This window comes from Anomalospiza imberbis, chromosome 4 (assembly GCF_031753505.1).
Source record: "Anomalospiza imberbis isolate Cuckoo-Finch-1a 21T00152 chromosome 4, ASM3175350v1, whole genome shotgun sequence".
Taxonomy (NCBI): Eukaryota; Metazoa; Chordata; class Aves; order Passeriformes; family Viduidae; genus Anomalospiza; species Anomalospiza imberbis.
In genome coordinates, this window is record NC_089684.1 from 57,872,832 (window position 1) to 58,362,130 (window position 489,299).

A 489,299-nucleotide genomic window follows, 5' to 3' on the forward strand; every position below is an offset into this window, starting at 1 on the left:
AATGTGTGAACATCTCCAATTAGTATAAAATACATCAAAAATGAAAGATTTTCAGATTTTTCCACAGCATAAGTCCTCTTCTTTCTACTTTCATCCCTAAACATAACCACAGATTTTGGCCATTACTCCCACTACTCTTATGGGAGAGGAGAGGCTGAAAGACACCAGCAGGGAGTTCCCACCAGAGCAGACAACCCTAAACTGTACAGCAGAATTCTCTCATTATCAAGTCTGCTCAGACATGTAACTCTGTCCAACTGCCTCCATCTGCTATACTACTGTAGTCCTGCAAGTTTCAGGGATTAGCAGATATGTTAAACTTTCACATGTTCATACAGCAAAGAAACTTTGGCTTTCCCATTCTGACAAATAATGAAATTAGCAAAGAGCAAATTGTCTTCCTTTGTTCAGTACTGAAGTACTTTTATGATACCTTCCCTTGGAAAGTAAAATTGGTGTTTACTTGAATGTCTGAAAAGCATTTTGGAAGCTAATGCTGTGTTTTAACTATATATGAAGAATTTATCATTAACTAAGGGGTCTCTTCTGATAAAACTCTTCAGCCTATGTTTTGAGCTCAAATTTAATCCACTCATGGTCTGAGGATTCCAAAACTTCTTTTGTCACCCCTTCCACCTCTGCATCTCACACCAGAAATTAAGATGCATTGTAATGCTTAAATGCTCTTTGTAGATCTAGTCCATCTACTTAAGTTTGACTACAACCAATCAATTACATGAATGGATAATTATGGCTTGATTGTCCGTGTGAGCTTTTATAGGCATGTTCTCAGGCAAGTTCATACACAGATGTCATTCTTCTAAGAGTTATATGCAAAATGCAGTGCAGTGTTCTTTCCTGCTGTGTTAATGCCATACCTACAGTTCCAACACAACACTTGCTTGCTGCAATTAACACTGCCGTTCCTTAACAATAGAAGTGCCCCTTTAATATTTTTTCCTACAGCAACAAAAAATCCTCAGCTTTTAAAAAAAATTTCTAAATAATTTGCCTTGCAGGACACACAACACATGAAATGCATATGCTTCATATTTGCCCAGTTAAGCAGAACCATCATTACTGTGATCTTTCCTTGATGTTTAGTATTCAGATAAAATACTAAGCAGTAAGTCTTTCACTTAAAGGCAAAATTTTATTCTGATTACAAGATTTTCAAGATACATCTTGAAAATATTTTTGTTGACAAGAATAACTATCTTGACTTACTGTTTTATGTACCAATGCTTTATGTGTTTGTTGATATAAGCACAAGTTTTGAATTCTGCTTGCAGATGTTTAATAAAATACGGTAACTGGATAGGCAAGCTTCGGGTCAAGTCACCAAACATTTCCAGGAATATCCTTACACTGGAGGAACCTTCATGAAAAATAGTGTTCTGGAAGCATGGTTTCATAATGCAGAACAGGGTTATGCTTTTTTCCAGTCTGTTTTCCCAAAAAGTGAAACTGCAGCTCTGCCACCAGGCTAGAGACTCACGATCCACCACATTTTCCAAGAGGCAAGTTAAAGATCACTTACTTCACCTGACCAGATACCAAGCCAAGTTACTTGTAGAAAGAAATTAATATTTTTTTTGCCATTAATAATTTAAGTTTTAAAATAAATATTTATGTGCCTTTTGGCAACTGTCCATTCTGGTAGCATCTGCTGTCCCAACAGCTCAGTATCCTTAGCACATTGATTTAAAAAAAAATAAATTCTTAGTCAATTCTGTTTCCACAAATAGTAAACCTGTCTATCTCCAACAAGTCTTTCTTTGCAGACCTGTGTTTTAATTCTGAACTGTCTTGGCTTATATCTTTTTCTTCTCCATCAGGAGTTGTCAGAAATTGATCAGAATTACTTGTTACAAGTAAAGATGGCATATTCTCTTTCTGATGCACTGGTTGATTGGTAACTGATGTAGAACCGTTTTCATCTGTGGAAATTCCTGTTGGAACAGAATTACAAAGATAATAATGAATTTAACACAGACATATTGATACAATGTGCAACATCCAGATTCGTCCAAAGCTATCCTGAAAAAGTGTGCTGCCGCAAGTCAGCAGAAGCAACAGAAAAATGCTTTCTGGAAGCCACTACCTTTGGATTTACTGTAAAAGATTTCCTTTTCTGATTTAGAAAACATATAGAAAATAAATAGACAGAAAAAACAAATTCTACAGAAGTTTAAATAATCAGCAAGAGCATAAGCAGCAGAAGTTAGGACATACATGCTTATTTTTGTTGGCTTAAGCAAAAAGATTTCTGACTGTCATTGTGTGAATCATACAAACGTTTGCTACTGAAATGAACAAAAGGAATCTCTGTGGCAGGAACTAGATGTGCCTAATCCCCTACATAAGTACAATAAACCTGACTTCTCCAAGGATAGCTAATAAATGACTCATGCACTGCTATGCACTTTAATAGCACTGGCTTCTATAGCAGTGCTATTAAAGATGTCTATTTTTATTCCTCTCTCTTACTTCAGTGGAACTGAACACTGGCTTCATTTACCTAGGATATTGGTAAGTAATATTCATGTATTTTTTCCATATTTTGTTGAAACATTTAAAGAATTAAAATGCACAAGCAAATTACAATAGGATAAGAAAAAAGATAAGAAAGAAAATTATCTCCTCCTCAGTAAAGATTGAGTTATTGTTTCTAAAGGAATCTGAAAAAATCTGACTGATGTGGAGAGTACTGCAGACCAGCCCAAGGAAATGTTATTTGTCAGAACGGCAGCACTATCCAAATTACTACAAAAACTAATTTCTGCAGAGCATCTGTCCACAGGATGCCATCTAATACTTGGAAGTACATGGGTTATCCTCTGCAATCTTATGCAAGTTAAAGGTACTAAACTTGCATTGAAAACGGAGACAAGTAATTTCAATTCTAGAACTTGGTTACAAATGTAAATATTTGCTAACCCAGCAACTTCCAGATGTAGCTGGTAAGCCTATAAATGATTACCAGTAATTAGAGCTTTCATCCTTCAAGAGCAAGTTTAGAGTTTTATTCTTCAAAATTTTAACTGCTTTTGTGGACAAGGTGGAAACTCTTTAGGAAATTAACTGACTTAAACTATAAACTGGCAGAAAGGAGACCAGACTAATGAACTCCCATACCCTCATTCTAAGAAGAGATGGGTTAAGAGACTGTATTGCAAAAACCTGGTAAGTGGGGCTCAGAGATTAACTAATACTGCAGTGTCCAGCAGTAATAATGCAAAAGCTGGGGAAGGTAAAATCATTCTTTCAGGTAATCAAGATTTCTAGTAAATAAAGAGGTGTTAAAAAAATATGAAATCCCCAAAAAACTGTAAAATTGAGCTTTTCCTATCACCAGTGGAAGCAAGGAATACTCTGGATAAAATCCACAAAAGCTTTTTGGTTGCTACTTTTTGTTCAAAATCTTTCTGTTGGAGAAAATAAGTATCCCTGCTACTTCAGCTCAAAAGAGTCTTCAGGATTTATATACTCTAAGTTAAAGGCTCAATATAAGTAAGTACAACTTACTAAGTCTCATATACAAATGTAGTAATAGAATGTTTAATTAAAATATTATCATCATTATAGTCCTCTAATGAAATGCAAAATTGAATGCAAATATGAATTCAGAGCAATTCAGCTTTCACCATGAAAGTAAAGCAGTTGTACAAACTTAAAGTAAACATTTGCACCAAGTTTCTGCCTGATGTGATTTGACACATATGAGATACAGAGGTTTATGCCAAACACTGACAGATTCTTAACTCTCCCCTTGCTGGCTAGACACTCTGACGACTAACGAGCACCTTGCATTTCAAGCTGTTCAAGTTGTTGGCAAGCCATGGAGTGAACACAATAAAAGCCCCACTGTTAAGTTCTCTAAGGCTCTCATTGAGCTTTTCCCACAGGAAGATGCAATCCAATTCAGTTGACAGGAACAATGAAGGTTTCTGTTTCCTTCTATAATGTGTCACACAAACACAATACTGCCATATTCCCATTATAAATTAACTGCTGATGCTGAGGACCTGTAAGAGGAAATTGTGCTGCATAGACTGGAAATGGGGTAGAGACCCACTGAAATTCCTATCTGGATTTCATAAAGCTTTTCACTACGTGTTCATGACAACTACAATTAATTATACCTATGCATAAACCTACCATGTTTTACTTTGATTTCCATGAGAAATACAGACTGCTTCCCTACTAAACTTAAGCACTGTCACAGATGATGTGTAAATATTCACTTATTTGCACAGTGACATGGCAGAGAGGGTTGGACTAGATGGTATTTAAAGGTTCCTTCCAACCCAAACCGAACCATTCTATGGTTATGATTTTAAAACAAAAGCATTCTTCTATTCCATTCTTTCTATCACCTCCACATATCACGGTGATATCAGAGATATGAGAATTGATTACCTAAAGAAGATGCATGAACTAAAAGCAATAAATTGTATTATATTTACAGACTTGTATTCACAGCTGTGCTACGGCACAATTAAGGTCCAGCAAAAAGGTTTGTACAGAAAACATTGTCATGCATCTGGTCTAATATCAAATTTAGTCTGAAAAACTTTCACTAAAAACAAACTAAAGCAGCTGGCCTTACCTTGGGTAGATTTAAATGTGCCTTGCTGTTTGCCAGCTGGCTTCCCTGGGGTGGCAGTCACAACAGGATTGAATAATTTCTCCTCCATTTTTGCTTCCTTTACATATTGACATGATTTCCCCAGCAATACAATGCTGTTAAGGACTTTGAGAGATATTAACCTGGAAAAAAATTGTTTACATATTTGCTTTAGCACATTAAAATAATTGCATATTATTCATACTGCAATTATTCATATGAACCTAATTGCATATGGTAAGTGCTGTCTTAGAAGGATTAGCTAAGAAATTAAATCCTTTCAATATCAAGATCAAAAGGTAAAAATTTTCCTAAAAATTTGTTTCCGATGCAACGCTTAATTTTCTTTTTCCTCCAGAAACCATCTAGAGAAAAACATCAAGTTTTATTATTTAACTAAAAGACTACAAGGACAGTTAAGCAGCCATTTAAGACATTTAAATATTTAAACACAGAATTAAAAAGTGCCCTCAACACTGCAAGTCCAAAATAAATGTACCCAAATTAAGTGTGCCCAGCCAAGGATCTCTAGTAGACTTGGAATCACAGCACAGCAAATACAGACTCATGGAATCATTAAGGTTGGAAAAGACTTCCAAGATTATTGAGTCCAGCCATTAACCCAGCACTGCCAAGTCTAATATCTAGCTTTTACAAACTACAGGCTAATCATAGTAAGTCCTTTTTCACATCACAGAAGACAGTCCACAAAACTCAACAAATGCAAAGAGGCAGCACTGCATTACCATCACAGCACAGTCCAGATGATGGCTGATTCTTTTTCTGTTAGGATTAAATTGCAGCACAAACATCACTGAATCCCTTTCCCACCTGTCTCCTTGTCTGAAGAAAAGGAAGGCCTCATCTACCATCAAGTGCTTTTTTACCATTCAGCTGAGTTTTGCAAAATCTAATTTTCATTACTAGCAACACATGACTCATAGAGCAATGTCCACTCCAGGGAGAAAAGGCTCACTGCAGAACCACAAGGAGAGAACCACCTGTTCTCTGCAGGATGAATGAAATATTCTCTATGCAAATCAAGCTATGTAACAAGAGTGAACCAAATGCAGACCCTGAACTCATTCTCCACTCTCTGAAGTCTGTTTATCATGTACATCATTAACAGACTAAAAAGACAACTTGAAATGAACATTGGCATATCCAGGGAGCAGGTCTAACTGCTTAATCATAAAGTGACCCAAGCACACTCCAGCAGCAGCTCCCCTATCTATCTGTGTAAATGTAATCAGAACTTGTCAAACAGAAAAACAAACTACACTACACTTTTAAGGGAAAAAGTAAGTTTTGTTTATTCTATTTCAATAGAGAAATGGAAGAATGAGCAGAGCACACCACTTTCAGTACTCAGAAGAAAGTGACATTTTAGTACCCAAGCAACCACAAAGAAGGTATCATTTTATACCGGTTGAAAGCTGTGCTTCTCTTCAATTTTATTATATTATTGGGACAGATTTTATTCAGAGAGTTGAGAAGGTCTCCTTCATTTTAATGTTTTAGAGGTGTTTTTCTTATGCTTCTTATGTAACATGTTTCTGTTAAGAGAGAACAGGTTTCCACAGCATAGTTTGACTCTGATTTAATGAAATCAGAAGTTGAAAAGCCCATAAATCACCACCTCCCTGTATCAGTTCCAGCTTCTCATGGAAAATTATGCAAGCATTTCTAGCAATTCTCCTTTATTCTTTTCTGCCAGTCTATCCCAGGCTCAAATTTCTAACAAGGTAAGTTTGCAGTTCAAAATTCTAGAAAAAGAAAACTCATGGTTTTTTTGGCAAGACTCTTTAACTACAATTAAAGTTTAACTAGAGTTGTCAATAAACAATACAAAATTAAGTAATCCATAGTATAGGCTCAATTCTTTGCCCGGTTAACTCCTTCAGATTTTATCACATCACTTTTCCCATATCTATGCTATTATGTTTGTATTCTATATATATTTTCTCATATCTGATGAAAAGCTGAAATTTATGTTCAGAACAAAAATTATTTGAAAGATGCAAGAGGTAAGCTAGCTCCAAGTCTGAGATCACAGCAAGAGCAAAAATTTGTTCTCACTTTTCAAAAAGGACAAAATAGACCAAAATGTATTTACTTTTGTGACGTATGTCTTTAAAGAGCAGCACTTAACACTTAATGTCAATCACATTACTTCTTTCTGCCCTCCATTCTCCAATCCACAGAGAGTGAAAAATCCTGGGTTGTAGCAGTGGAATGGTAGAGGTAGGAAAATATGACATATATTGGGAAAAAGGAAAAACCTCTGAGCAGGATGAAAGTGCTGACCTTGGTATACCACAGCTTGAATGTGATGATCAGGGCATAGTGCTTTGAATTATACAAAGCTGCCTTTAGGGAGAACATGGGCACAGCATGTAGTATGCTGGGGGAAAAGTCAAAGTATGGTACAGAGGAATGTGGCTAAAATTTTACTGTTTGGCCTATATGCAGCATCTCAAAGACTTAGTTATCTGACACTAAACAGATGTGTCCCTACACTGATGTAGACAAAACACATCTGATCGAGCTCTATTTTCTGCAGATTAGTGTCAGATTAGAGTCTACCTATTAATAAGGAATCTGTAGTAATCCTGTTCTTTTCACAAGCTATTGTAGAACAGTAGTCTCTCCTCTCTTCCAGCATGGTCTTCTCTCTAGCTGCTGAACCACTGACTCAGTCTTAGAAGTCTTACGCTTCTCAAGTCTTGATGCCTTCACTTAAAATACAACTTGGCAGGACACTGGAAGAAGTACTCCCACAATACTGCAGGCAGGTTCTTCTTCCATCAACAACTTGAAACACTTAATTGCATATGATCAATTTTGGGAGACAACAAACAATGACAGTGCAGATACAGTTTCCTAGAAAGTACAGATAGTACACAGATAGTACACAGCAAGTGTCTCAAGACAGACAAACTAAACTGGATGTAAAGTACACTTATGCAGTCTCAGAAGTACCTATCAACTGGTGAGAAGTTAAAGGCAAGACAAGTAAAAACTGACTTGGCACTGAAAGGATGCTGAAGGGATACTTGCACATCATTGGCTACGGAAAACAAATTGCCACTGGACACTGTATTTCTTAACTAAGATTACTTACTGACCCCACCCTTCCCAAACAATGTGAGCCTTGCATTTATTTATTTTTTTTAACAGCAGTTTCCTAAACCAAAGTATACCTTGCATTTAACTACCTGAGAGAAAAATTCATGATCTGCTCAGAGCACTTGAACTGCTCATTTTTGTTTGCTTATTGAATCTTTTTGTCTTTGGTCTTCATTCCTTGGAATTCAATTTCCCTTTTTATACAGAAGTATGGTGCTTGTCTCTCAGATTCTCTCAGTCTTTTTGCAATGAGTTATTTCCATTACTGAAGTTACTTATTGAGGGCTATAATCCCCCAATGTAGTCACAGTACTTAGGGACAAATCTGCACTGTCAATTTCAGATTATGAGCATAAGGGTTTTACATTTATGTTCTGCTGAATATAAATTGTGTTTATCCTTACATCCAGAAGTATCAACAGAAACTTCTTTCACATATGTAGTCAAATAATGGTGAATACTTTTCAGTTGTGTAGATTTACTTACCCACAGTAGAACAGCACAACACAAACATAAGCTAAGACTCCTTGCACTTTTATTGAGCTTGTTACGACTCTGATGAGCTGTTTTAAGAATAAAAGTTAAAACTTAGCACACAGTTATTACTAGAACATTGTAACAGACATTTCTTATTTGGTAAATTCAAGAAAAAGTAGAAACATTTACATTAACAGAAATTTAGTCTAATGTTCCCCTTGGCAGTACTAACTACTCCAGATTTTTATTTGAATAAGTATTATACTAGCACTTACTTGCAACTTTGCCAAAAGCAGAGTCTGACAATGTTTCTTTAACACTGACTTTCAAGTAAAATAAGAAGTGGAAAAAAGCTCTGAAACTCAAGGGCTAGAAGGAGAGTTAAAAATTTTTGAGGAAAATGTCAAGAGATGCAATGCAAAACAGAATCAGTGTTACACACTATGCTAACCTTATGATTACAACATTGCTTTGTGGACAAGGCATATGACTCCCAAGTTTGACTAACAAATGGATCCTGAAATTTCAGTTTTATTTCAGTAGTTTAAGCAAATCCAGTGAATAGTATTTTTCCCCACCTCTATGGGAAAACATTACATTTAAGTTAATTCATCTTGATATTCTTCCAGGAACATTGTGAATTAGCATATTTGCTGACAAAGCACGTACAGATCCCCAGCATTATGGTAACTACTGCTTGTCTACATGTGTGTATGGGGAAAGGCAGAACAGCTGTTTAGAGAAAACATTCTGCAATAGTTAATTCAGGACAGCATGTGGACAGAGTTCCATTAATTAAGTCATTCATTTTATAGCAACATGTACGTGTAACAAAGTCAACTTTTTCAGAGTGATGTACTCAACAACATCACTCTGTGCCCAGGAGCTCAGTGCCCCACATAAAAGAATATTGAGTCATGAAGTGTGCCATTACAGGGACAGCCACAAGGACTCCTATGAAAAATCTCAATAAACTCCTACACTACTGCTAACCTTCTGGCAACCAGCTGCTTTGACTATTCCAAATGAATGAATAGGATAACTGCCAAAAGGAATATATGTTTAGTAAACACAGATGTAGTTTAATTCCACTGGTAAAATTCAAGTCCTTACAAATTCTACAAAATTAATATATATTCCATTTTCTATGAAAGGCTGAGAAACAATAATGCATTTGAGAAGCCACAAGTAGTATGTGATACAGGTTATACTGAGTGTTAACTCAACTTTTCAGCATAATTTCAGTTATTTCAGATGATAATTTCATCCTCAAAACATCCAGCCAGCTATCTCAGAGGGACACATTCTCAAAGTGAGATCTTATTGACAGAAAACTGATAGGAATTATACAACTTACTAAAACAGCCAGTGGAAGAGGAATGAAACCCATTCTTCTAGAAACTGAATCACTATAATCTGTATATGCCTAGAAAAAGAAGAGGAAGAATAATGAACTACTAATGCCAAGGAATGAGCTTATTTTAGCTTGGCACACCCTCCAGAATAAAGCTCTGTTAACAAACACTATACTGGTATAAAGTGTACCTATTCAGATTTTGCAATTCAAATGGAGATGGCTGCACTCTCAGACAAAAATGTAATACTACCATGACCAGTAAGATTAACTTCAGTGCTCTAAATCAAGAGCAACTGGAGTATAATACAAATGTCTAAACCGAGAGCAACTAGGACACTGAATCCAAAGGCACTATGATATCTCATCTGTACATTATTACCAGCTTAGAGACCTTTTTGTATTAATTTGACTGATCCTCAAATACTCCACAGAAAAAGCTGTTACAGGGATAAAAGAACAATTATTCCCCACACTAGCAATTTTAAATCATTCTACAAACATCTATAATTAGCCTTAAGATAACTGTGTTAAAATTATTTTGAAAATGTTTTTACATTTGAACTCAAAACACAAGTACTTTGCATGACAGCTTGCCTGCAGTATTGAACATCACACTCAAGTCAGTGCCTAAATGATGCTATTTTATTTCCCACTGAGGATCCTTAGGAAAAGTAACAGAGTTTTCAAAACTAATTAACCAGTGTTTTTATTATTAAGAAATTAGTATTAACTATTTGTAGATGATGGTGTCTAGCTTCTTTATGAGGTTTAACTACTGCATTCCTCACAACAGCCCAAGAAAACTACAGAAGTCATAGTAATGAAGTTCATTTAATAGTTACAGCACACATCTAAAGCACTGATGAGTGGAATGATAACAAGTGAAACACAACGAGTCCTCATCCATGAAAGGTGTGCTGTAAACAGCTTTCCAAAAAATGGTACTACTTAAAAACAAGTGGTCTGTGTGTTCTATAAATACCCATGCCATGACAGTAACATGCATAGTGCAAACATCTCTAAACATCTGTGCATTTTATCTGTAAAGAAATATAAATTCCTATGAATACTGTGCTTTAACCCCACACAGTGAAAATACCATGAAAAGAACAGTAATCTAAAATTACCCTGTTAAGTTTACTTACTTCCCACGTATGTCAAAAATGTGAAGTTGTTACAACTGTCCCCTTACTGTAAGTGTATTTGGAAGAGACTACTCAGCAGTATATTAAATGAAGCTCAAGCTGACCTGAACAACTGGATATAAATAATAAAGAAATATTCCTGTTATCTCTTATTAAAGAAAGCAGAGCAGAGTTGCAGTGCTGCAGGAGTGTACTGTATGTATTTCTTTAAATGTTTGTTCCAATATCCCCCCCGTAACAATCGTGTGAGTTAATACAGGAAAGAGCATTTTATTTTCAGGCTTACATTTTTCTGTCGACTGCTAACAAGGTCAAATGCAAGACTGGCTCTGTATTCACTGTAGACCTGGAAAAAATCCAGCACATCAGATGTGTGATTAATTTGTTATCACATGTCATAAAAGCAAGAGAGATATTAATAAAGTATTTCCATAAGGTATTAGGAACATGCATTTGCTGAAAGAGTCAAAGCCAGTTTTTCTGAGGTCTAAGGGCACTCTTCAAGAGATGAGCCTCTATTTTTGCAATAAAGTAATTTGCACATATATATACACACACATACAACAAACAAACAACACTACTCTATGCTTTAGGAATTGAATGAAACTTCATAAAGTTACTGAATTTCAGGATCATGAGAAACACGAAATAACAGAAATCACATTAATCACATTTAGTTTTTTCCCCCACAGTTCACAACTGCTTTTAAGCTACAGGAAAGCTAGGCCTGGGATCAAATTAAACAAATGAGAAAGCTTTCTTATACACTAAGCAAATGATACTATGAAAAAATCAAATTGCACCTGAAGATCAATTAAGTTTTTCCTTCTCTTTAAAACATTCAGCACATCAAGAAAGAAAAGCATCTATCTTAAAGATAAGTGGCAGGACAACTTGCACTGCAGGTGTTAATAGTTCTGGAAAAAGTCTGATGTAGCAACCATAAATCTTTAGAACTTCATAAACAAACCCCACAAAGTTTATTAAATAAACCTTACAAAATTGCCAGTGAGTACTCCCGGAATCCTCCAGCTGTTTCAGCACTCTGAAGCATGCTACATTTTTGGCTACCATGACTTCATTACTGCTCTTTTCCACACTCTCTATACGAAAGTAGGGCATGCATAAATGCCTCTGGCATAAGGGAGCTTATTAAGTGCATCTATTACACTTGTTTCTACACCCCACAATGTAGTTACTTTGGAGATGCTGAAAAAGAAAGCACCTCACAAGTTCTGATCTCATTTCCTGAGAAGTGGTTGTAATAGTGAAAAGACACTAACTCATATCTTCACAAATTTATCGAGTGTGTTTGAATTCACACCATGTGGAACACAAATGACCCCTTTATCATGCTGCAACACACAAGAAGCAACCTCATCTACTGCTTTAAAAGAAGGACTGGATAATATATGTGGCCTAAGCAATTTCAGGAGTGGGAATCTAACATAACCTATTTCATATTAGTGCTCCAGGGACAGTGGGCAAAAAGATCTCTGATTTCAGATTCCACTTTTAACACACATGCAAGAATAGAGTTAAAGCAGCCTAACGAGATCTATTTTTCCAAAAGCCTGAATTTTAACCTGCAATCCATTTTCTTAGTAAAGGGTACAAGCTCTGTCTAAACTGCAGAACAAGTAACCTTCTTTCAGTTTAACTAATAATCACAAAATGATCTGCCAGTAATGTGAATTTTAGCTACTATGTGAGCTGTTATACAAAACTTACAATAATTTATGGATCTGGAACTACTAATTTAGAAGCAGAGGTGTTTAGTTGCTCATTAAAAATATCCTCAAAAGTATATCGTATCAAGAAATTAGCAAGCTTTCCCAAGTGATATCAAACATGAAAATATTTTTTACATTTTCTGCACTGGAAAAAAATTTAATATTTAAAAGAATATTAGCAAAATTCAATACAATTTAAAATAGCACCCAGCATTCCAAATAGATACCTACATCTGCCGTGATGTCATTGAATTTTGTTATAAAGGCATGTTTCACAATATCCACTGCAATTTCTGAAGCAACCACCATGCAAACATCCGGGAATAACACCCAAAAGTGATCTGAAGGTCGTGAAGAAACAAGTTAGGCCATTTAATTTAATGTCAGCATACAAAAAGAATTATAATAATTCTATTCAACAATGAAAAATCCTCACGAGTCTGAAGAATATGTAAGTTTACATATCACTGAGCATGCAGTGTGCAAATTCTTGTTTATTCCACTGCTGTCCCAAAAACTTATCAGTACTGTACTATCACACCACAGCTAGGATCAGGTTCAAAACTCTTCACTTTGCAAACCTCTACCTCTAGTAGGAAGACAACCTTTGTAAGTACTAGATACTATGTGTTCAGTATGTGTAAGACATAGACAAATATCTACATTTTAGATGCTTAAGGTAAAATTTAGTTAGATTGGTAAGATTCAGGCAAAATACATCACAGAGATCGGGGTCAAAATTATTAAAACAATGTTTTAATAAAATCACTATTTTACACAATAGTTATTAAACTTGTCATAAAAATCTGAAGTATAATCAATATTAGATTAAGAATTTTATTTTTAACATAATCTTTATCACATTTCAATCTGACTAGCCACTTTCTAGGGAATGCTTCATTCACAGTGTACTCAAAGGAAAGGAAAGGGCTGGGAAGAAATTGCTCCAGACACTGCTTGAAAGATAACTACATGTGTTTATAGCATAACAATATATATTTCTAGTAGAAAGAACACAGTCATTCTTAAAAGAATACCAGAAATAGAAAAATGAGAATCTAAGATATTTGTCAAAATTAGGATTTGTTAATTAAATGTGTTGATTACCCTTATCTTCCAGACTGAGGGAAGAAGCAAGAGTTACAGCTCTTGATAGCACGGAATTTTTTCTTCTAGTTTACTCACCTGGATTCCATGAGAACTGTTCCATATTTCTCAGACATACAATTAGTAGCAGCACGTAATTGGTGAACCTCTCCTTTATATCTGGATTTAAAAAAAAAACCAAAATCTGTCAGCTCCAAAGAAACATTTACTTGCATACAAAGATATCTACTCATTCTGAGGTTCTATCATTTATTAATTCTTGAATTAGATAATATTTCCCACAAATTATTTAACTGGATTTAAGGGGTGGGGGAAATGCTGGGAACCACACCATGGACAGGATTTCCACAGTAGGCTGTGATCTGGTCTGTCCAATGCTGCCTCACCTCAGGGTTCCCAGCAGCAGAAGGGAATTGTGACTTACTATCACCTCTTCTAAACATTAATAATCATTCTTCTTGATAAAGTCCATCCATTCCTTCTGTGATTCAAAAAGAACCAGCACTTCCTGTTACTAAAATGAAGAGAATATACCTATCTGTCCTTTCAAGCTATTAGCAAGGTACATTTCATTTTCTACAGATCATAGATATCCAAACTGCTGTATACTGGGTTCAGTAAAAGGAAGAAAAAAATGTTTGAAGACAACTGTTACACTTAAGTTAGAAGGTTCCTACCAGTCTTTCACACTGTCCTCTTAAAAGGGAACAGCAGGATGTATCAGCACAGTTATCAAAATCGTAAGCACTGTACCACAAGAGCAATCTAATTCAGGACAAAGTCCTATGCCTTGCCTCCCAGACAAGGCAGTCTTTTTTTCTACTTTGGTATCCTGTTTCCAGAGATGACACACACAGACCTTGCTTCAGGATGCATCACATTTTTTAGCTTATTAAAAAACACCTTCCTGAAACTGTATCACTGAAAAGCAGGGTAAAACCTAAAACATAATGTCATCACAATTCAGGAAGTCCAAAGAAGTCTTTTTAGAAGATAGAGCTACTAAGAGAATCTGTGAAGACACTCTTATTGCTTGTTACACCTGTCAATAACCACAAAAATGTCTTTGTGGGCCCTCCAGATCCAAAGGGTTCGTTTTCTTAAGCACTTCCAATATTGTGTGGGGTTCTACCTACTGATTTTGGGAAACAAGAAATAGAAATTTTTAGAAGAACACACAAGGATTAAGCTGGACAAAAAAAAAAAATTTGACTTTGTGTCAACAGTTTCCATCAACTCTGACTGACTAAAAGGCCAACAGCAATGCCTGTGGCTGCAGTTACTACAGTATAATAATATCCCTCATTTTAGAATAGAAGTTTGGAAATACAGACAGGTCTGAAAAATGGAGCAAAAGTAAAAGAAGAAATCCTCCAGGAGAAGGAAAGAAAAAGCACACAGAAATCAAGAAGAATGAGATTTCATGCACGATATAAAAAGGCACATCTTGGGGTGTATAAGTTCATTTCTCAGTATGGGCTGGGGTAGGGACAGAGGAAGCACAAGCTTTCAAAATAGAATGAATGGCATATACAAGAAAAGGGGCGGGGGAAGAAAAAGGAAATCTTTTAGTACAATAAATTTAAAGCAGAAAAAAGGACATAAGTAAAACCTAACCATAATTTCTTCATTTTCTGCCAATAACATTCCAACAAAGGAAGTACATTCTTCTATGCTTCTGAATTCACAAAATACTGCCCAAATGACCAGAACACAGTATTGTCTGAATACCCTAGTTACAAGATACCACTTGACACTGTCACAAATGGATGAAAATGCAGTCAAGCACTCATTCATCTACATGCTTTATCATGCCCATTAGTGACTTGGAAATAATCACTGAGTTTTCAGACTTTTGCACTGAATTTCAAAATAATTTTATCTTCTATTTCCCACATCACATACTTCCACATTGCAATGGCATTTCATTGGTCAGCAATGTATAACAAACACAGATCTCATCTTCAGTTTTTCAGCTCCCATGGAGGCCTGTACAGAGAGATATTCTCAAGTGGGAAGCAAGGACCTTAATTCAGGCCTAACATTAAAGCATGTCTCAGGCTAATCCTCCAGACATTTATTACCTGCTTGGTATATGTTAACTCACCAGTCAACAGGATTAAATTGAGAAGGGACATTCTGGACTTTAAATTTTCTCTTATAATGTTGTAATAATACAATTTTTCTTCCACTAATTTCTGAGACTGGGTGACAGGCTGATACCTCTTTCCTCCCCTCTGCTTATTTTCCCTGTTCTCAGTGGCCTCCCTTCTAATTTGTTATCTCTACTGCCACAGCTGTTCAAGGATGTTAGGAGGGAGAGGAATGACTATGGCTGCTACTCTTCATCCTCATCCCTCTCATCAACTGTCAGAGTTGCAAGCAGGGCACTTTACAGCAGCTTCAACAGTAAACTCAAACAAATCAAAAATTCATTTCATTTCTCACCCTCATAGACAAGGACAAAAAAGGCTTCAGGATATCCAAAATAATCACAGGTAATCAGTCCTAAATATCAATTAAAATTCCAGAATACAAAATATGTACAGTAATGTTTCATAATTTATTATGAACTTATTTGATGTTGTGTATGTACATTTGTTTTTTTTTAATTGGTGAGAATATTTTCCTGTACCATGTATTGCCACTTCTTGGATGATGTGGTGAACTACAGAACAGGTGAAGCTACATCCCTGGGTCCACACTTGCTCATGCTCTTAAGAACAACAAAGGCAAAGTATATCACTGTAATTGTGAATTTGACAAAACAGTGACAAACCACCAGTGATAGTGATCAGTTACAGACAGCATAGATACTAGCAGGAGGCAATCATTCTATTCTGTTTCAGCATAATGAAGAGTAAAGAAAAAAATGATCTCTTTTCATTCTCCATTGTGACAATGCTTAGTAACATTTATACAAGCCATTTCAACTCAGTTTTGCATGTATTCCACTAAGTATATATGATAAGCATACCACATAACTGTTTTTCTGTTAGGATACAGTATAGCTTCAATAACCCTTGCCTTTATAAGACAGGGTTAAATGAGAGCCAAAATGACAGACCAATGACATTTTAAACGGTCTTCAGCTACCTCCACAAGGACATGCTTAAGAAGCTTACTTTCTCAGTGTTTATGATCCTAAGTGTTAAAAAGCTGACATGCAGCACTAATTCAGATATATTTATCCCCTTGACCAGTATCTTGTCAGCACCTACAATGCACAGTGCTGATGACATATTGTGCATGAAATCTGGATGGATATCAGTGACAGGTGCTGTCCCTCAGGGGTCCATATTGGGACCAGTGTTATTTAATATTTTCATTAAAGACACAGATGAAGGAATTGAGTGCACCCTCAGCAAATTTGCAGATGACTGAGTGCTGAGGTTGCCACACCAGAAGGGTAGGATGTCATCCAGAAGGATCTGGACAAACTCAATAAGTGGACCTATGGGAGTATCCAGAGGTGTAAGAAGACCAAGTGCAAGGTGCTGTATCTGGATTGGGACAACCCCAGCTATCAGCACAGGCTGGGGATGAACACATCAAAACCAGCCCTGTTGAGAAGGACTTGGGGATTCTGGTGGATGAGAGGCTGGGCACGGGCTGGCAATGTGTGCTCACAGCCCAGAGAGCCAAATGTGTCCTGGGCTGCATCACAGTGAGAGCCCAGGAACAGAGATCCTGAAGTGGGGTAAATAGTCCTTAGAACACATAGCTATTTCCTTCCAGATTCCCTGACACATTATGCAGGAATCCCAAACCAGAAAGAAAAAAATCATGTTAATCCCACTGTTTATATGTTTAGATCAAAAGCTAGTTATAAACTGTAGCATGTAAGAAGTGAAACAAGATCTTTTGGTTTATATCTCAGGAACTCCTAAATAGCTGTAGTGCCAACTACCTCTTAACAAGGTAGTTGTTAGACCAGAGCACAAGAAAGGATCAAACACTGAACAAGGAATCATCAAGGACACACCAATCTCAAAAGTAGTCCTGCTCCCAAATCCCTCATCCTTAAAATGAACAACTTGATTAGAATAATGGTATTAAAAAAAACGAAAGCCACATGAGAAAGCGGTTCGAATTTCAAAGACCAAAGGTAAAAATAAAGGCTATTCAGTATTGTGATCAAAGTCAGAGACTGATAAATTGGGAACAAAGAAGAACAGAGAAGAAAAATTACAGAATTATAAAGAAGAAAACTGAAGTTCCTAAAACTTTAGAATAAAGATGTTAAATTTTTGAAACAAGAGATTTAAAAAACAATGAACAGTCAGGCCTAATAACAAGCTGAAGGAAATAACCGAATGCACTACGTCTAATGCACTTCTTTGTATGAGGTACAATTGACTTTTGTGAAAAAAAATTAATTTAGAGCACAGCCTGAAATTAAAATAAGACATTTAAAAGCATAAAGGAAGCAGCATGCTGGGCTTTCAACAATGATGAAAGAACTTCTCTTTATAATTTGGTCTCCTTGTTCTCTAATACTGACCCTACAAAATTAGTTTACAGATAACTATTTCAAAAAGAGAATATACTATATAAATTTAGGGAAATACTTCTTCCTGATACGACAAATAAAAGGTTTTCTGTATGGAAGTGCTTTCAAATGGCCACAGTGTTTAGACTGCCTGGGTGTACATAAATTCCCTTGTAAAAGTCAGGGTGACAATGCTAAAGTAGTTTAGCTGCAGCTGACAAATCAAAGCTGTGGGAACAGCATGGCTGAAATCCCAGATTCTCTAGCTGCAGTCTCAAGCAGCAACGAAGCCCCAAGGTCTTTGTTGATCTGCCCCTAAAAGATAACAGGTTTAGTTTTATTTGATAACAATTAACTTATGTATATTTCATGTTCTGTTCTATTAATTTTTATGCAGACAATTAACAGTTATTTTAATCTTGAAGTTTTAGTGGATTAAGCAGTCACAGTAGAATTTTAAATGGCCATACAAATGTGAGAAGGATCACTGACTCCACTAAGTTAAGAAATGTAAATACTGGGAAAAATAATACAGCCACACATCAGCTTGCTATCCACCAACTGGTGCTGAGCATGATGCCAAGTGAAAATGATTCCGCAGTTTCAAGATCTAAACCAGTAGCTCGGTGGCACTTCCTATCCTGATGTTTTACTACATAGAAGTTTGAGCCAGGCAGGGCTCGGCAAGGTATTCCAACATGTGATACAGGGCGTTTCACAGAAAGTACAGCTTGCTCAGTTCTTTTCTGTTTTCATGCTTTTACTCACAAGACAACTTGCTTTTGAATTTTAGTTTTAGTAACTTCTCTTCAACACAATAGCTACTCTTGTGGACATTGCTTATCTTTTCTGCTATGTCATAATTTTCTTTTGATTAACAGGTTAAATAAGAAGACAGCTTCACCTTCTCATGAGAAATTCTGCAGATGCCCCTGTGAGACTCCTATTATTCCCCTCAAATTACTTACCTACTGTGTACTAGTCAGTACCTTTACATTGAACTGAAAACATGTTTGACAACAGTAATATTTTGAGCTGAGCCCCAGAAAAGGTGAATCCATTCAATTCACCAATCAGCTACGGCTGCCATCATTACCCTACAGACGACTGCAGACCTCAGAAAACTACTGAAAGAAGCAGAAGAAAGGCGGGAAATATACGGGACTGCCTAGATGTAGTGTTTCCTTTCAGAAGTTTAGTTCAGCCCACGCAGGCAGTTAAAGCACAATGTGTTCTAGGACACACAAGACACTCCAAAGGCTAACTGGAAGCTCAGCTGACCGGACCAGACTAGCCTCAGTTCCAGGTAGGATGAAATATTGGCATAACATGCAAACACCATCATAAAGATACACCATCAAAAGATACACCATCATTTCAGCTGCATGAAATAAAATGTTTAAAGGATACTAAAGCGATCAGAATAAATGAATTGAAACAATACTGTTCCATCCCTTACTGAAGCTGTGATGCAGTAAATCTGTTCAAGTTCAAAAGAGGTGAAAAGCTCTAGTAAAATCTGTCATTTATCTCTGAGAAGAAAAACACTGCTATTTATAACCATACTGAAAGGTGCTCCAGGAAAAGTTATCTGTTTGAAAGGAATAAATTAGCTTGTTTTGTGCACTCTTCTATGTACGTACTCACTGCTTCCATCCCCACACTGTCTAATGAATGGCAATACATCTTCCATCAACTGATAAAGGACCTGGTTTTGCTATTATGTGTCTTCAATAATAATGTCCAGCAATAAAATATTGATATCCTTTTCTTTTTATAGAGGAAACTGCCAGCACTTTCCAATATCAGTCCATTGCTTATTTCAACATGAAAGAGGCCTCACCTTTAGGCAGGAGAGCTAGATGCATAGTTATAACTATTTCCTGCATTAATAATAAACCTTATCTAGGTTTTCTGTTACTAGTTAAGTAAATTTCATTTTTAGCATTCTCACTGTACAGTTAAATACCTCTGATTTTAAAAATACAAGTAATTAAATCTTGAAACTAAAAGTAATACTATTATCACAGAATAAACATTATCTACATAGGTGGGAACAACTTTTTGGGGAGGTTTAAGAGCATCTATGTGGTAGCTTAAAATTTAGTGTTAATTTTGTTATATAATTCTCTGTGATATATTTAAGGTTTTACATAAATATTCTTTCATCCAAAGAATTAAAAAACATTTGCATGTAATATTGAAGTTTGCAGATTAATTAGACAGAGGTCATATCAACAGTCAGAACACAAAACCTGATGTAAGCCTATTAAAAAAATGTGATACAAAAATATGAATAATCTGTTTTTAAATAAATAACTATTTTATTTTTTAATCTATTGCACATTTGAGTTGTCTGGTTTAAAAACTTTGAGCTGGAATGAAAAGAATATAATTATTTTCTTTGCTCATCTGTATAAATGAGAGTGGGGAAATTCAAATCAGATATACTGAAGAAATTCTCACTGTGAGTGATGCTGAGGCACTGGCACAGGTTGCCCAAAGAAGCTGTGGATGTCCCCTCCCTGGAGTGCTCAAGACCAAGGTGGATGGGGCTTTGAGCAACCTGGTCTAGTGGAAGGTGACCCTGCCCATGGCAGGGGGTTAGAATGAGACAATCTTTGAAGCCCCTTCCAGTCCAGGGCATTCTGAAATTCTACAAAACTAGTACAAGCAAAGAAGCTCTAGCACAGCCTTAAAGTGCAATCATTCCTACTGGCTTTGAAATCAAGAATTCAATAAATATTTCAAATGGCTGATATCAGTATTAGGAAGAATCTCCATCAAAAGATACCTGAACAGCTTTTCCTCATGAGACACACTGAGTATGAGTTCCCAAAATTCATCCTAAGCAGCAACAGAGTTAGGAAGTGCCAGAAGTATGTTTCCTAAGTACCCTCTACCTATTATCTTGAGAGCATATCACAAATTAGAGTAATCTCTGTTATTTCCCTCATAGATCAACTACTTTGTTGCATTGTTTGTTTGTTTGGGATTTTTTTTGGTTTGTTTTAGGGTTAGGGAGGAGGTATTTCAAGATCCACCCTCACAGCCACCCAACAACATGCATTCTGAGATCACTGTGTCAATACAGCACACTATAAAGTCATTTTTTTGAAAACAGTAAGCTTTATCACTTGGAAGCATGGGCATTTCAGCACAAAGCCAGCAGGCTGTTTTAGCACCTCAAATAAAATCTTGCCATAAAAGGACTAAGTGTTCCTTGAAGTGGATCTCAGTTTCATCCTACTGAACCAAACAATAAAAGGGGTGATGAGGAATGCAAGTCAGAACACTCAAATTCACCAAGGTAAAATGTTTATAGTAAGAATAATATTAAATACATTGATTATATTAAGTACATTAATGAATTAAATAAACAGCCCTCCACATTTTCTCCTGATCAGCACTGTTATACATACCACTATTAGACATTTGAAAAAGATTGTTCTTCTCAAACTTCTTGAAAACACTTCCTTTTATTTCAACGAACTGCAATTTTTAGAAACAGTTAGTTAGTTTTTACTCATAAAAAACTGATATAAACAAGTATTATTATTAAAAAATATATTATTTTAAAATATTAATATTTAAGACATATGATACACAAAGACATAGGATTCTGAAACAAATTAGGATAGTTATATGATAAAGCTACATACATTATTGGACATCATGATGGTGAGCAGTGATTTATTGTGGGAGTTGAAGGCCACATTAAGGGTTGTTGCTTGAACCATTATAAGAATGGCATGCAGGACTGCATAGCAGGGTTAAGGAAGAATATTTGAAATAGGTTCTCTGCACAACACTGCTGAAGAGCAGTGAACCACGTATTTCCTATTTTACTTTCAAAGTTTAACAGGAAAGTTTCCATATTCCTGTAAACCAGACTTACAGCAAGACAATACTTACATGTATGTAATATATGTACAGTGCTCTGTAGCATGTAATAATGATGCTAATTTTTCTTGTTCTAAAAGAACCCAATAACATTAGTCATGAGAAACGTCAATACAATCTGAAGAAAAAAATCTCAGGTAAAGATTCAGAATTATCCTAAAGATTTCAGAGAAAACAGGGAAAAATGGTAAGAATTCTAAATTCATTACCAAAACTATTGGACTATGGTATCTCTTTAGATTCATAAATTCATTGTAAGATTATTTTACACTAAGTACATTTGCATTCTGAATATGCATGAGTCTATCCCTTCACTGCAAGAAAATATATTCAAGCTAGATGCATTTAACATTCCACTAAACAACTAAGCCCCACTGTCTTTAAGGCCCTGTGAGCCAAAATACTCAAAACCAAATCAGAAATAAAATTTTTAATGAACTATCCAATTATGGTTTTTCATTTTATATAGGTACACCATCATGAAGAGATTCTTTTTTTTTAAGCAGGTGGTACCAGCAATCTTACTTTTCAAGTAAAGGAAGTCTGATTTAGTAATACAACCAATTTTTCAAATGTATTAAAATAAAATAAATCAGAGCAACTACTCTGTAATATAACTTAGAAAATTTTTCAAAGAAATTTATCAAGAATTGATATCAAAGAAAATTATCAAAGGATACAGACATACAGCACTGCCATGAAGAAGTGAGGAATCACACCTATGTGAGCTCTTTTTCTTTCCTTAGGTTCTGTAGCTGTCCAATAAAGAGCATCCAAAATATCTTGTCCAAATGAAGAAATCAGACGATCAGCCACCTAAACAAGAACAACTTTACTGCCTTTTACTGCCTACCTTTCTCTCCAACACTTGAGTATGCCCAGTTCAAGAACAGTTCAAACTAAAAGTACAGCTCAATCCAGAAAAAGTTTCACATATATATCACTTTTGATCTCTTACTTATTTCATTTTCTCTCTGGATTTCACAGCAATACCTTTCCTTCTGTATATTAAGCAGTTTACTTTCCCTTTCAATCTTACTATCCACTTTGCCACAGTATTTGGAATAAATAATATATTGTTATCTTAGATGCTTTCTTGAAAGATACTCAAGTACAGTTCAAAACTCAGCCTTTGATAAAGCAGTATGTATGTTGTATCATACCATTTAAAATGTTTTTCCCCATCTCTCTGGGTTTAATGGAAAAAAAAAAAACCCCAACAATAAAAAGTGAATTTCAGATGACAGGGAACATTAGCTTACAGATACAAAAAGCCTGAAATTGGACTTGGCTCTACTGCTTTCTATATACTGAAGTATATACTTAATGCAAATGTCTACATAAAGCAGAATTCAAAATTAAAAGTACTATAACACAAAAATAAGTGATCAAGAAGACTTGAAAGTCTGCAAAAAAGGGAAAATATGTTGAAAAAACAACAAACACCTGGAGTATAATCCAAAGAATATACACACAAATAGGAAACAAACCCTCTAGCAGTAATTCTAAAGATAGAAAACATATGGACAGTATTTTGAACTTGTAATTTAATACCACAGCATGAAAGGTCACGGGGAGTTCCACCAGTTCCCAACATTTCATCACCAGCAAACGTATAAAACTGAAAATCATTACATGGAAGAACATTTCTTTCTGCCTATACACTGCAGTTCAATAATTTTAAAACCAAGCTGCACAGGACAACAAAACCAGAACTTCAAAAATTAAACTTGACACATGTCTGGCTAAAAAAAAAAGCTATCTCTCATGGCTTTCTAATTCAACCAAATGGAAGCAGTTAAAGATTAAAAACTGATTACCTCTACTTAAGACAGACACGGAATATTTTCTCTGAGTCTTTTTCTTTAAAGTAACAATTTTGGACATGTTAAATCAACATGTAGCAGTACAGAACCAGGTGTACAATGTCTCTGCAAATATTGATCCTACTAGATAGGAAATAAGTTCTTGGGAAAACACAAACCTAGACTTCAGATAATTTCCTGACTTTTAAAATTAAATAGTTCTCAAGATAAAGATACTGAAGTGAGGAAAGTTGTAGTTCTTTCTGACACTATTACTGAATGAAGTTTCCTAAAATATGAAAATTGAATTAAAACAAAGTTTTACAGAATGCCTCAAGTAAATGTACAATGTGCTGCGCTCTAAGAATCACCTATGAAATAAAATGAACAAAGCCATGAGCTGATGAATTACCATAAATCTGGAGCTCCCAACACCATCAGTTTGAGAGATATTTACAGTGGCATTGTTTTCGGCTTTTAGATTTTGTAAATTGAGATTGTCTGCATGATTTGGTTCCTGCTCATTGTGATGACCCATTGAGTAAATTACACCTGGTGTAGTAACACCAGCTACAGAAACTTAAGAGTTTGGTAAGTTTTTGTTCACAATATTGTGAGGGTTTTAATAGATAAAATGGTGGCTTTGCTTTCCTTTCTATTTAAGCAGTCCTTGGTTCTTTGCTGAAAGGATAGAAAATATTAAAACCCACCACACAATATTGTTGCTTGCTTTTCCAAATATGACTTACCTAAACCCTACATGCCGGCTCCAGGCTCCAGCAGAATTCCATGGTGAGTGCTGTCACCAGCGTAACGCACACTGGGGCTTCACAAGGAGCAGGAGCCGGTGGGTCTGAATCTAAAAAAGAAAAGTGTCATTTAAGCCAAATGTGCTGCATGCTCCCCTTAGCCTGTCAGTTGGGAGCATTCAGCACATAATTTGAAGATTTTGCATTCCTCATGTCAGTCCAGGACAATACTCCCTGGACTTGCCAACAGCCGAAAACATTAGGACATTGTAAACATCTCTGTTGGTCGGTGATTTACTACACTAAAAAGATCTTCCTTATTTTGAAAACTTGGGAAAATATGTAAAGCATATTGCTTAAAAAAGAGCATATTAAGAATTCTTAAAAAATAATTGCTTGTATCAGTAGCAAAGACTTTTAATAAAAATCACCAAAGTAGTCTAAGCAAGCCAATATTCAAACTGTTGAAAGCTGACTAGCAACCAAGTCTTTCAGTGAGATACCACAAACATTTTCTGCCAATATTGCTGCAACCTGTCATGGTAAAAAAGCCCCTTAAATACACACACTCTGCTTGGCATGCTGAGTTTCATGAGACACCATGAAAATTAAATACTGTTTCCAAATTCAAAGTCTAATGTAATTTTTCTAATAACCATGAGTAGTAACAAACTTCCCCCTTTCCTAAGAGAAAAAAACTCATGCAGCACTTTTCTTAGTTAAAACACACAATTTTGGTTCTGTCAAACACAGCAAAGTAATTAAATTCCTCATTCCAAACAGAATGGCACATGGCTTTCAATTCACAGCAAATATTGCAGTATTGCTTCAAATTATGTGGTAAGCACATAAAGCTGAGAAAGTACAGCACTAAGTGATTTGAAGTAGTCTTGAAATAAAGAGAAAATAGTATTTTAAGCACATGGATTTATTTAGTAAGTGATAATCTCTCATTAATTATGGAACTATATATGGACAAGTACTTCCCCACACAACTCAAATCTAGATAGTAACTCAGTGCCAATTTAATATTTGTACAGATTTTCCAGCAAATGTAAAAACAAAAGCAACAAAAACCCTATGAATAAATAACTGGGGTGGCTTGTATGATATTTATTCCGCTTACTATAACAAAGTGTGTTCCTTATGCAATATCTTCATATTTTATTAGGAAAGAACAAATGCCTTCAGACAAAATATTCAGATTTTGGAGAATGTAACCCTGTTTCAGCAGTCCTCAAACAAAGGTACAACAGATGTTCAAACAAGGATTAATATATCATTCAGGAATCCCAGAAGCCTAGCAGAATAACTTTTGTGTACAAAGCTCTGATTGAGTCTGTTTAAGAGGCTGTATTCCTACTATGTCTATATTTGCAGGATGGAGATAAGATTGTGCCCATGAAAACATTTACTTTGTGAACCATTGATCATAGAAGTACAATTAAAAACCATATACTTTACATTAATAGCAAAAGAGAAATTGTTTTTCTTGACAGAATTTCTCTTTATCTTACCTCCCAAACCAGAATTTCTTTTTCTACATTCATTCATTCACCTTAAAGGCATGTGTCTGCTAGCCAGGACTGAGGTAAAGCTGCAACATGTGTCCTTGCATACAATGAAAGCTATATTTCCATAATGATGAATTAAAACCCAAATTCCATGTTTTCTATCATCCTCCTTCTCTGCTCTCTCTCAGGATCTTATCATTACTTCAAATCAACAGTTTCTACTTTTCTTGGCAAGTTCAAAATCTCATTCATTACCTGGCATTTCATAAGACACGTCTTCTTTTATTTCCATTTCTCAAATTTCTTGCTATGAAATTGATTAAAATAAGCTCCACAAATTAGGCGTTATGAAACAGTATCTAAAACCTTATTATTCACAAACCTGTCTCACTGCATCTGCGCTTCTTATCTTAGGTATGAGCAGATTTGTGAGAATACCAGATGTATCACATTCTAAGTAAATACTGGAACACAAAATATTTTAGATAGTCTGACAAAAGCATGCTTCATATTCTGATGTCAACAGTCTTACCTCAAGCATGTTATAGATGATGTAGAGCTTTATGACAGACTGTCCCCTTATCAGATGATACATCATAGAGTAGTCAACATAGTGCATCATGAAGTAGCAGATGACCAATATAACTCCTTTGAGCATGTCACATACCTGAGCAGGTTGTAGCAAACGTCTGTCACTGAAACACAAAGGGCAAAAAGTTCCACTAAATGTCATATACCCACAAAACACAGATGTGACTAAATGAATATGAATTTACAGAAGCTGTTAATCATGGATATATTTTAATGTAGTTTATTATGCCTCCTCCCCTGCCCCTCACTCCAAAACCACGACTATGACACACATTTATAGATTGCACTCACGAACAGCATCACAGTCTCTTACTAGCCACATCCCTGTCATTAAAACACTAGATTTGTTGAGAGTTCCCACTTTTTAATAACCTTCTGTATGCATGCTCTTGGTTTCTAATTTACCCTCCCACTTCCACACAATTCTATGATTTTGACTTCCTCAGGTACTAAAATTGTAGCCATTATGATAAAAAAGATATGAAGCAGTCATCTTCAATTTCAGTATAATGAACCAGATGCTGAGGAACAGGTTGTAAATTCTGTATCTTCATTTAGCTCTAAGCTCTGCAGCAGTAAATGCAAACAATTTGACATCAGAGCTGGAGGTTGATTGTGAACCAAATGCAGAAGTTTTCCCTGAGTAACCCAGGAGACTAAAGGAATCATTACACAATTTCTTCCTAGTAAAACTACAGGAAGAAAATAGTTTTATCTCAATTGTCACAACAGTATACATAAGCATAGTGAAATTGTAGGGCTGTATTCACTTGTCTATTTATTTATTTTAGTATTAATAGGATGCAAAGCAGTTAACCTTTGAATTACATCAAAAAGTTGAGAATTAAATATAAAAAAGGAGGAAATAATTTCTATTAAATATATTTATTTTTTTAAATACACTGAAATGCTTTTACAGAAATTAATGTTTCAAAGAGTCGCAAGCAATTAGCAGAATTCAAGTAATGAATTTTCAGCTTCTGCATTCTTAAATCAGTAGGTCATCCAGTGATTAGGCAATGTTCCCATGAACTGATAACACATTTAGAAAAAAAATTAAGAGTTATCTTGTAAAAATGTATGCCATTTGTAAAAAAAACCATCCAAACAGTTACTTATGACCTCTGGAATAGTTCTACAGACCCTGCAGAGAAGTCTAAAATCCCTGCTACCTCACACATTCTATTTAAATCACACCTGGAGTGTTATCATTTGGGTTTCTTTGTTGTCTTCCATTCAAAAGAAAATCGCCCTGAAAACAACATTTATGCATTATATCACTCCTGGAACCACACAATGACATTCCACAAAGGGCAAATAGGTCGTGCTCTCGCTGGGAGTATGAGCAAGAAATTTTCCAGAACTCTCAGATTACAGTATTGCACTTTGAACAGAGAGCAACTGCTCCTTTTATGATATAGTTTTTACTGCATAAACTGTATTAAAAACAATTACATTCTAAATAAAAGAATTCAACCTGGTCCAGCATACCAGAACTGCTTACACGGGCTTTCTCTCCCTAAGAGACATTTTCTTGCTTTCAGAAGTATTCCAGTAACAATCAATCTTCACACCATATCTTATTTCAGCCTAAGTCCTTGACAAAATGCCTCAGTGAATTTTCTTTCTTTCCTCAGCCCCCAAAATGACTTTTAACTGCAAACACCAGTTGAAAAAATGAAAGAAAACTGAAAGTGTACCTTTTGCCCACTGCTTAAAAAGCCTATGACTGTCTTTGCATGACACACAAAAAAAATGCACCCTTCCCAACCTGTAAAATCACACTTTGTAAATTTACTGCCTTATTTAATTACATCTGACTTAAATGATTATAGTTTTTAAAACTGTATATATTGAAATATTTACAAGACTTAAACAAGCCCATGATTATGATTACTGTTCATATGCTGAGTAACAGCATATTCCTTTTTCCCCAGTCTACTTCCATTTTGGAAGTGCATTCAGCCATTTCTGTACAAGTTTCCCAGCCAACACGTAAACTCTGAAATACAGATTGGGATACAGTCATAAAGGTACTATTATGCCACAACAGTAATTCCAGGCCTTAACACATGAAAAAGAGCATCAGAATTTATTACTCAGAATATCAGCATCTTCATTCTTCCAGCCAACAACTATCTTATCATTAGAGAAGTAATGAGTACCTGGTAGAGAAAACCTGATGAACAAAAGAGACACCCACTTGAAAATCTTATTCACAGTCTCTTAAAAGTTTGTTAAGGTACCAGTTTTAACAATAGGATGATCTCTTACTGAAATGCACTAGTGAGTAGAATCTGTTTATGAAGCTTCTGAAGCAGTCCAGAAAGATTGCCAAAGGAAAATGCTTTGATGGCCACAAGTCAATACAGACTTAGACTATCATGTCAAAGGTTTTCTGGCTTACAAGTAGCATCAAAGATGCTCAACCACCAGTCACAAGCTGCAGATGTTCTGTCATGATAACTCCATCACTCTCCTGTTTGTGTTGATGTTCATCTGACTACACTCAAGTAAAATCAACTCAGGAGAAGCCAATGTAAATGCACACAGCAACCTTGACAGGAGACTACAAATTCTGAGAAGAGACTACATAAAACCAGGAGCACAGCTGCTCTTCTAAAGGTGGTCTCAACTCTGAAAACTGTCTCAGGAGACTAACTCTGTATGAAGTTGCATACAAACTTACATCATATAAAAGATTTTGACAATGTGCTGTGTACAGAACAAACTTGATTATCACTGAAATTCAATTCAAAAGCTGCCCTAAAGAGTCAGATAAACTACTCCTGATTGGTGTGCTTTACAGGAATTAAACTTTTGTAGAACAGATCCTATTCAAATAATGTTTTTAGAGAACTTCAGAATCATTTAAGTTGGAAAAGGCCTTTCAGATAATCAAGTCCACCTGTTTACTTATCATTGCCAAGTCCATCGTTAAACCATAGTCTATGCATCTTTTAAGTACCTCCAGGGATGGTGATTCCACCACTCCCCTGAGCAGCAGCCTGTTCCATTGCTTTAAAATAATTTTGGTGAAGAAATTTTTCCTAATATTCAATCCAAACCTCCCCTGGCACAACTTGAAGCTCTCTTGTCCTACATCTCAAGTGACTTGGATTAGTTTCTCAGTAGTCTGTATGTATGTCTAGGGAAAAAAATGCAATAAACAGTCTTTTTCTGTCGTTTTGATTAAAAATACAATCTATCAATGGTCTTCTATTCAAAGTTCTACATAACTTCTTGTGCTTCTCATTCACACAAGAAGCACAAACAACAGTAATGCTCTGACAACTTCAGAACAAGTGTCCTGGTTTGGGCTGGGACAGAATGCCTTTTATTTTTAGTAGCTGGTTTTCTGGATTTAGTGTAAGAATGCTGATAACACACTGAATGTTTTGGTTGTTGCTAAGAAGTGTTTACCCTGAGAGAAGGATTTTTCAGTGTCACTTGCTCTACTACTGAGGAGCTGCACAGAAGGCTGGCACAGAGCATAGCCAGGACAGCATGTCCCAAACTGGCCAAAGGGATATTCCACACCACAGAGCATCACACCCGGTATATAAACTGGGAGAGTTACTCAGAATGGGGTCTATCACTGTTCAGGGACTGGCTGGGTACCAGGCAGTGGCTGGTGGACAACTCTGTCACTTGTTTCTCTTAGGGTTCTGTTAAATTCTCTCCTTCTCCTTTTCATTACTATTATTATTATTATTATCATCATATTTAGTATTATTATTAGTATATTTTGTTTCAATTATTAAATTGTTCTTATCTCAACCCATGTGCTTTACCATAACTTTCCAATTCCCTTCCCCACGGGTGGAAGATGGAAGGAATGAGTAAGTGGCTGTGTGGTACTTAGTTGCCATCTGGGACTAAACCACATCTTAGTCACAAAAATATCCTCACAGTTTCAATTTCCTCAGTTTGATGATAGAAGAGCTGCCAGCATCTCAACCCTCTACTCAGTACAAGGGATTACTGCAAAGATTAACTACAGAAAACTGCTTTCTAGAAAGTAAGAAGATCCTAGCATTTAAAATATATTCCAGTGTTCTTTCATTTTACACTAGAAAAGACCCTTTCATATTGACTAAACAAGTAATCTACAGTGTACCACTAATGTTCCCATGTTTCCAACTGAGAGAGAATTGAATCATCTTCCGCTCTGGTTAATAACACTTAAAAAAGGATTTTGAGGTGTGGTTCTGCATATAATATAGAAAAGGGACAATTATTTCCAACAAAGACAAGGAAATCAAGTAAATGGATTAAGTCTCATGATTTGTCACCTTTTGGTGAATACACAGAACTGCAAAGCCTGCAGTAATGAAATGATGTAGTCAGTGTTCAGTGAGATCTGACCACTGCAGTTTTAGTACACAATCAGGCACACGGTTCAATCTGTATTTGTCACAAATCATCCCCATCCTTTGCATTAAGCTGTTTAATACATATAAACACACACAGGCTGATGAGATTTCATGCCTGTCATAGCATCCCAGCATTCTGCATTCATTTTTCTCAATATGTGTTTTTACTTATTGTCTCCAGTAACCACTCAATGCCAACACTGAAAAGTACTTTCAGGACATCTTAAGCACTAACTAATCAGACCTTGTGATTAATATCATATCCAAACTCATACTGCTGTAGTCATGCACATCATAAGTACCACAGAATCTCAAAGAAACAAAATTAAAAGCTCACATTGGTCAAACTATGACAACTACAAAAAAGCCAAAAAACAAACACGAAAAACATAGAATAGTGCTGGTAACTTCAATACCTCACTTGAAAGTAGGGACCCAAGTTTTAAGAATTAGACATTACTGAGCTGATGTGATAATGTACAACTTTAGAAACCATTGAATGGAGATATGAGAAGCTGAAACAGCTTAGCTCACTTCCAAACACTGCACATTTTTACAGCTGTGCATGAAATATGACAGAACACAGACAGGAAGATTTCACAGGAAAATTACGTGTGGGTCTTTTTTCCCATGAGTGACAAAATGAGAACAATAATTAAAGAGCACTACAATGATACAATTTCAGTCATTCTGGCAGCAATATAACAAAGCAGTGGGCAGTAGAATTTTTCTGTAGAAAGCAGTTAGTCTTTTCCTTCAAAGCTATCCCAGGCATACAGTGATGCTGCACAACTCAGTTAAATATTAACACTTGCCTGGCTTTAGTGAACTCTGCTCTTGATAGACGGTATCATGAGAGCCTTTGTCCAAGACGTAGTTCCTCTAATATCCTACCAGATTCCAGAAATAATGTTACATGTTTTCAAAATTTAGCTGAATATAATTTACCTTGCAATTTTCACACCTTAAACTAGTGAATAAAAGGATCCAGAGCATCTGGACTGTCCTTCAAATGCACCTTATTATGATACAGGATTTATATATTTTCACCGAATTATTTTCTGCCATTATTTGAACAACCTGGTTTAGTGGAAGGTGTCCCTGCCCATGGCAGGGGGCTGGAACTGGTGATCTTTAAGGTCCCTTCAACCGAAACCACCTTCAACCGAAACCATTCAATGATTCTATGATCATTCCATTACTACTTCAAATATTTTTTGCTTTAAGTCATGCTCTCTAAGATGCTCTTTACAGAACTGTACAAGTGGTTTCATTATGCTAAGTCTCAAGTTCCCACATTAGCTGTATAGCCTAGACTGTCAAGGAATCAAATTTTAAAACTTCTTCAAACAGCCAAGTACCTTAATACTAAAGAGTAAGACTTATCCATTCTTTCTAATATCCACTATGTAAAATCTTGCTTTACTATCAAAATATTGCTTTACTATTACTAGTGCTGAATACACCAAAATGTTTAAACATGAGATGATCCTTCGATCTCCATGAATTCAGTGAAAATCCAAGCATTCCTTTACAGATAAACTCTCTCACACTGTAATGGTAACCAGCAAATTATGACAATACAGAAAAAAAAACCACATAGAAACTTCACCATTCTACAGCATGTACTTAACAAGATGTTCAAACTCCTCAGCCTTTGGGATATTTATCATTACATCTACTAGTTGACAGAAAATCTCCACTGAAACAAAGCCTTACTTCTCATAATACCATAAACACAGAAATCCATACTTAAGGGGATATGCAAGCTTATTATTCATAACATAAAGTGATGTGGAAGACATATTACTATACCTCCCTATTCCACCTCAGCATGCTTCTGTTTCAGCCCAGTCAGCTGTTAAAAAAGCAGAAGCATGCCATGCTCAATGCTTATCCCGCAGTATTTAAAGCAGCTGAAAGTCAAACTATGGGAAAATTTCCACAATGCACTGACTGACATCAATCAGGAACTGAGCAAACCAGTGTTATAGAAAAAACCTACTTTTTACAACACTATAAAAATCAAGGGTTAATACTCATGCTTCAAAATTTCCAATTTATGGTTACTCAACCACGAGACAAATTTAGAAAGTGTAAATCCAAGCCTTTCCTCTGTTTAGAAAACCATTGGATCTGTGTATGTCCCCTCCCTTCAGAAAGCTAAAAGCAAGCATATTGCCTCATAAATGGAAGAATTACTTTGATATTCTATAAAATTAAATTTAAATACTATCAAACTAGAATTTTACCAAATATACTGGCTACCCACAAACTTGGATATGTTTTAGGAAAAACAACAATTTTTTTTGTCAAGATGACTTGTGACACTTGTAAAAAATCCCCTCTGTTACAAAATCAAGTCAAACTTATATCACAATCTACATAAAACACCTACCCAGTGAAGAAAAATCTAGTCTGAAAACCAGTGCTCATCATAAGCAAACTCAAGTGAAAGTTTAAGGAACTAGTTGAGCTAGTTATCTGACTGTAATTTTCAAGGTGTTTCTATTTAGCACCACAGTCAAAACGCCATGAGCCACATTTTATACAGTAGTAAGACATCTGTCTCCATCTACTGGCTGAAAAGCATTAGGTTCCATCATCCATAGGGGCTATGACTACACAGGTGGTCACGCTACTAAGCCTTAATGTTTGCTACTGAACAGCATGATGTATTTCACAGTACCTCCTCTTCAATAAATTAAAGAAGTATTGGTATCTACCCCACCAAACTCATTTTTGTTCCAACAGCAGTACAACTGAAGTTACTCAGCATCAAGCAGAGCGTTATTAAAAATAAATCCCACTTTACCTATATTTGTCTTTAATATGTTCAAAGTCACAAGTAGCTAATGCACAAGATTGCTTAAGCAAGTGATTTCCAAGAAAACCAAAACTGGTGTGTCAGGTATTTTAATAAGAATTGCTTATTGAATTTAAAGTAGTTAAACCATTTGGAACAGGAAATGCAACCTGAAGAAAGAGAAATTTGTTCTTGCTGTATAAAAAAAGTCTCACTACGGTTGTTTCTGGTATGCTTTTCAGCAACTGACACTACAAAATGAACAATGCTTTCACTACATTGTGTAATCTTCAGACAAATACACTTGCTGAGCACTTAATTCCTTTGGCATCCAACCCATATGCACTCTGAATATATTAAACTTAACTGCATAGACTGTCATATGATATCATATGATTTCTTTATTTTTGTCTTACAGGCCTCCTGGTGCTCCTCAATTCTTCAGTAATCTGATTACATATGGTTTTCCAATCATCTTTTAGAGTTGTTTGGGTTTTGATTGTTTTGTTAGGTTTTTTTTTAATCAACAGGCATTCAAGATTTTTTCTTGTTTATTAATTGGTTCCTTTAGTTTAGACTAGTCTCATCCAAATAATTCAGACTACTCTAAACAACTACTCCTATGAAATCAACACATACAAAATTTCCAATACTGATGTCATATATGCAGTAATTTAAAGATATGAATACACTGTCACTGTAAAAATGTTTTAGATGGATATTTCATCTTAACAACATACACATATATATATTAAAGCTTTTGTAAGAGTAATATTTCTATAAATGCTGACACTTTAAAAATCCTATTGATATGGGTTTATTGTTCAGCTAATAACGCACTGAAGAAGTCTTTTAGCATGTTACCAGTTTAACCATGTATTTTACAGCAACCTCTTCTAACTGTATTATGCTATTATGTACTATCAATGATAACATTTTCAAAAAGGCAACCATTGAGGTTTATAATAATGTATTTCAGTTGTTGATATGGTGGTCTAGTTAATGTTTTGCTTAGGTATCTTTTCTTTCTCCATTTTACATCAAAGATACTTGCACAGAAACTGAACAGTGGTGTTTTGTTTTATGTGTAGTTTTTACCTCTCAACTCTTCAATATATCCTTCATAAAAGAACTGTGGTGTCATAAATTTCTAATTTTACATTAAGCACTAACAAAAAATATTACATTAACACATAAGGGTATATTTTCCTGTTAGCATAAGTAAAGATGTAAGGGAAAATAAAATCCAGGTGAGGTTGTCTGAAGGGTATACTTGCCCACATAAGTACACACTAAAATTTTTTTATTGGACTATGTGATCTATTTGAAATATTTTCCTACAATAATGCTCAAGCTTCAGTAAAAGAAGCTATTTTGAGGAAATCTAATTTCCAATTTGAGATTTTAAGAAGTGGTACACCATACAGTATGCAGGACTTCACTGATGTAAAATTGTGATTATACAGACTGATAAAAAAATATGTCCCATATGTGGAATTCTAAGAAACTGAGAGCCGAGCTTGCCATGATAAGGTGGCATTGCATTTCTCAAACAAAAGCCTCTACATGCACACAATACAGCACGAGACCATGCTAAGAATGAAACAAAACCAACCTTGCTGTTAGGCCCCGATGAGAGCTGTCTCAAAAAAATGAAAAAAAAAAAAAAAACAAAACAAAACGAGATTTCAAATAAGTGACAACTAGAATAAGCTTTCATTAAGCTTTTATTTTTTAAATAACAGAATGAAATATAACTGAGGATAGTTAACGTATGCTAGAGTGCTGTATTTTATTATGCATAGAATTATCTATAATACTAAGACACCTGGCAATGAACTTTCTGAACTCCCTAAGACTGAGGTTAAGCATTACAGAAACCTGCTTTAAGTACACACAAAAATATAGCTATGAACCTGAGTGAAGCAGCACATAGAAGACACCTCAAAAAGCTTAAGGCACTATAAAATAAAGTACAGCAGGGGCTATAGTTTTTCCAATATACCTTTTTTAAACTGGGCCAAATTGGTCTACAGGCACTCTATGTGAAAAATGCTTTACATCTAAGATAACTTATTTTCACAATGATGTAAAGTTACATAAGAAAATACACCTACCACATATAGCACCGAATCAATTTTGTGTGTTTGTTATTAAAACTAAGTGTTGGTTTCTCCTTTGAGGTATGTTGGTTAATTTAGCTATACCACTCATTTGTAACCAGCTTTTTTACTGATTACCTGTAGGTGTATGAATTTGGCTGAGAGCACAGAAGGAAAAAGAAAATCAGGATTTACTCACCAAGGAGGAATCCCTGTGACACCACATTCCATCCTATAAAGGAAGTGAAAGTGCTCTTCCCTTCGGTCTGATTTACAAGAAAGAAAGAAAGAGAAGGTTGTAATGTTGCTACACTATGCACTGTTATGGAAAGGAGAAAGGAGTACTTGATCTGAGAGTATAGTAAAAAAAAAAAAAAACGAATGCATCTTCCTTTTTTTGTTGGTAGAAAGCTACACATTTTGGTGGGCAGATGCACAACTGCCTAAATGAACTTCAGGTGGCAAAATGAAGTTTATGGATTTCATAGCTACATTCCTCAGAAAAAAATAAAAGCCTTGGGAGTAAGTGTATAACAGAGGTTCAAATTTATTTAATAGCCTGATAATATGAACAAATAAATAACGTCCATAAGAAGAATGCCACTGCATTTGTTTGTTTTATTCTTCCAGATATGCTTTATTTCTACAGTTTCTTTCTTGGAATAACACTGTTCTATTTATTTCCTACTGAAAAACATGAATCTGTGAATTCACAGGAGGCCAATGGGAATTTTAAGATGTACATACAATATAGTTGAAATTATGTTATCGCTGACAAGACCTAAATTCACTTATTTCAGAGAGCAGAGTAAAAGAAAAATACAGAACAGGTATTTATCATCTATCTATAGCTACTTCGACATGGAAGAATTCACAGAATATTTTGAGTTGGAAGGGACCCACAATGATCATTAAGTCCAACTCTTAAGTAAATGGCCTGTGCAGGGATTGGACCCACACCACCATGCTCACTGGCACCACGCTCTAGTTCCTGGTGGGATTCAGCTCCGGTCTGAGGCACTGCAGGAGCTGGGGCATGTGAAGGGTGGGTGGGTGCTGCTCACACAAAGCAGGAAGGATCTTGTTGGGCTTCCATCATCCAGGTGATGCCCTCATCCCTGGACCCACTCCTGGCAGTAGGGGGTGGGGAACCCCTGCAGATGAGGTGTGTGTGGGAGGTCTCTTGTAAAGGTTTTGTCAATCTACCTTTACATGTAAGAAAATACATAATCTGCTACTGTATTTTCTTGAGAAAACTAGAATTTGGAGAAAAAACCCTCACTTTCCCTCACAAATCCTTTCTTGCTTTGTGGAGATGATGGAAAATGCCTTCAAACATAATTAAATTGGGATTCTTATCAGACTTTCACTAATGTGCAATTTTAGCTTACATATCAGGGAGCTTTACAAATAATACAGAAGAGCTTTTCCACATTCCCACATCTCTTTTTATTGGCATGCAACATATTTTCAAGAAAAATAATAAATTAGCTCTATGAAAGAGCTTCAAAACAGGAAGCAATATTAATCTACCAAGAATCTCTGGGTCTGAGGTATTGATAAAAAAAATGTCTGAATTGTAAAATGAAACTGTACCTTTCAACTTTGGATAGAGTTAGTGTTAGGAGCCTGTCACCAAGGATTCTAATTCAAACACAACTCCACCAGGTCCGCTTCTCTGTCTACCTTGGCATATACTTTGCTGGAACAATGAACCTTTTATGCTGTCAAAGAATGTTTTAATAAAGTGAGAATAATCTGCAAGATTCAAAGATAATAATTTAGGAAAGCTCTTTTCTTGTCTCAAAAGAAAATACAATAGAGCTGATTTTTTCTAATTTCAAAAGATGTAATCTAATTTTGTAAAGTGCTTGTTAATTTTTTAAAAGCACCCTGCCACTTATAGAGCATAACTAATGAAGTTGGACCTGCCAAAACTACCACCATGCGATGATTCAGCCTTTGCCAGTTTGATCTCAGTAATTAAACAAAGCAGTTCACTCAGTGATAGAATCTTGGATTCTTCTGACTGAAGTTCTTGAAGTTTTTAAAAAGATTGCTTTGTCAGGACCAATAGAGCTCTGACAAAAACACAGAACCAAATTTGCTCAAAGTAAAGATCAAGTGATGAGGAAAGATGACAGAAGTCAAACTGAAGTGCTTACACTGTCTAGGCAGAAAAAGGAAATTATTTTCTTTAAGAAACATTACTCTTTGTTTCCTTCAGAACTCCACAAAATGAAGTATTACAACATGTGAAAGAGGCTATAAACCACTTCCCCTATATTTAAGCACTTTGCATAATATACCATAGACAGGAATTAGCCCATTTATATGGAATGTGGTTTTATTGTTTAAAAAAAATGAGTAATATAATCTTTCTCTACACTGAAAAGAGAAGATAGAATTATGAGGAAATAAATAAACTGAAGAGTAAACTGGAAGGGAAACAGAACACTCATTGCTAATTACTCCACTGAGATGTTGAGAGAAAAGTCAAGATGAAGGGAGGAGCACTTTTATTTACTACACAGAATGGAATATGATGTGGCAGGTTCAAGTAACAACTAGTCAACATTTATTTGATATTTGCAAGGAAGAGCAAGCCAGAAGATAAACAGCCACCTGCTTTGTAAGTACCTTTTGTAATTGCAAATGTGCTTTACCTATTCAACTCTATTTTGTTACAAATACATGAAAATGTATTTCCTGAGCTGGAAGAAAATCACAAATATTTTTTGCTGTAACAAATAAAATCAGCATAATTACAAAAACCAAGAAAACCCCCAAAAATTCAAAGTGCAGGCTCTGAATACTTGGAAATAAGATTTATTACATCTGAAGAAGTTCCATTACATACTATAGACATGAGTCGTAAAACTTTCAGTAAAAAGCCACAAACTTTAGAACATGAATGAATTAGCAAAGCCTCTGAACAAGTAGCAAACTAAATTCCAAATACATTGGAAGAAATTGTGAAGAAATTGCTTCAGGAGTTGTTACAAAAACAAAGACTTCTTCACTCAAGGTAATCTCAGTTTCACAGCATCTTACTTGATAACACTTTAAGACAGTCAAGTTCAACAGATTAAACTGGCTTCTATTGTGCCTTACACACAAAATACTGTCAAGCAAGCAGACTACATTGTGAGTGCATGTATGCATATATACACATATCACATACATGTGAGTGCATGTATGCATATATACACATATCACATACATGTGAGTGCATGTATGCATATATACACATATCACATACATGTGAGTGCATTTGGTGCTTCAAATGTCACTTCTGTCAGCATATTGAACAACAACCTAAACCAGCAACTGGTCTTTGAAATCTTTAATTGTAATTTCAGAAGAGCAGAAAATTTCTTTGCCAAAAGCAAAGCTGAGTTTATAAACGAGGAAGAACATTTTTAAACAGAAAAAGTAAGATTCAAATGATATGTTGAACTCCATTACATTTACCTGAATTTAGTAATAGCATCTATATAGATATCTACAAGTAGGCACATAATTTGCCTTGTCATTAGGCTAAAACCAAATAACTGTCATTTATACACTGCTAAGAAAACTTTCTTGACCTAGGAAGTCTGGGGTTCAGTTCAAAATTAACAGCAATAAAACATTAGAGACTGCCATCTAGTGCCTGTGTTTAACATCACCAAATACAAACATTTCAACTGCAGACTATATAGTACAATATTTTTTTGCATTTGCTGTAATCAGAACATACATTCTAAACTATGCATATAAAAGACCTTTATATATAAAAGACAATATTGATAATGCAAATACAAACAATTTTATTAAAAAAATTAAAATAAAATCAGTAACCATAAATCAACTTCAAGTTTTGGAAAATTCAGAATAAAGATCCTGAAGTCTTTATTTATTCAAGAAAAAAAACTACATCAATAAAAGTGCTCCTTTTATTTACACTTAAGGCTTACACAACCAACTTTATCATGAAGCAGCAGGTTTTATGAAGAGATTAATTCTATCCAATTTTTGACGCCTATGCCAGAAAAACTAAAAATTTTATGTATTAGTAACTTCTTAGTATTGATATGAACAAAAAATCAAGGCATTAAGATCTAAAATTTCTTAATATTCTGATTGGTTTTCCTCTCCATTGGTTTTCACTCCCTAGGATACTTCAAAGGAAATAGAAGAATACATTTTATTCAGGGATCTTTTCAGCAAAGTTTTCTATGAAAATAAGGAAAGCTTTCAATGTTAAAAAACAACTTCTATTTTGATATCAAAACCTATCAAAAGACATGAGCCAAGCCTAAGAAATTTTAAAAAAATGTTCACATACATGTTAGATAAAAGAACAAAACTATAAGGTAAGGTTACATCTCTCTCCTTTACTAACCTGAATATGCCTAAGTGGTGCTGTTATCAAACTGTTGTGTCTGAAGGAAGCAATGATGACAGTTAGTGACTGCTGGTAAAGCTTAAAGGTCACACACACCTCTTTCCTTTGGCTACTTTAGACTGAGACTTCTATTTTACAATGGAAGAAGTCATTAACAGTTCAAACAGCATTGAAAGGCCATAAAATGAAGCACACACATAAACGGTGAAATATTATTTAAGGGTAGCAGCACCTTTCTCTTGAATCAACTTACCGTAAGCCATAGCAAGGCAAAGTGATGAACCGGAACATGGCCAGAAAAACTCTCAAAGGAAGCAGGGTGAACACATACAGAAAAGCATCCAGGCACAAAAAGATTCCAAAAAACATCAACTAAATTACAAAAATAAACAGAAGTATGTTAGTAGTTCATAAAATTCACAAAAGTTTTATAAAGAATTATGTTATGAAATACACATTTACATAAGACTAATTAACCAAATAAGCCCAATATTCTCACTTGTTCAATCAGCTGAACTGTAAAAAAATTAACATGCTATGCATTTGAAGACTATTCAGCAAAAATTCCGCACCACAAGGTCCAAGCAGTGAAGGCTTTTGTAGACTTTCACAGCTCACTGAACTTAGTCTTTATTTAATACATAAACTGCAGCTGAATATAACTGTAGCTCATTTTCCAATGGGGACTCTCTCGTAAGGTTACCAGAGTTATATTTGAACCTTAGGGGAAAAGCCCACAGATCTGTGCATAAATGTGCACAACCGTTTTCTTCCTACCTCCTTTTTCAACATTATTTCCTCCCCCCAAAAAGTTTTCTGTTACCTTGTAAATTTTCTATTGCACAGCTAATTACAGCTGTGGTAGATCTCCTTCAAAGAATAACCACCTTTTTCACACAAAGAATGTAACATACGAAGAGGTAAACTTCCAGTTGCTCTCAGTTTAAATGTCTTATCCTTAATTTGCACAATCATTAAAGCCGTTCATTGTGGCTACAAGCCAAGCAACTCTATGATAATTAAACTTGACATAAATTCTACAATTCCAAAGCTCCTATATACCAGACTCTCCCCACATGACATTACTCATTTATCTGCTCTTTAAATGATTCTGTGTTCTAAATGTAAGACTAGAAACATGCTTTTATGCTTCTGTCAGACCACAAGCTAGTATTTTTTCCTGCAAGGATAATCCCATAGAAGCCAGCTTAACTGGCTACACAATTAAGACTAGCAACAGCTAAGCAGACCTAGATATCCATGTCAGATATGCATTTACACGTGAAAGTTCTATGTACTGCTGATGGGAAAGGAAGATACTGGGGTGAGGGTGTAAAGCAAAGTACAAGCAAATTACTTTTATCTCTCACAGTCCCTTTGCCTTTCCAAGTACCTTCTTCATTAGCTTGTGCAATGGCCAGTCCCAGGTCCAGTGAGCACTCATACACCTCATACATTCTTGTAACTCCAAAAGCAATCCTACAGACTGCACTCCAGAACAACTCTCTACAAGCCACGTATGTCAACTGACTTAGGCACAATAGCACTGTGATCATCCCTGAGTTTTATTTTCCTTTATAATATTATTTCAACCAATTCTACAGTGGCAGAATACTTCAATACATCTCTTTCCTGATAGTTACTCAGTCACCTCTATTGCCATTTTCTAAAATGTCAGCATTTTGAGTTATTTTTCAAAGTTATCAGGAGCAGTGATTACATGAACTGTGGATAAATTTATGCACTGCTTTAATATGACATTAGGCTATTTAGTTCTTTTAAAATAACTTTTAAACTACATGTTGAATATTCAAGCACTGAAGATGACCAGAACTGAACACTTAGTATTTTTAAACTCCTTAACCCAAACAAAACAGAAAGATAGCCTGTAATTTTGCTTGTGTTCTTTGAGGACATCTTTATAATCTCAAAAACAACACTACTTTTCCTTTTAGATTTAGACAGACTTCTTTTTCATCAGAGTGCAATGACGTATTTTCACCTTCTATAAGATTGCATTAATATTTGCAATTATTGTTTAATGTCCTCATTTTCCCAATGTTTTTACTACATGCACTCAATGAAATATAATCGGTGTTGAACCTTCTACTCCTTTCTGTAAACATTATTTTTGCTGCTCCATTCCAGATATTAAGGAACTAACAGAAAAGCCTACAGAGCTTTTCCATCATCATAACTAGAATTTAATACAGGAGCACAAAGTTTAATTTTGAGATCAACTGAAAACTGTTCCCTTAAGATGGCAGGAATAGAGACTACCAGACAACCTTATTTAATGTAAATAACCTACTACAATGAAAAGCTCCCACTGAAACTACACAAAATGCCTGAGTGGAAGTAGCACTTACATGTAAATTATCTAGCTTCTCTAAATAAAAAAGGGGTACTCAGAACAACAACAAAAATATTAGCCTTTGAACATTACACTCCTGTTTAAAACAATGGATGTTAAACAAGTGCCTATTAAGTAATATCGCCCAAGATTAGGCTTTGATAAATTTATTCCAATTTATTCTCACTCTATCTGATTATAGTTTTCATTCTTATTGTGTAATTATACTACTAGGTAGTAAACAAAACAAGCCATCAAGAAAATTTTTCTCTTCCTCTACTAGTGTCTCACATGCTTTATTTCAAGTAAGCGGATTTTTGTATCACATCAGCAAGCAGTTTCTGCAACAGGTGATGATCTGTAGACTAGTTGATTTCTAGGTGCTCAATTTTATATAGTTAGTATGTATACTAATATGGACTAAGCCAATGCAAAGAACTAAACAGCTATTTCATAAACTCACTGTAAAAAGATAACTATCATTTTAAAAATCTTTTTACTATTCAGTTTCATAATATTTCATATTCAAAGCACTGACTGAAGTTTGATTTACCATGCAAAACCCATCAGTTGCACCACTTACAGCATTAATCTTATTTCTTAAAAGACTGCTGGATATTACATGTTCTTACAGACTGAAAGTTTTATTGAAAAACTATAGTGGCAATTCTTCAGAATAATTTCTGTGCCTTGGAGATGGCATGTAATAATCAACATAATTAAAAATGGAGATGATGTAGAAATGCTGTATCATTGAACTGAGTCTCTACCATAAGTGGAATAGTCTATCATAAACTGGATTGGGTATATACTGACAATGTGAAGACACCGTTCCTGGAGATGTTCAAAGCCTTTAACTCTGAAAAACCTGCTGTAGGTTACACAGCTTTAGGCAAGGGCATGGACTACTCCATGGGTCCGTCCCAATCTCATTCATTCTGAGATTTTCTGCAGTAACTGACTGAGAATTTAATTTGGTAAAGCCAGGCATCATCATGGCTGAAGGATAAATTTAATGATACTGAAGGGGGAACACAAGCACTACTGACCAAGGGAATCCTGCCCACCCTTCCTCCCTCCTCCACTGCTCTTTCATCTATAGTTATAAAGCTCTCCTTCTGTCCTTGTGTAGACTCTGGATTCTCAAGAATATTGGCTGAGCAAATCAGCTCACTATTCTAGCACAGAGCAAACAGAGCAAGGAAAGTATAACATTCACTGCCGAACTATGAGCAGATTTAACTCCTGGAACAGTCCAACAAGCACCACAGCTCATGCAAAACAGGCAGTATGCATAAAGCAGGAGACTGAAGTGGGAGAAGAGCAAAACAAGCTTCTTCCTTCAATCTAAATTAAAATGATTTAGCCCTATGTAACTTCATCCCTAGAGATTTTGGGAATTTCAGCAGTATTAATTTTAATGTTATCATTACACAGCAGCCTAGCCAAACCTTATTACCGATGTTGCCTTACGCATCAATCCTGAGCATACTGCTGCTGCTGCTGCTCCCAAATCAACATTGTTAAGCCAGAACAAAACCTTGGCTCACTGCAGGGCCAGAAGAATATCTAAGCTGACGTAAAGGAGGTGGCAAGAATCCCTCAGGAAGGGCCATAACACTGGTACAGAGAGGGGAGATGTGGAAAACAGTGGCAAGAAGCAAAATAACAGACTATGAAAATTAAGTTAAAAACCTTAGAAAAACTCATCTGTCACCATATTTTTATGAGACTGAAACCTTCCTATCCTCAGAGAACTTTACATTGGACAAAATCTTTGAAAAAAAAATTTAATGTAAAATTACGTTTTGCCGTAAAAAGTTTTATTTTGCTTGATTATTCCTTTAAGGATCAGTGACATCTTTATATTTGAATTAATTTGTCATCATCTGCACTTGTTTGTCTCTGCTAATAACATGAGTTGCCAGCAGCAACAAGCAAACAGGCAAAAAAAAACTGAACAAAAATGTTTAAGTTAGTAACATTGAAAAATAATCTTTATAGAGGTTTACATCTTGTTTTTGTAGCAAAAGTGTTTTTAAAATAAATAGTTCTTTAAATAATTTAATTCAACAGATTTCATCTCCAAATTGAATCAAAAGTTAAAGCATACTTCACCTTTTCCAGTTCTTTTGGTATCCGCATGCATGTGTACACTCTCTCTCGCCGCTCTGTGTATTTTGCTTCATTGTGTTCAAGGAAATAACCTCTTGTTAGCTCAGCACTGATGAATCTCAGCAAGGAAAGATCTATTCAGAAACACACATAAGCAGAAGTCACTTCAGGCATGGCCTCCAGAGGGTGAGAAGCGACTATACTTTTGTTACTTAATACTTGCTACATGTTTCATTTGCATGGCCTTTATCCCAGAAGGTTTCTGCTGAGGGTTAAATAACTTTGCTTGGAAGGAGTTTCAGGAGATGCAAGTCAGGTGCTCTCCCATTCATTCCCCTGCTGCCTCCCAACCAACAAGCTGCTTTTCCCAGGCAATCAGATGTCCCACTTCTACAAAACATTACTCAAAGCTGCTACACAAAATGCAACATGCTGAGTGAATCTAATCCTCAACGTATTATCAGACCTCCTAAATTTACTAAACTCTATTTTTGACTTGTTAAAAGCTATTTTCCCTCTCAGGGAGCAATTTTCTCTCTCAGCAGCATTAGCAACTTGTTCTTTATTTTAAAGAACAGATTTCTGCAACAGCAAAACGTTTGCAGATGCACAACCCCAAGCGATTCAGTGCACAAGCAGTACAAACACACTGAACCTTTGGTGACCAGGTCTTTCACAACCAAAAAGCCATCAAGCACGTACAGATCTCCTATGCTTTAATGGCTGTATGTAAATAACCTGAAGGCTGACTGGCCTGTGTTTAAGCAGCTCATATGGCTTCTAAATAAGACTTTGCACAGAAGAGTCTTACAAAATTTATAACATATGAAATTACAATTATGAAATTCAGGCTGTCAGCACAAGAAGGTTGAATGTAAGCTTCAACACTCACAGACGCGGTCTGACATTACCATATCCTTGTAACACTTCAGAAGTGACAGAACTCTACAATGAAGATCAATGTCTCTGACATTTAAAAACATAACTTATCAATGCTCACACAACTCCCAGAAGATGAAAATCACTTATTTAGACAAACAGATTAAAAACTATAGACACTTACTATGATACAAGCACACATTCACAAATAGTAAATTCAAATTTCAGCTAAAGTCTTTGGGAGTAGAGGAGTGAGAAGTAACCTTGCATGGTAGAATGCTGTACATTTTTCAGGGCAGGAAGAGTCTGTATATACATTCTCAGTAAAACAACTTAGCTGTTAAGAGTGAAATGCAAGTAGTGACACTTTGCATGAAGAATTCACCCAAAACTGTCTGAGGCAATGCCTTCTCAATATTCATTACATTGAAAATGAAGACTTTCACAGTAGCCAGAAGATTCCAAAGAGTTTTAAAGCAAAGAAAGAATCAGCTGAAGCAGAAATATAAAAGAAGCAAAAGAGGGTGTGCTTACAGCCCGCATTACCTCAGGGGGGTATTACAGGCACCTTGTAGTTTGTGGTGGTACATTTATGTGCTCTGTATGTCTGGTATTGTGATTTATCATTACTGATACTGATTACAACTATAAAACTCATCAACTACCCGTTAATTAAGTATTGTTAATAAATAATGATTTTCTTTAAACGATGAGAACTGACCCATTTTCCTGCATATGAGCTTGTCACTGGACAGTGATTTTGATGATCTATGTATTGCTGATCCACTTCTAGTAAGCAGGCCAAAACCACCCGATGCCTTAAAGGCAATTATTTTAAAACAAAAAACATGTTGTTTAATGGGTAGTAATAAACTAATATTTACGTATAAAGTTTCAATCAAAGTTCATTCAGTGAAATCACTGCTCAGACCTCTTGTAAACTTGTTTTCTGGAGTCTTCCTTTCTAACACTACCACTTGTAACTTTTTTGGTTACGCCAATTCTTCAATGTTTAAAACCTTGAAAGCAAAACGAGATATGTATAAGCACACCATGTAATTACTCTCTTAACTGCCCAGGTGTATTTTCTTCCACCTCAAATAACCAACCTTCTCTAACTTAAAGATACAGCAATCTCTAACAACTCAAGTTTCCTGCTGGGTAAATACATGCACATGGGCAAGTACCATGGGGTAACTCATGGTACTTCAACTTCACTGACAACTTCAGATATTCTAAGATTTTAGCTAATGAGCTATTTATTCCCATCCCTCCTTACTTCACACAAAGTATTATAGAGGCCTACTGCTGAAAACCAAATTATTTTAAGTTTTCAACACCTTAGACTTTCATTCCCTAGATATTGAGGGATAATCAATCCTCATGACTGAGGCTGATCAATACACAAGCTCCAGAGTTGACTGCAAAATCACCTCTCCAGTGACAGGGGATGCACTGGAGCGCGCAGTCACTCAGCCACCTCCCTTCTGAGCACTTACTGCCACCCAGCACCAGGCTCAGCTCTGTGCCAGCTGTGAAAGAGATTAGTGGCTGACCCTGCAGGAAAAACACAGTAACCAAAAGAACAGCACGAGACACCAAGGCAGAACAAAGTAATAAATCATTTGAAAAACAGCTTAATTCTGCTATCAAAGCATCAAGCAACATTTTCTTTTAAAAGTAAACTCTACCTCCCACTTCAAATTCCTTCCCTACTTCAAATTCCCCTCTTTTGCAGTCACAAAGTTTTACACTGTGGCCCAAATTTAATCTGTTCAGACAGAGTCATACTCTTAATGCTTACAGTATGCTCATTTACCTCCACACCTCAGGACAGGAAAGCATAAGCATCTTCAAAAAACACAAAAGACACAAATTCCTTCAAGGTAAGAAGATAATGATTTAGCTAAGTTATGCTTCAATGCATAGCTGCACAAAGGATAACCATTAACCAGAACGGAGAGGAAAAGTTGTGGAAATGTGAAATGCACTGCACTTCAGTAAGCTTCTATTCTACAATAATAAATTTAATCCTAAATACAGCAGTTCCAGTCACTCACTTCACTCCTGTCAATCCTAAATACACAATTCTTTCATAAGCATGCCAATTAATCAATCAAGAAAATATATCTTTTAAAAAGTATTTTCTTCTCCTCTAATCAACTTCTCTTTACAGTACTAGTCCTGCTACATCAAGGTGAAGAAACCCCTACTTCTATTATTTAATATACTGCTACCCTTAGATGAGTTAGAATTTTTAGTTGCTCAATCAAGAAGCCCATTTTTATGTTTTCTTGCCATGAAGCCTCAAAGAGCACTGAAGATTTCTAGCTATTTTAAAATTTCAAATCAATTGCATGAACGTAGTTAAGTATTCTCCACTGCCTCCAGTAACAATCTCCTTTTCATAAAGTTATTTGTTCAGTTGTTTTTCAGGCACATCAGTTTGTACCTCGATCATTCTTTTTTTTTCAGCTCAAAGCAGTTCATACTGCTACAATCAAGCTAATTCCTTTATAACTATGAAAATTACATCACCTTTACATTCCGTAGTGTTCATCAACACTACAGAACTGCAGTCAATGATGCTGCATGTCTGATGATATAACACATCAGAGACACTGCACCCATCAAACTCGAAGGGAAGCATTCAATTATTGATGACACATTACTAAAGTTAAATCCTAATTCCCATTATTTTCTTTTCTTTTTTTTAATAAGACCTGTGTTATTACATTCAAGCCAAGACTGAGAAAGCCTTGAAAGTTTAACACCTCAAGCACTTTCCAGATTTTCAGTAAGCCAATCAATTAAGAATACAGTGATAATATAGTTATTTATAACCTTACCAACATTAAATTAATCCTGACATGGTGACTGACAGTTTTTACAAAAACGGCAAGGGTATTTAAAAAAATTACTTGGTAGATACCTGAAATAACCAGTTGAAGTTTAAATGTAAATATAGCTGCATACTAATAGCAAAGGCCATGACACTTCCCCTTATTTTTCCTTACAAATCCCCAGCTGGTCTATTTAATTTACTTTAAAAACTTTCAATAGTCTGCGTACAACTTCAAAGTTGTGACGGCATCGTCACTGTCAGCAGCAGAGGCAAAGATCACTGTAGTCGCAGCTGTGAGCGTGTAACAAGAACCGGTAAGACGATGAAACATTCTAGCAATTCAGCAAGAAAGTTGAGCGAACCCGCGGCCCGCGGGGCTCGGGGAACGCGGGGCCGCGGTCTGAGCAGTCCCTCTCCGCTCCAGCCCCACACCGCGCCCGCTGGAAGCGGGCGGGAGTCGAGCCTGACAGCAGAGTCCCACCTTCAGGGCACAGCACTCCTCCACGGACGATGCCCGTGCTGCTTGCAAACCTCCAGAGCAGCAGCATTTGACAAACTGCGTGACAGGGCACGGGACCCGACCGCCCGCGCTCCCCTTCCCCAGCAGCCCCGTGCGGAGAGCCGGGACACAGCCGGCCACGCGACGGGCTCCGCCGCACCGACGGGGCCACTTCACGGACCGAACCCACGGGCAGGGGCTGAGGGCGAGCTCCCTGCGGGCCGCCCGGCGTTCCCGGGGCCCGGCCGGTCCCGGCGCGCTTTCTCAAGTCGCTCGCCCAAGTTCGCACGGGCGGCGGCGCAGCCAAGAGCCACCCGACCCGGGCAACACCGCCACGGCCACCTCGGTCCCCCGTGGGGACCACCCTGTCCCGGGGCCCCCGCTGCCGCGAGGAGGAGCCCGCTCGCTCCGCCGCTGCCGCCGCCGCCCCTCACCCGAGAGGCTCCGCTTCTTCCTCCTGCCCCGGTCGCTCTCGTAGAAGCCCAACGTCTCCGTTCGCTGCTGCGGGGACGGCTGCCCCGGGCCGGCGGCGGGCGGCCGCGGCTCGCCGCTCCCCCAGAGAGTTTTCGGCTCCCCGCGGCCGCCGTCCTGCCGCCCTTCCCCGCCGCTGCCCGGCGCGGCGGCGGCGGCGGCGTCGGCAACGCCGGCCATGTTCGCCGCCCGCTGCGCGCCCGCCGCCCCCGCGCCGCGCGCCTGCCGGTGACTCATCACCGCGCGACAGCCGCGGGCCCGGCCGCGCGCCGCTGCCCCGCGCGCGGGGGGCGGAGAGGGGCGGGCCGGCGCGCCGCCATCTTGCCGCCGTTAACCCCTCAGGGGCCGGGCCCCCGCTCGGCGCGTCCCGCTGCCCCGCCCCGAGGCTGCCCCGGCTCTGGGGGTCCTGGAGCGGAAGAAAGCGGGTTTGCGTAGGGGGAGAGAGCCAGCGGGGCCTCCGCCGCTTTTCGTAAAACGCGTGTGACGGTCACGGTTTCACGACCCTCTTCCCTCCCCTCCCCACGGGCCGTGGGACAGCGCCTCAAAGCGGTTGCTAACAAGGTGATTAAACCTTGACCCACGCAAATAAAGACCTTGTTCAAAAATGGAAAGCGAGTGGTGAATTATTAACTTTAAAGCCAACAGGGTTTCAGTGAACTGGAGAGCACGAGCTGGCCTGGGCCGGCGCTTGAGGTCACGGCCCTGGCGGGAGCCGCGGCGGCCGAGCCTGCCCCGCCCGGCTCGCTCGGAGCTCGCCGCGCCCCGCGGGGCTTGAAGGGCCCGCAAAGCTCAGCGAGCCCCACCAGCCCCAAATACAGGGCCTGAAATCGCCGTCTCGTGAAGTGCTGGAAATGCCATCCGTCCTGGCGGCAGCGTGGTACTGGTGGTGATGAGGCTTGCTAGAGACCATGCTAATGAAAAATAATTGTTCCTGCCACAGGAACAATTGTTCCTGCTTGTAATTTTTACACAAACGTGAGTATAAGAAGCAGGCTGCTCGAGGTAACAGTGAAGCACTTGTTTGCAGGAGAATTCACATGGGCACTAGGACAAAATACCTGGCCTGAATTTCAAGTACGAGATCTCATTCAGTTCTCTTGTTCTTATCATGCATTTGCAGGCGAGATTCAGACAGCTTAATATTTAGCCACTCACCCTGGGAAAACAAAGAATGCTGTATTCTTTCTTTGGAAGGCCATAGTAATCTTCATCTGTAACTCTTAAGTTAATTGTACAGTTGTCTCAAAGAGCATTTTGGGCTTTGGATAGACTGGATGTGCCCATTTCCATTGCCATTAGTAGTTCTAAATGCCCCAAATCTGGCATTTCAAGCCAAATCTTGTATTTTCAATCCAAATTTTGTATCCAATCCAATTTTGTATTCAATCCAATTTTTGTATCCAAATCGTGTGTTTTCAGACAGTGGAGTGCTTTTTGCAGACAGTGATACTGTGTAATAGGAGTATCATAGAGGAAGCTAACAGTCATAGTTACTATACTACACATTATCAGTCTGGAGTTTCATCTTTTCTCTTTAGATGAAAAAAGCAGCTGGAAAAATAGGATGCAAAACAAAAGCTTCAAAAAGAACTGAAAAATTCTCTCAGCTGAAAGGCTGGTGCAGTCTATGCAAAGTTACATGACGCCCTGAGAGATGTTCTGCTTCTCGCCTTCCAACTGTATCAAAGTTTTACCCAACTATAAGAAGCATTGATATTTAAAGACAACAACTTGTCACAACCTCGTTGTCAGTCTTACCGAAAAGAAGGTGCTTGCAGCATCAGGCATCATCTAACATCTTATTCAAGCCCACTGAGAAGCTATCTAATGAGTTGCTGGCACCAGTTGTGACAGCACATACATTTTTGTCTCCAGGGGTAGACCCAAGACAACCTTGCTTAATTTACAAGATCTTCAGTTTTCTGCTTGAAGTAATTCAGCTGAAGGCGTGATAATATTATGACTGCAATATGGTTCAGCTAAGAATTCACTCTACTTTTGACTCTTCAAAAGCACATTGAGCAGATATCCTGAGTTTCTACCCATGGGGTCCTTCTGCATTTTAAATTTTTTTTCTATATTTACATACAGTTTATAAACATAATTTGCTGGATTATTAGTATGTTCTTTTTCACATGAAAATACATATATTCCAAATATTACATGTGATATTTTGGCACAGTGGAAGGTCAACCCAGCTGCAGCAAAATCCAGTGTTTAGGTATCTGAGGCCTTGAACAGACAGAGGAGAAAATTTGCCTGGTGAGAAACATTAGCAGTGTTCACATGGGAAGTAGTGGTTCATTATGATATCAGCGTTGGGAGTTATCTGGAACCAACTGCTATTTGGGCAGGAAAAGCTGATTTTTTGCCTTCCATAGCTTATCTGCTTTGAGACATGCTATGGAGTGACTCTGCAGCACTGTTCACAAATCTTTTTCCTGAAATGATTTTCTTAGAACAAGACACAGCCCTGTCAATGTTCCTACAGCTGCAGTTCCACCTTTTTCCCCAAGAGATAATTAGCAGGTGGGAAGGAGAAGGAGGATTGTTTCAAAACAATGACTGTCTCCCAGAAGGAAAACCCAGTTTCATTCTTAGAACAGCAAAAACCACTAGGATGGTGAATACAGACTGAGAAGTAAGAGCTATTTAAGTTTTATTAGGAATGTCAGTTCTTTTGATCTTTGGGGCTTTCTTTGCACAAGCTACTTTATTTTTTGCCTTAAATTTTCTATACATATAGTAGACCAATGTTTAAACTACCACAAATGTATCTTGTACATAATCATCATAGAGAGATTTTTACTAATTTGATATCATAAATGTTTTTCTGGCACTGTTAAGTATTAAAACTTTTATAGTGTATCCAGTTTAGCTGTGCTTTAGTCCCTGAGTACTCATTGCTGCAACTGCTCTCTCTTCTAATGAGGAGAGTTCTTTTACTCTGACGAACATTTCACATGTTTAAAACTCTTCCTTTTTTGTAGTGATTTTTTTTACCCCACAAGCCACAACAGAAGGTCACAAAGAAGAAGACTCGGAAAATGCATAATAATTTTTTTGTTAGTGCTTTTTGCTGGCAGAACTTTGTTGTCTTTTCAGACCTTGTCATCTACATCATTCATCCCCACCAACTCAGATAGCCCTCTCGTAAGAGAGATGATATATAAATGATGTGTGTTAAAAAGAAGTAAACTAAGATCTTTTTAGGTAGTAATAGAAATATGGAAGAAAGATCTATCACCAAAATTATATTTCATATGAGAAGTAAATTGCAGACATAGGTTAGGAAATGTGAAAGAAGTCTAGAGAAACTCAGTGTACTGCCCCAAGCAAGAGTTAAGTGAAAAAATAATACATTATGTAACAATAAAGAAGAGGCAGGTGTTAAAATGATGATAATAACAATGCAATATGAAACAGTTACAAGTAACTGCAATACTCATAACTATGTGAAAACATCTGGTTTCTTTCCATCGTTAGCTTTTTGCTAGTGGGGCTCAAACTTCTTTAGACTTTGCAATATCATGCAAAGCAGAGTAGATACTAAAATGTATGGTTTAATTATTTAGTTTCTTAAGTTTCCTGCAAGAATTATCTTGTATTGTGATCTTGAATGTGATTATCAATAATTTTTCATTTTTAAAAGTGTCATTGGTGTGTACAATTTCTGTGAGGAGGCAAGTTAACAAAATTAACGGTGAATTCTAAGCCAAATAATGCTGATTTATTTCCACAATAAAATATTTTTAGCCCCTTTTGTAAAATAAACAACTCATTTTGTGTTCAGTTTGTGACTTTTAGTTCATCGATCCATTTATTATGTGAGTGCATATTCATTCTTCTACTAATGGCAATGCATCTCTTAGCAACAACTGATATTAACAAACTTAGTTCTAAATCTTTCAGAGTTGCAGCTGTCATATATTTGCAAGGTATTTGTTGGAAATATAATCTAATTCTGTCTCAGTCGGTTGTGTTTGGTAGCCAAAGTTAAAAATATCTTTTTACACCCACAGGGGAAAAATCCCGTAAAGACTTTTTCCTCCATTTTATCTTCAACATCTAAGCAGCACATTAATTTTGCATGGGATAATCCTCACATATGAAAAATAATCAGTATCAGCAATTGTCATATGTTGTTTCACTTTTTAAAAAAGTCTCAATAGAAAATTACAATGCTAAGGTTTACCATATTTTTTGCTATGTTGTAAGCTAAAGATTAGGCTGACTCCTAGGTGAGCTAAAGGCATTACTCAACATCAGCATGTCCTTGAATAATGAATGTACAAATCATGTTATGCAATACTACAGTACCTGAAAGTCGAGTTTGACTTCTCACTGGTACATTTCCATTGTTTGTTTGCTTTGGATACCTCATTATATAGCACAGGAGCTACTGCACAGTTAAAAATCAATTGTGCTTTCCAGTGGCACCATGATTGTCCACACCTGCCATCTTTGAAATTTTTGGAGAAATAGTTCTTTTGAGATGCTTTTACATGGCATTTTATCCTGCGTCCATTGTCCAAGCAGGACTGAAAGGAAGAGTTGCAGAAAGTTAGTTCAGTATTACAGGTTTTTAAATGCATGCTCACATTATCTTAAAAATAAAATTGATAATATTATTTGATTTTTAAGACTTCTAAGATTTTCCCAGTGGAATATTTTTATATTTCTTTCTCTTTCAAACTTCATGATTTTTTATCAAGGCAATACTTTTTTTGTGACCATCAGTGACAGTGTTTTCCTGCCCATGACCTGATCTCCATTTCTCAGTGCCAAGATTTCTTCAGGTTTTATATCTTGTTTAAAATGCCACAACTAATACTTATACTGCAGCCTGTGTTGGAGTGCAAACATCTGAAGCTCTGACAGCTTTTATGCAAGAAAAGCAACAAAGTGTCTTTTCAACATCAGCATCACTGAACTCTGTGATGGGGCATTTCCCCATGAAGTTCAAAGTAAAGCAAAGTTTGGGAGTAGAGTAGTACCACGATTCCTAAGTCTCTTCAATTCCAAGTTGCTTTTATCACAACCTTTACCCTGAGATGCTGGAAAAAAGGGTTTGAAATCTCTTCTTTTCTCTTTTTCTTACATTATGTGCCTGTAGCTGCATAACATTCAAAGATGGCTCTATACAAGACAAGATAGTTTTAAGTGTTAGAAAACATAAGTGCAGCTGCCTTTGACTCCATCCCCAGCTGCTGCCTCAGGAAAGCTAAGCCAGACATGTAGTGTGAGAGAACTAGGTGGGAGGAAATCGATGGAGAAAATGCAGATGGAAAAATGGTTATAAAGAGCTCCAAAAGTCAAGAATTGAGAAGAGGAGAGCACCTGGCAAATAGGGTTTCAGCACCTAAACATGAGTTTCCTGTACCTAAGAATGAAACTTCCAGTATCCTACAGAAATTGGCTGGTGTTTCATTTAGGTGTCAGAAAATAAGTTATCTCTAAAAATGCTAATGTATATGTTTCAGTCTACTGTTTCTTCATATTTTTCAGGTCCAGGGAGCAGAGGTGAAATCCCAAATTTAGAGTGTCTGAAGCTTTATGGCTGAATTTACAATATGAGTTTTCAGTCATGCCAAACCCAAGTGGAGATGGAAATCTCTGTTATAAGAATCATTAGCAATCAGGTTTGCTGTAAATGGTCCTATTGATTTTAATAAGTTGAAGATCTCAATTCAGCAAGAGCATTTCTATTATGATAATGTAAGAAGATGATAATGTAAGAAGATATATAGGTATAGAAATGTAGATATGTATAGATATACATATATACAAGCTTTGTGCCTAAAATTAGGTTGTGAGATCTCAGATCTTAAGTCTCTTGCTTCTGAGAAACATCTCTACTCAGAAGAGAATTCAAATGTGTTAGATTTGAGCATAAGGGTGTTTTCTGACTTTAGGCAGTAAAAATCACAGAATCACAGAAGGGGTAAGACTGGGAGGGACCACAGTAGATCATATGGTCCAGCCTCCCTGCTCAAGCAGCGCCATCCCAGAGAACACGACACAGAGCTGCATGCAGACACTTCTTAAATATTTCCAGTGTGGGAGACTCCACAACCTCTCTGGGCAACCTGTTCCATGAAGTCACCTGCACAGTAAAAAAGTTTTTCCTCATGTTCAACTGTAACTATCTGGGCATCAGTTTCTGCCCATTATCTCTTGTCCTATCGCTTGGCAGCACTGAGCAGAGCCTGGCTCCATCCTCCTGCCACCCTCCCTTCAGATACTGACAGACATTGATGAGGTCCCCTCTCAGTTTTGTCTTCTCAAGGCTGAACAGGCCCAGCTCCCTCAGCCTTTCCTCATAAGACAGATGCTCATGTCCCTTCATCATCTTCATTGCCCACTGCTGGGCATGCTCCAGGAGCTCCATGTCTCTCCTGTACTGAGGAGCCCAGAACTGGACACAGCACTGCAGATGTGGCCTCAGTAGGGCTGAGTAGAGGGGCAGGATCCCATCCCTCAACCTGCTGGCAATGTTCTCCATAATGCACCCCAGGACACCATTGGCTCTCTTGGCCACAAGGACACTGGTGGTTCAGGGACAGCTTGATGTCCAGCAGGACCCCCAGGTATTTTTCCACAGAGCTGGGCTTTCCAGCAGGTCAGCTCCCAGCCTGTGCAGGTGCCCAAGTTTATTCTTTCCCAGATTAAGGACCCTGAACTTGCCTTTGTTGAATTCCAGGTGGTTCCTTTCTGCCCATCTCTCCAACCTGCCCAGGTCCTTCTGAAGGGCTGCACAGCACTCAGGGGGACCAGCCCAAAGCTCCTCCCAGCTTTGTGTTGTCACTGAACTTGCTGAGGACATGTCTGGACCTTCACCCAAGCCACCAATGAAGAAATTAGCCCAGTACTGAACCCTGGGGCACACGCCTAGAGACAGGCCTCCAACTAGACCCTGTGCCCCTGACTGCAGACCTCTGGGATCTGCTGCTCAGCCAGTTCTCAATTCACCTCACTGTCCACCCACCCAGTCCACCATTCCTGACCCTATCAGGAGGTTGTGGGAGGTTGAAAGTCTTGCTGAAGTCAGAATAGACAATATCCACTGCTCTCCCCTTATTCCTCCAGGTAGTTGTTTCATCGTAGAGAGAAAGTGGGTTGGTCAAACAGTGAATCCATGCTGACTATTCCTGATCGCCTTCCTGTCATCCATGTGAAGAGAGATGGCCTCCAGAATGAAACACTCCAGAATGAAACACCTTTTCAGGGACAGAGGTCATGCTGACCTTTGGTTCCTTTGGTCCTCCTTCTTGTCCTTTTTGAAGACCAGGGTGACATTTGCTTTCTTGCAGTCCTCAGCCACCTCTCCTGATCTCCATGACCTTTCAAAGATGATCATGAATGACCTCACTATAGTGTCTGCCAGCTCTCTCAGCACTCATTGATGCATCCCACCAAGGCCTGTGTGTTCTTCAAAAACATTGTGCCTCCTGTAGGACTAACTGAATCTATTAAGAGGTTCTGGGACACTAAGCTTAGATTTCTATTTGTGAAAATCTTGGTTCATTTTGTAATTATACTTGCATGTGAAAACCATGAACTATAGCATGCACAGTAAATGAAATGTATTGCTTATAGGACTATAGGACTATATAGGACTAATGACTTGGAGACTAAATCTTCAGTCATTGTAAGTCAAAATAAAGTCATGACCTTCACCTTACTTGTGCAGTGTTCATGAGGTTGGGACTGGTTTTGAAATATTTGAAGTTTGAAAGAACAAATGTTTTATTGTTTGAGTGTTATTTGTTATTTAAACAATGCGAGACTAGGTACACTTATTCCACTTAATCCACTTAATCCATATAAAGAGGGTGAGAAACTTTCTATAGAACGGCTCTTTATGAACACACATATTGTTTTCCACATATATAGACACACAAATGTTTATTTACATATATATGACAACAAAATACTGAAATCAAGGTCAACTTTAGGAGCTGAAATCAAGGTCAATTTAAATTATTTTTTAACATGAAAGATGTTCAAAAATCAGCCATTCTCTTTCAGGAAGGGGTTCAGTGCTGTGGTTTTTTTAAACAATAATCATCCCTTTAGATAGACTTTTGCTGTATTTATTGGTTTTGGTATTAACTCTTACAGTTCAGTTGTCAAATGTGAGAACCGAATTTGGATCAAATTCAACTCTAAATTAATTTCAGTAACACCAATATAGTCTGTATGATATTTTATATGCTAGTGTGCAGGTGTAGAGGTTTGATAAATTAACAAAGTATATCCATCAATATATCAAATTGTGTCTATCAACAGCATAGTGAGAGCATCAAGGGAGTGATTTCTTATGTGCCAAAGACCCTCTGTAGTAGCCTGATAAGAACACATCATCAACTGAACTCAAAATCTTCTGTCCCTTTTTTGCTCAAGTTTTATATTTTAAGCAGGCAATTTTAATTTGGCAAGCTCCTTACAAGTCCAATTATCATTTGGAACTGCAGGGGTTGGAACTGCTCTACCTTGATGAGTAACAAAATCCAGTGGAATGTATTGAGATTGTTCTTTCAGTACTGACAGATCATAAAGAAAGGCACTTGACACTGAAAATATTCATGCAGAGTAACCCTACCTGCCCTACATTTGAATCAAGTAGTATAACAATAACTAAACATATTTTTCCTTTCCATTTTCAAATTATTCTTGTGAGATTCTGTAATTCTCAACAATTTATATGCCCCAGCGTCACATTTTGGGTTGGCAGAACTCATGGAGAGACATCAAGTGTAAAACTTGAGATTCTGTTTGTCAGTTGCTGAGTTCTCATTGGAATAGCAGAACATATGTCTTGGGGAAACCATTTGTCCTGGTTTAGGGCAAATCTGGGAGGAAATTTCCAAAGGGGTCCCTCTAGAAAGCAGATTCAAGTGGCCCCTCCCCCTACTGGTTCATGAAAAGGTTAAAAAATCTAGCAATTTAATTGAAACAAAATTAAATATATTCACTTTTTTGAAAATGAGATCACATTTTCACACACAGGCAGATGCCTAAGAAATAGTCATGTAAATTATGTATGGAAACACTATTACATTTAAAGTACTGACAACATTTGAATTAGCAGGATTTACTGAGAAGTTCTAGATTAACTTCTATCTCAGCTTTATGAATATATGCTTCTTTACATTTTAATGGCTTGTTCTGGCCTAAAAAACTTGCACCAATATGCATTGATATTCATGTTTATTTAGGGCACCTGCACACAGAGATGCATGTTCACCTGACCAAGTACCCAATATCCCATGGAGGTGTTGATGAAAACAAGCCTAGACATGCAATTATCCAACCAGCTTGCACAAAGATGACTCCCATGTATATGAATATTTTTGTGCGCATTAGTCAGTTGCTTGGTTATGATAACTTGATCCAAAGTCTGACTCTGGAGTTATTTTAGTGACCAGGGTGCACTATTTTAATTCTGTATTATAAATCCCTATAATTTAATTGCTGACAGAACCTTTATCGCAGCATTGCTAACAGGTCATTTATGATCATTATGGTCTGCTATAAGATCATTTATTCATTCAACCCAGGAATAAAATGCTTGATACATAAATTTTAATAATGGCAGCCCTGCCCAGTCAGGATGACCCTTTCCGAATGACTGGAAATTACGTGACTCATTCCCTCGTTTTTATATTCCCAACTGGTACATTCAGTTCCCTCCCAGTACTTCTATATTTCACAATCCATAACCATCATTCTCCCATTTCCTTAAGTGAGATTGTTTGAAATGAAATCAGGAGATCTATAAATTGAAATAAAAACAGTTGAATGCCTGAGTGTTGCCCCTTGGATGAATGAAAAGCTATCATCTTAATTGAAAGCAGCCTACTTTATGGTAATATACAAAGTATACCTTCTGATTATCCACAGAGCACAAGGGTACATTTAAATTGGAGTCCCTGATATGGGCTAAGAAAGAGATTCCTGAGAATTAGCAGAAAAAAAGGTAATGATGTTCTCAGAACTACTGTGCCTTCTTATTTACTCTTTCCTACTCACAGCATGGTCTTGATTTCTGAGGCTGTGACTTCAGATTACTTATGATGTCAAATCAACCGTTTTTTTTCCTACAGTGCCTCCAGGACACATCTTGGTTTTTTTTAAACACGTTTTGCTCAGGTCTTCAGCAGCCAAACTTTACAACTTTGCCTGAACAGTGTTGTGGACTTTTCAGATCTCTAGCCCAACTTGAGTGAGCACATTTAATGCCTGGCTGAATCAGGCACATGATGAGCACCACAGTGTCCAGCAGGCACAGCCAGGAGCTGCATGTTTTGCTCTGGAAAATAACTGGTGTCCTGGGAGAGAGAAACACCCTCCCATATGTTTGCAATAGCTGCCCAAACACTGTTGTGCTAGAAGCTGTCTGTTCTAGGAAGTTAAGGAATACACTGATCCTGGGCCAGCTCTTTCTGTGCAGCAAAGCCCAGTTTCTATGGGCTTTCAGGGATCATTGAGCAGATAACTCAGTGCTGAGAACGTGAGAGCACTGTGTCCTACTGGGTTGGAGGCAGTTGGAGGTGGCAAGCAGTTTTGCAAGGGAGCCATTTGTATTAAAATTTTAGATCTGCATTGTAGAGTGTCATTTTAGAAACCCAAGTTTAAAAGTTGGAACTTAAATTTAGGTGTGGGTTAACAACTGAACTTCGTCTCTTGTGGGAAATGAATTTCCAGGTTGGGAACTACTCTAACAAGGCAGTCTTGCCATTTGTTAAAATAGCTATTCATTTTAATTTGCATAAAGAATATGGATGTATGAGTCCCCAATTACTTTAAAAGCAATGATATGATGAAGTAATTAGTTCAATGAGGAAGTGATATTACGTAGTGGAAAGCTGTTTGCCAAGGATCAATTCGCTGACATTTGAATCCAACTAGAAATGAAATGTATGGAACAAAAAGGAGAATATTTTAGTTAAAAAGCCATCTCATCAATTTGGATTAAAAGCAAATTAAAAGCATCTACTGCTTCCCAGCCAGAGGGGTTAAGTAAGGGATTTCTCTGCAGTAGAAGACTCACAATGGCCATTTAAAATAGAAGAAAAATAGAACAGTGTATCATTAACGCATAAAGAATAAGCATGTTTCTTTCTTTATTCCACATGTAGAATCATTATAGTACTTTTTCCTTATGTATAAAATGAGGATCCTACTACATTTGCCACCTTTTACCAGAACTGTGGTGCTTGATCCTGGAACACAGAATCATAGAATAATTTGGGTTGGGAAGGCATCTTAAAGATCGTCTAGTTCCAATCCTGCTGCCATGGGGTGGGGTGTGTGTGTTTGTGTGTGATGTGCATAATGAGTTTTGTATCTGTGAAATCTCTGAAATTCTCAAATAGGAAATAAAAAAGGAAGGGAAATACCATAACTTTGGTTTACATCTGGATTTCCTTTGCATGATGGCTACAGTTGTGTATGTTGTGATATCAAGTCACTGCATCATCCCTGCAAATAAAGCACAACAAAAATTTTTTCAAGAATTTTCCTGTCTGAACAGGAGATTATAATAAATACAAATCAAGTGATAACAATGAAAAATGAGTGAACTATGAGGAAATGAAGAATACAGCTGTGAGAGGTAAAAAAGCAGTTACTATGATATACACATTTTGTTAGTTTGTTCTAGAAACAAAAGGGAAGGACAAGGTGCTTTTTACAAGCCAGGAGGTTTTCTTTCTGAGTACAAGATAGATATGAAGCTTGCAGATATAACAGGCAAATGAGGAGTTACATGAATTATCCAAAGCAAATGACTTTTAGTTATTCCTGAAAATAATAGCAGTTTTAAAATAATTTAATTAACTTAAGCTTGGATTTAAAATATATAGATCCCACAAAATTTTACTTTTGTGTTATTCATATAGTCATATAACTACATTAAATAAAGAAAAAGTAATATCTAAGATAATTCATGTCAGTGTTGGATAAACACTCAGGAAAAGGATAGCAAGGGTTCAGTTTGTCATCTAGAGATTGTGTTATCATGCCTGTCAGAAATAAATACATATACATATATATACACACATATCTAAACCCCCACCCTGCTAAAAGCATTCAGACTATCTCCCCAGCTGAAATTGAATCAAAATAGGGATAAAGAAAAGCTCTTTTAATAGCATATAGGTATGCTGCACAAGAGCTTCAAATAGGAAATGAAGCTGTAATATCCAGAATTGAATTGGCAAAGATTCAGGTCTGTTGTAAGAATTAATTTTCATTTTTTTGGACATGAATCAAATTTTAACTGATGAGAGTTAGAAAAATCTGCCTATACGACCACTTTTTATTCCAGCCTGGTATGCTTTAGGATTTCTTGTTCTTTCCTCAGAAGAAAACAATTGGGATGGAAGACAGGCTACTATGAGACAGGATACTGCCTCATAGTAAGCAGAAATCCCCCCAGCTATGGCTGTGCTTGTCTGTTTATCCAAAACATGCACCGATTTTGTGCATTCTAGTATGATAGGTCTTTTTAGGACTACACAATGAGCAAATACCAGTAGCAGAAAAGAATTCACCATTTAAAACCAAAAGAGGCCCCCAGTGACAGAGTGCTGCCTTTCTGTGGTTGCACTCCTGTGGATCAGCTAGGTGAAGCAGTGGACTAGCTCTGGCACACCCCATGCCTCTGCTATATTCTGCTTTCACCCCCTTTTGCAGCTTTGACAACATTGGCTCAGCAGTATTTCAGGCTGACTGAGATCATTCCTGTCTTGCTGGTTGGCGGATGCTGACTGGTGTCTACCTCACACTGCTGCTGGACCACCACTGGTCTCTACCTCACACTGGAGGCAGGACCAGGGCATCGGGCTCTGCCTGGGCTTCTGCTTCCATGTGATCCTGGTGGCTTTCTTTGCAGCAGCAGTCAGAAAGGGAAGATTGCTTCTGGGTCACTCATGTGTTCCTAATTTGTCAGTTGTGAGCTTATGCCATTTTGAAGGTGAAAAATGTGCAGGGACTGAGCATGTGTGTGATGAAGAAATTCCATTGATTCTGAGTATGTGTGGATTACAGGGGTATTTTGGAAACATTAGTGACATAGCCTATGGAATCTGCATACTTGTAATAATGGTAACAAGCCCACAGTCTCTGTTGACATGAAGTGATTAACACTTTTAGTAATAATACAAAGCATTGTGAACTGTGGAAACAATCAGCTATAAATTACATTTTGTGTTCTAGAGACTTGCCACAGCTAGGTTAACAAATAATGACTGCATGGCCAGACCAGGAGGTTCCACAACACAGCTGTGTGCAGCTGGTGGTTCTGACACACCGGCGGCAGAGCCACTGTGAGATTAGTAATAATACAAGAGATGAGTCTGTCAAAGATGTCTCTGTCAAAGCCACCTCGGGGGAAAAATTGAAGTAGGAGAAAAATATGCCCTGAGTAGTCTACCATTCCACCTGTGGCTTGGCTCTTGTAAGTTCTGGGGAGGGGGGAAATAAGCAGACAGCCCAAATTATGGGAGACATGTGGATTAGACAAGTGTACTCCAGGGGCTGCACACACCTGTGGTAGCATATATACTTTTTAATTATGGCTTTTCTTGGCTCTCTGTTGGTCTTAGAGACCTTCAGCTCAGAACTTTGTTCACTACTCTGTCCTACTGATGTGTCCACTTATTTATGAGTAACTTCTTGAGTTTTAAAAATGCATCTTTCACTGCACTGTATTTTTTATTTTCAATGTGGACTTAGATCTATATAGTTGCTGGTGAAGAGTTATTGCCAGGAGTTGAATTATCACTAATTCCATAATTGTAACATGGATATACATTTTGTGTGCTTGTCTGCTTATAAGAACAATTTCTCTTTGAAAGACTCACTATGGAGAAAATCAAAAAGTAACCAGATTTTTAAAGAAAGGCCTGAAATTCTTTAGGAAAATGTAAACTAAATATTTAACTAGGCTTCTATAAACTATTTGTTAAATGTGGTGCTAAACAGAAAATATTTAGGCCATTGCTAAAATAATGTCACTGTTTATAGTGCAAATCAACGTCAGTGAAAGCACCGAACGCAAGGTACCAGACATCTTTAATTCTCTGCTGCCATCTTGTGACTGCTCCTGTGACCTGCTGCTCTGTGACAAAATCGAGCTATTTTTTCTCAGGGAAGTGCCGCTGTAGTGAGGTCGAGGAACATCTGTTGGGAGAATTTGTAGCTCCAGTTTGGAAGATTGCATAGGGAAGAGTGAGAAGTTCAGTTAAGACAACATAGTGATATTGAATTGCTTTAAGTATTTTCTACTTTCTTTGTTTTCCTTCAGTTTTGATCAAAAATTACACGATCATGGTGAATTAAGAAATAATATTTTCGTAGAAAGTATGTGGAGCTGGTTTTTTAGCACCTGCAGCAGGTCTGGTATGCTGCACTCTGTGCAACAAGAGTAAATAAACGATTACCACAGCAATCTTTTGAATATTCCATGGGGTGTAGCAAAGTAAAAGTAAATACACTGTCATGTAATATATGCCATGAAGTAAAAGTAAATACACTGTCATGTAATATATGCCATGAAGTTCCTTTCCACGCTTTCTCACAGCGTGCTTTGACAAATGCTAACAGCATAACCTGCCCTTTTTGAACTGCAGTGAGCTAGGGGTGAGACACATGGCTCATATCCCATCTATAGCTACATTCTTTTCTGAACCTGCTTTGTGATTAGAAGGCAAAGCCATGTGGTAAGAAAACTGGGTTGGGTGCTATTTATTAAGTCCTCATGGCCACAAACACTTTCCTTCTCCCTGTACCATTCCCCAGGGAGCTTTGCACACTTCCTGCATTCTGTACCTTAGAGATACCTCAGTTACCCAGCTGAAAGGTGACATGCAAGTTGCAGCCATCTCCAGAATCCAAACTTCTCTGCATGTGCCCCTGCAGTTCCCTGCATCTTTGTCTGAACAAGGCTGTGCTGTGTCTGGATTGCTGCACCTTGGAAGAACTGGGGAGCTTCTACCTTTGCTGCTTCCCTAACAGCTTGAACTTGCAGTAGGAAAGCTGGCCTATGTTTGACTTATTCAGTGGAACTGCTGGTTTTAGAAAAATAAATAAAACCATATATGGATGATTTTTGGCTGTGGGCCTTCCTGACTAATTCAGTCACCGAAACAGGGCAATCTTGGTTAAAAAAATTAATTGTTAAAATAATATATCTTTTATCAACCATAAGGTTTCAAATAAATTGAGGATTTTATAATGTATTTTGATGTGTTGTTTTGCATGGAATGGTTAAATTTATTTCAGTTTTTAAGGATCACAGACATTAGTGATACTACCTAAGAGCTGGCTAGATACTCATAGTTAAGTTTGACAACACTCAGGAAAAAGACCTGATTTGTCTGAGGTCATGCAGTTATTTCAGTATCGCTGTTTCCACTCTTTTGACTTTGCAAAATAAATGCACTTTTTTAAAAATTACCTTTTCTTTCAAGTTTTCTAAAAGTTTTCAATACTTGCAATACTGATCTGTCACTCATTTAACAGAGGAGGTTGCTCTGCTTTTACTGCTCTCTCAAGTTAAAAACTTGTCAAGATTTGTCTCCCATTTCTGCGTTTGCCTTTCCATAATACTTCCATAACCTGAAATTTTCCTAAAGTCTTCTATTGCTGCTTACTCCAGCTGTCTCCTTCATAGTGCAGAGTATAGGCAGTCGATGTACTTTTCCCCTTTCTAAAGTAAATTTCTAAAGTCAGTTACCACTTTCCTTTCTCTTTTGCTGCCTTACTCCTGCTTAATTTATGTTCTCTTTGCTGTATCAGTTTGTAAGAGGCAAACATTGTTATTTTTTCCTACTCCATACAATCCATCAAACACTATCTCCTCTGCCCAGATTCAGAGGGGTCAGCAAATGAATACTTTTTGGTGAGATTTCCATCTTTTGCTCAGTGCTATTTAAAATGAGAGAGGTGGTGGCCTCAGCATTAGGGTTAGGAAGAAGAATATGTGAATATACATGAAATCAAATAACTTTTCTCTGATGAGAAAATTACCAAATACAAATGCTCATATAGAAAACATGTAGATAGAGCAATGCTCTATGAATGTGTTCTTCCCTGATTTAGGTTATGTAGCCTGAATACAGTGTAGGTGGATCATAGGTAATGCAACAATGTTTCCTAATAATTTCTAAGCAGTATCATTTCTAAACAGTATTCTGCATGTGTGTAAGAAAAAATACAAGATGAGCTTTCAGGCACACAACGATTCTTGGGGTGTCCTGCACAGGGCCAGGAGCTGGACTTGATGGTCCTGATAACTCCCTTCCAATTCAGCATATTCTATGATTCTGTAAGAGCAGAAACCAGGCAGCATGTATGAAAATTCAGCTTTTTTTGTAGGTCCTTGAACATGCCAAACTTCAAGACTATGCCCCACATTTTTCATCCCTATGAGGGAGCTAGTTTTTTTAACCTGCTTTCAATATGCTCAGTTACTGTACAGCTGTTCATCACAGCCAGCCAAGATCAGGGTGAACATTCACTCAGCTATGCCCATTGGAAATACTCTCTCTCTCCCAGATGTATGGCTGCATGCTTATGTTAGAGGGTATTGACCTCAGGAGGAATCTTGGCAGCATTTGCTGCACAACTGGGTTAATCTAAACAGCTGATGAAACTGGTTTGCCCTAGCTGGGCCAAGGTTGCCAGAAGCACTTTAACAAATCTACCCAAGATCCCTTCCAGGAGAAGAGCCTCCAGCACAGTGCCGGCTCTGCAAACAAAGCTAGTCACAAGAGCAAAGCCAAATAAGGATGGAGGCCAAATCAAGGCTTTGTCTCTCATTTGATTACCATGGATGGAGTTTTCAACTAGAATTCACTGTTGATGTTCAAATATCCTCCAACATCACAAGGGAGACTTGTCCATTGTAAAAAATTCTTTAATGCCCCTAAGATTACCTAGAGTACCTGAGTGTCCGGCGTTGTAACCCAAGTAACCTCTTCTGCTTCATTGTTTCAGAAGACAAAACAAAGTGAGAAAAAGCAAATAATATCAATATAGATTTAGTAGAAAATCTTCTCTATTGAAGCTCACAAGTGCAGCTGTTAGGTTTCAGGCATTATTTCAAGTAGCAATGTCTATCTCTTACCCTTCCCTCTCAGTAGGGAAATGAAAAACTAAACCCCAACCATTCCTTTTACCTCTCTCCACCCTCATCTCCTTAATCAAGTATGTAACTCAATTCTTGCATCCATATTTTCAGAATTGTGGTATTACAGCCTTCTCTGGGCTCCTTTTGCCTTTTCCCCCCCAAATATATTACCCCCTGTATATTGTGCTGTCTTCTTTCCCACCATATTCCTGGAATGTTGTATGCCTCATGTGCTGGATGAGGACGTTATATGATTCCATTATTATAAATAACTGTTTACAGATTTCGATTAATGCCAGATTTAATATAATGCTACCTCTACAGCTATGTTTCAAGCATGTGAACACAGAATGGCCTCATCTGGGCTGGTTTTGACTGCCATGGTGCTTTATCCTCCACAGTGTAAGGATCTTGTGGCCTGCCTCTGAAGACAGGATCAAAGAAAAAGCATCAAAGATGGGAAAATATAATCTATGAAGCAATAAAAATCAGTAAGCTTCACCGTGAATCCCTCCACCCCCTTGTTTACACACCTCCTGATAGCCAGGAATATCCTGCTAGATAAGATGTTTTTATGTTGTCTCAAATTTGTATTGCATTAGACAGCAAAGTAACATGGTCTGATGTGTTTTTACATGGTCTGATGTGTTTTGCTAAGGATATATTCATTGCTTATTAACTGGATAAAACCTGATATTAGCTTGGCTTTGTTTAATTTCTAATGTTATTTACTCTGTGATAACTGACTAACCTCAGTTAACATTGTGAATTGTTTGCCCTGTAATGACCAGATATTCCATTACATTATGTAAATTATTTGCATAGTGATCAGGATTTAATGTTATTGGTAATTAGAATTATTTGCTGCTGGTAATGCTGTATAAATGATCTGCCGTTAATCACAGGGCACACCTTACCAAGAGCTCTAAAGAGGAAAGCTGCAGTTTAATGCCACTAAACTATTGGTCTCTTCTGGGCCATTGTTTTACATCACAGGGAAGTGTTTTTTTGTATTTATTGATGAGTTATTGACCATTACCATAAAGACCTGGGGCCTTGTAAATGTCTCTATTCCTTGATGTAAGATATCACCAGACTTTGAATCATAATAATTAAAGCATGTAGCTGATAAAACTTGACAGGTTTTCACACTTGCAGTTTTAAACCACATTAGAAGTTCCTCCTCTTGAGAAGAAAGAAGTTCCATAATCCACACCTCTCCCACTGGTACTGATAGAGCCAAGGACCCATCTTCACCAAAGGAAAATTAAAAAGACAAAGGCTGATGAGGCAGAGCATCATCTTATTCAGGAAAATACACTGCCAAGGGGAGGCTCTTTCTTCACCTGCAAAAAGCCAAATGAGAAATGTTATTGCTCACTTTTATTAGGAACCACTTTGATTTACTGCATATTCTTCTTGCAACAAACTACTGGTTAGTGCAAAGAACAATAACAGTAGACTCAAGCTCCTTCCTACCCCTATTTAGACTTTGCCAGGCCTAGCAGAGAATCCCGTACTCTTGGAAAGCCAAGTGTCCATTTAAAGCTGGGTGTCAGAAGGACAGAGCTCTGAGCCCTGCAGTGATGAGCCAGTGTGTAGAGCAGTGTCCACACTGCAGGTGTGTAGTGACCATTTCTGTGCATAGAAAACAGAACAGAACCATTAATTGCCAGGATCTTCAAGGTAGGAATTAGAGCTTAGGGCCTCAAAATCAGGATTTAAGGTACATTTCTATATCCTGGAGCTCCATGCACCTCAGCAGACCATGAACAGGTATGTTGAAGTCATATGAGAAGTCTGAGGAAGACTTTTGTGTACCCACAGTAAATGTAAGGCCTGAATGTTTTGTCTTCTCAGGCTCTGAAGTTACTTAAAATCACACCTATCTGATTAACTAATGTTAGAAGATAGAGTTATTCCCAAATAAGACATTCTAAAATGAGACTCATGCCTAAGAAAGAGCCTTTCCTATGACTTAACTGCAAAGCATTTAGTGTAAATACTTTTCCTGATTATCTGAAAGAGCTAGAACTGTATATGAAAATGCAAATACTTGTCACAACACTTCCTGTAATTTTTGTGGAATAAAGAACTATTTACCTATATAGTGATGAATAATAGAGGAATAATGAATAATAGAGGAATATGAATAAGAAATTAATATATATAAAATGCTAATTGGGGATTCATTGATGCAAATAAATATAGACTAGGAATGACTTTGCTGAGCTTTTCTCATGAAATCTGTGTGCTTCATAAAAGCTGAACTATTAAAGTCGGTAAAAGATTTGGAAGACAAATGTTCTTGCCTTTTTAATAAATAAAGGCAAAAAGAAAGAGGTGAATAAATTTCAAAGTATTTGGAATCATTTGCAGCAGTCTGTACCCTTTGTAAGGTACCTACTGACAGGATTAAGCAGGCAAACAGTGAGATGTGCACACAGCAATATATTGGAAACATGGTAGGTATTCAAAATACAGCAGCTACCTTTTTTTGTGAAGCCAAAAAAAATTAAGTGAATGGTTTGTCCACTAACATTGTGCTTTTATCACATAAGAACATTATGCTTCTCCAAGTTTTTTGATAGACATGGACCAATTGCCCTATAATAACAAGAAACTGAGGAAATATGTTCTATGAGTTCTGTGAGCATTTTGCTAAAATAGCTGCAAATGACTTTTTCTATGAATATAGGGATGGATGTGGTTTAAATAGCTGCAAATGACTTTTTCTATGAATATAGGGATGGATGTGGTTTGCATTTTAGTTCATTTCATTTCACTTATTTTTTCATCAACAAACAAAACCATAGAAGAGTACGTTATTAAATTTAGAGGTTTTTTTTCCTTACAGTGATTCACACAAATGTATTTCAATTTAGGTTAGAATAGTGCCATCTATCTGACACTGCCTTCAGCTAGAAACTCGAGCATCCCATAGTCATAGGCACTAGGCAGGTGCAATGAGTAGCAACAGATCTGCTGCAGATCAGCTGTACAAGAAGACCAAAGGCACAGGTACATTTTAAAATGTGGAAATCCAGACTCAGATATTAGCTTTATCAGTGTTCGTGACTTTTTTCCCCCCCAACTTGGTCAGTTAATGAGATTGGGAAATGCCTTTGTGAAATCCTCTGAGTCTTTGCACATAGATGAAGAAAAATAGCAGGAGGCATAAAAAGGGCATTGGAGAGGAGGAGTTCTTACAGATCTTATAGTTTCTTGAGGTTTTTCAGAATGTATTTAATGTGGGAAACCAGTCCCTTCCAAGAGCTAGGCTAGTCAGAGTTTACTAGCAGGAGTTTGCATACAAAAAGCATATGAGAGGAAAGAGCCTTATGGTCTGGATGCAGGACAGCCATGTGTTCTGTGTCCACCACATCCCAGACCCCTCCTGATCCTCCTGGCAGTGGAAGATCAGTCTCTGTGCAAACTGGGGCATGATGATTCTTCCTTCTGAAAGCCTTCAGACTCGCTTTTGCTCATCCTCCCTAAAGAATCTAGAGGATTTCTAGCCATTCCTTTCTTCTCCAGGCTGAACAGACCAGATGATTTGTACCTACTAGACTGATGCCAAATTGCAGAGACTGAAAAACTGCCTCAGCAAAGGGAATGGAATTATATATACATATATACTAAAATACAGCCTGTACAGAAACTTATATAACACAAATAGGGAAGTAAGTGAAAGAAAATACTGACAAATTTCCTGCATAATCATTCTTGAATTTGCTAAAATAAGAAAAAATTACGAAACTATTTGCAAGTACAGGCATGTATGTATGTTATAAAGCATATAGCACTCCCCTAAAAGTTTGATTCTGAGCAATATTGACCAAACTTTGCTTGGCCTTCAACTGAGAAGTAAAAATAAAAAGGTAACATCTTAGTGTTATTTGTAATACTACCTCAGTGCCACCCTAATCCACAACAGAAGCATTAATCACTTTGTCTTTGTCATGGCAGCAGGGCAGTTTGCAGTCTTTCTGGGTACTTGATTTATGAACAGCTGATGGCCATTGAACTGCAGCAATCAGTACTTCCTCCTGCTTTGAGTATAAATGTTACAGAGCACCAACACTTTATTCTGTCTAATATATACAAGGTTAAATTTTTGCCTCTCTTTCCTCTGGTTTTTTCCTCCTCCATCACAAAAAAGCATTGTTGATCTCAGACCTGCAGCTCACCACCTCGCTTCAAAGTCTGCGCTTTGCTGTGCTCAAGAGCAGGATCAGCACTCAGACCTTCCACTACTGTCAAGGTGATCTCCTGCTTCAGCTGAGAAAGAAATGGCATGGTCCTCCAGCCTATTGTCCTTCATCTCTCTGTAGGTTTCCACTTGTCCCATGAGTTTCATATGAAATTTGGAGTTTTGAGGTCTAGTGCAGATCCTTTTGGGCATAAGTGCCCAGTTTGGCTGAACTACATGGCTGCTTTGGAAGGAAAAAGGAAGGAGACTAGATTTGCATTTTGTTCTTTTGCAGATCCCTAAGAGCTGGGACACTCAGCTAGAGCTACAATTTAAAAACACCTGGGAATTCAGAGAGAGCCCTCTGCTCAGCCCCGGGAGGCAAAGCATGTGTCCTCAGTCCAAAAACATCTGGCTCCAGTCTCAGCAGAGGGTGGAGGGAAGTGTCTCCTTACCTGTGCATACCTCTGGTGGTACAACAGCTGTGGAAACCACACACTTCATTAACGTGCTTACTCTGGGTGTCATTTCTGTTGTGGTCTGCCCTCCAGGGAGACTTTGGCCCGTTTTGATGAAATATCTGCGTCCTTGCTTTTGTGATATTGTCTCGTTTGTTAGGCCTCCTCTGAGCTCTGGTCTGCAATTTTTAAAAGCCAAGGGTGTGTCCAAATTTCTATTAATGACAAGACTGACAGAGCAGAGGTTGCTGCATTTGGTAGAGCTTAGGAGGGTATTGCTTTGTAAACTCTGCGTTTCTGTTCACCATTGCCTGTAACAAGGCACTTTTTGTTGGTTAATAATGCCTAGAAAATAATGGTTAAATTTAAAGCCTCTCCAGTTTTGTAGAGTGCATTAACAAAAAGAAAAGAAAAAGGCAATCACTAGAAAAGCTTAGGTTTTTAATGCTTTATCTCACGTCTCTTGGTAAGAGAATGAGGGATGTATTCACAAATATTTGAAGAGTGGCTTGAAGAGATAGTGCTGCCCTACAGGAACTCCTGGCATCAAAGGGTATCTCTCAAGGCATAATGGGATGAAATTAGGCAATAAAGCTAACCAGATAAGTAGTCTTTCATCCTGGAAGTACATTCCAAATGTTAGATAAATGAAATAGCAATTGCAAACATTTTTGGGGGAGGATTCCTTCCAGCACAGATCCGCCAGGTGTGGGCAGGGGCAGAAGAAGGCAGGGGAGGCTGAGCAGTGCTTTGTCCTGGCCGGCCCAGCGTGGGCTCCCACTCTGCCCTCTGCCACCCCAGAGCAGGTGGAGCTGTGCTCCATGGGGCTCAGTCGTCATGGAGCCCTTCTGGAACCCGTAAAGCTGAGCAGAACCAAAGCGCTATTACAGGGTTCACGCTGGTGGAAAAATCCCCAGGGTAGGACCAGAACCAGGGCTTGGCCCGGGTGCGTCCATGAAGCCCTTGGCCCGAAGCCCGTGTGCCTCCATGGAAGCCCATCCCTGCCCCCCTGGGCATCCTGCCAGCGGCTGGGCGAGCCGGGCAGCGGGGCACGGTCCCCGCGCTCTGCCCCCGCAGGCGCCGTGGGCAGCGCTCGCCTCGGCCGTGGGGACACGGTGCGTGACAGCGTGCATTCACTTGGGCTGGAGCCACAGGGGTGAGAGCAAATTGCCGGCCCATTTCTGACAAGTGAGCTCGGGAGGAAAGGTGGGTGCAGCAGAGGCATGTCAGGTCGTGAGGCTGCAAAACGGGGGATTGTACTGGTTTGCTTTACCTCCTTTGATTTGCTGATATTTTAAATAGGGCTTGTATTATCATAATGATTTATTTAAAATGCCTGAAAATGTAAAGAACAATAGTATTGCGGTAAGCAGAAAGCCACTGCACCTCCACCACCCCCACAAGATGGAGCTCGCAGCTCAGGAGCGGGGATGATGTTCTTTGTGTCACCGAAAAATCAACCGGTTTTGCTCTCACCCTTTTCTAATTTTTATCTTTTGCTAATATAATGCAGATTGGTTATATACATTATTTATGGAGCCCAGAACTAGTACAGGGAATACTGTCACTCATTTTAATGATTTAGATATGTTTTTTATTATTATTATACTGTATAGGCTTTGGAAAAACCTTCATTTGGATCCCATTTAGAACACAGGAAGTTGCCCAAAGCTTGGATGTGAACCTTAATTTACTGAAATCCTTGTAAGGCTGAGAATATTTACTGCTGGCATTTATTGCTCCTGTGAGAGTTAGAGCGAGAGAGAGTTCAGGGGAGAGAAAGAGGAAAGACAACAGTAACTTCAGCCAAAAAAGCAAAGAACATATGTTGGAGTTGTGCTCAGCTGCGCGCATGCAGAGCAGGGTTATCTGCCTCTGAGCTGCTCTGCTGGGACAGGAGGTGCCTTACTGCCTCACAGATTCAGGAGAAGCCCACCAGGGCTTGTCCTTTGAGGAGCTGAATCTGCTTTTTCTAAAGCTTCTCTTTATGAAGTCAGGTCCACAAGCAGTTTGGACACTCAGTTTGATGTACCCCATAAAGGACTGGGTCCTTTTTCTGCTGCAGAAGTCCCTTTGGACTTTCCACTGTGCTCTGCAGATAAAAACGGTAGGGATTTTAGCTGTGCAGAGTTGCTGAGGTTCCAGGGGTGCCCAAGGCACCCAAGGCATGACCCCAGGCAACCTTGGCTGGAGATGAGGGAGAGTTGCAAACCCACCACTGTCTTGCAGGGGGTGGATGGAAAATGTGACCCAGCAACCAGCAGTAATGGAGGCAGGAAAAGATCACTAAATTTTCTTCCCCTTTCCAGTTACTTTGTGCCTGCACGATAATAAATAAGCCTATTCAAGCTTGGTTGTTTTAACTTATAGAGAAAAACTATTCCTAGGATGGGTCAGTCTTTGTTCAGGTTATGAGTGCAGGTGATTTCAGCAGTCTCCAGCTTTTCAGAAAATCAGAGTTCTGCACTTCAGGAGAAAGAACAGGTGCCTCAGTAAATCCCACAGCATTTTTTACTTTAAAGAAAAGCAGAACAAAATATTTAATTTTTTTAAAGGTATTTGCTTTATGCTCCCCTGCTCCCCCAGCCCTCTTTCATTCAGCTGCTTAACCTGCCTTTCAACTGATCTCTCTGGTGGCTAGTTTGTCCTGCGCCGCGACAGCTAAAACAGCTAATAAAGTAGCTGGCAGGACAGTGAATGAAGGGACTATGCCAGTTACTGCTCCTATTGTGGGAAAAAAACCCTCAACAGTAAAAATTTTATATGTCTACCTTGAAATTTCCTCAAAAAACAGTATGTTATGGAGAGTTCTTTAATGAAAACATTCTTTTGTGAATCTCTAAAGAAACGCAATATATTTTCTGAAGAGCAGCTTAATTTAAAAGATTGCCCGTTTACATGAAATGCCCACAACTGTTTGTTACTATTATTACTGAAACAGCTTTTGATGATACACTGTCATTATTTTGAATTTAGTTATGCTTTGTTAGTATTTATTACTGGCGCTGTGAAAGGATCAAGGTGTTGCTCAACAAGGCATACCAGTGTGTGGTGAGGAGACAGCTTTTCTCCAGGAGCTCACAGCCAGAGTTTAGTCCTGCAAGGAGGCAGGATGGGGTGAGCAGCTGGGAGATGGTGAAAGCAGACAAAGTCAGTCTATGGAGAGCTGACCCCCTCTGAGAGGCTCTATACTGCCTGCAATAGCTGGGTGGGGCCCAGAGACATGAGATTATTGCCAAGGTCTCAAATAATAGTCCAGCTAGAGAACATGATTCAAAGAGCAAGTACATAAAATTGGAAGATCTGTGTTCATGATACATATCTGAATGCTTACTGTATAATTCTAATCTTAGCACCAGGTTGCTCCTGCATAAACATGTAACATTTCCTCAGTAAAGGCCTCCTGAAGAACCTCGAGAGACATGCAGGTAGTTCAGATATGCAATGCCTGCTCACAGAATTAGGAAAAGTGAAATGAAGGGAAGGAATTTGCAATTGCTCATAGAGCTGGAAGGTTAGGGATCATTCTTTATCTCTTGTGTGAGGGAGAGGGCACCCATCATGAGCAAACTGCTAGGCACAGTTGTTCATTTTTACATTAAGATGTAATTTCACATTAATTTAAAGGACTCCAGTGGAAGTTGTGGTGGCATGGTTTAATTCTCCATAATCTCATAAGAATTGCATTTTTGAGAAGATATTTAAGTGTTGGAATAGATAAGAAAATTGTTAAAATTAAATCATTAGAACTGTTTAGAACAAGTTGGACGAATATCTGCCAGGAATAACATAGGTATGGTTTATTCTTCCTTGAGGCAGAGAAATAGACAGGATGACCTATTTACTCTGTTTTCAAGGACTTGTGTGCAGCTAGCTGCAGGTGCTTAAGAGCAGAAACAGAAAATATCCTGTGTCAAGGAAAAAGACCGATTGCATTGAAATAAAGTTCAATTTAAGCTCAAGCTAAACAAGAAGTTCGTAGAAATCATGAAATTATGCAAAATCCAACATACATAGTATGTAAAATTTCAAAGGAAATTGACCTTTTAAGGAAGTATATAGAAGATAGCATGAGAAATGCTCAGAAACAGCATCCAAGAAAGCTCTGCTGTCTAACATTATCAAATAAAATAAATCATTCCAGCAAGGGGCATTTTGTGTTTCTAGTTCCAGATTCAAATGTTTGCCTAAAAATAGAAATTATCTTTTTTTTTTCTTCTTTGTGTCATCATTGTGTTGCCATTAAGAATATAGCCAGCAGCTACTTTCATTAAGAGAAGCCTGTGATCTCAGCTGCAGGAAGAACAATGGAAACATGCTGTTCTTCTCAGAATGGCTCTGATATAAGCTTCTTCTGCTCTGCTTTTTCATCATAAGCTCTCTGCTCACCAGCCCTGCAAGCCTCAAAGCGGCCAGGGAAGAGCAGGATCAGACTGGAATCCCGGCTACCCCTGTCCCTTGCCGTGGGCTGGGGCTGTGCTGGTGGTGTCTGCAGGCTGAGCTGCAGGATGACCTGGCTGCTGCTCTGCATTGCTGGTGCCATGCTGGTGCCATGGCCGGCTGACAGCCTGCAGACTGGATTTCTTGGCATCTTTCCTAGGAAGGCACTCAGCATACGCTGCTGAGGCACCTCATACCATACGCTACAAAGGTAGCTGGGACTGACGGGTAGTCTGAGTGTTTCATTTTTGGACACTGGGAGCTCAGCTATAACCAAACCCATACCCATAAATATGCCCTCAGAGAGCCAGGGCAGGGAGTCTGGCGGGCTGTATTCTGACTCTGGTTATTTAAACAGAGTATAGATGCAACTTCATTCCAGGAAGTCACTTCCATTTAGGAAAAAGCAACCATTTTGAATGAGAAGTTTTTCACAGTGTCCATGAAATTTTCTGCAGAAAAAATTCTAAAAATAATGTTTAAGGGGGGGAAACAGTTGGTAATCCTGCAACACTATGATAGAGGATAGGGCACAATCTTTCACAGCTTTAAGTACTTCAAGAGTATAAAGAATCTTCTATTTTACTGAGATCAGAGAACAGGGCGTTACTATTATTCAAGATAACCTTTTAAATGAAAATTAACTCCCAAACTGACTGCCCTGGTTTATTTATAAAACCTTTAAAATGTATATCTATTTTGTGCTTTCCTTGCTAACAAGGTGGGTTTATTTGGCAAGGCTGTGACCTTCTGCTATTTTTTGAGGTCTTCATTGACTGCTTGATGGACCTTTGAGTTGACACTGTTTTACTTCAGGATATCAACTGCTAGAATGACATTGTCTTGTTGGCATCATTTGATGAACTCTTGCAGGTGGGATTCAATTGAATGTGTAGCAAGCAGTGTACAGTGACCTGATTATTTATCTTGTCAAATGGAGTCCCTGGACATAACTATCAAGCTGCCATTGACACTGGAATATGACCAGCTCTGTATTAAACTGTCCAGATGTGATGTGAAGAGCGTACCAATTATTTGCTTAAGAAGCATAACACAGAGTGCTGAGGATGTTTGAGAGGCTTCAGAGCCTATATAGCAATAACTGCTGCCTCAGTAGTCTTTTTGAGGATGGCCCAATATCAGATTTTCACAACACTGCTCTAGAAGGTCGTGATTATATCATATTTAGCACAAATTCATGGAACATGCCCACAATTGGTGGGTTTTTATTTTTAATGATTTCATCAGTTATTCATACAATGTAGCAGGGTTAACTAATGAAATTTCTAGATCTTGCCCAGCATTTATTAGGCTTCTTTAACACAGTCATGGTACCACTGCAACTTGAAGGGATCTGCTATTGGTGCAGCATGTTGCAGATTGACCTGTCAGGCAGCTAAACACCACCCAGCTGCTTTCTCACCCTCCTCCAGTGTGATCTGGAGAGACCTGGAAAAAGGGTAAAACTCACGGACTGAGATAACGACAGTTTAATAGGACAGAAAGGCAAGGGGAAATAGCAATAATGATAAAGAGATATACAAAACAAGCTCTGCACAATGCAATTGCTCACCACCCACTGACCACTGCCCACCCAGTCCCCTAGCAGCTGCCCCACAGCCAACTTCCTCCCAGTTCCTATGATGCCATATGATATGGTATATCCCTTGGGTTCTTTAGGTCAACTGTCCTGTCTGTGTCCCCTCCAGCTCCAGGCACCTGCACCCTCCTCACTGACAGGTGGTATGAATGGTTGAGAAGTCACTGACTTGGTGTAGGCACTGGTCATTAACAACTAAAACATCAGTGTGATGTCAATATTATTGTCATCCTAAATCTGAAACACAGCACAATACCAGCTAAGTGACCTTTCAGTCATTAATTAATTAACACAGCAGAATACCAGCTAAGAGACCTTTCAGTCACTGAGCCAGTGAGACTGGTGCAAAAAATATGCTAGTACTGGAGACTTGATGTGACCTCCCAGAGCTGAATCCCTGTCATATCTAGCAGACTGGTTTGGTGAAGACCAGCTGTAGAGGAGGATGATGACCAGCTACATCGCTGAAGTAGCTCCACTTAAGAGTTAACTGTTGACCTGGCCCTCTTTGCATCCTGTGTATTTACAACAATTAGATAAAACAATAATTAGCAATTTATCTTAACTGCAATCTATTTTTATAAAGTACAGCTTGCGCACAAGTTTTTGACTAATTTTAACTGCATGGAGAGTTGAGAGAGTCTGTAGTTTTAAGATTATTCAGGTCAAAGAACAGATGTTAAATTTCTTTAAATAACCAGATTAATTTTAGCCCAAATTAACAGATTTGTTTATTAATGCTCCGAACACTCAACCTGTTTTTAAAGGATGGGAATCATAAGATTGGAGAGGTGTGCTCGTTTTTTGTCTGTAATAAAATTGTAAATCTATGCTCTAGATGCAAGAGAGAAGTCTCCCTAAACCATAGGGTTGTGACCAAGGTCTGAAGAGCAGAGCTGAGGACCTGTTAACTTTGTGAGCAGTTGGGGCAAGTGAGCCTTTTTCAAGGAGATTCTTGAAGCTGAGACATTTTACAAAGGATTTGCTGTGAATTGGGCTCAATGCAGGGAGTCCCTGCAGTTGTGCATTGTCTTTTCTCCATCCTCCTTCCTCTGACAGGCAGCCCAAGAGCAGGGGGGCTGCACATCCCTCCAGTGCACACTTCATCCCTGTGGTACCTCCACAGATTGTTTTCTGCTTATCCTTTAAGTACTCTGGTCATCATAAACTGGTGTGTGACCCCAAGCTATGAAACCACACTTCATTTTAGACACAAGAATCAGCTTTTAGAGGTCCCCTATGTTTGCAGAAAATCTAAGCATCAAAAAATGCTTATCAAAGTCTGTGATTCCTGGTATTCATGGGAATTAATTGGCTGTGTGAAATTTGAGAATTATGCAGGTTCACTGCTAGAAGTAAGTCACAATTAGCACCAAGTGCTTTTACCACTAAAAAAGCCCCATGGATTAGGCTTTTCAGAAGAAAGGAAACCTGCTTCTGAACTTTTTGCTGCAGTTGGATACTCAGTCATAGAATAGTCTCCATACTGCCAGTACATTTACAATGTAAACGCTTTCTTTTCAAGGTCAGGGTTTTAAAGCACTAGACTGCTATTGAAACTGCAGGGGCAGAGCCTGAACAATTCTACTGGTTTTCTAAAAATAAGGAGCTTTATAGCTAAACTGCAGGATGTATTTTAAAAGAGTCTCAACATTTTTCTTTTTACTGCTACTTGTATCCCATCTCTACCAATTTTTACTGCTTTACACAAAGGCACATTTATCGCAAGGCATGGCATAAAATCAACACTCTTCCATTCTCATTCTAGCAGTTAAGCCCCATATTATAATGTTTGTGATGTGCCACAATATTCAAATGCATTAAAACAAAACCTGACCCACCAGAGAGGCTATGGATTTATAAATAAAATGACAGAAAGGGAGAATGCCTACTTTGCTAGTTCAGACTTCTTAGCTGCAACTGCTGTTTTGAATTTTGCATTAAAAATGTCATATTTTCATTTAAAACCTGCACCCCTCAAATACCTCATGAAATACTACAGGACCGTGTGAATGAGGCAATAAGTTCTTTCATTATAAATGCATAATTCTAATCAATCGGGGCTTAGAATTCCCAAACCTTTGGAGCTCTCTTGTTTAGCTTTTGCAGTGCTCGAAAATATTTTATCCTTAAAGGATAAAAAATATCCTTAAAGGATAAAAATGTTTCCTTAAAGGAAAAGATTTGCTGTTAAAATACTTAGGACTAATCCCCTTAAAATACTGAGGACTAATTTCTGGTCAGTTTGCAGCTAGGTGTGCTGACAGAAAAGCAGTGAGGTCTTGGCACCCATATAAGGTTACCAAAAGATTGTCCAGGGTTGTAAGTAAGAGATCATATACCTGCTCATATCCATACTTTCCTGGAGGCTGTGACAAATGGTCATGTGCTTTCAAGTGTAGAGGACAGCTCAGTGTGCACTTGGCTGTCCTTGCTTCAGATTTCAGGGTGAGCTATTGTGCCTGCAGCCCAGCTGACTGATTTGCCTGGCCCAACTGCTAAGCACTGTCCCAGTGTAAAGGCCAACTAGTGAATTTAAGTGCCACCAGTCTTTCTTTCCTGGTTGTCACTGGACCAGAAAAAGCAGATGCCGGTGAAAACCCACCCACACTGATAACAAAGATTCATCTCTCATTTTCTTTTCAAGACTTTCTCTTTGGCTTTTAGTACTACATTTAAAGATGAAATACCTAACCTCTCTTTTATAGACATCTGAAGATCTTGTTCTTCAATTCCAAGCAAATCCAATACTGATGCTGTGTTATTTGTCTTTAGCAACTGTGGTAAAAGGATAGGCTTTACACACAAGATCTTTTCTTACCCCTGTTCTTGTCATTTAATGAAAAAAAAATAGGAATACATTTGGAGATATTGTACAATTTTTTTTGAAGTAAGACAAAGTGTGGCTAACTTATTGTCCCAGTCCAAGTATGTGTTAGCTGAATTTGGGTACTGGAGTGTAAAACTTCATTTTCATTTTCTAAACATTTTCAGTTGCATCTGTATCTTTCAACCTTTTTTTTTTTCTCTTTAATTGCTTCTGTTAAAGTATGCAAAAAACATAATGGGAAAACTCTATAAATTCTTTTAAAAATAGCAGACTTATAGTTGAAAAATTGGTACAAGAATTAGGACAAGACTCAACTAAGAAATATTTCCATTCTTTAGCATGTAGAAACTTACATATGGTTTGCTATCACTGCTGCCCAGTGCCACAGCCAACATCTCAGTCTGTGCAAAGAAACAGGAGGACAGTCAGTGGGTGGGCTCGAAGCATGAAACAGAAGGAGGGAGAGGGAGTGAGCGGGGGAGAGACTGTGTGCATATGTCCCGAGGAGTTTTGTAGTTAGAGCATCCGTTAGGGAGATGAAGAACCAAGATTCATACTCTTCTTCTCTATGTTCCACAGAATGTGCCTAAATTCAGCTCTACCAGATCCCCCATGGGCAAGTTATTTGATTATTCTATACTTTCCAAATGCGGCTTCTTAGAGATATTTTATTATGAATAAATAAAAGATATCCCTTGGAGCAGGAGTATTCTGTTTATGTTAATTAACAGTATTCTGTATGTTCTGCCTTTCTTCATTCCTGTGCTAGCTACATCAAGTGAACAGCAGCAGTGGGACAGCTGGAAAGTTTCGTCCTAAACTGATCCAGGGGATGGAAAATGTTGATTGAAGTTTGGGCTGTGAGCAGGAGCAGAGCATGGTTGGAGGATGTGTCTCACTCCTTGGGATCTTACTGAAGGAGCACTCCTGATCTGAGCCAGGTGCCCAAATCCAGGCGCCTCAGCCTCTGCATCTCCCAGGGCTGGTTCTCTCCTCTGAACTGCAATTGTATGTGGCAAAGCAGCTCTCTCTTCTCCCACAAGTGCTTTCTGCTCATACAGGTTCCTAAATCAGAAAAGGAGATGGTATTAGATGGCAATCATCTATGAGTAAGATATTTCAGTAAGTTACTTTGAGGATTTATTCATAGCGTTTACTGAAATCAGGGGGAAATGCTCATCTAGAGTCCTCTGCAAGTCAGTCCTTAGGATTTTCAATTGGAAAGGAATGTCTGGGCATCATCTGTGTTATAAAATTTTATTTTTGATACTTCCATAGATTTTATAGTTTTGCAAAAACACATTGCTAACATGGAATTTATTGCTTATAGTTCATCCAGGAAATGTGTCATAGTACAAGATGGACTGAACATAAAAGATGGTTAACAAGTATACAGCAATGGTCTGTAAAACTGTTTAATAGATCAATAAATAATTCTAGTGATAGCATATTGAATTTCAATAGTCAGTGAAAACCCACAGTTTCAAAATGCTGAATTTTGCTTTTCTAATGACTAAGTCTGTGTTACTTTACCATAAATACTCAACATTAGCAATTATCATCAAGGCCCTATTTAACAAGTTTCTAATTTTAAGAAATGTGATTTACTGCAGTGAGTTGTTGATACGATACCTATTCTTTATTCCTTGATGAGTTTAACCCATAAGTTGATTATATAAGTAAAAATATCTGCAGGGACTTTTTTCAGTAAGTCTAAGGAATAGGTTGGAGGAGTAAAGCAGTGTTTTTTATGCTCTGCAGATACAGAACTGAAGGTTCCCCAATGTTTGAGTTAACTGGCATCCAGAAAGCTGGCAGCATCCAGTCTTTAGGGAAAAGCTCAGCTCTCCTAACTTGCTTGGGTAGAAGGATTTGTTCTAGGACCTTTGCTGTGGGTAGTCAGTGTTTACATGGGGACACCTTCAATACTGTAATGGTGAAAGTTGTAGCCACCCTTGGCCACCCTTCCCATGCTCCCATTTCAGAGTTCTGAGACACCAGATGATGAATAGGAGGAGTCAGACTTCCATACCTGACTGGAAATCACAGGCAGATTTCCAGGAAACAGAGTCTGAAAAAGTAAAGCATTTCAAAGCACTCGTTTTAGAAGAAGATAATTGAAAATATTAAAACCAGATCACTGCAAATCAATTTATATAACAAAAATATGGAATAAAATAAGTAAAAAGCAGCATGATTTTATAAATGTAATAGAAAGAAGCCTAACACCAAAATTCTTTGTAAAGAACATAAAATCCAATAATAGTCAGCTAGTCAATTTAGCCTAAGTCTTGTCCAAGACTGTTAAGATATGAGGAAGTGAGGACCTCTTTTCCCTGAAGGTGAGGACCTTCAACTGCAGAGGACTGCTGCTGTAAGGTATGTAGATCTTTATTATCTAGTCATTAGCAGTTTATTATACAAACATTAATACAGGCTGCATTGTTACAAATAAGGCAAATGGATGTATTTCCAGGCAGACTAGATCTATGTGCATTGGTGTGTATTCTGGGATTAGCTACACCAGCCTGATTTCAAACTGTGGTCAGCGCTACCTGCACTATTCCTTTTTTTCACCTTGATTTTTTTCTTTTTTTTTTTTTTTTTTTTTTTGTCAACTCTTCTGACCTAACTTTGGCAAATAGACTTACTTTTTAAAACACTCTATAAGAAAGTCTTGTAAAATGTGCAAGCATCTATTAGCATTGCTACATCTCCTCAGACATACTCTTTCTGCTGAATTCCTTGTGCCAGGATCAATCTCTTTTTTTCTTTTTTTTTAAGCTGATGTTTGTATTGCACCCAGTCTAATAGGGTTTTGGTTTCTTAGGTGCAGCTGCATGGAGCAGTAACTGACCAGGATATATGAAGTAGACAGGCACCATTTAAGGCCCTGGCCAATGAAAAATGGAAAGAGAAGCTAAGCAAAAGCAGAAAAAGCACTATTACCCTCTGGGGTAGTCAGAATTAGCTATCAGACCAGGCACCAGACAGGTGGCCAACAGGGACTGTACCTATCAGATATGTTCATATTAGGCGTGAAATATATCCTGACAGTGCCAAGAAGCTTAGAGCTCTGGGTGGTACCTAAACATCAGATTCAGCTTCTGTTAGAAGGGGAGTGTTCACTGTGAGCTGAATGGATTTCCCACAGTGGGAAAATATTTCTAGGTACAGGTCTTTAGTGAAAAAAAATTTCATTATACCTTGTTAATTTGATCCCAATGCTCAGCAAAGCTTCTCTGTTCCATGAGTCTGTTCTTAGGCTGGAAATTAAGGGGTACACTTATAGCCACCCAAAAACAGATATGTCAAGCCTTCTTGTCTTCAACCCACTCAATAGCTTCCACAGGTAACCAGGCTGGCACATAGCCTAAAATCTACACTCTCCTATCAGGATTAATTGTCCAATGACCACCTTTTAGAGCTTCCTTTTCTTTCACAAAAAATGGATTAATTTGCCATGCAATTCCTCTTCATACCATGCTGTGTTTTTCCTCACTTCTGCATAACATTTTCTTCTCTGGATAAATGACATACACTAAGTCTGTATGGTCTATGGAATTTGAGCATTATTCTAAGTTGACCTGTTTGTTCTCACTCTGGTTCATCCCATTCCCCACCACCCTTCCCAACCCCCCAGACCTTCTTGATTTTTACAATAACACTTTAATTATTTTGTGACCTACTCAGCATGAACACTGTGGAATGTGTATGGAAGCTGTATTTCACTACCTATATTTTAATCCAAATGGAGTAATTTAATACAAATATCAGGTTCAACTTCTAGATACATAAAGTATTTTGATGTTGTCAATGAGTTACTAAAATCACTTCCATCCATAGGGAATTAATTATGTGTGTGAAAAGTAGAAAATTCTAGAGGAACCATTTATATGTTGAGAAAAAATATACCAGCCCAGTGGCTATTGCAACAACTTTTTCATTATGACAGCAATAAATTTTCTGCATGCATGAGATATGCTGATAAGGCAGAAAGTTTAGTAACTTATACTGCTGAAAGTTGCATGATCACCTGTAATCCCATTGCTTCCAGTAAATGTATTAAATATCAACTACTTCTGAATAAAAGGTCTATGTGGAAAATTACGTTGTTATTTTTGTTTGCCTTGCACATTATTTAAACAAGAGTTTTCACATTCATGGCAGCAATTTCTGTCTCTGAAAGCAGTATCTGATTAGGTCTCTAACAATAATAGGAGAAAATATAATTTTTTTTTGTATTTTTAGATAAATGTTTCCACATTATGAAGTATTAATGCCTAATTATGTGTTTCAGCAAATAATAAAGTTTTGTTTTACAGTATAAATATTTATACTATTTGATTTGTCTACTTAGTTCGTCCTCATTTTGTGTAGATGTATGTATCTATATCCTATGGTAGTTAGCACCAAGCAACCCAAATTGGCCTGAAAATATTACCTCATATCTATATTAAAATGATTTATTAAATGGAATCTGTAAAATAACCCCAAGTGGACTATTTATCACTGAATAAGATCATAGTTTCTGACAGTTTATTTAGTTCATTTATATCTTCTGAGCTGAAGCTTTAACTGAAGTTAACTTTACTTGCCTTCAGCAGAGCTGATCTAGCAGGGACAAATCACAAACCAAATCTTTGGTCTTGATTTTAATTTTGGTATTAACTGAAACCATGAGCTGCTTTTTCAGTTGTTCAGCTCCATGTTGAAGCTAGGGCAGACCTCTAGGAAAGTGGACATTTCACTGAAGAGTAGAGGTTTCAGCTCTGCTCTGAGCCACTTGTAGAAACCTCAACAAAGGTCTCACAGTTTACTAATGTCACAATTCATGTACATATACTTTATTACTGTAGATCTTAAAGAGGTCAAGGGATTCTGTTGTTGGGTTTTTTGTTTTGTTTTGTTTGGAAATTTGTTTGTTTGGGGTTTTTTTACTTTGTTTTTCCCTGTAGGTGATTCTGTTACTGAAAGATCTCAGATTTTTAGGGAATCTGGATTAGAAGATACTAATTCAGAACACACTGAACTTGTCTGCTCTACTCAAAAGTACCCATAGCTGTATAAGACCATGCCATGTTCTGCCACCCAACACCATACAGAAATTTCTGAACTTATAGGGAGACATTATTGTGTTTGTGGCATGTTATTCTCACTTCTGATCCTGGAGAAGGCTTGGACTGACACTGGTTTGTACATTGTTTGCACTGGAATTCGCTGACCTGCTCAGAAATACTTGTAGCTAGGGGTGATCCAAGCCTGGATATAAGCCTAGTCTGATCCCTCCAAGAGGGAAAGTATTTCCCAGGGACCAAATCCTTAGTTTGGGATTGCCGTATTCATGTTGCAGCCTGGGTGCTGACCATCCATACAAGAGGACTCTGTACCCCAAAGGTCATTTTCACCCAAATCAAATCGTCTCAGCTACACTTCCTGGCCTAAGTCCTATGCTAAAATATCCTTAGAGGATCTTCTGCCTTTTCTGTGCTGCCCTTTCAGGCATCAGGCTTGTCAAGTGGAGTCTTTTGGGTTTGTCTTTGTGGGGAAGATTGATGAAGAGGAACACAAAGTCATGAACTGAGATTTGAGGGGTTTTGCCACCTGAACTTCCTGTGTTCCCACTCTGAGAACCTGGCTCTGGCAAATTACTCAAGGGGCAAGTCGCAAAGGGAAGGCTGTGAATCTGTCACACTTGTCCAGTTTGATGTGAGAGAAAAGCAGTTGCAGTGTTGCCTGCCCAGGCATTGCCAGATGCAGTGTGGATCTCAGTGAAGTTGGTTCCAATACCTGAATTCAACCTGCACCCCATCTGTGGTGGAGTTTCACGTCACCTGAGTGTGTGTTTTGTTTAAGACTTCTTTTGCTCTTTTGTTTGCCTGTCTTCATATGAATCTGTGAGGAGGGCTTAGGTAAGGAAAGGAACAAGTGCCTAGTCCAATCCTGCATGCAGTTTGGATGTGTGTCAGGAAGTGACACTGCCCGTTCCCATAGGATGCCCCAGATACGACAGCAGTGCTCTGCTGTCAGTGGCATTAAAAAGCTACACTGCTGCAGCAGGGGCTCTTGCCCTCCCTCACAGATGAGACAGGCAGTGCGAAAGGCTCAATTCACCATTAACAGGTTGCCAACTTTGCCTTCTTTTTGTGTTCTTTTAGAGTTTGTAAGGCATTGCTCACATACACGGACACTCTCTTCTGCCTTGGGAGTTTCAAACAGCTTTAAGTTCCATCAGTAGGTGAATTTTAACAGCATCCCTTCTGCTCCACCAAAACTCTACTGCCCCACTTTGGCCAACCTGCTGGTTTTATTTGCTTTTAGGCACATTTGCACAGTTTGTTAATACACTATAAAAAGCCTACATATCAAATTACACAATCTTCACATTTCACTTATGCATTTTTTAACTTCTTACAAATAAAATGCTCTGCATCTTATAGTACAAACTACCTTTGTGTGTGGCCTCTGTATTTGTTGTTTATTTAGGAACAAGCTTGGGGAATATCAGACCATTTCAAATGCTGGTTTTGAAATACACTTTTGGTATAATTTTTGGATTACTCCTTTTTATCACATCTTAACTTTGAATATCAGAAATTCTTCTCCTGTGGATAAGGGTAGTTATTGCCAACCTAATTTCAAATGGACTTTAAAAATTCAATCTTTTTAGCTCTTTAGGTTTGATTGTGCTTATAGGATTATAGCTTCTTAGTTCTAATGTCTATTTTTGAATGCTGGTTTGGGTCAATAGTTAGAAACACTCAGTATCATTTTTAGTTCTGAAATATCCTTTTAATTTACATGTCTGAAGCAACAAAACCTCTTATTGTTATCATTTTTGAAAAATTGCCAAGATACAGCCAAATCTTTCACTGCTTGCTGCACAGAACTGGTTCTTGCCTTCGTGTACTGTAGAATTCATTATTGTAATGCCTTGTTTACTTACATTTCTTTCTGGTGATAATAGGCTTTTCAGCCTTCAGCATTCAAGGCCTTTGTCCGCAGAGGAAAAGAAAAATCAGGCAAAACATCAGGCTCTTTCATCAAGCTTTTCAAATCTCATTTCAAAAGTTTGCTGTTAACCATTTCAGCATCACAATAGAGGAACAAAAACCTTCACAATAAAAGATCCAGAATCAGAAATATCTCTGCAGGGAAACAGCTTTTGTTCCTGAGGCTGTTTTGATGCAAAGCATATATTCCAGGATGCATATTCCCCTTTCAGAAGTAAGGGCTGCCTACCTTCACACGCCTTCTCCAGTGTATTGCTTTCGATAAAGTCAGAAAATAATGTAGCAGCATCCTTCCTATTTGCATTCTGTTCATGGTAATAAATCCAGCAAAGTACCAGCTGTAACTACTGATCTGTACTTCCCTAAATGCATGAGTTTTCTTGTTCCTTTAGGAATGGCAGCCAAGACTAATGGGTTTCAAGGACCTGTTGAATAATTTTCAGCCAATTGTATTTCTTTTTAAACTGAAAATATTATTGAAAAAATTACTGACATTATCAATCAGGTTTTATGAAAAATTTTTTTTTTTCACTTTTTAAAATAGTAAGTGTTCACAAAGTGTTATTTTTTACCTGTAAATATATTTTGTGTAACTGTTAAAGAAGTAAACCGGGCTTTCCTTACCATCAACAAACGTGTGAATCTGACAGTGCATGTAAACTTAATAAGTAGGCTTTTGTTTTTCAGGTAATTTTAAGAAGTTTCGTTTGATTGGTTGGTTGGCTGGTTTTCTTTAATACTAACTTCACTGCTGCTGTAGTTCCACAGGCTTTCCTGTTTTACTTTTACCTATTTTTTGCCTTCTTCATGACGCCTTTAAGTTTGTGTTACCTTGCTGGTTTGATATCATTGATGGCTGGCTCAGAAGAATGTTTTAGAAACTTCTTTTTCATTTCAGTGAACACAAATAAATGATTCCAAAGGAGTATGCAAAGGGCAAACTTGTCTTTGTCACGCTGGACTCCCATTCTCCAGAAAAGACCTGCTCATCAATGGAACCTTGCTCATTCTGGGCACTGGACATGGTGGTGGTTCAATGGGAGGGAACAAGAGAAATGTGTCATCATGTGTTTTAAGGTTACATTGGACAAATTCAAGTTCAAACTGCTCGGTGCTTGTCTTGGCACCTGGGAGCTCTTCAGGCCTGTCTCCGTCGTCATCAGTGTTTTGTTTGGCCACTCCTATTGTGAGTTCTTATGATTTTGTCAAGTGTAAAGCAGCTGGTCTGAAATGTTCTGTGCTTCATTTCTGCCCCATGTGATACTTCTTGGAGACCTTGGGAATCAGTATTCAGATGGCTTTTCCAGAATTAGGACAGATTTCCAACTTTTCCAGAAGTAGAACTCCCTTTCTAGGGTTGAAACACTACTTTTTAAGAAAGTCTCTTACGTGCTCATCATTGTTGCAGAATTTGAAATCTGACCAAGGGTGTTGGTTTGATGTTAGTGACACTCCTTTTTTTCAAGCTCATGAAAATTTATGTGTTTTCTTCTTGCCCTGTTCTGACACTTCAGTTTTGTGACCAGTTGTCAGTAGATTTCACCTACACTGTTAAAGCTCCTGTCTGCCAGTTAGACTGTTCTGTGCCTGAGCCATCCCCCAGCCTAACCAAAATATGTTGGCTATGGGCTGCTCAGACTTCCCAGCAAGGCTGCAGCTCTGTTGAAAGCATTTGCCAAATGATAATTCTGGCACTATCCATACCAGCAAGGGGCTGCTTCTCAAAGTCTCTTTTCTACAACAATTGTGCATCTTCCTGTGGATTGATGAGGACTGTCAACTCTGAATCTCTTGAATTTATGGTTAGCTTGGGGTTTGTTTACCTTCTGCTTCAGCTCTGGCTAGACACTTTTAAAATACCCAAGCTCTTCATATCAATACCTACCCTTCCCCATACAACACAGTCCATCTGGAAACATGTCACAGGCCCCATAAACATAGTGGGAGACTATTTTTCCTTTTACCGTCACTAATGTAGTATTTAGTGATGGCTAAACACCATTAGTTGAATGTCAACCTTGTAAAAGCAGAAGCATATTTAAATATGGAATTTGAGAATTTTAATAAATTGCACACATCTGAAAATAGGACATGTTTCTATTTTACTGTAAAAATAAACAAACCTTTGTGAGTTAAGGTAAGAATTCATGAAAACAAACTGTGCTTTATAAGCATTTTATCAATGAATAATAAACTCTTTTATTTCAGGAGTCTTGTAATAATATAAATAGTTAAATCTGTTTGGAAATATATTTTTAATGAGTGCATGCTGCAAGCACATCCATCTGTAAAGCTGAACTTTAGCATTCAGGTAATAACTGTGCTGTCAGTTTGGAATCTATCTTATGGTCAGTGCCATGGCAGTAAAATAATTAAGAAATATTAAGTGTCTTAAGATCCTCCATTTGAAATACTATATTAGAAACAGTTTTCCTAAATTATTTTTCTTTTCAGTGTTGGCAGATAAGTTTCTTTCCCTTTAAGGCTCCTGGAGCTTGGTGAAGTCCCTAAATTCTGTGCATTCCTGTGGGTTTTGAATTGCATTTAATGGGTGAACATATGAATACGTAAAAATGCTTTACCCCCTGCCATAAATAATTCATACCAATAGGCCACTCCTGCTGCTTCTGCACAGCCTGTGGAAGTTGGACACATGGACAGACAGATATTTCTAAGAGCTTTAGCATTAATCATGTTGGAGAGGTGTTAAGACAGCCAGCAATTCCCTAAAGATGGAGTGTATGTTCTTTCTTCTTGGAGCATGTGCTCATAAGAAACTGTTGACTTATGTAGAGTAGAATGTATTAAAATAAATTCCTTTTGTGTACATTAAGTAAAACACTTCAGCCTTCATTAGCAGTTCTAAAAGATAGCAAGGACATTAAAGATAATACTCACAAATGAGTTAGATATGATCCTGAGCCTGCAACAAGCAGCTTTCAGAAGGCATTAAAGCAGGATGCAGACTACAGCCTTTAAAACACCAAATTCATCCGACAAAGAGAAAGGGGGAGAGGGTAAATGAAAATGTGAAGCAAAGGCAGGAAAGTTTATTGGTGGGAGGAAACTGCATCCCCATAGTCCAGAGAGCTTAAGCAGGCTGGCTGGGACAGTGTCCTGGAAAATGCAAGAAGAGGTCTACATGTACAGCTGGTAGTTTTCTGGTTATATATGAAGCCTTGACTATAGGGTTTTTTTGCCCCCATTTAATTTGGTGATGTCAGCAGATCCCCGTTAACAGAGAGCAACCCTCTATGGATGGGATTAGTACACATACACAAGTGCTTTGCTGAATTAGGGCCTATGGCACTGATGATATCAGTATGTGAAACCAGAGAGTAGGGGCGTAATTGAGTCATGAACCGAAACTCAGAGATCTGGCATTAAAAACTGCAAAATTAGTCAACATTTTGTCTTGGCACCCTCAAGCAGTGGATGGCAGATATATGAGATTTTAAGCAAGTACGCTAATTTTGTTTTTAATTGCTTTATTATTTTTAACTTTTATATTTTGTGTCCTTGATTCTTTTCTACTCATGTTTTTGAACTAATAACAATGTTATTTAAAATAATTTTCTCTTACACCAGAAGACATGAAACGCTATGTCATAAAACCAAAATAATTATTTCTCCCATTAGGAATTACTTCTTGATGAAAAAACACAATATGTTAAAACAAAAAAGATAGAGTTCTTCAAATCTTCAGTCAGAATCAGAGGAAAAAGCCTCAGAAGTGAATATCCATTGCACAGGCAGATTAAGTTAAAATATAACTCATTGTACTTGTGCAAAATTTAAGGATTACTGTAGGATTCTGGATGTTTCATTTTCTTAGTTTCATGATTGCTCATCTTAAAATAAAACAGATTATAATTGATTGAATTTCTTTACATTTATGTAATTAATATATCCTCATTAGAAATCACTTAGCTCTCATAATTCCCGTTGGTGCCATGGCTGATAAACTAAATGCCAATCAGTGTAATAAAAACAGTGAAATATAATTTCTTGTTGTTCCAAGTGATGATCAACTAATCAGCAGTAAATTTAATCAGAACACATTAACATCAATCAGTCATATTAGTGCTTGCAAACTGTTATAACCAGCTATGTCTGACAAGTTACGGAAGTTTTTCTATGAACAATTGTAGGCCATATGCACATTTAAGCATATGGATTTTTATATATAGCTGTGCAAGCAGTTTAAGCATATAAGAATATAAAACTTCCATGAATTAAATACTTGGCCCTGTAGTAAATGCCTGTTACTTTAACACTCTACAATTTTAAAATCTATGCTAAGCTTTACTGTTAATGGATCCAAGACACTCTTATAATCAATGCCAGCTTTTCTGCATGTCCTGTAAATGTGTCCATGCTGCTTGTTCAGACAGAAAAAGTTTTAGTCTTTCCTCCCTTGCTGGTGGGCAGTAAGTAGGGAGAAAAATGGACCTAACTGATGCATTTCCCTGGATTTCCTTTCCTTAATTAAACAGTAAGGAGGAGATAAAATGTGGATCCCCAGCTTTATAGGACCTGCCCATCACTGGGGACTCAGGCCACAAATGAAATAGCTTTTAGGCCATTCCTAAATTTTTATTGGGTTGTTTTCATCCCAGCCACCAAAATTCAATATATTTAATGAAGGACTTGATGTGAGGCATTTAGGATACATGGGAATTTATTAATTTGTCCGGTGTAAATACAGACATCACCACTCAGATCCTGACCATTAAGATGCACATATTTGCAGTGATTGATTCTGCACCACACATGTTCATGGTAATGACTGAAGATCTGAAGAAGCATTTTGAAGGATATTTATTTGATATTAAGAGAAGCATCTTAATTTTTCTTCAAATAGACCACAAGTGTACATCACAGCAGTGTACATCTGTTTGGGGTTAGTTTCTATGGTTGAATGGGTATTTTGTAGTAAATAACCTACTTAATTGTTTTAACCTTTCTCTGTTTTCATGTTTGATGCTTTATAATTTTCTTGAATTAGTGGAAATTACTCTTTTAGGTTCTCTGAATATCACCTGTAGATTGTTTATGTTTCAAAGACTTACTGTTCAAAATTAAAAATGCAAGATAATTTTGAACTTCATTTGCTACACATCATTATTTCTATTCACAAATTAGGAGAGATTTCTGATGAAACTGCTCTGAACTACCAGTTTAAATTCACTTGGTGAATAGTGTCATTATTCTCAAATATTCTTCAACACTCCTGCCTGTGAACTCATCTGCAGGAATAGTCACAGAAAGTAAATGGAAAGAAGACAAACAGCCGAGACACATTCACTGTTTTACTTGAGTGAACATTCTTTGAAAATATTTAGAAATATTGGCTCTGTTATTAGTTATATAAATATTCATACAAATCTGTCTATCAGATTGCCTCCCTGAAATTACTCAGGCCTTTTTAGGAACTTGGAGAGAAAAGTCTCTTAAAAATATATTTCTGCACATTTTCCAGACATATAATGGACTGGATATGGCCTTATAAATTACAGGCTTTCCCATACTCATCCAGTCATGGGGCCAAATCTCAAAGTTAACTTTAATGGGATTTTGGCTTAGCAAGGTTGGAGGAAGGGCAGGAAAATTTAGCCTATGATTTATACTGCTTTCAAAAATTGCTCAGTGAAAAAAAAATACAGCAGTGGTACTTAGGTAGTACAGTTGCATGTAATTTATTTTCTACATAACCCACATGAAATTTAATAAGATATAAAAAAGTCACATTTTTGACTGAAGTCTTAAAAATTCTAGCTTTAGTGAAAGTAACTGGCTTCTCAAATGAGTTGATCAAGTAAAGCAAAAAGCAAAAACCATCTATTCATTCAAAAGTGTTTTATTTGATTATTTTTATTAAAAAAAAAGGAACTGCATTTCACAAGATACAGTAACATATGATAGAAATTAGGAAATGTGCTGTAGCTGTGTTCTCAGCAGGGATGAAAAATGAGAATGCTCTGGCAGTGTAGGGAGATAGGGTTCAAACTCCAGGGCCAGGAGCTATATTGGCCTCTGGGATATAAAGGCTGATTTTCATTAAAGACAATGAATGGTACCCACAGCCTTAAAAAATAAAATAATAATTTAAAAAGTTTTCTATATGTAGGAGCTTACTTTGTAGAATATCATTGATTGGAACAATTGCCACTGAGAAAACTTTAGTGAGCCATCATCCTTGGTAACTTTTCCATGGATTTCTACATTCACCTGGGTGGGTTTGATGACCAGATACCTAGATAAGATGGCAGTGATCCTTGATGTAGTCAATTCAAACAGATTCGTGGCAAATAAATAGAATTCAGTGAATAATATTGTTTATTGATTTCCAAAGGTAGATCTTAAAACAAAGCAAACCAAAAAGCAAAGCAGAGATCTGCCTGCAACCACTGGGGATTACAGACCCAGCCTGCCATCCAAAGAGTAGCTGCAGCCACAGAGGCTTTGTTGTGCACCTAAGCAATTAAGCATCCTCTGCAGAAGAAAATTATACAAAATGTGCAATTATTTATATACTTAGGCACAGTATTAATTCTTTTTATAGAACACATATACTGATTACAGACCCAGGGACTATAAAAAAAAAACCTAAATCACACCAAACACAAAAATGCCCCAAATTTTAATTGCTAGCAGTAAAACTTGTGCACTGTAGTCACAGGGCTAATATGTGCCTGTTGTCCTCTACACTGAGAGACACTGGACTCACCTTTGGAGCAGGGATGACTCAGATTAGACATTGAAACAGGTTGTCTGGGGCATCTTCAGTGCTGGAGATCTCAAAGAAGTAATTAGATAAATACTTGTCAGAAAGGCAATAGATATGGTTAATCCTGCCTTGGTGCAGGGGGCTGGCCCCCAACTGGCTTCCCAGACTTAGGGTTTAAAAGACAATGATATGTATATAAAGCTGCACTTTAGGTCAAAGCTATATATTCAATAAACAATAATTAGAATATGCTCACCATTGTATTCTTTTGACACCTAAAATTAGTTTTAAATTTGACCTAAAAATTTATTTCTCTAGAGGTAAATACAAGAATAATCGCAGATCCTTTTTTTGTTGTTATTGTTCTTGTAACGGGAATGCTGTTGCTTTATGCTCAGAGGTCTACACTAAACATTTAGAATTCCACTAAGGGCAAAATCTCTCCCTCTCATGCAGTGTTCTCAGAAATGAGGTCAGGCATCAGGCATTTCTCAATCCCTGGCAAGAAAACTTTCTGACTCATTACTCCACCACAATGCATCCATAATTTCCCCTTGGGTCCCAGTCAAATTGTTCAAATGTTTTGGAAAAATTTATCTTTGACATCCCAAGAAAGGGAATAGAGAAAAGATGTCCTCCTAGCATGAAAGGATTAGAGTCCTCTTAGATTTGAAGCAGAATTTCTTGCAGTTTGCAAGATATTATTATTTATTAATTCATGCAATGGGCTTCACAAGCACTGAGGTACTTTATAGAATTACAAATTCTATTGCAAACACACAGATATGAAAGTCCTGTTGTTACAGACACTGCTGAACCGTGACCAGCTTTCTTGTAGGACCCAGATATCCTCAGAAATCCCCACTAATTTGGCACTGAAAAGACTGAGCTTCTCAGTCTGATTGCTGAGGACTTCCAAATTGCCCAGAGCTTCTTGCCCTGGGTTCAAGACATGAGGTGCTCACTTCAAGCACTTTGAAGGCCTCCTGTATTTTCCTTGGTGATTGAGCCTCTCTGCTTATGTCCTGAAACTAATGCAGCTTATCCAAGCCTGCCAAGCAGTACACAGATTTCTGGGAGGTCTGGGATGCATTTCTGAATCATGAAGCCTCACATTCCTTTTCTTATGACTGTCCAAGATCTGAACTGGGCACATCCATTGCAAAAACATGTTGATGCATTTCCACCCCATCCCTCCATCCACACTCAGTCTCCAGGAGCTTTCATGGGACCTCTGAAGGTCTTCTGGTCCAGGTCCTGCTCAGAGTAGATCCAACCATAACTCCTGTCTTCTATTTTTCCAGGGAGCCTGACTTAACTACTAGCTTGGTTCCTTTTGTCTACTTCCATTTTTTTGTTGCCAATACACTGTTTACATAAAATTCCTGAAAGAATTCTTGTGGACAGAGATGGAATTGTGTCTGCCATGGTCATAACCATGCAAGTAACTCAGGTAACTAGCACTGCTACCCACCTTTGTCTTTAGAGAGCCTATCTACCCCGAGAATGGTTACACAGGAGGTGTCACTGTGAGGGCTCAGGGTTAGGGGGGAGGAAAGACAAAGGACAACACTGAGCTGAAGAGGAATTCATATTTCTACATGCATCCCTTTTAAGGAAAGGGGAAAAATGGGGTAAGCAAGGGCCCCTCTCACTGTGTTGAACTTGAGAAAAATTAAAAACTACCCCTCAATAAAATGGCAATACTAAAAAAGCTGATAAACATGCAACATTATAGTTTATGAGAAAGCAGATGAATTGTCCTGCCCTGTTAGGGGCTACAAAGCAGCCTCAAGTCAAGTAGCAAGAAGCAGCTTTCCTGAGAAGGGAAGCCCTTTATGTGTGCACAGCTGACCACCACTTCTCTTCTTCTGTCTCTTCTGAATTGCTCCTATAAACTGTAACACTGACTTTGATACTGGAAGAGCAAGTATAAAATTTTTGTAGGATCCCCAGGTGGTCCCAGATACCACACAAGCCTCTTCAAACATATTTGTACACCTACATGGTGGAGGTTTCTGTTTGAGCTTGAAGTAAACATATATAAAAATTGATTAGAATCAGATCAATTTATGATCTCAAAAATGCAGAATTATCCTTTCACAATTAGCTGTTTCTGTGCCAAATTTAACAAGGCATAAAGCAGAAGAAAACAGCACTGCTTCGGCTCTTGCATAGGACTTGTCCTGGAGCTGGAACCCAAGGGCTTGAGGCCTTCAGGGTGACTTAACACCATCTTATACCTCTGTCCTCACACACTACAAAGGCCAAGTGTCTCACATGTACCCCACTGCTGCCACTTCCAGTAATCACATCATGTAGTCATGTCTGGAAATTCCTCTCTGACCAAATGATAGCTTTTCCACCCCACTGATTTCATACTGGAAAGCAGTAACAGAAAATCATTCATTTAGCACATGCTTTTACATCAAAGGCAAGTGGCAACACGCGGGTTTAGAGAAGGTGAAATGTCATGCTAACATATTATACTCTAATATTAATAATTTCATTTAATATTTAATATAGCTTTTTGGTGTTTAGCTAGGAATTCAGCAAGCTTTCTCAGCCATCTCCCACACTTTAATTTCTGGAATATTGTATGCCCTGTCCCTTAAGCACTTATTCACACGTTAGGAAAATATTGCCATGGTGTTGATATCCTATTTGAGCAAAGGTCTCGTCTGCTGCTGATCCGTCGTTCCTTCAATCAGCCGTAAGAGCGCCCATGTGTCACACAATCGGTGTCAGACATTTACAAGCTCAACCCAGTTGCTCTTCAGCATGCACAGATCCCATTGACTGAAGTGGGAGTTTTATACGTTTAAGGGCAGTAGGACTGGAGCAGTTCCAGCAAATGATCCCTGCCTACATTTACGAGGACAAAAATGAAAACTCTTGACTTTCAAACAGCATCACTGGGACTCCCTACACCACATTTTTAATCTATTTTTGGTTTTCATAACCAATGATTATCCTCATCAAGAAGGGCTCAACATTTTTTCACTCAAGGTGTCACAATATTTTTTTTTCCCTTCAGTCTACTACACAGCGGTTCCTGGGAATTCAGGTCTCCCAAGGTTTCCAGGATCAAGCCCCAGTTGATATAATTTCAGGAACCCTCAAGAGAAGAAAAACTGGCTTTCTGCCAGAAAAAAATGTATGCATAGATTTTTTTTGCTTAGACAAAAAGATTAGGCCTGCTGTCCAGAGCTTCTTGATTAGTTAAAGATGTGACTCTTCAAAGCACTTTTATCCCAAAGTAGCATTAATATTTCCCCCCTTTTTTACTGCTCTGTTTTTGTCATTAAAAAACCTGGCACATATTTGCTTTCTCTTTCTGAAAGAGCTTTTTTTTTTTTATTTAAACAGTTTAAAAGTTTGTCCATTATCCCTTGCTCACACAGAGCTGCAGCCCAGGCAGCCAAGCAGTTGTAATCCAGCCAGTAACTCCCTGAGCTCATCAGCAGACAGGTCGGACAAAGCTCTCCCTGTGAGCTGCACTGCTGATGGTTCCTGAAGCAAGGTTTGCGGGGGAAAGCCACAAAACCAGGAGTATTGAGCTGTTACACATCTCAGCTGCTTCCCTGCTCTTGCAAAAGAGATTGTTGTCATACTGGACACTGCAGAGGACAGTAGTGATAGTTCGCTGGGCTCACAGTGGTTTTTTTATAGCTATTGAGATTTTTCAGAAATTTGTATGAAAATGGAATCTCACCAATTTAATAATATTCTGGTTTTGCTACCTCATGATACATTCATGAGCCATACCACAAGACACACACATGATATGTTGTGTTAAAATGGCAGGGCTATTCCTCCCACCTTAGGAAACAAACTGAGGTGCTAAAGTTAAAAGCCTCATTTTGCATTTCTCACCTGAGCAATGGATTCAGGTAGATGACTCTAGGGCACCGTTTGGATTTTTGGGTGGGCTGAATCAGCTAATAGAAAAACCTCTTTTCCCCAACAAAGACATTATCACCTAACTTATTTTTGAAGAGAGACAGAATACTTAACACTCTTCCCTCATATCCAGACTAAGTTCAGAAGTTTTGAAAGACTGAAGAAAACTAAGGGAAAAATCAGGGCAGATAACAATGAAGGAGTGGCAAATAACAGCTTTGTGTATACCATTCCGAACAAGGATTTTCTGGAGGCTGTATTTTGTTTTTGTGGGGGGTGTGTGTGTAATTTAGACTTCGTTTAGCTTTTAAACTGCCAGTGAAAGAACAAAACAGGGAGCAACTTAAAAGACAGATTAACTTGGGCTCATCTTTCCTTCAGTACTCTTTTGGTGCTGTGTTGCTACGTTTTAAGAAGAAAAACTACCATAAGGGCATAAAGCTTTGATGTGGAACTGAAATTTCTCAAAGCGTCAGAGTATGTGAGGTGAAAAGTGTTTTTCTGTGCAGGTCAAATGTAGACATCAGTTCTCTTCACATCCTGGAATAGTCAGGGATCTGGGTTTTCATTTAATCCTGTACACATCTCTTCAGCTTCTCTCTTCTCTCCTGGGCATGCAAGGAATGGAAGGGTCAAGGGGGAGAGGAGCTTATTTCATTAAAAATCAGAGAGATTTTATTATATTTTTCAGAATCATCACAAAATTAGAAAATGAATGGAAGGAACAGTCATTATGACATGTTGTCATTCCAACTCTGCCGTTTCTCCAGCTCCCGTAGGCTACACTGAAGGTGCTGCTATCTGCAGATCTACAGGGTATGGATCATCTCGCACATCGCGAGGTGAAACCTGGCAACTGTTTAACAGCACCGCTGCAACACTGTGGAACATTTTAAGGCAGGAAATTAAGAATACCTGAGCCAACTAAAACCACAGGGGGAAGTTTAGATGGACAGAATTTAATTACCCTGTTTGGAATTTGGCCAGGACACCAAAACTTCCACCGCAACCCTCCTGCAAATTGCCATCGGATCTTTAATACTAACAACTGTTCAAAACATCAGCTTTAGATCTGCTCCAAATGAGAACAGCACTAGAAGTTATCCAAGACCTGTTAAGGTATTCATTTACTACTGACTGACAGGAAGGCTACAACATTCTGATTCACACAAACAAGCTAAAGTAAAGCACAGCAAGCAAAATATCTCTCGTGCCAGCACCGGAGGCTTAATGTTTTTAGGAGAATTCCGTGTATTTTCAGAAATGCATCAAGCAAAAAAAACCCCAACATATTTTATTATCTCAGCAGTCAAAACATCCTTGTGCACCCCTTGCGCATGCCCCAAATAGACATCGGCGCTCAGCCTCTTGTATGTTGCCATTTGTAGCATGGAAAAGGAGCACACTATAGTGAAAAACAACAGTGCGTCGACTTTACAGGGAAGATTAAAGCCTGAAAGTCCATACATTCTCACTTCTTACATTATTTTTCTAAAGCAAGCTGTATACTATTTAATGTTGATTTCTGGTGAAGATGAAAAATTATCTCTGTGGGTTATCTTTTCAAGAAGAGTAGGATTTCTACAAATCATGGTTCTTGAAATTCCTTAGGCTAAGGAATTATGTCGGCCCGGAAAAGCATGGATTCATTATTCACATTGTGTTACTCTGTTGACATAATTCCCTAACAGACTGGGACATGAGGTGTCCCATTTTGATACTTCAACCTACAGCTGCTGCTTTTGCCTCCTCAAAGTAATAAACACTCCTGTCGCTGAATTCCTGTTTTAAAAAATCCTTTGAGCAGTGTATCTATATAAAAAAGAAAATCTGGGGTAGCTGTGGCCCACCAGCAATTTATCAAACAGTATTAGTTATGTCTGTGGGATATTTTTCATTATCTGAGGATTATTAATAGCGACACTATATACATAGTGATTATTCCTGGACTAATAATTGAGATAATATCAATATGAAGCCTAGTTTCATTAACACCTAAGTAAAGAGACTATGACGTGAGGCTGTTTTTTTTTTTTTTTTTTTGCTTTTTTTGTTGTTGGTTTTTTTTTTTTTTTTTTTTTTTTTTTTTGTAATCAAAAGTTATTTAATAGTAGAATCAGTCTTTCCTTATAACTGAAGTTGTGGACTTTGGGAGTTGGCAGAGCCAGCTACTGGGCTGCTGGGAGCCAGACTCTTTTTGATCTTCATATTGAATGGTTTCCTTTGATCACCTAGACAATAGATCATAAAAGAACAGAGCTTTTACCCATATCTCCCTAAATTTGCAGGTAAATAATGAGATGGTCTGAACTCAGGCTGGAGTGTAAGATTTTTAACAAACAATTCTCCCCTTTGAAGTAGACTTAGCAAAATTAGCATATAAATGAGCAATGCTGCTACATAAGGACATGTGGCTGGAGAAGAGGGATAATTGGACTGAGGGGGCTTGTTTCTAAATGAGGTCTTTTGCTGAATGACCGGCAGTTAGACTACAGACGCGTTCGTTTTGTGAGTCGGGGACAAGAACTGAATATGGGGTTTGCTCAAGGTGGGGACCTCGGCTGGTGTGGGAGAGGACTGGAGCTTTGCAACTGGGCTGGAAAGTGCCAAGTTAGGTGGGAGGCAGGGCAGAGATAGGGCTGCCTCTTCAGGAAGAGGCATTCTATTCGGTGCTGTGGAGTCTGGCTGTGGTCCATCACACTGACATTCGCCTCTGTCGTCTTCAACTGTGCAGTGCTCTGTGATGTGATCCTCCATAAATCTCCTCAGAGCTCACTTTGCTGTGCCCATGAAGAAAGACCATTATGCTGAAATAGCTGCACCAGTGGTTGCTGACAAGAGCTGCATAAGCTGAATTCACCGACCTCAAAAAGCCAGAACAAGGATTTAGTGTGGTGGTAGCAGGTTAACATTAGGATTTTAAACTTCAGAGCTTTTTATTTCACCAGAATCAGTGGAATTGCCTGCCCCAGTGGGAAACTGCCCCCCTGCTACATGGTACCTTGGACTCCCTCCTCTCTGCATGAACAAGGCAGCTCCCCTGGGACCAAAACACCCGTGTCCTTCCATGGCAGGGACACATGGCTGCAGATCTCTCAGTAGCAGTGCTTCGGAATGTACTAAATGAAAAAGAAGTTAAATTAAGTAAGGATGTTTTGAGTCAGCTTTCAACAAAAAAATCTCGGTGTGCTTGAAAGAATCATTCTCAGTTCACTTGGTCCTTTATGTAATTTAAGAAAAATTAAACTTGAGATTTACAGAGGACAGTAGATCATGATCCTGGTGGCACATGAATAGCAAACAGGATAGTTTATTCTGTGTGGTACAAAAACCAAGCTCAAATTCCCTGTGACTTGCTTTGGGGATAGATATAGATATGGATATAGACTAAGTTTCTGCAGAAATCATCAGCACATTCTGGAAACACTCATTATCCTTTGGCCCAGATACTGCTGAGACCACCTTTACCCTTCCACAGGAGATGAGATCGGCCCCTTTCCAGTGTAATCCTCATGTAACATGGGAGGCTGAAGGCTGAATCCACCTCTTCTACATCTTAAGTGAGTGTTAAGGGCCATATTTTTTAAAGATATAAATGACATTTCAGTCTCTTGTGAATGTATCCTGAAAGAAGAGTTTCTGTACATCAGATATTCCCTCATCATAATACTCCTTTCCTTCCCTTGGAGACCTGTCAGGACAGGACTTCATACTGCTAGTGAGCACAGCACCCCTCTGGAATCTTTGCTGCTGGAGCACTGTCTGAGGCTTTTTCAGGAGGCAAGGTGGGCACAGTGGGCTGCAGCAGCCAGTGGTGCTGGGGAGAGCCAAGTACCTGCTTTGACACAGATGAGTGAACCAAGAAGGGGCTTTGGGGAGGATTTTTGGCACTGCTTGAATGTGGGGAACTCTTGGTGGGTTTGGACAAGGGGAGTTTAATGCAGAGCTTTGGAAAGATATGGGGATGGCAGAGGCTGGGGGCTCTCCAGGTGGCACCTGGACATGTTCATGAAAAAGACCAAGGGATGGGGAAGGTTGAAACGGATAGATTCAGAAATAGGAATTTTGTCACAGGAGAGGGGGAGAGCTGGGGCAAGGGCTGGGGTGGGAGGGCAATGGGCACCAAAGGAAATGGATTTATTAAACACCTCTGACTTAGATGTTGTGTTTGGGGCAATCTCCTGTCCTGTTTTCCTTCTTCCTCCCTGGGTTGTTTTTTGGGTTTTTTGTTTTGTTTTTGCTTGCTTGCTTGTTTTTTTCCTGCTGGTAACAGGAGGAGCCTAGCCCAACTAAACAGAGCTGATTGGTTCCAGAAAAAATTGATATGAGCTTTTCTTGCACTTCTGAAATCCTTCCATCCTCACCTCTTATATTTATTAGCTCAAAGTTATTCACCAAAAGTTGACCTGAATTTTCAAACTAGTTTTCTTCTGGCAAATAAACTCTTCACTAAAAACATATGTGCCCGTCACTACACTAAATGCAGGCAGTCAGTCTATTTACTTGCTGTTTGGCTGATAGCTGGCCCCTTCCCAGCAGCACAGAGGAGATGGAAGGCATTAAGAAAAGCTCTGAATATTGCTGGCTGAATAGCCTGCAAAAAAAGGATAAGGATGACAGGAATGAAATCCTAGCACTGTTAAGAGCCACTTGGAAGATTTTGCTACAGTTTCTATTAAAAAAAAATTAAAAATTCAATGGAAGTTGCACAAATAAAAACCATGCACAGCACTTTGAAACCATATCAGTGTGGCACCATAAATATATGAGAATGAAACAAAAATAATAAAAGGGCACCTTAGTTGTAGGCAATGCACTTTAATGGCTCAGCTCAGTATGAAATAACCTCAAAAATACATTCCAGAACTGGTTTCTCCATCACATGGAAGAAAGGGGCAAATGGAACTGCAAATACAGGGCACAGCATCTGCTAAGACTTCACTGCCTGGCCACTGCTCTGGCACACTTGCCATCCCTGCTGAGCGTGTTTCATGGTGGGGCAGAATCTGGCCTTGCATGATGGGTTGCTCTGGAAGCTGCAGGCAGAAAAGCTGGGCAATTGGATCACCTTTGTGAAAACAGGCAGAGAAGCTGAAAGTGGAGCTGGTGTTCAGCAGTCCTGTTGGTACAAGATGTAGGGGCCTCAATGATGTTACTGTGTCAGTCAAAATATTTTCAATTGTAAACAAGGGGTGAAGAGAAAGAGAGCGGCAACAGCCTCCAAAAGGATCTGAACCACTGTTCTGGTTTTGGCTGAGACAGAGTTAATTTTCTTCATCTGGTACAGTGCTGTGTTTTGAAATCAGTATGAGAATCATATCAGTGTGTTGATAACACACTGATGTTCTGGCTTTTGCTCAATGGGGCTTACTCTAAATCAAGGACTTTTCAGTGTCCTGTGCTTTGCCAGTCAGCAGGTGCACAAGAAGCCAAGAGGGAACATGGCCAGGAGAGCTGACCCAAACTGGCCAAAGGACTGTTCTATTCCACAGGACATGTTGATTATATAAACTGGGGGGGAGCTGGCTGGGAGGCACCAGTTGCTGCTCAGGGATGGACAGGGTATGGGGTCAGTGAGTGGTAAGGAATTGTGGTGTGCATCACTTGTTTATCTTGGATTTTATTCCTCTCCCTCTCTCATTTTCATTACAATTGTTATCATTGATATTATCATCATTAAGATTATTAAATTTTACTTTTAATTATTAAACTATTCTTATCTCAGCCCAGGAGTTTTATATTTCTTTTCCTTGATTCCCCCCCCATGTCACCAGAGAGGAAGTGTGTGTGGAAGGGTGGGTGGGGTGCAAGCAAGGAGATTTGTGGTACTCAGTTTCCAGCTGGGGTAAGACTATGACAACTGTGCTGTGCCACTAGCTTGATTTGGAGACACCAGCAAGAATTGTGTAAAGGTCTCCTTGTCTTTAGGGTAATGGAGTAGCATTTTAAAAAAGGTGTGTATCCTCTAAATACATTTCCCAGGAGAGAGACCACACTGTTGGCTCAGGCAGGTGACACAGAAGGGGGAGTTTCCATTCAGGGGGATACGAAGTAGGTGACACCTGCTCTTGGGACCTCCACAGAACTGAAAACATATCTTGAGTGTTGATGAAGTGTGGAACAGAAAGAGAGCTTTTATTTCCATACAAGGGGTGGCATTGAGATGGAAATATTTCACTAGGAAATAGGAATAGTCATCAAGGAAAGATATAGGAAACAGAAAAATCACAGGATTAAGTAGGCTTAGTAGCAAAACAACTGGGGGGTTGACAAATTACCAGAAAAGTGATATTCTCAAAAGTACAAGCAATAGCACAGGCTTCGCTGAAAATGAGGTTAGTTTTGGAAATTAACATCACATCTGTCTAGTTCCAATAATCCTTGCCCATTTTAAAATAGAGCTCATGACATAAGATATCTGCTATAAATAATCAAATCCATTATAACCTGGACATATCCTCTACATCAAATAATCCTGCTATAAAAACTGAGAATAAAGGAATTTGCTGGATGACTAGCACTCAAGAAATTGTTCCCTGGTGGGTTATTTGCAGCCTTTTCTCAACTTCAGTAGTTTATGTTGAATAACTCACAGCTGTGGAAATACCTGCACAATGGAATTTAATACTGCTAATAAAGGGATCCAAATTGGCCCAGCTCCACTCAAGACTCACAAATGTTAAGACATACAAATATCTTGGGTTATATAAAAGGCTGGATGGCCTCAGTGCAGGACTGTGGATGCTCAGGCAGAGGGACTGTGCCTGCTGCCAGAGGGTGGGATGGGCACGCGAATGAGCCGGGCAGAGCAGTGCACTGTGCTCTTCATCAGGGCACTGCTGGCTTCCCATCAGGGACCAAGGATGTGCCACGAGGCCAGGTAAGCTCTGAAGCCTTTTGTTTTTGTACAGGAAGTGCAGTCCTTTTTGTGGGAATTATAGCAAACTATGCTTTTTAGGAACTGTACGCACAGAAAGTGCCATAAAGCCACACGTGTACCCAGTGGCCACAGTCCAGTCAGGGTTATCCAGTTCTGGTCACATGTAAAGCACCAGCTGACATAACAGCAACCTGAGATGAGCCCTTGTAACTGGAAAGACAGAGCTGACAAGACTTTACCACCTTTTTTTTTTTTTTTTTTTTTTTTTTTTTTTTTTTTTTTTTTAATTGCAAGTCTCCTGGATTAGTCTATTTCCAAATGTTGAAGTGGATTGGGGAAGGAAGGAGAGGAGAAAGATGGAATAACTGGTACTTTGGGTGATCTATATCATTCTATATCATTCATATGTCCTTCAAACTATCTCTCTGCAACAGTTACAAGCATATTTCTGCAGAGAGCTGGGCAGGACACAATCTGTGTAATTCATTGTTAAGTGTTGTGGCTTAGTCAGGAGCCTTGAGAAGGGAACCTCATCAGCCCACCTCTGGCTAGTTCAGAGGTGCTTGTATTTGATATTTTACTTCCAGCTCCAGAAAATTTTAACTGTTTGTTTTACACTGAAAACAAATCTGTGGTGCTCATAGTTTCATGACAATTACATCTGGAAAGAAAATTATCAAAGTACAACTTAAAATTTCAATACCCAGAAGGAATCAAAAAGAAAAATTAATTCCAAACAAATAAAAATGTTTTGGTTGAACAAAAAAACCAACCAACCAACCAACCAAAAAACCAAAACAACAAAATCAAATATTAAAGAATCACGATTTTGAGAAATCATTATTTCTGTACATCTACTGTGAATATTTCACAACAGCCTGTAGTCATTTAAGCAGACATTTTGAAGTGAAAGTCAAATCACCACAAATCTTCTCCTAAGTAAGGCCCTGGTCTGGAGGAGATTGTAGGGTACTTGGATGGAGGATGAGGTGTAGGTAGATGAGTGTAACAGTTCCAGAAAAGCTGTGGCCGCAGCCAGGCTTTTAGTGTGACAAAATGATTCTACTGCTTTTAAGGTAGGGCAGTCCCTCTGTTTTCTTTCTTCTACCTCAAAAGATATTTCAAATTAATCCACCTGTTAATAAGCGAAAGGAGGTTGTTGCAGTTAAGAAATCAGAAGTTTTGGCACTGAACAGCATGGTCACAGATGATTAAAAAATAAAACAAATGAATAAAATTAAAAACATATTAAATAAGATCAATTTTCCATTTTCCCCTTTGAGTCTTGACCTTGCAGCTATGTGTCCATCCTGATATTTGGAAGTGCCTGCATGAGGGCCATCACTAGAAGGTTTTCTTCATTACTGATTGCAGTTTTCTCCCCTTGTATATGGCCTTTTCTTGGAAACTGCTGTCTTGTAGATTGCCACTTTCAGAAGCCTCAGACTGTTTGAAGGCAATTATTATACAGACCACTCCTTCCTTCCCCAGCAGTTCCCTTCCCTACTTGAGAACTGGCCATGCTGTGGGTCTCACAGAAAAATCATAGGACTCGACAACTCTCTTTCCATTTTAAAAGCTCATATCCTACTATTACATGGTCTTGAGCTCAAAAATGTTGCCTCCCTGTGGAGTGCCACTGTTCAGCCTCTCATTATAACCTGGCCATTAGTATTTTTTCCTCCCTCTCAGGAATGTAACCAGCATCTACAGTAAAGCCAAATCCTGCTGAGTGAAATTTGAGTTAGGCCCTTCACAAGGAAGTCCTGACTTCTTTGAAAAAGGGGTTATATTTTAAAATAATACATTTTCTGGAAGAAAGAAGGCTGATACAGGCTATATTTTTTTAGCTTTTAGGCTGAAATAGCAGCAAAACAAAGCCAACTTGAAGCTCCTTATCCCTTTTGACACAAAGAGCAGCAGAGGAGATAGCTGTGATATGCAAAAATGAAATTGCATTACTGCTGCAGAGCTCAGGAACCACAATAAAGATTCCTGATTGCTGTGCAGGGACACCTTAGCAATAAGCCCAGCTCCTGCAGCACTTCCCACCAGATTCACATTGGAGGAGCTGGTGGTCTAAGCACAGACATGGAGCTGCTGACAAACTCAAATGAAAAGATAGCTGTCTCAGTAGTTCACCCTTTGTTATCACCCTTTGGAACATGAGTTTAACCTGGAGGGGAGATTTCAAAGAAAACAGCTGAAAATTCCCTTGCAGAATGGAGTTTGCAGTCAAAGACAGACACAAGCCCCAGTATCGATCACAGTTCCTAAATTTCACACCTTCTGTCTGCTGAATTTGATCTCTCTTGGCAAGCCAGGAGCAACTTACCTTGGTTTTGATGGGTTTGTCTTGTGTGGAGCACATGCGAGCCCTGTGTTCTGTTTTGCACATGGCCAGAAGAAGACGGAAAGTTAAAAACTTTGTGCAAAATGGCAAACAAATTTTCATAAGCTATCAGAGATGGAAAAAAATAGAATGGAAAAAAAATCCCCAGCATCTGAAAGCACCAAATACCAGCTCTTAAAAGCTTTTTCAGTACTTAGACCGCCCAAGAGATTACTCAGGGAGGATGAAACTTCACGTGATGAAATGAGAGTTGCAGTTGAATGTGATAAGGAAGTGTTAAATGCCTGCTTTATATCAAGCATTTGCTAAAATGTCTCCTAATGCATTATTAAAGGAGATGCTAGCCTTATACATTACAGCTGTTCAATACAAAATTATACATAGCAACTTAGATGAATTCAGAATTGTTGAGACAGAGCTATTAATTAAACTGGGGTGATACACAACTTGAGGATCTCCAGAGATCACGCAGAGTTTCTTTCAACATAATATAAAATACTACTACACACACACACACTCTAACATGTGCTCTGCACGTCACCTTCCAACTGATATGGTCTTGGACATCTGACTAGTAGAGAATTACTTACAGGGCACTGTACAGATTGAACAAGAAAAAAAAAAAAAAAAAAAAGGCCCCAGATATTCCCAAATTAAAAATCCCCACCCTCAAAAAATCCCCACAACCACACACAGAAAAAAAAAAAAAAAAACCAAACCAAAATGAACCTGAAGAAATTTGGACTTCAGCCATGAGCACTGACCTGAAAGATCCTGAATTTGGTTGTCCAGCCAAATTGGACTTTTGTAGAGGCACACTGGGCATTTATCTGGTTCAGCTGAAGCACATTCCCTTGCTAATGTGCGGTAACTTGCAACCTGAATTATCAGGGATGGATTCAGTATCTTATTCAAACTAAAGCTGATCAATCTCATCCTGGTCCCTGTAAAATTGATGGAAACAGAATTGGGAATTTCTTGGGCAGCTGGAGTGTTTGTGCTCTGTTGTAGATAGATGATTTTTATAAAGTTTTTGATTCTGTACGCATAAGTAAATTATTTCCTGATGTCATCTTTAGTGCATAATGGTGTTTTAAAGTGTGCTTATGAATTAAGACTGCCCATAGACCGATTAAAAATTATTTCTTGATGTGAGGGATAAAATTCTTTTATTTCAGAAGTGATTCACAGGGTCATGGAAGAAATGCTTTTACAGTTAGATTGCTCCGTAACTGTTCCTAATAAAACTTCTCCCCTTTAAAGAATTGATACTAGTTGCTGTCAAAATAACATGGTAAATTAGAATAGATTTTAATACAGTGAGCATTCAGTGGAAATTCATATTTTCTCAAGGCATGTATGAGTATGGCCCATAAATTTAGAGACTTGCATAAGTGACTCTCTTTCTAAAGGTACCATCTGCCATTCTGCAATGATGGGGTATCACCAGGCTTCCTAATAGAACATAATGACATGCTGGAGTTACATCAGGTCTATGGGATGTTAAATATTCAGTAGCTCCTCTTACATAGTAGAAGATTCAGGCCTTAGCCTTGTATAAAAATATGCTGTCAAAAAGCTAGAAAAAGCATACAAATCATCCAGTCCTGCACAGTAAAACCAGCTGCTGGGGTTACATGTGCCCCAGGGCAGCTTTAATTTGGACATGCAATATATCACCATAGGGCTACTTGATCAGAGTTGCAGTCTCAGGAAATATTTTCAGGACTATTCAATTTCCATTAGCAGTTTCTCCAGGATATATTAGACACAAACTGGGTTTCCTTCAATATCAATCATTCATGTTTTCTCTTTCATCCTGTCTTTGCTAAAATGGGATTTTCATGGAGGCTATGAAATTGCAAAATTTAGTCTGTTCTATCATTTAGACTCCTTTAATGGTGCTTTGCAGCCATGGCTGGGTAGAGAGCCTCTCTCCACCCTGGTGTTAGAGAACACCCAGTGGTGTTCTGTATTTTGCCTTTCCCTTTGGAGTTTCCTCTCCCTCTAACCCCTGTGTGTTCCTGCACACCCAGACTCACCATCCTTGGCAGCCTTGGCTCTCTGGTGTGGGGTGCTATTGCTCTGTTCCCCAAGGACACAAGCTGGTTACTTCCCAAATGTTTGAGAGCAGTAACTTCTCCAGGACCAAGGCTAAAAATTAGTCATGATTTTCGCAGAGGCCTGTGATGCTAAAAGAATGCAAAATCTAGTTATACCTCCCAATGTCCCTTCCAAATTTAATTATCCTACCACATTATTAGACCCATACATATCAATGCAAAGATGATGAAACCTGAGAAAACCTGCTTTCTGAAGAGATTGCAAACTTATAAATACTGCTTATTTTTGCTTGTTGTGGAAAGAGAGAAAGAAGGAGCTTTAGGAACTGAAAGATTCTTACAAGGGGCCTTTGGTGAGACCAGCTGATGATTCATGGGAATTGAAAGTTCTCTAAAAAATAGACTTTGCTGAACAAAGACACCCCCACCCCCCCCCAGAAATAATCCCCAAATAAAGCAATTCAAAGTACAATCAAAACCCACCAGTGCTTATGACTATTCCATGATTTAAGTTCTTTGTAACAGCAACCAGCTTGGTTATTAGTGTTCGTATTTGGTCGCTTTACTAATTATGTGATTCAGCTTTTCCAAGTAAACTGGAATTTCCTCCCTCTGATTTGTGCAGCCACTTCTCAGGGCCAGTATTTCCCTCCATTTAGCTAAAACAAACAAGAGCTTTCTTTTTGAAAGTATTTAAGCATCATGAGATAAGTTTCCTTCCTCCTTTTAATAGCTTCAGGGCTCCCCAGGGGGAAGTGCCAAAAACATTATTTCCTTGCAAATTCTAAGAGAGATGCAATGTTCTGGTAGGTGGTGAGATTAGATTACAGTAAATTAACTATTGGTTTCCAGCTTTCATTCTTCAGGCTGCAACCTCAGCTCTTACAAACCTGTTGCTTCAACTCACCTGTGGTGTTTATTCACCTTTCCCACTGCTCTGTGCCAGGCAGGCATGGGGCGCATGGAAGCCCAGTGCCATTTAGCGGCAACCCGCAACCGAAAGCCATAGAATCCATTAGTTCATGTGATCACTGTTCTTTAATCCTCAGCCTGTGGGGAGCAATCCTGAGGACAGGGCATAAGCTCTTAGGATCAGAAATGGGATCGCAGGCTCTGTCTTGAGTCTACCATGTCATTTCAATCACGAAATGGAAAGTCCATGCAGCAGCCCAGGGCACAGGAGTGAAGGATGTAGCAGTGAGGAGACTGCGTGTCCAGCTGCTTGTCCATCTCAACCACTTCCTCGAGCTGGCCCACTTTGGACATTTCTTTTATGAATAAATAAGTGAATAAATAAAATCAGCTAGCTGTATCTGTTGTTCACCCTAACCACAATAGGGTGGATTGATAGCTTGTAGACGAGGGTTTTGAGGAGATATGGTGAAAGTGCCCTTGGAGATTAATTCAAGGACAGCACTCTAAGGAGTCTGTTGCCCATTTTTCAAGTGTTCCTGTGTTTATTTACTGAAACAACAGGAGTAATATGACATCATAAATCTTCTAAAAATTGAAATAGTAGTGCCAGTCTTGAAAGATTAATAATAAGGAACGCCTTTTAGAGTGTGCTCATGGAGATGTAATATGAATGATTAGTGTTCTTGAACATTAGAATTACAGTGTATAATTGTAATGTTAGAGTGGTTATATAGAAGCCAGAGATCACTTAACGGAATACATTGTGAATTTAATTATTTACACAGAAAAATCATGGCTGATATAGTCACTGAATGATAAAACGACAGCTTCCGGTAATCTGAAAGTGTTACAAAGGAGCAGTATGGCTATCCATGTTTGTTGTTTAGCTAGTTTTAAATTCTATAGTTGATATCCTTTATGCTCTACAGCTTGGAGTGTCTTTTAGGCTATCTTCCTGCAAGGAGTACCACGGGTACCAAAATTCACTGAACAAGGATTTTGCTTGCAGGAGCATGAGCCCACATCAGGGGCCAAGGCTGGTTCCTGGGGCAGGGCGGGAGCTGTCTCTCACCAAGAACCAAGTGGCCACACATGGTGCTTTGCCTTGTATTCCTTCTGCAGTGGAGGTTTCAAGCCTGTTTAGTAGAATCACATCCAGCAAAAGCATGATTAAAGAAATATGTATATATGCTAAGGTGACACATTTCCCTAGGCTGGCTTCTGGCTTCTATATGTACAGCCACTCAGAAAAAAACTAGGAGTTCTTCATTGCCCTTACAATGTCAGCAATATAGAAAGTAGAGTTTCAGGAAAGAACAAAACACCTCACCCCTGCACAAAAGGAAGGATTGTGTAGATTCAGCATCTCTCTGCTGACAATTCTTCCTGTGTTTCCCACTCTCAGGGTGCACCTTGCAGGGCTTCCCAGGTGCCTGGGTATGTGGGTGGGTGCCTCAGTCCTCCAGCTCAGCCCAGGGCTTTGCAGGCTGGGCTGTGCTCAGGGTGCCTGCACAACTCCAGGGCTTTCACTGGTGCCTGTGAACAATTGATACGATAGCAAAGCAAAGAAAGGAGGATTTTTAAAATCCTCTCATCACCAGTTGAGAGACTCATCATAAAACTATCAGACAGCATTCAGCAGAGTGGAAATCCCTGCTCCAATAAGCCCTGGCCCTGGAAGGCAAGGGATGCAAAGTTGAGGATGGAGCTTCTCTGGCTGGATGCCCTGCACTTCCTCACACTTGGTTTTCACTGCTGTAACTCACCTGTGCTGCTGCACATCCTTGTTAGAAAAAAAGCATCAAAGCAAATTGAGCTGCAAGCGATTCACACCTACCCACAGGCTTTCCCTTTAGCTGGAAAAAGACTGCAATTCAGAGAAACACTAATTCCAGAAATCCCTGGTGCATGATCCTGAACATGGGTGTGGTGTTGTGCATACAAGAAACTGTAAATGCTGTATAAGAGCACATTTGTTAACACAGTTTATTGGCACACTTATTGGCAAAGCATACATAAAATACAGTTGTATTATATAACACACTGACTCACTGTGTCTTTACATGATGAGTTGAACATATTAATATGCAAATGAAAAAAAATTAGTTTCTTTTATAAAGTTTCACATAAATACACCAGAATAAAAAACCAAAACAAAACAAAAAAGTAAAACAAAAAATGAGGGCTTTACAAAAATATTATACAAGAAATATACTATGAAAAGAAATAACAACAAAGCCAACTCAGATACAATAATAAAAACACAAAAGTTTTAGATTTATTAAGCTGCCCACAAAGTTAATGGATTACATGGCTTTAAAATATCTGGATCGACAGCAATTTTACAAAGCATAAACTCTCATAGGACTGGGTGTCTTTTTCCACATAAAAATATTTCTCATGTCTTTGATGAAAAAAAGACATTTCTTGTTTCAGTATTTTTTATTAAATGATGGATAGAGTATCTACTGGCATCAGCTAAGTGTAAATTAAAAATGCTGGATCCTTTAAATGATTAACTGTTGAAAAAAAAGTTCAAGAATGAACAAAAGTTACTTTAATTTACTTTTCCTTAAAAGCTGATCTTTTTCTGAAACAAGAAATTTCAGGTGCAAGTTGAAAAGCAGAAAATATATTACAATTGTAAAAAGTTTTACATAGTTATGTTAATGAGATCCTGAGCACTGATGACTTGTTAAAATATGGCCATTTTTTGATGAGGAAATAAACAACCCCTTCCAATAAAATGCACTGTCAGAAATTTGCCATGAGATGCAGTTTAATTTTCAATTATTTTAAATTGAGGTCAGTGCCAGTATCTAGTTGTATGACAATACTTCCAAGGGATGTATATGGAAGCTTATACAAGAGTTTTCCCTAACGAAAAAAGCTGGAAAGCTTTAGTTTAGAAATAGATACTGTATCATTTGAAAGGTGTTTCTTTAAATTTTATTTTGAAGAATGCTGTGAAACAGTAATTAATGACCCACTGAGGTACATTGCAGTGGGAACTGCTGCAGAATAACCTATTGGGAAGCTTGTGGTGTGGGGTTTTCAGATTTAGTCTCCTGGTTAGCAGCAGGTTTGCTGTTCCATGGGCTGTTATTTCCAAGTGCAGGTGAATTGTTGAAATCTTCTTCATCATCCATGCCATTTGCTGCATCATACTGTGTATTCTCTAATCTAGTGATAAGCCTTTCGTCTTCATCCCCAAACTCGCCTCCCATCAGAGTTGGTTCTCCTACCACCATCACATCCTGTGAACAGCACCCAATATTTGTTATATGGAAACCTTGAGAGAGAAAAAATCAACTTAAAAAAATTATGTTAGAGAATTCACATATCTTTTATTTTGTGACATTTGAACAACAGAGTTAAAAGTTCCCATGTAGTAGGAACAAGGAGAGAGGCTTACACTTTATTTCTAATTCAATTAAAAATTGTAACACATCTCTATAGCCGCATGCTCATGGCTCTGGATCTCAGAAACCCCAGAACTGAAAAGCAGGAAGGCTGAACAATATGCCTGATTTTAAGCAAATAAACAGGCTATGAAACTTCCTTCAAACTTCTCCTTAAAATATTTAGCCTTTATCCAGTAAATCCTTCCTGAGCCATTTTCTTTGGAAAGGCACCAGGGTGTATCTCAGTTGGAACTTGGTGATATGCGTATTTTAAAAGAAACCACAATTCTTATCCTCAGACTTCTCAAACGTGGAGCACAGCACTCTAATAAAGATGGTAACTCTCTTATCCATAGCCAGCCAAGCCCTTTTACGCATCCAATATACTTGACATTCTGCTACTTAATTATGGTAATTAATTTAGGTAAAGTTTTCGATAAAAACAATGTTCACACTGATTTGACAATTTGCATAGCTAATTAAGTCATTAGCAAAAACCTGCTGATTGCCAACAAGCCCTGAATTTACCATCTGTTATTTCATGGTGCCTGTCACCTAACTCCATGTAGGCAACCCTGCCGCCAATCTGTGCAGTAAGAGGACCAATCTGTCCAGCTGGTACCGTAAAAGCAAGATGAAGAGTGCTAATTATAATTACACTGATGAAGCTAGTACTCATCAGAAACTAAAGCATGCAAGAAAGAAAGAATTCATCTAATCACTGCTTTAAGTACAAATTGTCCTTCCATGAAAACAAGTAAACCGCCTACTGTACTCCAGTGCATCACAGATTTGCTGCAAAAAAACCTAAGCAGCATGGGATAGAAAGGTGCAAACTTGAGATTGGAAAGCAAAGGTGCAAAGCCAGAGAGCTCTCTTGTTCTCTCTGTTCAAGGGAGGATCAGGCTGCTGTGCTAACAGCTAAAGAAATATGTGGGATGCATCTTTTCATGCAGCTCAGGTGTCAGGGCATCAGGTAGTGCTTGCTAGAAGTGCAGTAATTCCAGATGTGTAGCTTTGCTCCTGCTGATCTAACAAGCCCTTCCAAGAATCCTGGTGAACAATGGATTCATGTTTTTAAAGGATCTGTTCCTCCTTATGGATGTTAATAGCAAACAGAAGACAAATGTTTGCATTTAATAAGGTTTCTTTTTAATCAGATATCTTCTTCCTTCACCACAAAACAATACAAATTATTGCCTGTAAGTGTTTACACTGTTTATTGCTATCCCTCAGCAAAGGCTGGCATGTTACAAAAGAATGTTTGTGTCACATTTTCAGCCTGTGCTATGTAAAAAATTTGTGAGTGTATGAAAATTGTTATATTATTTCTTCTTCACTTTGTCTGCTTTGTTACTCCATATATCCATAAAATATTTGGTTAAAAAATCTCACACACAGCTTTGTGACATAGAAGTTTAAAAGACAAAGGTGTCCATAAGCAAAAGTTTATTCTAATTTATCCCATCCCTCTAAACATCAGGCAATGTATAGTGTGCACTGCTGGACCAGACCTGATCCCATTGCATTGCGAGAGCATTAATGACGAAAGAGACCTGGCAGAGGACAGCGAGTTGGGTGTGAGTGTGCAGTGTTATATGGCAGGCAAAAAGGACCACAGTGGCTGAAACACAGAATCACAGACCGAGGTGGCAACAGCTCCTTTTACTTTGACATTCTCAAGGACAGGCCTCAAGCTCTCTCAGTTGCCATATACCAGCAAGAGGTCAGTGGCTCGGATGAGACTTAGACAAGTGCATCAAAAATCACTGTGGGGCTGCAGCAGCTGCCTGGGGGGGCCACGTGAAAGAATTAAATATGTATTACATCCACCAAATCATTGGGAGGGGAAATGTGCTTAACAGCTGCAAGTGCTGAAAGGAAGACAATCACTTTAGGCCAATCTGAGGAGATGTAGACTAGGGTACTAAGATGGCATTAAGTAAACAGAAATGTAATCCCCACTCCTAAGACAATATTCCTGTTCCTGATAATGGCAGGCTGAGGATTAACGATCCGATGGGAACAGTGCTAATTTTACTACTCAGGTCACCTAACACTAGGCTGGGAAAAAATCTCAATCTGTGGTAGGAAACATTCGTGCATCAGTGGGGAGATATTCAATGACCTTATAAGTATTTCCACCTCTGATTTCTCAGGTTCATTTCAAATATTATTCCTTTCATATAATGACTCCCACTGAGAGAAGAGTTTGCACTTGTATTTCCCTCTATGTTAGTGAGTCTCTCTCTCTCTCTCTCTCTCTGGGAATTGAACTACAATTATATTGAGGTTAGTGGAGTTTTCCCTCACTCTATTTAAAAGATAGATATCATAGCATTCGTTACAGGACATCTGAAAAAAAATTCTTGACAATCTTGCCACTTACAGTTATATCAGGCAAAAATAGTGTCTCAGGAAGCGCACATGCTCTTTCCTCCCCAGAGGATTCTGCTCCTCAGACTGAAAGCTGAAGACCCCACCAAGTGCACCCCATTGAACCTCCACTCACTAGATCCCGTGCAATGACCACCAACCTCTGAGGAGGACTGGAAGTGACTCCTTTTAGAGCCCCTCAATGCTTCTCCTTAAATTGGCCAGTGGGGGTCACTGCTGTTGAATGACACAAGGCTCCATCCCTCCCAGGGTTGAGGCTGCAGCTCTGGAGTGCTCCTAGCTCCTGCTCATGGAGTGAGAAGCAGAATCCAAGAATTAAACCCTAGTCTCTTGCATGGCAGCACACACTGCTATGGCCTAGTTATGGTAGCACATATTTGACTAAATTAGTTTAAAAAAGATTTAGACTGTAGTCACTCAATCTTATTAATTTACTCTGTGATTAGAAACAACATTTTTGGTCAAGGAATGTGTCATGATAGTAAAATATGGCTGTAGTGAAGCACTGTAAATAAAGCAGTGGTTGTTTTACATTATGTGATAGAAATGTAGTATTTTATAATATAACCAAAAAAGCAGCTTTCATGTATATCATACCTTTCATCCTGTAATAACCCTAGTTGCCATCCAAACTTAAATTGATGCATATAAACTATATAAACAGAGATCACTTCACACAACACTCAAATGCAAGCACTTCTATTTAACAGACTGGTCATTTCTAGGTTTCATTTTTTTTTTTAAATACCAAGCCTCAAAATTTAGCTCTGCCCTGCCTAAGTCACTAAACTTTTTAACTTGGGATCATCCCACGTCTAAACAATGTCTTAGTGAAGTTTGGAATATATATATATTTATATATATATATAAATATATATGTTGGGCCAGGTAAAATTCCCCATCCCTGAGCCTGCCATCTTTGCTGCTGTTAATTCGTACCCTTGCTCAGTGTGTTACAGTGATCAGTTTGTAGCTCTGTTGTCACAGCCCCCAGAATTAGACAAACAGTGCTTCACAAGCCTAAGGTAATTAAAAATGCCTGGCACTCTTAAGTATATCATTCAAGCACATCTCATCCTCCAAGGACTGAAGGTTACACTAATTTCAGCAGCTAGCATACCTCTAAGTGCTAAGTCAAAAGAAGAAAGGTTCCTCTTCCTGCTTTGTGTCAGTGGTAAATATTTTAATAATTGAGTTTTTAGCTCCTTGGCACAAAAATTATTAATGACTGAGAGCCCCACTGCTGTCCACACCCATAATGGTCACTGTTTCCATGAGAAAAACATCAGACTGACATTGGTATTGAAATGATCTTTAGAAACAGAACTGACTTTTTAATTAGGTTTCAGAGTAAACACTTTCTAGAGAAAAATCTTTCACATCTCATCATAATTCTCACTGTTAACATTCTGTTCTTGTTTGGAATGTTTTTCCTAAAGCACAAAAACTGGAAACAAAGTTATTCTCTCTCATCTCTTTACTACTAAATCTTAGAATCTGATTTGCATGGTCTTGAGACATGGGATAATTTCTGACACTAATCTCTGGCCCTGGAACTGTAGCTCTGGTTCTACAACATCCACGACAAACCACGTAAACCTACCCTGTTTCTGAAACACATATAAGACTGTATTGCTTCCTTCCACATTAGCAGGTTTATTTATGGATTTGGTTTCTGAGCTTACAGAGAGCTACAAAGAGAGATTATTGAGGTATGTAACTTGCTTAAAGAGTGCAAGGAGGTTCTACTTTAGACTCTGGATGTACCAAATAATGTTTCATTTACTCAGTGGCATGTAGTGATGCTTTATTCTTTCCAACACATGATATCACTGGGTTTATTGTTACAACATTACACTCAATGGGATCGTCATTATTAAATGAAAGCAAAATCCACCTATTAATTTCTGTGGTGATGACTGGGAGAAGCATAGAGCAATGGTTCTTAGAGTTTGTGAGAGTTGTGGATTACTATCAAGTTTCAAATATATGAAAATGGATCAATGTGCCCTGTTTTAATTAAACTTAACAGAGAGTGATATTTTTGTGAAAACAGCTGTATGGACCCCTTCTGATGACCTTGCTTATACCTATAATCCACAGATCACAGTACACAAATCACTGCTTTACAGTACAAGAGTTTGGGCTTTCAGGAAACTTTTATTTGAAACAGAAGAATATAAAAAATGCTAAGAAATATGATTTTAGTCAGTGAGAAGGCTTGAAAACTCAGCAAAGACTTCGGAAAATATTGCAGCTAGCTTCAAATACTAGAGGAAATTATTAGTACTGTGTAAGACAATGACACACCCAAATTAGGTAACTAATTTCTTTAAAATGGTAGGAAGGCTAACACGAGACAGGCAGGCTTTCTATGAACCTTGCAGAAGGACTCTTGCCCATCTTTGCTCTTGTCTAGAGGAAATTGGTAACTCCAGTTTCTGCCAAATGACCCTTCCAAAGATAAGATGTGATTGAGAATATGAACAGATCCAAGTTTAAATTACTGACATCTGCTGAGAATAAGGTAGCTGAGCAGTCTACAGTTCATGGGTCCCTGTCCTGTCTGTTTTCTTTATGCTCTAAAACCAGTCAATGCATCTATGGGGGGCACTGGCAGTACTGAGCCTGCACCCATGACAGCCTGAGAAAAGAAAACTTCTGGTGAGAAAAACGTTTTTGTATTTGTGCTGACTTTAGCAGCACTTAGTTCTACTTCCACCACACTACAGTGTGTTACCGCGGCACCTATGGGATTTGGGTCAAAAGCATCACTGGACAAACAATGGGCCAACCTAAGAAGGAGTTGTGTGGTGCAATCATGTGGCACGCTGGCTAACTGCATTTGTATTAAGAATGTAGGAAATATGTAGGAAACATGTAGTACATAGAAAAGGTATTAAATAAGGGACTTGGGCCAGAAGAGTCATGTTGACGAGGGATCCTGAGGGTCTGCAATCAGTAGCCTGAGAATCAACAGAATCACAAAAACCACTGTTCATCCCATCATCATAAGAGAAAATGGGTCAATAGAGTGCAAGTGACTGTCAAAAGGACAAAACTTTGTATTTTATTTACCACAGTTGAGAAAGTATAAACAATAGCTAGAGATAAGAGGATAGACTGGGACTGAACATTTTCAAATTCCTGATGAGAGGGAATATACCCATCCACTAGCAGAGACCCTTCAGATGCTTTTATGGATTGTCATTAGAGATGTATTGGAATGTGTCAGCACTGTGGAAGTGCTCTTAAATTTAAGGTAACACAAGGAGCACAAATGAAACTGATTGATTAGGCTTCAACAACTGAGCTTCAGATGCAGTGCCAATCTGACCCATGCATGGAAACACAATCACATCATTTCACTTTCTGAGCTTGGCTCTGTATTGTCTGCACTGTCCCTTCCTGGACAACTGATCAGAAAATAATGCAAGTGGAGGAAATGGCACAACCTCCTCCTTCTACTAGTGGAAGAACATCTATCTGACAAGTAACATTCCCTCATCAATCAAGGTTTGCCCAATGTATTTATCTGAAGAGCTGGAAGGGGCTGTGGGGAAAATGACAAAACTCTGAAGCTTCAAGATTTGCCATAGCTGATGGTGCTTCTATTATCTGGACACTATCCTGAACATGGGACTTTTTCCTCTCCAGGCACAAAGACCTCATTAAAGAAACAGAAGTTAATGGTGTGAGTGAGAAGTGTGGATGAGGTGTATGGTAAGTTCACATATTTGCCAGATTGCATGCAGCATTAATGTAGGAGCAAAATGGAATAATTACTAATGTCCTAAACCAAGAAACATCACATAGAATAGAGGCTAAAAAAACACCGTTAATCAGGATTAATTTAATATCAAAGTTAAAACAACACAGAAGCATAAAAGAGAGAGGAAATTAGATGTGATTATGATGGAGAGACTGACTTTACTGGCAGGGAAGAAGTCATTGGAGAAAAAGAGAAAGTTGGAATACAGGACTTCATATTAATCCAGGGTTGATATAGATATGAGCTCATAGTGGGGTTCTCCAGAGAGGAGATAGAGAAAAATTGAACTGAAACTAGCTCTGGTTATTTGAGTAATCTGGATAGAAGATGCAGTGATTTCATTCCTCTTTTCTAATAAAGAGAGGGGAAATGCTTTTAACAATGAAAGTGAATTATTTCAGTAGGGTGGGCTTTTTTTTACTGAGCAGGAAAGTCCCATTCACAGAAAGCTGTATGGCCAAATGAATATTTTAGTGAATTGAAAACTGCCAAATGGTGTTCAAGGATCTCTTGTCTTGTATTGCATGTAAGGGAAACCAAACATTAACTACTAAATGATACACTTTAAGTTACAGTTTTGGGAAAGAAACAGAAAGCAAGTTACTGCTACCTGTAGCTATCTTCAGAAAGCAATGGCAACAAGGTCCACTTCAAAGAATGCATAATTTTGAAGAAGCGTGGGATAACATCTCTTTATTAAACTGAAAAGCGTTGAATAGTTTTACACTGAAATATCCTCCTGCTAAAATTATTTTGAGTTGTCTACTCTACAGGGTGGCCAAACCATCAATTCCATCTGGTTTGCTATCTTTGGTGTGGGGAAGATGGGAAGAGCTGTTAGTATGTCAAATTGAACAGCTAAGCATTTTCCCCTTTGCAGATGGAAAGGAAAAGTGTCCTAAAAATGGAACCTGATCCTCCATACAAAAGGGTTTGGACCATTTTGCTACTCTGGTACAGAAAGCAAAGAATATTGAAAAATATTGAGTATGCAGCATCCTGAAAATAAATGAAGGCTAAAAATCCATCCCGCATACCATAATAAACTTCACCAATATGTCTCAGATGCTCAACTATCATCTCCATCAGAAGAGCAGCCTTGACTGCTTCATCTGTCAGGAGTAGCCTTCAGCACCTGAAGTCACTTTCAATATCAGTGGGAGTGACAGGTATCTATCAGAGGGCTCAGTCACATTCAAACATTCAAGTACACACAGCTACCACTGAGTGCAACAAAATTCCTCTCTCCAGGGAGGAGCAGGCTGAAGTGAGGCAGGGGGTCAGATTCTGGTCCTGCTGAACTCTGAGCATGGTGAAGCTGACAGAAAATGTATACTGTCTTTTGAAGTTGGAGACAGGAGAGAACTAGCTGGTTGCTTGGTTTTGCACTTTAGTGCAGTTTTTTTCTTAAATATGATTGAATATTGATTCAAAGGTTTTTCTGGCAGATACCATCAGTGGGGCAGAGTGGTGCCTGCCACCAGGAGATCAGGTAGTCAGCCTTCTGACTGCTTTGTGCTGCCAGAAAAACAGAGAGATGCCTATATTAGGGAAAGAATCTGACTCTGGGGATGCGAGCTAATTTTAATATGACAAGGAGGAAATATGAGTTTAATGTACTGAAGCCCAAAGCTGTAAACTAATGGATTGCTAAATCAGTTGCTAAACAAAAATCTTCATTTCATTTTACTGGTGTTAGTCTACTTTTTTAAATCTGGATATTCAAGCTTCCTCGTAAGTGTCTGCTTTGTGCTAGCAAAACGCCTATATTCTTTGTCAGGTTTCAGAGAAGACCTACCCCTTCCTATCTGCTGATCAGAAATCCAATAAAAATCCCTGCATGCTATTCCCAGGATATGACTTTATGGTTCCTATTATATCAAATTAATTTCCCAACCTTTAAAATGCATAAGCTATCTCCTTATTGACTAAAGCACACTTTGTCACAATTTGGGGTCTGAATACCCCTATATTGTGACTAAGGCAGTAAGTGTGACATTATGGAAGTGGTGTTGCAGTTGTTACTCTGGAAATGACTTGGTGTCTCCCTATACAGTTAGGATGTCAAGAGTTACAGCTAGTTGGGTGGATAAGCTGAGAACCATATTCCAGGGGATCTACCCTCTGCAAGTGGAGTGATTGGACAAAGAGATAAGCTCTGCAGGTAAGTTAAATCATAAACTGCTCCTGTTCAGCATCTGAACCTGGCACCAATTAGAGATAAGGTACTAACACAGAGAGACCAGCAGCTTCCTCGGGAACAGCTCTCCTGTACCACTGGGACACATCCTTGCTTGGCACCTGGCAGATGAAGTCTGCAAGGCTCATGTTATGTCTAAAAACACAAGGCCTAATTGAGTCCCACCACCAGTGAAGGGACTCCCCCTGACAAAAGGGGGAACTGGCCCAGGCCTTTAAAAATCATATCTGATCCTCAGGACACTTCTGTTTGAGGGTCCTGCATTAAAGCTGCACTGCAGAACAGCTCCTTCACACCTCTCCACTAATTCCCCAGCTTCCACAGCACACTGTGCAATATTGCCTTTTGCTTGTGATAGTTTTGGCTCAAGAATGCACCTTCTTTACAATGTATGGAAAGAATTAAAGTCCATAAGTGATTCAGGCCTAAAAGGAAAGTGAGACTTACAGGTACCTGACTTGATAGACTCAGGTTTGCAGCAGCTGACTTTTTCTTGCTGTTGGTACTATTTGCGTTGTTCCCAGCACTACTGTTGGAAGTGCTGCTGGTAGAGTTTTTCCTTTTTCTCCGTTTGGTTGTGGGTTGTCTTGTGGGTTCTGCTGCAATAAAATGATAAGAAGGAAAGCAAATGGCAGATACTGTGAAGCGAGAACTAGAATGACCCATAAGAAGAAGTGCTGAAATACTTTTAAAATTAGTTTTAAATTGCTGAGTTTATTAGTAGCAGTTGTGTTAGATTTAACATACATTGTGTTAGATTTAACATAGAATGATATTTGGACCCAAACCAATGGAATCTGCTTTCAATTTTTTCCGATGGATTGGCAAAGCCTATTGTCCCAGCATTGTCTATAAAGGTATTCAAAAGCTTTTTACTGATGGGAGTATCACGATAATGATCATTATGGTCAAAGTGACTGTGGAACTTGCTGAATGTCACACAGCAAGAAACGGTGCTAAACAAAAATGCAGGTCTTACTGTGATGTAGGGTACAGCCTCCAGTGACGCAGCCAGAGACAAAGGCTAAAGGAGCTTTCTATCCTACTGCTGCCATCGATGCAGCAAGAAACAAGCAACCACCCTTCGAGCTCCTTCTACTTCCTGTGTGGGCTTCACCTTTAAAACTGCTGCCCCCAAGAGAACCATAAAGTGTGCCAAATGCCATTGCCCTGCAAGCCTGCAAAACTGTCCTGTCCTGACTGAATCAGGACAATTACACAGCTTTGCTTAAACTGGCAAAACCCACAGTGGCAATTGTTCTTCTCAAAATTTTGCCTGGGCACCCATGTGAACACTCTAAGATATAAAAATCTTTATAATTTGAAAAAAGAGAGAATTATTATTTTGAAGTGTAAGAGGAAGGAGATTAGGTCCAGGCCTGTAAATAACTTAATATTAGTCTCAAAGACAATTAATTATGAATTGTAGCTGTAATTTCAGAGCCACAGCAGGAAGCAGGATTACACAAACAATGAATTCTAATGGAGCCAGTAGGCATTTTGCATTCCATCTACACATATTTTTGTATTAAATTATATCCTAGTCATAGTGAAGCCATCTCAGTGTGCACATCTATAAATCAGTTGTGTCAGACTGAAATAATAAAATATCAGAATTATTTTCAGGCTTGCTTTGGGAGCATTGTTAATTTTTATTACTTTCCTTTATAAGTAAGATTTCTTTTTGCTTCTCTATTAATTTTACTATAAAATAAGTGGAATTTTAGAAGTGAAACATACCTGGTGGGGCCACCATTCTCTGCCATTTTTGAAATAAGCAAGTCTTCAAGCAGTCTCGAGGACTTAGATTGTAGGTTTTATGTCTCGACATCAGTTCCTGCATTGGCTCCAGTATAACACACAACTAGAAGAAAAAAACAGAATAGAACAATTTTATCCAAGCAAAGCCTCCATTGATTAGTATTTACATAGCTGAAAATTATATTTTTTGATTTTTTTTTAAAGGCATGCTTCTTGCTAATGAAGCATGCCTTATACAGTTCAGGTTTAATCTGCACTTGAATTGCAAAATCAAAACTCTGAATTGGGAAAACTTTTTCTTGCCTATTATTCTAGGTAATAGGCAAGAAAAACTTTTTCTTGCCTATTATTCTAGGTAATTTATGGACATATCAGATAAACTTCAACTCTAGTCTTCCAGGCTACAGAGATTTCAGAAGACTAGAAAATGTTCATGCTTCATTGCCAAAGCTGCAAGGATTAATAAATTATAAAATGCCCATAGTGGATTAGTATTCCCATACAGCAAAATGTGTTCTTCTGACCTGCTGCACACCACAATGAGAAAGAACTTATAAATGATCTTTTATTTTGACATTGCATGCAAAATAATCCAGGTAATTTTGGGCTTTTTTTGTTATATGAGGACGATACACTCTCTTCCTATGATATGAATGAGCCATATGAGGAAAAAAAAGAGAAGCATTTTATTTTGCTTGTCTGCTTGAATGCTGAATATATAGGATAGAGATTTCTGAAAACATGGAATTTCAAACATCTTTTTTAAATAGAGTCTTATATATTTTCTACCTGTTCATATAATAATTAAATATTGTTCACTGCTTTCTACTCCTGTTAGCACAGCAGATCCAGCAGAAAGAGCACTACACTGCTTTCTAGTCTCTCCTGTTTATAACCACAGAATCATTTCCAGTCATTTAAACCTCACTCAAAGCCACTGAAGGCTACAAAATTGCACATGTGTAACTGATGGCTTTCTCATTTGCCAGAGCCTTGGTTTTCAGGCATCCTAAACAAGGAGAAAAACTCCAGGTTGACCTAGAGGTTCTACCTGAAATTTGCAGTGCTGGTTCCTTACTTGCAAACTGAGAACATATGATAAGGAAGTAGCTGGCACAGAATAGGCATGGAGCCTGCATGCCATTTTTAGTCACTTTTCAAAGCAGAACTGCATTTAGAAGCAGGTTTGGCTTTTTTTTACCCACAGAAGTAGGGCAACAAGTTGATCAAATGATTGGAAGTTAGAATGGCAACTGAAGAAAGGCGTAACTTAAGTGAAGTCTAGTTTTGAATTATTTACTTAACTTTACGATGTTTTGCTGAAGGAATGTCCAGGATTTGCTTCAGCAGGAGATGTTTTCCCTTCGTTCTTTTATAAATATATAAGACAGACAAATTCTTCTCTCTGGGCTGCAGAGCTGAGCAACACTTGCTCCATTCTCCCTAAGTGCACCCTTCTCTCATTCATATAAATGGAGATGCAAAGTATGCAGGGAAAATAGTTGAAAGGGACCTGCCATGAGGACTGAGACTAATTCAGCATTTAAATATTACTGTGAATTGACACTGCTGTTTGATGAGCCTTCCATTAACAGCAGTTAAAACAGAGATAACATAAAGCAGCAGGGAGAATGAAGAGCTTGAGTATGAGAAATTATTTTTTTCCAACTGCAGAAATTGAATCTGCTGTTGCCTCATTGATGTTTTTCTTACATAGTTTTTACATATTTTTTGTAAATAAAAATTTGCAAGATAATCTAATAGATGGAAAGCTACTATCACATTATGCACTCTGGGTTTGGATTTTCATCTGTTTCAATATTCAACAAAAATTAAGATCATCAGGTCCTAAAATATATGCAGGATGCAGTTTATGCTGTGAAAAAGGTGGTGTATTTTGAGTCAATATTCAATTTATTCTGAAACCTGCAGGTGCTTGCAGGTTTTGTGTGTGTGTGTGTGTGTATGTGAGTGAGAAAGAGATTTGTGATCGTAATGGACACCATTGTTTGGACTCTCAAATGTCTGGGTTTCTGGCATGGCTGGCTAAATTTTCTCATTATGAGCTGACAGCAGCAAGCATGAAAAAGATACTTGTGATAATTCTGAACAACTAGTTACCCTGGGCAGAGCATTAGACTCACACAGCTCTACTGCTGCTGGGACTAAAAATACGTAAATATATATGTAGGTTCTTCCAACATTTCCTTAAGGACACTTCATTCATGACATACTTACTCTTCCCTAGATATTTATTATTGGCAACAAAGAGAATGTTTCTTCTTTATCATCTTGGCAAAGATGTTTGCTATTGTGCTCTAACCATAATGTGCACTGAGAACTATGCTGTCCCCGCTGCCTGTGGATATCTTGACTGCTAATCCTGTATATAATCTCTTTCACTTCACACACAAGATTAAAATGGAATACAGACCCATTATGTAGAAATGCTTGACTGATCTCACGTGCATAGAGAAAAAAAATATGGGCACTGAGGGCCCCACTCTAGGACATGGAAAAGTCTCATGTTCTGGATACTTGGGAGCTGTACCCACTCACATGAATTCTTCTGGTTTTGGGGGGAATTAATAACCATTTTCTTCCTCTAAAGTCTGAACATTGTAAGGTTGGCTTTGGATACCTGAGTAATAGCAGGGCATTGGACTCTATAGTTTTAAATGTATCTAGCTCATGTGAATTTGGCATAAGTGTAAAATGAACAGGATTGAAAAATATTGATATCAAATCTCACAGTCTTTTTTGGTGACCTTTGAGACCTCCTTTAAATCTAAAGTGACTCAAACCCAAATCCTTGAAAGAGGAAATGATTGTTCTCCAATTATCTTAAGTCCAAAGAACTTGCCAGTGACAATCAGTACCTTGTTTTTTTCAAAAAAGCCAGATTAAAAATGTGGGGACAAGATGCATTTAAAAGCTTGATTGGCCAAAACCACCTGCTGTCTTTAACCATCGGTGAGCAGGTAACTGGCAGGTTGGGTTGACAGAGTGAGTTCTTAAAACAAAGCTAATGAAATGTTTTATACTCCTGCATTCATTGGTGTGTAGAAGCCTGAGGCTTAACTGTCTATTCCCCACAGATCATCTAGTCTCCCTCTGTGAGATTTCTTCAAAACATCCATTTTAACATTTTTTCAAGCACTGGATAATACCAAAATGTACAAGTTTTTACTATAGTACTATATTAATAATATTTGGAACACCAACAAAACCAACCAATCTCTTATACAAACAGTTTCTTCGCAGCTTGAAATCAGTCACCCAAGAAAATAGCCTAAAGACTTCAAGAATTTAGTGCAGGGATGATGTATGATCACAGAAATAATTTCTACATTCCGAGGAATACAGAACCTTTAATGGCAATACTTGACAAGAGAGATATTTCTGAGTTCCACACTTAGGCAACATTAGAGTTGGGATCCATATGCCTGTGCACAGGTGTCTAGTGCCAGTTGAAATGCCCTAGATGATGCTGGATCTGATCCACCAGATCGCTCTTGCTGCCCCAGAAGGATACAAAGCTCCTTGTGCATGTTTCAGGCACTAGAATGTGTCTTAATTGTGTGTGCAGTTGAACAAAGCCTGAAGTTCAAAGAAAAATGTTGCTTATTCTAGCTTTTAAAACTTATTTGGAAAGATGTGTATCATAATAGATTATGTACTTTCCCTCTGCAGTACTAAAACCCACTGAAAGAACTCCACATTATGCTTAGTAACCCAATATTATTAGAATTAGTTACTAGCTGTATAATCTGAGCTTGTTGTGATGATGTCTGACCATTACTCAGAACTATTGCTGTTCCACTATCAGAGCTGTGAGGTTTAGTCAGCTCTAGGGATGAACCCAGTGCTTCACACTGAGAGATCACTGGCATGAGCAGCCTGTATTTGTGGGGTCCAGTACACACTGTGACCCATGCCCCATGCACATGGTTTGGTGCTACATATGCTGGCAGTGACTTTCCTGGAGTTCCATAAGGATCCTATGGACAATTCATCAATTAGGGGGCTTGGATCCATCTTGACAAAATGGTAATTCTATACCCTTGAGGCTCAGGGAAGTGAAAATTTGGAACATAATAAGGCACATTAGAGGATTGTTTTGATTGTTTTTCTTTTTCTTTTTTTTTTTTTTTGGTAGTAAAACACATCAGGAAGAATTTTGTATTTTTTTTTTTGGAGGAGAAAACTAGCGTTTGCAGGTTTCAAAAACCAGTGTTTTTCATAGTGGTGGCACTGCAGATGGAGTTAAAGGGTTCTGAGAATATGGATCCACACATAATTTCCTGTAATACGTCAGTTATCAGCAGAGTCCAAACTGGCCTTCATCAGTAAGGGGTGATATTCAGCTCTGAGATCAGTCCAGCCACACCAAGAATAGTTTTAGCCTTATGAGTTTTGTTCTAATGCTGGGTTTTTATTCCATTCTGACAACAGATGCCCTTTCTGGAAGCAGTGAATATTAGCAAGGAACACCGATGGGAAAGCTCTCTTTTACCTTCTGCATACCATAAGCCCCTGCGTTCTATTTCTAATGGAATTAGCGATTTCCCTGCCCAGGACGCCTCTTGCCTCCCCGCGGGTTTTTGCGCGCTCGGCGCAGGCGATGCGCTGCTGCCGCCGCTGAGCTGCAGGTGGCAGAGCTGCCCCAGCCAACGGGCTCCCCTGCCTCCGTGCCAGCCGCACAAAGGAACGGCAGCCCTTCAGCTTTTTAATGCTTTTTGCATTTTAAAGAGAAATCGCTGAGCCTCGAGTCTTGCCGTGCTTAGCTGGTGACACTACATAATCACCCAGCCAGTCTCTTTAAATCAGGAAACGTATCTGGTCAGTAAGCCAGGTGGCCAACAAGTCCCGTGGTCTACCAAAACAAGCAAGTTTTAAGTATCTTCCTATGGCTGCCCATTTTGTCTGAATACGTAAAAGTTTCACTAACTACAATTTTAAAAATGGAAATAGCTAAAATTTTTCATGTAGATGACACTTAAAACTGTAAATGTATAATGTAACATCAGTTTTTCTGAATGAGCCACAAGAAACTAGGCAGCAATGAGAATGCTCCCTGAAGTTCTACTGAAATGTAGTTTTAACTCTTTGATGCTTGAAATTTCTCCTGGTCAAATGTCTATATTAATCGCTTGAAAATTATAGGAAAAGTTGCATATTCAGAGCACATGTTGATTTGCAACCTTTTCTAAAAGTGACAAAACCCCCATTTGAATGGGAGTATTAATCATTGGCTAATATTCAGGTAGGATGTTGACAGTGAAGGTATAACCTGGAATACAATGTGCAACCTTGAAGAGGTTCAGTGCTTTCTTTTAGAGCTCATTTTTTATCCTCCATAAAGACTCTGAGTTATTAACCAACAAATCTAAACACAACAACATTTTATTTCTATGCTGAAATGCAGTCTTCCCTTTGCACACTCTCTATGTGCTCTAGAGAAAACAACTCCAGCTATTGCTGCTAGAGAAATTCTGGCCCCAGTGCATTTCCCTGGGAAAGGTCCCATTTCTTCAGCGGGGCAGGATTTCTGAAAAGAGCTGAAATGTCTCTGCACATCCACTTCCACTCTTTTATGTCCTTCCACCGGTACACATTTCCAGATGTCCACAGTATGTTACTGATACACCTGCAGTGAGGAAGGGGACACACCATGGATGTTTTTTCAGGCTCTGTAAAAGAGTTATACCTGGAAGTTTGACTTCTTGGAGTGATTTCAAAACCCTGTATGAGTGCCCTGGACCCCTAGCAGCAGGGCACTGAAACAGGAAAACATTGGTGCAGTCCTCAATACAGTTCATTTTTGAAGTTAGAAACAGAGAAAGCTTATAGCTGATTTTAAATTTCTCTGCTCATGCTTGTTTTTCAGAATTAATGTAGGTTTCATTCCCCTGCAGAACAGAGGGAGGAATGAAAATTTCCTAGGAACATATTGCTGCTTCTTTCACTGGCCGGCTTGCAATTCACTGCTCAAAATAGCATGTGTTTTTTAAGGATCACATGTGAATACAGAACATTTTCATCTTAAAAGACATCTTTGTTTTCCACTAAAAACATGAAGATATAAATGAGAAATGTTTTGGGGTTTTATGAACTGAAAGAAATTAGGTGGTTTTTCACATACTTGTTTTCTAGGGAGGAATGCTTTGGCTTTGTTTTAAGCTCTTGCCCAGTATGTCAAGTCACATACAAGTCTCTTCCATCAGTACATTTCAGTGGATCAGCTATATCCATGGTCCTTCCCTGCAAGGTAAACTTTCAGCCAAAAGAAGGGGCTTTGAGGTCCATCACTCAACTTACTATTCTTGTTACCTTCCCTTTTTGAAGAGCCACTGTGCACTCTTGCTGAGATGTGGAACTAATAAATGTTCATTGTACATCCCATGTAATGATATACGTGGAATAAATAAATGTTGAATCTTGACTGTTAATTTTGCTGTTAGTGAAGCAAGCAGCAAATATAGTAACTTCTTCAACTTAAATGATAAACCCAGTTATTTTAACCTGAATATTCAAAATCCAGTGTGCACAGGGTCATTTATTTTAGTGAAACCTTAGATGATCTTTGGGACAGAATGAAAAGCCAGCTCTTAACCCCAATAGCTTAAGTAGTCCAATACCACAGAGTAATCCCTAGCTTGTTCACTGTGACTACTGTTCTCTCCATATTTCCAATTCCTTCTGTGCCAAAGATTTTTTAAATTGGCTGTGTATAAACAGACTGAAGTCCTTGGGTTTGCTACATGGGTAGGAAACAATAGGAGTTTTGAAATCTACAAGGAGGTGGGAAACTGCTTGGAAATATGGTATAGGCAAACTTACTGTATTTGCTCCTAAATTAAAGACATTCGATTTAAACAGATAGTAATTAAAAGGTTTTAAAACTGTTACTAGAAATGCTTTCTTTAGGCTTTGACTTAAAATCTCATTGAGATGAATGGGATCATACCTCTGAAAGAAATTGTTTTAGACTAGCTCGGGGCTCAGCAAGACAGCACTGCATCAGGTTGAACTTGGCTCATGTTTTAAGAGCATCTCCAAAACCATATGGAGTGGATACTTAGTGTTAGCTTTAAAAAATACAGGATGAGTTTCTGCAGCACAATACCATAGCAAAAGCAGATTCTCGGAAAAATTCCCTAACATGAAATTTACAGGGTCTAGGATATACTTAACAGCCACCACACAGCACAGGAGAAGGTTCCATTTTTTATGATACCATCTTGTGAGTCAAGAAATATTTGTACTTGCAATCACCTAAGAAGCTAGGAATTAGAATTTCCAGCTTAACACTTGCAATATTAGTGATCATTTGCATCTGCAGCTTATTATTTGTAGAATGACATACATACATATATATATATATTACAAAATATTGAGCCCCTTGTCCTAAAGAGATTCCTATCTTAACTAGATAAGAGGTAAAATACTAAGCCAGGAATAATTTGGCAATAGACAGGTATGCACATAAAAACTACAATTTAATGCACCTATTTACAAGTCCCTTAAGAACTACTGACATATATTTAAATGGTTCTCACACACTGACAATTGAAAATATGGCTGTTTTGCCTGCTGCATGTCACACAAAATGTTATTAATTTCATTGATAACTTGGTTATTTAGGAAACATTCCTGCCACAAGACTCCTGGCGTTCACTATTCTTTGTGTGTGTTGCCAAGCCTGGAGGATGCAGTGGGATGACACACAACTGCTGAAGTTCCATGCTGGATTCACTGGCAAATACTCAGCACTCAGCAATGTTTATTCATCCTATGCTATGCCCTGAATGCCAGTCTAGGACTCTCCAGTTTCTCACTAACACCCAGAGGTAGCGAATGATTTCTCAATAATGCAGTATTCAGCTGCTCAATTGCTCCCAAGCTACACAGCTCATCATGTTTTTACACTGTTCTGTATCTGCAGCCATTTCAATTCCCAGCAACAGTGATAATGGAAAGAAGCAGCATTCATTTCAGGTAAGACTAAGCTTGAAAAACATGTTTTTTCAGGCAAATAACTATGAGTGGATATGACACATATCTTAACACAGCACAGCCATCACCAGCATTGCAGCTAATTCCAGTTAGAGTGTTGCACCTCAATTTAATTTTTCTTCTTTTCTTTTCTTTTCTTTTCTTTTCTTTTCTTTTCTTTTCTTTTCTTTTCTTTTCTTTTCTTTTCTTTTCTTTTCTTTTCTTTTCTTTTCTCTTTTCTTTTCTTTTCTATTCTTTTCTTTTTTCTTTTCTTTTCTTTTTTTCTTTTTTTCCTTTCCCTTTCCCTTTCCCTTTCCCTTTCCCTTTCCCTTTCCCTTCCCTTCCCTTTCCCTTTCCCTTTCCCTTTCCCTTTCCCTTCCCTTCCCTTCCCTTCCCTTCCCTTCCCTTCCCTTCCCTTCCCTTCCCTTCCCTTCCCTTCCCTTCCCTTCCCTTCCCTTCCCTTCCCTTCCCTTCCCTTCCCTTCCCTTCCCTTCCCTTCCCTTCCCTTCCCTTCCCTTCCCTTCCCTTCCCTTCCCTTCCCTTCCCTTCCCTTCCCTTCCCTTCCCTTCCCTTCCCTTCCCTTCCCTTCCCTTCCCTTCCCTTCCCTTCCCTTCCCTTCCCTTCCCTTCCCTTCCCTTCCCTTCCCTTCCCTTCCCTTCCCTTCCCTTCCCTTCCCTTCCCTCCCCCTTTCCCTTTCCCTTTCCCTTTCCCTTTCCCTTTCCCTTTCCCTTTCCCTTTCCCTTTCCCTTTCCCTTTCCCTTTCCCTTTCCCTTTCCCTTTCCCTTTCCCTTTCCCTTTCCCTTTCCCTTTCCCTTTCCCCTTCCCTTTCCCTTTCCCTTTCCCTTTCCCTCCCCCTTTCCCTTTCCCTTTCCCTTTCCCTTTCCCTTTCCCTTTCCCTTTCCCTTTCCCTTTCCCTTTCCCTTTCCCTTTCCCTTTCCCTTTCCCTTTCCCTTTCCCTTTCCCTTTTCCTTCCTTTTCTTTTTTTCTCTCTTTTCTCCCCCTCCTTTACATATCAGCTAAATAACAACTTCCACCATTGTCCTGTCCTCCATGCACTCTGGAGCAATTCAGGTGACTGTGGAAGCTTTGTTAGATCTTGTGGACCATTAATTCTGCCTTTCCTTGCACCATGACAGCATCAAAATTGTGCACCTGGTCAGCAGGGAACCCAGCCTCCTTTACAGTTCAGAAAGTTTCTTCCTCCCTCCTTGCATCCCAGCAAGGACTGCAGGTTCCTCACTCCCTGCAGTGTGCCCAGGCTAGCAGAAAGGCTCTGGCTCCAGAACCAATCCTGTCAATGTCCCTGTTCCTGCAGAGCTGCTGCTGAAGTGCTGTGCAGATAGCTGAGCACATTCTTCCCTGGAAAACTAATTTGAGGGCCTACTTAGCATCATATTGTATTAAACTAAGCATTTCCTGGAGTGGAGATGATCAGTCTTAGTGACATCTTCAGTTTGTAAGTAATGAGTGGTGTGAAGCACCTTTGAGATGCCACATAATGAATGTTGAACTGGACAGATGTGCTCTCCTTTCCTTGTCCAAGGGGAAGCTGGAGTGCATTTGTGGAGATGACTTTGACATATACCTTACCTTATTTAGTTACCACTTTAGTCAGTATGCTCATCATTGCAGCATGTGCTGGAAGGAATTCTGTTTCAGAATATTATTAAGCATTAAAAATATTTTAGGGCTCTCAGTCATTTCTGTAACAATTTGATAACCCTCTTCCCTCAAACTCTGAAAAGTTTTTCCTTGTGATTTTGATTAATCTTTTTATTTAAGATCCATTGTTTAGAAAGGGCTTAGAAAGGAGGTCCACTGTTTGTAGTTTTGCTTCTCTCTTTGAAGTTTTAATACTGTTTTTAAAAATTTCTATTTTTTTTTGATTCTTTGCAAGAACTTTGCAACTTTAAACTCTTCCTGTCATTACCCAGACATTAAAAGAATGTCCTTTCAGCAAATGCTCTTTTTCCTATTCACCTCCTGTACAATGGGGAGATGTTTTGAAAATCCCTTCCTTCAACAGCATCACACACAAGTCTTATGGCTTTTAATTTTGTTTCCACCAGCTGGGCTCACAGTTCTTCCTACACCAATGTAGTAGTGAAGGTTATCTGCTTCCTTTCCCTTCCCTTGAAGACAAACCAGACAAAGTAAGGGCACTTAGTTTCAATAACATAGTAGATATTCCTGGAATCCCAGTGGCAGAGGCAAACTGCGTCCAGTTGCTGTATGTATTTTCAGCTAATGAAAATAAAAAGATAAGCCTCATCTTCATCCTGATGGGCTTAGTTCTGAAGGCCACAAAAATCTACAATCTGAATCACCCAAATCTTGTTTAACATTGTCTAAATCTTCTTTATGGATGTCCTGGTGCAATTTGACCTCATCCAAACTGTACAGTTAGAGTTTTCTTCAGTGAGGACAACCTACTTGAGCCTTTTCCTTCAGCAGAGATCCTAGTTGCAATAAAGGACTAACACATCAAATAACAAGTCTGTATCATAAAGAAAAGACTTGGACAGCCCATCATATTTTGTGATCATTCTCTCACAATTATCTATATAGTCAGTGATCAATAGGAAAGATTTGTGTCTTACACATCTCAGATAAGAATTAAGCTTTTAAATGATTTTAAGAGAGACCATAAAATTTATCTTTGTAATTTAATTTAACATTAGTGTTAAATTACATTGCAAAGTGCATCATGTTGACTGCATGATATGATCTTTTATACTGCATTCAGTATTGCAGAGAGTATCAATTTCAGAGAGCTTGTCAGGACAAAATTAAATTTTAATGTAAATTGGAGCATATTCATTAATTTCAGTCTATACTAGATTTGGATGGAGTTCCACTGTTAAGTAAGGTTTAAGGCTGATCTGTAGTAATTAAGACAAGGAACTAAGCACTTTGCACCAAATTTTTTTACTCTAGCCTTGTCCTGTGAACTAATACCTTCTTTTTTAAGTCCAATTGTAGGTTATGAATTGACAGAGAAACACAGTAGCTATTGTTTTATCTCACTGTGTTTCAATGGCCTGGTGAAAACCACATGGCATTTGAAAGCTTTCTTAATTTCATTTTCTCTAGATAGTTCAAAAATCATACAGCTTACAATTTGTTCTCATTTCAATATTATTGCCTCTGCTTCTAACACGATCACCAATTTTATTTCTTACACAGTACCATGATAAGAACAAAACAAGGGTGACTTTGGAGACTGTCATGCACTTAAAAGAGTTTTGTTGCTCTCTTATTCTTTGCTAAGCACAGATATTTAATATTCAGAATTCCTTAATAATCCACCATCACAGCCAGTCCAAACAGTATCTCTCGGAAACAGCATCGGAAAGGTCTATTTCCTTGTTTGCCATCTCCCATCATTACCACGTGTGATGTTGTTGCGTGACATTTCCTTCCTTTCTATTTCTCCAAAGGCAAACAAGCTCCTATTCAGCAGTTCTGAGTCAAATCCTAACACCTGATATTTCTGATATGCAAACTGTTAGCTTTTTCTGTTTGTGCAACAATGAGACCTTATCAGTTTTGCCACTTTTCATTTTGACTATGAAATGCATCCACTATCACTCTTCACCTGTGTCCCTGGCAGCTCCCTTAGGTTCAGATGGAATCCGGTATGTTGTTTGTCTTGTTCAAACTACTGTTGATTCAAAACAAATCACAGCATTGTAAAAAAAGATCAAGAGTGTAAGGACTGCATTTGAATGCTGACAATTTTTAGTGTGCAGCTGTATTACAGCTTGGAAATAAGTTTGGAAATGTTTTTGTGGTGAAGTGGTCTGCAGACAGCAAATGCTGACTAAAAGTTACTGAAAGCAGAACAATAGGAGATGTTATTGTATGCTATGGCCAAAATGCAAGTCCAAAAATTTAGTGGTGAGGTTGAAGTTTTTGGTTTGCATATAATTTTTGTGACTACTTCAAAATATATGACACAGATGAAGACAGTCTCTATATTGAAAAATAAAACACCACATTCACCTTTGATTTTACAAATTCTCTTCCATACATTTTTCTACTTTCAGGTTTCCTTGTACAAGAAATCATCTCTCCTTCATACAAAAGATACACATAAAGATTCATACAGACTGAGGCAATACAACAACTGTGATTCATCCTTCAGACTAACATGTACATAGCAACTCTAATTTTATTTACAACCATGAAAAAAGAAAGCTTTTTCCAGAAAATAACCAGCTAGCTCTTCTGTGTCATGAATCTCTTCCCCCCCCATCCATATAAAATCCTCTTGTTTCTATACTGCAGCTCAAGCACAAATGCAGTGTTTTTCACATAACCAGTTCTATTTTTAGCCTGAATTGTAGGAAGTCTGCAGCATTAATAAATGGAAGAGAAGTACAGAAGTACACCGCATGGTAATGTGCCAGTGCAAAAGCAACCTTGGCCTTTAGCCAGTGAACTGTGGTTAGATGTTAGAGCAATGAAAGTAAAATCACCACTTGTAATGGAATGATTAATAAGCTGACAAACTTCCATGCATTTATTTCATACTTTTTGAATGCCAACCTTATTAATACCAACATATTTTCATTTTATTAGTGATATCTCTCAGCCTGAAGCACAGAGGAGATAGATATATCTCTATACATATATATATATGTGTGTATTTTTAGACATGCAATTGAAGTTTGCTTAATTCTGTGTTTAAATAGAAAGAAGGATACTTTGCAGAGCAAACCTTGGCATAGAAAAGAAAAAGGAATAAGGAAGGAGCTTTTTATAAACTAATATTGCAACTCCAGTAGGCATAAAACCCATTGTTTCATGATTTTCTCTCCTATTGACTCTGAAGTTCCTTGTTTGGCACCAAAATTCTGAAAGCAAAAATGCTCCAAAGCTGTCACACAAAGGACAAAAGTTCACAGTTCTTACAGACACACAGAGTCTTCTGTAATCTCTTCACTTCTCACCCAATCCACAAAACTTGTCCCAACACTGTTATGCTGTGGACAGATGGATGTTTATATAAAAGACCTTGTGCCTGAATAAAATTCCATTTCGGGGTTATATAAAAACAGCAATTACCGGGAAATGGAACTTTTTAATTAAACGTATTCGAAGAAAGTAGGGATTAATGACTTTAAAGCAGGGAGTATTTAATGCTTGCAGTCATACATCATCCACTAGTGAAGCTGTATTATCACCATCAGGCAACGATGCTTTTAAGTATCAATGGTGTGTGCATTAATAAGGCTTCAAATATTTTCATGACAATATAATTAGCAACACAACTAATGTATACTACACCTACTATTAAAATAATGCCTTAATAACCTTAATTCACAGCAACATCTTCAGAATAAATAAGGACACACTTCAGATCAGACTAGCTGTCCCTTGGCCCAGTGAAGTGCAAATAAACTACAAATTGAAACTTTTAGGCAATGTTGAAGTGGTAGGGTATGGTTCCTCACAATTACACTAGAAAAATGCCTATCTGATTCGCTGATTTGTCGGTAGGAAGGGAATTATTGCTTTGCACTTCAGTTAAATACAGGCAATAAAACATAGGCAAAATTATTTACTGGCTCTAAAATTTTCCTGCACAGATCAGAGCCTGGGTCATGCACATCTTAAAAATCAAGCTCTGACTGTGTACCTCCCATGGATCAAATATGGTGAGAACAGAAACCCACGCACAGAAGTCAAAAGAGAGAAAAACCAAACACCAACATTAGCTTTGTTTTTCTGTTAAGACTTTTATTCAGGTACAGCAAAATCAATACTTGTCCTCTGACTGTACACAGTGTACTTGAGCTGTTCTGTCAGGATCTATATAGAAAACAGAGATGGAATTTTAGGTAGGTGGACATGATGATCAGGTGGAGGTAAAACACAATGGCATGTGTGGCCTCTGCTTCCCAGAATGACTGCTTCTTGTAGTGCTGTGGGGACATTGTGTGGGGACACCGGCACTGCCTTACACCACCCGCTCACCGGTGCTTGTGGTCCGAGTGTCTGTGCTGTGAAAGTCATTCCCAGGGAAACACAGAGGAAAGTGCCATGACATGGCAGCTGCATCTGAATGGGGACAGTCCAGCCTCTTCCCTCCCACCCACCCCACCCTGCAGCACAGCATAAAGAGAAAGAAGTACTAACAGTACCAACAAACTGAGAGTTCCTACACATAGGGAAAAATCAGGATGTCCAATCTGCTAGTCGCTTAATAAATTAGATACCAGATAATTCTGCTGCTTTATAATACATGATGCTGTATCTCAATTTGACCTCCCTCCACTAATCTTCCAAGACATGAAATGACTAAAATCTGTGCTCCCTCTTTGTCTGTGTCCAGAGAGATTTATGCCAAGAACTGAGCTAATAAGCAAATAGGAAAAAACAACATTCTTAACCCTTTCTCTGTTTCTGATTTTCCCTCCCTGTGGAAAGGGCCCTGTGGTGGCTACCAGAATCATCACATACTACTTAGGGTGGCTGCTGGCTGGTCCTGGTGTGTGCCTTGAAATATCTGTGTTGGATTTCTGGGTTAGCTGTACAGGTGAGATCGAAAAAGGAGAGAGAAATAACACACAATTGTTTCACAAAAGAAATGTGTCAAATTACTTAATCCACAGACTACTTAGATGAATAATTGAGCTGCCAGCTGAAGAGGAAATGTATTTTCTGGGAAGTCTTTCAAATGCATCCATTCATTTGAAGTTCTCTGTAACAGCAATATTGAGAAAGGTCTTCTGTGTGTGTATCAGTGTTACCAATTGCACTGCAGTACTGCTCTCAAAGCTGTTAGAGTGTGTGACTAAGGTTGTGCTTCAGAAGCACAGCAGCCCTGGTGTTAAAGCTTCTGGGTATCGGTGATGCAGACAGCTGTGCTTGTAGAAATTAATTTGACCAGTTCAATATTTTTCGAGAAAATTTGACAGATTACTTTTGTATCAGCATGCTTCATGGCATACAAGGGATCATCTGCCAGTTCCATTCCAGCATCACATCAGGTATTGCCCCACACAGACAACAAAGTGAGCCTCAGTTCCACAATGGATGCTCTGTTAATGTAACAGAAATATAATTTTTCTCTCATCTGAGCTATTCTAAATTTATATGGATTGATGATCCAATGCACAAGGATACATTGCTATTGGGTATGGAACCACTTATGGATACATTATAAAGTCCAATGTTCCCAAATGAAGCAGGTGAGGCCCATCCTTCAGCCCTCAGGGAGGGTGCCAGTGCAGCACTTATGTGCACACAGCTCAACCCTGCCTGCACCCAGCAGAGGGTGGCCCCAGTCACACTTACTAAAAACCACCCTCACCCAGGCTGCCCTGAAAAAGGCCCCAAGACAGTTTGGGAGACAGTGAGGTGGCATGGGATGAATTGGGAAAATGTGCCAACAGGCCACCTGGGCAGACATTTAAATGCCAACTCTCAATGCCATAGGTCCGTCTCATTTACTAATGGAAATGCAGGCAGGAAACATCAGCTACGCAGTGACAGCCACAGGTCTGGTGACTGGAATGCCTTGCTTGTTTTCCATAATGAAGAGGAACTGGAGTAATTGGACAGACTGGATGAGGAAGCCAAAATCTGTGGTCCCTTGCAAATAGCACTGTCCATATATTACTGATGCATGTAGAGTGTGCAGTGGTCCCAGTGCTGCTGGGGACAGTGCAACTCTTATTTCCAGAGTGGTCACAATGTCTTCGGAAGATCACAAGACATGGCTCCTGTCGCTGGAAACTCTGACTGCAAAAACAACTACAATTTGTCTATTTAAACTTTATTTATATGAAATAAAAATTTATATCTTCTTACGTGAGCAAGGCAATTTGAGTTTCAATTCTGGCACAAGGTTTGGGTAATTTTGCCTATGCTAACACGTCTATTTTCTTCAGGCAGTTCAGTGCTTTTAGAGACCAAGGAAAGATTTTGAACTTATTTTGCTAGTGTGATCACAGTAATGTATCCTCTATCTTCAAAACAGCTTTTTAATGTGTTCCAGCCAGGAACGAAAATATCACACAAGTCACAGAACAATCGTCAAATTCTCATTATCACCCTTAGCGTCAGGAGAAGTCGGTTTTATGGAGAAGGAGTTAGTGAGACCTCAAGATTCCTGTGGTGTTTTCAGGTTTTTTTTCCATGAGAAAATAGCCTCTTGGTAGAGCATATAGCAACCAGAAAGACCTTTCAATGGTTCCCTAAACTACTCTGTGTCCCATCTATATAATAAGGAAACTAATAATTCCATAATTTGAAATGGGTACTCTGAGGATACTTTCTGCTCTTGCCAAACACCAGTTATGTCTCAATGAAATTGAAGCCACTAGGCTCAGTTTGGCAGTAATTCAGTGAAGTATAACGGCCTGTGATATACATAAAGTCAGACTGAATTCTATTCTTGTGCCTTATGTCCTTTAACACCATCTCTCTGTGAATAAATGATGCTTTCATGAGTATTTTTGAAGTGTTCTGACACTATAAGAACTGAAATTTAAAATAAACAATTATTTTTTACTGCATTTTAAAGGAACATTTCTAATTTTTACAATCACGTTCCAGAATACTGTCCTATTCAACACCAAAAGAAGAGACATAGAAAATTCTTTTCCTTTTTTTTTTTTTTTTTTTTTTTTGGCTAAACCAGAATTTTTCAAGTCTTTAAAGATGGGACAGTATTTGCAGCTCTTATGTGTCATCTCACACAAGGAAGCCATTTATCACCAAGTTAAACTGTGCAAATGCCTTTTGACTTTCACAGCCATTACCTTTTGCAGCACAGATTGTTAAGTGTAATTATTATAAATTAAATAAGTAACAATTAATTTACATTTCTTGTAGCAATTTATATTACAAGGCAAAAACTGTAACTTCCAATATTTAAGTAGTCTTGATGAAGAGAAACAAACAGATATTTTCAGGGTTTGAAATGGGTTGGTTTTTGCTAATACACCATATGACACTTCAGAGAGATCCACCAGCACTTCCCAGACATATGGAATAATGGGATCTTTTTCTGTATTTTAGTGTTCCTGTGTTGGGCAATGAAGAAATCCAACATCATCTTTTGACTAATACACATATTGTACAACAGTATCTGAACAATTTGGATAATATTTTCTAGAAAAGCATTCTCAGTAATATTATTGATCTGAGGATCAGCTGAAAGGTTCCAAATGTCTCTCACATGCTCTGGTCAACAGAAGATTCTTAGCAAGTGGCTGCAATGTCTAAACCATCTCAACACAGTCAGTCTGTGGCTGTATCCTGGTGACTGTGTCCAAGCCCCTATTTTGCATGCACTCACTCACAGCATCCATGTACATTTGAAAAATTTGTGCTTCATGTTCTCTGCATAATAGGAACCATGCTTGTGATTCCTATAGTTAAATAACAATTCCTGTCTGAACTGGGCTCCAGAGTAGATTACATTAAGCTCCACAACTTTCCCCACTTCTAAAAATTGTAAATGATAAAAACAAACTTCTGGGGTCTACAAAGCGACATCATTCTTTCTTCCCTCTCCTGGATGCAGATTTTTAAGCACCCAGATTTTTGTTTTCATAGCTTTCTGAAACAATTTTCTTTTTCCAAATTTATTTCAACACACAGCCCCATGCGTCTATTATCCTTTCCCCTTCTGATATGTGGTTCTGCAGATGGTGCAAACGAACTGGCATATACAGTATTCGGTTAATCCTATGCTCCTCTGAATTGCTGTTTTGAGACTAATGCAGATACTTTATTATTGTGATTTGTCTGCATTATGTCCTTGCCTATATTGTTTGATTCATCTTGCTCTTCATGAGTGGGTTCATTCTGGGAGGTGCTGCTGAAAAATCATACAATTTGAAGTGCCCCTTAGTTAGCTCCAATGAAAGGTGGAAACTCTTGCTCAGAAATTTCCTGAAATCTATAAAATGGCACAGGGTATAAAGTACAGCCAGAGACAGAGACAGAGATTTCCAATCATTAAAAACATTCTGAGATTGAATGGGAAAAGGATGAGATCACTATGGTATGAGTCAATTGATCAAGAAGTGAGGACAAATTAGTCTGCAGACACCACTGACCAGTAAAGGTTTAGCAGGAATATACACTTTCAGACCACTTGTTTTTAAGCTTTTAATTGGTTTTGCACACTGCCAAACACCCCTAGTTTGGGTATTCTGGAAAGCAATATGGAATGTGCACCGTGAAGTGAACATTTATGGTGTGGAGAGCATAAAAAATTATGGCAATATTTTTACATTCTCTAAGTATGCCCCATTGTCCCCAACCCTTCATTAATCTGGGGCTTAGTGGAGAAATGAGTTAAAATTTTCTTCTGAAAAGACTGCAAGTACTTGTATCCAACCTGTGGTTGAATGGTCCATCATATGTTGAATAAACTGCTTCTTGGGAAAAACCTTAATTCAGAGATGTTACTACTCATAGACTGCTTTCTCCTCCTTCTCCCCCTCTCCTGGAAAGCAAGGCCAGAAAAAATCACGTAGAAGGTTTAGGAATGACAGGATCCAAAGGACACTGCAGTAAGGCTGGTGTTTCTTAGGTGGCAATGCCAGCTAAAGCAGCACCATGCTGCTCCACTGCTGTGCAAGCACTGCTATTTATATGGCTGTACAGCAAAACAGCTGGGGCAAGAGGTCTGTCCAAGAAATAACAAGGAAGGAGGCAGCATGTGGGCAGAAATGTGTAGCTGAAACTGGTGATGTGGGACCAATGCTGCTTAAGAAACTGTACAGACGGACAATTCGTATGTGGGTTTCTGAAAGCAACTGGAGACAGTTTTCTGTTTGGTGATTGACAAAAGGCATCTTCAGGATTGTGTTCTGAGCCAGATTCTTGCTGGCTTCTTTAAGGAAAACTATTTTGTTTTAGCTCTAATTACTACTGATTGTCACAGCTCCCCAGAAAGGGTCATTCTGGCACAGAGAAGGATATTATTGTGGAGGGTTGTGGCCCTCAGGTCCAGACTTGGATGAGCTCATGGGGATCACCCTTACACATCCATAAGTAAAATAACATAACAGCTGGGTACCAATTCTCTTTGGCCAGAGGTCAAATAGAAAAAAACTACATTTAGTTCTATATTACATTTAAATTTCTTTTTATCTGAGTATAACTCTTCTGGTTTCCCCAGTAGCCAAGTATGGTGAAAGTGGTATTTAGAAGAACCTTTTTCCTGATGGAAATACAAAGAATGGTCATTTAACTGTCAGGCTGAGCAAAAGCAGTTTTTCTGCCTATGGTTATAGAAGCTGTCCTCTGATACTGGCAGAGTAGCAACACTGGGTATTCACCTTAATCTTGGGTTTGGTACTACAGTACCATGTAAAGTACTAGGGACATGCAAAAATACCATGGTTGTTCAGCCATTTAAGATTCAAGAGAGTGTATCAGACTATTCCCTGAGCTTTGATACTCTACAAGCTCCTATCTCATATTCAGAATTTAACACACCACTGGGTTCATGCCAGGATAGAAAGAGGCTGCACCTGGGCACAGATAAGTTTAACCTTTACTTTTCATGGCTTTACTTTTCATGCTGAGAGTTTTTAACTTCAGGTGTCCCCCCTACTTGTTTAGTACCAAGAAGGCAAATTAAAACAGGCTGGCCATGGGTGCAGCATGGGCATATCTGAGGACACATAAGCTTCTCTCCCAGTAACTGGGTTTCACTGCATGCACAACGCTGCATCGAGTCCAGAGAGGATCAATCCCTATGCCAATACCACTGACCAGTGGAGCAACAGGTTTGCATAGCCCCTTATGTCTGGTAAAGGAAAGTCCATCTTCGGGGAATGACCATGCCCAAAGACTCCTGGGGGAATTCCTGGAACCCTTCCTAATGAAAAAAGGTCAGGTTGTGTGCCAGGGCAGCAGCATCCAGCTGACTTCCAGCCCTATTGAGCACTGCGGGCAGCAGGCAGAGCCACAGTGTTGCCTCACTCCACCTGCACAGCAGAGCCCTCTGCCAGGAAGGCCACAGTGTGTTTGTTACAAGATGTGTAAGGGGTCTAATTCAAACATTCAGAGAAGAACCTAAATTACAAATACGCCCTACCATTTTATGTGGGAAGATCAAGAAAACTCACTGCTGCTCACAAAAGAAAAAAATATTAGAAACATTGCACAGTCTCTAGGCAAGAGTTTGAGCCATCTAACAGCCTAGATGTAAAAAGAAGAACTGTCTTTTCCCCCTCTTACTGACTACAAAATAGCCCAAGGTCACCAATAAGCAAAATGAAGGCTCAAAATACCAACTTCATGTGCAGGCTTGCAACAAAAGTTAAAATTATATCAAATAAACAATTACTCATTCCCATGGTGTTCCACCTGCCCTCATTAGGTTATAAAGAACAAATGTCAGAGATAACATTCAGGAAAAAGGTGTTCTTCTGATAAGGAAAATAGCTTTGTAGCAGTTCCTTTGGGGGGAAATAAATAGTCTTCCTTCCCTCCTTTTAAAAACACACCAGTTGATCTATTACCAGATTTCTACAGAGTTTCACACAACAGTGTCCTTAAACTGCTGTGTCTTGGTAAAAGAAACGTCGTAAGGTCCCAAGATTATTAACTCAGTGATTTCCAGATAAGACTTGCAGTTTCCATGTACAAATATCTTCTTCCTATTTGCTAGTATTGCAAACTCTTGCTTGGACTTTGAAAGTCAAGCTGTGTTCCTTCTGTTTCATGTGTCAACCCTGAACTCGGCCCCTACCCATGCTGCTGCAAAATGTGACTCAGAAAGGAAGAGCCCCTCTAATCTGTGCGAGCTGCCTGACTTTGCAGCACAAACAGAAGACATCAAAAGGTAAATTCTTACTTCACTCAGACACACATTTAAAGACCAGAGGTATTCAAGAAGGAGCTGTTAATTTTTTTCCCAGATTTTAGCCCAATTTTGTGTATCCAGATACACATTTCCAAGTGTTATAGGTTCTCCATGGCATTCAGTTGTCCTGGCATCCTGGGCTGTGTTCTGTTGAACACATTCTTACCTGTTGGCCACTCTGCTTGGCCGCTACATGCTTGCCTTCAGTCCAGGCAGCAGGCCTCTTCTAGAGAGAAAAGCTTCTTTCACTTCTAGAAGTGTATATGGGAATGGAGTAAAAAGAGACTGCCATTTCTCCTGCTAGCTGACAGGGAAAATTGTTATTACCTACTGTGATCCCAGTGCATAGGAGAAAAATAGTAGCATTATCCAGTGACAGAAATAAAAGGTACACACAAGCATGTGTTTCTGTTAATACAGAAGAAATAGCTGAATGAAATGGTGATAATGATATCTGGAAAAAAATTAGGAGAGCTGTTCTTAAAGTTCATTCTTGGTCTGTGACCTCAGTTGTAGCACTAAATCAAATATCAGGAAAAAAGGGATCCCAAAGTATCATTTAAGCATTTGACTCCAAGAGTATGAGCCACAAAAGTCCTGTGTTTCCCCTACCTTGGTTGAGGTGAGCCTGGTACATACTCAAACAATTCAGAATTCAAAAAACATGTTTAAGACTGTTAAGACATAGCAACTCTAGTAAATAAAATATGCCAATACTATTCTCTGGCAGTGTGGCCAATTGGCAGAGACTGTCCTACCTTCATAAAGTTAAGCCTTCTTATGTACCAAGACAGGAGACTACATACAAATTCCCTTCCAGCAGTGGACTGACTATCATGCCAACTACTGAACTGTGCTCAGGAGTTCTTTGGGAGTGAGCAAAGTAGACAGGAATACTTCTAAAAGAGTACAGACAGTGCATTCAGATACCCAAGAACACCACTAGATAATATACAAAGGTGAACATAACCTGAGGGTCTTGAGAAGGCAAATGAGCTCTAAGTCTGACAGACGTGGACAGCCTAAGCACACAGAAGTACAAGTCGTGTACAAGTACAAAAGAGCAACCACGTTCACTCCAACCCGCTGTTCAGTCACTCTTCAATTAAAAAAAAAAAAAAGAATCCTCAGAGCAGACTGAAGAAGATAAGTCCTTGTTTTTATTTAGCCATACTCTCCAGCAGCTGAATCTGTCTGGCTCCTATTTTGACCCACAGAGCCATGCCCTCCTGGTTACATCATGGCCCCGCTTCAATAAGTTGCTCACAGCACCCACTACTTTTTTTAGGCTGTTTATGGTGTATGTGCACAGGAGGCTTTTGACCCCCTCAGGTTAAGTAAGATGTTGACCCATACATGAAGATTTTGGGGCAAGAGTTCTGGAATATCAGAAAAAGCCAGGCATCTCCTCCCACGTCTCATGCTTTGCTGTAAAAATAAACAACACAGTGGCTAGCTGAAACCAGGATGGCACAGATGCCTGTGGTGTCTTAAGTAATGAAATCCAAAAAGATAAGCCTCTAGCTGAAGGCTGCAGTGAAGCCACTATGTCCAACTGTAGCTTTACGTCCTTCTAAGCATCCTCAGCTCCTCAGCTGTGCAATGGATATAATGCTTTAATAACAATATTGATAGAATAAAATAAATAAAAATGCAAAACCATCAGATACTATGATGATGGGAGTCCAGGTAGATCTAGATTTTCAGAGTCCAGAGAAAATGAGAAGGCATAACAAAATTCATTATATGAAATGGCTTTACTATGCTGGAACTTTCAGGCACATTTTAAATGATGACACAGACATATGCGTTAGTAAATGTACACGGATGAACTTTTTCCTCCCCTCCATAATTATTTCTATTCTATAATAGTTGCAAGAGGCTGCAGGCAATGCATTTTCTTGTATTTTTGGATGGCTGAAGTCATCTGGTTTTCCTGATGCTATGCTATTTATTCAAGGTGTTTAAGACTGATAACTAAGCAGTGATGCACTCTCTAGACTTTCCCATTGCTGCAGTAACACGCTGCCTAAGATGGCCAACAAATATGGGGTGGTTTTTTTTCAGCTAAACTGAGGAAAACACAAAATTTTAAATCCATATAGAAATATCTATATGATAAGCAAAAAGCAAAAAAAGCCATCACAGATTGACCCCTTTGGGGTTTTGTTTAAGTTTTTTGAGTGCTCCTGAATGGGAAGTTGAATTTTTCATCACCAAATGTGTTTTCTGTATAATCACAACTCCTATGATATTCTAGATTCATACAACCTTATTTATTAAAGTGCAGAAAGTTGAATGTCATTAAATGGATGATTCTAACAGCCCTTGCAGATAGGAATAAAGTGGCTAATGAGATCTGTCCATATTGCCTTATTCCTAAGGTTCCTAGACTGGAGTGCCAAATGGTTGTTTCCACCTTTGTATACCTCACCTTCCATGATCACACATATAGATGAATAGCTTTTTGGACTGCATCTATAACTAATCTCAGACACTGTTTCAAGAACTTGATTCCAGCCTTACTAGTGTGAAGCTGAGCAAAGATGAACTGTATTAATTGTTGCATAAAAAGCATCCATTTATGTACCTAAAAGAAATGAGCGTGAGCAAAATGTAAGCAGATCACCTTTCAAAAGCTTTGTCAAAGCAAGCTTGAAGAATATTAAATGCATATGCTTCTATAAGTTTTTTCCCTGTTTTGACCTGATTTTTTTTTATAACTTGGTATAATTCCACTGAAATCAACAAGCCTCTTGTAGCTGATATCCTTTGAAGTTCTTTCTAATCTAATTTTTGTTCAGAAAGAAACTAAGAAAAAAAAGAATAAAACTTTGAACAATGAAATCAAACACTGAAAGTTAAAAATGTAAGCTCCCTTTAGGTTTGCTTGAGAATATAAATTAGGAGTAAAAGCTGGTATGATACATCCATTTTGAGAAGTACTAAGCAATCACAGCTTCTACTTACACAAAGGCATTATCAATGACCAGTAATAGCCTTCGTAGCAGGTATCAAAAAAGCTGTTTTCCTCTTTAATTTCACTTAAAGTAAAAGGCAAGAAAAAAGCCTAAGATATCATTCCAAACCAATCAGCATTAAAAAAGTATGTTTTATATTATGACCCTTACAATTATTTCTCTGGTGTTCTTTGCTCTTTAAAGAAGTGGTCTTCAGCAGAACTTGATGCAATAAAGGTGGGAGGACAGTGTAAGCAGAAAAGTGAGAGCACCTTCATAGATAACATCCTTCTCAAGTCCCCTGGGGGGCTGCAGAGCTTTGGTTTATGTGGGTGTTATGGTTTGACACTGGCGCAATGCCAGCGCCCCCATGAAAATGCACTTTCTTAAATAACTGCTGTGAGATGTGATTAGGATCAGAGCAGAGCAGGCCCAAGCTTAATAACAAAGAAAAAACCTTTATTAAACTACTACTACTATAAAAAACACAGACACTAAATCTAGGATGAAGACCCTCTAAACACTCTTCTTCCTCCCACCCAATTTCTAAACAAACTCACAGTGAGACACCACCCAGAATTCTTAATCAAGTTGCCACCTTTCAGATAATTAATACTTAGTCCCTCAAAGGAGAGAGAAGTCTCTCTTGCACCAAAGACTCCCCCAGGAAACACAATTGCTACCCTTGTGTTTCCATGTCACACATGGCAACTGCCTGGAGAAAATCTGCCATGGTGACCCTCTCCTTTCCATACCACAGTGCTCTTACTACCGTGCACGGACAGACTGCTCACAGGGCTCTTTTAAGGATGCTTTGCCATGGACTAAAAGAAACAACAGTTCAGCATCTCATCTTGGGACTACAGTCCCCCCCATTTTCTTCTTCCCCTGGGGCCAAGGGTCTCAAGAACAGAGATTTTCTTCTTCCTGAAGACAGAGGGCATCAGAGCATCACCACACCCTCTTCAGCTTTCCTCTGTTCTCTCCATTCCTCTGTTGGTAGCCACTGAAACAGGTTTCTTGGCCCACTACTGCATCCCCTTAAAATGTAGTCTCTGTCGCAGGAGAATTTGGTTCAGTCTATGGCTAACAAGAAAAGTCCAGCCACAAGCTACTCTATCATCTCCTTCTACCCAAAAATTTTCTCTTCCAACATCTCAGATCCCAGACTGTCTCTCTTCTACCTCAAACCAAGGAGGAGTAATATTTTACAAAGCCTTCATTTCCCAGGAAAGGGTTAAAAGTTCAGACTCCCCGGACAGCTGAAATCTCTGCCCAGAAGCCAATTCCCAAGGCCAAAGCTGGGCACCTCCCCCTTTCTCCTTCTCCTCCGCCGGCAAAGTTACAGGTGCCGTCCGGACTCTCTGTCTCTTCCCTCTGAGGGGGACGACAAAGGCATCTCTGCTTCTCTCCACCCTTCCGTCCACAGGAGCTGGCTCGGTTCCAGTCCTTCTACCCCTCGGCTCACCTCGACCAGGCCTCATGGCTTCCCCTCCCCCACACAGCCCCATGGCTGGGCAGGGGAGATCTGCACAGCACCCTGACCGGAACCAAAGAGAGCGAGCTCTTGGGAGTTCCTGCTTTTAACCCCCTGTGTTCTCAGAGGCGTATCCATACCTTCAGTGGTCACTCCAGGTACCAATATCCAAACCTGACCACTGATTGGTTTGACCCAACTTCCTGAAAAAATTCACTTCCATGTCAAACCATGACAGTGGGTAGATTTTATTTTTGCTGTTTCCTATTGCTTCATATATTTCTAATCTCTGCTCTAGTAGTCAATGAAAAAGACAGTTCTCGAAGCCTCTGTGGTGGGTTTTTTGATCTATAAGGAAGGCAGCCTTTTCCCTTTAAACAGGGTTTGTTCTCAGAAGAGCCTTGAGAAATGTTTAACTGGACCCTGTGTTCTCAGCAGAAGTGGGCTGACAGCAGAGACTTTGGAGAAAGCCTTGGAGGTCAGACCATGACAGTGTCCACATGTCCTTCGCTGCTGTGATTAATCTGATGGTCTTCATGCCTTGTATTTCTACAGGTAATTAAACATGTAACTACCACAGGAGAAGCTTTGCACTTATGTCACTCTGGAGAAAGGTCACTGCTTTCCAAGATGTTGTTCCAGTTTGTATATGTGTGTGATTGAAAGCAGAAGTTTTCCTTATCATTTATTGTAGTAACAAAGAATCTAAATATTAGAATAAGAAAATAGGAATCAACCGATCTCTATACTACACTAGAAAGATCTCAAAGAAACTGAGAAATAAAGAGACCAGATGGTTTTTATAACACAATTAGACACCAAGAAGGTGCCCAAAAGAAACAAAAAGTATCATGAATATGATATTTGGTGATAACATTGAAAGACTTCAAGAATATACATTTTGTTCTGAGTCATTTGTCGTTCTCCTTACACTGTTAACTATCATAAAGAGCAAGCTGTATTTCATGTTCTTTTTTTTACTGCAATTATTTTAGTAAAATTAATTCATTTTAAAAATTACATTGTTCAAGAGTACTTAGCAATAGAATATATGATATACTGTCCTTTGTAAGGATGAAAATCTCATCTTACACACTGCTAAAGAAAATCAGTAAGGCATCCAAGGATACACTAGAATACCACCATGATGGGATAATTATAAAATTCAGACTTGCTATTAAATAGGCTAAAATATTTCAAATGGTACCATAGCTCTAATATACCTCATCAAAAGTTAATCCGTGAAAAGGTCTGGTGTAGTGTTTAGAAGATGGAAATTTACTTCCTTCCTTTGCATATCACTATTAAAAGATTATTCTCTTTTATATTTCATTACTGGATTGGAAAGTGTCTAGAAAGAAACCTCTGCCATGTTGTAGACATGGGACCTATATTCCATTGTGGTATGCAGCAGTATTACTGAAAAGCTGGACTAGTAAAGTGCCAGAATGAGACAAGGTCTGCTCCAGACTACTGTGATCTCTGCCTAATCACCAACACCATTTTGTTTAGACAAAGTGGTGCTGCTTGTGCTTTCTTTAGAGGTTTTGATCCAGCATGACTGAGTCTAATTCTGCTTTATAAAGGAAATGCTGTGAAATCCTAGCTAGGGAATACAGCTGTGGAGTTTTTTTCATGTGACTCATACTTACTTTATGTAAAACCATCTTATCGTGGATAGAAATGGTGCACTTTAATTAAATCGGCTCTAAGTTTTGCCTGAATGATTAATAAAATGAGAAGATTCTCTGTCTTGCTATGAAAGCTCTATTTTTCTGTATTCCTCTATTCTTTTCTATGCTTGAAGTCTTTTTTCAAATCAGATCCCCAAGTTGATATTTGTTCCTTTGGGCTCACCTCAGAGCTATAATCTGAGGTTAATCAAGCTAATTTTCTTTTGTCACAAAATTTGAAAAGAAAAGAAAAACAAAAAAGCAATAAAAATAACCATTTGTTTGCTGTTCACGAAGTGTGACATTTTCATGGCTAAAACTGCCTAAAGGAATAGAGAAATTAATTTAGATAAATTGGATTTTATGTGCATAAAATACCTCCAAACAAATGAAAAACCCTGAGATGACATTTGGATTAAAGGAGATATACCCATTGACTCTAATGGATGTTGAACTGGATCCTTGATTAACAAACTTCCTTATTATGAGTAATCGTGAGGCAGCAACAGCAAGTAGAAAAGGTAACAAGGCACAAGATTGAGGAAGCAATTCAGAGTAGGGAGGAATATTTAACCCAGCATAGTTTTCTGGCCACGCAGAACACAGCACTAGAAATGACACAGTTCTTGAGTCAAGTCTCAATGTCCTCTGGCTCCCCGTGCTCACAAGCCTTATGTGGGCATAAGTACAGGTTTGGTTCAGCACCTTTTCTCATTAGTGCTGCCTATAAATTCCTTATATTACATCCCATGGGTCTACCTGAAGCAGGGTAAACACAAAATCATGGGTTTCCATTTGTGAAATTGATACACCTGTTGATATTCCCTTTAATATCAACAGAAGGCATGCTTAGAAATCAAAAGGAATGCGCAGATCTACATATTCATGATGGACACTAATATTCATACATTTGTGCATACAGCAAGCAAAAATTTTACTGAAGGTTACCAGTAGGAGAATAGTGACAATTTATTGCAAAGGTAGTGAACAATATGGTTCACAGCATGCCTACAGAAATGGGTGTTCCATTTATATAGATACATATGTGTATACAGATAGAATTTTCTTTTTCATTCCGAAGTAGTGCAAAAAATCAACTTTTTCTCTTTATGCTTATTTTGTTTTCAATTCAAGTTTTGTAAATTACAGTAATCTGTTCTGATCAAGTGTCTGCTCTAAAATCTAAGGTTGAAAGTCAGTGGTCACTCTAATGAAATTAACACATTTAAAACTGTGAAACAATAATATGTCAGACACAATCAGTATAACGTTCCAGATTCAGAAGAATAAAAGGGAAATTTACAGCTTTATGGAATCCTACTTAATCTGTAGGATTCACCAGCTCTTTCTTGTCATCTTCTATCAGTGTTGGCAAATTTGGAGATGAGGTCCAGCTTTGCAGTAGCCAGCTGATACTGATCCATACTACTTCTCTATTCTCTGCCCAGCCCAAGTAGCACTTGGGGAACTATTAAGGATGGTCATAATTTAAGTGAAAAGGATTAGATTAGTTCTTTCATCAGATCAGTCACCTGACCTGACTCAAACAGTGCTTGCACCAGTACAAGGGAGGTGATCACAAAACAAATTTAGCTTTCTGTGTGCCAGTCTCTAACCCAGACTAATAGTCTCTAAAGTATTTTACTGCTTAGAGTCAGATTTTGGTATTTAGGGGTTCTGTTGTGAATATAAAATGGAGAGATTACAAAGAGAGATTAAAATAGACATATTGTAAAATGGAAGTATATAGACAGAATAAAGTGACAAAGTGGGTAGGTATTCTCCATAAATGCAAGGATCAGGGCATCACACAAGAAAGGCAAAAACTTTTCAGAAACTTCCTAGTAGGATCAAACTCAATAGCCCAAGGAAAACCTTCTATGGAACATCAAATTTTAGCTTGATATGCATGAAAGATCTCTCCAGCAGAGAAGGGTAAACAGTAATGCTGTTTTACTCATACAAAGAGTGGCAGGGGAAGGAAGGGGATAAGCAGGCTACCCAGTAACTTTACAAGGTTACATGAGCTAGTTGCTTGTCATATCACAATAGACAGATTCATGAAATTGTCTGTATGAAGATTAAAAACATGAGTGGGTAGGCTACAGGACTCCCTTTCCAGATGAATATCAGACCTTAGAGTTGCCATAAGCTTTCCACAATAAATATTTTAATTTCTAAAACAACTCCTTCTAAGAACAAAGGTTTGAACCACCAGCTTTGCATTAAAGCCTATTTCTTGACTGCTTTGGAGCACTCAGTTCTCCCTGCATACCAATTCATAGCAAATACCAATGGATATTCAATATTAAACAACTAATTAAAATTTTTGCTGCTTTCATTGCTTTGAACAAGAAGCTAGTTTGGGCATTTTCAGGTCTTCATACAAATTGTACCTCTGCAGGTCTCATTCCTAAACTTAATTAATAGTTATTATTATTTATGACTGTACTGCATACTAGTCCAAATTGGTCTTCTAAAAAGAGAGCCTGTGGCTGTGTTCTTGGAATTTTTTTTTCATCTTTTTTCTTTTCTGAAATAACATTATTAGTTCAAATCTTGTTGCTTGTTTTTATATGATGAGTTTTTTGTCTTTGTCTTTCTTTTTCTCCTTTTTATCCTTCTGACATTTTTAATTTTAAACTGCTCCAACCTAACTTCATTCTGATTTCTTACTCATGGATGCTTCAAGGACTCACATTGCTGATTATCATCCTTCCATTAGCCCAGACTTTAATTTTATTTCAAAGGTCATATGGTCTGTACGTCCAGTTAGCACAGTAACTGGCTTGTGCTCATACACGCACATCTTTCTCCTTAACTGATACTCATGAGCCTGTTAGTGCTCTTTGTGTGAAAACTTGCCATTACCATCTCCAGAACACTGGTAAAATCTGCCATTTCTGGTGAAATCCCAATTTGTATTCTGATGTCTGCTGTCTCTTGTTCTTTGCTCCCATTGCCCACTTTTCACTGACTTCTGAAATTTCTGATACTTGCAGACACTAAAATCTGAGTCATTAGGAGCAGAAGAGGGCACCGTACTCTCCAGTCTGGTTTAAAAATTGTCATCTGATTTTTTTAATGCTATTGGGTTTCCTCCATCTTTTTTTGTTTTTCATGTGCTGCAATTTTCCCATTTGTTTTAGCAAAATACTTAGAAATCAAGGGATGAAAAGCACACCAGTATTATTTCTAACAATATGAATATTATCTTTCCAATCCAGATGGAATTCTTCAGATTCCATTTTTGCTTTAGAAAATTTCTAAGTTGGTGCTTAATTCTCTTCTGCAACTCTCCCATCCCTGTTCTCTCTGATATTTCATGCTTATGATGAATTAACTCCTGATAAATGGATTCTGTGATGTTCTGTCTTTATTAAAAAAGTGAAAAGCTAACATTTGACTGTATGAGCAAATACATTTCTTCTCAATTATTATTCTGAAAGTAACATATAACACTATCCCTAAAGCACTAGATGCATAAAAGAGAGGAACAGAAACCACTGTGATCATTGCTAAAATAAATGCTAAGAAATTACATTACCAGAAAACCTTGGCAGAATCAGCTAATTATAGTTGGCACAGATAGATTATGGATAGCCAGCTACAGTAATCTGAATCCTTCTGTGAGAATCTTCTGGGTTTGGCTGTATTTTCCTGTGGAGAGCTACCCCAAGACTGATTGGTTTAGATTCAAAATTTCAATTTTTTACAGGAATTAAGACTACAAAATATTGTGTCTAATTTCACCATCTACAGCACAGAGGAGTCTTTAAAATTTTGGCAGTTTTCATATGAAAGTCACCAAAATGACTAAATGATCTAAACCCTTAACAGAACTTTTCATTCACATGCAGTAGGGTACATCACCTGAACACATCCTCTGTTTCCCTTGCATCCCCCATTCAGTGCACAGCACAAACTAATGAAGTTCCTTTGTGTAGGGCTTCACTTGTAGCTACTGAGGACATGGAAACATGGCAGAAGCAGGGGACTGCAGAACAAGAAAGGATAGGCTTTAGAGTAGCCCAGGGCTGCTTTAACAAACTACCCTTGCTCCCAAGCTTCACCGTGATACTCGGCCATGGAAAAAGAATTTTCACTAGTCTGTTTCCAGAAACACCATCTACTTTTTCACATACATAGCCAGCCTTAGACAACAGACTGCATCCAATAGCAATAGTTTTGTTGTTAGTATATGAGGCAAGATGAAATCCCCAGTGTTATGCAAAATCAGGCCCTTGCTTTCTCAGAAAGGGCACTTCCCTTTAATTGTCCCCTCAGACTGCCCCATTGCTCATCCATATGCCCTAATGCCACACGTGCACACTGGAATGACAACACCTGCTTAGCTGGTAGAAGCCATGCAGCCATTAAGGTTTGCAGCTGAGATGAAATCAGAGAGTCATTCAGATTGGGAAACACTTCTAAGATCATTGAGTCCAGCCACTAACCCAGCACTGCAAGGCCACCACTAAACCATGTCCCTAAGTGTCACCTCCACAGGTCTTTTAAATACCTCCAGGAATTGTGACTCCACCACTTCCCTGGGCAGCAGAATGATACTGGGGAAGACCCTAAAAGAAAATGAGTAGCACTGGAGCATTTGCTATTGAGGAGGGGCGAGTTAGCCCATGCACTGCCTGCACTGCCTGATGATGACATTTAATGATGGTGACACAACATAACTCACAAAGGGAAATGAGTTCATATTGCACGTGTGACTATAAGTATAGCATTTATTCTCCCCCAAGCACCTGACTTTGCATCCTTAACAAGTATGCATGTAAACTTTCTCCTTCTTTACCAAAGATACACCAACAGCCATAAAATATTGGCCAGATAGCTGCCACAAACTGTTATGGATTAGGAGCAAAATATCTCCAAAATTATTTCAGCTCATATCTTTCCTGTGCTTGAAACCATGTTTAGAAAATCAAATTTCCCTGCACATTAAAGGAAAGTGTTGCATGTGTGCCTATTTTGCATGTGGAAAATAAAATTTTGTGTACACAATGGCTATACATACAAACGGCTTTTGATTACAGTGTAAATAGAGCCTTTAGAAAATTGTGTCCCATTAAATAATTTATAATATCCTCCCAGCAGCAGAAATCCAAAAATGTCTAGCGAGGAACTAAATTAGTGAAAGAGAGGACTTAGAAAATATTGTCCTCTGTGTAGCAATAGTAACACCTCGTTATTGTCTTATATAGAGAACAAACAAATTGGATAATTTGTAACTCAGATAAGCAAGCCCTGGTTAATAGAGTGATACAGGATGTAAGGGGCAGTGGGAGTGTGCATTCCCCTGCCTAGACACCTCTCCTGACGCAGAGCGGGAGCGCTCTGCCACGCTCTGACTTTGCAAGGGGCAGGTGCCGATTTAGCTCCATTAACATCAATAAACTGGCTACCAGAGCAGACCACAGTGTGGGGAGGATGCAACACACACATCTAGGGAAGAGGTCTAAGAAATCACTCCAGCCCAGCCAGTGCAAGAAAGCAGAGGCAAATTTTGAAAACCAGCTGGGCAAGATACTACTATCTTTCGAGGCTCAGGCCAGGTAATCCTGCTTAATTGACAGTAGGGGCTGACCTTTTAACAATGTCAGAAATGTTAAGAGAATGAATCATTTTATAGATGCAACAAGAAATAGCTGAGCTCCAAATTTTCAATAATGCTGCTAATATAGAGCTATTGTTTTTAGAGTACATTCAAATCCATTATGCATTGAAGATATAGATAAAATAGCTCAGCAACTAAAAAAATTAGAAAAAATATAAGGTAATTATTGGGGGGACTATTGGGGACTAAATTATTGTAGCTTGGTGGAAACTCTTCTTCTTGATGTTATCTTCACCTTTAAATTCTGTACAGAATTCCTGTTTATTCCTGGACTCATACTGACTGAGACTAGGTCTTGGCCTTATTGTCTGATAGTTTGTAATATCTACTTCTTGATGACTTGATAAGAAATTACATTTTAAAAAGCTTGATATTAATTTAAAACCTACAAGGTTTTGCTTATTATTTCTGAGACAGCCTATTCAACTTCTAGTCAGCAGCTACAGCAAAGTACGCTGACCCCATTGATGAGGTAATCAATTATGCTGGAACAAAACAAACTCGTAACTAGAAAGAAAGTAAGGCTATGATTTTATACAGAGCCAGAGAAACAGAGAGAAAGCCCATTTGGCAATTGACAAAGGATAAAGCCTTTCATTTCCAGGTTCCAAGAAGATATATTTTAAATTTGTATTATATACTATTTTAAAAAATCAATGTTCTTCTATGCTGGACAGCTTTACTTGCAGTGAATGAAGACAAACCAGGGCACACATCCAAAGCTGTGGCTCTACAAGCATGTGGCACTCAGGGATGGAAGTTTACATGCCAGCAACTGCAATTATCCCAACTAGTAATGATTTAGCATTCTGTGATATTTAGAGCCCAAAAAACACAGGCCATGCCTTTATATCACAACCATCTGAAATCCAGGTTTAAATTCTGCTTTTAAAGAAACTGCAGCACAGCTTGCTGCTGTGTGCACGCTGGAGAATAAAAATGATTAATTCCGCCCATCACTGAAGTTTTTGCTTATGAGTATCGCAAGCCTTTGCTGTGTGCAGCAGAAAAAAAAAGAAAATAATTTTTATGCTTAGTTTTTGATCCTTATTCAAAATCATGCAACAGTGCTAATTACTAAACACTGGGAAGACTGAATAAAATATCATAAAATGCTGACTTAAAAACCCACAAACCAGAACACCTTAAATCTAAGTACATTTTACCATATTATTTTAGTACATGATTTTTAGTGCATGAGCTCAGAAAATATTTTCATGTTAAATTAATAGGGGAACATAACTGGAAAAGAAGCAAATCAAAATGGAAATACACCATGTAATACATGCTGCCATGATGAGCTGAACATCTGGAAAAAAGAGCAGAATGATCAATCCCTCACCACAAGAAAAAGAGACATGTAAAGATAGGCTTGAGAAAAAAAAGATTTCCTCTTGGAATCACCACAGCAGGAGCCAGAGGAAGCTTTGCACCCAGAGACCTAATGTCGTCTGTTAAGCTAACAAAACTAGTCTGGAAGAAGAAAAAACGTAAGACTTTATCTTTTCATCCCCTCCCACTTCACTGCTCATCTCCCTAGTGCTTATCTTGATCCCAGTTTTCTTTTCTGAGTTTTTTTTCTTCCCTCTCCCTCTTCCTTTCTTGCTTTTTTTTGATGCTAACAGAGGGAGCAGCATGGGTGCCTGATGCCAGCTGCCTCCAAACCTGAGCCCTGCCTTTGTCATTTGCATTGTCACATCGAGCAATCACAGACCACACCACAGAGGACCAGAAGGGGTCAGTGACAGAGGCGATGTTGTGGATTCCCCCCAGCCCTGGGAGCCACGCAGAGGCTGCAGAGCCCTGCAGCTGCTGGGGGCCAGTGTGCCACCACGTCCCATCACACTCAGGGGAGCAAACACCCCAGATGTGGTCAATGCCTGGTGCCACTGGACAGTTTGCAAAGAAACCATGGAAATCCCCTACCTATGTCGGCCACTTTCTGCCCAGTTTGCCCTAAGCATGTAATGCATGACATGTAATGCAAAACTTGCCATGACTGAGGGGGAATCCCCAGTGGGATTTTCTCGAGGACATGCTCTAGGATGCCCCACCACAAAACACTGACAGCGTGGCTGTAGGGTTGCCAGAGCACGAGAGCTTCTCTGTGTACCAAATCACAAACTAAACTAACCATGAGACTACAATGCGCATTACATGGACATGTTAATCTTACGTTTACACATGGAAAAATCCTAATGCAATGCATTATTCCTCCGAGGTTTTATGCCATATTCTTCTTTCATTTACAATAGACCAGACCTACCCTGCACAACTCAGGCTGTAATTTGAACTGTAATTTTTACATTAATACCACAAAGCAACAATCAGCAATGGCTTATGCTGTTGGGAGAGTAAGTACAACTACAGGCTATCAATAAACTGTAGGAATACAGTGAGAGAGATCTAGCCAGCATCTCAGTTCTGCACACTGCCTCTCTTGAGTTCAAAACACTCTGGGGACAGGACTCCATCCATCCATCCATAGGGAAGGCATTACAAGGTTCATAGAACTGAATGAAGTACAGCTAAATTGCACACTTAGGTACAGCTTTACATTAGGATGAAAATAGCTGCATTTTCTAATGTTTGTGTTATCTTAAAAAGTACCTTGAATAATTACTCATAAAATTAAAAAGAATAAAACCAGATAGTCCTGACTAAGTTAGCTTGGTGTATCATTGTGCAATTTGCCTCATTTTATCCACTGATGGCACATCTAGAAATAGGAAAAAATCTGAATTTTAAGCTTGAAATATGAACTCTACAAATCTGTGTTTCTGTGTATTTATTGTAAGCCCACACCAGGGAAAACTTTCAAAAATAAAAATAAACATCTAAACTTTGAATGCACTTTAAGGGTCAAAAAGCAATGGGAACAAATGCATTATTTAATCGTAAAAACCACACTTGATTCAGTGCAAGGCTAAGGAGGAAGCTCAGGCTCCCAGAGGCATGTGAAGTGAGGACTGCTTTGAGGGACTGCTGCAAACAGGGCTGGAGCTGAACCTTCCCTCAGCCCTGCCTCTGCCTGGAGAGGTGGCAAGGTTGAAAAGCTGGAGAAGACAGGCAGCTTTTAATAAGAATTAGCTGCCATTTTCTCAGGCACAGTGAAACAGAAAGGAAAAATACTGGGAATTTCTTGCTTACAATAAAATAAAGGCATTACTCAAAACTGAGAAGAAAGACTGTTAAAAAGAGGGGCTACTCATTCAAGGCTTGGAGTGAATTATAAAATTCTTTGCCTTTTTAGTAGCCCATTGTTATCAGCTACATCATTACTGCAGTGTCTTCGTTTTTTCTCCACCCTCATTAAGGGTCAATTTCTTACCTGATCAACACAGGCTCTGCTCTCATTACCTTGACTCAAAGCTAACAGTATCTTTAAAAAATGCTCATAAAAATACAGCTATGGTATGCTTACCCTGAGGTAGTTGAGGGTGAAGTTTGTCAGACCCATTCGAGTGATGTTTTTGGACAGCTGCTCCAGCACCTGAGGGTCTTGTGCCTAAACAACAAATGAAAAAAAGAATTTTCACTTTGCTTTTCATTGGGGTATTTTTTTTATGTGCTTAGTGGAATGTAGGGAGGGTTCCCTGAAAAGCAGTGCCACTGCTATGGAAAAATTAAACACTGATGCTAAATTTATGTAATAAGCTAGAGTTCCATATGCATAGGAAAATGTAAAGCATTATGATATTGGAGCAGACTAAAGACCATTTTCCAGAATGTTCCTTTGATCCCTGACCATCCATTCAAAAGATAGACCTAAGAGGTCTGGTCATGCAAGTGACCAAAGAGCTTCCTGAGGGACTGCAGTACACTTTGAGCCTTCTATTTGTTGGCTGTGAGTCCCAGAAGACTAGACAGAAAAAGGCAGCAATAAAAAACGTATAATTTTCTGTTTGTGGGTAAGAAACTGCAGCAGAAGGACCTCATCAAATATGTGACATTGCTCACAGTCTGGAGAACCCTTCTGATCTAAGTTATTTTCCCAGAATTAAATGGGAAAAAATGCAAGTATAGTCCTTCCCTGACCCTAGCCAGAGCTTTACCTGTGAGACCAGCCTTCTCTTTAAAATGAGATCAATTTCATTACTAAAATTAAAACCTGCTAGTTGCTGTCTAACCTGTTTCCACTCTGAATTTAGCAGCCCCCTAAATACATAATGTCTATCATGGCCATCCTCATTGTCCCTTTATGGGATACTGTTGTAGAGTTCAGTTGATCAGTTCCCTAAAACAGCAGATAATCCTGGGACAGAAATGGTGGAGCAGGTTTTCAAAGGTGTTTTCCTCAGGCTTGCAATAGGGCTTTGAAAAAAGGTCCAGTTGAAGCTATATAAAATTCTTCACTATTAATATTTTTTTTATCCATGGATATCTAAGTAACTTGATGTCAAAATATAGGAACATCTTTATGTCTGTGTTCTTACCCTTTATAAAACCATAGTCCTGCGATTGATTTTGTATATCAAGGTGCTGCTAGTAGGAATGGGTCTATGGTGAAGAAATGAAAGTGTCAGTAAAAGTATGTTCTTTGTTTCTCTATTTGCCTTATTATATTTTGACTTTAACTTGTAGAATATTTAATACTTTAATGTTTCATTGTGTGTGTTTTCATTCAATAACAAAAGAAAGTTGTGAAATGTGAAACAAAAAGGTCTGCATTAAAATTCTAAAGATTTCTAAGTAAATATATGGCAATTTCTTATCTTCCGTCTATGCAAGGGTAACATCAGTTTGCTTCATTTTAGACTTATCATTGGTACCTACAACAATGCCAATTCACAGACTTTGGTGTACTTCAGGTTGATAAGAAGAGATTTTGGACCCAAATCATACAGACCACCAAGTGGGATTAAAAAGAAAATTATGTGCTAAAATAGAATGAAAACATAGCAACAGTGGCAATAATAGAGCACTGAAAAACAAGGGAGTGATGAAAGAACTTGTGAATAGATGTAGTTGCAGGCAAACCAAAATATTTATAGTTAAGTGCCTTGGGTGTGAAATTTGCTGGAGTTCTCCATAAACCTAATCTCATCTCTTTGCATTAGGTCAAATGAATAAAGGATTACTTACATGCATGGCTAAAATGCTGCGTGGGACTAATTCTCTGTATTGTCTAATAGTAAAGTGCCATGTTTTTATTCTCATAAGGTCATCAAAAGTAAACTCCAAGATAAGACGTCCCTCAGTGCATACCTAGAATAAATAAAATGCATGAAATAAATTCCCAGGAGTTTTGTTTTCATTGGTATTGTATCATCGATTAAACAGCATTCAAAAATATCAAAGCAGTATTCTATTGTTCATCTCTCATAGATTAATTGTTTTTCAACCTCTTGGGGAGAAAAAATGAATGTGGGAAAATTACTTCATAGGCCTTACCTCAGAGACAGTAACTTATAATGTTATAGATTTTATAGCATTTTACAAACATAGAATATTGTGCGCTAAATCTTATTTATTGCATCAATTCTCTTTTCCTCATGGTTTGCTACTGCTAATTAATGACTGAACCTCGCAGTGGAGGTGACTGTGGTGCTGCTCTTGATGGCAAGTTGCAGAACAAGTCATTCCCAACCTGTTTTAGTCTTACTATAGCTTGGTGTATAAACTTTCTCTCATGTCCAGTTGGAGTAGGCAGTGCCCTGAATACCTGTGGCCAAACCTTTTTTTTTTTTTTTTCATCCTTTTTCATAACACTTTTTTTTTTTTCTTTTCTGAGCATTTTCTTCTGTTGGGTTTGTTTTTTGTGGTGAGATTTTTTTTTCTTTGTGGGTGGGGGGAAGGTGGTGTTTGGGATGTTTTTTCCTTCTTATCTAATTTTATTAATGCCCCCTTCCAAGGAAAGCCAGGTGGGTGCCTGCCATGGGGCCCTACGAGCTATATTTCTCACAGGTTTGAGAGTGAGGGGAGCAGAGGAGCGCCAGACAATGGAGCTACTTCCACAAAAAGTGGCTCACACAGCTTTGTGCGGAATCTTGTCTAAGAAAGGACAGAAAATATAGGAGGAATAAATGCAGCAAGTGGGTAATACCTATAAATGAAAAATAAAATAAATTACTGGGCACTTTTAAACAACTATCCACAATTTTTGTGAAAAAGATACATGGTTGTGGTGTTCTTTAAGGTGAAAAATACAAGCTCAGCATGGTACCTTGACATAGGATACTGTAGAGTATTGAAAATTATGTCTCATTTGAAAAATAACTACCACTGTTGATTTTTTTTTAATTGTAGATTTAGACTTACAATCCATGCTCATAGTAAACTTGCAAGTGCAGGGTATTGTGGAAGATATTGTGGAAACAAGGTGTAATGGCTTTCAAAAGAGAGGGTTTCTGGAACCTTAATTTTAATACAGCTGGTATTTGATTCATCCCAGATTCAGCTGAGTCTGTTGAGCCTTTTTAAAAACTCCAACTCAGACTTGGCCAGCTCTCACTTGGTCAATGTGTGGCTTTCCTGGTTAACAGTTCACATAATGTCCTTACTATTTTTCCTCCTTATTGTTTCTGCTAAAACATATAGGTAATTTTAACAGGCATACTATATAGACAAATTCCTGTAGACCTGTGAAGGAGAATCTTGCAACAGGTTCTCATCTGCCCTTTTCAACACACCTTAGTGATGCCTTCAGATATTTAATGTGCCTTATGTTTCACCTTTGATTTGCACATCACCTGCACTATGATGAAAAATCACACAGTACACATGCACACATATAAGGATTCCTAGAAGGAAAATATTTTTTATTAGTGGTGCTGTGTCGAGGCCAAAGATCCTGGTTACTGATCAGTTAACGTTAAAATATTTCAGGTTTAAAACAATTTTTTTTGATAATAATACCTGTGGCTTCTCAAATGTTTCTTTTGTTAAGCTCACACTGCCAAAGCTCTTAGCAGATTTTAGGCACTGGCATTAACAAATTTTAATAGAAAAACTTAAACACATTCTTCATATTACAGTGGTAAAAATTTATACATCTTATAAAGAAATTTAATTTTCTTCTGTAAAGTAGAATTTTACACATTGCTTTTAATCAATAAAATTGGCACAGTTCTTATTTTAAAAGAGCCATTTTTTTCCTGAAAGCTGCCTTTTACATAGAATCCAAAAAATCAAAAGGGTCTCCAATTAAGAAAACATTTTCTGTTGTGCTGAATTCATGTTACCGTACTGTGAGCTCTGACATTTTGTTTCTGTGGTAACCAAAATCAGCTGATTAGTTGGCATGGCAACAGAAAAGATGTAATCCCAGCAGACACACTCTAATCAATGCCCCCAGCACAGATGGTCTCCGGAGGATCAACAAGAAAGAGGCTGGCAGGCATTCAGTGCATCACGTGGTTGCTGTAGACTAGGCCAGGAAAAAACTAAAAAAGAACATTTCTCAAACTAACCAATAGCTTTTTAACCCCTTCACTGCATTTATTAATTGTAGGAATTTCAACTGCTTGTGCCTATGAAAACCAACTCCGGTCCTGTGCCTTCTTGCTCACAATCTCATTCTCTTAACACTTGGCATCTTTAGAAGTCTTCCCCCTTTATTAACTACCACTTCTCAAACAAGAGTTGTTGCTTTAAAAGAAACCTGAAGCTTATACAAATCTGGGCAATGTCTGATATTATTAGTAGGGATTGGAATTGCTGATTTTCAAGGGCTTCACCAATAAAATCCAGCTGATGGCTGCACTCCTGGGAGAAGGAAGTGAGTAGTGAGCACATGGGGCACTCACTGTTTTGGTGGTGAGGGCAATGCCCACCCCTGCCATTCCACTGGGAAACATAATCATTGATCACTACAGAAAAACAATTTGCCTACACATAAAGTGGGAGTGCCAGAGTTGGAGTAAACACAGTGAAAACTGACTTAGGAGGACTCCTAAAACTTTCATCTACCTGAAGAAAAAAGTGGAGCACCTCCCAGGTAAAAAACCATAGTGGTCTTGCCTTCGGTATTTTACATTTTATTTATGCCATTGAACTATTATAAACTCTTTATACAATTTATTTATATCTTGATAAAACAATTTTTAAGTGTGTGACGTTTTAGAAGGACCTTTTAGCCTCTAGAGACAAGCTGGATTATACATATTCTTACTGCTAGGCATGTTCTGGCCATATTTGTTTAAAAAGAATTGGAAATGCCATTTTATATATTCATCCAATATTGCTGTATGCAGTGAGTTGTTCTAACAAGCAAAATGTTGAAATGAATAAAACACATTTGATTCTTGATTCAATACATAATGAAAAGTCTTTTAGTTTGTTGTACTAGAAGTTAGTGAATTTGCAGCACAGAATTTGCTTGTGAAACTGAAACAGTTTATATTTTTGCATTAACACCCCCCCCCATATGATAGTTTCACTGGGTCAAATTCAGATATGATCCAAGGATCTACACAGCCCATTGCAGTGGTGCTTATTATGGGAGGTCTGCTTTGTTCCATCACCAGTGCTGTGAGAGTAGGAGTTTACCTTTGGGTACAAGATCTGTGCCCTTGGTATCTCTGCTAGAAGTTAAATAAGCACAGCAGAGACAACATTCAGCTGTAACTTATTTCTGAGAGAGTATTATTTCTTCTCCCCTATTCCACAAACTACTGTGTTTTATTTCAGATTTGCTCTTACTAAAAAGTTGTATTTTAAACACGTAGACATTAAACCCTCCTATTTTTTCTCCTAGAATCCAAATCAAATCCCCAGCTGAACTTTTCTACCAGGACACATGTTTATATTGGAATCTGCCAGAGCACTGGGAAGGCTGAGGCTAGCTGTGCACTGCCCGGGCTGCAGCAGACAGAGACCCACGGCACACAACAGGACAGTGCCACGGGAGGCACGCCTCACGTGGCCCAGTCCATGCTGTTCGTCCATCTTTGACTTGCTGGGTGCTAACCTCCTTTCCAAATAACAACACTGTCATGTGCTGCCATGATAAGTAAATAATCTCATTGAATTGAGAAGAGCTTTCTGTATTTAACGGTTAAAAAAGCCCCACACCAACCCCCTTTTATTTGTTATTGCATTAAAGCTAACGCAAAGGGAAATGACACCGAAATCACTTTAGGAGCTCAGCAATGAAGCAGCTACTGTGTAACTTTGGCACATCTCCTGCACGTGGCCAGGACTCACAGCTCCTCATGAGCAGTGAGGTAGCAAAGAGGTGCCAACAGGAATATCTGGTCTCTTCTCTGTCTCTCTGTGTCTGTGTAAGCCACAGGGGCTGGATGGGCTCACCAGTGCATCACACACCAGGAACTTCTCTTCCCTCTGAGCCCCACCCAGGGGAGATGGCAGAGCACGACCTGCACAGGGATGGGACTTGCATACATGCTAAAACAGCATAAGCCATGTAACCCTGGTCAAGATGCTGTCAATAGCCAGGGACGTAAAATTAAAACCTCCACGGTCCTGCAATTCAAGGGCAACACAGATTACCTATCTTCTCCTGCTGCTCCTTCTCCCTTTGTTCTTTTCTTTTTGAAAAAGTTAAAGATGAACAGGTACAAGATGGAAAATTAGTATTTCCTGTATAATTATTTACTGTTAATGTATTAAAATGTATTCACTTCAAAACAAGTTTACTGATTTTTTTAATATAAGAAAAATTTTGTTTCAGTTTTTGTTTTTCACCCTTTTGGTACTGCATTTTTATATACATATATGGCACCCATTTTAATTACAGGACTGGATGTGCCCTATGCATGAAGATAATTCACTATCAATTACAAATATTGAATATTCACTAGCTGTTTGATCCAGGGCATGTTTCAATCAATTGACTCCTTCAATTTACTTCATTGCCTTTTGGACTGGCATCCTACTGTATTAAATCAGTATTTTCCTAGAGATTTATAGTCCTTGACTAGGTAAGTATCAAATGTAATGCATACCATCCCAAATGGTAGGTACCTACAATGTGAAATCTCATTGTTGCTTTAAAATCAAACCCAGAGAAAAGGAGATAGGCAGGCTGAATTTAATTCACAGAAAACTGATAGTTCTGGCAACCTGGCATTATGTGCTTCTCTTGCAATCTTTCTGGGAGAATTACAGGAGATACACACAGAATCTTCCAGTCACATAATGAATATAGAAAACAGTAATTAAATGGCTCCAAGGGTTTTCAGTATTAGAAATAATCTCAGTCTACCAGAAAAATTCAACAGCCAATATTCTTCACCCTTATGCACACTGAAAAAGAAAACCAAAAACCAACAACATGCTTTATTGAGTCTTTCCTGTTACCTTGGTAAACATGGGTTTTCCATGCTGAGTGACCATGGTGCATTGATCACAGTCCACTGTGATGGATGAGTTGTGGTATGACTCTTTTGAGTGCTTGAGAATGTAATACAGGTCTGTTACACCTCCTTCAAAGACAGTGCTAAAATAACGAGGAATGAGGGTTCTTCCAATTGCTGTGAGGAAAATACAAAGCAGAATTCAGCAAATGCTGTAGATTATAAAATTTCAAACCATTTGCTAACAGCACATGAATAATTTTAAGTGCAATGAAATCAAACTTTCATTTAATGAATATAATACATGTTCTCTCTCTTTTGTAGAGACCAAGTTATGCCTGCTCCCACTAAAATCAATGAAAATGGCTGACTCCATTCAGAGGGATTGGGCTCATCATGTTTAATCTTTTTACATTGATGGCAAGTTGAAGTCACTCTTGAAACCATCTGCAAGGTTTTTTTGTCCCAAAGTAATTATTACACAAAAACCCACATGATGTCAATTACTACTGAAAGCTGAATATTACCCATAAGTGTATAAATACAAGTGACGAGTATTGACAGAAATATACTTCCACATCCAAAAAAAGCAAAGCACTTTTATATAAGGGGGTTGTGTACACATATAGATTTTTTCTGTGTGTGGGGACGTGTATATTTATATATACCCACCCATACATGTGCACACACACACATATGCACATGCACTCTTGATTCAACAAGAGGACTGCTACTGAGAAATTAGAGTACAGGGGATTGAAGGAGGACCTGAGAAGGGAAAACTAGAATGTTATACAATATATGACCACCCACAGATCTGTCTGAGATCTCTCAGACCAGCATTTACGTCATAGGCTTGAAAGTGAACAGACACCTGAACTCCCTTACATGCACCACTTAAACCCTAAACTATGGATTGAAGGTACCCAATTCAGAATTATTTAGTCAGGCAAAACTCACTGAAGTCACATCTCTCACTTCAGCAGTACTGTCAGGTAAGTTTTACAAGGTCTAATTCTGAAAACATACTGAAAGTGAGGGTGCTTCAGATGCACAAAGTAGCGGCAGCACTGACATCAAAGGCAATTATCTCACATGCAATTGATGCTTTCCATATCCTTCTTTACAGATAAATTTGAATGTAACCACAAGACTGGTATAAGAGAACATTTCAGTTCATAATAGATGGATACTTCCATACCAGATGACTCATTGCTTTGCAAGCATTAATCAATCCACAGTAATTTTGAGTGGTGGATACATAAAAATTGCCTTCATTTTACAGGGAAAAACTAAGCAATCTAAATGGTCTCTTGGAAGAATGAGGTAGAAAAGTCACCATCCACAGGCAAGATTAGAGTTTATTAGTTCCTAATTCTAATTTTTCTATTAGGACTATGTGGTGACTCATGCCTCTCTCATTTGCTGTATACTTTTGAGAGTGATTTCTAAAAAAACTATTTTCATAGAAATTTTGCCAGCATATGAACAAAGGCTCCTGAACCTAAAAATGCATTTGCAAATGGATGTTGCAAATTAAAAAATAGGGAATTTTCACAGTAGTTCTGTGAATACTGTTTTTGTTCTGTGCATTGAAATATGAAATATTGTATAGGCAGTTATAATGCACATTGTGTAATGAAAATATGCAAATAGAGAAAATTAGGACTTGTAAAGCTTTTGCTGTAGTATCACATATCAATATAGTTTAATGTACAAAAATATACCACACTCTCTGGAAGTGACTGACAATTCAGTGGATACATTGAAAGACTGTTGTACAACTGTAGATCCTAATAAACCCCACCCACTAACCATGCATACAATAATTTTTACAGTCTTTTAATTTAATTTAGAAAAACTGAAGTCCAGTGTATTATCATAGGATTTAATTCATGGTTTAACTCAAATTTCTTCATGTTGGTGTGGTATATAGTAAAAAGTGAAATTTACCCATCAAGTTAATTTCTTGCTCCCCTAAGGCTAATTAGTGCAAATTAAATTTCCTGCTAATCATCTTAAGCAGCAAATGGGTGATATGAAAATCCAGCATTCCTACTGATTGTGATAAACCTCTATTCATGTGACTTATACACTGCATAAATATCTTGAAACTATTTAACTGCAGTTTATAGACTGTTCCCAAAGTAGCATGGTCACGTGGTGTTGCTTTTTGCCCTGTATTTACAGCTACAACACATTAAACAAGGCTAGAAATACATTAAATAATTTTTTCTTATTAATAGTAAGCATTTTTAATAAAAGTTATTTCCTGGTAAGTGTTATCTATGCTTGCCACAGGGATATGCTACTGTTAAGAACAAAGTGGGAGACCAAAAGGATGAAGAGGAATAGAGGTGCACACAAGGATGTGCTCCATGGAGCCTCATTTCCCATGACAGATGCACCTGCAGACCCTGTCAGTCTGCAGGACTGAAAATAACTGATGCAAATATCCAGCATAAATGTTTAGCTAAATATTCAGCTCCAGAAGAAACAGTAAAGGAAACCTGTGTTAATGAGCAGACCTCTCCTCAGCTTGTCCATGAAAGACTGAAGCATGTTCAAGGTTTTGGTTCTCTTCCCGAAGCACTCAATGGCTTAAAACAACCTTTTCATTTCTAGATTAACATGAAGCTCTACAGCAGTAACAAGGGGTTTTGTGCAGGAGATGGAATTTCCCAGAACAACAAAAGGCTGTGGAATAACTCTCATGAGGCCTAGAGATCATCCCAAATTTTGTGCACTTTTTAGCACACAGGACTATTCCTTGAATTTTTCTCTTCCAAGACATAATTGTGTAGATGAGTATACAAGCACATATATGTGTGTGCTCCCTGCTCTGCTGCATGCATACATACAGTCCTTTCCTGAGAAAAAGAATGGGAACGTGGCAATGGTGCTTTTCTTTCCCTACCTGCAGTAGATGGATGCACTCACACATAGACGTACACACTCCACCTGTGCCTGCCACTCTGCAGGTCAACAAGATTTCAGCACCACATATCTTCTGCTAGAGATAGCAGGATGTCACCCTGTTCTTTTTAAAGTTTTAAGGTTCTTTTAAAAGTTTTCTATACCTCCTGATGTTTATATATTTCTACTAGAGTTTCTCACACACTGTTCATGTAAATAATGATTGTTTTACATTCTTCTTTATAGGAAGAGAAAATTGATAGACTGTTTAACCAGTGTGGTTGGAGAGGTAGTAACTTCACCCTCAAATCCACTATACTTTTAAAATTCTAATGATTACAAAGTCAAAAATAAAACTTTCTCTTTTCTTTCTTTTACATCTTGAGTAAATGCCTGAGTTATTTCGTGTCATAGTACAACAGCAGGATACTTTCTAGGAGGATCCCAAACAAAGAAGGCAGAATTACTTGTGGCCACTTTAGGATGTGGTCCAGCCATCCTTATGCCAGTGAAATGAACTCACCCCTTGCAGAGCACAGAGCAAGCTGTATGCCAGCCTGGCCTTGGGTTTGCAATTACCCAGTGCCAGTCACAGCAATAATGGAAAGTATAGCCTATAGTACATCCAATTGCTGAACGAAGCTTTATGTGCTTTATTGGAATTCCTTCATATTTTAGATCTTGACTTTTAGTCCACAGAATACATGTTCAAGAATATGTTTCTGTGCATGTTTTAGTAGGGCTCCTCCCTACCACACCACTCTTCCCTAAAAGAGCATCACATGGAGCCTTTAGAGCTAGAATACAGATCTTAGCCACAGGAGCTCTGAGCTGAACATTTGCAGAAGCAGTTTGAATATGGAGAAGTTCTTGTAATTTCCTTTCTTAATGTCAGGGCTTTATTCTTTCTCCAGTCTTTTTCCTTACCCACCCCCACAGTCCAGTTGTCTGTTTTCTCAGCTTATGGTTGGTTGCTTACCTTCCAAGCTCACTGTTCAACTCCCAGTATCTCATTGTCTTCTCCCCCTCCTCAAATGATGCCTCTTTTTCTTTGGCTCAAGATAACTCAATGACCTACCCTAAATCTTCATGATTTTTTTCATTGTTCTTAATTAAGAAGGCCCGGTTATTTAGTCTCAGTTTCCTCATTTTCCACAACACTGCCCAAAATGCCAAATTCACATACACTTTTTTAGTGCCTTTCCCACCCAGCCAGGCTTCCACAGCTGTTTTTCCCAGCCTCCCTGCCTTAGCAGCCTGACCACTCCTTCTGAATCTTGATTTCGTGGGTTATCCCCAACAAATTATCTCTCTGTACTTTTCCCACTCTTTCTCCTTGTAACAGCAGATTCTTTCTTCCAATTAATCCCATCTTTCCTTGCTTCCTTCAGCTTCTCATCAGCCAGAGACCAGTCAAGAGGACCTCTTTCCTCTGTGTACTCTCAGCCAGACAAACATATCCCCATTCCCTGTATTTTTTTCATTAACTTCCAACTCTCCCTTACTCAATAATCCTCCATCTTCTCCTTTCATCTCCTAGTTACTATTTCTTTGTCCTCTATCATATCAATGGCATCTGGTCCTGATTTTTACCCTCTTTTTCTTCCCGTCCTCTTCCCTTTTCTTCCTCTACATTCAGGATAAGTTCCTACCTCCTTAAGGCCACCTGGATCCCAAGTGCATCTGCTGGCAGTATAGAAGAAAGGGTTTCCTGCTCTTGCATGCACCACTGGCTGAGCCTGCCCTGTGGGTTTTGTAATGGAAATGACCATGATTCTACATAGCCCTGACCTGCAAAATATCTAGTTACTCTATGTAGTTGGCATGTGGATGTCCCACTGAGCTGTGTTCCTGGGAAGGGAGATCCTGGAAATTGCAGCTGTCAAACTCTAGTGAAGCCTGCACTGAATACCTGAGAATAGGTACCTTTCTTTTCCCCAAAATATTTAGAAATCTGCAAAATTCAGTCGTATTTCCACAAAGAGGACAAAGGGATACCCCTACCACAAAGGTGAGCAACCCTACTCCAAAGCATAGAGATTTTTAAACATTTAAAAAACAAACTTGCAATACTTTCATGGCATGGAAAAAATACCTTCATCTATACAAATAACAACAGGCTTTTATGTCTCATTACCCAGAAAAGACCATTTAATAGTGTGAAATGTGACAACCCAAATTGCAAGATACTGTGTATACTAGAAGGAAAAATCACCTGCTCCTCACCATTCAGGCATTAATTCCACATCACTGGAATGCTGCTTTAAATTATCATTTTGTCCTGGGCAGCATTCCTCCCTAGCTGAAGGAGGATTTCTTATGAGAAGTGGGCACTGCCTCTCAATCTTTACTTGATTTTGCCAGCAATTGACCAGATATCAAAGCAAAGTGACAAAGATCAGCTGGATTTAGCAACAAAAAATAGTTTTTTATATGAAAATATCAATAAGAAAGGCATATCAGAAATGAATATTTTGCACAAAAAAATAATTCTGTCATCCACTGGCATGATGTAAGATTAGGTTCTGTTGTAGTGTGACAGCTTGGCTAAAGGTGATTCCATATAACTTTTCCATGCATCAGAGACAAAGAAGCAATTTTAGAATTGAAGTAAGATAGATTTGTGACACCCCCCCCACAAATAAGAGTGGTCCAGAAATCAATTAATTCAATCTATTAACATAGGTGAGAAGCTTTATAGGTCAGTAACAGTTATATTTTATATAATTCCTCAAGTATCACACATGGGGAATTCTAAAGAATAGAATGAAACCATCTGACATATTAAATGGCCCAAGGCCTGCCTCTCAAGGAGGCATGCACTGAGGTCACACTCCTGTTTTTTGGTCTGGGCATGGAACAATGATGATTAGGATGTTCCTCTCTCACCCTGTTCCTTTAGTTTATTTTCCCTTTTAGATATGTTTGCCTGAGCATAAAACACTTAGTTTTGTTAGGAATATGTTTAACGCTAGAATTATTATTCCATTTCAAATTGAGCCAAAAAATCCAATGATCTCCAGATGGGATTGTCCATAACTTGTGAAGTTCAGGGTTTTTCCAAGCCTCAGATGAGCTATGGGTAGAAAGTCAGCTGAAAAAATAGTTTTCAATATAATTTTGGTACCACCACACAGTGTGGTGGTGATGGTACTGTTGAATGGTTGGGGGGTTTTTCCCAAGGAAGATTTGAGTAAATTAGAAAGTAAACATGTTTTTCTAGTTCACAGGAAACTGGTATTATTTGTGGGATAGGAAGAGTAAATGAACATTTCCTCCCTTTGTGTGCCAAAGATAGGCTGTCAAAATCTCAGCGCCCCCTCTACAGAATGAAGGGTCACGGCCTCTTTGCAGAAGCAGGGCTTGATAGCAAACCCCTCCCTGCTCACTGTACTGCTCATGTGTTGCATTTACAGTAGAAGCTCTCAGGATCAGACATTTGGACTTAGCATATATACCATGTAAAATAACTGCCAAGTTGGTGTAGCAAAGAACAATGGAAGTGTTAATCACTGAAACAAAAATATTGTTTTTTTTGCTTTCAGGCTGTTTTTTTGCAGCTTGAATCCTGTCAAGCCCTCTGTCTTTAATTATAGCTAGGTTATAAAATAAGTAATAAAACAGAAACAAAAAACCAAAAAAATATAAAAGATAAAAAGCCCTTAAAAATTCCACAGAATCAGCAACAGAATGAAAAAAACACCGTCTGCCTATAGCTCAAATGAGCTCTGGAAGCTCTGGTGCAGCCTGCAGCTGATTATCTCATCAACATGCTATAGATGGGTTCGAGGAACTCTGCTGGTTGGGGCTGTGGGGTTTTTTTTGGCTCCCAACACAAAATGTTGAGCTGCCCCATAAAGCTCTAGCAGACTATGAGAGTCTCTTGCTTGAGAGATTATCACAGCTGGATCTCAGTAATTAAATGGAGATGTAACTAACTCTCCTCAGCCAGATGTAGGGACTAGGGAAGCCAGGAGACAACAGCCCATTGATTGCAAATGAACTTTTCTGGGCACTGCAAAAGAGAGCATAAGCTTTCTGTTAATTGTTAATTGACATCTGTGGGCGCAGCTAACTAACATCTGCGTGGGCCAGGGCTTGGCATATTCATTTACATATATTTCTGTAACTGAAGTAAACAAACCTCTACACACACAGCAAAACTTGATGGAGTTACATAGTGATATCACTGCTGTTGCTCTGCCTACACTTCTATTTGCCCAAAATTGTCCCAGTGAAAGAGCACATCAGCTGTGTGCTCTTCCAGACACAGTCCATCTGGCTGGGATGGGCAGGGAGGGATCCCTCTCTGAAGCTGGACAACAACAAATCTCCAGCTCTGGAAGAACTGCAATGCAGGATGTTCATGGGACTGCTCCTCCACCTCTGGAACACCTTATCTGCCGAGTGGATTCAGACCCAAACAACACAAATCTGTCAATTCCTAGGAAAAGCTGCTGTCAGATTTGATAGTGTGGCATGGAAGGCAGTGAAAAGGCAGTCTAATAAGTCCAAATTCTGTCTCAGAGACATGTGGACCATGTTGATTAAACCACCCACATGTATCCAAGGCAGAATCTGGCACACACAGACCTGTCCTTTTTTAATCCCTATCTAGTGTGTAAGATTAGTCTTCTATCATGTAGTTTACTTTTAGAATAAAAATTAGAATATATGGTTAATTTCCACTAATAGAAATTTCTGGTTATTTATACTAATTAAATATTAAGTAAAAGTATGATATAAAATCTATACAATAGCAATAATGATAGTATTATATTAAAGTACAATAGTGTATTTTTAATACTATTATACTAGTAATATGCTACATTGTACTTGCACATTCCAAAAACATCTGCATAATCTACACACATTATAAATTTTAAACACCATGAAATTTGGAAGAAAGTGGAAATAGTACCTCCATATTGCAAAAGCACTTCATTTGAGGAGAAAAATTAGCATATTACATATATATTCTTCCCATGTACTTAAAGTTATGTTTTTTTTATTTTTAATTATCTACACAGTACTTTCTGGATATTGTGGAAATCTCATGTTTCTAACCAATTTGCCTTTGTTCTCAATTTTGTGTCAAAATTACAAAGTGGGATGTATAACATTGATTCAGTACTGTTCCTGAGTGAATTGAATCCTTCCCACAACCAGAACCCAGTGGTTTTGTTTAGATCCATTTCACTTTCATGGTATCTATCTGCAGTACCTTATTTATTTTTTATCAACAACATTGCCTACAGTTAAAGGCTATAACCTAAAATATTAATGCTTATAAAGTTGCAAATGTATAGATTTTTTTTCCAATTCCTTCTAGCCTGTGTAATTCAATCATTGTGTTAGACCTGACTGTGCCTTTTCTCCAGTGTTTTCTAACAACATTTTACCCTGGTGAGGATTTGAGTGTAAAATTTGATTCGCTTGACAGTGTATTTCCTTTTCTTGAAAGAGTGTAACCAGTACTTCAATTCTCTAAAACACACTTGAGTCAAGAGCAAGTAACAGAAACTATGACTATGAGACCTCAGCTTTACTCCCTGCACCTTATGACCCTTATTCTCAACAGACACATAATCTGCAACTCAGTCTTAAATCCTTCATTCCTCTGGAGACAATATTTCACTATCATTCATTTTGGTAAAAGCATGGAGAAAAAAACTATAAAATCCCCTATATGTCTCAGGATAAAGCTAAACTGCATGAAAGTAATTTTTAATTAAGGTTCAGCCAGCCTACAACAAAATCACCTCCCAACCTTTTTTTTTATTACACTGGTAGCTGACCACCAGTCTTTAAACAACTGCTCAGTGCAAAATTCATTCATCAGATCTCGAGTATTTCATCCTCAGGCTAAGAGAATCTAGACCAGGGAATGTAGAGAGCAAGCAGCAGAGTTCAAGATCCCTTTCACAGGACAGCACCTGGACTTGGAGAGGACCTCTGGAATCATTCCACCCTCCACTCAGAGAAGGGGCATCTGCAGTGGCTTGGCTAGGGCTGTGTCCAATTGGGTTTTGAGTGCTTCCAAAGATGAAGCCTTCACAACCTCTCTGGGTAACTTGTGCAAGTGTTTGTTGCCTTTTAAAGAAAACAGTTTTTGTTGTGTTTAAATGGAATTTTCTGTGTTGCACTTTGTGCTCACTGCCTCTTGCATACACTCCACAATACGGAAAAGCCTGATTCTATATTCTTTACTCTGTCCCCATCATATATTTACACACATTACAGGCTTCTCCAGGCTGCAGAGTCTCAACTTTCGCAGCCACTTCTCACATTGCAAATCCTCCAAGCCCTTAATCATATTCACATCTCGTTTCTGGACTCACTCCAGTATATCCATATCTAAATGGTGAGTCCAGACTGACTATCCTACACCAGATCAGTCTCTCCAGTACTGAGGGAAAGACCACCTCCACCACCTCCCTCAACTCTGCCTCATGCAGCCCAGGAGGCTGTTGATTTCTTTGCTGCAGTGGCACATTGCTGGCTCACAGTCAACTTCAACTCTCAGCTCCCTTCCTGCAGGTCTCATAACCAGTGTCTCAAGCTGAAGCACAAATAGCAGAGCACAAGCCCTTCACAATTCTGTACCAGCTTCAAGCTTTTTTTTTTTTTTCCTCTGTATCCATTGACAACACTAAGTACTTAGGGAGCCTGCTACTTGATCCTAAAATGTAAACTCAGAGCCCATATAATTTATTGTTTAAACAACTGAATAAGATTTCTAATAGTACAGAGCAGGCCAGACCCTTATGTGACATTAAAAAATTCAGAATTTGTAATGGCAGGCAGATTTATCAGGAAGAATACAGTCTAAGCTGATTTTCTTAGGCTGGAGGTGAGAAATGGGTGGGTTACCCATATTCTTCCACAGACAAAAATATATACCTTAGATGAGGAAGCTTCAGTTTTCACTCTAAGACTTCCATGTCTTATAAATCAAAACCATCACTCCCATGATGACAATTTAGAAAAGAGAGTATTTGTGTTTGCATAGAAATTCTACACTTTGAATGTAAATAAAGCCAGAACAAATGGTTTGCCTGCTTGCAGTATACAGCCACTCACGCTTCTGTTTGTGCTAATCATTCACTTTTAAGAAAGAGTAGTTCAGTTAACTTTGCTCAACAACTGCAAAGAAGAAAGTTTTAAAAGCAAACCAAAGAGGTTTTTCACAGCTGTATGACAAACCATTGTCAAAACATAACAAACCACAACCAAACTCAAGCAGAAAATGACAAAATGCAAGACTGTAAAAATGATGGAAATTGTGCAGGACAGGCATTTTAGATGAACAAATGCAATCTGTACCAGCATAAAGGACCAACACAACACAGAAAATGATACCCAGAAAAGTTGTCTCAAGAAATAAAGGCAAAACCATAAAATTCAAATGACAGGACACCAAAAGGAAGGGACAAAAACCAGGGAAACCATCCGGTTGTATTAAATCAAACACACCCCTGACCCCTGACTTCATCTGACTTAGCAGAATGCTAAACATGGCATGAGAAAAAAAGAATATGTAAAAACATAAGCAAAATTATGTTAAGATAAAGTGATATTGGCCATACCCTCATATACTGCCACAATCCTTTTGGGCAGGTACCCAAGCTGGTCTGAACCAGAAACTAGACAGAAACCTCAAAACCAAAGCTTGGTTGCTGCAGAAAAAAGGTGTCTGCCTTTCTGTGGTGTGTTCATGCTGGTGGAGGTTTAAGTGACCAACCCACATATTTCACAGCTGTTGACTTGATTCATCTTTTATTGGTCTAAATCAAACAGTTCCATGAAAAGTAGGCAATTCACTAGAACCACACCAATTACCACTTGCTAAGAACTTGGCTGTTATGCTGGGGATCTCCCTTCCCTTCCCCTTTCCTACCCCCAAATTATATAAACACTCCAATTATTGCTATGAAAGCACATAGGAAGATCTGTTGTGCTATATTTTCTGGAGTGAAGTTGTCCTGGAGACAGATGTCTACAAATATAATTCTACCAGTTTCTCATCTCCAGACTCTCCTCTGAGCCACATTGAGATGGGAAGCTGAGGCAGGAAAAAAAAGTCTTCCATGTATTCTAGAAATACTGTTAAACATGTTATATAAGGGAAGACTAAACAACTGAGAAAGTACTGATCTGAAAAATGCACTTTCACCCTTAGAAATGTTGGAAGAGAAGCTGTGAGTGACTGAAACACGGTACCATGTGTATCATGTGTAGTGGTGGACTTTTCCACTTCTAAAGTTCTTGATTTTCATCCAGGCAAAATCAGCAACATCAGGCACCTTCAATTAGCTGCAACTTTGATAAATTCTATTTTTGGTTTCAGTCCAGTTTGTATCTGCCAGAATAGCACCTCATCACCACCATGCCCGATGAAAAGCCTGAGGATACCATTCACGATGTGAAGTCTGAGGACAAGCACAGGCTGCTGGGACCTCAGAGGGTTTAGCTCAAGCAGAATTTACTTCTTGGATGCTTTCTGCAGCTCTCCACAAGCTCCCTTCTACTGAGAGATAGCAATACCAGTACTTATGGCAGCTAGGTTTAGCAGTGGAGGCTATTCCTTCACTGTGGTTGGTACAGTGCAAACACAGCCATGGATGTTTCTGTAAAGCATATTGTAGGCAGACACCAACTTACTCCGAGTAACCCCAAAGCTACATGCTTGTATAGCTTAGCATCATGTCTGAGGAAGCCATTCCTGTGAAGAAGGACCATATATTGGTTTGGGCTCTGAGACATGAAAATGGCCACACAGCATCTGGCCTGCTTGGTGTGTGGGGGGAAACAGGCTTATACAGGCACTTGCCCCACAGGTGCAGCTGACCTCCTCAACACTGTAAGGATTCTTTTCCCGGCAAGACTGAAGCCCACAGCCTGGCCATGTGAAGGAAAAAGACAGTCCTTTCCCCCAACACAGGACTTCGTGCTCATCCACTGTCAGTCAAGCATCACAGCATGGTCCACATTCAGGTGAAAAATATCAGAGGTGAAATGGGTTGATATGTGCATCAAAGGGGAGATAACGTAGTGGGGAGTGTGTCTGGAGAACTGGTGGGAGGTGAGGGGTTATAGTAACATGATAAAAGATATACATGGCATTCTCAAAATCCTCAAACTGTATTGAACACATGTGGATTGATAACCAGCATGATTTTTCTGGTAATGTTATGCTGTAGATGTATGAACAATATCTCACCAGTGGATAATATCAGCTGTCGGTTATATACATGTTTTATAACAACCAGAACACTCTTTTTCAAAAAGCTGTTGGAGGTTGGCTTTGATTTTTTTTTTCAGCAGCAAAGCTTGCTTTCCCACTCTCTTTCTCTTTCAAGATCATGGAAGCTAACTGCAGAGAAAGTAAAAATGGTATTGAACACAGTGGACCAGATAATTAGAAAAATAGTCTACTATTTAAAAATGTTTTGTTGGTTTTAAAAGTGTGTCTTGTTTATTACCCTTAAAATGAAGGTAAGTGCCCTCTGTTCACTTATACAAATCAGATGTCTGGCAAAAGTACATGAAATAATAAAGAAGCAGTTTCAGAAAAGGGCAAGGAATGTAGCAGGTTTATAAGCTTCAGTCAGAACACACATTATACGTAGTTTTAAATAAAATTTTATGCAAGTAATGCAAAATCGTCTAAATTTGAAACAGGTAATGTCAATAATAAGTACTACAACAAATCTGTGCTGAAGTTGAAACAACCACCTTTTAGCTGTATGATACATTTTTTCACATTTCTTAGAGAGTCATTATATTATCTTCTTGGAACAGTCTTTCTACAGTGACTCACTGTGATTTCTGGAACTACCATAGGTAAGATACATTTCCCATGACAGTCTTGAACAATTTGCACAATTTCAGGGACTGCCTGACCAAAAAACACAACAACCACCACACAGGATGAGCCCAAATGCCCATCCAGACCATCATCATTGCTTAACAACAGACAAACTAGAAAACTAAGGAAAAAAAAAAAAAGCGGCACAATCCTTGCCCTGGTCCATCACACCTACTTCCAAAAATAAACAGGTGGGAAGCCACAGAAGTGATAGTTGCATACAGTTAGACATGGAAGTCAGAGCTACTAACAGCTATTGACATCCAAATACAGTCACAGCACAGGGAACCCCATGCTCCAGATGCTACCCTAAAACCTCTTAATTTAATTATGGGAAAATATATACAGAGTTTATTATCTTAGGTTGAAAGCATATAAAAATTTTCTCTTGGAACATGTTTTCCTGCAGAACTCCAAGAGAAATTCAAGGTGGGAAGCTCTTTTCTAAAGGCTTAGCAACAACTTTTATCTATCAGCAGTGCTTGATAGGGTTACACTACAAGTCTCCCAATAAGAATCCCTGTTGAAATCCAAGAGAATGATCCCAGGTAAATAACTTGATGTTCTAATATCCTGATATGTATATGACCATCTAATTCAAAGTGCTTCTTTGAAAAAGTGAATGTATTTTTTCAAAATCTACCAAATTTTAAAAAGGTACAGAAAGCACCTAATGTGGGAAAACTAATTTAATTTGGTATACCTCAAATTTATTAAGTCAAAGAGGACTCTGCATAAAAAAACAGGATACTCCACCTTGCAGTGTGAACATGAAAATATACTACTGTATTCATATGTGTTTTAAATATCTCCCTGACTTTCAAATATATTGTACATATCTCACAACCAAGAATATGTTTTTTTAACTCCAGCATTGCAAACTCAACTCAGGATCTGGAAACGGATTTGTGTGCCAGTTACTGCACTGAATAGAGAGCTGATGTATTTATTTACAAAACCTAACACCATGTAAGACTAAGCTCGGTAGAAACCAATTCATACTTTTATTATATGACAAATATAAAAAAGGTGCTGGAATAAAATGCAGAAAACACCAGTCCAAAATTGTTCTGTTGTGAGCATCTATTACAGAGAAGAGTAATAGAAAAGAACAATCCTAGAAAGTTGCTTTTTCACCTTAGAAAAACATCTTTGCCTAAAGTCAACCTTTCTTCACTCCATTAGTACACTAATATATAAATATTTTCAAATTACTCCCGCCCCCCATTAATACTGATCTTATTTCAGACATTATTCACCAACATTGGCCTCTCATGGATCTCCACTTAAACAGAAGAAATTTTGTTTGCATAATGATGAGGAGAATTAAAGAAAATAATTTTCATTTATGTGAAGTTAGTCACCTAAGAGGTGAGGGCAGAGGAGCAGCGCTGTACTCTGATGCAGGCCGGGTGGCTGCACTGTTTCTGCTCCCCATGTTCTGGATTATACCAACAAAGCATGCTGAGCACAACCTGAAAACATGGGCTCTACTCTGCAACTGCTTTCTAATACAAAGTGAAGCTTGCATATGTTTTTTCAGCAAAATTGTGGATTAATTCAAAACTAAAATGTCATTTTGCTAAAAAAAAAAAAAAAGGCAACAAAGCAGTTTGGATAAATAGGAGTTGTTCCCATACCTCTGCACAAGCCTTGGACTGAACATGACATTTAAAATTTTTTTGGATCAGCAGTCTTGTATTTCATACAGTACTTTAACCACATCACTCCTATCCTCCTGTTCCTAGAATCAGCACAACTGCAATTATAAATTAAAAGGCTGTTCCTGCATACCTCACATCTGGTTAGAGTTAGGAAGTGCTAAAAATCATGTGAGGAAATTTATTCTTTCTGGCTGTTGAGCCTGAAATTCTGGTTGTTTCCTGCTTTTGCAAGAACCTCAGAGGTAAGTGGGCCTTAAAAAGGGATGGCAATTTTGTTTGAGAGACTGAAATTACTTTGATGGGCTGAGCTATGGCTTTGAACTTAGAAATAACCCATTAAATATTTGAATGTATGCAAGATAACATAGAAAACAATTCACAGCAACCAATGTGATACTAAAACCTCTCCTCCCCAGGCTTTGTACCCAGTAGGTGCCCACACTGACTGCATAATGTTCCACAATGCATGTCACACAGCTGCATACAAGATTCAGGGGTGGTTTGGTTTTGCCACACCACACAGCTGAGTCTCCCCTTGTCACTGCCTTGACACTGTCACGGGGCATAGGGCCCCACATTTCTGAAAGAAGAAAATACCAACCCTCTCTTACAGCACGTGCTTTGTGTCCATAATGTGCCCACTTCAGGAGCAGTACACATTTAGCAAGGTAATGTTGAATTACTCCAGAATAATCATCTATGCCTACACACTCATGCAGTATCCTACTCGGGTGCAACAGGAGCTTCCAACCACACACACATTTTGTCAGCAAAGCAGCACGCGTCTGATTTCCCAAAGCTACTCCCATGAGGTGGTGTGCAGCATAGTCACAAACAGTGGCTCTGAATGACTTTTGTCACCTTTAATATCTCCTAAAAATCCACCACTTCCAAGGCAGATGGCAGGCTACACCCGCAAAGAGCAACTTCACAGGAAGCCTTTGCTCTGCGTGGGGATGCTGCCTGGGGAAGCTGAACTCTTGCTCCTCCTCTTCTATTTCCACCTGCTTTTTTCCCCTTGAGTTTCATCACTTGTATGTCATCCCATTCACATTTTACTCTCCCATGTTGTAAGCTGCCTGCTCCATTCAATGTCCTTCAAAGGGGTACTCACATGGAAGTCACTCACAGGGGCACCCAAAGCATTTCATTGAAGAATTTGTGTTTGCTGTTTGTTTGTTAAGTTATTTGTGCTCTGTATGTTCTGAGTAGTGATAGATGCACCCAGACCTTCAGAATCATAAGAAAGGTGATGGGAGCGGTTGAATTTCAAAACGCAGGTTTTCATGCAACTGTGAGAAGATTTAAGAGCAAATGGTAGTATTAGCAAAACAACATTTTTGTTTACTGCATCAGTTACAAGTTACACTTGAGGAATGACACTCTTAACGGTGTCAAGAAGAAGTGGCATTTACTTTATAAGGGGTAAATTTTAACCCAAATAGGATTAGAAACCAAAAAAAATTCTTTCTTTTTTCTTTTTCTTCAGAAAAATGTCTATGTTTACATTCCAGTGTCATAGAAAAAAATCTACAGTATCTATGTTGTGGGTGTCTTTTTTTTTTTGTCTCCCCAGTGATTCCAGAAATTAAGAATATTTTGATATATTCCACAGCCATCTATTTTAAATAAAAAATCCTTTATATAACTAGCCAACTGATGTGGAATAATCATCTCCTTTCCATACACCATGCTGCCTGTACTGACTGTGGCATATTGGGGTGACATGTCCTAGGCAAATGCAGCAGTTCCCCCTGCCACATTTGCAAACTAGTCCCAAGACTGTGACTGCCAATGGATGTTACTTAAAGAGCACAGTGAGATGACAACTATAGGGGATTCTTACAACTACCTGCCCATCTATGAATCATTCTCTTAGATTTACCAGGAATTTCTACCTTGTCTTTATTAAATGTTTTTCTAAGCTGAAGTCTTGCTGAAATATGGAATAAAAACTGTACTGCCAGTGACATTAGATATGCTGAAGGGAAGAGTCACTGGCCACTTGTCTGCTAACCACAGGAAAACACTACTGCAAGATGGATGATCCATATTATTGATACCACAATGGTGTCACTGTGATGGAAAATTGTACAGGTTTTCTTTTTGTCTTTTTCACTATTTTTTCAGAATGCATCACTGACAGTAGTAATATGAAACTGCTCTTATTTGAAATGTAGTGGGCTAGAAAATACATAAACTGATGCCAGTGTGTCTGCTACAGAGCAGAAGAATCCCAGGGGGCTCCTGTTACAAGATTATTCCAATACAGGTCAACTGTTGCAATATTCAGCAACCTAAATATCATTAAAGTAGTTATTCCCTACTATGCCGTTTCCTATCTAACACCTTTTTGAGCAAAAACTTTGATGTCTCCTCCAACAGATATTTTTCAATATGCTGATCTGGCTTGTTCTTGCAAAACGCATGGGTGATCTGCAGAAATGAATCTCGTGTTTTCAATGCTACAAAGTGGTGGGTTCATGTGGTTCACTCTGCACCACAGTTCTGCTTCCTGACTCCTCTGCATTGGTACAAAAGAGATATCTACTTCATATATTATCTAACTGGTAAAATTAGGATCTTCTTTCCCCCAAAAAGTTCTAGAAATGTAGGCTCACTTTAAGAGCAATTTTCCGTATGATCTGGCATGAAGTTTACTGCCATAGAAGGCACTGACAGCAGGGAATAATTCCCTTCCAAAGTTGCAAGATGTGTTTTAAAACTGGGAGATCAACCACTGTGTTTATTCATTTACGCTTTTGAAGTGCGCAATACAGAGTCCTCCCCATCCTCAGCATCACTGGGGACAATCAATGGAGGTTCAGTCTTTTCTGAGCCTTTGAGCAAACTTTCCTGTAACTCTTACAACTTAGGCTGACTACATGCAATACCATTTGCTGCTGCAGTGCCTGTCAATTAGCATATGCAAATTACAAATTAAAATATGCAATCTATATGTAGATTACACTTATTTTTAAAAGGCTCACCTAAAGAGGGGGATGTAGCTGTCACTTTTAACAATAGCAAACACCTAATAGCAAACGCCTACATGTAAAACTGCTAAAAAGACACATCCGTGGTGCAGCAGGGAGCACATCTGAACTTACATCCTCTTTCACGACGCAAAATAAGTTTTTATAGGGGTTTTTTTTTGGCATTTATTCATGATGTATTGCATACATATGGCTACTAGCACATGCTTTAAAACAGGATATCTGGAAATATTGCAATAGATAAGGCCTGCACAGAACAACCTTTCCACCCAATATGTAAGCGAGCACATAATGCTCTATGAGACAGATAGCAAGTACTAAAACCCCTCGTACCATGAATAAAAAGGAAATACTTGGCTTGGATTATTAAGTCACTGCTTTTCATAGAAAAGCTGAGCCCTGAAATGGAATCACAAAATCATGGAGGGGTCCAAATTCTTAATTTATCATCATTTTCCCTTGGAAATCTTGAGAGCAAATTTCAAGGCCTCTCTCACATCCTCTATAATGTCCTATGGCACACAGTAAACTGGTGGCAATTATTTAATTAAGGAGCAACGAATTATCTTCACTCATGTCATAAAGATGGGTACTGAATATGTGGAGAATTGAAACAGAAAGCCTAAAATAGTTTCCCTGAAAATACTGCTCTTACAGCCCAGTTCCTAACCTCGGCGCAGTTGGACAGAAGTGCAATTGTAGGACAGTAAACGTTACTGTAGTGCTTACAGCAGCAACATTCCAGGAGCAGTCACAGTAGCACTGGGCAAACACATATTATTCAGGTAATCCCTCTTTGCATACAGGCATGAAAGGTGCCATTACAAATGTGTCATCCTGAAAAGGGTTAAGGATGACTTCTTCAAGTGAGCAAAACCCACACTCACAGGCAGACTTCCCCGGGAGGCAGAGTGGGAGCAGTGTGGGACGTGGCCAGCCTTGGCTGCTTGCTGTCACCCTGCTGGGAGCTACAAGCCCAGGAGGAGGCACCACCAGGGCCTTGTGAAGGCTCCTGCCCAAGCCAGGGCTTACTGGTGGCTGAAGCTGCCTGAGCAAGTCAGGGCATGACAGAAGCCCCTTTCTGATGTCTGTGACCTCCAGAGGAAGAGCAGTAAAAAACAGCAGGGATGGTCACTTCTAAAATAACTACAGCTCTTTCCATGTGTGACTGCGATCTAACAGTGTGGTTTGCAACCATTATTTAATTGTAATTTCAGCTAACCATTTTGCAGTAATTGATGTCTGAATAAGAAATCCAACAACTGCCTATATGTCTGAACAAATTATACTCTGCTTATAATACCTTCTTAACTCAGCCACCCACTATGGATGAAATATTTGATTGCTAAATTGATTTTTCATTAATTTAATCTTCAAGGATGATTATTATTCTGAAGCTGGACCACACACAATAAAAATAAGCATTTTATTAGTCATACAGTCACAGGGCACATAGGGAAAAAGGCATGAGCCCTGGCTGATGTATAATTTGTTGTTCCAATGCCAACTTGCAGAACACCATTACCTCATCACAGTTGGTTTGATAGAAGCAAAAAGAAATTTGGATTCTATAAGTCCTTTTAAAAATTCTTGACCTTGAAAATATGAAAGGACTTGGAAGAGATTATTAAATAGCTGTAATAATGAGAAATAATCTCAATGCTGAAATTTTAAATTAAGGAAAGCTCTTTTTCATTTTGGAAGAGATTTGTCATCAGGAAGACAGTGTGTCCTGAAAGCACTCAGTAATAGTTTCACAGTAAATAAATGTTTTAAAAACCATGGAATGTCACCACCATAAAAAGCATCCTTGCAAAAATTGTAATCAATTATCAAAAAGTCTTTAATGCACTCTACAAATACATGTCACTGAAACTACTCACACAAATGTTTCTGGGAGAGCAAGAGGGAGACTGTAACACTTTACCCATGAAAACTTGCTAGGAAGAAGCTACCCCTACTCCAGTGAATAAAAGATATGGCAAACAACATAAATTAGGGGTCAGCATATACCATCTCAAAATTCCTACTTGCTAATGTTTTCTAATTACCTCTTTATTTCTGGCAGTCACCATTTTGTAGTTCTTAACTGTTCTAGCAGAATACTGCTGACCTCCTCATGGTCTAGAGAGGCCAGTTTTATTTCTAAGGTTAATATTCTCCCTTTTGGCAAGATTTTCATTTTATTTCTGGAAGTAACCCAGACCCAAAAGGCTTCACTACAGGATGCCCATCAACTAATGAATTAATCATCTACACCAAAAATGCCTAAAGCCTTGAACTGACCTGAAACTACTCTCAACCAGATTAGACCCACTAAGGACCTCTCTTTAATACTGGAACTTTAAAAAAGGGAAATAGAAAAGAAATTAGGAAAAACTAGCTTCTATGTAATTTCTCTCCATATTATGGTACATAAGAACCATAACAGCTTGTGTGATGAAGGTGTGAGGAAGGGAAGTGTACTAATACAAAAGATATAGATGGTTCTTGACATATGCTGCTTAGCAACATGTCAGTGTAATGCATTCTTTTTCTGTTTCAACTTTCTGAAAAGAGGATGTTTATACTGGAAGAACTGATTTTTTGCAGAACGTATGCGCAATCTTCTGCAGACTCTGCAAAGGTAAAGCAGTGGATACTGCTCTCTGGAAAGAGCCCAGAGGGTTCTGTAATTGAAATACTAAAATAATTTTCAAACAAGACAAGTACTCTGCAGCAGTGTGAGCCAGGCAAATCCAAGATGCTCACCTCCCTAAGAATTTTCTTCTCCTTTCTCTTAATAGCAACTCTTGTCATTTAAAGTGCTCTATTAAGACATACTGTTTCCACTCCCCACCCTCAATCCACTATTATAAAGCAGTAAAGTGAAGAAACACTTTGTGGTTGAAATTAGGTAACCTTTATTTGCCAGAGCTCCTTTCTTTCCTTGCATATATTTTTAAAATTATTATTATTTCCTAAGGTTGGAATAGCCCATTACAAGTATTTTTAATGGGAAAATTTTTCTATTTTTTTAATTGTTACTGACAAGCATCTGAGGATCAACATTTTTATCTAACCAGAGCCTTTGCATCCTGATAGAAATTATTATCCTGATGGAATTTCTACTGGTGGAATTCACATTGCAAGGATCTTAACATCCAAGAAGCTCCTTTCACATTCCATGCCAAATTCAATCTCTTACTTCAGTAAAACATACTACCACACTTTTCCAGTGAAGCAGTTGAAGAAGTTTGCACACGGTAGGGAGAACAAACACTACTGTTTTTTGCTTTTTTTAAGATTTGCACTTTATGTCAGAAAATAAGTAAATAATATCAGTAAATTTTACTGGTATTAAAGGTGTTTTACATCCTCTTAGAAGTCCAGAAGTTCTGTTTGCACCCATACTCTATTTCCTTTGCCAAAATTATGAAATGTAGGTTTCAGATAAATAATTCCACACTTTTTTTTAGATGCTGCTTTTATACAGTCTATAGTAAGTCTAATAAATACATAAATATTCTGAGTATTTTTGAGCACTGCTGCAGGTATGAATGAGGACATCTGAGTACTTTTGAGTAAGGTAGTTATAAATAAGGATCTTTTTTCCATACCTCTCATGGAGAGTTTGTCTTGCTGTTGAATATCAGTTTGAGGATAAGTAAGTTGACACAATCTAAGCAAGCTGCATGCACCACATATGATGCATACACAGGTGATTAAGCAATGAAGAATGTAAGGCTTCATAAATCTGCAGATTTAGTTCCCAACTGAGTCAGCAAATCACATCATATGAAAATCATACCATATAAAGCTTTCCATGAGTTTACTGAGCTCTGTCTTAAAACTGATCCATTTCTCTCTTCACTGCTGCTGCTGATTCAGACCCTATTGATCTGATCACTAGAAATGTTCTTTTAATTTCCAGCCTGTATTCACTCATGCCCACTTGTTTTTAGTCTCAAGTGCCACTTTTCTGCAACCCTGCTGTTTCCCCCCCAAAGAGCATATGGGCAGCAATCTAGTCTCCTCTCACGCTTATATTATTCAGTAGTTATTATGTGGCTGTGGAAAGAGTTTTTGGAAAATGTTCTGCACCACTAGACCCACTTTTCCTGGAGTTTTTTAGATCTTTACTGGGGAACTGTACTTTCCCAGAAGGCAACCACTAAGCACTGATAACAAGGATGTTTCTGAGAGCATGTAACTAAATTAACATGCCTATCCACAGCTGAAAGGAAGGTCTGACCAGGCTGTAACACTGCAGCTTGCCTGAGCTTTAAACATCACATTGAAAGGAACCACAAATAGTGCATATGGCAGTATTCTATCTCATTTGAAAGGATGTTCTGAATGAAAGACTGCCCAGGCCCAGACCAGAGGCCAGCTGTGCCTCCTGGGATTGCCTCACTGCCTTCTCCTGCTTTCTAGAACTCCACAGTGTCCCGGGATATGCTGGGGGAGTGCTCCTGCCCTTCCTCATGTGGCTGCTGAAATGACCCAGCATGACTCAAGAGATGAATATGACAGCTGTGTGGCTGCCATATGGTTCACTCCTGATCTACCTGGATCACAGGACCATCACCTCTGTAGTCAGACAATGGGATGGGGGCTACCAAACCCTTCCCAAAGGAAAGCCTGTAGGGTACTTCAGCCATAAGTTTGGGAATACTGCCAAGAATATGTCAAATCACCAGTTCTCTCCAGAATATTACATTAAGGTCAGTTCTGCAGCCTTCACTCCAAGTAACTTAAAGATCTGGGTGTGGGATGTTTAAATTCCTGTTTAACGCTCAGGAGTGATGACCCTTTTCCTCTGGTGCAATGTCTATCATATGAATAAAGTTAGTTTCTGTAAGAGCCTTCTTCTCTCACTTACATGCTTTGAAGAACAGGTTTTGAATTTATTTCCTTCATCCTGGAATTTATGAATATAAACCTGTAACGTAAAATGTTTCTACAATTTAAATACGATCCATTCATGATTGTGAATGGGTTCCTGTCATCATTACAATATATTTAATCTTGTTTACCAAAATTGTTAGAGAACACTAAGAAATGCTGCCACCTCAGAAAGTGTTTGGTTATTGAAATAAATAAGACCTTTTGGTACACGCTGTAGCATACATGAAGGCAAAGTTAGAGCTAAGAGGAGGAATGATGGGAAGAAACAATCTAGCCACACTTTCTTCCAAGAAAGAAAAATAAAAAAAATTATTGTAGACAGCAAGAGAAGGATGACCAAAAAAAAAAAAGTGGTCTGAAGACTGAATCAGATGATGTTAATGAAAAGATGAAAATTACTGTTTCCTGAATTAAATTATTAGTGAGGAATATCAGCCAGAATCCATTTTCCTCTACACTTTCAATACCAGAAATGAAAGTTTAAAGGTATAGTACCAAGTACATTGGTAAGGAACAGCTGAAAAAACTGAGGAAGATTAGCCATTTCCTAGATTACCACAGTACCTTCTCTTTCTTTCTGCTAAAATGTTATATGTATATTACCACAGATACAGTTGAATATAAGAATAACTCATGTTTTTCTATGTGATGAGCTAGCCTGTGCATCATGTTCTATAGCAGCAACTTACATGACTGTGGTATTGAATTTCTCCACAAGCAGTGCTTTTGCATGGAACTACAGAAGTCTGAGCAGGAAAGTCAGCGAGGATGGGCTCCAATATTTCACATTATGGAAAGCAGCAACAAAACAGATAAAAAAATAGAGTTCACTACTACATGAGCTGCTTCTGTTACTACAGGGACTGCAGGTGCCAGAATAATTTCTCATTTGCTGTACATATATCACTGGAACTTGCACTATCTCTAATGACAAATTTGTCTTTGTAATGTGGGCACACACATGTTACTGATCTCTCTCATGGACGGTAGTACATGTTTGTTCACTCCTTTTTAAAATTCCTTTCCTAAAGAAAACCCAAGCAAACAGAGGGAGTACAATCCTCTTCTATGATATTCAGAAAGGTTCCAAACAAAAAAACAATCTGTTCTGTAACACACTGCCTTCATTTCTGTGACTTCATGAAAGAGAGAGTCTTTCCCCTGGCCTTTCCTCAGTGACTGCAGGCTTTCTGTTCATAGCACTGCATAGAACAGCACTGTTCACATGCCAGAGCAATGAGCAAGGCAACATGGCACAAGGTAGTGCTGACCTGGTTCCTGATGAAGCATATCAGCTGGCCTCAACTTACACGGCTCACATCTGCCAGAGCAGATTCTCTACCTCTACCAACAAGCGAGGAGCGCCCTTGGTGGTATCTGGTCTTCTGTGTAGCTTCTAAAGGCTGCCCTGGTATGTCAAACATTCATAGATGCAACATAATTTACTGGAAAAAATTCTGTGTTTAGATTAGTTGAAAGCCATAATAACAACTGCTTGCTTGCAGGTATAGAGCAGGAAAAGGTCTGCATGAAATTCCTCCACACTTCTGCGCAGTGAAGTAGATAAGTAAATAAAATTTAACTCATCAGAGTGAGCTTCTGGTTAACTACTAATTTGTCTTTTAATAGTTTTAATTATTTTATTAATACAGGCTTAGTTTGCTATGGAAGAAGAATAATTCATGGTTTATTCATACAGATATAAAGATGACAAACAGCATAATGAATCTGTAACCAATATTTAAGCTTAAATAGCTCACTATTTTGTGAATGGTTCCCTCATTGATTTATACATATGTCTAAGGGTGTATGTCTGTGCACACCTACACAAACACATTCCAAATATAATCATCAACAAATCTTGATTACAAAATAAAGGGAAAGCTTTTAAAATCTAACAAGTACTACCACACAAATTTTAGAAAAATTATATACAACAGGCTAATATGCCAAATAGCTGTTTTAACAGTTTATATTTGGCACTCAGATGAATACTTGTACTTAATAGTCAAAGATGTCACCTAAACAGAATGCTCTTCAGACATTTTAAACTCTCTAAAACTTGATATACCCTTTCTAACTTACAGCTTTTTTCCAAGCTATGTGACAAATGTCTACACACTTTAAATAAAATAAATCTCTGCAAATCTAATTTGCAGATTCATCATAGACAAAGTTCTTCTGAAAATTCTTATACACTGCCTTTGCCTAGTTACATAATATGTGAACATATATATTGTAACTGCCACCAAAAAACATTTTTACAGGATTGTCATCCCTCTCAAAGGACTTTCAAATCAGAATTCAGGATCTGAGTTGTACATCCTCACTTTGAAAAATCTAATGTTCCTTGCCATTTATGAGCTTTTAATTTTAATAATCAAGAAATACATTAATCAAAAAATCATATGTAGAAGAGTAGCAACATGTACCTAGACATGACCTACAGGATGAATTAAAGTAAAAGCTGAAGTATAATCAACACTGCACATTTTGGTAAGTCAGTGTTAGATTTTTCTCTGAGAGAGAAGTGGTTCCTACTGGGATGTTATTTAATATGGTAGAACAGATTCTAACCAGCTGCTCCTTTTATATCCAGGGAAACAGAAAAAAAAAAACCAGACTGGAGATGTCTTACTATTACTTTTGCAAGCTGTTACTTTGAACAAGCTACTTACACTACAGAAAACAGCTATTGATTCTTTAATGAGTGGAGTACACAGCACAGTATTTGATCTTGCACGCAAGACATTTCTTCTAATGGAAAGTTATTTGACAAGAGAGTACAAAATTAATAAACTATTAACAGGAAAAATCAACAGCACACAGATGCAAAGGTAAATACCAAAAGATAAATAAACAGATAATACCATTGCTGGTATATTTGTGAAGAACCTTACATGTGTTATTACATTAACTGCATTAGTCATGTAAATCATAACTAGGTGAAAAGAACAAGTTTGGATTTTTTTCATACAGTGATAGTCTTTGTATTAAATCATCTAAAAGTCAAACTCCTTTAAAGGGAACAGTAAACAACAATTAGTGCCGATCTCTAACAGCAAATCTTGATTTCCAAAGCTAAAAAAGTTTCAATTGTAAATATTCAAATATACTTGGCTATCATAATTTTCCAAGTATCAAAGATTATTAATTTCATAAATACATTCCCTCTTACAGCCTTACATTCTCAATTTTATCAACTCAATACAGAATTTGACTCTGATAGTTATAAGCTGAATATTGTCATAAGTATCCAGTGTCTCTGCTGACCACTAACTTGGCAGTTGACCAAACATTTTCCAAGGAAACCCAAACCCTTCCAGTTTTAATTAGCAGACTGTATTTAGCATTCTTCCTGACCAAGGGTGTAAAGAATCATGTTAAATAGCTATAGCAAGCAGATAAAAAATGGATGTATTGACATAGTTTCCTTTCTTAAAATACCTCTGCTAACAGCAAAACTCTCTTACCTGGAGAAGAGCTGGAAAACCACCTGATAGAGTAGTAATTCTCAACACTTTTATGCACTTACAAGATATCAAATGGTATTAAAAATGGCCAACTACTACATTAATGTACCTCCTCCTGGAAAGACTAAGGCATTTATTTCCACTTTTCTATCACAGTGGATCTCATGGAGAGTGCTACATGCTTCCATGCTGGATACACATTAGCCCTGCAGCAATTTTCCTGGAACTGGAGATTTGAGAGACTCATATAGCCTAGAGATAGACTTGTGATTAACTGATATTTTTTATAAAATCCTAGGTTGGACTGGTTAAATGTAGACAGCAAACAGATTTCTACCTAATGCAAGGGAGGAGATATTATTTAAATATTTAAACTATAGTTTGCTCTGCACTTTTCATCTGCAAACCATTTAGTAATTTATGTTTCCTTTATGAGATAATGGGATGTTCGTTGGCATATCGGGTACAAATCAGAGAGACCGAATTGCTGAGTGACATCTTTGTCTTATTTCTCAGGGACAGCTCTTCCTGTCAGGGGGTTTTGTGCAAAAAGCTAAGTTTAGCATGTTTTTGGGGCACATTGCTCCATTTCAGTGTGTGCAAATATATCATCTTCCTTCTTCTCTGGTTCCACAGAAAAGTGACATGAGGTTAGTGTGTGTTTACAGACGTCATCACAGTAAAAGTTGTTTGGAAGAAAATATTCAGCTTTTCAAGCAGGTTACATGTAAGTATGTATTACCTGGTATTAAGTACAAACCCCAACAACAGCAGCATACAATTCCTGTTCAATTATATGAGGTATCAGGTGTCATTCAAAGGACAAAATTCAGTATAGAACATGACTAGTTGAATGTGTTGGGATATTCTAGTGAAAAGCTGGGTATATCAATTCAATTTCAGCTCAGGAATGATGAAGGTACTTTCTAATGCTTTTGTGCAGGGGTGAAAAATGAGTTAGTAAATGATGGCAAGAAACCCTTGTCCACCAAAACATGGTGTTAGGTACTAAGGATCCTGTTCTCTTTGTAATAAGATTTTATGACCACTTCAGTGTTTTGCGACTGCTTTACCTTTAATGAGACTTTAAAATTAAATGTAATTTCAAAAAGTTAAATACTCTACTGTGGGTTTACATTCTGTGTACATCCAAACAGCTGTTCATTCCCTCATTAAGCACCTAGGGAATGCTAATATTAAATACAAAACAGACACGTTTTCTTTCTCTTTCAAGAGTGAGAAGTTCAAAAGAATAAACATTTTCTATTGTTAATTAAACAATATATACAGATATTATTCAAATCCATTCTCAAAACACATTGGCTGACTAGAGAACTGCATAGCTGAGTCACACACATCAAGACAGAAGCCAGTAAAAATTACAGCTGTCCATTGCAGCTGTGGTACCCATTATGCTGGGATTTAACAAGAGAAAATAGAAATCCCACTGGAGGCCAGAAAGCTAGAGAGAAGAATGGACTATAAATCAAGCAAACACATCAGTGTTGCACTTTTAAATGACATCCATTCATTTGAGGTATCTAAGTAATGGATAGTCAAATTGTGACAATATTATCACAAATTCTTAAAACACACCACTGAATGTCATTGTAGATTTAAGGATATAGTTAACAAGAACATCACATTCATGTGACTTTTTGTACATGTCTAATTTTAACACAGAAATTCTGGGCTGGATTTCCATTCTGATACTTACCATGCTTAAGATGCACAGTGCCAATAGGTGTCTTAACAAGGGCTGGAACTGTGTCTTGTTACGTGAAACTGAAGAGGCTGGTGGGTGTATCTGGCCCTTGTGTCACCCATCAGGCAGAGAAGGGTGGAACAAGAATATATCCTTTAAGGATATTGTAAGAGAAGGTTTTTCAGTTTTGTTTGATGGGATATGCATGTTCCCAAGGATATAACATACAAATAGAAGCATCCCTAAAAGAAAGGTGATGCATAGATGAAAAGTTATATGCCTGCAGTTTAACTGAACCTTAGCTGGCTATTTTTGTGAATTGGTATATGCTCAAACTAAAAAAAAAACATCTAATGTATTGGCACAATTTTTCCCAGTAGGAAATTAGGGTGTAACCTAAATGCTGTCTTCAGTTTTAAGCTCCCTAAGAGACAGCAGTTCACTTGACCCAGCCAGAGAGGTACTTCTAATTTTAAGGGCCAAATCTGACCCTTTTGTTCCCCATAATCTGTTGGAGATTCTTCCATTCCCATTTCACCAACAAAACTGACCTTTAATTTTTAAAAAAGCCACCAGTCTCCCAAAATTTCTCCTTGTACCATTACAAAATACATCTTGAAGACTAGGGAAATTCAGAAAGAGCACTGGGTTTCCTGTGTTGTCGCAGTCTTTGGGCTCTGGCTGAACTTTCAGTGAAACCCACTGCATTAGCAAGCACTGGCTGTCAGCTGTGTATCACACGCCTTCACAACTGGGACTTCACAACAGCTCCTGTGTGGGCTGATCAGCACAGGGAGTGCAGTCACCAGGAAGAAGAAAACTACAAATGGTTAAGCAGTTGAATGGAAGTCAGTTTTCCCTACCAGATCTCTGGGTCTGTGTCAGGTCCTTAAGATTACATTCATGTATGTGGTTGATTCCACAAGGTCTCAGCCTGACCTCTGACTAATCCCAGCTGGATTGTGCCTGAAACATCCAGTGATGACTCGAGCACTGAGGAATGGAGTGGCCAAATAAACCTTTCCTTTCCTCTGCCCAGCTGCTTGGGCAAGGTTTCAGCCCTGAAGGACTATGCCATAGGGGAAACTGGATCCCCAAAGAAACAGTCCTTAGCACATGTGCTTAGTGAGATGGTATTTCTTAGAACTTACTTCAAGTGCATCTTCCAGCACCAGCTCTGGTGATTAATTCTGCCTGCAGGTTGCAACCTCTCCTCTGCAATTTCTATTATTTACCTCCTGTCCTATCCAAAGGTTGTTTTGCATTATTTTACTGTGGGTAGTGGCTCTGTTTCACATGACTCAACACAGCCACATGAGACAGGAAATGCCAGGATATTTTCTCACCTTTCTAAGGGTGGCCTAGTCAGTGGAATAGATTCAACTGCTATCAGAGTCAGCTAGCAACTGCCTGGCTGAGTGAGAGATCATAACTACTTTCTATTAAAAAAAAATGTTTTAAAATAACTTGAGTAATTCTAGTTGTTTTCTGTTGTTAAAATAAGTAGGAAATACCTAAATGCCAAGAAAACTACTTCCATTGAGGAACAGATATATAAATATTTCCATTTCAAAAATACTTCACAGCTTAAAGACCTGCTGTTAGTCCTTATTTTTATGTAATTTATCATTTCTCTTTAGAAAAACCATAGTATGATTTCAGCGTAACTGCAAAACCTCAAAAATTGTATTTTTGTTTCTATGAAACAAAAACTTTTCCCAGTACTCACCTTTTTCCATTTATCTGAAAATACACTGTACAGAGAATTCAGAGTCACTATGAACTGTGGCATAATAAAGCCCTTCTAAGTGTCTTTTTGAAAAGTGTCTGGAACTTGTAACTTTCTGAAAATAAGTTCACTGTTGTATTCTGTATAATTTCAGCACCAAATCCCAGTCCAGGTGGTGCACCCATGCCCAGAGTTGGGTTTTTCCTTTAACTTAACAGCTGAGAGAGTTCAAACAGATCAGAATCTTGGTCACAAAACAGATTCTCAGAGTACCTGCTCATGGAAGGCTCTTTATGCAAGTAAAGAACTAAGCCAACACATGCCCCAAACCAGCCTCTTCAACATCTGCACCTCAGCACAGCAGCAACTGGGACTTCCACCCCACCCTTGCCAGTAGAGAATTCAATGCACCCAAATACTCCCTGCACAAGCAAAATGTACAATCTGTGTTTGCATGTATCTTCCATTCCCCTTGCAGGGAAAGAAAAAACAATGACAAAAACCCTATAAACCACAATAAATTTACAAGAAAAAAACCAAACCAGGAGTTACATGTTGTCTTCTTTTTTCAATATATGCAACTGTTTTACACACCAGAAAAACATGCAAATGTAGAGTGCTAGGGTTTTTAATTTTATTGTCAGTGTGTGTGCAGACGTATTTTAAAAAAGTCTGGACTTTCAGGCAGGTAAATTCGTAATGTGAATACCACATTAATATTGTAGGATATGATTCTGCAAAAGAGTTATGCATGTATTAAACTTTACATATACAATAAGCCCCATTGAATTCAGGAGCTGGCTTGAAAGAGTACTGCAAATGATCCAGTTCCAAAAATAATGAACTGCATTATTCATTACATGTATAAGAAAATAGCATGGTATATACATATGTATGCTTGCGTACATTTTTATTATAGACAAGAGCTCTGGTTAAGTTTGCCTAATATTTTTTATTATAATAGATTGGTTTCAGTAGCTTACGTCTTTGACAAGCTGTAATTTTTTTCAATGAAATTTTCCAGGCTAGATGTTTGCCTCAAATGAAATTTTATCTTTTAACTTTCAACAAAAGCAGCTTCTGTCTCTCCAAAAGAAGAAAGCCTGTTAGAAAAACATGTTGCTTGCTAGTGTTAAAAAAAAAATTAAAAAGCCATACTCTTTTTTCTTTACTGGGAAGCTTATATATCTTGATCTGTGAAGCAAGAATGGGAAGTATGGAAGGATGAAGAGAAAGGGTGAAATACAAAAGTTTCCCTAATATCTAGAATATGGTTGTATTGTGATCGAAAAATCAGTTCTCAAATTTCTAATTACTAATGTAATTCACAGATATGCTATGCCTGTCCTTTTTTATCTCTGTCTATATTTCTCACTGTGCCTGTGTATTACAAACATATGGTCCCTTCCTCTGCTTTGCACCAACTCTAGTGCATGTGCAGTCAGGTGGCAAGTGAGTTTAGGGAGCTGCTACGGCAGGACAATAACCAGCATTTAAAGTAATTAAGCTTTTATGGACCTGAACTTTGAAAGATGTGATGCAAATGAAACTGGAAGAGGAAATGTGAGAGAAGCAAAAGAACTATTTACTCTAAGAGAATGTTAGTATGACCAAAAAGAATAGCTGTAAGCAATCATGGGGAAATGTAAACTAGAAATTATAAAAAGAGTTTTTAAGCATTGCCACCTTGTATTCTAAAATAATTTCCTGACAGCAATATTGAGAAAATAATTCTAAATAATAGAGCTTGACCATTTAATAAAGGGATTATATGGTCTGTGGTACCACACCGCTGGACTTACTGCACTTGTCTGTTATACCCCCTTAGTAGTGGCATTCAGAGCCAAACTCCCTGGTCACAAAAGCATCGCACCTTGATGAGCACCAGTGTGATCTGTCGATGCCCTCTAGAGCACAGGAGAACCCGTGTGGGCTCAGCACAATGTGTACCTGAGTCTGTGCCAGCTGCAGCGGGAGTGGGTGACTGCAGACATTGTCACCCAGCACACGAGGCTCTCCTGCTGAGAAAGTCACAGGTTACTGGGCAGGTCACACTTCTGCCCTTCTTGCACTTCCCACTCAAGCACCTGCAATTGCTGCTAATGATGCAGGAGAACTGTCTCAGCATCACATCAGAAACCCAAAAGTTAAAAAAAAACTGTGTTACTATTGTTTTTCCAACTCTAAATTGAAGTCTTGTCCTTGTGTGCAACTTTTAATTATATGAGCTCCAGTTGTTTTTGCCACTGGCGTGGGAAAGGATCATTTAAAAACCTTCTGCTAATATACTATGTACATCCTGACTTGTGAAAGTAGTTACTACCTATGAGACTCATTTCAACACACTTCTTAGGCCGCCATGAAGGTAACTCTCTACTTCAGTTCCTCATTTCACTGCATGCTATAGTTCATGCATTCCCTTAGGACACAATTTTTATTTTTAGAGAAGCCTCTGTTTGCTGACTGTTGTGAAAGGAACACTCAGGAGATGCGATTAGCAGTCACTTGTTTCAGTAAACATTGAATGTAACATATGCCTCTCAAGTAATGTGTATCCAAACATACAATTTACAAATAATTAACATCATGTTAATTAGTCACATTAATTTATGCCACTTTGTGGAATTATTTCCTCAGAGTCTTTAGGAATGCTGCCAGCAGTTTGAGCCAAAGAGTGTGAAAATTTGCTTGAAGTAACTGTTGTGACTGGCTGTGACACACAGCTTGAACAACAAGCGATGAGGGGCCACAGAGCCTGATTGAGGAGCGGGCAGGCGCCGAGGTGGATTGGTGCTGACAGCGCCGGGCAGTGCTCCCCAGGCAGGGCTGGCGCACACGCTCGCGCTTCCTCGCATCCTGCCCCACGCCTCTCTCCAAAAAACACATGCAGGAGGTGCTCAGCAACATCCTGACTCATTCTTGTAATTACTGAGGGTTATTTCAAATGATGCATCTTAGAAAAAAAAAAAAAGCTGTTGAAAACGAACATAACTTCAGAAATGATAAATGCCAAAATTCAGCTTTAACTTCTCCAAAACAAAAGAGAAGCCATTTGGAATACTGGCACAATCTCAAAAAAATCAGGCATGGCTATTCTTAAATGTGTGAGAATGGAGCTACTAAACACAGCTGTACATTTCAGTAATACAATATGAAATGTGCCTTGTATAGAAGAAGGAAAAGACTTGCTGTCTGAGAATGAGATGGTGAGGCCAAACACAGTAAGAAACAAAAGAAGCTGCCATCACTTATCTTTTGAAATCAATAGTTCTGCTTGCATAAGTAATGATATATTAAAACTATCTAACATTCGTATTAAGATTGCAACTGTTCAATTTTTAGGAAAAACAAAATGACTCCAGATCAGTAATTGACTGGGCAAAGAATAGCATCACTAATTTCTCCTAATGCACCTGAATTCCGAATTATGGCGATATTAGAAACATTCCAGCTCGCACTATGAATTCGTTACTTTCTACAAGAGAAAGAGCAGACTGAAAAAATACCTCAAATGAAAAATATGTGCAGCATTCTAGGAAGGCCATGCTATGACTGATAATTAGACACCCAGAGAGTCAGGCAGATACAGACCCTGAGAAATGTATTAAGAATCTTTTTTTATTAATCCTTCTTTCTGTGCCAAGGACCATGAGCTATGATGTTAATACAAACTGACTTATGCAGAGTTTAAAAAAACTCCAGTGCTGTCCCAGACTTGGGGTTTCAGTGCAGGGAAAATCCCCAATGGTGCCTATCTTGCCTTACTGCAGCACAAGCACTTTTGCTCTCCCTCACAGACACTATACTTCAGTGAATGACTTTAGTTGCTGAGAAATAAAGATTTTCTGCTGCTGCTGTTTGCACACCTCTTCAGAAGCAACTGCTGGGACTTTAAACAGAAATGATGATGAATGGTATGGGCCTGATCTGTTGCCCACTGAAATCACTGGACAAAATCCTCTTTTCAAATGATCCACATTTGAGTTTGCACTGTGTACTCCTGCACAGTACTTGTATATATGAGCATATTAGCAAACCACTGCCTCTGCTTCTTAACAAGCTGTATGGAGAGCGACAGATAAGAGCACCATATACAGTGCACATTAAATGCCAGCTGGAATGACACATAAAGTTGTGAAGCCTTCTATCACCTTTTACACACTTGTCCCACATTCAGCTATAGACAAAAGTATCCATATGCATACCACTGCATGTATTACAAGTAAAGAATTAGTTTCCCTAGTCCATCATGGATACTTTCCCAGAAATAGGGGAATTGTTGTAGGTTATCTAGCACAACCAATTCAGCTAGCTACAGAAATAAACAAATAATAAATGAATACTATATAATATACATTAGATATACGTTTATATGTATGTGTATATATATATATATTTGAAACCCACTATGTTCCAAGTACTACAAGTTTTTTTGAGGTATGCTTCTCTGGCTTATTTTATCATTTGTTGTCTTTATACTTTAAAGATAATTAACCAGACTCTTGTAGAACAGTATCTGAACAAGTGAAAAGCATCCAGTAAAGCACAGAATGCCACTGAGAGTTTAAAAGCAGGATATCTTTCACAGGGTTTATGAGGTTCCCTCTGCCCTTCCAAGTGGTCAGGAAGAAAGCAGTACAATGCTTCTCAATCTAAAAGCTCACTTAGCACATGCATTCTTACTGCACCTCCATTCCAAATTTATTTTAAATGCAAGAGATGTATCCTGTCTTTTATTTGAGCCTATGATAAAACATCATTCACTGCTCAGATACTTTTGGAAGAAGATGTCACAGAACAGAAGTATATGTTTCAAGGCTTTTCAAGGAATAACATTAATGACTCAACTCAGCTTCTCTAAGGATGCCAACATCCTTTAAAATAAGGATCTTGAAAATATTTATGTAGGCCTAAATTCTGTGCAGCTGCCCTCTGTATTTGCAGGTTTGTGGTACCTTCCACTGTTGAGCATGCTTTTTTTGACAATTCATCAAAAATTCCCCCTAGTCATTTTTAATGCTAATTGTGAACTTTTGCTAGAGGAGTCGGTCTTGCTGAAAAGCCCCCATAACACATTCAAGCATGTCTGACCATATGGCACCTTCTTATACTCAACAGAGGCCTTTCAGTTCTACATAGTATTGTACCATCCCTCAGCCCCCTTCAATGGGGCTGTTTTGCCCACCTGTTGTCTCTCATGCTTTCTTTTGCAGTCCTTTTTTATATATAATTGTGCATATACATCAGCCACACAAAAGGAACCTAAGTACTAGATGGCCACTAAACAGATCACATTAGAAACTTGTGCCATTAATTAATAAAAAATCAATTGCAATTATGCTGGAGACATGATAAGAGAGAAGAGTCTAATGCAGGAGACAGTAAATTAGTTTCTAGTTTGGGTTGAAACATCATTTTCTAAATTAATTTGAGTTTAATTTATGATTTATATATGCTGTGGCCAAAAGAACTGCTCTGACCATCTAGTCTGACCTGGTCTATACATGGAATAAAATTTTCCTGAGACGCAACTCTTCTAAGGATTATCTCATTTCATTTTAGTCTCCAACTGATGAGTCTGCCACCTTCCTTGGTGAGCTGTTTCCATGCTAAATTACCTTAATACAAGGAAAATCTATCTCCTTTGAGGCCAAATTTGTTCAAGTTCAATGTTTACCCAGCGGACCCTCATGTGCTTTTGTTTGCGATATCTAAGCTACCAACAAGCCTGTCTTGCACAGGTAATTATCCATGTCCAGTCCTAGAGTTATGTCTCAATCACATACTGACTCAGCTCTTTCTGCTCTTTGGATAATTCCTCTAAGATTTTACTTGCACTTCTCTGTGCCTCTTGATTCTATGACATTTAATTATAACAGATACTGTTTCACATTTGCTTTCACTGCAGATGGTAAACTTCTCATTTCATCCACCATTTCATCTCTTACTTCTCTTCAAACATTAAACAGAATTATTAACTGAATGTTTCTGTATTTTTTTCATTTTTTGTATTATTTGATTTGATATTCTTCATCTTGGATAAAGGTGATTTTTATTCCTAATACCCTTTAAAATCTTTCTTACTATTTTAATTCTATTTCCACTTATATCTCATTGATTTCTCGCTGCCTGCATTTTTAACCTGTAATTTAAATTCAGTGCTTCTACTTCTACTTTTCCCCACTATTTCTATATTTATTTGTATTACTTTTTAAAGATGATTCTATATTTCATTAATCAGGGACTTTTCAGGATGTTTTTCATGTTTCTAAAGCCATGGCTTTTGGATCCACCAGGACAATCTCTTTCAACAATACCAAAGACTTACAATTCCAAATTTAAATATAATAATGCCATTATTTATTCCAGGAGAGACTTCAGCTGTGGTTAAAAGGTGGGCTTTTTTGAAGTATGAAGTGTAGACATTACTTACTGGTGCAACAATTTATATTAACATATATAAGATATATATATATATGTGCATATTTGTGGCGTATGCAACAAATGCTTTTCATATATTTGGTGTTAACACCTAGTTCATCTCTAGAACTCCCTGTCCTGAGCAGTATTTTCTGTGCTAATGAACAAGGACCTTTGCTTCAGGAATTCAATGGTACCTCTGATTCTGCTCACATCCAAATTCTCTATCATGCTGTAACTTGGGAATCCTTATGTTCACTAGGATTTATGTGCTTAATGGGGAAAGCCTTTTCTTAAGAGTGGATCAGGTTTAACAATGAGTGTCTTAGTTGGAGAGAAAGAAAGAATCTAGGATTTCATTTCTGTTATCTATATACACTGAAAAATGATGAGCCATGTGCCTCTTCAGAGACCTGGAGAGCTTTTGGCTCATATTAAGATGAATAACTGAGATAAGAATGAAGGCACTATTTGGTCATTTCCTGAAACCATGTAAAATCATTCTCTGAGGTACACTTCTCTGACTTTTCTCAACCTCTTATTTACCCAAATTTTAATCCAGCTCAACTGTTTTATTTAACCATTCCACAGTGGAGAGCACTGTTGGACCCATATGACATTTTCCCATTATATTCAGCCTAAACCTACTCTTTTTCATTTCTCTCCTTTTAAACAAATGGACTTGAACTTTCAAACAATGCTTGTCAGTCCATAGCCACTCAATTACAATGCTCTTGAAAAGTCTCCCAGAAGCAGATTCCTTCTTTGTTAAGCAGCTTTATGGTTATCCTGTGGCAAAGAGGAGTTGTGGTAACAAATCTGGGGGCAGAGACACAACATTTCTCAATACTTTGATAATCTAACATCCAATGATCTGAACAGCTAAGAAGAAAAAATATGCTCTTGAAGAGAACAGCATGCTTCCTTTGTGGTGTGTAGAGCTAAATGTGTTTCTCAGTGTTTACATACAGATGCAGAAAAGATAGCCTTTAAATTCTTATGTAAGCAGAAACATAAATAAAGCCAGGCACATGCAAGGAATTCTTATGAGAAAGGGTTCAAAACAGAGATGTGAAATCTCTCATGGGTGTGGGTTTTCATTGTTGATGTGGTAATCTTTCCATCTGATTATCACAGAAACGGGCAGATGCATGCACAATCACAGTTGCAAAACAAATTTAATTTACACAGTCAATCCTTGGAGCTGTATGTTTGCAAGTGCAACATGCACTATTTGCCTGGTAGTCAATCACAACTAAACCTGTAAGTCTCTATTAAATGTATTTAAAATACAATATTTAAAAGCTTCTTTAGTGCCTTGGTGCTGATGCTCTATAGTCTGTCCTGATGGGTTACTAACTATATTAAAATCTATACTGAACTGAGAGCACAAATTTGTTGTAGACATCATATATTTATTCATTTCCAAGAAAAATTATAGTCTAGAAACAAAATATATTTTTGTGTTCCTAGAATCCTTATGTGTGTCCTCATGCAAGTTTTTCTGAAATTTTTGGTTTTTTCCATTTCAGAGATTTCTTTTAAAATGAAAATTGGATGCAGTTTCCTTTTAATATTAACAGACTCAAAAAAATCTGTATAGCAGGGTGAGACTGGATTCCATGCAGGGGGTACTAACCAAAAAGATTCATTCATTTAACAAGGAACCGTGTGTCTATGTGGACAAAGTGCATCTAGAATTTGAAACAGCCTAAACTTGCTTTAGATCTTAGGCTATCAAGCTATCTTTGTACAAACTTACAGTCAAGCATAAATTGTAGGAAATAATTTATAAGAAAGTCACAGGCAGTGGCTGCAAGCATAACCAAAGTGGGCAAGGGTGATCAGCAGTGAACAAAGCAAGCAAAAACATACAGCCAGATTCTGCCCTACTGATGTGGAACCACACAACATGGAATCCAAGGTAACTTTTTAATAAATGTCAATATAGAATTAAAGAGGTACTTTAAAAGGCATTTATGTTGTATTTTCATCTCTTCATACTGTTTTATCTGTACATGAAAAATATATAGTCAATGGAGTGAAGACAACAAGGGTCTAAAGGAAACTTGGGTTTTTTCAGCTTTTTCATCTGCTTTGAAATCCTCCTTAGACATATGTTTTTGCTAAAAACAAACAGAGGAGAATAAATCAGTTGATCAGCATTCCCCTAGAGCTGCCTGCATTAACTTTCTTGGCATGATCTCATCACTTAAGTCAATATGACTTAAGAGTTTCTCTAACAGTTTATTTACCTCTAATTCTATACTGTTCCTGAATCTAAATTTCAGTCTACTGAATAGAAAAATGGATAGCTCAGAGATTTACTATCACAAGAAACAGAAGTTTCCCTTGCAGACCTGAAATAGTGAGCTGCTTTTTTTCAGACACAGAAAGTTCTCCATATGGTCAACTTTGTGTTTAGGAGTAAATCAGAAGTATTCCAGAAGGAATGTAATTTTTTGTACCTGTACTTCAGTACTCCATATTAATAAATCCAATACATCCATCTTTCTTCTCTCCAGACTTCACTACATATCATTTGGCTGAAAAAGCCAGACAGTCTATTTGTCTGTATTGTGGGGAAATGCCACGTGGACTTGTTTGGAGACACTGGCTCTTTTTCTCACCACTTGTGAACGCATTCAGGGAACAAGGAGATGCAAATCACCAATTTGTTCACTCAGATGTTTACTTATTGACTTATTTTCCTAAGTGACTACAGACTTACAGCCAATAATGAGGCCTCCTTTCTCACCTAACAAAGGCGCATTTGGAAATGAACAGATGTAGGATGCAATTTGGCAGCCGCTGCCTTGTCCCCAGTAGTGGGTCGTACAAGCAGGCAGAGAGAAAAGAGAAGAAATGCTCTCCTACTTGAATCCTTCCATCGTCCAAGCGGGGTGCTGGGGGCACCCCCACGAGTGGATCAGCTTTTGTGGAGGCACAGGAGCGTCGTGGCTGTACAGCGGCAGGGTCGCGCTGTGCGGCACTGCCAAGGGTGGGCATTGCGGCCGGCGGTGGTGCCAGCAGGGCCGGCAGCCAGGGGCGTGCTGAGCTCCGGCAGAGCCCCGTGGATGGGGGCTGTGTCCCCGGGCCATGTCTGCGGGCACAGGGCGTGCTGAGCTCCGGCAGAGCCCCGTGGATGGGGGCTGTGTCCCCGGGCCATGTCTGCGGGCACAGGGCGTGCTGAGCTCCGGCAGAGCCCCGTGGATGGGGGCTGTGTCCCCGGGCCATGTCTGCGGGCACAGGGCGTGCTGAGCTCCGGCAGAGCCCCGTGGATGGGGGCTGTGTCCCCGGGCCATGTCCGCGGCACAGGGCGTGCTGAGCTCCGGCAGAGCCCCGTGGATGGGGGCTGTGTCCCCGGGCCATGCCCGCGGGCACAGGGCGTGCTGAGCTCCGGCAGAGCCCCGTGGATGGGGGCTGTGTCCCCGGGCCATGCCCGCGGGCACAGGGCGTGCTGAGCTCCGGCAGAGCCCCGTGGATGGGGGCTGTGTCCCCGGGCCATGCCCGCGGGCACAGGGCGTGCTGAGCTCCGGCAGAGCCCCGTGGATGGGGGCTGTGTCCCCGGGCCATGCCCGCGGGCGGGCACGCCGCGCCGGGAGCCGCAGCCGGGCGGTGCGGGGACACGCAGCAGGCTCCCGGTGGTGCCCCAGCTGCCGCAGAAGGAGCCTACAGCCACTCTGGGAAACAAGACTGAATGAGCCGGGGGCACTTCGCACAAGAAAAGACTTTCTGCATCAGTGAACAGATTCTTTTTCCCCAGAACCACTCCTGGCAAAGGCTAAGCTTTCTCCCAGTCTGCCTCAGCCTGCTGCTAACTAAGCATGAGCAGGTAACAGCACAGCCGGGCGTGCAGTCTCCAAGGGCCCCTCCTCCCCACAAAACCTGGCCATCAGCGAAACCGACAGCAACAAATATTTTTGCTCTAAATCAGGACTCTCTGATGAGATACCTGGTGGAAAGATTCGCACCGAAGCAGTGCAGCAGCGGGAGCTCACCGGGGCCCCTCAGCCGCTGCTGTACACGGTCCTGCACCCACCTTCCCTCCCGAGAGCCCCAGCAAGCTTAGCCAACAGGGATGCCATTCACACATCTGAAAAGTACTTGAAGCCGTAGTAAAACACACATTCTAGCATTCATTCAAAGAAGCTAACAGCTTGATTCTCTCCCTTTGATCAACACTGAATTTCATAAAACAGCAACATTTCAGATCTGCACACAGAAATTTAGCTTTCTAGACACACACCATTATCCAGAAGTGCTTCTAATTTTTTTTTTTTTTTTTTTTTTTTTTTTTTTTGGGGTTGTGGGTTTTGTTGCTTAGTTCAGGGGTTTGTTTGTTTGTTTTGTTTTTTCTGTTTTGTTTTGTTTTTTTTCTGTTTGACTTACTTTCCCCCTGTTCTCTTCTAATTCACATGTGTTACTCCTGAACACTCCAGTTTTCTTACAAGAAATAAATCTAAGGTCCTGACCACTGGAGACATTGGAAATCTTATTAAAAAAATGAGGGTAAAGTGTTAGTTTTGCCCAGTTTGCCAAAATCTAATTTGGGTTGTCACATTATGTCTTTGTAACCTTCCCTTGTAATTTCAGCTGGATAGAGCTGCACACTATTACCATCCTTTGTGTAAAGGCTGCTTTCTTTGCCAGCATTTCTGGTGCTAGCAATTTCAACCTTTTATAGATTGTGTCAGACCTTCAAATCTCCTTTTTGTTCTAGAGAATTCTTTCTGAGACTGAATATCCACTGACATCAACAACAGTGTTACCAAAATAGTGAACAAAATCTGAAAAGAGCAGTAAGAACACACTTGAGCAAAGTAAGCATGCACAGGCTTAAATTTAAGCATCTCTGTGTTGAACTGCTCTACTGAGCAGAACTGATAAAATGTGAATACATTGTCCTATTTTGTCTCATCAACTTCTAACTCATATATAAGAAATAAACCTATTAAGACATGAACAATAATAAGAAAACATATCAGACTATTAGCTAAACAAAATAGAAGCACGGTCTCTTGATAATCTATCTAGCACAAAAAGAAACCTGTCCAGAGCAGAATATTTGATTTCCCGGGGAAGAATTAAGAACAGCTTTGAGTTTTGTACAAGCATTTGTAAAGAAGGATTACACAGAGTTGATTATTTTAACTTTAATATTTCTGAGCAATTTCCCTATTTCTCACCAAGAAAAAATGCCCACAGAATTCATTACTTTAGTGGTTCTTTACTCCAGATTTAACAGAACCAAGATACATCTTCCAGACCAATACTCCTTTTGGCATTTAGTCTACTTAGCTACAAATACAGGAGTGTTTGGTAAAAGACTGCTACCAGTTGCTCTGTGGTGCATTTTTGGGGAGAGAGACGCACTTTGGAGGAGGCTTTCACGAGCTACTTGCTGTAATTAGGCTTTAATCTACAAATCCCATTATGTAGATCATTAAGGATAGGACAGTTGCATTTAAAATTACCCTTTACTTTGTACTGGAATAAGTACAGGACAGGAAAAAATATTTTCAGATTGCTTTGCAAAGTTTCAAGGCTTGCATTTTCCAGACTAAATTGCACAGGAGTCACATAGTTACAGTTGTTACCACACAGAGATTTGCCAACACTCTGCTTAGAATCAAGTTGATCTCACATCTTTCAGTACAAATTTTCTGCATTTTTTTAAAATCCTTACTTTGTTAATAGACTTCATATAGTCAGCAACACACATTCCTTCAATTTTAAGTGCTTAGAATACATTGCATCTGAAACGTTATTTTTTTTTAGGTCAGAATAGACTGCATGTAGTGGATGGGTCCACAATGAATCAGTACAACGGGAAAACAAAAATAAAAATGGATACTGCTTCCCAACAGCTTGTTTGACTAAATCTATTGCTGAAACAAAAAACACACAGTTCCTCTGCCCATCTTCTAAATATTTCCAAACACTTCACAGTAACAGTTTACAGTGTGTATGTTGTACAATTCTTACAAACTGTTGAAAGCACTGATGAAAACAACCTCCACTTAATATTGTGCAGTGATAATTGCACAGGAATGCAGGCACAGGGCAGAAGCACGATTTGCATGAGGTGTCAGCACACTTCCTCTTGACTGGTATGGAATTAGTAGCCAAGCAGTAGAAGTCATTTGAACCCCTTTTCACCCACATGTGCTTTCAGTCTATACAAACAAAGATTTATAGTCAGATGAGTAACTACATACATTTGTGCTGGAGAGAGTGGTGCTGTAACTTCACTTGTAACAGGGGCGTGGGAGATAACACTTTGCATCATGGAAGTCAGGCAAAAGAGCGCTGCAGTTTGTACAGTGTCACCCTGTTCTTTTGAGAGTTTTAAAGTTTTCTGAAAGTTTTCTATGCCTTCTGATGTTTACATATTTCTACTGAATTTTCTCACATTGTTCATGGAAATAATGATTGTTTTGCATTCTTTGTCGGTGGAGAGAATTGATAGACTGTTAGTTTGACCAGTGTGGTTGGAGAGGTGGCAATTTCACCCTCCAATCCACTGTCACTTTAAGGCTGCTATATATTTCAGAGTCAGAAAATAAAGCTCTCTTTTTAGGTTCTTTTCTTCCCTCTTTTGCATCTGGCATCCGTGTGTGTTATCTCGTGTTGTAGTGTAACAGTACGGCACTTGCCTCTATCTGCCTTCTTCTAGCTGAGCCAACACAGAGCACTTCTGCAATCACACTCAAAGGTATAATTAGTGACAAAAGCAATGATAGCTCCTATAGGTGTCAGATACACCTATATGGACTTCTCTTACAGTATATCTACAGTTTATTTTCCCATAAATCACATTTAAACATCATAGGCAGCACCAGCATCTGGGCAGAAAACCTGCAAGGGAGCCTAAAGAGGCAGGACAGAGACTGCAAATTCAGCAGAGGCCACTTCTCCCCAGGAACCTGGACTTCAAGCTCGTTTTCCTCCTGCAGTGCTTTGGGCCATCAAGCTGTTGGACATTTTCAGGAAACGTAGAAGTCACAACTTCTTGAAAAGTCACTCCAGAGAGATCAGGACCCCTTATACACATATTTTTTTCCATGGGATGGTAATGCTACTGCTTTTCCTGAATCACTCAAAAAGTTTCTGTGTAAAGAGAGACCTTCCTTCCCCGATGTGCTGGATCCTGCATTGTGCTGCTTTTCTAAGCACATTTTAACAGCTGTTGCATCTCACTCATGAGTTGGCCACTATGATTCAGTTTTTATTCTACAAAAATAAAGAATTCTACCTATTCTCCAATAGCAGCCCAAATCACTTCAGTAGCACTAATGCAATCTGTAGCGTTTCAGACCATTACTCTGAAAACAGCAATTGTGTTCTGTTTTATAAGTGCCATCTATGTAACAATTTAAGTTTGTAAATCACCTCTGAATCCTTTGTGATGGAAGGTGCTATATAAACTCAAGCTATTATCATTCCTACATTTCACTGCTCCATAAATGAGATACTACAGCTCCTTCCAGCAATATGTCTGTGATCACATAACTCTCCATCCCCAGTATTTCATTTTTACTGGAATTAGTGATTAACATGAACATCACACCCTTTCCTATATCCCACTTCTCTTTGGGGTTTGGATGTTATGCCTGGCAACAGTGCACTGTCTTTCTGTAAGTGGTTTCATTGGAATCAGAGAAGAGCAATTAAATTGGCTATTAGGATGCAAAGTGTGCAGGTCAGTGCAGCTTCTGCCAGGCAAACACACCTTAAAAACACAGCCCTTAGATTCCTGCCTGTTTCTGAAAGATTCAGGCAACTATGGCAAAGCACTTCCTGAACAAATTGCAGCAAATAGCTCCTTTACACTTACTCCTTTCTATTATAATTGCTTTAAATGGGCAAAAGTTAAGGAAAACAATTGGTGATTTCTAAAAAATGTTTAAAATAGAAGGCAGTCATTGTCCTGGTCTTCATTCTCCTCAGCTTTCCCCACAAGTTTTCTTTTTGTTTCCATAGGTTTTCTCTCACCAGGGCCCTGCTGAACAAATCCCATTTGAACAGTTTGTTATTTCTCCTTCTCCTTTTTGACGTGCCACAGCAACCTGAGGGAGCCAATACTCAAAAGAGATAACAAGCTATGACAAGTAATGCAAGAAAAAATGGCAAGGTAAAAGTCATTTGACAGCATCCAGTTGATATTTCTCAGCAGTGAGGGAGAATGAGGTGCACCAGACACAATGCCAAAATTTCTGTCACCACTGTAAATTAAGTAATGTGGCAAAAGCAATCAGAGAGTTAAAAGCATCTTCCCTTTGCCCTTGTTTGCCTCATTTCTTGTTTTTCTCTTAAACTGCACCACTGGGATGAACCACAAGACTTCCCCTCTCCTTATTAAAAAGGCAAAAACTGCCTATGCAGCAACTGCAGCAGGGCTCTGTTGTTAGCAGATAGAAGGGATGCATGGAGATGAGCTACAAACAGTATCCATCTCAGCAAAGACATTTATGGGGAAAAATTGTTCTGTGAACATTACAAATTTTGGCTTTAATTAAACATTCATCTCTCACTCTTCTGAGGGTGGAGAAGGAAATCATTGTCCTTTTATACTGCAGTTAAAAGTGGAAAACATTGCATCCAGAAATACAAAGAAGAAATATTTTTCTATTCTGTGACAGCAATGAACGCTGAGGGTTATGCTGACTGAAGGTAATTACTACAGCTCTTTGCTTGTTCTTTAGAAACAAAAAAAGAACTGTTCTGCCTTAAAATACTGCTTTTTAGAAAAATCAGTAAATCATTCTGCGATATAATTTCTTTAAACAGTTGCTACAAGTGCAGACATGATTCTCCCCTTGTTGAGCTTCCCGGCCTTAAAAAATACACTCAAAGCTACATGTATATGAAGTTGAACAAAGAGAAAAACAGATAGAGGCATTCCCAGCTGAGATCAGGTTCACTGAGGGAATTAGACACTCCTTCCCAGGTCTCTGGTGAGGTAAATGAAAGTCATTACAAGTTTCTTAAGTGTGGAAAGAAAAACAATCCAAACATTAGATAGGGAATAACCAAGGAATCAAGAATGACCAGTCTCACCTGAGTCTCTTTCTTGTTTTCTCTCACAAAAACATTGGATGAAGAGTGCCAAAATGGAAAGCTAAGCTGATTTATGAGAATAACTTAATGACATTTTGGAGAGGCTTATACACTGATTTGGGAACTTTACCAGGTTTTGGTTCTGTTTCCTTCTTGCCTGTTTAAATTATTTTTTCTGTTATCTGTGTTTTCTTCCTTTTTTCAGATGGTGAATCTTCTAGAGGGTTCACTGAAGTCTGAAGTTCTTTCTTGTGGAGGAAAGGGGGATGAGGGGGTATGAGTTTGTATCTATCTATAGTAATAAAACATTCCACATGATTGATATAAAGGTTTCTGACTTTTCACATGCACTTGGGAAAGGCCTCAACTGCCTAAGCCCATTATCCACATTATGCTCCCATTTGGCTTCAATACATAGGGAAGGGGAAGACTCACTCCAGTGTTTTTGAAGATCTGATGGCAATGCACTGGAGCTCACTTCTACAGAAACATGTGGCACATCCAAAGCAGAAGAGAAGGAGCAGAAGAAGTCAGTGTAGAAGCAAAGAATCATAGAAGATCCTGAGCTGGCAGGAACCCACAAGGATCAGAGAAGTCCAATTCCTGGCTCTGAACAGGGCAGCCCCAAGAGTCACACCACGTGCCTGAGAGCATTGTCCAAACAGTTCTTGAACTCTGTCAGATTGGTGCTGGGACCACTGCCCTGGGGAGCCTGTTGTCAGAGAACACATTCAGTGCAGTAGCTCGGTGTGCTGCTGCAGAGACATCTGGGGTTGGAGTCCTGGGCAAGAGGCCAGGAAATGCCAACCCTTTGCGTGACAAAGGCACAGGGATCTGTGGCACAGACACTCAGAGACACAGCAGGAGCTGCCTACCCAAGTCTTTCACCTGATTGTACTCCAAGAGTATAAAAACACTCATTTTTTTAAGGCCCCTCCTTGGAGGCACCCAGCTCGGACTATTTTCTTATTGTATCATGATTAAACTATTGTAAGGATCTGAGATGTTACTATCGTAACATCTGAGACTCTGCTGGGGGAAATCTGGGGTTGAGCTGGTAACAAAACCTGGTCTGACATGTGGGAGTGGGGGTGTGTAGCTGTAAAGGGGCGTCACTCCTAGCTTAGGTGGTGTAAGAGAGTCTGACAGAGTGGCTTCTGGATTGGTAGATAGAGAAGTTTCCTTAACACTGTTTCAGTGCCCAACCACACTCTAGGTGAAGAATCTTTTCCTACTATCTAACCTAAACCTCCCCTGACTCTGTTTCATGCCATTCCTTCAGGTTCTGTCATTGGTCACCAGAGTGCCTGCCCCTCCTCTTGCCCTCATGGGGATGTTGAAGACCACAGTGAGGTCTCCCCTGTCTCCTCCAGGCTGAACAGAGCACTCGAGGTGAGGCTGCCCCAGCTCAGAGCAGAGTGGGACAATCCCCTCCCTTGCCCAGCAGGCCATGCTGTGCTTGATGCCCCCCTGATGGCCCTCCTGGCTGCCAGGACACTGTTGACTAATATTCAACTTGCCATCAACCAGGACCCCAAGGTCCCTTTCCACAGCACTGTTTTCCAGCATCTCATTCCCCAGCCTGAACCTATATCCAGAATTAGCCCATCCAAGGTGCAGAATCTGGCATTTGTCTGTGTTAAACTTCATACAGTTGGTATGAAGTGTGCAGTAAACAAAACTGTTCTCCAGGTCCCTGAGAACTAAAATTTCTGTTTTCAGATCACCACCATGGACTCTATCTTCCTTGCTATTTTTTTGATGGCTCTGCAAAAGTTTATCAACATTAAAGAATACAAAGTAACCATTGAATCCAAAAGATAGGAGTAACTGCTTTCACAGCTTCCCATATCTACAGTGCCACTGAGGAGAAACACAGAAATCCAAGTCTGAGAAATTGCTGAAATCTAAAATACTTTTACTGAATTTTGTAATTTCAGATGAAAGACTGAGAAAAAACTTTGCTGCAAAACATTGGTATTCATTGCAGATGATTTGTTCATGGTGCCAAATCACTTCAGTCCTTTTTCAGATGTTTTGTCCAGTCAAAAACTTGGTCATCTTGTTTCTTACATGAACTCTAAATTTCTGACTATGGAATTCTAATGCCCAAAAAATTCGTATAGCTTCTGTATGGACTGAGACCTAGATGGATAAATTAACAATGTTCTGCTATTACAGTTACTAGATGGTATTGAAGCCATCTAATTTGGAGGAACTAGAAGGAAACAGAAACCTAGATTTTATTTCTAGCTATGTGAAAAGTATGTATTTTAGGGCATATGGGGAGGACAGCTAAACAGAAAGAACAGGAGTTTTCCAAACAAGTGGATAAAAGTTGGATGTCTCATCTCGATTCCTATCTCTAACTGGAGAAATCTCCTGCAGCCTTTCAGATTATTAATCTATAAAATGAAAAGGAACAGTTTGTGTTCCTTCTAGGTCTTTTAGAATTTGTAGCAAGCTGAAGTGTTAATCATACCACTAGTCTAGCAAATTATGCATAAAAAATATTGGGATTTCACTAAGCTAAAACTGCTATAATCCAGACTGTGTTATACAATACAGAAACCTGTGCTTTAAAGACCCACTATTTAATTTCTGGAAGAACTGCCAGTTATTTCCCTTTATATAGGAAAATGCAAGTAAATACATTTTAAAAATAATATTAATAATGAATAGGTTATTTTGTCACTGAGCAGATCCTAGATATGCATCTTTCAGAATACCTTTGAACTTTTAGCCCTGCTTTGAGAAAAATCATTAAGCAGATGGCCTTCAAACACCTCCAGCAACCTAAATATTTCTGTGATTCACTTGACTGACTAATTTCGGTTTAAAAGGGTAGAAAGCCTATGCCCATTTTTCCTTACCTAAGGATGACAATCCTCAGAGTTTGTAAACTGAGCTATTAAATGAAGCATGGGTACTATAACCCCATCATTCTTGAAGATTCACACCACACTAGGAGGTTAAATTAGCTCCTCAAAATTGACAAAAGTGATTTTTGTATGTTAATGAATCAGAAAAATACTCAAAAAATATTTCTATAAATAACCAAATTCCCTTTAAACATGAAATAAAAGATGAAGAAAATCTGGTTTTAGTTTAAGGTACAGGATAAAATAATATGAGCTCAAACATTTATTGGTATTGCTAAATTGCAACAAACCTGCATGTGAGGTAGTGGAGTGCACCATAAAGAAATAAAAAACAAATGTCATTTGTTTTCACCTAAGAAAAATAAAAGAGAGTAAGATTTACGAAATAAAATGTCCTTCTGTAACACAGAATCCTGTGTGGCTCTTTACCACATTACTAATTTTTCCTGTTAGATAACCAACATCACTTGAGTATGAAACACCAAGAGCCAGATATAATCTTCTTCACTTTCAAACTCAGGTCAAATATTTGTGGAAGGAATGTGTCAAATTATAAAAATACATATGCATTATAGTTTTCTGCCAGTTTGATAGTAGAATGAAGAAAATGTTAACCTGATCACTAAAATTATGCTTTTATTCAAAATGTTACCAGAAAAGTTCATTTCTTTATCTGCATCTTATGACATGATAAGCAACTAAATAAAAAAATTATAATTTATCATTTGAATTATTATTTAATTTCAGGGCTAAATATTCAGATAAAGCTCTTTATTATGTAACTTCTACTACTATTTCAATTGTTTTGATGGAGAGGAATTTGCAAATATAACCCTAACTTTGTGAAAATCTTCAAGGAGAACTACCACCATGAATAAAGATGTAAATGTGGAGACTCTCATAGAATAAGACTAGGAATTTCTGAAAAAACCAAAAAATGAATCATGACAGAAAAAGACTCTACAGGTATTATCTTTAATAATAGTCTCAAAGTTACAAAAGCTCAGGTCTGAACTCAAATCTAAAATTCAGTTACAATAAAGTAAGAGTTTAGTTCCTGATCATTGTTTCAATTTGTAATTTACTCCACCTAACCCTGATATGTATGCAGTAAGTACAGTGTTCCTCAGATTTTTAGGAAAATTCATGTCTGCATGACTGCATTGATCTTCATCTCCTGAGAGTCAGAGAGGGTGGCCTGTGTGTGAGAGCATGTCTGGATCATTGACAGTGCCCTGGGGTTCATTGATAGTGCCCTGAAGAATGCAGTCTACCACAAATGATTAGCCGGTAATTTTACTGAGAGTTTAATGATAGTTGATGACTTTCATGAATAGCAGGTCCTGGAATAAGGATCAGCCTTTATATGATTAAAGAAAAATTCTTAGTGTTTGCAGAAGAAAACCAAAACTGAACCAGCACACATACAAAATATTTGAAATTAGGTGGCCAAATGTAAAAATAGTATGTTCTTTAAAGCTTATGTTATTTTGATCTATCACTTATAAGCAGTTAGTTTTGGGCATGCTAGTTAAACATTTGAGAGTGAAGTTATTTTCTGGAAAAGTAAGTTCATTAAATCTGTTTTGGAGCTCAAAACCTCAGTGTTTTGTATTCTCTATACACTGACTGAGATCTCCCATATTGCTTTGACTCTCAAAAATAATCCCACTTTGACAGATTGCCTTAATCTCAAAAAACAATGCAGTAATAAAACCACTATTGGTATAACATTCACATATATTCCCTTCCACCTTTTTTCAACAATAATGCCCAGATTCTTAGATCTTGGGGTTTTGTGTTTCATCATTTTGTTGTTGCTGCTGTTTGGGGGTTTTGTTTGTTTCTTTGTTTTAGTCTTTCACTGGTAATCTGAAAGGTCTGCATCAACAGCCTTCAGAATCTCGTTACAGCTTTCTTGTTTCACTGACAGAAATGTCTGATGGACGCTGATGATGCTGCTGCCTTCTGTGTAGACCAGCTCCGGCAGACATATAAAAATACAGACATTGCTACTTGTAGGCTACATAAATACTTTTAAGGCAGCCAAGAGCCATGCACTAGGGTGCCCTCTTCTCTCTGCAGGGCATTACACCAGTGATTACTTGCCAACAGTGTAGTTGTGCCTAAGCCTTGTCACCTGCCTGAGCTGCATCAGGAACTAAAATTTCTTCATCCAGAGGATTAGCACAGAGACATCAGAAGAGTTCTAATTAAACTGTGGTATAAACAAGGCACATAACCGTACAGGCAATGCCATTTGCCCTAAGCATGACAAAATGATCGATGAAATGTGGCATTGAGATCTGTTCCAGAAGAAACCTGAATTACAATGTCTGCTCTTTCTGAGGTGACTTTGCAATAGTCTCACTGACTTCAGTACAAGAACAATGCATGTATACCGACCAGAGAGGGTTGCCACAGTCTGCATTTCAAGCAGCAGCCCAGAGATGTGAAAATCAAATTGAAGTTTGGTTGAACAACTCAACTATTTCACAACACTCTTTGCTGTCCCAAATTTATCACATAGGAGGAATATACTACTCACACCTGGACTGTATTGTATGTGTGAGCAATCCATTTCTATTAATGCCTTTCTGTAGTCCCTTATTCACTAAGAGTTCTTTATGAGACAAACATAATTGCCATTATTATAAATACTGTTACTGTTTCATTGAACATATTGTTATTGCTATATTATCGTTATATTGACAAAATGATTGCTAAACCACATTAGAGCAGTATTTATGGCTTAGCATTCTAACCGTTTCTTTCTCCTGAAATCTGCTGGAAAAAATAATGGCTGCGAAGGTCCACTGAAGACTCAAATCCCTTTCAGGCCATCAGGATCTTTACTGGAGGACTGAAAATAAGATCACTATTGTAAGTATAATTAGCACATGTGAATTTCTCATCAGATAGTGGTCAGAGGCAAGATTAGCTTTGAAGCAAGTCAATGCTTTAAAGAGACAGACATGTTGGAGAATGTTTAAGAAATGCCACATAAATTAAATACAAAACTTAATATATTTTCAAATTGTTGGCCTGCCTGTGGTACAATTAATAGATATATGTTTATCCACAATGGTACAGTTTTCTCAAATATCACTGATTCCTTCTGCAGGAGAGAGAGAGAAGTCAATTTAAGATCCCCAAAATGTATAATTCTGTATACAAAAACAATACACTCCTGAAACACTAATGCACAAAAGAATAATTACATTAGGGATGTCCTGTCTTTGTTAATACCTGACAATGTAATTAATACGTTTATTTATTTCAGTAGGGTAACATTTCCCAAAGTTATGGGAACATCAACTAGCCCAAAGACAGCTAAAGATGATGAAGAAAATGAAACAACATCATTTTTACTGGCTATGAGAAGCTTGCAAAATGAAGACTGGAGGCAGGCACAAAGGTGCTAATGTGGCTGAAGTATTATGCTGAAAAGGAAAAAAAGAGTTTGATCCAATGAGGAAATTGACTGGAGTAAATGGAGAAGCAGAAGTGAAGCAGCTTAAAAAATTATTAAGAGTATCACAAGAAAATAAATACAAGAAATTGAATGGTATTCTTTCTGACTTTGGCTTATGATGGCATTTCTTCTTAATCATTGTCATCTGGACAGTACAGGTTAAATCACAGACAGATTTTATGTAGGAAGATGTTGCAAATGGATTAATTAAGGACATAGAGAGCCTGTCTGTTGCTTATACAAGACCCACTAGAAAGCTACAAGTGTGTTTCACCCACAGAGGAAGGGTATCTGGGAGTATCTCATCCCCTGCAAGAGCAGTACTTAGCTAAAGTGAAGGTCATGACCGAGTGAGTGAATTCCAGGCAACATCCAGAGCCTGAGTGCCAGTGAGCCGCACTGTGTGCATTTCTTGGCTGGATCAGCAGGAGTCTGCTTTCCTGCTCCTCCATTCCTGCTTGTATGGGTCCTTCAGACTGAGGACATCTCAGCCAAGAAATCTGGCTGCTCCAATTTCCTTCCATCTTATATTACTCCTCCCAAAGGACCTATCAGAAGTTCTTATTAAACATGTCAGTGAAACAAGACAGCATATTTGTCGCAGTCTTTGAGAAATTCAGTAAAAGTTCACCATCTTGTAAATCATGAATTCTGCTGCTGCTGAATGTATTTAATATAGAACCAACATTTATGTTGAATAATCTCTAATATTCAGTAAAACTGAAATAATTAAAAAACATCAGAGAATCTAGAATGAAGATATTGGGTTCCATTTCTTGCTTCATCTCTGGCTTGTCAGGGAAACTTGGACAACTCATTATTTCTCTCCATGGCCTACAGTCCACTTCTACAAAACAGATATGCAAACAACATATATACAAATACCACAAACCTTTAGAATAGGATATTTTCTCCTTAACAGTGTAACATTTGCCTAAGAATGAATCCTTTCCTCCCAACAGCCACTATCTATAAAAGGGTTAATTCAAAAACACCCTCAGAAACCAGAGAACTACAGGTACTCTTGATACCCTGAACATGTAATATTTATAACAGTCATACAACTTTAATTTTACTTCTTTGCCTTAGAAAAAAAAAAAAGAGTGCAATTTTTCTAAGCACAGCACTGCAGCAAAAAAAAAATGAAGCGCTCGTTAGTTTGGAATTTTCCATTCCTTTTTGCTTCTGCCTGAAAGGCAGAGGACTGTGGGGGTTTCATAGTGGAAAGAATTTAGGCCTGTCTCCCTTTGACTTGCAAATTTTAGAAACAGTGCACTATCCATCTAACTGGTTGGCAAGGATTTAATATCCCTAAATCCAGTTATGAAGCATTGTCTCCTCTACCTCCTCCCTCCCTCACCCTTCAACTTGTGTATAAAAGTTCCGTGCATGCAGAATTTACACTCATAACAGTGGTGGTCACTAGTGTCACTATGAGGTGTCAGGGTAACAGCAGTTAGAGGTCTGGCAGTGATACTGCCATAAACTCTGTATTCCCTTGGGTAAAATGATGTCTCACCTGTTAAAACTCCTGCTGGTTGAAAATATGGTGCTGATGAGTCAAATACCACGATTAAAAAATGATATTTTCACAATATTGACTACCAAGTGGTAAAATATTTCCCCATCACATATTCAGCACTGTATCAATATGCATTTATATGTCCTCTTTTTATATTTTACTTTAGAGTAAGTAGTAAAATAAGAGACCTAAATACTAAATAAAAATATGATCAAAAGTGTACTATCATTGAATTCACTTAAAAAGCTCTTCAGAAAAAAAAAATCTGAAGCAATTCCATCTGTTGTCCTCAAACCATACAGGAGTTCTTCTACTGTGCTCATCACACCAATTGCATATAAAAAAAACCACTTGTCCAGTATATATTTGTGGAGTTTTTTCATTCTTTTGACTGACTTGTGCTTTGAAAAGCAGACTTTTCTGGTGAAGGATCTATTTAAAGAGACAAGCATGTCTAAGCTAAATTGTGTACATTTTAAAAATTGCTTGATTAGTCACAGGAACAGGTAGGACTGAAGGAAAACATGCATATTTATTGTGTCATAACCCCCCTGTACTTTCAGGGGCAAAAGGTAATGTGTACCTAAAATCCCATTTGTACATGTTGCTCTCTCAACTGGACATGACCTCTGAATGTAAAAAGGCAGGCTGGTGCAGACATTATCTCCTACAGGGGGAAACGGTGGGCTGCTTATCATCCCATCAACCTCAAAGCCTAAGTCACATTTGACATCAAACCAGTGTCACTGAAATGAATGACATTCACCTATTAGATGGTACTCAGAACCAGATAAACTAGGAAACTAAGGTAGGAAGATAGGGCCATAGAGGAAATATTGGCATTTTGTTTAATGCCTACTGTGCTCACTTCAGTCCATGTAACAGAAGGAAAATAATATTAATACTGCAAAATTCATGGGTCATTTCATCAAAATCCCTATAAAGGCAATAGGAATAGTTAAAGACATGGTCTTTTCTATTTCATCACTTGTGCTTATGCACTACTAGAATTTTGTATACACCTAGTTGTTCCAAAATAAACCAAGAATTTTAGCACAATGATTAGAAGACCATCTGAAATGCACAGCATGTTTTGTGTAAAAACGCACTGTGGCTTCATATTGTGTCACAAGTTCTCTCTTACAAAGTATCAGATATGCTGCTCTCAGTTTTCTTCAGAGGATGAAATAAAAGTCCTACAGCAGAATCAAACCAAGTTCATGGTCCCATTTTGCAGTCATGTTAATGGACAAGGTAATAGCAAATCAGCAACAAATGGATCAGCAGCGCAAACTTATCAGTAAATCACTTGCTACACTCTAAAGAGTTGCCTTTCAAAATGTTGCCTGCATTACTTGAAGAGCTATATTGATTTTATATCTATCCCTGAATTTGTCTGTGTTTAAGTTTAGACTCTGGAAATAACAGTTAGCTTTTAATAAAGTGCTATTTATACAATCATACTGCAAACAAGGCTGAATTTCACACATACACAAGCGATAACCTGCCTTCCTCCCTTCCAAAGCAAGGAGAGTACTGACAGCTATGAAAGGATATGTCTTTTTTTTTTCCATTTTGGTGATTTGCCTATGTTTTTGTTTCCTGCTATGGATCAAAGAAGGAACATCTCATAGCTTTGTTTCTTCTCTTCTATTAGCAGAAAAGAGTAATCTTTACATAACCAATAATTTATTTACTGACATTTTCAAGCTCTGGTGCTAAAATGAGTCGGGCAATTCAATTATGCTTTATTTCTTTGCAGCACCTTTCTGGAGATGTTTTGCTTTTGGAAATTTTTCCAGTTTTCTTTTATTTTTCTAATTTTTTAATGCTTGCAGTGGCATCCTATCCTTTTGCTAGAACAGGACTCAAAGCCAGGATCCAGCTGTTGAGTTCACTCTTTGAACTGGCACCACCCTATTACCATTTTGTGCCATGCTGCCTGTACACCAGGCAGCCAGGAGAATGGCAAGATAGCCAGTTAAGCATAAAAAAGTGAAGAGATACCAGAACTACTTACACTCAGTCCTAAAGTGTCTGTGATTTTATTCTAGAGAATGCTGTATGTTCTATTGTGTCCGGGCAGGCAAAGCCAGGGAGCTTCAGGGCGGGCATAGCGGCAGTTGTATATTCAAATAATATTAGCAACATTTTACAACATTTGACTGTACAGCATCTTCCCACGTTTTACAATGAAAACATCTCATTGTCATAATCTGTGCGTCTCCATTGCCCAGCTCCAGCCGCTCTTGCCAACATACACATATTGAGCATTTTTTCCATACATTCTGCCCTAGGTTGACCAATTAACAACAGAATTAATTTCGTAGTGAATAAAATGGCTTTGATATTGTGTTGCTCTGTACTGAGGAAGCCTGGCAGCTAAAGGCCTAAGGAAAAAATGGATCCCTTCTCTGAAATCTCCAGGGATTGAGTCCAATGGGGTCAGGAGCGTTACTGGCTCTGACAGAGCGGGACACGCCAACAGGCAGCAACAGCCTGAGCAAGCGTGAATGATGTATCTATTTGGCAGCTTTTCTGGAGAAAAGAGCTTTGTAATAAAGACAAGGGAAATATGAAAATCACTGCATCCTTCTACAAAAGGTAGATCTATGATGGATTTGCCCTTGCTCTGTTTCTCTGGTCTCCACCAATATCCTTTGGTAAGGAAGATCTGATGAAGGAAGGTTCTTCAGGGAGGGTTTGTACACCTCTCTGCACACAAGAGAGAAGCTGTCTTGCTCCCCAAGCACTGATCTGATTTCAGAACCCAGGCTTGTGTGCTGGGAGTCAAGCCAGAGCTGCTGGAGGGAAGGCTTAGGGAGACTGAATCTGACCCTGTTGGAGGGGGAGTGTCTATCAGTGTCTGTCAGAGGAGTTACAATTGGGCAGGGCTTTAGACAGTAAAATTGCACAGTGTAAAGTGCTTGGACCTGCCACAGAGCTGGCCTTTTAAGTATATCTTGGGTTGAACAAGATAGGGATTCACGGATGACAGGATTGAAGATCTACTTCTGAAGGGACAGCCAGGTGACACAGCTGCACATGAAAGGAAGCCCAGGGCCCAGACAGGGAGAAAGGCAGGAGGTGTTCAGAAGCTGGAGCCATGGTAGAACCTGTCAGAGCTCAGGAGAGCTACTGCATGTCCAGGCAAAAAAAGCTAATCTTTAAGGAATGTGCCACAGATTCCTTCTTCTGTCCTATGTCATCTTATCCTAAGGACCAATTTGAACATTACAGAAGAGAAGAATGTAGAGACCTTGTTGGAAGGCTAGCTAAACTAATAAAGAAGTTAAAATTAAGCTTTAGCAAAGGACTGGGTGTAATATATAATCATTGGAAAGATGGCTGGGAAAAAAACTACTAATTTCTAATGTGAGGAAAATTTAAAATATGCAAGATACCCAAAGATGGATTTTAAATACTTAAATGGGGGATTGATGTTATCTAGAAGTGAAGAAACAGAGGCAGAAGATGTGGCAAATGGCAAATTAGATACAGACCCTGCTACCTGGGTCATGGTATATATGGCAGGATAGATCTGCTGGATTTTCTGTAGTGTGACCATAATGTCATTTCAAATCCAAAGGAGGCTAAAAACATTTGTTCAAAGTCTTCTCCTTCTTTCATTTCTCTGGGACAGAGTAATATGACTGTGTGTGGGAGAGCCTTTTTGTGTGTGCTAGGAGCATCAGTAAGGAAATCTCTGAGAGCTGAGGAGAAGAAGCTGCCTTTGCCTTAGCAACTAAAAATTGAAAGTTTTTTCAACATGTCCCTTGTACCTTAAAAAGTTCTAGCCTCAGGTGCCTCTACCCATTTGCAGAAGCATGCTGCACTATACTCTGCCCTTTCATTAAATTAACCATATGCACAGAGTCTTTCCTCCACTACACACGCTGCAAGCTCAGAGAATAAAATTTTGCTCTACTTCCCAAAGGCTTACAGCTCAGTCAAATCAAAAGCAATTTACTCTAGAAAAACTAATAGCATTCTTCTTCATGAGAGGTATTTCCATGCCAATTTCAAGTTTTTACCTATAGCTGAACAAGCTGTCAGAGTCTACAAATATTCTCGTAAAAGTGGAAAAGTATGTTTTATCTTGGCCCATACCAGGAAACGGCTCAACCCATGTTCAGGCACAGGGGATTCCCAGGTAGATATGCAGCAGGAGCATTTTCAGGCTCCAAGTGAATACTTTGGCAAGTTTTAATTGACTGAAACCAAGAAGTTCATATGAAAACTACTATGCAAGTTCAACATGCAATGCAATCCATAAGAGCCCATAATTGCACCTGAAAATTTGGTAGTGACTCTTGCTTCAATAATAACAGCAAAAAAAAAAAAAGGCATTTGAGAAAATGAGCTTTGTTTTCATGCTTGTTTTGCATGCATGGCAGAAGCTGCACATCATCAGTTTCACTATTCCCTGTGCAGAAGCATTCACTTGCTTAGCTCCTGCCATTTGTTCAAGCATTGCAGACAGTAACCAGGAAGAAAGACCTGTTTAAAGGTTCAGGATAAAACAATTTAAAGCCACAAAATGCAGCAGCAAAATGGATGAGTTTTAAAAATCCTGCAGTCCTCATGGGCCTTGGATTGCCATTGCTTGCTCTGCAGTATTGAAAATCAGGCCACCTACTTATGCCACAAAGAGAATTAAAACCTAATTGAGGCATCTTTGCAAAATCCTTGCCATCACCTTTAAGCCTGTGATTCTACTCCTTAAAAAGTGAATCAAACCTACAAAAATGCTAACCCTAACCTAGTAAATAGTAAAAACATCTTGCCTTTTCAGCGACTGCTTGCACTGAAGTCCTGTCTGACATTTACCTCATGCAATGTGGTCTAAGGTGAAGAAAGGAACTTTTTTTCCCTCCCTCACAATTTCAGATTTTCATTTTGTGTGGAAAAAAAGTTATAGCCACATTTCTGTTTCCATTGAGTGTTATACAAGGCTTTAAGTGAGAAAACAAAGGAGTTAATTTACATCTAAAACCGAATTAGCACACACAAGAACTAAAGCATGTGAGAAGTCCTAAGATACTTGTTTGTTTATGATAATAATGTTATTTATTTACGTGGTCTGCATGCTTCCTCTGGTAGACAGAACCAAGACACTATTTATAAGTGATGCAGCGTGATAGAGTCCATCTATCCTTCTCTGATAAAATAATAGTAAAGCTACATACAACCTTTTCTGCTTAGTCATTTTCATTATTTCTGATGTTACTGAAAGCCTAAACTAATATTAACTTCTGTATTATGTATGGTTATTCCTAACATGGTATATTATACAACCTCAAAAAAACCTCTGAGAACTATAAGCCAGAAATAATTAAAAAACAATGTTAAATAACCTGAGCATTGTTCTCAATTAAGTTGTTTTCTAATATTTAAATATTTAAAATTCTAATATTGAACAGGAATATGCACAACTTTAAGGAAATACATGTGTACATATGTGTATATATATGTATAATTAAAAAATAAATTTATATTCTTAAAATTAATTAATCAATCTTATTACTGGTAGTTTACAGAATTTGCTGGACTTGTTCCTTTCAATGGCAAAGCTGAACATACTTTCAGAGTGATAATTTCTAGGGTTAATTGTCATAGTTTCCTTGACGCAATCTTCTCCACCAGCTTTATTTTATCTGCCAGAGTACCAATATGCCATGATTAGCATAAATTAAACTAAATAAATTCAGTGGGTTACTATATTATTTTATGCTAATCCATTTATTTATTTATTTTTAAACATTTCAAGGTTAGGGATGGGTGAGCACTGTGATGGTGAATTCCTAAGCCAGCTTGTTCAAATTCAGCTCAGAAGTGCTTAAAAACTGTGTGATTTTTTTTTTCCAGAAATGTAAAGGAGAAAAAATTCGGTGTGAAAAATGTTGCCAAGTACAAACTGCTCTATCATTATACACTGACCTTTTAGGGCTGTACTGGTGGCACACTACTGTGAGGCAAGGAACTCAATACATGCAACTCAACAGCACGAGCAAAGGAAAAAGAAACTCCAAGTAAATTTACTTGCATGACTCACATGAGAGGCTTTCCTGCTGGTAATAGATATATCCTGACCTCCTGTTACCCCGAGTAATGGTCTTTCAGATTTTGGAAAGGAGTTCGCACATGTCGAACAACTGGTTCACGCCAGCTGCCATAACATTACTCACAAAGTCCCTCCTTGTGAATCTGCTGACAACAGGTAAACTGGAGAAGGCTGGAGAATGGGCCAGTGGTGCACATGATCAATCAGATGACCAGACAGCTGCATTGGTGCCTCTGTGGTCTGACAGGAAAATTTCTCAGAACACATGTGAAGAGCACACGTAGCATGTTTATCACTGAGTGACTCTCTCTTCAGGACAAGATCTGACTCAAAACCATGGTCAGCCAGTATTTGAAAAGTTGTTGAAGGGAAGTATACAATATTCCATCCTATCTGCCAGCACAGCTTGTGCAAACACACTCTACCACATCATGTAGAAATGAAACCAGCAGTGTTCTCTATTATCAAATTTTAAAGTATCTTCATGTTTGTCCGTTTATATATAAGAAAAACTGTGACTCTTACTTCTGTTCCAAAGAAAATGAAGAAAGAGTATGACAGTACAGATAAAGAAGAGACACAGTACCTGTGTATGCAGGGACAGGATTAAACACAAGGGTCCATCCACTGTGGAAAAAATAAAGGTCATGTCCAGAATGCACAGTTAAGACAAGAAAATGCAAATTTTAATTGCCTGGGATAGAGAATACACAAATTGATCACCTAAAGTATGTCTTTATAGTCTCTGCCAAATTAACTGATAGCCATAGGCATCTCTTATGGTCTTAGCTTAAATTAAGTGCCAAAGTGGCAAATGATCTGTGCATGTTCTGAGCATTTCACAATAACAGAAAACAGATGAAGAAAACATCAAGTGAGAACCATGTCCCACTAATAACTTACAATTTCTACTAACCATTCAAAAACCAGTGTTGCAAACTAACTAGTCCTGGTGGACTGGCTGGTCTTATCATGTGTTTTCTTTCTGTATATCACAAGAGCTAATGTTTATAGGGCAGGAAAAATACATGACAGCACCTTTTGTCATCCAGAAGTGTATGCCAGCAAGAATTTGAACTGAAAGCCTTCAGTTTGGAAATCAGAATGGACAGCAAGGAAGGGTTAGAGCCTTTAGATGGACCTTCATTTTCAGGGCTCATATGCTGTGGATGCCAAGTCTCAGACAGGTCTCTTGTTTTGCTGTCCATGAGGCTGCTCCTTCCCCAAATCCAGCAGCCAAGTGTGAGCCCTCTCTACTGCCAAGTCAGTGGGCAACTGAGATGAGAGCTCTGGTTAAAGCTGAGGTAACCCTTGTGAGACCAGCACCACAGGAGTTAGCACCTTGTAGGACCCAGACCTCCATGAATTATATGAAAACTGTTGTCAGTAGTAACTGTTGACTATGGAAAGCAATTTAGAAATATGTATGAATTTAAAGCACTCGAAAAAAGGGCAGCTAAAAAAGCACGAAAGCAGATACTGGATGCATTGTATCACATAAATCATAGTAGCTTTCCTTCACAATGATTTTCAAGATGATATCTGAAAGGATCAAACCCTATAAACATTAAGAAGGGTGTCAGATGCTGAAAGCCATCAGAATCCCTTGTTCTATCACTCTGAATACATTATTGCATCTCCCTTTCTAATGCTGAAAATGGATAGATTTTCAGATAAAAATTAGGAGAAGCTGAATTGGACTCCCTCTCTGGATTCTTGTAATGTATGCATTTTCATAGTGTTTTGGGTAAAGCATTCAGGGAAAAAATCGCATGTATTTATGGTCAAATTACTGGCAGCTTAGCTTTGCAAATGCTGTAATTTAACTGTTTAACAGTAAATTAAATTTACAGTTTGTAACGTAAATAAATTCTTTTAAACTCAAATAATAGTAAAGAATACGTGTATAATAGAAATTCTGTTTAACAATGACAGATGATTTTCACAACAGATAAAATTTACTTATTTCAGCTTGTATTTATTACTAAACAGTCTCACGATAACAGAGATTGTTTCCAACTATAAATGTGTTAAAACATTTAATAGTGGAATCTTGTCATATTCATGTACAGTAATAGAATGTCATAAAATCCTATTCCAAATTGCAAACTCAAGCATAAAAATTAACTTTATATACTAAGGAGGACAGGTTGAAATTACTGCTATGGGGTCAGAAAGTAACGCACTGGTTAAAATTTTGATTCTGCTTAACATATTTTTAAAAAGAAATCCTAATTATTTTGATATTTCTAAAAGAATCAGAAAGAATTTAGGCTTCAGTTCTGCCAGGATGATCTCTGCTAACAAATGTTGCTACTCTATCAAGCTGTTCTGACTTTAGTCCTCTAGGGTGTACAGATGCAGACAAGTTTGTAAGATAAGGGCCCTTATGTTAAAATTCATAGGAAAGGTCATGTTTCTATACCATTTATGAAGTGCTGAGCAGATCAATGGAATGCACAAAACAAGACAGGAAGACACAGAAATTGTTTCCTGCAGACTGGCACTCCTGGAAGCAGCACTTGGGAAATACAGAGGGTTAAGTATTGCCACCACTACCCAATTTTGGGGCATTCTTTACTTCTAGCCTGCTGATGATTTGGAAGTGAGGTCGGGAAACAGAGAGTCCCTCTTCCACTTGCAGGAGCAAGCACATGGATACCTTCAAAGGCCCCTAATGAAGTCAACATGCTCAGCTGACATAACTCTCTTCTTAAAAAACAGGACACAGTTTTGTGGGAGCCTTCTAGCAAGCAAGCAAGGGTAAATCTCTGGTAATTACTTCCCTCTGGTGCTGACCAAAAGCCTTTATGCCACAGAGAGGCCATGCCTAGAGCAAGGGGCTCCTCGCCACGCATGGTGGGCACAGTTTAAAAGCCCACACTGACCAACACAAAAGGAAACACTGAGCTGTGCAGCACTTCTCTTCTTCAGGTCCTATGGCATGAATATGGCCACACTAACCCCTGCTTAGTCTTGGGCTGCAGCCAGTCCCACTGGAAACTTTTCCCTTTGGATTAAGTCCTCAATGTATACCTTTTTGTATCTAGCACAACCTGACCCTGAATTCCAACAGCCAGCAGTAAGAAAGTCATAGCAACACAGGGTTTATCTCACACAATCACAATTACCCTTTTGATACTTTTCTTTCATTTATACGGGAGACTCTTAGCTTGCTTTCTATTTCATCTGCTTCCCAGAGACCAAATTTACCTCCCTTAGCGATGTTTTGCCCCATAAATGAACACTTCATGATAGATACACTACTATACCTTACACGTGACATTTCCTGTAGAGCAAAAAAGGCTCTTAAAGGGACTTTGTGACTTTACCCTACTGAAGCTGAAGAGGCCCAGATATAATTAAGGATGGCAGTTGGCTGGCAGTCCCTCAACAGCAGCCGCACCATGTCAGTCCTTTTAAAATCAGCAAAATAAAAAGAAGGTCATTCAGAACTGTGTTTTGGGGCCAGGCACTTGCAAGAGAACTGAAAATGATCTAAACTAACAGCCTGGTACCATTCAGAAGTACTCTACAAAATAAAGCATGCTTATTGATGATTTGGAAGTAGAGGTCATAATAGTTGTATTTCTGAAAGCTCTGAATATTATTTTCTGAGATTTTCCTCTTCCTATATAGCCAATGGTTTAATAAAGGCATTTTGTTTAAACCATATCTATTATATACTCATATGTATTCTTTTGAGGATTATGTGAGCTACCTTAACTCACATTGAATAATATTGCATTCAGCACACACCCCCACCGAAGCTGATACAGGCTTAGGTACCAGCTAACATGAGGACTAGCATCAGAATCTGACCCTTACTGCTGGAGAACCCATACAGTATCTTAACCTCACAAAGAACCCAAAGTGCTTTACAGATTGAATATGCAGCAATTGATCACTCAGGCTGAGGTGTCCTCAGGAATCTCTCATCAATTGTACATGAGGTATGCTAAGACTACATCTAAGATGGCACGTTTTCAAACATAAGCTGAGAATATGTAGAAGTCTTCTAAAATGAGGGACGGTCTAGCTATTAAGAGCAAAATCAGCTCCCATCTTTTAGCTGTTTTAAGTCACTGACAGCTGGTTCAGTCTTCCCACAAATAGCTCTAGCTTATTTAAGAATGCTTCATTTTTCCTGTACCACCACTTCCCATTTGCTATTTCCTGCTTTAAAAAGAAAAAGAAAAAAAAGGTAGCTCGTTGAAAATGTAAATTATATAAATAGTGTACCAGAAAAAATTAAAACATGAAAGTCAAAAGCATTGCTTTACTTGTTTTACAAATTACAGGAGTTGAGACCTATGTCTCCACATGCTGCCCCAGAGCTGTGCCAGAGCTCTGCCCACTATATCACAATGCCAGCAAAAATGCTGCCGAGTTAGTCCTTGCAGTTTTCTCTGCAATAGAAATATTCCTTGCAGATTCTCTTTCGTTTAGTCAATTTTTAGTCAATTGAATTTCCAAGCAGTCATGTTCTGGTGGATGAAAAAGCTGTTTTCCAAGTGCTGCAGGGAAACATGATTTTATTTCTATATTTGTTTCCCTTGGAATTTAAAAATAAATGTGACCAACATCTCTATCACAGGTTCTGAAAGAAGCTAAATTCTAGACCAAGCTAAAAATGAATTTTAAAAACGTTCATTTCTTCCAACAGTGAAAACAACAACTTTGACAAAATAAGAAAGTGAGCAGTACCACTAAAGTGATGTGTTGTCCTGCCACTCCGCCTTGTGCTTGCCTGGCTTTCTTCTATGCATTTAAAAATAACACAGATACTTTCACACAGAGCATCTCTGTGATGCTTTTCATTTATCTGGTCCTTTGCACTTCCAGCTAACATCTAATGCAGGAGGCCCCAGCTCTGTTGTGAAGGCATTTGGTTCAGCTTTACAAGAGAGCAAGCTGTGAAGTGCAGTTTGTGCAGGAACCACACTGCTGGACTTTAACAGCAATTTTCACTTAGCTCTCAGCATCCAGAAGCCACTTTGCATTCAAGTGATCCTAACTTAAGCAAAAGGTATACAATGCACAAAAGAAATAAAATGAAATAAAGGGAAATGCTATTTTCCCCCAGACAAAATATAAACTTTGCCCGTTCACATTTTGTAGATGTAGTGTTCCCATAAACAAAGGGAAAAAAAGGGAAAAAAGGGGGAAAAGTGGAAAAAAGGGAAATTCTGCCTAAACTGAGAAATCTGTTGGCAGGGTTGTGCCTTCCAGTCCTGTACAAGAGACAAGGTAGCACAATTTTCATTAAGCTTTCTAACTGTGTCACAGCAAAACTAGAGCCATGCCACTGACTTATATTCACCCTCCAGTAAAGTGGCAGCTTTCTCCACCTCTTGTTTGACTTCAAGGATTTTATCCAGAACAGTGGCATTTTTGCAGTGAGAACTGTGCCTGCTAATGTCATTAGTGCTCTAAGTTCAAACCCTGTTTATGACAATAGCGAGAGTGTCTAATTATGACGCATTCCTAAATACAATGAATCAACAACAATCAAGGAGCAGGACTTGATAAAGTTCTGACACAAATTCTGTTTTAAAACTCCATGTTTTCATGTGGAGTGGACACATGAAAATCAGGCTCTGTGGGGGAAAAATTAACAAATCTTTGAAAAAAACCAAAGCTGCATAATCTGTGGTATTTCAGTTGGTCTTTATCCGCAAAATCCCAGATCTTTGTTTAAGCTACAAACAGACTATAAAAATCAGCTTGCTGGCCTCTCTCCTTATTATCCACATCCCTGCACAAATCAAATGAAGCTTTTGCTGTAAAGCTGATAAAAAACACCACACACATGAGCAAGCTGATGTATTTAAAAAGTGGTTATCATTTCTAATCCTTTCCTCTCTCTCCAGGGAATATCATATTTCCAAGGAACACACAAAACTCCACCACTGAGCACACATCAGCACTTATACTTGTTTTGATTAGGGATTTTCTAAAATAACAATGAATGAAGTAGTCTGGCATTATCGTTGATTTTTAGCACCTAGGGAAGAAGTATGACAGTCATCCAATTGTTTAAAATCACTGAATAGCCAGGACCAATTCTGACAAATATTTGTACTCACATAATCTATTTCAAAACCTCACAAAATAAACTACAGTACCTGGTTTGATATCAGGCTGATGCTTTTGCCATCTTTTTGTAGATAACCTTTGTAGAACCCCACATGTAACCCAGAACAAGAGAAGTGGTTACAGATGCTAAACTTATGCCTGAGCTCTCTTAGCAGGCAGGTACTGGGATTCAGGTTATTGACTGAGATGCTCTCCAGTTCCACTTCCTTGCCAAACAGAGCAAATTTTATTATTTAATGTAGACATATCCAAATGATATATCTAGATCCACTCTAGACAACCAAGTTTAGATTCATGAAAGGTCTAATGCTCATTTCACATAGATGTAAGTCTAGTCTTGCAATTTGCTGCAAGCCAAGGAGTGACAACACTGGAAAACCAAGGCGGTGTAAGACTGAGGTCCCACCTCCTAGAATTCAGTTTTTCAAATTGATTTGTTACAGATTCAAGCCAAAACCTGGGAAGTCTGACTTACAACTTGTGCAGAGAGGTTTAAATGTCTCTCTTCATGTTGTGCACTGTAGAATTGTGTCCACACAGAAATTGTCTTATAAGTAAAACTGCAGCCATGAGTTATGACTTTTAGACGCTTGAAAATATACACAAACACACACACACACAAAGAACATAGAACAGAAACAAGCACTTAATTTGACTGACAAATTTTTGATGGCTTCAGCATGGAGAAAGGTGTTTCTTCAATGTGGGCTGGACACAGTGAGTTTTACATTCACGACAGAGGTTTGTGTGTCAAACACCATTAACATTTAATGTTGTGTGTGATTTTTAGCTTGTGTAACACACCACATGCTTTATGCTACTTAGATTCTATCAATTTAGTCATGTCCTAAGAACCTCACCTTTTACATGAAGGCAAGTGGGACATTTACATTTACAAGCATCATAGGGAGCAGGGTGAGGTAACAGCCTGCTCCCTGTCAGGCAGTGGGTGACCTTGAAAACAGAAAAGGACAAGAAAATGGAGATGAATCTACTAATTTAACAACTCTTTGCTCTTCTTAATTTTTAAAATGTTGGTAAACAGCAGGAACAGCACTTCAGAAGTAGCCACAGAAATTTGGGAATTATGAAATATCAAAATAAAATTTATGTATTGGATTTAAGCCAGTAACATCTGTAGAATTTTCTCCTGTAAATAAAGTCCTTCTGTTTCAATATTTTTTTTTTTTTACATTAAAATACATAAAGCAAAAACTCAAGCCTAATTTGCTTCAGAAGCAGCACAGACAAGTAGCTGTTTGAGAAAACTAAATTTAATTGAACATGGATATGTAATTTAAAGAAATACAAACAAAACTGACATTAGAGAAGGACTAAGCATGAATTCCAGCAAAATCTTCTCTCTTTAGCTAAAGGAGGTTGTCAGGGTTGTTTTGTTCTTTTTTTTTTTTTTTAATTTGGCAATTTCTGTTAAACAAATAATCAGATAAAACAAATAAAAACAGAAGTAACACCTGTGCAGTCTGACATGAGCACAGACTTAAATTGGATTCAACTTTTAACAGCCGCCCTCAGGTGCCTGAGGAATCATAGCAAGGTAATTCAAACACTGTTAGGCCAGTTTTCAATGGACTTCTGTCAGTTGAACAGCTGATAAAAGCCATCTGGACAATCAAATACTGCATAGTTCAAGATACAGAAAGTGGTGAATATGTGTAAGCCCAATCAGTCTGAATGACAGATCTGCCTCCTCACTGCCTTGTTTTTTGTTACTGTTTTTGACAGCTATATATATTCCATTTTCAACAGAGTTCAGAAGTCCAGGCCCTATCTATATGGCATTTTTAATTCACATCTACACAAATGTCATGGTATTTCTCCAGGGGAAAAAAAAGTGTAGAAGCTGATTTTTGTGTCAACTAATAAAATTATTGCGTAGTTCATTCAATTATATTTTCTTAGCCGTGTATCTATAGGGATACCTAACAGTTACAAGGCAAACGACAAAGATAAGATGATGTAGTCTACACAAGCTGTCACTACTACCTGAAAAGATATAACTGAAGAAGTGGTATAGGAGAGGCTTGGTCCTTCCCACGGACCTAACAGGTTACCTCTGCTACCCTAAATGAGAAAGCTATGAATCACTAACAGTTTAGCCACACAAATCCAATGTACAACTGACATGTGATTTGCCCTTTTCTATCAGATATTTAATAACAGAGAGAGACCAGTATCTTCTGCCTCTAAGATGCTTTCTCGCCTATGGGAAACTTAGAAATACAGACTGACGTTATCCTAGATGCTAAAACTTAACAGATGAAAATGGTGGCTATTTGCAGGACTAGTTTTTTCCATGGCACAGATTTGCTCTTTAAATGTGCTTTGATATACAGGTCTGCATTTTCAACTGCACTAGTAATATCAGCCACCTAATCTTACAGTGGCTTGCCACACACAGGAGGCATTTATGTCCTCTTCCTGCCCATGACAATCCTCCCCTCAACCATGCAAGTAACTTCCACTGATTTTGTGGAAAATTAGATGTGTTGGAATTTTGAAAATGAGGCCAATTTTTATAGCCTTAGACATATGTTTTAGGACATATTCTAGGACCCTTGTTGTGGACCCTTGTCGCTGTTCATCATTCTCACAGTGCAAAGTGCTGCCTTGGTAGTAAGGAATGGAGATACAAGAACACATCTAAGTAGAACTGGTGTGTGTTGCAAGCAAAGACAAACACTCTATTGCAAACATCACATCCAAAATTCACACCATCTAATTTCATCTAGGACTTCTGGACTTCTATTTGCAAGAAGGTCAACAAGAAAGTCTTTTCAGAAGGTAACTCTCTGATGAACATGGAGGCTCCCAGAACCTGTGTGTGTGAAAAATAATTTGAGCTGTCTGATATCCATTTCCCATGTGTGGAAGTGTTTAGGATAGGCAATCAAAACTGCATCTGGACTTTTCCAACAGAAAAAAATCTTACCTGAATTATCTGTCACAATCTGAATAGACAAGATTTTGATCCTGTTAGCTGCATCGCTTAGACCTCCACTTGTTGAGGTTTAAGTCACAAATCACAGCAGAAGGCAGCAGCTTTATTTAGCACATACAATATATGTGCTAATACATTGTTTGCACAGTGTAATCTACAGATTTTGGTTCTGAATTAAAGAAGAAAAAAGTTTGCAAAAGCACAAATTTTCAGGACAGTTACTGGATAGGAATCCCCGTGTATAGAATTTTTTAACCTCCAGGACAATAAAAATGTCAGAGACAAAATAAATGAGAGCATGGTAATTTTCCTCATAAAAACTAGAGGTTAAATTAAAAAAAAAAAGCTGAAAAGTCTGTGCTCAAATGGAAACTGTCTCTTCTCCCTTGATAATATGATGCAGGCAGACATACCACAGAAGATTAGAAGTAACCTGCAAGGTTTTATTACCTTTGATTTTTAGCTCTGTGCTACATAAAATTAATTTGTATTTTGCACTAGAAAATGCGTGGCATAGGATTAATGATGGCAGTGTGGAAGAAAGGATTTTTTTTTCTCCTGTGGAAGACCTGTGAATTCTTCTCAGACCTCAAACAGTACTTATAGCAAGAGAAAAATATTTGCTTTGCAATTTATGGCACTATACCACTCACAAGAGGCCCAGTTCAGATCATGCATGATTTCAAACTTCTGGTTATATAGCTAGACCTCACTGATCCTGATCTTAGAACCAGATTTGATCTTTTAGAATGATATGCAGCTTAGCAGAGTATTTGGCAATTTTCCAGATCCTGAGAAAACAGCAGTTCCCATGCTATTTCAGCACCTTCTATCTAAAATGAGGCAAAATGTGCCAAAGGTGACAAGACCAGAAAAATAAGAGCAGTAAGTAATAGTAAAATAAGAAGTTAACTAAAGAAATAATTTTCTAACTACACAGCATCTTGTTCAAAACTTCAGGAAGGGCGATCTAAAGAAAAAAATCTGATTTTTAAATTAAATTTCAGGAACTACAACTCAGAGGATTTGTGTTTTCTTCCTATCATCTATACATAACTAGAGCAAGACAATTCATATTGTACTCATTATTTCCAGAATTTTAAGAATACAATTTATCCAGGTCATATGTTGTCTTTCAGAAGAGATAAGACCTCAAAACACTGAAAAATTAGAAGGAAAAAAAAGAAAAATCTTGACATCTACTTTAAACAAACCCCAGAACATAATCACTAGGTTGTTCAGGTGCTAGGTTTCCCTGCATGGCCCTTATTTGCTATAAGCCAAATACTGACCCTCAATTACATCTTAGCAATAAACACACTAAAAAGAGTATTACAGAATGATTAGGTTGGAAGAGACCTTCAAGATAATGGAGTCCAACCCATGCCCTAACACCTCAACTAAACCATGGCACTGAGTCCCACACCCAGTCTTTTTTTAAACACATCCAGGGATGGTGACTCCACCACCTCCCCAGGCAGGCCATTCCAGTACTTTATCACTCTTTCCATAAAAAACTTTTTCCTAACATCCAACCTAAACTTCCCTTGATGCAGCTTGAGACTGTGTCCTCTGATTCTGTCAGTTGCTGCCTGGAGAAAGAGACCAACTGAGAAGAGACCCCACCTGACTGCAACCAACTTTCAGGGAGTTGTAGAGAGTGATAAGGTCACCCATGAGTCTCCTTTTCTCCAGGCTAAACACCCCCAGCTCCCTCAGCCGTTCCTCACAGGGCTTGTGTTCCAAGCCCCTCACCAGCCTTGTTGCCCCTCTGGATGCACTCAAGTGTCTCAACGTCCTTCCCAAACTGAGGGACCAGAACTGGACACAGCACTCAAGGTGTGGTCTCACCAGTGCCAAGTACAGGGGAAGAATGACCTCCCTGCTCCTGCTGGCCACACTGTTCCTGATACAGGCTGATTTCTGGTCTGTCTTTCTCCTCCTTCTGCTGGGTTTATCCCCCTGGCAGATACAACAAACTTTTACACTCCCTCATTTTTCCCTGTACCAGATACCCCTCAAGGTCTCAGGTCTCATTTCTCTGGTCAGCCTCAGCAGTGAACTTCTATCTCCAGCTAGAAGAAGACTTTGGTCTTGTGGTAGGACCCCTGCTGTCTCTTTCCATGCACTGGAGAGGAGGGGATGAAGTAAGTGGCAGGTAATAGGAGCTTGGAGGAGCTCTGATGTCCAAATTCTACAGAAATAAGAATAATAAAACTGTTCTCAACTGTGTTAAATTTGTACACTGTGACACTTTCTGAGATTCTGAAGTGTGGTACTCTTTTAATTCCAAAAGACACTTGTCTGGCCACAGAGATGTAGTATTAATGAACACTCGTGTCCCAATAAACTTAATAGAAATAGCAGAGTCTGATCAAACCTCAAATGAAAGGTAGGTGGTACTCAGTAAAATTCTGCATAGCAGTGTATTGCTGTTTGAACAGGAAAAGGGCTGGACCGAATCTTGCAGTTTCTTACTTTAACAAAAATTTTAAAAAGAAGAATCCTAAAACTCAAAACCAGCCAAATCCAGATATCTTCTAACAGATGGCTCAGTTAGGTGGGATGAATCAGTAAAGTCCTAGTTTCAAAGCATTTCAAGGAACATAGAATCATATAATAGCTAGAGTTAGAAGGGACCTTAAAGATCATCTAGGGATCCTTGCAGCTATAAGCCTAAGAGTGCCTGGTGAGGGGAAAGGAGGGTCAACACCTGGAATATAAACATAACCAAAGAGGATTAACAGATGGTTCTTACTACTAAGAGGCAGGGAGCAGCTCCTGGAGCCAATTCACCTTCCAACCACATGGGAATTATGGTCATCCTAGAGACTGCAGAGAGGCACTCCTGTGTGTCACACAGCATGGTGCTATGCACTGGCAGCTCAGGAGCTGGTAAGGGTAACGAGTCCTTCACAGAGGGGATCCAACAAGCCAGAGCCCCTTCCTGCCCTCTCCCACTTTTATGTTCTCAGATTATGCTATAAAGACAGGCTGAGAGAGATGTATTGTTTCAGCCTGAAGAAGAGAAGACTCCAGGGAGACCTTATAGCACCTTCCAGTACTTAAAGGGGGCTACAAGAGAGCTGGGGAGGGACTTTTTAAAAGGTGATGTAGTGATAGAACAAGGGCTAAAGGCTCTAAACTAAGAGGGTGGGTTTAGATGAGCTATTAGGAAGAAATTCTTTACAATGAAGGTGGTAAAATGCTGGAAAAGGTTGCCCAAAAAAAAAACCAAAACAAAACAAAAAAAAAAAAACCTGTGGATGCCCCATCCTGGAAGTGTTCAAGGCTGGGCTAGATGGGGCTTTGAGCAACCTGGTTTAGTGAAAGATGGTCCTGATCATGGCAGGGGGTTGGAACCAGATGATCTTTAAGGACTCTTTAAAAAAAACCCCATGCTATGCCTCTATAACTAAATATGGTGTAATTTGAAGTATAATAGTAGAAATAAATAATAGAAAAATAGAGTGGCAAATGATGAAGAGGAAATCTAAGAAGGAGCTGCTTACTTCAGTCCAGAAAATCTAAAATTAAGTCAAATTTTTAGACCAATATTTTGATGAAGAGTGCTGGAGCTCTGCCATGAATTAATGAGAAAATTATTTTTCTTTAAAATATACAAGAGCTAGCTGGACACTGTCTTATCCAGGTAATTATCAAATGAAAGAGAACTGTATTGCTGTTGTACTGCTGTTGTACTGCTGGGAACCTGCATAAATACTTTTACAATTATTGATGGTTTGGCCTAGCTTTGTTTTAGAAGACCATGCATTTTAATATTTTTTGCAAAAAATATGTTCAGTTACATTGTCTGGAATAGGAGGTTTACTCATAAGTAGTCAATGAAATGTTATCTTTCCTAGACTGCTTTTCAAATAGGAAGGCTATATATGCATGATATTTTACCAAGTTTGTTGTGCCAGAAAACTGGGTACACTAATAATTATTTTATGAAAAAGCAAAAGTAAAAGTAAAAGTCTGATAACTGATGGTGAGACTCTAAACAAATAAACCAATATTTTTAATGATGATTTTTGTTTTCCTCAGATGGCTGTATATAATGGCAAGTATGGATATATTAATGAGAGGTTCACATTAACACTTGTAAAAATGACTGTAAGAATTAGTGGCCTCTGAAAATTTTTATCTGTGTTCTTTTGACTCATCATTGCATAGGTAAGGCACAAGAGTATATATCAAAATCCTGGGTTTTTTTCAAATGCTGTTGACTTGAATATAATTAGTATAGCAGGATGCTATTTTCTTGTTGCTTCCTTCCTTAATAACTAAACTAGCTAGACATATCAAACATCATTTCATAAATTAACAGTGACAAAAATAGTATAACTATGATGGAATAAAGGAGGAGAAGAGTAAGATATAAGCAGTTGAAAAGCTTCCAAAAAAAAAGTTTTTCAGTGAGAATGAAAATCATATAGTAATGTGCATTTGAAACACTGTATTTTGCTATTTTAACACAGCTGTCTGATGCAGGCTCCAAGCTCCTCTCCTCTTATACTAAAACTGTTCCAAAATTTCATGGTAAATGACTCATGGTTGTCCCTTTCAATCCAGCTAACTTTTGCTTTCAAATTCAAAGCACACAGAAGAAGTACACTTCAGATCCTATCAACAGGTCTAGAGAAATGTGTCATGGTCTGGTGAGTAAATGTATCAGTTTCATAAAGACAAATTATATATATGCTGTGCAATTCCCATAAACCTTACTTTAAAACAGAAATGACAGAAGGGGAATACTCAATTGGCAAGACATACAAACCAGAAAATTCTCACATACCAATATTCTATCATTAAAGCATTGCTTAAAAATGGTTTTAACATGCTCCTTGTAAACAATATCTTTTGTTTGCTGTCTCTGCTATTAAACTAGCACTTTCAGTAGACACTAAGATGTCTTTAAACAATCATTCAACTTAAACAGACTTGAATGACTATCTCATAATACCCTATACAAACAAGCAAAATAAAATAATGGCATTCTTCTCCTTTCTAGTAGGACATTCAGAAGTTGGGTAATGATGAATGCTTGTCCTTGCTAACTCTCTTGCAGGCCACTTCATTACTTTGTTGTAACAAGATGCACTTGTGCTGGCCCAGTCCATGGAAAGAAAGCTCTGTTCTGTAGACTGTGCCATAGCTCTCACTGACTGCTTCTGCTGAGAAGCTACATTGCCATTTCTGTCTAGCTAATGTTCCTCATGGAGATTACCTTCATTTCTATACTTCTTTTGTGTGCTGCTGATGAGCAGTGCATTGATCAGTATGACCAGGTACACACACCTGTGTTCAGGATAGCAGGAACTTGCCAAAGAGAAGCAAGCATTGATCCTAATTCCAGCAGCTGCAGTAAAAGCCACAACAAAAGCTAATGTTCCATTGCAGTGTTCTCAGATGCCAGGGGTTATTCAAATTGAAGCTGACAGCACAATCTTAATCCTGCTTCCCTGTGCATCTGTATCACAATAATACAGAGTGTAATTACATGATCACATATATTTGCACAAATGAATTTGATAGTATATAAATTTACTACAATGTAAATATATATGTATGCACCTTCCTACAATCAAGAGACATATCAAGGTATATTAATACTTATTTGAAATCATGCAGTTCACAATATATCTACTGGCATATTGGTTACATTCTGTTGAAAGTTATTGCTAGGAGCAGCCAAAGTTATATTTATTGTATCTGAGCTCTCTACTGTAGAATCACATCATCGGATCCTAAATAGGTCTTTTGTCTTTGTTATTATTAAAGAGAATTGATGGGGGGACAGAAGCTTTAGAAGAATGCATTTTGGGATTTAGGAATGGCTTTCAGAGTATGCCAAGAGCATGCGTGATGACCTTATTCATGGGATGAGGTTTCTACACAGCACTCTAGGACTGTCAGATGGGGCTGATTCCTCAACCCAGTGTGGGGGAAGTAGGTCCAAGCAGAAAAACAAGCCAAGCCAAGCACTGGACGGGCTGAGACACAGCTGTAGAGCAAGGCTGCAGACCTCACAAAGACTAATATAAGCAAAAAGGGTGGGAGATTGGGTGCTGAACAATCTACCTTCTCCACATCTCTACAGGAAAAAAAAAAAAAAAAATCAACCAGGTGTTTGAGGAAGAAGAATTGTCACCAGACCAGAGAAGAGCATTTTCATAGGAACATGACTAGTGCTGAGTATATAGAATAGACACCTCTAGGACTTGGATAATTTTCATAGAAGTAAGGGAGAACAGCAGAGGGTTATTAGGTCTATGGTATAAATTATATCAAAAGTAAAATTAAATGAACTTTTTATCCCAGGATGGCACAGATGGTGTCTGGCAGGGTGCCTAATGAAGGCATTATCACAAAGGAATCCCTACTCCATACCTAAATTCACACTCACTTTTTAGCTGTTAGGGAACACTTTTCTGAAGTCAGTGGCTGAATCACCTCTCTTTGGTCCATGATGTGAGAGATCTCCAAGCTCACAGACTCTACACCCTTGGTAAGAAAGGAGTCAGATGGACTCCAGGAATGCACTTAATGCATGCCAGCCACTAACAGGCAGATAGTTCACTACACTGGGCTGGACCTAGTCTGAAATAAACCTCTGTCAAACATGAGCTGTGTGGAAGTCCAAGCCCTCAGTACTGCACTTCTGACTGCACTGCACCGCCTGCTGATGTCAGTGTGGCATCCAGCTGCCAGCACAACAGATTATAAATTAAATCAACAAGCTGGCCCTGAGAGTACTAACAGTACAAACTCTACCTTTCTGAAGGTGGCCGGAATGTATTGTCCACACTTTATGTTTAGTCAAGAACCTTCTCCCTACCACAATACAACTTCCAAGTTATACACAAATTCACACTACAGGCTCTGCATGTTTCACTAAGCTACGTTTAACCCTTCTAGAGATACTGTCTGTTTAATTTGCATTTTAAAATTATTAACTAATTCCATTAATTGTGCATGCATAATGTGGAAAAGAAGAATACTGAACAGAAACAGTCTGGAAAGGACAGACATTCCTTTGTTTTTCAGCTTGAAAAATCTCTTCTTGGTGCAAGTCCATGTCGTGGTTCAAAATCTCTTTGCCTGGACATTTTTCTTTTTTTTTTCCTTTTTTTTTTTTTTTAAGACCATGACCTGGAGCTTCCCTTTAGATTACAGAATTTGATGCACAGCCAGCCATGCATGTGCAACTGTCCCTAAGAGCCAAGCCTCAGTAAAGCTGGTGTGTCTACAATCTTGAAACAAAAATAGCTGTCATATCAAAGCTAATTTGCCACAAAAGAAAGCACAGATCCACAGTAAGAGAATACCAAACTAGTTTGAGTTCAAAATTGCTTTAAAAAATAGCGACTTGAGTTTATAAAAGAGAAGTGTATTTTTAATCTCTCTAATATAATTTAATAATGGATGAATTGATTTTCCTTAAGGCTGAAGGTGGGGTTAGGGTTTGAGGGAAGAACAAATAGAGGTAGTATCAATTCCTGAGAGGGAAAAAAGTTTTAAAATCTGTCGGCAACCAAAAGAGGGGAGGAAAACAGAAACAGTTATACAGCAGACTGCTGCTATCACATGTGACACGAAAAATATGTTAATTTAATGTTCCCTGGACCAGGGTTTCATTTCACCTTATTTTAGTGAATTAAATCATGTACTACAAAGGGATTTGGATCTGAATGAAAGGAACAAGATTGATATCAGGATGAAAAGTAATGCTGTATTAATTCAAGTTCAGACATTAAAGACAAAAATAAAATTGAATTACCTAGTATTCCAATATTTCTGGACTAGATAAAATTGTATATAAAAATCTTTATCATAGCCAAATGGAGTTGGTAGTAATGAATTTTCAATAGATACAACAAAATGGTCAACATCTACTTTCAGGTGAACTGCATTGATGGAGTTGGCTCAGAAGCGGCCATTGGACAGACAGCTGGGCACTGGCTCTTCTCTGCACATATTCCTGTACTATATTCAAAATGGTAAGCTAAGACTGGCCCAAGCCACAGATAAAAAGCAGATGTTTGAAGCTGAATGGTGTGCAAAAGGTAACACTGATAATGAAGGAATAGCACTTTCACAACCCTGGAGTCAGGCCACAGGCCTCTTTGGCTGAAAGAACACTTACGTGTGCAATTTTTTCTGGAGCAGAGCTATGGAAGAGACATCACGCGGGCTCTGCATATGATAGTGCCCTTCAGCAATAAAATTTTCTCAGCCAATGACTGTTGATTCATATGTCTTGGCTGGGTGGCAGCAAGGGAACAGCCCTACACAGCGTAACTACAAGGTTGCAGGTAATGCCATGTGCTGTGGCAGTATCTCCTCAGCAGCCCAGAGCTTGCTTGCAATCCTTCTCTTGGCTTTCTCATACAATATAAAACCAAGATACCAACCAACACTTTTAATTACCTAAAACAAGATCCTTCAAAGAAGAACATATCTGGAACAATGGACCTGCATTAGCACTTTTTCCTGCACAGGCAGAACTGGACACCAGTGTCCTTCAGGGGCCAGGATATTCCCAGCAGTTCAGTAGAAACGTAGTTCAAACTCCACAAAAACAAAGGAATATTATAAATCTTAATAATTCTGTTCCAAATCCTACACATATACCTATAAATTGTCCTGTCTGATGCAAATTTTTTATAGTATCTATGTATTGAGTTTATTTGTCTTGAAAAATCCTAAGCAAATACTTCACAGAGACCACTTTCTGTGAAAATAAGGAGAGAAGAAACAAGAAATGCAAGGTACTGCTTACACTGCTATATACACCAGAATGAACTTAAAATATTATGGTATAAAACCTATATGGATCAGAAGAGTGGAACAGCAAAATGTCAGCAACATTTTAAAGGTAATATAATTTGGAGTGCAGAATTCAATATGATAAAGAATGATAGTCACTCTATAATATCTGAGCCTTCCCATACATAGCAGACTTAAAAAAAAAAAATCATGACTGCATTAATTCAAGGAAACTTTCAATATGGAATTGGGAATAGTATCTCAGTGTCCAGAATCAGCTTTTGGGTCTATTTCTACTAATCATTGCACTGCAGCTGACCCAGTTTAAATGTATTTCTATAAAGATTCTATAATTTTTGGTGATGTTGCATGTTGTGTTCTCCTAAGCCATTTAAAATATTGCACTACAGTAAATACCTAGTGCCTAAAAATAAGGTACATCATGTGGAACAGCTCTACTGCATCATAGAAATACAATGTAAAAGTCTTAATAAAGTTTTATTTGTACATTAAACACAAGCATGCACATTTTGTGTAATAGAACCTACACTATATTAGGATGCATGTTTTTGTATTTGACTGTGTTCTATTTGTGTGTGCATACAGGTCTGCAAGATTAAATTTGTGGGTAGAGGAGCAAATATTTTATTATCTGAACTTAAAAAAGATCATCTATGCCTACAAGCCTTGTCCTGAAAGTGTGCTAAAGCCATGAAGTATTCAACACCACTAACTGCACTGGTAAGAGTAAATGCGCAATACAGAATTTATAAATTATTATACAATCATCATCATATGCATAAACTTCTCAGAACAATTAAGAATTTTGTTCTGGACCACCTATACCTGAGGATTCAAAAAGGGAAGAAAAAATCTGGTTCACAGTTTAGCTATTCAGTGCTATATAAAAGAAAATTTATTTCTAACACCTTCAGGCAATCCATGTGCTCAGAAGTGTTATAGTTTATACCTGTTGTGGATAAAACTACTATACTTAATTAAATGCCTCTCTGTTTTAGAAATGAGAAAACAATATGAAAATATCCTCTACCACAAAACTTCTGAATTTTTTATGGTGTTGCTTAGGTAATTCATAAAGAGGCATTCCACTTCTGAAAAAGAAAGAACAGGAGTGTAACAAAAGTAAAGGAAAAAAATGAAAAATGCAGCAAAAAAATTCTTGACTACTAAGGGAAACATGAATATTCTAATCCAGTCTTGTTTCTTACAGGAACTCTGTAACTATGTTAGGACATTTTTCTGACAGAACATAACATATATTAACTGATCATCTTAAAAATCACTTGATAACATTAAAAGTTGAAGCACTAACCACTGAATATTTTCAATTTCATGGAAAAAAATCTAAAATACTTCTAGTAGAGCAACATTTTATTTCTCAATAAAAGAAAATTAATTTAATGTACTGACAACATTGGAAGCCAAACACAGTTATTCAGCAAAACAGAAAAAGTACTGACCAATTCCTCACAATTGCCATTAGACTATGCACACAAAGCAATTTAGAAATTATTTAACCTGAATTTTAAAATAGTGTAAAATTGGTTCATATTTTGATATAAAAAGCTATTAATTTCCTTTACTTTGCATGAGTTTCCATAATTTTATTAACATCACCTCCTGCAGAAAGAACTGAATGCTACATAATTTGGACCAATTGGGTGAACAAAAGCCTACCACAACAAAAGGATTATTTGTACTGGGCAGGGAAAAAAGCCCATAAATAACTGTGATTCTCTCATGTTAATTTTGCCTTTATTCTTTCTCCTTCTGAACAGAACCAAGACATCTCTAATGTGTCATGTCCTATGATATTAAGATTTCTCCCAAAGAGGGCTTATCACTTAATTTGTTTATACAGCAGCAGAACCAAGCTGATTGACTGGAGTTTCAGAAATTGTAATTAGAGGCTCCATATTCACATTTGGAGTCAGTAGCCCTTATTACATGAGTAGCTCTTTTCCATGCACCACTTCACAGACATAGGGTCTCCCATATTGATTTGTACAACATGCTTAGTTACAAGCAGAAGAAATCTGAGATCTCCCTTTGCAAGATATCAGAAATCTTACATTATTTGTTAGGATAGTTGAGAAAGAGGCTGCTGAAACAGTTTTCATTATAAACTTTTCACAGAGTACCTAACTGATGCTGTGTGTGTACACACAGGCAACACCCACACACGTTGCATGTGGCTGGCACTCTGCACCTGTATTTTGAAGGTATTGATAACTCAGAGATGCAAGAACACTAAGCTAGCTAACATGACTACAGCTGGCAGAGGTGAAAGTCTAATTCATATCTGCTAATTGCAAATCAGGAACTAGCAGGAACTATTCCTTTAACATCTGTCAGTAATATGGAGAAAAAGAAAAATGCTCTTTCAAAGGAAATTGGTGGAAGATGCAAGTGCAAAATCTTGCTTAGCCAGCAGTATTAGAAAGGCACTATTTCTACTGCTCAAAATTAGAAATAGTAAGGTGGCTTTAATCACAAGAAGTTTAGCATCCAAGATGAGTAAGTTGTTCCAGAACTGGTTATGATGGCTGAGACTGAACTGAATAGGGGACTGAAAGCTGGCACCAGCTCTGGCACCAGTGACTTCAGGGAAACAGAGGTGAAGGTCAGACAGCCCCCTGAGTACAGGAGGCTCCACAGCCTCCCCAGGGAATCTCTCCAAGCACCTCATTTTATCACTGGTAAGAGTGAACACTCTTTTTTTTTTTTTTTTTTTTTTTTAATTAATTTTATTTTTTTTTTATGCAGTTTAAGGCCTGCATCTCTTCTCCTACTCATCATGGCTATGGCAACAGACCACATGCCTTTTCTTGATATGTCCTGTTATTATGTTCCATTTTCCTCTTTCCTATTTTCCATGTCTTCTCTTCTGCAGACTGACCAACTCAAATTCTTCAATTTTTCTTAATAAGTTTATTTCAAGACTTTTGCTTTGCCCTGGACACTCTCTAATCAGACCACATGTTTCTGTACAAATGCCATCCAAAACATGCATTCAGTACAAAGAAAAGGCAATCCCAGTCAGCAGGAGAGCTACAGCTGGTGCTTCAGAATACTGGATTCACCACAGCTCAATTGATGGGGAGAAAATACAGAAAAGAACTATGCATGAAAATTAGGAATCTGTTAAAGAGACTTCCTAAGATATCTAAAAGATACAGCTATAAGGTGAAAAAGAAAACAACTTAGGAAAAAAAAGTAAGTAGGAAAAAAAAGGCAATAATTAGAAGGGAAAAAATCCTGATAATTATGATGCTTGTAGAAAATAAAAAAAAGATAAAAAAGGGGGAAATTTTCTGTAAAAACCTATTATGAAATATAAAATATTTGAATGAGATGCTGAAGTTGGCAGTGAAAAATTAATATCCATAAAAACTAGAGAAAATAAGACCTTGAAATTTATCAAACCTAAATTTAATTTGGGAACAGAAAAACTTTCAACATATAAGGAGCTTTTTTGTTCTACTTTTGGAAAGAACGTTGATCTTGAGTGAAAAGTGCTTTCTAGTCCATTGGCAACTAAGATGGATCTTAAATAGTATCTGTGAGAAGTAAATGTTTTGAAATTAGCTGTTCTAAGGGGTTTTTTTTCACATTTCTATCTGGTGTTATAAAATATTAATTAAAGAAATAAAAGAACTACTGAGGGAATTTAAAAAATCCACTAATGCTGAGCTGATATTTAAGGGACACTATACAGTCAGGGAACAGCATAACAAAATACACTTGCTTGATATCAATCCAGACAAAATAGTGAAAAAAATTACACAGGATTTAACTGACAAAGATTGAAGTGAAAGGGATGTAATTAATGCCAGTCAACATGGGTTTATGCAAAATAGCTCTTGTCAAACAAATCTCATTTTATTCTTTGATGAGCTTACAAAAGTTTGGGTGATAAAGATAAGTGCATGGCTTTAGTACACTTAGACACCTGTAAAGCATTCAACTTTCTAGTGCACTACTTATATTCTTACTAAAGTTTTTTAATATACAATTTTTATAGAGCATATGTAAAACTGATTGAGAATTCTTTAAAACATCAATTTTAGGAAGTAATTGTTAATTAGAAATCATTAGCTGGAAGATGGTAAGGCTAGTGGTGATCCAGGCAATTTTGGACCTTTTACATCTGATTTTAATGAAAATTTTACCTATGTTGTGAAATTAAATTCAAAATTATTGCCAAGAAACTTTGAAAAAACCCAAAGCTAGAATAGTGGTATATAAAGATAAATACCAGGGAGTCACACAGAATAAGCTGTCTCACAAAGCTGGGCCAATTTACTGTGTTGTACCTGAATGTTCAAATGATGTTTAATGACTGTGATTTCTTGGGGGAAAAAAATAAAGGGAATAAGAAAAAGATGTTCCTGGAAATAAAACAATCTCTTTCTCTAGGCAAATTTAATTTTCTCTCTGAGACTTATAGGAGACAAGCTAGATGACAGTTTTAGAGAGATCTGGGGTGATAATGTAGCATGCTGGCCCTTCAAACCATCTTTTTGAAAATAGTTATGCAAGTGGGTAATGTGTAATGCTTCCCCTGTTTATTCCCAAACTATGCTTATAAGAAATACCCACTATATGTAGCTTCTCACCATTAACCCCTGAATTTTTTTTTCAATAGAGGGCTATAAAGTTACCTGCATTGCACAGGTTATAAAAACAAGGACAAATTTACAATGAATTTGTTTTTGTTGCAGCTTCTTTGTTGTGTATTAATTGAATAATTTGTAGCAAAATTTAAAATACACTTATGCAATATTTTCTAAAGGCACACAGAAAAAGTTAGATAAGCACTTCAAAGTTGATGATTTTGCAGCTTGGCCCAAAGTTCACTCTGAAACTATTGCTCAGTAAACCAACCTTCCTTCCTTCCTTCCTTCCTTCCTTCCTTCCTTCCTTCCTTCCTTCCTTCCTTCCTTCCTTCCTTCCTTCCTTCCTTCCTTCCTTCCTTCCTTCCTTCCTTCCTTCCTTCCTTCCTTCCTTCCTTCCTTCCTTCCTTCCTTCCTTCCTTCCTTCCTTCCTTCCTTCCTTCCTTCCTTCCTTCCTTCCTTCCTTCCTTCCTTCCTTCCTTCCTTCCTTCCTTCCTTCCTTCCTTCCTTCCTTCCTTCCTTCCTTCCTTCCTTCCTTCCTTCCTTCCTTCCTTCCTTCCTTCCTTCCTTCCTTCCTTCCTTCCTTCCTTCCTTCCTTCCTTCCTTCCTTCCTTCCTTCCTTCCTTCCTTCCTTCCTTCCTTCCTTCCTTCCTTCCTTCCTTCCTTCCTTCCTTCCTTCCTTCCTTCCTCCTTTCTTTCTTTCTATCTAGAAATGAAGAAAAAATCAAACAGGGTTCATAAGCCAAGTAGAGAAAAAGAAAAAAATGGGCATAAAATGCAATGCATGGTATAGTTACCTTGTACATTCCAAACACAAACTGCAGTAGAAATTATAACAGAAAATACATATTCAATTATCAGCTACAGATTCAGAGTAACAATAAAACTGAAATCACTATATTTTCCTAAAGATATGGAGAGCAAAAAGCTCAAATTTTTCCTTTTGAAATTTCTACTGTGTAACATTATGCAATGCCATATAAAATTGGGTGATGAAAGCCTATAAAAAGTGCCTGAAATTCTCAATATATTCTACATCTATAAGCTTAAATAAATCCATTTTGAGGACTCCATCATATCTACCACACATGAATTTTTTTTACAGCTACAAATGTAATAGCTCATGCTTTTGCTTCCTCACAGTATTATAGTTCCTCCATGGACAGAAATCATTTAGTGAACAGAAGAGAAGCATAGACAAGTTCTAATTTTCTGTACAGTGGCAACTGTATTCATTATGCATTAAAACAGCACTTTCCCTGAAAGAGTTAATTTTCTAGCTCCTATTCTCTGCAGTGCTGCATAAACACTGCACATTATTCTTACTGAGCATGCTTCATCTTTCCTGTCTCCACAGTCTTGGGCTGTCAATCACCTGTCAGTCCCTACCACATCAGCACAGTGCGCATCACCAGGCTGTCAGCACAGCAGCTGATGAGACTCTGCTAAGAGCTGTCAATCAAACTTGTTTCTCTTATCTGTTCGGGAAATATTTTGTCTCTGAGAAACAAAGAACCTGGGCAACAATGGATCAGAGTCTAGTATTTACTCTTTTACAGGGATAGAAGCCTCTTAACAGGAAATGAATGCTTTATCCACAACAAGGAAACAAAAATTCTGCTTCATTAGGCATATTTTCTTTTTTTTGATTTTGTTTAAATTTAAATCCTTTTTATATCTTGAACAATCAAATCAGGGCATAATATATTAAAGCAAATTTATTTTTGCTCTCACTGTAGAATGAACTTCATGTGTTTACATCCTAGTTTCTGTTGACTATAATTCAGTGCAGTGGAAGACAGGTAGCATGTCTACTTTCAGGAATCTTTCCTTTTAGCATTGGAATGTGTGAGGTTTCTCTCCATCTCAGGGTAGCCAAAAAGCCAGACTAGAGAAATACATAATTTATACCTTTGTTAACTTAAAATATATCTTTATTTTCTGCAGCATTTTCATTAAAATTTCAACATAGAATTCAGTAATATAAGTAGGGTTCATGATAATAGCAGACCAGAAGAATAGATGAGGGGTATAAGCAAGTAGGAGAAAAACATATTTTCAGTGTCTGTTTGAAAGATAGAATCTTCTCTCTGGAATGCTGTGCCAGGGAGAAAGGATTGCAGAAGGCAAAGTTCTTGCATGTACAGAAATCAAATACTGCAGAAAGACAAAAGGAGCTGCAAAGATGGGCACAGCAGCTATTTCTGGTCTGACACAGAATCTCTGCATGAAAAAGTTAAGCTGGGCTTTCAAGTCACATCTATCCAAGGCAGAATATTGTTCTGCACAGATAAGTAGGTCTAGGTCTAACAAACCTGGCAATCAAATTAACTAAAACAGGTGGATCACTGAACTAACAAACCTCTGCTCTTCGCAGGGCATAAGTAAGTATCTTTACATGCTGTGCCATGCAGATACAGGGACATTTAAAGCCAGCTCGAGTATCAGTACACAGTGTTGCCTGACGTGAAGCAAAGTAAACATAACCTAGAGACTTGAAATCCCCATTCTGGACCATATCTATTTTTCCCTACAAGTGAAAGAATCTCAGAATTGACAGTTGAAGAGAAACATAGAGAACAGCAAAGGGAAAAAACTGCTTTTCTCAGTATAGAAAGGAGTGCTGTAAAACATGGTAATATGAATGAAACACCTAGAAATATTTTGTGTTCTTCATAAAGCTGCAATTTTGGGCCGCAAAAGTAAATAAACAACTTTTTTTTCTAAGACAAAAAAAAAAAAAAAGGTGGGTTCACAACCCCTTATAATCGCTTGGACAAAACTGTATATTAAAAGTTAAACCAAAAGGGGAGGCAAATAAAAGTAATTTTTTAAAAAAAAATCTTTTACCACTTACACAAACACTGATTTACAGACCTGCTCTGAACATTTACATTGGCTGTGGAATTGGACTGTTCAGGTAAGAGCAGAGGGCAGAGAGAGCCAGCTGGGAAACAGGCTATGATACAAAACTCACAGAAAGGAAAAGTTTAAAGCAACCAAAAGAAAAAAAACCCAAAGAAATTTCGGAATTGTACTCAAGGTTAGTTCCCAATAGCCTCCCACAACATTCTCAAGGGCCTTTGAAGAAGGAACCTGGGGCAAATCAGTGTGCTTCTTAATGTCTCTGATGACTTAAGTTCTAAATAGCCCCTGAGAAGAAGGAGGAAAATGGACTATGAATTGCCGTAACCCAGAATAAAATGAGGCCATGTACAGGAAAAAGTTTTTGTCCTTTCCACGTGCACACATGCAAGGGGATTTTTTGAATTTGTTTGCTCCAAGAGAGAATATTTTAGTTCTCAGAAGAGGGAAAACATTGCCCAAAGGAAAAAAAAAAAAATAAGGTGGTGGCCACAACCAAGGAGGCAGGTATCTTGCTGGAGACAGCACAGATGAAGAAAAGGGCAATTTTGTTTCACTGCTTTCAGAACTCCATGTTTGTTGCTGCACCCACTTGCCACGCTCACCTAACAGGAGCCACAGCCCCTGGTCAGCAATTCCACCAGCTTGGAATAGAAGTTCTAGGCGTCATTGTGGATCTTGAGAGATGCCAAGAGCATCCATAAGAGAACAGCAGAGCATGAGCATGGCTTGGGCAAGCAAAACAGAGAGCTGTAGGGAGAACAGACTCTCTCTGTTCTGCTGGACATGGTTTTGGACACAAAGTTCCCAGCTAGGAAGAGAGAGCTACTCTTAGCATGCAACCTCCACTCACCAGCCACCCCAAGCAATGCTGAAGGTGTCCCCAAGCAGGGACTTGGACAGCACAGAAGCATCAAGACTCCTCTCAAAGCCTTCTCAGAAGGCAATGGAAGTCTCAAACTGGAACAGCCACAGGCATGCTCTTTGAAGCTTCACTGAGTTGGAACACTGCTCATGTCAAAAAGCATCACTAATACTGTAGTTCAGTAACTATTAACTAACTATTAAATATTTAGTAATTAGTAAATATTAACTAAAAAAGGAAAGGAAATATGAATTACCAGCAAAGCACCTTAAATGTGAAGCTTCGATTCCAGATGCTGAGTATAAACCAATCAGTTTGTGCAGAGGTCAGAAATTAAAACCAGAGGGAAAAGTCTGTGTATTAGTCATTTTTAAAAGTACAGTAACTACAGTAACTTGATCTTTCAATCATTTTTATCAGCAACAATGCTAAGAATCACAGTATTACCCCATGCCAAACTGTCCCAGTTACAGACAATACAACCATTATCAAGCATTTGTGACAACGGGAGTATTTTACACATTGACAAATTCTTTCATATGCAGCAATGTTTTCCAGAATCACAACTCCCTCTGATCTAACTGGACATTAATTGCTTTTTTGCTGATGTATCTGTGCCTTCTGGACTGATAACACAACTAGCAAATCTGATATCTGACAAGCTGACTCAACCTAATCAGGACAGATCAGCTGTTGCCAATGTTGCTATAGGCTGTAATTTGAGGACCTTTAGAGAGTTATCACTTGCTTTGAAAGGCAAGAAACTGTAATTCTGTCAACACTAATCCCAGAAACGTGCATTCAAAGTGGTTGTTATTTTTTCTCCAGAAGAAGGTAACACTTGTCAAATAGATACCTGAGATAATTGATAATAGGAATTAAAAGTATGTGAGTGATATGCTGACAATCAGTCACTCTTATGAAAAAGAAGAACCTCACAAGATTCAGAACATTGAGAAGGGAACACAATCTGTCACCATGAAGCAGGGGTCACTCTGAATGGAGTCAAACAATTGGCAATGCAGTTTTTCAGTATTTACTTCTCTCTCTGTTGCTTGGTGCTAAAGCTGAGTGAATTATTTACTTCAAACAATTTGTTAGATGAATTTTATCCCTTTTTGCTGCTCAGTGTATGCAGGCAATGGATTCCAATGCTATCAGATTTATTCACTGCTTCACTTTTATTCAAGCTTTCACTTAGTGCTCAATTGAGAGTATTCTAGACTTCCACTGCTGCTCAGACAGCATCCAAGGCTGGTTCTTAATGTGTGCAAGCAGCATAGATCCAAACAGTTGATAGAATAATACTTATTTACATCAGCAAGGATATAGATTTTAATTTGTTGTTTTTCTGATCCCTCTTTAATTTTGGAAGCCCTTCCAGAAATAATACTAATATTTGCTATAAAGTTCCCTTTCTGTGAACAATTTTGCCCACAAGACTCAACACTTGAATTTTTGCAGAAGACAAATTACCAAAGAGTGCAAGCACAGTCACAAAGCACGTTAATTAAAAAAAAATCCAAATATTATATTTTATTATTTACTTCATTTCACTAGGAAATCATTTATTTTCATGTAATAAAACTCAGAGGAATTCCATTAAAAATGGATTCCCAATTCATGGAATTATTTAATGTAACTAAATAGTCACTGGATATACACAAGTGACTTTGTCATTGCCAGGGTTGCATCTGTCTTGTACAGATAAACTCTTTTTAGAAACTCAAACTTAACATTAGAACAAAAAAATATACATTTCTTACTGTATCGCTTTGGTCCATCTTCCAAACAAAATGAAAGTGTTAAAGTTGCATCATCTTCAAAAAATTCAGTTGCAAAGGCATCCCACCAGAGGTTGTCACTATCCTAGGAAGCAACAGATCATTCACTTAACAGGAGGCAAAATGAAAATATGTTCATCTGTTGTAAAAGAAATTCAACAGGATCACACCTAGTTTGGCTTCTTCACCTATGGTTTTGGGGTAAAGATGTCTATATGATATTTCAAACTAATTTTTCCTAGATAAAATTCTAGTTCTAATTTAGGGAAAAACCTGAAGTGTTTAATTTACTATATAATAAACTTTCATTTTATCCAGATACTAAATATGTAAAAATTTCCTTTCCATAACATTTTTTTTTAATGTTAGATATGGTTTTATAAATCAGTTGCAAGTAAAGCAATTATGAGTTTTCCCTCCTTTTCTGGGTTGTGTGTCTCAAATGCTTGGTCCTGGTAATGAAAAATTCCTCAGTACTTAATTCTATAAAGCTACATAACCTCATCATCAGCACAAGATGACAAGAAAGTTATTTAGAAACTAAATATAATGGCCATTCTACTCTAATGCATTTAATATAAATACAATACTTCAGGTTGATTAAATACCAGCTAGTTACTTAAATGTAATTTTTGTGAGAAATCTTTACTTTTAAGTGTGATACAAGAAGTGAAAAAAAAAATATGTTAAGATGACTTGTGCATACTTAGACTTAGTAATATACATAGCTGGAACAGGGCAATTATTAAAATAGTGAACAATGTAAAACACATAGAACACGGCACTACAGGTAATTTCTTGACTTTATCAATTGAACCAGGCATTTTCCAACCTGGATGGTCAACAACAGGCACCCAAACCTCAGTGTCTAGCACCTGAGCAAATGGTCCAGCTTGCAAGGGTTTTACAGAAGCTGGGCAACACAAAACCCACCAAATGTTTCATTTGAAAGCTATGGATATATTTAATAGCTGGATTAGAAATTTTTGGTTCTGTCTCTTCTGCTCCTTTGAGTCCTCAAGACTTGTAGCACACAAGGTCAGTAACAAAGCTGGAAATACACTTCTGAAGATGCCCTGGCTGCACTCCTCAAAGTTACTCTATTCCACTCATAGCACCTTCCTTTCCAGTGAGCAAGGCCAGGTTAACTCAGCACAGTGAGGCCTGAGCACCTCTTAATGCCTGAGCAATACAGATCTAAGCCAGAGATGAAGCACACAAATGTTTGCTTCACAGGCAAAAAATCCTGAGATAAAATGCCAATTTAAAAGAAAATGTGCATCTATCATATTCATTATGTACACATGCAGAGCAATCTGGGGATTTTAGTTCTGCTGCTGTATTTCCTGATGATGTTACTTTTGGATTTCACTCAAAATGTTAAGCAAGGTATACCTCCTCCATCTCAATTTCACTTTGATTTTTTGTCAAGCATCCAATGGAGAAATGGTAAGGATAGGTTTTAACAATCTGGTTCCTTCCAGAGACTCTAGAGAGACTTCAGAGCCTGTAATATACTTTCCCTGCCAAGGCTCATCCAACCTGGCAGTGACAGGATCATACAGCCCTGCCATTCAGTCACACAAAGAGATATCAAAGCTGTCCCCACATCTCAGAAATCTGCTGTCACAGAGTTGTTCTTTCCTGGTGTAAACCTGATGAGTGTTCCCATGTGCAAACACTGCTGTGTTGAGTAGCCAAGCAGCCACAACAGTAAGCATGAAATACACAGTGGTAAGCATGAAACATACACACAGGTGTTCAACACACCTCTGCACAGGGCCCTGCACTCAGCACAGCCGGGGGGTTGCATTACAAGCCCATACAAGGGTGTATTGTCCAACAAGTAGCTATGAGCTCCCACTCTGCCATTTGACTAAAGAGAGGCTGAAGTGCCATTTAACCTTTTGGACATACTTGTCATAGAGAAGGAAGAGTGGAGGGAAGAATTTCAGCAATGCCACATGCCACATTTGCAGCTCTTGTTAATACAGTAGTTGAGTATCACTGGAGCATCCAATGACGTGGGAACAAAAAGGAGAGCATGGCATAGCCAGGACTTAATTGCACATGGGAAAGATAGACAAGAGCAGGGAAACTGCAGGGCCTCACCTCAAAACCACACATATCTGCACTTATGCTGGTTCCCAAGAAGTCTTGAAAGCAAGAAGAATGTGGAAATGGAATTACTGTGGATACCCTCCCTGGTTAAATGAAATATCCAGACTCTCACACAGTTTGAACACAGTCCAGTCTTTATCTTAAGCTTTTGCATATTTTAGGTGAGGAAGAAAGAAAAATATAAAATGCAACACTCCACCCTCAGAAAGAAAACTGAACATTAAAAAAGAATATATAAATCCTGTCAACCTTTGAAATGCTCTGCTGATTAATTTTCTTCCCCACCCTCGTCACAGGTGAGCCCACCTGCTCTCAAAGTCAAATGCGAACAAAACCCAATGAGGTGTCCCCAGCCAAACCAAAATAGGATCCAGTTATATAAAAAAACCTTTTTTTTTTTTTTTTTTTTTTTTTTTTTTAAAGGGGATGGTGAAGGCAAGGCTGCCCTCAGGCATCTTTAACTTATGCTTTGACAGGTTATGGGGGATTTCGCCAGAGTAATTATTTTTCTATTCAACAATAATGAGAAATTACCATGGCAACCTCCCTTTCACGTAGTGCACTCACATGCTCAAACACTGAAATAATGGCCTAAACATAACCAAAAAAAATTAATTCTCTAAAAATATTTTGTATTAAAATAAACTTAAGGAATAGGTCACAGGAGAGAAGAGGGCAGACACAGCCAGCAAGTTGGGTCAGAAGTGAAGATGCCATGCTGTTGTGGCCAGATACCCAAATGACTTCTTCCACAACTGTCATTGTTCCCTCTGATCCCCTCCACCCCTGGTATTATTTATAATTTGAAACATGGCTCAACTCTGAATAGGGTCTCCAAGTAAATGGAATCCTACTGTTTCAGCATTTTTCCCTGACTCTGGTTTCTTGGCAAAGGTAATCAGGTTTTAAGTACAATGATGTTCTTTTTCCCCCTCCATCTAAAAGTCCCGTATGTTCACTGTGTGATCTGACAGTCAAGCTGGGTTCTTCTTTACACCTTACACACTTACATGATTAAGAGTCTGCAAGCTAAATGAGGCTTTTCCACTTGCTTGTGATAGATCTTGCAACTGGAATATGAGGCCAACTGAGACTATGGCATTTTCTCCAAATTCCTTTATTTTTGTTTAATGACTTGGAATGGACTGATGTAAAAAGCCAGTACATGAAATCACACTTTAAAGGATGCAGATACCTTGCAGAACAGAAGTGAAATTCAAAATGATTTTTATAGATCGGAGAAATGATCTGAAATGAAGATGAAATTCAATAAAGTGAAGTGACAAAAGTACAAAAACAAAATGGGGAATAATTGGCTAAGCAGTACTGTCGAAAATGGTCCAGATCGTAAAGCAAGTATGTCGGCGATCAATTGCTCTTGGAAATAAGGGAAATGTCTTAGATACCACACCCTTCCACTCCAGCAAACCCATCTCTGGAAAGACTTCAACTGGAATAGTCTACCACTTCTGGAGTACTATGGCCAAGTCTGGGCCACCCACTCTTAAAGGAATTAGCTGACAATCACAGCAATCAATGAGTTTAAAGACATGCAAGCAAACCAACCAACCCCAAAAGACTCAAAGGAAGAAAGGTAGAAGGATCTAGCTGTATTTTGTATAAGACAGAAAAAACTCACAGGAAACATGATGACAGTCCTCAACTATGTAAAAGATTGCTATAAAGAGTGAACACTTGTCCTTGGTGGCTAACACAGATAGAAGAAGTAATAATTCGTTCAGTTTGCTGCCATTGCAGGTTAAGTGGATTAATGCCCTATTACAGATTTCTAGGCTAGTGTTTTGCAGAGGGGAAGGATCTGCAGAGCACAACTGCTGTTATCTCAAGGGGAGTGGGTATAGAGATCCTGCTGCCCATTAGCCTCCAGCAGAGCTGCCCCTGTACAGCAGCTCCACAGCTCATGCCCAGTGAGAACCTGAATTTGGTTTCTCCTTCACATTGCTTTTGGCTCCACATGTCTAACAGGTGAAAATATTATACTCAGAGTTACAGAAACAAATAAATACGATTCTGAATACACACAGGAAACACATCTGTTCTGAAGTCAGACTTTTTTTTTAATAATCACTTTTTGGGGAAAACCTGAATTTTAAACATCAGTCTTGGCATTGGACAAGGCAAAAATAAAAAGAGAGAGTGCGCTTGGGAGCTTACATTTTTCTTCTGGCATCTGCAACCCTTCTCTATTGACACTTACTATTTTCAGAACTTTATACATCTACGTTCCTGTTGGCAACATATATGTGTCTCATATTCTTTTAAGTTAATGTTGCACAAGGAACTGCTGTCTCCCTAAGGAAAGAACGGCATTCCTTCCCTCCTCCTGTTTCCAGCAAATTAAACTACACTTGAGCTTTCAAAATGCTGTTCAAGATAAGATTATGCCATTAAATACACCTGGAAAAACTCCACAGCCATTACAGATTACAAAACTCACAAGTATAAAAAAAAATCTAATATTGAAGTTTATAGTCAAAGCACACAGAAAAACCATGAAAAATAAAATGTTCAAATACAAGAAACCAATAATTTTCCCAGTCAGTTTTAAACTAGACCAATATTGTCTCTACCTAATATATTTAAGATTCTGATACAAATTGCAAATGAATAACAAATTAATAGGGATCTATATATCTTAATTGTGTAGATTTGGAAATTTGGGTACTCATCTGTAGGTCTGGCCCTGCAAAACACAATGGTTTTATAATGTGGCATAGGGCTTTTTGCTATTTGTATACATTCAGTATGGACCACAGATACTGAGTCCTAGATTGGTTTTCCTGGAAACAGTATAAACAGAGTGAAAGAGTGGAATACTCATATGTATGTAGGTGGGTAACCCATATATGGCTGTCTGTTATACAAGAAGGTGCATACCTTTCCTATTTTCCCATTATCCTTGCTAAGAATATGTGGTACCCTATGGTTAGTAAAAGTATTTGAGAAAGAGGACCAATCTGGTTACTCAGGGCTAGCTTTTAAGAGCCTCTTCCATTGCTTTTCCATTTGTTATTCTATCTCATTTATTTTATTTCAAACATAACGCATATTTTACACAGAATTAAATATACCTTTAATCTTGCACCTAGTGTTATCTCACAGAATCTCCATCTCCCTTTCCCTGCCAGGAATTCCTGACTCTATTCCTTCCATTTGTTTTTTTCACACATATTCACAGTTTTATTGGTGTTGCTTTCTTTTATTTCACTTACTAGTGTGGCTGGATTCCATCTCTCAAACAATGTGTAGTAAAACTGGCTAAAAGATTTTAAGGCTTGGCTTTGGTCATAAGTAGTTTTCTGTTCCATTATACACTTGCAACATCTTGCCAAAACTCCGCACAATGCCCAAAACATATCAGTGTCTTCAGCTCACTTAATAATTAATTGGACTATTGTTTACATTCCACTTAGGAACTTATCTTCAATTGTACAGTAAAGAAACAACACCAAGTTTCTGTTTTATTGAAAAGGCAAAATATAGTCATGCAACAGATCCCCACAGCAATACCTCCTCAGAGAGACTGACTGGGGTGCAAAATGGGGGCAGCATCTCTGTTTCTCATGTAAATCTGGAGTAGGTTTAAAAATCCAAAGGAATTCCAGGGAAAGGCCCATAATAGGGAGTTACTCTTACACATTCACTGGAAATGCCTAATATATCAAGGATCTTATTTTTGTTGCCTATAAATCAGTACACTATCAGGCAACAGAAAATCAAACATGAATTATTTGATTTCAGATACAAATGGGAGAAACAAACAAACAAAAAAAAAAGAATAATAGAAAAATAGAGAGGCTTTGCAAAATACACAAATTGATCCATGCCATTTTCTTGTTGTACTCTGAACCCAGGCAGATGAGAATCAGCATCATTTTAGCAAAAACACTGCACTGTAATGACACTGGCCATACAACTCAGCCGTGCAGATATACAGCTTTGAGATAATGTCACTTATGTGTCACAAATAGCAAGTCCACACCTGGAAATTCTACCAGGGGTTCAGATTAACTGAAACATGCTGACACTGAAATAAGGAGAAGTAATATTTTTCTTGTGTTCAGAAGGATGGTTGACCCCTTCCAATAATGTATGCCCAAATTAGATACCTTTTGTTAGAGTATTTGTGGGAAATACTCACTAGGCTGCAAATAGCAAGACCAGTCTACACACAGCTATAAAAGAACAGTTATTCCACTACATCTAAGCCATCCAATTTTTCCATCTACAAAGATGCTACATGTATAACAATTTGGATATCCTTTTAAAATTGTAGTGCTTAAAATTACATAGATTTTTAACTTGTCAGGATAAGACAGAGACATACCTGGTTCAGTCTAATAACAGAATCAAAGAAGAATGCCTGGTCTAAAACCTATTATTTGTCAGTCTTTAAATTTTACTGAAGCTTGTGGACAAAAGAAAAATGAATTCTTAAATATCCACTCTGTGCCTGTTTGACTATTCACCTGCAGCAGACAGGACTGCAGTTTAATATTTGTCTGTAAGCAATACAGAGCAGAAGGAGTTAACTTGTAAAATGTGTCATTTCACTCGCTTCTTTAATTTGAATTCATTATTTCCATTCCTGAAACTTGTGCACAAGAATGGATAGGAGAAAGAAAGAGGGAAAAAGATCAGTGAAGCTGGGCTTAAGACACACTCCACTGCCAATTCCTTACTGCCAATGTGGCATCATCCTTTAGATTTCACAGCAATATCACCACTGACCAGCAGAAGATGCTCTTTTGTCCTTTTAAAATATATGGGATAAGATTGCACTTGGTCTCTAAGGAGGAGACCTATATTCTGGCTGTGAGAACAAAAAGACTGGGCATTAACAACCAAATTGTGCAGTTTTTACAGAACTATACACTTCCACCCACAGCAGATTATCCATTAGTACTTGGTATATATACAGTGCATGCTAAATCCATATGCAAAATTGTTTTAAATTTGAACCCTTTTTTCAATAGGCATGAAAATATCTCTGGCTGGCTGGAAATAGTAATAGATTTTCTTAGTAGTATTCTCAATCCGTGATCATTCCAGACAAATCACAGACCTGAGTTTTGTGTTTATCAAAAATGAACCACAGTTACATTTCTCTATTCTGCCAGAGAATACCCCACAGCCTATGCCTTTGAGAATAGTTTATAGAGATGGAATATTAAGTGTGTCTATTATCTAATGTACTACTGTCAGCCATACAAATGTTCTTATTTTATTCTGACATTTTGACCTGGTTTCTTTTTTACCTTGTTTACTTCCATCTCTATGAGTAAATGGAAGCTGCTATGCCATCTATCCGAATGAAAAGGCAATAACTAGTATTGCCATGAGTGAATATAGAGCATCAAATATTATATGTCACTAGGGCACAGAAAAAACTCATATTCCCAGCAAGATTACTAAATGAGTCTCTCTAGGTCTATCTATCCAACTGCAGCAACTCCCAAGGCTCTAAAATTTAGTGAACAAAAATCCCTTTATCATTTTTTACAGTAAAAATAAAATTATTACTGACAGCATCTAAATACTACATTGGAACGTGATGAAGACAGTCCTTGACACCTCCATTCCACACTGGACTCTCCCCACCTCTTTGATTACTGAAGTCTCACAAAAGAACCACGTGTATTGGAGACACGTACAAAGCTGGGACCTTCAGAGGTCCCTGATTCTGAAGAACTACAGTCTAAACTATGATCCAACAGACTGTACTTTGAGAGATCATAAATAGCTCTTCAGCTGAGTTAAAAAACTTATTCTGCTATGTATTTTTCCTTATTCTTGTGTGAATCTGGCGATCTAGGTAGGAAAGGGAAACACAGGTAAGACAAACCATCCTCCCAGTTACATTCCAGAGTCTTGCAGAAGTATCAAATAGTGCAAGGGCTAGGTAATGCAGCTACAAAGAGTTGATTTTATCATAAGAAAAGATTATATGGATTGAAAAGACATATGGATGAGGAGACACATATCTCTATATACAGAAAGAAAGCCTGAGAGGGATTATTTACAAGGGCATGTAGTGACAGAACAAGGAGAAATGGCTCTAAACTGAAAGACAGCATGTTTTAATTAGCACTGTGAGGGTGGTGAGGCCCTGGCATAGGTTGGCCAGAGAAGCTGTGGATGCCCCATCCCTGGCAGTGTTCAAGGCCAGTTTGGCTGGAGCTCCGAGCAATGTGGTCTGCTAAAAAGTGCTCCTGCCCATGGCAGGGAATTTGGAAACATGATCTTTAAGGTCCCCTCCAGCCCAGACCATTATACACAACTCTAGCACAACTCTACCCTACAGGAGTTTGAGAATACTCTTGCTAAGACTCAGCAAGAGACTTTTAAAATTAAGGATATGCTTAAGTGCTTTGGTGGGCTGAGATCCACCTATGCTTTTGCTAGTTTGCAAGTCTAACTCAAAATTATGACTTCCTATTAAGCTTTGCAACCAGGTAAGAGCATATCAAAATTATGGACAGCTCTAAACAAAGAGCTTTTATTTCTTGGGAAGTAGAGGAAGTGAAAGAGATCAAGTATATTGTACATCCCATCTCCTATGGAGGACAGGTAATCTCATGCACAAAAATTTAATTTAGCAACTAGTCAGAAAAAGAGAAAAGAATTAAGAAAGAAGTATTGAAGAAACCACTCTTGTTAAAATTTACAACCACATCTGCACTTTAAATTATATATTGCTGCATTTAATTGTTTAATAATATAACTGTGGTTTTGGGTGTCCAGGTATCACCCAAAGAAATTGTAAAAGCACTGTATAATTCCAGACAGTACAGAGAAGTAAACATTATGGCACCTTACAGAAATTTTGGCAAGAAGCAATAGTAAAGCATAAATATGAGTTCTTTGCTATGTATAGGTAATAGAAAAAACCCTCTATATCTTTGCTACATAAACAGTGCATATTCCTTAAGCAAAAAACACCCCACTGTGGTAATTAACAAATGATTTCACGAAAGCATTACAGTGACCTGCAAATTATGTCCCTTAAAAGTTCATTCACATTTTTTATTCAATCCATGTCAGAAGCCCCACTTTTGTGATAATTTTAAAGGATTACTTCTTTTTTATAGCAAAACTACACTCCAAGTTAATTCCCATGTGTGTTCTGTACTTATTAGGACTGGTAGTCATTTTTCTCAGCTGGTGATGTCACTCTATCCACAAATATCTGTGTTAAATGTGTTTCAGAATCTAAATTCTACTTAAGAGAGAGGTAAGAAAAAGATAGTGTTGAGGTATTAAGTGACTAAGTGTATATTTTAGACTCTATTTACTTGTTCCAGTTTTCAGCACTAGAGCATAGTATCATCTGCACTGGCCATTTAAACCACTGATCAGCTGCAGTTTTCAGATGCTCAGGTATTTGAAAATAATACAGCTACATTTATTGCTTGCAATTTTTAAATATACAAACACATGTGCATTCAAACTTAATCAAACATTAAGGCAGAGATTTTCAAAGCTAATTAAAATACTTATGCATTCATTTTCCATTAAATTAAGTGGAAATCAGATGTTGGAATATTCTATGCGAGGCTCCAAATCCCAGCATGGAAATGGAACTTGTTACATTTGCTGAATCAAAGCTAGAGGGTGACAACAGGGCTGGGATTCATCTCACCCCAAGACAGTTGTCTAAATTCATGTGAGATAAAAAGCCTCCTGCAGATCTCTGTCTCTTCACTGTCTGTAGAGGGAGCCTAGAGAATGGTTCAGTCTAGCCACGTAACTTTTTTAGGGATAAAGGTAGGTAAGATAAATGCTATTCTATATATCTACCAAGAATTTAAAAGTCAGGAAGAAAACTGGTTGAGGCTTTGAGAGCTTAGAGAAGGACAAAAATACGTGAAAAGCTGGGTGAAACAACTGTATCTACTTTGTCTAGATTTTTTACAGTCTTGGCAGGAAAACCTATAAATGATGTTCAAGTTTTCTGCTCACAATTCTCAAAGATCTCCAGGCTGCCAGGTTCCTGCTGTTTCATATAAAAAGCTCCAAGTGGCAGACAGAAGTTGGAGAACTGGTTAAAGACTTGTGCCAGTATGAAATACTTTAAATGAAGAAGATGTGATTATTTGCCTGGCTTCCTAACTTTACTCCCCGGCTAGCCACAGTTGCAAATAAAGGCGCTCAAGCCCTGTTTTTTATCTCATACTGTATTTGGATACAAAATTCCTGCTCAAAATACAATTAAACTACTGACAGAATTGCTCATATATATTTTCCTATGTCCTGGGTAATATGAAATATAAGGCAATCCTAGGTCAAGACAACACATATCAAATACTGCATTATCCTGTGACCCTCAGATCACTCAGTTGCTCCATTTCTGTGGGGTAGCACTACCCTTCTCAAGCACATAACACTCACTACTGGGCAGGTACAGCCACATCTGACTAACAAAGGAACATAATCAGGAGTTCAGGTTGCTTTGACAAAGTGAGGATGCGTTGGGCTCCAGGCACTTGCATATTCTCAGTGTACAAAATGGTTTTCAAGTTTTGGTGGTGAGAAGCACAAGGCAGTGCACTTTTTAAGCTGACATTTGCATTTACAAATTAAAATTCTGATTCAAATGGAGATGTCTGAATCACCTGCTCGCCATGAAAAATCTACTTAGAACCAAAACTTTTACTGTTATTGCTGCTATAATATTGTAGAACAGTGTAACAGATCACTGACAAGGCTGTTATGGTTGCTAAATCAAAGGATATACTGTACTGAAAAGCACTGAAAGAAATAGAGAGAGAATGAAGCAGAGAGGTTGTGATAACAGAGTGGGTTTGTGTGTTTGTTTTAATTATTAACTTTAAATTTTCACTTCAAAAGAAATGGGAGAATTTATGCATGCCAAGAAGTGCTCCCTTTCAAAACTCAGTATTCACTGAGGAAAGTAAGTAAAGCTTTCTTCTGAATGGCATCTCTTATCTTGTCAACCTCATTTAAAGTAAAAAGGCATCAATAGTAATAATAAAATTGCAGCTTGGTGAACAATTCCTTTATTGAAGCCAGCTACTATATACTGTAACAAATTAAAAACTCCAAAAGTCTATGCAGGTCCCCAGAGAAATGCTATTTAATAAAGCAAACACTGATATTGAATGTGACAGAATTCCATTTGCTTCAGAATCCCATCCAACTGAGTTTGGCTGCAGCTGAAGCAATTAGAGAAAGCTGTGATTTAATGATTATGCTAAAACCCTAGACAAACAAAGCTTTCACCTACCAAGTGGCCACTTAGCTGTATCAGTACCACTACTAGGTATAAAAATCCTTGCAGGATTTCATTTGCTGTCAGTCAACTAGTAACAACATGAGCAATTATTTACTAAAAATGTCTATTTACTAGATACCCTACTGCTTAAACATGAAAAATGTATAAATCTAAATTTAAACAAAGTAAGCACAGCCAAGTGTGAGCCACATATGTCAAGGAAATCACCCACTAAGGTCATCCTTGTAGCTGAGACCTGATACAATCCAGTTGAAAGCTCATAACAGGCAGTATTTTTTTTTTAATACGTCTTTATGTTGTATATAATAATCTACTGGGGCCTCACCTCTGGGTCTGTAAACATTTAATGAAATTTTAAACATCTTTTCATTACAACAGTAGTCTCCTATGAACTATAACCAATCACTTCAGACTCTGTGGACCTGTTAAATCAGTAGAACTGATTCAGTTAAGATTTCTTAGTTTGCCAGAAGTGGCATTTGGCCTTTCCTGTTTTCTAATGCCATCAAAATTTCTCTGTGTAAAGTTGCAGGACATAAAGAAGTACAAAAAAGTGACAATTTGGAAAACTTGTTTACAGAAAACTTGTGAATTTCTTCAAAACTCTGGTCTTTCTTGGTGTGTTCCTGCCAGCCAACAAGCTACATTGTGAAAAAATGACTAATGGTCTTTCTGACTTTTCATTTTCACATTAGTCAAAGAGTCAAGTGACGCCTTGGACTGCTGATGTAGATTTTTACCCTCAGTGCCTGCCAGGTGAAGGCATCTCTTGACAAAGAGCAAGCAAAGATTTTGAATAAGCAGTTTCCTTCCTCCCCAACTAAGGAATAGGAAATAGAGACATACGTGCACCTACAGTCTAAAAAAACCTACCAGTGTTGATAAAAATGTTTAAAACCAGAAAGAATATGAATCTGTGAGAAAGCTCAAACACACAGAAAGCTATTTTAAGAAAGAAAACAGTTTTGCATAACATGGATAAGTATGGACGAAGTTGCTGCAGTGGAGACGGAAATAACTTAAAGAGCTCACAGAAGTGGACCTATCAAGCAGCTCAGACCTATTTTCAAAAATCGAAATCCTCATATATTAACAAAACATACTGCGGGCATACCATTGTTTGTCTGTTTTGTTACGTTGTGCATTTCTAACTAAAACATACAATGGTCATGTTCAAACCCTGTAAATTTTAAAAATAGTAATTTTTTTCTAATTACAGTGTGTTCCCCTAGAGTGCCATAAACCTAGAGCATCGACAGCTTCAGAGCTTCCCTAAAAGATTTGTGTTCATAGTACCAAAGAGCCTGAGATGGCAGCAATAGCGTTGACAAAGCCAAGAAACTACACAGTCCCATTTCTGGGAATGTGTTAACTGCCAGAGGAGCTGTCATCTGAAAGTGAGACAGAAAATCAGAAAAGATTCAGTGCTAATGCCTTCTTAGACAGCAGAACCTTATGTCAAGTTCAGCCCAGAATATATGGATCCACATCAAGCAGCTTGTTTTCTACTAGTGCAGTGACAACCACTTTGAGGTGTTATATTTCTTTGTTTTGTCACAACCTACAAAATTAGTTGTAGCTGGATCACTCTCTAGGTCCTCAAAGAAATATTATAGCAGAATAGCACAGATACTCTTTGGAGGGTGCTGGTTTCAGGTGCTGACTGGTCTTAAGATTCTCCTCCTCTAAATGAGTTCTTCCCCAGTCACTTGAATTTTACACCTGATTTCTGTCTGGTACACTGAAGGATCACCTCTCTGCTCTAGAACAAAATTATTTACTCTTCCCCTCCCCCCCCCTCCTTCCTTTCTTAGTTCTACTTTCTGATTTGTAAAGTATTTTTCTAAAGCCAGATGCACTGATAGACATGCACAGACACACATTTTTGTTGATACTCTCAGCTTCAGTAGTAGTGTCTCCTGGATTAGGTCATCTGTTTCTTAAAATCACAAATCAAGTTATCCTGGCCTGAGGCATTCTAGAATGAATGTGAACTTTTTATAATCTCCACATGTGAGATTTGAAAGCTGCAAGAAGCCCATCAGTAACTTCCAGGTCAGCACAGAGCCCATCATATATCTTGTGGCATATCAGCAAGGACAAAGGAGTGTACTGAGGATCAAATATACTTTGAATTAAGCAAGCAGTTCCTTGTTCAGATTCCTGTAAATATACTTGTTCAGAAAGGCTCAGCATCTGGCAGGAGTCAGGCCTGGACTGAGTTCTTTTTGACTTGATTCAGCCCTCTCCAGTAAAGCTGACAATCACAGGCCTTCACGTCCTAAAGTCTCAATCGACTTGCAGAACAAGTACAGAATCAAAGCAGCTACCCTGTCTCTCCCTGCAAATATTCATGCACCTTGATCTGAAGGGACCACAAGCAGGATTACACTGTCAGTACTCTCCTCATTCCTCTGCCAATATTCCAAGCACTCTTTAGAATCAGTCAAAGAGGTGACACCAAACTGCCCAGGGCACATGGCCTAGAAAAATATGCAGCAGATGAAAGACCCTATGGGTTGTGAACTGATACACATTGATGATATAGATAGATATAGATATAGATGATATAGATGTAGATATAGATACATATAGATACCAACTGAATCCAGTGCTCAAGATGGGAAGTTAAAACAGAATGCAGACTATATTGTACATGATGAGTCTCACAATGAAGAATGTCCTAGGGAAATAGCTAACCTATCAGACCATCAGCAGCAGTGCCTTGCAAACATAAAAGGAAACATGGCATTCGACAATGGTCCTATGATAATAGGCATAGCAATCATGGATAATAAATGTCTCCTTAGGAAATGTAGGGTGAAAAGGTGATACAGTATGAAGTAACCATTGCTCTAAGAACTTATGTTTTCTACTTGGAAAGATTTTTTGCACTCCTAGAAAATGTCCACTTGCCAGGTATACTTCACAGATTTAATCAAGTAATCCTTTTTGTACTTCCAAGGTGTCCATGTTCTAGATTTTTAAAAGAGAAAAACTCAAAAGTAACTTAAACCCATGGTAAAATAAAGAGAAACAAGCTACAGTTTTTTCCACTTTGACTACTACTATCATAAACAGCCCTAAGGAAAGTACTGTGAACTGTGTTTCATTATAAAAATGTAATTGTTTTTTCCCATCCAGTTAATGATCAAAATAATCCTGGATACCTTCCTGATCTACAGGGTCTACCTGAGGTGAGATGCAGCAGTGTCTGTTCTGCATGGTGTAGTGCTTGGAGCACACAGATAGAATTGCAGGTCTTTGAAATTGTCAGTCTTTAGTATCTGGTTTCTTGATACAAACTCAGAACAACTCAGTTCTCTATTCTTCTGCTGTAGACTTTGCACTCTGTAGCTTGTCTTATCAAAAAAAAAAAAAAACTTGAAATCAAAGCTCTAGATAGACAATAAAGTGTGTTTTTTTAAGAATAGGAGTCTAACCTAATTGTAGCCATGGTTGCAGAGAAAATTTAGTGTCATGAAATGCATTTAAGCATGAGTAATGGAAGAAAGGGAATTCCAAACTCTTTTCTTCTTTGATAGGATGAATTTCAGCCAATGGCATGATCTTCAGAGCCTGGCTTTGCTTTGGGTAGAAGCACAGAATGGTTTACATATTTTAATTGTGTATGTTCATTCTCATGGCCATCAATATCAAATAACTGGAAGCTCACTTGGAGGCAGGGTGTTAAACAGAGTATAAATTTCTCATATGGAGAAGAAACCATGATCATCATTGATATTTTCTTATGTCATTCAGCTTCTTTGACTTGAGTGTTGGTATCAAAAGGAAGTGACCTGAACATATTAAAGGTGATGCAAGTTTCACAGTTCCCTGTTGCATATAACTTAAAAATTAACAGTTCATTAATATCCAAACAGATCCGCTTAGGGGAGACCTGACCAGAATTCAACACAAGCATCTGAAAGTACTGCCTATGTGTTTTTAAAAAGGTCCAGAAGCAGAATGTATTCTTACATTTCTGTTGCCTTCACCTGCAAAAGTGGTATCTCTGCTTCAGTAACTGAATAACTAGATAGAAATTCAATTGTTTTTTCCTCCAGTTCTCAAAGGGACTGTATTTTGCACCAAATAAGAAAAAATCAGCTTATTTTATCTAATTCATGACATACTACCCAGTGGTAGGAAGAGAAAGATGGCAGTTCCTGTTTCCTTCATGCTTTGATAGAGAGTCAGCAGAGAAGTAATACAAACTGACAGGTTTTTATGACTGACCTCCTGATACCTACTGGTGCATAAACATGTAGTTGTTAGAACTTATCACTAGGGCCAGGGTTATCCCCTCCTGACTAGGTGTCTGCCAAGTCATAAATAAGCTAAAAATAGAGTTCCAAAATAATGTGTTCTATTTAGTGGACTCTGCCCCTAAAATATCATGTCCCAGAAAATCTCTAAACAGGAAAGCTGAGATTTCAGCATTTCTTGCCTTCAGTTTCCAGATGTTGCACCAAGCTTGGTAGGTAGGAAGGCCACCTAAATGTCTCTCCAGTGCTGAGCAGTGTCCCTGAGGGGTCTACACTGGGACCAGTACTGTTTAATCGGCACCAGTGACACGGGCAGTGGGATTAGGTGCACCTGCAGTGGGTTTGCAGACAACAGTTGAGTGGTCCAGCTGACACACCTGAGGGGTGAGACAGAATTCACAGGGACCTGGACAAACTCTAGAACTGTGCCATGAGGTTCCACACAGCCAAATCATGAGGTTCCACACAGCTAAACGCAAGGTCCTGCACCTGATCCAGTGCCCACAATATATGGATTTTGGAGGGTAAAGGAGAAGGAAGAAATGGTTAAATTTCAATGGGCTTGAGACCAGTCTCAGGGGCTGAATGGCAGAGTAGTCAGAGATCTTAAAGTCCAGTTCACACACACCAAGACTGCTTTGGAACATGCCTTGACCGTTGAGACATTCACATGATTTAATTCTAAAGTGGCAATCCAAGTACAAATTAAAACATTAGCAGGGGCAAAGAAGCATTCCCTCTTATCTTTCCCATACAAAATTAAGAAGAAAAATAGAGCTCATCTCTGTGCCTGTTTTTTGAGAAGAAAATTTTAGGTCCCTACCCTCAGGGATTTAGATAGGCAGCTTTGTCTTGGTGAATCCCAGCTCTGATAGGATGCTGAGCTTCCACAAAAAAAACAGAAAATAATCCCCCTTTCTAAAGACCACACCATCAAGAGTTTAGTGCTCACCTTAGCAAAGGGCTAGTTTGAAACTCTGCTCTGAGGTGCTGGGTATCACACTACACTTCACATGGAAGCAGCCTGTGGTCTCAATTCAGTCTAGGGACCATGCGCTGAGCTGTGAGATTACTAAATCTTACTTTTTTTCAAATTTAACTTGTTTTAGCTAACATCTAATTATCTCTGCACATGAGAAATAATCACCAAAATAAGCAAGAGCTTTTAACTTTGAGTTTATGAGAGAGGAATATACCAAATGTGCAACACACCCACACCTGAGAGAGATTTGTGGATGATCTGAGGACAATTAAACTAAAGAAAACCCCAATGACTTTGGAGAATCCCTTCACTTCCTGTGACAGAATCTGTGTGACAGAGATCAGAGATCTTAGTGCAAATTTGGAGTTGGCATGGCTCAGAAATGCTTGACAGGTGCTGCCTGTGTGTGGGGGGGTGGTCTTCCTATTAGTCCCTTCCAGGGGGAGAGCAAGAAAACCTCTCTGATGCCTTAGCTCTAGAAGTCTCCTTGCCAGGTACCTGCCATATGCCTAAAGGCATTAGAGAAACATGGTTACATTTATTATCATGAGACTAGCTGGCTTTGTTAGAATATCTGACACAAACTCCACATTTTTAATGGCCTGATTTGTTTTTGCAGAAAGCTGAATCTTGGTATATGAGCTGTCATATCAGATTCTATTTTATTCTCTTATGTTTACAAAGTATTGCATAAACAGGAACAGCTGGTGTTGATTTATAAACACGAGAGTTGTCTTAAGAATTTAGGTATTATTTTGCCAACATTTAAGTTAATCATTTGTAAGCAATTGTTCTTTACCGTAGTGGACAATGGTTCTTCTGCTGCCTAAAGACAAAAATATTTTCCAACAATGCTAATAATAGAATTCTGAATTAGAAGAAGGATCTTATGTGCATAGGTCCATCTATTTATATATCTGTGTATGTGTCTTTGTTCATCCAGAATTTCTTCTTCAACATTTGAGAGTTTTTTTGTGAAACACAGACAGTTTTTATCTTATTCTAAGTTTTAATAAAGGGAAGGCTAAGATTTGGTTAATAAATCATTAAAACAAAGTGTAGAAATAACTGGCAAGATTTTGCAATAGAGGAAAGCTAGCTACCCATCTCCCAAGGATGTGAGATGTTAGGTAGAGCCTTGTAGGACTTTCAAAGAAGATAGATAACAACATGAAAAAAATTACCAGGTATGGAGAGTCACTCTAGCTAGGTGATCTGAATGCAAAGGGTTGTGGGATGCTTAAAATAGTAAATAACAATAAAACAGCAGAGGGTATTGATGAATGCAAAGTAATGCATATGAGGGAAAAAAATCCTAATTAGATCTAAACCACAATGGACCCTAGCTATTATCATGCGGCACAAAAATCTCTGAACCATTATGGATAATTCCATGGAAATTTTGGTTTAATGATATGTAGTAATAAAAGAGGCCAACCACATACTTTCAGATCACGAAAAAAGGTAACTGGGGATGGGTGCAATGGCAGTTTGCAAGTCATGAAAGTTCTGGACTTTCTGTGATTACAGAATGATTATTCAGTCTAAAAATCATCATTGTAATAAATAAATTACAAAAAAAATCTGAGGACACAATAAAATTAGTTCACAGTTTTAAACCCAGTAAGAAGAAATAATTTTTCATACAATGCACAAGCTGTAGAATTCATTGCTGCTGGGCTTCAAGTCACAAGCATAAACAAATTTTAAAACACATTAGGTGTATTAGCAGAAGCAGAATACACTGGCAATTCCAGAATGCAGGGCTCCAGGCACAATCTCCTATTTGGGAGGAGCTGATATATCAGTAAAAAATGTTTGGTCATTTCCCAGTTTTGTTCACTTATCCTTTCCCAGTCCATCTGCTACTGATGGCAGGATAATTGACATCTGACCCTTCTTCCCCACAAATCTTCCCTTCTGAAAAGGCTGATTCCAAGGCCTGATCTTCTGTGTAGTAAATATTAAATTCTGTAACTCCCTTTGACTTCCAGGTTCATATCAGTGTCTCATCCTCAATTAACTGTTTCTCTGCTCATATCCCTTTCTCTCTTGCTTTTCACCAATACTTCCAAAGATAGAACGACTTCTCAGCTGAGTCCACTGTCTCACCTGCCTTCATTACACTTTCTCAAAGATTTTTAAGTTTACACAATGTGATGCTTTTTTATAAGAATTTTATAAGACAAAGAGCACTCTCCTGCCAAATTTCAAATCTGCATTCCCAAACAATAGGATGGGCAGCAGAGGGAGAGAGGGAGGGGAAGCTACAACTATTCAGAGTAAGGTTTGCCAGGACTTTTCAGTGTGGTCAAAAAAATATATATTCCCATTGCCTAATGATTGAAAATGTTGTAATTACTTTTTCTGAATTTTTCCAAAACAGATTCAACTAAGAAGAGCAGTGTGAAAAACTTCACCTACAGAGATGCCAAACAGTTAAAGTCTGGCAATGCTATCAGCAACTGCAAACTGGGTGCTATCATGGATAACATTATGGAACCTTAGTAAAACCTTATCTGTTGCAGCACCAAAGAGAACAAAATGTAGCACAAAATATGTGATTACTGGTGCTTTTGATATGATGAAATCATAGATTTCAGTGATAGATTTTGGTAATAATTTCATTGCACATTATTTTAAGAGTGTATTAGTTTACTTTGCAAGTTGTCACCAAATTTAAAAAATCCTTTTTGTCATGGGTCAAGGGGACTTTTAAAACTAGATGTAATTGTAACACCAGCCCTGGCAATGACTGCAAAAAGTAATGCCCTGCAATTTTCTTTGTTTGCAAATATCCACAATTTTTTAAAATTATGATTGATTTTCAAAAATGGGAAACTAGCCATATTTAAAATGAGCTGTACTAACTGAAGAAAAGCCAGCTTTAAATGCAGATAAATAAGGGGATTCACAGCTAGGACTGAGGCTGGAGGCAGTAATTTAGCCCACTGAGTGAAGCCCAATTCACCTTCTCAGTGATGGGCAGCAAGCAGCAGCATTCAGCCCCTGGTGCCAGCCCACCGCATCCCTCGGCACTGGCACTGCGGGGACAAAGCAAGGCACACACACTGAGGCACTTGGAGCCAGCAGCTCCTCCAACCCAGGACATGACTCCAGGTCCAAGGGGAATCAGCTGCAAGGACTTGTACAGCGTCCCTCTCTTTTCTCTGGCCTCTCATATATGACTATCAAGAGGTGCTGTATAGATATAACCAAAATAATAAAAGATAGATTTGCATATGTGCCTTCAGAGTTTCCTGGCTTTTCCATGCTTTTTTTAAAAATAGTGGTCCATTAAGACTGATCTTTTTTAATTATATCTAAGGTGATAATTACACTCCTAAACTAACTAATAATGGCCAAGCTCTTAGTTCCTTGGAAAGTGGTTAAAGTGTCTTGTTTATGGCTCTGTAGATCAGAAGAACTTTATTTTTCATCAATCGAGAATACTTGATCGAACATACTTGTTTGTTTTTTGAATGTAAACAGAAACAGTTTCCAGATGACAGAAAGGCTACCACCAGTTTACAAGATCTGATCATTAACAAATCTGCTGTTTTCAGTCCATAATTCTTGCAGATCATGTTCACTTCAGGGCCTGTGATGTGCCTCCCTTATTTATGACACAGGGACCCTTTCAGAACTTCTCTGTCACTAGCCTAAAAGTAAAGGCAAGTTATGTACCATGTGCATCTTCTCCCAATAAAAGCTTCCAAAGGAAATTCCACACTAAACTTCATTGAATTTTACAGAGATAAAATACTTAAATCTTCATGGGTCCACTACCACTGGACTAATAGAGGGGGGATTTGGGCTATCGTAAGAAGATGCAGTGGAAAACTGGTTTGTGGCTTGCATTTGAAACATGAGAAGTTATTCTGCAGGCTGAATAAATGACACTGGAAAGCAGGTGACAAAAATATTTCTCAGAGAAAACCCCAGGTCCTGCCCCACTATTTATAGTCCTGCCTTCCCTGTGAACCAGCCAATACACTAGCATTTAAGAATAACCTTGCATTGTGAATTTCCTGTTAAGTAGCTTCATTTTTTTTTTCATCTGAAAAGAATTTTAAGTTCAAATACAGCAGAGCCATTCTCAGCTGGGTTTGATTCCTTTCACCAGAAGAGATTCTGATTCTCAGATTGAGAAGAGAGAATTCAGGTTATCTGCTCAAAGAAGGCATCTTCTGGACAGGTAATCAGAAATTTTATTCCTTTTTTGTTGCTTTTTTTCCCTTCCCCTTTTGAAACAGATCAAATTTCATACAGAGAATCATGGAGAAACAATAAACATGGAAGCCTAGAATAGCATTTTTGCAGAAACAAGTTTCAGGATAGAATAACACTTTAATTTTTTCCAGGCTTCCCACAGCATTGCTGGCAAGCCTTGAAAGCTGTAGAAGAGCAAGCAAACAGATTCTAAATCTCTACCATAGGCCAGATTGTATTCAGCCCTGCATGGGACTGCAAGAAGCGAGCCCAAGGGGAGAGAAAACAAAGAACCTCCTCCTGTGCTGAGGCATGAAACAGCAGGAAAACATGAGCACTGTCTCATGCAAAGATGAATCATGACATCAGTTTCTCCCAAAAAGGGCTGGGAAGAGTTCAGGAGTGACTGGCAGTTGTCCCTACTTGGCAGTGGCCACCGGAGCTGTTCAAACATGAGAAAACATCTTTTCAAAGGACTGCTGCATTTCACCTGCCAAATTTCTTTACAACTCCTGAGAAGAACTCAGCCAAAATTCACAGAGACATCTCTAAAAGAAGCCCTGCCTCTTTTAAGCTGTGTCCAGCACAGCCCCCAGTATCAGTCAGCTTATGGAAAGGGATGTCTGAATCCCAGGAAATAATAAATGACCAGGAATAAACATATAATGTGTGGACTGACTACACAGACTAGGCTTCTAAGAGATTTTTGGTGGGTTTCTTTGGTTTTGTTTTTTTTTTCCAAAGTATTTTACATCTGTGATCCTAGAAGCTGAGGAAATATTATTTCTAGGAGAAAAAAAAATTGAGTTTTTTAGAACACTAGCATCATATACTTGGAAAGAAGTAAAATATTCTGTCATTCCCTCTGTGCAAGGCACAAAATGAAGAATGGGTGGTTTGCTTTTGTCAGACAACAGTTGAAGGTGAAACAAAAATGTGCTTGTTGCTCCCCCATCTAGAAGACTGGTGTGTTTTTACACCTTATCCTTATTTCAGGTAGACATTTATGCAGCTTCTGAATTCAGCTTGTCTACTAGCAGATTTACAAACTAACTAAAACAGCTGACACAGGTTCTATTTCAGTTTTTGACAAAACACTGCTAGGTATTTAGCACATGTGCTTTATCACAGTTCATGTAAAACTACTAAATAATTAAAGCAAAGAAAATGTGTCAGATTGGAGGGTGGGAATAAAACCATCTTGCTGACCACCAAACAAATCCTTGCCTCTGAAATCCTCTCTCTTGCTTCTTCCCATTTATTTGTTTGTTTGATCATTCAGACTTCTAACTTTGCTCCTAACCCAAACTGGCAACTGCAGAGTATAGCTGACAGGATAAGGATAATAAGGAATAATAAGGAAAAATAATTTCTTGAAGAGACTTCATGGTCATGCAGCAACACCATATTTTTTTCACAGATTTCTTCCCTGCACCTCCTCTGCAGGAAAATCTGATGAAGATGGGTGTAACCAGAAAAACTACAAAATGTTTCCCTGCTTTTGAAAACAGCAAAGCATGTTCCATGTAATAACTTATCAATCTACTCTAATGAAAAAAGTTTCCTCTTTAATTATACGAGCACAAGACCCCTTTATTTTCAGCAGCATTAAAAATTAACAGTATTTTTACTAGCATGGTTTTAAATTATAGGACTCTTTCTTTTAAAAATAAACACATTAGAAATTAGTTCATCAGCATCAAATGAAGATATGCACAAAATTATTCAAACAGTAGAAATGATCCTTCTGCAATGATCAACTAAAATTTGCAATTCACTCTCTTAAATTATATTGATATTTTAAATGGCTAAAACATCAAAATACCATGGTAACACATTTTTATCCTTTGCAGCTTTGTTCACAAGAGTCTCTTGTTGATATGTTGTGACTTTAAAACACAGGTGCATAGGGTACATGGTGGCCTGTAACAAAACCACCACGAAGCAATCTTCGTCTCTCAGCTGAATATATGGAGTTTCATTCATCTGAATGATCCACATACCAGCTGTGGATGCAGTAGCATGATAATTTGTTATAGCCAATGAAATGCCAAAATTCTTATATGATATAAAAACCATGCAGCCCTTACAATTTTAAAGCAGGATGCGTTGATGCATCTTTCACAAACAAATAAACAAACAACTATTCTTGGCAACCCAGAAGTCTTGACAATTTTTAGCTTATGTCTCTCAGTGAATACTCCTTTCTTTCCCTTACACTGGCCCCTGGCACATTTTATATGAGGATATTTAATAGACCCCATCAGCTCATAGTACACAAGGCTCAGAATTGGTTGCCTGTACAGAATAGGCTGGGAAAGCTGCCTCAACAAATCTGTTCATGCTTGAGGTCTGGTCACTGCCAAGTGACGTGCTCAAGACAGCTGCCTTTCCATCCTCTGCTGTTAGTTTAACTCCACATTCCCAGCAGAAAGAACAGAAGATACACTCTACAACTATGCCAAAACAGAGAAGCAATACTGCTCTTAGGCCCAAAATTCAACACTGCTGGTGCAGAGTTGGTGTCTAATTGTCTCTGGCTCAAGAGAATTGAAACAAGAAAAAGCAGGGGCCTGAATTTCATCCGTTCTCAGGAGTGTGAGAGACTTGAGAAAGCTCAAGCTTACTTAGGGATCTTCCTTCTATTAGTCATAGCAAATATATTTAAGCAATAAATAGATGTGAGGAGAGAAAATAAAAAAAGTAAAATAATAATAGATGCAAGGTTGACAGTGGGGCAAAACTGATGAAATTGCTGGAGGATTCTGTCCTTATGTAGAGACCCAGTCATGCTGTCAAGGTCAGCTGGAGCTTGGGTTATCTGTTGCCCAAGGCTATTCTACCTTGTTTTTCATTCAGGGATCATTGTTCTCCAGTTGTTTACGTGGATTTTATTCCACTCTTTTCTTCATATTGTCTTCCCTTTTCAGCTTGCAGTCCCTGCGGCACACACCAGAACCCCTTCCTGGTTGTGCACCGAGAAATCCAGACTACTCTAATGGGAAAGAGCAGCATTAGGTGAGAACAGTTTTCCCCTTTAAAGAAGAGAAAGAGACAGAGAGAAGTATTTAACAAATCTTTGTTAAAAACTGTGTGAAAAGTGACAAATTCACTAACTATTTTTAAGGATGGTTCATGTATCTAACTGGAGAGGGGATATTATTTAAATATCTTTATCACCATAAACAAGGTAGTTAAACAAAACAGAGTTTTTCCTGTATTTTAATGCCATTTAATACATTACATTTATTCATACTTAAGAGATTCATCAGAGGGAACATGATAAAGAAGAAATGATGGAGGGGAGGAAAATAAAGGGGAGAAAGAAAGACAGATAACAAGGTGTACATTATATCATACACATAGCAGGATAACTGAGATTTTAGAGTGGAGGTTTTAGTTAAGATTTTTACAGTGAAATGTTGTATAGAGTTGGGCAGGGAAAGACCAAGAGACCTGAATCTCCATCATGAGTCTTACACTTAGCTTTTGCATCACTTAAAACCATTGCAACATAAGCCAAAGCTTTCTTATTCCTTCCTTTAGGGTCAGTATCTGTAGAAAACTTTACAGGAAACACATTCAATACACTGAACTTTCACAGGAAAAATTATACCAAGGGGCAGAACCAAACCCTGACATTAGCAGTGCCAGCTGTCTTTGACTGAAGAGGGAATTAGATTTGCTTCTATCAAGGCTGACTTTGGCAGAGGTAGTCCCATAAAGCCATGTATTAGACTTATCTTTTCCTCTCTGTGGAATTTGAGGTGATTTTTAAGCTGCTGCATGACTTACATGCCCCTGAATGCAAGATATAGAACTAATTTAATATTTTGCCTACCTTGGAATTAATACTTTTAATTTTTTGTGAAAGGGGCAAAATATTTATATTTTTAAAAATAACAATTAGTGCCATTAATGTAGCCATTATTTTCTGTTTAAGTTTTGTTTCAACTATATTTTATTACATTTCTTTAATTTCTTTACTTCGGCTTTTTGCATCCTCCAAGACAATTAGAACTTCCTGATGAAATAAATAATGTAAAAACTTCAGGATAAAACTCCTGCTTGCATTTGGAGGACAGTATGCATACAAGGAATCCCTATAGGAATCTAAATAATCTGTTACTTAGACATGAAAGATAACCACCACTGGCAGCCTAAGGAGTCTAGATGTTTAAAAGATTCCTTGACACTTGATATGAGATAGGATCAGTTCAAAGTTCCTCAAACACTTCAGAAGAAACAACTAAAAATTTCTTTCTACTCTGCCTAAATTGTATACTTTCCATTATAAATATATGCATTGAACCTATTTTTATAATGCAATAAAGTTTGTATAGCAAAATAAGTATACAGCACAGCCTTTGGCAATGTGTTGTAGAAAATAATTTAGTGAAACAAAAACATCTGGCAGTTTTTTAGCAGCAGAAGAAAATTCTTTCTCTTTGAGGAAAAAAAAAGCACCTAACATGGTCTGTGTACACACAGAGTTCATTCACTTCCAAAAAAAAAGAAAGAAATTTCATTAAAATATTTGAAAAGCATTTTCCAAACAGTTAACCTCATAAGAAATGGTTGTATGTCCTTTATATGGGATTTAAAAATTTCTTTGTGTGAACGGCATTAATCAAGGTCACTATTTGATTCAAGATCTGTCCCTACAACATGTCAGTTGTACAGCTTTGGGAAAAGATCTTTAAACCTCTGTAGAAAAGACTACATGGAAATAGCTGATAAACTGGTATTGATTTTCACATATCACCCTTGTCAAAAGGATTTATTGATGTGTCAATGCATGTTGTGGCAAGGATCATAGCAGGACAGCTTTAAAGGATTTATGGTGAATCTACAGGCTTTAATACACTCTGCGGTAAATAACTAACAAGTACTGTGTGTATTGATTCTTGTCGTGTGGTCAATGGAATCTTTAGGCCACTAATTGTTCGTATTGACAAAAGGTTCATGATCTAAATGAGGAACAGAACATCACTCCTAACCAACACTGCTCCAAAGATGCTTTTCTTCACCATTCACCCCCACCAGGAGCAATGCTTGAACACAGAAGTCTTCATCAGGACTCTGCCTCACTAACTTAACTGGAGGCTGGTTAGTGTTTAGATCCCTGCTCTCCCCCTTGCAGTGGTTCCATGCACCTTTAAGCATCTGTAACTCAATTTAAAAGTTGCAGGACAGTTAACTGTGGTTTCAACTTTATTCCTCATTAGGACTTCTAAGTGGGCATCTTACTCCAACTTCAGACACTTGGATTCAGAACTATTTGTGGTTTATTATTTTCAACATTTAAAAAATTGAATATTTAAATATATGTGGGTGCAAAGATCAGAAAATGGTTTGGTATCTGCAAAGAATTTTCTGAGAAAAATATTATTTTTGTGTTTCTCTAGGTGTGTGTTCATTCTTAGCAGCTCAGCTTTTAATTTTATTATCTACAAACAAAGAAATAAACAATTAAATAGTTGTAAAAAGATTTATCAAATTTACTGCTAGTGTAAAATCAATACCCAGAACTAATATAGCTGGTAAAATAATTATTACTTAAACAACAAGCAAAATTTCCATTCAGACTGAAGCAGAACTAGGTAAATACAGCATGTGTATACAGAGCACCATCAATTTGTTCCATTAGCCTTGTGTCTTTCACTGAGTAATAAATACAGATTACAATGTTTTTGAGTGTCTCTTGGATCAGCCTGTCTTCCCATGAAAAAAATCAGTCATAAAAACCCCAACACTCCAAGACAAAACAAACAAAAAAAGTAGGTAAGCACTAAAACTTGCTTTGTAAAGACCTGAAAACTGGTTTGTACCCCTCTTCCTCCTCAACCGCTTGGAAAATATATAACATCAAGTTTATCAGAGTTGGATTCATTTGTGCCAAAGACAGAAGAATAAATTAAAAACTGAAAATTCCAAAGAGCAAAAGCAGGAGTTTTTTTCTTCTACAAACCAATCTGTAGGATTCAAGATAGAGATGGGATTTCAAAGTTAAGTTTAAATACTGATAGATCATTCTGAAAATTAACCTTACCTTCTTTGTCTTTTTTTTTTATTATTTATTTGGAGTTTTAATTGCCTTTGTGTCTTTCTACAGCAATGTTTGCAAGCCCATTTAAAAAGTGTTTTTGCCTGAGCAGTGCAGATTATTATTGCCTTAAGGCTGCTTTGCTTTCCTAAAAGGGCAATTTGTGGCTTGTGGGGAGCAAGTTTGTGGTAAAACAGAGGTACTCAATGTCTAGCTTACTTTCAGGAGGGTTGATTTGAGATGGAACTTCACATCAGATCTATACTAGCCACTCATCAGCTTGATAGCTACAGAAAAGCCAACAACATCCTATGTAAATATTTACCAGTTCAAAGCATGAAGCCAACCTGATACTCATACATACATCAAATGTATGGGCAGAGAAACTCTTTCTAGCACATTGCAACAAATACTCAATCAAGTAATTTTTAGTAAAATGCCTGAAAGTTAAATCTATAAATGTATTTAGTATTTGTGCTGTCTTGAGAACTTGAGTCAGTCTATGTTACTGAACTCCCTTTGACCTTTTTTTCCCAATAACTTTTAGGTAAAATTATTGAAAACACTGTTTACTGAATCCACAAGTTAGGGAAAATGTGCTCATATGTTTTATCTTGACTGAATTAAAAAACTTTCTGATCCTAATCAATAACACTGGGGTATGTGTTTATGTACATGCCTAAATGCCATTTGCTTTAGCAGATATTAACAGCTCTGCTATACAGGGATCCTTTCCTCAAACAGAACCTTCATTATAAGGTAGCTACTGGCCTCATTTCCTTTTCTTATAATTTCTTAGCATTATATTATAAAATTATACTTCTGCCACATTCAGGTCATGTGTCTTAGAAGCAGTGGATATGAATATAACATACAGCCTGGATACCTTATATCTAGGGTAACAACATCATCAAAAGGACAGAAAAGGAAGTTCCTAAATTTTTCCAGCATTTATTAATCCAAGGTCTCATTTCAAAAAAAAAGTGCTACCATTTCAATCATACACACTAACATACTGAGCAATGATTTAGTGATGAATAAATAAATTTTAACCTGTTCAGTCAAAATGTATTCTTTAATTCACATAATACCTTCATTAAGATCCAGCAATCCCTCTTACATCATAATACATAAGTAAAATAGGAAGATATTAATAAAGTATACTATGAAGGGTAATATAACCAATACATCCTGGTTTACAGGGTTAGAAGGTATGACTAATTACTGGTATTGTTCTTTACAACCTCCTGATGAGATTAATAATAAAATACCACATGGGACTTCACCATCTACTGCTCAATTCAATATTTAGCTGGCAATTTAGCTTCATCTGAATATAATCTTCAGCAGCTCCTTAGAAGCCAAATGTTACAACTAAGCAATACAAGCATCCATTGCAGGCAGTGTTGTGCATGCTTTGCAAGAAGCAGGAAAGGGACTAGCTAAAAGTGCTGAAAAGGCAGCACAGAGCAAGGAGATAAGTATCCTGCATCTAAGATGAGGCATTCAAGCATGTAAAATGCAGTAAAAAACACCCCAGTTCTTATAAGTTGACAGGCAGAACTGTAGTTGGAGAAGTCAGAATGAGAGACAACCTTTTGCTGGGATTTCTGCAATTATATAATAGCTGCATACAATGCCCCACAAAACCCCCCATATTTTCTCAAAAGCACAAGCTAAATAACAAGAAAGTTGCAATAAATTAAACTTAAAAGCAATGCAAGAGAAAAGGTTCTAATTAAGAAACTTTGGGGGGCTTTTTGATACCCAGATTCTCAGTTAAGTGTGATAATTCACTCTTTGAAGAAGTAATTTTCTTCTTCCTCTTGTTCCACTCCATCAGAACAACATTGACTCTTATGGAACAGGATGCCAACAGGGCAGCTAAAAGGTGAAGATTAGTAATATAATGCTGATCAAGGGGAGTGAGGTTCACAAAACAGGTTCATACCTGGTAGATAACTAATATGCCTGCTTCACTCCAGGCCAGAGCCATCACAGCCAAAAGCAACATAGGAAGGATGGGATTATCCACCCCCCTTACACTTCTCCAATTTCATTAATATTCTGTACATTTTAATATGTACAGTTGTAGAATATTTTAAAGACCAGGAAAGGGATTGAAGTGAGAGTATTTTGATGAAATGCAGTTGGCGATGATGCATATGGTGTTTGCTGGGGACATTGCCTGGGCTGATGACAGAGAAGACACTGAAGCTCCACCATGAGATATTTTATGTTTTCAGTAACTATCAGCACTGTCACTAAAGGCTGATCTGCAAGTGTCTCCTGTGTCCAATTATCACTACCCATTTTGGTAAATGACAAGATATCAGGACAAATCTGTCTTCCAGACTCCTTCTGGGTATTTAAACATAGCACATTTCCCTGTTACAAGCTAAATCTGTGGGCAAAAGCACTATAAATGCAGTTTACCAAATTTATGGCAAGACTGCCTTTCTTCTTTTGAAGAAACCAAAAACCTTTTTATGGTTTGAGCACAGTTTCTCTCTTTTCTTTTTTTTTAATATAGAGATGGTTTGATTCTTTCTACACCACATCAGGTCAGAGAATGAAAGGAGGACTTCAGAGGAAACAGGAAAATCAATCCACTTTCAAAGTGACTGTAATTTGCAGCAATAAATAGGATTCTACGAAATATGCATTTCTACCTAAATGTTCATTTTCCCTGCAAATCATCCCAACATGATAACCCAGTCTCTTCAAACTACACTGTGTGCCACTCTTTGCTGGCACAATTTGGGCTCAGCTTCAGTCTAGTTTCTTTGGGCAGGACTGTGAGCTATTTCTTAGGTCTAATAGAAGAAAAACAACAGATTTCCCAAAGAATCCCCAAACCTGGATGCTCTCCCCTGGGAATGCTGTCTCCACTGGACAGAGAGGCTTTTCCTCTACCATACCAGAGATTTTCCTCTTTGCCCACTATTATTCCTACCTGGCAGAAGAGGGAAATAGTAATAGAAGATTTACCTTCTTAAAGGCTTCCCTGCTGATGACAAATGTCTGTTTTTAAACATTCCCAATCTTAAGTGTAATCTGTAATGCATTCATAATTAGAGGTGTCCTTAAAGATGAGTGTGAAATTCAAGTGTGTAATTAATCTTACTCCAGCCACTGGAACACACTGCCCTGAGGTGGCTGCCAAGAGCTGTAAGGCTGGTTCCAGGAGCACTCTCATTGCTGTTTTCTGCAGTGGCCATGCTGGGGGAGAGATGGGGCAAAGGAAGGAATTTCTGTACAAGCCTGACTGTTCTCAGTTACATGCTCCTGTGTCATCCAACCAATAGTGCACCGAAGACAAGCAGCAGCCTAGAAAGAGCCCCCATCTGTGTCCTCAGGCAAGCCTTCTCTATAAACAGCGAGGCAGGCATCTCAGCTACCGTCTCAGGCTCCTCAAAACCAGCAAGGAGCAGATCATTTCACACTTAGACTTCAGTCACATGTTTGCTGTGTAAGTACAGTCGAGACACTCCAGTCAAAGACACACTCTAGGCAACATTACAACAAGGAAAAGCTGCAAATTTAGCTACCAAAAAATACTCAGGAGGCCACAGAATCTCCCCAAAAGGTCATAAAAATAGCTGAAAGCCCTTAATCCCCAGAACCTTTGGGATACCAAGTTCTGTGCCATTCCTGCTTAGCTATCCAAGCAGATTGCAATGTTTATTTTTCTTGAAGTACATTTCCAACTGTTTTCAACTTGAAAATATTTTCCAAAACCCTCTGGCCCTGCCAGGAGCAAACGTTTTGGTGCCTGTCAGGATTGGGGCTCAGTGCTCAGCTCCTCTCACTTTCTGGTACTTCCTCTGTGAAATGGGGAGTTACTGCTTCTTCCCAGCACTGTTAACCTTGTTTATTTAGATGGAAAACTTGTTGGGAGAGAAACTGTCTCTCACCATATGTATGTAGACTACTCCAAACAATAAGGCCTTTGCCTCTCCAGGCACTATCAGCATTTAAGTAAGTAAGCCAAGTGATGATAATTCTTAGAGAAAAATGCAGGAAAAATAACCTAAAAATCACCAGAATTGACATAAAACTCTCCAGCAGATGGGGGCCTAGCACTCCCTGAGGGCCCTGCTTATGCGAAGACCAGTTACTTGTAAACATTTATAAATTCTGGCAAATATGTACAGACTTCCATGGAAGCAATTGCATTCCCCTTCTCTTCCATCAGAGGCAGCTGGTGCTGTTTGAAATACACCCCATCTTTAACTACATACACATATATGTCTGTAAAATGAGTTCTTGTATGTGCTGAAGTGTTGAGGGCAAGGAAAAACTCCCATGAAAAGACAGTTCTAAGAATCATTATTTCTGAGTAAAGTATCACCCTTGAAAGAGACACAAAGCAAAGCTGTTGTCTTACTCAAGTTACATTAGATGTCCCAGCCAAGTTAAGTTACATTGCTCATTTACAGGCAGGGGCATTTTATCCTAAAGTTTTCTTGACAAAATAATTAAAATCTGTTTTCCAAAATATAAAATGACAAGTTATAATGTTCTCTCAAGTGTTTCAAGTCATAAGTAATTTATATTTATAAAATATAGTGGCTATTGCATATTGTAATAAAGTAAGAAAAATCAGATTCAAATTAACAGACTGCAATAAAATCAAATAGCAAATATAACTCTGTCATAGTGCAAAATTAAGATGTTACAGGAAGATAATTACTAAAATTATATTTATTGATAGCAATAATCACTAAACAAAATCAGTACTTAAACTTGCATATAACAACTATACTAGCAAAAAGGACACCCAACAGGATCACAGTTGCAATACTGTACAGTACAAAAGCCAAAGAAATCTAACTGGAATGAGACACCTGGCTCCCATCTGCTGCTCTGAATGGCTCCTGACCTGACAGGAACCTGTGGCAATGAGCTTTTCATTAGGGAACAACACTGAATAACTACCTGAATAAATATGACTTACCTGTAATGGCATATTTCTAGAGAACACAGATAGAAATAATACAATGAATACAGATGGTGCACAAAAGCCACCACACAGTCTGAGGACAAAAACTCTGCCTTCATATATTTGGGAATACACATAATAAGGGCAGTGGATAGAAGCAATCAAGTATTTACCTTATGCTGCCTAGTGGTGTCTGTCTGGCTGCAGGATTTGAATCCCTGTCCCATGGCTCTCAGAAAAGCCCTCAGCAGTTTGCAGGGCTGCACCATTGAAGCTGGACTGCAGACCCTCAGCTGCAGAGCTGCTCTCAGGATCAAGCATCTCCTGATCAAGCACACCACCAGCTCAGCCCTTTCTGGCACAGTTAAAAACAAACCTTCCAGCACCCTTCTGATTTTGTACCAGACCCTGAACAACTCACAACAACCCATCAGAACAACAGGTTGTTATTTCCATGTTTGCATTCCCAGTCCTTGCAGTGCACTGAAGGCTGAGGAAGATTTCCCAAAGCATCAACTGTGATCTGAAGAGAAGCACCTTGATTAGAGAGGCACTGAAGAGCAGCTACAGTCATACAACTCTGTCACTCTAAAGAGTGAGACCTGATGGCTGTTATGTCTTTTCCCACCAAGATGAAGAGAAAACTCACTTGGTATTTGTAAAGTACAGTTTTGCTTAATTATGCTATCTGATCACTTTAAAGCCCTATTTGCACACAAACAATGTACAAATTAACTGTAGGAAAACAAGCTAACTGATAAGGGTGACTATGCAGATAGGTTTGAATCCCTTTCAAGACAGAAGTTATTTACATCTGTTTTGAAACATTTGAAGCATCTGAAGCTGTGCTCTATCCTTGCCTCCTGTCTGGAACTAACCTGGTCAGTCCTGATTTCAGGCTTTGCATGAAACTCCACTGCACCTCAGCCTTCTCAGAGAACAGCAACGCTGTTCCAGAGAAAACATCCCCCTCAAAGCCAGGGAGAGCACCTCGTGCTGTCCTGCTTTGTGCCCAGTGGGACCTCCCTAGCGAAAAGTAGCCAATGCAGCTGTAAATGTGGTGTGCTAAAATGTGCACTCTTTTGTAACTCTTTGGGTATTAACCTGCCGAGGTAATGAGCTGACCAAGAGGAAAGGCAGCAGGGGAGGGTGAGGAAGAGGAGGCAAATAACCATGGCCCCCGAGGTACTGTTGGTACCAGGGGCTGCTGCTTTCCTGCAAAGATGAAGCATGTGAAAACTTGAGGTAAGAGTGGAAGGCCTGGGGAAGAGCACAGGTAGGAAGGACGGTGTAAGAAGCAAGGGAACAGCCATGAAGGCAGGACTAGCCACAGCAGGGAACACTGCCAGGAATCATGCTGATAACTTATTTTTAAGCAGTCTATGGTTCACAGTTACAAGCTGTGCTTCTACAGACAGGCAGTGATGGCTATTGGAAAGTTTGTACTCCACATATGCAAAAAGCAGACTCCTTGAATGGATTCATGTATAACTTACAGAATTTGCTTTCTGTGCAATAGTTCTCTCCTGCACACCAGAATCTATTCCTTCTAATGTAGGTGATTCCTAGTTTGCTTTCTGGGCTACAAATATGGTCTGCTCAGGGTCCAGAGAAGCTCACTCTCTCCCTTCCCCCCACCTTCAATCTTATTCCAAGTCAAGCCAGTGTAAGGGATTTTACAAAAAGAGGCAGTTATAAAGGAGTCAATATCACATTACATTTACATTGTAAGGAGTTTTAGGAGAGGTATACAAGAATATTGTTCATCTTAGCTTGTTCTGTTTAGGGAGGCTTAGAATAACATTGCAAATGACATGTCTACTCCGATAAAACACTAGAGGGCTTGGATGCCATCTCACACTTCGGCAGAACAGTAAATACAAAGAGCCTTACTATGGGAATATGAATATTCACTAGCAACAGAGAGAGGTGAATTGTTATGCAAGTGACAATATCTACTGCATACACTGAAATTCCACTTGCTTCACTCTACTGCACAATGTTCCTCTGCTTTTAGATGGATGTATCTGAATATATTTTGTGCCGTTAGCATTTTTATAAAATCTGACATGAACTGATTTTGTTAAAAAAAACCCAAATAACTGAATACCACATTATTTGTAACACATTACATTAATCAGCTTGTTACAAACAGCTCAGACAAGACATGTTCTTCTATCAGCTTAAATACTTTTCTCTGCAGAAAGTAACAGATGAGTTAAACACAAATAGGAAAGCTTAGTGAGGTGTAAAGTCTCGTATTAGAACTTCAAGTGATGTAATTTTAAACTGACCTAATAATATCTTAAGTCTGTTTATCTGAAAATCTCAATTATAATATTTTCTAAAGTGTCTTATAATATTAAATCAGAAAATGGGGTTAGAAATTTTCCAAAATGTGTAAGGGAGGGCCAAGGTCCATATTAATCTTCACCTTTGATACTCAGCACAGCTATTACCAAACCTCCAGCAGTAAAACCCTCTAGTAGATCTGCTGGATAAGTGTCCACAGAAGACATTACTTCATCACTTGGACATAGTAGGAAAGCCAAGTTTGAAGTCAGCCTATAACCACTGGATGGACTTTACAAACAAATAAACCACTGAGAATGGGCTAATGGAAGAGAATAGTCTGGACAGAGGAAGTAATGCAGGAAAAAAACTCAATCCATTACTAAAACACATTATATTATTAACTGTTTCCACATAGCATAGACAAGGCAAATAAGGAAGCATTTAGCCATTTCTCCTGCTTGCAACTGTCTGCAAATAGGCTCCTATTATTATTATTACTATTACTCTTCAGAGTTGCTCAATGAACAGTGTATTGAACACATCTCAGCATATAATGTTTGCAACTGTTCACAGGGCATATTCCTTAGATAATTTGTTAGATGCAGTTCAACATTTGCACTGTAGAACAGTCTGTGTAAAGCACAAAATAAAGTTTATGTTCCCTGCCTAGCTAATATAAGCTTATAAACAATTTTTACCTGCAACCCATTGCAAAAAATAATTTTTTAAAATTTAATCTTGGCTCTATCTTAAACAATAGAATTTTGCAAACTTTCACTTCAGCAATTCCTTGGCAACAGAATTTTTCATTGAAAATCATCACCGTGTCTAGAGTTGAAAGAAAAAAGCCTGCAGGTGCATTGTGATGGACTTTGGTCTCTTTACATTTAAATCTGGAATAAAGATAAGCCCTAAGTAAAGGCTTCAAGTGTCTTTTTGTTGTGTTAAGAGACAGCAAGGAAAAACACTTGCATAAGTGCATCGAGCCCCGAAAGCCACTTATGTGCCATGTTCTGCACATGGTAGCAAAGCATTCAGAAGTGAGGCAGATAATATTCTACAGAGATGCATTAGAATACTTCTCAATTTAAATTTCTCAAGACCTCCATTACAGCAATAAAGCTCACCCCAGTAATTTTACCCTTCTGAATAGGCTGAACATTAACTAAATCAGAATCAAACCACTGTGTGAAGCTTAGAAAATAATAAAAAAAAAAAATCTAAACCAAAGCTTCTACGAAGGAACAACTTCCAATAACAAACATAACTTTTCTGTTGTTCTTTCCCAAAACTATGACTCAAATACAGGGAAAATTAATGTTTGAAGTTTAATTAATTAAATTACTATGGTTTTCACCTGTTGCTTCATTATGACTGGTACCACAATCACTATAAAGCAACTGTCATTTGATTGAAAGGTACTGCAGTACACTGAGATATATAAATACAGGATACTTAAATTTGATTAGTTTTCATTAACTCATTTTATCTGATGTTTTTAATAATGGATAATTGTCTTTCTTAAAACTTCCAGCCCATTTTTACTGGAATATTACTGTTTCGATGAAAAATGAAAATGTTGATTTTAAACCTAAATTCTGACTGGGAGAATGATATTGATAGGAAAATATCATAGTAATGCCACTGTTTGTCATAGCCCATGGATAATCAGTGGAGGATAGGGAAGTCTTTATTTGCCATTGGTATTTGGTCCTGTGTAAACCTTATTCATATGCCACAATCCCTGACACCAACCTGTCACAGCTTGGATCACAGCCACACCTGTTATATGGATATGTATATAAGACATTTGGATGTGAAAATCATTATATCGGCACAGAAGGATTCTATCCTGTAAGGTATCATGACCTAGTTCCACTAAATTGCTTAGAAGCTGATAGGAAAATTCAGGCAATTGAATTTGAAAGTGTTCTCAAAATACTCCTGAATTCCTCAGTTACCTTTTGCAACATTTATGTCAACCAGCCTCCTTTGGTGAAGTCATCTACATATGGGCTGCTTTTCTAAATTCCTTGTAGTTTGAGAGAATGAGACGTTCTGAAGCTGCAATTCATCATGTCTATTTCAAATGTCCACACTGGAAGGAGAGTTGTTTTCTATGCAAACATGTTTCTCTCCAGTGATTGTACAAGGAGTCTAGAAAAGGGACTCACATTTGGTCAGGTGAATCCTACTCCTCCTATTTGCAGAAATCTCCTCTTCTGCACATAATCAGAGCTGTGGTCAGTGTGCTGGGAACAGGGCTGAATCCCAGATTTCCCGACTTCACGTGAGTGCCCTACTCCCTAACCTGTGGTCTAGAGTCTCTTCTCCAGCCCCATCCTGCTCAGTAAGCACAGATGCAGCTCTCTAGGCCCATTAGCTCAGCATGAGCAAGACAGCTGAGGAACCTCTTCATCACCAGCACCTTAAGCAAAGAAGTAATTTGGGCCAGAAAGAGATAAATGGCTGCCTCAGGAAGCATGTGAGCCAACAGCCTTAATGAAGTGTTTCCCTGAAAACCAAAGCAAAGACAAGATTTACAAGTCCTGGTTTTCCTCCTTTCTTGGTGACTAGGGTGGCAAGTTCCCTGCAGAGTGTCCTGGATGCCATAAATCCTGTTTTGAGAGTGTGGATAAGTAGCACAGATGAGCCTTGTGCCAAAAGGAGCAGCCTTTCAGCCTCCTTCCCTCTCTCTAGCGGTTCTGCAGGCCCTCCACCTCCTGCTTTTGGGTTCATCTAGCTCCATTGTGAGCCAGATAAGCCATTCACCTGGCAAAACACTGCAGGGATTTCACTGTTGGTTTGCTGTGGTAGCTTTCCATTTCTTCAGCAAGACAAATCAATGCATGGAGGGGTTCAAGATGTGCCATTGCTACTGAAAGAGTGGGTATGGCTAAAGGGAAACCACCTTGACAAGAACCAGGAGTATAAGATGTCATTGATGGAGCAGCCCAGCCAGGAACAAGGCTGAGTGAGCTCCATCATTTATCCCTCCCTCATTCCTTCACATTGCCCTCCAGCCTGCACTCAGCTCCCTCTCTCTTTCCCCACATGCGCTACAGAAGCACCACACAACCATTGCAGCTGGCTGGTATTTGTTCACTCCAACCCATCTCTGTTAAGTGATTCTAGTTAAAACCAAAAGCCATCCTTTTTATAAGAGGTAATGGTTTCTCAGAAAGGAGTCAGAAAACAAACAGAATTAAATGGGCTCAATCTGGGACTAAGGAGGATCCATTTGCTCTGGATCCACAACTGCAGTCCCAAGTACGACAGAAAGAAAAAGAGCATCACTGTGTCTCCCTCCCGGCTGTCTTCTTTCCACAAGGAAGAAGGAATGATGGAGATACTCAGTGCTATCTATGTAGGACTAAGCTCAAAATAGTATTACCTAGCCTGACCAATTTTGGCATATTTTTCCATTTTTACCACTAAAAACTACAAGATATCCTCCAACAATTAAATACAGTTAGCATGGGAAATTACATATTTCTTGGCAGAGCAAGTACCCTGGAAAGTTACACTGAATTTTATTTCACAGAAACATGCCATCCATACACTTGTTAAAATTCAACTGAACTATAACTAGCACTTGCATTAGCATTTAGGAGCTGACTTAAATTTACAGGAAAGCACCCCTAAACAGAGAAGAATATTATCTGCTGTTTCAAATGTTTTAAAATCTGGTTGAATTAAAAAACCTGTGATGACAGCAATAAATATCTATTATGTCATAATTTTGAAATGGGCAGTTATGCAGGTTTGAACAAAATATGGTCACCTCAGCTTTTTAGGATGATTTATTTTAGCTTATTACAGACTACTTACACCCTGCTCTACTGGGTGTTTTTTCATCAAGCAGAAAAACACTGTAAGCTATATTTATGAAACAGTGTATACATATGCATAAATACATATATATATGCACATACACGCATGTGCGTGTATATAATGATCAATCAAAATCTGAAAATTTAACTTTTTAGACCCTTAAATATTTTTATCTGTACCAACTGTAAGTTTTCTGCATAACAATTAAACACTAAATACATGAAACTACATCAGATACACAATTATTAAAACAGTTTTGAAATTTAAGTCAAATAAGGAGACTAGTTTAGATTTAGAAAGAAACAACCATGACAACTTTTATCCTGTGTCCTAAATTATTCTCAAAACTACATTGTTAGCTACAATTGTTGATATAATGCTCTGAATACACCAAGTTTCTCATCCTCCACTTACAACTGCAATACTTTCCAAACAGGAACCTTCTGCATGATAGTAACTTTCGTTTCTTAAATGGTGTGGTAAAAGCAAAACAAAAAATTATTACTTTTCTCCTTTTTTATATAAATTTGTAGCTGACGTGAGAGTTCATTGGAGACCTGGGAAATTCCCTATGAATCTATATTTTTGGCAGGTCTCTGGCTACCACAGGAAAACCTGAACAGATGTATAATGTAGAACTTTCTCTGGCAGTGAATACAGCATTTAAGTAGTCTTAATGATCATGGAATCCATGAAAACAAAAATTGGAAACAATTAATCTAAATTCCTTAAAAAGACGGAAAAAAATCAAGCAAAAATATTTTTATTTGACACACACAAAACAAATCAAATTGGTGTTTCATTTTCCCCAGTTTCTCTAACTGAAATCTTTTCCTGATCTGGGAAACTTACACAAATGCTTCTTCTGGCATAAAGAAAAAAGGCAGGACAGGCAACAGGGATAAGCCCAAAGAAGAAAAAGTCACCATCTTCAGTGAGAGCAGTAGCTAATGCCTGCTAACAGGGTTTCTTGGGAGCTGCAGCTTCTCCCTGCTCTTCGAGCTTTGCAGGGACTAATTTTGTATGCTATGAGTCACAGAGATGGAAAGTGTGGGCACTGCTCTGTAGCAAAGAGCATGCAGTGGAGCCAGGATTGTATTCTTCCTAGGAATTAAACTGGGACGGGAGAAGAGAAGAGCATCCCAAAATTGGAATTGGGAAAGACACAGGCTGTTCATACAGAGGGGAAAAAAGGTGAGAACTGGCAGACAAATTACAGTCAAAAGCCTGAAGATTTAAATCTCTGTGTGAGTGTAGGTGCAAACTACTGCAATTTTTTTGCCCTGGTTTAGAAAAGCAGTGAGTTGATGGATGGAAAATCATAACTGAGAAGACAACAAAAAGATATAAGCAGGCAACAAGAACAAAAAATCATCAAAGGAAACAGAGTGGAAGCAGTCAAGAAGACGAAAAGCAGAGAAAGGAGGTGACTTGGAGTGGTGCTACAAATAACTTAGGGGAAGCTAATATGATAGTAACAATTGCTCTCACGGATCCTTTCTCAAGAACCATTTGCCAAAACAAACAACAGAAGATCATTTCTGCAGATTAAAAAAAAAAAAAAAAAAAAAAAAAAAGTGGGTATTAGCTGCCTCTCACATATTTGAAGAAAAAACAGAATGACCAGCAGAGGAGGCCACTTCCCTCGAGAAAGATGTGCAGGTAGAAAGGAAGAACACGACCCCTAGGTCAAGGAAAGTAACCCATCCAAATCAGCTGAAAGCAGCTCCTTCCTCGAAATATATGTTGGTGAGCTCAAACACTTATGGTCATAAAAAGAAAGCAGTTAATACAATCCATGACACAGCTACCACAAACATACAAGCTATTTTCAAAGAACCTGGTCTACAGCTTTAAAAACTTTTCCACCTAGTCAAAATAGACTGTATTGTTGCCTTGCAGGACAAAGTTTAGCAGCATACACTTATTTCCAGTAATTCTCTAGTATCTCCTTAATGGTATAAATAGCTTCCTTCAAACTTGTTTAATCCAATGTTAAGGCTGCAGCCAATGCTAGTTGTGTCCAGTATACTGATATCTGTGATTCCCTGAACAGCCAAACTTAAATGAGGGAATTGTATCATGTAATTGCCTGCACCACAAATAGTAGTCTAAAATAGTGTAGCATTTCAGACAGGAACTGAATTATTGTTTAGCCAGCCTGAAAGTAAATAGTGAAATAATGAAAAACTTCATTTTTGAAGTAAAGTTGACCAAACATTCTGCAATTTTGTAGCGAACAAAACCTTTTTTTTTAAAAAAAGCGTATTTCCTTAGTAGGATTGCTTTATAATACTGATGAGTTGATATTTGCTAGACAAAAATAGCATCTGTGTCTGAGAGAATAAGCAAAAAAACAACTAACTTCCCTCCCCCCACCCCTTTGTTATCCATTTCTAGATCTGCAGTCACTGCAAGCACAGCATCTCCTGTAACCTCCTATACCTTCCTGACTCCATACAGGATATCCACTCCAAGGCAGTCTGCTTTCCTAAAACAAAATGTTTCAAGATCCTTGTATTTATTTTATCTGTCTATAAAATGCCTTTCTGCAAAACAATATGCTCTCCCAAAGCTGGGACAATGGCCAGGGCATATCTTCAGTACCAGAAAAACACATGTACAGAAACCTACCTTTAAGCAAATACCAGACTATGTAAGTGAGGCTGAGAAGAATATATATATATATATATATATATATATATATATCTGTATTCTAAAATTTAGTTAATTTAGTTTTCCTCTTGAACTGGTTCATATACATGAGAAGTCTCTGTTCCCTAATGACAAAACAAGAAATTATAGTCCTATATCTGTTGCCTAAAATTAGTTAGTATGACCACCCTTGTAGCCATCAAGAAACTACACTATTATTCTTCCAATAAGTTTGAACTGCTCACCTCTTGCAGACTTTTCTGTTTGCCCAGGGCCACCCTGCCAGCTCTTTTATTAATCTAGAGAAGTTTTGCCAGCCACGCTGAGCATGGGCATTGCCATCTCCAGCAGGACCTTGCAGGGCAGGATTATGCAAGTAGCAACACCAGTATCCATAGTGGGATAAACTGCAACTAATCACTTAGAGCTCGCAGATGGATTATGAGAATTTAATAGTTAAGGCTTTCATAGCATTTTCAACATATCTATGGCACTACAGCACTGCACAGAACATCGCAGAAATGCCTTTTCCAATAAAAAGCAATCATGCTGCATGTTTACAAGAAGTCCCCACAAGGCATTCCTCTCATCTTCCTACTTTAATGTATTCAGCATCTCCAGTAACACTGCAAGGCAACACCTTCTTTCTGGATTAAAAAAAAAAAAAAGCCAAGAGGAAAAAGCCATTTTAGTCATCTGCAGTTATACCTACTGCCTCAAACAGTTCTTTCTATCCAAGGTGAGTATGCTGGATTATGGGTGATGAAAAGCCTTTTGTAGAAAGGCTAAAATATGTAACAGAATCATCTGCATTTTGCCCTATTTCGGTAGCATTAAATGCAAGGAAACAATATCACTCAAAGTACAGTAGCACAGGAGTGCATCCACATGGTTCTTGAATATCTCCAGTGAGGGAGACTCCATAACCTCTCTGGGCAAACTTTTCTATGTGTGGTCACCTGCTCAGTAAAGAAGTTCTTTCTCATATTCAGGTGGCATCAGTTTCTGCCCATTGCCTCTTTGCCTGTTGCTTGGCACCACTGAGCAGAGAGCCAAACTCCATCCTCTTAACACCCACCCTTCAGATACTGACATGATTACTGTATTCTCTTCATCTGCTTGAAAAGAGGTTTTGATAAATTACCTAAGCTCTGTGAGTCTATCAAAAATACAAAGTCTTAAAATCACTATCCATTAACCTCAAGGACAGAACAATTAAGAGTGCTGGAAAGAGCAGGGATACAGAGTCTGCATTTCTAGTTTACTTAACTTGTAAATATATCTTCTTAAAGTCATGAAATTTTGCACAAGTAGATACAAAAACATTTGTAAAAATAATCCTTTGTATTAAGATATTAAAAACATATCATCCAGACAAGACAAATCATGGCTAGGAAACAATCTTCTGTCAAAAGAAAAAAAACCAATCAGTTTATTCTGACAGTTTCTGCAGATCTTTGATATTAGTCTTTTTATAAGACACTGACAGTCATCAAGTGGATGTTTGTCAAAGTACATTTTCCAGATGTCTAAATAAAACTGGTTTACTTTGATGAGTTTTATACTGATAGCTAAAAGGTAGAATACAGTCATTGCTTCTATTTGCAGCTCCTTACTTCAATGGCTTGCAAATTTGCTTTAATGCTCCATCTATTTTTGTTGTGTTTTTTGACAATTAATTATTAAAAACATCGTAAGACGCCAAAATCCCTCACTATATACTTCAGAAAAAAACCCCAAAACTCTCTTCTGGCTTGCACACTTACAGCAGCAGAAGTAGCAATTGTGAGGATGCGATGGCTCAAGGTGGTCACACCAGAGGACAAACACCAGGGCATGTAATGAAGAGCTTACCCCTGTTCATTTGAAATACAGGGAAGCCCTGGCATTGATTTCAACAGGAGCAGGATCAGCCCCTCTGAGAGAGGCTTTGATCGAGACAATCAGTAGCCTCATTCCCCACAGCCCCACGTGCTGAGGGTCAGGGAGCTGACCTGCACACCTGCACTGACACGCTTTGCTTCCTACACATGTTTAGGGTGCACAGAACATCTCCACACATTCCATGAAGTTCCTCCTGTCTGTCTTCTTTAATTCCATTTGGTATGGGTGTGGCAGCAGCTCTCTGGCCACAGAGAGCAGGCACAAACTTTCCCAGGCATTTTCCCAGGGAAAGCTGTGAAAAGATTAGAGAAAACAATAAGAAACAATTCTTATCTCCACTTGTTGCACCTGCTGTTGTGCCCATGTGGAATGTGCCATGGAGATTTGTTTACCAAATTGGACACTGGATGGTGTTTGGATGGATTGACCAAGTAGGGCCAAGCTGTATCAGACTAGCTAGAAGAGTTACCGAGTTTCTTAAGAAGTATGGTATAATATAATATAAGATGATATAATAAAGCAATTGATCAACCTTCTACAATCATAGAATCAATGCTAATTATTCCCCAACTAAAAGCCTGCGGCGACATATGGGGACAAGTTTTGGCCTGGAAGTAAGACGTTTTCTTTTTTTTTAAATCTCAATATACATAATACCTTCTTCTGACAACTTTTCTTTATTTTGGTGATTCACAAGTTATTTTCTTACACAGCTCAAATAAAACACAACATTTATTTTAAAACTTCATGGAAGACATTGCTGTACAAAGTAAATCTATTTGAAAGGTACCAAACTGTGTTATCAATAGTTACATCTCACAAGCTAATCCAAATAGTTTTGAAAAGAGGGTTACTGTGCCCAGCATTTTTTATAAATATTTATCTCAATTTACATAAACCAGGATTTAAGGAATGGAAAAAAGCAAAGTCATCTCCATGTGGTGACATTTTTACTCTGTTTTCTCTGTATTTATAATTTAACTGATGAGGATAAATTGACTTATTCTTCATTAGTAGCCAGTCAGAAAAAAAAAATAACTTGGCTGCTAAGTATAGGCTAAAGCATAAATAATCCTGCAAAATGCCTGTGGAAATTAACTGAGTGAGCTGAGCTAAAAACAAGGGACTAGAAAAACTTCCCTATCTGCAAGGAGAGCATGCAATAACTGTGTGCGTGTGTGTGTGTTGATGGGAAGCACAGTGAGGCCCTGTGGATCCCAGCAACACTCACACACACCAGAAAGACTCCTTCTGGCCCAGCAAGAATTTCTTGGTACCCTGATGTCACAGCCAGTTCCTAATCCATGCTGCACTTGCCAGAGACATGCCATTCCTAAACAGATAAAAGTGGCATCATTCTAAGCAAGACACCAAGGACCTCTAAAGCTACAACTCGTGTGCTGCTGTAGCCTTGGCTGGAGAGCTGCTCTAGCTCCACCCAACCCAGAGAACAGAGGGGGACGGTAAACTACACCCATGGATGCACACAGAATAAGAGGATGTCCATAAAGGTATACAACCCCAAAAGTTCACATGTAGGGGACTACATCTGCATTTTGAGCACTGTGAAAGGTCTCCCTGAGTCACATGCGCTTTAAAAAGTATTATTGACAAATTGAGATGTTTCATAAATACTCAGGTCCCAGAGAATCATAAAAGCTAACTTCAAGTAGTTTTTTCTGAAGGAGAAACAGAGATGAACAACCTTCTTATTCAACCACAGTTAGTTTATGAAATACAAAGTTACAAAATGAAGTAATTTTTCATCCTTGTCCTGCTGGAGGAACACTCACACTAAGAAGTTAGGCAGTTTTAGTATTTTAGCTGAAGAGCCGTAAAACTGAGTGTCAAAAAAAAGTTGTCGTTAAGACTCATTTTTAATCAGATATAAATTTAACAAAAAAGAAATTACTTTCTTTTCATTTGGCACAGGATCCAGTCTGCAGCAGTCAGTTATCTCTGTAGCCTGGAAGGAACTCTGGGTAAGCCACAGGAAAAAGGTGGGAGCATTGTCATGGTTTCCTGATGGCCAGAACACTGCAGTATTGTTTTGCTTTGCTTTTTTCCTTTTTTTTTTTTTTTTTTTTTAGGAAGGGGTTATCACATCATGTCATAATTATTTCTGCAACATCCTCTTTCCATACAGGAGCTGAAGCACTATTTATGGACTTTGAAAACTGCATCAATATATCAATATGTATGTGCAACTCAGTTCTGTTAACTCTAAAAACAAAGTCTAATTGTCCAGTAATGTTGCTTTTTAAAGATACTTCTTGCACAGCTTTGTCTGCTATTTCACTAAAAATTCTATTTTAGAAGGTTTTATTTTTTTATAAGTAGTATCCTAAAGCTCCAGTTATTTCACTTTTTGTTAAAATGTGTTATTACCTCAGTTTTACTGAAGCACAGAATTCTATCATTTACCTATAAAAGAGCTGAGGTATTTATCAGTAAATTAAATGTCTCCTGAAGAGGTCCAGGAGACCATATAAACAGAGTTTACAGAGAGCTAATAGGCATATTGGTTTTACCCAAGCTCTGAGCAGAGACACAGACGGTGCCATACACTAAACCTGAAAAGATACAGGGAAGGAATAGGCAGTACATGTGATATACAATTACTGTGGGTCATGTTGGCTGTTTCTCCCCCCTAATATTTGCAGAGGACATATAAAGCTAAAAGTTAATATAGTACTTTAAGGCACTTCTTTTAACAGTGTCAATGAAATTTTGTCTCAGGCTCTAGGGGTTAATTGAGCTTTGTTTTTTGGGTTTTTCTTTTAAGAACTGAAGCATGGGAAGAGTCCATGTGATTCAATAGAATTTCAATATTTTACTGTTGAATTGCAATCTGTGATGAGGACTGCTGTTCTGAGTAGGGGAGAGATCCAACACTTGAGGAGTATAACAGATTCAACATTCGACATATCCCTTTAATGTGTGAAAAACTGCCTTGTTAGCGAGAACAGATTCAATATTTCAGTGCAGTATGAACATTATGGCCAAGATATTTAAATCTGACTGCTGAAACTTACAACTAAGTCTGAATTAGATACTTCAAATTAAAGTAGCCAGATTTAAGAAAAAAAACTAAACAAAAAATCAACCAAACAAAAACTCAAATATAAACACAACAGAACACTGACAAAACCAATTAACATGATCCAGAGGTGGCCTAGAAAAGGAGGGAAAAGGCCCAGAGGCCTGTAGTGTAACATGATCAACAGGCTGAAGGTTTAAGTAGGGATGCCTAAGAGGGATAACATTTCTATAAAAGTTCCCTCCTGCTTTTTCTTTATCACTTCAGATTGTTTAATGAAGGCTCATAGCAAGATTACATGGGTGATGCTATCTTCATCCTTCATAATAATCTGTCATCCAGTCCTAAAGGAGGAAGCTGAATTTAAAATGCTCCTGTATGGCAGGTGCCTTTCTTGTTTCTGTTGGTCAGATATGTATTCCCTAATTAATCTGGCCAGTGTAGCATCAGCATTCATCAACTCTTATCAACACAAACTAAGACAAGCGTGTTTAATAGAATTATGTACCCAAAATTTTCCTTCGTTCTTTGTATGTTTTAGAAGACTAATTTCAAAACTAACAAAACATTATTTATTGTCATAGAAATGGTTTCACTGTATATTCCCCATGTCCAAAAGAACAGGTGTTGTTCCACCTGGGAAATGAAGAGTGCTGATTTGTGATCAGGCTTGTTTATCACGATATTTATGGGTATACCCCAATACTTATGGGATTACAACCAATCTCAGGAGAGGAAAATCTCTTGTGGGAATGGAGTGTAGGAATAGTCCACCATGGGGGGAAGGGTTAAACTGAATCATGCACAAGAAAAAAAGCCTGGACTAGCATTTCTATCTGGTGTTATTTTAAACATACACACAAATAAATACTAATAGACTGTAGAAAACATGTGGTATGTGAGGGAATTTTATTATTCATTCAAATATTTATTATTTGATTGAATTTCAGTCTGCATGCAGTTTATATGAACATAAATAAATGTTTGCTGAAATTACTAAGGCAGGAGAGCTATTTTCTGGATCATCCTCCTGAACTATTAAGCCAATGCTAACATGTAGATAGGGTGAAAATGTCTAGATTGTGTTATTCAGTGTAGCAAATAACTGCCTGTAACTGATTCATGTTAAGCCTTTGGTACATTTATTCTTGGTCTCTGAGGCCAAAAGGATCAAGGCAGCATCTCAGTCAACAAGTAATGGCCAACATTGTTTTCAACCCCATGAAAATAGAAGTAGTCAGGAAACACTTCTTTTTCCTGCCATCAGCAGTTTTGCCCCAAATACTGCACAGGTTACTTCACACTACCATAAGAATTCTCTGCTATCACAGCACACAGAGATGTCTACACAAAGATAAATTGTTCTTGGGCTGTATAAATCAACTTTCAACTTCTTTCATGCTATCATTTAAAAATATGGAGGTGGAAGATGGGCTGGCTTAAAACTTTCCATTCCAAGTGAAGTCTCATCGGCACAAGGGAGTTTCAGGTTTGAACAGTGCAGAGTTCAACAGAAAATAGAGCCAGGATAATATACCCACAATTCAGAGGATATAACCAAAGTTTGGGTGTGTGGAAACTGTTTAGAGAGTTTCAATAACATTAAACAAATACATACAACTATCAGATGAGGGGCTTTGCCAGCCAATCAGGCTGTTCTGGTCATGGAGGGGACATTAGCACAGGGAGCGATGTGCAAAGAATTGCCTCTGCTACTGTGTTCCACTTAATAAAAGAACAAATATGTCAACCAAATCCAAATTCAAAAGGAAAATAGGAGAGTAGAGACAAGTCTTGGTTGCAAAAACCTCAGCAAAGGCAAGAGATGACACTACTGAAAATAAGGAAGGCTTTTTATTCTCTGACAGAAGCCTAGTAAGAGGTGGACACCTGTATTTGCAGTCTGAATCCCAAGATGAAGATTATAGGAGGTAGCCTGACTGTTGCATTCATAGTACAGGTGAAGAGTTGTGCAAGTTCTCAGGGTCTAACTTCAAGATGGCCTGGCAAAGCTGTTCCTTGTGAAAGTTGTTCTCTTTCCCATGGGAAATTCCCATGGGAATTCAAGGAAATTCAGACTCCATCAGAAAATAAGAGGAAGACAAAAGCCCTCAACCATTCTTTCTCTCTTTCCAGAACTCCCAAAATATCTGAATTTGAAGTATTTTTAAAGCCACAGGAGAGCCAAAGACATTCAGTTTGGAAACCACTATGTTGTTGAGGGGAAAAGGAAATGAAACACACTAAGGGAAGGGGATGAAGAAAGACAACAAGGTTCAGCACAGGACCTATCAGTCACCAGCTAGCTCTGGAATATCCTGTGCATTGACCGCTTCTAAAGACATCAGCTTTTCTGAACCAAAGGTGAGCAGAACTAAGGAAGGGTTAAAAAACAGAGGAAGAAAAAATCATAAAAAGAAAAATAAATAGAGATGGAAAGAGAATTCTCAAATGCCAGGCATTCTGCTTCCAAAAAGACATACAGCAGATATGGACAAATCCTGTACTACAAAAACTGAGAAAACAAAGAGCTTGTATGGCTGGATATCAAGCAACATGTGTGGCAAATTGTTCATGCATGAGGAAGTCCCTCAAAACTAATGCAGTTCTCAGATTTATTCCAATAGTAAATTTTGACCCCTGGTATTTTTAGCTCTCTTCTGTTTGCTGTTCTAGCAACAATGTGCCCGTAGTTCTGGCAGCAATTCATACTGCAAATACTCCCTGCATTAAGAATCCTGTCAGAATTACTGAGCACAGTGGAAATATTGTGTGCAATGCTGCATTACTACACTTGGTTGTGTCACTCCTGCTGTTTGTATGGAGGGTTGGTGTGGACATACAGTGCATAGACATTTTATCTTCTTAAAGAAGAAATGCAAACCCTCTGCATTTCAAACACTCTGGAAAGCCTAGAAAAACATAGTGTGTAAGGATGCAGCATTTCTTTGATCTGACCATGCAGCCAGCAGGTCTGACATGTTTGAGCCAGTGTTGTGTCCTGCCTTAATGAGGCAGAATGCTCCTCTACACCACAGTCCCCTGGCTCTGAGCTTCTCAGGACCACCCTGTCTTTCCTGTTCCGTCTTCCATCCAAACTATCTCAGAAGATTAAAAGATGAAATCTCTCACAGCTGTCTCCTGCAAAGGTTACATGGACACTGCTAAAATGTTTTTGATATAAATAAATTAATAAATATTTATTGTCAGCAATGGATTTTTAGTTTTTTCTTTCCCTCAAAAATATTTTCAGTCTCTTTCTGGTACATGGGTAGTCTACTAGAAGGATCCTGTAAAGTCACTGCCTTTGGGAGAAGAAGGTACTAAATGGCACCCAACTACAGCAAAGCTGAGGCCTACCCTCAGCTATACAACTTCCACCTTGCATATTTACCCATACAATTCAGTGTATGACTTATTCTCCACTGGTTTGTGAGAGAAAACTAACTCATCTTCCTTTAGTATTAGGCCTGTCACATAGTTCTCTGCACTCTAGTCCATTCTTATGGGGCTTCACAAGAGAAAAATACATGACCTCTATCTACTGCAATAAATCTTTCTCAGCAGGTCTGACTTTAGCCTTCTAAAGCTCCTCTATCTGATTGTGTCATCAAGCCTCTTATCAGTCTGTTTCATACAACACCTCACCTCTTCCCAGCCTCAATTCTGCACCCAGCCACTTAAAGCCTTCCTTTCCTCTTTTGAGTTGTGCCAATGACCAGGAAGGGAAACTGGCAAGTGAGCATGCAACCACCACAAAGCAGGAAGAAAGCAACAATGGAGCTGAAATCCACCCATCCAGCTAAGTTACAAAACCATATTGTTAACCATCCTGCCTCCCTGACCCCTTTTGAGTTCCCTTATGACGAAAGAACAAACTAACTATTTCCATCCCTGCTGGGGAAGGAAGAGAGAGATATCATTGTTGTTCTGACACTTGGGAAGTACTCACATACAATGCAATGAGTATTAATACAAGATCCTAGGCAGGCAGATTAGGACATTCTTCAAAAATTGTTTCACTGTAAGGGATTGATATGCCAGCGCATCAATGAGCTCTGATCAGGCGCACAAGAGTAGTTAGATGGGCTGAGGGAAGAAGCATGTGATTCATATGTTAAACTTTCGCTGCCAGCATTGAGAGCTTCACTCCTTCCATTTATTCAGTGATCCAACTTATTTCTTAAAATTTCATGCAATGAAGAAGGCTTGCATGCTTGTGCTAGCTTGTGACACCCTAAAAAACAAAACTGCAAAGCCTTTTCTGACATGCCAGCCTGTGAGAGCACTGACATGTGAGAAAGCGTTCAGTCTATAGATGCTCTTTCTGAGTTTCTATGCAGATTTCACTCACTCTCTTTGAGAATTTAAACAGATAATGTCTGGCAGTTCAAGCCAAGCATCCAGCCCTTTATTGCCTTTTTTTTTTTCTGTTGTGTGTGCGGGTAAGGATGATCATTTTAAGTCTTTGTTTACTATTTTTATCAATTAGCTATAGTCAGAACTAAAGAAGTTCAGTGGATCGGTGTTGAGATCTCTAAGCCTGCATATCAGGGCAGAAGTAGAAGACAATTAACTGGTTTATTTGTAATCCAGATACTGCACAATGGAGGTAGTGTTTAAAATATGACAACAAAACTACAAAATGCATCAGTTTTCATTTTTGTATATGCAGACACCTACAAATTTTAAGCAGAAGATATGCTAGCATCTGTAAGGCAAATAAAGGCTTCCAACAAGGAGTTTTTCTTCCCTGCTACCTTTTATGAAACCCTTATCAGTAGTCCTACCAACTAGTCAACCAGTCCCAGAAAATCCCTCCAAAAATCCAACACAAAGAATTAAAAAAAAATATATATATTTTCACTATCAGGTAGAAAATACTATGCAAATTTGAAGAATACACAATAAATGGTGTGAGGTATAGCAGACCTCTTAAAAAAATGTTCTGTTTATGGCACTACTGGCAAGTGATTCTGGTGTCTTGTTTTTTTATATAAAGCTGACAGTATTATTTTTAACTAAAATTTCAAATATGAATCTTAAATCAAGTCAAATGGGGACTTTGGATGAAAAAGCAACAACAGAATTTTCTAGGGCTTTGACTTGTGTGTTTTCACAGGCTCTATATTTTCCTAAGTGATATTAAAATCAACTCTGAGAAATCCACAGGACCTGAACCCATACCTTTTATAGAGAAGTTATTCATTTGCTTCTTTTGACAATATTCTCCTGTTGAGAACACAAATGTATATTATTTTGGTAGGCAGAACTGCCACTTTTTTGCTGAAGATAATTCTAGAAGTCTACAATGTTTTTCTTTCTTTCATGTACACATTCTTTTCTTACATATGGGGAGGCCAGAAGAGGATGCTGCAGTATCATCTCCTTTTACAGCTATATACATCTATAAGATATCAGATATATTTGTAGAATCTGTCCTTCACCTTCTCTTCTCTGTATTAGATCTCACAGAAAATTGTCAGAAAACATATTTCAAGCTATTTATCTGTTTTGGCCTTTGCATAAACATGATGGTTACACTCATGATATATTTCACTGATGAAAAACAAGTTACTGTATTGATCATCACTAGGTGACCCTTCTTAACACTTCTGTTAAATCCAGGGGAATATTCTCCTATGAAGAAAAAGAAATGTGATTTATTTAAAGCAAACCTTAGTAATAGAAAGAGAGCATCAAAGCTGACTAATCTAAATAGCATCTATCAACTATCTTTCCTCTTATTGACTCACAAAATCAAGAGCCTCCAGGCTGTTCTAAACCCTGTTCTAAAGCTGTTACTTTGCCAATATTTTCCTTACTCCCCTAGCTGGCCCCCAGTACTATTGAGTTTGAATCTGTTTTATCATGGTGTTCGCAGAAACTGAGCAAAAGGGCTTATGCCAATCTGTCTTTTCCTGATCTCTCTTTCCAGGCAGTCTGGCCAAGCAACACAGAAGAGATGGCACCATATCTTCATGTTTGTGCCCACAAAGCCAGGACAATCAGTTAGCTTTAGTATCTACTTTAGTTTTCAGAGCTTTGCTGGCATTCCTGTAAGTGAATTACTCTAGCTAGTTTATACACCTATCATGTGTGATGCCTGAAGTTTAAAAATGTGCTCATTTACTAAACTGACAGTCATGTAAATGGCTTACAAAGAGACCAAAAAAAGCCAAAAACAAAAAAAAAAAAATTTAGGAAACTGCACAGTTATTTTGATGTGCCATATTTGTTCACAGTTTGCAAATAAAAGCCTAGGCTGGTTGTTACTATAAAATAAAACAGACTGTTGAGTAAATATTTTGTGTTTTCCACTTCTTTTTTATCAGTGCATATTATTGATTGCTAAGTAGTATCAGTTCTGTGGGCACAAATATTACCTATTGGTGAAGCACTTAGTCTTGATGGCATTATTTTTTTTTCCCGCCTCTTTCCTATTTTTTTTTTCCACTTAAGCAGCTTTTCTCCTCTGAAGATCATCAGATAGCAATCCACTCATAAGCAGTTAAAAGATGCCCTAGATAAAAGATTTGGGTTATGATTCACAATGTGTGCAATGAATATACTATTCAGGACATTCTTCATTGAGACCATTGTGCTGCATATTCATTTTGCAATGCAGGTATATATGATGAATATGATAATTATCAGAATCATAGTGAATGAGGTTTTATATTTGCCCATCATTCAAAACAAAAAAAAAAAAAAATCTACAAAAGAACTAACATCAAAGTTGGAAAATTTAGAATTGTGAATATATTGGTTGTTTGGGTGCCGCTCCAGAAAGGCTCAAAAATTATGTAGAGAAGTTCAATATTCATTACTGAACTTCACTAGTAAAACCATTGCACAGTATTATTAACAATCTTTCCAAGGCCAGGGAAGAGAGTTAGACCAGAACATGGCACTGAAGAGGTCTAGGTCTAGGTCTGAAAGCAAGTTGAGAAAGAAACGGTCCTGCTTAACAAAGGGAAGACAGCCAGCATGGCTCACACAAAAATGGCAACAATCAAGAGGAATACAGACAAGCCAGACATATTTTTATCAGCTGAATCATAAAATAGGTGAGAAGTGAACAAATGAATCTTCTGGTCATGGCCATATTAGCTCCAGTGGCTCCAAGGTCAATTCAACTTTAATATGGTCTGTGGTGGAGCACAGCACATTACAGGTACTGCTTCAGTCTCCATGAGACAAACTACTGACAGTAGTAGTAGGCAGGTAATTATCTATTATTATTTCATTCACATGTACAAATGGTTTGCCAGTTCAGTGCAGGAGAAGAAATAAAACAGTGACCTTTCAGGCATGCATTCTGAGTAAGGGGTAATCTAAGTTTGCATTCAGTCACATAACTTATTAAAATATAGTACAAGACTCATGATTATTAAAGTGTTTATTAAGTCTGCATTAGAATTGCAGGAATTATTTATGTAAGAAATAGAAGTCTTGTAGATGTAGACTATAAAGTACCAATTGGATAAGAGACTATATGTATCTTTAAATTAAAGACTGCAACTATAATTTTGGACTTCATTTTTTATTACAGAAGCAAAATAACGTCTTTGCTCTGCAAATAAATTCTTATAAATTGAGAATCAGTCAAAGTGATTCCATAAATCACTTTGAGATGACATGCTGTAGCAATAACCAGAAACAAAGGGAATGTCACAGAGACAGAAAAGTCACTACAGTCTTTTTCTTAACTCACAAGCAGAATTTTAACAAGGAGATTGTACAGTTCATCAGTATTTCTTCCTAGACTAGACACAGCTGATCAGGTCTGTGGTACTATTTTTCAGGGCTATTATTATTATTATTATTATTATTATTATTATTATTACTACTACTACTATAATACAATTACACTGTGATATGAAACTACAATGTTTTCAAAATATAATAACAAGAATCTAAAACATATGTTGATGAAGATGTACTAGTGTGCCTAGTAAAATGGGGTTAGTTAATGACATAGATTGATGGCTAAAAGTACAACCTCAAAACCAAGAATTTTTAAACCAGACTGATCATGGAAGTTAATGATTTCCCAAAATTTTCCTTGAAACATGTCTCAAAAATACACAGCTCATTGTTCCTTTTCCTTTTAAAATCATCTAGATTTCACAACATGCTAGCCATGGGCCTAAATGTATAAGGAAAAACTCAAAAAGTAAGGTAAAAAGTAAGTAATACTCAAAAATCTTTGAGGACAGATTAAACAGTAAAAGCATGATGAAAACAAAAATATTTAGGTCTTAGGGTTTTTTTTAAACAGAAGCCATGCTTTGGTACTCAGTGTGGAGTAGATTGAGGAATAGCACAATGATTATGAAACTATTACATGAAATAGTAATACAAGTTGGGTTTTTTTTTACAGTTTTAGTAGAAATTAGTACAGCATGATTGAAAAAAACATAACAAATATAGATATTTCATATAATCATAAAAAGGGTCCGGTTGGAATATTCCAATCCCCTAGTCATGGGCAGGAGGAACTTTCGCTAGACCGGGTTGCTCACAGCCCCATCCATCGTGGCCTTGAATACTTCCAGAGATGGGGCATCCACAACCTCTCTGTTCCAGCAGATCACCACTCTCACAGGAAAGAATTTCTTTCTCATTCCTAATCTAAATCTGCCCTCTTTCGGTTTAAAGCCATTCCCCCTTTCTTTATCATGACATACCCTTGTAAAACATCCCACTCCAACTCTCTTGCAGGTCCACTTCGGGTATTGAAAGGCTGCAATAAGGTCACCCCAGAACCTTCTCTTCTCAGGCTGAACAACCTCAACTCTTTCAGTCTTTCCTCAGCCTTTTCTTTCCTATTTAAACTTTTCTGAGCCCTACATTTCCAGTTTAAAAGAGATCAAGTTATAAAGTTGTGGGAATTCCATTTGAGAAAGAAGTAATGCTAAAAAAAATCTATACACTAAAAATATATGCATACCAAACTAAACATTACCAATTATTACACACAAGGTTATGTATAGTGGTGATAGGAACAGAAATATTTAAGAGTGACTGTAAAATGGGAACTTAGAACGGGACTATGACAGGTATAAAGCTTTACATGAAATTTGGTACTTGATTTTCAAGAAGCTCAGATCAAACAAGGCCAAGTAATGAAAAGTGAATATATTAAAATATACCGTTGTTCAGATGTATTTTTATGTATTTTTGATGCTTTTATATCTATTTAATTAGTTATATTCCAGTAGAATAAGATTTACATTAAAAACTTTGCAGTGTTTTTTTGATTATGTGAGTTCCTTCAGGTCCCCTGCAGCAGCATTAAAATTTAACCATTTATTGTTACTAATCTAAAGAGAACTTGGCCTAATTAATTTTGGTAATTGATTATAATTAACACAACATAACATAGTTAATATGACACACACAACATAACATAGTTAATATGACACTGGCACTGATGCTGGCTCCTTACTCAAAAGAGTTACTCTAAAACTAAATACAATGCATGAATGATAGATGGGATTTTCGAAGACATTTGTTCTGTTTTATTGTTTTTCTGTTGTGAATCACTTCCCTTAAAATATGCAAGATGTCTAATGGAAGAACAACTTTACAGGCAAAAATATGACAGGACTGGGGAGAGAGTTGTAATGTACTCTTAAGATGTGGTGCACGTTCCTCTCAGTATGTGGAACAACTTGAGGATGCAACATGGTGGAGGAGAGAGGAGTGCACCAAAAGAGAGATGAAGCAAGAGAACTTGCAAAAACTGAACACTGACTGAAGGCACCATTTGGAGTTACTTCAAAGCAACTCTATGAGACTCTGCAGACATCACCATCTGTCACATACTTCTAAAGATTTGAACTCTCAAGGGGCTACTTCCTGCAAGACATGAACATCTTCACAGAAGAGATTAGAGATACATCATGAACCATCTCATCCTGACTATTTATCATGATAAACCTGCCAAGTGCATTAAATCTGCATAAAAGGATGTGGTCACCTTTAATAAGCCACCTATTTCTTGATTTCTCAGTGACAAAAACTGAATTGAAACACATTTAGTAGGAGTGCTGAAACTAATCATTGAGCAGGCAATCTTTCACAGAGCTGCCACACTATGATCTAGCTCCGAGATTTTGTAAATGTGCTTTTTCATTCATAGCCTAAATTTAAGCTGCAAGGTATTACAACAGAGTGCATCTCTCTAAATGAATGAGAAATGCCAATTTAAACTTGTAAAACAATAAATCTCTCTTACAATGTCACTTATTGGGAAAAACCCACAGCACTGGTATTCTGAATGATAATCATCAGTGGAATCATCGGTATTCATTGCAGTTCCCTGGATCAGCAATGTAGGTTCTGGGTAAAACTTCAACAAATTTCATTTTTCTTTAAGTTTTTCTGCTGATGTACCTAACATTTTTATGTGTATTTGTGAAAAGACCCAAAGGGAAATCCTGAAGGGTATTCAAATCTGTGCAACCTAGTTAACATGTGTTGATAAATAATAGATTAGCTTTCCATGAGTTACTGCTTCAGTATAGTTTTTGAGATACATCCTAAGCAAGTTTTAAGTGTAGCTCATCAAGGCAATGCAACTAAACCAACTGTGTCATCTTTGCTACAGGTTATTATCCAATCTTGAACTTTCATGTCAGGTCACAAGAAGTTTCAAAGTGTCCTTTTAAAAACACTGTATGCTACACCAGGAAACCCTTTGGCTTTTACTGTTCCCTTTAGGTTAGTAATGTCTATAAAATGGTATTTAAACATTTGCCTGTTCCTGGTCACTCAAACTAGTATATTTGCTGGAAAGTCACTTCTGAAATCTTATTCCTTTCTAAAGCTAACACTATTTACTGTATCATTCTCCCATTTCCATGAATCCAAAAGTAAAGAATGGAAAATTCTGGTAAAACTCACTAAGGGAAGCATACCTTGAATGCACCTGTTCTCTGAAAGAGTGCATCCTTTTTCCTTCCTCTTCCCCAAAGTGACATGGTTTCCAGTTAATTCTTTCCAGATGCTATTTTCAGAGTCTTCAGTGAAATCAGCAAGCCACAGACAAAATCCCAAATACATTTCACAGGAGTGTTTCTGCAGGATGGAAGAGGTTTGGCCTCAGCTGAGGGATTGTCGCTGCAGGCCTGCACCCGGATAATAATTAGCATTGACTCCATGATTGCAGAAGGCTGATCAATTGCTTTATTATATCATCCTATACTATATTATACTCTACTTCTTAAGAAACTCAGTAACCCTTCCAGCCAGTCCGATACAGCTTTGACCTAATTGGTCAGTCCATCCAAACACCATCCAGTGTTCAACTAAGAAATCACCCTTTGGTAAACCAATCCCCACGACACATTCCACATGTGCATAACAGCAGGTACAACAAGTGGAGATAAGAATTGTTTCTCATTCCTTACTCTGATCTTCTCACAGCCTTCCCCGGGAAAATGCCTGGGAAAGCCTGTGCCTGCTCTCTGTGGCCAGAGAGCTGCTGCCACAAGGCATCACTACCTGGTACTGCACCTCTCTTTCCATCAGCCACTATAAACAGGACCCACAATCTTCCTCCAAAATGCCTGTGATGTTCCAGGTTCATTATCCCAGATTACAAGATCTCCTCCCTCTAGTGACTGGTCCCGGTGAGAATAGGATGCAGTTACTTACTGGTGGCTAACTGGAGCCCTGCCTGCAGATCTGCCGGCGGTGCGGAGGGCTCCAGCCGCTGTTCGCGCGGCCATACTGCAGCCTGCCCTCTGCCAGCACCCCACTAACCACAGCAGCCCACGCGATTCTGCAGCTTAGGGATCAGATGTACTGGCTGAAGGAGGAGCAAGGCAGAAAGGTGTGTTTAGAAAGCATCAAGAGTCTGCAGGCCCAGTCGTTTTGGCCCCAGCACAGCAGTTTCCTTGTTCAGGCGGAGATGCTGCCTTCAGGGTGCAGGGCTGTCCTGTGGAAAACCTGACTGCATTCCCACTCAGGTCTTTCCTTAACTGACCTCTGAAAAAGCCCAGTAGTTGCACTGCCTGTTGTACATAGGTCAGTCTTTAATCATATATTTACAATCTGCCAGGTATTATGGTGACAGACCATCTCCGAGGCTGCAAACCCCTATCCTGCACCCCGGGACTCCAGAGGAACGCAGGAGAGTAGAGCAGATTTAGAAGAGTTTGTGGAAACAGCCCAAGCCCCTGGCCTAACAGCCTCCTTCCCAGAGCAAAGGCAAGCTAATAACCAAACACATTGTCCTTTGGTGAGGGTGCAGGCAGGGGCGTATTTGACAGCAACAAAACTTCATGCCATCACCTACCACTGAAGATGCAGCAAGGTTGCACCTCAAATGCATAGCATATAGAAGGGAGATAAATGCAAGGGTGAAGCATTTTCTGCAAGAAGCCTCGAGAAAATTGAGGAGTCTTATCCTTGGAAAGAACTTTTCTGTCACCACAATAAATAGAAAAACCTATGTTCACCACAGTCATTGCCTTCCTTGTGATTCCTCTGCAATTACATGGTGGGGTCCCAGCCTTCCAGCCCAAATCACTTCTCTTTGCAACTGTTTGTGTTGTGAGGGCTTTCTTTAATGGATTCATGCTCGAAGTGTAAAAGCCAAGCAGCCAAGCACACTTCAATATTTAAGAGCATAAATAAAAATCTTAATAGATCCCAGATGTTTCATTTCCTCCAGCCCTCGTCAGTGATTGAGTTGGTGCTGATGCAGATGATTTTTTAAGATCAGTGGTCAGTTTGATGCTGAAAAAGCTTTAGATGTCTGGGAATTTCAAATGCAATTCCTAGAAATAAATAAATCATTAGGTACAACTGTGAATGTAAGCGGCTGTTATTTTGTAAACTTATTTTATGGCCTGAAATGCACCCGCAGGTTTTAAATACGACTGAGTGTGAAACAGACAGTAACATTTTGTCAAGATATATAAAACCTTGTAGATATAATTATTCAAATCTCATTTTCTTAGCAAAAGAACTCAAGGATTCATACAAATAGCAAACTAAGAAATCTATAGTTTATATGGTGCTGGTGATATTGAAGCTAATGAAGAACTTGCTATTTATTTGAGCAGAGCTCAGAGTTGCTAGCTGCATCCATTTTTCACTTATTAAGCCAGCAAGTTACCATTTACCATACCAAACAAATAAAGCACTATACAGAAAGCATGTCTACAAAAACAAGCTGCTGGGCCCAGTAACTCAGGTCACACTGCCACACACAAGTTTGCAAGTGCAGTGAGCAGCTCAGTTCTTTCTCTCTCTTATTTTTACTGGAGGAAGTCCTTAGTCTCCCAGATGAAAACAAATGGGGGTGGGAGGTGTAGAGGGGAGGCTGAAGCTCGTATTTAGCTTGTACAGACCCATGATGTGTGCACTTGACGTCATAAAAATGCTGTAAGTCTGCCAGGTCAGCAGCCACAAACGCCAAATGCTGCTAGTTGCAGGCTGAGCAGACACTAAAAGGCTGTGAATTTCATTTTATCATCCTTCCCCTTCCCAGTAAGGAAGTAGAAGCTAGCAGTTGCTGGAGAAAAACACTGGGGGATATTAACTATGGACATCCAGGATTTGGTTTTGATCAGCATTAGAATAACCCCAAAGACAAATCTTGCAAAATTTGTTTTTATTAATACAGTTAACAATGTGGGCTTTGTAGTCCACTTTCAAAAAGTTTTGATAAGCTCAGCTAAATTATGCACTTCATCCAGATCTACCAGATCTACCTACTATTCTGCTAATTTGTGAGCCATACATTTCTCTTTGGCTAAATTTCTGACTGACAAAAAATTCACACAGTTTCTGTTATTTGTTTTGCTACACAATACTCCTTAGTAATGACTGCTGCTTGTTCTTAACCATGCTTTCTGTTATATCTTTTGCATTTTGTGAAATTTTAAGTGCAAACATAATACAAGTCCCTGAACATGCAGTTTAATTGCAGAGCCAGCTATGGACAACACTGAAAAGCTGGCTATTTCCAGTCTTTTTGGTAAATCCATTAGAATAGGTAGGTTCCACAAAACCAAGTTTTTGCTGTTCCAGTTTCTGCACCTTGTTTTAACATCTTCATAGACAGGACCAAATGCTCATTTCATTGACTTAAAGAAGCAATCTTTGCATGGGATGAGGAGCTGCAGTTACAAGACCAAACTGAAGCAAACCTAGGAAGCTTCCAATAGAAAAACAGATTTTTTTTTTTACTTTTTTTTTTTTTTTTTTTTTTTTTTTACTTTTTTAAAAATCACAACAGCACCACTGGCCTGCAAATTATGTTATTTGCAATTGTGCATCTGTGTGCCATCAATCTCCAAGGAAGGGAAAGACTGCTGGGCTGGGCTCTCAATTTATGTTTCTCAGTTGACTCTTATAATCACACACAGTGTTCCCAACCTTAGTGCAGTTATTCTGGTAACAAAATTGGCACACCAGGTGGGTTTATCCAAGTTCCCATGGTCTTAATAGTTTCATATATTTCCTAATAATAATCTTAAAAATTATATAGGCAATTGTGTTTCTAAAAAGCCACCTTCAGCAAAATTGGGAGAGTTCTTTCCTCTCAACAGGAAAAATATTTTAATAAAGTAGCTAGTGTATGCCTATAAAAATGGCAAGAAAAAATGCAATTTAAAAATTTCACCCTTTTTAGATGCTGCTTTTAAATGTGGCATTAAACAAAGCTAAGGGAATTTTGGGGTCCACAGGCATTGAAAGGTGACAAAATAGCATGGGCACAGAGCAGGACCCACTGACAAGGATCCCTTGGCCCTGCAGCACTGCAGCCCAGGTAAGGCATTCATAGTCACACTTTAGGCTGTAATTAGAAAGAAGGCTAGAGCTCTGTGCAAAGGTGGGCCTAAACCAGCAGAGGTGCAGCAAACTGCTTCGCTGCCTTACTGAAACTCAGTCCATCTAATTGATACTGCAGAAGGCAGTAGCATAATGAAACAGAGCAGAGATCACTTCAGTAGTTTTATCAATCTATGCTCTCCTGCTCCTGACCAATATATAACCCCACACAGGACTTCACTGTTTCCAACGTCAAGCAGTCCTAGGAATGATTTAAGTTTCTATAATATGGTAACCATTAAGATATTTCTATTAGATCACCATTCAGAAATGTATCAAGACTGACTTCATTTGTATAACACCAAAAATGCATTGGTTTTGCTTTAGGCAGCCCAGTTTCTTTCAAAATGACATTTTAAACCGCAGTTTTCCTCAGACCCAAAATAAAATACTTATAACTACCTCATTTGCTCATTTTGTGAGCAAATACAGGTAATGTCTGTTAAAAAGCAAAATCCATTAGACTCTGGGCAGTTTTGGTACTGTAAGTAGTCTCCAAAAGGCAACAGATGTGGGGACGGGGGAGGGGGAAGTTGATTTTGTCTTTTTAATATTCAAAGTGGGTCTGTTCTCACTGGCTAATTAAATCAGTAGAGTGCAAACAATAAAAGAAAAAATAAGTGTTGCCTTTCTTCCCTAGAACAACCTCCCTGATTTATCTCTACTTATTATAAGAACTTAATTTATTACCAGACTTTACAATATTTCCTCCCCAAATCACCATGAAATAAGATACATATTACACAGCACCAGCTCCCATCAAAAAGAATATGCTTGTCCTGTAGAGTTTAAGATAAGATGGTTTTTCCACTATTAAGAAAATATGGGCTTAGCATGGACTTCTTTGATTGACATGAAGCTACTGAAGAATCGCACTTAAAAAGCAAAAGATTTAATAACAATATCAGATGTACAAATCAAGCAGCAGAATTCTGGCTTAAATATATTTGTAGTTCCTTGGCAAAACGAATAGATTTGCACGGGTGTGCTGAATTACTTGAGAAGTAACAAAATGTGTTAATAACATTAAACAGTCATCTTCCAAGAACTTAGACTATTATGGCACTTTCTAGTCAGAAACTTCTTTATAATGCATAAATAAATGTAATATCAATTTTAAAAATGTTATTTATGACATCAAAATAACAATGGTATATATAGACTCGAGTTTGAAAGTATTTTAAATACTTCTACCAACTTTTAGCCTTTAGTTAGTTACAATACACAGCACAATAATAAAAACATGCTGCAAATACAGACCAGAATTTCACCGTTCTAGCACTGTACAACAAGTGAGAAGGTGGTTCCAGCCCCAGGAACCTTACAGTAAAGGTGCACATTGTGAAGACAAGGTAGTATGAGCATCAGTAACCACCTAATTTTGCAAGCATAAAGCTCAGTAAAGGACCAATATACCTATGCATGAAATAAGGCACATTGCACACCCTGAGTCCTGGGCTGCTATGTCTCCCCACACCGTCAAGTTAAATGAAAGTTTGGGCATGTTTGTCTGTGAATTATGCTTAAGTGACATCACTATGGACACATCTGAAGATAAGGTACAATAGAGGGATGCAGACCCTTTGCATCATAAGGGTGTATTCAGCAATAAGGTGATGTTTGGCAACAGAAGACAACTATTTCAGCCCGGTTGTTGCCTAGTTTTTGAAAACATCAGAGCCAAGGAAATTGTTATGGGACATAATGCATGACTTTACAGGCACCTCCACTCAGATGCTCAGGATCATCGTGGAAGAAAACATGGACATTCTTATTTGAAGATGTAACAAGTGACAATCGAGACACTAGTACGGTACCGTGAGGTCTTGACCATTTATAGATGCCGGGTTCTTTCTAAGCTTCATGCACTATTGGCCGAATTTTAAGTTTAATGGTAACTTCTCAGCGATAATACAACCTCATTGTAGTTAATGAACTATCCACAGCTGAAACGTTGATCTATTTAACCCCAGATTCATGGCTGTACGGAGTTACATGCTCATTGCCAAATGCTAACTATAACTTAGTTGAAGCTGCTGTTTGGCTACCATTTAAAACATACCCAGTATCAAAAAGTACTCTTCACCCTTCAAGAGTTCTTTTGGTTAACCAAATTAGTGGTCTCAAACAAATAAAATATTTACTCCGTACTGCATCCAAAACCAGTGTTTCTTTATGTAATCTGACTGATGAGCAAACACCAACGCCATGGAGATAATAGCAGCAGGTCAGACTTAGCAAAATGATACCTCAGCTTTTGCCACTTAGCAGTAAAATACCTGCTATAAAGACACAAACAGAAATGAGCCCACTAACACCTAGTTTAACTGTATCTTGTAAACACAGTATAGTAACCCAGCAAAGAGATTTCTATTGGTATTTGTATGAAAGGACATTTGTCAATACCCATTAACCTCTGGCTTTTACCTGTTAGTTTTCTAAAAGATGCCTGTGTTGCTTCACAAGCCACAAGGTGTCACAGTGGCTCAAGTGGTAGGATTCTTGTCAGTCTAGACACGCAGGTTGTGGCTTCAGGTTACATACCAGTGCTAACACCACTCTGTACCAGGAAGTCTGTGCTACACTGCATATTTGGAAGTGCAGCCCTTTGGATGCAACTATCAGTCAAGGTGCAACTCGATTGCCTAAGGATGTTTTTTATATGGGCATTAAATAATCTTACAGCACTTTCAGGGAAGAGAAGTACTTGGTGTGCTGGCATCTTGACCAATCTTTTTACTTTGCATTATTAACCCTGCCAGTGTTAGGAAGTACTGAAAAGAGTTGAGCTAATCATTCATATCAAATAAAAAAAATTATGAATACCACTTTGTTCTACCAAGAGTTTTTAGGAATTAGTAATAATTTATTTGAACGCACTAATTATTCCAACTTATGACATATTTCTGCTCATCCTTCATAACAAGCAATGTGCTCTAAGCATGTAATATTCTGCTAAGACTATATATCGTAGTTGGTCATATATTGTGTGTTACTGTTTTGCATCCTTGACTGGATGAGCACAGATGGAGTTAGAGCTTAAAATGCCAGGAAGCTTAGAAAATTTTTACCATTTTTCTAATGTAACTGCACACTAAGCAGCATTCCGTTCCATGAAAAAAATTATGCACATACATCATATTTACTGACTTGTAATTTTCCCATTGCAACCAGCCATTGTTATTAATTTGCTTTACATTCATACACCAGTCAGTCCTCACTGCAAAGCAATCAGAGATTCTTCTCTGGTGTATTTAATTTCTAAGTATCATGCTTCTATCTGGGAGGTAAGCTCAAAACAGGAAACACTGCCTCTCAGCTTAGCCCGTATAAAATAAGTAAATTCTTTCAGTAATGGTTAATAAATTGAAATTTGCATTCTGCAATTATTTGTAAGAATAAAACTCCACTGATCAAACATTCACAGAAAAGCATAAAGAGCACAAACATAGCCAAAGCAAATTCACTGCTAAACTCAAGTGAATTGTCACGGAAATTTTTCATGTAGTATTTGTTGCACTCAGGTAATGAACATTTACCCAGTGTGTTGGCTTTTCATGTCCCATTATTCATGCCAATGCATTCATTAAAATGGGCCTATGCTATTTAACATAATCAGCAGTGTGCATAGGTGTGGCCTTCAAAGAGTTATTACCACAGTTTACAGGCATGCTGTTCATAAATACAAGCAGAACCCCAGTCACTGAAAAATGTCAAGCTTCCCAAAAAACATATGGTAATTTTTGCTGTGTAAAATGGATAGATGCACTATATAATGCATAATTGCATCACATTATATCTGAACTTCTAATTGCTTAAAATGATACTTCAAATCACATCAACAACATTATTACCTAATTACCCTAAGGGTTAACTGATATTCCAGTGATTAAGTCTAGGTAGAAGAAATAGAGCTATTGTATTGCCTTCATCCACTACAGCAAAAGGTATGATTGCAAATGCACATCTCAAATCCATCAGAGATTCTGTGAAATGCTGTGAAATTGAGATTCTGTGAACATTCTGTGAATGTTTTCAACATCTTGGTATAGGGAAAAAAGGTGCAGAAATGAGTGCCAAAAGGAAGGAGATCTCTCTTGCTGATCAACAAGATTTTCATTTGCTCTAAAGGAACTATGATATAGCAGTTCCTTTCCTTTCACATCATTGTGATGCAAGATAGAGTAACATGGTAACATTTTTGGTACTTAAACTGGCTACAAGAATTATGGAAGATGGTGAGTGACATTAATCTGAAAAGATAAGTTACTATTAGAATGTGGGGGAGTAAAACAGTGTTGTAGGCATTTCACCACTGTCAAATGACCCATGCATGAGATTTTTGTAAACTGCAGGAATAAAACATAGCGTTCTAGGTTTTCCCTTTTTCCACTTATTAAAGGCTGTCCTGGTTGTAAACCTAGAGGCAAAACAGGTGTCACACCTGCTTTGCCCCCTAGAGCATGTCTAGTCCACAGAATATGGTTAGAAATGCTGGTGCTGCTGATTGCCTTCCTAAGGGATGATGTATGCTGAAGGTGCTTCAGCATAAGAAATAAAATGAAAAAGTTTCATTCTATTTACTTTCCTGTTTTCTGAGCATTTTTCCCTCTTCACGTAACTATTGTATTTAAAGATTTAGAATATTTGTTTTATGTATAATGTAGTCATTAATATCTCAGAAATCTCTTTGTAACCTGCTCTAGGACAGATGGAAACTATTTGTCTGATAAAATCTTCTGCTAATGGCTGAGGCAAAACTACACAACTGGAACAAAAATCACAATAAAGTACATAAAATACTTCAAATGCACAATGCTTAATGTCATAAATTTCTCAATTTACTACTTTAGAAAATAACCTAATAAAAATGTAGTTAGGAAAAAACCAAATGTTTGAAAGTCCAAAAGGAAAATCAAAATAGTCCACTGCACATGTAATGTAAGACTGCACATATTCATACTCAAACATGGTCAATTGTTTTTTCCAAGTATTTAGTTTTTCAAGAATAAGCAAAGTGGATCTGTGATTCAATCTATTCTTGAGTCTGCTTTAATCAGGGGGTTGCAAATATGATCACTTTTGCACACACATGATGTTTCTTTGTACTTTGAATGCAACAGATAAGGTCGTTCAGCCAGGCAATTGTTTTTGGATGTTATAGACTGCAGGTAGCAGTTGGGTGAAACGCATGGGATCTAGACAGCTATTGATTCTGCTTTATTTGAGTAATCTGATGTCAAAACTATACTGAGATTAGATTCCCCCCTCCCCTTTTTAATACATATACAAATGATGCTCCTGCTCAGCTAACTAGGCTTGGGAAGCTGAGAACCAGGGAAGATGGATATCAACAGGTACTCCAGATCACGTGAGACAGATTTACAGCAACAATCCAATTCATTAGGTGCTCCAAAGGATGCAAACTATTTGGTTTGCAGTTGACCCAGCTGATTTAAGCACATTTAGAAACCTACATAAATCTGTGGGCTTTACTGCATCAGTTCTGAGAATGTGAATATTAACAAGAAAAAGACATCAGGGAGAAGTTCTAGTGTAATACTTTTATTTTGACTGTAGTTCAACCCAAAACCATTACAATCCAAACCATTCTATGAGTCTGTGATTCAAGTCTGTATGCTGAGGATGGACACACCCCCTGGCCTGAAGCTTCAACATGGGCATGTCTCCTTGACAGTACTGTAGAGACATCAAGGTGATACCAAGATGACCTAAGTTTCATGGCGAGGACAGCCTGATGCTGTAAAATTTATGGCCTTTGCAAAGACTCTTCAGGACCAACAACTCTCAAATCCTGAAGAGGTGATAGGTTTAGAAATACACCGAGTCCTACTTCATGTCCAGTTCTGAAAAAATCCAATTCTTCCCGAGTAGTTGGTTTTTCACTAACCTTTTAAGGCATGAAAGTACTGGAGCTGTTTCCAGAGATATTGGCTTTTCCCATACTGAGGTTTAAGTTCTGCAGATGCTCTAGTTGATTCCCTGTTACCTCAGAAGTACCAAGTGGACTACACAGCCTAGATCAATAATTTACAGGTGTTAGTTTAGTAGGGCATGGCTGTCAACCACAATGTAATAGAAACAGTATTCTGACCAGAAAGTACCTTCTCTCTGAAATTCTGATAGTAACCAAACACAGAAAGAATATACCAGGGAAAAGAAAGGCGCAGACCTAGGGGAGAAGATTTTAGCTAGGGGTTTGGGGATGTTTCTTTCACTACTAATTTTGTGTAATAAATAAGACCATTGAGAACTGGCCAATAGATCCTGCCCTACCACAGTCTTTTTTTGGAGACTAATCATCAGCCTCTTTGGGGCAATCTTGTTCATGCCACAATCACCCCTCTAAGACATCAAGTAGCCCAGCAACAACTTCTGAAAAAGAGTACCTGGCAAAAAGTGGGGATCTATCCTGACCTGTTTACACAGCACAGTGCAGGAAAGAAGGCTCTTCTCATAGAGGAAACAACTGAACAAAGAATCAGCATGGTTGAAATGCGTGTTTATAGTAGATATGCAACTTCTGGCAAAGACATGCAAAAAAGATACCATTTGAAATAAGAAGTCCAGCTAAAATATACTGCAAAGAGTTTAGCAATCTTGCCCCGTTTTAAACAAAGAAAATGCATATACCAAACCCAAAATATTTTGTTTTTTATCTGTTCTTGCAATCTTACTGCAGGCAAAACTCCAGCTTAAATAATAGCGCAGGACTGGCTCCTTGTTATGATCTCTATTTTGTTCTTTCTCACTAACCAACAGCTTCTATTTTTGAGACTGGATCTGCATAGTAAATCTTGTTTACGTCAGGAAAAGACAAAGTTTAGGGGTTTTTCTAAGTGGATTTATGGCTTAACGAGTAAAGAAAAAAAAAGAGTTGAAAAGGTTCCTTTATAGAAAATGATCTAGTAAGCATCAGTGTGATTGCATGCAAGACCCATTCTTACACTTTTGCAGTGACTCTTTCTCCATCCTCACCAGCCCCTACCCCCAAATGTGCAGTTTCCATCCCATTATGTGACTTTTTGGGGGGGGGGGGGGTGGTGGTGGGCAGGAGCAGCAAGATATCCCTGATCGTAAGCTAAGGATCAACATGTAAAGGAAGTGGAGTCTTTTTTTTCTCCCCTGGCCTCATAAGAATTGTTAGTTTGCAACAATTTTAATTGAAAGCAGCTGCAACAGAATTTTTTTTAACTGATAGAAAGCATGTATGAAATAAAAGAAAATCAGTAAAAAGAGCCTTGAATCCATTCTGAAGTCAGCATCTGCCTAAAGGCATTCAAGGGTTTTCTTTTAACACTGACCTTTTAGTTTCAGCAAAGTATGGTTCATAAGTACACTCAAAATACTTTACTCATGTTCCTAAAATTGCTAAGTATTAGTATATTTGTGGGTGAAAGAATATTTCCTCAAAATTACTTTAAACCAGAAGTTTATGTGTTTTCCCCTCAACAAAACAAACTCATTGGACAAACTCAGACTTATGTACACAATATGAGAGATCTGTTTGCCATACTAAGTTGCTAGGCGAACAAGTGTGATGTCACAACATAGATTTTTATGACTAATCTATTAAAAATGCATCAGGAAGAAGAAGATTATTTCATCAGATAGCAATGTGAGAAAGAAAAATAAGAGACTTTCATTAAACTGCAGAAAATTTGTTTTGCTTTGATTTGCATTAAATATTTGGTTGCATATGAATGTCTGTGTAAGCTTCCAGTTCATTTAGCAGCTTTTAAATAATCATAACAACCTCCTTTATTTTCCTTTTAATTTTCTTTATATATTTTTCCATCATGAAATCTTTGGTAAATTCACTATACAGTTTAATAGGAGTTTAATATCATTTGATTAAGCTGATTTTCTTTAAAACAAATATGCTACTAATCAAGGTCTCTAGTCACCCTTAAAAACACTGCTCTCTTAGCCAGAGGGAGAGTTGTGTGTTGCATCCAATGGTGATGTAAAGCATAATCTCTTGTAGTGACAGAGAGATATACAGGTGAATTTAATGTATTGTGCTCCATAAAAATTCTAACAATACAGGGGACTAAATAAACAAGTGAAAGGCTTGATACATTTCTTTGATTACTGACAATAAAGCAACGCCTCAAACTTTAAACTGTCAGCAACTTTAAGTGATCTATTCACAGCACTCTGTAATGTTACTGAATAATATACAAGATATAATCAACTTTTTTCTTTTAAGTGTAAGCAATTTCAAATGATTAAAAATTAGAACAGAAAAGGATTTACAACATCAAAGAGGAAAAGAGATGCCTTTTTAAACATCAAGTTTTATGAAAAACAGAGACATTTACTTATGTTGTGTATTGCTGCCTAGAACTTCAGAAAGTGTTGATTGTGCCACAACAGGATTCCTTTCTTGAAAAGTTAAGCTAACACAGATATAAAAAATTAAGATAAACCAAGTATGAGGGAATGGGAATGAAATCCTGAAAACCACACACAGAGCAAGGAAACAGCTGCATTTTGTTTAACCAGAAGTTAATCAACTATGAGAGAAGTAAGCAAGATTTATCTTTATATCTGCCAGAGATTATTAAACATTTAAATATTCATTTTACTTCTTTAGAAAAGGATGGTTGATGCATTACAAAATGGCACTGGATGCTCCCAAAGTATTATTAAGAAAGCGTGTATTAATTTAGAAAAAAGTATTACCACATTAGATTTCTTTGAACAACTTTTAAGGAAGGTACAGCTTTCCTGTAGACTGTTTAGTAACTCAGACTCCCTAATTTACTTTAGATCACATAAGAATTAGCTAGGTGGTGGACTTTTGCCAGTACTTACATCATAAAACCACCCCCTGCCTGGGTGAGATTGGAATTCTTTGCCTAAGACTGACCCTGAATTTAAAAAGGCAGTTGTAGGTTCTGTCTGAGGAGCCCATAAAGTTACAAGAAGTTTGGAGAGCAAAAGTTTGCACATCTAGCACAGGCTAAAGCTGCTAATTCTTTACTTTCATGACTTCCATTTCTTCCTAAAGAAAACAAGAACAACAAAGATAGCTATGCTGCATCTAAATGACCTTTCTTTATCACTCTGTACTTTGTCTGCTTAATACACCAAGCACATCCTTCACACTGACTGTTATTCCCTTCCACCCAATGCTGACAGAAACTGGAGTGGAAGCAGTGGATTTCTCAGGAAGGGTCCCCAAGCCCTGAGCCCTTTTGGGAACACTTCTACCTCCCCCGACCATCGACCCTGCTGCTGGGAGAGCAAGAGTAGGAATGGCATTTACTGGTGGATTCCTCAATGGTGTTTCAACCAGCTCATTGTTATATTTTTTAATAATTTCTCACCTACCCGCAAGCTTTGAAGAACTACAATGGGAAGGGAGAGGAGAAAACACATATACATGACATATAGATGCTCCTTCCATAGGCTCTCCATCCATCCTCTGTACAACTTTATTAAATTATGTATGTTTTGCTCTGCCTTGGAACTTCCACCTCTGCAAGGGACAGTAGAGAATCTGGTTCTACAGGGTTATTAAGAATATATTTATGTTTTATGAAACCAGAAAAATCCCAAAGGCTTTCCATGGATATATTTGGGATAACGGCTGTAGTTTCCCATTTTTTTAATGCATCTTAATTTGCCACTGTCTCTCTGCACAAGTTGGGTCCATGTGGAATCTGCCAGCTTGCTACCCCCAGTCTTTTGGAGAGTTTCTTTGTAATTCCTTTCGCCTTAAGCTGCTTTGCCTGTGCTCACCTACCCCCTGGGGCTCACAGAGCACAAGCAGCCTCCTTCAGAGACCAGTGCCTACATTATTCCAAAGACTGCCTGAAGAGAAACGCTCATGCTGCAAGCCTGTATCACCCACAGCACAAGCACATTCCTTCCATGACACACCAAGCTCTGGATTCAAAAATTTAGAGCTAGTTATACATGCTCCAGAAGCCTTCACCTACCAATCCCAAACATGCTTGGAAGTGCATAAAATTAATGTGAAACTTCCACTTTCTGACATGCCCAAGAAGCCAGACAGACTGTCCACACCTGGTCGCTCTAGTGTCCCAGGAAATTACTTTAATAATTTTTGTTTGTTTATTATTGAGATGTTTTTATTGGAAGATGAATGAGATGAACTGAAGTTAACTAAAAACCACATTTCAATGAACAACAATGCTTACAGCACGGAACTCATAAACTGAAAAAACAGAGAACCAGAATGTAAACACTGAACAATCACAAAGCAAAAGAATTTTTATTCTGAGCAAATAAAAGAAATGCTGGAGCATAAGGCCTTCATTAACTAAATACTGACTGTCAAAGTAAAATGCTGCTGAAACCTAGCAAGGCACTCCTAGCAAGAAAGAGTGGGTTATTGCTTTTTGCCCACAACAATCCATCTGAATTTGCACAGCAAAAATAGCAATTAAAGGTGCTGAAGTTTAATTCAGCACACCTCAGCAATAAAGGAGGGGAAAGTTGTTTCACAAGTCTCTCAAAAACTTTGCTAGTGTAACATCCTTAAAGGAGCTACAAGCAGGAACTGGACAAGTATTAAAAGTCCCACTAAAATCATATGTAAAAAGGCTAAGTTAGCACTGACAGCTTTTAGAGCAGGTTGTACATAAAACCTGGAAGAAATCATTCAGTGAAACATATTTGGTCTTCTCACTTGAAAAAGTCTATAAATTATTACATGAATATGTACAGGAATGCAAGGAACAGAGTTGCAAGACAGTAACAAACAAGCAGTAGCAAACAAACCCGCATTCTAAATGGCAACAACCCTCTGCAGCCAACAACTTAGGGGCAAAACTGACAAACACTTGCCGTGATTTTGGGAGCAAAGAGCTGCTTGGAGTTTTTAGCCAGCACAAAGTGTATCACCAATTACTCCCCAGCAGCGTTTCAAGCCTGGCAGTGGTAACAGTGGTAGAAAAGCAGTTACCCCGTGGCGGTACCCAATCAGAAAGCAGGTCACATCTCGTTAGCTGTATCATATACATTAAACGTCACAGATTCTCCATGGCTTAGCTGACTATTCAGGCATGTGTGTTTTATTTTATGATAACCTTATGTTTTCTTAAAGAATCACAATACAACAAACAGATCATCCTGAGATCCTTCACCACACTGCATGTCACAAACCTGGCAGATATTTGCCACTGTATAAAGCCGTTTACTATAAAAGATTCATACTTTTAAAAAGTCTTTTCAGGGCACCACTAATAGACTACTATGAAAAATTGCAGCACCAAGAATGTTTGCTGCACAAACACAGACACATGGACAGAAATGCAGCTTGATTCACTTTCACTTCATTAGACTTGAAAAGTGTGCTTTACTTAACCATGTAAATAACAAGATGCAGCCCCCACTATTTCTTTCTTTTTTTTTTTTTTTTTTTAAATAACAAAAGCCTTTCCCCCTCCCATTCAGCATGTTTTTCGCAGTGGCTGATCTGGATTTCGAAGCCAGGGTGTATAAACGACTAACACATTTTACAAAGCATAACCAACAGTGAATGTAGTTTACATTACGGGGTACTTTTGACAGCTATATGATAAAGTAGTGAACTGACCATCTCTCTTGCTAAAAGCAACAGCATTCTAAATGTAAACACACATTTCTCTTGTCGGTTGTCCCAAACATGTGTTCTTTAAGAGTAGCCTAGGAATAAGTTTTTAAACTCCGCTCCTCTTTTCAGTTATCATCCATTTTTCATTTTAATGAGTTTACAGAACAAAACCAAAGAAATGTTCGTCTCTCCCCCTAAACCTGCAACATTCCAGAATTAATTTTGTGCAAAAGCCAAAGCAATACTTTGCAATATTATAGCTGCAAACGCCAGCAGGACGGATCCTGAACAAACAACACGCTAAGGCAAAGAAATTTCCTGAGACCAGCGTTATAATCAATCCTGAAGTGCTGTACTGTAATTTCATGATTTCAGCCTAAGCTGGTATCTCCTCAAAGAGTTGCTCTGCGTGGAAACATAATGAGGGATTACCCAATTAAACTACTAAATTAATTAGGGTTCATGCCTGCATATACTGTACTGTCTAGTGGGACGCTTCAGCTGGAATTCGGGCTGAAACCTACCACGGTCCATGCACAGGAAAACAAGGCTGGGGGACTTACCTCCGTCCGCGACTGCAGCCTCTTGTTCATTTCATATATTCGGTACTCTGGTTGCACCATGTATGGTGTGTGTCTCCTATAAAATGGGCCAAAAGGAGAAGAATAGAAAGGGTCATGTGGTGTGCTGGACATCTTGCCTGCTTGCAGAGATTCAAGCTACACAGAGTATCATCAACATCCATACAGAGCACATGGGCTGTGTGTTCTTCACAGTACAAAGTAGCGGCGCGCACACACACACACACATCCAGGCTGCACGCACTGGCTGGGGACTGCTGTGGGAGCCCGCTCCGGCGGAGACGGGCGGGGGGGTGGGGGGAGCGGGAGCGCACAGGCTCCAGACACGGAGAGGGAGGCTGGATAGCTTCAGGCACCGCCGCTCGGTTTTAAAGCAGCAGTTTCTGGAGGGGTCATTTCCTGTCCGCGCTGCCGACTAGTTCAGAAATGCCATCCCCCCCTCCCCGCCTGGCAGAGGTGCGGGTTGGGGTTCGCTGTCCCCCCGCAGGCCCCCGCCAGAGCCGCGGCGGGCTCGTTAGCATATAGGTGGTTTAAAAGCTGCCTGAGCCAATCACCCCGCGGGTAATGTCAGAAATGTGATTACTACAAAATACATAAACACAGGCCACGGCCATCCCGCCGCGGGCAGCCGCCGCTTCCCCAGCGCCCGACGGCTCCCGCAGCCCGCCCGGGGCGGCCGCTCCGCGCTGCCCGGGGCGGGGGGGCCGCTCCCGGGGCACGGCAGGGAGGGCGGCCGGCACAAAGAAATAGCCCCGCACGCCGCACTTCACACAATGGAGAGCACTCGGATGCCAGCCGCAGAAACCTCCCGGAAAATGGGAAAGCACAAAGGGGCGGGTGGCAGAGCGGGACCCCCGGACAAGCAGCGGCAGTGCCCTTCGGCGGGGCTCAGCCGTACACAAATGGGTCATTTTAGACGCCGCTGTCCGGCGTAAAGGCGTCGGCAGCTAGGTGGGAGACTGCTCCCAGTTTTTAGGATCGTTGCTGGGCATAAATCCAGTAGCGGTTAGAGAGCGTTGCCAGTGAATATCTAACATTCGGGAGGGGGGTCCCGAGGGAGGAGGGGAGGGCAAGGGGAGGAGATCACCCCTCGGAGGTGAGGGATGAACTTTATCTGTTGAATCATACTTGCAGGAAAGTGCCGGGAGCGGACACCACGTGAACAAAAAGTCCTAAAAATATAGAATAAACAAAATGGGCTCATGTTCTCAATGGGAAATTGCAAGGTCTAGGAGGGGAGCCTTCAAATTACCTGTATGAAAAAGTCCTCGAAGCACAAACTGTGTCCTCATACACAGCTGTAGAGTATCAGGCATTATTTACAGTACTGAATAAATGTAAAAACAACAATAAACAGCGCTGAATTAATCTCTCATGTAAATTCATTCAAGCAAATGGAACCACTCTAGGAACAGATTTAGTTAACTAATATGATTAAGAGAATAACAATGAGCTGCAGCCACAACGGTTCTCAGTCGGAGTGCTCTGCATGAACGCTGCGGGATCGCCCATTTCACAGATGGGGAAATCAAGGCACACACCATTACTTTTTCTAAATTTTTGTAATAATCCCCAAAAAATATTTGAGTATGGTATGGCTTTACTCACTGTCAAAATTTTAATTCAAATATGACTGAATGTAGGAATATTTTAAGACATATTTGAAAAATTCTAGTTTTCACTGGCATTTGGCTAATTCTGAAAAGTCTGACCTCTCTTTTCAGGATAAAATACGAAATTTCATACTTTATATTCTACTGACCACTAAACGGAATCATAAATTATCTTTCCCCTACCAGTAGTTGTTTAGCAAAACTATTTCTGAATGTTCCTATGGAATAACAGTTTCCATAAGAAGTGACGTATTGAGCTGTTTTTATAGACTTCCCACAGCTTCTGTCACTAAACACAGAGACAACAGATAATATATGAGGAATGTCACTTCTCTCTTTAAGAGCACCCCAGCTATGTAGCAATACTACACTGCCACTCCAGTAGCATTTCTGGAGGTGCTGAGTTTAATAAATAGCATGTGCAGTGTTTGGCTCAGCAGTGCTGCAGTGACTGTGACAGTGCTCTGCCAGGGTTTGCTGACCCCATGAAAAGCCTGTAACATGGCTACACACCTACAAGAAAACTTCTCTGCATCTACCTTGTTTTCTAAAAGATCCCAACAAGGCTACCTTAAAACCTAAAACCAAAATTACCAGAAAAAATAGAGTTACAGCACTAATAAACACAGTATTTATAACCAAAGTACAATATACTTTTTAAAAAGTCAAAAAAACCCAACCAGAAATCTGCCAAGTTATGGATTTTACCTTCTTTGCAAAGCAAATCCAAAATATAATATATTTGCATAAGAAAAGACACACTGCTCACTGTAATTAAAATGGTGGAATTTTGCATAGTTTGTAAGCTATTTCTGTTTTAAAGACTTTTTGATTAAGCTAAAATTCACTGTTTCACTGAAGTTAAACATGTCAATTGTATTAGTACTTTTATTTTGGCTGAGGTGGTGGGAAAGGAAGGAGCAGTAGGATTTGCTTTCATGAGTAGAAACCCCAGATACTCCCCTCAACCCCCTTATAAGAGCTTCTGTGTATGGGTCTAGCACAAAGCAAAAATATGCAGTGATATTTTAATAATTCCCATTGATTATCTGGCAAATTATCCCACACCTACAGCCCACCAGCAAGAACCGAGTCCCAGGGTAGGAGCCTGCTAATTACAGGCTCCGGCAGCTCTTCCAGTTGCCTGTTATCATCTAGACTAGTGTGATGTGCAGAACAGTAAAACAGAAGGCAGAATCAAAGGAACATAAAGTTACAGGGATCCTGACAGTGTCATCTCGATTCCCACTTGGATCTGCTGCCTTTTAAGTTTTGTGTGTGCTCTGGGGGTGTGGGTTAGTGGGCATGCAGGCAGCCCCACTGACTGGGCTGCTCCAAACCCCCTGCACCATTGGCATCAAGCTGCTATCCAAAGTGGTCCAGGGGTCAAAGGCAAATATCTGGCCTAAGATTTAGGGCAGTCAATAAATTCCCTACTCTGGAAAACTAGTTTAATGTGAGTAGAGGAAAAAAAGAGGTGGAGGAAAACAAGAGGAAGAGGCTAGTCTTCCCAAATCTGAAAATGAGTCTATTCCTGTGCCTGTGCATAGGCATGGCTACCAACAGATGAGGAAACTGTGTGCAGAGTTGTCTTTGTGTGGGCGTATGCACATGCAAATCCTGCTGCATCTCAAAGTGTACACCAGCACCTGGAGGCCAGAAAGGAAGTACAGAAACACATCCTTGGTTCCCCAGTCCCCAAACCTGGAGAGTACATTGGCTTACCCTAACCCTGCCTGAATGCTGCACATGAGAACCAAACAAGGCACCAGAGAAGAGAGGGACCAGGACACAGGCTTGTGATTCCCAGCTGGCTGGAAGTGTGCCATTAGACCCCACCAGCCGACACAGAGACACGTTTTGTGTCCCTCTGGTGAGGCACTAACCACCACATAGCCCCTCGGCACCCCAAAGGAGGGCTGGGATAGTCTGGCTGCTGCCTGGGTGCTGGATTGCCCTCTCCTGGGCAGAAACAGAAGGACCCACGCAAGTCAAGGACTCGCACTCTGACAGCTCAGGAGGAAAATGTCCCTTCATTTCAGGGGAAAGCATGGGTCTGGTGGAGCAGAAGGGTGCATGTCCCCTCTCTCTGCACCCACCTCTGTGATACCAGTAGCACCTTCGAGTAGCCAAGCTGCACTACGGTAGAAGGACCAAAAACCAAAAGCAGAAACTTCCAGGACAAAAGCAGGGAGCAAGAAAGGATGAACCAGAGCAATTTGTTCATCTGTCCATGCTGGAGTACATGGCACAGCCTGCACCGGGAGAGATCCTGTGCTGCCACTGCCCCAGCATGCCAGGAACACCCCTGCAACACAACCCTGCCAAAGACACAACCCTCGCCTTGCCAGGCTGACAATCAAAGCAGTTCTGAAGGCTGCACTATTTTTAATAACTGCTTAGTAGTAATAATAATAATAAAATAATAATAATAATGTAGAAAAGCAATACAGCTGAAAATAGGTGTAATTGCTGTATTTATCCTTAGTATGTGTTGACTGTTAGTCTCTGTCAGAAATCAGGTTTACCAGGATACATTTAAGGTGGTTTGTAGCTATTGAAAGACAGTAAAGGAGAGACTGATCTAAAGACACATAGCATATAAAGAGATAAAAACTACAAGTACTTGAATATTGAGAATGCTCAAGTAAGATGTGTTTTTTTAAAAACTTACAGCACTACATTTTCCAACTATCCTTTGTTTATACAAAAGCCAAATAGTAGTGAAGACTTCTCATGGAGTGGCCTTAGGTAAAAGAACAAAACTGTTCTCCTGTGAATGCTCAAGAGTGACTAAATGAAATATGCTTATCAAAAGCTGGGATGCACAATGAAGAACCACCAGCAATACCCAACCATCTGTAACATATACTCAACTGCTCAGCTCAAACACAGATTTTGACAGGCTTCAGGTTACTTCCATTCATTTCTACAGCTATAGAATAAAGTGTACCAGATGCTTGCAATTTATAGCAAAAGCAGAACCTGTAATTTGTTTGCATTAAATATTAGTACATTAAAATAAAAATATATTCCAGAAAACAGTATTCTTTCACAGATAATTTGTGGACAGGAAACAAAATTAATCTGTTCAATCCATTGTTAAAAAAATTACTGAGCTCAGTGTACACTTCCAGACTTTTTACATATAGATCACCTTTTATTTTTGTTGTGATAATTTTCATTTTCTGTCATTAATGAATGATATGATTGTTTTTATTAGAAGGGTTTTTAAAAAATCCAGAAGTAGGTGCCACCAAAACTACTGTATTTCAGAGTTTGTAGTGTGGCAAGAAGGGTTCACATCTTTTAAATGCTTCAGGCTTTTTGCAGACTCAAGCCTACCTTGCATAAATTACGTATAATTATAATTCAATACAAATGAAAATTCTAAGAATTCTCTTCCCCTATTTAATCCTAGTAAATTAGAGTTACAGCTCCAGCACTCACTAGTGATGCTAGAAGTACTTCTAAATTGATGATAACACAGAAGGGATTTTGAATGTTTTTGAGTTCTTCAGTGTACACGTCTTTGTCCTCAATCAAAATGTATATTAAATTTTGTCTGGAAACTTTATGAATGCTCAGCTGAAAGCAGTCTTTGAGCAGCCTGCCCATGCCTGACTGAGCAGTCTGTCTGCTTTACTCATCCAGTACCTGCATAGTACCTGAAGGAGACAGCAGGGGAAGCAAACATGGAACAAACTTGAAGTGGTGAAAATCTTACCTTGATGTTACATTGATTAGCCTTTTAAACCCACCAAGACAGAGCAGACAAACTGACTTACCATCTCTGATTAAGCTGTGGTAAGCCAATGCTGTGTGTTTTAAGTGTCCTCCCTTTGTGCCATTGCAGTGGGATACTGGTCTGTAGGCGCTCCCAGCTGCAGTCCAGCTCCTCAGCTCACAGGAGACTCTTGCTTTAAGCCTGAGTGGCTTCATTTTGCTCCTCACCTTGCTGTCACTGTAGCACCTGAGTGGACAGTGGACTTGGGCAGCCTCCACCTACCCAGCATCACACCTGGACAATGTAACTGCAAAGTACTTTGTGACGATGTGAGGAGGACTACTGTTAAGGGAAATAGGTGCTGGGAGGAGAGTATGAGGTCTAAAGTGTGACATATTTAGCTCTTGACCTCCAGGGAAGCTTCTCTGGGCTACAAGAGCTTCAAAAGACCAAGGAATATCTGTCCATTGACAACATCTTCCAGACTAGTAAAACAGCAAAGAGATTTAATATACCTTGGTTTTGTTGAATCTCTGAGGACACAATGAAGACTGCTTTCGAGAATCCAGCAGTATCAAGAATACTTGTGTCTTGTTTTGTTCCATCTCCCCTTTTCCTTCATATTGCACATCCCTGCCCATAGCCCCTTTTGGAGCAGAATTCCTTTTCCATGAATCATACATGCCTTGGTAGCTTCCCACTCTACATATTTGGTTTCCCCTCCCCCACCCCCTGCATGGGGCTACACACTGCTGAAGTTTGGGGTGGATTATCACTGGAGACTGATGCTGGGAAGGACTGTTTGAAGCAACTGAGATTCTCCACTCAAAGTGCTCAGCAAGTTTTGCTGGGAGTGTTTTCCCTGAAGAAAGTATGAAGAAGTGATGCTGAGGATGGTGAATCTAGAGCAGTCAAACAGGGGAAAGAAAGGGATGAAATTCCTGTAATTTGCCTTTTGCAGCCATCTCCCAGCGGCTGAGGAAGAAAACAGCCTTCAGCAGCAGAGAAGACAGTGCTGCGGTTTATAGCATTGGCAGACAGCCAAAAAAAAATCTCCAAAGAAGTGGGGGAGGCTGCAGGAGCAGACTATGGTCTGGCAGACTGACCCTCCAGCAAAAATCAGACAGGTCAGGAGGGAGGAAAGGGCTTGAAGCATCTGAGCTCCTTTCTGATATTCTAGTTTCCCTTACAGACAAGCTAAATAGGAATTAAATGCAGGTGGCACAGCTGCTCAGCTTTAATGTTTAGGCAATGTTTTATTTCAAATTTCTTTAGTCTCAGTCCAAAGCAAGAATCATGATAACTACCCTTTAATATAGTAAGAAATAAACAACACTAGGCTTCAACACACTCTTTAAGCAACCCTTCCTCCCTAACCTGGGTCTTAGAACAGATATGTGAATATGAAAAAGAGATTCTCACTTAGGCTAGAGATTCACCAGAGATGTTCATTTTGGCTGGCTTTTCCTACCTGGAAAATCTTAGTATTCCTTCTACATAACCAACTCCACCATACCAATTTACCTGTTACACACCTCACCCACTGCTCAACTTTCAGCACATTTCAATTAGTTGAAAGATTACTTTTTAAAGGACTCAACTGGGAGCACTCAGCTTTGGAGGCATTTCAGTGGCGTGCTAATTAGCAACTAGCTGACTGTCAACTTTTCTTCTTCGAAGAGAGGGTAGGGTTGGTGATTCCCTTCTGAATTACCTGGCAATCAAATACATGTTGAAATTTATTCATTAACTTATAGTAATCATTCCTAGCTTATTTGGCAGTTTTCATCTTCAAAGCATTTTATAAACATTCATAGAGTCACTGTCGTGATTAACACTGAGAAAACTGTGCAACCTCCTGCATATAGGTCTCTGTCCCTATTTTACAGGTGTGGAAGGTAAGGGAGGGGTGAATGACTGAGGAAGTCAATGATAGAAATGTAGTTATAGGAAACTATGACTTATGGATTTGCATTTGGATCTTGCACAGAAGAGATATACATACTAAGCAGAACAAATCAGGGATGGACAGGAGAACTGGTGTGAAAGGGAATGATGCATGGAGAAATTCTGTGCCTGATACCAAGGTGGGATTAATTTAAGAGCAATCTGGAACTTGTAACTATGTCTTTACCATGTAACTAAAACAAGGTCCCACCAAAACCAGGACTGCATTCACCATGTTGTTTTGAACCAACTGCTATACTTTACTACAAAACATGCAGTGCTACTCTGTTTTATTTATTTAGTTATTTTAACACAAAGTCCCAACCAATTGCTTAAATAAATGTATATTTTAAAAATATTATTTACTACACAGATTCTTTTTAAGTATTTTATTTCATGTTTATCATTCATACTTCATTTTTTGTAAAGATTTGATTATAAGCATTTTGATCTTAATTTGATCTTAGACCTTTGCGCTTGCAAAACATAAGCCCAAACTTGCCAGGAAATGAAAGCATGCAGGATATGATCCATTGAGATTCTGGATATCACTGTTTCAGGTACTCTTTCCACTGCTTTGGACTGTACATTCAATACATGAAAGATGCAATGAGTTACCTGTATGCATATTTTGTAGATGCAACATAATTTTTTTTTTAATTTGGTCTTTAAAATTTAAGTACATGTTATCATTTTAAGTTTTATAATTTGAAATGTTACCGTGCTCTGCAGTGCTTGAATTTTGCCAAGCCCTTGTACGGCTGCATAAATGTGAGTGAAGTAACCAGGAGTTTTGCTTGGAAAATCTGATTATGCTGCAAGAGCAAAATGTTCCAGCGCATGAGGACGAAAGACTGGCGGTGCCTCTCCTTTAAGTGAATAATGAGTTTGCACAGAAAAATAGAGGCTAAGGAAAATATATACTAAATACATATTTATCTACTCTATGTCATAGATTCTGTTCTTCTGACATCTCATACCTTCCTGGTATGCTACTCAGTGACCTATATGCAAACAATGACCAAAAAAATGAACAGGTATCTAATTCAGTATTTAAAGCACACCAGATGCATTTTAAACAAGTTTTGCATGTACATATTGCAGAGAGCACAGAAAGATATTGACATCTCTGAAGAAGAAGCAGATCTGAACTCCCTCTGACCGGAAACTTGGCCCAGATCAGGAGCTACTGTCTCTCTCCTGGAGACAGGACACCACCAGGCAGCAGCTCAGTGGCAGCACTGCATCTCCCAGCTTCAACCCTCATTGCTAGCTTTGATTTCTGGTTCTAAGAGTGCATTCTGCTCTCTGCTGTCTGCTGTCTTCCCAGCATCATTCCATTGCATGTATTCTCCAGCCATGCCATGGTGGGATTTTACAGTGGTGCACTAAAATCCCACCATTTTAACAAAAACACAATGTTTTGTGCATGAAGTACAACAGCTTGTGGAATTCTAGTGCATTTTCCCATTTCTCTTTGCTTGTGGAGTTTGAAGTTTGAAAGTTATTGATTAGAAAGTTTGGTTCTAATTAGACAAACAGAAAAAACCTTCAGAACACTATTTTTGCTTGACACCCAGGGAACTGGCATAACACTCTGTAGCATGTCTTCTTCAGTGCCAGTACCTTAATAAATATTGCCTTGATTTCAACATCTGGTTCACATTAAATTAAACTACAGATGTGAATCCAATAAAGATAGAAATTTTGGAGGGAAGATAACGTTTAACCTTTAAATTAACCAGCAAGACATTTGTGTTAATTTGCAAAAGCAAAAAAAGCAAGCAAAATTATCACAGGACCTACATGTCTTAGCTAGAAAGGGTAGCACAACAATGTCTATTATTTTAAAAACAACTTTTAATTGTTTTAACAATATCCATAACGTGATATGAAATTCTGGACTGAATTCAGGCATTAAGATTCTAAGTCACAATATTCTAGTTTTTTACATTTTTAAACTGGTCATCTTAAGATTTGAGGAGAAGAATAAATGAAAGTGTGTGAGAAGGGACATTTAGTCAGATAAAGAATTATAAACATAACAAGGACAATTACAGGACATTTTTACATTAATAGCATGAGCACTGAAAATTTTCTAAGTCTTCATACAACCTTTGTACTTCATGTATATACAAACATTATAATCACACTCTAGTTAGTAATATGCATTGCATAATCAAAACCAAGGAGGTGTTCACACAGCTGGAGTTAGGTCTGCTCTGAAATATGACATTGAAAAAAACCCAAACATTTAAACCATTTCACATTTTGATGAACAGTTTCAATTTTCTGAACTTCTTTGCATTATGGGCCAGACCGAAGTGTTTGCCAGACACAGTTAAGGTCACTGAGCGTGTTTTAGTGAAGTAATTAAAAGAACAGTGGGATGGGGGTGTCAGGGCAAGCACATGATCAGTGTGTGTAGTCAAGTTCATGGAAGGATATACCCATGAGCTGAGTCCTTGCTGCTACTATTCCCTTTGCAAGGTAGATGGCAGGTACTTTGTATATGATCTTCAGTCACGCTTCCATTTGGTGGCTCAGGATTCTCTATATAGTTTTAGGGAGTACATCTGATAACAAATAAGTCAAAAGCAATAATAGTTGTTTTTCGTATTCAATACTTAAGCTTCATTTTTACTAACTTGTACAGACGAAATATTTAAAATAAAGTCCTATTGTTGATAACTTGTCCAGACTAATTTCTGTATGTTTACTGCTTTTACGTCATCCACTCTTCCCAGGTCTTAGTTGTAAATATATGTACTTTGGCACAAGTTTAAGCCTTTGATACTTTGGAAATCCTAAAATTCTAATTCAAATTGATGTCCTTGATTCAAAACAATCAAATTGAGTCACCGGGAAAATCTTTAGGGAAAAAGCAGGCTTTTATGTAGACAGAGATTCAGTGTAGTCATAGACTCAGTGAGGCAATGAGGCTGTAATAGAAAAAGGAGATACCCCTCTGCCTCATCTTCCAAAATTTTTATTTACATATATTTTGGATTGTCATGCATCTCCCATGACCATTCTTCAAAGAAACTGCTCATTATGATAAAGAGTTAAGAGGTGAGACTGAGAGGGGAGAGTGGAATAGTAAGCTGAGTGTCTGTATTAGCAGCCTTGAATTTTTACAGCGTACGATGGTGCTAAATGAAGTTTAACAACCTAAAATTTAAGTTAATGGTGTTTCTTGTAAGAAACTGGCATATATCATGCATACAGCTTGGCATAATTTATTGCTAATTTCAGAATGGCATTTCTGTAGGCATATTGTGGGCAAATCCTATTCCTACACATACCATAAGAGCATGGGATCAGTGGAACCCAGTGGTGTGTATCAAGGCAGACACACTCTCCAGTGTGTTGGTGACACTGATTGCCCAGCTGTTCAAACTGATGTCTCTCAAGTCACACATGTCAGTTCCTGAAGCCAGGTCTTCTTCTGCTGGCAGTGAGGTAAAGGGGCAGACAGCACATCCCATCGTTCTCCCAGCACACAGTTAGAGCATCACTGCAAGGCTCACCCATGGGATCCTATCCTGCCTTGTAGACATAATCTTCATCATACATTGGTTAATAATCATTCAGCAAGGGACCACCGCAAGGGACAGGCTATTTCACAAAGGTTGGAAAGTAGAGTTCAGTTCAGCCAAAGGCATAGACACAAAATGCTTATTTTGGTAAATCCTAATGAAGCTGCTTCTTCATCATCATCATCCTGTGCTGGGTCGAGCATCATCATTCTCCCCATACAAGCTCAACTTTTTCTTTTTCATCTGTTCTGTTTAATTCCCAATTTTCATTTCCTTCTAATAGTCCATTACTTACAACTTATCCTGAACCAGAATACTTCTATTTCCCCTTCAATTTCAGATATTTCTGAAACACCTACTAACTCTTCCCCCTGCCACTGTTTTTAGATCTCTCCTCCTACCCAACATCTACTCTGTTTCAACACTATTCCTCCATCCCTCGTCAACATTTACTCATCTTTCTTCATCCCCTTGACAGGTCTCAGCACTTCTGGCAAAATGCTGGGGGAAGCTGCAGCACACAAACCTTGTTTGGTCACAGCAGCCCAATGATGTATTGTGCGTCATCAGTCCCACAGAAACCCTGAAGGACATAAATATGGTAATGGCAGCCAGCCCAGAAGAAGATATCAGATCTGCTGGTACTCTGCCAGGGTTTTGTGGGAGATCAGGAAAGGTAAGGGGGAGTACATGAGAAATCAGAGATAAGAAACTTGGGATTATATGGAAATCAGTGGAAAAGGGAAAAAAAGTTGGCCTTTATGGTTTTGTTTAGGTTTCTGAAAAGGCAGTGATTTAAAATTGAATAATTTTTTTTATAGGAAAACAAAGTGCTGCAGGTTAAAGTTTGATACCAGGTTCACTGTCAGCGTGAAGATATACTGAAAGTTTACTCTACTGCTATTGTGATCAATCATCTGAATTTAGGTCACAGTAGCTTGAAATATGTATTCAAGACTTGGATATAGCCAGAGGAAAGAGAGGAGGCAATGGTGTTCACAACAGGATGTATGTGATTTGTGGTCATCCCCATTTAACCCAGAGTTATGCCCTTTCAGATGTTCAACCAGCTCCAGCTCTACTCTTAAGCCAAGTAGGTTACAGGCTTCTGTTTCTCCTGAATACAAAAGCTTAGTGGTGTTGAGGGGGATGCGTCCTATCTTGTATATTGTTCCTTCATGAGAATTGATCCTAATTTTAGAACCCTTTAATAATTCACAAATAACAATGACTTAATCTTACATCAGTGATTGAAGATCTTACATTCAAAAAGTTCATTTAACAATATTGCCCAAACTAATGTAGAGACACACATTCAGAAGGCTCAGATGAGTTTCAGACAAACACCAAAAGTTTTGAATTGTGATTTGAGTTTAAAATCTTGCCTTTGCATATTTCCTATTCTTGGTGAAAACTGGACAAAGAAATACCAAAATAAAATGGGAACATTACATCAAGTAATTAAAAGCACATGAGATCACATAGTTAAGAAAAATACACGGCATAAGGAAGTTTTCCATTAGCTCTTGCAAGGCATCAGTTACTTCTGATTCCAGGTACATGTCTCAGCTGTCCTAAGCCCACTTTAAGATTCAGGTTTCTAAGGGATGTTTCTTATGGCCAGGCTGCAAGGTCCTGCTTCATCTGCACAAGATCGAATGCCAGATGACTGCAAAGCAGGAGAGGACAGGCCCCAACATGGTTTCAGTTTGCTCTGATCCAGGCTAGCTGATGCACAGGACAGGACGTGTTCTTCTGGTCAGCTTAGACACACTGTATTTACAACTGTCCTTTTTTACAGGTAATCATTAATTTTACACCATCAGTCACTCATTTTCACAATTCTGTGTCTTTTATTTTCCCTTTTTTTTATTTTCTGCAGCAAATGGTGTGTGTAATTTACAGACAGAAGTTGGTATATTAAATACTCATAATTCAGTTTTGAGTGTTATGAACGTTTAATAAATCATATCTTTTTGAGCAATGTTCAAATTCAGACATTCAACCCCATATTATTGAAAGTTAGTCTCCATTACACTGTGCAGTATATTCCAGGTAAATGTAACATGTATTGCCTGATTGACTTTAGCAAGTCTTTATAAAACCATGTTTAAAAATCAGGTCAGGAATACCTTAGACTAGATCTGTCTTTCTACGTTACTTGGTTGGGTTTTGTTGTTGTTGTTGTTGTTAGGCTTTATTTTTTTTATTTTTTTTTTTTTAATTTGACCAGCAGAAACCTGGTGTCCTCGGCCAGCCATCATTATCCCTTGGACATTGAATTCTGCTGCTTCTTTTATGTTCTATATTTGACTCTGCAACTTTTCTGGAGGGAAGGGCAGAGCAATGTCCCCTTAAATATTGAGCTATAACCTCGTGTTTATGGCAATTTCCTAGGAGCTGTGAACCCCCTAAGCAGAAGAAGGAAAAAAAGTTAGGTCTCCCACTTTGTAACCCAGAGCAATTGAATAAACAACGGGTGGAGGCAGCACCACTCCATATTTATGTGGAGACAGTGAGACAGTGAAACACATACCAAGAGAGTGTTGAATGTAATAATCAAAACCAAGAGTGGCATACAATAGACCACCCAAAACACAGCTGTAACAGTTTTTCAGCTCTGCCATGGAAACAGTGAATAGAAACAACAAGTAGAATAGTTTTGAAAATAACATTTCTACGTTTCAAAGTAGAATCTTTAACCTTGAACCAACTGGAATAGTAGTTAGAATCTTTTTTGCGGATATAATTTTTGGTGCATGAGGTCAGCTGTTCTAACAGCACTGGAGAGGCATAGACCCTAACAAAGTGATAGGTTAGAGGGCTGTGTAGGAGGTAGTTATGTCACAGAAGCTGCTTCAACTGGATATTTCCTGGTGTTTAAAGAAATGCATTCAGAGGTAATTGCTGTCAGTACTTAATCAGAACAACCATTATTTTATATCATACAGATATTATTAAATTTAAAAATATGTATTTAAATAGTTTTGAAGTATTTTCCATTTTCATTCAGCTCAAGAAATTATGATTTTCTTAGTAGCAAAAACACTTTGTTCCAAATCTGTGAAATTATGACCAGAGTAATTTAGTAGAATTTCCCTAGCAGGCCTTTGGTGTGCCAGCCTTTAGTGTGCCAACCTATAGATTTGGGAGATATGCACTAAGAAAAGGTCCAGTTAATCTGCACCTTGGAGTGGTCATAGCTGAGATTTCCAGAGAACTTCTGCAAGACTGACCATGATCCTGTGGGGTGACATGTGGGACCATCTCCTGCCAATGCTGAGTGTCAGTACTCAGGATTTTCTTATCATAGAGGAAGGTTCTTTAGTCCATGTGGGAATTTTGACAGCCCTGTCATATAATATTCACTACACTTCATTACACAAAGCTACCCAAATAAGAAATTATCTTTTTCCTCATGACCTCTTCTAGAAACTTCACTGGTATAATATACCTCTGAAATGGTATATATACACCTCTTTCTATACTGACAAATTCCTCTGCTATGTAATAGGGCATGAGTGCTTCTAGTTTTGTATATGAGCTCCAAAACATAGCAAGATTAAGGCTAAAATTTGCAAATTCCTCAAGTTTGGAGTGCCTCAGTGATTAGTTACCCAGCATTAAATACATAGACTTGGATTTTCCTGGGCTGTTGGTCATCTGCTGCTCCTTCAGATTTCATCTCCGGTGAGAACTGTCAGTGCTTCAGATACCAGAAGCATAGCCAAGAAATTATATTAAATCTTAATAAAATAAAGTTTTTCGTTTGTCCAGGTTGGAGGAAATATTTGGAAGCATCAGGCAGAAAGACTATCACCATGGGAAATGACTGCGTGATGAAATCCTTCGCCACAAAGTGTAAAAGCCTGAGGTGCAAATTTCTTCTCTGAACCAAATGGTTTAAACCCAGATCTTCTCAGTATTAGTTGCATAGGGTGGTAGCATGCCTTTCCCTTATTTGAAAAAAAAAAAAAAAAAAAAAAACCCAAAAAAACCCCCAAAAAAACCCCACACCAAAATTCCCTGTTGAAGTGAGACTTTCCATCCAAAGCAAGGGTGAATCTAATTAGATTTTTTTTAAGTTTTGTATGGCAGCACTTTCCTCTGACACCTTTTTTCTCTCCTACTCTACCCAAAATATTTGACAAAAATAATCAAAATCTAAACTAATTCTTACCCTAAGCTTGATAGATGAAAAAGTATTTTCAGAAGGCAGAAGGAGAAACAAATTCACTTAAGTTTTGGTGAGCCATATAACTGCTAAAGACTATGTGCCATCTTCCTGCTGTCCTTTTGCTCTGCAAGAGCAGAACACTGCCTACCTATTGACTCTGGTAAGTCATAATGCTGGGAGAAGGGCTCCTAATGCTAGCTTCATGTATTAAAAATCAACATTCCTCCTTTGGAAATCTCCCAGCCTCAGCCCCACGTGAGGTAGAGACTTGAGGAAAAACTAGGCTGCAGAGAAGGATCTTGAATCCCAGCCTTAGTGGAGCTACTGTGAAAACAGGCAGAGTTTAACAACTCAAGGGTGTTCAAGCTGTTTTCCACATTTGAAGACATTTAATGGTGTTCTAATGGGAAAAAAAAAAAAAGTAAAATTTTGGTATGTGATGTATGGCCTATGTGTGGCACTATGACATTTAGGGACAACAGTGCTGAAGAAAAGAAAAAAATATATGGTAAGTTAGGCTTATTTGTCTAGTAATAGAAATCTATAGCAACAGGGACACAAAAAAGCACAACATTTATCCACAAATTCCAGATTTAATAAAAATGTAAGGGCTTTCCTTCCCCTGTAAGTAGAGGGAAAAAAAAAAAAAAAGAAAAGGCAAACTTTCTCCTAAACTTGTGCTCTCTCACCACCACAATCTCAATCTCCAGTGTGCACACATAGCTCATGTCTGCCTCAGAACATAAATACACAGCAGTGCAACATAAGAATTAAAATTAACAGATGAGTCTAAGGAGTGAAACCAGCTAACAAATGTATCTTGTTAGACTTCTGTCAGAGAACAAGATTTTTATCAGAAATGCTGTTTTTCAGAGGACACCAGGATAATTTCCTCCTAATAAATTTCCATCTTATTGAGAGCAGCTAAAGTTCTGCCAGTCAGAGGGAATCTCCCAGGGGTATGTCTTATGCAGCTCTCCTACCACTGGATTAGATGTATGGACACGTTTTAACATACAGTGAGCCCAGAGTACCTCTGAAAGTGTGTTTAGGTATTAAAAACACACAACAGTGGTAGAAGTTTGCCTCATTTTAAAAAAGATTCACTACTTTTTTTATTGCAGTCTTTTCCCCTGAATTCAGAGGAAATGAATGTGCATAATTCCACATTCCCTGGAAGGCAAAAGGCAAACATTGGTCTAAATAGTTTGTGGTGGTGTTTTTTTTAATTTTCATGAATCAAAGCTTATTTTTTACTGCATCTTCTATAATTTTTTTATAAATCTCTTTCCTTTCCCTTTAAAAATATTTAGAGAAAAACTAACCGTGTGTCATAGGGTATTAGCTGATTAGTTCATTCAAACAGTGCTAATTATAGGTTTAATTGCTTAAATGTGAAAGTCATTTATTTAAATTAGCTGCATCAAACATACAGTATGCTCAAAACCTGAAACATTTTGGTAGTGGGAACCAGGGTTATATACTGTAAACAGAACATGCAAAATATAAGATGAGAAACAATGTGCCTCTATGTACTGATCGGCAAACTCATTTAAGCCCCAAACTCCCTCCTCCCCTGCCTCTAGGGTCAGAAAACAGCCTCATTTGAACAATGACTAATGGAATGCACTGAAATGTGTGAGGGTTGAAAGGAGAAATACTATTCAAGCCAACAAACTCATTTCATTTGTGATTTAGAGGGGCGCTGCACCTTTCCCCTGAACTCCTCCTCAGAAAGAATGAATAGGCATCTCAAGGTTATGTAAAAATGGGTATTTTGGGTGGAAAACTGTATTGGTTTTTAAAATAATAAATGAAGAAATAAATAAAGGTTTGTTATGTCATAAAAATACCGCAGGGAAAAGATGTTTACACCACAACAAAAAGGTGGTCAGAGCTATAGTGACTAGAACAATGACAGAAAGAGTATGTTTGTGAATTAAAAAATATGCTGTATTAAATACGCAGCATGAGAACTATGATCAGAGTGCAAGAGAAGGGCTCAGCCTTTTAATCGGAGAAAAAATAAAGGAAGAAAAACAAGATCATTTTAAGGAACAGAAAACATTAGATAATTAACAAATTGAAGAATGCCTAGCTGCCAATCCCTCCATCTTCCTGTGTTGACAAAGGAATGCATATAGACATACACATTTATATTTTAAGAAATAATTTTTTTAAAAAGGAACAAAGAGCTTCAGAAGAGCTAGATTCCCGAGACATATCAGTTTTCGTGTTCTGTAGCTCTCTTTGGTCTGTAATCAAGTTGTATCTGAATGTTATTGCATTTTTCTAAACCTTCAAGTTGATATTAAGCCCCAGTTTTCTCAACAACATTATGGAAGTACAAACAGCAGCAGCAGCAAAGGCTGGGGGATGCAGAAAGCTCCTCTTAATTTAATAAGGGTTTTTAAACCGAACGCTATGCACCATTGACTATGCAGGAAAGCTATTTTTTGCTGCAAAATTTCCCAGCTCATGAATATCCTTGTATGCTTCTCTGTGCACAGCCTCTCTCTGTGCCCCCTTTTCCTGCTGAGAGGGTCATATGGCCACAGGAGAGCCTGACCCCCTGTTTACATTTCACTGTGCAGATTACACAGTGAAGAATAATACTACAGCTGGTTACTGCTTACAATTATTTAATTAAAAAAAAAAAAAACAACCAACCACCACTTTAAAAGCTGAATTTATATAAATCCATCTGTCTCTCTGTCTCTTTCTCTTTCCCCACATACGACTTGCTATTTATTTTTTACTTGTAAATTTGCTGTACTCATTCATTACAAGCTTCCTTTTGGATGGGGACAACATTTGTACTTTTGCTCCATGCAATGCAGAGCCTTAGGCTGAAACAATTAGGAAGTTAAAAACATTGGGAAAACATTACTGTCATATTTTATATAAGAAAAGTAAGGCAGAAAGAGGGTGTAATCCTAACATCATGTAGCAGTCAGTGACAGAGGAAGAAATATGCTCACATGCATAAGGCTGAGCCAACAGTTTCATCTCTAATTTTTAGAGACCCCTACCCTCCTGGCACACAGTGGTAACCCCACCGAGAAGCGGGCGTGAGGATGGCTAGGGAAAAACGCAGTTAAGCATAATAACCCAAGCAAAAAAAGCACCAAAAAGACAGTATTTCAAATTTAGAAAGGAAGTCCTTGGTAGATTTTGCTGAGATTAAATCTAAATTGAGTGGATTTCCAGTGTGATCAGGGAACAGCATGTTAAGGGAGAGAGCTGGAGACATATCCTCAGGGGATTTATGTGGTTATACCTCCAGATGATCCCAGGGCAGTTGGAAAATGAGATACAAAGGGCTCTATTCTGCCCTCATTTGCACAGCACTTAACTCTGATTTTCATGCCGTTTAAACAAGAATGTCATGTAAAGTGTCTTGATCATTGAAAATGGTGCCAAATACGTATTCTCCCCTCAAGATTACTGCATGCAATTCAGATCATGGGATATTTACATTAGTCGAGCTGGCCTTTAGAAAATAGGTACAAACATTAAAATAGAGGTTGTGAGGAAGCTAATCTAAATTGGCCTGTTCCTCAATTACTTAGCCAATATAACCATGTAAATGAATTTCTTTAGCAGTTTTACATTTGTATTTGCCAGAGCAAACTGGTATTTATATACTAGACATACTTCATATAAATTTCGAGGACACAAAAGAAATGCTCAGAATGCTATTGTTTAAGACTGTTATCTACTTTGCTAACATATGTAGTTCTATAGCGTTGCCAGAAAGATGAAGGAAAAGGAAGTGTCACGTCTTCCACACATTATATGATATCATGGTAATATGTCTCCTCATATTTAGGTGTTTTAAAAGCTTAGGATTTCCCAGTTACAGAGAGTTATGTTGCCCTCTGGATAAAAGATGAAGAAATACATGGCAATGCTGACTTTTAGAAGGAAAACTATTACACAATGTAATAAATACATGGTATGTTAGTCCCTAATTAGCTCTGCTGTTATATACTATGAACAGGCCTGTTTTATCTTATTGCCACTGCTATAATCCTCAGGCACTGCAGTGATCGTGGGACAGCCAGCTCATGGGTGTTATGGTATGTTATAATACTCACGGTCACGTTTCAGTCACTGACTAATCTTATTAAACACCATGCATAAATCAAGGTGTGACACCAGCAGGTATGGTCCTACTCTGGATAGGGCTGTACTTTAAAAAAGCCCATTAGATTCTGTGAAGGCACATGCTACAGGCATTCTTGAAAATCATAGACAACAATGAATGCAAAAGGCAAGAGACAGTCACAGGTCTCTTTTCCACCTTTTATTGACACTTCCTCAGACCCAGTTGGTATTAAATTTAAGGTGCCAGGTAAAAGAGCCCAACAAAAGAATCCAGGAAGTTCCCTTGTCCAGCTTTGTGCATTTCCATTATTGACCTTAGATAGTGTAAACTGACCTGAGGGATGGGCATTACTCTGAAGTTGGCTCAGGCTCAACTGGAAACATAGCAAAAGCCCTCATTTACAAAGTATGAATAAGAAGCAAAGTTTCAAGGCTCAAACTCGTGCTCAGAACGTGAGGAGGAGCCTTTAATTATTCAAGAACCTCTTCAATACATACTTCAGTGCATTTCAGTTTATGACTAGATTTTTAAGTAGTTCATTGCATATTTGGCCACCAGAATCATGTTCTGTTTGAGAAATAGAAAGGATAATGCAACAGAACTCAGAACTATGTGTTACAGCCTCAGAGAAGTATTTTTGTGCCCCTCTGTTTTCAATCTCTATGAGGTAATGCAGCAAATGGATTGTATGATGCATTATAAATTATGTGATCCATCATAGTAATCACCATCACTAACCAAATGATATAGAACATAACAAGAAACACTAGTAAATATTCAGTGAAAGCCAACTTTGGAATTATGAATCAGCCTATTCTAGGAGTTAGTCCTAAAAGAAGAGAAAAAAGTATCATGTGATCTACCTATAATCAAAACTAAACACAGCATTTCTATTACATAAGGTCTAAAATTGAACAGCAAAATATCTATTTTATTACACAATTGTGGGCAGTATGCATACTTAAGAAACTAAAAACATGTCTGAAATAATTTATAGAGAGGTGTAAAAAAGGAAAAATTACTACACTGTTTATTCTGTAGTCTATGGGATGAACTTCATGGGAATGTTCAATGAACACCCTTTGTTCCTAAGAATTCTCAGTGCTCTTCAGACTATAAAAACACAGATATGTGTCAAAGTAAAAATAATGCCCACTGACAAGGGATCAGTGGTATTAACTTTTCTTCACCGATATCAATTAATTTTCAATTTGGATTTGCTGTGAGTTCTGTGGGAAAGATTAGGGGGATTCCAGCTACAGTGCTTCTCCCTGCAAGACACCTCTTTGTGTGCTAGAAAATGACCAAAAGATGGTGTAAGTTTGGAGTGAACAGGCTTTTCCAAATATTGTCTAAGAATTTTGTAAATATAACATATATCTCAATTTTTAAAAGCTTTTTCTTTTATAGAAATAGAAAAGTTGGTAAAAACCAAGGCTAGCAAGAGAGTCTAGTAGTACTTTTTTAGTCAGTGAGTACTGACTTGATTTTTATATCTCTAAACATTATTAACTTCACTGACATCAAAGAAGGCTCATACCCTTAACACAATATGAAGAAAAAAGGTATCTGGTTGCACTGGTCTCATGTTTCATTGTACATCACATCACAGGCTGCTGCACTGATAGAAGAAATCACATATCCTCTACAAAAGAGAGAAGATAAATGTATATATAACAGTCTTTGGAAGTTCTGTAAATGCACGTCAGGTGCTGACTGCATTTTGCTGGCCCATACCTGCCATTCTGACAGCAAAGGCACAAAGTCATGCAACTTTAGCAAAGACAATAGAGGATACAGGATTTAAAGTTGCCATTAGGGAGCACAAGTGAATAAGGAGTAGTGCTTCTGATGGGATTCCTCTTTGAATTTTTAAAGCACAATAATGTAACCAGAGTAACAGCTGTTCTCTTCAGCCACACTGAGCACAGGTAGAGTGGTCATTCCTAAAAATATAGAATCCTAGAATCGTTAATAGCATGCCTAACTTAATTCTTATTTCAAATTCTTGCAAAAGGAAAAAAAAAAACCCAAACAATTGGACAATTGGACAATTGGACATTAAAATAACTCTTGCCACTTAAAAGAATTGCACTATGATAAGACTGTTGCTGTCACCAGAAAAGCACAGTTTTTTGCTCCCATAGTAGTGTTATAGAAGTGCATTTCTGCACCTGTATAATCCTTTGGGCTGAGAGAAACACTAACCTTTCTCCTTCTGCCTGCAGCTGGGGCTGCAGGGGTGGGTTTCAAACAGCCAGCTTCAGACAAGCAAAGGCTACTCCATTTAGCTTTTTAACAAACTGCATGAGACCTTAATATGTACATTTTCCCTCTCAAGATGGGACAGAAAACATGGACAGGAGATAATTATTTGCATCTAAAATTTGCCTGTAATGATAGGAAGTGGAGGGGTGTGGAACATGCACACACCCATGGTGAAAAGGGACATGAGGCTTGGGGTTTTTTTCCTCTAAATGGGACACAAGTCACACATTAATTAGATAAAATCTTAGGTATTGTGATTGTTTTGGTTATGTATGTAGATATATATAGATAGTTATATATATATTATAACCAGCAGTCCCTTCTAACTCTAACAATTCTGTGATTTTATGATATATTTAATTGAACAGGGCACATTAGAAGCCATATCACTACTTAAGGCCTCCGTGTTCCTGTAAATACAACTAAAAGCATGATCCCAGGGTTATGCAATATATTTCAAGCACCCCAGGTGCATATGTGCTATTTCAAAAATTCTATGAGTTTTATTGCTGGGTATAACCTTTCACAAACGCTGGACAAACCTGTGTATGTAGGTAGCAGCACCTCAGTGGAATTGGCAGATTTCAGCTAATTTAATAGTATAACTTGATAAGTCTTTTCTATTTAATGTGTTGTGAAAAAATCTAAGCACAGTTAAGATTTTTATTCTATTGTTTTCATTTTGCCTTTCTTCAGTAGCATAAGCACTGAGAGCTGAACAAAACCCACAATGTGATGTTTAAAACAGTTACTATTTTCCAGAACTGTTCTTTAGGAGGTGGTAGAAATTGAGACATTTTTTTTCAAAATTAAGAGTCCAAGATTTATGGGCAATTTGAGTGGAACCTGAAAAATCAAAAGGAATGGGAAGGAGAAAAATGAATAATGGTGTTGTATTCAAAGGAAAAAATAAAAAGCTTTTGTTGTCAAATTCTTATTATCTGGATTTAGTACTTTTGATTATTTATTAGAGCAAATACCTTAACTTGTTCATCTCAGCCTTGAAATACAGTTGGAAAAAGACTAGGTCAGGCTATCAGCTTGACCATTAGTCCCTGATGAGGTAGCAAGTGAAATAAATGCCATGTTCCTTGAGTGTTACACTCAGATACCTGAAATTTTGCCACTATCAGGGAGGGGCACGGTGTACTAGTTAAAACACAGGTCTTACAACCTCAGTTTAAAGGTGAAATAAATATGTTACAAAATCCAAGTGAATATGGACACAAGGTTCAGGCTGCTTGTACCTCCCTGTTTCATCTCCAGCTGCTCATCCAAATTGAAAGGAGTCTGGGCTGGCAGCTGACTTCAGGGCTAGACCTTTTTCTCCCAGAAGTAACCTAGAGCTTCTCTAATATCTTACAGAGGTTTCTATGGAACAGTCAGTGCTGTCTTGCTATGTATGGAGAAGCAAAGTCGTACAGGAAGCACCATCACCAATACTGTGTCCCCATGGGAAAAGCTTGTGCTTTGCTTGGTAGAGTTTCAGAGTTGTGGTCACTGTTGCTTTTGACATATGCATATTGTTAAATATTTACATTAGAGAGGATAGGGTCAAAGAAGAGTGCCTTGCAACTGGAGCAGAAGGCAGTGAGGTCTGTGGGGATTTTTTAAATTTCCGGAGTTCATTCCAGTGTGAGATCAGCCCTGGAGAAAGTTATCCCTTCCACAGGGATGAGATTCCCTCTTAATATAGAGCACTCCATTTTTCATAGAAGCGTAGTGAGCAACAAATCCCTTCCACATCTCTTTATATATCTTGGGCAAGGCAATGAAGTATGCCTTTGTTGGTGTATAAGGCAATGAGGAACACAGCTGAATCTAAGCAGCAGCTCCCTGATTCTAATGTAAAATCTAAGGGGAAGCCAGTGAAAGCACTTGAGGACATTTCTTACGTGCTCACAGTAAGTTGCCTTGTTGAAAATACAATTTTTTAAAAGCCTCTGTTCTCCGAGGCTCATACGTGTTGAAGACAACATAATAGGTTTCTTACATGTTCAAAATTCATATAAGAATGTACAAGTATCTGAGTGTGGATTCTCAGCAGGAGACAACAGTGAGAATTCAATGCATAAACTGCATTCTGGGAGTTCAGCATCTGCAAGGGATTCAATATTAGTGCCCACCTGCAGCCCAAGCTCACCAGCTCTGTGATGCACACACTGATGCCCACAGGAAAGTAGAGAGGACACGGGTGTAGATGATGGGTGTGGGGCTGGCACGGCAGAAGTATGACACCCTGCCTAGTCCACCCCGTGGATCTGGGCTGTTTTCTGCCCTCCTGGGAGGCAGGTGAAGCAGAGCACCTTGGGAACATATCACACCATAAAAGCAAACATACATTTGCATTTCTTTCAAAAATGCACACATGACACTCTCTTTCAAAATTACAGGTTTAGTAGTGTGGAATAGATGCCTTCAGGATGCTATTATTGCTTGGCCAAAGTTACTGATAATCACTCACCCAGCAGGACCCCACTCTTGCTACAAATGAATCACTTCCAACATTCTGCTTTTGTCCTTCTTTCCCATGTAATTATTCCTGAAAATAATCTCTCATCAAATAGGTAAAACCTGAGCAGGGCCACTCAAATTCTATGAAAATGAATATAGCAATTTCTGAAATAAACAATTTCCTCATTTTTTCATGCTTCAATTTTCAACTTTTCTTCAAATTCACATTCCATGCCTAGTGCATTTTAAATCAAAGACTTTATATTTAATAGATTATCTCTAGCAATCTTGTTATTTGTTCAAAAGTTGTCAAAAAATTACTTAGCTATTTCTTCAGGAAGAAAAACTAAATTTTATTTCTTTTAAGGCATAAAAACTCCAGGAATTTTAAACCATGCTTCTTATTTCATACTCATGCCACACAGTGTACACCTCTTTTTGTAGTGTTTTAAGTGTAAACATCTAATTTTAACCAAGTTTAAATAATTTATTTTACTTCACATCCATATATTTGAGAATTTAAATATAAAATATTGAATTTTCATTTACTCATTGTCCAGAGGGAATATGGACAGTGTATGAACTGTTTATAGTTTCATCCTAGTAAGAAATCATCAAAAATCCCCTAATATTTTCAGATTTTTAAGAGAACATTTCTTGTGAAGAGTTGAAGCTGATAATTTACATAGGATCCCAGAAACTAGCACAGAGAAGAGAGTTCATCTGCAATATATAAAATAATGCTAAAACCAGTTACATGAGACCAATTTATTACTTATCCCCGTGTTTGGGCAAATAAACTCAGCTGCATTTCACTTGTGCAGAGTGTAATTTGTATTAAGCACAGCTTCATGCCTAGTTGGTGTAGAGCAAATGCCTTGCAGTGGTGCAATTTGACAGTGTTACAGCACAAACAACACAGACAAACAAGCTCCAAGCAGTCGCTCTCTTTGCCTGTCAGTTTTAGAAATCCATTTTATGGCAGTATCAACAACTGTCTATTTCTTTTAGCTGATTGAAATAATGTATTACTGGCTAATTCTGGAAGAGATACTTACAATCTTGAGCTATAGTTTATGAAACAATTTCATTAACTGTTCAGTATAGTTAAAATTTTAGTACTTCTGATACAGTACCAAATAGGCTTAAACAACTGTGACAGCTGGAAAGAGGCAGACGTTTTTTGTTTGACTGTCTTGCAAGCTTCAATTAAATATCTGCAGTTAAGGCACTCTCATAAAAAGTCATAAATTTCTTCTACGGTAGAAAATGGAGCCAAAATAATGTCATTTTTTTTTAGAAGAAGTTGCAGGAATGTTTAGACTAATTAAAAACAATCCAAAACACCCACTCTTTTATAGGTACAGGGATTGTGGTAGGTGGCGTGGAGGCTGGGAGACAGGAAATAGCCTCTCAGTGCACACAACATAAAATCAACATAGACACACCACAAACCTGCTACTACAAATCCTAGCTGCAGAGAAACATACATGTTGACATCGGTGCCACAGGTATATCTCAAAGCCTTTAATGAAACCCTATAAGCAGTCCACTGTGTTGGAACAAACAAGAAGATGGGTGCCAATTCCTGTGGGGAAGTGGATTAAGCTGGAACAGTTACAGGAATTCTTGCTCTGTACTCTGTGTCCCACATCTCTCAGTAGCTGGTGTCCCCAGAGCCAGGGCACACAGAATGTTCCGTGATCTTCAACCAACTTTTTAATCTGAACCATAATAGAAGAATTTTTTAAACAAGATCTTTCCCCACAACTAGATAAAAGCAGCCAACATGAAGGCTAATACTGGAATTAAAATGGGTTTAAACCAGTGAAAGATAGCTGTCTTTGCTTGTGCCAAAAGGATTTTGCTTTTCTTGATGCTTCATCTTCTGAAGAGAACTGTAAAATCTCTGTGCTTAAATATCCAGTGAAAACTGGTTTGGAACACCTAGGTTAAGAAACTTGGATATCAGAAAAGATTAATAAATTATCCTTAGGCCCAAGAACAAAGTTAGTGGTCTAGGTTTGTGTTTGACAAGTCCAGAGAGCAGGAACTGCCTACTTTTCTTCCTGTACCTAAACTGGTAAAGTTTTCTTATTTTATATAACTCATGACAAATTTGTTTGCAGAGCAAACATTTTAAATTTTAGCTCCATGTCTTTGCTAACGCTTGTCTTTGATGAAGTTTCTGCTGGTCAGGTGGAAGGGTGGAAAAGGGTGTTCTCAGTAAATAATAGACTTGCTGCAGAATGCACTGCAGTAGGGAAGCAAATAGCTCACAAAGATCAGAGAAAAATGTTTGTGTCTAAAACTGTTGATTATTCATTTTCAAAATAGTTCTTTTGCTTTGACATGTCTTTTAAAAGGAGTTAAACAATTCAAAAGTAAATGAAGTGTTTTATCCTAGGTTCATCTGTCAATTTTAATTATTTGTTTTCCCAAAAGCAGACAAATTGTTTTTTGAATTCTGGAACAGACCTCAGTTGCTTTCCCAGCCCAGTTAAAATCCTACAGTCATTTCCACTAAGAAGAAATCTAGCAGCCCAACTAAGAGTGCAAAGAAAATCTATAACTAGACCGCAAAAGAGGATGTAGACAAATAACTGTATGTTTTCCCAATGCTCTAGTGTTGCCACTAGAGGTATCAAGCACAAGACAAGAAATCAAAGAGCATGGAGCATGCATCACAGTACCTTACTGAGGAAAGACATCCCTGATTCATCTCTGACATAAAAGACCAACCAAAACTGAGCATTCAAAGATATGAATGGGGAGATTTGTAGGAAGACAGCAAAATGCCAAATACATTCTGTTGTAAAAGAAGTGACGCTCATCCACTAGTAAATTCCCAACGTGTCATTCTTAATGTGCCATATAGTTTTCTACTACATGTATGTCAGGCCTCTTTCACTGATACATAGACAAAAGTACTATGAAATGCAGAAGGTGTGATTTTGAAATTCAATTTCTATTGCTGCAGTTTACCTGTTCAATTGTGCTTGGGGAACTTTATGATTAAAATATTATCTTCAAGCTCAAGGTTGCTGTAAGGTTTCCAACATCTTAGAACTTGTCAAAAAACCTACTGTTCATCTTTTTTGGATTCTCTTTGGCAAGCATCAATACAAAGTTAACCTAATTTCACTTTGTACACACATCTTTTGTAGAATAAAATCAAACCTGCAGTGGCCAAGGGGTTGTGAGTAACCTGAGAGAGTCAGCTCTAAAATACATGATGGAAATGAAAATGAAAGTATTAAAACTGTATAATGAAAGGATGTTGTTAAATGTCCATTAGATTTAGGAGTGTTTACTTTCATTATGTCTCTGATACCGGTTTAAAATGGCCAAATCCAGATGTAGAGGCATATGCCTTCAAGAGAATTCTCTGTCTTCAGAGAATTTGCTAATGGGAAAGCTTTAAGAGCCATTGAGTTAGTCCTTGGATTTGGAATTGATGCATCTGCCCTTTGCATCTTTAAGATGCTGCACAAACTACCTTAATTGCTAAATAAAACAGTTCACATCTCAGAGGAGAAGTACTATGTATTTGGCGAGAAGAAAGGGAATCTTATGAAGCAATCCAAATTGCCTTCAGGTATTGCAAGTACAATCACCAGTGAGGTATGTGCATGCAATTCAGAGCATATTTGGGCCTATTTGATGCAATTAAGTTTTTTATCCCTAATAGATCAGTCGAGAAAAAAAAAAAGGGCTGCACAAGTATGCAGAATGATATAGAACCTCTCCATCTGCCCCAAAATGAATTGAACTATGGTTAGTCAAGCATAGCCTATTCTACTTCCCCTAAATAGCATGATACTAGAAAATTATCATGGCTAGAATATTTCTCAACAGACTTTCACAAACTACTGCAAAATACATTGTCATGAACTTGAACACTTCATATACACTGTTAAAACTGTCAGTGGAGTAAAAAGCCCATAACTACTTTCTGAAAGAGTCCTGTAAAGAAGGACGGCAATGAGCCATGATGGATTCTTTTGTAGCAGGTACTTTCAGGCCTCCCCTGTGAAGACAGATGCCTTAAAAGAAGCAGACTGCAAAGTCCTCCTGCTTAGGAGTTCTGTAGATCAGCAAAAAAGTGTCCATGAGAAATGCTGTGGCATCAGTAATGAAGGCAACAAATGTACCTAATAATAACAGACTCCAACCAAGCAGCAATACTGTTGTGTGTTTATAGGAAAACAATCAGAAATCCAAGCTTTGCCACCTCTTTCTGGGGGTTATTTATCCCAATGCGAAGAATGTAAAATGGCACAAATCCACAAGGCTTCCTTTCCACCTGCCTTTTCTACAGAAAATGAATGGGAGACAAATATCTGTTTAATCATAAAATAAGCTTCAGCAAAGCGAATGAACTTAGGTATTTCAAAAGCAAGAGGAGTGTAAATTGACTCCTAAACTCCTTATACGCAAAGTTCCAGGACAATCACATGCTTTTCTTTCTTCCAGAAGAGCCCTTTTTTTTCCTCATTGCTGTCAGTTTCCTTTTATCTCAGGAGTGAAGCTGTGACAGGGCGTGGGAGCCCTGCAACAGGAGATTGTGTAGGCACAGCAATTGCTGCAGGCACACCCAAATACCTGTGGCCACTGGAGCAGCCTCATGGTCACCTGGCCACTGCAGGCATTGAAGCATCCATGTACCTTCCCTCTGGATGCTGAGCAGCAACATTCTAAAGCAGCCAAATCTTGCTTTCCCCCTCAATCTCGCTTTCTTCCTCTCCCCAGAACTGGTAAGGAACGTGTAGTATCTGTTTTTAAAATGCAAATTTACCTAGGTTTTTTTTTTTTAGCCATGGGGCTTTCTTAAAAAGATGAAGAAAAAAACCATCATACATTACTAAAGAGATCATTTAATGTCTAAAGTAAATCTTTCCTCTGTTCTTATTATGCCAGTTTGTTTGTTGGCCTGAAAAGTCGCCAAGCTGTGTGACAAAGGAAGATGAAGCACAGTTGGGTCTGCAGGGACAGTCAGCACATGGCAGCATGATGCTGTTGAGGAAAAGGAGCATGCAAGGGCAGGATTTTCTTTTTTTAGGTCGGTATCTGGAACCTCATTTATCCTAAGGTAGGCTGGTTTGCTTGCTTGTTTATTTATTGAATGCATCTTAGTCTAGTGAAAAACCACCATGATGCTCCCAAAGCTGCCCCTCTGGGTTCTGCAGGAATCCATCCTGGCAGACAGATCTGCAGACTTGGAGGAAGTTCAAGTATTTTCCAGTATATCAACAAATATGACAAGAAATCCCACTATATTCTGAGGGATGCCATAATAATAAGTGAGGAAGAAAGTAGTAACATTAGATAATTCCCACAGAAGACTAACTCTTTGATCTCCAGCATTTACATGCATGCCTTTACGCTTGGTACATTGTAAGCATTTGATTTCTTACCAATAAAATACAGCTACAAACTCCTCTTGAATGTTCCAGAAATAAAATTCTCCTTGATCCAGTTACATGCCTTCTAAGCAGTGAGGGAGAAAACTGAGGCCTCAGATGACCATGATGAGTAAATGAACGAGTTATCATACAAATGCCAAGAACTAATAATGTCTATTTAGTTTAGCTGATTCTAAATATTAAGTCAATTATGGTTCTGCTTTTTCTAAAAGAGTGCATTATCACAATTTTAATTCTTTATCTCCCAACACATAGGCAAGCCTGATACCAGGGCTTGTGTAGATAGGGAGTACTAATAAAAACATTTTCATAGCCCCATTTTTGTCTCTGGTGGTAGCTAAAGCTAATTTTGCAAACAAATTTTGTATCAATTCATGTGAATAAAATCCATTCACCCATGTGTCCTTGACCTCCCTAGGCCTAGAACCTTTTGATTTTATTCTGTCCTGGAAACATTCGCATACTTGAGCAAATGTGAAATAATGAGCTATGACCTCTCGCGATACTGCTTGTCTGGTTACATCAGTAAATTTTCAGCAAGGGAGCTATTTCAATGGGTGTCAAGGAAATGACTCACTAGGCTGGCTTATAGCTGCTTGTAACTACATGGACTGTTAACTAAATCCTAAATAAATAACAATAAATAATGGAAAATAAATCATGTCTCATTGCTAGCATTAAAATCCAGTACATGCATTATTAAAATTAAATGGTTGAAAATAGTCAAAAATCTCTGAGAAACTTTTATTTTTAATGATGAAAGAACTGAAATTTTTGATGACTATCAAGAAGAATGAGGAAGACACAGAGAGGAAAACCTAAAAGGAAGACATTTTCCAGGCTGTAGTGCCAGAGTCATTCTTTCACAGGCTTTACATCACGGAAAGCTCAGATTCAGATGCTGAAAATGTATATCTCCAAAATACACCCATCACGTTTCAAGATTTCAAGCAGGGTTTATTCATGGCTGGGAGCAGCAGTGGTAAAAGGAAGCAGTTAAAACCAGGACACATTCCTGGGACATTATAATGCATATTATGCATTGTCTCAGCTTGACTGTGAACAAGGAACTTGAAAATGAACATCAGCTAATTAGTTGCATACCACAGAGGAAGCTTGAGCCTATTTCATTTACTGCACAAACGATTTCAGACTTTGTTCTTCAGCTCAGAAGATGCATAGCCCTCCACTGCTTTCTTGGACGTGGAATTTTACATGTGACATGGCGATGCAATCTGGAAGAAAACAGAAACCCTGGAAAGCCACAGTCATAAAAATAGAGATAGGAGAATTTTAGCTTCCTTTCTGCTTAAGCAAGTGTTTGAGAAACTGAAATCTGGATCTTGCTAAAGAAGTTTGCATCCACGCCACAAATGGCACTGCAATGTAGATATACCCTAGGCAGCTGAAAAAAAAAAAAAAAAAAGGCAGCTCACTCTAGTGCCACATACTATTTAATTATAACATCATGCAGCTTAGCTGCTCATCCATATGGATACTCCACACTGAATTCTGTGCTGCTGTGCGTACTCACTCTGAGCAGCCTCACTTAAAACCCACTTAGTACCTTTACACTGCAGTGAAGTCTGCGATAGATGAATCTTAAGTTTGTGCTTTTCTGTGCTATACTCCTGTCAATAACCCCATGCAAATGATATCACCACTTTTGAAATATAAGTACTCCAATTTCCCCTCTGACAGACAAAAAAGTCCAAATTTGAAGTCTAAGATGGTGAGGGCAACAGCAGTCTTCTGCTAGCTCTGTGCAATAGCTCACCTAAGAGGCAGCTGGCTACTGGGAAGCTCTGTGAGCATTACAATATAAATATAATGAAATGACAAGGTTCCGCCATTTCTCATCTTTGTCACTAATTGCATACTTTTACAGATCTCTCTGAGCCTAAAACTGTCTAAATACCAGAAATGTGAAAGTTTTAGAAGATGACTAACAGCCTGAGAAAAGTTGGAGTTACAGACTGGGAAGGCATGCAATGGAAATAACATGTGACTGCAAAAGAGGCCTTTTTTAGTTACTCTTACCACTACCATACACCTTCAGCAAAGTGCACAGTGACGTTAAGCTCAGTGGACACAAGCTAACTGGTTGTTAGCAAGGCTGTGCCAAAAACCCCCACATTCTTTGGCCACCCTGTGGTGAGCACCTAGACCACTTATTTCACTCTTAAATAAGAAATAAAAATGTCTCTCCACACCCTAGAGTGCAAGGTGTGTACCAAAAGTTGGCTACTAAAGCAGGTCTCATGCTCTCACATGCACACTCAGAGCTTTTGAATAAATGGTGCTGACCATCACAGTAATTGCATCAAAAGACCCAGCATTTGAGTCCTTTCATGATTTCAGAGGTTTAGGAAGTGATACAACCAACAAAAGCAGTTCAACAAGGCCAGTGTGTGACTGTATGTCATATTAGCACTTCAAGCACATGACAGCATTAGCTCCATAGAGGATCCTTGACTTTGCAGCTGAAATTTCTCTTATTTTTGCCATTTCATTCATGGACTAACAATACAAGACTTAAAGTCAGGAAAAAGAATTAACTATTGCTGAAATTTGACTACATGGACCAAATATGACCGCCACATTTATGTCACTGATCATCATCTATGAAAAGGTTGAACTAAGTCATAAATGTTACTGACAGCTGTGGCAGTGTATTTAGGGAAGAGGGCTTCCAAATAGAGCATATGCCTCCCTTGCTGAAGTGAGTTCCTATCCAATTCTTGGGTAAACTCCTTGGACAATTACGTTGCTTTTGCCTCAAAAGGAGCTTTCTGTCAAATCAGGATGGTGTTTCCTCATGAGTACTTGTATAACAAAGTGTAAGCTGTTTCTAGCTTTACTTGTAATTTATGTATTTGATGGGGAAAAAATGCTTATATTTAATGGATTTCAAAATTGTCTTCCTACTCCTAAAACTATGGCACAGTTTGACATCAGAGCTATGTCACTATTTTTTTCCCTCAGGAATAACAATACATTGTAGTTGTCAGTCTGATTTTTTTTTAGTTCTCTAAAGTAAAATCTTTCAAAGATAGAAAATAACCTTTGATTTCTCTCCCTTTGCTAATGCTCTCAGTTTTGTTGTCATGAGAACATAAACACTAAATCCCCTGGAGTGAACCTTCCTTCTACCTTTTTTGATACGTAGATTGGGTATTTCTTATACTATCATTTAATTTCTGAAACAGTTTGTTAAATTTTCCTCCAAATGAATGTTTTTATTGATTGCTTATATGTCTGTGAAACATATTTTCTGTATTATAGAAATGTTTGCATTTTGTCTTTGTAAGTTCAGAGGCAGAACTCTAGTAACAGAATTTTATTTTTTCTTCCATCTAATTTCTATATTAAGGCTCTCCTAACCTTTAAGGCAAGCAGTTTCAAATCACTTAGGTTTTTTTTTTCAAAAGGGACGCTATGAAAGAATTGAAATTTCAAGTTAAATTCTATTTACTCCTTCACTAACATTGACACATTTACAACTGATCAGCTAGGAAAGGTCTGGACAGAGAGAACTGAGTATTGTAATTGAGAGTCTGAATCAGAAAAAATAGATTAGAGACACTGTATAAGAATACTGATAACTTCTAATGATGATTTAGCTGTTGTAGTAGTGTTGAAGTGTACATGAGAAATAACGCATAAATATCTAATAGAGTTCAAAAGTGATAGAAATAGAACACAATATTATCTGTTACATACTACTGGAATGAGAGAACTGGAAAGTAAAATATTGAGTATTTTTCTGTATTGTTTATGTTGGATAGGAAGTTAGGAAAGGTCTCAAGAAGAATTTTTCCCATATAAAGAAATCTCAAGGATTTCAGCATTTTATGGTTGCCTGTGACTTTGTAATAACTAGAGACTAACACTACTGATACTCATTAAGGAAAATTCAAATAAGTTTCCTGGGGGTAAGGAATGAAGGACTGAACTCATGATCAATCTTTTGAAAAAGCCCTGACAAAAAAGCAGTTCATGTTGATAAGCTGTGATTTTTGCTTCCTCTGTAATTATGTCCAGCAGAACATACCTTATTTGAGATTTGCACACACATACATGTCATCAGAACTTGGCTTAATACTGTTACTAAATCTTCTCTAAGGAGAAGACAAATGAAAAGTGAAAAAGCAATACTTTTGCAATGTTTCTTTGTAATTTATTCAGCAACTTAGATTAAATCAGTTCTTTTCAGAGTGAGAGACAAATTTAAGGATTCAGTGGGTGAGACCCAAAATGACAACAGTCACACCTCCACAACTGAGGAATAAGTCAGGCAAACCAGAGCAGTGAGGTCCTCAGCTGGTTCCCAAGATGTAAACCAGAAGACAAACCACCTGTTGCATACCTGTTGAGAACTACAAAGGCATTGCTGGGGTGTACAGAGATGCTAGACAAGCAAAATCTCAGCTTAAATTGAAATTGTCCAGAGATGTCAATACCCACAAGAAACGGTTCTTCGGGTACATAAACAACAATCAGAAACAGAAGGAAAATACACTGTTGAACAGGAGAGATTAATTAATTTTACCAGCCATGCTGAAATGGCAGAAGTTCCTTTCTTCACCTCTCTCTTTGCCAGCACTGTTGAGCCTCAGGCCTTGGGAACATAAATCCAGGTTGGTGGAAACATAGAGCCACAATCAGTGAAGGAAGGATTGTTGTGAACTACTACAAGAGCTTGACCTCTAGACATCGCTGGTCCCTGACGATATTCACCTGATGTGCAGCAGAGCTGGCTGGTGCTGTCCTGAGGCCCTTCTCAATCAGTGGGAGCCACTTGACAAGCATTACAAGAGCAATATGCATAATTCTATATATTCTGCTCATGAATGGAAGGGAAGATTGATCCAGACCTGGGTGTTAGACAACAGTTTCAGGTAATCTTAGATGAGCATGGTCCTACATACAGAAGTCTGTGGTATCCTCTAGGACAGATAGATTTTCAGAAGAATTGTTTACTTCAGGCTTAGACTTTGATAGCACAATATTTTATAAAAGTAAAAATCCATAGCATGCACATCTGACCCACATGAAGTCAGGGAAAAAAAAAAAAAAACAACCCCAAAACCCAGAAGAAATCAGAAATAGAGCAGGGATTTAAAAAATATTTTTCCACCAAGCAAACGCAGAAAATCACTGGAGATATGAAGCGCATTTGAGCCCCCTCCAAGTACAAGCTGCCTTTATAATAATTTCAAAAAAATAAAAACTTGTTTTGTGCTAGGAATGAGGGCTCCCTAGTGAGAGTTTTAAAGACATGAAGACATTAGAAACATTTGTAGTCACTTCATTGATTTTTAAAAGAAACCTAAACAATGCAATTCTGTCAGCTAATTAAAATGGTTCTCTCCAGTTGCACTGAATTTCTTTTGGAGGATCATTACTTTCCTTGCAGCAAATTTTGGTACTTTTTTTTAAGGCTTCAGATAAATGGCTGGAAAGCTGAGGGGAGACAATAAAGCCATACAGTTACACCAGATACACAGGAGCACAGACCTTTTGGTATGGCTGGGTAGAAGAAGTAGCACCGATTGAGCCAGGACTTGAATGTTTTCTGATTAAAAAGTCTTATAGTCTAGTATTTCCAGAAAGAATAATATCATAAACTATACAAATAAAGGAAGTGATATTTATCTTTCTTCTTATGTCACATATTAAAAAGAAATAGTTATGAAGGACAAAGTTTACTGTTCCTCTTACCCACTCAACAGCGGACAGCTTCTGACCCTGTCATCATGCAGTACTTGTTAGTGTTATTTCTTACTGGTATTCCCTAGGCACAAATGTGATTAGAAAGACTTCTCAAAGGTCACTGGGCAGAACGACTATTATCTGTCTTAAGACATGAATTACAGAAAAATACAGCAGCAAAATAGATGACTGACCCAGTGACTAAGCAGAAGTACAGGACTTTGCAGACCTGACCTCCAGACCCTTCTCTCCTCTGGCAAGACAGGCAGATGGACATAAATGTCTTCAGTAAGTTTTCAACATGCCTAGGCATTTCAGCTTTTTTTCTAATCCCATTTGATATTCCTCTGCTTTCTCAAGTGTCTAGACATCTCTGAAAACCTGTTACCTAGTCTCCTGAAGGGATAGTGTTACTACCTTATTTAGGTGCTCAGTCTCCTGAGCAGTCTTTTCAGAGACCAGGGTACAAGCCAGCCAGGCTAAGTTAACAGCCTGACCTTCTTTATAGCCCATACTGGAATCAAAGGCAACAAAGTGAGGCCTAACTTAGACAATTAAAGCTCGATGGTATGAATTACATTCAGTTTTCAAAATGTAGCTAACGTACTCACTTATTCAGAGAGGCCTGGGGCAGATTCACACATTAAAAGATATGAAACTCATATATTATGGTAATGGGAACTATGAAAATAGATGAAGATAAATAAACTATATTTGATGAGTGCACCCCATGAATCTCCTGAACATAAAGACAATTATTATATTACAATATCTTAAAAAAATATTAAAAAGTTAAACTTATAAATAGCATCAAAAATTCTGGTATTTTAGGTTATTGAGATGAGAACCATAGATTGGAACTAAATTAATTAATACAATAACAATCAGAGGAATCAAATGTCTGTTATTGCTAAGCACTGGGGCTGAACAAATAAACTCATTTATAGTTACATCATTCCCCAGTGCTCCCGCATTTCATGCACAGTTATTCATGAGTCCCTACCATGCACTCCTGGGTCAAGCTCTGCTAAGGTATGTGTAGAGGCAAGGAGTGTGTGTCCACACCTCTGCCAGCACTCATCCACCAACCAGATAGTCTTCCTACTGGTAATGGACAGTTGACTATAATTGCTTGGGTTTTTATAAGTGCATAAACCAGAGACAGCTAAAATGAGACAAAGGGAATGTCTCAGATGAAATCAGATGTGACCTTTTCAAAATGAGGAGCATTTCAGTGATTTTAATTAGAAGCCTAGGAACAAGAGTTAAGTAAACTTGAAGATGTCTGCTCTTTCAACTGAGCCTGGTGGGCTGGTAGGAAACTTTGTCTGCCTGCTTTACAGCATATAGGTTTTATAGCCTCTCACTCCATTAAAAAAATAAATAAATTAGAGGCCCCAAGGCAGCCACATATTTAGAAGCTAAATGAAAACCCAACCTGTCTACCTCTAAAGCATTTAAAGGGAAATGTATTTGGGTTTACAAACCAGGAATGAAAGCATAGCAGAATGAATTAAAACATTGTGACTTGTCTGTAATCTACATTGTTGCTTATGGCACAAGTCTGAAGATTCAAAATTCTTTCAGTGCTTCTTCATATTTCATAGAAATTAAGAATCACAGTGCTAACAAAATTAACATTGTGAACAAACATATCTCATTACAATGTCAAACCATGTAAAACCACAATGGACCATTCCAGGGGAATCAAAACCAATTAGTTGTATCAGAAAATCTACCAGACTACAAAACAGAGAGGCCTGTGAACTTCTGCAACTGCTTCAGAGATTAAAGAAACTGCAACACAGCATGGGGACAAGAGATAAAGTGAGTGGGTTCAGAAAGACTCCAAGGGAACTGAGAAGTTCATGCCCAGTTTCAAAACATACCAAAGTTTAGAAATTACTTTCTGAGCAATTTTAGACTTTTTCTCTTTTTAGAATTGTAATCATGCTCCCAACCCATAACGTATAGTTCATTTCCCTAAATTGACCACCAATAGCAGGACTGCCAAGAGAGTGATCTCTTCTTTCACCCCTTTGTGTCCCTGTTCATACTTTTATTCCCCTTGTGAATCCTGAAATGGAAAGATGATAATCCAGTCTGAAAGCATAGCCATTTCTGGCCTTAATTGTAGCTTGAGTCACTCATTTAAAAAAATAAAATCCACAAAAAACCTAAAAAGAACCAACCAAAAGAAAAATAAAAATCACCAAAAATTACAACCAACCAAGCCAAAACAAAAATACCTATAAAGTATTTCTCTACCTCTTTGTTTCCATCACCATTCTCAGATGAGCAGATAGGTCTCAAGCTGCAAGTCAGACAAGGAAAAGGTTCTGTTTTTTAGTATGCTTATAATATAAAGCACAGGACATGGATGATCACAAAGTAAACTTGGCTATAGACATTTTTAATAAACACTAATTGGAGAAATGTGTCAACCCAGGACTGTATGCAGTCTTAAGCTCACACAGTGTGAACTTGAATCACTTTCATCATAGAAATGCTATCTGAATGAAAGATTAAGCTAAAACAAGGTAGATCACTAATAAACTCAAAATACAGAAGCTTTATGTACCTGTCTACCCATGTGCATTTTTAAAGTGGATTATGTATGTATTAGTTGCTGTCTTTCACTCCTGGCAAGCATCCAGCATTGGCTGGCTGTAGGAAATGTTAAGCAACCCCCACCCCTGAATAACTACTTGGCATAGAAGAATTGCTTGTAACTTGTGCAACATGCTTCATATTAAGGACTCCTCAGCTTCAAAGATACTCTTGAAACAGGGAATTAAGCACTTACATTGCATGCTTTGCAAGTTTAGCTCTGTGCCTCTTGATCATCATCAAAGTTGCCCTACAGAAATATTCCTCCCTCAATTTGATACCAGTATTTGAATTAAAAAAGATTCTGTACAGTATTTTAATCACATTAAAGGGAGCACTTCCTAGCATAAAATCTGGCTTGCTATCATACTGGTTTTGTGGTCTGCAATTCTAATAATAATCATAAGCCTGTTTACTGAGGATGAGGAAAGAAAACATTGTGGGGCAATGTAGCTTACCATGCCCTTTATGGGCACTCTTTTGAATTCTCTTTACTAACTTTTTTGAGATAAGCATCTCATCTAGTCAAAATATGAAATCTGTTCCGCTGTGTCGCAAATGAAATTCAGTTTCTTGGGTCGTGTGCTTGTCATCTTCACCCTTGTCCAATTTGTTATCAAATGAAACTTCCACATCAAAGAGCAAACGTTGTGGTGGTTCAGTTTTGAATTTCTCCCTCCTTCTTCTTTCTACTGTCTCTATATGAAAAGGAGAGGAGTGAATGTGAGGAGGTGTCTAAACTACATTAGAAATACTGAAGAATTAAAAGATGTTTTAATGCCAATTAAAATATGAAGGAACTCAATTTTCCAAGGTAGCCATTTCCCACAAGACTTGTGTTCTTAATGATGCATTTTCTATAGCTTAGTGCAGAAATGAGTGTTTCTATTAAATTTAAGAGAAAAATCTCTGCCTTTTGGGGTCTTGGCATAAGGAAGTCTTTACTTGGATCATGTATGCCAAACATAATTGAAAGATAGCTATTGGTGTATAAAAAATAGATTTGCAAGGATGGCTAATTAACAGAAAATAAAGACATGCATTTTGTGGGATTTACCAGAAGAGATTGTGTCCAATATCCAGTGGAGTCAGAGTTCAACATCAAGCCCTTTTTTATTAATCTCACCTTAAGTACTCCTTGCTAGGTTTTATCAAAACACACATTGCCCTACATTTTGGAAAGAAAATCCTTGGGGTTCATTTTCCGAATTTAGGGTGAATTTTGCCTCAGTAGTTTGCAGGATTAAGAATATCTGCTAAATAACATTGTCTCTATTTTCAGCAATGGAATTCAATAAAATATGTATTCTGCATTAGCTGCAAATTTATGCATAGGGATATTGAAGAAAGCCAGAAATGTCACATTAAAACTCTTTTAAGCTAATATCTAATCCGTGCAACTTTCCAAAAAATGCATCTGAAAAAAAAAAGTCAGTGTTATTTAGCTTAAGATAGGAAAGTGAACAGAAATTTAAATGACAGGGGTCTTTTTACAAAGAGATAGTGCCATTTTTGAGCAGAGACATTTCTCTTCACAGGTTTTTCAAATTATATGTTCTTGTGAAGGATGTTAAATGTCTGGGTTGTAAATTTCAAATTGTCACTGCATGATGAACTCCAAGATGAGAAAGAAAGGAAAAAATTACTTGTTTTTAATTCAAGCTGAACATAAGCTATTGAAAATTCATATTTCATTTGTGGATTTTGCCCAACATTCACAGGAGCTGGAAGTGCTACTTCAAGGCTAGCTAGCAGAAATGAATCAGAAAAAAAATCTGAGTTGTGCTGCTGTTATTTCACCATCTTGAGGTAAAAATTAGAGCTAGATGACACCAAAATTTTCACTTTTAAATAATTTTTAAATAATTTTTTTACATATTATAATTAAAAATATCCTTTACTGATTAACTTCAGCTATTTAGTTCAGTTTGACTTTCACACTATGCATAGTATCCAAGCAAATTACAGTGTTCTAACCCAAGAAGTTATACACATTCTGCTATGATTCCATCAAAAACTTTTAAAATGAAACTTCATCAGAAATGGCTAATTTCCCATGCAATGTTTCATTCTGAGAAAACATTCATTTCCAAGAGAGACTATCTTGGCCAGCCCTGGAAAGGATGCTATGCAGCCATGCTGAAAAAACACAGTAAGGTTCTACCTAAAATTTTATGTCTGTAAGGAACATAAAGAGCACATAACATTAGTATCTCAAGGATTTTCTTCAAAATTCTGAGTCTTGCTTGGTTTTGCAATAGTTTAAGTTGCAGATATTTGAGAAGGAAATGAGTGGGACAGATTTTTCTCCAAGGATCATGAAGATATACTTGGTTAAAATGGATGTTAGGAGCTTGCATCAACAGGATCAAACTCGAAATTGTTCAGAGGACTGTGATCCTCTGCACCACTAAGTCAACTCACACAGCCTTGGACAGACACAATCTTTTTGTACCTCAAGCTACCCACAAGCTGTTCCTTCTAGGGCTGCTGCAAAGCTCATTTAGCTCTTCTAAAGGACTGAATCTCCTGAAAAAAAAAAAACATGTAAGCTATTCCATGCTGTCCAAATCAGTCTTGGCTCAAGAGCTGTTTGTCTTGGAAACAGTGAAGTGTCCAGGCATGTTACTGCAAAAGCCCCATTTTTCGCAAGAGATTCAAAACAAAGTGCTGCAGTAATGTGGAGAAAACAGCTAGTTTAGCCCTTGATTGTCTTGATAAGAGGATTTGTAATTATTGTGCCAATAACAGGAGTGGATAGAATAGAGAAAAAAAATATTTGCCATCAACAAGAGCAACGAGAGAAATAAATCCCAATTTACCACCATAGGAGAGAGTAGTGGAAAGGCTACTGATGGATTAACCAATGCCTCTTTCCTCTCACTCTTCTTAGACAAAACACACACTGATGTGGGTTTATATATTTTTAAACAGAGCTGTTATGGATCTTTTATGTAGTGGAATTGTCGTGTACACTAATTCAAAAGGGATTTAAGGAAACCAAGTAAAACTGAGCAACTGGGGTGGGGAGGGAGGGAAAATAAACTTGAACAAGTATTTCTGTGTACATCAGATTCTGAAGAGCATAGCAAGTAGTTTTCTGCTGAAGTGAAATACAATTTATATTTATAGATGTGTTCCCCATGTGTTCACCTGTGGAATACATTCCAGTGTACCAGGAAAAAATATTGTACTGGCTTCATAGCCACCATTTGCTGCACACTCCTGGCAGTTTCCAAAATGTCTCGAAAGAGAATGCATTCCAGCTGTCTCCTGCACTCATCCTCTGCCTGAGATGCAGGCATAACAATGCAAAGAGAACAAAGCTACTCCCCTAACAAAGGCAGCATTAAATACTGGCAAAGAAATAAGAAAGAAAATATTCTTTTCAAACATAGGGAAAGCACACAAGTTCACATTTTTTCTTCTGCTTGTTTCCTTAGTAAGGGTTTGTGTATCTCAGAGATTAAAAATGTAACACATACTTGCTTCAGTTGCTATGGTAATTCTGTGGGGTTTGGGTTTTTATTATTATTATTATTATTTAACTGAATAGCACTGTAAATAGCTATATAAATGTCCAGAACACAAAACACAGCTTTGCCCCAGGCATCTCCTATTTACACACCCCTCTTTTTCGGCAAAACTTCATTATTGTTGCTTTTAATGAATATGTACATTCTATGCATTGAAGCAAATCTGAAGCAGAGAGGTGCAGGAAATTGAATCCCCACTAATGAACAGCATGGTATTTGAGACTGTTTCAGAACCCAAATGTCACAGGTGTTCAGGTGGAAATTATTTGTCATCTTACAAATTCAGAAAAGGAAGGTTATGAACAGGACTTTCAGAGTGATCATCTGTTCCATATCACCAACTCACCACGAGTGGAAAGGAACCTCCATGGCGGACGTTCTGGAGAAAGTTAGAACAGACTGAAAGGTTTGAAACCAGCATTTGCTGATATGTCTCTCTGAGGGGAAGAAAGGGATATTCCCATGCATCAGAAAACTTTGCAAATTAAAAGTATCCAAAATCTTGAGCATGCTAGCAGTTTTATGACCCAAATTATCTAACTTAATAGGACACTGACAGTACCTGTCAAGCATCATTAATACAGAAGATGTGCTTTTCTGAAGGATTGGAGAAATGCAACTGAAAAAAAAAAAAAAAAGAGTCAGAAAAGACATGTGTCTGATGAGGAAGGAACATCTCTCCAGAACTGGTTTTGTTAGCAAGACATGTTCAAGCACAATCATAGAAATGTAAAAGCATCACTGCAGGTCCAGCCAGACCCATGCTCCGTGTTGTACCTGAGTGTGGAAGTGTCAGTGCTGCATGCCTGCATGCAGGCAGCTTTGCAGAGAGCAGGGCGAGGTAACACAGAAACACCAATCCATCAAAGTGTGGGTGGAGCAATGCTCTGGAGAGCAATTTTAGCAGGCAGAAAGATGCAGAATACTAAAGCCGCAGGTTATGGAAGAAGAGCTGATTAAAATGAATTGTTAGGGCTATGCAAGGAGAAAAGTAAAATATGAGGCAGAAAACAGCAGGAAAAAAGGAAAAGGAAAGTAAAGAGGCAAAAAGACACATAACTTCTTTCTTACAGGACATGTGGATTTGTTAGAAGGATATTGTACCTTTTCACCCTTTTCTGATAACTGTTATCCTAGGCCTTGTACATCTGCCTTTTCTGAAGAAGCTTCAAATAAATTTGGTCTCAGAACAGTCCCTAGACCACAGTATTTTGACTATGTTCTGAGTCTCTTATGCAAACTGGTTCCCTGGTGCTATCCTCCACAACTCGGCACCAAGTGGGATAAATAACAGCCTCCTCAGAAAAAAAAAAAAAAATTATATTTAACAGAAGGAATTATTCCCTTAAGGAAAATGTGCAGGGGTTTAAATATCAGTCTATCTGTAGATATATTTATGCGCCTTATCTAAAGGCAAACCACTTCCTGAAAAAATTGGTATTGTCAATTTTATCCATCCACCTCATGGATTCTCCAAAAACTAATCCACCTCTCTCCTCAAAAAGTCAAATTGCCAGTTTACCCTTTTGCTTTTCTGAATTGTCCCACCTGCTTTTGTTACTGAAGTTGAGTGAAACAAAAGGTAAAATTGACCAGCATGTATAACCAGAACTGTCCCTGAAGGCCAAGGGTTTAGGAAGTGGTTAAGATGTGGCTCAGACGTTTCATTCCTCTCTCTTTTCACTTTTGCTCTACTATGCTAAACACATAAATCTTAATACAAATCATCTATAGCTAGTATTCCATTTAACATAAATACGTCAACTCAGATTAGCAATATAGTGTGCTCTTTGAATAAAAGCAATAGGGTAGATATTTTCAGAGCAGTTAAAAGATATAAACAAAAAGCAGTTTACTTTCTCCCTTCTCATGAAGTCATGCAGAGTTTCTCCATCTTTCAAGCTCTATCAAACTGTAAAAGAATTAAAACACATTTCTTTATTGCTTCCTCTTCAAGTGTTAGTTATTCAGTTGCCAGGGTAACATGAAAAGCAACTACATAGCTCCAAAGTACCAAGGTTCATACTGCCTGATAGGAGTGATATAGGAAACCAACACGCTGAACAATGGAAACACATTCCAAGGCAAATAAAAAGTAAAAAAGTAACTATTCTATATATAAAAGGCATTACTTTAAAACTTATTACTGACCCTTTTGAACAGTGCTGCTGTCTCTACTAATTATTAATTTTCTGTATCCTTCCCTTGGCATCGCTTCTTCCTCTCTACTCAGGACCACGTTGGAAGACCTGTGCTGATCAGGTGCAAGGAACTGACCCAACTGTGCTCAGAACCTGCACACTCTAATCCCAGCATCCCATGATTGCAGTTTTATTGATTACATGCTACACCCTCAGGCATTAGCCCTGATCTGATCTTTGAGATACCTCCTCTCAGCCTGGCTTCTGTCATATCAGAACTACAGTTAGAGCTCCCCTAGCTGGGTGCAATTTTACCCCTCACCAGCCCTGTGGAAGGCAAAACAGAGTGGATGAACTTAGAATTTCTAGCCAAATTCTAAATATGAACAATTGTCTGGTTTTGAAAATTAAATTTACTGTATTTCAAATATCAGTTAGTCTTCAGGCCAGGAATACTCCTGTTTGAAAAGGCAGAATGGAAGAAAAATCTGTGTGCTCCAAACTTGAATTTAGTATAATACCTGTTTGTTATTTGGCAATGTGGTCAGCTAAGTGGAAGACACAAAAAGACTGAAATTAAAAAGGTCTCAAAGAAATAGCATCCAGGAAGCCCACACTTGCTCATGCCACTACAAAAAATGATCCAGACTTTTGAGTATATGTACATATGCTCATAGGAGGGATGCTGATGGCTTATTATTGATGTTTATTGCTTTGGGTGCCTTAAAAGCATCTAAATTTCAGGAGAGACTTGAAACCATGTTCCTAGCAAGTATCCCAAGAGCTAGTAATGCCAATGGCAAGGACAGGCTAGCTGAAGAACAGTTCTTATCTTCAATATATTTATTTGTGGTTGAGATTAAATGAAAGGAACATAATATATACCTATGTCTGTTCTTTCTTAATTGAGAACAAAACAAAAATAAATCTTATCTGTATAAATCTTATTAATCCTTCACCAAATTTATGGTATCTTGCATTTTTTGCTCCATTTGTTTTTACTTTTATTTATCTGATGTTGAGAAAACCTTCTTGATAATTATGGATATTTTTTTCAATGTACAAGAATTCAAATATGGCACTACCAGCCTCTCTCAGTCTTTCAGGATTTTCAGGCTTTTTAAGAAGTATAAACTATTGCTAAGTATAAACAGACTGAGGTATTAATTTAAAAATTAAACATAAAGTTTCTTATTATATGCTTAGCAAAAATTTTGCTTTGGTTTGTTCTTCATAGAAAAGTTCATATTCATGCCTGTACATTAAGGAAGCAATAGTTTAACAGTGGATTAATCCATCCATGATATTTAGATGAAGTAAAACATATGATGTTAAGGAAATACATAATTCATAAAAATACTGTTATGAAATAATTTTTATAATTCTGTTTCACAATATTTATGCTTTTATGACATTACTTTCTAAATTGGTTTTGGTGTTAATTACAAAAGAGTAAATTTATATATGTGTGGGAAGCAAAATTTTATATTGATCATATCCATAGAAAGGCATATTCTCCAATTAGCAGCATTTTTAAAAAAGCTTATGTAGACCCAGTCTTCCTAGTCAGTTGGTTTGGCGTGTTTTTGTTGAGGTTTCTTGTGCTTTACGGTGGGGTTTTTTTGGCTCTGAAATCATTACTGAGATAAAGTTTCCAGTACAATAACCCTAGTTAATGTCTGATGCTTTCACTTTTCTTTTGCATCTCTGTTGTTCAAATGTCAGTGATTTTAGCACTGAATTTAACCTTTACACATTTTTCTCTTGCTCCTGAAACCTTTCTAGTTCTTTCCTCTGCTGGATTTGGCTGACAGTAGACCAGAATGCATCATGCACATACACACATTGCTCTTCGAATTCCTCCAGGCATTTCAGGGCAAGTCTATTGAATGACGTTGTTCTCTCAGAGCAGGCACACAGAACCTCAGATCTGAAAGCCTCTTGGATCCCTCAGAGGAATGTTCCAAACAAGGCAAAAGCCCACCTTTGTGGACTGTGATGACCTGGAAGGTCCTCAAACATTTTGCTGTTTCTTCACATGAGTTTTACTCATTCACAAGAGTGAAGTGAAGAACTTGTAACCCTTGTGGTGCAAAAGTGCAGCCTTGTGGTGCAAAAAGCTGCATTCATTACCAAACTAACACTAAAACCTGGAAGCACAGGTTTTTAGAAGCTATCTCCTGTAAATCATTCCTCCACTAGATAACCTCAAGTGAATTCTAAGATACAAACCTATATTGCCTGTATTAAAAAAGAAAGTTGTCTTCATGTAATGAAAGACTATTCTTTTATCAGTCTTGTATCTCATTTATAATGTCCATTTTACCCTGGGTAAAGCTGACCCTTTTTTAGGGACTGAAAGTAGGAACAAGATGTAGATTGAAGGATTCAAACAATTTCATGTTTTCAGTAAATGTTAAGTAGAGATAACATGAAGACATTTGTGATTAATTTCTAGTTAACTATGGAACAAATGTTCTTTTTCAACACCTTTTTTATCTCATAGCCTAATGAATCTCACATGAATGTTCATTCTGTTTTGTGGTAGGGAAAATGAGACAAAGATAAGGAGTTAAGTGGCTTCCAAAAATTAGAGATGTACCGCAGTAATGCAGTGCAACTGTTCTTATCTGTTGTTTTACCCACTGAGTCATGTTGTTTCCTTTAAGAATTGAAATATTAATTATTGACCATGCATGGCAGGGTGAGTGCACTGTTCTTGATCTCTGCCTATATGGTTGAAATTTGCTTTTCCTGAATACTATTACATATCACTACCTCTCTGTAATAGGGAGCACAGAGCTGGTTTCTGAGTTTCTCTGTTCTCTCTGCTAGAGAATTCTGATTAAAACCTCAATAAAAATTGCAGTTTATCAGCTGATGCATTCCATAGTGCTAGCAAACAACATAATGCTTGGTGGTAAATGGTTAGCATGGATGTTTATTTAAACCTGGCCAAACCTCTCTGGTTCTGGAAGCTGTAAAACTCCTAAGGCTAGGCTTATGAAAAAATTGTGTGCTAAGAGGATGAGCATAAATTCCAGACAATAGAAAGGAACTTTGCTTAATGTAAAAGACACAGACAAGTTACAAGCCTGGGTCCAGTCTAAAAATGAAATAGTTCAAAAGGGGATTTTCTTACAGTGCTGCCATCTATGAGTTTGGCTAGATCCCAAAAAAGCCAAAAAGAGTCTTATTCACATTTTGATAATTTCCACTGCTAGTTTTCTTCCACTCCCAGGAGGCAAGACCACAAAATCCCACTTTTATCACTCATGTAATACAGTATAAACCCCTAAAATGAAAAAGGAAAAATGCAGGTGACCAAGAGTATCTTTTTTTTTTCCCCAGGCATCTTATTCATTATAGGCACACATTTAAATGCTTTGGTACCTCATCCAACCAGGTGCCATCAGCAGGTCTATGAGAATTGCTTGGAATGTGCATCACCAGGGAATTCTTACTTTGGAGCTAGAGTCTAAAAAAGACATGATGTTGGTAAAGTTTTAGTTCTCTCACACTTTCTCAAACAGTAGGTTTTCAGTGATATTGCTTAACTGACAGAACTGTATTAACATTATCTATTTATATATACATATATATATATATATGCACATATGTATGCATGGCACACACTTAGAATTCATCTAAACCTCCATTGAAAGAAATCAAGTCTTTTCTGAATTTAATGCAAGGGGGCTCAGGCCTTTCATATACTTATTCTGCAGTTGGCATTTATATGCCTTGAACCTGTTCCTGATCCAAGCCTAGTGAAATCAATAGAAAATGACATCACTTGACTTCAGCGTAAGAACAGTTGGTCATTTAGTCAAAACTGGTAGCTTGAGATCATTTCAACAAATCATCAAAAACCAGGGTGGGAGAAGTGAGAAGCCATCTAGTCTATTCTCTGCTTCAGCAGAGTATCAAATATAACTACCATATTCCTGACAGATGTTTACCCAATCTGCTCCTGAAATCCCCAGTGACAGTAATTCCATTATACTGTTAGGCAATTTCTTCCCAAACTAAAATATTCTCATAAGAATCCCTAATATCTAGCCTGAATCTTTCTCTCTGCAGTTTATGACCAATATTTTTTCTACCTACCGAAGGAAAAGAGTTTCTCCAGTTGATACACATCTTTCTCAAAGTGTTTTGCTTGTAAATAGACACATTTTTCCAGCTGAGGCAACATCTGTCCTGAGTAGATGAAAAAGATGGACCAGACAATAGTCATCTCTCCATCCCAGTAAAACAGCTGACCTTTCCCCAGCAGTGTGCCATTGCTGATCTGTGCTACCCACTGATAAATGTTCAGCTTCCAATGTGCTGTACCTCCCAGACCTCCAAGACCATATCTGAGTCCTTTGTCCCTTATCTTATCTTTATACAGGTGTTCATGCCTAACCCTGTACTTCTCTTCCTTGAACTCCATGTATTTTTTCAGATGGTTTCTTAAGATTTTTGAATTGTATCTCTTCCTTCCCATGACTTTTGGTTTTTTCCCAGCTAGGCACTGTGAATGGAGTACATATGCTCTTTCTCCTGCTATCCACTCCATTGCTGACAACATGCAATTCTTGCATAGCCCTGCTCAGTATGTGCTCCTGGCTCAACACATAACCTGCCAGAGCTCAAGAAGCATTTGGACAATGCTCTCAGGCACATGGCACGACTCAGGGTGTGCACTGCAGGGCTAAGAGTTGGACTTGATTATCCTTGTGGGTCCCCTCCAACTCAGCATATTTATGATGCTACCATACATACTCCTTTTCAACCAGTATTTTATTCAGTTCACAGTGATTTGATCCAGACTGTGCCATAAGACAATGGCAAAAGCCTGGGTACAAACTAGATGTATGACATTTATTTACTTTATATTTATGCTCTTTGTTGCCTTATTAAGCAAAGAAATGAAACTAGTTTGACACATTCAGTTTATAAATCCATGTTAGCTCTTCTTCTTTTCCTTGTTACACAGTTGTTAACAAATCTTCATTATCTGTTCCAGTGCTTTTCCAGTGACTGTTGCTAAGCTGGGGGGTGTGTAAATCCCCAGCATTGCTGTTGCTGTGTTTCACTGGTAGACAGTGCATTTTTCTGCCTCCTCTAACCATATCCATGAATGAACTGCTTGCTCAGGGCTTGACACTGCTCACACCTATTTTTGAAGTATTCTGCAAACTTCATCAGGTCCAACCCAATAAAAATGGACGTATATTCCTTTCAAATTCATTCATTTTTTTATTTTTATGTCTTCTCAGTGTTTGTATAGTTGGTTTTGTTGATTTTTTAAAATTCTAAACTAATCTTCAAAACATTTTATCTTGTCTTACCAGGATACCAAATACAATATGAAATGCCTAATGCATGCTCTGATTATTCCCTGCAGCACTGTCAACATTACACTGACTGACACATCAGCAATAAAGTGCTACACAGTAAAATAAGTCACTAAAAAATCTAACATGTTAATTACAGAGGCACTACTTTGCAATAACCCTGAATAGAAGACAGATTGTGAAAGAAGACACTAAAACAAGTGTAAAATTTAGAGTATTTATTCTTTGCCTTTTAAAAATTTTCTTTAATTGAAAAAGGGGTTTTCTTCAGTAATTATCTGTGAAAAATTAAATATTCTAAGTCTACTTATTTCTGTATTTTTCTGTTTTGTTAATAGTCATCTAAATCTCAAAGATAATTATAAAAAAATGAGTGGTAAAGAAACCCAGAAATATTTTTGTGCCATGATATTAATTCTTTTAGTGGCTACTTGATTTAAAAAAAAATTAGTACATAATTGTCTTTAGTTCCAGAGACTGCTCTTTATTATAGATTTGATTTCCTTTAATTATTCATGAGATATGCCCTGATGATGTAAAATACATTCCAAAACCTACATTTTTCTTTAATACCATGGACTGCAAGTAAATTGGTAGCCCATAGTAACAACATATGTTTATAATTATGATTACCATCAGGGAATTCAACCTTACTGAAGGATAGAAAAGAGGCCCAAGCAGGGAAACCTCAAAAAAATCTATGGAAAAAAAAAGAAGGAAAGGAGAAAGTTGAAATGGGAAAACCACTCCTGAATAATGGAAAAGACTCAGTTGTAAAAACAAGCAGAACTTTCAACTGACTCTGCTGCAGAAACTCCAATATTTTAGTGAGCAAAAAATATTTAGTAACTAATTATTTTCACTATACAACTGATCTGTGCAGTTCTCCTTCTAAGCCCTAAGCATAAATTCTCTGAATTTGTCACAAACAACCTGCTAACTGTTCGGCTACCTGACAGCAAGAATAAAACACTGCAAATGCTGCTTTATGTTATTAATATGTATGCATACATTTAAAAATGCCACAGCTAATGCTGAATTGTTTCCATTACAAAATTCATTTTATGAGTGTTCAATAACTCAGCTGTTTGAAATCGCACTGAGCTGAAGTTGGCAAGCTTCACTTGTGTGTGCACAGAAGATCTGACTCTTACAGCACATAAGTGAAAATCTCTAAGTTGTGGATGAATCCTAGAAGATTCACATTTAGAGTTTAGGCTGACTGAGAAAAGCCCTCAAACCTGTTGGATCTAATGCAATAAAGGGAAAATATTCCAGAATCGTCACTGTTCTATTAAATTCAGCAGGTTCAAAACTTAAAAGTTCATCACGTACACATTTATCAAGATATTTTTTAACCTAAAAAAAAATCTAGCTTGGTAAATGGATAAGATATATTACTTTTACTAAGAGGTGACAAATAATGAAAAATGAATTAAAGGTCTTTCAAATAAATTCCAGTTTAAGATTTTTTATTTTTGAGATTTTTCTTTACTTTTTTTCCTTAGATGAATCATTTCCTAAACAAATTTCAGGCTAGGTAAGTTTTACAATTTTAAAAATAGATAAAATTTAAATAACAAGTATCTTACATGATCAAATCTTTTGAGGTAACTTCAAAATGGTGCTAGACTTAATTCAGAGTGATTTTTTTATGCACTTTGTTTTATGTAATTGAAAATCTCTTTTCATGTTGAAAAATGACTGAGGCTGTAGTATTTCTGCACCTCTTCACATGGTTAGGGTGAATTGGAACATGAAGTTCATGTAACATTGCTGGAAGCATCTCTCTTACCTGGCTCCAGCCTTATTCAAAATGTGATTGAGCCCTGAAGAGGCCACACTGGCCTGAAAAAACTCATCAGAGGTAAGGGAAGGAGAACCTTGTACTGCAAAACCAAAATAACCTGAAATTCATTATACCGGCAGGGCAGTGCCAACTCGCAGGGCTTTAAAGGTGTCTTCTAGCCTCAGCTTCAGGATTCACATGGTTATGATTCAATCTCAACTTTCTTTCTTTCTTTTATTTTTCTCTTTCATCATTTTTAAGAACTACATTTCCACACTTCATGGTCGTAGGAAAAAATATCTGATAAGGAAATTGTTTGAAAGCTAGTGAACAGTAAGAATTCAGTGCAGAAACTGGAAAAAGCTGAAAAGAGGCAGATCTTCAATAACAATAGTGCACATGTCCTCTGGAGTGTTAGGTACTAGAAGCTCTAAATTAAGTTAGTTTCTAGTTGAACTAATGGTGATATCTGATGCTTAATTGGAATGCAAAAAGATTAAATAATAATAAATAACAAACCTCATCGGAAGCAGTGTCATGCACTATTGGTCAAACTTGTTCATTAATTCTCATACCCCAGGGTTTACGCTGAAGAGGAAAAGCTATGGGCTAAAGTTTTAGGTTTTTTATTAAGTGGTCACGTTCTCCTCTGAAGTGTTTCTGAAGCATGGTAACTATCCACAAATTTATAACTTCATCTAGAAATACTACTGCTACATTCAGCCAAAATAGTCATTGCCCTTTGAGTCATCCAAAGCTCTGGAAGGCCCTGGACATTGGTTCTCTAGCAGGCAGTGATTTAACAGAAAGACCCCTACAGGAAGAAGCCACATTGATTCAAAAACTGACTGCACTTAGACGGAGGTGTAAGGCACAACTTTGTGACAGAGCCAGGAACAGCACCTGTAAATAATTTTCTGTTAAAAGAAACTTTTGACCACATGAATTTCCTGGAAAGGAGGAAACTGGTACAGAAAAAAAAAAATCCTGCCTTTGAATTCTTGTTTCTTGATTTTGCTTGGGACTGAGTCCTCAGACTTATCACAGTGGTAATTACTGGCTACTTCTGGCAAGTATGAGGCTTTCTTTAGACTTTATAACCCAGCTTTCAACTTTTTTCTTTAGTCTCACAACAAAGGTAACGTTCCATTACTACATAATAAATAGTAAAGCCAGTCTTAGGCCCTAAAAATCTATTCCCAGTAGAAATGACTGACTGGAGGGCCCCATGCTTCTTTGAAATATCTTTACATAATAGTTACATGGGAAAATCTTATGAAGATCTTTCATTCTTGCCTATATAATGCTGACTTTATCCCCGCACCTTGGATCTGAACTAGCATTACATGATCACTAACAAGATGAAAGCAAATAGCCCTTCAGGCTTTGAGAAGTGGGAACTGATCACAGTTCCAGTTGACTTCAATGGTTCTTTGTGTGCCTCACATCCCTGTGAACCACATCCTGAAATACTGAGCAGGTATGTCTTACCAAGGATTAATAATCTTAGCAACACATTTTTATTTCTGAAATCAGAACTCAGAAGATAAAATGCTCAAAGTTGTTCTTATATGGGAAAAATTATGTATGTAGCTGAGGAATGTATGGCTTATAGCCTGTAGATCTAAGAACCAATTGGCTTGTTTCCAAAATATGTGATGGATTGATTGATTTGAAAATAAATCTGAAAGATCTTTTTACAAAGTATTTAATAAACTGTAAGTATTTTATACCCATGCCAATAATAATTGGCATGTTTACAAAATTAATATATTGTTATACGTATAAAAAAATCTTTTCTGTTTCAGCTTCACAAACTTTTGGAAATTTAGTGGTTGAAAACTGTGGCCAAAATCCTAAGCAGTGTTTAAGCATTTAAATAAATAGTATTTGAAAGTCATTTTAGACAGACCCCTTATATTGCTGCTGAGTGACAAAACAATCAGACTTGAAAACTGTAGTAATCACATAATAAGGAAACAGTTTGGAATAGGAATATTGCAGGGAATAGTACTTCATCTAGGGGTAGAAATCATTATGCAAATGATAGGAAGACATAGCAAAGGTCCCCAAGACTTTAAAAGTCCTCAAGATCCTAACATTATTTCAGTTTTGAAGGGGTGAATACACTCCAAGGACTGACTTCCACTGTCTGCTTGTTGTTTGACATTTGTAATTTATAAGCAACTGAAACTTTTTGCATTCAAGCTTTTTATGACTTGCTGTGTCATAGAGTTGGGACAAGATTTTATTTGAGTTCATTAGCCCATGGACCCCTGATGACAGAGGATTTGAGTCTGCTTCCTGACATAAGGGTACACCTTTTATTTGATATGGGGAGAAAGATATTTTGTATTTCTGTTTCTTCTGACATATATACAATAACTTTATGTTTAAAGTATGCATTACAGATGTCAAAGAAAAAAAGAGAAGTATTTAGAAGAGCTTTTGCTTAGGAATTCAAGTTCTTTATATACAAATACTTTCTTCAAAATTATATTGCTTCCACTTCATCTTGAGAAAATGATGGGCAGTCACCAAAACCTGGGATGGTCTGAATGACTGCAGTATTGAAGTATGATTATACACCAGGTGCATGGGTGGCAGTGGAGGGACACTTATGCCTCTGCAATTAAAATCACAGGGTTACACTCTCTGCTGAAGACAATATTCATTTTAGAGCTCAATGGCAAAGGATCTTGATTGGAAGCAGACTGATGTGCTATGTGACAAAGCCCACAGCAAGGATCTAATTTAAAAAACCAAACATACACCCACAAAATATAAAACAATAAATTAAACCAAAACCAGGATAAAGTACTTCTTAACTTTCAAAAGTGTGGAGGAGAAATATATTATGGGATACTTCCATTTGGGAGGCAGATGTGGAAACTCTCATCTAACAAATAACAAACTTCTTTCTTGCAGTTCAGCCAATAGTAGAAGTAAAATAACTTAAAGGAAGTTCAACTCAATATGAGATAATTATTTTAGATTGTTCTTTATATTAAGTAAGGTCAAAATATAAACTACACATAGGATGTATAAGCATGATCTGTTGATTTAATATAGACAGATTTTGAAATTACTAAGAACAGATGCATTTAAGATTTTTGAACAGTTAGTTTCCCAAACATGCAGAAAGCTGTAAGCAAGACTGACTGGGCAGGAAAGTTAAAGACAACAAATAAATAGAAGTAAGACCTTTTTTTAAGGTTACTATCTAGGAAAAAAAAGCACAGTTCTTTAATCAAAATCCAAGGAAGGGCTGAGAAGAAAGAGGTATTTGGGAATATCTAGGGTGGACAGGGTTCCTGGGTTTTTTTTTTTTTTGTTTGTTTCTTTATTTCATTGGGGGTTTTTTGCTAAGCATATTATTATACCAGAAGGGTTTTTTAGAATGCATTGGCTATTTCAAGAGGACAACTTGCTAAGACATAGAAAAACCTGACATGTTCTTTAGCTATGACGAAAGGTAACGTACACTGGGATGATATTTTTTAATGCATTAGTGACAGAGTTGGGTGTTAAAAAACGTGACTTGGTATAAATATTCAGAAGTCAGAGGATCTCAGTAATCTTCACCCAGGTATATTAAAGGAATGGCCAAGAAAATATTTGTCATACTGATGCTAATCCATAATAAATCTTGTTCCATTAAGGAAATTCTAGATAATTTGCAGAGTGCCACTGCGCAAATACTCAAAAAGTACCAAGTGATAAAATCAGATAACTATTGCCCTGGGTTTAATCCAGTGATTAAACCAATGGGATATCAGAAACAGTACTAACCTGAATAAAAAATTAACATTAAAAAATCTCAATAATGCCACGTAATCAGTTTCATTGATAATAAATTTAATCAAATCTGACCTATTTTTAATAGATTACATGTCTGGCAAAAGTTGAAAAATTGATAAATATAATTTAATTGAATGAAATATGCTTAACCTTTTAATAAGGTACTAATTTGTAATGTGTAACAGTCCAGTTGAAACACAAGCACTCTACAATTTCAAAAAAAGCCCATATTATATGAATTATGTCCTGAACAACTGACCAGTTGCTAACACAAGGAGCTTGCAAGGAATCCCTAAATGGGTATATTTATATATCCCACCCTATTCTGTTTGGCTTTGAACTTCTCAACTTTTTTTTTCTTTAATAATAATTTGGAAATAGTAATAAAGTAACTTCTTTTCATATTTCAAGTGAAAACTAAAACTGAAGGTGTAGGAAAGATCTAGAATAAAGCAGAATGATGACCATTCTGGGTGCCAATGCTAATATCTTTTTTAAGCAGATATCTCACGTTTAATTATCTGCCCTCTGGGACTAGTGCCTGCACTCCAGTATCCATTGACATGTTCCACGTATTCCAGTGTTCAATCCTCTTCTCCATTCTTTTTCAGTAGCTGAAGATGTGTGTATGGCATGTCCATGCAGGGCAGGGAAGATCAGAAGTGAATGGACATGCTGGGATGAAAACAGCTGATGCTATTTGGGACCCATGAGCAAGGCTGGACTAACACGAGTGCAAAGGCTGGACTGCACAGTGCTGTACCACACGGCACTGGGAATTACCTGATCATCTTACTCATTAAGGGAATTCCCTGCCATGCTCCCCTGGGCATCAGAGGCACACCCATAGAGCCTCAGAGCTCAGGCCACAACCCACGTGTAGTGATTTAATCCAAGCTCCCATATACTGAAAAACATGGAATGTTGTAGTTTTTCTGCCACAGAATGCAAGCAACAATCCTTATTTATACAGAGACAGAAAATGAGACAAAGGATTTGCAGAACTGCAATAAAAGTCATAAAAATAATCTTGTTGCAGCCACTACTTTTGCCCAAAATAAGCTGCTCTGTGCACTGAACTATGTAACTTTTAAAAGCACCTCACCTTCTTTTGTTCCATAATTCACCACTTTTTCCAATATATGAACTTCTTTTCTCAATTCTTCTTTTAGCAAATGTCCCCCTACCTTTTTTCAAGTAGAGGACTCAATATCTGTAATTCTAATATTTTAGGGTTTATATTTGCAAGGAACTTTTAAATGGATGAATAATGAACAGAAAATAATTCAACCTGCAAAATAATGGTAAATTGAAAGAGACAATAGTTTACCAATGAATACATAAGAATCATTCAGCAATGTCTGAAGTTGTGACACTGATTGGTTAGTGTATTTGAAGCCTGGTAATTTCTCTAGGAAGGAAAACTGAGTAGATGGCAAAGACCAAATTACTAAATTATCCTATTACACTTTTATTTAGAAATGTAAAATTCATGCAGACAGACTTTGAATAGACTGGATTTAAACAGCAAAGTAGTGCAATTCAATCTCAGGCACCAGCTAGCAGCAAAGATATTTTTTACCATCTGCTTTTGGAAAATCCAGATTCTTGTTCTCAGTACAGCTCCCACACATTTTCTCTATGAGTGTTCATCTTCCATCCTAAAAGATTTTTAACCTGGTAATACTGCTGAATTCAAAACCCTGTTTAAATTCATATCCCTTCCTGAAATCAATGCAAAGCTCACTTAGACTTCAATAAGCCCAATAAATTGCCCTTTAAATTTTAGAAGTCTGAAGTTGGCCATCTGGCTCCAGATGGTCTGAAACTACTCTTTCAGGAGTGATTCTCCAGAGATATCTTAGAGAGCAGATTCCATTCCTGCTGGGATTGGAGCCATCAAGTCTAGGGTCACTTTGCCAACACAAATGGGAAGCCACTTCTACCAGTGAAGAGCCCACCTGGTTTTCAGTACTCAGGGCACTCCTTACCCTCCCTTTCAGCAAACTGCTGACATTTCTTTTACCAACAATTACACATACCCTCCCCCATCAAAACAGCAGTGCCCTAAGCTAGATGCAAATAGCCTTACTGGTCATTCTAGTTTTGTGTATCTCTGCCCTATTATCAGTGTATATTCTGAATTATATTGGTATATATTCTGTATATTTTATATACATATATATGTATCAGGCAAGGAAGAAAGGAGACCAGCATGGCTGAGTAGGAGCCTACTGGTTAAACTAAAGAGAAGGATGGCTGAAGCAAGGACAGGAAGTCACCCAGGAAGAGCATGGAAACAAAGATTGGTTGTGTAAGGAGACCAAGACGAGGCTGGAACTGAACCTGACAAAGGAAGCAAAGAATAACAGGAAGAGCTTCTAAAAAGTATGATAACCAGAAAAGGAAGGTCAAAGGAGGTGTTCCCCCCAATAAACAGTGCTGGAAAAGTGGTAGCAATGATGACAATAAGGCTGAGTTACACAACAACTTCTTCAGCTCAGTCTACAATGGCAATCTCTCTTTCCACACAGCTGGAATGGATGGACAGGAAGATGGGGACTGGGGGAGCAAAGTATTCCTCACTCTAAGAGAAGATTGGGTTTGTGAGGAAACTGAATGTACATCAGTCTATGGGACTCAATAAAATTCATCCCAGAGTCCTGAGGGAATTGGCTGATGTAGCTGCCAAGCCACTCTCCATGATATATGAAAAGTCAGAGTAAACAGGTGAAGTCCCAGGTGACTGGAAAAAAGGGAAATATTGCACCTGTCTTTAAAAATAGGGTAGAAAGGAGGATCCTGGGAATTACCAACCTGTCAGACTCACCACTGTGACTGGGAAGATAATGGAACAGATCCTCCTAGAAGCTGTTCTCCATGGACAAGCTGTCTATGGAGGACAGGGAGGTGATTAAAGATGGCCAGCAGAGTTCCACCAAGGGCAAGTCCTACCTGACCAACCCAGTGGCCTTCTGCAATGGAGTGACTGTGTCAGTGGACAAGGGAAGGACTGAAGGACTACAGATGTTTTTTATCTGAACTTCTATCCTGACTTCTTCTACAAAGTTCCCCGCAACATCCTTCTCTCTACATGGGAGAGAGGTGGATTTGATGAGTGGACTGCTAGATGGAAAACAAAGTGTTTGGACACATCCAGAGGGTAGTGATGAGTAGCTCAGAGTCTTGATGGACATCAATGACAAATGGTGTTCCTCTCGGATCCGTACTGGGATCAGTGTTACTGAATATCTTCATTAACAACACAGATGAAGGAATTGAGTGCACCCTCAGCAAATTTGCAGATGACTGAGTGCTGAGGTTGCCACACCAGAAGGGTAGGATGTCATCCAGAAGGACCTGGACAAACTCAATAAGTGGACCTATGGGAGTATCCAGAGGTGTAAGAAGACCATGTGCAAGGTGCTGCATCTGGACTGGGACAACCCCAGCTATCAGCACAGGCTGGGGGTGAACACATCAAAACCAGCCCTGTTGAGAAGGACTTGAGGATTCTGGTGGATGAGAGGCTGGGCACGGGCTGGCAATGTGTGCTCACAGCCCAGAGAGCCAAATGTGTCCTGGGCTGCATCCAAAGCACTGAGGGCACCAGGGCAAGAGAGGAGAATCTGCTCCACTCCAGTGAGAGCCCACCTGCAATGCTGCATCCATCTCTGGGGTCCCAGCACAGGAAGGACAGGGACCTGCTGGGGTGAATCCAAGGGAGGCCACCAAGATGACCAGAAGGATGGAACATCTCTCCTATGAGAAAAGGCTGAGAGAATTGGGATTGTTCAGCCTGGAAAGGAGGAAACTTCAGGATGACCTAACTGTGGACTTCCAATACGTGAAGGGAGCCTACAGAAAAGATAGAGAGCAGCTTTTTACAGGGACATGTAGTGACAGGAGGGGCAATGGCTTCAAAATGGAAGAGAGTAGGTTTATATTAGATATTAAGAAAATATTCTTTACTGTGAGGGAGGTGAGGCCCTGGCACAGGTTGCCCGGAGAAGCTGTGGGTGCCCCATCCCTGGAAGTGTTCAAGGCTAGTCTGGAAGGAGTTCTGAGCAACCAGGTCTGGTGAAAGATGTTCCTGTCCATGGCAGAGGAGGTGGAACTGGATGATCTTTCAGATCTCTTCCAACCTACGCCATTCTATGATTCTATGGTTCTATAGAATATTCATAAATACATACATATATTCACTATATATTTATCAGCATCTATTCCAAATTATTTCCTGTTAATACACTTGATACCATAGTAGGAAATATTAACATATTTTATGTTTTTTAAAACAGTTTAAAATCCAGAGGGCCTGCTGTACTCCTACAGAGGGGACGCTGTACTCCAGTTTAGTCTCAGTTCAGAAAAAATAGATTTTTATGTGAGCATAAGTAAATGCAAACAAACCAAGCTTTCAGTCTTGTATACATGTATCAGTTCATTTTAGTCCCTATAATTCTCTTCACTAGGCAATTATGTTTGCAAGTGTTTTATTTACTATTTATATAATATTTCAATCTTCTATTTAACATGATTCAGTGATCACTTTTTGCCAAAATTTATTTTAAAAATTCATGTGTATTTATAGCAATGTATTTTTAATGTAAAATTGAACAAAGGCAGAAGTACTCTGCTTTTCTCCAGAAAAAAATGCTATTACCCAGCCTCTAATTTTCACCACACAACCTCATCAGTTCTGCAAAGCCCTCTTGAAATGCATTCTATGGAATTAAAAAGAAATCACATGTATACTACTGATGGTGTTTTAATGGAAATAATAGAATTGTGGAGGTACTGGATTGAAGAAAAGCAAATGAAGGAACAAAATATTCATGAAAAATAAAGAAGAGTTATGAAATTTACTCTAGCATAAGTTTGACTTCTATTCCCAAGAAATGAATTGGAGTTAAAAAATTGCAACACTCTTGCAGGATAATATTAGAGCTGACTGAATAACAAGAAAAATATTTCATAGAAAAAATAATTTCAATATTATTTCTATTCCACAGTGTACTAGAAGTCAGACCCATTTTCTGTTAAAAATAAAAAACAGTTTTCACGTTTTAAAATCAATATGAAAATTAATACTGAAACCTCAGCTGAAGCTAAGCAAATTCAAGCTAGGGAAAAGATTTCTACAGTGAACACAATTAACCCCAGAGCAATTTACCAAGGTTTTTAGTGGATTTTCTATTATTAGAAATGCTCAAACCAAGACTGGAATGAGGTTTTGGTTTTTCCTGTCTGTTTTTTTCACCCTGAAAAGATAATCTAACATTCAAGCAGAACCACTGAACTCAAGGTAAGTTCTAAACAGGTTCAGATTGGACAATGACCACATGAAGGTCCATCTGCCTTTAAAATCCATTAGCTAAACTCTACAGAGGAATAGTTAATGACATTAGGAAGAAATAGCTTGGGATTTTATTTTTGTCAAGAATTACACAAATGTGATCACAAGGTACAGCTTTAAAAACTTTTCTGAAACTGCTTTACAAATACCAATATTTGGAGATGTGCCTAAAATCTAGTTAAAACAGCTGATCCCAAGTGATCAGTAAGAAGATGAGGAGTTTCTCTCTAATCAGTTTGAATATCACTAATATTTTGTATATTCTGTTAGCTATAATGCTTTTGAGCTCTTTGGAAAGGTGCAAAATCATTATTTTCCACTTTTTATAGTTGGATGAATTGAAGCCCTGATAAACAAGATAACTTCCCTAAGGTCATACAGCTTGTCAGAAATAAAATTATAGTCTTCATACCAAATTTGCTTCTGCAGCCACTAAACAATGTGAGCACTGTAGCCCTCTTGCTGCCCTCTTTTACAGGTAGCACAGTAATGAAGGAAAACTGGGTTTGGAACTATGTGCCTAGGCCTCATTTTTACTTTCATATGTTGACATCGTGTGTTTCCCAAGCCAAATGTTTCTTTTACAGCATTTACCAACCTAGATAAAAGTGGTCATTTTTCATTTTTCATGTGAGCTATGAGGGAGCACAGATGAAGAAAAAATAATGACATTACTGCCAGTCAGAACATCTGAATCACCCAGTACATTTACTCCTTTAAATATCTACTCTCTTGTAATCTCCTTGAAACCAAACTGAGTTTTATTCTGTTCTTTGTATTGCAGTAATGCACTTTTGGTACTTAATAAATGAATAATGATTTTCAACAATATTCAGGAAAAAATATCATATTTCAAGGCACTATTTGACAACTGTGACATTGACTGCAACACTTATCAGACAGTATTTGAAGTCACCATCACTAGCGATTAAAAATGTTTCCTAAATGCAAAGGTTGAGTAAATGTTCACTAACCATTATAACCATTCAAAGAACCATTATAACTCAGTATGTAAACAAAAAACCTCTTTCCCCTGAAAAATCTCATTCTGAAAGAGATATGTTTTATATGTCTTTATACTATATGTTTTATAGTCTTAAATATGCTAATTCAGTGGAGTAATGCTCAAGTTTATACATAGCCATCTCCCCTCCTGCACACACAAACCTCTCCTCGTAAATGTGAAGGTCAGGCTACAGTCAGAGAAACTACTCTCTTTGAGAGGCTAAACATCCATTTGGCAACCCAAACCTACGCTAAACCACCTCAGCTCAGGCAGTCCTCTCAAAACCGTTCCTTAATCCCTCATTTTTATTTCAAAAAATCCAGAACGTATCTCCCGCAAGTCTGCAGGAAAGCATCACTGAGCTCACCACAGCCGTGGTAACCAGGCAGGCAATCACAAAGTCCCGGTGCCTTTGTTGAGGGCAACTCTCGCAGGAGATCACAAAGTCCTGGTGCCTTTGTTGAGGGCAGCTCTTGCCACAGGAGCAGCAGTTAGACGCACTAAAGTCTTGTCTTACGAAATAGTCTCTCACACCAAGTCCCTGTCTATAGACAGTTGTCCCGAAACAACTCCACAGTAAAGGAAGAACCCAACAAAAAAAATCAAGTAGTATTAATATTAACACTGGTGAAGGCCAAACTACGTATAGTATATAATCATTTACGTAATTCAAGTGAATTAGAAAATTATTTCAACCAAGGTAAAGAGATGTACCAGTAAAAAAACTACTTTAATGGACTTTCAAAAGTATTCTGAACAGATATATAGAAAGTAAATATCTTTGCCTGTTCATAAATACCGTGGATTGCCAAGAAACTGCAACACTTTGCAATCAACACTAAGTAATTTATGCATTCAGGGAAGACAATCCTATTTTACGTGGATTTATGAAGAAAGATGTAACACGCCAAGTGCACATTTCCAGTTCAGATTGTTTTCCTAAACATGTGCCCTGAGAGCATTTGGGAAAATCATAGAATCATACAGTGGTTTGGGTTGGAGGGAAACTTGATAATCTCTTCCCAACCCCCCTGCCATGAGCAAGGAACACCTTCCACTAAAAGGTGAAGTGAAAACAGAGATTTACCAGTTCACTTACTACAAATATTCAGTGTCAAGGGGAAACAGCACAGCAACCCTGCATTCTATCCCTGCCTTCATAACAACTCAATGTTGCTGTCACATATAACAATGTTGACCTAAAGAAATTCTCTCTTTTCTACTAGCAAGTCACTGGAGAGCTACACTTGTATAATGATTATTTATATTATATTTGTTATTTATTTTTTTAAAGTGGTACCTGTTTTTATATCAAACCCTTGCCACAACATCTCCAAGTCACCTCCAAAGGAAAAAAAATACTTTTAAATAATTTAGATATCCAACCACCAGAAAAAGATTCAAGGTCTGTGCAGGGCAGTTATTCTGTCATTTCCACAAGTGGTTTAAAGGCTTATCTGAAATAAAGCTGAAAAACTATTATTTTTTTTCTGCTGCCTAATAAATTTAGATTAGGATGAAAAAGAAATAAATTGCACTTAAAAAAAAGGTAAAGCTCCATCACAGTGCAAAAAAAGATTTCAGAATTGAAAACATACCTCTTGGCAGCTCCTAGGACTTCAATTCTATCTTCATTCTCTTTGACTTTTAAGTATTCACTACTCCAGCAAGCACCTTTATTACTTAGCTTTAAGACTCTCTTTTTCATGGTCATACTTTTGTCCTTTGCTTCTTGAGTGTGTCAGTGGAAAAGAGGTATGATCTGCCCTTGAATTAAATATAGTAAACAGCTCACTGGAAATTAGTTTCTAGTCATCCGACTGAGTTGAACCTCTAGATTAGCTGCTACTGTAGAGTTTGCCACTGGACTGAACTATGGCAAACAGCACTTTTGGTTATGTGTTTTTGTAAGTAACTTCTGCTTCAAAGCTGAGAAAAACCACCACAGTTTGGTCTAATAAAAAGGTGAGAAGCAAACAAAACTATCAGGATCTGTATCACCTGCATAATACATTGAAGGGGTGGTCTGGGGCATATGAAATTCAACAGCAATGAGTTGCTCGATTGTTTTTTTCTTCCAAAACCCTGAAATACTGTATTGCATCAATGTGCCTTAAATAATATCTCCATTCTCCCTAAGTAGATTGATATGGTCACAAATATGTAAGGAAAAATATTTCTGCTAACTTCTCTTTGTCATTTACAATTATACAAGCTGCTAAGACTGATACACAAACAGGAAAATTACCTAACTATTGGTAGGTTGAATATCTAACCTAATGCATGTCTGTCTTTTGGTAAATATATGCAACTGCAATAAACATAATTTGCAGTTGTATTTGTTGTCCCTTAGATGATCACAAGTTACAGGACTAAGCCAACCACTGGTACATTACTATAGCTCATGACTTCTTTGTTGGAAAATTCTGAGGTCTTACAGTTTGCTTTTTATCGAGCCAAACTACACAGGCCCTATGGCTGACTGGTTGACGACTTCCACTCCATTAAACAAAGTGCCTTGTAGAACTTCACAACAAACTATTATATAAATCTCTTACCTTATTGAGTCCCCATCCCCCATTTCATTCTGATAAAAATATGAATATCAAATTCCTGCTGCTGCCCTTCAAGCACTGATGATTTCCCTCAGACTGGCTTGGCATGCAGAGAGAACACCTCCACCAAACTTGAAATACCATTACTTTAGCCTTTAAACCTATTCTTAACTTTATTTCTGCAATGGTATTTACAAATCTCTTCCATCTGGTATTGATTAGGAACTATAAGCTCTGCTCTAAAATTCCACTGTGCTCATTTAGCTCTTTCCCCACTATAACCTCATTTCCCTGTTTACATCCTGGCACACACACTGGAGACATCATGGGACCCAGGGATGGAGGTTGTGCCTATAATTGTAATTTAAATGTGCCAGAGACTATTCGATGGCACTGAGGTAAGCAAGAAGAGAATGGTGTGCAGCCATATTATAAACCATCTTGAGCATCCAAAACAGGGAGGATATCTGCCCACATCCTGAGGTGGTCCCTCACCTGCACTAATCCTTGGGCTATGTGTGAATCTTCTGAGAAAGTGCTAGTGGGCACAGAAAAAAAGCCCTGCCAGGAACAGTTCTCCCAAAGTATCAGCAAAATGGCAGTGCTTGGGAACATGCTGGATGCTGTTTGATTTACAAATACAGCCTCAGAAAACAATCTTGTTTCCTAGTTGTCCATATGGGGCTTAAAAGAAACCAGGGAAGGTGTTTGATTACGTCCCAGGTTCTTCTGTAATATCTAACAAATTTAACTGTGTAGAACCTACTTTTCTATAGGAAACAGTTGTTTTATGGAACTTCCTAAACTGAAAACAATACACCTCTAGGGTGCAGTGTCTTGTTCTTGTGCCCTTATGAAAAGATCCGTTTCATCAGGAGTTGATAAGAGATCAGACACTGAAGCTGATTTCGAGTACTTGGAAACTGAAGGCATATGAAGGCTAGACGTGGCTGTGTCTCAGCTGCTGCAATGAAGTACAAATCATGAGAGGTATTATTTGATTTAATTTGAATGAGTGTTGCCAAGAGGTTAAGGGAGGTGATCCTTCCCCTCTGTTCTGCGGTGGTGAGGCCGCACCTGGAGTACTGTGCCCAGTTCTGGGATCCCCAGTAGAAGAGAGGCATGGATATATCAGAGAAAGTCTGACAAAGAGCCATGAATGCTGAAAGGGTGGGAAAGCCTCACCTGTGATGGCTCAGCCTGGAGAGGAAAAGGCTCAGGGGATCTCTTCTGTTTATATCAGTGCCTGCAGGAAGGACTCTTAGAGGACAGAGTCAGGCTCTTTTCAGTGATGCCCAGTGACAAACCGGAGTCAATGGGCAAAAACTGAAACATGGGAGGTTCCCTGTGAACACCAGGAAATGCTTTTTTACTCTGGCATTTCAGGTTATTCAAAAAGGTTTTGAAATCTCCAGTTCTTTCAGATACCTGTGTTATGGAGAAGGTCCTAAACAACCTGCCTTAGGCAGCTTCACTTGAGCAGCTTTGGACAAAGTGACCATCAGAGGTCCCTTCCAACTTCAGCCATTTTGTGTTTCTGTGATTATCAAATTTCCCACCCAAACAAATTTGAAACTTCAGGTGAAGTTCAGCAGAATGCTATTTCTCTCATATTTACGTATTGATTTAGATGCAAATAGAAAATCTGTGTGCTGAGGAGCTCCACAGGGAAAATTATTCACCAAGAACTGCTGACACAAGTGATCAAGTCCTTGTCTCTGTACTGTACAGGCTTTTTTTTTTTCCTTTTTCTTTTACTTTTTTTTTTTTTTTTTTGAGGGGGATAAATACCATTGCAATGGTAATAAAAGCAGTTTCCAGATCTTCTATGTTCTGACATGCCAGTTACACATACAGAATTTCTTCAGGCATCTACAATGGGAATGTGCAACACAGCATACAATTAAAGATAGCAAAATGCTTTAAGTTCTAAGGTTCAGAATCTTGGTCACGATTTAAATAACTTGGATAACAGAGAACATAAAAATTTCAGTGGCAAGATATGAATAAATATTCTAGCTTTTGACATGTCGCTTACAATTGCAAACAGAAATTTGTAGAATGAAAAGAGGAAAATGTTATGAAGTGGAGACTGGGGTGCACTTGAACTTTTTTCTATCTGTACTTTAGTCAAGTGGTCCATTTTTTGTCCCCTAAATTCATCATATTTTATCTTACATGCTTTACTGATGGCATCAATATAGGCAATATTGTTCTTAAAGTATTTTCATTTCACCTTAATGACACTGATATCACTACAATTCCTAATGGATTCTTATGTTCTTTATATGTTCATATATAATCAGGTATACTTCTTAGCACTCTCAAGAAACCTACTACATAAAAAGCGGCTGTGTTTTGCTTGTTTTTCTGAGTAAGGTTACTATTCTTCAAAAGGCTATGACAGCGGACATTTAACTCTATCTATCATTGAAAACAGAAGAAATGCAGTTCTCCAAGATTCTTCACAAGTATGTCTTGGTCCTACATGTTAGAGCTGTATGGAAATCTCTGTGTCTAACAATTTTCACCAGAAAGGATGTAAAAGAACATAAAATGGGTGCCCCTTTCATGAACCTGAATAAGACCAATGGACTGTTTCAAACTGGACAAGACCATCTTGCATCAGGCTTCACAGCAGCACAGAACTCTACATCTCATTACATAGCCCTGAATGCATCTTTCAGGGTTTTCAGGAGTTGAAGTCAGTAGCTCTATTGCTGGCAAATATAAATACATTGTATCTGAAAGAGACAGCCTTATGTATTTGTCAACATTTTCCTTTCAGTTTGGCAGCGTAAATTCGGAAGATGAGTGAGAGAGTGGATGGGAAAAGAGCCCAAGTCACACAAGGGAATTGACATGTCAGTGCCCATTGTTGACTAGAAGCTCCTTAGCATGCTGCTATGAATCAACAGACATTTCTACTTTCACACTTACAGAGATCTGTTATAAAAGACATCCCAGAGCTCCGTTTCATCTTGCTTGCCTTACAATGTTTATATGCTGCCACTGGGACAGAGAACAGATGTGATGGATTAACTAGCAATAAATCATATGGCAGTGAACACACAGCATTATCATTCTGAAGAGGTAGCGTTAAGTATTGCTCAAGAAAAAATTATAACATTTCCTTTTAAATAAATGGTTCTTTGTCCCATACATGACCCTCCCAGCCTGTGTCCCACTCTCCAAACAGTAAAACACTCTTCCTTTTTAAAACTATATTAAGTATTCTGTAAACTGCATTAAGGTTCAGTGAAAATGAAGATTAATCACAGTCTTCAAAGCTGTGATACCGAGCACCATATCCCACCATTTTCTCTATCATTAAAGCTAATGAAGAAAAAGTTTCTTACAACTAGTAGAACTCCCACCAACAAAGCAGCAACAAAAATGAAGCCCTGCCAGTCCAGTCACATCCTCCCCAGGGAGCACTTCTACTCCCCCAGCATCTATTTTCTGATGGCAAGATGCCGACTCCTACAACCTCCACAAGAAACCCAAGAGTCATAACATCCCTCATTAGTATTTGCACACCATCTGGTGACTATTACTGAATTAACTTCTCACAGAAAATAAGTTTTTAGAATATAAGCATAAAATTAAGACTTTGATATGAAATATTACTCTTCTCCTCCCTCTCCCCACCCCAAATAATTGCAGAATTTTTAAAACAGAAGAAAGAGGAGTGTGAGAAAGATACAGTAAAAAAAGCAATGAGTCTTTCAAGTGCCCCAATTGTCTTTCTTTCCAATTTATGATGGTATAATTTAGTGCACACATGGGCTGTTTGGGTGCAGCTCTTACTCTATTTGCTTTAGTTAAATAGCATGCACACTTGTTGAGTGCTGGAAAAAATGAGTGATAATTTTATAGTTATTTTACTCCAATCTACCATTTTTTTTCCTGTGAAGATACTCATAAGATTAAAACCCTGTGTGTTTCATTTGTCTCTGCAAGTCCCCAGGTGCTACAAGGGCCTTTGGATTGTGAAGTTCATTTCCCCTGTAGTACTACCCTGGGAGAAGAGAATAAGGTAAATCTTCAGGTTTCAAGTACCAGTTAAGGGAATTTTTTTCCTTTGGGAAGGGAAGGGGAAAAGCAAGAATGTTTTTGTAGTTTGATTTCTTTTAGTGCTATTTTTTTCAAAGGGAAGAAAATCCTGGCAACACATATTAACCAACCATTTGATTTCACTGATTGCAATTAGAAATTAATCACCAACTACAATTTAGAGCAAAGCTGTGACAATGCAATATAACTGACATGGTATTTATTAGTTAAAATAGGAACAAGTTCTCCCCAAACAAACCAGTGATATAACTGTCTCTTCAGATAAACCACTAGGTTTCAAAGAAGCAAAAGTTTTGATGCTATGGCAATTTTAGGAAAAACAGCTGTTCAGGTTACATGCAGCAGTTATCTTTTAAATTAAATACATTGGTAATATTAAAGGAATTTTAATGCAACTGCAAAAATTAAAAATAAAATACCAAGGACCATATGGTACTGCCATAAAACATTTATGTCCAAATATTTGCTCTCATTCTCATCCAATGAAAACAAAGTCCCAACTAGGAAGCAGAACTCATTTCTCTCTAAAAACCAGTAAAATATCCCCCTGCCAAATTACAAACTACAGCAAGCAAATTCCACCTTGCCAATCATAACTGAAATCAAACTTTGTCAGAGAAGGCAGGATGTATTTCAAAAGTTGGACCAAAACATTTTATGATTTACCAATAGACCCCACTGTATCACAGTCCTTGTAAAAAAACTGCAGTGAGAATGATTTTTCTCTACAAAACACTTAAAGTCTTTAGATGTTAACACTGAAATATATGGGTTAGTGATATCCAGCATATGTGCAGCTGTTTGCCAGATCAGAATCTAAGCACAACTGATGATTTGCTTCTTAATCAATACTTCAGCCAAGAGAGATTGAAAGTTATTTGAATTGCTGGTCCTGGAAATGTTAGATGTCTGATTTCAAGTTTAAGGGATCCAGATTCCACAGGTTAAACCTCTTCAGTTATAATGCTGAACATTCTGGCCCAGATCCAACAAAACACTTAAACACATGCTTGACCTAAAACACAGAGACAGCTGCAGAGAACTTAAAAGTTAAGAATTTACAGGACCAAGGAAAGAATGCTTAATACCATTCAGGATCAAGCCTAAATACCATCAATCTCTTTAAAAGACTTTGATTTCTGAAGGTTCATCCTTCTATAATTTAGCATAGAGCTATATGACAATCTGACTGGTCTGTTCAAACCTGACTGGCATCAGGTTCATCTATATTAATCTTTCATAAAGGAAAAAAATGAAACCCTGATGAGTTCTCTGTAATTTTAGAAGGGGGGAAATGTAAGCACTGTCTTAGTCTGTGGTAGGAGCATTGAGTACAAAAAGTGACAAGAAAGCATGCTGATCTTTGACCTCAGTACAACCTAGTCCTTAATTTAAGCTATGCCATAACAGACCAAGATGGCAAAGTAATTAAAAGAAATTCACACAAATTCAAAAACATAAATAAATATCAACAGACTTTTTATAATCAAGTAGAAGCTTTTCACTTGTGGTTTTGAACAGACATTTTGCTTTGTATAAGATGCTCACCAAGTACATCTGATGTACAGACTCAGCTGAGTCACAAATAGCACTGCTGATGCAATCACACTCTTCAGAGGCTCTGCTACTCTGGGTGTCACTGCCCAGAGCAGCCAGCTCAGGCCACCCTGAGCTTGCCCTGAGGATACCTTTGGACCAGGTGGCTGAGCTCAGCACCCACATCCTCAAAGCACAATTCACTGGGCACTAGCACTGAATTTTCACTGACTAATAGTCCCTTCAGCTGTGTCTTCGTGGTGCAGTTCTTAAAGGATTCATCCCTTTTGGAAACAAATTCATGCTTTACAGTGCTGGAGCACCGCTGCTCTGTGAGCTGAACCACTCTCACTCCTGAGCAGCACCACTGTGTGGGGCGCTCAGTGCTCACCTCCAGGGAGTCAGTCCCAGGGGAGGGGACAGCTCCATCCAAAGCCCTCATCAGTGAAAATCACATCCCACAGGATTTTCAGCTAGTTCAGCATTCTGTCTGGTTAATATGAAGTGGCTTTAGGCCTGCATTTCTCTGCTGTGTTGACTTCTAAAAGCAAAGAGTCTTTAAATCATAAAATAGTTTGGGCTGAAAACTCACCTAGTTTCAACCCCTCTGCTGTGGGCAGAAACACCTTCCACTAGACCAGGCTGCTCAAAGCTCCATCCAGCCTGGCCTTGAACACTTCCAGGGATGGGGCATGCACAGCTTCCCTGGGCAGCCTGTGTCAGCGCCTCACCACCCTCACAGTAAGGAATTTCTTTCTAATATCCAGTCTAAACCTACTCAGTTTCAAGCCAAAGTGTCCACTCTCCCATAATTCTCAGGATTTTTTCCTCATACATATAAAGGGAATTATAATTTTCAGAACTACTTTAGTGCAAAGGTAACACAGACTTTAAGAGAGGAGGGTATCTATTGTTTTTATGAAGGCATTATTCATTTCTCCAAATAGAAAACTAGTTTGATTTTTTTTTCCTCTTAAAAGAGGGAACTAAGCTGTTTCCCACAGATTCTTATCAGTAAAAGATAAGACTGAAGAGGCATTACTGTCATGAAAATTGACCCTTATGTGTAACACAGAATGCAGATGATTTTTTTTAAAAAAAATTTGTTTTGAACAGGAGCACAGACTTTTAACAGAAAAGCCAATTTATATGTCTTCTGCAGTAAGGAATCATAGGGTTAAAAACCCTACATAAATTGTTCCACTGAATTTGAAGCATGTATTACAATGATTCATTTAAGAAAGTGCCCTCAATCTCCAGCATCAGTGTTGCTTTTTTTTGTCTGTAACTTTCTAGAATTTTCTTCTCTATTTTAGTTCTTGTATACCAGGACTAAGAAACCTCCTCTGATAAGAAAACAGATGGAGATCTCAGAATCTCTCATTGCAAAGCATATTTTCAAAAAAATATTGTAACCATTCCTTGTTTTTCCCTCCAACACTCTCCGAAGTATTATCTTTCTTAAAAAGTGTGTGCCAAAATTGAACTCAAGGCCCCATTAGATTTTCATCAGACTCCCAAAATAATACCATTTTCCTATCCTTTACTTGAGATTTCTCCATCTGATATATTGAAACCTCACATTAGCTTCCCTACTGTGTTAGCTGGCAGCTCACCTTTAGCTGATTATTTACCAGAACTCAAAAGCCTTTTAAAGCCACAGCCTTCCAGAACAAGGGTCTCCATTTCCCAAACACTGGCTTTGTCCCAAATTCGTCTCCATTTGGCCATACTACAACACACATTGCACACCTCCACTTACATAAACAAGCAATCTGAGATCCCTGTTTATCAATGATCTGCCATGTTCATCTTCAGCCACTTTCCCCTATCTGTAATACTTATGAGTAATACAAATTTTCTATCCAAAACAGTGCCATTGAGTAACAAGTTAACTTCATAAAAAAGTCTGTCAGTTCACTACAAAGCAGATCCAGTAAAGCTTTTGGCACATGCTTAAACCTTAAGCACTTTACTCCCACTGATGTTAAGTACCTTGCTGTCTGCACACCCAGGACTCTGCTGCAGAAGAGAAATAAAATACACTAGCACAATCGATCTGTACAGCCAGGATTCCATGTTTGGCATGCCATTCAGAGATTTCAGAGTAGCCAGCAATAATGCTTAATAGAAGCAGAAAAACTGAGCTCAGACTGAGAAATGATTCACTGAAACAGTGAATCCTTTGTATAGAAAGTGTTAGGATTCTTTTACCTCATTCTTGTATGTTGTATAACTCCTGTACATGAAAAGCTGGGCTTTAGACAATAAAATACTTCTTGCTTTGAACATTTTTTTTTTTAATTCACTCTACTTACACAGGAAAGGTCAGAGCCACTCTTCTTCCACTGTGCTTGGAAGAATTAATTCCCCTACCTAGTTTTGTATTTGATGATACAATTTTGGCTTAGAAGAGAACATTGTTTGGAAAATCTGTATTTCTATGCACCCACATCTCCCCTTCCCCCCGCCCCAGCTCACAATTTTTGTTATTACTGTTGATTGGGTTTTAAAAGAACTCATTGTTATGAGTTCATAACAATCCCTCTGAAAGAAAACAGAAAAAAAAAAAGAAAAATGTGTACAAATTTAGCATAGTTATCCCATTTCAACTATTGACATGCTGGATGCTATCTTAAAGGATAGCTTCATTTTGCCTTCAAACTTGTCTTTTCATAAACAGATGAACAAATTTATTTAAAACCTGTCATAACTTAAATCATCAAATACCTTGTATACACACAATAGATTTTTCTCTTGTCCAAGGCTATAGCATTGGTCAAGCTATGGCTGCAGTACTGTAGAGATATTGATTAGCTCTCTCTTGTTCTCTGAATTAAAAATTGCAGTTCACAGATAGAGATTCAACAGTTCATCCAGAATAAATCCAAGATATTTTTGTATTTGTCATCACATCCTCTAGATATTTTTAGTCTTATTCAAGATCCTCTGAAAGGAGGTACAACGTAAGTGCTGCTTTCTATGGGCACCTTTAAAGCAAGGGCATAGAGCATTACTTCATCTTTCATTATGTATATCACACATTTCTAAATGTGATATCAATGTAGTGTAAGCTGCTAAATACATCCTCATTTGCATGTATGTACAGTGAGATTTGCTGCTACTTCCACAGCTAGCTAATGCCGCATCTTAGTGGAATTACACAGAAAATGTAAATTGGGGAATCCCTGATTTATCTTGTACAGCAGAAGAAAACCCTAATTTACAATTATTTAGGTTTTGAAATCTGTAATGTGGGAATAATGGCAGGGAAAAATGGGCTGGGTGCATTTTTTCAAATGACTCGTGTGAGATAAAATAAATTCCCATGTTATTTTATGTATTTGGAGTATTAATTTTACTTGGGTCACAGAAAAACAGCTACACTTTCATTAATGAAATGCTCTTAGGCTAATTTCCATTTGTATGCAAGCAACATCATCAGGTTTAGTACATGCACACAGTCATACATACTTATTCTGATATCTGCATGAGAAGAAAGCAAACCGGCTGTTGATTTATTACACACAAATCGAATGAATAAGATAACATTTTATTAGCAAGATACCATTATAAAAATGACTATAAATGGATACAATACAATACAAGTAGTATATTGCCTTATCAGTAAATCTACTGTATGCTAGGACCTGGTACATGTTGTAATAAAAAGATAATTAAAAGTATTGAATCACAGAACCATACCAAGAAATAGCCCAGTAACAACAAGATCCATTAGTGAAACACTATGTTCTGCCAGCCAGGTTCAGAAAAGACTAAAAAGTGAAGTCAATTTTTAAGGAAGTAGAAAGTAAATCTGAAGTCCAGGCAGTAAAAGAATAAAGAAGGGGAGTATTTTGCCAGCTTTCTTTAAAACAGACAAGAAAATGTCTGGGCACAAGGATTTCTTGTTTGAGGACTTCATCTCATACCTTTAGTGAGTGTATTTTTGGGAAGGTGGTATTCACACTCTTCAACTAATAATATAAAAGTAAAAATATACCTGTAGAAATATTTGAAGGCTTTTTTTTTTTTTTTTTTGTAGTTTGGGTTTTTTTTCATTGGGTTTGGTTTTGATTTTGGGGGTTGATTTTTTTTGTTTATTTGTTTTTATGAACAGCGCTGTCTAATTTTGGAAATAAACACCGTCTTCTGGTCCTCAGCCCTCACCCTTTCCCCTCAGGTCAAGTGCTTCCCCTCCCTCCCTCTGGTCAGTTTAATATGGAGATGCTGCCTGAGCCTTGTTGTACAGAATAAGCACACAACATTCTCTCCTGGGAGTTGGTTCATGCAAAACACTGCCCTGCTGAGAGAGTGGAAATTTACCCATAAGACATTCTTCCAGCAGAAAGACTCCAGAGGAAACCTGATCAGAATTTTTAAAGACATGCTGTGATTTTTTGTATAATTTGTACAAAGTTTCAGGGAGAAAAAATATAAACCAAATGTTTAAGGTTTGTTATGCTTGGTCTTGACCAGAAACAGATTGAGATATAGTCTCATTTGGGGCTAGAAACTGAGAAGAAGACAGCGGTGGATCATTTTCCACAGATTTTCCGCTGCTTTGTGTTCTCCTGTGATTTGTTTTAGGGTTTTTTTTTTCTCCTTCTGATTATCAGTTTACAGTCTCTGCAGCACTTCAGCTGATCAATACAGCAGCTCTCCCCCTTCCACACACAGGCAGAATCTTTCTTGCTTTAAGACATGCTAGTGATATTTGCAAAGTAAAAAACATTTGTTTTTACTACCTAGGTTTGTATCACTAATTTATTAAGAAATTATACCTCCAAGTAACATAGGACATAAGAAAGGTGATAATTTTTAAGTTGTTATTTCTTAAATACCCCTGAAAAATTGTGTAGGAGAATAGTGAATATAAAATCTCTTTTAAGAAAGAAGCCTTTAATTTTGGGCCTGATCCAAAGTCCGATGAATGCTCCTCCTTATTTGTGGATTTGACTCTAATCAGATTTTATTGTTTAATCTTACCCTGATCGATTTCAGCAGCACAGCTCCCGCAATCTTTTATTATCACAATAAATTTAATTTTTAGATTTTCATAGTATCTAAAAGTTGCAACTAGGGTAGGATCCAGTATGCCAAATACTATCTAGAAACTTGTTTTTAAATGACAGCCCTTTCCTTCCTTCAGAGGTTTCAGTTGTTTTGTCAGTTTGCAGACACAGCCCACATTTGCATATCAGGCAATGGTGGCAAAATCAGACCTGATGAATCAGTGAAGTTTGCCACTTTGCAGAACTAAACTTTTACATGCCAACATCTTTAGGAGAGGAAACATTTCTCACTTTTAATCTTAAGCAAACCAGGAACCCTTAATAAGATGCAATACCAGAAACTTTTTTTCCCCCCTCACTTCCTGCAGTGTTTGGGAGATTGCTTTACCCTTCTCTGCAGCAGTACTGAGACGCTGCATACATTCTGGTGAACAGGTTTTTAAAAGTATATTAAAAGTGGATCTAGGAGTTACAACAATTATGTGAGGGAAAGAGAATGTAACAATCAGAGCTCAAATTTGCTGTGTGTAGATTAGCAAAGGAAGACTTGAGATGTGATTACAACACTTAAGATCCTTAAAAGAAGAAATCACCAAGCTGTAAATGGCTTCTGAATTCTGCAGAAACAGATGGAACGGGGAACCATGACTGGAATTTATATAGGGATAAATAAATATGAAAAGGAATGTACAATTGTATCAATGGCAGCAAAAAAATTCTTGGAAGTACCAAGAGAACTGGTGGATTCCCCACGTCCAGATAAATTTGAATCAAAATCAACAAGAAATTCAGCACTAGTAAAAAAAAAAAAAAAACTAGTATAACTGAAGAGATAATAAGACAAAAGATGTCTAACTACAGTACTGATAAATGTAAAGATCAGAAGAATTACTTGTTCAGATGAAAATAGGGATTTTTATTTTATTTTTGGATCTAAGAAACTTACGTTTCTGCTAAAGAAGCATCTGCTTTGGAGAAACACGCTCCTGGGGCACAGTATATATCAGCTCCTGTAGGGTACTTGATACTTCACTCCAAACTCCATTCTTTGAACTCATCATTATTAGTCTTCCTCCATTTTTCTAAAAATTCAGGTAGTACGGACCTTTCTAGACCATGTTACATAGAAACCATGAACCTACAACAATTCAAGCTTCCCTTTTGCTGTAAAATGTCTGATGCTAGGCACAAAAGCCACACATACGGTGTAAGTTTCAGATCAATAACATAAAGTAAACAAGTCACTCCTAAAACAAATGTCAATATTGAATGGTATGACTCTTCTGCCCCGTTCAGTTGGAAGAGAAATAGGTGTCTTTCAGTGAGCCAGAAAGCTTGCATGCCAAATGAGCAGCTAACACAGCTTAAACAACAAGGAATGCTTGGCAAAGGCATGTGTTGCAGTTCGTGCACTTCTTGAGAGTTGAGGCACCGTGTTCAGCAAAACACTTTCAATACATCTACTATTTCCCTAGACCTTAACATTTTCTCTTGTGTGTCAAAGAATCTGCTTCTTTTTCCTTTTTTTTTTATTTTTAAAGTGGGAACAGTGATTTTGAAGTTATGTCTGTAAGTGGGAACCAGGACAGTGCTTTGGGAGGGGAATACACAGTATCTTCTTTGAAACTAGTGTACAGCATTTTATTCTACTGTGCATATCCATGAAACTGCTTTTCAACAACACCACGGTGAGTAAGAATATGTAACCTTGTGAAGAGCAAATGATCACAGGCTTTTTTCTAGGGCTAAAACAGCTTGCACACGGACAGGAAATACTACTTTGCCTAAATCCAGATGTCACACCTGTTACAGCTTCGGGAAATGTCCCAAAATAAGGAATACAGTAGCCTCAAATTCATTAAACATTTCTATGTATGAAGATACATAGACATCTTGGGCCAGATAATATGTTGATTTCCAAACACTGTTCTAGTGAGTGAGGAAATTCACTGTTCATTAATTACTATGCACATAGAGTATGGATCACAAAAGTGTAGTGATTTGAAAGCCTAAATCTGAGTATAGAGACTGAACTCTTCTTTAGATTGTATACATTGGACAGCAGCCATGCCTTGGCAGTGAGCAGTGTGCATTGCATGTAAGAGAGTGCAGCTCAGAGATCATGTAACCATAATCATATGGAAAACATTTGTTTTATTTGCATTACAAAAGCAAGATTTGCGATGAATCTACTGGCTAAAAAGCACTTTAGAAGATAGTGGAAGGCAAAGGAAATAAGAAGCTTGGTTAGCAATTCCTTCAAGATACCTCTATTTCCATATAAGTTAATTTTAATAGGGAAAAATAAGATCATGTATACCTCTGCCTCTCCATAACATAAGATATAAAAATTTATTTGATTATTACAATCAGATCATTTCCTTTGCAAATTTCCATACAAATTCCTGCTTACATTAAAATTTTACACCAAGCCATGCAGCCCAATATAATATGCATCAATTAGCTACGGTGTTTGTATGCCATCCTAATAGTTAGAATATGAAAATACCTGTAATGCATGAATTTGAGAGATAACAGAGATATAAATTTAGACCACAACTTGCCCAAACTTTACAAGTAAAAAAACCAAAAAACTTATTTGATTTCCATTAATGAGAATGAGAAAATATACTATTGGAAAAAGACCTTTCTGAAAGCAAAGAGCAATTATGCTTCATGCTCAAAAGACCACAGATTCCACATAAAACTCACAATGCGCTGCCAATTATTTGGAGTTCAAATTCTCTTATTGTAGCAATTGAAACAATCTCAAAGAGTGCAAAAATTACCGAGTTGAAAAATCTGTTCTTTAAAGTTTATGTGCATTCATTTTGCACATAAACGATCTTAAAATATTTCAGAAGGTGCTGCACTTTTTAGTTTTAAAAGTAAAAATAACATCTATCACTTTAGTAACACTGTTAGACATCTTTCAAATAGATATTTAACAGAATTACAGACATGTTGGAGAAGATAGCTTATATTCACTGAAAAGGCTACTGTAGTGCATTAGTCTTTAGATAAAGTAATAGGATCTTTTCCATGTATTAACGATCCTTCATACAAAAGATTTCTTAAAACTTTTTAAACAGCTTTATCAAGTCAAGGTTACAAAGCACAAGTGGGTAGCTAAATGATACATGGTTAGTAAGAATGGTATTGCCTGAATCCATTTTGATTGCTTTAGGAAAAAGAGGAATTTGCAGGGTTTGCTTCTTTAAAACTAAAGTACATTTTAAAATTTACAATAGCATAACACAGTGATATTCCTGTAGTGCAGATTTTTTTACTATCTCACTTGCTTCTAAGGAATCTTTAGCAGACTGATATAATTTAAGCTGCAATGCATTGATTTGTCCCTTCTGACATGATCACAGAGACCAGTACCACACTAAAACCTCTTGAATTTGTTGGTGACTTTCCATTTGCAGCTCTGGTAATTGCAAAGTCTAGCAAAGGCAATGCTAATTTTATGCTATAAATAACTGTTTTAAAAGCAGTTTTTGCTTAAAATGTAGAGATATATTCTATTCCGGTCAAATTCCTGTTGATACAAATAACAGCTGTATATTTAAGAAGGTGGCAAAATATATATATTCTAACATTTGCACATCCATGTGCACATTTATCTACACAACATCCATCATCCCACCAATTATTCAAGTACTAATAAATGTGTATTTGCTTCTGGTTCCCACTTCTTTGTCTTAATCAAGAGTGTACAAAAAGACTTGTACACCTACACCTACAATTTGTCCATTTTTCTGGTTCAAATTTCAAATCACTCAGGATCAGGAAATATAAACCCAGGCATTTGGCAAAGCACCCAAAAGTAATAGGAAAAAATACGTTGTGTGGAACAAACGATGAATCAGGCTTTTATTCATTTTTCTGCAAGGTTTGTAGCAAATAAATGAGCCTTTCTTTTTGGTGCTACCACAGCATAAAAAGAGAATCACTGGAACATGCTGGAATAGCCATAAAAAGTGAATAAAAAATAGCAAGAATGACTCTCAAATGCCTACATAAAGCTAAGTCAGGGCTATAAAAACTGCTGCATCTAATTCCATAATTTCTTTCTGCATTTTCATGCAGTCAGCCATTCTGAATTGTCCTGGAGTTTGATGTCCAAGGATATTGGAAAAAAGCTTACCTAATTCATAATAAAAATTATTTCTTTATTATCATCATTTACTACTGATGTCATCCTTGCTAAAACAGGGTGTTAACTTCAAACCTAATAATTACCAGAAGAGGGTTTTCACCCTTTTACTTCCCCTCCCAAGATTTTTTAATAGACATATATTTCATTTGATTTTCTGTACACCCCTTAACAGTTTGTGAATTTTCATTTCCCTCAAAGATATGAATATATTATACTAAGGGATATTATATAAATGAGACCATTATTCAAAATGAGAATCTTCTCTACTAACAGCATCACTATTTGCAGAGTATGGGACAAAATAAATGTCTCCCATGAGTGACTAAATGCAAAATAAAAAGTAAGCACTCAACTTTAATAGTTTAAAAATGCTATTAAACATAATGGCTCTTCAACATTCAAGAAGCACTATGTTTTAAGTGATCTTCATTTTTAAAGAACTATTTTATTTACATTTGAAATATTGATGGTGCATAAAGTTCTGTTCATGTAATAATGATAGTCAAAAGTATTTAAAATAATGGACACAAGACCAAAGCCGTAAGTTTGTTCTGTCCCTAGGATGAGACTCCAGTGCTAAAAATGTAAACATCTGAAAAAATAATAAGAAACACCTACTACACTCTGCACAATTCTTGAGAAAGCATCTGTGACTTTCTTAGTAAGTAAAAGGAGAAATATCAAAGCAAAACCTACCAGGTTATCAAGTAATAAAGTAGTAGGTCAATCTGGCTTTTTACTGGCTCTGGGTATATGTTCCCAGAAATTAACTCTTTAGGTAGCAAACTTAACATTAAAAATTATGGATGTAAAGGACCTGTTTCAAAATACCACAAAGATCATGCTTACATTTAAATAGGCAAAAAGATAAAAATATTATCTTTAATTTGTGAAGCCATCTTTTAAAATAAATTCACATTAATATTTCTTGTGTTGCCCAGGACAGAAAGGCAAAATCTTCAGGAGCCTATACAAGTGATTTCCCATAGTAATTTGTTGCTGGATATCAAGCCTGGTGGCCATGCCAGCACAGTGTCCATATACTATATGTGCTCTGAGCAGCAGCATTATTTGTGGAAAAACAAAGGAATACACATGCCCCTTTACAGGAAAACAAAAAAGACTACAGGTCAGATTTATGATTCATAGTTACTGGTGTGCCAGCAGCATACAAAGCTGTATGGGCCTTGAGTAGCCGAGCAAATAATGTGAGGTGGCCAGATCCATAGGATCTGTCTCTCCACTGAAATGTGGAACTGGAAAGAAAGCAGGGCACACTCATAGGCTACAGCTGGCATGTTTTACAAGCACAAACTAGAAGTTACTTAGCCTTAATTTCTCTTTTACTCAGTTGAATTTATCCAAAATTTCTGTAGAAATTTATCCAAAATTTCTATGTCTTCCTGAAGAGCACTCCAGTTTATTGCTTTTCATGTAGACAGTTAAAAAAGAGAATGGTTACATCCAAGCACCAGAAATGTAACCAGCTGTAAGCGCTGCAGGCTTTGTAACATACCAAGAGAATGCGTAACCTCAGAAAAATTCTCAAAGTTATACTAGCCTGGATTGGAAGGAAGGAGACCAAATTAGCAGCCTCTCCAAAATTAGCCAAGAATCAGATCAAGAAGTAAACCAGAGAATTGTCTTTCATTTGCTTTCATTCACTAGTAGCTTTACCTTGTATTTTGTAATTAGGAAAATCTTAGATCATCTAGAATAAATGTATATTTATATACATGTATATACATATAACTGAATATTTATTGTAGAACAAACAGAAGAATTTTCTTTTTCAAACAATAATGTTTTACTGTTAAGTACAATAACTCTAGAATGGGTTTACACTCATGAATCAAAGAAAGACTTGGAGTCAATCATTTTAGAAGCAGGCAACCTCAACACCATTCGTACTTGCAGGAGTGCTCTATAGAATACCAATAGCATTTTGGGGAACTGGTAATCCAGACATTCATGTTGAAGGAAAAGTTCACTCTGTAATGAGTACAAGCAGTAAAGAGACAGCAAATTACTGCGACTTTGGGATACTCTGCACTGCTCCTCAGACTTTTTTTACATCTACTTGTTTTTCATTTTTAAATTTCTTAAGATAGCATTTAAAAGACGAAACTGAAAGTGAGACCAATTGTTGTAAACTTTCCACATACAGATAGTTAAAAAAATCCCAAGCATACTTTTCATGGATTTTTGTGAATTCTATGAAGTCACAGGACCAGATAAGAAACAGATTTAAATTACTTGCCCAGTATCACAAAGCAAGTTGGGGACAGAGCTTAGAAATAATCCAGACCTATATCGGTGTAGCAAATTATTTACTGCTTTGCTTCCCATTCCTTATACCTGCCTGGGTAGGTACAGCCATTGACATGCTTCAACTGCCAACATTTTGCTGAGAGCTCAGTTGTCTATCTACACTCACATCTGATTTCTGTCCAACCGAAACCACATCTGGCATTTCCAACTGGAATAATTCAAAATTAAAATATGGAGACTCCTAATTTCCATTCCTAACTGTCTTTTTCTTCCTACACTGTCATAGTCAACATCGCAGTATTCTTTGCAGATATGATAGTTACCTCTCCTTGCGCTGAAACCCTATCACCTGACATTCTTCTTCTTCCAAATCATTTCTACAGCTGTATTTTTCTTTCTTTTACAGGCAACACCCTCCTCTCATTTCATAAAAGTCTCCATATACCATTCACAAGCACAGCATGCTGGAAAATGCAACTGTGCTTTTTCTGATCAAACTCCTCTATACCAGCAACCAGCTCCACTTTTTTTTTTTTTTTTTTTTTTTTCCAGGATCTGGCCTTTTCTTCAAGGCCCTGCACTGCTCTGTTTCTGAGTGCCTGCCTCATTCACATCTCCTCTGTACTGGTTGTCATGGCTACAACACCAGCCTCACATCCAGGCTTCCTTTTCCCCATGGAAATTTAGCATCACAGAAACATAGAATCATTAAGGTTGGAAAAGACCACTGAAAACATCAATCCCACCTTTGACTGAGCACCGCCTTGTCAACTAGACAGACCATGGCACAAAGTGCCATATCCAGTTATTCCCTGAAAACTTTTAGGAATGATGACCCCACCACCTCCAGGCGCAGCCCATTCCAATGTCTGACCACTCTTTCAGTGAAGAAATTCTTCCTGAGGTCAAACCTAAACCTCCCCCCATGCAGCTTGTGGCTACATCCTCTTGTCCTGTCACAGTTGCCTGGGAGAAGAGACCCCACCTTGCTACAACCTCCTTCCAGGTGATTGTAGAGAGCAATAAGGTCCCTGCTGAGCTTCCTCTTCTCCAGGCTAAGCAATGGCAGCTCCCTCAGCTGTTCCTCACAGGACTTGGGCTCCAGACCCTTCTGCAGCTCTGTTGCCCTTCTCTGGACTTGCTTTGGCTCCTCAATGTCATTGCTGAAGTGAGTGGTCCAGAATTAGACACAGTTCTTGGGGTAGCCTTCCTACTCTCCAGCAGATCAAAACTCCTTCCCAGCTTAGTGTTGTTGGTGAATTTACTGAGGGTGCACATGATCCCCTTGCCCAGGGTCCCATGGACTGCCAGCCTAGTTCTTACAGTAGCCTTGGAATGAAATTTGGAAAATGGATGGAGGGGGTGTGTGTATCTGTAAGAGCCCGTCTGAAGCCCCTTGTTCTCCATTCTGCCTTCCGATTGCCACGAGAAAGAATTCCTTCCCCCACTGCAGTTCCGGCTTAGAACAGGACACAGTGCAGGTGGAACCATTGAACCATCATGCTAGCTGTTCCGAACAAGGCCTGGCAAGAACTTGGCAAGGAGTTGGCAAGGACTTGGAAAAGACCTGACATGGACCCAGCACGGGACAGCCTGAAGCACGGCCTGCTTCTAATCTACGTTCTTAAGCCGAATGAACTTTTGGGGTGACTCCCGTGGTCCTTCATTGAAGACCCCTCATCTGCCTCATTACCACTGTGACAAACAAAGAATGAGAACCCTCCTCCCAAGGACTGAGACTGAGACCCCTACTATAGGGAGGAGGGGAATTTGGTGGTCTGACCACTAACGACATGACCTGTTTCCCTTCAGTAATTTCAATGGACTTATTCTTCATTGTATTCGTCTTGCTCTGGTGGTTTCTGTGGACTCATCTGTTCCCTCGTGGCGATTACAATGGACTTTCATTGTTACACTTGTTCCCCCCTCTTTCCTCTGTGGACTATAACTGGACCCCCGAGTCGACCAGAACTTTGAAGAATTCCCCGACACGATAGACGGATCCCCATCATCCGGACCACTGAGGATCTCGCCTGTGTTGGTAGCTATTCCCATCCCCCTCTTCTCTCTCTCTCTCTCTATCCTTTTATCTCCTTTCTGATCCCCATTATCGCATTTACTGTTTTGGCCCTTAATAAAGGTGCATTTGTTGTGATTAACTGATAGTCCCTTGTTGTTTGCCTTTTTGCACTTTTGGGATCGGTGAAAAGAACCATCACGACACCCCGCAATAAGCGGATCGTGACAGTATCTTCACGACACCCCGCAATAAGCGGATCGTGACAGTATCTTACTTTCACAGGAATATTTTCAGATCAGTGAGAGACAACAGGCAGGTTTCAGGCTACATTCAAACCACAAAACACATCTGTTCCGGCTATCGCATAGTACCTAGTGCAGAACAGCTACTTGGACAGCAACTACCTGCTTCAGGGCTCCTGAAAATTATACATTTCTATGAAATTCTCTGGGAAAAGAGAAGCAGTACCTCCTTCCTTTGTACAGCCTGCAGACTCTTATAGCTACTGCCATTTTTGAAGCAGGAAGGCAGGGACACTCCAACATGAGATCTATTGTCTTTTGTTAGGGAAGAATGAACAGAATAAGTATCTCCAGAAAGCCACAGATGGTGTTGAATTGCAGATACTGGAAGAGATGGCATGACCAAGATGTCCAGGAACATGTGGAAGGTGAGGAAGGAGTGAAACTTCATAAGGAAGAGTGAAACATAGCCCCTTTCTGCTACAGCAGCACAATCCCACAAAAGCATCACAGAGCTGAGGCTGCAGAATTTGATTCAGCTATAACCACATGAAGTGATTAATCTTAAGTATCTTCCATGTCTACTTTTTATCTCCAACTCTCTCTCATATAATGTCACTGGAGCAGATACCACACTTCCCTTTGTGCCTGCAGAAAAAATAAACTGTATGTGTACAAAACAGCTGCAAAGCTGCAGTCAGTACCTCTAGGGATCAGGCTATTTTATGTCATGAAAGTTTTAGATTACTGAGAAAGTGATGAACCTATACTGCTGATTGGAAGTTTCATCACAGGCATAATGTTCTTTATGTTGCTTCTCCTAGATTCTTAGTAATGTCTCTAGGTTTTTTTACAGCCCCAATACCAGAAAATATTAATATTTTCAAAGAGATATGATGAAGGCAAACAAGCTGGGGGGATGCTAAATTTTATTTACAGATATATGCTCAATTTGCTGTAGTCATTGATTTGGTAGAGAAAACATTAAACAATAATTCATTCTGAATATTCTTGTTCCAGTGTACTTGTTTATCCATTGCTGCTGTTAACGTGACATCAGCTATTGGCCTTCACCTTTTAACTGTGCTCACTGGAGGGAGCATGAAGAAAGGGGCACCCATCCATTGGCATCAGTGGCATTTTTCAGCATCGTGACAGGTTCTCACCTGCATGGTGGCAGCTGCACTGAAAATAGGTTGGTTTACACCTGTTTTTTTTCTTGAGGGAGAATAACCCAGTGACACCGGACAGAGCACAAGTCATTGCAGGAGTGGCAGCCTGTCCCTTATGCAGGCATGGTTGATGAACCAGAAGAACTGCCTAAGGCAGTGACCCTTAAAAGATGCAGTGGCCAATTAAGTCTACGGCTTTTTATAGATTTTATTTTCTTCAACATTTTTTCAAGGCTAAGCTTTGATGCTTAGGGGAATGGCAAACCAAGTCTTTCCTTATCTATCATATAAAGACATGGAACAATGGCTTTCTAGCCACTTACTGGTTCAGCACATGGGCGTGTAGGCACAGAACAAAAATACCTCCCAGTCTTTGGGGAGGTTCAGATCTGGAGCTCTCTTGCTGGGGGTCATCTCTACCTTGTTGTGAAAGTAATGTGAAATGACAACACTTTCCAAAGAAACAGACTCCTTTTCTTTTTTAACTTCAGTGTAGCAGATTAAAGGATGAACCAGAATCCTTATACATCGTGGTTACTTTTCTCTCTATTTTGGTGAAAACCAGAGTACCTTCCATGTTCTGTCAACCCAGACAGTGAAATAATAATTTCATAATTTACATATGCCATAGATCTGCTGTTGTTTGCACAGTCAGATGCATGTGCTGTTTGAGTCCCACCACATTGCACTCATGGAATTTGGTTTTCTCTGTAGGGTTCATCAGTGGCTTTCTTTGTCTCTTCAATAAATTTTGCCTATATATTTTGTAGTTTAAACAAAACTTTATTCCTTTGGTTTATGTTTTCCATGTCAGGGATATCAAAAATATAAATGTGTAATTCATATCTCTTCTAAATCATGTAAACCTGCTTTGGTTCTGATATGTCCATTCAAGCTTATCTCTGCCCATCTCACCCTCCAATACTTGAGAAGTTACTTTCCATTTCCTTTGACCATACTTGATCAGGAACAGCTGACATTTCTCATCAGATAACTAATTTTTTAAGTAACAGTCCCATCAGTGATATTCTGTTTACATTTACAGTTGTTGCTATGTCACTGTTAGTCTTTGAGTTCTGGCCCACTGTAAAGATGACTACATGAAAGTAAATAAATCGACTTGCGATCAAAAAGAAACTGCTTGTTTCTGGACAGCTTCTGTTCTGGAAACAGTAGCACCAAACAAAGTCCAAAAGCTGTTCCTGGGACATTGGCAAATGTCACTGCATGCCATGTAGCTCTCTATCCTAAGCACCTGGGGATGGTAATTAGATTTTAGATAATGCATTTCTACCGTATATAATGTAAATTTTTTTGTGACAATGAGACACTGGTGTCCCTAGCTTCTTCCCTGGTGGCTCTGCTCTCAAGGATCAGATGCTGTTCTGCTCTCTCTCATGGAACAGAAGCCATGAATAAATACTGCTAAATTCATTCCTACTTTTACAGACCTTGGTGGTCTTTATAAAGAGGTGTCATGGTTTTAAGGACAGTTATGGACATATTTAGAAACAAGCAACGAATATAGAAAATGCTACCCAGATAAGCAGCCAGGATTCCATAGGCTTTAGGGTTCTCTTATGCACTCTGAACTTCAAAATTCCACAGCACCTGTTGGTGCTCTTGTTCCCATCAAATTGATCATTTGAGTGAGAAATTGGAGTTTGATCAACATAAAATCTGTTATTTTTCTAATTGTGATTCATCACATCTTCTCTAAATTGATAACTCTAAAAATAAAGACTAACCTTTTCAAACCTCTCATCTGAAAATATTACAAAAATGAGCAATGCCTGAGCTTCCCAGAGAATGCCTGCAATATTAACTATACTATTGAAGACAGATCATTCATAAATCAAAAAGGTTGCTTCCAGATAAGACATATTTAAGGAAATGCTTAGCCCTCTTTAAATTAACAATTCAGACTTATTTCTTATTTTAAGACATTTCCAGAAGACCACCTAGATGCCAACATTCACTTTAATAATGATACACGGCCATTTAACTTGGAGAATAGATGCCTATTTTTACTCCAATCCTCATAATATTTTTACAGGAATATTAAAATTTAAGGTTCCCAAAATGAAATACACTTCATTGTTTTGTGAGTGAATGAAAATGAAATGCAATTCATTCCTATGTGAGGAGTGTGTGTGGAAAACTGCAAACCAAAGCCTATTTAATCTAGTGCAATTTATATGAATGATCTCATAGCCACAAAATAAGTCCATGTTCAAATATTTCTGTGTTAGATATCCAACAAATATGCAAATGGCATTTGCGCAATGCACATGGATGTTGATGTTACAGAACAACGGACACTCTGCTGTGAAGTATTTTGGAAAAGAGAAATTACAAACATTTATTTTAGGAGGTCAATAGTGCATTCTCTCTGTTGCCCAAGCTATTTTTGATGCTATTAGGCAGGGTTATTTGTCTACATCTATGCTTATTAAAGATTTTAAAAAGCAAACTTTAGTTTGAATTTTACCTCACCATGGAAAAATTTTTTATTTTTTTTTTTACTTTTAGAATGAAGTCTTCTAGTCAGCTAACCCATAATGTCTGCACCGTGCCATTTTATGGCACTCATGTTCCAGCACTCTAAAGCACTTAGACAGTACTGTTAACTCCAGTGCAACAATTTGCAAACTTAAAGTACATATTTTTTGGGACCTGGGCCTAATACTTCCTTTCATTGTTTGTATGTAGTGCAAATGCTTTCTGTTTCCTCCTGGATGTAGGATAGCTAATTATGTTTCAGTCCCTGGGCATGCAGCAAGCATAAAACAAAACCACAAGCTTATGGCTGTTTCATACTGCAGTTTTGTCCCAGTGCAGGCTGGCTCAAAGTGCAGCTACAGCCTCCCACTCCAGAGCAGCTTTTCCCCAATATCCAGGGAAAGTAATCTCCTGGCTATGCTAACAACCATCCAAAAACCTACCATATAATCTAATTGAACTATTGATTCCCAAGCTAGGGCTCCTATTTAGCATTCCAGAGAGGAAAAAAATGAGAGAGAAAAAGGTTTTACAGACACAGTAACAGCACTGCACAAGCCTTCCTTAGGCTTGTTTGCTTTATGTTCTTTTTCCACAAAGATTATGTAAAAAATGTTGTTAAAATGCTATTGAGAGAATCCTACTCCTTCTCTGAAATGTGTTCTCCTTTTTATTTCAAACCACAATTTCTGAAGCAGGGAATAGACATTTTTCCTTAATAAGAAAGAGTCTAACTGCAAGAAGGAATAGGAGAATGGCAAGTGCGCCATCACAGCATCACCTCACATTACTTTTGTGCCTAGACAGCTGGTTGTACTATCAGTATGACTGAATCTTTCTCAGATGGTTTGTTGGCTTTGTTTTTCTCTGTTTGTTTGTTTGTTTGTTTGTGTTTTGGGTTTTTTTGAGGGGGGAGGTTGAGTATTTTGTTTGTGGGTGTTTTGTTTTGTTTTAATTTAAGAGGAGAAAAAAAGGAAAATTCCAACAGAAATTTACTTTGACTTTCATTCAGATTGAAAGATCAACAAACTCCCTTGACAATTATTTCTATGAATATGAATTAAGTTACTACTGATGTGTGTTTACTAATCTTTTAGAAATAACACAAGCATTATGGGGATGTGATATTAGTGCCATGAAACGAAAAAAAATATTTTTAACATTTGACCAACAACAGAGATGCTATTCTAATAATTCTGCATAGCTGCTTTACAGAAAGCTATGCATGCTGATAGTAATGTGTGATACTCCTCCATCTTTTTGATAAAATAGGTCAGGATTATTTATACCAATATCAAAGGTATATACTTAAAAAACTATTCTGTACTGGTAGCTGATACCAGAATGTTTAATAAATATAAGTGAAATAAATAAGAAATTGTCTTCATTTATCTAAATGACATTATGAGATTTGTTCTTCCTAGTCAAAACATTTCCTTCTACCATGACTTTTTTTAAGTGAGGGGTTAAAAGCACTTCTCAATTGTTTCTTGGGTAGATTTATATATTTGGGCATCTTTTAAGACATTAATTTAGCAAATTTAAGAAGGTGAGTTCTTCAAAGAATAATTCAAATCAGCTCCATAAGAGTTTCTAATCTGTGTTTTTTAAATCTAGCTTAGATGTAAAATCTAGCTTTTGTCAGAAAATAACACTGGGGATTCTTCATAGGTATTCATGGCACTTATTAATAGGTTGCAGGTTATAACAAACAACTTCCTATCTACCAGCTCCTGAAACTTCCCTAAATAGTTATACATGTTGGTAGTTAAGAATAATTAAGAGCTACAGTTTACTCTAGTCTTGTACTTTTGGTTCCAGGCAATGAATCTGAAAAAGACAACGGGCAACAGCCTAAACTAGTATTGTCCCTGCTGGTTTTCCACTGGGATTATAAAAGTGGAAATTTTAACCTTATCTAGGACAGAAAATCTTCAAGGGAAAATTTTCTTTCTACTGGTGAGGTCCATATACATGTAAGGGGAATGGAATGACATAAAAGCCCTAGAAGAGATTCCCCCAGAGAAGGAATTACTTCCTTGAGGTCCCTTTGCAAGTCATGATGAAGGAGCAGTTGAGTGAAGACAGCCAAAGGGATCTGTCAGGACAAGTTTTGCAATGATTGCCAATGCAGTCCAGGAAAGTTACTGTAACTGCAAGAGTGGTGATCCTAACTTGCAGAGCAGTCAAGCATTAGATAAGAGGAAGCAAATTAAATACCATAATGCCATTTCTTTCTAAGAGTCTTGAAAAACCTTAGCCTGCATTTTCAGTGAGGACTGTGTGACATACACTTTGAACAGCTTAAAAGCAATGCTCACTTCAGCAGAAGAACCCTTGGGTCAGGAGGAGCCTGAGGGAAAGAACAGCCCCAACACAGTTGCCCCAGCACTAGCCTACATCATCCAGAGGTCCATGATCCATCAGGGGAAGAGAGGGCAGCTGAGGAAGCAGTGTGGGAGCGCAGACATACAGCATCAAGGAATCAGTCAAAAGACAGGAGTACATATATTATTGGAAACTTTACTAAGTCTGCTGTTATTTGAATATTTACCTCAAATCAAGATTAAACAGATACTTATGTCTCTTCAGAAAGGAGGGTAGGAACATTACTAGTATTGTTAATGCAAAAAAAGGTCTTTTCTGATGAATTTTCTTCAATGTTTTCTCATGAATAATAATCAGCCCTTGACATTTTGTTTAAGTTCTAAAACTAGTTATAAGTAGATAAATGTTGAGGTCTGTCTCTTGTTTCATCACATTTTGTAGTTGTTTACCCTAAATAAAACTCTATTCAAATCACTCTTATTCTGTTGGCAAGAGTTTTGCTAATGCAATGAATACGTCTTCTCTGTGAGAACTGTCCATAATATGCACAATGAAGAGGACCATGTACATTCTATTCAGTATTTGTTCACTGTTAGAAATGGTGACCCTGTGCTGATGGCCAGGAATGTGTCTAATTGGCAAAAGCATGTGGAAATTTAGATAATTCAGAAGTACAGCCCAAGACACCCCAGCAGAAGGCTACCTTAGTTTTCATTCACTGCAATAGCTAACAAAAATCATGAGATAATCATCTAACTGCTCTTCCGTTAACTGTGCATTTCCATTCTTCTTTATTATAATTATTTTTACCTTCTATTATGGAATCAAGAGAATCTCCTTATCACTTCTGTCATAAACCTTCTAAAATACATTAATCCTACATCATCCCCTCCATACCTCAGATTTTGAGGACTTCACCATAACTGCCAGCACTATTCCTATTGATATTCAAATCATAAAAACATCAAATGTTTTCAGTTGGAAGGGATCTTAAAAATCATCCAGTCCCAACTCCTCTGCCAAGGGCAGAGATACTTTCAATGAGACCAGGTTGCTCAAAAAAATTAATAAAATATGTAAATCTTGAACAGCTCAATAGACTCTTGCCCTATTTAATAGAAAGACCTAGAACTTTCATTCAGGAATTCAGCTGAAGTGAAACTTCAGTGAACTCCTGTTCAGTGGAGTACAGAGCAGTTTTCTGTAATGTTTCTCTCATGTTTCAGCAATGCAGAAATTTCTTGGCCTAGCCGTGCTCCCTTACTACGTTGTTCTACCAAAGTTTATTGAAATGGGTTCTGGCATGAAATGCTTTTGCCCAGATAGGCCATTTAGTAACAAGTGTAGCTTCATCTCAGGACTACTGGTGAGGTATGGGTTTTGCCAGGCATGCTGAAAAGCATCTTTAAAAACACCTTGGAAAGGACTTAGGCTGCAAGCTCAGACAATGAAAACAAACTATTTTAGCCATCCACAATCTTGTGATTCACTCCTCCTCCTTTACAGGGCATTATACTTCACTGACATACCCAAAAGTAAAGATTAAAAAAATAATAGTAATTTTGAAGTGCAGGTTTTCCTCAGCACAACTGCAACAGTTACACTCACTTTGCAATGGCCCAGCTCCACTGTGGTTCACTTATTGAGGACATTCGTGATGGCCACCTTACCAGAGGTGCCAGGCTCCTTTTTCCAATTTGACTACACAAACCATCTCCTCCTTCTGAGGCAGCCTCACTCCTCTGCCTGATTTCTGTGCTTGCCCCAGAAGGTGAAACCAAAGATTTTAAGAGCTAATAAAATCTTGGAGATTGCCAGTTGCAGCAAGTATTTGTTCCAGTGGTGGTAGCACAGTTCAGTGAACTGTTTCCTGTTAAATAGCACATAATTATGTTTCCATTTTATCTTTTTCTCCACAATTGCATAAATTCAAAAATCCTTTGCAAGCGTAGATTGTTTTGAAAGGAATTATGCATTTAAGGGGTTAAAATGACAATATTATATTAAATCCTCTTTTCACAAATTGAAAAGTGTCATAGACTAAGTGGTAACAATGCTTCTAATCAAACCAGTGAATTCTTTCTAAGCAATCATCTGAATGAGAAGTAGCAAAATTCCAGCTTTTAAAAAGCCTTGTATTGTCATACTTATTTACCCTGAATTTTTTTTTAAAGGTGGAAAGTTGAGCTGCCTAACACAATCACATCAATCAACAAACACAGGATTTTGACTGTGTCTCCCACTACAATCCTAGAACTCAGTCTTTTCTTGCTTATTTTTCTTTTCTTCCTCCAGACTGCTTTGTGACACCTTTAGTATGAAAGCAGCCAACTAAAATCTGCCTATTCTTTCCAGTCTTCTGAAACTAACCAAATTATAGGGAAAGAGGATAGTAAAACTTCCAGAGATTCATTACATTATACTCATTGTCTAGAAATGCTTTTTTAGTTGCTTCTATTAATTTGGCTTTACAGTGTGCAGAGGCATCCCGGCAACTATAATGTGCCCCTGCAAAATCATTGTTTCAGCACTGAAGTAATCCTTTCAGCCACCCATCCAGCAAGCATATGAATCATTAAATTCTTAGTCAAAAAAGATACCTGCCTTTGTGAGATGGCAAAGTAAGTGCAGAAGCTCTTAGTAGCAAAACTGTTTTCTATATTTGAATTTTAAAAGGAACAAATTTTGTTTGCAAGCAGCTCCACAGGAACAAGGAACATTTTGCCCTACATGCAGGTTTCTTGAGCAGTGAATGTTATGTCCCTTTCTAATGGAAAAGGAAGTGACATACTTCCATTTATACATACACACAAAAAGAATGTTCACTAACAATGTGCATATGCTCAAACATCCACAGTATTTTTTTAAATCTGATTTTTCTGAGAGTTCATCTCACAGGGTAGCAAAGCAGCATTTGAGCTGTAAATAGAGAAGGGCCAATGACAGCCAGAGAGCCACAAGGCCCTTCCATCCATCAGCCAAGTTGTCACTGCTCCTTCAACACAGGTGAAGAAATGTCAAACAGTATTTGCAGCAAGTTAAGCATTCCGACAAGTGTTAGTGGGAGTGTATTGGCTTCAGACACCTGTTTAAACCTTTTTTCTTCAGGAAGAAAAATCTTGGAAGGCACATAGCTTGCATGACTTTTTTTTTTTTCCTTTAGATGACTAGTTGCCATCAGGACCTGAGGTAGAGTATGCATTATTAGGGGACACTTGTGAGACCACAGGTGTCACACACAAATAGGCAGCCAGTGCAGGGTTGTCAGTGAAGATAGCAACCTGGCATGAGAAATAATAGTAGTAAGTAATTGAAGCAAGGAAAAGGTGTGTCAGATGAGACAGCCGAATTGGCATGTGAGTCTCCCACGAGATACAAAGAGACACTGGTTTGGAGAATCAGACTCTCTTCTGCCATCATTTACAGTATCTTTCTCCTCTCTTAAATGGAAAAGAATCAGACAGGCATTACCATGTCCAGTATCACTTGTATTTAATCTTGGTGATCTGCAGATACTCAAGCCCATTATCTTTGGGGCAGGTACCGGGTGAGTGAAGGGGCTTTTTAACTTTAGTGCCTAGCTTGAGCTAAAATTCTGACAGCAAATTACTGTTTGCTTCTGGCAATTCTTTTCCTTCGTGAATACATAAAATTTACACTATTACCTTCTTTACAGTAGCAGTTCAGCATATTCCAGAAATACATTTTATATATATATATATATATATATATATATATATGTATTTATATATTCATATATTTATATATATATATATTACTTTGCACAAATAACCCCCCAGTCTCCCCCTGGGGAGGTATTCAGCAAGGAAAGTGAGAAAGGGCCCTTTTTTTCTCAGCACCCCTTGTTGCCAGCCTGCAGTACCTCTGTGAAGCTGATCTCCTATCACCACAAGCTCTGGGACAGTCTCCTTTGTCTCCTTTAAGAGGCTACCATTCCTAAATCATTTCCTTCACAGCAATGTGCCATCATGCTGTACATAGAGAGTTAAATTCTACATTGCCTCCTCAAAGCCAATTCTTGGACTAAAAAATCCCAAAATTACATAGGTTTCATGGCAGACAGCACACTTTATAGCATGAAAAAAAATATGTAAAATTCTGTCCACAAGGGAAAACCTGTAAGGGAAGGAACCCAGGAGATTATTTTGGATATGCAACTATAAGGTACTTTTAAAATAAAAAAAGGAAAAAATAAAAGAAAAAAAGAAAGAAAAATAAAGGAATAGCTAGCATATAAACATGACTGAGGGAAAATAAATATTCAGACAGGTTCGGCTGCTTCATTATTTCCCTCGATGCTTTTGAGACATCTCCACTCTCAAGCATTTAAAACACATACCAAAAATATTTGTTACTCCCTTAAGCCATTTTTAGCCTACCTGCCTAGTGCTCAAATAGAATTCCTTGCAACTGCAAGCTGTAGTATTGTGTTAATAATTTTTCCCCCAATTCCACTGAGGTACCAAGAGAAACTTGAAAGGAAAATCAAAAATTAAAAAGGCAAAGGGATCTTTTAATATATACTGTCAAACAGCTGTGAGGCCTTAATCCTAGAGGTCTTTTTTTATCCTTCCATAACACCTACTCAAGATTTTTCTCTTCAGCAACAAAAGGATGCTAAACACAAAGAATGGATTTTCGAAATGCAATTTTTTAAAACATGGTTATTTAAGCAAAAGTTCTCTTACTGACTTCTTGACAATTCCCAGAAATTGTACACAAATTTGATGAGGAAGTGACTTTAGCCTGTTACCACTTAACCCTATCCCCCACCACCATTTCCTTGCTGCAGGGCATTCTTGCCCAACATGCAAATTCAGAGTTGTTGCCAACAGATGGTTAAAGACACATTTTCACTTAATCACACAGACCCAAGCTGGAAGATCCACTGATGTTTGTACAATCTGTATGTTCTTATTCCACTACAAATACAAGCTGAAAGGCAAGGACTCAGTTCTTTAGCATGTTAAATACCCATGTACCCTGAAACGGACAGGGACCAAAACCGTTCAGTTGCTGAGCACAGTTTAGACGATGGAGACTCTGTGTGCCCATTTAAAATCTGCTCTTCTCTGTGTGAGCACATGCCCCTCAGTGGCTTGACATAAAGCAGTGCAATCCAGGTAAAATGACAGAAAACAAAAAATGTCCATGGCCTGATTTTTCATTCATTTTTCCCTTTTGTAGTTAAGAGGTGGGTAGAAATGTGTCTCACATGATATTTCTATTAGCTCTTTTCATTAATTTATCATTAACTCCAGTAAATACCAGTACTGTTCTTGTCGGCATAGGGATAGCTAAAAAATATAAACCAAATGAACATATAATAGAAATAATTAAGCTGTGTTTAAGCAGTTTATGTGAAAACCATAATTAAAAAATAAACTGACTTTAAAATTCAAGTTATGACAATCTTTGTGAAATGTCCAGGGGCAGTGTGAAGATGTCTAATTAAAACCTTAATACTACAGCTTTTTTTTCAAGCTGAATTTACTGCAGTAGCCTCTGAAGACCAGGGAGAGGGGATATTCTCTTCACTACTACTTATCCAGCTAGCAAACTCAGTGATAATGAAAAACAGAGCAACCACCTGAAAAAAATCCCAACTTATTTTCCCCCTCCATAACTAGGGCTAGAACTCAGTATTAATGAATGAAATCTACAATTTCTAAACCCTTGAAGACTGGGTCCCCCAGAAGAAAATACATCAGTTCCTTCATTGGAGAAAACATTTATTTTGTTAAATAATTTTTTGTGTGTGTGAAATGTATATTCATAAACTTATTTACTTATACATTCAGCATATTCAAATTAACTGAAGTTTAAATTCACTGGAACTTTTTATATCTATTAACTAAATTTCAATTGCTTCCAAAAGCTGTTCAGAATATAGATCACTAGAATAGTAGAACATTAAATCCTTGAATTTACTTCAGATAGTAAGCCAAATATATGCTTCTTTCTTTATGAATACCTTAAATAGTGTGTATGGGATAACCATCAAATGTTTCTTTTATTGTAAAGGCAAAATTTTGTGGCAAATCAACACTCAGTGGCAGCTGAAACTTTCAAAATGCAAATGCATTGCCTATCAACTGGCACAAACTAACTCTTCTTTCAGAAAGTGGTGGGAGGAAAAGCCTTTTAAAAGTCTATTACTTGAGACAATTTTTTCCAGCTTCAGGCTTCAAATCAGTAATAAAAATGACTATTTAAATTACTTTCATGTCAATCCATCCACCATGATCTGCAGTGAGCTATTTAAGAAGACAGAGACAGACTAAGGAATATCTTCACTTGTGTTACTGTCAAACCTGGTAAGGCTCATATTGATCATGTCACATTAATAGTTCTTAAAACTCATATTTTTCCTGCATTCAGTATTTCAATGGAGAGAGATATATACATTATAATAAACACAGACATTTGGCTACAATAAAGGAATAACTTATTTATTTGAAAAATCATATTAAGGAGATGACACATGACTAAGAACCTCCATCGTAGTAGCAGCACCAATTGTCACCAAGCAGAAGCACAATGAATATATGATTACCGCTTATTTCTCTAATACAGACAGCAAGACAGAAAATAACATGAAAAAAAAATATTCAGTACATCAGTTAAAAACCCCAAACCACAATTACCATGTACCTTGTATGGTATAAAGTAAAACTTAATTTAAAAACTCTATGAAGGAACTACTAAGGTGTCTTTAAGAACAGTTTTCAGTGAGATCACGAGTCAGAAATCCTTTCAGAAAGTACTTCAAGGCCCAGAATAAGATGTGCATTGCTACCTTCTTCAGTCTTTCCCCTTTACCCTTCCTCCATTTTTTAAAATCTCCTCATAGTAAAGGAACATTAGAGAATGTTATAGAATATCCATTGGACAGTCCCACTCATTTCTTACTTAATTTGGAACTATCCAGCAAGTACAACATACCCTGCAAAAAACCTGCCAGCAACGATGAAGAACTATGCTTGCCTACACTGGATGCTTACACTTGACCAAATTAACAAGAGGACGCATACCCTCTGCCCTCCTGTGGAGTAAACTGGACATCAGCAGTGTTCCCAGAAAGGAGAAACCACTCTGGTACTCTTAGGTACCTATGATAGGGTTGTTATTGTGAAAGCACCTAAAAATCCAGTTAACCAACCTTAGTTAATGTGGAGATAGGGTTGCTCCAGTCACTTCCTGGCAACACGGAGCAAATGCAAAACCAAGTAAAATCACTATTCAATTATCCCAAAAACCACTCACGTCATTGTCTGGGGTTCTTACCCCCAGTATCCACCCAGGCTGGCTCTGTATCAGAAACTTCCTTATCCTTTCAAAATACATTTGCCAGCAGCACAGAATTCAATCAGATCACAAAGTTGTAGGTCTGTTCTCTTCCCTCCCAACAGAATAATGTGGAACATCATTAATAACAGGCCAGGCTGTCAGAAATATGTGAATAGCACCTATTACAGTGCACTATTGAAAATAATTACGAATACAAAAAATAGCCATGTAGCAACACCTACAGCAATCAGGAATTAATCTTAAACTTGTGCGTCCAATAAACCAAACATTTTCAGGCAAACACAAACCAGTTCATTAAAAAAAAAAAAAAAAAAGGGGTAATGTATTTTGGGTTTACAAGAGCTGCTGCCTCTCTACAGCTGAGAGGTGACAACAGAGAGAGATCTATTTGGTCTGAAGTCTTAGATGAGGGTTTTCTCTATTTTTAGCAGCAGTAACAAAAGCAAGTGGATGAAGAACTGCATGTTTATCTTAGACCACAGAACAATCTTGCCACATCTTTCAATGAATTGCTTAGTCTTTCTTCCATCTGGTGATGCCTTGCCATGTGAATTAGCTCACCTGTATAAACCTAACTCCACCTTAAATGCTTTCTTTTCAAATAAAAATACATATTTCTAGACACTGAAACATAGAGAGCAGGGCAAAAGTACCTGAGTACCTACATAGGTAGCTGGGATTTAAGTTTGTAAATCTGACTAAATATATCAATTTATTTTGACATATCTTATGACAAATTAAAGAAATAATTCATACCTTACATGGCTTACATCACCAAGTTTCAATCTATACACATCTTCAAGAGACTCAGAATCACAGATACACATACAAAGAACCAGCTTGGAGAAAGCTGGCACATTAGGAAAAGGCACACATAACTGAAAAGCAGCAGACATGAAAAAAACCACACAAAAATAAAGGAATCCTGAAGGTACTGTTTAAACAAAATAGCAATGACTAATCTGTGTGTGAAGCCTGGAAATTAAGGACAACAGATGAAAATTAGGGGATGGATGGATGGATGGATGGATGGATGGATGGATGGATGGATGGAAGAACCATCTTAGACCAGGGCAACAACTACCCTGACTCTTTGGCCACTGCAGACTAAGTGAGGGAGCAAAGCACAGTGCTGCAGTCAGATTACCCTGCCCAAAAAGCATTGCACAGCTACTCCTCACCTCCAAACCATGCTAGGACATGTGCTTGAAGGGGTTGGCAAGGAGAGTGTGCTGTACCCTCTGCTTTTTCAGTTGAAATAAAGTCAAGTTCCATTTCAAAGAATCAAATTCTTCTCGACTGATGTATAAAATCTGCTGCTAAGATAGGGGACTCTGTCGATAATCAAATTAGACATGAATAGGGGGAGGGACATTTCCTTCTGCTATACCCAGATTTGCCAGATTTAGGTATATTTGTGACATTTGAGACAGTTAAAGCCATCCATCAGCATCTCTGTCACTAGCTTTAGGTTTGCAAAAATGGAAACAAGATGTTGCCTTGGAATGAAGCTTTGTAAAATTCTGCAAATTAAAAAACACCTCACTAAAAGTTTCTATATACAACTAGAAGCTACCGCTGTAACATGATAAGCAAGATAGCTGCTATCATATGAATGGTCATTTAATAAAATGTTAATAGTAGGATCCTGAACTTACTCAGATTAACTTTCCTATTATTTACAAAGAACATCATTAGGCTAGCAAAACAGACCACACTCTAACCCAGAAAAACAAGCAATGTGCTAGGGGGTGGAAGGAATCAGTATTCTGGTGCAGTAATAAAGGTTTCTTTCTCCAATGATAATCAACTCTGCATAATTAAAATAGCTCAGACTGTTGAACTAATTTTCAGACTGGAGGTTTCTTCCTGTAGCAACACTTACACACAAAGTTTCTACTGCGACTGAATTTAATCGTGAGCCTAATTACAATTTTAATGAATATCTTCAACACTGCATGTAAACTTGCACTTCACAGTCTTGCTATCAGAGCCTTCTTAGAAGCTTTCTGCAGTTAATATAAAGGATTATTCCGAGATGCTCATGGTATGGCAGTATTTTTTAAAAGACAGCTCAAACGATATTTGGCCAAATTGAAATAATGTTTAAATTAGGGTTGTAATAACTACAAGTTTTAATATGCATATTTCAGAATATTTTTACTATACATTTAATTAAAGATGAGAAATTTGTGTCTTTGTAATCAAGTTCTAACTTCAGAACAATCCAAACTGTATCTGATAAGTTTCCTTTTTTGTAAATACTTGAGGTTTTCTTGCAGATTTTCTCACTAGAGGACAAAAAACAATACAGGAAATCCTCTGTTCACAGGAGAGAAAACAGATTTAATAGTCAATGCCTAAAAATTGTACCAAGCAGTTCTGTCTAATTTGGCTGAAGTTTTTTTATGTAATTCTAGTGCAGTGAACTAAAAATTCTGTAGCAGCCCCACAAAAATAAGATGATTTTTCATTAAACATGAAAACTCACAATTTACCATGGAGTTTCTTTTATATACAGTTTATTTTATTTTACACTCCCCTCCAATTTACAATGGCCAGACTGATGGACCATTTGCATTACTGCATCACAGGTTTCTGGTAAAATAAAAGCAACCTGGTTTTGCAGTTTGCAGATAACTTTTCTAGATCCTAGGAGGATGTGATAGATTCAAGATGACAGGATATCAGTGTTCTGTAGCAGTTACTGATGTAGCCATCAGTACAGAAGTCATCAATACAGAACAAGCATTTTGGTGTTCCAGGGTTACATTTCTGTTAAGTTTTCTGTGACAAAGCCTTTTCAGATGTGCTGAAGGTTTCCACAATGAAACCGTTCCACCATTCCACCTATATATTTCAAATGAGAAAATGTCTTTCTTATTTGCTTTAGACTTTAAATCTAGTAGAAACACCATTAATCACAGGGCACTATTCGCTGGTTTTATACAATAACAGTATAAAATCACTTCTGTGCATTTCTAAAGCTCGATGTTGAAACCAGTTGGCTTTCTTGTCACACTAGTCCTTGTGGGAGGCTGTCCTAGAATCCCACTGATTCACTGGTAAGGAACCTCCCTTCACTGTTGTCTGTTAAGTGTCTGTGCAGGAGGATTCCTCCTCCAGAGCCCATCTTGCTGTCCCCTGCTGTGATGCTGGCAACTTCTGCATTCCCAGTTCAGCACAGAGGGTTCCCTCTGCAGCTCCAGGAGCCCCCTGTGCCAGAAACCACCACTGTGGCTTCCAACCAGCTGTGTCTCACATGTGGCCCTAGAAACAGGCAGTGGTGTTACGAAACAGATGGGGTGCTTTGCTCAGGGGAGTCTTATGAAAAATGTTGCTATTCCCAGCTGCAACTCTGGCTGTGGATCTGAGCTCTTCCCACCATGCTCTGGATACCAACAACATTGAGAGAGCTGCTATTTAAGGTTAAGGAGGAAAGCAGTTCAGTACAAAAACACTTTTCATTTGTTTTGCTTTTCTTGCTTCACTTCCAATGTCCATCTAGAAACACCAGGTTTGTTCTTTATTTCTTTTCCCATGACGTGCATTTAGTTTCATGACGAAAATTAAAACAGAAAAAAAGAAGAGTTACTTTTCAAAATTTAAAATTGTATTGAATGCTGGAACTATTTAATCTGTGCGTTTCATGTATAAATTCAGCCATGTTTCACTAGAAATGTGACAGTTACAATAAAAGAAGTTGTAATGTATTTACTTTTCTTTACTCTGGAAAACATCACCTCAGTACTGGATCATTTCTGCTGTGCTGAAAGGACCAGGCAGAATCAAGGGGAAGATTTTGGTTTTCTGTGAGTCTTTTACTTCTAAACATAATCTAGCAGATAAATATCTCTAAACTAAGAGATATAAAGGTATATATAATTTGCCATATCTCAGTGTGGAGGCCATTTTTCTGCTTGAATAATTACTAGTACAATAATATTGTCCAGAATTTGAGGAAAAAAATAAATAAAGGAGCTTAAACCCAAGAAAACTAAAGCTTCTCAGGGATTTACCAATCCTTAACCATACTGAAGCTTGTAACATAGTCCAGAAGTACTCAATGAAGAAGTGATGAGGAATGAGAGGCACAGACAGTCAAAGGGCAGTTTGCTGTACCTACAGCCTCACACGTGTGACACAGAAGAAAAACTGGATGATGGATGTCTGCAGGTGTGATTTCAGGGTTTGTCTGAACTGATCTGACTGCAATCCAATGCAAAAAGGTGTAGCTGGATCCCTCTTATTCCTCCCCAGGTATATGCTGCCACCTCTTCCTTCTGCCTGCTCAAGCTCACCGTTCAGTCCGGCTGGCTGGCAGGTCTGGCTGGCTGTGCAGATGTACACTGCAGTACAGCAGGAGGGCTGCAGGACTGCACAGCCCAGCATCAGGGGTAAGGACAAACACTTCTCTGAAGGTGCTCACAACGCTGGAATTACCTGCACTATGCACAGAAACTTGACTGATTTCAGGTTAGCAACAGATGCAGTAATGACATTTTTATTCTTTAAATTATGAGCACTGTGGAAGAATGAGGGAACTAAAAGCACTAAGAAAGCTGGAAACATCTACCAAAAGGAAAAACATAAGGAGGTTCACACAGCACTTCAGATTTACTTGCAAAGAACAGGAGCCAAAAAATGAGAAGATACATTGGAGGTGGTCTGATTTTTCACATAGCACTGGCTGACTCAGAGCAAAATGTTTAATAGTTTTCAGCTATCTTAGAGAAGTGTAAGTATGAGGCAGTACCAGAAATTCAAGGAGCATTGCATTCCTTGTAAAAATGAAACACATTAAGTATGTGCTTTTAATCAGGGCACAGAAGAATGTGAAATTACAGAAGGGGTTGTGATCAATCTAAGCCAATTTTACAAGTCTAACTAGGACCAGATACGTGATAAGCTTGTGACTGAGATATGATCGTTTTGGAAGAAAAACTGAGTGTTCACTGAAAAATGCAGAAGAACCCTGAACTGTGAACAATTATAACTTAGAAAACAACCATAGTTGTCCAGTATAGTAGTCACAATTAAGGATACATAACAGAAGAACACTAGCATAAGGTTAGGGGTGAGTTTCAAAGTTTGCAGCCATTATGGCAATGTAAGCTGCCACAACAGAAAGAAGTAAGGAATTAAATAGATGAAATTGATTTTATCACTTCACAGTAGTTTGTGAGCTCCAGCAACGTGGGCTGCTGACAAGAAACACCACCTCTGTCAGCTCACTGCTCCAATACAGATGAATAGTCTATAACTTGACTAGACCAAGCAGGACATTGCTTTCTTGTACTTCAACCCAGCCCATACAGCAGGGAGTAGTTAGGAAGAGGTAATGGAACATAAATGGGTGAAAAACACAGCTTACAGGAATGACTGTTCCCCCTGGGGAGGGAACTAAGGACTAAGCACATGGGTGAGAAAGAAAATGCAGTATCAATAGTGGAAAGAATAATTGTTACCATGTTAAAAATTCATCCTACATTCAGTCTCATCAAGCAGACAGACCAAAATTATTAAAGGAGAGTTTGAATCAGTCTTCTATGGACAAAGTTCACCCCAGAAAACAAAATATAGCTAATTCCATCTCCTGTAGAAATGTTGTTCTTACCTTATGCCAAAAGAGGAGCCCAGGAGACACATTGTTCTGGGCGTAAAGAGAGAAACAGATAACAGAGCACACACACTGTGCATCATTTTTAAAAGAGAAGAAATAAAAGAGATAGAGAGATCAAGACAGCTTTATTTACAGCTAAGTTACACAGCAAGGAGCAGGTGCGTAAAATGCAGGCATTTTTGCAAGTGATGAACAAAAAGTACTGGTAGAAGTGAATGAATATAATGTAATTAAAATAGTTTTCATCTATCATGTGAGAAGTTGTCATAGTAAACAAGGTTTGGTGAAAAAAAATCATATCCACGTATAACAAAAAAAAAAAAAAGCCAACCATTTTTTCATAGTCATGTGGGAATTCCAGTCAATACCCAGTTATAACTGACAACACAGTTGATCATATAAAATCCACCTAGGGTTTTTTAGATAATCTTTTAACTGAAGACAAACAACAGAAAAACATTTTTGGAAACTCTAGGTAATTTTTTGGCAAAGCTACAAATTAAGACCAAACAAAATGACAAAAATATAAATCTCGTATAACAAAAAAAAAAAAAAAAAAAAAAAAAAATCAAACAAAAACAAATAGGAAAATCTTTAATTTAGCAAGGCATTTAAGCAAATTAGGCTAAGGTGAATAATCCATAGGGAAAACTGTTTCATGTATTACTCTTAAATGTTGGGATAAAAATTCTGACAGTTCCTTTTATTTCTTCCAAGTCTCCTTGCTAGTTTTTTTCTGGAAGGCATTAAGAAGTACATCTGATTCTGGCTCAGGATTTTGGGATAGATCACTGGAGGTTTTCTAAATTGGTCAGCAGTAGATTTTGCCAGCATTCATCTCAAACTTCCCTAGCTTTCTTCGGGGTGCAGAGAAAGCTGGATCAGGTTTCATGTTTAAATTAATTTGGAATTGCTTGTTCCAAAAGTGAACTGGAGTTTGCAAGTTTTTCCACTTTCCCTTGCTGGAGATGAAATATTACTTTCTGCCATTATACTTTTCAGCATCAGAGTATCCAGCCTTTCAGCCTACCTACATGAGCAGCACTTTCTTGCCTTCTACCACAATTCATTTGTGTTCCGTACTAAATTTTTCTTAACCAAGTACAGTTCTATTCCTGTCAAATTTACCCAGCTCTGAGATCCCATCTGCTTGGCTATATATTCTTTAACAGATTCTGTTTGCTATATGCTGACCTAGTTCAAAGTTACATTTGTTCATTGACTGTTCTGTACTCTACCTTCTCCCATGTTTATTTCACAGAAAACTGTATGGGTTTGCAGTTAGGTTTTTTCACCTAGGGCATTTTTATAGATTAGAAACAGTACAAATTCAAGTAATGATCCCCAGGGACCCCATTTAATACTTTACCTAAATTGAAATAGCTTCACTTACAATCACTTTTTATTCTATATGGGTAACCACTGTGCTATTCATCTAATTTCATATTACTGGATCTCTTAAGTCCTTGAAGCTCTTTGCTGTGAGAAGTCTTGTGACAATGCTTGCTGCTTAAATACACCCCATTATACTCCTGTGGTGTACATCTGAAGTATACTGTGTGTACAAGGATAACATTACACATGTTGGGCCACCTAGCAATTTTTCTTTTGCTTATGCCTGCTTTGTTGATTAGAAAAGAAAATAATTTCTGCTCTTACAGTCATAATGTGGCTGTTTTTACATGCAGGAAAAATGCAGTGATGAGATTGACTGCTTTTTTTTGGCTCTTCCCTCTAACAAGTGGGTTTGGATGTTCTAATTTGTATACACAAAAGCATCATCATTACAAAATACCTCATAGACAGATCTTAAACTCTTCCTGAGCTGCATTTTCTTTTTGAAAGCTTTACCATTCCCCATAAAACTGAGATGTTTTACTGGGCATTAAATTTGAGGAAGCAGATCTCACACCATATAAAGGTTCCAAAATACAATGATTGCAGTGCAAGCTCGAGTAGAGACAAACTAATCTAGCAGCAAGAAGAAAATCTCCAAACCAAGCAAAACTTTTCATACTGACTGGAGGGGTGGAAGGGAATTTATGACAAGCCGAGCAGGGAAGCAGGTCTGACACACCGGGTTAGTGTAGCCCCCATCTCCAAAACAAGCTTCCAGAGGCTGCCACTTTTCTCTTTGGAGGGAAAACTACAAGGCAACAGAAACAGCTCAGCCATTCTAATGTTCTTTTCCCATCTTCATCCAGTTCTTAGAATAAAAGAAGCACAGAATCATTAATGTTGGAAAAAGACATCTAAGATCAAGTCCACCTGATAAACTAGCTCCACCTTGTCCACCACTAAACTGTCCCCAGGTGCCACATCCACATAGCTTTCGAACACTTCCAGGGATGGTGATTCCACCACTTCCCTGGGCAGCCTGTTTCAATGTCTGACCATGCTTTCAGTGAAGAAATTTTCCTAATATCCAATCTAAATGTCCTGTGGAACAACCTGAAGCCATTTCCTCTTATCCTGTCGCTTGCTACCTGGGAGAAGGGACCAAGCCCCACCTTGCTACAATCTCCTTTCAGGTATTACATAATTCTCTATTTTTTTTTTTTATCTCTACGTGATGCACCACCTGATGCATCCCACCCATCACCACTTAAAAATCCTTCTGTCCATAGCTGAGAGGACAACTGGACTGGATCCATTAGATCAGCCTATCCTGTCCATTTCATTTCTTATCAAATAAACCCTGTACATTTTTTCCATGTTACTGTCCATGCTTGGAGCAGTGCCCTTAAGCATCTGCAAAATTGCCTCATTAGCCTGCTTTGAACTTTCTTTGCATCAAATCTTGTGCCGAGGTGGGACAAGGAGGAGACGACAACAAAAGCTAAAAGCAGGTCCAATTCAGGTTACCTCTGCAGAGCTACAGCAAAGGGCTGAGGTAACAAGTAAAAATAATTTTGCTGCTCTTCAGTAAATGGAATTATTTTTTTACCAGAATACATGAAATAATTGTACATTAAGTTTAGCTATAAAGCCATGACCCTGGAAAAAGGACTTGGCTCTAAATAAAATGTTTTTTCAGATTCAGTTTCACTTTCCTGGTATAAAATATTTAAGAAAACATAATTCTAATTAAAATAATTCTATAAAAAAGTCATCACATTCTTGTCTTTTATATATATCACAACCCGGCAATTCATTTCAGAATTATTTCAACCAGCACAAGGCTTCCACGTCCCTTATGTTGTAAGTGATCAGTACTTGTGAAAGCCTACAGAAATTACACTGAAAGGCAAGACAATGAAAAAAATAAACCTTCTTACTGCATTAAAACCCCCTCTTCCTCTTATCTGAGTGTTTATACTGTTACCAGCTTTGGAGAATGTAAAAGTTTCTACTAAAAAGCATTAGTCCTAATGAAATCTCTAGTAAAACATGTGGAATTGCTGGCCCTTCTGTCTGTTGGGGCTGTTAAAATACTCTGTTCTTAGTGATATTTTAGAGAATTGTAATTATTTTTTAAAAAATTAATGCTTGGTGTTGCAAGTGACATTGTAGTTTTGTGGAAGGACTTTATTAGACACAGAGGTTTTAAAACCTTTCTTAAATAAGGTCAGTTTCAATTCACCTAATGTCCTCTCAAAGCTCATTCCACACCCAAGACCTTTTGTCCCCAGACTTTACATGTGCATCAAGATTGTGATGAAGAGAAGAAAGAATAGGAGGAGCGGGGAGGAGAGGAGAGGAGAGGAGAGGAGAGGAGAGGAGAGGAGAGGAGAGGAGAGGAGAGGAGAGGAGAGGAGAGGAGAGGAGAGGAGAGGAGAGGAGAGGAGAGGAGAGGAGAGGAGAGGAGAGGAGAGGAGAGGAGAGGAGAGGAGAGGAGAGGAGAGGAGAGGAGAGGAGAGGAGAGGAGAGGAGAGGAGAGGAGAGGAGAGGAGAGGAGAGGAGAGGAGAGGAGACATTACAATTCTGAATCTCTATAAAGTAAAAAATTGGTTTAGCTAAGAACTAAACATTGCAAGTTTTATAGTTCAGGAAACTGGCTTTGTTAACCTGTAGAATTGACGGAACTATTTCAATTGCATTTTTAAATAAAGGTTTTATATTAGCCAAGTTTTATAGAACCTATGTTTTGGCCTAAATAGGTTTCATAATAATCGCATCCTGAATAGTTAGGCACATTGGATCCTTCTTTTGAATCTGGTATTTTTGAAATGTGTAAGATATATATAGCAAGCAAGAAAATTATATCCATCTAATTCTGATCTTTAATGCTGCTGTCCTGAATAAACAGAGGTGGAGGATGCCTCGAATGAGGAAGCTTTTCCTTTAGTAGCAGACCCACTGCTTGGGCCTTTCCCAAAACTGGTACTTAAAATTCTGCCATAGGGCTGCCCAGCTGGGCAAAGTCTGTGAAACTTGATGTATGGCATAGGGTGCTGTTTGGGTTGTGTTTGTTTGTCTGGGTTTTTTTTGTTTGCTTTTTGTTTGTTTGGGGTTTGGTTTTTTGGGGGGTTTTTTTGGGTTTTTTTGTTTTTGTTTTTTGGGTTTTTTGTTTTTTTTTTTTTTTGTGCTGCACTGCCAAGGAGAATGATTGATTTTTCCACAGGGTGGCTGCAGCAGAACCAGTTTTCTTCTGCTCAGTCTGTTTTATGGAGGTCACAGAAAGCACCTGATGTCTGATATAAACAGGGAAGGAAAAAAACATTTGAAGAGGATCCTAGGCCAAATATCACCTTCTTTACAGTGTGAACATGAACCAAAGGAATCCTGAATCACTCATCTCCTGATGTCACCAATATCTCCTTTCTATGACGTGAAGACAGTATATTTAGCAACTGAACTTAAAAGTACTAAAGTTTCTTTTTGTTTCCAGGAAGATAGCATGAGTCAGCAATCCCTCAAAAAATGGCCACAAAGAAACTCCCTCATTCCCAGAGATATTCCTAAAAAATATCTGTGTATATCCCGGATATACAAAGACAAGAAAGAAGATACTGTGGGGAAGTGCATCAATTCCTCACAGAGCGCTCTGCTTGGGGTCTTCTTTCCCCTTCCTTTCTTCTCAGAATACACCAGTCTGTGTTCTGCCAGATAAAACTGTCCCACACAGTAGCCTCCAGCTACAGCCCTCTGATTCTTCAGGACCAAAACACCCACATCCATTCAGAGATTGGTCTCATGGCAGTCTTCTTTATGAAGGTTCTAATTTTTAGAACCGTTGGGAAAATAACAAAACAAAACAATAAAACCAAACCTAATTCATTCTTTGAAAGTAATTAACTTATTCAGTAGAATAACCATGCTGCATTTCAGAAGGTCAGCAGTTAAAGGATGAGCACCTTGGCTTCAGCTCATCAAGCAACACATGCTCCCTTTGAGGCCATAGGGTATGGAGTCAAATCTTGGGTCAGATTTAGTGACGTTCCAGCACAGTTCACTTTGGTGCAAAGTGCAGCTTTGTTGGGTTTTTAAGTACAGTACGTTATAGGGTCAAGCAGAAAAACAATTTTTGTGTATGCCAAGGCATTTGGTAATGCTAACATTTGCTAAGACCATCTTTCAGCTTTCTGATTTTTCTTACATGCCAAGGCATGTAAGTGGATGCTCAAGTTATAGTTGGGAATGTGTAGCTTATATGCATGCAACAGAATCCTTCAGTTTCAGATAAAAACTAAAGATGTATGTCTGGAATTTTATGAAGGGTTACTATTTATATTTATTTTTCTGTTTAGAGAGGTTTTATCTCTTACAGGACAAATACACCCAGCATTACTAAATATTACAGTCATACTAACTTCTATTACTTCTGCCTTTTTATTTTGCTTTCTCTTTAGCTTTTCTTCTCTTTTTTTTTTTTTAGGAAAAAAACCTACAAACTGATATTTTGGGCTTTTTATACAGTGTCTTTTCTTGTTCTATTTTTAACGTATTGGCAATCACAACAACAATCTTTCACTGAATCTGTTCCTGGCATTTTCAACCAACAGCTGAGTTGTTGACAGTGTATTGAGAGTTGTGTTTTTTTTTTTTTTTAACTGGGGACACTGGGAATTCCTTTAAAAAATTAAGCTTTATCTGTCCACTTCAATTATTTGGGGATTTTTTTCTCAACCTGGTTAAATGTTAGAATACCATTTCCAGGCAAAGCCACTTGTGTCCCAAAAGGAGGCTGTTTCCTGGTGCTAACCACCATAATGTCAATGCCTACATTTATTCATTTGAATCTTAGTTAAACAGAAGGTTTATCTCTTCTTGTTCTTGATCAGATTATTAACCCACCCTCACCTCAACTCAATCCCATTTATTTCAATGTCTTTATCTTCACAGAAAGGCAAAACTTATGAAGTACAAGTGATCTGAAAGCCAGTGATTTAGCAGTAAGGTTATTAGCATACCTAGCACTGACAGTTCTGTTTTCTGCATTATTTTGGATTTTTATTATTTTCTTTCTTTCATTCCATTTTAGCTCTTTAATCAGTCTTCAGCCATGGAACATTTTCTTCTCTTAAGATTTGCTTGATAGAGTAGCTTTGGAAGAAAATTTTTTATTAGCATTTCACAGCAATTTTGTTTTATCTTTAGTTTATGGTTCAGACGAAATTAATCCTTGGTTAAGGCACTGCATGGCTCCATGGGGCATTTGACATGCCTAACATATTAATGGTTCAAAATCACCCGTCATTTCCTTTCTCTTTCCCTTAGTTTATCTCTCTGTGTCACATTTTAAGTAAAAAAAGGCTCTTTTGGGATGAAGTCTTTGCTTGTGCTAAGAATAGGGTCCCAGGCATCAGAAGCATTTACAGATGTTACTCTACATTCCAGCAAGTTTTGTGTAGGAACCTTTTGAAATTAAAAGGTTACATTTCATTACTGTTTGATGGATATTCTTGTGTTTTCCTAGCAAGTAATTTAGCACAACAATTTTTTATACAACACTTTTTATTCAGCAGGACTGATCACCAAAAATGTGGTTCATATATTTTAAATTTCAAACTGCATAGTAGGCATTTAAGAGTAAAATCATTCAGCAGTGACTAGATTCGGAATTACTTCCTCAAGATAACTAGACATATAACAAATTCTGTCTACAAAGTACCATTCAGACTTATCTCCATGATGAAGATTATTTCAGAGGTGGAACATGTAAATTACTTAGAATCAGATTTTCATATCACCTGTTTTCTTTCTGTTTTAAAAGGAGGGGGTAAAAAAAAAGGAATTACATTTTCTTCTCTATTCCAAACAAGCCAATATCTTGAAACTCCATTATGTTGTAGAATTTTCCATTTCACTATTCATAAGAGAATGTGTTCACTGAAATGTACTGGTCTTGGCTTAATTTCCATCCACTGGGTGAGGGGGTTATATTTTGTGTTCTAGAGCACTTACAGCATAGGTCCATGTAGTCCTGTCCTACAGCAGGAGGAGAACTCAGGAGAACTCAGCAGGAGAACTCAGTGTTACTTTCCCAGGGACCCTCGAGTCTCTGTGTATTTGCTACTGAGAGGCAGGGCCACCTGAACAGATGATGGATTTGTGTGGGTTTTGCCATTAATTTCTCCAGTCATTATTTAAATCCATTAAGTACACATTTCTTTAGATATGCATAATACATAATATACACGTACAACACACTGATTTGAAAATTTGAGGCAAGACATTTCACAGATACTGTGCATCACTTTTACTTCAATTTTAATGTGCTCCATAAAATGAAGAATCAAAGCCTAAACGTTTACTTAGTAGCACTCTGAATTCCTTAAAAGTCAGATATCAAATTGATTTTTTTCATAATCATATTCAAAAATACAAATTTATCAAATTTAAATTTCCATTTCTAAAAATATTAAGTTAATTTTTTTATATTCTAATAGTATGGTAATCAATAGACATACTGAGAGGCTACACAGCATAACCAGACAGTTGTTATTTTGTAATAGCACTCTAAAACTTCTTTCAGCTAATAAAAGTTACCCCATGTTGAGCACAGAAGCATTTTTGCTCTACACAGCATTGTACTACTGATGGGTGAGATCTTCAGAGCTGAAGTAATACGAATGATGCCTGTGGATATTCTCATGTCATATTAAAGATTTCTTCTTGTGGAAAGTTCTAGCTACAAACATGCAATAAAAATGTAGCAGTAAAATCTGAGAAATGAATGCACAGGGTACTTCAGCAATAAGTAGGTTCCATCCCCAAGAGTGAACACCATGTCTGAGGGGAACTTCACTATAAATGAGAGGGCAGAAGGGAAAAGCATTGAAGCTGGTCTTGCCTTGGAGCTACACTGAGCACTGGATCAATGGCTATCATTAGTAGAGGTCCCTTAGAGGCAGCGGGCTGCCACAATGCTGACATTTAATCCGTGTCATGTGGCACCATGTGCACATCTAGAGAACTTCAAGTTTAGAACATGAAGACAGAAAATGAAAGGAGATTCCTAAGCTGAATAGCAACTCTTTCCTGGAATTTGAGTAGTTGCTGCATTTCAAGCAAAAGCAAACCCTTGTTACAACAGATCAGTAAAGTTACAGCTATTTTTAATACTACACTTTACACATTTCAGCTAGTTATGTGTACTTGGAATCACTGGAACAGAGAAAGCAGTGCACATCTGCACAGACTTCATTATCAGTTAAAGGCATGCCATATTCATTTGATTAATCTCAATTTGCCATTGAATCTCATTTCATTCCAAATGTGTTGTCATTGCAACTAATTTAACTACAACCCCTTCCGAATAATGATCTTGCCAAGCTTGGTAAACACACTATTTGTGTTGTTTATACTGCCTGCCTCAACTGACAGCCCTCTCTACAACAGTCTGTATTTTTAATATTGTAGCATGATCACAAAACATTGAACATTGAGATAGCATACACATGTCCACAGAATCAATAACAAGATCCAAAAAATTTTAAAGAACTTTTATCTGCATATAGATACAAAATGTGTTTGTCTCCAAAGACACTGAAGAAGTAAAACCAGACTGCTCTTGAATGCTCGATGACTTCACATATGGCAGCACTGTCTAGAAAACCCTCTGAAGGAATAGATTTCTCATAGTTTCATTGTTGTCTTTAACTATAATGATTGCACAATCCCCTAACTCCAAGAACGTTAACATCTGAATAGACAAAAGGGGAAGAATGGGATGAGCCACAAAAGAAAAGTGACATATCCAGAAATTATATAGGACAGGACCTGTCAAGTGCTATTCTAATGCCAGAGTCATCAATACTCAGACAAGACTACTGCACACATAAGCAGTGTACTAACACATATTGTTGCTGATTCTTGTTTAAGGATCATCTTCTCTCATGCAAGCAACTACATTTAAGAATGTCATGCTTGAAAGTGCACAAATACTGAAGACAATAATTCTCCCCGTAATTTCATCCCTTCTGTTCTAACAGAATGCCAAACTCAAAAAATTTTGACTTCCAAATTTCCTCTCGGAATTTTTTAGACGTACTCCTTTGCTATATGAGGCATAACGGAAAGTGTTTGCTGTGACCAAAACAATTATAAAAGCAAACTCTCACTTAAGTCTACCAAGGAAACAGAAGACAGAATAATTTCAAGCAAATTACAAATCTGTGGTATCTTCCAACAGGAATTAACTAAAAAGATCTTTAGATGCATTTTGCATTTTATTTCTGTCAAAAAAGTAGCCAAGATATATTTGTCTTTAGGAAATGCATATAAATTTCCTCATAAATACCATGAAAGTTCATAATCTTGTAAAATTATCTTCATACCATACTATGCCTGATGAAAAGAGGGTAATAAAGAGTCCAAATCTGTCTTCAGAGAGGAGTTCCTCCATAGTTAGGATCTTTTCCACCTTGTCCTTGGTTTATATTCTCCACCTGCACCCACCTTGCAATTATTGAAAACCACACCTTCAGCTTTCAAATCCTTTCTCCTCAGTGCCTTAGAGCCTCACAGGAAATAGGGCCAGAAACTCTCAGTAATCCTGGCAAGTCAGTTAGCAAGCTACAAAACCATTTTTTAATTCCAATATGAGAATGGGTTTGCTTTGATCTATTCTGGTACACACTTAGATTTTTCCAAGAGCAACAACTACAGAGCTGACAGCAATGTCTTCTTGCTTGTACAGCTGATGAAATTTTCATTTTTAGCAGTAAATCATAAAAGAAACTGATGATTCATTACTGGAGATTTTTAATTCTCTCATCCCCATCAGATTTTTTTTTCATGGTCTAACTTTGTACTTCTGGTGACTGCTAAACAGTTCAGAAAAAGGTATTGCAACATTTGAGAAATAACTGCTGCATACAGTGAGAGAGGATTTTAACCTTGTCCCTCCCCATTTTCCTTTTCCTCCACCTATCCCACCAAAGTTTAATACCACAGAGGTTAAAGGCTTGGAAACAAACACAGAGTTCCCTTTTGTGCTCAGACTTAGTTGTATATCCACTTGAAAAGGCTCTAACCGCATTTTGAGGGGCTCTTAGGTGAAACTACTCTGACAAATCTTGCTTTCACAAAATCTTTCCTGTTTCTCAGACTACATCCTCCATGTACCCAACTCCCACAAATATCAGGTGGCAAGAGCCTGAGGAGCCTAAATAAAAGCAGCCAAGAACTGCTATAGAAGCAAAGCCAGGAAAAATTGGATTGGTGAACAGTTTGTCATACCTAAGGAAGCAATGCCACTCTGGGAAGAATCCATGCAATACAGAAATAAAAATTATCATTATTTCTCTAGAACAGAACTCTTTTCCTAAGTGGCTTTAAAGTTTTGTTCCTGAAATCCCTCAGTATGTTTGAGCCAACATTTCTGAGGCAATAATGAAAAAGCAGCAAAAATAAGTCCCATGACTCAAGAAATATAAGTTAAATTTCATATAATGACATTAATTTGAAATCTGCTGGAGCTGAAAAAACTGGAAGAGTAAACCCAGAAACTTGGAGGGAAGTCCACTTGAGAGTATCCACAAGTTATGTGAATTCAAATTTTGAGAATGTGAAAAATAAATACTTTTCATTTTTAAAATAAACCTGAAAAATATAATGAAGACTAATTTTCTATTTCATCATTTTAGCTGTAAATAATAATAAATTGCTGATTGTAGGCTACAAGCTAAGAATATCTTTACCAAGTCATTTGGAGGTAAGAATCAGTACTATCTCACTTTTTTACTTTTCCCCCATCCCTTTTTTTTTCTTTTAAATCCTTCCTTTAGGACACAAAGAAGAAATTTTCATTGTGTGGGGAAAAAAATAAAAAGGAAAGCCTTAAAATATAAAAATTAATTTTACTAGAAAGCTAATGAATGCACCATAACCCAGATTTTCTGTGGCTATTGCATTAGAGAGGAAGAGTTATGAAACTTCATGCTTTTATAAATTTTGTTGAGCTTGCAATCCTGGCTGAAGGAGAGAGAAAATTCTCAGGTGCTAAACATCAAACTGCTTATTGGAACAGCTGCTGCACTGAGCTGAGTAAGCAGGACAAGCAGGGAGTGGCTTTTTCTAGGCTAATCTTTGACCAGCATCAGTGCTAACACAAATTAAAAGGAATATTTTACAATTAGAATACTGTTATTGTTATTTCCTTTCCAATAAATGAACAGACACAAGTGTTCTTTTTGCACCTCTTACTTTTGGTTCCAGTTTTTGTCTCACACTGGCTAGGCTCTGAAATAGAAATTTTATGTTTCCTATTCTCCAAGCTGTAAGATGTAGGTCATCTTTTTTGTTGTTGTTTCGTTTGTTTCGCATTAGTTTCTGTTTTAGAGGGGTAGGGTGGTGTTCTTGAACAAATATTGCTTGAACTGGGGAACTGGAAAAACAGATCTTTTTCCTTTTTGAGGAACAGTGAAATGCACTGGAATAAAGATTACATTAGAAAACTGCATACTGGTTTTCTTCTTTCAAAGAAAAAGATTCTTATAATGTCACTAGTTCACTAAACCCTTTAGAGTATAGATTTTTTTTTTTCTTTACACTACAAAGAAAATGTTCCCTGATTTTATGACAGATGGGCAGAAAATATTAAATATCAGGGAATGATACAGATTAGAATGTAGATTATTCAGTATTCAGATTCTTTAACTTCCAGATGTGAGTTTGGGTGCAGTTAGGGTTGAGCAAGTATTAGTTGCTCTGTGATGGTAACAAGATTAATAATATAGATGAACAAGATTAAAATTAATATAATTGTAATTAATACTATTAACAACCTATTTTGGCTGTAAGGTACTAATGCTAGCACATCTTTCACTGCAGACTCTCTACATTGACAAACTCTGCGAGCAGGTAGGAATGTCTGAAGTAAAAGGCATGATCTTGAAGAGTAGGCTCCATCAGATTTGCATTAATACCTCTTTCCAACCTCCTTCTTAAACTTTATTTCCTAAACGTTTTATTTCACTCTCAGTGTTTCTCCATCTTTTCTTTTTTTTTTTTCCCTCCAGTGAAGTAGGGGTTCTACTCCTGCTGAGGAATAAAAGGTGCCACTCCTGAGATCTCCTGCTCACTTTGAACAACGAATTACCAAAAAAGTCAGCTTCTGTTTCCAGCAGGTTCCAATTCATGTTAGGAGCCTGCAGGAAATGGGCACATTGCAGCATCTGATTAAAGTCTTTCATAGCTTAGATTAATGCAGGGTCAGATGGTGAAAATTCTTTCTGTAATAGAGAGCAAGCTGAAACAAAGCTAAAAAGTCTGTTCACTTAAAACTCAAGCACATTGGAAAAAAAAAAAGTAATCCTAATAATTATATGGATGCTTTTGAAAACTCTTCTAGCATGTACTTTTCCCCTCAGCTGCTAAAGAGTGTCCACAAAACTTCACATTTCAATAATTAGTGGAAGAAAATTATCTGGAGAGCAAAGAGCAACTTCCATATGTTTTCATCACAATTAACAATAAACAAGCATAAAAACATAAGAAGTTTGATTTATGAAAGTCTAGCAATGCATTCTAGGGCACATCTAGGATGTAGTCAGGCCTTCTCTCTTCACAAGAAGAGACAGAACTTTCACATTTTCTGAATCACTACTTCCCGCTAATTTTCATCTCAATCCTCTAGTCAAGCAAGAATCCTGCCAATCACTAGCTTGATCCCTAATTCTGATACTTCATATGCTCTCAGTATATCAGCAGTTGCCTTCTCAGGGTCTCAGATTTCTTGCCCTTTTAACAACGCACGCTGAGATTTAATCTCCCAGGTGCTTCCTGTTTGCAGATTGTGCAGCAATAAACAACATCAGTAAGTATGCAGGTTTGCTGTGTATTGCTGGTTGTGAATCTGGAAGTAGAGAATAGGTCTGAGAGAAGCAAGATGATATTTTTGCACATTGTTTTGAAAACTTAGTAAAAAAATACAATTATATTTTATTTCACTAGAAAGTACCTTTACAGACGCTTCATTTACAGAGATTTGTAAATACTCCCAAGCTAATGTTTCCTCAAAAAACATTCAGTTATTCTGTTGACCAGGGCTAAAGTTGCTCTTGGGCCATTTAACTTCCAAATGAGTTGCAGAAAAAATATAGGAGAGTCTGATTAAATGTTTCCTGAGCAGACAGTTTTTCAAATGCCCAACATACAAGTGCCTCTAAAATAAGTCTCTTGTCAACATAAGTGTATGCTTACTTTCCTTCGTAATTAATTTATTAAGAAAATATTTCTAGATCAGATGTTGGATCTATTTTGCAGCCAAAAGACACTTGGTGTCTTATAGTTTAAGAAATGCCAACTGAAATGGTGGGGAAATGTTACTTTTTGGAAGTTCACATCAGTTACTTTTTTTCTCAGTCTTTGTAAAGTTTAACCTAAGTGTCTCTAAATTACTATATTTTCTTCTACTTGAATTCTATGGTCTTTGCTATGTTTTTTAACAAATAATCTTACGAGTCTTGAATGCTCTGAGTGCCCTCAAAACATTCTGTGTTTCATTTTACTGGCATGGCAATTATAGGCAATTTTCCAATCTTGGTGTGGACAAACAGGTGGCGACCTCAGACTCTTAAATAAGCCTCTTATTCTTACTTGTCATTTTCTTGATTACTTATCCTCTAAAGTCAGTCCATCTTTGCCTGCAATGTTTTTCTATATGTAGGTAAAACTTAAGCACATGTTAAAATTTGTATCTAGTAAAAGGGAGTCATGTTTTAATTTCCTACATAATCTATCTCCTCTTTTTCAAGAACACCATCCAACAGTGGCTGTTCCTACAGACAGAACAACCTAAAGCATACCCTTTTCCTAGATATCTTTGTATGAAAAAGAAATTTTTTTCATCTTTTTTATTTCCAGGGTATTGGAAAGAAATAAATGCAGAAATGAGAAAGCAGGGCTGTCTTTCTAAATTTTTCTGCAAGATGTTGTGGCAATGATGTGCTGCTATTACTCAACATATTCCTTATGGAAAAGGGGACTGAATTTCAAAACTGATTAAAGTCTCTGCTATTAAAAGGCCATAGACCTCAGCTGAGAATCCAACCAGGATTTCAAAATTTTTCCCTACAGTAGCTTAATGCATAAACAGCAGAAGCAGACACAACAGTTATTGACATAAAAAAAATGACTTAGAATGATAAAGATTGACAGAGCAATCAGAGGGGTTGTGTGGCACCCCTCCAGTAGATATTGGCATAGCATGAGAAAAATGGCACTTCTCTTTCGCTCCTTGAAAGTGTCCATGCAAGGTGGGGTGGGGGATGAGGTGATGAAGCAGCCTACCGCCATCAAGAATTTGACACAAGGTATTCATCCTTTTTCTAGCTGTTAAGAGCATGATTTCACATTGCAATAAAGAGATGAATTGCTGTAGTTCAAGCATACGTAAGTCAGCACAGAGGCTAAAACTGAAGATGACTTAGTTAAGCTGCAAGGTTGCTGATATGAGCTTGTCTATATAGGAAATCTACTGCAAATTGAGCTAGAACACAAATTTATATTATGTTACTCCCTTCAAACAACTTTCCTGCAATGGTGAAAAGTAGCTTTCTCCAAACAGAGCAGACTTTATTCCCCACTAAAGTCTGAGAAGACTGCATTGCACTCGTTCTTCTCAGTAAGTGTCTGGATGATTTGGTAGCAGAAACCGGCAAATGTACTGTGGAACCACACCCCAGCTAACCTCACAGGTCTACTCTGTATAATACATCCTCTGCTTACAAGAAGACAGAGAAATTAGTTGAAACACTAGAGTATCCAGCCATATCATACAAAAAGGATAAAGTTTAGATTTGTTCAAGCATTATCAATTCACTTAAGCTACTTCATTGTTACACGACATTTCATTTTTCATTATCAAAGCTCAGGGTGTTTAAAAGGTCTACAAGAACTCTTCTCTCAGTTTGTTTGCTGCTGTAGTTCAGCAATATTTAGCACCAATATGTGCTGGCTCTTTGGCAGTTTTCTTCATCTTTAACATAATTTATCAGAGAAGGTAGCAAAATACAAGTTGATCACTCTCTCTGGTTTAATTTAACAAGGCAGGTCATAAAGGCTTTGTTCCTTGACCAGCCATGCCAAAGTGCTGCTTTCACATATTAATGTGACATGACTTGTACAGTCATAATTACTATGACAAGATAAAGGGAATTAGTTAAAACTTAATTAAAACTACATGCCTTACAACTGTGACCCTGAACACATTTCGTAACTTTACTTCTTTGTTTCTGGTTTATCAAGAGGGGAAGAGGTCCACATGAATTTCCCTGGTATTACAAGTGCATCAATTAAGAAAGAAAATTAAACAGTGATCATAAATAGCCAGATAAGAAACAAACCTGAAACAAGACAAGTATTCTGATTCATGGTTAGTAATGAATTTCTTGGCTTATACCTACGTACTAAAGAAGCAATGCCTCTTCTACAGGTATGAGAAAAATTGATCAGTGTAGAGGTAGGGCAGAGAGATGGAAATCTGCAGTGACTCTGTATTGCATTATTGGTAGCCTTTTCAAAACAGGCATTACTGAACAGCACCATGAAGAATAAAAATAAGGCTTGTCTTTTCACATTACAAATCAGGGTGATCAAAAGGAAACAACAGCTTTCTCTGGTTTATCATCCCACTGTACAGCTCTGTAGAAAGCACAGAAGGAAAGCAGATAAGCCATACTGGACTAGGCTAAAAGTTTAACCCTGTGCAGAGCATTAGAAATGAGCATAGTCTGTCTAGTAATACATGCTTTGCTTTAGCAGCTACACTATTTTCCTACAAAAAATTCATAGGATGCCCTGTTGTCATTTGTTGTCACCTCTTTTCTGTTAGGCACTTCCCAAGGGCAAGACCACATTATTGTGGTATAACCCATTGGCAACATCAGAGTAAAACATCATCCTTTCCAGGTTTTGGCTGCACAATAATCTATGCCTTCTTCAACTATTGTGGGAGCCATACGCTGCTTTTAGTGCAGACATTCTCAATATGATCTGAGCTCCATGGTGACAAGTTCCCATCACTTGGGTTTGGCTGTTTCAATCAGCTTTGTGAGCTTCTCATTTTCAACAGCTCAAAAAACTCTCTATGTGTCAAAGTGTTTCTTAACCCTTGTTCATCAGAAGAAAATAATGGGGACTACAACTACAGAGAAACAGAAGAACACGGGAGTGGGAAAACTTATTGGCTCTTTCTTGACTGAGGTAAAGAGGTGGCTCATCTCTGACTCTGGTACTACTGGTACCAAATGAGCCCTGTCTCATTGGTTTTGCAGCGTTTCTAATCCTGCTCCAACAGGCTTCTGATGAGCAGTGAAATAGTTACTAGCACATGAATTTACAGTATAACTAAGTATCAGCATTAATAATGCTGAAATGAATGAGACTGTCACATCTGTCAGAGCTATTGTTTCAGGCCCTGGCAGGCAGTGCCCACTTCAAGGCTCTCAGCTAGGGGCTGACTTGTGTGAAAAGCATTCATTCCAGCACAGAGCACTAGGTGTCTGCACCAAAGAAGCATCTTCGTGCTGTTGCACCTGCACAATGAGACCTTCACTACCACACCCTGAAGCTGGAAGGGTGTGTACCCAGGAACAGAGCAAAACCATCTGAAGATCTAGGAATTTAAGGCCATTACTAGGCAAAATCTATGGAAACACCTTGCTGGTTTTCTTTGTAAATGAATGTTGCAAAAGAAGACAGTTCACCAGACTCTTGGACCTCCAACTGAGTTTGACCCAAGGTCTGACTACTCCATAGGTCTTATATGCTGCATCAAAACTAACCCAGGTGGCACTGGTACCTGAGCTGCAGCAACACAGAATGTGACACCACCTACCTGCTGGTTTAGTCAGCATCTCAAGGATGAGCCTTGGTGTGAGCTGCCATGGTCATGCCTTTCTGCAGAAGGCTAAAGCAGGCCTGTAATTCTATTCACATTACATGAAGCAGAAGAGCCTCACAAGAATCAGAAAAGGATGCAACAAGGTTTTGCTTCTGCCCAGTATTTTGACATTTTCTCTCGGACTTTTTGATGTATTAGAGCATTTAATGAACACCTTTTAAAGGGGAATCCACTTTTTTCCGGCTGCTGGATGAAGGGGAATTATGTGAAATACACTTATGAGGTTTTGAAGTAGAATTAGCAGCTTGAAATTCTTAAAAGTAAGAATAATGAAAGTGAGAAATAGTCCAATCAATAAAGTATAATCCTTGTTCTCCTATCCTATATGGCTCAGTGTGTGAGCCACACTGCAGCTAATTCAATCAGAGCATATCTACACAACCATTAGACCATACCTATGTTAGTATCACATTACTGTTATATAAACAGATTATATGAGCCTGCATACTATGAAGTATAACACACTATATCACTGTAAACCTTCTAAAGCAGATGTTGCTGTTTTTTCAGACTGAATCTAGCTCAGCCTCATTCTTACAAGAGTTTTAAAAAGTAGCAGTACTAAAAATCCATTTTTTTTAGATATAACAGACTGAGGCAAAGGAAACTGCTGCAATGATTTAAGAAAGTATTGCCTGCAGTCCTTTACCTCGCCCACCTGGCAGAGGGGACAGCCCCCACAGCAGAGACAACAAAAGCAAACTAAAGTTTACAGTTTAGCATAAGCCTGTCTTCATTAGCAGTTTAAGCAAATACAGAAGAATATGAACTGGAGCACCCATAACAAAGATCTGTGTTCCTTTATGCTCCTCCTGCTCACTTATAGCAATGAGGTAATGTGAAAAATTAAAGCCAGTAGCATCTTGTCTCATTTCAGAGAAATCCAGACTTGTGAGTTGGAGAAGGATCAGCCATCAGAGCACAATTCACCTGGCTAACAGACTTATGCCAGTGAAAATCCACAATATAAACATGCACTCAACCAATTTCAAACATTTCTTAATTACATCTCCATTAACAGTAAAACTGATGCTGCAAGTTGCACAAAAAACAGAGTGAAAAAATGAGGCATGATCTGTCTAACTTTCAAAGTAGATGTCCCTTAGTGACTAACAAAATCATCAATATCGTGAATCAAATGTAAATGTTAATAAGCTGAAATGCACACTTTTCTGCAACCCTGTGACAACCATTGGGATCTGCACAGTTATAAAATAGTGAAACTCTCTTTTGGCAGCAAATCATCCGCAAATGTGGAAGATGTGAAAATATCTTTTTTTGCCCCAGCAGTAACACATGAAGTGTAGCACTAAAGAGAATGTTCCAGACAGCAATATTATTTGAAAGGCAAAAATATAAAGAACAGAAAGGAACATTTACAGCTGTAGCAAGGCATGGCTTCTCTGAAGACTGGTATAAATAAAATTCCAAATTAAATCTTATATTTTTAATTTACAAAACACTCTAATTTCGAGCCATCTTGTTTGGTGTCGGTTACTTAGTAAAAGCCACAGTAGCAAAGTAGACATTCATAACAAAATCCAGACCTGAAAATATTCAGGGAAATAAATTCATCTATGCAGCCCAAACCACAAAAGATACTAAATACTTTCTGACTAGAAATATGATAGCGTCAGTGGATGCACAAGAGATGGAAATATGTACATAATCCATATAATCAAGGGAAATCTTTTTGCTTCAAGCTTTAAAACCTGCCAAGTTTAAACTCACTGGAACCACTTACCTGCCATTTTACAACTAAAGTCACTCTGATCTTTGCACTGCTGAAGGTGTTCCTTCTTGCTACGTTTACCCAAACGCAGTCACTCTAACCTGTGCAGCACTGCATCCCCTGTGTGTGCAGCTGGAGAGCAATGACAACACTGCCATATGTGCTATGTAGGTTATAGCCAGAGCAAACCCTCAAAGAGTCGTCAGAAGAAACCTCCCTTACACCCAAGTCTAACGCAAAAGCACAGGAGGGGTTCTGCTGGGTCAGACCTACTAGTCAGCTCTGTCTCCAGCCACATCAGACACTGTTCCTAGCACAGGAGAGCACATCAGGCTGGCCACTGCCTGCACCTCATTCCTCTCTCACTCTCCCAGCAGATGCTATCTTTGGATTAGGGATTTCAGAGGTTCATCCCTGTCTCTGTCTTTAGCATCTGCCTTGGCCTTGTTGGAATTTTCTCCAAGCCTGTTTTCCACCTGATGATTCCATCTGTCTCCTCTCCACAACCTTCCATGGCAACAGTTTAATGAGTTCACCATCCATGATGTAAAGAATTCCTTTTTCCCCAGCTTTCATCTGTTGCTACTTTCAGTGAGTATCCCTAGGTCAGCTGTTGCTGCATTTCTTCAACAACTAATGCATTCCTTGCAAACACCAGGTGTAATAAGTTCAGTTTTTACCTCTCCTAGTTGGAAGGTCCTAGTCTTTTTAGTCTGTCCTTGCAATACAACAGCTGTCAGCCCCTCAATAATTTTAGTTGCCCTCTTCCATAATTGTTCTCTGTCCTCCAGAGAGCTCAGGATGACCTACTGCACTTCAGATGAGGGTTCTTTAAGGCTTTACATAGCAGTAAAGTGACACCCTATCTTGATCTCAAAACTCTTTCTGATCACGTCTGACAATTTTTCGCTATTCTAGCCGACATTTTGCATTGAACCAATTCCCTCAGAGAATTGAAATCAGTGATAACTCTCAAGTTCTCTTTTCTGTGTCACAATTACAAGATCAGCAGTATGTATATTTGAATTCAGTTTTCTGCAGTTGAGTTACTGTACATTTATCTATAATAAAGTTCATTTGACACATTTTTGGCCCTCAATCAATTTTGTAAGGTGTTTTAAGAGTTCTTCTTCACCAGTGTGCCATTTGGAATCCTTAAAATCCATTAATTTGGAGATTTCAATGCAAACTCCCTTCTCCAGGTCATTAATGAAGGTGTTGAATAGGAATGGTACTAGCACTGACCTCTGGGAGTCTCCACTAGTGACTCTTTTCCCCTCTGAAGTGACCTTAAAACTCACCTTTCTGGTTCCTAACATTTAATCAGATTGGAGTCCTCAAAAAGACCTTTCCTCTTGTTTCTTCAATAATCCCAACTCTCTTCCTCCAGGGCTCTAGCCTGTACCGACAAAAAGTAATGTAGAAATAGTCTCAACCAAGAAATAATACCTGTGGTTTCTTCACCCAGATCCTTTGTGTACTGAAAGATGCTTTTCTTAAAGGTCTCTTGCTACAATGCTAAAAATTTTTCTGCCCCCTCCTTTCATCTCTTATTTTTTGTCTTCTAAACAGTTCCACAACTCCTTATACCAACTCCCATCTTTCCAAATCAAATAGTCTTTTTCCTTATTTCACCACATAATTTGCTTTACCAATTTTCAGTGGATTAGAGGGAGTGTATTTCCTGTGATTAAGAGGTATACTATTTTCTCAAAGAAAAAATGGCTTCTTTAAATCTTCTATATATTTTCCTTTAAACAAAATGTTTATATCAACATTTTAAAGAGTATTTAGCATAAGAGAAAGCTGGGTAATAATTTCATAACCAATACAAATGTCTAAGAAATTATCTGCCAGTTTGTGACTTGGTTACATTTTCTTTACATAAATGATTTACAGATGAAGTACTAAACAGAACCCATTAAAGGGTTTTTTCATCTAGCTAGCAACTTGCTGCTAGCTAATCTGGTACAGCAGGAATCATGTCAGAGGGGAATGATCAAAGTATTGAACTACAAAATAAAGTAAAAAGGATTGGGTGACAACATTTTGATGTCTTATTGAGGAGAGAGAAAGGCTTGAAAACAACTTTTAACATTTGCTTGTACATTCAAAACTCAATTCCTGTGTAGCATACACCATTAAGGAAGGAGGGGTTATTTGTTAATACTATTTAAACTATAGGTGCTTTTCTGGTACTTATTAGCACCTACTTGTCTCCAATGATAAGTGAATATTTTTGATTAAAAAAAGTCTTTGTTAAATTTTCAGTACTTCACTTCTGGCTACCTCCTTCATGATAAACAGGTGCCAGCCGTATAACACAGGGAAGGCTCTCCCTTGATCCAGCCTACTCAGCTGTGACCATCTCATCATTTGGGTTAGGAATTAGGAGTTGCTGTCTGATGGCTGATGATATTGGTAAGTCTCACATGATATTGAAAAGTTCTCCTGTGCTGCTAGCCACAGGAGGTCACATATTGACCGATTTATAGCAGGGGTATTTCAAGATTCACAATCCATCAGGCCTTGCAATAAACATTTCTATAAAACTGAGGAAGGTCAAACACTTCTAACATAAGGGAGAAAGGAAAAAAAAAGAAATTAAAAAAATCCCCACCTTTTTCTCCCTTAAATGATCAAAGGGTGGAGCCAAAGGCCTACTCTAAATTAGAAATGAGAAGCAGAGAAAGAAATGAGACAAACAGAAGAAGAATGGGAAGTTTTAGGACCTCCTTTACAGATCTAAACCTTTGCTATCTGGAAATAAAAGAGATAAGACCAGCACAAGTTATCTGACAATTAATTCTCACTAATAAGGCATTCAATATAGTCTATCAGCTCCTTTCCAGTGCCTTGTTTTCTCAGTAATTTCACTCTGTAGACTGCCATACAGAGGCAGGTTTACACCTTTGCTTTTCTTACAAGAAAATCAAATATTGATAGCAAGGCAGATCTTACTTCATTGTAGTTATCATATGATTAGGTTAACACAAAGAGGTAACAATAAGCATTAACCACTTCCCTTGTGCTTCACTCAGGTAGATTTGGTCAGATTTTGTCTTCTGATTTCCATGTCAACATGACAAGAATCATATCAGATCTAACTAATACTGATGGAATAAAGCAAGATGAAAAATTAATGTTGAGACTGCTTGTTTGTCCCCCTCTGCTTTTCTGGAGTTGCAAGGAGGGAAAATCCAATTCCTGAGAGGCTTTTTGTTGTCAACTGCAACGCTGAAAAAAAAATTAAGATTTTGGATCTTGATTTATACTTTTGGAAAGTATCAGCTGTGGGTTTGTTACACAGATTGAACTGGGGGTTGTGAGGCAAGGATGGGAATTAGACAACAAACCAGAACTAGAGTTCCAGGGAGGTTTTTTTACTTAGAACACTCATTTGAGGTTAAATTAAATACAGAGGGATTCTTATCAATGACAATTCAAGAGGCATTTTTAGTACATGGCGAGAACATGGAACTAAGGAGTTTTCTTACTCCCTGAAGTCCAGAGTTGAGACAAATTCTTTTGGGTTGATTTTCCTGGAAGAAATAGACCTGGGTACTGCCTATCTTTCTAGTCTAACACTAAGTAGAGAAGATTCTAATCTTCAATGTCTTAGTCCCCAGCAACAGGAACTATTAAGAATCACTAACCTTTCCTCAAAGATAAATGCAACAAAAAAAGTCAAAGAACTGAAATTTTTAAGTATTAACTCACACTTTTATATTAACTTCCTCTTATTCCTCTGCCCTTTACTTGTAAAGACATTTTTAAAGGGAAACAGTCCTGATAATCTTTCAGGTAATATTAAAGATGGTAAGAATTGTCTTTTTAGCAACAGTTGATACAGATGGGAATAGCTGTAAAAGTTTAGTGTTGCTTCACTGAAAGCAAAACTAGACAAACACATACCTAAATGTGAGGCAAAAGAACAAGAGGCAGAAAATGCAGGTTTTTTGACAATCTCCCTGGTGACAAAGGCAGACACTGCACAAGGGACTACTACTGCTACCATGGGACTTGAGAGATCTACACCAACATCAGCCTGCTTTAGACATTACTTTTAGTAGCTTTCCAAATTATGGGTACATGGCAGTGTCACAAAAGAGACCATTTAGCCACAGAGGTCAAAACAGAAGGCAGAGAAGAAAGGGCAGGGGTATGAGGTTAAACCAGACAGTAGTAACAGGAGAACTAAATACCACAGCTAAGGTGCTTCTTCTGGTTCAGACATTTTTTATTACCTCTATAAATGCTCTTTGGAGTAAGGCATCTTACTAGTAAGTAAGTATTCTTAGTAGCCAGGTGCAGTTATGGTGGCTGAGCCCATTTAGTTCAGTCTGGCCATTGTAGTAAACCAGTACGAGCTGGGATGTTGCATTGAGCTTTTCATCTGCATACCCTGCATACCAAGATCCAGTTCTGTGAACAGGACAGGCAGAACGGTACCAAGAGATGACCTTTCTTTTTACTAGATATGCACATAATAGAACTGGTAGGTCTGTCAGCAAGACCTTTGTTTTGGAAACAAATCATACTGTAGTTATATGAGACAATATACATAACTTAGGGATTCCTAAGTAAACAGATTAAAAATCCTATATTTACAGACCTTATGTAATAGCTTATACTCACTCTGGTGGTTCATATTCAAAAATATCTGCATTAGCAGGTTTCATTATTGATCAAATATTGTCTGCCTTTCTACAATCATCAGAAAATCAGTGTAAAAATAAGAAAGCTGGCACAAACCTAATACCATGTTCTGATTAAATAGACAGAAATGCAATTGTGTGCTTGTGACTAATCCAGATCTAATTTGTCTTGCTGGATGTTTCTCCAGAAGATAGATATGGAATTAATGATCATGCAACCATAGCCACAGTCTCTTTTTCTTGCTTTGGCTTTTGCAAGCAATTTGACATAAAAAATGGATTGGATTTTTGTTACCTCTGACAAGAAGTCTAGGTCTCTGCTAAGCAAGGACACAGATTCAAATTCTCACTGATTTAACATGAGGATTCCCATGAAAATCTCAGATTGCATTGTCTTTGCAAAGCCCTATTTTGTGCTATGTTTGCAAAAGGCCACTCACACTTCTGTGTCCTACTTCATTTGTTTTCCTTCTCTTGTGCTTTCTTTTAGTCCTGGGCAAAGTTTCTCTACTTGGCAACTGAGTTAAAGACACTCTCATCTTGTTCCTGTTGTCTGCCCTAGGCATTGCAAAACCACGCATAACATTCTTTGGCCCAAGATCCAAGATACAATGGGAACATCTGCCAAGTAACTTACTTGGAAAAGGTAAAAACCCCTGATCTTTCATCATTCTATAGGCTACCAAGACAACTAAAGCTCTGCCTCCAAAGATGGAGGCATTTTATCAAAGGCAGGTGCCTTGAAAGAATTACAGCTCTCTCCAGCAGAGCCACAGGATAAGGGTAGATGAGGTCAGTACTGTGCCTCTCTCAGGCTGTATGGCAGGATTAATGGACTGATGAGAACTCAGGTATTCCAGCAGAGTATTGTCAGCAGGAGATACACCAGTATATGCCAGCAGCCAACTGCCTAGACAGCAACTTTTCAGAAAAGGACCTGAGGCTCCTGGTGGACACCAAGTTGAACAAGAGGCAGCACTGTGCTCTTGCAGCAAAGAATTGTTACATTTCCTTTGCTGCATTAGGAGGAATGTCACCAGAAGGTGGAGGGAGGTGATCCTTCCACTCTATTCTGCACTGGAGAGGTCACACCCAAGTGCTGTGTCTGTTTCTGTGCTCATCAGTACAAGAAAGACATGGAGCTACTGGAGAGAACCAAGTGAAGTAATACAAAGATGATGAAGGCACCGCAGCATTTCTCATATGAGGAAAGGCAAAGACAGCTGGAACTGTTTAGTCTATGGAAGAGAAGGCTCAGAGGGGATTTCATCGATGTCTACAAATATCTAAAATGAGATCATAAAGAAGGAAGAGCCATTGGTGAAGAGTGGCAGGGCAAAAGCCATGGGCAAAAACACAGAAGGTTCCCTCTGAGTATCATTATTTTACTGAGGGTGACTGAGCACTGGAACAAGTTGCCCAAGTAGGTTATAGAGTCTCTATTCTTGGAGCTACTCAAAAGCCATCTGGGCACAACCCTGGCAGCCTGTTCTAGATGACTATCCTTTTGCAAGGGGGTTGTGCAAGATGGTTTGGGATTCTGCATACCTTCAAGCTATGCTTTCCCACCTTTAAAACTGTCCACTCCTTGGTTTGCAGTGACCTTTTGGAACAGCCCATGGTGCAAAACCCTTTGCAGCAGTTTTGTAATGCTATAACCTTTCCTCCCAGCAGATTTCCTAGTGCCATGCATTTGTGGCAGGACTTATGCCAAAGGAAGCTGGCAGAACCCCAAGCAGAACCTCACATGGTGTTTTAAGGAGCCCCAGAGGTAGCATGTGAAAAACAAACTTTCTCAACTACTGCTTGTTATGGTAGCACAGCATTTCTAACCCTAAACAGACCCAAATTTTAACTTCATGGCGGTAAGAAATTATAACGCCAAGTTCCTCCCCATCTGAAAAGGTCTTATATTGGCATAGTTGATGAAACTGAAATATACTTATTTTCTCCTTCATCCTTCTCTTATTTTACATTCCAGCCCTTCATTTCTAAACCCATCACCACAGCTGCCCATTTCACCCCAAGGATGCTCTTGTTCCCATTCTGAGAAATACAGATTTGTCATCTATTGTTCCTTCTGAGGACTAAAAGAAAGCAAAGGCCAAGTGATACTGAAAATGCTTAGAATTTTGTAGCAATTAAGATACTCAATTATCTGCTTATTTGGGGTTTTTTTTGTTCCAGTTCCTTAACAGTGGTTATTTTGAGAAAATCTGGATTTCTATTAAATATAAAAAGGGCTTTCTTTTTGGCAGAGAAAATTTTGAACTTATCTGATTATATCCTATTCTCAAAATCTAAAAGATTACTATAAATATGTCATCATTGTTAATTTAATCTAACTCAACAGGTCGGGTTGGGGCAGGGGATAGGAAAGGCCAGTACTTTTCCAGGAAAGGCAGGAATACTGCCTTTTCAGGCTTCTCATCACATGACTGCTGCTCTGAGCTGAACCCCAGACAATGTGTGGCTTCCTTTTCCATGCAGAAACACTGGGCTTGGAAAGAATTATACAAAAGTTTATTTCCTGCAAATCAAGTCCTGCCCACACAGTTTGCATTCTACTCCAATAAATAGGAGAGGATCCAATTGGAATAAAGAAATCTTCAATTATTAACACTTCCATGACACTTTGACGCAGTAAATTTAGATTGTAATGATTACAGGACAAAGAATTTTGATCTAAGCATGAAACACGATCTCTTGGTGAATCACCATTGAAAAAGCAGTTTGTGTTCAAGTTTTCTTTGGCAAGATTCCACCCAAATCAAAGTATCTGAAGTTTCCCCAAGCTGAATCCCATAATCAGAGGATAAAATCTTCCTAATCTCTGAAGCAGAAGAGGACAGCAGGCTAGCAATGGTGCTTACTACAGAATTAATTTAATAAACTTTCCTCACCTGTGGAGACAGAGTTGCTAGAAGCCTTTTAAAAGTTGAAAGTTGCCTAGGAAAATACAGGGGCTAGTAGTTTGGAGTAGTTTAGCAGAAGAAGCCAGTACAGAAAAAAAAATTAACTGGGGTCTTTGTTCCTGAAAAGCTGCAGTCAGAGCTAAGGGCCTGTAGAAACATTTAAGAGCAAAGGTGACCAATAGGAATGGAGAAGAAGTATTATAGTAGATTGACTTTAGTTTCTGTTTATTTCTTAGTCATCTATTACTGTTTATTTCTTAGTCATCCATACATCTCTATTATGAAGGATATCAGACTAACAAATGGATCTCTGGTCACATACAGTGAATTTTTACTTTCATCCTTGGGGACAGAGACGTGAAACGCTCTACAGCTCATTAGTAGTGTCCTGTGATATAAGCACTAACTTTAAGCTGAAAAAGACCTTACTCTCTGCAAAGAGAAACCATTTAAATATTAAGTATTAAATTTTTTGGCATTTACAGAACTCAAAGAGGCAAGAGTATCCATTCTTTTCGTGAACTGACAAAATTTCACCTTCCATACTGCTCTGCTTTTTGAACCTACAAAGTCTGCAGCACCCAGACTGTGTACTTTTTAAACTATAAACATTAAACAAAATACAAATAGTTTTGAAAAAATGCATTGCAAACCAAATATTACTGCAAGGGCTAAATTCTTTTTTAAGTAGAACATCCAACAGTAGAAAGCCATTCAAAAAATAATTCCAGTGATCTTTTCAATGACTCTTCTGTAGCATGCTGTTACTGTTTTTCATGCTTCATCCCCTGTGGCCATAATAAAAGCAAGGTATTTAGCTCAAAAACTTATTAATCACAACTACTACCTCTTTCATTCCAGAAAAAAAAAAAAGAAAACGCATACATAAAAAGGAGTTCTCATCTATGTGAACCAGCTTATATAGAGGAGATCAATCCCTGTATCTTCAGGTCCCCTTTGCTGGTGGATTGTACAGTAGAGCAGCAGTGCTAGACACTGCAGCTGCTCAGTAGCTATTTATTATAATCCTATTCTTTTTAGGAAGAAATTGCAATATAGTGTTTACAGACACTAGAAGAAAAATAAACCAATATTTGTGTTTGGGTCACAAAAGACAGAACCCCAGGTTCCTAGATAGAATAACCATTCCCCACTTGGTTAAAGCAGCATGTGTAAGCTCCAACACCTATGGCTGAGAATGACAAAGCTCTCCCCACCTTCCCAGCAGCAGAATCAGAAACCTCCATGCAGGTTCAGACACTGCCAAGTGACAGGAACATAAAATGGCAATGCAGACATAGACCAGCTTTTTGGACAGCTGGGTCCTACCCTTTATTCAGCCAACCTTCCTCAGATTCTCACTCCTAAGACATGTGTCCAGGTATAATGCCTGGAGGCACACAGGAATGGTAAGGTTTTCAGATATTTTAACATAACTTCAGGAAACCTATTGCTAGGAATATTAGTGTCTAATATATTCCAATTTATAAAACACCAGACGGTAAAGATGCAGGGGTAGAACTAATTCCTCTCAAGCCATGCTAAGGCTGCTGGCTTTCACATTATCCTACACTGCCCACAAAAGGGCAAACAATAGCAAAGTTTGTGAGAGAAGAAACATTCTTGAAGATGTGACCAATGGATACCTCAGCTTTGTAGCACAAGAGCATCCCAGGGCGCGTAAGAGAAAACTGAGGTGCAGTCACACACATCCACAATTTGACTGTATTATCTCTCCATCCAAATAGCAATGACTTAGCCTATAGGAATAAATGGAAGTCATCTTGATGCCTAACTGAGCACTAGGAGTGCAGTGTAGATTGAAACATCTAAGCAAAGGAAACAGTACACAGACATCTGAAACACACCCCCTTAAAAGGAGTTGCAATGCTTTGGTAGCACTGCCTTTGACCTCTCAAAAAATACATTTAATTATTTCCTTAATTGCTGGACTTTTTTTAGGAAAATATTTTTTTAAATTACTGTTAAAATGCTGCAGTGAGCATTTCAATTACTATTATCCACTTCCTCCTCTGTCATGCTCAGGGACTGATAACAATCAGAGAGCCCAGATGCCAGTCTGTATATTATAGTCCCAGCCAGGGTATTTGGCTCCTTGGTGAAATCCACAGGCAGTTATTCTGGCAGCTCTCAAGTTGTCCCTGCCTAGAAAATGAGTAAGGCTGTCGACTGACTGCTCAGACTACCCTGTTCTGGACATCTGGGCTCTTCTCCCCTTCCCTAACTTGTAACAGAACAGCTGTTCTGTTCATGTATTGCACTTGTGCAAGTGTGCATCCATTCATTTATTAGCAAGGAATTGAGAAAGCCATGTTTATATAGGTCCCTTTTAAGTCACAAAACATATGGTTGTCCCCTAGTTTAGCATGATTTCCTATAAATTGGAAAGAAAGTTTCAAAACAAATAGAGGGAGAAATAACCATGGAAAGCTGTATCTGACAAAAGGTCTCTACACACATGTAGGTGTGTAGCAGGTGATGCATATAGCCTGTTGGTTTCCTCTGGAATCTGAAGAACACTTGTTTTAACATGTGCCTAAGAAAGCTGCCAGATACTCTGTAAACACCATCTCTGACCTTAACCAACTCTTTGACTTCCTGCATAGAATTTCCTCTGCATCAAATGGACCAGAAACACTCCATATGTGGCTGATCTCTCAACAGCATTGCCCTTAAATTGTTTATTATTTCTTGAATGCCATAGAGGTTTCTGAGGTTGTGTGGCACAAAGGGGAAAACATTGTCCCTGTCTTGTAAGAATTTATCTAAATAAGACAGAACTCTTAGTGCAGACATTCAAAGTAATACCACACAGCAGAAACAGATGAAAGGCCAGGCTCAAAATTTCATCACTCAACTCTGCTATTATCTAACATTATTGCAGAACATGTGCACTTTCAGTAAAGCCAGGTGTGCATGTAAAGATTTTCTTATATTACCCACATCAAGACAAAAAGTGACAAAAATCAGACCTGTTTGACATAATCATTCTGTCCAAAATCTTAGCGTAGATGACACAAAATCATCAGGTGCTATACTGGAGGTGGTGGCTAAATGTTTTGAAGAAAGCCTGGACTAAATGCACATGGAAGTTACTGTAAGGTTACAAACAGATAGGTATCTAGCACTCAGTAACTATTTCTGTGCCTGGCTCAGTAATGCACACACTTAAAAGGGTAAGAATTTGGAGGAAAATTGCTTGTGTTTACGGCCAGGAGGAGAATGCAGTTAGGTAGTTATTGGGGCACAGATGACACTTTGTAGGTTTCCAGCCTAGCCTGCTTCATGGCAATGTGTGAATATACCCACATGCTTTGAGAAGTAACTTTACCTCAGCAAATGGGCACAGTGATGTGGAAAGAAGTGAGCAGAATTCCAGGCACAGCTGGAATCACTCAGTTATGATTGCAAGGAAGCTGGAAATGAAACTGATACGGGAAAGTCATTAAAAGGATTCAAAAGCAAAAACATGGTCTAAAAAGTAATTTTCCAGAGAAAATGGATTGGATTGGTAGGAATTAATTGAAAAATCTGAATATTGAGATGTGTGAAATATCTGAGCTCTATTTCTGTCAGACACGCTGTCCTAGACTTGCTTACCAAGACAATGTTCCCTCTGCAACAGGGCAAGGATACCTAGTTCAGATGTAAACCAAAGGATAACCTACCCGGGCATTTTGCTTTTTATGCTTCATGGTATTTCAAATCCTAGTCTAAATTCCCATAAATGAAGAACAAACATGACTACTTACTGCCTACACATGCCCATCTGCTCAGATGGCACAGCTCCCACTAACAATTTAGTTGGGCAGTTTCACTAAAGTCTAGGTGCCAAACCAGCATACGTTTCAGAAAGATAAGTCTGTATGACACTACAAGCACCATTTCCTCTGCAAGATTCCCTTGTCTGGGACAGGTTTGAAGATGAGCCATCTAATGCTTCCCTGTAAGCTGAGTTTCATAGGAAACAAGATAATGCAATCACAGTCTGACTCCTGATCTCTCGGTCTGCACTCTTCTTTCATACAGAAGTTTGGCAAATCTCAAACAGATTTGACAGAATGATTTCAAAGTTACTATTTCTCTATACATTTTGTTAAAATAAATGTCTGGTTAGAGGAGACCAGTGTTCAACTGTGTAAACTTAATCCTTACTAGACAAGAGAAAATCTCCACAAGAGATTCTTGTCTTACCTGTGGGAAAAGCTACTGCCAGAACTTCACTGGTACTAGACAGAAGGGAATCCAATCATTAGACACAGTCCATAATAAAAGAGGACAGATGCTCACAGAACAACTAGGTTTTGATCACAGTTCCCATCAAAGTATGCGACAAAAAATACCTGAAGACAAATACTAAAGAATCCCAAAGAGTTTACAAGCATTTCTTCTTTACAAGTGTCTTTCCACCACTCAAACACTCCATGTGTGTAGTAGAATAAATTGGCAGCACTCTCAGCTTGCACAGGGCAAGCACAGTGCCATCCACCTACACGTAGCAAGAGTGCATCAGAATATCTGTTGGATTTTTCCGATTTTGCAAGTTCCTCGGTAATTTCCTAATGAATGCTGCAGAACCTGGAAAGCTCAGCAAGCTCTCTCACACTATTCTGAATGTTCAGTGTCGCTCGTCAAACACTTGGCCACAGCAGAAAACCCGTTCAATGAACAAGCCATGGACTTCTTCAGTGAAAAACAAAGGCCTATATGTCAGCTTTCCCTGGCTGGTACAGTCCAGTCCAAGTACCTTGAGCCATTTCACTGATAAGGCTACTTGCAAAGTTACACAGAAACTCTCAGTCAAAGACACGTTGAGCTCTAAAGACCAGTGACAGTAAACTGAGCTGGTTTTCAGTCTCAGCAAATGGCAGTGCAGAAGCAGAATGAGGAAACACAGGCTGGTTTCCAACCACAGTGATAGCAAAACCCATGCATACCAGCCAGGAGAGAGGGCAGTCGTTTATTTTTCCAGCTTCAAAAGAAACCCAAATCCACAAAACCCTCAGCATAGACAGGTGAGCTCTACAAAGCAGCTGTTGTGGCAAGGGATAGGAAGAACTACCACAATTGTGCTTGTAGTGTTGATGCAACCACACAAAAATCAGTCCCAGCTGTCCTGGCTAAAGGACATGAAGAGAAGAAGAGGAAGAAAAGGACATGAAGAGAACTGGATTAACAGTACTGAGGGAGATGGCCAACACCCACAGCATGCAATTAATATCATCCTGGCAAGAAGAAAGAACATCATTGTGGCGTTCGGTTTTTCTTTGCCCCGGTCCCGGGCAGCTGGGGGTGCCCGGCTGGCACGCTGCTCTCGGCGGAGACTGGGGCCGCCACATGTGTGCGGAGCTCTAGGGCAGAGCCTCCGTGTGGGTCTGCCGTGCCGTGGCCAGACGCTGAGGCGAGACAAAGGGTGAGAGAATGGTGCAGTCTGTCCACATGGATAAGAACTCTTTATTCCCGCATGGCTGCAGCAGTGGACAATGCAGCTGTTCCCAAGCCCACATGGGCAAAATGGCGCTGGGGCACAGGGAACAGGGGACTAAATAGGGGGCGGGCTGACAGGGGCGGAAGCCCCCCTCGCCCAGTGGGGATGGACAACAGGGGAGTGACACGGAACATAACAGGGGTGTGTACAGGATTCCGGGACAAATGGGATTACAGAGGTGGGGTGACTGGTACACAACTTTCCGAGGGGAAGAAGGGAGTGGTTACAAGATTGACAGGTGAAAGCTCCTATAGCAGACATCCTGGAGTGAACCATTTTAAGGGGAAAATGGGGGTACATAGAACTGATCTAACTAACTTTTATTAAATCCCTAACTGAACCCACCTGGGATGCAACACATCATCCCATTTCCTTTCAAATGCACTGTGGTCACAGATAATTGACCTCTACCAAAAAGGAGCAAAATTTAATCTGGATGTCTGAACTGTATTAGTATTCCCACCATGAGACCTGCTCTAAAGTGGAACCCTCCCAAATTAGTATGTTGCTGTCAGAAAAGGCAGACCATCCTTACAATACAGAATTTATTGAGAGAAATAATTTTTACTGATTTGAAATTGACATTTTATACAATAGTATTTTGATTTCATTGTGTTCTTTGTTTGGCAGCAGAGGGAATTTAAGTAATAACAAATATTTTCTTTGGCAAAACTAACTTTAAGGTTAGCATTATCATCACTGATATTCTATTATGGAAAGAGCATTCTCATTATAAATAGGGAATTTTCCAGGTATATTGGCTCTTTTGACCATGTTGGATCAAATACAGCACTGTTTCTATTTACAGGTAGTTGATAGTCTACAGAATAGCTTCACTGGAGTTTTGCCTGCGAACAGTGTCACTCGGCAGTGCAAAATAGACAAATACAAAACAGACCAACAAGTTATCATTTTGATTTTTCTAACATATTCCTTGTGTTTTCTGAGAACCTTTTACTTTGTTAGATAAAATTGGAGAAGATTTTTGAAGGATACAATTTTGCTGGCAGTTACTCCTCAACCTAAATCAATAACTAACAATTTTTTATAGCAAAGCTCTTTCAATCTAAATGGCTGCAGTGCATGTGCATAAACTGCAGTAACGTTTATTGTATACCAAGATGGAAAAGCTAGACTTTAGATTGTGTAACTTTCCATAACACAGTTTTCCTGAGGGCTCTTCAGCTCATCAAGCAGCCAAGGAAAGGGAGGGTGAATGCAGCAGATCTGTTTCTTTCCAGCTAGAGATGCAGATGAGGCCCCACCCAGCAAACCAAACCTTTGGCGGTCGTCCACAAGATCCTCCAGGCTAAGGAAAGAGGAGCCATGAAACAATATAGCAGCACAAGCCCTCCTCAGCCTTTCATTCTGGTGCTCGCTTTCTCACAGGAATAAACTTCCCTACATGGCAAAAAAGGCTGTTGAACTTATGGTCCTCCATAACTGTAAAGTAGCCATGCAAACCTGGATTCTAACATGCTAGCTTTTGCCCTGTTTCAGTATGGCAGAAGCTACAGATTTTTCTTAGCCATTCCTAACTGTGTCCATTGTTCTGGGCACAAACAGGGTAGACTCTTCAACACAGACAGAAACATATTCTCTTTCTGAACCTAATTATCAGTCAAGCAACAGGAAGACTCTTTCATCTGAAATTTAAGAAGTAATCAGAATTCCCTCAAATGACAAGTTTTTTTACTGCAAGATCAATGTGCAAATAATTTGGTAGAACATCACCATCTGGTGGATACACCCACTGACAATTTGGCTTAAATTTTTTCTTCATCTCCCTGGTAGTTCTTCAGCACACAGAAGAATATTACATCATAAGGTTACAGAAAAAAATACATTGAATCAATCTATTGGCAAGCTGTAACTTCTTGTTAGGACAAGACAGAAACCTCCAAAAAGGAAGAGGGGTGTGGAGAATTCCTATCTTCATATACCATTGTAGGTGGCAGACCTGTAAATAGAGTCCATGCAGGTGAGGCTACTCAACAACTCTTCCAGGCTGCTGTGGAAAGACCCTATCCTTTGTGAAAAATAGCACCTCCACCAAAATCAGAGAGAAAATAGTACTCTGTTACCAGCTGGTTAAACAATGCATTCCACACCAAAGCTGAGATTTCTTTTTCCTTTTACTCTCAGAACTGAGCAATTAGTCTCACTGTTGATAGAAATCATCTGCTTTGCACAGTCCCTACTCCCCAGCATGTCAGCAAAGTGCAAGATGCCACTCTTTTCACAAGCTCTAACTGGATAGTGGAGAAAAAGGAGAGGAAGGGAAACAAAAAAAGGTCCATACTGTCTCTGAAGCAATTCTGTCAGCTGAAAATTGCATTCCCTAAAACCACCATCTACCTTGCTTCTCATATCACAGAATCACAGAATGGGTAAGGTTGGAAGGTGTTTTACAGGAAGGGACCTCAGTGGATCATCTGGTCCAATGTCCTTGCTCAAGCAGGGCCATCCCAGAGCACAGGATTGCATTCAGATGGTTCTTGAATATCTTCAGTGTGGGAGATTCCACAACCTCCCTGGGTGATCTATTCCAGTCCAAGGTCACCCACACAGTAAAGAAATTCTAAGTCATATTCAGGTGGAATTTCTGGAATTTCCTGGGCATCAGGCCCACTGCTTCTTGTCTTGTTGCTTGGCACCACTGAGCAGAGCCTGGCTCCATCCTCCTGCCACCCTCCCTTCAGATTCTGACAGACATTGATGAGGTCCCTTCTCAGTCATCTCCTCTTGAGGCTGAACAGGCCCAGCTCCTTCAACCTGTCCTCATAACAGAGATATTCCAGTCCTGGACCCCCAGGTCCTTCTTTGCAGAGCTGCCAGGTCAGCCCTCAGCCTGTGCTGGTGCCGAGGGTTATTCTTCTCCAAGTATAGGACTCTGCATTTGCCTTTGTTGAATTTCAAAGAGTTCTTCTCTGCCCATCTCTCCAACCTGTCTGAAACTTTATACCAAATATGGCGTTTTCTGTCTACTTTATTTTCTTGTTGTTGTTATTTTGTTTTAACCAAAAGCCCTATCAAATAAAATATATGTATGGCAGTCTAGATAACTTTCTCATAGCATTATAAAACCCCAGAGTTTTTTTGGTCTGTTTCCCATTTGTAGGAGCTCTCATCCTACAGTTTCATGTAAGACCTGCAGAAATGAGCCTTGAGTGATCATTCTCTGTGTCTAGGTGTTTGTCTAAATGTCCACCTGCAGCTTTCAACCAAAACTTGAGAAAAGGTAGTGGTCTCTACATCCATTATGTTGTGGCAAGCTCCATGTCACTATGATGCCATTTAGGTTACAATATGCTCTCTGTATTGTTCACAAATATATTTATAGCTCTGTAGTCTATTGCAGAAGTGACTAGTTTTCCCAGTACTTTTCCATGGCCTTTCCCTAAGCAGAAAGACAAATTCCAGAGCTCCAAGCCCTGGGGGGTACAAGGCCCCTGTCCTATCTCGGTTCTTCCTGGGAACCAAGGCTGAGAACAACTCTGCGAGATACATTCTCATGGACAAAGTACAGCCAGTGCTGAAGGGAGGGCTCCAGAGAAGGGGCCTGACCTGGGGGGGAATTGCATCGCCACTTGTCCTCCTCATTGGTGCCTTTTATCAATTATGCTAATTTCCTAAAACCTATAAAAACATACTTACTTCTGGGGGGGAGGGCTTTGTGGATATCTTTCTATAACTGCTCCTGAAGGCCTTCAAATAAAGATCTCCTTTTATATTACCTCCTTATTAAAATTATCTCGAGTTTCATTTCCAGGTTGGGCAAAAGGCAACACTATACTGATAAATAAAGAATGGGATTGAACTTCGACCATCAGGGAGACTTGTACAGCACAGAGACTGCACAGAGTGTGGAGCTCAGACTCCCAGAGACAAAAGTGCTCCAGCCACTGAAGAAAAACTTAGACAAGATACTGTGAGACAGTTAAGGCTAAATACTAAACCCTATAGCCTCCCATTGCAAATTACCCCAATGCCTTTATACTCTTTGTAACTTACACCCTTGTTGCACAGATCCTTTAGCCTGGCATGTTTAAACACTACATTATACTGAAAACTTAGCCAAGAAAAAGCATAAATATCACACTGATTTGATTTCATTAGAAATGTATTTCTAGCAATTTATATCATAATGTTGCACAATATTAAAGCAGAGGTAAGAGCAGTGCAAGAAAATCTTTCGGGTGAGATTTTACATAATGAAATAAAACCACACAGCTGCTTCACACTGTGGTTGTCAGAAGTTTGTACTATAAAAGTTTCCATGAAAGCCTGTGATGAGCAGTGACAGGGTGAAGTAAGGCTCTACAACCTCTCAAATAAAACTTGAAACACTGACAAATAATGGATTTAAAAATAAGAACTTTTAGGCACTACCAGGAAAAAAAAACCATAAACAACTTTTTTTAAAAAACATAAAACTGTACCAAGAAATGGATAAAAACTAGCACTAGCACAGAAAATCAAGAGTTAACAGCAAAACACTGATTCTTACTTGTGAGTGTGTGGGAGGTCCCAGGGCAGGATATGACCTGAGAGACAAACCTGTATGCTAAAAAGCTTGTAAAGTCTCAAGGGGAATCAAAACACCTGAGAAGTGTTTGAAATACCTGAAGTTTTATAATATATTTAAAACAAAAGATCTTCTAAAGACAGCCAAAATGCATACACAGAAAATGACAGGAAAACAGGATCAATAGCAGATCAGAGATAAAGACATCCTTAAGACACTGTCAATAAAAAAAAGTACTGTTTTTATTCATTGTTGTAGCAAGAGCCACTTCGAAAAAAAAATGTTTAAAAGCAATTAAGCAATTTTACAGAAATAGTCTGGGATTTTGTGCAAAGCAAGAGAGACTCCACGCTTGCCTCATCTCCTAGAAGCATCCCATATTCTTAGATGTGACGTTGCCATGACAACCACAACTTGGTGACCTCGTTATTTCAACCTAATCCTGCTTTGAAATTATAGTTGCTCCACCCTTTTGCCTGGCTAGCCTGATAACATAATCATTGTAAATGAGGATGGAAAAACACAGCAGGATACCATTCCCCTAGTGACATGGGACTAGTCTCACCTTATCAGAGAAACAGAGCAACAATTAAACTGCCCAAATCTAAAAGCCTGAAAGTAGATTTTTATTTTTGTTGTTGTTTTGTTTGCTATTCTGTTTTGAAAAAAAATCTAATAGCTTGTCAGGACAGGGATTCAGTTTTAATGGAGGCTTTTGGGGAAATTCCTTTTAATTTAATTTAATGTCTTTATCAGGAAATTAAACAGTAATAAGGGGTAGTTCTTCTTAATTATGCATTTGTTTTGACTAACAGCTGGAGGAAGATTTAGGATATAGACGAACAGTTTAGTAAATCAGATTTGGGTTTTTAAGTTCAAGCTTGCCTTGCTCTATTTGAACTGGTTAAAGCAGTGAGCACTACAAAATCCCAACTGCAGACATTGTGGAAATACTTACTACTTAATACTTTACTTACTATTATAATACTTTCTATATTTGCTCACATGTCACAGGTAGGTTACTGTAATTCTGTGCTTATTACACACGTGGGCAACAACCATACCAGTGCTGTTGCAGATTTAAAGAAAACACTTTCTTGGCTCCTTGGGGAGGTAATTCAGAGTTTTCTATGTACATAGGACATACAAAAGCTAGATGAGGAAGATGGGGAGGAAATAACTTTAAAAGAACATAAATTTGGAGCTGTTGGCATATGATCCAACAGAAGCACCATAGATTTTAGTTCACAAAATTAATTTGGGACTGTTTTTACATGCCTGTGTATGTAAGAACATACATACCAGTTTCTGGTAGGTTAAGACCAGAAACCTCCAGTTTCTGTCAGAAAAGTCTAATTTCTCCCTTCCTTGGTGTTTGCATATTTTAATCTCTTTAGGGACACATTTTACCTTAGAGGTTGTGATATTGCATGAGACTTCTTGAAGGAACACCCTGCACAATGAGGCAACTAAATTTGTAAATCATGGTCATTATTGGAAGACGATAGCAAAAAGGAAGAAGGACAAGCTATTTTGACAGAGAAGTACAAAGAACTATTAACTTGCTCGGTATGGATACAAGACTTCTGTTATTATAGTTACTTTCAGAAGGGTAAGAAAGATTTCCTCAATCCTAACCTTATGTGCCTCCGCTAGCAAAGGGGCTGAGTCAGCCTCTGAGAATACGAACTCATGATTCTAGAAAGAAACTACATTTTAACATTTGGAGAGTTGTACTGCTAAATTGTTCTTTCAGCTTTCATGTCACAATGAGAAGTTGGGTGATGCCCTCTAAAATCAATCACCAAGGACCCCATGCACAAGCAAAAGTGCCTATCAGGCACCCATGGATTCAGTGACCAGCCAGGAAAACCTTTATCCAGAAAGTGCTTTATTAACAGTATTATCACAAGTCTGTTAGAAGTCTGAGGTAGCTGATGAAGTAGTAAGGCAAATAAAGTGATGATTTCTGGTAATGCACCAAAAATTTTTTGGAATCCTACTACAGCAGTGCTTGGGGATAATTTTCCTGAATAACTAATACAAATATCCCAAGGCACTATAGCCACGCATTGCAGGTACAACATGATGAGCTGAAGTCTGAGCTCTTTTCTCTGTGCCTTGAAAACACCTTTGTATTCAAAAGCATCTGCAACAGGCAGGGCTAAACCACCACTTGCCTCTGCTTGAAAACTTGCCACTCCCAGCAGAGAAAATGAAACCACTGACAGCCTACACAGTCACCTTCACATAGGATCAGCACAAGGTGTCTCAGGCACAGAGAACTCAGCTTTTCTCCACAAAACAAACAAAAAACTAAAACAAAAATACACAAAAAGGAAAAAGATAAAAAAATCCCACCCAAACAAAGAAAAAAAGGGAGACAGAGAGATCACCAAAATACACCATTTCCTCTATGAAGGGACCCCTTAACATACCCTTGGCCTTCCTACCCCTTCAAGTGAGGTACTTTGCTGCCAATATCTAACCATTAAATGATTAGAGGAGAGGAAATGTGAACGTAATCATTAGACATTTTTTTTCTTGAGTTGTTCAGCAGGGGTTAGAAATCAGTCTCCATTAAAATATTTTTCTTAAGCTCTGTTGAATCCCAAGCGCAGAGAATAGACATGAGTAGGAGATGTTTTTACAGCACTGCAGCAAAGGAAGCAGGTTTTCCTTCACTAAAAGGCCAAAGTTCATTTTCTTAGAATAGCAGCATACATTCCAAAATGGTGCCTCACATTTACCAAGAGCTATCAGGGAACAAGTGAACAAGATTTATGTCCAGATTCAAATTTAGTTCTCCTACATACAATAGTAAAAGGCCAGACCATTCAATACTTAATCAGGTTTGGAGTCTGATTTTTTCAGCCTTGCTTGAGATCACCATATATCTTTTGTGCAGGCTGATTAATCCCTCTAACTACTGATTCTAACACATGAACAGGAATCTAGAAGCCTCAAATGAAATTCTAAGCAGGAAGTGTACTTTGACAATTGATTTTTGCATCTACAATCTGACTTATTAATCTATTACAACCTAGTTTGCTGTAGTCTTTTCAAAAAAAAAGGCATATATTCTTCCTGTTACATTTTATGGTCCTGGATTTGAATAGCAGCTAAAATTATTCTGTATTCAAAACAGCTGACATACTGGGGGGAAAAGAGCTATGAACTCTTCCCTGTGCAGTTAAAAGGGGACTGCATAGCAGACCTCTTGCTGAATTTGGGGGACACGACTCCTTACTGACCCTGCTATGGAATCCGTAGGTATGAGGTTTTATAGACAATACAAAAGTTATTTTGTACAAATGTTTTTCTGCTTCGTACGAATTTAAAACTGAAATAAGAGCAAAGCTCTGCCTCTCTCCTAGATCAGTAGTGACATCTAGTGACCAAAGGCTGAAGGAACCAGCTCCAGAGGAGCCGATTTGCGCTGGCCTGGATTGCACTACAAAAACTGTAGGGTGTGGCAGGACATAAACCAAATGAAAGACGACATTAGCTGTGGGGTGAATTAAATTTACACAGAAACGCTACATCTTCTTTGAAGAACAATGTTCCTCAAATCAAAAAGAAAGGAAGGGATGTTTTGATAAGCAGGAAAGAAACGGTTTGGACAAGTGGAATGTAATTACTCACTGAAACCCAGGAAGGCTCTGGAGCAGAGCATCCTACACATGAACCATGTCCACAATTCAGGGAACAATCCCTAGTCCCAAAAATCTAATTTTTATATCTCATTCAGAAATGATAACTACCAGAAGAGAGTGCAACTGCTCCTTATTATGGCCCAAGTTCCTGCTGATACAGAAAAGTCTCACCAACACAGCTGTAGTGCAATATGTTATTCCACTTAACCTGCACCAAAGTAGATCTCTCTATATCTGGCCATACTAGTATAAAAAAAAATCACTTGGTTACTGATCATTACCTGGATCAATGACTTGTGGTTGCAGGGCAATGCTGAAAAGACTACAGTCTCCTCAAAAGGCTTGTCCTGTATTGTTATACATTTTATATTATATGACTTGGGAAGTGCTATGGATATGTTCCCCATTTAGGTGGCTGGTCCCTACCTTTAAGTCACCTTTACTTTGCGCCATGCTATCCACACAGTGGATGCCATGTGATGGTAGCACAGAAGCTGCAGTAAAGCTTACTACTCTTATGGGAACATATTTTGCTCCTGGTGGAAAGGATGCCACTTTCTACCTTTCTACCTGGGGAAAAAAATCACTTTTTTTTCCCCCAATTTTTCACCAGGTTTAAAATTTGTAAAATTCTCTGCTCTGCTTTTGAAATAGAAAAAGTTTAAAAGATGCCCAGGAATAATGTTAGGAGACATTCTAGAGGAAGAGATTAGTAAGAAAGGGGGAAAAATAGAATTTAAGGAAGAAAAACCTGGGCAAACTCTGGAGCAGAAGAGATTAGCAGCAAATGTACACTCTAGATCAAAAGACAAATGTACAGTTCAAAAGTAGAGCCAATTCCTTATGCAATATATCTTACACTATACTTATAGTGGAAGAAATATTTTTTAGTCTCATAAGAAAAAGTGGAAATTGAAGCCTTCATCAGTCCCCTTTATCTTCACTTTGTGCTCATTTCTCAGAGCAAGTGACTCCAAGTTGCAACACGGTAGAGATGCAGGCTTTTAATGTCCAAACTGGAGGAACCATGCTGATTTGGGCAAGGATGTTGCACAAAACAGTTAAAATCACAGATGACCAAAGCAGCTGAAAAAGAACTTGGGTGAAAGGAGACACATCCATGGCCAGCAGCAAAGAGATCATGAACCATACAGCCAGAAAACCTATACAGATTCTGGGAGTATTTAAGACAGATGTACTAGAAAAACTGTTCAGAAATACAAAAGAATGCTACATGTTCTTAAAATTTCTGAGATAAGAAATAGTAGGGACTGATGACAGAGAAGGTTTAAGAATTTTGTGTTAACAAAAGGGGACAGCTGCAGCCTGGACCAATTAAAAAAAAACAAACAAAAAAAAAACAACCCACACAATGACTGGCAGTGTCAGAAATACATGTCTTGCTACACTCAAAAATAATCTGCTCAGTGCAAACAGTTTGCCCCATATCCTATTACAATTCACTTCTGCTCGTATCTGTACCACAATCTGTATGAGACTCCCTCAAAGGAGGAGGAAAAAATTCCAGCAGAGACCAATTGATTATCCCAATCTAATAGCCCTGGAAAAGTTCTCAAAACAAGCACAAAGATCAGAGAAAGGGAAAGGTCCCATGTTTCACTCATTATGTCTTTTTCACACTGCCTGCAAGATAACTAGAGACTCACCAGTTACCTTGGCTGTTTGGTACAGAATATAGGTAAGTTTGAAGAGGAATAAAAGTTTGTTGATTCAATCTGCTAGCAAGACAGTGGTTACTTTTAAATGGAGAAGCAGCATAGACGTTTGAACTCAGGAAAACCTCTCTCTGTGGGGCTGGTCTTTGATAAGCAGCTTTCACCCTGGCCCTGAGTCTCTGTAGTATAGCTAAGGGATCCATGGGAAGTGAAATATAGCCATCATTTGACCTTTATGAAATTTCTAAGAGTCAGAATCACTACTGGAAAACCTTTAGGGGTCCACAAAAGCAAAAAACAATGACAGTCATTGCCTTAAATTGGCAGGTCTTTAGTTTTATTCCTGTCTTCAATGTGGGCTGGCTGTGACCTTAGAGAAAGTTCACTGGGACATGTTTGAGGTTAAAATAATCAGCTGTATATTGTAATATCTCCTATTTATACCTTAGGTTCAAGTGAACTTAACTGTATCTTGCATTAAGATTTTCAGCTTTCTTCATGTGGTATCTTTTTTTATAAATAGTGAAAGAATGGTCAATATCTATTGACAGCATAATTATGTATTTGCTAATTACTGTAGATTACATCTGAAGTGAGGTGATCACACACTTGTTAGCTCAAATTACAGAAAAATCATTAGTGAAAGCTTTATAGCACAGAACAGATATTGTAGGTATTAAATAGGTGTTTGGCTTATTGCTGTACAGCTCCTATTATATCAGTGTGAGTACCTTAAATATGCAAAGGTTATAGCCTTTGCTATTTTTCAGTTTTGTGATCTGAAATGCTGAATTGCAAAAAACCCCAGGTGCACATGCACTAGGGTGATGAGGGAGAGAGATTATCTTGATGTTCCATAAAATGATATGTACACAGTTCAATAAGAAAGCCCTTTACCTTCTGTGTAAAAATTCAACTTTTCCCCAAATGAAACAGAGCATTAAGATTCAAGAACATAACCTTGTAATCAGATCTATTATTTTTTGCATCAACCCTTAGATTCTTTCTTGTGTGTTTTTTTGCCTAATGATCTTATCATTAAGTTCAACAAAATTGAGTGTAATGTACTGAAAATACACTCAGCTGATATTGAACTTGTTGATGAGGAGTGTAGGCCTGTTAAAATTGACAAAACTGACAAGTTCTCTATTTCCCCCTTGCTTTATTGCTCTTTGGTTCAACGTGTAGCTTTGCAAGCAAAAAACCTTTATTGCTTGCTGGTTGAAAAGAAAGGTCATACTCAGGCATACATTTCATTAGTCACGACTCAAACTCTTTTATCAGTTTTCCTCTTTGATGTAAATTCCAATTGGTTAATGGTATGTAGGTACAAAGGCAAAAATGGAAATATTTCATGGAGTTCTAGAGACTATCACTGACAAACTAAGGTCATAATTCTATTTCTGTATCAGGGAGGTGACATTTTCTTAAAAATATTTTCTTGGAGATACAGGAGCAGCAAAGACATCAGCAAAAATTTATGCTTTGGTTTTAGTGGTGCAATCACTGCCAGACTGAGTGCTAAATGCACAGGTTGCTGCCCAGATTGTTTTTGCTGAAAAACCACTGAAAGATCTAGTTCACCACATGACCCTAAACCAGCTACACTAATGCATCAGAGGGTAGACATGCAGAACTGTGGGCAAAAAGCCAGGAAGAATGGTACATTGCCTAAACCCAGAATTTCAAGACCATATTTCCAAGCAGCAAAATTCTACCAAGAAAATCTGTGCTAACTTTAATTCTTGTGACCACCTCAATACTTTATGGAACTACACTGAGCACCACATCTATCCACAAACATATTTGGTGATGTGTTTCAACAAATAGGCCTGTAAGTTGCCATAAAAGCACAAGCAAGGGAGGTAAATTAGTGCAGAAATGAATATATCGGTCAACGGAAATGCTGTCTGTTTCCAGGGCCAAATGAAGTTATAGCCAACACAGTCTGTGCCAACCCTCAGAAAAAAATTGAAAGCACTTCACTCATTTAAAATAATGTTAAATATTAACAATCCAATAAATATGCCAGAAAAAATACAATATAACTAATGCATAAATAACTACACATTAATTTAGGCTCCTAGTTCAAAATATCCAAGGCTTTGCCATTACATATGACACAAGTCAAAGGACTATTTTACCAATCACAAAACAAAGAACCTCAAAATGAACAAGCTGCTTTGTACATTGTGATTATCATGGCAATATTAAATCCTATTCATGTACCCTTTTTAATAACTGATTCCCCACAGTCCTTTTCCAGTCCAACCAGAATCAGGACTATCTACTTTATCTCCAACTAGAATCCTTGCACTTGCTCTAAAAGGAGTCACAGATTGATTCTTCACTCGAAGTCATCAGTATAATGCATATTAAAATCTTCAAGAGAGAAGTGCTGTAGCAGCCAAAAGTTTTATTTAGCAGTACTTTTCCAGCCCCAGCAATATCTCAAGGCCTGATGGATGGATTCTGCCCAGCTCCAAATGGGGACTTTCATGACTGACACTAACACCTCCTATCTGACAAAATCTGAATGTTTAATATATCCTTACGGAAAAGCAGAGTACCAAGATCTCTCAGATAGTTTGGGATTTTCCTCACAGATCTTCCCTTAGCATTGTCTTAAATTTTGTATGAGGAAAAGAAGAATTGTCAGAAATTTCCAGACTTTTGAGAATAACTTACCATGTGCCTCAGAGAATCCTGGCTGGATCCTGTGAATTGCAGTGACACTACCACTTTTGAGTAAACTACACTACACCTGTCAACCCACCAGAAAGGGTTCAGAATGAACTGATATCAGCTTACCAGTCACTCGGCTTTCCAGAGAGTTAAACCAAAGCACCTGGGCCTAGTTATCCACTGACAAACCAACCTTGAACAAGGTCTAAGTTTCTGCTTTCCATTAATATCATTTGTAAGTAATATTTTTGCCTGCAGGAAATGTTACAAAGTTGCCTCTAATTTCAAATTAGGAATTACTTCTGCATTTAGTTAAAATGGTTTCACATGACTGAAGTGTAGTCAGATGAGGTGTAGTCACATTGTCTACAGATACCTGAAGATGAGTGAACTTTTTCTCCTCTGTTTGCTTTGCAAGGTAAAGGTATCTCCTTCCAGCTGTAGTTCAGACTGATGAACTACATCATTCCTTCTGTCTCCTAAAATGGATTACAGCAAGCTACCCTTGTCCACTCAAAACTTCAGCTGCTACAGTTCCTCTCCTCAATAACTCTCATGTGCAACAAAAGGTACCTGTGCTTCTCTCATCTGCTGTGGTCTTGGATTTGTTTGGATTAATAAAAACTCTGATTCTATGGATAGCAGTTAATTATATTACTGTGATCCACTCAAGTAGCTGGGAAAAGAGGGAGTTCTCTGGCTTGCAACCCTCAAATTTAAATACTTCCAGATCAAGCATAAATTTGGCTCCTGATCCTACAGTTTGTTCTGGTTTTTGGAGAGGTAGAACACCTGATGAACTCTAAAATGTCAGCTTTTGTATGACTGCTTCTAGTACTGTTTTGGTCCTACCTCATTCCCCAAGTATTTTAGACAAATTCTAGTTCTTGTGATTTTTATAAATCGTGTCCATCCAAACTACAGTCAAGTACATTGACAGAAATATGTGATTAAAAAAATAGAAAGAGAAGACAAATAAAAAGCATTATTAAAAAGCAAAGGCAGATGAAAATCAGAAATTAACATCTTATTTTTCAAAATAACACCGTATTTTCTATTTAAATTATTGTTTTCTGTTCTTTTACATTTTTCCATTTCCCTTTCAAGTGAAAGTATGATGAATAAAGACTTGTTGCAGAGAAGTACACCCACAATTACACTACATTTAATTTTATCCTGCTTGCTTTGCTAAAACTTTTTGTATTCTTAAGTATTTTCTTATTTTTGACAGCTAAGGGAAGGGGAGACACTGACAATCACACACGAAATGGGAAGTCCTCCTTGTGCTATTTGTACACTATGGAACGTAAGTGCTTCCTAACACTGCAGCTGTGTGGCTGACAAGCAATATAACTGTTTAATGTAATTTAGTCAAGAACAGCTAGAGAAGGAAAAACCTGACTTAGGAAAAATCAGAGACAGATTCCTACTTTGCTCATTGAGGCTTAAAGAAAAGTGCTTTATATTCCTGAATGACTGCCTTGGAATGGTATACTCCTTTCCAAATCCTGAATTTCATGCCTTTTTTTCTTTCTAAAGCTGATTTCAATTTTGGACAGCATCCACCTAAAATTACTTTTATGTTTTTAATTTCTCCTTTGACTACAGAACTTAAACAAACAGGTTTGGCTGGGTGGATTTAATCAGAAACAGATAAAAAGTTTTGAAAATGAAAAGTATGCTAAATGCACCAAAGTCAGCTTTCATTCATTTACTCTTTCTTTATTTCTTTTATTAGATAGTTTAATGCTCAGGTTTCCCACAGACCTGAAGTAAAAAGAAATAATGAGCACCAAAGATATTGAACTTACATATCACATTTTTTCCAGAAATCTCATATTAAATTAGAGTCAAATGGAGTTTGTTGTCTGTAGCTAATGAACTAGATAAAGTTGAAAATGAGTCCAAGGTAAATTGGAGATAAGTGAAGTATCAAAGATTTCAAGAACAGGAGCTTGACAGCTCTGCTATTATCTAAGGGACTTTTAATGCCCTAAATTGTTCTCTGCTTTTTACTACCACAAGACAAGACTGATTTATTACAGCAGTGTTAACACCACTATAGAATTTCAATTTATTGCAATAGAACAAGGTAAGTTGTTTGGAAAAAATTGAACTCTCTCTGCAGACAAAAACCTTGAGATCTTTAGACTTGATATTGGGGTCTCCTAGTTGCTAAAATCCTGGGTTCTTGGTTTTACCATTGAAATAAAACTCTTTGACCAGACTCAACTGACATGAAAAGTAGGATTAGGTCTGCAATGAAAATGACTTATAAATTCAGTAAGTCCATCTCAGTAAAAAAACTCAGTCATGTAAAAATTAAGGACATGTTATACTTCTACTTAATTCAACTCTGAATATGCGCAATAAACAAGCATATACAACTTTCCATTTTGAGGGTCCTCATTTAAATATATCTGTGCCTAAAATTGGTCATTAAGTGTGTTAGAAGTTGAAGCCTCATTGAATTCCCAGCTTTGTCATTGTCAGTTGGCACTCTATTGTTGACTTTTGTAGAATCAGGATTTCATCCAAGACACTACAATCTAAAACAAGTTCTGAGAAGTTTCAGCTGCTGTATTTATCACAAGAGGGTTTTATCTTGAAATTATAAAAAGTGAGATTATACTATTTACATTATTTTTCACTGCTAATAACTTTTATTATTGTGCATATCTATAACTGTTGAATCACACAGTTATAGAAGTAAAAAGTCCAGGCTTGCAGACTGTCATATATTTGTATGAGTTCACATTACATTCATTAGAAAACAGACAGAAAGAAAATAAAAAGTAACAAAATCCTCTGTTCCTTCTAGTGTGCTTAGAACAAAGAAAAATTTTCCTCTCCATCATCCAAGTAGTAACCACCAAATAAGAGTAAATAGCCTCCAACAATTTTCCAAGAGCCAAAAGCATCAATTATTCCACAACCAGATGTCTAATTCTTCTTCTCTACTTGTAACAGTTTCTACAATACAGTTATGTGTTAGTCAAACAAGACAGACAAAACAATACAAAACCTCAGGCATAGCATGGAGAAATGGAAAGGAGAATGTGGAATAACTAGTGAATACATTATAGTAGAGCCTTTCCATCCAAATACTTGCCTATATTTCACCCACATCCCTACAGAGGTATCACTATGTGTAATAGAATATTTTATCTTTCCTTATAAACCTTTCCTATGCTAGTCAATATTGAACAGAAATTGTCCCTTTTTAAAATGGTAGAAGGCCTACAGAAGACCTACTAACTGAAATATCTGCATGCTACATGAGCTGTCCCCTAAACAAGAGAGGAGGAAATCAAGGTACAGCTGGAGAGTCCAGTTTCAGTAAAGAAGTCATAGCTCAAATACTGAGTGTAACAGAAGTTCTCAGGCACAATCACAAAAATAACAGCTGATGCAACTATTAGGAGGTTTCAGATTGCTGTATTGTAATTTTCACATATGAAAAAATGTAGAGGCAAAGACAACAGATGATCTGCAGCTAATAGACTCTCCTCGACTTCCTCTTTGCCTTAGCTTACAGGAATTCTTACAATAAAATGATAATAAAAGAAATCCCATGATCCTGAATGGATATGCCTACAGATTTTTGTATAGTATGGGGCACAGCACATCACTCATTACTGACTACTGAAATAGCCAGTGATTTTTTTTTTTTTTGTCAGTTCTCAGCATATTTCTACTGATTTATGTGTTAAATCAAATTTTTTCCAGTCTTCCCTCAGAAATAGTTTGTGGATAAGTATTGATGTCCATGTTTCCCTTTACACTGTCACACACATTTAACAGTTCACATACAGATGTTTATTTTGTTCAGCCATCTGTTCCATCTGAAACAAAAGAGATCACAGAAAATGAACTCCCACTGCAACTCTCTTTCTGAATACATAAACAACTGGGTTCTCAACAAAAAGTCTGTTGGAAAAGATTGCACTTTATGGATGACTCAGGAAGTCAGATCCTCAGTCTGAACAGTGTGGAATATTGGTAAGATAATGAAAAAATTATGAGTGATCATGCAATAAGGGAGCATACAGATCACTCTAAAATTTTTACTTGCAGGATGGTGTTCTGTATCTTTTTTTTTTCTTTGTAGTTATAGGTGTTTGTTTTTTTTCTTTTCAGACAAACCAGACAAACCCACAACTGAGAACTGGATAGGACATAAGCAGATGCAGTGAAGGGCAATAAACTGAGAGAAACAGATTTAATGAGAGACTTGAAGAGGGAATTCGGTGGGCAGTGCCAAAATATAAGAGTCTGTTTTCAACTGCAGGGATGAGTTGGCCCATAAAGACTGAGTCACAAAGCAGTGGTCAGGTAAGAGGCACATGCAGAGGGGGCATGAAATGGGAATAATAAAGTCTGCAAGAGGTATACACAATAGTATGCAAAACAATAACAAGAAAGAAAGAATAACAAGACCTTCTAATTTGGGAAGGTCATTAACAAGTATTCAAATTTGAGAGAATATTAGAATGGGAGAAAAGGGAGAGAACCATAAGAGAGTGAAGTTTGTAGTGAAATCTGTTAAGTAAGAAGAGAGTTCAGTCACTTGGTGTGACTGGAAGACAGTAGAGGAAAGGCAAAAGAAGCAGCTGCTATAGTACTGTCAGAAAACTGGTTCTCATGAATATGGAGAGATTTTGTCCACTTGGAAATAGTTATTATCCATTCCTGCCTCCTGATCATATATCTGCATGGAAACTGTACCTTTATTTGTTTCCTGGCCACAGCTGTCCAAGGCTGTTCCAAACTTTGGTCCTGAAAGTTTTAGAATGCCCTCAACCTAAAAACTGAGCAGGTATAAATACTTTACCTGGGGTATGATCTGACCCCTAAATAAATGAACATAAGTAGATTCAAATCTCACTGAAGAAGGCAAAAGTAACACCTTGAGCCAAGCAGGTTCACTATAACTACTGACTCTCTTTACACTGACATATATCAAGTCAAATTTCCTCACACACCAGCCCAGTTCTCACTACAGGTTTCACTTGGCTCTTACCACATTAGCTCATGTACTCCTGCATTGGAATGGATATAGCTGTACCATAATACCTGACTTCAGGATGAAAATTTCCATATTATACTCTCTGAAACTAAAGAACCAGACGAAGCATGAAATTTCATGCAATTGAGCCAATCAAACTCATGTCCTGATACCTGCAGTCAGGCTTTAAACCAGAATTATACTTGGGCACTAAATCCAGGCCTAGAAGAAATCAAGTAATGCAGCCTTGCCTCTTATTTAACAAGTTAAGAAAACTAAAGAAGCAAACAAAATCCCTACAATGACAATACTTAAACCCAGAGTTTCTGTGGAGGTATTCCTACCTTAAGTTTCCAAATATGGGTATCTACCTGCCACAACAGCCTACCTGATCTCCCTGTGTATTAAGGGGCAAGTAGTCACTAAATGTGGTAATTTTTTTGGTTCCTTTTTTAATTTGTCAAGGGACACTGTCTGGTATTACAGCAATAATTATTTTTTTAATGAGAAATTATGATTTTGAAAAATAAATCCATAAAATATTTGCACTATAAAACAAAGAGTAAAAACACTTTATCTTATCTTTAATATTACATTACATTATCTTTATTGTTACATTTGAAAAATATTTTGGCATATTTGATGCACACACGAGTTTGGAAAATAAAAGTTGACACTAATAAGGTAATAATGTCTAAATCTGTTTAAACTTCCCACATATGTAGCCATCTAGAATTACATTTATAGATACCCAAAGAAGCACTAGCCAAACACGATCAGACCCGGGAAGCAGTTCAGTGATGCTGTTTGGATATAAACCCACAACAGCTGACTCAGCTTGTGTTGACACAGCAGCTGTAGCACAGGAAGAAAGCTGAGTTAGCCCAGGAGGGTTAAGCTACACCAGACTGCAGGAAGAGTTGCAGTACAGCTCCTCATTTATGTCTGGCTCATAAGCCCATGCACTGCCCTGCCCTCACCAGCCCTACACAGAAAAACAGAAATAGCCAAGACAAAGAACAAGCTTTTGAATACCTTAGGATTTATATTCAGTCCTATTGCTTGTGGGCGCATTTTCTCTCTGACCTCCTGCACTACAAAAAGTGTTCATCTTTAACATGTGAAGCTTTCAGTTTTTAGAATGGCTATGTTGTACCACACTGAACAAGGTTTTATGGAGCAACACCACTGAAGTAGGACACCCAAGCCAAAGCAACTTAGATTCTTTCAAGTTCATGTTAAATGGAAACTGCAGCACCTCTCCTCTAGTCCTTTTATTAGGTCACGCTATTGATGATGTGCTTTTTCTACTGGTGTCTTAGGCATGAAATAATAATGTTACATCACATATCCAAAGCAATAAGAATAGGCACTCTTAAAACAGCAGAAAAGATACATCCACAGCTGCCTTTACCGGGTGCTGGTCTTGATACAATCCGTAACCCCAGATCTCATGACATAAAAAGACTCAAATAGATTGAGCTTCAAATCATCCTTGCTGATTTGCTTATTCATGTACTTTAACATATATACACACCTCTTAGACATTAATCACTAGGAGTTTACACACAGACTAGTCAGAAACACCCTTATTTTAGAAACACTGGTTCAGTCACTGCCATCTTGCTTTCAGTTTGCCTCATTCAAAATAAAGCCATTGTCACTGCTAGCCTTGATTTGATATACAAACCTTTCAGACTCATTTCTGTTGTTCTTGATGCATCCTGTACTAGTCTGTACCTGGATATAACGACACAAATTAATGCTGATGCTATACTCAGTACTGTGACAGCATTAACAGAGCACTATTTTGTTGTCCACAATAAGCTCCCTCTTGTGCCTCTGGTGTTCTGTAATTAGGCCCCTTCAGACACACAGTTTGGTTATTGTGGTTCATCAGCTTATAATCCATTACTCTAGATAGCTTCATTTTCATTCTTCTTTTTTCCCTTTTCCTTTCTTTCTATTAAATTAAATTAAAAAAAAAAAAAAAAAAAAAAAAAAAGCAAAAACAAAAAAAAAAAAACCCAAGTAATGGAAGTAAAAAGAATTACTCACCCTTCATCTCGAGCTAACATAATGTTTATGGGCAGCAGGGAAAGCAGGAAGATGTTCTTGTGAAGAGAGGAACTTGAACAGCTTTATAGGACAACAACCTAGGAAGAAATGACAAGCCAATACCCACATTTACTGTTTGTAAATCTGAGCATTGATTCTGCTTTCACAAGTGGCTTTCATCAAATGCAAATCAGAAGCCTGGCATCTGCTTGAGTAACCAGGCAGCCCTGTCCCCCTTTCAAGGAAACAAAAGCCATACAATCACAGGATTTTAAGAGGATGGCAAACTTATTGTAAGCTAGAAAAGGTTAAAAGTCTGCCAGGGCTTAAATATACCTCTCAGAACTCCCAAGTATGGAAGCACTTCTGACCTTTATGAATGTTTTTTTCCTGTGAAATGTTTCTGTATATTTGAAACATGGTAAAAAGTGACCAAACAGAAGAGACATAAACTAGTCACATTTCTTACTTCCCAACTGATTTTGAAAGCTTCATAAAGCAAACTCATAGTTTTATTTGTTCTCAGATTCCAAAAATTCAGCTCTGACCAACAACACTCTGGCTGCTGTACAGGACCTACCTGTGCTCCCCTGCATAAGTGACAGATCCCCTTCTGTAAAGATGGGTAACAACAGGAATTCACTCCAGACATGCTTATTCCTGTCTCAGAAATCTTCACTAAGGGTGGCACATCCTAGAAAATGGCTGAATAACATCTGGGTAGAGAAAAACATATTTATAATGATATTTTTATATTGTAAAATAATATTTTAATAATATTTGACCCTTTCAGAAACATTGCTGTTGTTCTTCTTTTAATTAACTGAAATTTCACTACTTCTACTTGCTTCAGCTAAAAGCTCACTTTCCCAGCAACAAAGAAAACTAATTACTATTTCTACTGAAAACCATTGAAAATGTCTAATACTAATTCCACATATATATTTATTGTGAAAATAAAGCCTTTTGCTGTATGATAGCAGCATAAGATAGAATTTTTTTTTAATATATTAAGACTGAATGAATTCATCAGAGTGTGTCTAATTGTCTTATTTCTCATTCATTTGGGAATAATCACAAAGCTTATCCCAATGATTATGAGGTTAGAAACCAACATTCAAAGACTTGTAATAAGACTAAAGTGTCAGTTTGGTAAATTTTCAGCATTTTATTTAGTGATTGGTTCTAGATTCCAAAATGGAATATCATCTCATACACAAGTTTTAGCTTTATAACAACAGAATTTGTCAACGCTATTAACAACTAGATGGATAATAATTCACTCTGAGTAATGTCTGAAGGACCCTGCCACTGTGAGGATTCTTTGTAATTATAATATAGTTTCATTTAAAACAGGTCTTGGTTCTAATGTTATGAATGATCTAACAGAGCAACCTGTGCTTTCTTCTGAAGGAGTCATAACTCTCTCAGGTGTTTAGAGACAACTGTAAAGCAAAGGCTGGCAATTCTCTAAGGCAAAACCAGAAAAAAAGAACAGCAATAGGAAGGAGGTTTGGGTTTTTAATTTGTAGTAGGAACTAGATAAATCAGATTATGAAACTGAGTGTCACAAAATTTCATGGAGCCCAAAAATATAGATAGTACTGAAATTAAATGATGTGAGCTAAAGGAAAAATCTATTGATACATATTGGTCCTGGTGGTACAAATGTATATCTGACCTTCAGGTCAGATGGACGTACTAAGACCCACGAGGCCTTCCTTATACTTTGTCTCTTTTTAATTCTATGTTTTCAGCACCTTGTGTTGGATTTCTTTGTGTTGGATATCTTTGTTGCATTACCCAAGGAATAAGCTTGAAACAAACAGCCTTCTCTCTGAAGCATAGAATCTGGAGTTCAAGTAATGCAGATACAAGTGATGAAAATAAAAAAACAACCAAAACAACCACCAAACACAAACCAAAACAGAAACATTAAGGACTTAAGAAGAGGATCCCAAGTAGGAAACAGATTGAGTTATCAATGTAAATATGCCAGGTCAAAGACTACTTCAAGAAGGAAATAACACATAGAAACAAAGCATGAATGGTAATTCTGGACTAAGCATCCTGCCCATCACATCTCAAATACTCTCCCCTGTTTTCTGCCAATGAGGATTTCTCCCAAACTCAAACTCCTTACAGAGCAAGACAGCTACAGAAAACAAAATGGAAAATCCAAATGAGCCCAGACTACAACAAATGAACTAAAGGAAGAGATCAGAGCATCAAAAGTGCAATAGCAAGGGAACTAGTGAGGGATGTAAAACAGAGCATTCCTGACAGCAACCCAAGTAGCTGATGGATACTGCCAAGTGATACCCATGAACAGAGACATCACTGTCAAAAGGAAAGTACTGAGTTGAACTCAACATCTGATATTGAGCTGACACTTCCATCCAACCCACTAAGAATGTTCTTAAGGCAATACAATCAGGAAAAGAAAAACAGAAGCTACATTATGCTGTTTTTCAATGCCATATCTTGTGTTCAGAGATGATCTGCACCCACAGCAAGGTTTTCCCCACAAGGACCTTTTGTTGAGTAATATCGCAATACCTTTCTCCTCCCAAAAGCAATATCTGGATTTAGAATATTCAAATCAGACCCAGAAAACAAAGAAATTCTGTGCTGAGTCATGCTCAGAGTAATTCTTACCTTCTCTGTGGTTCCTTTCAGCTGCAGATATTAGACAATGTTTCCCAAGAAAGAATGCAAATACAGTACTTCATTATTAGTCCTGCAAATTAGTCACTTTCACAATACCAGTATTGCATAAGTTGTTTTCATCTAATACAGTCATCTGCATAATAATTGGTCTTCCCAGACCCTTTGACAGAACCACAAGTGTTGGGGTGGCATGCTATGTTTACTTAAGATAGCTGTTCTAGAATGTCAGCAGTAATACACAATGCACAATAAAGGTGATAAAATTTACCAATGCTATCCAAAATGCTGATGGCCTAATGTTAAGTATAACATCCATTTTTATTATGCTTACACAAGACAGATCCATATAATATCAGCATGATACAGTGATAACAATTAAAAAATATAGACATTAAACTACCATATCATTGTTTTCCACATAATCCTATGGTTTTAGCCAGATCCCACTGCATTATTATCAGACAATACACATTGATTATTTCTTGAAATATGAGTCAGAATTTTTTGAATTGTTAGTTTCTACATCTCATTAAATCAATGGGACACCACATACAATAACACAGATTAAAGGCTAAAATCTTCCTAGTCTCTTTGATATCTTTGATGTTGTCTCTTACTTTAAAATCAGAGCAGTGATAGTCCTAACTGTAAAACTTTCAAAGGCACTTCAAACAAAAACATCAAATATTGAAATTGCTTTAACTTCTCACCTTCTCTTCCATCACTGCGTTCACTTCTTTCTCCTCCCATACACACACATGCAAACACATTCTCACACACACCAAAAAAGCACTGAAAGTTAGAAAGAGTCAACATTTTTTAATGTGAAAATATAGAAATACACTCTCATAAATGTGAAGCTACCATGGCTTGAAGTCTAAGCATTCAACACATAATTTGTAACTTTAATCAACACATCTCATTTTGCTAATGCGTACTGACTGGCTGCCTGAGTGCTAATGAGCGTCCCTGAATGCTAATGGCTCTGTGAAACTAGATGGCCTCTGAGCATCACATGGATTATCTGAAACTTATTTGCATCTCAGATTCCCAGCACCATTCAGCTTCACCTCTCTTTGACCTTCACATTTTATAAACTAGGGAGAACAGTTGTGTTATGAAAGGAAAGCCAAAACTGAACCAAAAAATGCAGGCAGGCATATATCCATCTAGACTACCTTAGAAACAATTTAATGAGTTGAATATTCTCACACTAGAATATGGTCACTGTAAGTCATTATATAGCTTGTCTCCCTTTTCTTTGAACTCTAATGCTTACAAGACAAATGCCTAAGAATACAGTGTGTGTAACCAGGAAATAGTAAGAGGATTGTGAGAAGAATTAATACTTTTTAGAGCCAATTGATTTGCCAGCAATTAAACATACTGAATATATTATACATTACTGAATGTATTAATATGAGGAAATAACATGTATATATATACACACATATCTATATCTCATAAATCCAACACAGCTAGAAAAAAAGACAAGGATTCAAGTACACAAGACCTCCTTCAAATTCCATCCCATGTATTAAAATTGTATATTCTCTTTTGTCCAACATATAACATTTATTTGGTGATGGTCACATGTGTCCTGCAACATCACAAAAGCCCCACTGTCCTGTTCCAGTAAGTAGATATTGCATCAATGCTCTGCTTTAAAGGGAAACCTATACTCAAGGTATTATTTCACTGCCTACTGCATGTCATAGGACTCTACAAAGAGTCAGAAATATTTTCCTTGAAAGTTTTTTTCCTTTTTGAATGGTGTTTCATGTTGTTTTGGGTTTTTTTGGTTTGTTTTTTTTTTTGTGAAGAAATCCATAGACATAAATATATACACGTGTGCACATACAATTACATATTTTCAGGAAAAGAAACTTTCTTGTCTGTAAAGAGACATGAAAATTATAATTGAAGACTATGATGCAAATATTATGTTAAAATAAACTTTTTGCCTTTTACTACCCTCAGAGTAAACTGATAATCAGATCTGTTTCCCAGCTTGAAATACAGTGGAAGCACTTGATATATTGTTAAAGTCAAAACCCAGGAGAGGCCATTAGATCATCTGGTCTGATCTCTGCAATGTTCTCTCCATTTGACCACCAAATTTAATATGGAATCCTTAAGATGTGGTTGACTCAAACATACCTCCCAAAACCGTGTATGCCTTTGATCTGACAACTTCAAATCATGGAATATCCCCATGTTCTCTGTGTGTTTGGTTTGCAGTGGCTTAATCACTTCTCCTTTTAAATTTACTATGATAGAAGCTTTTGATACACGGAGAAAAATAAAACTAAAGACCTGTAGGCTTCTGTATCTGCTTTTGCATCCATCTGAACACACTACCACTGGCTACCTTATCCAACAAGTCCTATTTCTTTTACTATTTACATTTTCTCCCATCCCCTCATCTGAATTTTGTCTAGTATTTCAAGACTTATTAAAAATTACTAGCATGCCAGATGTCTTTTTAATCCTTTAAAGACTGTTTGGTACAAATTATCTGCAACTCTGAAAGTGTTTATCCTTCAATGTGTATCTATGCTCTGAAAAGCACTTTCTCATCCTCATGGAATGCAAACACATGGCTTTCCAAGTACAGAACAGAAAGTCTTATTGAATATTTCCACATCTTCTTTATAATTATTAAGTATTAATTTATTTCCCGTTGGTAATGGATCTATAGCACCACTAGAATTTCTCTGACTCCTCATTGTGATTAGCTTTTGGTTCCTCCCCTATAGTCCCTGGATTCCTTACAAGTTTTCTGGATTTTTTAATCTTCCATATTATGCACACGGCCATTTATTTACCAAAACTACTTTTCTTTAACTATAAAAAATGGCATATCCTACAAGAAGACAGCTGGCATCATGAAACCATCTCCAGAGGCAGCTACATAAAAATCAGTTTTGTATAAGACTGAAGACAAGTTTTTAAAAGACAAAGCTCAAGCAATCATGGATTCTTCGGGAAGAATGTAAATTAGTGTCTAAAACAAATTATGTCACTGCACAATCAGGAAGCCTAAGACCCCTGCATTAAAAAGGTTATGATTTAACCTTTATAAAACACAAGTCAGTAATAGAAATTTGGTGAAACAATTAGATTTGACATTGCAAGGAATTTTAGCCCATCCTAACAAGGATAAGTGTGATGTTTGTTACAGTCATACATAGTAGGTACCAGCATCTGCCACAATACATCAAGAATTTATAAAGAAAAAACTGTAATGTAAGAAAAAAGCTAACATTTTAGCAGACTAAAGCCTATGTGAGTAACTTTATTGGAGAAGTTAATTGTTCTGGGTGCATGCCTAACACTTTTCATAACTAATTCTCAAATACAAAACTATACATTACAAGTTGAACAAAAATGAATAACAATGAAAGCATCATAATTTAGAAACACATTGTATCAGTAATAGTCAAACAATCATAAGAACATCTTGGACTGATAAGATTTATTCAGAAGATTCCCATTAATACTACTGGGACCTTATTACAGTAAAGCTTCTAAACAGTAATGGTAGAATAATATTCCATAATAAACTACATCAGGTAAAGTTAATTGATTTTGGAGTCTAAAATAATTACATTTCTATTCTTTGCCTTCTTATGTTAACAAAAACAATATTAAGGATCTGAAAAAAAATAATCTAAAAATGTAAGCCTTGATTCATTTTATGACTTTCAAATACTAAATATGACATATACAAAACAGTCCTATCAGATATTTAAAGAATTTTGTGAAGTTTTAATTAGCCTGACAATTTTCAGCAGCTTGTCATCTAATACCATAGTGTATTCCTCACTGTTTCCCACTTCCCTGTAAGCTGCCTGAGTTTCTCTCACATCAGACAAGAACCCACACTGTAGGTTGGCTTTTGCAACCAGTTATGAGTTGTTGTGGTGGGTTGTGTAAGGTGAACAAAGGACCTTGCCAGATACTTAATTCCCCGCTTTCTGACAACATTCTCAAGGCAGGCAAAAGTCAAATCCTCATGCCATGTTACCTGTGCTGTGTTACTCCAGCACAGGGACACCTGAAATAATCCCAGTAGGACAGTGAAGCTATTCCAGGCAGAGCCCACAGGGACATGGGGTAAGTCACTCTTCTCAGACCTACTATTCCAGGCTTTCTTCAGACTTCTATTTAATTTCAGCTCAATTCAAATTCAAGTTTGGAGTTTTTCCCTACATTCATAGGGAATGCAGCTAACAATTTTAAATGTTAAAAGAGGAAAAGATTTAGGGAAGCCAGTGGTATATGATCAGATTATTCAGCTACTGTGGGAATGTGGGAGAAAAGAGGCAATGATTGCCTGTTGGACTTTTATCTGTGCCTTGATCAACTTTTGCATTTGCCTCTAACATTTCTGCCACCTCCAGGCTCAAGCAGCCAATGTCAAACACTATCTACTGAAGGTATTGGAAGCAATGTGAACAGGGCTACTCTGAACCTGAACTCCAAAGAAATTCTCAGTTTCAGTAAGAGACCCTGTACTGATTATCATGGAAAGCACTTATTATAAATATTGTGTTATTCAGAAAACAGAGCAGCAGCAATGACTTAAAATATTCTTCTCCTGCATTTGGCATATGGACCATGTCAGTTTGACCTGCACACTTTCTATGGGACACATTTGGAGCTAGACAAGGAAACTGATGCAGGCTGAATGAAACTGAAAAAACAAAAATTAAATACTAAAGCTAGATCAGGCCCAAAAATTCTCCTTTTGCCATATTTATAGCAAGGGTACATCCTGCATCAGAGCTAACTTTTAATACTTCTCAAAAAAACAACCTTTCCTCAATTTTCCTTTTTCTTTAAATAACTTTCATATTCTGTGTATTTTATATGTAAGACTGGTGTTTTGAAAGTTTTTTGTTCTTTAAATATCTTTTCCTCTATTTTCTAAGAAAATTTTCCTGTATAGGCAACCTCCAGGGATGAGTAAATTCAGACAGTTTTCTGAGCTATCTTCTGCCCAGGTTAGATATCTCTGGAGCTTTGGGGCTGTATATGTACTGCTCATTACAGTAGCCATGTAAATGCTGGTTTCTAGTCTGTTAATACATTTGTCTAATTCTCATGAAAACACACGAAGACCAACTACACTTTGTGTGACTGACAAAGTGAAGCTTATCCTTTTATGATTAATCTTATTATTTCTAATAATGGCTTTAAAAGCTGCTGCACAAATAAAAGCTATAATAATAAATTAAATCCATACAGCACATCTTAATCCCAGTTTAACACACCCTTCTAGTAGGAAAAGAAATCCTATTAATTTGTGAAAAGTTTGTGATAGACAGAAAAAGGTGTTGTTTTCATTCAAATCCTTCTCCTTTTCCACTTAAGACCTAAAGAGGAAGAGAGAACATGGGCAAATCTGCAATGCAGTAATCCACTGGCCCACCAAGCAATTCTGTGAAATGTTACCCCAAAACATAAACTTTACATTTGCTGTGTGAAGTTCTCACAGACTTTCTGAGCATTGATGCCATGCCTGCACCCCTAGTGTCAGTGTGCTACAGTTTTACCATAGCTAAAACTATTTCTTTGGCTGTTTAGTCTGTGAATCATGAAAGCTTTATTGCTACCAACTGCATAATTTTGTGCACATTTATTCTGCAGAATAGTAAGCTTATAGTTTAAATGAATCTTTGTGAGACTTTTATCTGGTTTTGATTTTGACCTAGCATTTTAATTTCCAGTCAGGTCATCTTAGAAGGAAAATGATTGGCAAATTTTTATATTTTAGTACTTTATTTAAGTTTTATCACTGATAGAAACGATTATAATTTCCCATAAATTCACAAAAATAAAAATATTGAGATGTAATCTCTTTTTGAGAAAATTTGAAAGTTTTAAGATCACGCTTCCATTTCTCAAAATCTTTTCATTGCATTCCTACTTTGTAACCTAAATTATGTAAAAATGACAACAGAGCTACTTCTTAGCAGGAATGAAAGGGGTAAGTTACTCTCTTTTACATACAAATAAGTCAATTTCTTTTATATACAAACAAAAAAAATCCAGATCCAAATAAAACTCTTACAGCTACAGTTCTTAGAGACAAGTAATTTTGTTGGTTTTCCCCTGCCTCCCTCCAAGGAAACAGGGAGATCATTAGTTCTACAGTCAGCAGCTGAAATCAGTTACTCTGACTTCAGACCCTACTGATCACATCCCTTGTGCTCAGTAAACCCCAGACTACAAAAGATATATCACCTTTTCTTTCTTACTAGGACTCAGCAGTCAGGCCAGAACATTATTCCTAATACAAACATGCATTTTTATTCTGACCATGCACCTCTGTGAGTATTTTGATCCAAAATGCATGGTCTTATAAGAAAGGGAAGACAGAACATAGAGTCAGTAAAGAAAGCTACATATTATTTTTACCAACATGACTTCGTACATTCAAATTACAATGCCATGGATTTAACCAGTCACACCTCACAGCATTGCAGAATTACAAAACAGGAACAATCCTCGTTGTAAGTTAATTCAAAAGAAGCATGAAGAAAAAAAGCTTTAGAAAATATTGGTTGTCCTGACCAAAATCATGACTACAAGTTGAAAAGCAGTCTTGATTCTCTGAAACAGTTAAACACTAAACAACTGCTAATCTAGAGACTTTACAGCACACTGATTCACCAGCTCTCAGGGTCAGATTTAGAATGATTCTAAGGACAGCCACTCAAACTGTAGGATCTGTTATCATTCTGGGCTAATGGTGTAGAGAGAGGACAAGAAGAAAGAGGGAAGAAATGCAAGAACATCCTAATAAATAAGGGATTGACCATGCAGTGTGTTGTCATGATGAATCAAACCCATCTATCATATGGTCACTCTGTAGCTTTCTACAAAGATTTTTATAAAGAATGAATCTTTTGACTTGCAGTTTATTTGAGACAGTGCATTTCTGTGGATCCAATCTTGACATTGATTTCTCATCAACCTATGTGATATGGAAAGCCACTTCAAGTACAATACTGTAAAATGGTATTTTGTCACATGGTATCTTACAAAATTCTCATGGAAGGATGTGTGAGAGCTCTTTAAAAATGCAATATTCACCACAGGGGAAACAGCGGTTAGCTCTGCAAAGGAAAGAATGTCACATGGCTGAACACATTCTCTCATTATTCCCAGAAGCGAAAAGAGTAGCTAGAGGCAGAAAACTGACAATAATTATATTGCCTAGAAACTGACAGCATACATAAATCTACTGTATTAAGCCTTTACTCATTGATTTACTTTCCAAAGCTCATTTCAGCATTAGCCCAGAAGTAACACTGTGCTCTTCAGTTTAAGGGAAATTTGGGTAAATTTTTCTTCCACATACTGTGATAATTAACGTTTTGTATGGTTGCTCTCTCTATCCTGTGGCAACCTCAATTGCCACGATTTTTGACTGCAATTTTCCTCCTTAGTAGATTGTCAGTAATACATGACACAGAAAGCAGACATGCTTAAAGGAAGAGTAATTCAGCCCTTGTTGAAATTGTTATATTTACAGCAAAAGCCTGAAGTGATAGCAAGACAGCAATTCAGTCCTGAATGTCTGTTTATGTCACATCAGAAGAGCACAGTGCAATCAATCTAGACCCAGAAGGACCTTTTACTGAACTAATTTTGACATAACACTGGAAAATCAAAAACCAAAGGTGTTAACATGGTACTGTCAGAATGGTGCATACATGTTCCTGAAATTACCTCAAAGGCCAGTAAATTTAAAGAAAATAACTTCCCTTTAGCACCCTGCACTATTACTGTTCCTTCAGACACTTACTGTAGAACATCACTCACCGGTGGGTCCCCTGATAGAGCAGGGAAGCAGACAAGCCCAAGTGGCAGCCAAGGAAAAAAAAAAAAAA

General features: G+C 38.1%; 2 protein-coding genes and 1 long non-coding RNA gene across 21 annotated transcripts; 1 reads left to right on the forward strand and 2 right to left on the reverse strand.

Moving 5' to 3' along the window:
• Positions 1-1,133: 1,133 nt before the first annotated feature.
• Positions 1,134-49,747, reverse strand: TAPT1 (transmembrane anterior posterior transformation 1). Of its 3 annotated transcripts, XM_068188715.1 has the most exons (15): positions 49,432-49,747; positions 44,778-44,908; positions 40,560-40,678; positions 35,430-35,453; positions 26,574-26,736; positions 22,654-22,789; positions 21,733-21,830; positions 21,493-21,562; positions 13,657-13,737; positions 12,703-12,812; positions 11,025-11,084; positions 9,594-9,662; positions 8,246-8,322; positions 4,613-4,773; positions 1,134-1,952 (listed from the first exon to the last, which is right to left on the reverse strand). In XM_068188715.1, exons 1-15 carry the CDS (start codon positions 49,703-49,705, stop codon positions 1,723-1,725), a joined length of 1,803 nt encoding a protein of 600 aa, XP_068044816.1. In that variant the 5' UTR covers positions 49,706-49,747; the 3' UTR covers positions 1,134-1,722. The 3 variants fall into 3 exon arrangements, with proteins under 3 accessions (XP_068044816.1, XP_068044817.1, XP_068044818.1); XM_068188716.1 differs by lacking the exon at positions 35,430-35,453 and having other exon boundaries at positions 49,432-49,737; XM_068188717.1 differs by lacking the exons at positions 44,778-44,908; positions 49,432-49,747 and adding an exon at positions 36,116-36,182.
• A 62,200-nt stretch (positions 49,748-111,947) lies between these two features.
• LDB2 (LIM domain binding 2) lies at positions 111,948-331,175 on the reverse strand. Of its 16 annotated transcripts, none has more exons than XM_068188729.1 (10): positions 330,946-331,175; positions 325,588-325,663; positions 253,002-253,104; positions 166,367-166,539; positions 161,189-161,311; positions 159,528-159,611; positions 123,499-123,622; positions 122,212-122,357; positions 115,927-116,069; positions 111,948-113,242 (listed from the first exon to the last, which is right to left on the reverse strand). In XM_068188729.1, exons 1-9 carry the CDS (start codon positions 331,158-331,160, stop codon positions 115,965-115,967), a joined length of 1,149 nt encoding a protein of 382 aa, XP_068044830.1. In that variant the 5' UTR covers positions 331,161-331,175; the 3' UTR covers positions 111,948-113,242; positions 115,927-115,964. The 16 variants fall into 16 exon arrangements, with proteins under 16 accessions (XP_068044830.1, XP_068044829.1, XP_068044828.1 ...); XM_068188728.1 differs by having other exon boundaries at positions 122,206-122,357; XM_068188727.1 differs by lacking the exon at positions 115,927-116,069 and having other exon boundaries at positions 122,212-122,354.
• Positions 273,315-276,935, forward strand: LOC137473459 (uncharacterized). Of its 2 annotated transcripts, none has more exons than XR_010998817.1 (3): positions 273,315-273,612; positions 273,756-273,865; positions 276,810-276,935. It is a non-coding gene; the product is annotated as an uncharacterized lncRNA (long non-coding RNA). The 2 variants fall into 2 exon arrangements; XR_010998816.1 differs by having other exon boundaries at positions 273,315-273,580; positions 276,810-276,928.
• Positions 331,176-489,299: the final 158,124 nt, after the last annotated feature.

Coding starts and splice junctions, on each gene's coding strand:
- TAPT1 (XM_068188715.1), bottom strand. CDS start 49,705: ATGAGTCACCGGCAGGCGCGCGGCGCGGGGGCGGCGGGCGCGCAGCGG. Junction 21,563..21,732: donor CCATCATGATGTCCAATAAT/GTATGTAGCTTT, acceptor TAAAAATTGCAG/TTCGTTGAAATAAAAGGAAG. Junction 4,774..8,245: donor GTTGTGCTGTTCTACTGTGG/GTAAGTAAATCT, acceptor ATTTTTTTCCAG/GTTAATATCTCTCAAAGTCC.
- LDB2 (XM_068188724.1), bottom strand. CDS start 331,160: ATGAAGCCACTCAGGCTTAAAGCAAGAGTCTCCTGTGAGCTGAGGAGC. Junction 253,105..325,587: donor GGCTGCAGTCGCGGACGGAG/GTAAGTCCCCCA, acceptor GTTGCTTCCTAG/GATAGTGACAACCTCTGGTG. Junction 166,540..253,001: donor AGATGGACCAAAGCGATACA/GTAAGAAATGTA, acceptor TTTTCCTCACAG/CAATTGGAAGAACCCTCATT.